At 41.1% G+C, this 463,486-nt stretch overlaps 1 protein-coding gene across 5 annotated transcripts; it reads right to left on the bottom strand.

Annotated features, from left to right (window-relative positions):
- Positions 1-3,495: 3,495 nt before the first annotated feature.
- LOC105481019 (solute carrier family 44 member 1) lies at positions 3,496-247,019 on the bottom strand. 5 transcript variants are annotated; one of them, XM_071078099.1, is made up of 17 exons: positions 246,927-247,019; positions 232,793-232,846; positions 143,324-143,413; positions 132,350-132,492; positions 106,615-106,751; positions 93,841-93,934; positions 85,960-86,129; positions 83,910-83,999; positions 81,142-81,281; positions 79,468-79,654; positions 77,747-77,912; positions 76,827-76,983; positions 76,032-76,115; positions 68,134-68,271; positions 59,786-60,022; positions 57,635-57,715; positions 51,693-54,066 (listed from the first exon to the last, which is right to left on the bottom strand). In XM_071078099.1, exons 1-17 carry the CDS (start codon positions 247,002-247,004, stop codon positions 54,043-54,045), a joined length of 2,070 nt encoding a protein of 689 aa, XP_070934200.1. In that variant the 5' UTR covers positions 247,005-247,019; the 3' UTR covers positions 51,693-54,042. The 5 variants fall into 5 exon arrangements, with proteins under 5 accessions (XP_024648396.1, XP_070934200.1, XP_070934201.1 ...); XM_024792628.2 differs by lacking the exons at positions 51,693-54,066; positions 232,793-232,846; positions 246,927-247,019 and adding exons at positions 3,496-3,719; positions 198,414-198,662; XM_071078100.1 differs by lacking the exons at positions 232,793-232,846; positions 246,927-247,019 and adding an exon at positions 198,414-198,662.
- Positions 247,020-463,486: the final 216,467 nt, after the last annotated feature.

Below are 463,486 nucleotides of genomic sequence, written 5' to 3'. Positions count from 1 at the left end.
CTCCTCTTTGTAAAGCATGGTGGCCCCCAGCCAGATTTCTCCAACACAGAGGAATAGACTCAATGTTCCTGGGAAGAACACTGCTCAGCAGCCCCTATCCCTCTGCATATACTCTGAAAATGTTAAGGGCCATGTTGAGACTAGGGAGATAAAGCGCCATCGCAAATTCACTGCACTTCTATTTCACTGGCTAAGCACCCAGACTCTGGTGCCAGACTGTCTGAATTCAAATCCCAAGTCTTGCCAGCTGTGTCTTCGGGCAATTTCTTATCCCTTCTGTACCTCAATTTTCTCATTTCTAAAATAAGAGTATTAACAATATCCACTTGATAGGTTTGTTATGAAGATAAATGACTTAATGTATATAAGATGCTTAGAATAATGGCAGACATATAGAAAATACATAATATATGTGAGCTATCTCTTATCATTTTCTAAAACAAACTGTTCTTCTAAGCACAGCACCAGGAAATAATAGTGTCTGTGAGCCCTTTGGTACTGCAGTGCCATTGCTGCTAGTGAAGATGGTACTGTGTCAGCACTTCTGGGGAAAATAAGCCTCTTGAAATCCATCCTTCATTATGAAGGTCAATCTCTACTTTTCCATGACAAAAGAGTTTAAGGGAGAAAGGTGATAGGACTTATGCTAGAAGGGAGGGACTTAAGACAAGGAGACAGAAAGGGAAGATTGGAGCCTTTCCAAGCCAAAGAAACAGCCTGAGCAAAAATGGACAACAATGGAAGAACAAACCCAAAAATGGAGGTAGGGGATGAAATGAGTGGAAAGTGCAACCTTCAGTACCCAAATATTGGGGAAGCATTAGGAGGACTTTAGAATATATAGGAGATGAAATGTTCTACAGCCATGAAAATTATCTTTAAGAAAAATACATAGCAGTGAGAGAGTTTATAATATTACAAAATTTTTTAAATAACTAGAATAATTTTTCTTTTTCTTTCTTTCTTTTTTTTTTTTTTTTAATGAGACAGAGTCTCGCTCTGTCACCCAGGCTGGCGTGCAATGGCACAATCTCAGCTCACTGCAACTGCCGCCTTCCGGGTTCACACCATTCTCCTGCCTCAGCCTCCCGAGTAGCTGGGATTATAGGTGCCTGCCACCATGCCTGGCTATTTTTTTTTTTTTTTTGTATTTTTAGTAGAGACAGCGTTTCACCATGTTGGTTAGGCTGGTCTCGAATTGCTGACCTCGTGATTTGCCCACCTTGCCCTCCCAAAGTGCTGGGATTACAGGCATGAGTCACCGCACCCGGCCGAAAAATAGAGTAATTTTTCTAAATACAATCGGATAATACCTACTATAGAAAAGTAACCAATGCATTTGTAAGTTTTTATTTTGTTTATACCTTTTAGCTCAGGTGAAGTGACATCATATATGAAGCTCAGCCTGGCTTCCTGTGATCAAATACAACACTGTTTTTGTGTGTGTGTGTTGTTTTTGTTTTTGTTTTGAGCTGGAGTCTTTCTCTGTCCCCTGGGGTTGGGGTGCAATGGTGCAATCTTGGCTCACTACAACCTCTGCCTCCCAGATTCAAGTGATTCTCCCGCCTCAGCCTCCTGAGTAGCTAGGAATACAGGCGCCCACCACCACACCCAGCTGATTTTTGTATTTTTAGTAGAGATGGGGTTTCACCATATTGGCCAGGATGGTCTTGAACTCCTGACCTCAAGTGATCTGCCTGCCTCAGCCTCCCAAAGTGCTGGGATTACAGGCGTGAGCCACCACACCTGGCAACAACATTGTTTCGGTTCAAATGGTTGGGTCTCCACAAAATCCATTTGTTGAAATCTTAACCCCCAAGGTGATAGTAATAGGAAGTGGGGCCTTTGGGAAGTGACTAGGTCAGAGGCAGAGCCCTCATGAATGGCATGAATGAAAGAGTCCTGAGAGAAACCCCTCAGTCCTTCCACTAGGTGGGGATGCATGAAGTGAGAAGGTGCCAGCTGTGAACCAGGAGGCAGCCCTTAACAAGATACTGAATCTGCCAGCACCTTGATCTTGAACTTCCCAGCCTCCAGACCTGTGAGAAATAAATTTCTGTTGTTTGTATGTAAGCCACCCAGTCTGTGGTATTTTGTTACAGCCACCAGAAAGGACTAAAACAAACACCTGTAATGTTTATTTTTCTGCTACATATGTTTATACATATGTATATGTTTATTTTTCTGCTACATAAAAGTGAATCAAAGACAAGCAAATTGGCTTTGATATATAAACTCAAATTTGGCATGATTTCCTCATGATGAAAAAAAAGGAAAAGGGAAAAAGTGGGTGGAGAGAGAGATTAATAGGGGTCAAACTGTAATGGTCTCTGAATTCCAGGCCAAGGTGTTGGATTCTGAGCATGTTGTGTGGGGGAAGCCACTTGCATGTTTATGAGCAATGAGTTATTTTAGGACAGTTGATTTGGCAGGAGAAATAGGAAGGACGTGAGTGGGAGGGGTCTGGGGTGAGGAGTTGATGGCGGATCCAGAGGCCCAGACCTCTCCTATTCCCTGCCTCTTCCCCTTCCTGGTTAGATCCCTACAGCCCCCCTTTCCCCCTACTCCATCACCACCACCACCACCACCATTAGAATACAGTAATTACCTTAGCATTATAAATCTTTAAGTACTTTTTCAGGCAAATGGAAAAAATAATACATTGGCCCAAATGAAGATGGTTGACTTTCTTCCAAAGTCATCTAAAACAGAGGTTGGCACACTTTTTCTGAAAGGGCCAAATAGTCAACATTTTAAGCTTTGGGGGCCATACGGAATCTGTCACAACTTTGCAACTCAATCACTGTAGAGCAGAAGCAGCCATAGAAATGAAGGATTGGGTGTGGCTGTGTTCCCAATAAAACTTTATTTACAAAAATAGCTGGAGGCCATATTTTATCAACTCCTGATCTCAGATAATATTGTGTTATTTTTTAGAAGATAATTCTGTGATTCTTTTGTGCCTCTAAAGACTCCCTGGTCCTCCATCTCAGACATTTCTCATATACATACACTGCCATCATGAGAGGAAGTCTACCATTGATAAGGTGTTGGGGTAATTATCTTTGGAGCAATAATAAGCAAAACAATGTTAGTGTGGAGAGCTTTGGAGTTAGAACTAGATTTGAATCCTGACTCTGGCAAGTGTGTGATCTTACACATAGCACACAAACTCTCTGAGTCTCCGTTTCTTCGTGGGCAAAGTGGAGATAATAGGTGCAACCTTACAGGGCTATTGTGAGGATTAAACATATATAAAGCACCCAGCCTAATGCTTGGCATGGAACAGGCACTCAATAAATAGCAGTTATTAACCCACATTGGCTCTATAAATAGCAGAGTCAAAGTCGACAGACCCAGCCTGAACAATAATTTCGCTGTGGATCTAGCCTTCAGGACAGTATTGGCACTAGAGTGAGAAAAGGGAATCATTTAAACATACCGAGGCTAGAAGAGAAAGCAACATTAAATGTGAAGACAGTGCTGCAAGACAGATTTCTATCAAATGCTTTTGATTATTTATTAGACAGCCACACTGTACCAAATCCACTTGGCTGTTGGTGGTTCGAGAACCTTGTTACATGCTTTCATTGAAGTAATAAGATCCTGCTCTTCATAATCGCAGACTCTCAACAGCTGGTGAGTGGGAGAATCTCATGTAAACAACCTCCTCTGAGTTCATTCTTCCGGGCTCATGAGACCAGTCACCTTTTCTTCAGCTGAAAGATCAACACATCAAGAAAATGAATGCTTCTGTCCTAGGGGAACATGACACAATGAGAAGTAATCAATAACTAGAAATAGCATGGGATCGTCTTTAAAGAAAACATTATGAAATGTAAGAAGGCTACACACACACACAGATTAACACATTTAAAAAGATATCTGAGAGATCCCCTTATCAACTGTGTATTCATACACAAGTTATTTAAATTCTCTGCCTACATTTCCCAATGTATAAAATAAAGATAATTACGGTTTCCTTAAGGTTGTTGTAAGGATTAAATGCATTGCTAAATGCAATGAACTTAGAACACTGTCTGACACATACCGAGGAAGGCTGGATTAGTGTTTGCCATTGTTGGCATTAGTATTATTCTTTGACAAAGAGGATTTTAGAATAGTTGAACTGAATCAGACACACCTATGATGAGTCAAATTCAAAGCTAATCTGCAAAATTTGATTCTATGGTACTCTCAAAGACCAAAACCTGAAATGCAAATGAAACTTTGAATTTTTCACTCCTGTAATTCAGTCAGCAGTGGGTCAGGTCAGACCAGGATAATGGATATTCTCATAGTTTAGTTCAATTCAAGAAACAGTGACTAAGTAAATTAACTGAAGATAAGAATTATAATGTGGTTCTTTAAATGGATATTCTTATTCCTAGGAAATACACACTGAAGTATTTAGGACTAAAAGGCAATGACGTGTGCACATTATTCTCAAATGATCCAAAAGTATTAGGTATATACTATATACCTAATAGATATGTGTGTGTGTGTGTGTGTGTGTGTGTATGTGTATATATATATATATAGAGAGAGAGAGAGAGAAAGAGTATGGATCTAATCTTCTTTGTATTTACCTGTATCAATCTAGATAATTATCCAGGCAACTATCTATCTAGATCTCAATAGCTAGATATATCTAGATATCTATCTATACATAGAGATAGATATATCTATAGATAGATATCGAGATCTAGATAGATATAGAGAGAGAATGGATGAGCATATAGGATAAAATACATGTTTAACAAAGGTATAACAACATGTAGCGTGGTGTTCTATGTACCATTCTTATTCTTGCAGCTTTTCTCTAAGTTTAAAATCATTTCCAAATAAAAAAGCCCCATTAGGATGGGTTAAAAATTAAAAATAAGGGTAGGCTCAGTTTGGTTATCAAACAAGCCCAGAGCCACTGCAGCATAAGCAGAAGTAACAAGATACAGTCCTAACCACAAGATGCCAGGAGAGCTTGGACTTGCAAGAAGGGGATATGAAATAGTTCTATGATTCAGATATGTAATGAAGTCAGGTGAAGATCTGCTACATCTGTCTCCACAAGAGGCTCTGCTTGTCTCCAGGTGCTTAAAACAGGTCACATGAAGCACTAAGAATAACATTGTTTGACACCCTTACCAAAAGTTTCATTTTAGGGTTTTAGTCTTGAGATTTTAGTACATGCCAGTTATTGCTGATCCCCCGTCTCAGATTTTTCCCAACTTCAATCCATTTGGCAGGCTGCCGATAGAATAAATCCCTAAATTGTTGCTTTCACCACATTAGTTCCTTACTCAAGAAATTAGCAATGGCTTCCTATTTTCCACAACACCTCATCTAAACTTAGCTGTCTTATCAGTTTCATTTTATTTATTTATTTATTTTATTTATTTGAGACAAGGTCTTGCTCTGTCACCCAGACTGGAGTGCAGTGGCATAATCATAGCTCACTGTAACCTCAAACTCCTGGGCCCAATCAATCCTCCCACTTCAACCTCCTTGGTAGCTGGGACTATAGGAGCTCCATGCCACATGCTATTCCATTTTATGATTTTACATACTTTGACTTGCAGTTTCAACTTTCATGATTTTTTCCCCTTTACTGAAAATAACAGGACCTATGATTAGACTGACATCTGACTGATTGTTGCTTGGTTATAGTCATGTGGCGTAGTCACCAGGCTTATGCCAAAGTTGTGATTTGTCTGATGTTACGATAAAAGTTCTTTCCTCCTACTTTCCTATTTAAATAAACTTTTTTTTTTTTTTGAGACAGAGTCTTGCTTTGTCACCCAGGCTGGAGTGCAGTGGCACAATCTCGGCTCACTGCAGCCTCTGCCCCCCTGGGTTCCAGCAATTCTCCTGCCTCAGCCTCCTGGGTAGCTGGGATTACAGGTGCCCACCACCACACCCGGCCAATTTTTGTATTTTTAGTAAAGACGGGGTTTTGCCATATTGGCCAGGCTGGTCACGAATTCCTGACCTCAGGTGATCCACCGGCCTTGGCCTCCCAAAGTGTTGAGATGACAGGTGTGAGCCAACACACCCAGCCAAATAAACTTTTTAATTTTAGAATAGTTTTAGGTTTACAGAAAAGCTGCAAATATAATATAGAGCTCCCATCTACCTCAGGCCTAGTTTCCCCTATTGCTAACATCTTACATTACTATGATACATTTGTCACAACTAGTGAACTAACACTGGACATGGCTATTAGCTAAACTTCATACTGCAAGGTCCTCTGAACAGGCTACACGGTGGCCGAGTCATTGTGACCCCTGTGACCCACACATACAGGCCTCCTGGAGTCACAAAGCCTGGAGCAACAGGAGAACCACTAAAGAAGAAGAAACAGCTGGTTCCTGCCTTAACTGATTAACTGACCTTGCAGCATTCCACCATTGTGATATGTTCCTGCCCTACCCTAACTCATCAATCGACCTTGTGGTATTGTGCCTTGTGACCTCCCCCCACCTCATGACTATGCAGCTTGTGACATTCTTCCCCTGCCCGAAAAAGCTGCCCCTAACTGTAACTTTCCACTACCTACCCCAAACCTATAAAACCAGTTCCACTCCCACCACCCTTCGCTGACTCCTTTCTTGGACTCAGCCAACTTGCACCCAGCCTTGTTGCAACAGCCTTGTTGCTCACACTCAGCCTGTTTGGGTAGTCTCTTCAATTAGGCACACACATAACACATATTCAGATTTCATTAATTTTCTCTGATGTCCTTCTCAGTTCCACAATCCTATCCAGGAGACTGTATTATATTCAGCTTTCCTCCTTTTTTTTTTTTTTTTTTTGAGAGGGAGTCTCATTCTGTCTCCCAGGCTAGAGTACAGTGGCACAATCTCGGCTCACTGCAAGCTCCGCCTCCCAGGTTCACGCCATTCTCCTGCCTCAGCCTCCCGAGTAGCTTGGACTACAGGCGCCTGACACCACGCCTGGCTAATTTGTTTGTATTTTTAGTACGGACGGGGTTTCACTGTGTTAGCCAGAATGGTCTCGATCTCCTTACCTCGTGATCCGCCTGCCTCGGCCTCCCAATTGTTTTGTTTTTTGAAACAGAGTCCTGCTTTGTCACCTAGGCTGCAGTGCAGTTGCACCGTAACAGCTCATTGCAGCCTCAACCTCCCGGGCTCAATCGATCCTCCCACCTCATCCTTCTGATTAGCTGGGGCTACAGGCCCATGCCACTACACCTGGTTACTTTTTTGTATTTTTTGTAGAGATGGGATTTCACCATGTTGCCCAGGCTGGTCTTAAACTCCTGGGCTCAAGCAATCCACCTGCCTCGGCATCCCAAAGTGCTAGGCATGAGCCATTGTGCCTGAATCTCTTCCTATTTTTAAAATATTATTTAAAAAGCTAAATGCAACCCTTAACACTAAAGTATACAGTCTAATAAATGTGATTTCATTACACTTGGATCTGTATCTTTCCTACTACCCTTGAACATGAAAACTCACAGCATAATCTAGCTCATACCAGTGAGTGACTAGAAGATTCAATTCAAAGCTTCCTGAAACTTCTCTTTGTGTCAGATCCCTTGGGAGCCCAGAACACCCTTCTTCAACTTCAGGTCCAAGACTACATCTAATTAACTGGTCCAAACAAGTTTTCCTTCTATATATGTATGGTATAAAGGAATTATTATATGGATATTGAATCCCCTGGAATGAATCTCTACTTTTATCTTTTCCATCTTATTTTTCCCCTACTTTTAAGAGACTTCCTCAAATTCATCTTTCAACCCTTCTAAGAGTTTTACACTTTTTTCTATTTTAAATATTTTTGTTCTCTGAATGTTCCTCTTTTAAATAGCAAACTATTTTATTTCTTTTTTTTTTTTTTTTTTTTTTTGAGACGGAGTCTCGCTCTGTTGCCCAGGCTGGAGTGCAGTGGTGCAATCTCGGCTCACTGCAATCTCTGTCTCCAGGGGTTCAAATGACTCTCCTCCCTCAGCTTCCCAAGTAGCTGGGATTACAGGCACGCATGACCATGCCCAGCTAATTTTTGTATTTATTTAACAGAGACGGGGTTTCACCAGATTGGCTAAACTGGTCTTGAACTCCTGAACTCAAATGATTCGTCCGCCTTGGCCTCCCAAAGTGCTGGGATTAGAGGCATGAGCCACCGCACAGCCTAAATAGCAAACTAGTTTTTTTTATTACAATCCCTTCTATTTTCTGAGTTTAGTAATTTACAGTTTTCTTCTACCTTATAGTCTGTTTCCTCTAAGTTGCTTTGTTGTTGCCTTTCTCTTTGTTTTGATCTCTGTCTTTCATGGTAGAGACTTGCCCCAAGGGTCTGGTAATTCTTATTTAAGAAAGCAGCACTAAAACTAATTGGAAGTTTTTATTCCTGGGTAGATCTTGTCATTGAAATGCTTCACTGTATAACGACTTGATAGGACTTTCTAGCTAGAGAACCCCGTGTAAGCATCTTTAGGCATTTTCCTTTGGGCTGGTCAGATTCCCTGGAGAATAATTTTTCAGTTTCCTGCTTGGTGGGTGAAGGCCTGGTTGTCAGAATTCTAGGAGCTGGGTCGGGCGGGGGCGGAGGGGGAGGGAGTGTGAAGGAGGGGGTGGCGGATGGGGAGGGGGCGGCGGGTAGCAGGGACGGTGTCTTAATCCCCCTGACTTAATATGATACCTCTGTTTTGGATGCTCCTCCCTTAAGTTCTGTCTTAACCTCTTCAGAGAATACCTCTCTGTCTGCTGAGGATGAGAAAAGGCAGTTGCCTGACTGCACAGACTAGGGGATGGTGTTTGAAGATGTTAATCTTCATTTCAGGCCGGGCGCGGTGGCTCAAGCCTGTAATCCCAGCACTTTGGGAGGCCGAGACGGGCGGATCACGAGGTCAGGAGATCGAGACCATCCTAGCTAACACGGTGAAACCCCGTCTCTACTAAGAAATACAAAAAACTAGCCGGGCGAGGTGGCAGGCGCCTGTAGTCCCAGTACTCGGGAGGCTGAGGCCGGAGAATGGCGTGAACCCGGGAGGCGGAGCTTGCAGTGAGCTGAGATCCGGCCACTGCACTCCAGCCTGGGCTACAGAGCAAGACTCCATCTCAAAAAAAAAAAAAATCTTCATTTCATATGCTCTATCCTCTTGGCTATCCCCTTTTGTGGGGTACCGATTTAAATCTTTCATCCATTTGGGGTGCCTTTTTCTTATTGATTTGCAAAAGTTTTTGTTTGTTTGTTTGTTCGTTCGTTTGAGATGGAGTCTCGCTCCCATTGCACAGGCTGGAGTGCAGTGGTGTGATCTCAGCTCACTGCAACCTCCACCTCCTGGGTTCAAGCACTTCTCTTTCCTCAGCCTCCCAAGTAGCTGGGATTATAGGTGGGCACTACCACACCCAGCTAATTTTTGTATTTTTGGTAGAGACAGGGTTTCGCCATGTTGGCTAGGCTGGTCTTGAACTCCTGACCTCAGGTGATCCACCCCTCCTCGGCCTCCCAAAGTGCTAGGATTATAGGAGTAAGCCACTGCGTCTGGCGATTTGTAAAACTTTTTATAAATTTTAGTTTGGAGTCCTTTACCAAATATGTGCTTTGCAAATATCCTTTTCCAGTCTGTGGCTTGCCTTTTCTCTTTTAATGGTGTCTTTTGATGAACTGAAGTTCTTAATTTTTACAGTGTCAAATGGAAGCCTCAAATGATTCTCCTGTCTCAGCCTCAATTTTAGCAACTTAAAAAGAATAATGTAATTTAGAAGTCTGGCTATCTTTCTGAGCTTGCTGTAATACGCTGCAATAGAACTTGCGCTGAGCAGAAAACCATCTTCGTTCTAAGGTTCAGGGTTATGTTTCTTGTGCCAGCTGTCATCAAGATTAAACATTACCAGACACAAACTATACCTTGCTATTCTAGGATCACTGGCACCAGTAAACAGGAAGAAAGGGATCAGTCTTGGATTGTTATGGCAGACCATATGGCAACAAAGCTTTGGTCCCTAAAGGCAGAAGGATGAAGCTTCCAGGCCCAGGGAATAATTGTCTCTGCTTCCCTTCTTTACAACTTGCATGTTAATCTAATATCACTTTGGATAAATTTAATGCAGTCCTGCAGATATCTCTCCACTCCTATCTTCAACAAAGCAAAACAGAAAGACTAAACATTCTGTTATACACAAACGATAAGGTTGTATTACCTTTAACAAGGAGTGGCTTGAAGAGACAGTTGGCCTGCTGGCTAATTATTGACAAAGAGAAGGACTATAAATCAACTTTTCAAAAATAAGAGCCACCATTCAACTGTTTTTGGCCTATAACAATGATAACTTCAGGCCGGGTGCAGTGGCTCACCCCTGTAATCCCAACATTTTGAGAGCCTGAGGTGGGCGGATCACTTGAGGTCAGGAGTTCGAGACCAGCCTGGCCAAAATGGTGAAACTCCATCTCTACTAAAAATAAGAAAAATTAGCCGGGAGTGGTGGCGCATGCCCGTAATCTCAGTTACTCGGGAAGCCGAGGCACAAGAATTGCTTGAACTCAGGAAGCAGAGGTTGCAGTGAGCCAAGATTGGGCCACTGCACTACAGCCTGGGTGACAGAGTGAGATCCTGTCTCAATAAATAAATAAATAAATAAATAAATAAATAAATAAATAAATAAATAAATAATGATACTTTCATATAATCAGCTTACTGTCTTTGGCAACTTTGCTCTAAGTAGTTTGTTGGAAGAATGCCAGAAAATAAAAGTCCTCAAATTAAAGCTGCTTTGTTGCACACAGCACAGAACAGGGACTCCATAAATATTTATCAGGTGAATTTGAGGGTGCTGAAATGGGTGTATGAGTTATAACTGCCTAAAAATTACTAGGCTTCAAATTATTTTAGTCAAGCTATATGGACAGGAATTTGGACCTTATTTGTCTTTTTGTCTCTATGGAGACTCTTGGAGCTGATCAGAGGTACAAACTATTTTCAGGTGCATGCCCCTCTTATGATCCTCATGTCTCAGAGGAGGCTGTCAATCTCTTACTCATGCCAGCTGACAGGTAAGCAGCGTGGGCCAGTCAGTGTTCGGCTATACTCCAGGCACTTGTTAGAGAATGAAATATACTCATCTCAAGCCAGTATTTATCAAGAGCTCAACTAAGACCTATAGACCAATGGAATAGAATTGCAAATCTAGAAATAAACCTACATATCTATAGTCAATTGTTTTGGACGTTGACAAGGTATCAAGACCATTCATTTGGAAAAAAAGAGTTGTTCAACAGTGATGGGACAACTGGATATCCACATGCAAAAGAAGAAAGTTGGATATCTACATATATGTCACACATATACACCTACATATACTCCGTATATGACATATATATACTTAATTCAAAATAGATCAATGACCTACTTGTATGAGCTAAAACTACACAACTCTCAGAAGATAAACTTAAGGCTAAATATTTATGACCTTGGATTAAACAATGATTTCTGAGTCATGACAACAAAAGAACAGGCAACCAAGGAAAAGACAGATAATTTGACTTCATCAAAATTTAAAACTTTTCACTTCAAGGAATACTACAAGGAAGTAAAAAGATAACTCATGGGTAAGAGAACATAACTGTAAATCACATAACTGAGAAGGGTCTAGTATATATCTAGAATATATAAAGAACTCATACTCAACAACAAAAAGACAACCCAATTTTTTAAATGGGCAAAGGACTTGAATAGACATTTCTCCAAAGAACACATACAAATAGCCAATGAATATATGAAAAGGTGCTTAACATCATTAGTCATAAGGAAAATGCAAAACAAAACCATACTGAGATACAACTTCACACTCACTGGGTGTCTATAATCAAAAAGAAAACTTACACTTGTCGAGGATGTAGAAAGACTGGAACCCTCATACACTGCTGGTGGGAATGTAAAATGGGGCAGCTGCTGTGTAAATCAATTTGGTATTCCTCAAAAAGTTAAATACAGGATTACCATATGACCTAGGAATTCCACTTCTAGGTATATACCCAAAAGAACTGAAAACGTATGTCCACACAAAAACTTGTACACGAATGTTCATAGCAGCATTATTCAGAATAGCAAAAAGGTGCAAATCCAACCTAAGTATCCATCAACTGATGAATGAATGAACAAAATATAATAGATCACACATCAGAACATTATGCAGCCATAAAAAGGGATGAAATACTGGTATATGCTACAACATGATTGAAACTTGAAAACATGCTAAGTGAAAGAAGCTGACAAAAAAATTCTACATATTGTATAATTTCTTTAACATGAATCCCAAATAGGCAAATCCACAGCAAAATAAAGTAGAATAGTGGTTTCCAGGAGCTGGGTGAGGGGAATAGGCACTGACTGCTAAAAGTAATGGGTTTCTCTTTGGGGCAATAAAATGTCCTAGAGTCAGATGGTGGTCATGGTTGCACGGCTTTGTGCATATGCCAAAAATCATGAAGTAAACAGTTTAAAATGGTCAGTTTTATGATATGTTAATATCTTCATTTTTAAAAAAAGAGAAAGAAAATAACTATGAAATAATTTAGTAATAGTTGATTGAGCTCCACATGATAAGAACTATAATTAGGCCAGGCATGGTGGCTCATGCCTGTAATTCAGGCACGGGGAAGCCAAGGGAAGAGGATTGCTTGAGCCACAGAGTTGGAGACATAGAGGGACCATGTCTCTACAAAAAATTTAAAAATTAGCCAGGCATTGGCAGCACATGCCTATAGTCCCAGCTTCTCCGGGGGCTGAGGCAGGAGGATCACTTGAGCCTGGAAGGGTCAAAGTTGTGGTGAGCTGTAATCGTGCCGCTGCACTCCAGCCTGAGCAACAAAATGAGACCCTGTCTCTTTTTTTTTTTTTTTTTTTTTTGAGACGGAGTCTCGCTCTGTCGCCCAGGCCCGGAGTGCAGTGGCCGGATCTCAGCTCACTGCAAGCTCCGCCTCCCGGGTTCACGCCATTCTCCTGCCTCAGCCTCCCGAGTAGCTGGGACTACAGGCGCCCGCCACCTCGCCCGGCTAGTTTTTTGTATTTTTTAGTAGAGACGGGGTTTCACCGTGTTAGCCAGGATGGTCTCGATCTTCTGACCTCGTGATCCGCCCGTCTCGGCCTCCCAAAGTGCTGGGATTACAGGCTTGAGCCACCGCGCCCGGCCTGAGACCCTGTCTCAAAACAAAATTATACTTGTAATTTTACACCCTGTAATTAAGGTATACACATGCATAAAGATGAAAGAAGATTTAAATAAAATTGAGATCATACCAAATTTCTGCACACCTTGAAATGGTTCCTAAAAGTCTTCTCCGTATTTGAAGATTTAAGTGTTAATGTTTTTACTATTTGCAGTAAATTCCAAATCTTGGATGATGATTAATCTGTAACTTCATTGAGGTAAGCACTTTTTCCAAGGGTACATCTTTATTGTTTTCCCCTCAGTATGCATAATTATTGTCAAAAATTAAAGTAATACAGAAGGGCCAGGTGCGGTGGCGCATGCCTATAATCCCAGCACTTTGAGAGGCCGAGGCGGGAGGATTGCTTGAGCCCAGGAGTTTGAGACCAGCCTGTGCAACATGGCAAAGCCTCGTCTCTACAGAAAATTCAAAAATTAGCCAAGCATGGTGGCACACACGTATAGTCCCAGCTACTCGGGAGGCTGGGGTGGCAGGATGGCTTGGGCCCAGAAGGTGGAGGTTGCAGTGAGCTGTGATCGTGCCACTGCACTCCAGCCTGGACGACAGAGCCAGACCTTGTCTCAAAACAAAAACAAAACAAACGAAAAAGATTAAAGTAATACAGAAAAGCCATACTCCTAAATCACTCTAACCTTTGAGATAATCTGGTTTTATATCCTTGCAGTTCTTCCTTTTAAGGCAAGATACACATTGTGTGCCCTGTGGATGTGGAAGTGTATCACTTACCTGTGAGTGAGACAAGCAAACAGCCATTGTGGAGATATGAATGCAGCTTTGTTGTATTTTTTGACCATATGCCCAGTAACTCATTAAAAGTTTGAAGTGAGTATTCCTGCACCATTCAAGAATATCAGAATTTTTTAAAGTTATGAATAACCGGCTGGGCATGGTGGCTCACACCTGTAATCCCAGCATTTTGGGAGACTGAGGCAGGTGGATCACAAGGTCAGGAGATCGAGACCATCCTGGCCAACGTGGTGAAACCCTGTCTCTACTAAAACTACAAAAATTAGGTAGGTGTGGTGGCGCGTGCCTGTAGTCCCAGCTACTCTAGAGGGTGAGGTAGGAGAATCGTTTGAACCTGGGAGGTGGAGGTTGCAGTGAGCCGAGATCGCGCTACCACACTCCAGCCTGGCGACGGAGTGACACTCCGTCTCAAAAACAAAACAAAAAACAAAACAAAAACCTATGAATAACTTCATCGATATCATAGTCATAATTCTAGTAGTGAATGCATACTGTACTGAATGTTTCCTAGGTAGCACAGCCCATGCTGACTATTCTGCATGCTCAGGATAATGGAATCCTCCCAACAATCTGTCTTTTACAGATGGGGAAACTGAGAATTAGATAGGCTAAGTAACTTGCACAGGACCAAAAAGATGGCAGAGCTAGGTTCTGAACCCAGATGTGGTTGATCACAGAGTCTAACCTCTGAACAACTATACTTCTTAGAATATCATAGATCTACTCCATATGACAAAATATCCACACAAGTTAATGGGGGAAGGAATAAATCACATAACAAATGGGCCTTACTCCGTATTATATAATAGAATTATTTCTAGCTATTAATAAATATGAAAAGTAAAATAAAACCATTAAAAATAGAATATAAATTGTACCTTAATTTATAAAAGAAAATAATATTTTAAATATAGAAAATATAGGTAACTATTTTGCTGATTTGGGGGCTTAAGGAAATTATCGAAAATTTAAATCACATAGATTATAGGTAAAAGTATCACTAACAAAATTAAAAGACGAACTACAAAGAAGGAGAAAGATTTGCTACTAATATGACTGGAAAAAGTGCTAGTATCCCTAATATATAAAAATCTTTTATTCAACAGTAGGAAAATTGGTGACATCTCAATAATAAAATGGCAAAGGACATGAATAGAGAATTTATGGAAGAGAAAATATAAAGGACTAATAAATTACTATAAAATATTCAGTTCACTGAGAAAAAATACAAAGTAAAATAACAAGGGACTGTCATCTTTTGCCATTAATATTGCTAAAGGTGATGAGAATGATGATATGAGTATCCACCAGATGTGGAAAATGGTGACGTTCATAGGCTTTAGAGCAAAGAATTGGTGGAGACTTTCTGGAGGGCAACTTGGCAATATGCATCAACATTCATAGAGTACCTTCACCGCTTGATGTAGTAATACCCTTTCCAGAAGTCTATCTAAAGGAAAGAATTAGCAGAGTGCAAAGATATCTCTATAATAAAAAGATCATAAATAAAAGTTTAGTAAAAGGGGATATACTTCCACTATTAAAAATCATATTTCTGAGGCTGGGTGCAGTGGCTCACCCCTGTAATCTCAGCACTTTGGGAGGCTGAGGCAGGAGAATTGCTTGAGCCCAGGAGTTCGAGACCAGCCTGAGCAACATAGTAAGAACTCTGTCTCTATAAAAAAAAAATTAAAGACATCATGTTTCTGAACAATATTTAATGATATGGAACATGTATATTATACATGTGTGTTCAGATATCTATAGCTAAATCTATAAAAACTATAAAATATCTATATATAACCATACATAATGTTAAATGGCAAGGGCAAGATATGAAAGTTCCTATGTGTATATATTTTATTGTAACTGTGAAAATGGGTGTATATATAGATAATTATTACAGATATATAAATATATATATAGCAGGAAATAAATACACAAAAATCATAAAAGTCATTATTCTGGTTAGAGGGATGTAGCATAGTTTTTCTTTTCTGGGAGTATTTGCTACATATTTTTAAAGGAAAATGTGTTACTTTACTCATCAGGTTAAAAATAACATAAACAAGAGTGTTTTAAAAGTTAATTTCTTTTTATCCAATAAATATTTAAGTTCTAGGACAGCATCCTTAACAAAATGGGTGGAGATACAAAATTTCTATACAAAGATGATCATTAGAGCATTATTAATAATCCCTTAATTTTGAGAGGAAATTGCTAAATTCAATTATAGGAGAATTATTGAATAGAATATAGTATGTTCAAATGAAGGAATATTATAACTCAGTTGGTCCTGCTTTCAAGGAAGTTTTAATATCATTGGGAGATTCTAATATGTTAAGGGAAAGAGAAGACAGGCCAGGCGCAGTGGCTCACACCTTTAATCTCAGCACTGTGGGAGGCCGAGGAGAGCAGATCGCTTGAGCTCAGGAGTTCAAGACTAGCCTGGCTAGCATGGTGAAACACTGTCTCTACTAAAAATGCAAAAAATTAGCCAAGTGCAGTGGGCCTGTAGTCCCAGCTACTCAGGAGGCTGAGATAGGAGAATTGCTTGAGCCTGGGAGGTAGAGGTTGCAGGGAGCCGGGATCACGCCACTGTACTCCAGCCTGGGCAACAAAGGAACATTCGGTCTCAAAGGAAAAAAAAAAAAGAAAGAAAGAAAAAGCAAAAAGAGAAGATAGAAATTATTTAATATGTATCTTATCTTTATCTTTGTGTTATGAGAATATTATTTTGTCATGCTTGCATATTTTGGGTTATATTTTTAACTTGGTTGTAACTAATATTTTATTATCTATAGTGACCAATTTATTCAATTCATCTAGGCATAATCATCTTGTTTATTTACTCATTTATTTGCTTATTTACCAATTTATCCACTTAATAATTTGTTTACAGCGACTGGGCTTGAATTAAGGTTCTGGCAGATAATAATTGTGACTTTGGGCAAATTACCAATCTTCCCTAGTCTCTATTTTCTTGTCTATAAATGAGAAGAAATACATCTACTCTGCATGAGTATATGAGGCAATGTATACAAATACTCAGCACGATAACTCACTCATAAAAGGTGCTTAAGAAATAGCAATTGATATTATTTTATTATTGTTATTTTTTTTAAGTAGATGCAAAGAAATAGTGGGGAACCAAAAACGAAATGGGCAGAGACCTTCACATTCTGCCAGTTAAGGGAGTTATTGAAATTATAATTTTAAAACAAGAACTGTAAAATATATTGCATTCTTGGAACTTAAAGGGAATGTAAATGTCAATGTAAAGCAAAGATCAAACACCGAAAAAATATAACCTTAGAAATAATGCGGTGCACTGAGTAACCCCAGGAAATTCTCCAGTGTTGCTTAATAACTATGCCGTTGCCATCTAGTGGAATTAGTGATGCATTACATAGCCCAGAAAATTTGAGATTTTATTTTGAAGTATTAAATGGTTTATATAGAAAGGCCAAATTACACAAATATTCTCCTATATGTCCCCATCATCTCCTTTGGACTACTGAAATACTTGTCTAACTAGTCTTTCATCTTAAAATCAGAGCCTCAACCCATTCTCCTACACAGAACAGGCAGAGTAAGCTTTCTAAAATATAAATCAGATCATGTTACTTACACAGATTGAAAATGCAAAACACCTTGCATGGCATGGAAGGCCTCCAGCCTCATTTGCCCCAGCCTCGCTGAGTACGAGTCCCCATGACCATCTTTCCAGTAACAAATTTTCTGCTTCAAGGCTCCCAAATATACAGTTTTTTGTTTGTTTGTTTTGTTTTTTGTTTTTTTTGACAGTCTTGCTCTGTCGCCCAGGCTGGAGTGTAGTGACGCAATCTCGGCTCACTGCAACCTCTGCCTCCCGGGTTCAAGCGATTCTCTTGCCTCAGCCTCCCAAGTAGCTGGGATTACAGGCACCCGCCATCACGCCCAGCTAATTTTTGTATTTTTAGTAGAGACGGGGTTTCACCATGTTGGCCAGATTGGTCTCGAACTCCTGAACTCAGGTAATCTGTCCACCTCAGCCTCCCAAAATGCTGAGATTACAGGCGTGAGCCACTACACCCAGCCCCAAATATACAGTTCTCTCTGCCTAGAATGTTCTTCCTCAGCTTTTTACATGCCAAATTTGTCATCCTTCAAGACCAAATTTGTTTCCCTCAGACAGATCTTTCTGCAACTACATTATGTACCTCTATGATTTTCTCTCATAGTATTCTGTTCTCTTCCTTCATGGCATTTCATCACAAATTATGCTCAGGTATTTTTTCCTGTTTGGTTAATACCTGCTTCCTCCTTCAAACTATATGTACCATGTTCAACAATGTATATGTCAGAGCTTAGTACTTTGTAGCACAATACTATGTGTGCATTAAGTAATCTATATAATGGAATGCCGTTTAGTCAACAAAAATAGTGTGTTAAATGGGTATTACTGACATAGAATGTTGTACATGATATAACTTTAAGTGAAAAAAGTAGGTTTTATAGTAATATAATCCAGTTTTTGTTTTTAAAATGTAAATATATACTACATACATATTTACCTATATTACAAATATATGTGTTTAAAAATCTGCAAGGTCTGGCCGGGCGCGGTGGCTCAAGCCTGTAATCCCAGCACTTTGGGAGGCCGAGATGGGCGGATCACGAGGTCAGGAGATCGAGACCATCCTGGCTAACACAATGAAACCCCGTCTCCACTAAAAATACAAAAAAATTAGCCGGGCGTGGTGGCGGCGCCTGTAGTCCCAGCTACTCGGGAGGCTGAGGCAGGAGAATGGCGGGAACCCGGGAGGCGGAGCTTGCAGTGAGCCGAGATCGCGCCACTGCACTCCAGCCTGGGTGACAGAGCGAGACTCCGCCTCAAAAAAAAAAAAAAAAAAAAAAAAAATCTGCAAGGTGTTATCGTGGTTATCTAAGTTAACAAAATGTGAGTGTAGTCAATTTTCTTTTCTTTTCTTTTTTTTTGAGATGGAGTCTTACTCTGTTGCCAGGCTGGAGTTGCCCAGGCTGGAGTGCAATGGTGTGATCTCGGCTCACTGCAACCTCTGCCTCTTGGGTTCAAGCGATTCTCCTGCCTCAGCCTCTCAACTATCTGAGACTACAGGTGCATGCCACCACGCCTGGCTAATTTTTGTATTTTTGGTAGAGACGGGGTTTCACCTTGTTGGCCAGGCTGGTCTTGAACTCCTGACCTCAAGTGATCCGCCCACCTCATCCTCCCAAAGTGCTGGGATTACAAGCGTGAACCATTGCACCCAAACAATTTTCTTATTTTTGCTTATCTTTTAAAATACTAATTGTTTATCACCTTTGTAGTTATAGTAGTTGAAGTTGAGATCTAATGGAGTCATATCCTATATGGGACCGAGAGAGTTAGTTAGTATGACTAGTCAGCAGTAAACATTGCATTCAGGATAACTACTAACATTAGTGAGGTCTGAGGCAAGAGGACAAATGGAAGACTCTGCTCCCATTCTCTTCCCACTCCTCGCCCCAGCCCACACTAGGAGAGGCTGCTCACGCTTACGTGTGGACACCTGAGCCCACAAGGACAAGCTCCAGCCACATGCCCTGCTACAATCACAGCCAGTATCCATCCTTAGGAAGAAGTACCTGGAGAAGAAACTCATACAGGCCTTGTCTTGGGAGGGAGTTCTAGGGTCCTGGGTTTCTGGAGAGTGGTATTAGGCTTGGGGTGGGCATGTCCCCTTAGTCCCATGGTGGACTCCTTGCCCCATGGAAGGGGACCAGAGAGAGGAGGGCAAGAGCAGGGGGCCTGGTGTTGAGGATCTAAGGATTGTACTGATTACATCTAATCAAAATTAACTTTGAAAAACCTCTTAAATCACCGATAAAGTACAATACTGTACATATGTTTTATGTATGCAGCCCTATATCATTATTTTTCATTTTTCCTTGTCCATGTTTCCCTATGGCTCTCAATTAATTTAATTTCATCTTCCATGATGTTGGAATCAACACCCACTTACCTGGTTACTTGAACAATGTTTCCTTCTATATCCATGGTGAGTAAACCCTTAAAAGCATTCAGATTTTCTTGATACATTGGCTTTTAGGCTTGATGACACCTATTGCTTGCTTAAGTTAATACATCTATAAGATGACTCCTTGTATATTTTGGAAAACAATAGGACTCGAAATGACAGGTTGAAAGAAAGGGAAATTTAATGATTCTGGGTTACCAGCTTGAACAGCTGGTTTACCAGTGTTATTATTTACTGAGATAGGAAAGGTTAGAGGAAGAAGGGGTGTAGATGTATTATAATTCATTCACCTGATTATTGTTCGGTATTTAGGTTGGCTGCAATATGTTATAACAAGGAACAATTGTCTGATTTACAGCAAAATCTTTTCACATATCCTTAATTTCTAAACACAGAATTGCTGGGTAAAAATGTGCACATTCTTTAGATTTCATTTTATTTTATTTTATTTTTTGAGACTGAGCCTGGCTCTGTTGCCCAGACTGGAGAGCAATGGGGCAATCTTGGCTCACTGCAACCTTCACCTCCCAGGTTTAAGTGATTCTCCCTGCCTCAGTCTCCCGGACTAGCTGGGATTACAGGCATGTGCCACCATACCCGGCTAATTTTTGTATTCTTAGTAGAGACGGGATTTTACCGTGTTTACCAGGCTGGTCTCAAACTCCTGACCTCAGGTGATCCACCCACCCCAGCCTCCCAAAGTGTTGAGATTACAGGCATGAGCCACCATGCCTGGCCCATTCTTGAGATTTTTAATACACGTTTCCAAATGACTTTCAAAAGAGCTGTTTCCTCACACTGTTAACATTAGAGTAGATTTCAAACACTCAAGTTCTAAGTCTCCCTCCTTCTTTCCTTCCCTCCCACTTTTCCTTTGTTCATTCGATAAGTACCTACTATGTCCCACACAGGGTCTGACATAAATCTAACTTTGCTCCTTGTTAGGGGTTAGTAGATGATCAGGGAGAAGGAAGTGTGATGGAGAACTCTAGAGTTTTGAATATGAGTGACTTGGATATTCTACCCACAAACTTGTTTGGCTCTGGCCAGCAGACAAGATAAGCTAAAATTCTTTCTTTATTTAAGTTGGTGGTGCCACTGAGAGTTTGTAAGAAAAAATGTTTAACTTCATGCAGACCAGAAGTGGTCTACCAGAAGTGGTAGGCTTTGCCCCCAGGGAATCATAGAGGGTACCATTTTACAACGCAAATTTGGCCCTCTCATTAGCCAAATTATCACAGCAATTCTCCAGCATACGAGGCAAGTCTGTCCTATCCAGGGATCTGTCTCATGGCAGCTGATAAAGAAGGATGGGGCTGGGCACAGTGGCTCATGCCTGTAATCCTAACACTTTGGGAGGCCGAGGGGGCGGATCACCGGTTCAAGAGATCGAGACCATCCTGGCCAACATGGTGAAACCCCGTCTCTACTAAAAATGCAAAAATTAGCTGGGTGTGGTGGCGCGTGCCTGTAGTTCCAGCTACTCAGGAGGCTGAGAAGGGAGAATAGCTTGAACCCGGGACTCGGAGGTTGCAGTGAGCCGAGATCCTGCCACTTCATTCCAGCCTGGCTACAGAGCAAGACTCTGTCTCAAAAAAAAAAAAAAAAAAAAAAAAAAAAAGGAGCAGGAGACCCAAGGTCAGGGCAGGAGTCCCTCGTCATGAGATCATGAGGGCCCCTTTCTGTGCAGTACAGAACCAGCTTCCACCCTGCTGATTTGAGAGGACATTTCGAACTACTTGACTTGAGTACCTAAGTTGCTAGATGTAACTCTGACCTGGAGGAAAAAAGGAAGTTATTATCATAACTCAGGTAGGAGAGTCCAACCTAACGATATCACCTCTGTCAACTGGCACTCAGTGAAACACTTGAGTATGCACAGTACTGTAGTCACTTCTACCAGAGGCCCGAACTTACTGGAAAAGTTAGGCCTGTGCAAGACTGAAAAAAACTGACAATGCACCAGTGTGCTGAAGGAATTAAAAGGAGATTCCTGAAGTCTTGTGAACCTAATGCAAGACTGGATTAGGAGTGTTGTTGCTCTGTTCTCTGAATATGGGTTACTATACAAACTCCTGTAATTCAGAACTCTGCTAATGACTGTGGCTCTAACGCTTACTTAAATAACTTGCCAGAGGCTCTCTGACCTCTAGTAATATAACTTAAGTTTCTGAGCTATTGTGATTTCAACTTTAAAATGGGAACGACTCTCTGTCTCATGATTCTTATAAGGATTTAAAGATAATGCCTACAAAGCCCTTAGCACAGTGGTTTTTGCTTACTAGGCAAAAGGAGAAAAAGCGTCCAGTAAATGATGGCTATTCCAGGAGCAATGTATGCCATTCCAGCACATCTAATTCATAAAATGTTAATGCATTTCATTTATCAGATCATATATTTGAAAACCAGAGGAACCAATTCCAGGTATTGTTTTGTAAGGAAAATAAATAATTTTAAGGTGAAATAACTTTAAAAGGCTTAACACTTGCCTTTTAAAAATATATGATACGGTTAAACCTATGGAACTCTGGAGATTTGTTACTTTATTCAACATTTTCTGCATGGTTTTTATTTATCAAAATTATTCTATATATCTGTGTCATTCTGAATGGACTCTTGCAGTGCTTAACTCAGTAGGACATCAAAGCAACACAACAGCACGTCTATCTAGACCATCCTTTCTTTTCTTTTTTTGAGATGGAGTTTCACTCTTGTTGCCCAGGCTGGAGTGCAATGGCACTCAGCTCACTGCAACCTCTGCCTCCCGGGTTCAAGTGATTCTCCTGCCTCAGCCTCCCGAGTAGCTATGATTACAGGCATGTGTCACCACGCCCGGCGAATTTTGTATTTTTAGTAGAGAAGGAGTTTCTTCCTGTTGGTCAGGCTGGTTTTTTTTTTTTTTTTTTTGAGACGGAGTCTCGCTCTGTCACCCAGGCTGGAGTGCAGTGGCCGGATCTCAGCTCACTGCAAGCTCCGCCTCCCGGGTTCACGCCATTCTCCTGCCTCAGCCTCCCGAGTAGCTGGGACTGCAGGCGCCCGCCACCTCGCCCGGCTAGTTTTTTGTATTTTTTAGTAGAGACGGGGTTTCACCGGGTTAGCCAGGATGGTCTCGATCTCCTGACCTCGTGATCCGCCCGTCTCGGCCTCCCAAAGTGCTGGGATTACAGGCTTGAGCCACCACGCCCGGCCGGTCAGGCTGGTCTTGAACTCCCAACCTCAGGCGATGCACCTGCCTTGGTCTCCCAAAGTGCTGGGATTACAGGCATGAGCCACCTCACCTGGCCTAGACCATCCATTTTGAATAAGCTTGGCATTGACTCATAATCAGCTCAAAATCAGCTCAACTTTCTGGCACATTTTTCATTTGAAAGAAAAGAAAGAGATATATTAAAAAGGGATTCATGATTCTCAGTGAAAGAGAAGAGTCTTTGTAATTCTCCCTCATACTCCACCATGCACATGTCTCCCGGACAAAGGAAAGAGTGTTTGTAACTTTAAATTCCCATGCCCAAGAGAACGCCAACATTTTGTAAATAAAAAAAGTCATCACCAATTATTCTGACTTTTATTTAATCAAGTGTTTTCACTGCCTTGGTCTTTCTAGGACTCTAACAAGAAGTAAAATAGGACATTTGGCCTCTTTCCTCTGTTCCTGCGAAAACCCTGGGGTGATGCAAGGCAACAGGGCGCATTCTGCTAGGGTCAGGGTCAGGGATCCTGGATGGGGAGGGCTTGGAGACAATGCGTTTGTTCTGAATGATGGCAGACAAAAGAGACCTCTAATCAAATGCTTCCTCTAATCAAATGCTGGAAGGGCTGCTGAACAGCACAGGCACCTGCTGTTCCAGAAGACAGAGCGAGGAGCACTGCATGGGTGTTAGGAAGCAACAGATTTTGCTCTCCAACTCTCAGAGCAGGCAGCATGGAAACACATTGCCTCTTTTTTTTTTTTTTTTTTTTTTTTTTTTTTTGAGTTGGAGTTTCACTATTATCGCCCAGGCTGGAGTGCAATGATGCAATCTCGGTTCACTGCCACCTCTGACTCCCGGGTTTAAGTGATTCTCCTGTCTCAGCCTCCCGAGTAGCTGGATTACAGGAGCACACCACCATGCCCGGCTAGTTTTTGTATTTTTAGTAGAGACAGGGGTTTCATCATATTAGTAAGGCTGGTCTCGAACTCCTGACCTCAGGTGATCCACCCACCGCAGCCTCCCAAAGGGCAAGGATTACAGGCATGGGCCACCGCACCCAGCCAGAAATACATTGCCTTCTAAGAGAACTTCTGAACTAGGTAGAAGGTAGAAATTACTAAATTAATTTATATTAATAATTAATGGTTGGCTATACCTGTAAGTTGGGAGTTCCAAAGCAAATAAGAGGCTTCTTGGAGTATACATGCTCAAACCTTCTAACTCTCAGATTGCAACATATGGTCTTTCCAAAGGCTGGTTTTCCTGTCTTGTGTATGTCTTGAAAGATACTCTCTTTGTCAAACTACAATGAAGGCACAATCCCCTTTCTTATCCTGTGAGCTTATTAAACACAGATAAAATTTACTTTGAACATACTTTAAAATCCTTCAAGTACAAATACAGCAGGGTAATATTTCAGAATCATCATTCTCTCCCCATATCAGGCACCAGCTTTGTCTTGCAGCCACACTTGGGGAGGCATTTGTATTAGTGCTGTTCTGTGCTACGGCTTTGCAAACTTGCATTTTTTTTTTTTATAACCATATGTCTCTATGCTAACACTGGGGTTCTTCAGCTTGTAAGTCTTTTTCTTTTGTGTCTTTTCAAACTTTTGTCACTTGGCTCTATTTTGATTGTCAAGTTCACTGCCAAATTTTGTTCAGTCACAATCTGCCAACATCTTGGCATTTCCAGGATATTATATTAAGAGTAGATGAGTACAAACAGAACAAACTACGTGTAATGGAGACTGTTCCCAAAAATGTTGTCCCTCTAAGTCAAAGATTAACTTTTGACTGAATTTTTGAGAGTAAGGTCCTTTAGGCTGTTGACTTGGCCAATGAGCAAGAAACCACAGTCTGTTAGGCAATATCTGTTAATAAGAAAGTCACATTTCAGCACAAGTGGCTAAGAGATCCTCTCCTGATTTTGGGGCAGGCCAGTCAGGCACAAGCTGCTTATCTGTGCAATTGGGGCAGCTTAACCCATAGGCCAGGAAAGCCTGGCTTTGGGGATCACATCAGGGTTGTGGTCCATGTCTAGTGGTGAGCAAATATTGACAGAACTGGGGTCATCTTGGAACAACAAGGGAGCAGGAAGGGTGGGGGCTAGTTAATGACTGTCAGACTCCATACCCAAAACAGCTCAAAATCTTTACGAAGACATCAAGACAGAAAATCTGTAAGCTAAGAAGAGTGCTTTTATTTAATTAACCTGTTCTAGAGGTAAGCCCCCTAGGACAACACTGAACAGCATGATCTAATGGCCAGTTAGTACTGTTGCAGTCTGAATTGAAGGCTGTGAGCCTCCTGCTCTTTTAAAAATTATTTACTTCTAATTATCTTTTTTTTTCTTTTCTTGAGATGGAGTTTCACTCTTGTTGCCCAGGCTAGAGTGCAATGGCGCGATCTTGGCTCACTGCAACCTCCGCTTCCTGGGTTCAAGCAGTTCTCCTGCCTCAGCCTCCCGAGTAGCTGGGATTACAGGCACGCACTGCCACGCCCAGCTAATTTTTTGTATTTTTAGTAGAGACGGTGTTTCACCATGTTGACCAGGCTGGTCTCAAACTCCTGACCTCAGGTGATCCGTCTGCCTCGGCCTCCCAGAGTGCTGGGATTACAGGCGTGAGCCACCATGCCCGGCCTATTATCATTATTTTTAGAGACAGAGCCTCATTCTGTTGGCTAGAGTGGACTGCAGTGGTACAATCATAGTTCAACGTAACCTCAAACTCCTGGGCTCAAGCAAACCTCCCGCCTCAGTCCTCTGAGTAGCTGGGACTATAGGCACATGCCACCATACCTGGCTAATTAAAAAAAATTGTTTTTTTGGTGGGGATGAGGTGTTGCTATGTTGCCCAGGCTGGTCTCAAACACCTGACTGCAAGCGATCCTCCAGCCTCAGCCTCCTGAGTAGCTGGGATTACAGGTGTGAGCCACCATGCCTGACTGCTTCCTGGCCTTCTGATGGCTCACTGATATGAAGGGGAAGATAGAAAAAGAATGGAAAGGACCAACATTTATTAAGAACCTGCTGTGCATTGGGCACTGGTTTTAGGATGTAATCACATTTTTCACTCAATCCTCAAGAGAAGGTATTATTAGCTCCTTTTGCCAGGTAAAGAAAGAGAAGTTAAGGGACTTGGCAAGGTGATGGGGTGGGCAAGATCCAAACTCAAGTCCATCAGATTCCAAATCCCATGCTTTTCCACCAGACCATGATAGGTGGATAAAGACATGCATGGTATGGCTGAAGACCAAGCAGGAGGGAGGAGAGCGAAACAAAGGGATTCTTTATCCTTCATCCATGAGGGAAGGTCCTGATCATGTGTATGACCACAAAGTGAGCATCTTACCCTGTTGTGAAAGGCAACATGGTAATATATCCATCATCACATATTATTTTAAAAGCATGCAAAATTATGCAGAAAACAATGAATTGGTTTATTTCATGCCTCAGGTTCTAGGAACTAGTGCTGAGCGTTTGGCCCCAGTAAGGACAACGATGGGATTTTCTGGGGTCTGTGTGAGGGGAATGCTGTGTGTGAGTCCCTGTTAGGACAAGGAGAGGAGGCAGTGCAGCAGCTCTGTGTATAAAAGGCACAGAAATTCAGCTCTGTTAAATATCTACATTAAAACCAAAACCAAAACCTTTTACAGCCCACAGGTCAAATGTAATTACCAGAATGCTAAGATACTTTCCAAAGGGACTGGGACTTTTTGTGTTTAATCTGCATGAAATTCTCAATTAATAGATATAATCTTAGGCCTTTTGATTCAGTTTTGACCACTGTCAGATAAATAGGAGGTTCTCTACTTCGTGCATTGATATACCAGTGGGATAAACAACCTGATAAAAAGCAAATCTTAAATGTAAATTATTCTATGGCTATTCACCACCTACAGGATAAAATCTAACCTTCTTGGCAGGTGGGTGAGACGTGGCCTGACTCTTTGGCCTCATCTCTTATCATTTCCAGCCTCATTCTTTATAAGAACATATGATTTGGAGGTTAGTGCTTTCCAAGTGCATACGCTGCAAATGCTATTTCACACCTTTATGCCTTACCACACTCCAGTCTCTTTTCTGGGAACTTCAGATCTGGCGATGTCTGTGGAGGATTTGGAAGACCACACTTTTCCCCTAGGCCTCAACTTATTCCTTGACCCCACCCCAGTGGAATGAACGGTTGCCCCCACCCCCAACTGCTTTGACACATTATACATACTTCCACTGCTACACTGACCACACCTATCCCCTCTCCGTCCCTCAACTGTGAGCTCCCTGAGAGGAATACTGACACATAGTAGGTGCTCAGCGAAGTAATGGAACCAGTTTTTCTCTAAGATATCATGGTACTTTTTTTTTTTTAATCTTGCCTGGAGTCTTTGATGTCAGATAAGAATTAGCTTCTTATTATTTCTATAAACAGTAACAGAGAACAAACTCCCTAATCAAAAAGTTCAGTAGGCCGGGTGCGGTGGCTCACGCCCGTAATCCCAGCACTTTGAGAGGTCAAGGTGGGTGGATCTTTTGAGGTCAGGAGTTCTAGACCAGCCAACATGGTGAAACCCACCTCTACTAAAAATATAAAAATTAGCTGGGTGTGGTGGGGGGCACCTGTAGTCCCAGCTATTCGGGAGGCTGAGGCAGGAGAATCACTTGAACCCTGGAGGTGGAGGTTGCAGTGAGCCAAGATTGCACCACTGCACTTCAACCTGGGCGACAGAGCAAGATACTACCTCAAAAAAAAAAAAAAAAAAAAAAAAGTTCAGTAAATCCTTTCAGAGAATATCCAAAAGTTGGTCTTTATTCAAATGAACGTGAAACGGGAACATTCGTTCTAAGAAACATATAAGATAATCGAAGGACAATATTCTTCAGGTGTATATTGCTTCTACCTGAAAGCTAGTGAAAAGAGGATGCACATGTAAAAGTCAGTGTCCCATACCCGGGGCTTTTTGGTATGTTAATTACCGCTGTTAGAATGCAAACACTAAATGCCTTTAGTATTGGAGGCCCCACCAGAGAAAACACCTGTGTAGTTTCAGGTGTTGTTAATTGTCACTCTCAACCAGCAGGTGTCGCTAGAGACAAGCACATATACTACGGCTGCCCTCTCAAGGACGACCACCCCAAAATCCTGGCTCCAGCTGGAACTCCTGCCTCCCTCTAAGGTTCCATCCCTCCGTGGAAACTTCAGCTGGAACAGCATAAGTGTCCATAGTTCTCAAAGTTTATTATGCAGCAGAATCCTCTGGACTGGGTCGGGTTTGTTAACATGCAGATTTCTGTCTGCCGGCTGCAGAGATTCTGATTCAGCAGGTAGAAGTGAGACCCTGAGAAATTTGTTTCAAACACTGCCTTTTTACCTTTCCTGCACCACCTATTGTGATGCATTTTGAGAAACACTGATTTTTATCCTGTGTGGACTGTGCAAAATCATCTCATAGCCTCGACTCAGAGACAACCAGGCTGCCAAAGGATTCATTTGTTGATTCACTCAATAAACCTCTATTGTGCCCTTAATAGCCTCCCAGTTACCACTGGCTACCTTCACAAAGTTATGCAGCTCATTCTCCTATCTCAGGCTTGGGATCAACCATAGAATCCAGTAAAGTCTTGACCTTTCCTTTCATTTGTTTGTTGGGTGAGCATCCCCCCAAAGAACCTGGCTTCCACCCTGAGAGGAAAAAAAAATCTCCTTTTCTCATCAAGAGCATTAATATACTTACAGAAACTCTGCCAATAAATGGATCCCTAATGGTTAGTTTATAGGACATAAACATTCCAAAGTGGTGAAAATGCATCTTATTCCTGTGGCTTGTTTTTCCTTTTTTGTTCAAGCAGGATCTCGCCATGTTGCCCAGGCTGGAGTGCAGTGGCTATTCACAGGTGTGTTCATCATGTACTACAGCCTAGGACTCCTGGACTCAAGGGATCTTCCTACCTTAGCCTTTTGAGTAGCTGGCACTACAGTTGTGCACCACGGTGCCCAGACTACTATGACTTTAAACACAGATAAAAATAACAAATCCATTGCCATCTAAAAATTAAAATGCTGCTATGTTTTACGGCAATATTTGTAAATCCAAAATAAATAAAAATTCTAGAAGTAAAAAAAGGGATAAATTAGATTGCTACAAATAAATTACAACAAAAATTTCATTAGAAACTTTAAATTGCTGTAATAGGGAGCATGCGTTCTTAGGAACTTTAATGAAAATCGTGGATCCAAATACAGGACTACAGTTAAAAAACACTGTCGGCTGGGCGCGGTGGCTCACGCCTGTAATCCCAGCACTTTGGGAGGCTGAGGCGGGCAGATCACGAGGTTAGGAGATAGAGACCACCCTGGCTACCATGATGAAACCCCATCTCTACTACAAAAAATTAGCCAGGCATGGTGGGCATGCCTGTAATCCCAGCTACTTCGGAGGCTGAGGCAGGAGAACTGCTCGAACTCAGGAGGCGGAGGTTGCAGTGAGCCAAGATTGTGCCACCGCACTCCAGCCTGGGCAACAGAGCGAGACTCTGTCTCAAAAAAACAAGAAAACAAACACTGACTGTCCAGCGAAAGCCTAGCATGCCCTGAGTCCATCTATTTTTTTTTTAACTTTCTCTTAGAAAAAATTTTGCACTAGAATATACTTTAAAAGTCACTGAATTAGCCTTTCACTCTGCTCAATACTGCTTTACAACATCCCAGCTGCAAAAGTACCACCCAGACTCTACACACATTCCTTTGTAGTCAGGGGGATCACGTCTTCTCCTGGGGTTAAGTCTATCTTGGTACTGTTCTGGGTTTTAGGAAGTCTTCCTCACATTCTGTCTGATAGGCAGGAAAAGCCAGTGTCTGCACTAGGCGGTCTTTCCCCTACTAGGACTTAGCATAGTGCCTGGGTTAGGACTGCATGTCAGCTGCATTTAACAGAAACCTATTATAGTGACTTAAACAAGAAAGGGATTCATTCTTCTCGTGTAACAGTAAGCCCAGAAAACAGCAAGCCCAACTGTGCAGAAATTAGGCAAGAATGCTTTCTGGGAACCAGGCTCCTTCTATTTTTCGGTTCTGCCATCTTTGGTCTGTAGTTTTGTTGGTGTTTGTAATATGTCTTTTGTTCCTTCAAGTAGGATCACATCTGCATTCCAGACAGGCCAGAGAAGGGAAAAACCAGGAGGATGGGCAGCACCTATATTGGGAAGGCAAAATTTTCTTGGAAATTGCCGTTATTCTTTAGCTTATATGTCATTGGGCAGAACTATGTCATATGGCCACTGCAAGCTTCAGGGAAGTATGGAAAGGTGAGTATTTTAGTAAGGCATTTTGCTAACCAGAATGATATCTGGGTTATATTCATGAGAAAGATGGGCAGAAGATCAATAGCAGGGCAATCAACACTCACTGCCACAGCCTGATAGTAATAGGTGATTAACACATGTTAATTGACTGATGAAACAGAAGTCTCTTTTTCCAACTATTAGAACCCTTTAGGGGCTCAGGACATGACTATAGACACCATTTTTTTCTACAACATCCCTTTAGATATTTGAGTATAGTAATCATTGCTTTTCCCTTTCTCTACCCCAAGATGTTTCTTTTCCCAGTAGATATCTTCTCTAGGCTTGTCTCTGAAAACACTCCCATTCGTTTATATTCCAGGTGTGGACTGACCTATGAAAAGTAATGCAGAGTAGGCAGGCGCGGTGACTCACACCTGGAATCCTAGCACTTTGCGAGGCTGAGGCGGGTGGATCACCTGAGGTCAGGAGTTCGAGACGAGCCTGGGCAACATGGTGAAACCCCGTCTCTACTAAAAATACAAAAAAATTAGCTGGGCGTGGTGGCAGGTGTCTGTAATCCCAGCTACTCGGGAGGCTGAGGCAGGAGAATTGCTAGAACCCTGGGGGCAGAGGTTGCAGTAAGCTGAGATGGCGCCATTGCACTCTACCCTGGGCGACACAGTGAGACTCCATCTCAAAAAAAAAAAAAAAAAAAAAAGGGAATGCAGTCATTTCCTTTCTCCTGCTGTATACCATGTGGCCGCTATTATCAAATAGCTACCACAAAGAGCACATATTGTGCCCAGACCTTGGTTTCCAAATACCAGTTTCCATGAAAAGGAACCGGGGCTCACTTGAAGACTTGGCTGATTACAGAGTTGAGACCACGAAAGCACAAGATGAGCCTGGAACATCTGGTTGTGTCAGTAAACAAGGAAGTACTCAATGAATAATGGGGAGAGATCAAAAGTACAGGAGCCAGCTTGAATGGGCGCCTACTGGCTAAATCTGAGACAATGTGGGCATAAAAATAAATGAGGATAACAGAAAAAAGGAACAATCTGGGATTTGATATGTATTTATTTGATGAATAATCAATATTTATTCGATAAATAGGTATTTGATGAGTAATTAAAACTTTGACAAATATGTATTTATTTGATGAATAAATATTTATTTGATGAAAAACTAAGTGGGTAAGAAGAGAAAGATTTTCCTACAGTAGGACACCAGCTAATAAATATAGGAAGAAGAATGATGAAATTAGAAAAATCACCATTATATGAAAACCACAGTAATAGCTGTTTCAGAGAAGAATGTGAATAGATATGTGAAAAGTTGATGAGAAATAGGATTTTTATATAGTCTCAAAATATCTCTCCACAAGATACTTATTAATTACAAAGGGAGAAACAGTACATTCACATTGGAAAGACGAGGAAGATCCACCTTAGTCAAATGATCAAAGTTAACATCACAGTAATGGGACAAATGAGATCATGTGCCTCCTGCTACGATGCACTGAGAAGGACACGGTATGCCTTCTGTAGTATTCCTGCCAAAAACGCATACCCTGGATCTGATCATGAGGAAGCTTTAGACAAACCTAAACTGAAGGTCATTCAAGAAAACAAATGGCCTGACTCTTCAAATATATCACGGTCATGAATGACAAAAAAAAGACTGTAAAATTGCTCCAAGTTAAAAGAGATTAGAGACATAAAAACGAAATGCAACGTGGGATCCTAGATTGGATTGTTGACCAGAAAAATAACTTTTTCCATAAAGAACATTAGTGGGACAACTGTTAAAATTTAAAGGTCTGTAGAATGCGCGTGTGCGTGCGCACACACAAACATGGAGAGAGAGACCAAGAAACCAAGAGAAATGGAGACAGAGCAAGAGAGAGGGAGGGAGAGGTAGGAAAAGGGAAGCAGGAGAAGGAGAAGGGAAGAAGGATAGAGGAGTGGAAATGAGGAGAAAAAGCAAATGCATTAAAATACTAACATTTAGGGAAGGTAGATGAAGGGTATATATGAACATTATTTGAACTATTCTTCTAACTTTTCTGTATATCTTTATTTTTATTCTGGTAAAATATATATAACATAAAATTTACCATTTTAACCATTTTAAAGTGTACAATTCAGTGGCATTTAGTTCCTTCACAAAGTTTTGCACCCGTCACCACTATACAGTTCCAGAATATTTTCATCACCCCAAAAGAAACTGTATTTCCAATAAGCAGTAATTCACCATTTCCCCAGTGCCTGATAACCATGAATATGCTTTCTATCTCTATGGATTTTGCCTATTTTAGATATTTCATATACATGGAATCATACAATATGTGGCCTTTTGTGTCTGGCTTTTTTCCCTTAGCATCATGTTTTCAAGGTTCATCTATGTTTTTGCATGTATCAGTACCTAATTTCTTTTTATGGCTGTCTAGTATTTTGTTGTATGAGTATACAACATTTTGCTTATCATTCATCAGCTGATGGACATTAGTTATTTCTACTTTTTTGTTATTGTGAATAATGCTACTATGAACATTCGTGAGCATGTTTTTCTTTGAACACCTGTTTTCAATCATTTGGACTATATACCTGGATCCCACGGTAATTCTACATTTAACTTATTGAGAAACTGCCAAACTGTTTTCCAAGTGGTGGCACCATTTTACATTCTCACCAGCAATGTATGAGTGTTCTAATTTTTCCACATTCTCATCAGCACTTCTTATTGTCTATTTGTTTGAGTATAGTCATTCTAGCGGATTTGAAGTGGTATCTCCTTGTGGTTTTGATTTGCAATTCCCTAATGACATTGAGCATCTTTTTATGTGCTTCACAGCCATTTTTAAACTTCTTTGAAGAAACATCTCTTCAAGTCCTTTGCTCATTATGGATTGTTTGTTTTTTTGTTGTTAAGTAGTGAGAGTTGTTCACATATTCTGGACAGTAGACCTTTATCAGATACATGATTTGCAAATATTTTCTCCCATTTTGTGGGTTACCTTTTGTACTTTCGATTATGTCCCTTGAGGCAAAAATTTTTCAATTTTGATGAAGTCCAATTTATCTATTTTTCTTTCATTGCTTGTGTTTTTGGTTTCGTAGCCAAGAAACCATGGCCTAATCCAAGGTCATGAAGATTTACTCTTATGATTTCTTCTAAGAGTTTCAGGGGTTTAGCTCTTATATTTAGGTTCATTTTGAGGTAATTTCCTTGTTATTTTGATAACATTTTGAGTTAATTTCCTTGTTATTTATTTCTAATTTCATTCCATTTTGACCTAGAATATACTTTACATGATTTAAATCTTTTAAAATTTACTGCAATTTGTTTTGTGGCCTAACATGGTTTAGCCTTGAGAATGATCCACATGCAGTTGAGAAGAATAGTGTTGAATAAAGTGCTCTACAGATGTCTATTATGTCTAGTTGGTGTATGATGCTCTTCAAGTCTTCTATTTTCTTCTTGATCTTCTGTCTAGTTATTCTATCCATTTTGAAAATGAAATATTGAAGTCTCAACTATTATTGTTGATTTGTCTATTTCTGCATTTAATTCTGTTAGTTTCTGTTTCATGTACTGTGGATTCTCTTATTAGATGCACATATGCTTATTTTTTATTTTGTCACCAAGGCTGCAGTGCAGTGGCATGATCATAGCTCACTGCAATTTCGACCTCCTGGGCTCAAGGGATCTTCCCACCTTAGCCTCCTGAGTAGCTACAACTACCAGTACACACCACCACACCTGGCTAATTTTCCATTTTTTTTGTTGAGACAGGGTCTTGCTTTGTTGCTGAGGCTGGTCTCGAACACCTGGGCTCAAGTGACCCTTCCACTTTGGCCTCCGAAAGTGTTTGGATTACAAGGGTGAGCTACTGCACCTGGCCCACATATGTTTATAATTGCTATATGTTACTGATGGGTTGTTCCTTTTATGACTATAAAATGTCCTCTCTAGTAACAATTTTTGTCTTACTAGCTGTTTTGTCTGATATTTGTATAGCCACTCCAGCTCTCTTTTGATGATTATTTGCATGGAATATCTTTTTCCATCTTTTCACTTTCAGCCTATTTGTGTCTTTGGATCTAAATTGAGTCTCTTGTAGATATTATATAGTTGGATTATGTTTTCTAATCCATCCCACCAACTCTGCCTTTTAACTGAAGAGTTTAATCCATTCACATTTTTAAAAACTGTTGGCAGGGTGCAGTGGCTCACGCCTGTGACCCCAGCACTTTGGCAGGCTGAGGCCGGCGGATCACAAGGTCAGGAGATCGAGACCATCCTGGCTAACACGGTGAAACCCCGTCTCTACTAAAAATACAAAAAATTAGCCGGCTGTGGTGGCGGGCGCCTGTAGTCCCAGTTACTCGGGAGGCTGAGGCAGAAGAATGGCGTGAACCTGGGAGGCGGAGCTTGCAGTGAGCCGAGATCGTGCCACTGCACTCCAGGCTGGGCGACAGAGCAAGACTCCGTCTCACAAAAAAAAAAGCAAAAACAAAAAAACCAAAAAACTGTTAAGTGAGGCCTTGCTTCTGCCATTTTGTTGTTTATTTTCCTTATATCATATCTTTTTTGTTCTTCAGTTCCTCCATTCCTGTCTTCTTTTATGTTTAATTGATTTTTCTAGTATATTATTTTGATTCTCATTTCCTTTTCTGAATATATATTTTTGTTAATGTTACCCTGGGGGTTATAATTAACATCCTAAATTTATAATAATTCAGTTTGAATTAATACCAATTTAGCTTAAATAATGTACAAACACTGTGTTCCTATGTAGCTCCACCCTCTCCCTTTATGTTGTTGCTGTCATACATTATATCTTTATACATTGTGTGTTCATTCAGATACATTTGTAATTATTGTGTTACGCATTTGCCTTTTAAATCACACGGAAAAAAAAGTGAGTGACAGGCCGGGTGCGGTGGCTCACGCCTGTAATCCCAGCTGTTTGGGAGCCAAGGTAGGTAGATTACCTGAGGTCAGGAGTTCGAGACCAGCCTGGGCAACATGGTAAAACCCTGTCTCTACTAAAAAATTCAAAAATTAGCCAGGCATGGTGGCATGCACCTGTAGTCCCAGCTACTCAGGAGGTTGAGGTGGAAGAATCAGTTGAACCTGGGAGGTGGAGGTTGCAATGAGCTGAGATCATGCCACTGCACTTCAGCCTGAGTGACAGAGCAAGACTCTGTCTTAAATACAACAACAATAACAACAACAACAAATGAGTGACAAGCAAAAAAATACAACAATACTAGCTTTTATGTTTACCTATGTAGTTTCCTTACTTATGTTTTTATTTTTTATTTTATTGTATAGCTAGAGTTACTTGTCTTCTTTCATTTCCACCTGAATTATTTCCCTTAGCATTTCTCATGCAGGTCTACTAGAAGCAAACTTCCTCAACTTTTGTTTATTTGATAATATCTTGATTTCTTTCAGTTTTTTATTTTTATTTTATTTTTTGAGACAGAGTCTCGCTCTGTTGCCCAGGCTGGAGTGCAGTGGCGTGATCTCGGCTCATGGCAGCCTCTGCCTCCCAGGTTCAAGCGATTTTCCTGCCTCAGCTGGGATTACAGGTGCCCACCACTACACTGGCTAATTTTTGTATCTTTAGTGTAGACAGGGTTTCACCATGTTGGCCAGGCTAGTCTCCAACTCCTGATCTCAGGTGATCCAGATGCCTCGGCCTCCCAAAGTGCTGGGCCTTATTTTTATTTTTTGAGACAGAGTCTTGGTCTCTTGTCCAGGCTGGAGTGCAGTGGCATGATCTCAGCTCACTGTAACCCCCACCTCCCAGGTTCAAGTGATTCTCCTGCTTCAGCCTCCCAAGTAGCCGGGATTATAGACATGTGCCACCACGCCCGGCTAATTTTTGTATTTTTAGTATAGACAAGGTTTCCCCCATGTTGGCCAGGCTGGTCTTGAACTCCTGACCTCAGGTGATCCGCCTGCCTCAGCCTCCCGAAGTGCTGAGATTACGGTGGGATTACAGGTGTGAGCCACTGTGCCTGGCCTTCTTTCAGTTTTGGTGGATAATTTTATTGAATAAAGGATTATTGATTAACGATTGTTTTTCTTATTAAGGATACTTAGACGTAGTGAGTTGCTTCCCTCTTGCTGCAACTGATATTTTCTATTTTTCTTTGTCAACAATTTGGTTATAATCTGTTTGAGTGTAGATCTCTTTGGGTTTATTTTATGTGGAGTTTGTTGAGCTTCTTAGATGTGCATTCATGTTTTCATCACTTTTGAGACGTTTTCAAGCATCATTTCTTCAAGTATTCTTTTTTTTTTTTTTTAATAGCCCAGACCTTACATGACAATATTTCTTCAAATATTCTTTCTGCTCCTTTCTTTCTCTCTTCTCTTTCTGAGACTCCCATTCTGTGTATGTTGGTATGCTTGAGGGTATCCCACAGGTCTCTTAGGCTCTGTTCAGTTTTCTTCACTCTTTTCTTTTTCTTCTCCTCAGACTGAATAATCTCAGTTGATCTATCTTCAAATTCAGTAATTCTTTCTTCTGCCTGCTCAAATCTGCTACTGAACTCCTCTTAGTGAATTTTTGGTATCAGTTATTTTCAACTCCAGATTTTCTATTTGGTTCCCTTTTTTATCATTTATATCTTTTTATTGATGTTCTCTATTAAGTAAAACATTGTTCTCTTGATTTTCTTTAGTTCTTTGTCCTTCACTTTATGTCTTTGAGCATAGTTAAGACAGTTGATTTAAAGTCTCTGTCTAGTAAGTCAAATATCTGGGCTTCTTCAAAGACAGTTTCTTTTTTAAAAAATGTTTTTTTGAAGAGATGAAGTTTGCTGTGTCACCCAGGATGGAGTGTAGTGGCTCAATTTCAGCTCACTGCGGCCTTGAACTCCTGGGCTCAAGGAAACCTCCCACCTCAGCCTCCTGAGTAGCTGGGACTACAGATGCACGCCACCATGTTTGGATAATTTTTGTATTTTTTTGGAAGAGATGGGGTCTCATTATGTTGCCCAGGCTGGTCTTGAACTCCTGGCCTCAAGTGATCCTCCTGCCTCAGCCTCCCAAGGTATTGCGATCATAGGTGAGCCACCACGTCTGGCCAGTTTCTGTTAATTTCTTCTGTTCATAGGCTGTACTTTCTTATTTCTTTGTGTACCTTGTAATTTCTTGTTGTCGTTGAAAACTGGACATTTTGCATACTATAATGTGGCAACTCTGGAAATCAGATTCTTCCTCTTCCCTAGGGTTTGTTGTTGTTGGCTTGTTGTGGGTTATAGTTGTTTATTTGTTTAATGACTTTTCTGAACTATTTCTTGTAGAGAATGTATTCTTTGGGGTGTGTGTGGTCACTGAAGTCTCTGTTTTGTTAGTTTGTGGTCAGCTAGTGATTTGACAGTTTTCCTTAAATACTTGGAGCCACAAAAAAAAGAGAGATCACCTTCTAGTCATTGCACATTCATTCTTTATGGGGGCACTGCTTAACACTTAGCAAGACTGTTTACAACTCTGCTTTAGCCTTTACTTCCTGCTTGCATCAAAAGATTAGCCAGAAGTGAACATTTGTGGTCTTCTCAGGTCCTTCCTGTGTCAAGCCCTGGTCACCTGTGTGGCCTTGGACATTTCCTGGTATATGCAGAAGCTTTTGAAAGCTGTTATTCCTCCATATATGTCCTTTTCTAGCCTCGTTTCCCAGGCTTCCATCTGTCTGCTGTCTGCGGCATCTGCTATTCCTCATCACAGGTGGCTGCAGCTAGTATATACGCCTTTAAGTGCTATTGACAGATGTCACCTGGGAGATCACTTCAGCCCTAAGAAGCTTCTGAGGCACATGACACAAAGATAAATCCCTGAGTTGATCATTCAGGGAGCCACCAGACAGTTCAAAACATACAACCACAATTTTTTTTGAGAATAAGGTCTAACCACACATTGCTTACTTGGGCATTGGCAAGCCACATCAGAAACATGAGCCACCACATTCACAGCTGCTGCTAAGCTGGTGAGTGGAGATGGTATGCAAATAAGTTAACATGCCTCAATGCTCTCTTACCGAAATGTCTTTATTTAGCATTTGCCTAGGTGTGTAAGTTCTTTATTAGAGTCTAGAATTTGGCAAAAAAATGATTGGATAGTTTTTGCCAATTTGATCATTGTTTTTGCGGAAGGATGGAGTATTGGAATTTTCTGCTCTGCCATTTCAATCATATCATCCCACCATTAGCTTTTTTTTTTTTTGAGATGGAGTCTCGCCCTGTTGCTCAGGCTGGAGTGCAATGGCACAATCTCAGTTCACTGCAACCTCCGCCTCCCCGATTCAAGAGATTCTCCTGCCTCAGCCTCCTGAGTAGCTGGAATTGCAGATGCCCGCCACCACACCTGGCTAATTGTTCTGTACTTTTAGTAGAGATGGGGTTTCACCATGTTGCACAGGCTGGTGTCGAACTCCTCACCTCAAGTGATTCACCTGCCTTGGCCTCCCAAAGTCCTAGAATTACAGATGTGAGCCGCCACGCCTGGCCACCATTAGCTTTTATACATGAAACTAGAATGGAGACTCTAGCTTGTTCTGTTCACTTTTATATTCTTGGCTTCTAACACATAGTAGGTACTCATGAAGTATCTGTTAGGTAATGATTGAGTGAAATGAACAAATTATCATTGTCTTACACAATCCCTATAAAACATGAGTATTCCCATTTTACAAAGGAAGATACTGAGCCTCAGAAAGGTTCTATGGCTTTCCCAGGTTACCCAGCTTCTACAATAAGCAGCAGAGACAGATTCAAATCTATCTCCATAATCCCAAGACCTTTGTTCTCTTCCTTATACAATACTGGCTCCTTTAGGCATCAGAAAATAAGGAGATAACAACTCTGTTGTATTTAACTGCTTTTGAAGCATATTCCTGTCCCCTAAGTTCATGTATTTATCATTGTAGTCCTACAGCCCAGACTGAGCATATTCCATTTTATAGTCAAGAAAACAGGCAGAGAGGACAAACCACCCATGATTGGACTGGAGGCACTGGAGATAAATCCAAATATTCTAAATCCTAGGTCAGTGCTTTTTCTGTTATTTTATCTTGTCTCTTTATTAAAGTAAATAGGGTTTCATCTTAAAGTGGTTCTTTCCAGGAGAAAAGTAAATTATTTTCCAATGCAGTACTACATGCAAACCAGGACCCAGAGATTCACGCTTCACTCCCATCTTTCTTTCACTTGGCTGCTTACACCAACCAAACATTTGTTTTTGATGATTCTATCCCTCCATTAGCTTTTAAATATACCACTTTCTCTCCCTTCTTTTTTTTTTTGTGGGCGGGGGGGGGGTGCGGAGGGGATGAGCACTGCTCTGTCACCCAGGCTGGAGTGCAGTGGCGCAATCTTAGCTCACTGCAACCTCCGCCTCCCAGGTTCAAGCGATTCTCCTGCCCTTTCTCTCCATTCTTATTGCTAGTGCCCTAGTTGGAATTCTCATTCTGAATCACATGGTATATTACAATGGTCTCTTCACTTTGTTTTCCTGGCCCAGAAGCAACTCATCCCATGCCATACCCCCCACCGTTGTCAGGGTAATTTTTCCCCTGAAATGCAAATATCTCCAAACATTCCTTTGGTTAAAATCTTTCAGCAAGTCCTCATTTTCTGCAGCGTAAAATCAAGACCCTGAGGGTGGCCTGCAAGACCCTTGAGATCTGATCCCTACTGACTGCTCCAATTACATGTCCCCACACCTACACTTCAGTACAGATTCACAGGTACATCATCATTTCTTCACACACGCTATCCTCCTTGGAACACTCTCTCCTTCCCTTTCCCCAAAGGCTTATTTACTTATTACAGCCCCACCTCCCTGCCCCTCCCACCTTCAGGTGGGTCTCCCTGCTACTCCTGAGTTAGCTCTAACAGAGCGGCTGACACACTAGATTACAATCATCTGCTTACTCCTTTGCTTCCTAAATAGGGTGTGAGTTTTCAGAGGGCAGAGGCTGGGTCTCTTATTCTGGTATTCTTAGCTAATACAGAACTCAGTGAATATATCTGAAATAAATGAAGGCTTATCTTTCTGTTTTATTTACACTTAAGAATTATGTCGTGTAACTCATAATAGAGGCAGACCTAAATAAGGTATGAGGTAACAACTTCAAATAAAACATCAGGAAATTATATGCTGGGACTTCCCCAGCTTAGCATCCCCCCAAATCCCAATTTAAGAGCCATACGTGGGTTATTTTTGCTTCCACAGTAAATTGAAGAATGCATAAACTTTCTTCTACTAGAGAATAAAATTCTGTAGATCTTTGTGTTTTCTTTTCCTATCAGGTTGCTAAGAAAGCTGAAAGAATTTAAGGCTTCAATGCACTGTGACAGTATTAGTCCTAGAGTCTAGCATATTTGTTTCTTCCTGTTTATGTCTTTGCTTTTACATTTTTAGTTTAATAATCTTTTTGGGCTGGGCATGGTGGCTCACACCTGTAATCTCAGCACTTTGGGAGTCCGACTTGGGAAGATTGCTTGAAGCCAGGAGTTGGAGACCAGCCTGGGCAACAAAGCGAGACCTTGCCTCTCCAAAAACAAAGAAAAGAAAAAAAGCTGGGTGTGAGGGTGCATGCCTGTAGTCTCAGCTATTCTGGAGGCTGAGGTGGGAGGATCGCTTGAGCTAAGGAGCTTGAGGCTGCAGTGAGCTATGATGGGACCACTGCACTCCAGCCTGGGGTTAAAAAAAACTTTTTGTATGTATGCCTTTTTGGAAAATAAAAGGGGCACAAATATAGAAACAACTCACACTTTAGATGTGAACACACATGTAAGACTCCTGTATCCTCTCCAGGGTCACCTCTTGGTGCAAACCCACATCTTCTTTGCTCTGGACATCCTGAACGACTTGTGTTCCTCATGTTGCTATATGAGTGCCAAAGTGCTTCTATTCTGGGTAGAATCACCCTCCCACCCCTTCATCATCTGGTTAATCCCTGCTCATCCTTCAGGACTCAGCTGAGACAGCTTCTCCTAATGACCTCAACACCTTCCTCTGTGCTCCAAAGCACTCTACTGATCACTGCTCTCTGCCTCCCTCATTAGGCTGTGAGCTACTTAAGATCAGGCAGTATTTAGCACTGAGCTCCCAGAATATAACTTTGGCTGACCAGAAGAGGTCTCAGGAAATGCTTGTTGAAAGAAAATGGATACATTTAGCACACTGCTGTGGACATGCTTAGGAAATGCATCTGAAATGGGCCTCACGCATCACAATTTCCACGAAATGTGAGGTGTGCATCTCCCTAATCCCCACCTATCATTTTCATCATCCTATTATTTCAAGTCTATCATTTCTATTATTTTTTTCTAATCTTTCTAATTTTATCAGATGCTCTCCACTCCTTCTCCTGACCTTTCCCTGGTCTAATAATAATAATAATAAAAATCCTAAATCCATTTAGATTTGACTTAGATTTGTTTTCAAATTGAAAGCCCATTGTCCTAAATTACAATTTATTAAATGGATCCTATCCTTCCTTATTCATTTTATGTATATTCTATTTTAGGTATAATCCCTTATAAATTATATGATTTGTTTTGGAAACTTTCTCTTCTATTCCATTGGCCTATTATCACACTGGTTTAGTTACTATCATTTTATTATCTTACCCAGCTATTTGTTTTTAATGTAATTTTTTCCTATTAAAAACTATAGAGGAATATTTTAAATATACAAATAAGCAAAGAAAAAAACTGAAATTACTCATAGTCCCACAAAACAGAGATAACCATAATTATCATTTTAAAAATGTAAATAGATGGCTTTCATAGCTGGCTTTCACTTAACCATTTTGCCAGATAAACTGATCTTTTCCAAGCTTCTGTAGAATGTACTGGCTGATGACTACTGTATGCGGAATATTCCTGGAGAGGGGCTTCCACTCAGAGGCCTGTGTTCTGTGTTCTCATTCTCAGCATCAGGAGGTTGTGCTAACAAGGGTCAGGTGTGTATATTTCAACATGTTATGCCAGGTGTGGTGGTTTCACTACTGCCAGGATTATTTAAATATTATGTATATTGATAAAAACAATGAATATGCAAGAGTAGTTTCTATAAAAACCCTCTGAAAGCTTGAATACCTTGCAAAGACATAATAAAGGTAAATGCAAAAACTACTACTCTCAAGTTATGTGTAGGTGCAAGGAAACATTGCAAGGAAATTATAAAAATTATTAAAACCTGGGAACCTACACTCAGTGGGCTTCGTAAGCATCTCTAAATTTTTATCCATTTTAATAAATCAATATTTCATATTATTGCACTTTCGGGAGGTTACATTATTGGTGTTTTTAATGCCAAAGACAGTAGACAACTTCGGAAGAGTCAGGAGTCAGAAAGAATATACCTATGTCAACAATTGGCCAATAAACATTTACATGTTGTAGTTTAAAACAATTTTTTCTTCTTTTTTTTTTGAGACGGTGTCTCCCTCTGTCGCCAGGCTGGAGTACAGTGGCACAATCTCATCTGACTGCAACCTCCACCTCCTTGGTTCAAGCGATTCTCCTGCCTCAGCCTCCCGAGTAGCTGGGACTACAGGCGTGCGCCACCACACTCAGCTAATTTTTGTATTTTTAGTAGAGATGGGTTTTCACCGTGTTGGCCAGGATGGTCTCGATCTCTTGACCTCGTGATCCACCCGCCTCAGCCTCCCGAAGTGCTGGGATTACAGGCGTGAGCCACGGTGCCCGGCAAACAATTTTCATTTTTAATGATTCTCCTCCTTAACCCAATTTTTCAATTAACCAGTTAACTACCAGTGCCTACAGGACTGAGAGAGCATCTACTATACCTTTAAGATGTGTAAGAATATTTATTTCATATAAATGAGATCATGCATTGCTTGAGCCCCTGCTTTCTTCGCTAACTATATTATAAACATTAATCCAACGTATTAAATATTATTTACATCATTGTGAATGCCTACCCAGTCCTTCCTGTTGAACTTCTATTTACGCTTTTTAAAACTTAACATTAAACATGTACCTTTCTTGATTTTCTCTTTCACAGGACTGACAGGAAGCTTGGAATTTAGTCATATGCCTAGCCTGGGATTCTTACATAGCTAATCTCCTTTTCTTAATTTTTTCAATTTGCTTATTACACAACTTGTGTGTGCGTGTGTGTTAAAATTGTTTTATTTTGTTGTAAGCTGTGAGAATCCCTTCTGGAAGATGGAGTGAGTAGACCAACCTTAAATACCTAATATCCTGTCTCCCAGTATGAGGTTACAGCACCCGAGACTGACTGAAGGCCACTTTGTTTTGCCTTGAAGGCAGTTCCTTACTGTTGCCTCTCTAGTCTGACAGTCCTGGCCAGGGAGCTTGTAAGTACCGAGAGGGCTTTAAGATTTCTATTGAAATTGCTGATAAGACCATGAAATGGTCTAATAGCTTAGCTTTACTTTTTCTGGAATCCTAAATTTAACCTAGGTGAATCTGCTAAAATTATTTTTCTTGGAATTGGGACAGTAAATGACATGAGGCATATTATCAAATTAAAGGCATAAAGCATTTCTTATTTTCACTACTATTTGCCACAAGTGAAAAAAACAACGTGTAGAGCAAGCTTGTCCAGCCCACGGCCCGCGAGACGCATGCCGCCCAGGATGGCTTTGAATACAGCTTGACACAAATTCGTAAACTTTCTTAAAAGATTTTGTGTGTGTGTGATTTTTTTTTTCTTGGCTCATCAGCTATGGTTAGTGTTAGCGTATTTTATGTGTGGCCCAAGACAATTCTTCCTCTTCCAGTGTGGCCCAGGAAAGCCAAAAGATTGGACACCCCTAGTAGAGGCACAAACTCAGTAGGTTAGTTCCACAGCATCTGATCAAAGATATGAGGCCAAAGAGCCTCTGGAGGTACCAGCTTCTTTCTGAACCCTTCAACATCTGTAAGAGCTTTGAGCTGTACAGCTATTTAAAGCAGCTAAAATTTTAATCACTACTTACATACTAAGATAGGGTGCATAAGTTTTGTGCCTCCTGAAAGAATCCTCTAGATTTTTATTTCCTTCGATTTGAGGTTAAGTACAGAGTACACTTTCCATAGCCAAACAGAAAGAAAAGACTTTCAGGTTACCTTTCAGACGTGAGGCTTTTCACAGGCTCTTTAATCATTAGGTAGTCTATATAACAGAATTACGTCAATCTGCATCAGAACCACTCAAAAAAAGAAAGAACAGTCCAGATTGGTTAATATTCTTCAGAATCTCAAATCCCTCCAGTGTTTAAGCCTCCTCACAATTATCCTGTAACAACTCTTTTTGGCAGGATGGTATAAACAGCCAGGACTATCATCAGCTCACATTTGTTAATAAAAGGCAGTTTACAGTGCAGCCTCTCACGAAAAATCCAAAATAACAAAACAAATTAGGAGAGGTATATGGCATTGCAAAAGGTCTTCCACTTAAGAACATCCCTTCCTTAGTCCCTAATATTACCTAAAATTATTGGTTTTTAAAAAGATTGATTTTTCTAAACTTTCAATGGGGCACAGCTACTGCCTAAATGATGGCACCACACAGTTTCACAAATGCACTAAACTCAGTACAGATCCAGGCTTCAATTCACGTGCAGACCACTGTACCAGGCACAGTGAATGCTTTCCACGATGGACGCTGTCCAGTGGAGGCTTTTCTTCTTCTTCTTTTTTTTTCTTTTCTTTTTTTGAGAGTGAGTCTCGCTCTGTCGCCCAGGCTGGAGTGCAGTGAGGCGATCTTGGCTCACTGCAAGCTCCGCCTTCTGGGTTCAGGCCATTCTCCTGCCTCAGCCTCCCAAGTAGCTGGGACTACAGGCGCCGCCACCTCGCCCGGCTAATTTTTTGGTATTTTCTTAGTAGAGACGGGGTTTCACTGTGTTAGCCAGGATGGTCTCCATCTCCTGATCTCGTGATCCACCCGCCTCGGCCTCCCAAAGTGCTGGGATGACAGGCATGAGCCACTGTGCCCAGGCCAGTGGAGGCTTTTCTACTCTGCCTGATGATTGAGTTCAGTTGCAATCTTAGCATTCACATGGCAACTCAGACTCCAGCTATGAAGCCTGGCCGGGCAGTGGATGAACTTTGTACTTCAGAAATTGGTTTTAGTACATTTATATTTGTTATTCCGAAGCCCCCAGCACATGCTGTGAGAGACAGAAAGGAATAGATGGGAAATCCTGGGGCACCCTTGCGGCATACTGACCTAATTTGAAATGAAGATGTTGCCCATGATTTTATCAGTCACCACGCTGGGCATGGGGAAGTGTTACAACACAGTAGACAATAACATTCTTTCCTATAAAATTTTATTTATTACATAAAAAATTCTATACATTTGTTAGACTAAAATACAGTTTTCATTATAATTCTGGCAACTGAGTCAGTACACAGAGAAAACTTAGCATTAGATCAGCACTTTTCTTTCTAGTTTATATTTCTGCACAAGAAAAACATTTCAAAGCTCCATTTCATATAGGCTCATTGTTCTCTGAAGCCAGATGGAATTCCATCCAATTCAGAGCTCTTGGAAGTTAATTTCCCAGCAAGATTTGATAACTCCAACTCCAGAAAGTTAATTGCTTAATATACATATTTTTAAAGTCCTCTGAGAGCATAATGCTCCATCTGTAAAGTCTGCACTGTGTCAATAACGACAGTCACAAATACTGGGGCTACAACTGTGTCTGTGGGGCATGTTCAAGCACCTACATGTTTGTTCCCCCACATGAATACAGTGTAGTGACACTGTAACAAGAAAAAAATCCAAAATAATGGTAAGGTAAATGATCCCAAACTATGAAAGGCTTAACTGTGATCCTCCAGTTTATAATGGACAAAGACAAGACAAGATACGAAAATTCATTCTGGCACTACGAAATAGAATGCAAATGGCAAAAAAAAAAAAAAAAAAAAAAAAAAAAGACAAAAAGGCATCAGATTGAGAAATATGTGGCACCACAACATACTTCTTATGCCACATTACACAGCCATAAGAAATCAAAACACACTGATGGTGTGTTTTCTGCTCATATCACCCCATATGCTGGGCTGGGCTTGACACTGGATGTGAAGACTCAGTGCCTAAGAGATCAATAACAGGTCCCTACTGTATTGACTGATCTTTAAATTTGGCTGCCTTATTATTCTAGGAGCTCCATTCTAAACTCGAGGAGTTCAGAAAGGCTGTGCCAGCCAGTAAGTAAAGTTGGACCTTTGGTCTTCAGAAGATAGGGTTTTGTCTTTGGTTGTTTTTTGAAGCCCCTGTCATTTTGCTTGATGCCCTTCACACTTTTCTCCCCGCCTTTTTGTTAGTTATAAGGTTTTTTTTCCCTCCTGTAATCAAATCAGTTAACAACCACTGAACTAACTTCTTTAGGTGCAAGATCTATTAGAAGTGCATTCAGTGGTCCAGAATATTTTGAGAAAGTATAAAAACTTCTTTTCATTATGGAGCTCTTAGTACCCTCATATAGGGAAGAAATCAGAAAACTCCAACAACACAACACAATCTACTAGCATTAAGGCAACACAGCAGAAGAAAAGTTAACTGTCCCCATGTGATCATTTCAGAAAATCAAAATAGGCAAAAACAATAGGGGCCAAAAACCAAGTTCTGAGCACAGACTACTGGAACCTAGAGAATGGGGAAAATTGATTTAATAGTCCCTGTTTCAAATCACCAGCCCCCAAAGCTATCCTATTATTGTCACATTCCTGTGTGGTATCTAATACAATTTACGGAAAAAACAAAAAACAAAAAAAAGTCACGACCTGATTATCAACATGGTAAATGAAGAAGGAGCTCACATTTTCTAGTGGCAACTAGGATGATCCATGGAACCCATTCTATCTGCCCAATTATTCCCAAGTCTTTTTTTCAATGCGCACTTTTTTTTTTACTCATATAATTTAACACATGCTCCCGAAACAGCTCAAATTATAATCCTAGCTGACAGGATGGGTGGATCAGATTCATACACGAAGGTCAGAATATTCCCTTTAAGTCCTACACTTCTGTGACGAAAAGACGTATCAAATTTAGATACTTACACTGGACTTAGGCCCTTTTCTATCCAATATGGGAATTTCCACCAGTGGTCTCTTCATTTACTACTGTGGAAGGTTCATTAAAGCTCTTCTAGGCCGGGCACGGTGGCTCACGCCTGTAAGCCCAGCACTTCGGGAGGCTGAGGCGGGTGGATCACCGGAGGTCAGGAGTTTGAGATCAGCCTGGCCAACATGGTGAAACCCCGTCTCTACTAAAAATACTATAATTAGCTGGGCGTGGTGGCACATGCCTGTGGTCCCAGCTACTCAGGAGGTTGATGCAGGAGAATCGCTTGAACCTGGGAGGTGGACGTTGCAATGAGCCAAGATCACGCCAGTGCACTCTAGCCTGGCGATAGAGCGAGACTCGGTCTCAAGAAAAAGCAAAAACAAAAAAAAAACCCCCAAACTTTTATAGGAGTGTGGGGCGGAGTAGGGAGCTGACTTTTCTCCTTTCTTCACCAGTCAGTTATAACATTTCCACTTTCTTCAGCCTGAAAAGGTAGGCAACGGTTTGATGTCTGACTATAAATCATGAGCCACTGGGATCAAATTTCACAAGAACTTCAAACCCCTTGATGAGTGTCTGCCTGCTTTTTCAAGGGCCCAGGGAGCCTTCCATGTAGATGCAGCACCCTTACCTAATAGTACTAGGTGCAGATGTGAAGAAATTCACATATTCCTAAAGAAGATGGAGTAGGGAAGGGACTGGGGGCGGAGTTCTATTGGCAGAGCAGTCCGAAGCTGCTCTAGTGGGTGACTGGAAAACACTAAAACAGAAAACACCTCCCTGATTTATGCAGGGAGAAAAAACACCTTTTGCATTTCTACCTTTAGCATCTGCTCCTCCAACTTTCTACCAAATTTATTTTTTGCCAACTATGGACTACACGTGAGTTTGCTAATTTATCATCATCTTCAACTGTTCCTGGACATGTTGACAAATATATTTTAAGACAGTAGTATACTGATAACACTAAGCCACATAACGCCATAGCTGAGTTACAATAAAAAGAATCAAGTGTTTTGGTAGATGGATTAGTTACAAAGATTCCCTATTTATTTCTTCTTGGATTTTTTTTTTTTTTTTTTTTGGCTCATTGCAAATAATCTGCTACCTTGCCCCAAATAACCCCCAAGGACACACACACACACACACACACACACACCCTCACACCTCCAAAGAAAGAAAATCTTACTGTTATGAAGATTCAGTGTTGATCATCTTGTTATTCCTTCAGATTAGTGTGGTTTCTATTCCCTAACCTGCTACTAAATTACATAAAGTCTTTAAGTTATAAAAATGATTCCAGGTCAGAAGGTGGTAAGTATCATCTCAAAAGTATCTCTAGTGGAGGCCTAATCACTTCCTCATTTCAAAACACATTATCAGAACAACTTTAGAGCAGGCTTTTGACTTGGGTTCATTAAGACTCTGAGGGGGTGGAGGGGTGGCAGCTGGCAGTCTGAGGGCCCTGAGATTCTATGAGCATTTTGAGTGTTCACAGACATGCGATGTGCATTTGAGAGATAGTCCATAACTTTCTTAAGCTCAAAGAGACCCACTGCCCCTTCAAAATAACTTGTTTTTGAATATCAAATATTAAATTCAGGTCTTAGCAAATAAAAGTGAAACATTTCTGAGACATCTGTAAATTACAATGTTTCCATGTTCAACTAGATCTTCACTAGACCATCAATAAAAGCTTTATTATTCTGAGCTCCGTGTCCTGGAGAAAATCATTTAAGTTGTAAAACTGAGCATCAAAACTGAATAGCCTAATAGGTCTCTAACAATTTCACATATTTTCCACAAATTGACTAATGAATTTCCTTAGAACACATTCTGTCCATATAATTTACAAAAGTGGCAATTGTTCATGCAATATTGAGAAACTGAATCATCATTTGTCTTTACACATACAAAATCAAGACGGGGAGGAAGAAAGGGCACTATAGTATTTCTATAGAAAAGAAAGGTTTTCCACAGAAATCAGTAACTTTAAAAACTGCATTGAAGTTTTCTATAAGAAAGATTTTTCAAAGATTTAAATCTTGGATTAAAATTACCCTCTTAAAATTAAAACGTGGAGTATAAGAATTTGGCTCAAATGTATGAAATCTGAATGGGAAATGTGGTATTCTAAATTCATAAGTGTACACAACATGTGTAATTTTTGTTTTGTTTTTTAAGTTTGCTAGCTTTAGATTTTCTTTTGGCATACTCGAGGGTCTTGCTTTTTTAAAATTTGGACTATGTGCCACTAAGTTAACAAAGGTGAGTTAATTCCAAGAAGCTACTGTGTATGAACAGTGCCTACTTTTCAAAAAGGCTAACACGCATTCTTAGTACACAAAGATACATGAATATGCATTTAAAGCAAAAGGCAGCCTATGCTGTGAATACAGAATACACAAATCTCTGCGTTACGCTTTTACTTATGAACCCACATTTTTTCGATATGTATTCACAGACCACTTCTTAACAACTCTAGGCAAGCCATGATAGTGCACTCTTATTTGTCAGATGGAATGTATGAAAAGAATACAGAAATTAACTGTGGCAGGTACACTGATAAGCCTCCAGACTCTGAGAGTTTTGTTGTTGTTGTTGTTTTTAAGTAGCAGTAGAAAAGCAGTAAAGAATTTACTTATTGAAAAGCGAAAGCTTAAAGACCTTTCTGGAGGAAACTTCTCAGAGGCCATGTTAAGGCTATTGGAAAGTCCAGTTTAAATGAAAAGGTTACTGACCAAAAATCAAATAAAATATTCAAGTCAACATTACTGGCAGTTCTGGTTTTGGAACTGATCCCAGAATTCTAGCTTGCAGGCTACAAGATCTCTTGAAATGGCTGTTAGTAGCCAGTGATAGTGCATGGTGGAAATGGTTGAAGCCTCAGGGGCAGTGATGTGGCCTCACACATATGTGGTGCCTGCAGTTCCTGTAGCTGTTCTAAAGAGTGAGGGAGAGGTATTAACTCTGCTCTAAAGCAGTTTGGGTCCAGAATAAAGGGGTCAGTGCCTCATACCCCCTACGGGGGTGAAATCCTAAAACTGCCCAGGGAAGGCAAGGAAGCCCTTGGCAGATACCAAGATCAGTGGTATTGGAAATCACTTACCATCAGCAGCTTAATGCCCTTCGTGGGGGAAAAAAAAGAGAGAGAGAGAGAGAGAGAGAGAGAGAGAGAGCATCTCTACAAAAGAAGAACATTTCTAGCATAACTTTAAAATAAACTCAGTAAGTGCCTCCTCCTTAACCATTATGGAAAAAGTTTGGGGACCAACATACACTTAAGCTACTTAAGTTGTAGTGACTTAGGACTTAATTATCTTATAGGATAAAATAAAAACTTTAATCCTAAACATTAGCCATTGCATTAAATGGTTTAAGGGAACAACTGGCTTTGAGCTCTGCTCATCCACGCAAGGATTATACAATCTCAGTGCTCCAGCTAAATTGCTAATGTTTTATTACTACTGCACCGGTAAGCCTCTCATAGAAGATGGGTCTCTTGGATTTACAATGAAATATAACTTTTCTCTTCCGTATTATGGAAGACCTTATTCTTGAGGCAGGAGCTTAGAAAGTCTAAATTATCCACCAGAGCTTTAATTATCTGATGGCAGAAACCATGATACTCTGGTCACTACTACAATTGACAATAGAGGACCCCAACTAAAACTCTAGAAATATGAGTCCTGAATGCAGTTTTGAAGATTCACCACAGAAGAAGACAAAAACCACAACGCAGAATCAATGATTTATAAAATTATTCGGGTATCCACATTTCACAGATAAATTTCTGTTCTTCATCTATTCTTCTCACTTGGGCAGAAGATGGAAGCAGTGAGCGAATAGCAATAAGGCAGCCCATAGCTAGCTGAAGAATGACTTGAAATGAATGAAAAGAGGCAGCAGGAATATCCAAACATAACCTCAACATATTTAAATATTGCTTAAAATCTTCTGTGAGGCTTTATCAAATTAATCAAGGAATAAAGCTCATGAGAGAGTGATATTCCACATATTAAATATCTCTCTGTGTGTGCCTGTGTAATGTATATGCATATCTGCATATTTCTATATGGCACATGAATTTACTTAAGGAAAACAGCCTGGCAAATAATTTGCAACTCAAATGACATGGTTACACATAGATTATAATTTCTAAACACAATGTTAGTAAAACAAAATTTATTTGTAAAACAGGACCTGTTATATAAAATGGCACACAATCAAGTTATACAAAAATACAAAATTTCTTTCTGATTACAGTTCTAGTTGCAAATGATAATTAGAAAGCATTCCTGGTGGCTTCCAAATAGCTGAGATTGCGAGCATATGGAACAGGGAGCAGCAACAGTCCATGATGCAGGGATGTCCAAGTGAGTAGAACCTAATTTCCAAGTTCAGGACTTCCATCAGGTCACTTTGGAGGGACACCTCTTTAAATTGCTAGCTCCTGGAATGTCTTCTGTTTGGATACCCATCTTCTAGACTTTTGCCAATTCTAAATTTAGTTCCCAATGTTTGTGAAAGTCCAAAATCTGTGTGGCTATGAAACAGATGGTATTCTGAATTTTCTCACATGATTTGCTCTCTCATCTATTTGGACAATTGTTAGTTACATAATTATATTTATTCCATATCAGATGAACAAAAGAGAACAGTGATACTGTTTGGTGATACTAGATGTTAGATGTTAACTTCTGGAGAATTATTCTTTCCAAATAGCTACTCTTGCAATGTTGGTTTCCCAGATCTTGCTAAGACATGAGCTCTTAATTGTGTGTATGTGTGTGTTTTTTAAAATCCAGACTCTTATTGCAAATATTCTGAAAAATCAGAAATATTACATGAACTTTGAAAAGAAACCAAGGCATTTAGCAAATTTTAGCCTACCTAGAGTAAAGAACGCCAATACTTAAAAAAAAATACCATTTACCTTTTGCAGCAATTTAGAGGTCCAACCCTTTGAAAGGAAGCACATTAGCAAACAGCTGCTTATGAAGCCCTAGTGACATTACTTGTATGCATTTCCATAATACCGGTCTCATTCACTGTCTAGTTCTGGTACGAGGCAATGCTTTCTTTCAAAAGATTCTCCTTCCATGGAATGATAAAATGCTGAGGCTTTTTTTGTTTTTTGTACAGAGCCTGTATTTAGTGCAATAAGTTTAAAAAATTTGCTCTGAAATATTTACTTTACATTAACAAAAATAGCTTTTTTTAAAAAAATTGTAACAAAAAGGAGTTATCGCATAAACAGATCATGAATTATTCTTAGCAAATTACACTTTTTTTTTCTTAAAGCATTCACCATTACAATAAGCAGAACAATGGAATATTAGCCATTCATATCTGGTAAGCTTCAGGAATAAAAAAGCAAAAAACCCCAGACCTACCCCCAAACAAAAAGAACAGTCACACTGGAGGATCAACACATTAGCCAATTCTTCAGTTAAACATCGTAGAACTCTGGATACTCAATGAATTGCCAAGGAGAGGAGCACCTGCCAGTGTGTTTTCAGATTGTATAGCAAGCATTTGAATAAAATGGCCATTTAACCCTAAGCCACTGACGTTACTCTGAAGCAGAAGCCCAAGCACCGCAATTTTCAATGCTTTATGTTCCATGTTTCTGTCCCTTCTTTATTCCTCCCAGCATTACTTAATCTGCAAATCAATACACAGAAACTTAAAGGCTAAACTCGCTGGGTGCCCCAGCTTCCTTTCAAATCAGGCACACAAATGTGTGGAGGATGCTACTAAAGTCAAAAAGGAAAGAAAGACAAAATATAAGGAAAAAGTTTGCATACGAAAGATTATCTACCCTTTTCTTTTTTTACCTACTTTCTTTTAAAGAAGCGTTAGGGTAAACTACAAATACCTGAGGAGTTGGTTACCTTTTAATGTTAGCTGACAAATGTATGAACTATTATGAAAATTCCCATATTGGGCCCACTTGTATGTTTCTAAAAGTAAAATGACATGGCTTCTTTGATTGGGGAAAACTGATTGGAGTAATTCCTTATTTATCTGAAAGCATATGCCTAGTCTTGACTCACTAGGACTTATGCATCAGTAAAATAAGATCTTGATTTTATACACACATCAGGGAAATCACCCCTGAATAAACTTTAGACATAATTTGGTACAATAATTTTGCCTATTTTTAAATAACTAAAGTTAAAATCTCCTCTAAGTTATTAAAAATGTTAATCAGATATGAATTTTAACACTTCCATTAAGACAATTACAGTTGAAAACATTAAATGACGGAAGTTGCCTTGTAAAAGCCACCCGTATGAAAGGAGTACATGTTTGACAAAAATAAGCATAAAAAAGGTATTAAATCCCTGTTCCTTTTCTCTGATTTTGGCTGATTTATGTGTGTGTGTGTATATACATATACATATATACACACATACATATACATATATACACACACCCACACACACAAATACATAGTTATGTGTATATATTGTTTTGGAATGTCAATGGGTTTCCATAACCGTCGGCTAGGTTCAAGCAGAACTTGCTCCCGAAGCCTAGAAAACAAAGTCATACAGAGTATAATCTTAGACAATTACCATTAAAAGGAGATCATGAATGATGTTACAAATATACACATGGTCACAAACAGCAAGATGGCAAAATGGACTGAGAATCCTTCTCCCCTGAATTCCTGGAGCTGAAATTCTTACGAATGTTAAAAGTCACACTTTCTCCAGGATCATCTCTGAGATACACAGAGCATACTTCTCTAGCCCATGTTCCTACAGGGTCTAGGATTTTTCCTCCCTTTTCTCTTTAAGTTCTTTGCTATATGATAGCAAGCAGTCAGTCAGAAAATCTCTTTCCTAAACCTTTTTATCACTTTTGGTACATTTATCCAAAATCACTTTCAAAGAATCATAAAAAAAATTCATAAATCTTTAAAGTTTCCTTAACTAGTGAGCCTCTCTCAGGGAAAAGTTCGAGAACAAAACTGGAAGTTCTCATGTTTAGTTCAATGATCCCCTGTCAAAAGGAAAATATAAAACCTCATTTTACTGAACATTATTGTATAGGCTAAAAATGAAGCGTAAATTAAAAGATCCCATTGAGGAGGGAGGAAGATAGTGAATTCAAACAGCAGCAATGTTTCTAGAGCTACTGCAAAATAGGCATGATGCTCTTTTATAGAACTTTCATCTACAGCAACAATATGTAAATTATATCAAGCAAATACAAATAAGCAATCCTAAATTCTATCAATCCCCAAACTTAAGGTAGAAATTTCTCAAACAGATTTTTAGAAACACATGCAAGGGAACGGTGTTAGTAGGGGCCAACTCTAACCACGCATACTGTGGAAGAGAAATAAAGAAGGTACTGAGGTGCTGAGAAAATAAAACTACTCTGTGAGAAATATTTCACACTTGTCTTCTGGGAGCTTTTTAACCATTGAAAACATTATTCTTAGGGACCCAATGCTACAATGTCCAAAGCACCAGAACGATGCACATAGAAGATGTATTTTGGGATGCAGAAGAGGGTTTTTGCCATTAATCTGCAAGCAATGAACTGAACAACAGAAAATGAAAGCAAAAATTAAATGAAGATTTTAATGCATTGTTTGAAGTAAGGGACACTATTTCAAAACTAAAAATACTAATAGGAAAGAACTCCTTCTAAAATATTTGGCATCTGGTAGAATGCCACATAACCTGGGCAGTTCTCCCAGGATTATTGCCTATAAATTAGGAGTTTAGGTAAGGAAAGTATACTTGCATTCTGATCTACTACAATTCATCTACCATTCATTAAATAATACTATAGAAATCTGTGCCAACTCATGGCAAGATTACCTAGTCTTCAACCTCGAAATAGTTCTCCCTTTCTTTAAACGCTTATTACTGAATGATATAATGAAAGCTTCAATCACTGGAGAGACAGAAAAGGGGGGAAAGCTTGGTTTTTATTTAAAGATTTCTTGTATCTTTTTAAGTTTTGGGCTTAGAATCGATTTGCTGAACAATTAGGACTACCAAGCAGAAGAAGAAAGGAAGCCTCCCTCCTTTCTCCATGTTGCCATAGGGTTGGCAGAATCTCCACTGCTGCCCTCCTCAGCCTTTGTGAAGTAAGAGGGATACAGAAAGGTGTGGAGGGCGGGCATGGAACCTGACTGGGAAGATTGCTGGTGAGCTGCCATCTGCCCAAGCAATCCATGTCTAGGTGATACAAACTTAAAATTCAGAGCTATGTGGGTACTAGAGTGATCTGTGCTCTGGGATCTAAACATTTAAATTTGATTTTATAATTATTCATGCTATTAAGTAAGAGTAACACCAAAATAGGCACTGGAAAGGGTTATAGAAAAAAGGGTTTATATCTAAATATTTTATTGAGGCTTTAACTTAGGTTGAATATGCAATTAGTTTGCATATACATATAGCCTCCCTGCCTCCCCCCATAAATAAGCCTATTTCCTTTACTCTTAAATGAGCTTATTTTATACCATATATACACTTTTTTTTTTTTTAAGATGGAGTCTTGCTCTGTCGCCTAGGCTGGAATGCAATGGTGCAATCTTGGCTCACTGCAACCTCCGCCTCTCAGGTTCAAGCAATTCTCCTGCCTCAGCCTCCCAAGTAACTGGGATTACAGGCACTCACTGCCATGCCCAGCTAATTTTTTTTTTTTTTTTTGTATTTTAGTACAGATGGGATTTCTTTTTGTTTTTTGTTTTTTGTATTTTAGTAGAGACGGGGATTCACCGTTTTGCCCAGGGTGGTCTCAAACTCCTGAGGTCAGGCAATCCACCTACTTCAACCTCCCAAAGTGCTAGGATTACAGGCATGAGCCACCACACTCGGTCTACTTAAATGAACTTATTTTATGCCATATATTTTAAAGTTGAAAACCTATAAATCAGCAGTATCCAATCTTTTGGCTTCCCCAGGCCACCCTGGAAGAAGAATTGTCTTGGGCTGCATATAAAATACATTAAGGATAGCTGATGGGCTTAAAAAAAAGAAATGCAAAAAAAATCTCATGTTGTAATAAAGTGTATGAATTTGTGCTGAAAGCCTTCCTAAGCCATATGCGGCCCACAGGCAGCAGGTTGGACAAGTTTGCTATAAATCAAATCATTTATTAAAGTGTAAGGAAGATAGAAAGGAAAGTCCTTACCTCACACTTTTGAACATTATATGCAGTTAGAGGGCACATTGTTTAAAATTAATTATTTAAGGATGAAGACAATTACATAATATTTGAAAACAAACATGCTATTAAAAAAATACGCATTTAAATTAGGAAGTAATTAGACCAATATATGACAGAGGCATCTGTTGCTACGCTATACCCATGTGAAATATATGTGACAATACCCATGTGAAAAGCGGCTCAAGGTTCTCTTACACTCATTAAGCTGCTTTTTTCAAATAAAAGTGGAGTACAGAGATATATTTGTATATATATACATATATATAATATCAATGACCAGAAATAATTTATCTATCTCACAATTAAACGGGGAGAAGACTAGATTGTCTTACTGAGTGGGAATGTGGGTATTGATGAAAACAGCCTTGTTGCTACTGAAAAATAAAGCTTAAGAAACAAAGAAAGTACAACTAGGCAACAGAAGAAAATGTCAGCCAAGGGAAAAGGACAGCGATGTAAACAGAACAATATTTTAAAATGGGGGAGTATGAATTTTAGCAAGTTGAAAGGAATTGCTATGATCACCTTCCAAAATGATAAAAGTCAAACCGTCAGTTCAAGTGTACACCAAAATGTTCAGTCTGATGAAAGCCAAACACTGACAGTTGAAACGGAAAGAGCAATAGCAGTTTTACCTTAGGGACAAAACTATCATCCCCTACCCCCCACCGAGCACTGACGAGGATGTTGTTCCTTTCAGCTTACTTTTACAGAAGGTGGTCTCAGTTGTGACAAGAATTCTGCCATCCAAGTGATGGGTAAGCACACAAACAGAAAGAGCAGCACGTCCTGCGTGATACAGATAACAAAAGCTTCTCCTGAAGAAGTGCAGTCAGTGAAGACAGAGAGAGAGAGGAAGTGAAAGTGAAATTCTTGGAGGGCGGCCACCTCCTCATCTCCACCTACCATCGGCTTTAGCTCTCTGGCATCAGCGACGCCTCCCTTACCAGCTTCTTTCATTGCTTTCCTACTGTTTTCCACAAACTCCTGCAAAATATGGATCACAATGCGTAAATTCTTGGTTCCTTTCAGATTTGTTAGTAGATGAATTCTAAAGAACATTTACATTTTTGACTCAATCTTGGTAAATGGATGGCCTAAAAACATTGCAATAAAGAATGTTTAGTATCACACATGAGGGCTGCTAAATTTGCAGGAATGGATCCTGCAATCCGCTGATTTAAAACATCTTTCCATCCATTCATTGTGACAATCTTACTAAGGCTCCAAGAGATAATGTTAGTTCTATGTGGAAGAGAAAACACCTAACATTTTTAAGAGGCTATTTTCTCATACTCAGAATATCATTTTATTTGTTATTGTTGTTTTTTTCTATATCAAGGTTAAATGAAACAAGAAGAACATGTTACTCCATAAGCCTCCACTTTTAAATAACCATAGAAGGTAAAAGAACACACTGATATTGCTAAGCACATAATGCTTTTTTTCTTAACCAAACCACAAACAAACTATCTTTTAAAAAAGTGTCAATCTGACCATGACATTACTTCATAAAGTAGGAAGACAGGGTGTATCAACCAGAACCTATGGTTAGTAGTAGTCGAAATGGGAATGTGCCCCAAAGGGAACATTTCCATTCTGTCAACATTTACAGGGCACTTCTTCATTAAATATCCTCACCATTCCTACAGAGAAAACTGAAGGGTGGAAAATAGTATTCTTTACTCTGCTTTTGATCAGTGACTTAAAAAACAATAACACTCTTCTAAATGCTTTAATCACAAAAGAGATGCAATAATCATGATCAAATTCCATTCAGAAAATAACCAGTTAGAATTAGTTTAGACATTAAGAAAATGTCCACAATTTAGCTGATGTTGTCAGAAAAAGAGAAAATCAATGCCAAATAGGTCAGCTAAATCATTTGGCATTCTTGCTATTGAAAAAAAAAAAAAAAAATCTAGGCTGGGTGTGGTGGCTCACACCTGTAATCCCAGCATTTTGGAAGGCCAAGGCAGGCAGATCACCTGAGGACAGGAGTTCAAGACCAGCCTGGCCAACATGGTAAAACCCTATCTCTACTAAAAATGCAAAAATTAGCCAGGAGTGGTGGCACACGCATGTAATCACAGCTACTTGGGAGGCTGAGGCAGAACTGCTTGAACCTGGGAGGTAGAGGCTGCAGAGCCAAGACCATGCCACTATACTCCAGTCTGGTTGACAAAGTAAGACTCTGTCTCAAAAAAATTAAAAAAATAAAAAAAATAAAAAATCTAGCCTATTTATTAATACACTTATTTCAGATTTAACTGGATAAAATATGCTCCTGGAAAATGACTTGTTATTTCAATGTATAATGCTTAGTATTCAATATTACCCATTTTGAGATAGAAATATTTCATAGCTTAATAGCAAACTACTATTATTTAGAAAGCATCTTTACTTGGTAACATTTAACACTGATTATAATGGTACTTAAGCCATTTAATAAGGTTTTCAAATTTTTAAAGACATTTAATTGAGGTTCTAATATGAAAAATCTGCATATAATATCGTGTAAAGGTTCAGATCTTGACTAATAAATAACTATACACTCTATCAGTCATGGGTCTGTTATCCATATTCATCACAAAATGCTTTCAGTTTGGCCTACCATATTTAAGATGATGAGTTTTAATCAGGGTTGACAGCAGTAATGTTTGGGGCAATGGTGGACAGAGAAAGACAGGTAGGCACTAGGACCTGGGAAACAGGATATTTTGTCTTTGAGCCCCATTTCAGGAAAAGGCTAGAAGCTGGTTTAAAAAGTCAATTCAAATCTATCTAACTACAGAGAGAGGGGCAGCAGGAATAGGGTGAACTTAGGACTATTAACGAGTACAGCTCTAGCTAGGTGATCTGAAATGATCTTGTCCATGCCAAGAAGCCTTCCTCCCTGACTTACCCAAGATTAACCTCATTCATGAGTCAGTGCTACGGGGTTAATTCTAAATTACTCAGTTGCATATAGTGTGAATTAAACATAGATAATGTTTTACAAAATATTTTTATTGGTATTTTTATCCCTAAATTGGAAAGGGCATTTGAAGTACTTACCATCAGCACTTTATCCATATAGAATTCTCTGCCAGGGCTCCCATCATTGTATTTTGTATCAATGGCAAAACACAAGAATAATACATCCACTACCATTTCGTAAATAGACAGGAAGCAATGAGCGACTAGGAAAGCAAAGAGGCAGACGATGATCAGAGGCAGCACCCATACTGTGTAGTCCTGCTGGTAGTTGAGCAGCATAATCCCAGCTAAACCTGTGCTGCAGACTATCAGCACCTGAAGCAGAGAGAACAAAGATCACATTTAATATCCTACTGAAGAAAGCCACTCTTTTCTCATCATTTGCAGACTTCAAATTCTCTTTACTATTTATAAGTGATGGTTGCATGAGGCCATTCCATCTCAAATGAGGAAATACAATCCATATATTCCCATATACACACAGAGTCATGCATGCTTATCATATAATATACATTTTAAAATCATACGTTAAATGATTCTGGTTTAAAGATAATTAAGTTTTCTAAATGCTACGCTGCACCCTAAAACTTAACCTATTTAGAATCTGTGGCAATTTTTAAGATAAATATACACATATTTTAGAAAAAATTTACACACTCTTAGCACTAAGAAAAAAGTGATATTTCAGTGTAATAGTATGTATTTTTTTCTAAGCATTTTCACATATATGAAATAGTATTATATAAACAAATCACTATAAGCTTTTCATTAATATTTATAGAAGTATCATTATAAATGCTTCATAAATATTTACTCAGCTACATAATTTCATTTTATGAGAGATTTAAAATACATTTAACCACTCTCTTACTGTGGAGATTTACATTGTTTTCAGATATAAATAATGCTGCAACAAACATCTATAGTCTTAGAACTTTTTCTGTGTTTCATATTTTATTTCACATAGAATATGTGGTAAATTTAATATAATTTGCCATGAAGTTTATATTTGGACTCTCTGTGAAGAAAGAGGTTGCCAAAAACATCCATGCTAAAAGAATAAAAGAAATAGCCAATTTAGTTATTGTCAAGAACCACCCACTCTGATGCTTCACAATTTCACATGCAGCATTTTAAATTTTTTTGTGGTGTTTAAAATACATTTTATTACAGCTTTTCAATAACACTATAAATGGTTTATGGCAAATATTATCATCCCATTTTATAGACTGGGAAACATACTTAGAGATGCTAGCCAACCTGAGTAGAAAAAAAAGAGTAGACCCAAGGTCAAGGTCATAAGAGTAGAGAAAAGAATAGATCCTACTCAAATAATGGTCTCATGATGTCAACTCCAGTGCTCTTTCCAGATAAAAACTCAGAAATATTTGGATATTGGTACACAGCAGTAATGGATTCTACTGAATTCTAGACACACTCTTTCCCAGTCCATTATTTTGTCTTGCATAAGGCTTTAAGTAAAGGGAAAAAAGAGACCTCTAGAATCACGGCAGCCTGTTCCTGCCTAGCATTAAGCAGAGGCAGAGTGAGAATTCTTCTTTGGCATTTTCTCCAGTATTTATCAACATCAAGGCATTTCTCATTCACCATTATCTTAACTTGGAGTTAAATTGCATTAGATGATACATTGGTTAAGCTATAAATTGATCCCTCTCTCAGATGCTTTTAGTGAGCAAATCTGGGTCTGCCCACGCTTTGGAAGACTCCCCCACCATTTTTGTAGCAACTCACTTATGAATCTTCTCTTATAGTGACTTATTTTCTGGGGTTATTTCCATAGATGCTTAATTACTTCCATTTTCTTTTCTTTTTTTTGAGACAGAGTCTTGCTCTGTCACCTAGGCTAGAGAGCAGTGGCATGATCTTGGCTCACTGCAACCTCCACCTCCTGGGTTCAAGCAATTCTTCGCCTCAGTCTCCCAAGTAGCTGGAACTACAGGTGCTCGCCACCACGCCTGGCCAATTTATTTTTGTATTTTTTAGCAGAGACAGGGTTTCACCATGTTGGCCAGGCTGGTCTCTATCTCCTGACCTCAGGTGATCCGCCCGCCTCGGCCTCCCAAACTGCTGGGATTACAGGTGTGAGCCACCGCGCCCGGTCATTACTTCCATTTTCTTCCACTCTCCTAGTTTCAATTTTAGAGTGAGTTATTTCCTATACTCTCCAAATCTTGCACATTCACCTTATTGGAGGGCTGAGGTTCTTCATGCTCTCAGCATGCCATTAAAAGTTAAATCCCATTGAAATGGTAAAGTTAGTTATAGAAAGAAGATGTGGCTCAAACAAACTAGATGTTGAGACAAAAAGTTGGTGAGATGGAAGGTTAAATATTCTCATACAAGAGATAACTTCAACAATTAGTGATGTTTAGCCAAAAAAAGTAGTAGTTATTCCCAAATATAATGAAAGAGTGTTATGCACTTATTCAAGCAGATACAGTAATGGTTCTCAAACTGTAGAAAGGCTAAGAATGCAGATTCCTGGGCCCTACTCCCAGAGTCTGGTTGGTTGGATCCACAATAAAGCCCAGTAGTTTGCATTTAAAAAGTATCCCAGGTGCTGATAAAGCCTATGTCTCAAGAAGTACTGGACTATATCAGTGATCTCCATGGTGGAGTACCCACATCCTAGGGAGTATTTAACAGGATCACCTGGGACTTCTATTATATTTCTCATACATTTAGAATGTCTTCTTTAGTATGCTTTATAAGGCATATATTAGTAACAGCTATATATATATAATATACACACAACTGATAAATAAATGTAAATATATTAAACAACTGTGATCAAACTTTTTTCTTAATAGGGCGCATGACTTTAGAAGTTAAGAAATCCTAGCTGGGCATGATGGCTCACACCTACCGTCCCAGCTACTCGGGAGGCTGAGGCAGGAGGATTGCTCGAGCCCAGAACTTCAAGACCAGCCTGGGCACACAACAAGATTCCATCTCAAAAAAAGAAAAAAAAAATAGACATTCCTGTTCTAGAGGATAAATTATTGGAATACAGTAGACGAGATTCATGCTTTGGGTAGGATGTGGGAAGCAGGAAGGAAATGATACTAGTTTTGGAGTCAGAAAGATGTAGATTTGAATCACAGAATTAGTACTTAGTTTTGTAACTCTAAGCAAGCTCATTTAACCATTCTGAGCCTGTTTTTCCATCTTTAAAAGAGACATAATAATACATACATCCCACGATTGTTAAAATAAACATTCTAAAAGTATTTAATGCAATGCCTGGCAATGTTTCTCCCTCCCTCCCTTCCTTTCTTTTTTTGCCATCCTAAGTGCAACATTTATGATGCTCTTTCTCTAGAGCACCTACATTTTGAAAGATATTGTTTACCAATAAAATAGCATTTATAAGTAATAATTCATATTCTCAATTTTTATTAACCCAAGTCAAATAAATTGTCAACTAGAAGATATAATTAGTGTGAGAAAAGACATTACCAAATGGAGGTAAAATAATTTCACACAGAAGCAAATAAATTTGAGATTGAAGGGTTTCGGGATAGCTTTATTAGGACAAATATCAATACTTAAAAAATTTAAATTGGATTATAAATCTCTATTCTTACCTTTAGGACCCTATTGGCCAGTGACCATATGTTACAAGTCACTAAACTAGAAGAGCTAAGTTCCCTTACAAATCTAATTCATATTCCATAAAAACTATCAGGGTACCATAGAAATGGAACCCATAATGATGCCTTTTTTAATTCAGAGTTTTAAAATTGAATTTAAAATTTTGAGGTAATTGTGAATTCACATGCAGTTGTAAGAAATAGTAGAATGGTTCCATGTACCCTTTACCCAGTTCCCTTCAATGATAACATCTTGTAAAACTATAGCATGATATCGATGTCACAACCATGTTATTGACATTGATACTGTGAAGATGCAGAATATATCCATCATCACTGAAACCCTGCACTTTGCTATTTTATGGGTATTTCCCCTCCTCCTCAACCCGATCTCTAACCACAAATCCATTCTCCATTTCCACACTGCTGTCATTTCACTTTTTTTCTTTTTGAGAAAGAGTCTTGCTCTGTCACCCAGACTGGAATGCAGTGGTGTGATCACGGCTCAATGCAGCCTCTGCCTCCGGGCTGAAGCGATCCTCCCACCTCAGCCTCCTGAGTAGCTAGGAATACAGGTGCACCGCACCATGCCAGGAAAATTTTTGTATTTTTTTGTAGAAATGGGGTTTCGCCACATTTTTCAAGCTGGTCTTAGACTCCTGGGCTCAAGCGATCCACCCTCCTTGGCCTCCCAAAGTGCTGGGATTACAGGTGTGAGCCACAGAGCCCAGCCCTGTTGTAATTTCTATTATATAAACAGAATTAATCTTCTGGGATTAGATTTTTTCACTCAGCATAGTTTCCTCAAGATTCAGTCAAGTTGCTATGTATATAAACAATTCATTTCTGGCATCATGTTTTATAATGTTTATTATGATCTATTAGTTGAACTCCCTGATTAGAAACAAATTCTGCATGCTAGCAGCTATTTAATTGTAATGAAAAACTCTTTTCGAAAGATTTACTGTATTCTATGATCAGAACTATATTTTTAGGAAAAAAAACTAAAGAACATTGATATTAAAATGTTAGAAACCCAGAAGATTTCTCTTCCTCTTATTTTTCTCTTTTTTGAATTTCTCAATTAAAAATGTATTTATCATCTTTTATGGTTTTTGAGGTCATTTGAAATACTATAAATATTACATTATTAAAAATATACCTTTCTGGAAAACAATTTGGCAATGCACATCAAGAATCCTAATTAATTCTAATTCTAGGTTTCTGTCTTCAGGAAATAAGGATTGATGTGGGCAAGATTTATACACAAATACAAATTTTAGGTTAGTAAAAAATTGAGCACAGCTCAACTGTAAAAAACAGAAAACCTGAGGATTAAATAAATGACACAACAGTTGTATAACCAGAGTTAGAAACGTTTTAAGAAAACAAGAAATGCTCATAATGTAATACCAAGTGAAAAAAGGGATACAAAACTGCCTTTTCTACTAGGTTTCTTTTGTTTTTGTTTTTGAGACAGAGTCTCGCTTTGTCATCCAGGCTGCAGTGTAGTTGCACTATCTCAGCTCACTGTAACCTCCGCCTCTCAGATTCAACTAATTCTCATGCCTCAGCTTCTGAGTAGCTGGGATTACAGGCATGTACCACTACGCCTGGCTAATTTTTATACTTTTAGTAGAGACAGGGTTTCCCCATGTTGGCCAGGTTGGTCTCGAACTCCTGACCTCAAGTGATCCACCCATCTTAGCCTCCCATAGTGTTGGGATTATAGGCATGAGCCACCGTGCCTGGCCCTCTACTAGATTTTAAATTCTATGTATTGATCAGTATATAACCAGAACCTATAATAGTCCTTTCCACATTACTAGTAGGCACTCTATAAAGATATGAATAAAAGGATATGATAAACAAAGAAAAAGTTTTGACAGGTCACTAGGCTGCTAAAAAAAGTCAACTTTAGAACATTGTGTTTTATCATCTTTATATTTTTTTCTCTTTTTTTTTTAGACAGAGTCTTGCTCTATCGCCCAGGCTGGAGTGTAGTGGTGCGATCTCGGCTCACTGCAACCTCTGCCTCCTGGGTTCAAATGATTCTCCACCTCAGCCTCCCAAGTAGCTGGGACTACGGGTGCTCGCCACCACACCCGGCTAATTTTTTTTTCGTATTTTTTTAGTAGATATGGGGTTTCGCCACATCATTGACCAGGCTGGTCTCGAACTCCTGACCTCAGGTGATCTGCCCACCTCAGCCTCCCAAAGTGCTGGGATTATAGGCGTGAGCCACCGTGCCCAACCCATCTTTTTATTTTTCATTAAAAAAATAATGCGCACTCAATATAGAGAATATTATCTTACTACAATAAAGTGGGGTAGGGGTTTGGAATTATCTATATTTTCAATATCCAAAAGCAATCATTGTTAACATCTTGAGATATTCATTTCCATTCTTTTTCTTATAAACATTGTTAAACACTACTAAAGCCTAGTAGTTTTACTCAGCTTTTTCATTTATTACATTATATGCATTTCTTCATATTGTAAACTCTTAATAAAAAACAGGGCTTAGTAGGTGAGCTCAGAATTACTGAGTCAAAAGGCTTTAAAAAAAATTTTTAAAAGGCCCAAGGACAAATTTAACATCAGCTGAGGCAATTATAGCACACAGTGATTAGTAACTTAGAAGTCAGACAGACCTGAGCTTGAATGCCACATTCTAGTTCTCTAAATCTGGCCAATTTAATTTGTTCTCTAAACTTTATTTTAGAGTAGAGGAAACCAAAGATAATACTAGTAGCTCACCTTACAGGGGAGGACCAAATGTAACACTTAACAAAAGCCCTTCCCTCAGTGCCTGGTACCCAAAGTGTCTTAATCAGAGTTTACTAAAATCATCATCATTAAATATTACCACTTAGTATCTCCCTTACTCCTCTAAATGGCTTCTTATTTCCCTTTGTAAAAAGCGTTGTGGGCAATGGCTCATGCCTGTAATCCCAGCACTTCGGGAGGCTGAGGTGGGCAGATCACCTGAGGTCGGGAGTTCGAGACCAGCCTGACCAACATGGAGAAACCCCGTCTCTACTAAAAATACAAAAATTAGATGGGCATGGTGGGGCATGCTTGTAGTCCCAGCTACTCGGGAGGTTGAAGCAGGAGAATCACTTGAACCCAGGACGTGGAGGTTGTGGTGAGCCAAGATTGTGCCACTGCACTCCAGCCTGCACAACAAGAGTGAAACTCTGTCTGGAAAAAAAAAACAAAAGCGGTGTGTGTAGTGTGTGTGTGGTATACATATATATACTTTTATCCTAAGTTGCTTCTAATCTTTCTTAGCTGTAGGGATAAATTATAAATATGTAAACAAAAATGAAAGATGGTGAAGCCTTTCTGAATCAGCTGTAGAGAACCGACCCACTTCATCACACACAATGCTATACTTCTCCATGCCAAACACATTTTCTTTACAAAAACATTTAAAAAATACAGTTGGCTAGAGCCACCTAAGGGTTCAATAGTAAGAAAATGTTTACAAATAGTATTTGGTGGATATTTACCTGGTAATAATGAATAATTGTGAAGATTATCAAAACAAGATGGAAAATGTATATGGTGTAATGTAAAGATAAATCGGGAGGACCAACAGGTACGTATGCTATGATTTTTATACTACAGAAATACAAGTCGATGAAAAAACATGGGAAGAATTATATAGAAATGATGTTATTTAGTTATAGTGGTGGTAGTATAAGTCTTTCTCTTTCCTCAATTCAAAAATTTTCTGTATATTTTGTGGTTTAAAACTCAGATACAATGAAATCTAATTATAATGTTATTGAATATTTTGCAGTATTTTAATAGTATAGAATAACTTGCCTCTTCTTCGACATTTCTAAGGAAAGTATAAGTCTTATTCTCTAACAGCTCTATTTTAAAGGGGCTTATACATAATACTATAGTAATAATGACAACACCTAACATTCACTGAGAACTTAAAATGTGTCAAGCACTCTCCTAGATACCCTACATGTATTAACAATGCATTAACCTCATGACCCTAGGAGTTTGACACTATTATATTCCAATTTTACAGATGAGCAAACTGAGGCACAGAGTGATTATCTAACCTGCCCAGGTCACACAACTACCAGTGATAGTGTCAGAACTGAAATCGAGGCAGTCAGGCTCCAGTTGCAGTACCACTAACCAGGAGGAAGACTTTTTCCTAATTCTTTACAGTTCAAAACACAAAAAGAGGGCTGGGTGCAGTGGCTCACGCCTGTAATCCCAGCACTTTGGGAGGCCAAGGCGGGCGGATCACCTGAGGTCAGGAGCTCGAGACCAGCCTGGCCGACATGTGGAAACCCTCTCTCTACCAATAATACAAAAATTAGCCGGGTGTGGTGGCGCACGCCTGTAATCCCAGCTACTCGGGAGGCTAAAGCAGGAGAATTGCTTGAACCCAGGAGGCAGAGGTTGCAGTGAGCCAAGATAGCACCATTGTACTCCAGCCTGGGCGACAGAGTGAAACTCCGTCTCAAACAAACAAACAAACAAACAACAACAAAAAACAACACAGAAGGAGAAACATAGGCACATGACTTAGCCTCTCCATGCCTCAGTTTCCCTCTCTGTAAAATGAGGATAATAACAGAACTTACCTTAAAAATTTATTGTGGGGATTAAATGAACACAATATATGTCAAGTACTTATAACAATGCTGGACACATAGTAAGGGCTTCCTAAGTACTTTCTTTTAGTTTTTTGGTGGCCTGGATATTTTTAAAATAAAAGAGCAAATATATATATGCAAAACTTTACTGTAAGTTGCAGAAAAAAATACTTGGTCTTACCTTGCCTAGGAATAACATAAAATCTCCCACTGTGTTGATGGTAGCCACTCGCAAAGCATTCTCCACCAGAATGACAAAGGCATCCTTTGCTGAGGTGCAGAAGTTGGTGCTGTTGATAGCTGTGGCTGTGTATGCATTCTGGACAAAAGCAAAAACAACATTTTCATCAACAACTGAAACTTCCTTTGTTAAGATATAAACTGAGTATAGCTAAAACACAGCTTTTAAAAATATTTCAGTCAAACACATGGCACCCTTTAATGAGGTAAGATTGAGACTAAGTACAAGAAAATATAAGATTTAAAGCCTCATATGGTAAAAATAACTTTCCATTTGGCTTAGTTTTGGTCCTTTAAAAACACTGTTATTTATTAAAACATACACAAACCTTTCTAACATCCATTAACTTCTTCCCTGTCTTAGTAAATCAAACATAATTTAATCTTTCCTAGATGACTCAGGGTCGTGACTGTGAACATCAGCAGTGCACTGTAATCATTTAGGTGATGCTTTAAAAGCTGAAGAGGTAGGTGCGGGCATCAGATTGCTGTGGTGTTCTATCTGGACTATCTACTATCTCCTCCTTGGTGGCTTTCTTCTATGCTCTCACTTCTCACAGCTCTTGTAGTACATAGCTCTTTGATGGCTGGCATTTTATACCCCTCCTCCTCCTGGGAGCAGAATCCTAAATCTTTTTGGAGAAAACAGCCTTACCCCATTCCCTGTTTCAGTCCCAGTGAGACTGTCACTACCTCAGGCTCTGGGGATGGGTCTTGACTGACATAAGCCAATTAGCATACTATACCTACTGGCCACAATGATTGGTTCAGAATTGGTAAATAAACCAATCAGAGCCAATGAAAGCAAAAGTGATATTCCCTGGGGCTTCTGGGAAAAAGAGGCTTTCTTTCTCTTCCATAGGTTCTCTTGAAGGTGTGAGGGTATGAATGGCTATAGCTGTTTGGCTAACATAATGAGAAGAGCTGCTGAAGGTCACAGTGTAAAACTGAGGGTGAGGCCAACACCATGAAGTCAGAGCAGGGAGAACCAGGTACTTCACCTTGGTGACAATTGCGACATTGGGAACTTGCCAGATTTCTGAACTTTTCTGTTATAGAAGCTAATAAATTGCTAAGAATCCCAGCTCTTCCCTGCTCCACATTCCCCTCCCTCTCCCTTGTTCAGGTCAGATTGAGCTGAGCTTTCTGTTCCTTAAAATACTGAGTTCTAGCTGATACGCTTTCATTCAATTATACCTGCTTCTGCTGCCCCATGTGCTCTTTGACCTACTAGTCACAGACTGATTTTTTTTTCCATTCTTTTTTATGTTACATTCTAGAACAGCATTGATGTTTTCTGGGAAGTGTGAAAAAGTATTATAACATCAAATATGTTTGAGTCTTAGGAAGGAAAAGTATATGAACTTTGTGACTAAAACTTTTGGTCCTGAGGAATTTTGGGTTTAGTGCTGACTTAAATTGTCACTGGGTCCCAAATGTTGGGATTGCTGGGAAACTGTGGGAGATAAAGGGCTTGCTTTATACTGTGTTGTCTATAAAGCTTTAACCACTGAGCCCAGGAGAGATGGTCTACAATTTATGAATATTCTAATTATAAGCTTGTTAATTATTAGGAGTCTGTAATGAAGATGAGGTTTGAATTATCAAAAATTTAACTTGCCATTATATGATTAAATTCATTGACTAAAAATGCAGAACATTTCAGAGCCAAAGAGAGTATTTTACTGAGCAGGTCACTACCTGTGGTTCCTAAGCTTTTTTCAGTAATGGGGCAGTAGGAAATAAATTATGGTGCTCTTTAAGAAACACATTATGAGGATGGGCATGGTGGCTCATGCTTGTAATCCCAGCATTTTGGGAGGTCGAGGCGGGTGGATTACCTGAGGTCAGGAGTTCGAGACCAGTCTGGCCAACATGGTGAAACCCCGTCTATACTAAAAATACAAAAAAGTTAGCCAGGCGTGGTGGGGTGCGCCTGTAATCCCAACTGCTTGAGAGGCTGAGGCAGGGGAATTGCTTGAACCAGGGAGGTGGAGGTTGCAGTTAGCCGAGATTGCACCACTGCACTCCAGTCTGGGCGACAGAGTAAGACTCCATCTCCAAAAAAAGAAAAACAAAACAGAAGTACAGTATGATTTTGGTATATAGAATTCCATCATACAAATTGTGGAAGTTTATTATCAGAATATATTACTATAAGTCTTTTTATCTCAAAAACTAAAATACAGAACATCTTGAAGAAATCATACTAAGTGTTCATTAGCATCTACCTGCTTGTTGCTCCCTTATATTGTCATCTGTCAGTGATTCTTATCAGATAAAAGACAGCAGGCACCACAGAGTTAACTACCTAACTGCAGTGGTCCACGTGTTTTTTTTTCCATCTTCTACAAAAGCTTCTTTTGAAATACTCTGCCAAAGAAGTAAAAATAAACTATACTTTTGATCTTGTGTAACATTAACCTTGCTGAAAAACGATGAAGAAGAACTGCCCCAGCCAGTTCTATTCTGAAAGAACACAGATTGGTTCCCAGTTCGCACCAGTTCCCTAAGTACTCACAAAAACACCCAGTTAACGATTTATTCTATAGAAGAGGTAGTGAACCTATCACCTGTAGGCCATATCTGGCCTGCCAATTACTTTTTTTTTTTTTTTTTTTTTTTTTGAGACGGAGTCTCGCTGTGTCACCCAGGCTGGAGTGCAGTGGCGCGATCTCGGCTCACTGCAAGCTCCGCCTCCCAGGTTTACGCCATTCTCCCGCCTCAGCCTCCGAGTAGCTGGGACTACAGGCGCCCGCCACCTCGGCCGGCTAGTTTTTTGTATTTTTAGTAGAGACGGGGTTTCACCATGTTAGCCAGGATGGTCTCCATCTCCTGACTTCGTGATCCACCCGCCTCGGCCTCCCAAAGTACTGGGATTACAGGCTTGAGCCACCGCGCCCGGCCGCCAATTACTTTTGTAAATAAAGTTTTTTACTTTATTTACAGCTGTGCTCATTGTTTACCTATTGTCTATGGCTGCTTTCATGCTACAGTGATGGAATTGTGCAGTCATGAAAGATCCTGTATGGCCCATAAAGCCAAAACTATTTACTCTTTGGTCCCTCACAGAGAAAGCTTGCTGACCTCCTGTTCTAGAGTACTGCCAAGGATTAATATCAATCTCATCTACTCCCTCATCTACTGTATGTGGAACCCACCCTCTTATTGGAAATACAAACCACATTTACTCATTTCAAGTTTTAGTAACTTCCTCCACAACTTTCAATCTTTCAGCATCTCTCACTGTAATTCTTCAGTTCAACAATTTAATTGACAAAGGTCTTCAGTGATCTGGAGTATGACTCCCTTGAAGAGAAATACCTTATTTCCCACATTCTAAGATATAATCAAGAGACTAATGAGCCAGTTATTCATAACAAGTTTTTAGGAGAAAATATCCTACCATATCAAATATACGTATTGATTATGAGATGCATCCTGATGCTAAGTAGCTTCACAATGTCTAGAATCAAGGAAATTGGACAACCCATTTAAATCAACTAGGTACTAGCTTATGGTCACTCCCACCCTCAATGGGAACAACTCACTCTTAACTATAGTGTTCTACCCTTTCCAGTTCACCATGAATTTCTTTGAGACAGAAGCAAGAGAGGACCCACATGTCTCCAGTCTCTCTCCTCTGTTATCATCAGACCAGCTGACATGAGGAGAATGCCCAACACTTCCAAACTAAACTATAAAAACTTTTTTGTTTCCCTCATTAATTTTTAGAAGCTTCATTTCATTTGTGAATTATTATTATTCCTCTTTTGCTTCTCTCTTATCACCCCACCCTGCGCCATTCCATCTGCTTTTAGGGCAGAAGTCTATCTGTTTGTAGATAAATAAGCAGCAATAATTTATTTTCTCCACCCCTCTGAGAAATTTCTGTGCAGGTCGAACATAGTCACAGAAATTTAGCCTTTTTGGCAATATTTCTATGGATCTATGCAATTCCTTTGTATTCAACCCAACTGAAAAAAAGTAGGTGGCTATTTTGCAAGCTCTTTCACTCCCTCCCAAGGTAGGAAGATGAACTGGATACACAAAGGTCAAGATGACTTCTTCAGGAAGAAAAATGTGCTGCAAATCATAGCAGGCCAATGAAAATTCCCTCCTTTTCTATACTTCCTAGTCTAAAAGAATTCATGCTTAAGGTTCTTAGGAATTTTGGAGTCCTTTGTGGCTTTCCCTGATAACTATTCCCTGAACTTTCTTCAGACTTCTTGGTTAAGATTTTTAGAGTCCACCCACCTTCTTCTCAGACAGCCTTCCTTATCTGGAGTTAAACTGCCCACAGACAGACATCACTGATTAACATTTAGCCCACGCTCAACATTTGCTTGGGTAGGACACAAGCTTGAGGATATTCAACCCCCAGGAGCAAGATGAAGGATGACCACCATCCGGAAATCTTTTTAAAGGATGCCTGTTAGCCCACGCAATCCCTGGTTGTAATTCTGTGTGACGGAATATAGTTAAAAAGTACTGATCATGTGAAAGAAAATATGTTAGGGCAGAGGGTCACATGCATGTAACAGGCCTGTGTGGCCATCTGTCCCAGAATACAATTTCTTCATTTTCACATCTTCTTTCCTTTCTCTAGTGAAGGACCCAGAAATTCTCTTAAAGTTTAAAATATTTACATAATGACTCACTTAATAGGGGCAAGCTAGACAGCAATGCTAAGGGAATATAGGGTATGTGCAGTTCTGTGTGGATCCTTATAAATTAAATAAATGAAAGGGTAATGACAATTATTCCTTTCTTATTTAAGGCACAGGGGAGAAAGGGAATGCTATGGTCTGAATGTTTGTGTCTTCTCCAAGTTCATATGTTGAAACATAGTCAGCAAGGTAATGGTATTAGTAGGTAGGGTCTTTGGGAGGTGATTAGGTCATGAGGGGTCTACTCTCATGAATGGGATTAGTACCCTTGTTAAAAAAATTACCCCAAAGAGCTATTTTGTCTCTTCCACCATGTGAAGTCACAGTAAGAAAGCGCCATCTCTGAACCAGGAAACAGGCCCACACAAGCCACGGATTTTGCTGGTGCCTTGATCTTGGATTTCCCAGCCTCTAGAACTATGGGGATAGTTCTCATAAACTACATAACTATGAAAAATAAATTTCTGTTGTTTAGAAGCCACCTAGCATATGGTATTTTGTTATAGAAGCCTGAACAGATTAAGACAGGCACAAAGTCAAACTCATACTGTATGCCTTATCCAATTTTGTTCTAAATTCTTAGACTTTTTCAAAGTCATAAAAATTACAAGTATGTTGCAAATCTTAATTTCAACAGGCTTTCTTTCTTTCTTTCTCTTTTCTTGACAGAGTCTCGCTCTGTTGCCCAGGTTGGAATGCAATGGCTCAATCTCGGCTCACTACAACCTCGGCCTCCCAGGTTCAAGCAATTCTCCTGCCTCAGCCTCCGGAGTAGCTGGGACTACAGGCATGAGCCACCACATCTGGCTAATTTTTGTATTTTCGTTAGAGATGGGGTTTCACCATGTTGGCCAGGATGGTCTCGAACTCCTGACCTCAAATGATCCACCTGCCTCGGCCTCCCAAAGTGTTGGGATTACAGGTATGAGCCACCGTGCCTGACCTCAATAGATTTTCTTTAAAAACATCAGTGTCTTAGTTTACAGAATGAATCACTAAAATTTGAGATGTCTGCATATTTTCTATAATAAACCATATTTTTGTTTGTTTATGCCACTCAGAAATGTATATATATTTATATATATTTATATAAATGTATATAAATAGATGAGAAAATAATGCTAGCCTTAAAGAGTTGTGTTGACCACATTTCAAACGTGGCCATTTCCTATGAGCCCAGGAGACATGAAGCACTGCGGGTGATCAGTCCCCACATTGTAGCACTTTGTATTCCCAAACAGAACTACAAAGTATGAGTTCAGAATAACTCTCCCTAAGCCTTTGCTCACATGTTTGATTTACTACTATTTTAATGTTCCACTTAAAACTTCAAACATCATGCCTACAAAATGCTGACCAAAATGGACAAAATGTGTACAAAAAAGATCAACATCTCACGGTTGTTGGTACTAAATCACTGACTAATGTTTAGCTTGGGATATGCTCAAAACCTTTGATTTTTGTAACCTTTTAATCGACTATCTTGATATCATATGATGTGTTTTCTTCCTTCAGTATAACTGCACATCTCCTTTTCAAGATTTTTATAGTTTTGTATCACCCTGTTAGTCTTTTTGAGTCCAAATATTCACTAATATAATTAATAGTTCATTCAGAAAACACTAAAAGACCACCTATTGTATATTGGGCACTGTGCTAGCTTCTGAGGAGACCAAGAAAAAGAAGATCTTTACTTTAAAGGAGCTAGAAATGTAAAGGTAAAGTTAATAGATAACTTCGATATAGTGTTGTTAGTATTTGAATATTAAGGTATGACCTAGTGTTAGAAGCTCAGCAGAGGGGCTGGTGTGGTGAAGGATGGCTTCTTGGAGTGACGCTCAGGCAGAATCATTAAGATTCAGTAGGAACTACTCAGGTGTTGGAAGTCATCCCAGGCACACTTGGAAAACTGCAAAAGCAAAAGGTGCCTGGGGGACGGCAGTGGGATTGAGACTAGAGATCTGGGCTTAGCATACCTCTCCAAGGATAAGCTACTTAGTGATGGGTATAAAAATGCAATTATGATCATCTTTAGTGTATCCAGCAACTTTCTGATAAAGATGATTTGGCCTCAAACCAATTTTAAAGAACCCAATTTTTCAGGCTGTTATGGCCGTTACTAATTATTTTAAGAATGAGCTTCCAAACACTTATACATCCATAGGGAATATTATGACCTATAAGAATGTATTTTGCTAATGAAACATCATACCTACTTTCTCATAGTAACCACAGAGCCCAGTAAAGCAAAGTCCGGGCATGCTCAATACCATGACCATAGAACTATCAACCTGTGACTAGCCTGAAGTGAATGGAAAGTGCAATGCTACTCTTTAATCACTTAGCGGCAAATGGTGAGAAAGTCAATTTTACCTCTGGCCTATTAGATGAGGGCATTAATACATTAGAATTGACTTTTGGGGAATGGAAAAGTAACTTAAAAAAATAAAGAAAAGAAGGAAGGAATGCCCCACAGAGACTCCTAGATCCTCAGATATTAGATAGATAGAGGACTAACCCATTCCCCTAAGCCCTTTTATCCTATAAATATCAATTCTTCCATTCAAGCTTATAAGTAGTACTTCCTTTGATAATATTTCCCAGGCCAATATCATAGTGTTTAGCAGTTGGGGACCCCCCCCTAAAAAAAAGTATCAGCATAGAGAGCACACTAGTTTGAATGATAGTAGCTAGTTACAGAGAGGGATAAAGCGTCACAACAGCTTTACACTGAAGTTTTCAAACAACATTTTTAAAAATGAAAGGATAATAATAGCCACAGTAGTCAGATTCTTAGGGAAAACTTAAAAAATGAAGGAATGTGAATTAAGGGATAAGAGATAAATGCTTTCCCTGAAAAACAAATCCTAGTGATGTTTCATCTATTTATTAAAATAAAAATAATAACCTATGTAACAAACCTGTTCATGTATCCCTAAACCTAAAATAATAGTTGGAAAAAATTAAAATAATAATGAGCCTTGGCAAGCATATACATTAATTTAAAAAATAAGAATATGATTGAAATAGACATACTTTATCAAGGTACAATGTACAATACCACAAGAAAAACATAACATCTTTCAATTAAGTTTATTTTAGCTTAGGAGAAGAAACAATGAACCTATCTTTGAAAGTAAATATTAGATTTATTTTTAAAATATTTTACCTGATTTAAATAATTTAGGCACTTTTCAAGACACCAAAGGCAACAAATGCAAGATTTCAGCACACATCGTGCACAAGCATTTTCCTGGATAGGGGAAAAATTGAAATAATCAAAAAACCAAAGAATCAAACTGTCATATAGAAGACTTCAAACATTAGAAAAATAAATAAAAATTTTAAAATCACAATTTATGCTTCAAAGCCTCCATACTTGTCTACTTCCTCCTTAAAACATAATGACTGAATTATTTTTAATAAGTTAAATTCAATGTTTATTTAGTCTCTATTGCATATAAGATACAACGAAGTTTGTAACACCTGCACGGTACTTACGATCTAGTAGGAGAAAAAAATACTAAATACAAAAAAGTTACAATCGGAATGTAGTATAGACACTAAGTGTTGTAAGAGTGGAGAACAAAGAGACAGCATCATTTGGGAGATGGCAGGAATCAGGAAAGGTTTCTACAAAGGGGTAGAATTTGAGCTAAACTATGTTGAAATGCATGTTATTCCCACAGTCAAGGATAGGGAAGAAGTTCTAATAAGGAAGATATGTGAGTTAACAGAGAGGAAGAGCAGCACAGGAAACTTTTAGTAACTAGTGATTGGATGAATTTTGCCAGAGCATACGGAGCGCATGAGTGGGAGACAGGGTAGAAGGGCTAGATTTTGCCTCGTAAAGACTTTGAAGAAAACACAACTTTGTATTTAACATTATTGGGTGCTTTCCTACATGCAGAACTGAGGTCTGGAATGTGCCCACAGAAAGTACAGAAATGCATTTTCCTCTTACCTTTCCTTTGAGCTGACTGTGAATATACATAAGGATCATTCGCGGAATTTTGACTAATGTGATAATAAAAGATCCTTTTGCCACCGTACCAAGGTGGTAACGAATAAGGCGATTTACTGATGCCAAAATAGGTGTAAATGGCAAATTCCTTTTATCCCTATTTAAAAAATGACCAAAGACAATTAAAACAAAGCCTAGATCAGATGGAAACACAGGTATGGTTTAGAGTTCAATGCAGTGAAAAAAAAAAAATCAGCTCATCATTCTTATTTTGTCTTATGACAAAATGGCCAAGTGATATATAACTATTACAAATGCTACACACATGCTATATAAAATTAATGTCATTGCTCTATGGTTTCATGGGGTTCTGATGCTCTAATACTTCAAGTTAAATAAAACTGTGCTCCGAAAGCTTTTATTAGTGAATACTTATGGGGTTAACCACATAATCAGAAAACAGAATTTAAAAAGATGTTCAATTTAGACTTGGCATATAATTATAATAGAAAACTATGAGGCCTAAAGCTTTCATATTTGGCTCTAAAGTTAGCAAAGGGAACTCACACTTGTTCCGGTCTAAACAAACTAAAAAGATTTGTCCTTTGATGGACTTTTATACAAAGCAGAAGTACGTATGGCACCACTATAAGATTTATTCTTCTGCTAAATACAACTTGTGACATCACGATAAATTTTTTGAGACAATTGCAGAAAAGTATAAAGAATAAAACAACAATCTCTCATTTGACCACCTCCCAGAATTATCAACTATATATAACACTCTATCATATTCATTTCTAATTATTTTGTTAAAGAAATGAAACTCCTACCAGCCCCAGTCTGATTCCCTTCCCCTCCAGCCTGTGGACACCGTCCCTTAGATGAACTTGAATTTTCTAATAACAACAAATTCTCACCTAGTAAAATAGTATGTTACCACAGCTCCTGCCACTGTCATCTGCTGACACGCCAGAATAAATTCACTGATCCAAATCAGGCCCACCACATGGTACCACCACATGTACTGCAGAGGCCCAGAAATTTTGAACTCCACAAAGCCTTGCTCATTCTGAACAGGACTGCCTAGGAAAATATCAAGGGAGGAAAGAAGAAGCACATAAAGTACAAATCCAGAAATACGGCAATTAAATAGAAGGCAATAGGGCCCCCCTACCCCAAGCCACAAACCTTCTGATCCGTGTGCTATTTCATAAAGGGACAAAAACAACTATCACTTGAAAAGTTGTGAAATTAAGAATTGTACTATTATGCATTTTGATGTCCTCAGAGGCATCATATAAAGCTTTTAAAAGTTGTTCTATTTGATAAAATTCTTCTTATATTATCAATTATTTAGTTTAACCATGAATTTTCAAACACTTCAGTTTTTTTCAAGACCTATTATTTATCCAATCATTATAGATTTCTTAACAAAGTACAGAAATTATTATTATATTCAATTGCTAAGTGTGTGTGCTGAATGGACAGATAAGTTACATAGTTACATACAAGTTTACTAACCTTATGATACTCTTTACAATTAGTTCCATTTAAGTTTAACCTTTGATATTCGGTATGGCTGTAAGAAAGTCTGAGTGTCTAACTATTAACTATATCCTCACTTGGAGCTCTAGGTAGGGTCAGATCGTTTCCAAACTAGAAAATCTCAAGGAAGTAAGTATATCCTTGGCTATACCTGGGATTTGAGGTAACTCCTGAGTGACATTGCATTCATTGGTTCATCTTAGAAGGAATCTAAATGTCTGAGTCAGTACCAGAACTTACTTCAAATTCATGATCATTTCAGAATTAGAATGCAATTTCAGGCCTTCCCTGATCTAGACTTACATGGCTAGGATGTTCTAAAAAATCACGAATATGGGCTGGGCGCGCTACCTCACGCTTGTAATCCCAGCACTTTCGGAGGCTGAGGTGGACAGATCACATGAGACCAGGAGTTCAAGAGCAGCCTGGGCAACATGGAGAAACCCTGTCTCTACTAAAGATACAAAAATTAGCCAGGCGTGGTGGTGCATACCTGTAGTGCCAGCTGCTCGGGAGGCTAAGGCAGGAAAATCCTTTTAAACCTGTGAGGCAGAGGTTGCAGTGAGCTGAGATCGCACCACTGCACTCCAGCTTGGGCGACAGAGAGACACTCTGTCTCAAAAAAAAAAAAAAAAAAAAAGGCCAGGAGCAGTGGCTCACGCCTTTAATCCCAACACTTTGGGAGGCTGAGGCAGGTGGATCATGAAGTCAGGAGTTCAAGACCAGCCTGGCCAATATGGTAAAACCCCGTCTCTACTAAAAATACAAAAATTAGCCGGGCATGGTGGCATGTGCCTGTAGTCCTAGCTACTAAGGAGGCTGAGGCAGAAGAATCGCTTGAACCTGGGAGGCGGAGGTTGCAGTGAGCCACGAGAGCGCCACTGCACTCCAGCCTGGGTGACAGAGCAAGACTCTGTCTAAAAAAAAAAAGACGAATATGGAGTAGGTTGTTGAAGAGCCATAACCACTACAAGTTCTGATGGCTATTGGACCGTCACCAACAAATGTCTGAAGAATCACCTCTCTCTGATGTTCTAAAATACTGGAATGCAAATCACGTTTGTCACTAAGAGAAAGAAGCATATCTTCTTACCGGTAGTGCCAAGAAAAAGAAGTGTCATGATCCAGTACGCCCAAAACAAGACAAGAGCAAAGAAAGTCCAGAAGGGTTGGAAGACTAGCAGTGGCAAGTGAATGAAGACCTTGCCAGCTACGTGGAACAAGGCGATGGTAAGAGCAACACGTTTGCGCATAACCAACATTATCAGGAATAAGATCACCTGTATGGAGAGAATGGTTTCAGTTATTGTAAGTAGTGAAAACAGAAACCGAAAATAGTGGAAATTTTTAACATAACCCTTCACTCCCAAACCTGGAGGTAGCATTCTTTGAAGTTCAATAATATTTTAGCAGTAAGTATCTCTCTTGCAATATTTATTGTCAATTGTATATTACGGTTACCAAGTGTCCTTTAAAGCAAAATATAAAGGATTTATCAACTTATTAATACATCCCAGAATTTTTTCCTTTTCCCTTTGCCACTCATTATGAATCAAAACATATTGTCAGTCAGGATGAGACTCTTTATTTAAACAGATACACCACAAAAATGAGGTTTTTATTTCTATCTTCCTTATTAGACCAACAGCTCCTTAAAAGTGGGATCTGTGTCAGATTCACCCCTTGCTTCCTCCTACCCCCACATCCCATCTCCAGCAGCTGGCACAGCAAATTGTACCTAAAATGAGATTTCATTCATATTTTGTTGTAATATCTGTATAAAAATAACTAACAAATATCTTTTGGCATCAATGGTTTTATGGTGGCTTTATTTTTTGTTTCTGATGCTCAATAAAAAGCTTGGGATTGCTCTTAGAAGTAATGATTTTTTTTTCTTTTTTCAGAGAGAAGATAATGATGAACCAAAGATATACATATAAATTATTTAACCACATGTTAATTGGTAATTTTATTGCTTAATACCTAAGCAGCAAATCTCACACACACACACACACACACACACACACACACACACACACACACAAATACACATATATATTTTGGAGATAAGTTCTCACTCTGTTGCCCAGGCTGTAATACAGTGACACAATCATGGCTCAAGTGACCCTCCCACCTCTGCCTCCCAAGTAGCTGGGACCACAGGTGCACACCACCATGCTCAGCTGATTTTAATTTTTTATGGAGACAGGGTCTCACTATCTTGCCCAGGTTGGTCTACAACTCGTGGGCTCAAGTGATCCTCCCACTCCAGTCTCCCAAAGTGCTAGCATTATAGGCATAAGCCACTGTACCTGACCAGTGTACCTGACTCATATATTTCTGAAATAATGCCATATTGTTAAATGAAAAGTTTGAAAGACAAATGGGAAGATAATTAGTGAACAAGTAAATGGAATGATATATTTTTTAACATACTTTTCTGCAGTAAAGGGAATCATTTTTAAAAAGTAATTATCTTATGACAGTAAGAAATATGTTCTTGTAAGCAAATGGTAATGTAAATATTCTAGGTGAACATCCTGTCTCAAAAAGCAGTCAGGGTAGAAAAAATGTTTCATCAAATAGCACTCATCCATGAGGGAATCCTTCAGGAGATTTTTTAGTGTTTCATACACTATGGGACAGAGATATTATCTACTGGAGATCAGGGTCAGGAATGCAAAAGCTAGATTTGAGTTTCTGCTCCATTAATGATCTCCTGCAAATAAAACACAAAACCAAAAGACAAGCCAAAGCCTAAACTCACTGTGAACACTGTAGCTGAAATGGCATAAATGAGGAGGGCCCGAAGGTTGTCTTCAGCTATCTGAAGCTGCTCGGGAGTAATAGTTTCTTTGGGAGACCTTCTTTGCTTTGCATATAGCCACCACAGTACACCTGTGCCTCCTGGAGACAAAAGACCCAATTTTTAATGCAGTAATCAGCATAAGAAAATGTGTAACATAAATTCTCAATTTTCTTGACCCTTCCTACTGATCATCATGGGACTAATGCAGTGACAATCCATTTGGCTGGGAAGTACGTAGCAATAACTTTTTGCCAGCATAAAGAAAGTGTCCATTACTCTATTATCATCCTCCACATTAAGCACTTATAAATCCTTCAGTGTATCAAATAAGCTTCCTTCAAATTTATTTATTATTGACTATGAAGCTAAGAGCGAGCCAGTAGAAACATACACCCCTGAGAGGAACTGATCACAAAGAAAGAGCCTCAGCATTTAAGCTGAGGAGGCTGAAGGAAGGAAATAAGCATCACAGAAAACATCAATGAAGCTTGAAGAGGGCAAGGATCTTCTCTGTTGTACTCATCACAGATACCTCTGTGTCTTGCACTGACACAGTAATGCAGTTGATTAAATATTTGTACAATGAATACACGCAAATCAAAAGAACAGTTCCCTCCAAAGGGAGGAACAAAGAGGAAACCTCTAATAGTGGTGGGTGCTAGGGATGAGCATTTTTTAATCTCCAACACTGGTTGAGAGAGTCAAAGAACGAGACTGAAGACGGAGACAAACCTACCTCCACATACGAGAGCTTACATACCTACCTTCAACCCATTCAGCAAACATGTTGAATGCTACAGCACCTATTGTTCTAGCTAGAGATAGAGCAGTAAACAAGGCTGAGTCCTCACTCTTGCTGCTCATGGAACTTATGTAATAGTAGGGGGGGGAAAATAAGAAAACAAGGAAAAATACAATATATTAAGTCTAAAGAAAAAATGATCTCCTGGTAAGAAGGATATAGAGTGTTTGGGTAGGGAAAGCTTTGCAATTTTATATATCATGGGTAAGCAAGGCCTCACTGGTATTAGTAAGATGGTAACTGAGCAACGGAATCAAAGACAGAGAGCAATCTATGACACTATCTAAGGAAAGAGTGTTCTAGGCAAAGTTCAAAGAGGCTGAGGTAGAATCATCCTTAGCATGAGAGCAAGAAGACCATTGTGGCTACTGCAATGAACAATGCAGAAAGTGGTAGAGATGTGGGCAGACAGGTAGCTGGGGACCAGACCATACTGTAAGGCCTTGTAGGTCACAGTAAAAAAATGGATAATTCAGAGTAGAGAGATGTGTGTGTGTGTGGCTGATACGATAAACATCTGGGAGATAAAAAACTGAAGTAAAGTCGAGGTACATCAACATCTGCACTCAAGAGTGAATGAGGTCAAAGACAAATTCCATTGCCTTTTTGTTGGCAAACACCAAGTACAAATTTTCCATCTGTTGAAGAGGAAGAAACAAATCAAAACTACCAGAAATTGGTGAAAAACATTTGAGAGCAAGGGGAATGTTTCCATTTTGAAGTCTTGCAGGTACAAGAAAATTGTTCGGAAAAATGTTTAATATATTCAGAAAATGGAAGAAGAAAATATGTTTCCTAGAAACAGAAATGAATTATAGGAGAAAAGCTGAAGTTAAAAAAATAGAATGAAATTGAAATAATGATGTCAAGGAGGAAGCTATTCACAATAGCCATGGTAGACAGTATTTAGTATTAAACTTTTAATTTGTGTTAGGAACTGTGCTATGTCCTTTATAGATGTGATCTAATTTAATCATCACAACACTATTAATATCTAGAGCTTTAAAGTTTCGTCTAATTCTGAATCATAATTAAATTTGCCTATGATCTTTTGGGGGAATCTTTTTAATTCTGAAATTTTTTATTTGTGTATTTGATTATTGTTTCTGTTCCATTTTTTTTTTTCTCCTGAGGTCATGGTTTATTCTTCTGCTATCATCTTCTAACTTACCATTTTACTTTTTTGGTAATTTTCCTTTACATTCAGGAAAACCTCTTCAAATTTATTTCCAAATAACTGATTTAGTTTTCCTTACTAGCAGTTCTGTACTACTTTATAGAAGAAGGACAAGTAGTTCCTACTAAAACTAGTCCAGGAAAACGTAAATGTAAATATAATCATAAAACTTTTTAAGGCAAAGATAAACAAGATTTTTAAAAAGATACAGCAGGTGAAAGTAATATTTTAACTTTAATTATAACCCTAGTACAAAAGCTCAGACTAGGGCAAAAAGTGGGAGGGAGCAGAAGAGAGTAGGGGATGAAAGGAAGCAAAGTTTATGCTAAATTTAAGGGAGGTAGGGGAGAACTCAACATATATCATCTTATTTCTGACTTTAATAATCACAGTAGTCTAAAGAATTTCAGGAAAGACAGAACAGATGAGAACAGTAAGACCAAACATACCAGTGAAGATTATAAATGTAATGAGAACAAATTCCATTACTAAAAGGTTTCATATTCAGCTGGTAAAATTTAACTATATATGTTCATATACATATGCATAGAAAAAAAGTCTGGACTTCAAATGCCAACAGTGATGAAATGAGGGGAGGGGCAAATAGAATTATGAGAAATTTTAAGGCAAAAATTAAGTCTTCCTTGAAGATATAGCATGTGAAAATAAAATTTATTTTCTTCTTTATATTTCTATTTTCTACTAAAGTAGTTAAGTACCATGAAAACAAAGAAATAAATAGCTTACCAAGTGAACCGAGTATGACCAGAATTGTTAAGATCCACACAAGTACTCTTGATATATACCTGATTATCACCATCAAAATCATTGATAGAACTGCAGGGAAGATAAATAGAGAACATATAGAATATTATTTGAAAACACAGGTAAATATAAAGAAAACCTTTTCGATGGTTGCTTTTTTCCCCAGGGAAATAATCTGTTGCTATTGACCACAATTTAGATAAGGAAGGAAACTGGCTGCTGTTGTATTTGACTTTGCTACTTGTACCACTTAAATAGCATCACTCGAAACCAAAGTCACCTAACTGTGGGTTTATAAACTACAGAAAAAAATACATGCAAATGCACATGGTGACTCAAAAACAGCACAGGACTGTTGTGGATTCACCACGGGGAAGACATCAGACATGCAAACATACATGCCAGCACACAAAGTATAGAGAATGACATGTCATGTTGGTGACAAGAAAAATTACTACACATAGACAGAGATCAGTTAAATTAGGCGCTACCCTTTATTGAGTAATCTATGTATTTCAGGACCAACTTAACTTCTCTGACAGTCAGTCCGGAAGCTAAATGGCATCTTATCCTTTTCTGGCTGTTTCTCCTCTAGAACTCCAAAGGATGGTCTGACCCTGTGGAGTAACATCTTGAAGCCTACTATGGCCGAACTTCCTCTGTCTAATTTCTCAACTGAGGTCGGGGGTCCCAGGTAAGGAGACCTTCCTCAAAAAGGAGCAAAGCTGTTTGAGTTATACAGCCAATTATTCTACCTGCCCCAAGCTAAATCCCATGTGCTATAATACTGAGTAAAAATCTTAAAGAAGAAAGGAAAGATTTAACCATTGCATGGGAATTACATTTCTGAAATAATTTATAAATTTCTTAATTATCTAAAGGCCCATTCCACAAAAAATGAACAAAGATTTTTTAAGTTTATATTACATACTTAAGCCTCAAAAGAGAATCATTCTAATAAAAAATAGAATTCTGATGGCTTAACATTATTGGCACTATTTTTAATTGGATTTTTAGTTTTTTGGTTAAAGTATTCAACTATTTCAAAAACCAAATAATTTTGATATAAAGCTAGACTAAGAGTCAAGTTTCTTTGGGCCACTTGCAAAGCCAAATAAATGGTTGGGATTCGTGTCTAGGTAACATTATTGAGGTACTCACTTTTGCAATAAATGTACAGGAACCAAAAACAGATGGGAGCCTTTCAAATATCACAGAAATAGATTTTCATATGGACAGCATTATTTCAATTGAGTCAAGTACTACCTAAGCAAAAAGAAAATACTCTCTAATGACAGGAAAGACGGAAATACAGCTTGTATCTTCTCAATGGCTATAATTGTTAACAGGCATAAATACTAAGTTTACTTATATAATGAAATAGCTGTTGGTTCCTACCATAGTTTACTTCTCCCAACTAAGAAGGCCTATACATTCTGATAAGGTACACATAGTTCTAGAATAATACAGGGAGTGTTAATCTTGAAAATAAATTTTTTATTTGATTTATTATCTATTTATGGACTAGAAAACTCAGTGGCTAATAGGTGGAGATTTCCTAATTTTTCCAGCAATACATTGATACTATGCACTGTAGCAATGAAAAGGAAATTACATACTTCAAAACTAATCTATCAGAAATCTATATTCTTAGATGGGAATATATAAGAGAATATGTCGCCTCCTGTATAAGTAAATATACCTTTTAGGAATCATAACTAAAAACAGAGGGTAGTTGATTCATTAAAAGAAGCCTCCTGCTATCATATTAAAGTAGCTGTGGACTAAGTAACCAATGTTTGGGAAAACACTAGTTTTCTCCCATGAAAGAAAAAAAGGGAATGAGTTTCAGATATATATACATACTTATATGTACATATTCTTAACTATATATAATCTGAAACAATGATTTTGGCTATGGGAAGTTAAACATTTTACAAGTATCCCCAGTTGTATTCATATTTTGGCTAAAAGACAAAACAGTCTTCTTCTCCAATACTATGCAATAGCTAATAATGAGAAAAACAATTACCTAGTGATAACAAGCAAAGTCCCAATATAATTTCTTTGCTGGTCATTACTCCACTAATCAGCCTGTGTAAGACACTATTGTCACTGACAAAGGTGATCAGGGCCTCTGCAAACTTGGCATAGCAGGAAATGTTCACAGGAGCACAGCGATGGAAGAATGGAATAGGTGCACTGGTGACACAAGAAAAAAAAATCAGAAAAAAAATTACTCCTACTTAATATAAATGCCACATCAAACACACAAATGAAAGGTGAATATGGCTGCAATACACTCCACCCTCCACGCATCATTATGGGAGCTAAGAGCTGTGTGCTTAATGCTATGAGGATGACTGTCATGGGTAGTGATGCAAATCTTACCACAAGCCTTATCAAAGAGGGTGGAGTGCATGTTCCAACAGAAGACATTACCCTCCCCTTCTGAAAAGAAACACACACACACACATACACACAGAACTACCAAAAGCAAAACCAAACACTTAAAACTCCTTAGCCTGCACATCTACCAGTCAAGGGGCAGATGACAAAGCTTACAAACACATACTTTATTGAACTGAAAATGAATTTTTGCCATAAGCGATTTGAAAATAAAAAGCACATGCTTTTACTTGAAATGTGCCACCATTAATAGAATGTTTCCTCTAACAAAACAGCATACAAAATCTCAGATTAATAAAGGTGTTTACAGCATAAGCTTAATACCTCTCATATAAACAAAGTCATGCTGAGACATCAACAAACAGCATAATAGGCAGCTATTTAAAACAGTAACCATGAGTAGTAATATATAGAAATGCTTATAATGTAATAATAGAAGGGGAAAAAGTATATCTAATGTGATATCTCTGCATAAAAGATTACACATAATCATGAGAACAGAAAATAATTAAAAAGTGAGAAATAGTGGACTTGTTAGGATCACATAATTCTGGGCTATTTTCTTTTCATCAGTCACTATTAATCTAAGGTTATCTGTGTCTAAAAAGATGTAAAATAACCAATTACTTAGTCATTTATATTAGGCTTATATGGACTGAAGCTTTTACTTGGGAAAGACTACAGCTATGTGTAAACTGTGACATTAATCTGGTTTGTTACAACATGGTTCTACTTCTGAGAGGATAGTATACACTATCCTCAACTTCTGAGAGGATAGTATACACTAATCAATGAGAGATTTTAAACACAGAACTATGAATATGCCTTTGGTTGTGATTTACTCGAATTCTAAGACAGCCATATGTATGTCCATGCATAAAGACACACTTATATGTGCCTTATGTTAAAATTTAGCCATGGCTAACATGAATCCCACATTTCCAGAATTGTTCTTGTAACTTTTTTTTTGGAGACAGAGTCTTGCTCTGTCGCCCAGGCTGGAGTGCAGTGGCACCATCTCAGCTCACTGCAAGCTCCGCCTCCCGGGTTCACGCCATTCTCCTGCCTCAGCCTCCCGAGTAGCTGGGACTACAGGCGCCCGCCACCTCGCCCGGCTAGTTTTTTGTATTTTTTAGTAGAGACGGGGTTTCACTGTGTTAGCCAGGATGGTCTCGATCTCCTGACCTCATGATCCGCCCGTCTCGGCCTCCCAAAGTGCTGGGATTACAGGCTTGAGCCACCGCGCCCGGCCCCTTGTAACTTTTTTAAAAATGGTATCCATGAAAATATGTTCATAGAACTTTAAGTTACAGCTACAACTACGTTTTTGACTGGAACGATACAAATGTGTTCTCATTCTTGGTTGGCACTGTATTTTGGTCCAATGAGTGGATAAAATTACATGGTTGGGCACTACAAGGTTTCTAATCTCAGCAAAGCAACTTTGTATGACCTGAAGCAAAACACTATCCTCATTTCCTTCCTTGAAAAACAATGTTTCTTTTCCAGTAAGAATATAAGCACACTATGTATCAGTTTCCTTTAAATGGTAGTAAACGAGCACCATTGGTGGTAAGAATAAGTGACATCTTCCATGCTGTCATATTTGGTGGAACATTAAAATAATATAATTTTAAAGATCTAGCTTTGCCTTAGTCTTGCTTTAGTAAATATATCCAAAATTGATGACATAACAATATGACATGAATATTTGTTTTTAAAAATTGCCTCTTGCATCCCTGTGTATTTGTGTAAACCTCCAAAATGGTATTAGTGAAAGTTAATGCCAAAGGTTTGACATCGTATCAGGAAGCACAGGAAGTCAGAGCATTCTAAGAAATGCTTGAATTATAGGTATTCAAATCATTGTTTTTTTTAAACCAAAAAGTGCTTCACAAATGATGCAAAAAGATATTAAATTATAGAATACCTTTAAGTGAAGTAGATTTAGTTAAAAATATTATGAGACTCAAAAAAGATTAACTGTAAATTTCTAAGTCAATAGAAGCTGATTTGTTACAGAAATCTTTAAACTGACAACTTTGCCATGATGAAACTTCTTTTCTGATGTTGTCTAGATGCTATCTCTGCAAGTTAATGTCTCTGCCTAAGGACTCTTCTAACCATATTTTTAAACTAAAGCCTGGTTCTCTATCCTTCAAAACTAAAATCCTCTCTGTTTCATGATTATCTATAACTCCATCCTCTTTATTTATTACCCCATCATCTGTGATTTAGTGTCTATTTAATTCATTTGCCTCCAACCTTGAACATAAAATATATTCACTTAACGATACTGATGTCTTTTTCTTGTTTTCAGTACCCACTATTTTTCTCAGCCCTGCTTTCCTGTTTTCTTTTTCCTGCCAGGTAACTATAAAAACCCCAATTCTTCTAATCTTGCACCCTGCCTGTAACTCCATCTCTCTCTCTTACTTTCTCCATTGGTTAGCTGAAAGAGTAGGAGTAAGTACTCTGCAAGTCTCTTCAGATCATCATCATCATCCAAGAGGGCACCCATAAATCGATGACACAAAATTATATAGGAACAGGATGCCCAATATGTTCAGTGTTGTTGTTGTTTTCAAATTTAGGATGAGAATAGATGATTTTAAAATAGAATGACTATAACTCTCAAAATGAAAATACTTCATTTTTATTTAGGAGGAAATGCTGGGTAATATCTGCTCTGAACTTACCCTTTCAAACATTTTTACACACTGTTTATTAACAGTTGGCCAATTGGAAAGAGTACTTTTATAAGTATCCTTCAAAGAACTGGAGTAAAATAACAGCAGCCCTTTACACCAAAATTCAGTCTATGTCAGTTAAAAAAAATAAATAAATAAATAAAATAAAATAAAACAACCTGATGCTCTAAATTTAAAGGTATAAAATTAGCACACGCTGATTAACTACATTGTCTAGCTGATAGTCAAAATCTGTTCCTAGTGGTAATGAAAAACAAAAATAGAAGGCAAACATAAGAAGAAATAATATATAGGGACATTATTCAAAAATAAGATGAAATACTTAGCTTTAAAGTAAAAAGCACTAGATTCTCTTGTTTGAAATCTAAACAAACTAGATTTCCTTACTTGTCATTCTTTTTCTCAACTTTTCCCCAAACAGAAACAACTCTGCCGGCCACAGGGTTTTGATACTTGAATTGTTTTCTTATTTAAAAAAAAAATAAGTAATAATTGTGTCATCGAAATGGTTTGTTTTATATGTTAGCATTGAAATCCCATGTGATTTAATGAATTTAGGTGGAGTTGAATACACCAATTTCATATACCTCTGAGAAAATAATACTTTTGAGGAGCTAGTATTATGAGATCATTTCTACTTTAGTATCTTATGTAAATGACACATTTTGTGCTTCTTAATTAAAAGGACAAGCCTAAAGTATTCTATATACAGTAAGTTTTTCTACATTCCAAAGCCCACCAAATACTGAATCTTTAGTAAGTCGATACAGTCACATTAGGAAGTGATGCTGTTTCACTAGCTGAAGCAGTCAAGAACAAAATGAATTTATAATGACTCTTTTAAAGTTTTTACATTAGTCCCTCATATGAAAATTATATCTTACCTTGGCAAACATACTGTCCATTTCCCTTTCAGTTCAGATCATCACAGTTAATAAGCTCCCTAAAGTATGATGACTAACAATGCCTAATACCACTTGTCCATTTGCCTTCACAAGAAGGCAGGGGTCTGCATCTCATATAATTACTTTAGAACCTCAGGTTATAAAGAAACAATTACACATGATTTCTAGCCAAAGTTTTATTTAAGTAAGTATAACAATGAAGTATTCTGGCAATATCTCTACAGTACACTAAAGGCAGGAAATATGAGTCTAAACATGGAGTGGTGTTTCTTTTTTCTCTTCTTTCACCCTTTTTAAAACATTTTTGTTATTTGTTTATGTATGTATGTATGTATGTATGCATGCATGCATGTATGTTTTATAGAGAGAGAGGGTCTTGCTATGTTGCTCAGGTTGGTTTTGAACTTCCAAGCTCAAGTGATTCTCCCACTTTGGTGTCCCAAAGTGTTGGGATTACAGGCATGAGCCACTGTGCCCGGCCTTCTTTCACTCCTATACTCTTTGTTGTTTTTGAACACTCATTGTGGTATAGATTACAACATCCTGGATTCAAATTCCAATTTGCAGCAATTAGTTGTATGGCTTTAGATAACCTCTCTCATCTTCTTTTTCCTCACCTACAAATTGGGGGCAATATCTTGATAGGTTTTTGTGAAGGTTAAATGAGATAATATATATGAGAGATACTGTGGGATAGCTGGCAAGTAGTAGATGATTTGTAAATGTTAATTTATCCTTGAATCCTCCATTGAAAAATATGAACAGATAACGTTTTTTTCTTGGCTATTAATTTCTTTCTTTTTTCTTTTTTTTTTTTTTTTGAGACAGGGTCTTGCTCTGTTGCCCAGGCTGGAGTGCAATGGCACAATCTTGCCTCACTACAATTCCACCTCCCAGGTTCAAGCGATTCTCATGTCTCAGCCTTCTGAGTAGCTGGGATTACAGGCATGCAATACGACGCCCAGCTAATTTCTGTGTTTTTGGTAGAGATGGGGTTCTGGCACGTTGGCCAGGCTGGTCTTGAACTCCTGACCTCGAGCAATCCACCTGCCTCGGCCTCCCAAAGTGCTGGGATTACAGGCATAAGCCACTGTATCTGGCCTTTGGCTATTAATCTGTCATTTATACATTATTGTATCATTAATTCCCCAGCATCTAGTAAACTTTCTGTCATCCAGAGGTGCCCAAACACATGATGAATAAACTGAATTTATGTAATCTGTTTCTACTATTGCTGTTTTCTCCAGCTATTTCTAAAAGCACTGTAAGTATACTGGCTAGCTATTCCCCATACTGCCACCGTGGTTGGCATTTCACCAATAGAGAATTATGAATTTGGATAAAATACAACTCTTTCTAGGCATTTGTTTTTAAAATTCAAAAGCTTTTAGGAATGGTAATCATCTGGTTATTATGTGTCACTAATGCTTCATTGAAAATTAGTTTACAATTGCTTTTCTCTAAAACAGGTGCTGCTTTTAGCTGTAGAAGGCCCCTGGATACCAAAGAAAGACGGGCCAAAGGAAGAGGTTCTAGAAGTTTAAAGAAATACCTCCTAAGTCAAGTGCCAAACACAGTAATAGATGTTTAATGAGTATTATCTTGTTTAACTCTTACAATTCCTTGAGGGGAGTATGACTATTCCCATTTCACTCATGAAAAAACTTGGTTTACAGAGAGGTTAAGAGGCTTGCAAGAGGTGACAAATTGAAAGTAATATGGAATTCACCCCAGACTTATCTCAAAGTTCATGTCCTTCTGTCCCAGTAGGATGCTCCTAGAAGGACACCAAAAGAGATGTGAAGGATGCTGAGGGGTACTTGCCTGCCTCATAGTTTTGCCTGGTGCTGGTCTTTTGCCATTAAAAAAAGTCACCAAAAACATAGTCCCTACTAGACTATGAGTTTAAGGACAGAGACTAGGTCTTACTCACCTTTGGAAACTTGGTATCTAATACAACGATGTGTGGAACGGGGTGATGCCCCAAGTCTTTTTATTAAAACAAATTTATTCTTATTCTCAGATCCTTTCAGTTTGTTTACCTAATACTACATAGCTCTGGTATTTACAAGATTTGCCTTCTTTCTATCAAATGTTCTTCTCTTTTACTTTCCAGCTGGCTTGGTTCAGACAAAAGTGATAACATACTCAGACTGTGATGTACTAAAATAAGTAAAACATAAGGATTTTTAAACACAGCATGCAGTTTTCAGATGGTATAGGTTCAGCACTGCATTTTAGATTACTGAGATATTAGATGATGACCTTGTTAGAAGCCATTTCTGTCCATCTCTAAAATCTTCTCCCCTGATACTATTCTTTGTCTTCCAGTGAATACCCCTAGGACATTGTGAGATGCATGTGTGTACCAAAAACTGAAAAAAACCAAGATAACCAGGAACAGGCAGTCCTCAACAAAGTGGCATCAGAGGTCAGAGGCAGGGAAGGATGTGCAGGATGAGCTGAGCTGCCCCCACCTGACATCCTGCCCCCATTACACAGGAGCAGAGACCTCTCTCTCATAACCAGGCTTTCTGGCTATCCTGTCGTAATATGTTTTAATCTTGAAAGCATGATTCTATATTCAAAGTATATGTTTAAAACAGACTTTACCAGTTGGATAGATAAGGGTATAGAGCTTTTCTCATTTTTATATGGATAAATTTTCTCCTAAGACTATTCGAAGGATCCCCTTTTCTTTACTGCCACAGCCTCCCTAATATTCTCAACTTAGATGAATGTAATCTCCGTAGCTGTTGGTTTAAGGCCATAATTTGTAGGTCTCTCTTACTATCTTTTAAAATAGTTCCTTTAGTTTTATGTCTACAGGCTTTAAATTTTGATTTTCAATAGCAACTTGACAAGATTAATGAGCTGAAAATATATTTAACTGATACATCTTTTTTCTACTTTCAACAGAAAATTTCAAATTCAAGTTAATAAAACCCAAGTTACACCCATAAGTAATCCAAAAGAAAGTAGACATGAGTGTCAAAATTTTTTATACAACAGCTTCCTATAATATATTGAGATGCAATTATAAGTGGCCTCAAGTACATTTTCCTGGAGAAGTTGACTCATGTTACACACAGTTGGCAATATACACTAAGGTTGTGATTTGACCAACATTCCAAAGTGTGTAAGTGTGTGTATGTATGTGCACAAATGCATATACAAAACTATACATACACACATATACATATACCTAATTCTGAGCATATATTTTACAATGCTTGATAATGCATTTCCTTTCAAAAAATCTATTTATAATTTTAAATGTTGCTTTACTTGTAACTACTTTGAGATCCTTCCAAAGAACATTTCTTGTTTCATCTTTGTATCCATTATGCACAGTAGGTACTTAATAATAAATGTTTGTTGAATAAGACCTTGGGTAAGATATAGCAAACAACCTAATACAGAGAATGGCCCTAAAAAATATAACCTGAAACTATGGGGAATAATCACTGGCATACTTTCTAAATCCACAAAGTAAATTTACAACAATCCCAGTAAATATTACTAGGATCAATTAAAAAAAACTCTTTGGAGATTGTGAGAGTTGGTTTCTAAGTTTGTTGCAGATTTTACAGCAATTCAGTGGTTTTGCGCACTTAAAAATTATGGCATGAAAATAAAAACAAAAAAAGCAAGCCCCTAAAATAAATTTAAAATATCTCAGAACAAGAAAAGTTGGCTGTCTACCTGTTGTTTTTAAATATTAAATATATAATGTCATTTCTATTCCTACTTTAAAATTTTTGTTATAAAAGTATTGGACCTGGCCAACAGGTATCAAATAACTATTTTCTCAGAATAACATATATTGTTTAAAATTTACCTACAAAAACAACAGTCACAAGTTAACAACTTTGCAATAAAATTTACCTCGCTGGAACTGGTAGTTTGGGGCAGAGAACAGAAGATTTTGAAGATGTAGTGTATTCAGAAGGCTTTAGGTTGTAGCTACATAGTGCTGAACCTGTTCAAAGAAAAATTATATGTTAGCTGGCAGAAGAGTCAGAAAAAATTCTCTCCCTATCCATTTTAATTTTGTATCATTCAACATATGCAGCTTTCCAAACATTATAGAATTCATAGAAATCTGATTTGATGTATAAGTCCTCAACCATTTAAAATTGATTCTTCTCTAAAATTACTATTAATGTAATTCATGTACAAATTTGAATTAATATTAAAGGTAATAATAAGTACTAGAACTACCTTTATTGAGTGTCAGGTTCTCTGCAAGATGACATTTATGTATTATACAATTTACTATAAGTCTATAAGGCAGGTATTATTAAGCCTACTTTAGAGAGAAGGAAATAGAGGCTAAGAGCTAAGGTAAATAACTTGCCTAAGGACATAGAGCTAGTAGGAGTAGAGCTGGGATTAAACACCACGTCTCTTGACTACAAAGCCTGTGCTCAATTACATATTATGCCTGTTTTTCCTATGCCTACCATTACTAAATGTTTACAATTACTGCATTTAACTCATATAAATTTGGATAATACATTACTTATTTAAAAAGCAGGAAACATTCCTAACTGTAAATAAACGGAACAAATTGATAAAACTGATAAACTGATAAAAGTGATTCCTAGTTTTCAGAGTTTAAGACAGCTTAAATTCAACTGTAGATTGGTTATGCAAAAAAACATTAATTTTTCTGATTATATGGCCAACACATATCGAATATACGTAACATGTATACAGTGTAAAATTTACATAATATATTAATGTATTATATAATTTACTATAACTCTATAAAGCTGGTATATACATTAATTTCCTTAGTATAGAAAATTGAGATGGATAAAGTCCACTAAAACCAACATAAGTCTTATTTTCCTGATCCGTTAATTTTAAAATACAGCAACTAGAATACTGGAAGGTTCATTGTATAATATATTGTTAAGTGAGGAGACCCAGGCTCCAGTTCTAATTTTGCTGCATTTCATCACAGAAACGGTTTATATTTTATTAACTTCTGTTCCCACCAGATTACTAATTTGGTCAAATACTTTATTATGAAATAAACAGAATAGCTTTGCATCTATATTATGATGATACTGAACTTTTATATTATACCACCATAGAAAAAGCTTAAAATATAATGTGAACAGCAGACTGCAACACTGAGTTAATTATGGAAAAGGCATGTGAGCATAGGAGAAGGAACTGGAAGGGAATATAGAAAAAAGGATATAGCTTGATTTAATGGGACAACAAAATTGGGAACAAATTTATTTCATTTATATCTTGTCCTATCAATCAAAATAATTTTTAGAAAGGCACAAACCAACATTTAATTTAGCAATGCTGCCCCAAACCAGCAAAAAATCCAAGTGATTAAATATGTGAGCCTTAACAGCATACTGATATGAGTGCATGTAGCATATATTTTATATAAAGATAATCTGAGTAATCTGACAATGCAAAATATTTTTAAAGCGATAATTATGAGTTACATGGCACTGTTCTTCAAGTTTTTTAAGCTTAAAGTAGGCTCAATAAGAAACTAAGTTTTAAAAATTGTGCTTGACTATTCTTTTGCATTTTAATGATCTATTTTTTAAAAAGCTAAGGATGAATATTAAATATTTAACTCTTCTAAGAGCATTGTCTTTCACACTTGAATATAATGCCACTAGATTACATTTATAGTAATTTTGCAGAAAACATAACAATGGCAAGGAAACATTTTAGATTAATCCTGAAATAGCTAGGAGTCCTAGTATAGAATTGCTTAGGAAAAACAGCAACTGTGCCAATAAGTGTCGAGCACCCGATGTGATCATCAACTTCCTGATCTGAATTGTCAACTTATTTCTTTCAGAGTCCAAGATGGAATCGATTTGCACAAAATAAAAGGCCCTAACTAAAGCACTTTGTGTCAGTGCTGCCAAATACACTGCTTCATCTGAATTCAGTTAGCATAATCTCTATCCCCACCCTTTCTTAATTTAAAAAAGGAGGTCAGCAGGTGCAATGGAGTTCAATTTTATAAATACTTTCCCAGGATAATACTCAATGAAAGGATAATAGCCTTATCTCTGATGGTATTCTGGGACACAGGCCAGTACTAAATAGATCCTGTACTAAATAGATTAAAGGAAAAAGATCTTTACAATGTGTTAGTAGTAATAACCATAAGAAACCTTATACTGCTTCCTGCTCAAAGGGTTGATGAACAGAGAAGCCTCAATGAAGAACATTAAAACAATTCAGTAATGGCAAACATTTTACAACTGTTTTTCTTTTCATGTTCATTAGCTAAGCATTTTCAGTGAACATTCTGAAGGTAGTATTTTTTTTTTTTTTTTTACAGTGAACGTATAAAAAATACTTAGCACAAGAAGTTTGGATCTAACCAGTAGGACAAAGTTTTCCTTCTAATGTAAAAGCAGATAAAAATTATACGAGTAATGAAAAGTAGAAAACTAAGAACAAAAGCTTATCTAAAGCATACCAGAGGTAATCCATGCAACTCAGCCGATGTTATTCAAAGACTATCAAAATGAGTGATCTTAGGAACCTAACTTTAGTGTATAAACATTTATCATGGCAAATGGTTACTATGGCCCCCAGAATGTTTAACTACTATAATTTTTCAAATGCTGTATAATAGTCAATTATTTAGTCTGAATTTATTATTCTTTAGCTCAGTATCAGTTATATCAACTCCCCTAAGAGGTACGTTTCCATCAGAACACTCCAAATATTACAGATGAAAAAAAAAAGTAGTACTTCCAAGGCCTTCAATGCAATCACTGGCATATTTACAAGTGGAATTCTTTGCCCCTAAGCTGCCATGCTTCCTTTGTGCCATTTCTAATACTCAAAATTGGGTAAGTATTCAATAAACTCCTGGGCCAAAAAACATACGTTCTACAGACACCTCAAAAAAAAATCTTTGAAGAAAAATTAGTTCCACCATGTACCTTCTGACTTTATATTTTCTGTCCTGGTTAATGGTTCCACCATCCGTGAAACATACAAGTTATCCGACATCTTTTTTATCTACTGTTTTCCTATACCATTCAAGAGACACCACATCCTGAGCATTGGACCTTCCTATGTTATCTCAGACCTTCATGATCTCCTACTGTGTCAGTTAAAATACTGTAAAGTGTTTCTCATCTCCATTCTGCGTATAACCATCAGAATGATCTTTGTACAATGCAGATTAGTCATATCACACCCCTATCCTCAGGATGAAGTCCAAATATTCTGGATTCAAGTTCCTCCTAAAGCAGGTCTCTACCTAAAACTCCAGACTCATCTCAACATAATAAACTACATACAATCAATGATTGCTGTTTAACAAGCTTCCAGGTTTTCACACACCACTCCCTCTGCTTGCGCTGTCCTTTCCCAGCTAGCACCTGAGTGTTAACGTCTGAGCAGAATTTCTACACACTACTCAAACTTCATCTCTTCTGTCAAGCCTTCTCTGACCCACCCAACAAAGCTATTTACTGCTTAGCTCTATGATAAAACAGGGCATATTCTTTTGTAACTTTTTGTTTGTATATCATCTCTATTTTTACAATGCAAACTCTTTGAGAACTCAAACCTTATGCCTTTGAAAAGTTTGGAACCTATATTTCCTGGTATATAGATGTCATCCAAAAGCCTTCTGTTGAATAAAACAGGTATCCTGAGTGGAGAAAAAAATGAAATAACTGTTTTTAATCTCTTATGTTTTGGTGTTATATGTTATATACAATGTTCGGATGCGTTTCACCATTTGCTACAAATATACGATCTAAAACAACATTCCTCAATCTTAGCATTATGACATTTTGTGCTGGACAATTCTTGGTTGTAGGGGGCTGTCCTGTGCATTGCAAGATGTTTAGCAACATCGCTGGTCTCTATCCACAAGATTCCAGTAGCCTCCTCCTAAGCTCTCACCCAGTGTGACAGCCAAAAATGTCTCCAGATGTTGCCAATTTTCTTTGAGGAGGCAAAAGCCTCCTCAAAGTTGTGAACCAATAGTTTAAAACATCACATTATTTGAAAATAAGATACAAAACAAAGAGTTTCTATGCTGGGGGCTAATTTTTCTTGCTTTAAAATTTTGTTTAATTTACCACCACAGTGATATTTATAGGATAGATTAAAATTAAGGAAAAATATTCCTTAAAACATGATTTAAATATTTGCAACTAATAGAAAAGAAAGTCTCTCAATGCAGAACAGTTTTTACTATGACAGATTTCCATTGCCTTGTGATGTCTAATGAATTTAACCTCCTTTCACTAATTAAGAAACACTATTTATATGCTGGGAGAATGGAAGATAATTTTCCAATTTTAATTCCTAGTAACCCATGAAAAGTATGGACATATTTGTAATTCCCAAGAAGCATCCACCTACAGAAATTAGCCAGGTAAGAATGTGGCATCATCTGTCAACCACTGTTGGCACATACTAGGCATACATAATAAATATTTGCTAAGTGAATTAATTTTGAACATCTATGTACGAGACTTCTACTAGGTGTTGTGGAGGATAAGGAGAATTCTGACTCAACTATACTGCAAACTCCTTAAATGTGGGGACTGTACTTTGTATCTCTGATGCATGCTTAATGGGTACGAAGTATTTGTTGAATGAAAGAATTAGTTTAAACTGCAGTATCAAATGTAAGGATTTTCCTTCTTTTTAAACAACCAAGCATCCTTGCTGATCTCTGACTTGGAGGCAATTAATTCAGTTGCTAGAGTTGATCATTTCATTCATTTATAAATGATATCAAGTCAAATCTTTTGACTTACTGTGCCAAAAAGAAAACATAATTACTCTGGGGTTTAAGTTTTATTAATACTGACTGGCAAGAAAAAGGGTAATATACTGATCATCTATTGATACTGACTCTAAACTAATAACCAGATAACAATAATCAAAAAGGCTTATTAGTATTCACAATTAGCATTATCTGAATGGACCACATAATCTGTTAAAGTTTTTAATGGCTAAACAGTAATCATTAAGAAAACACCAAGCTTCATGGCTCTACTCAAAATGTGAACACGGTCTCAGGGCAGGTTATAAAGCTCTCAAATTTTTTTCAAAATATTGTACATTGAAGAAGCATTAGTAAATGGGAGTGCTTTTTCCACATACTATAAATGGGAGACAAACAAAAGGAAAATAAGATTTCTGCCAGACTTTACTACTGTGTTAGGGAAGATAAAATACATATTATAAAACAGTTTGATAAGAATAATGGAAAAGGTAATAAAAATTCCATGTGAACTATTAGCACTGAGAACCTATAGTCAACTCCTAACTTACTCACAGGTTATATTCATTTATATTTATTTATGTATTTATGTATTTATTTTTTTAGAGACAGGGATCTTGCTATGTTGCCCAGGCTGGCCTTGAATTCCTGAACTCAAGTGATCCTCCTGCCTTGGCCTCTCAGTAGGCTGGGAATACAGGCATGTATCACCTCACTCGGAAGATTGTGCTCATTTCTAAACTGCCATTTAGAATTTAGACAGCAAGTGCAAAAATCAAAACAATATGCAAAGCATCTGGTGCAGTCCATGGCATACAATAGCTACCAATAAATGGTATGTTGAAACAAAACCCGGGGCATAAGTCTGGTGTTTCTATTCCGATTCAGATGCCCATGCTGAACAATGGGGACAGTGGAGTGAAGTGAAGGGTCGTCTATGGACCAGAGATGCTGGGTCAGAATTAGAGGGGGGAGAGAGAAAGGAGAAGAACTGTCTGAGCAGGCATTGTCTTCCCCTTCCCTTCACCACCTGTCTTGCAAGATGCATTGGTATCTTCACCACCTGTCTTGGTATGGCTGGGTTGAGATGAAAGCTGAAGGAGGGAGATTCTTCTCTCCCACTATAATGTACATAGTTCCCTCTGATCCATGGGAATACATTCCAAGACCCCTCGGTGGATGCCCGAAGCTGTGGATAGTACCAAACCCTCTATATACTACGTCTTTGCGGTCTGGTAACTGATAGGGCTACTAAGAGACTAAGTGGTGGGTAGCATACACAGTGTGGATATGCTGGACAAAGGCATGATTCGCGTCTGGGTGGGATGGGGCAGGTCTGTGCAAGATTTTATCATGCTACTAAGCAAAGTGCACAATGTAAAACTTATGAATTGTTTATTTTTGGAATTTTCCATTAAATATTTTCAGACTGTAATTGACCATGGGTAACCGAAATCGAACAGTAAAACTACCGATAAGGGAGAACTACTGTAGCGTTATTTGAATTTTCAAAAATAATGGTAATAAGGAGGAAAGTGGCCTGTTCATCAGACTGAAGAGAGGGAAAGTGAAAGTAAGATGGAATTCATGCCCTGCTGAAAATAAGAACTCAAATAAGAGCATTTACCAGATGGTTTCAGTTTTCTCTGTAGGGCATAAGTTTAGGAAAGAGGACAAACAAGAGGGCTTGAGAGAAGAGATATGAATAATCACTTGGATAGCATTATAAGGGAGATAAATGAGTTACTTAGAGATGAATAAAAAGAACTGATTTCACAGAAATACTGGTTAGATTGGAGAACAATTTACCTGCTGGTGTCAACTCACACAGATAACAGAATTGAGGATAAAGTTTTCTGTGAGAATGAGAAATTATTAAGTGGCAATAGAGGAGAACAGGGAATCCAGCCCATCATTTTTTCAAATAACATTTATGGATATCTACTTATCTACTATGGGAGCCTCTATATTAGGGCCTGGATATTCCCAGATGAAAAGAGCATGAGCTTGCCCCTAGGAAATTCATACACAACTGCAAGAAGTTTGATACTGAGTCCTTATGGTATTTGGCAACTTCAATTCTTTAAAGGCAATTTTTAAACTGTTTTCTTCTCTAGCATTATATATTTATAATATTTGTGTTATATGAATTATGAACCATAAAAACAAATGCACATTTGTACCCCCACCACCCAACTCATGTACTAGCATTCACAGTTCTTTTATTATTTTATTTTTTATTTTTATTTATTTTTTTGAGACAAAGTTTCGCTCTTGTTGCCCAGGTTGGAGTGCAGTGGAATGATCTCAGCTCACTGCAACCTTCACCTCCCAGGTTCAAGCAATTCTCCTGTCTCAGCCTCCCGAGTAGCTGGGATTACAGGCACCTGCCACCACGCCCGGCTAATTTTTGTATTTTTAGTAGAGATGAGGTTTCACCATGTTGGCCAGGCTGGTCTCAAACTCCTGACCTCAGGTGATCCACCCACCTCGGCCACCCAAAGTGCTGGGATTATAGGTGTGAGCCATGCGCCCGGCCAGCGCTCACATTTTTATATTTGTCTGCCTGCCTTTCAAAGCTCTTTGTAATATGACAGCATCTCCACAATACCAATCTAATTTCCAGCTATTTCTTCCAAACTCTCTATTGTAGTCATACTTGACAGGGGCATTCCACAAACTCTAAGTGCCCAAGAAAATATCTTCTTTTTCTTGTTTAAAAGAAACAAAGATTTGAGGAAATAATTTATTTGCCTATTAAATACATTTCTTACAACCACCACCATAGGAACCAAGAGCTTCTTCCCCTTTAATTTCTAGGGGTAATAAAATTTCATGTGAATGGATGGTTGTAAGTGCTAAAAAGTACTTTCAAATGTTGTCATGGAAACTTAAAATTCTTTGAAAAGGATTGATATTATCCTCTCATTCTAGTAAGAAACATGTTATATTGCCTTGCATCTTAAAATTAGGTATAAAATTAGCACTTAAACTGTTACTACCTCAAACAGGACTCTTCTTTCATGAACTTAATAAAAATTATGATAAAATAAAGACAACATAAAATTACTATCGTAATCATTTGTAAGTGTACAGTTCAGTGACATTAAGTACATTCAAACTGTTGTGCAAGAATCACCACCATCCATCTCCAGAACTCTCTTCATCTTACTAAACTAAAACTCTTCACCCATTAGACAATATCCCCATTCCACTCTCCCTGCCACCCTGGCAACTATCATTCTACTTTCTGTCTATATAAATTTGACTACTCCAGGGTGGAATCACACAGTATTTGTCCTTCTGTGACTGGCTTACTTCACCTCGCATAATGTCCTCAAGGTTCATCCACGTTATAGCATGTGTCAGAATTTATTTTCCTATTTCTTATTGCGGTAAAAAAATGCATAACATATAATTGACTGTCTTAACCATTTTTAAGTGTACAGTACAGCACTATTAACTATATGCATATTGTGGTGCAACAGATTTTTAGAACTTTTTCATCTTGTAAATCTGAAACTCTAGTCATTGAACCACAACTCCCTTTCTCCCCCTCCTTCAGCTCCTGGCAACCACACTTCTACTTTTTGTTTCATGTAAGTGGAATTATGCAGTCTTTTTCTTTTATGACTGACTTATTTGACTTAGCATAGTGTCCTCAATTTTCATGCAAGTTGAAGCATATGATGTTTCTTTCCTCCTTTTTTAAGGCTAAAATAATCTTCCATTGTATGTATACACCACATTTTCCTTGTTTTTGTTTGTTTTTGAGACAGGGTCTCACTCTGTCACCCAGGCTAGACTGCAGTGGCATGATCTCAGCTCACTGCAACCTCCTGGGCTCAAGAGATCCTCCCGCCTCAGCCTCCTGAGTAGCTGGGACTACAGGTGCGTGCCACCATGCCTGGGTAATTTCATGTTTTGTAGAGATGAGATCTCACTACATTGCACAGGCTGGTCTTGAACTCCTGAACTCAAGCGTGCTTCCTGCCTCAGTTTCCCAAAGTTCTGGGACTACAGGTGTGAGCCACCACGACTGGTAGTTCACCATATTTTCTCCAACCATTTATTGGTCTACAGACATGAGGTTGCTTCCACCTCTTGGCTATTGTGAATAATGCTACAACGAACATGATTGTGCAAGTATCTCTTCAAGATCCTCTTTTCAATTCTTTTGGATATATTCTCAGAAGTGGGACTGCTGTATCATATGCTAATTTTATCTTTAATTTTTTGAGGAACCTACATACTATTTTCCATAGCAGCTGCACTGTTTTACATTCCCATCAATGGTACACAAAGGTTCCAATTCTCTACATCCTCACGAACACTTGTGTGATTTTAGGTGTGTTTTTTTATAGTAGCTCTTCAGATAGTCTAGATATTAACTCCTTACCAGATATCTGATTTATAAGTATCTTCTATGGGTTGACTTTTCACTTCTGTTGATTTTTGTCCCTTGATGTACAGTTTTCAATTGTGACATAATCCAATTTATGTATTTTTTTCTTTTGTTGCCTGTGCTTTTGGTGCAATTTGGTGCCATTCAATAAACTACTGCCAAATGCATTGCCATGCAGCTTTCCCCTACATTTTCTTCTAAGAGTTTCTGCAGTTTTAGCTCTTACATTTAGGCTCTTTCATGGACTTTACACTATCCCCTCTTACAGACTTGAAAATTTCCCACTTAAGTTTGAATTATATATTAAAGCTATTTCTCTCTGAAATTAATGACTGAGGTTTATATATTTGAGGCTAAAGGGTCTGTGTATTTTCTAACAGAAATATACTGTAACAACATGCAGACATAGATTCTAATAAAAATTACTTGCTACTCTTGAATCAACTTGCACCTCAAACGATAGAAAAGATAACTGAATGGCCAGGTGTGTGGCTCATACCTGTAATCCCAGTACTTTGAGAGGCCGAGGAGGGAGGATTACTTAAGGCTAGGAGTTTGACACCAGCCTGGATAACATGGTGATACCTCATTGCCACATAAAGTAAAAAAATTATCTGGGCATGGTGACACATGCCTATAGTCCCAGTTGCTCAGGAGGCTGAAGCAGGAGAACCACTTGAGCCCAGAAGTACAAGGCTGCAGTGAACCATGACTGTGCCACTGTCCTACAGACCAGACTACTGCACTTTACTCTGTCTTTTAAGCAAGAAGAAAAAGAAAAAAAATCAGGTAACTTACAAAGACAAAAGAAGGAAAAATAATGCAAAAAGCAGAGAAATAATTCCCTCAGTGACAAGGGTAATATTGGAATTAAATCTTACCAGGTCTAGTTTTAAGTTACCAATTCAAACAACAGCATAGGTTCTTTTGAGAAGTTCAGAAATTTCAAGTTAGGGTTGCTACTCAAATAAGGTATTTAGGCCCCTATACCAAAGGCTCTCTCTCTGATATAATTTTATAGCTTTTCTATTTGCCTGTTAAAAGTTTGTCTTCTCTATCCTCCATCGTTGTACTTCTTGATGCTGTCATTTTTTATGGATACCTTATTGACTTATTATTCATACAGCTGGCACAAAACCCCAATGGTACCTTTGTAGCTAGGCACCAATTTAAGAAGTCTGTTTTCTGAAATAATGTTTATTCATTAATAAATCTTGAGCACCTACTTTGTGCAAGACACAGTGAGAAATACAAAGCTGTAAAACCCACCAGGAAGGTCTTCTTAACTAAACCTGAACAGGCCACAGTCAGTATCATATTCACTTAGAAGGATACCAGCCTGGAAACAAAGCATACCAGCAGGGGAGCATGGGGCATTTCTCCTCCAGGAAACATCTCAACAGGCCACACAGCTAACAAGGACCTAGCTCTCTTCTAGCCCTCCAGATGACAGCTCAGGTTCAAGGGACCAAGACTCACAACCAGTGGGTTTGAGAAGACATGTTGGAAGATAGTTCGAGACTAGATCATAGCTTCGAATGATAGCATAAGACATATAGACTTTTATTTTTTACTATGGATGCTTTCTGAGCAAGGGGTTAGCATTGATTGAAGCTCTAGGAATATTAACATGGCAGCAGTATATAAGACAGCTAAAACTAGACAGAAATTGGAGGTAGAAAGACTATTACATTCCATTAGTGGAATAATATTAATAATTATAATGATAATAGCAGCAGCCAATAATTTTTCTTAGCAACTTAATATTTGCCAGATACTGTTCTAAGCATTGTTCATGTATCAAGTCCTCATAACAATCCTATGAAGTATATTAGGTATGAATATTGTCCCTATTTCATAGATGTGGAAACGGAGGCAAGGAGAAGTCAAGTACTTTGCCCAGGGTCTCACAGCCAGTGAGTGGTAGGAGCAACATTTGAACCCAAACAATCGCACTCCGGAGCGTATACTTTTAACCACTCAACCACATCACTTGTCAGAGTATACTCACATTGTCTAAAATTCTGGAAAAACCCTTAAGGAAGGGCTCACCTCTCCCTAAGAAACCTTATAATGATGAGGCTGGTAGTTCTGGTAAGAGGCTCAGCAACAACACATGTGGGGATACCATATGGGAATAAAAAATGAGATCGTGAAGAGTGGTTGGCACTTCTTTATTCAAGTGCCTACCAAGTGTTCAGTATTCTTCATACATCATCTTACTTAAACTTCATAACAATGTATGAGGGAGTATTATTTTTAATCCACATTTTTTCAGATGAGGAAACCTAGGCTCAGAGAACTTTTACCCTTTACCCTTATTACAGAGGCAGTCAGTGACAGTCAGCACTGGAATCCAACCCAAATCAACCCATGCTATCCTATGCTGAGGGCATGGAACAATGGAACAGGGATACTGCCAGCCTGGAAGGCTGCAGTCCTCCCGCCTTCAGAAGGCTAGCATCCCCAACAGGAAGACACTGGAGCCATGCTAGTGTGTGCAGAGTTATGGTTCCAGGCTGTCTGTCCACCCAGCCAGAAGTTGTACCCACTGGATACTTGGGTTGGTCCTTGTTCCAAGGAACCAGCACCAGCCTGTGGATCTGGGCAGGACCAAGGCAGCTCTGAGGATTCCTACACACAAAATACAAGCATGAAACCTCAAAGAAATTCAAAAACAGGGGCCTCTACAAAGGGTGGTTAAAAAAACGATTCTCAGAAAAGAATTGAGGCAAGCCATGTGGACCTGAGGATGGTACCTACAGATAAAATGCCTCAGAGAACAGAGCTAGATTTCAGGAAACTATGTTAGTTTTCTCAGCTAATTCCCCTATGTTTGGCCTCAAAATTTCTCACAATTATTTTTAGAAAAAGAGCTATGACAGAACATTAAATTTAAAAAGCAGAACACAAAACTATATACACACCGACTCATTGAAAAAGTACTGATGCTGGAATTTTAATTTCTACTTCTTATTTTTTCTGAACTTTTCGAATTTCCTATAATATGCATATGTTACATTGCTAACCAGGGTTTTATATATATATATATATACACACATACACACACACACACACACACACACGTATATATATTATTTCAATATATAAAATTTGTTTCAATTTATATAAACGTGAATTGAAATACTTTTAACCAATCCTTGGGAAGGGGGAACAAGAAACAAATTTTACCTAGAGTGGTTTAGTAATTTCCAAACACTCAACAGACTACATCAAAGTCACCTGAGATATTTATTTAAAAAATACTAACTTCCAGAGCGCAAAGACCCACTCAGTCAGAATTTTGCTGGATGAGGCCCAGGAATCTGGAGTTTAACAAGCTCCCTGGGTGACTATAATATTTTTTAGCAAGGAAGTCCAAAATTACTTCAATTATCTAAGGTTCCTTGATAATTTATTTAACACTAGGGCAAATTTATATTTAACAAAGAGAACAAGGTGATAGGACATAGATTTGAATGGCCTAATGTCTCACCATTCATCTCTGCAAACTTCTGAACATCACTCAGAGTTTTCAGTTCTTGCCTTGGACATGCTGCTACACACAGTGCTACAGACTTAATCTTCCGGTTTATCAAGTCCAGGTTGCATGGATCCAAAAAGAATACATACCTAAAGCATGGAGAAAAAACTGAGATATTATTTCACAAAACACATTGTGGGTCACTGCATATTTGACTAAGCCTAGAGCAAAGAATATCTATTCCACATTCCTCCACGATAAAAATCTCATCATAAATACATTTTTAAAAAATTGCTTATAAACAGACTAACAGTGGGAATAGGGGAATTGTAGGATTCATAATTATCATGATCTATTTTTCTAATATTTAAATGTTTGTATTGTACACATGCATATTTTATAATCAGAAATCATCTATTTTAGTTTTCTTCAAATCATTAATTTTTTATTTTGTCAAACTTGTACCAAAAAAATTATTGGAATATCATAATACTGCTATATAATATAGCATGAATTGCAGTTTATATATAAACTGTAAACTTTAGTTAATAAATATAATTCATTCATTATATATAATTCATATAAACAGAATTATATAATTCCAAAAATGAATATATATTATAGATATCAATGAAGATATACAACTGAATATATAAAGTTAAATGGAGACTAGAGGGAAATACACCAACATTTCAACTACAGTCATCTCTGGGTATTAAAATAAAGTGATTTTTAATTTATTTTACCTTTCATAATCCGCATCTTCTAGAAAGAATGCCAATTACTTTTGAGCTGATATTACTGCAGTAAATATTGTTTATTAATAGTTAAATACTGTCCATTACAGATAGACAAAATAATCCCCAAATCTGAAATTATACCCTTTAAGTTCTGTATACTTGTATTTTAGGAAAGGGAAGATTAATTAGAAAGCATACTGAAGCATGTATTTTTAATGTTATAAAGTAGATGAGATGATAAAGATTGTAGATGTTAACATTTGCTCAAAGAGAAAATAAGGGCTAAACATTCTCAACTGAGATAAGCTAAGTGCAATAATACGGATCAAGGAAGGGAGTACAAGAAGGAATGCTTCCACCTAAAATGAATCTCCAGCCAGGGTTCAATTCCACTGAGTTCATAAGAAGTTTTATAAAATCATGCATCTGTCAATAGCCTTTCACACAATTAAACTCTGTTGCTATGCAAAATGTGGTTTCAAATCTGCAACAGGAAATATAACCAAATATAAAAATTAGGAGAACAAACTGAAAAGCAGAAAAGGTAAAGTCAATACATACGCTAAAATGGAAACTTTTATATGAAGGGGAAAAAAAAAGTAAGTAGGAAAAAAAAGGGGGGCAACTACAGAGGCCTTTGCAGATCAAGTAATTCTGCACACTTCAGCACAGCAACGGGTCTGGGAACCCGGCATGAAGTTCAGGTATAACTTACCAAACTGAAAGAAAACAACAAAAAAAAAAACGTGTGTGTGACCCTATCAGTGACTCCAAACCAGTGACTCCAAATGTTCTATCTATACAGATAGAAGGAAAGAAAAAAAGCCAGGCAACATGAGGTTTAGAAGTAGGTTTTGTGGACTGTTTCCATGGCTGATAACAAGGAAGTAGGGCATACAGAGAATTGTTTCTGGCAACTTCTGAGTAGAAACAAGCATTCCCTTACTAATTCTCCCTTCTTCTATCCTGGGCGTCTGACTAAGCATGTCTATGCCTGTGACCCTGTATAATGAATTGCACAAAGACAGATCATGGACAGGGAACAATCAGGTCCTTGAAAAATGTGTCATAAAACCTTTGAATCAACCACTACTGCTATCACCACCACCACCACCACCACCATCACTGCTACCATTGCCATCACCACCACTGTGATCACTACTAAGAACACTTTTTTTTTTTTTTTGAGATGGAGTTCTGCTCTGTCACACAGGCTGGAGTACAATGGCATGGTCTCAGCTCACTGCAACCTCAGCCTCCCAGGTTCAAACGATTCTCCTGCCTCAGCCTCCTGAGTAGCTGGAATTACAGGCGCCTGCTACCACACCTAGCTAATTTTTGTATTTTTAGTAGAGACAGGGGTTTGACCGTGTTGGCCAGGCTGGTCTTGAATTCCTGATCTCAGGTGGTCCATGCACCTTGGCCTCCCAAAGTGCTGGGATTACAGGTATGAGCCACTGCACCTGGCCTAATAATACTTAATGATAAAGACTTTTAAAAATGATAGCCAATTTTGTTGAGTACTTACTATTTATCAGACACTGTATTAAACCCTTTACATATATTAACTCATATAATTCTCACAGTAATTCTGTTGTGTGTTTCTCTATGGGGTGGGAGTTGGGCAGTGGAACTGGGATGAGAGAGAGGCATTGAGTACACAGTTCTAAGTGATAAGCAATGCCTTGAGAACCATCTGGGGAATCACACCACAGTAGAAAAAGAAGCTTAGGGAAAAGGAAAAAAAAAGCCAGAAGCTGCCTGGGCCTTGTTGCTGGGCCTAGGCTGGATCAATGACAACCTCTTGAGAATAGATGCACTGTCCGTCCTGCAGGCTTCAGCCTCCTCCAAGGGCAAAAGTATCCCGATTACATTTCTAACTTCTTTTATACCTTAAAACATATTCCTTTGACTTATGCTAGTGACTGGGCAGCAACCTTATCCCTTGCTTTAGTCAGACCAATGTGAACTTGCTTTCTGGTTCTCTCTTAATAGTTCTCTGACCTTGGAAGATATATTTATCCGTCTGACCCTCAGTTTCCTTATCTGAAAAATTACATATCACCTATTTTATAGTTTGTTGTAATGTGATCAATAATATATATTAAGCACCTAACATAGCATGCACTCAGTGATTTGTGTCATTACCACAAAGATTACTACTTGCTTTCCACACATTTTACATTTCATAGTAAGGAACTAAACTCAACACTTTCTTATATGGGCATAAAACAGGGATACAATACTAATATTTAGTTTTCATTTAGGAAAAAAAAAAATCTGTGTAGGAGTATTCATGACTAAGGGTAAAGTCATTACCCCCTTGAGAACCAAGTACGCCGCCAAAACAGATCCAGCACAAGGAAAACAAGAACAGGAGGGCGAGAAGAATGCTACCATGACTATAACTCTCTGAAATTAACACTGCACATTTTTCAGCCTGTGTATGTGGTTTGAAAATATCTAAAAACTTACTTGAAATGATATCTTCAAGAAATACACACTCACACACATCACACGCTTACACTCCATATCTTACCTGCCCTCCATAGTCTAAGAATATATTAAGCTGGGTAGGTGCAGTGGCTCAAGCCTGTAAACCCAGCACTTTGGGAGGCCAAGACGGGCAGATCATTTGAGGTCAGGAGTTCGAGACAAGCCTGGACAACATGGTGAAATCCCATCTCTACTAAAAACACAAAAATTAGCTGAGTGTGGTGGCGGGCAACTGTAATTCCAGCTACTTGGGAGGCTGAGGCAGGAGAATTGCTTGAACCTGGGAGGCAGAGGTTGCAGTGAGCCGAGATGGCGCCACTGCACTCCAGCCTGGGCGACAGAGTGAGATTGTGTCTCAAAAAAAAAAAAAAAAAAAAAAAAAAAAAAAAAGGCAAAAAGAAAGAACGAAAAGAGAAGATATTAAGCTTAATTCTCTATGCATTTCACATATTCAAATGCACACACATAAAGTTAAAAATAACATGGAAACCTTGATCGTAGGTCCAGATTCTATTAACATTTGTTGGGTGTTTAGGTATGAGTCACTGTCACATTCAAGACCTTATTTGATCTTTGCAACAACTCTGTGAGGTAGGGGTCATAACCATTCCAAAGATGTTAAAACTGAGGCCTTGAGGCCTAACCACCAGGCCCAAGAGAGCTAGTAGGTGCCAAAGCATGAATTCAAACCTAGTACCTCTGATTCTGAGTTTCACTGTTTCCATTCTGCACTATTCCAAAATATTTCCTACAAATATCATTAGTAACTTTAACTGTTCTCTATTAACTTTGAATATTGTTTCCAGCATTCTGAAGTTCATCCAATCCATGGCAACATGCTTGCAAGTAATTATATTTTAACTAATTCATATTTAACTGAATATTTACAGAGGAGGCAAAGTGCGTGTATCAAACCAATTTATGATTTATTAAAATTGCACTTTCTCGCCTTTTGATTTGAAAATGTCCTTAACCAGGTAAATAAATGCTTACATTAGTTTTTCACTTTTCAGTTTAAACAAAATGAACTGATAGTTTTATTTTTATTTTTAGACAATGAAACAAATAATCGTAATAAGCATGGCACTGACAAACCAGATTATTGTAACTGAAAACTACAGATGAGTATTTCAGCTGAGAGGGTAACACACAGTATCCGCCTAGTTTCACTCCCGACAGGGCAAGGATCAGGCAAGAGATGCAGCACATACATTTTGAAAAAGCTTCTCAGGCCAACTCTGATTATTTGCCTTGGCCTCCATACCTCCTCCTTCTCTACGCCATCTCCAAGGTGGAGAGCCCATGTCACAGATATTCCATAAACCTAAGTTAAGAGCAAGTTTGTCGTTGTCATCCTCAGTGAATCTTTTACTGAGCCTTTTGATAATTTAAATACAGGTTTAAGTTTCACATCCTTTAGAGGAACAGGAATAAATAAAATACCAAAAGTGAGAATGAAAGACAAGAAGCAGTAAGAGAAAAATACTCTATAAACAAAACAGCCTAGACACCTGCAGGCATTGGCATATACAATATGCACATAGCATGATCAGATGATACAGAAATGCATTTGCAAAGGGAATTGCAAAGCAGCCTAAGTAAGCTTTGAACTTAAAAGGTAGATGGGAATGGAGAAAAATGCTCAGACCAAACTGCAAAGCAAACATTACAGAGGACAGCAGGTAAGGCATATAAATGTGTATTTATTACAGTTGGGGTGGTTTCCAGAAATTATTTGAGGAACAGAAAAAGGTTTATTTTTAAATGGATATTTTTGAGATACAATAACAAATTATCCCAAAAGGTAGGAAAAGGAGAGATGTCTAAATAAAATGCTCTGTCTACGCAGTGAATGAGGGGGACAGATGCACCAAAGATGAAAACAGGATGAGACAAAGGGGGGACATTAAATCACTGAAACTCAGGAAAAAGGATAAGAGTCACGAAAGAAGTGACTTTTAAAGCTGCGCTCAGAGCAAGAAGATGAAAATGAATGATACCATGCCACAGAAGGTTTAAAACTCATTTAAACTTCTGTTTTGCTTTTACTTTCTTTACTGAAGATAGGAGAAGGTAAAGACAGTAAGATTCATTGATAATTTACTTTGAGTCACAAAGCATTACAGGCTTTAGCCTCACAACATCCTAATTTAACAAAGGATGGAACTGATTGGCAAGCTGGGTGACTAACCTAACTTTCCAGTTCAAACTGGAAAGTGAGAATGAATGTAAAGGAGAGTGAGTTACAGACCAGTCAAGTCAGTTGATTAAATCAGTGCAATCTTCTGGGATCCCTGAGAGACAAAGCCCTACCTGGACATGATATAGGGCTGTACTCTTATGTGGTATGCAACACTCACGTGACAGGAATTAAATAGGGGATACCAAATTCATAAAATACAGTTCTTGAATGCAAGTAAGTTATAGTCTAGAGAAAAACAAACAAAAATGTATACAGTCATTTAAAAACCATGTGATAGGAGGCAAGGCTGAGATGGCAGTGGAAATTGTGTAATTCTGCACAGAGGATAAGGGGTCAGAGAAACCATAAAGGAGGAGGAAGCAGTTTCTAAGCCATATTTTGAAAATGAGTAAGAATTTTCCAGACAGATGGGGAAGGGAGCACTCTAGGCAGAGGAAACTGCATGTCTAAAAGCACAGAATCATGAAAGAGCATATTTAAGGAACTGCAAATAATCTGATAGTCGACTATAGGATGGAGCATCAAAGAGCTATGCACTAAGGAGAAGCAGGGGATAGAAGATGTAGCCATCCTTAGAATCTGGAAGATCTTATAGCTCTTCCATTAGGCAACATGTACTCAAATGGCCATGGAACAGTGATACCCTAGTATGGCCAGCCCCTCGAATTGAAGGCTAGAGAGGGAATGGCTGGGGAACAGCAGTGCTGCTCCAGAGATGAGCCTTTGCCATTAAATTGCCTCCTGCTGCCATGGTAACTCTGTGACAAGCCTTTTTGGAGCAAAAGGTGGCAAGCAGATACTAGGTCTGCTGGCCGCCTCCTGCCGAATTTGGCTGCTCTCCTCTCTAATCAGGATGGAAGCACTGCAGCACTAAAGCTGGAAAGCTGGCTGAAAAATCCCTCTGTCACCTTCTGCTTTAGTGATTCCTGACATGTGTCTTCCCCAGAGGGGAATAAAAATGGAGTCTGATCATTTTTCCAATTATTACCTCATATCAATTTACAATTTATAGCCCCTTTCCACAGAGAGTGTTGCCGTGAGTGAATCATACCAAACTGAAAACCATGACAGCCTAGCGGAGGCTTGCTATTGCTAAACATAGGCTACAGAGAACCCCGCAGATCTGTACTCCACCCACAGTGGAATTCTGCCCAGAGGAGGCCTCTTATTTCCAGAGGGGCTGGTGTTGGGGTGCCAGCAAGGCAAGCCCAGTCATCTGATTCGGGGTGGGACCCAAATGCCCCCAGAGGAGCCCTGTTATATTAGGAAAGAACTATGGAGCCAGCACCCCAGAGTTTGTGAAACCCAAGAAACCCAACCCATGAGGTTGTTGACAGGGGTGTGCCCCTTCCCCACTGCTTCCTCAGTCCTAATTAGGAAGAGGCAAAAATCTCCTAAGGAAGAGGTGCCACTTGTTAAAACTAAAACCTAAGGATGCCATCTCACCAATCCCCAAAGAGACAACTGAATTCTAAACAGCATGGCAGCCTCCTCCGCCAGCACTTCTGTAGACCTTGATTTACAGGCAACTGCTAAGAAGAGAAACTTTCATGGTCCTTTCTGGTAATTCACAGCACTGAGAGCTGAAAATAACTTTAAACTGCAGAGGAAGCCCAAGGATCAGACTAAGAGAGCAATATTCAGAGAATGTGCACCTCTCTAATCTCACCTTCGCCTGGTCTCCCACTGGTCTCCTTTCTGTTCCTCAAGCAACCTGGCACACTCTCAACTTGGGGCCGCTGCACTGCCTATCTGCCTGGAATGTTCTTTTTCTAGACAGCAACAGAGCTAGCTCCTTCCCTCCTTTCAAGTCTTTACTCAAAAGACACCTTCTCAGTGAAGCCTTCGCTGGCCAGCCTGTCTAAAACACCAACTTTCTACTCTGATGTGCCTTCATCTTTCCTGCTTTGTTTCTCCTCAGACTTACACTCGCTCACACACTGTGTATTTTACTGATTTATCTGTTTATTTTCCACCACCACTAGTAGAATATCAGCTCCAACAGGGCAAAGATATTTGACTGCTTAATTCATCCCTACATCCTTAGTGCCTAAAATGATGCCTGGAATAAAGCAGCAGCTGCATATTTCCCAAATTAATAAACAGATGGTAATTATATAAGATTTTGCTAAGTGGGGCCAGAGAGGAGTGAAGATAGGGAAGAAGATATTTCACGGACAGAGAAATACTCTCGTTTATTCAAAAGAATTTTATTAAACACCTATTCTGCCAGGTGTAGGCCTAAATAAGTACTAAAGATATGATGATAAATAAGTGTCTCCCTTCTTAATGTTCACAATCCAGAGTGTAAGAAGACAATTATAAACAGTGTGCTAGTGCTAAAGCAGGGAAAACAGGATTATAAAGGAGGCAACAAACGTACCCCATTAATGGAAAATCAGGATAGGTGTCCTGAGGAAGGGATATCTAAAGCTGGAACCTAAAGAATGAGTAAGAGTTAACCAGTGTGGATGAAAGCGAGTAGGAACAGGGCAGGAACAGAGCAGGCAAAGGCAAAAAGGTGAAAGGGGGCATGGCACAGCTGAAAACAAGAAAATGGTCAGGATGGTTGGTAGACGGCTGGACAGGTCAGCTGGTACTAGATCAATCAGGGCCTTATAAATGGTATGCCTGTAAATCCCAGCACTTTGGGAGGCCCAGGTGGGCAGATCACTTGAGGTCAGGAGTTCAAGACCAGCCTGGTCAACATGGTGAAACCCTGTCTCTACTAAAATACAAAAATTAGCCAGGTGTGATGGTGTGCACCTGTAATCCCAGCTACTTGGGAGGCTGAGGCAGGAGAATTGCTTGAACCTGGGAAGTGGAGGTTGCAGTGAGCTGAGATTGCACCACCATACTCCAGCCTGGGTGACAGAGTGAGACTCAGTCTCAAAAAAAAAAAAAAAAAGTTAGAAAGTTTGGAGTTCTTCTTAAAGACACTGGGAAGCCATTGGGAGCTCACCAGCTGCAATGTGCAGAAAGAATCAGAGGTAAGCAAGAGAAAAGTAAGGAGACTGGCTAGGAGGCTACTAAATTTCTACCAAGAAATGATGACTTGAACTAGGGTGGGAATGCGAATAAAAAGGAGTAGATTTCAAAAGTTTAGACACACTGAAGAAAACTTTATGACTGATTATACATAGGGGGAAAGGAAAAAAAATAAACATAATGCTTAGCATCTTAGACTAAATGGCTAGGACATTCTCGTTTGGAATCCTGCTCAATTCTGTAAGATAGGGGACTCAGAAGAAGCAGAGTACAGAAGGACAAGGATGACGTTCCAACTTTAGACAATTTAAGTTGGAGATGCCTATGAAGTGTCCAAATGGACCTATACAGTTGGCTGTAGGGTTTTAGCAGAGAAATCTGGACAGGCGATAGTGATTTTGGAATAATCAGCATATAAATGGTAGCTTTCCCCTGGGAGTGCATGAGATCACCAAAGTCAGTGTGTAGGTTGAGATTCTTAACCTGGGTGAAATCTGTGAGCCTCCAGAAATCGTAAGCAAACTCTGATGTGCAAATCCATATGTATTTTTCTGAAGACAGACTTTATACTTCATAGTTTTAAATAGATTGTCAAAGGCCTCGTAAGAGTAAAAAGTAAGATGATGAAAGAGCCAAAGAAGATACTAACATTGCAGAGCAAAGGCATGGAACTAGAAAAGCACGGGGGAAGAATGACTCTCCTATTTAGCTACAAACTCCTGCTTATCCATCTACTATGGAGGGAGACATAATTGTCAGAATGGCAACCAAGAGTCACTTACAGCAAATGATATTCCTTATAATAAACTGAGGCAAGAAAGTAAATTAAAACAACTTTAACTGGGTGCATTAGTTCTCGCCTGTAATCCCAGTACTTTGGGAGACAAGGGCAGGAGGATCACTTGAGGCCAGGAGTTTGAGACTAGCCTGGGCAACATAGTCAGACCCCATCCCTACAAAAAATACAAAAATTAGTCGGATGTGGTGACACATGCCTATAGTCCCAGCTACTTGGGAGGCTGAGGTGGGAGGATTATTTAAGTCCAAGAGGTTGAGGCTGTAGTGAGCAAAGGTGGTACCACTGCACTCCAGCCTAGCTGACAAAGCAAGACCTGGTCTCTTAAAAAAGAACATTTCACATGAAAAAAACAATTTTCTAGTTAGTCCAATAAATTGAAAGAACACTCCTAAATCAACTTGTTTCAGCACTCATACTGAGAAATAATATGTGTCATAAGCCAATGGCCAGAAATTTCATTTTCTTTTTAGTGTAACAGCTTTTTTGAAATATAAATAACATACCATAAAATTCACCTGTGTAAACTGTGCAATTCAAAGTTTTAAGTATATTTGACTGAGTTGTTCATCCCATTACTACAATCTAATTTTAGAACCTTTTGTCACCCCCAAAAGAAACCTCATAACCATTAGAATAACTCCCTATCTGTTATGGTTTAAATATTTGTCCCCTCCAAAACTCATGTTGAAATTTAATCCCCAGTGAGGCAGTATTGAGAGGTGGTGCCTTTAAGAGGTGACTGGATCATAAGAGCTCTGCCCTTGTTAATGGATTAATGGATTATCATGGGAGGGGAATTGGTGGCTTTGTAAGAAGAGAGATGTGAGTTAGCATATTAGCACACTTGACCCCCTCATCATGTGATAACCTTGAGCTATCTCAGGACTCTGCACAGAGTCCCCACCAGCAAAAGGCTCTCATCAGATGCAGACCCTCCATCTTGGACTTCTCAACCTCCATAATTATAATACATTCCTTTTTCTTTATAAATTACCCAGTTGCAGGTATTCTGCTGTAGGCAACAGAAAACAAGTGAATACATCATCCTTCCATGTCCGCCTACTCCCTAGCCCTAGACAACTACTAATCTACTTTATGTCTCTATATATTTGCCTATTCTATACATTTCATATAAAGAAAATCATACACTATGTGGCTGGCTTCTTTTATGAAGTATAACACTTTCAAGGTTCATCCATGCCATGGCATATATAAGCACTTCATTCCTTTTAATGGCTGGATAACTTTTCATTGTGTGGATATACCACATTTTGTTTATCCTGTCATCAGTTGATGCACATTTGTGCTGTTTTCTGTTTTTGGCTATTAGATGCTGCGGCTGCTACGAATGTTCATGTATAAGTCTTTGTGGGGACATGTGTTTTTAGTTCTCTTGGGTAGATACTAAGGAGTGGAATGGCTGGATCATATGGTAACTCTATTTTGATATTTTGATGGACTGTCAGATTGTTTACAAGAGCAGCTATCCCATTTTACATTCCCAGCAGCAACGTATGAGGGCTCCAATTTCTCCACATCCTCACCAACATCTGTAACTGCCTTTTTATTATAATTATTCTAGTGGATGTGAAATAGTAACTCATTGTGGTTTTGATTTGCATTTCTTGAGAGCTAATGATGTTGGCTATCTTTTCATGTGCGTGTTAGCCATTCATATAGCTGCTTTGGAGAAATGTCCATTGGAATCCTTTGCCTATCACAGATTTCTTTCAGATCTCTGAGGAAGACAGTAAGGCACAGATATACACTAGATATTGCCACAACATTATGAAAAAATTATATTACAACAAAAAACAAGGATGAAAGTAGAGTAAAAAGAGCACTTGGAGGCCAGGCATGGTGGCTCATGCCTGCAATCCCAGCACTTTGGGAGGCCAAGGCAGGTGGATTGCTTGAGACCAGAAGTTTTTGAGACCAGCCTGGCCAATACACTGAAACCCCATCTCTACAAAAAAAAATGCAAAAATTGGCCAGGTGTGGTGGCACACAACTATAATCCCAGCTACTGAGGAGGCTGAGGCAAGAGAATCACTTGAACCCAGGAGGCGGAGGTTGCAGTGAGCCGAGATTGCGCCACTGCACTCCCACCTAGACCACAGAGTGAGACTATGTCTTAAAAAAAAAAAAAAAAAAAAAGGCTGGGCGCGGTGGCTCACGCCTGTAATCCCAGCACTTGGGAGGCCGAGGCAGGCGGATCACGAGGTCAGGAGACCGAGACCATCCTGGCTAACACGGTGAAACCCCGTCTCCACTAAAAATACAAAAAATTAGCCAGGCGTGGTGGGGGCGCCTGTAGTCCCAGCTACTCGGGAGGCTGAGGCAGGAGAATGGCGTGAACCCGGGAGGCGGAGCTTGTAGTGAGTCAAGATCATGCCACTGCACTCCAGCCTGGGCGACAGAGCAGGACTCCATCTCAAAAAAAAAAAAAAAAAAAAAGGGCTTGGGAGAAAGTACAGGAGTCGAAGGACTAGAGGTCGAAGAATGGCTGCAGTGGGCAAAAAAGGACATGCAATGCAAGATGGAAGGAGAGAAGCCCATGGTGAGGGTGGGGGAAGTTTTGAATTACTCTGAATTGATTTTATAGGTAGAACAATTAAGGGTGATGACAAAGACCAAGCTGTGTCTATGAAAGAGGGAACCCTGAAACAAAACCTGAGAAAAAATTTAAACAGTTCCCAGGGATAGTGAGAATCAATGAGACAGAATATGTTAGAGTGCTTTGTAAACCACATAAATGTAACAGATGGTTAAAATAGCTGTGTTTTCCCCATCTAGGTTAAAAAGGGATGAAGCCTTGATAAGTAACTTTGAAGCTTGTTTCGGATGATAATGAAGATGATTATAATAAACAGCTGTTAACGTTCATGATACCAAGCACTGTGCTAAGGCATACCATGATTTATGATCTTTACTCCTCTAAAACACCAAAGGAAGTACTGCTACTATTTTCATTTTACAAATGAAGATCTTTTGGCCAAACATTACTGTTGTTATTTTCAACAGTGTAACCTGTCCTTCAATAATCTGCCTAATGGATCTACCCGTACAGATACATCCCCAATTGCATGAAAAATCTTACCTATTACAGAAAAACTCTGAATGTTGTTCCCATTGTATTGCTTTTGTATCAGAGAATCAAATTTTTGATAATCAAACATGCCTACCTTCGAATTATTTAATTTCTTTTTTTTTCTTTTCTTCTTTTTTTTTTTTTTAAGAAACAGAATTTCACTCTGTTGCCCAGGCTGTAGTGCAAGGGTGCGATTTCGGCTCACTGCAACCTCTGCCTCCTGAATTCAAGCAACTCTCCTGTCTCAGCCTTCTGAGTAGCTGAGATTACAGGGGCCTGCCACTGCACCTGGGGTTTTTTTTTTTTTTTTTTTTTTTTTAATAGAGAAGGGGGTTTCACCATGTTGGCCAGGCTGGTCTCGGACTCCTGACCTCAGGTAATCTGCCCGCCTCAACCTCCCAAAGTGCTGGGATTATAGGCATGAGCCACCACGCCCAGCCTTATGTAATTCCTTTATTGCCTCAACAATGTATCAATTATTGAAATTATATAAAGTATAATATTCATTTATAATATTGAAATTATACAAAATATAACAATCACTAAAGTATAATATTCATTCAATTATATAAAGTAGAACATTCATTTTAAAATATTTAACCCATGTGGAACTTACTTTGCATGGTATGAGATTAAAATAGAACTAAATGTAGCTTTCTTCAAAATATCACTCAACCCAATGTTTTTTTGTTGAACACTGACTACTTTCACAGTATTTATTTCTGCTGTTTCTATTTTGTTCCCATCACTGTTCTTAACCTATGTCCAGGTAGTCTTGTTGTTGTCCTTTGGAACAGGTTTCGGCCTAGAATGGCAATACCCCTTTCATTCTCCAAGTGACACAATTATTAATTAGATAATCACAACTATAGATACACAATCTGTACTCACACAATTAGTAATCCTTCGCTCCCATCTTTCATTTGGCTAGTACGCTAACTATCAACATTTAAAAATCATAGGACTGATACACTCTTCTTCTCATTAACAGACTTCTGGCTTCCTCTAAAAACTTAGCATCACTGGCCCCATCTACCCATATGCCAAAACTCACCCCAATTAGCAGCTATCTCCTTTATATGGGGCACACACATATAAAGTTCAAAGTGTCCAATATTCCCTGTTGTCTTATACCCAACCCATGTAAGTGATTTACAGTATCTGCCTAGGGGCTTTTGGATTTGCAACCTCTGGTGAAACCCATGTGTTTCCCTTCCTGCCTTCAAAACCAGGAAGTTCACAGCTAATTTAGTGCTTAATGTCAGTAACTACACTTAGCCTAGATTTCTGGTCTCATCTCTTCTCCACTTCCATTGTGTGGCTCCTGATCTTTTTTACTCCCATATCATTGTCTTACAATATATGCACCTACTTCTAATCCTTTCAAATTATCTTGTGAATGAGAAACAATTTAAAAACATTTCCCCTCTGAAATTCTTCCCTGGTCCTTTACTCTGTGATTTATATTATCAATCAAGTTCAATGCACATCCTACTGGGATCTTAACTGGCACTGTATTAAATCTATAAATTAATTTTGTTAGTATTGTCATCTTTACTATATTAAGACTACTCAACCAGTAGATTATACCTCTCTTGCTTTTTTTTTTTTAATTAAAATACTATAACTCTCTGTATTTGGTCCCACATATATCTTGTTAGATTTTATTTTAATAAAACAAGTATTATATTTTTCATTGTATTTTCTGTGCACTGATAAGACAAATGACTGACTTTAGTTAGGCATCTGTTTTATAACCTATAATTTAAGCACCTCATTTCAAGATATGTTTTTGTTGAATCTCCTAAACATTCTAGGTTATAGCCCCTTGTCACTGGCAAATAGTATTATTTTTCTTTCTAACCACCTATACATATTCTATTTATCTCTTTTATTATGATTTGCTGCAACTAGTTATTGAAAATAGTGCTATTAAAAGATGATGTCCTTGCTTATTTAATGAGGTAAACTACTTCTATTTCTCCATAATATTGGTAGCTGCTATTACTAGAAACTCCATCAGCCTCCTTTCATGCCATCAAACCTATAATAAAATCTATTTTCAACAAAGGTGGCAAAGTAATTCAATGCGGAAGACAGTCTTTCCAATAAATGCTTCTGTAATAACTGTATTTTTTGTATGGGAGAAAAAAGATAAACCTTGACCTTTTCTTCACACCATAATAAAAAATTAAACCAAAATTTATCATATATAAACATAAGAGCTAACTAAAAAACTTGCAGAAGAAAGCATTAAAAAAATTGTGAATTTGGGGTAAGGCAGTAATTTCTCAGCTAGTACACAAAAAACATGAGCCATTAATAAAAACAAACAAATTCAACTTCATCAAAATTTAAAACTTTTGCTCATCAAAAGATGTCATTAAGAAAACAAAAAGCAAACCAAAGATTAGAAAAAATAATTGCAAAACACCAAACAAAGGTCTTGTATACAGATTTAGTGCTTATAACTCATTAAGACTAACCAGTTTGTTTTAAAATGTGCAAGATATGAATACTTCACAAAAGAAAACAGATGGATGGTCAACCAGCACTTAAAAAGATGGTCAATATCATCGGTCATCAGAAAGATGCAAATGAAAACTACGATGAGATACCACTACAGATTCACTAGAATGGCTAAGAATAAAAAGAACAGAGACAGGCATGGTGATCTGTACCTACAGTCCCAGCTATTCGGGAGCTTCAGGGTCACTTGAGGCCAGGACTTTGAGGCTGTAATGTGCTATAATCATGCCAATGAATAGCCATGGCACTCTGAACCATGCAACACAGTGAGATCCTATCTCTAAAAAAATAAAATAAAATATAACAAATAACAAAAAGTCTCATAATACAAAATGTTAGTGAGGAAATGAAGCAAATATAATCCTCCTACTTTTGCAGTGGGAATGCAAAATGGTGCAGCAACCACTTTGGGAAACAGCTTGATAATTTCTTATAAAGTTAAACATCCTCACCACATGACTCTGCAATCTCAATGCTATATATCTAACTCTCCAAGAGTAATGAAATATATAAAATTACATACACAAATTGTTAAAGCAGTATTACTCACAATAGTTAAAAAAAAAAAAAAAGTTAAATATTCAAATAACCCAAATTGCAAAAAACCTAGTGAACAGATAAACTGTGTTATATCCACACAATGAAATATTTCTCAGTAATTTAAAAGGAACTAACCACTGATATATTTCACAATATGCATGAATCTCAGTAGCATTATTATGATATGTTTTAAAAGGCAGACACAAAATATTAAACAATGTATAATTCTTCGTATATGACATTCTAGAAAAAACAAAACTATACTATGAAAAGCGGATCAGTGGTTGTCTAGGGACAAGAATGGGGGCAAGAACTGACTACAAAGGGGCACAAGGTAATTTTCTAAGAGCAAAAGAAGTGTGGATTGTGGTGGAAGATGCATGACTGTATATAGTTACCAAATTCAAACTACACTTGAATGAGTAAATTTTACTATATGTAAGTTATAACTCAACAAAGCTATAAAAATGAAATATTTTTAAATTTCTTCCCAAAAATCGACTTCACAAAATTCAATTTAATCTAATGAGCCCCAGTGGGTAGGTAGTAAGAATTTAGCCTTACTCAGAAAGAGATCTGGACTTTGCCCGTGACTTCTGGGAGTGAATTTCTAAGCCTTATGGGAGTGTCTTTGTTGTTTTGGTGCTCTTGGGTCATAGAAGTCTAACCATGTGTTTCAGGGTCGGAGTAGACCACTCCACAGAGTATTCAGGGTGGGGGTTGACCAGCCTAGAAAGACCAACAATATTGTTTAGATTAGGAGTTTGGGATCACCTGGTATCAAACTGACCAGAGGAGCTGGAGACTGGAGACTGAGTCAGCCACATAATTATGAACACTGAGGCTTAGGTGAGCTTCTCTGGTTAGACATACTCTGTGTATTGTCACACACTGACACTGAGAAAGTACTGTGCTCTGACTCCGCACACTCCACTATCTCCAAGGGAGACAACAATGGAAGCTCTGCCCCATGCACTCCTTTTGCTGGCTGATTTTACTCTATATCCTTTCCTAAAAATAAACCACAACCATGAGTACAGTAGCATTCAGTGAGTTCTGTAAGTCTTCCTGGCAAATTATTTGCCAGGAAATAGGTGGTTTTATGGACCCCAATCTTGCATTTGGGGTCAGATGTAAGGGTGGTTGTGTGTGGACTGTGTGCCCTCTAACTTCCTAGGTGCCTTCAACTCTCACACCCAGGTAAACACAAGTGGGTGGCAAACCAATCACCATCAAACTCATAGTTGAAGCAGTTAATAATTACCTGAAGTATATTACAAAGATCATTATCTATCAGCTCATGTAAAACGACTAAAGCTTATAAAAATCTTTACAGGTGCCAGGTCACCTAGAACCAACTCAAATAGTGAGACTTCGGATTGAGCATTTGTATCAGCTATTTAACTTAGACATGGCAAATATACACACCTGGTCAAACAACACGGAGAAAAACCAATCCTCCCTTCCTTGCCACCTAGCTGCATACATGTCATCTAGTTCTGTTAAACAGCTTTTCACTTCCCTATTTAGAATTGACAAAACATTTTGACTTTCAGCTCCTGCATTTTCTAAGGTATGTAGCTGGATCTCCTCTTTCAAATTGCTAGCAGTATTTTCCACAGCAAGTATTATCCTGAAGGCAGAATTACACTAGCAAAACAGATGTTACCTTTGTAAAGAGATTAAAACTTTAGGCTAAAGAGTAGTGTGGTCACAAAAAATCTCCATAAATTTACCTTCTGAAAATTTAGTTAGCATATTTACAGCTTCTAATATTTTCCATAAGAGAGAATGAAAGTTTAGAAAAAAACTGTATAGGCCGAGTGTGGTGGCTCACGCCTATAATCCCAGCACTTTGGGAGGCTGAAGTGGGGGGGGATCATTGAGGTCAGGAGTGTTCAAGACCAGCCTGGCCAACATGGTGAAACCCCATCTCTACTAAAAATACAAAAATTGCCTGGGTGTGGTAGTGGGTGCTTGTGATACCAGCTACTTGGGAGGCTAAGGTAGGAGAATCTATTAAACCCGGGAGGCAGAGGTTGCAGTGAGCTGAGATCTTGCCATTGCACTCCAGCCTAGGTGACAGAGCAAGACTCCATCCATCTCAAAAAAACAAAAAAACCTGTATACATAATACAAGAAGTTTTTATTTAGAACATCACAGATGTTACTATTTTCAAATGCTTGTAAATTTGGGGGGGAAATAAGTTCTCAAATACAAGTTTATGTGAGGTATCTATCTAGGCTTCTCTTTTTCACTTTAGTAGGAGTGACAGTAGGTTAGAGTTAGAATCAGAGTACTGACAGAAGACAGAGAGAAGAGTGCTTTCCCTCAAAGCAAAGGCAAATTCGTCAAAGGCTTAGAGCATCTCCATTTGTTTAAACCTATCCCTAAGTGTAGGAAGAAGCAGGCTGCTCTAAGTAATACCTTAACAACAGGTAGGTAGAATATCCTGTAAAACTTAAGAATTAGTCCAATGGACACATGTATACCTCTCTTCTTCTAAACTTCTACAACTCCACAAGATAGAGTCAGGAGTACACGACAGAGTCGGGAGCACCTTCCTGTGTGTGCCAGTCTTCCCTGGGCTTTAGGATGGCCAACAAGCATTCTAAACTGTAGACTCAGCCACACTATTCCTCAGACGATGAGAACCAAGCTTGGTATTCTAATCAGAATTCCATCTTCACCAGAAGATGGGCTCTTGGAGCCACCTCTCAGTCCCCAAACCCTCATAACCATCTATTCACCTCTTCTTCCAATCACCATTATGTGTACCATCCTTTCACAGCCTACTTTACTTGACTTTACCCTGATAAAATGCAAGCCCTGCCTTGAACCCCCAAAATATGACAAAAAATATTTTCAAAGACATCTCTATAAACTTACCTTCTGAAAATTTAGTTAGCATCTTTATACCTAAATGGGGCTCCAAAACTCTGCCTGAAATTACCCTGTCCCTGAACCCCTGTCACTGGCTGAGAGTCTTCAACTCACATGTACAACCTGCAACCAAGATGCTGCCCTGAAGGGGAAGTCAGAGAGATTCAAGACTGAGAATCGGACCCAATTTTGCTGGAAGAAGAGGGTCACGAGCCATAGAATATATGCTATAGAACATATGTTAGAAGAAGCTGAGAATGACTCCCAGTTTATAGCTAGCAAGGAGTCCTACAGTCCTACAGTCATGTGAAACTGCACTCTGTCAACAGCCTGAATGAGCTTGGAAGAGGATTCGTTCCCTAGAACCTTAAGAAAAAAATCACAGCCCTGCCAAGACTTCGATTTCATCCTTCAAACCCTACAGCAGAGAATCAGCTAAGCCATGCTGTGCACAGACTTCTGATCTACAGAACTTCATTGTTTAAAGCAACGAATTTGCTTCAATTTCTGATTTACAGAACTTCATTGTTTAAAGCTGCTTACTTTATGGTAGTTTGTTACAGCAACATTAGGAAACTAACACAATAGTGGTTCCAGTACTACCATCAAATTGCCTTATTTTCCTCTCCCCACCAGCCTGCTGTTAGGAACTCAGGAAAGTGGAGTCACTCAGCTTTCAACAGACAACACTTTTACATGACATTCCAACACTGAACTGTCATAATTTCTCCATGTGTTTTGTCTTTCCCACTAGAATGCAAGGTCTTCAAGGACAGGGACTACAAATGTCTTTTTATCCTTTTTATTTTTTTTCATTACCCAAGTAATATATATTGATTATAGAAAACTTAGGAAAAAAGAGATAAGTACAAAATTAAAACCATCCGTAATTCAACTGCTAATCACACTGCTGACATTTTCATGTCATTCCATACTTTTCTATGTATATGTATATTTTTACATATATAAATAAAATAATGCTGTACATACTGGTTTGCAATTTATTTTTCCCTTAATAATGTTATGCATATATTGCATGCTATGGACATACTTCTACAGCATCATTTTTACTGACTCCACAGTGTCTCAGACCGGGCCAGGACCTCCCATTGTAACCTCTCTCATGGCCTTCCCATTATAACCTCTCTCATATCCTTATACCTCTCTCTTCAAAACACTTCCTATAGCTATAATAATATGTGATTGTATGATGATTTTATTGTTTTCTCCACAAAACTGTAATTCCCATGAGATTAAAGAAAAAAAGTATGCTTATTTTGCTCAGGAGTATAATCTCAAGTGCCTCACTCAAAGAAGATGGCCAGGAAATAGAGTTCACGAATGAATGAATGAATGAATGAATGAATGAATGAATTTAACCAAACCTTTTTTTCAACCACTTAGGTTGCTTGTTATTTTAGTATTCGTAATAGTGGTCTGTAGCACACGGCTGATTTTCAATAAATGGTTGCTGAGGGCTAAATAAAATAATAAACATAATTTTCAAAAATGGTGAAGGATAGTCATTCAGGAAACAGCAGTATGATTTAAGTCATCACGAGGAAGAGAAGTCCTAGCCACATAATGAAAACCTGTGCAAGTACTTAGCTGATAAGAGGACCAATGCAAATATTTTAGCATATTTTATCTGTATTTTTCTAATTCTTTTTCAAACAGGAACAGGTATGCACAGTCAACAAGATTCGGTTACTCTTTAAAAAGTCTTCAAAAGAGGCATGTTTTACATGCTGACTAATTAAAGAATAATATTCTCCCTAAAATAGCTGGCTATATGGTTAGTATAGGCCTAGAAAGTTTGGCAATCATTTAAAGAGCAAGCACAATCTTCCTATTGGTACAATCCCCTAAATAATCCTCTGCATAAGTTAATATGTGATCATGGGGTAGACTGAACCAGAGACATTAAGATACAGGACTCTCACTTTAAAGAAGGTGATCAGTGGCCACTAAAGTCCTATTCTGCATATGTGTAGATACTATAAAAATGGAGAGTTTCCTTAAAATAAGACCACTGTTTATTAAACAATCAATTATCTTATTTAAAAAACCCCATTATCAATTTGAAGCTAAGTATTTTTCAGTAAATATTGAAAACATACAAACGGCAAAAAACAAAAAACAAAAAGACAAAAAAACGCAGTTCCTCATCACAATTCATATTCTTTATTTGACAGAGAAAGAAATAGACAAAATTGCCTTCAAATTACTCAAAGCCTTCCTAGATCGTATAAGGGCTTTGGTTCCTTTCAAAGTTTTTTTAGCGTGAGTGGGGACTCATCAAGTTCCCCCCAAAATTTCTTTCATCTTTAAATGTTGGGAGGGAGAAACCCCCAAAGCAAAAAAGGTGGGAAACTGGAATTACCACACAGCTCACCAGATCTATTTTAGTGCATGATGCAAAGAGCACCGACTGAGGGTGAGAATTGAGTGCTGGTCTATCTCCATCAAGTCCCTCATGCTTCCTAGACTCAGTTTCCTCACTTGTAATATGATCTCAAGGATCGTTTTAGCACAAACATTTTAAGCTTTGAGTATCTTGCCAATGAGAACAATTAAGAGAAAGAAGTAAAACTCATCCTCTGATTCTGTTTTTACTAGGTACTCTGGTAAAGATTATGCAGGAAATTGAAAAGAGCTCAAATAAAATGCACCCCCTATAGATTTTACTCATACATAGATGCTATCATCCTCTGCAGACCTCTAGTTCTTTACATCCTGTTAATACAGATTATCTGAAATTGGAGAGGCATTTTAGGGTAATGGAGCCTTTATCAGTGATTGGGACTTTAAATGGCTTCCTTGGAAGAAAGACAGATAAAAAAGAAAATTAGATTTGTGCAAAAATATATCTTTAAAACCTCTATGGAAGAATCGATATTCATGCATGAGATATACTGGTAAAACTTCTTGGAGTAACAAAGAAAGCGGACACTAAGCTCTGCGTTAGGACTGTTTGAAGAATGAGGAAAAAGTTCTAATAATGATACAATGTTTATGTCAAAAAGATTAAGAGCAGTTCCCTACTTACTGTCACCCAGCTTTACAATGATGACCTAGTTTACAAAGAGCTACCACCACTTTGCCACATCTTCTCCCATCTCAGGCACCCAGTACCTGGGAGCATCTTTGGTAGATACACAACACCTCTGCCCTCACCCCAGTCTTCTCCCCAGAGGCCAACAAAGCTAGACCTTTTTTTTGTCCTAGCTCAGTCCACACACTCACTAACTCAGGTATCTTGCCACTAAACAGGACCATCTCTGGTCTGTCCAAATTGATATGGAAGATAGGGAGCTTCCTCTCTGGGAATAACAATAATAGTAATAAGGCTGGGCGCAGTGGCTCACGCCTGTAATCCTAGCACTTTGGGAGGCCGAGGTGGGCAGATTGCCTGAGCTCAGGAGTTCAAGACCAGCTTGGGCAACATGGCGAAACCCAGTCTCTGCTAAAAATACAAAAAAAAATTAGCCAGGCGTGGTGGTGCATGCCTGTGGTCTCAGCTACTCGGGAGGCTGAGGCAGGAGAGGCCTGAACCCAGGAGGAGGAGGTTGCAGTGAACCGAGATCATGCCATTGCACTCCAGCCTGGGCAACAGAGCGAGACTCTGCCTCCAATAATAATAATAATGATAAATTTTTATCTAAAATTGACATATATACTCTGAGGCTACTTATATATTATAGACCTAAAGATTGTGGACAATCTAGAATGTGGCAGAAAAAGTATGTTTTTGGAATTCCCAATCAGAGTTCAAAATATATTACTACCACCCTGATCCCCACCATCAAAAAAATGGCAGCCAGCAAGGAACAAAGGCCCTCAGTCCAACAGCCCTCAAGGAACTGTATGCTGCCAACAACCACAAGAGCTTAGAAGGGGAACCTCCCCTCATTGAGCCTTTGATGAAATCTCAGCCCTGACCAACAACTTAAGTGCAGCCTTGTGAGAGTCTGTGTCTGCAGACCCAGGTAAGCCACATCCAGATTTCTGACCTACAGAAAGTGATCACAAATGTATCTTAAGTCACTAACTTTACAGTAATACTGTTACCTAGCAACTGCCAATTAATACAGACAGATGAGAAACACACAATATAATTAGGGCGCAAACTGAAGGCAGTAGAATAACAAGTATAATATAGAAAAGTTCAGGTAATCAAAGTAAAGGAAAGCTCACTACGGATAAGGTTAGTTTTGAAACATTTCATACAGAGGTTAGCTATGAGACGCGTCTTAAGTGTTTCAAGAATTCAGACTGGCAGACAGGTAGAAGGAACAGCAAAGAGGTAAGAATCAATTGAATGTCCCAGACAATAAGAACACCACACTGAGGAACAGTGGGAGGAGACTGAATAGGTGAAACGGGTCCAGATCACAAGAAGCCTGGAAGGGCAGGGCTAAGTGGGCTCTTCTTTGAGGCTATAGACAACACTACCAAAGGAAAGGCTCTTGAGGAGGGAAATGACAACATAAGAGCCCTATTTTAAAGAACTTAATCTTATCACAGTATAAAGGATGGAGCAGATTAGAGATAAGACGACCAAGAATAGATACGCTAGCACAACAGTCTTCATGAGAGGCCAACAAACATGGGGAAAAAAGGTTCACACTCATTAATAATCAAAGACATGCAAATTAAAACTATAAAACACTATTTTCTGGCTTAACAAATTAGTAAATAATAACTAATAATACTAGCAAAGATAAAGCAATCTCAAACACTGTTCGTGGGAATATAAATGGAACGGTCTTTATGGAAAGCCATTCAGCAATACGCATTAATAATTTTAAAATGTTCAAATTCTCAAACTCACTATTTACTTCTTAAAACATATTCTAAGGAAACAAATTGATTTATTCATTAAACAAGCATTTAAATGTGTGCCTACTATGCTCTAGGCAAATATATCTCTTCTCTTATGGCACTTAGGATACACATTTAACAAATAATCAAAAAATAAGTATATACTTACACATATTATAGGATACAATGAGAGTACTTTTGAATATCGGATTTAAATTATGAGAACAAAAATACCTCTCTGGGAAGCGAAGTGACATTTATGCTGAGAGCTGAAGGATGAGTAGAGTTTAGCCATGTGCAGATTGGGAGGAATTTTTTTTTCTGATAGAAGAAACAATATTCATGAACGCAAGAAAGAGTTATAGTTGAGATTTTAGAGGACTGATTTGTTGACTTTTTCAACAAATATGTTTAAAGGTCCTAGTAAGACCAGCTACTGTACTAGCGGCTGACAGTAAGGAATGGGAGAGTGATCAGGGTTAGGCTGAAGTACTAGCAGACAAAACAGGTATAAAAATACTATACAGCTACAGAAGGGCCTACAGTTCGTAAGGAAGCAAAGAAGTACGAGGAAGTAAGTATAAAGGAAGGAAACCAATACATTTTCAGGAGAAAGAAGAGGATGGAATAAAGGTGACAAACACAAAGACTGCTGCTTTTCTGTCTCTTTTCAGATCAAAATATTATAGACTTATCTGAGAAAGGTAAAAAAAAGTCTTCTTTTTTTACAAAAACATCTATAGACAGAAATACTTAAGTAGGTTAGCACTAAAAAGGTCATACAGTAAGAGAAGATGAAGTAGAAATCAAAAATAAATTTTAAACATGTGTACATGAATTAAGGAACAGCTACACTTGGGAAACTATTTTCCCTCTATATGAATGGCTCTTGACTATGCTAAGCATTCAGGGAACAGTGATCACATTTTCAGAATAATAAGTAGCCTCTCTTGGAAGAGGCCGAAAGGTACATAAAATAATCCAAGTATTTGCAATCTGCTCCACTGAACAGATGAATCACCACAATGTTAAATACGAAGAGTGGCATTTACACAAACTTTATGGTGAGAACAGGCTTGGAGTCCTGGCAAGTTATGAAAGGAGCCATTAAAAATGATTCCAATCCCATGTAAGTAGAAGACCTGAGGGAGTAGTTCCCTTTTCCTCTTATCTCCTTTATCTAAATTGTAATATTTTATATTTGATACATGTCAGCAGCATTAAAGAGTTAAATAATATTTTACAGAGTAGATGCTATCTACAAAAAAATAGTACTGTGGAACTCTGTACTATATTTGTAACTTCTATGAGTCTAAAGTTATTTCAAAATAAAAATTAAAAAAATATGCATAGTCTTGCTACAAGAAATAACATACAGTCTAAAATTTGCGTTAATTTCATGAAGCAATCATAAAGAAGAAAAAATGTAATAATTCTTCCAATTGCTAAGAGTCCAATTTTCACTTCTCTCAATGGATGCAGGTGCATATCAAGAGAAAAACTCATCTTCTGAGCTGGATATTCTACCGCCCACCAGCCATGTGACTTTGGGAAAATTACTTCAGTCTTCCAAGCCTCCGTTACACCTACCTCACAGGGTGGTATCACATGCTAGTTGACTTTGGGATGCTATAAAGATACTCATTGTTGTCATTTACAATTTTGTTTATTTAAAATGCATTATCTTATCTTCATTAATGGGAGGAATAACACTGAGAAATTAACTATTTGGATTTCTTCAGGTTTGTAACATTATCAAATTAATCTTATACTTCCCACTAGGGGCCCAGATTTAACCAACAGATTTATATAATAAATACAGTTATTACATATTACGTTCCTGGAAAATGCTTTATAATAGACCTACAACCTTAAAATGTTACCTGCTTAGCCTTTTCCTATAGAGTGCATTAACTGGATTAGTTAGCCTACTACTTTAAAATTAGTGTTGCTAATTCTGAAGAACAAATGCCTAATAAGGCTTCATGGGGCACAAATATATAGTTTACACAAATATATTAGCATCATACATAAAATATGCTAGATGAAATCTATTTTCCCCACAGGTATTAAAAACAAAATGACAGCTCTTTTGAAGAAAAAGTCAATTAAGTCAGGAATCTCATGAAATCTAAAAGATGAATATTGAGAAGCCAAAGCAAATTTTAAAGTCTGACAAAATGTATATTTTATAAAATAGGAATCTGATGTATACTTATAAATGATACCACATAAAATATTTTTTATAATGTTAATATTTCAAAATCCATTATCATCCCTCTCTCTCCCATTAAGTATAATCTTAGAGGAAAAAAATGTTACAGGGTTAAAACTAGTGCACAGCTTAAAGGCTAATGGAAAAAAAAAAAGAGTAAAAGAATAACCTTTTCAAATCAAGCCTTTACCCACTAACATGGATAAAGGTAGCCCATTTTAACATGGTAACTAATTCTGTTTCTTGAAGAATATATTTGTAGACCAAAAACAAGAATGATTCAAGGGTTCAGTGAAAAAAAATCAAACACACCAACAGAAGTCACATAAAAATAATATTTGGTAAGATATTATCTTTAAAACAGTAAGAATAGCAGGATTTTCTCTGTGCCTCTTTCAAAGTTTCCATGTGTTCATCATTCAGCAACAGTCTACTCACTTCCGCTGGGTGTGGTCCATGCCACTGTTTGGTATTGCTTCCAACTTTGTATTTTTCTGCCCACAGATATTTCCATAGCTGTCGTATCCTGACACTAGTCTTGCTGCTGCACCTGTTGCTATTGAAAAGCCACAAATAAATCCCTAGGAAAGAAACAGAAAAAAACATACAAATAAACCATTTCAATAGCCAACAGTCACTAGTTGATACGATAATGAGCTTCTTTTGTCTGCTGAAGGGAACAAAGAGCTATCTTTCCTTACTGCAAACACTATTCTATTGTTTTCCTTGGATTGCACATAAGCAATACAAAGAAGTCCATAGGGAAACACTATTTACTACCATAACAAAACAAATCCTAACCTTTACATCACAAGATCATCTTTGAATTTTATTAATAATAATAATAGTAATAATATCAGCTTCCCTATACAGAACACCTGCTCTGTGCCAGTCTGTATACTCTTAATAGGTGCTTGTAGTACGTTATCTCTAATCTCATGATGAAGATTATGAACTGAGGCCTAGAGATGTTAAACAAGTTATCCGAGGCCATCAAAGCTAGTAAAGATCAGAGCACAGAATCAAACCCAGCTTCCCTCATTCTTTAGTTTCATTTGGTTGTAAAGGGGTTCCTTTAAGTGAACATCAGCAAAGGATGAAAGAAAAAAATTCAAAGAACAATAGGAACGTGGGTTTTGAATCATTATCGCTTCAGTGCAAGCAATACTTCTGTTTCCTTCCTGCAATAAAGCTGTATACAAGTCAAAGAATTACATCGTGAAGCACTGCCATGCTCTTAATATTGAAGACTGGAGGACAGTAATGCACTGGCTTTGTATACTGCAAAGGTCACTTCATTTCATGGGAATATGCTTCATCACAGTACTAAAGGCAAATGGTAGATACTTCAGAAGCACATCATGCTTGCTAAGTCAAGCATGCACTGACCAAAACAAAGCAATAAAAGCCTATGCTTGACAGCAAGCGACTAGCCAGAAGAACAGGAAGTAAAGTGAATCACTACTGATAAACTGATTGTATCTGGGGGTAAAGACTGAGGCTAAGAACTATTCTTGCAACCTGGTCATTAAAAGGTTACATTTTTATTATCTTTAGTAAACTGGCTATGAAGGCAGAGACTACCATTATTTAATTAATCACAGCCAAGTATCATGAGTAGTACTTATCTAAATAGCCTTGCTAGATCTAAGGCCTAGAGTGGAAAATACTATACTCATATGCAATTCCTCAGAGAAAAGTATTTCCCCTTTAAATATACTTACCTAAAAAGGCAAACAAACTGTTTTCTAAACAAGCCCTGCACTTTCATTGTGCAGGTAAGGGAGCTACAAGGAAAGAGTAGAGACCATAGCTACAGTCAGTAGAAACTTCTTGAAGCTATACTTTGTAAAAAAAATAGACTGAGAGTGGAGACTATCCCTGATTTGCTACTCACTAGCTTCAACTTTCTGTCTCAATTTACTTATCTGTAAAATTGAGATAATGAGTGTATGTAGCTCACTGGGCTGCTGTTAAGGATTAAATGATGTAATCCAGTAAAATGGTAAAAAAAAAATCTGCCTGGCATATAGTAAGAGCTTAATAAAGTCTTAGCTATTATAGTTGTTAGGTACTATTATTATAAGTGAGAATTTGCTACAAGGGAAAGATGGTGGGCTTCGGGGTCAGAAAAGCCTGCGTTGATCAATGGAATACTGATGACTCCATTTTCTTCTTGGGTGACCTTGGACAAACTTACTTAATTCTGTGCCTCAGTTTGCCATCTATAAGTTAAGGTTAAAACCACTTACCACAAAGGCTGTTGTGAGAATTACATGAGATAATACATGTTACATGTAAAGTGCATGTCTTAATACATGTTAGTCTCCTTCTGCCTCCAAGCAGCACAAACTGCTAGCGGTGGGGTTAGACACAGCTGGTCAGTACTTACTCATTCACACTCACCCTGTTGCCCCTCTCCCCCTCTCCTGACTCCTCCAAGGACATTGTAGGGCAATCAATCCCACCTCAGAACTTCAACCCAATACTAAGACATGGGAAAAAAATATTTAATCCTTTGCATACATATTTGCATATTTACATGTGTGAATCAGCATACCATTTTAAGCATATCTTTGAACTCCAAATTAGAAAGCCCTGTGCTGAGTAAAAACTGGAAAAGGAGGTAAGTATTAGGAGGTTTAATAGCTAACCTTTCCAATACTTTTTTTTTTAAGACAGAGTCTAGCTGTGTTGCCCAGGCTGGAATACAGTGGCGCGATCTTGGCTCACTGCAACCTCTGCCTCCCGGGTTCAAGCGATTCTCCTGTGTCAGCCTCCTGAGTAGCTGGGACTACAGGCATGCACCACCACACGCAGCTAATTTTTTTGTATCTTTAGTAGAGACAGGGTTTCACCATATTGGCCAGGCTGGTCTCGAACTCCTAACCTCAAATGATCCATCTGCCTCAGCCTCCCAAAGTGCTGGGATTACATGCGTGAGCCACCACGTGAAGCCTCCAACACATATTTTAACAAGAAGACTCAGATTAACAGTAAGGGAATGGACTTCGTATTCAGTAAGACCTGGATTCAAACCCTCACTCTACCAATTACTATCTGTGTAATTTTTATCTAATTACATACTTAGACTCTGTTCCCTCCTCTCTAACACAGAGTAATACCATCTATTTCACAGCCTAATGAGGAGAACTGAATGAAATAACACATATCCAGTCCCTAGCTGACTGTCTGGTACATGGCAGGTAATCAATAAATGGTAGCTGTTAGTGGTGAATTTGAATGGGAAAGTCAGACCAAAGAGGTTAACAACAGTAACTGGACACTAACAAAAACCCCTTCGGTTCTGTTTTAGAACAAAAATTTCTAGGGGGAACAGCGAGAATGTCAGTAATTTTGTTACTGTACAAAAATATTTTCAGACCACAATTACAACCTTCTTTCACTACTAATCTAGAATAGCAAAGTTGTTACATAATTAAAAGGTTACGTTCTTCTTTTACTTTTTATAGGAATTTTCTTCTTATGTTTGGTAAGTACATTGTGTTACAGATTCCTTTAAGTGGCTTCTGATTTCCTTTTCTGACTATTTTTAACAGTACTGTTGGACATGTGGGTTTTTTTCTTTATCATCATAAGCCACCTCACATCCCTCTCGGATGTAGGCAGGGGTATAAATTGTAAATGTTACATATATATGCTAAAATGGGACACTGACATATTTTCACATAGGCCACTTAAACTTCTTAGTAGCTTCCAGAAGTATTAGAGAGAGTGGAAAGCTGCCAGGGGTGGGGGGTGGGCAAGGAGAATAATAAGCTAATAAGATGGGAAGAAACCATGACTATTATCCTAGGGACTTCTCATATGGTACAATCACTGACAATGGGGAACTAGGCCAAATACAATTAAAAATACAGTATCTTTAAAAAGAAAAATTCTAAAATCCAAATGTGGGAAGCAATATAATTTCAGAAAGGAAACAATGTGGTACATGAAATTAAAGTGGGGTGAGAGAAACTTTACAGAATACACTCAATAATTTAATGGTTCAGCAGAGAGAGAGGGGAAAGGCATTCAACAGAAGGAAAAATCACATTAATGAAGCAAATGATAAGGGGATAAGGAAGGCTTTCATAAGCGTGGAGTAGGAAGCAATCTTAGAGAAAAAGTAAGACTATTAGCAAGGAAGAAAATCATGGCTAAAATGTTCAAATGAGTGAGCTATGGAAGTGCTTTCAGCACTGCTATTTTAAGAGAGAGAAGAGGAACAGACAAATTTATTCACAAATAGGAGGTGACTCAAATCAGATGAAGGCACACAGGGATGGTGGGTCAGAGGCATGACCTGGCAACTCATAAGTACCGACTGCCTAAGTGGGAGAAAGACAATTTGCTCATTAATGAACTGTGCTCATATTCCCTTCATATCACAAGGTCTAGTTGTACCTAAGTAAGGGCTTATGCTTAGTTTTATTTGCTATTAGTAAAAAAAAAAAAAAAAAGACACACTTTCATTTCACAAGCATGTTTGAATTGTATACCTAGAGCCTCTACTAAGTAACTGAACAAAGCAGAAGGACTAAATTTAGTTTTGAAAAAAATGGTCAACAAAAACATGTATAGAGTGGGTGGGAGATGGTATATGAATATGGCAAAATGTTTCAAAATAAAAAGATAGGGAAAAAAAGGAGTTCTGCTTACAGCCCTCTCCCCTGGAATTAATGAAAACATATACTGACTCTCTTTTTCTCAGATACCACTTCACCTCTATAAAGCCCATATCTCATCAGTGCTTGGGCTCAATCTTATAATAACTGATTTGTAAAATCTTGGAACAATTGGCTTCTGTTTCTCCTCTTTTGGGAACCTTAAGATACAGAGGGCTATGAGGACCCAGCAAACAGGGCAGGATTAGTATCCTACCCTAGAAAAGGCCTGATGCGGAGTGAATATTTATATAAACAAATTAAACAAAATTAATTATAAACTTGTGTCAATCTGTCAGATTCCCAAACTTTTTAAAACATGCAATAGGATGCGTCTCTCTAAGAATGAGGAAAGAAGAAGGAAAAAAAAAAAAACAGAATGAGGCCAGGAGCAGTGGTTCATGCCTATAATCCCAGCACTTTGGGAGGCTGAGGTAGGAGAATTACTTGAGGCCAGGAGTTTGAGACCAGCTTGGGCAACAAACTGAGACCCTGTCTCTACAAAAATAAAAATATTAGCCAGGCACAGTGGCACACGCCTGTAGTACCAGCTACTCAGGAGGCTGAGGCAGGAGGACTGCTTGAACCCAGGAGTTCAAGGCTGCAGTGAGCCATGATTGCACTACTGCACTCCAGCCTGGGCAACAGAATAAGACCTTGACTCTGAAAAAAACAAAATGATAGAAAGTCTAGGAAATAACCACTCAATAAGCATTTATTCTGCATATACAAATGCAAGGTTTATCCTAAAAGAACTGAAATGTTCTCAAAAGAGAAGAAAATAATGGGCATGACGGAGCGAAATCATAGGCTCAATTTCATGGGCAGCTAAAACAATGAAAAGAACACAGACAAGAAAGACTGAAAACTGACCCTCACTTTGCCATGAATACTCCTTACCATCATGAGCAAGTAACTTTTTATTCCCTGAGCCTCAGTTTCCTTATTATCACAAGGATAGAATTAGATGAATCTCTAAAGCCCTTCCTCTTCCAAACTATTATGTTTCTAAGGGAAAGCAGATACAAAGTGCAATTTTTAAGAATATACTTGTAGGGAGAGGTTCACACCTGTTTGGTTTACTACAGTGTCTGAGAATAAATAAAGCAAAACCAGATTAAAAGCAAACGAATTTAACTGAACTACATACTTCAAAATGGTTAAAATGGTAAACATTATGTTAGGTACATTAATAGGTAATTACCACAAATTAAAATAAAGAAAGGAAACAGACTTAATAGAAAGTCATTTGGATCAGGTTACCTTATGGTAATTTTTTGGCATATTGTTCTTCTTATATCTGTGATCCCAGCAAAGAACAGCCCACCAAACAGGTGACTAAATAGTGCAGTGAATCTCTCACTCTGTTCTGCATGCTCAGCAATAGTTAATGAGGTAGAAACATCATGCCCTGGGAAGTAAACCAATGCTATAAAATAGAAAAGGTCCTGCCATGAAAGCAGTCTGAAGGGACAAACTATGAGATGATGTCCCCTAAATCCAACTCTAGTCCAGATCATTCTCCAAGATTCCAACTCTGCATTTCCAACTGCTTCTCCTTACTCACAAATTCTACATGTCCACAACTCATTTTCTCATTCCACACTTCCCTTTCCTCCATATGCTCTGTCTCCATTGGTGGCACCACTTCTAGATGGCACACACAAGATACGAAGTGGAAGACTGCAATCTCCTCTCTCCGTGCTTCTGCCCCTCACCCTAGCTTCCTGAAACCACACTAGAGGAAGAGGTAATGGCAAGCGATTTGGTCAGAGCCTGAGATATTGATGAGACCATGTTTCACTGGCAAGCGAGGTTACTGTGTCCTACAGGTCCATGTTCTAAACAGCTTTTTCTGTTGTCCTCAATTCCAGGCAACAGAGTGGGGTCTACCTCTTGAGGCCTCTGCTTCTCCCTCTTCTCTTCTGGGTTCAGTGCTGCCACTATGTAATCTTAAGACAGTTACTAAGCTTATCTCTATGCCTCTGTTTCCTTCTCTGTAAAATGGGAATGTGATAACAACAGTGTATACTTCCTTGAGCAGGTGTAGGAGTTAAATGAGTTTCTATGTGTCAAGTGCTAAGAACAGTGTCTAGCTCACAGTAAACAGCAATAACTACTAGGGTAAGTAAGTTGTAGGGGATCTCTGTATCTTCTATTTTCCATGGTAAGCACTCTTGTTAGGGCCATCCAGCTGCCTCCGTTCTTGCCTTTGTGTGGTAAGCTGATCTGGGCAGATTTCATCCAGGTAGATCTCCATTCTCTTTTCTTCTCCTTTTCTGACAAACACCTCTCCTTGAGACAGAATGAAGTCAGACCATCCTAGATAGGAAGAAACTTCAGCCTTTTGGGCCCAAGCTTCATTCCACAGGTTACTTTTACCAGGGAGTAACTTACTGGGCATAATCAGGTATTTACTAATAAAGTGGTGCTTTATTTATCCATCCCACTCTTGTTTCATGATGTGTACAGAAACCGTGGTTGGGAACCTACCAGGAGCTGGGGTGGGATTTGAGCTGAGAAACCTATCCTGAACCCCCAACACAAGAACCTCTTAGTCATCCTTGATCTATCTCTCACTTGTCTGCAACACTGATAACACCATTGATAAATGTTATGGATCCAAATTCTTCAATCTCTCTCTTCTTCTCTTTTAGCACTTCTTTATTTCAGGTTTTTCACCTCTTATCTGGACCATTACATCAGCCCCCAAAGTGATCTACCTGAAACCTCTTTCCACCTTCCAAGCCATCTTTAACATTAGCTGCCAGGACCAGCTTTCTAAACCCACTCTTAACACTTCTTGCTCAATACATTTCAGTGGTTGATCTTCTCAGTGGTTGATCTGTACCTATAATAATGGGTCTCAACTTTGGCTGAACATCAGGTTTGCAGAGATTATATAAGAACCATTGAGGTAGGGCTGAGGAATTTTTTTTTTTTTTTTAGAAAAGATCCCAGCTAATTCTAGGCTAGGCACGGTGGCTCACACCTGTAATCCCAGCACTTTGGGAGGCCGAGGCATGCAGATCACTTGAGGTCAGGAGTTCGAGACCACCTGGCCAACATGATAAAATCCCTTCTCTACTGAAAATGCAAAAAGTAGCCAAGAGTGGTGCTGGGTGCCTGTAATCTCAGCTACTCAGGAGGCTGAGGCAGGAGAATCACTTGAACCTGGGAGGCAGAGGTTGCAGTGAGCCAAGATCGCACCCTGCACTCTAGCCTGAATGACAGAGCAAGACTCTGTCTCAAAAAGAAAAAACAAAAGAAAAGAAAAAAAGAAGAGATCCCAGCTAATTCCAATTTACAGCTAGGGCTAAAAACCACTCGTTTACTCCCTTAATGAAATACACAAATTTAGCAGTGCAATGTTACAAGTAATTTTTTGGAGCAGAGTAAGTATATGCCCAGTAATCCCAAAATAGTGATGAAAGTTCAAATGTAGAAGATAGCACTTAAGAAGGCTGAGAGTAATTTGCTTTGAAAAACACTCTAAGTTCTAGACAACTCAAGCATTAGAAAAACCTTGAAACTAAGGGAAGAAATAAAAGAGAAGTACAAATATTGATGAAGAGATGAACATGTATAAAGATTTAATGGTAGAGATGAGTGAAAGATGACAAGATCTTAGAATATTTAAGAACCAGACCATAGGTATCAAAAAACGAGCAAAAAGCTGCAAATAAAGATAGAGAATAAAGGTATGGTTTGAGTACCAGGCTGCAAGATTACTAAGAAGAAACAATCTGTAAGAGAAGCAGGCAGCTGGGCCACTCGATTAAAAGAACATAGCCAGAAAGTTCCAGTTCCTATTCTATCTTTGCCACTTATTTCCAGCAGTATATTCTTAGATAAGCTAATATTTAACCTTGCTATAGTTTGTCTATAAGCAGGGGATAAAACCTATTTCATAGTCATTTAAAAAAATTTAAAAGATACATATTTTGTGTGTGTGTGTATATATATATATATATATATGTATGTATATATATACACACACACACACACACACACACACGTACTAAAGTGTTGAGCATAGATTAATGCCCAACAAATCTAAAATTGTTTTAGATTTGTTTTAGAACAACAAATCTAAAACAAAACATTTTGTTAAATGTTTATTTTAAAAGTACTACAGAATGAAATCCAAAGAGGGAGAAATCTTCTAAAAATCATTTAAAACAAATACTCAGAAGCCAAAGAATGCTGAATCTCTGTTGTGCCAGTGAATAGAACTTTGAGATTTCCTTTTTTTTTTTTTTTTTTTTTTTGAGATGGAGTCTCGCTTTGTCACCCAGGCTGGAGTGCTGTGGTGCGATCTCAGCTCACTGCAAGCTCCGCCTCCCGGGTTCACGCCATTCTCCTGCCTCAGCCTCCTGAGTAGCTGGGACTACAGGCGCCCGCCACCACGCTTGGCTAATTTTTTTGTATTTTTAGTAGAGACAGGGTTTCACCGTATTAGCCAGGATGGTCTCGATCTCCTGACCTCGTGATCCATCTGTCTCGGCCTCCCAAAGTGCTGGGATTACAGGCGTGAGCCACTGAGCCCGGCCAGAACTTTTAAGATTTCTTATTTCTACATGGCAAAATATGATGTTAGCTCAATTCCATGAAGGTAATCCATTAAAAGAATCATTAGAAAACAAATAATGCTAATAATGCTATGCCAACATTTAAAAGTACACACAGTGGGTCTTAATTACCATCATACTGAAATCAACACTATATTAATTACCATTGCATTAAAATGTTTCAGTAAACAAATAACTCCTTAGTCTCAAGTCACTCCCAAATCAGCCTATTAACATTAATGATTGCACTTTCCTGACCTATTTTAGCACAGAAAATCCAAAGCACCTCGGGTGGCATGGTATATGTTTTTGTAAACAATTTTGAAAGGTCAGCTGCTATTTGTCTCAGGGTTACATTCAGGGAGCAAGGAAAGGCTGTGGACTAATTCTGTTATCAAAGAATCTTTCTACGGCAGCATGCAGTGGCTCACGCCTGTAATCCCGGCACTTTGGGCGGCCGAGATGGGTGGATCACCTGAGGTCAGGAGTTTGAGATCAGCCTGGCCAACATAGTGAAACCCCATCTAAAAATTCAAAATTAGCTGGGTGTGGTGGTACATGCCTGTAATCCCAGCTACCTGGGAGGCTGAGTCAGGAGAATCACTTGAACCTGGGAGGTGGAGGTTGTAGTAAGCCGAGATTACACCATGCACTCCAGCCTGGGCAACAAGAGCGAAACTCCGTCTCAAAAAAAAAAATTTTTTTTTCTCCACACGCTGCATAAACATTCATGCATGTTATATTTCAGCTGCCATTCCATTAAACTAAGTAAACTTTTGAGCAATATCTTATAAGTCATTAAGTTAGGAGACAGGTATTTTGACCTTTCCTAAATATCCTAAATTTGGTGAAACTATGCTTTTATCTTTAAAATAAATACTCCTTATTTTACTGGATTTATCATATCTCATTAAAATGTATTGCTTTCTTTTCCTTTGCTCAGAGGCAGAACTGGTACCTACAATTGTGCCTATTAGCCAAGATTACAGTTGTTCTGTGATTCACAAATGGCGCTGGCCTGGTGGGCAGTTAGAGGAGACAAACAGCAAGATTTTCCTAAAGAAACTCTATAAAAGGTATAGTAAGAAGGGGGTTAAAAATACACATGAGTAAGAGCAAGGCTGCCTGAGGTAGTGTAATTGCATTTTGAGTTGTAGAAGACTAAGAAAGAGAGAGCAATAATGTGTCTGCAGAGTCCCCTTGAGGAAGAGGAAATGGGGTATTAGAAAACAGCATTGACATGGAAGTGAACAGACCTGGGCTCTGTTCCCAGCTCTGTCATGAACTAGCAGTGTGGCCTTGGGATAGTCATTTCCATCTCTGAGTTTGATGTTTTTAATCTGTAAAATAAGGGCGATGGACCAGATGAGGATTTCCAAGTCCTTTCTATTTCTAAATATCAGTCCGCTTTAAAAATAGCAGTTTTCTATCTTTTTTTCAGCCCAGCACACTGGCAGGAACTCTAATGCCACGGAAGTCTGTGTCGGAAACTCCTGTAGGGCAGAGTGAGTATGCAACTGAATGTGCACACTCCGAATACCTTGTAACAGCAACTCTGCTCCTCCATTCTCTATACCCATTGGAAAATCACCAGGTCCCTTGATCTCTAATCAAAAGATACTACTCATTACAGTAGACCCAGCAGGCAGCAGGGGCCATTGGAAAACCACCAGGTCCCTTGATCTCCAATCAAAAGATGCCACTCATTACAGTAGACACAGAAGGCAGCAGGGGCCTAGGACGGGCAGAAGGAAGAAGGAGAGTGAGCAACCAGCCTCCCATCTAGGAAGAACTATGGAACACGAAGTCTCTGAGAGGAACTGACTGCCCTAAAGATAACCAACAAGTTGGTGTGACTGGGTTGGGTGAATACGTGGGGCTTGTGACTCATGGTCACTGTTTTGCTCACCACCCCATCAAGATCACCATTCAGAGACTTACGTCAAATGATTTGTTTTCTGAAATGGTCTATTGAATGGCATATGAGTCCCAGCTGCTCCTTAATTTGAGCTCAGTTTTCATATAGAAAAACAAATCAAGGGTGACACAAAATACCACTGAACTGTATAAGGACTTGTATATTCCACAACAACTGCCCTCATTAAACCAATTCCTCATCATTCCCTTGGATCATGAGTCCAGGTTCGGACCATCTGTGAGAGTTTCCTTACCATCCCAATGCAGAAGAGGATGAAGAGCAGTAGCCATGGTATGTCTGTGCAGCTACGGTCCTCCAGTGGCTTCCATTCTCGTTTGGAGCTCTAATTGGAAACACAAAATAAGAGAGTGTTAAATGTTAAGTTTAGTTAAAGTTAGAAGGGTACAAATACACCAGCTATAGCTAAAGCCCTTCTTTGCCAAACAAGTTTCTATTGAACCTTTAAGACACAACTCAAATATTTGTCATCTTTTCTGTGACGTTTATGCTAACCCCCACAGCAATAACTCCACTGGCCCTACTCCCACCCCTCTTCCTGGCCAGGGCCGGTCCTGAGTTCATTGCTTTTTTGGTACCTATATTAGAGTTTTTAGTGGGCTAAATTGTCATTCTTATTTGTTATGCTGTGTCCCAGCAGATTATGAGTTTCATAAGGGAAGAGACCAGGCTTATTTCTCAGCATGTAACATGATGCCTGAGGGTTCATAATATGTACTCAGTGAGGGCTTTTTAAAAATGAATGAATAAATGAATACACTCTTCCAACTTCAGTCTTTTTTTTTTTTTTTTTTTTTTTTGAGACGGAGTCTCACTCTGTAGCCCAGGCTGGAGTGCAGTGGCCGGATCTCAGCTCACTGCAAGCTCCGCCTCCCGGGTTCACGCCATTCTCCGGCCTCAGCCTCCTGAGTAGCTGGGACTACAGGCGCCCGCCACCTCGCCCGGCTAGTTTTTTGTATTTCTTAGTAGAGACGGGGTTTCACCGTGTTAGCCAGGATGGTCTCGATCTCCTGACCTCATGATCCACCCGTCTCGGCCTCCCAAAGTGCTGGGATTACAGGCTTGAGCCACCGCGCCCGGCCCAACTTCAGTCTTAATACTAGCTTTTTCTTTGTGTGTCCAGACGCTAAACTTAAAAAAAAAAAAAAAAGTTAGAATGTGCTGTTTGTATATATGTTCTCTTCTAGGAAAGATGCCCATCAAAATAGATTCCTATTCAGGCTGGGCCCAGTGGCTCACATCTGTAATCCCAGCACTTTGGGAGGCCGAGGCGGGCAGATCACCTGAGGTCAGGAGTTCGAGACCAGCCTGGCCAACATGGTGAAACCCCCATCTCTACTAAAAATACAAACATTAGCCGGGCGTGGTGGTGGGCGCCTGTAAGTCCAGCTACTCGGTAGGCTGAGGCAGGAGAACCACTTGAACTCAAGAGGCAGAGGTTGCAGTGAGCCAAGATTGTGCCACTGCACTCCAGCCTGGGCAACAAGAGCAAAACTCCAGCTCAAAAAAAAAAAAAAAAAAAAATAGATTCCTATTCAGGGGTAGATTTTTCTAAATCAAATAAAATTCAGGAAGAAAAAAATCAGTTTTTATAGACAGATCTGTGCAACTCCTAAATAATCCATGTATTTTCATTTTGTTCCTAGAAAATGTTAGTTTCTAGATCAAACACAAAGAATCCTGAACTACAGAACTAGCAGCATTCTAAAAGTTAACTTAAGTATTGACTGGAATTCCAATTGCATTTTTTTTTTTTTCTTATTTCAATAGTCTTAGGATTTCGGGTCAGCTCACAAATCCCTTTTAATGGAAATCTAACTGAAATAAGCCCCCTGAGCTTTCTAATGAACAAAAATCCCTGAGTCTCACACCCTCTCCTGGAAAAAATAAGCAGCGAAGGGAGAAAGAAGGTATCCTTGGGAAACCTATGGGAAAGGTTCCTCTGAGAAGGTTGAGGCCTCCAGTGGCTTCCATGACAATATCCAGGAAGCTATTCGGAAAAGGCTTGTCAGGAGGAAAGGGCACCAGCAGGAGGGGGCTGGAGATAAGGGAGCCCTCTAGTACAATTAGTATATATAGAGTGCAAACAGGCTTAGTTCTCTCTCCCTCTAAAACCATAGTATTGAACTATGTATCTTTGATAACCTGATGAAAACTACAGATTCTTTTCTTAATATGTAAGCATAGGCCGGGCATGGTGGCTCATGCCTGTAATCCCAGCACTTTGGGAGGCCGAGGCGGGCGGATCACCTGAGGTCGGGAGTTCGAGACCAGTCTGACCAACATGGAGAAACCCCGTCTCTACTAAAAATACAAAGTTAACTGGGTGTGGTGGTGCATGCCTGTAATCCCAGCTACTCAGGAGGCTGAAGCAGGAGAATCACTTGAACCCAGGAGGCAGACGTGGTGGTGAGCCAAAATCACGCCATCGCACTCCAGCCTGAGCCACAAGAGTGCAACTCCGTCTCAAAAAAAAAAAAAAAAAAAAAAGTAAGCAGATATTCACATGATTTTCATAAGAATTTAGGGAATTCAAATCCCAGATTAAAAAACACAACTTTAAAATATCTGCCTATCAACAATGAGGGCAGAGAATTTGAGTTAAAACGATTTCTTCCTAACCCCTAAAGTGTTAACCAAACAAATGCTTTGTTATTGCCTTACACTGTACAATTGTTATGAACAGAACAAAACAAAAAACACAACCAGTTAGCTTGTTCCCAAACACCCACACAGAAAACAAAAGAGCACTAGTTAGTCATGGAAAAAAACCTTTCCTAAGACTCTAACTAGCATTAAAAACCAAGAATGAGTAGGCAGTATTTTTTTCCAGAGCAATGCAGCACTGTGGCATAATAGATGAAGGACTGGTTCTCTCCCTGGCTCTGTCATTAGTTAGCTACATGACTTTAGATAAATTGCTTCATCTCTCTGGGTGGCAGAAAAGAGTTAGTTTGGATCTCTTAGGTTCCTTCCAACTCTAAAACCTATGATCAGGAATGCACTTTTGTTGAAACTGTTATGACTGGAAAAAACTGCAAAATAATTTGACTTAATTCTCTGTATTATTCATACAAGAATGCCTGTATTGTGGTCTGTATTTTGGAAGACAGTTATTCACAGTGTGAATAAAGAATGTTTCTTTGTATTAAATAATTTCAGTCTTGAATAATACCCATTACAGTAAAACTGCTTCCAAACACAGAATTTGGACCCATCTTTGATACTCATTATATTTACTCTACGGTAATTTATAAAGCAAAAGCTACTTTGAAATGCTATATTTATTTGTCTTAATAAACAGCATGTATGGGGAGGGAAGAAAGGGGAAGGCCTCAGGTTGTTTGAGCAGTTTCTTTATCTCCAACTATTTTCTTAGTATTTTTACCTTAGACCAACATTCAGTTCATTAATGCCTAAATTTTCATCTATAACATAAAGAGATATTTCATTCTTGACCAGCAAAATACAAAGATTCAACATCTCAACAAGTCCCTTCAACTTGCTGTGGGCCACTTCTGTGCCAAATACACGTTCTCTCACTGGGAATGAGAAGTGGAGCGAGGGTAGGACTTATATATAAAAGATGTTGACAGAGTCTAAAGCAGAGTGGAAGAACAAAAATGATCACCCTCACTTGACAAAGGAACACTTAGCAGAGGAGGGGTGGCTTACTTCACAGGGATGTTCTGAAGAGTAAATGGGAGCACCTGTCACCCAGCATGCACTCAATTCTCTGTTACTACTATTATTCATCAATACTTTTCAGTTAACCCTCTCTCTATTATTAAAATATCCTTTTACCAAGTGAACTTTCTCACTAAAAAGGATATAAAGAATAGTAAACTCTTTTTCCCTTATACTTACTAAAATTTTGACTTAATGGTGGCATATTTCATTTTAGCTGCCATTGTTAATGCCATCAGTTATTGATTACTATTAATCAGACATTAGACGCAAAGCTTTACACACATTATGTCTTCTACATTCAAAACAGCTGATGTAGGTGTCGTGTGTATTTCACAGATGAGGAAACTCAGGCTCAGAAGTTAAATAATCAGCCTAAGGTTTCATACCTGCACCATCAGTCTTTGACCCCCCTCTGTGACTCCAAAGCCTATTCCAATAAGACTATTTTTTATTTGCACTAGTTAGTAAAAAGCAATAACCTCAATTAGTTTCTCCTCACATTGAAAAATTTGGGAGCCAACTCAATAATTTTAAATCCTATTGGCACAGGGAAAGCAAGTGAGATGTGTTATGAGCCATGAAGTTTCTCAAGTGAGTCAGAAAACCCAAGAGTTGAAAATTTTTAATAATTCTTTAACAGATTTATCCAAGTGGCAACAGGATTTAATGCTGTCTGACCTAGCAAAAGTAAACTGTTTTGCAACAGCACTTTTTAAATGTGATTTTACCCCTTTCTCAGATTCTACATGAGATTAATACCAGGCTTTCAGTACATGTTAGGTCTCTCCCCTTCACAGGATCTTGCAGTTTAGGAACTAAATAGTACCAAAGTAATCATATAATACAAGCCTTTAGTGAGAGTGATTAAGACCCAGAGAAGGGAAGGGGCTTGCCCAAGGGCATACATTTATATTATCTATGACCGCATTTGATTCCTAAAACAATTCTGTTAATTACTATATACTCCTGACTTTTCTATTTTATAGATTAGGAAAACAAAAATCAAAGAAAACAAGTGGAAAATCTATGTCTGAAACCTGAGTCCTCAAACTGTAGCAGAAAAACAGAAACTATAAGACAGGATCCAGGGATGCTAAAAACAAACAAATAAACATGGTAACAAAGGTGAAGAATGCCTTTCTCAGGCTTATCAGTGTACTAAACACAGACAAGGAAAATAATCGGTACACTCAAAGACAGGTTAACAGAAATTATCCCAACTGAAACACACACACACAGACTCAAAATTTAAAAACCAGAATAGAGCATCCAAGAACTACAGGACAACAACAAATGATGTGGCCGGGCGCCGTGGCTCAGGTTTATAATCCCAGCACTCTGGGAGGCCGAGGTGGGCGGATCACAGTGTCAGCGGATCGAGACCATCCTGGTTAACACGGTGAAACCCGGCCTACTAAAAATACAAAAAATTAGCTGGGCGTGGTGGCGGGTGCCTAAGGTCCCAGCTACTGGGAGGCGGAGCTTGCAGTGAGCCGAGATCGCACCATTGCACCCCAGCCTGGCGACAGAGCGAGACTCCATTTCAAAAAATAAATAAATAAATAAAATAAAAAACAAATGATGTGACATATGTAATTGAAATCCAAGAAGAAGGCAGAATGAGGCAGAGGAACTATTTGAAAAAAATAATGACTGCAAATTTTCCAAAAATAATGAAAGAAATCAAAGCGCAGATCCAAGAAGTTCAGAGAATCCCAAGCAGGATAAATATAATACACAAACACACACCCCCTAGACCTATTATACTCAAACCCTTGAAAACCAAAGATACAAAGATCTTCTTGAAGGCAGCCAGAAGGGTAAAAAAAGACACATCACATACAGAAAAACAAAGATGACAGCAGTCTTCTTGTTAGAAACTATGAAAAGTAGAAAACCACAGAACGACATCTTTAAACCGCCGAAAGGAAAACGAAAAAAAAAAAACTACCAACCCCAAATTCTATGCGACAGAAGATATCTCTCAGACATGAACACTTTTCAAACCAAAAAACGTGACAGAATTTATTAGCCACAGATCTGAACTGTAAGAAATGTTAAGGAAAGTTCTTCAGGCACAAGGAATTGATACCAGACAAACTTGAAGGTACAAAAGATTTAAAGATTTTCAAAAATGGCTAAAATGAACGTTTGAGATTTTCCATAATAAAAAGTTTTTTAATGTTTTAAAGTAAGTGTGTGAATATATTCCTATAACAATATCCACAGTACATGCATTTTTTTGCACACATATACAAGGTTAGTAATCTAGAAGGCAGAATTATAATTTCTAATACTACTACTGGAGAATTAAAGAACAATTCTAAGTCAGACCACAGCTGGCATATACCTCCTGTTTGTACATTTATATCCTTAAAGTTAGGGAGGAACAATGTGTAACACCTTCACATGCCTTCCTATATTTTGTACAGCATAGATATCTAATATTTTAGCTTCCATGGTATCTCTTATAGAAGTCATAGTACTACTGTGTCTTAGACTCCATATTCACTATGAGCCCTAATAACTAAACTCAAGGCCTTCTAGTGAATTTGATATGCTATAGTAAGGGTGTATTTTTTTTTTTTAGTAAATAAACCTGTAAAATGTTTTAACCTAAATTTTCATGTGACTGCAAATACACAGTTGTTGAATAAATGTATTTGTAGATAATAGTAAAACACAGAGGTTTTGGTAAGTGATATCTTATAAACAATTAGGTCAAATTAGCCATCACTGTAATATGGCAGTAATATGGCAGGCAGGGTGGGCCAAGGCCAAGGGGCCAATTAAGTAGGAAAAGGTCTGGCAATTATGTATCAAGTGCACAGAATTAGGTCAGGCAGGAAGGATTAGGAAGATATCAAAAGATCAGACAAGCATTATCAACGATCCAGATTACATACAAAAAGAGTTAACTAGGTCTCAAATATGGAGGCAGGTAGGTCCAAAACCCTGGAAGTCAGAAGACATCTAGGTAATATCTAAAGGCAAAGACTGAATATTCCTGCTCTCTTTTCATACTATGTGCTTACTGCCTGTATGACTTTCTCCTAATTAAGACAGAAGTACAAAGCTTCCCAAAAGATTCTTACAAGTAATATAATAAGAGTACTACCTAATGCTATCAATCTTTCCTTCATACACCAGGTTTTAAAATAATGGAAAATGTGCTATAAAAAGGTTAGAGTCAATTATATAAAGTTGCTTGATTTTCAGAAAATATTCTTTTTTTCCGAGACAGGATCTTGCTCATTTACCCAGGTTGGAGTGCAGTGGCACAATCACGGTTCACTGCAGCCTCCATTTCCCAGGCTCAAGTGATCCTCCTGCCTTAGCCTCCTGAGTAGCTGGGACTACATGCACACATCACCATGCTCCGTTAATTGTTTTTTAAAAATGGGTTGGGTTTCACCATGTTGCCCAGGTTGGTCTCTAACTCCTGGATCAAGCCTTGGCTTCCCAAAGTGCTAGGATTATAGGCATGAGCCACCACACCCAGCTTCAGAAAATATTCTTAAGCATTTCTTTGATTCTTCAAATAAATACTGGGTACCACACAAAATACTTGAGATGCAACAACAAGTAAGACAGCCCCTGTCCTCACTGAGCTCTAGTTTAAGTGGGAAAGAGACAAATCAACTACTAAGATAGCGTGAGTGATGCCAAGATAGAGACAGAAAAGATACTGCAGGAATAGACATGGGGAACATTAAAGAAGCGTTTGTGAGAACTGTTGAAATTACCTCATAAACTTTTGGAGCTTATATTCTGAGGCAAATCATTAAAATGATCTTTCAGTGTCTAAAATATAATGTGTTTTGTGCCCCAAAACATTCTAAAAATTCTTGGTTGCTATCGTGGGGAAATATTGACTGCTAAATAAGAATTATTACACCCAGAAATGTTTAGTAGCAAACAGGACATTAAGCTGCTTAAAAAAAAAAATCAGCCATTTCTCACTTCATATCAAGATTTTTTTATACACTAAAGATTTTGTGGCTCCAGTTAGGAAAAGGCCTTTCAGCCTCAGAAATGAGGAAAAATATCTTCCTTTGTTTTCTGACACTTATTGTCGAGGGTTATATTTACTAAGCTACTGGAATAATATTTTCATGTAGATGTCACTGGTGAGATCCCTACTAACAATGAGTTAAGTACTATCTGGTCACATATATCTAGAGGTGCTACAACTTGGAATTTCTGACAGGCTAAAGGACTACATGCTCCTTTGGCATTCCCCCAGACTAGGCCAGAGAACTGCATTCTCCGACATTCAAAGTAACAATAAATAGCAGCCTGGGAGGCTGGTCCCAAGGAAGAGAAGTGGTATATGGGCAGGGTTAAGCCTGCAAACAAATAAGGGACCAACCATTACAGATTCCAATACCATTTGGGATGCCATTTCACCACTACGGCACCACCCATATTCTTGTATTTTTTCTAATCAACTGGGAGGTATAAAAGTATTAACTACTAACAAAGTACTGAAGCTTAGAAATTTAAGCACAATCAAGAGTATCCTTCTGACAAGGTTATCAACATATACTTGTTCTTACAGGTCACTAGTAAGGAGAGTGAAGCTGGCAGGCCAGGAATCCCATATAACCTGAAGCCTATACCTCATGATAAGCACAGGAATGCTATTCCTCCTGTGTGCCTAGATCTTTGCAGCACAGATCCATCGCTGCTCCTTTTCCCAGATTCTGATGAAAAGCCAGCTATACCTGGGAAGACCAAAGCAAGCTAAGATGTACTCTCATCAAGCACAGAGTTCAGAATGCATCCTTGGGTTGAAATGGGTGATTTGTTGAGTAATCAACCCCTCCCCCAATTTTTTGTTTGAACATCATAGTCTGCACTTCCTGAGTTAGCAGACCATCTCCAAAATGGTCCCACAGTTCCAGCAGCTCTGCTGTAGTTTTCACTGTCCTAACTACTCCCTGACACACCTCAAAAGCCACTATTAGTCACTGAATGCATCTATCTCCAAGGTCACCGCTACATAGACATTTGTGCGATTCAACTGTGTATGTGGCAAACATTGGTCTGTGAAGACTTTAGTTTGCTCCTGCCAGTTTTACACAGAAACCTCCAGTATTAAAGACAAATAGTTGTACATTCAGAATCTTTAAAGCTCCCTCCAAGGACATACTGCTTCATTAAATTACCCAATATGCTTTTATTTGCACAGAGTGGTAAAAAATAAAATAAAAGAGTTGATATATATCATTTTTGCCACAGTTTTCAATAGAGTGAGCAGACCTGATGAAGTTGAGTGGCAATAAACTATGGCGGCTCTAGCCTTCTGTTCTTAGCATCTGCAAATAAAATCTTGTAATAGGATTTTGAAAGACATTGCCTGTCCTTTGGGAAGGCTCTGTCAAGGATATGGAGTGCATAACTACTTACGGTTACCATAAGTAATCTGTTTCATTTGCTAAGCCTGGTGATGGAAATTCATTATGGAAAGGTAAAACTAAAAGCATGATTTTAACAGACAGTTAAAGGTAATAAGATACACTGCGTGGAAAGATAAAGGATTCTGTGCCCAACTGCTTTTCTTAGTTCATGAACTTTATAAGAAATCACAAACATTCATCCATTTAAGGAGAAAGGGGGAAATGGCAACTAGAGCTGCTTTGTAAGTTAGGTATTTACATAGTGATAGAAAGATCACAGAGAGATAAATTGCCAGTGACTTCATTCTGCCTCCAATTCCCCTAAAAAATAATTGTGGGCCTGTTACAAAGATGTCTGTCTTGCATCAGACTTCTCAATGACTGTCTTTCTTGCATATGAACACATAACAATTACTGGGCAGAGGCCAAGTTAATCCTGCTCTACAACATAGCTAATAACATATTTTACCTCTATTATCAAAGAAACAATCAAAATTATACAGACAAACCTTGTCTGCAATCCTCAAACAATATCTCTAACTTGTCTTTCTCCTGAATCAGTGGTAAGCAACCTTTATAATTTAAAATTACTATTTAATTTTTTAAAATTATAGTTTTCATGGGCTTTGTTTTTTTCTTATCACATCTACAAGGGTCAGAATTTCTTCAGTACTTGATGATACTGAGGACAGACTGATAGACCAAAGCTCTACTTCACACCTCCCATCGGCTACAGTATAGTCAGTTTCCAGACTGTTAATGGGTGTACTGACTTTTCTGGCTATGCTGTAACCATTTTTTTAAATTTCATGCATACACAATATAAGATTCTTACTCCAACCTTGCTCTCTTTTCCATGATGGAACAGATAAAAACTGACTTATAGGCCAGGTGCAGTGGCTCATGCCTGTAATCCCAGCACTTTAGGAGGCCAAGGTGAGTGGATCACCTGAGGTCAGGAGTTAGAGACCAGCCTGGCCAACATGATGAAACCCTATCTCTACTAAAAATATAAAAAAATTCGCCAGGCATGGTAGTGGACACCTGTAATCCCAGATACTCAGGAGGCTAAGGCAAGAGAATCACTTGAACCTGGGAGGCGGAGGCGGCAGTGAGCTGATATTGCACCACTGCACTCCAGCCTAAGCAACAGAGCAAAACTCCATCTCAAAAAATAAAAAATAAAATAAAATAAATAAAATAAAAAACACTGAGAACTGACTTATAATGACTTATACAGAAGTAACATGAAGATTGCACTGATCATAATATAGCAAATAGGTGAGCAGAATTTGGTAAATTTATGTTCTAAATCAAAATTAGGTATTGTCTTTGCCAATTAAGATGTTTTTAGTTCACGGCAGTCACGCACTGAAACAAGTATGTGTTCAGTTCTATGGCAGTGGCATAAAACTCTTAAGTGAACCAAATCCCTACTGGAGGAATCCATAAGGTGAATTAGGTTCCCTTCCTTTGTGTTTCTACAGCACACTACGTAAATACCATTACAGTAATTATCATTCCATATTATAATTATTTATGTTTTCCCAGTAGATGACCTTTTTGATGGTAAGTGTAATGTGTCTATTTTTTGTTTAACCCAGGGATTAACATTGTTTATAGAAAGCACTCAAATATTCTTCAAATGAAAACCTATTCCATGCAAAACAATGTGTACAGAAGCTTCCCCTAAATGGTTGCATAAATAATGTTCAGTCTTCCCACTTTATCGTCTACTTGGGGACAGGGACTTGGGTTTGTTAACTTCTATGTCCCCAACAGTTACCACAGCTAGCACGTAAGTAGGCTCTCAGGACATTTATTTAGTGAATAAATAAACCAGGCTAGGTCTCTCACCATGGAGTGGCATGATGTTAGAAGAGACAGCCTTACTGCTTTTCTTGCATAAGATTTTGTTCCCAAAAAGTATCTATTGCATCATAAGCGGATTCCTTTTCCCGCAGATATTATATGGTTGGCAATTCCCAAGGATGTTTGTTAATGGATTATGTGAAAAAATTAATCCCATTTTAAATAAGTTTTGGAAATGCGGGTTAACAAAGTCTAGTCTTTCAAGCAGGGTTTCTTGAGCCTTTATTCTAAGATTCTCCAAAATGTATTTGGTCACACACCCATTGGGGGAAGTGGATGCAGACAATGCCAACCTCTCTCATTATATTTCTAGAAATCAGAGAATAAGAGTTCATAGTTAGGATGCTACTCCCACTGAAAAACTTTCAGAACGCTGACAACATTGGTTAAGAAACTGAAAGCAATGTAAATTGGTTAACCACTTTGAGAAAGTAATTTGGCAATACATTTCAGAAGCCCAAGGAAATAATCCAAAATATTAAAATAGGACCAGGCATGGTGGTTCATGTCTATAGTCCTAGCACTTTGAGAGGCTGATGCTAGAGGATCGCTTAATCCCAGGGGTTTGGGACCAGCCTGGGCAACAGTGAGACCTTGTCTCTATAAATAATTTAAAAATTAGCCAGGCGTGGTGGCACACACCTGTGGTCCTAGCTACTTGGGAGGCTGAGGTGGTAGAATCGTTTGAGCCCGGGCAGTGGAGGCTGCAGTGAGCCGTGACCATGCCACCAGACTCCGGCCTGGTGACAGAGCAAGACCCTGTCTCAAAACAAAAAACAAACAAAAAAACACATTAAAATAGCTCCACATGTTCAATACAATGCTATTACGAGAAAAAAATTACAAATTATCCAATAATAGAAAATAAATATACGAATGGGATATTAAGCAGTCATAAAAATAATTATGAAGGCTGTATAGTAACATATAAAAACAATTATAATAAACAGTTGTGTTAGAAACATGGTTTGAAATTGTATCTATGCTCTGATTATACAAATATGCAAAAGAGAATATGCAAATATATAAGCACTGGAAAGCGATGATGCAATTTTTAAGTAGTTTGATTTATAATGCATTTTTCTCATTCTGATTTCCATTAATGCTATTTAATTATGAAAGAAATAACATATATATATAATATATGCTCCCATTGATCCAGATTATGCTTTTTCTACTTCCTCATTACCTATAAAAAGATACAGTATCAAAGCCACCAGAAAATGTTTAAGTCATTTTACCTAACACTTATTGATGGGAGATCAGAACACTTCAAACTTCCTTAGAAAGCTGTATGCTGAGAACGACCCAGGTAGGAGCAAGATTTCTCCTGAAGAATGCAGGAAAACTGGCAATTTAGAGAGGTAAATGGGTGTGTAGAGGGAAAGGAACACAAACCTGGGCTTGAATTCTAGCTAGTGTTCTAAATAGGAGTATGATCAGCTGAACTGACCTCCCCACCAGCAAGGTAAGCACAACTACCCTATACCATGCATTGTTTTCAGGATAAATGATTTTAAGTTCCTAGGACTAGGCCCTAAATCATTGTTAACGTCTTTTCCCAATGGGCTATGCTTCCCTATGAAGCATTAAAAAAAGTGAGTTCCCACAAATATTCATCTCAAACATCTGTAAGTTGTTCCCATATTGTACATATTATAAAATGTGTGTTTGAAAACTGAAAAACTAGTTGTAAGGGAAATACAACCAGAAGAAATGAATGAGTACACAGTTTTAGAGACAATTGTGTAAGAAACAAATAGTAACTTTCAAATGACAACACAATGAGGAAAACTGAAATACCTTTTTTACAGCTTAAATTTTCCACCCAGCTTTATTGACGTATAATTGAGTAGTAAAAAGTATATATATTTAAGGTGTACAACACGATGCTTTGATACACATATAGACTGTGAAGTCATAAAGTTTTAAAAGAAGTTGAAGGAAACTTCAATTCTGAAACCCATAATCAACCAAACTATTAAAAATCCATTCATTCAATAAATGACTTATTATCATATGAAAGGAAGGGTGCTGGAGCTTAAGAGATTCAGCTTCTTTTACTTTTCTGCTGTTTTCTTGCTAATTTGCCTTCCTTATCTCTGGTTTCTACCTTTTCTGTTCTCCCTTTCATATATTACTTTATTTAGTTTTTAAAGACAGAATCCCATTCTGTCACCCAGGCTGCAACGCAGTGACACGATCATAGCTCACTGAAGCCTCAAACTTCTGGGCTCAAGCGATCCTCCCACCGTGGCCTCCTGAGTAATTAGGACTATAGGCATGCACTGCCACACCTGGCTGATATTTTTATTTTTGTAGAGACGGGGTCTCGTTTATGTTACCCAGGCTGGTCTCAAACTCCTGGCCTTAAGTGATCCTCCTGCCCTGGTCTCCCAAAGTGCTGGGATTACAGGCATGGGCCACTGTGCCTGGTTGTCCTCCCTTTTATAACACAACCCATTTGAGTTCATAATTGAGGGCTGGCAAAATTATAGGAAAAGCTGCGCATATTAAGGTAGAAAAAGACTATAGATCAATCAAAATTAAGAATATTACCAAAATGATGTTTTACACAAGTACTTAAAGTGACTGTGTAACACTAAATCATAATACCATACAGAGACAGATTTTAGCTAATATTTTGAGTATATTCCATGTGCCAAACATTTTGCCTATATTAACTCATTTATTCTTCAGAACAAGTGTTATGAGGTTGATGTTGTTATTATTCCCATTTTACTGATGAGGAAACTGAGACAAAGGAGGTTAAGTAATATGCTCAAGACAAATGGTCAGTATGTACTACAGCAGGAATGTGAACCAGACAGTTGGGCCAGGACCCATGACACTTTGCTCTGCTCTGTTTACTGTGGTTAGCATATCCTGTGTAGACACTGTGGAATGAACTATGTGGAAAAAAGGAGGGAAAAGAGGAAAATGAGAGGCATAAGAATTGCAGTAAAAATACCACAGTATGTTCTATAGCTTAATTTATCTAAAAATACTTTTTTTTGAGAAAGGGTTTCACTTTGTCACCCAGGCTGGAGTACAGTGGTACAATCTCGGCTCACTGCAACCTCCACCTCCCAGGTTCAAGTCATTCTCCCACCTCAGCCTCCCAAGTAGCTGGGACCACAGGCACATGCTACCATGTCTGGGTAATTTTTGTATTTTTAGTAGAGACAGGGTTTCATCATGTTGGCCAGATAGGTGTCAGGCCTCTGAGCCCAAACTAAGCCATCATATCCCCTGTGACCTGCACGTATACATTCAGATCACCTGAAGCAACTGAAGATTCACAAAAGAAGTGAAAATAGCCTTAACTGATGACATTCCACCATTGTAATTTGTTTCTGCCCCACCCTAACTGATCAATGTACTTTGTAATCTCCCCCACCCTTAAGAAGGTTCTTTGTAATTCTCCCTATCCTTGAGAATGTACTTCGTGAGATCCACCCCCTGCTGGCAAAACATTGCTCCTAACTCCACCGCCTATCCCAAAACCTGTAAGAACTAATGATAATCCACCACCCTTTGCTGACTCCCTTTTCAGACTCAGCCCGCCTGCACCCAGGTGAAATAAACAGCCTTGTTGCTTACACAGAGCCTGTTTGGTGGTCTCTTCACACGGATGCGTGAGACAGTGGGCAAATTATTTTTTTTTTACATGGTTAACTTTTTCGTACAGGAAAATTATAGGTCATAACCAAGAGTAACATATTAACATATTTTGTCTTTTGATTTCAAAGGTAATTTCCAAATGTCCAAATATTATTCTTGATATTTGAAGAAAACACCTGCAGTGATATTTAACAGGTAGAAACAAACTGTTTTTCTCCTAGCCGTCTGTAACTTCCACCTAAATTCTATAAAACACTCGATTGTATTTCAAAAACAATAATACTTAAAGTGCTACTTTGCGATTAAAAAAATCACATACAATGCCCATCAACTGACGAGTGATTAAACACAATATGGTACATCCATGGCATAGAATATAATTTTGCAATAAAAAGGAATGAAGTAGTGATACATGCTACAACATGAATGAACCTTGAAAACATTCTAAGTGAAAGAAACCAAGCACAAAGTCCATATATTATATAATTCAATTTATATGAAATACCCAGAATAGGCAAATTTATAGAGACAGAAAGTACGAGTTGAGAGGAAATGGGGAATGACTGCTAATGGGGATGGGGTTTCTTTTGGGGTGATAAAAATGTTCTACAACTGATTGTGGCGGTGGTTATACAACTCTATGAACACACTAAAAATCATTTTGTACGGTATGTGAATTATATCTCAATAAATTTGTTATATGTATAAAAGAAATCACATTAAAACACTTCAAAGGGTCCATATTGACCACTTCACCTGCAGAGTTCTGCTGACTTCATGACAGACTCCATATGAACACTTTTCATATAGCTACCACATCAGATATGCAAGATGAAAGTGGAAGGTCTTTAAGGTAAAGACTTGGGTAATAAAGAAATTTGATGAACAGAAGCATGTTTCCGAGAAATCAGAAGTTACTAGAATTGCTAGATAAGGTGCTGATTTTCCATCTCTCTGTAGGCAACACAAGGGAAAAGGGTAAATAATGTTGCAGACAACTAAAATATAATATAAAATAGATCTGAATAAGAAATATCATCTTTTTTTTTTTTTTTACATTTTCTTTTTCTTTTTGAGACGGAGTCTCACTCTGTTGCCCAGGATGGAGTCCAGGATGGAGTGACAAGGCAAACCAGACTGCAGTATAAACACAGTTACAGAAAGATTGTCAGGGCCAAGTGTGTGGCTCATGCCTATAATCCCAGCACTTTGGGAGGCTGATGTGGGAGGATTGCTTGAGCTCAGAGTTCAAGACCAGCCAGGGCAACATCGTGAGACCCCATCTCTTACAAAAAAAAAAAAAAAAAAGATTGTATTTGTCAGAAAATACGAAATGGATAGGGCAGGTAGATACATACTACTATTTACTTAGCACCTATTAGGTGCCAGGATTTGTACCTGGGTAGTTATAGTGAAAAATCAAAGTCTGAGAGATAAACCTTGATACCGCCCTTCCAAACTGTTGGGGAAAGGGTGATAGGAGAGTGAACTCTGGCACCCAGCTTCTCATGCAGACGTGCTTTTATTGTTGAACAGACAATTCAGGTTACTGAACTGAGGCTGCGCCGTGGGTCATCCAGCCTACTCCCTGTCCCTTCATCTGATTCCACGTCATCAGGCAACCTTCTGACTGTGCTCTTGCCTCCCACAGGGTGACAAGTGGAGTGCACAACATAATTAGAGAGCTATAGAAAAAAAAAAGCAATAGAGCAAGGGAGCTTATTGCAATTACAGACATTTGGGAAGAACATATACAGACTAAGCTGTTAATGCTTGCTATCTCATAAAGTGGAATGAGAAAGGACTCACACATATTGGGACTGGATTTTTAAAAAATAACCATACTACTTTTCTATTAAGAATAGATGTAATAGTTCTTAATAATAATTTGGCTATACTTTCATGCTTACCAAACTGACAAAAAATTTCTGGTCTGCCTGTCAGTTGATTCTTTAATAAATTAGCCTTCTGGGTTGATAAGTGTGTCTTATGATGTAGTTTTACATGAATTCTACGTTAAGAGGAGAGTACACTTTAAATCTAGCAAAATTAAGTTCTAAGTCTCCAAAGCCCTGGGGCTTTGTGGATTCTAAGGTCAACGACACTTGGTAGTGCCTCTTCATGGCCAACAGCTGGCCTTCCTTGGTAAAACCTAAACCACACCAAGTACTCCCCATTCAAATTCTACAAGCAGAAAATATTAAAGAACTACAATTTAGACCGTTTCCAGAGAACTTCTCCTAGCATTTCAGTATAATTTACAAATAAGCAGCTCTTAGATCTGCAGGCTTGCCTTACTATCTTTGGATAACAGAAGGTTGTTTCTCCACAATCAACCAACCTCCAGCACCCTCGCCATGCCCCGAAATAGATCAGAACCATGGAGGAAGTCCTAGGAACATGAGAGTGCTGAGTTTAACCCGGCCCTAAAATTTGGGTCCAAAGTCCAACTAAACTCCCACCTGTGGCCCAAGGTTTAAAATTAAAGGTTGAAGTACCCTGCAGCAGGGGCCACTGAATGTGCACTGACATTTCAGCATCAGACAATCAGCCGGCCTTCAGCTACCCCTAGGTATGACCAATGGGTTATCTCCAAGTGACTGCTCTATATGAAGATGATATATTATCACAAAACCCCCAAATCCTCCTTCTTGGCAAATTCCAACTATTAAAAATCAAGACCTGCCAGGCGCAGTGGCTCACGCCTGTAATCCCAGCACTTTGGGAGGCCGGGGGGGGGGGGGTGGGTCATGAGGTCAGGAGTTCAAGACCAGCCTGGCCAACATGGTGAAACCCCATCTCTACTAAAAATACAAAACTTAGCCAGGCATGGTGGCGCACACCTGTAATCCCAGCTACTCAGAAGGCTGAGGCAGAATTGGTTGAACCCAGGAGGCGGTGGTTGCAGTGAGCTGAGATTGCGCCACTGCATTCCAGCCTGGGTGACAGAGCAAGACTCCGTCTCAAAAAAAAAAAATCAAGACCCAATCTGTTATTAAGAAGGAAGTAGGGAAGAAAATAATACAGAGTTGACAAGTCTGATTAGAAGACTATTGCAGTCCTTTCCAACTTTGACATTCAATGGTTCCATGATCAGCAAACATTCACAAGAAAACATATGGGCACACCAGAAGCTGAGTTAAGGAAAGTCAGCTAAAGATCAAAAGTGATTAGATTAGACACACTCAAATAAGTAAGGGGGAACACTGAATTATCAAATTAATAGCTCTACAAATGAGAGATACTAAACTTGTTCTTAAAAAAAAAAAAGCAACCAAGAAAAATGAACACTAATAAGCCTAACTTGAATAAGTAAATGCTCTAAAAACACAGGCATCTGTAAACCTCCACACCCGATGAGTCATTAAGACATCCCACTCGTAAAGCCAGGTCCCAAGCTCAGACAGACCTTGACTGGTTTGTATACAATTATGGCAATTCATCTTGCCCACCAGCCAGTCTTCTATGCATCTGTTACAGCTACTTTTCTCACAGTGTAAAGTTAATCTGTGTTAATCCCACAAAAGTAACTAGTTTCTTCTCTCTTCAGTCTCTGAACCCCATCCCACTCCATGTCAATTTGTTCTTTCTGTACTGCCCTAAATAATGATTCTCAATCACAGGCTTCAAATAACTATACAACTTAAACAATATGGCTCCCAAATTCACAAAGTCTTCATTTCTCTGAAACCCAGTTAAATCCTGCTTCTTTCCACAAAGTCCACCCAAGAATAAGCTGATCTTCTATTAGAACTACAGATGTAATCACAAAGGAACAACCCATTTTAAGATGGCACATGTAAGCCTGGGTTACCAAATGACCAGCTAGTAGTCATCCACTGTGGAATAAAAAGTGCAAGCCCCTGAGGGAAGCCCTATGTCAACAAACATGGCAAAGGACCCCAAGCCTCTATACCTTCAAACCTCCCTTCCTGATGATATCATATCTGCCTGGTCACTATGAGACACATTCTTTACTACAAGATATCACCTGACTCATCATTCCTAGACACAACCCTTCATGCACTCACATACTACCACTGCCTCCATGACTCATCCTTCTGGTGACCACATTTATGAAAACTATTACAGGCAATAATTAAACAATATCAAAAAGATAGTAAAAACCAAAGAGAAAGACTATAAGCACCCTACCAAGGAAGACAGTAAAACACATGCGCCGCTGCCCAGAATATCACAGGTTTCAGAAAGAGAAGAAGCCACCAGAGGAACATCTCTGTCCTGGTCCAGAGCACTTGCCTAGCAATACCTCTCTCCTTAATCTTCAGCCATGGTATGACTTTGTTCCCAAAGAGGCTGCTCCCAGGGTAGGCCCCAGCCACTCTACAGGGCTTTCTCTACTGAGAGCATTTGCAGGCCCAGATCCCTGCCAAGGTGCTCTCCATAACACTGAATTTTTTGCTCTGTTATGTCTATCTTATGCCGCCTGGGGAAGGCAGCTACAAAAACGAATGTGCTCTGGCCTGGGAGTCACAGGTTCACCTCGGTGGGCTGGGTGATGTTGAGAGGGTTTCTCAGCATGTTCTGCCATGCCTGTGCCATTTGTGTGCCGCAGTGAGCTCACACAGGCTCACACCAGCTCATGACAGCCAATCTTGCACATTTCTTCCTAACTCCTGCTCATGGACTTTACATCGGCAGCTTAAAATGAGTCATAGTGGGAGCATATACACCATGGAAATCAGCAAATGTAGCAAATCTGGATTTTTTTTCTTCACTTGGAGAGCTGGTTGTTAAACACCAATACGACACTACTTCTGCCTCAGTTTGTTACCCAATTTGTTTTTCTTTTTGCGGAAATAGAAATTTTTGTACAGCTAAATCAACTTGACTTTAGACCTTGTCTCAATGTTTTTAAGCTCTTTAGCTTTTTAATATTATTTTCTTCTATTAATACTTGTTTATGGTTTCATGGAATTTATTTTGATGTATAGTGTAATACTCACTGTTAATTCAGAATGGCTCCTTTAACAAATAATAAATTCTTATTTATACTATGGTGGTCAACAACAAAATAGCAACTAACATTTTTTTGAGTACTTCCCATGTACCAGCAATTTGCTCAACTCTCTATCTCATTTAATCCCACACTTTACAGGTGAGAAAGTTATCCTTGAAGAGATTAGGTACCTGGGCCATAGTCATGTGGCTGATAAGTCACAGCTAGACCTGGAATCCATGTATTCTACCTCCAAGACCTCAATTCATTATCATTATTGCCAAACTGCAACACAGTGTTGACCACTATTTTTAAATTTTATTTGATGTTAGTCCTCCCTTTATGCTTCTTGCTTAGAATCATTTTGTAAATCATTTTGTCAATTTTATTCAAATCATATTAAATTGGAACAATGACATCTCAGTATTCTAGTTTTTGTATCCAGAAACAACAACATATGTCCCTCTAGTTCATTTATTTTTAAAACCTCAAGAAACGTGTTTTTTGTTTTTTTGAGATGGAGTCTCACTCTGTCGCCCAGGCTGGAGTGCAGTGGTGCGATCTCACCTGGGTTCACGCCATTCTCCTGCCTCACCCTCCCTAGTAGCTGGGACTACAGGCGCCCACCACCACGCCTGGCTAATTTTTTGTATTTTTAGTACAGACAGGGTTTCACTGTGTTAGCTAGGATGGTCTCGATCTCCTGATCTTGTGATCCACCCACCTCCGCTTCCCAAAATGCTGGGTTTACAGGCGTGAGCCACCGCGCCCGGCCGAACACTATAGTTTTATAAGTTTTCTTCACTTCAAAATTGGACATATTTGTTAGGGTTATTTCTAATTTTATATTTGCTGAAACTTTGATAAATGGGATGTTCTTTATACTATATGTTTCTAACTGGTTATTGCTAACGCTTGAGAAAGATACTGATTTTTGTATACTTAACAAATACAGCACCTATAATTTTTAGTTGATTTTCTTTTTTTTGTGTTTTATCTCCTTTTAGATCATTATACTTACTTTGGTATTGTGGATTATTGCACGAGTTAGAACTTCTAGAGCAATGTTAATGGTGATAGGCGGCTTGCTTATATATTCCTGATGTAAACTGAAGATGCTCTACTGTATCACTGTCGAGTACAAGACTGGCTTTTTGGTTTAAGACGGTGGATCTTATTAAAGATACAGTTTTCTCGGTCAGGCGCGGTGGCTCACGCCTGTAATCCCAGCACTATGGGAGGCCAAGGCTGGCGGATCATGAGGTCAAGAGATTAAGACAATCCTGGCCAACATGGTGAAACCCCATCTCTACTAAAAATACAAAAATGAGCTGGAAATGGTGGCACGCACCTGTGGTCCCAGCTACTTAGGAGGCTGAGGCAGGAGAATCGTTTGAACCTGGGAGGCGGAGGTTGCAGTGAGATTGTGCCATTGCACTCTAGCCTGGGCGACAGAGTGAGACTCTGTCTCAAAAAAAAAAAAAAAAAAAAATAGTTTTCTCTTCCTAGTTTTAAGATGGCTTTAAAAAAAAAAAAAAAAGATGTTGAGCTTTCTCAAATGTTTTTTGAGCATATTATTAAAACAACTTAAGGTTGTTCTTACTGAATACCTATTTTAAACTGAAAAATCCTAGATTATCAATAAGGAGGTAGATCTGAGTTTGGTTCCCAGGTTGAAGGGCAGATCTAAGGAGTCTTAGGTCAGCAGCACAGTTTGTTCTGCTGCAGTGTGTTTCTTTGACAGGCATTACCTCATACCTGACTGGCAACAGATGAATGCTGTTGGCATAATGGTGAAGTCACATTGGCTCACATGCAATTTTTCCCAGCATAATAATGTTTTCAAGCAGAGACAAGTTTTCTCAAGATTAAAGAGAAAGCCTTGGCAATACAAGATGACCGTAATGGGGGGAAAAACAGTTGAAAGTCTACAGAAGTGACTTACTTTAGCATAAGTGGTAGTTGATTCAGTGGCTTTAAAAACCACTATACTTTCCTTCTAAGTTATCTGGCAAAGTTGCAAATGCAGATGAGAAACCTGCAAATACGACCAGGCGCAGTGGCTCATGCTTGTAATCTCAGGACTTTGGGAGGCTGAGGCGGGTGGATCATTTGAGGTCAGGAGTTCGAGACCAGCCTGGCCAACATGGTGAAACCCAGTCTCTACTAAAAACAACAACAACAACAACAAATTAGCCAGGTGGTAGTGGCGCACTTGTAATCCCAGCTACTCAGAAGGCTGAGGGAGAAGAATTGCTTGAGCCTGGGAGGTGGAGGCTGCAGTGAGTGGAGACAGCGCCACTGCACTCCAGTCTGGGTGACAGAGTGAGACCCTGTCTCAAAAAAAAAAAAAAAAGGAAGGCTGCAAATACACTCCTCCCTGTATTAAAACAATGGATTAAGAAGGCTATATGCTGGGTCGGGCGTGGTGGCTCACGCCTGTAATCCCAGCACTTTGGGAGGCCAAGGCGGGCAGATCACAAGGTTAGGAGATCGAGACCATCCTAGCTAACACGGTGAAACCCCGTCTCTACTAAAAATACAAAAAATTAGCCAGGCATGTTGGTGGGCGCCTGTAGTCCCAGCTACTCAGGAGGCTGAGGCAGGAGAATGGCGTGAACCCGGGAGGCGGAGCTTGCAGTGAGCTGAGATCACGCCACTGCACTCCAGCCTGGGCAACAAAGCGAGACTCCGTCTCAAAAAAAAAGAAAGGCTATATGCTGGATCAACTTTTCAATTTTGATCCAAATGGTCTCTATTGGAAGACAAATACCCTCTAAAACCTATTTCCCAAAGAACAAAGCATGAGCCCCAGGGTTTACAGCTACATAGAATTTTCTGACTATGATACTGGAAACAAGTACCAGTTAGAGTTGACTGTGCTGGCTCTTGTTTTATTTTGTTTTTTAGTACTCTTGTGTCAACAACAGAACAACTGCCACTAACATTTTTTGAGTACTTCCCATGCACTACTTGGTTACATGGGAAGGACCAAGCCCTATTAGGCTACTTGGTTTACAAAGTTCCTCAGTTTTAATTGGTCTGTCCCAAATCCCATCAGCCTTACTGTTTTCAGTGCCTGATTTTGCAAACATGGGTTGTTTATTGTGTTTTTCAATTACTGTTGCGGCTTCCATTTTATTCTGTTTTTGTTTGCTTGTTTTTTCCAGGTTCACCTATACGGTGTGGCAGCAGAAACATTTGCGTCCTCATAGAACCACTGGATCTGGTGCCACCTGCTTACCAGAGTGTGGCCTGCTTGAGATTTGAGATTTTTTTGTAACCCAGTTAGCTAACAGGCACGAGTACCTGCCATCAGGGAATCTAAAACACTTAATTTAAACCCTGAAAAGTTTAAATCATTATCATGAATGGAGTAACTGCAGTAAAGAGAGGGGTGTGCAAATTTCTGAAGTGTATTCAAGAGCTGAGGCTGCCACACTTGAGTTCCATTGTCTCATTCATGACACACATCTATTACCAACTCCTCATATTCTACACAACCTGTTCCACCAACAGCCTTCCCTACTTCAGTAAACAATAATTCCACTTTCAGGTGTTCAGACTGAAAACCTTATTGCCACTTTCTCACAGCATCTATTCAGTTCAGAAATGCTGATGGCTCTGTCTTCCAAATATGGCCAGAATCTGACCACGTCCTGTCAGCTCTCCACTGCTACCACTCTGGTTCAACTCACCATTATTTGTCACCTCGATTACTGCAATGGCCTTCTATCTGCTTCCACCCGTGTCCCCTCAACACTAGTTTCAATAACGTGATCAGAAAGCCAGATCTTATTATTCCTCTGCTTGAAATGCCATAATATCTTCCTGCCACATGCAGAGCAAAAGCCAAGTTTTTATAATGGCTTGGAACACCCTAGATGCTTGGGCACAAAATAGCCTGGACCTGCTGTTCCCTTCCTTCCACTTCTCAGACTACTCTGGTTTTCTTGATGCTACTTCAGCTCTCAGGATTGCCTCCTGACTTTTGTACTTGCTATTCCTTCTGCCTGGAATTCCTTTCTTAAATACCAAGTTTGTTTGCCCCCTCATCCCGGTGAGGCTTTTCCTGACAACCCTATTGTAAACTGCAGACACACACACACACACACACACACACACACACACACACACACACGGCTCCCCATCCCCGTTTCCTAACTTAATTTTCTCCAAAGCAGTATATATCTTCATCTGCTATACTGTATATTTTACCTGTGTCTCTGTTTAGTCCCCTAAAAAATAAGCTTGGTGTTCTTTGCTCTATCCCCAGTACCTAGCACAGTTCCTAGGGCATAAAAATTTCAAAAAACTACTTACTGAATGAATAAATCAGGTTCATTGCATGATGTGATGAAAGCAGTGACAGATTGAGATTGTGACTCTTGAGTCACCTTAATCTTCACAAATCCAAGAAATATTTGAAGGAAGATGAAAAGGTGCATAGAAGTTGACTTTATTTTAATGCACTCATATGGCTAGGTTGTGAAAACTTATTCAAGAGATTTATTAAGCTGCTTCCTCAGATCAAGGACACTTGAAATTAAAGGGTTCAGAGTGGCTCAACTTGTCATACCCCCTGGTGACTCTAAGATTGTTCTTCCGGGCAGGTGCAGAGGCTTACGCCCGTAATCCCAGCACTTTGGGAGGCTGAGGCGGGTGGATCACCTGAGGCCAGGAGTTCCACACCAGCCTGGTCCAACATGGTGAAACCCCATCTCTCTTAAAAATACAAAAATAAGCTGGGCATGGTGGCGGGCGCCTGTAATCCCCACTACTAGGGAGGCTGAGGAAAGAGAACTGCTTGAACCCAGGAGGCGAGGGTACAGTAAGCTGAGATTGTGCCACTGCACTCCAGCCTGGGAGACAGAGCGACATTCTGTCTCAAAGAAAAAAAATAATAATAATAAGGCCAGGCGCGGTGGTTCATGCCTGTAATCCCAACACTTTGGGAGGCCGAGGCGGGTGGATCACGAGGTCAGGAGATCGAGACCATCCTGGCAAACACGGTGAAACCCCGTCTCTACTAAAAATACAAAAAAAAATTAGCCGGGCGCGGTAGCGGGCGCCTGTAGTCCCAGCTTCTTGGGAGGCTGAGGCAGGAGAATGGCGTGAACCCTGGAGGCGGCGGAGCTTGCAGGGAGTGGAGATCAGGTCACTGCACTCCAGCCTGGGCGACAGAGCAAGACTCTGTCTCAAATAATAAAAAAAAAGATTGTTCTTCCATGATGCGACAAGACATCTGAACACACCAAAACTGAAACTACAGGGGGAAAAAAGCAGTAGCACTGCTGATATGATCCAGGAAACACAAGTGTTCTGATTCAAACCAGACATGTGGATCAAAGAAGTTGAGACTGCATTGATTTTTCATAAGCTGACCAACCCTCAAACTCAACAGAATCACTAAATTTAAAACTTAGAGAATATTTCCTAGAAATCAATTTCAAAAGAAGGTTACAAATTTTATAAGGAATCACACTTTCATTGTCTGTGTTTACCTCCAAGGTGGATCCCTCAGGAACAGACCTGAATTGCCAAGCATTTATCCCATTGCATGGCTCACAGTTTCATGAACAAAATGCAAGAGCTGAAAGCAAAATATGATCAACAAAAACTCAATATTCATGACATTCTGAAGATGAATTTACTAAGCTTTGAGCTATCCCCAAACTTCTGACATGCGCTCAACTTTGGAACGTGTTTACAATCCCTGATGCTGTAAAACACATTATTTTTCATGAAAGAGCTGAAATCAAAGCTGAAGCTACCATCTGTGATGTAAATCTAGCATTACAACAAATTGAGATCGGCCTCACTAATACATGCTACGGCTGTGTAGTTGTTTCTCAAACACCACTTTCCTGTCAAGACTAGTGTCAAGACAAGCTCCAAGCCTTTAACGCTGTACTTTTGAAGAAAAAAATTTATTATTTTTCAAACTGATTTCAAATTAATTTTGAAATCATAATACTATTGAACTGTTTTATATCATTATTGCTAAGAATTTAAACTTGGGTTCCCATGTGTGGATTTCAAATTATATAATTCATTGCTCTAAAAGTACAGGTGCATACTTTTCTATAGGATCAAGGTTATGAAAGATAGAAACACCTGAAAAACTCACAGATTGGAATGGATGAGATAACTAAGAGTTCCTGGCTCTACTACAAAGAAACTACTACATGACATAGGCAAGTCACTTAACCCTATGTGTGCCTTATTTTCCTCACCTGTAACAGTTGTGAGGTTAACCACAGTATATGTAAAATACATATCACTATATATAGCAAAGAAAACAATGGATACATAGTTGTGTCACTGTTACTTACTCTACCCATACTGTTCAACAAGATGTTATGAAATTCTGGGCAGAAGAACTTGTTTCATGCTCAGAATGATAGGGCCTCATCTTATGCTTTAAAAGATTCGATATTTCTATAGGTAGGTGACATGAAACACTTAGGTAACAATACCCAAGGTAATTAATACTGTGTTCAGAGAAGGGGGTGGTCAGCACGGACTGAAGAGGAAGGCTTCTTGAAAGGAGGGAATATGAACTGGCTCATCAGGATAGGATTCAGACAGGAGGAAGAAAAATTCCAAACAAGGACGTCGTAAGTAAAAGCAGCGAGGCAGCAGTGAAGATGCTCATTCAAAAAGGCCAATACACCTCCACCAGTACAATTATTGTTCAGTGACAAAGGCCAGATGAGTATACTGAGGGCACAGTCCAGGGGAAACTTTGAATCTAATGCTGATAGAAAAGATATATTGCAAAACAGAATCAAAGTGGAAAAGGAGTAGCTTCATATTGCTTAAGGGGAACATCTGGTAAAATGTGAATTAGTGGTTTATCTAGTGAATGAGTGAATAAAGAGTTTGCTATAATGAGCATAAACACAACCTCACTGATGGATATATCTTTTACTGGTTTTTTTATTGGCTTTATTCACTACTTTTCCCTCTAACATCAATGTCAGTATTACTACCGTACCCTGTCTTTAAGTACCATGAAACATATTTATATGCATAAAGAAATAATAACCTACAGAACTATCATATTCATTAACATGTGACTGTGTGGGTGTGTAAAAGCAGAAGACAACAGGGTGGAAGGTTCCTTGCAACTTAAAAATGCTGTTTGATCTCTAAAGAGCATCACGGCCAGGGAAAGTAGATTATTATTAATCCTACTAAGAGAAAAAAAAAAATCAGACACATATTGTTGAGGAAAAAGCAAAAACAGTGATTTTAGAGCAATACAAAACTGCTTGACGAAGTATGATATGGCTATGTACAATGGCATGAGCTGTCACTGCTCTGTGATTGCAGGTAAAAAAAAAAAAAACTCAGACAATATATTCAGAACATAACATTTGCTAGTAATGGACTCACATCTTCAAGATTCCTACTGCTTGAATGAAATTCACTGTTGCAATTTTACACAAATCATCCACCATGAAATGGTAGAAGAGCCCAGCATCCTGAGTTTACATATGAATTTTTCAAATCAATGCTGTTCAATAAGAACTAGAAAAAAGCAAAAAAGGAAAAATACAGCTTGTAAGCATTAATACAAGCCAAATGTAATCCATTCATCTCCACAGTCTACATGAACCATGTTGACAATAAGGAATAACATCCACCCCCTTCTAATTCACCAATAACTCTATGTTCTAGGAATAGATTTTGGTCACTCATACTCTAATCAAACTCTTACTGTAATAAAAATTATTGGGCTGGGTGCAGTGGCCCATGCCTGTAATCCTAGAACTTTGGGAGGCCGAAGCAGGCAGATCACCTGAGGTTGGGAGTTCGAGACCAGCCTGGCCAACATGATGAAACCTGTCTCTACTAAAAATACAAAAATTAGCCAGGTGTAGTGGTGAGCACCTGTAATCCCAGCTTCTAGGGAGGCTGAGGCAGGAGAATTGCTTGAACCCGGGAAGCAGAGGTTGCAGTGAGCCAAGATCGCACCACTGCACTCCAGCCTGGGTGACAGAGCAAGACTCCATCTCAAGGAAGAAAAAAATAAAAAAATACAAATTATATACATATGAAAGAAAATTAAACACACTGAATGAAATTATTTTAATATTATACTTAATGTGGCATAAAATAATATTCATTTTCTTTTTATTACCTACTTTCATGCATGTGTCACAAGAAAGGCTAGAGGCTATGAATTTGCTTATATCCTTTAGCAGATGGGGAGACCTACTTTCAGCATTTGTGCTAGCCAACGCTGCACAAATTGAATTTTTTCAACTGACCAATAGGCCATTCATCATCCTTAAGTGGAATTTGGGATACCTAAAAAATTAGAGGAAATAAAGTAATATAACACTTGTGTTCTAATTCCAACTCATTTGCTTCCTAGCTAAATAATCTTAGACTTTTAACCTTTATGAATCAGCTTTTTCACCTGTAAAGAGAATAGTGATACCTAATATATACGGCTGTTTTTTTTTTCTCTCAGCCTTTCTCAAAGGAATATAAGTTTGTTCGTGATGGTGGTTCCAGATTTCCTGCATCGTAGGACACAAGCAGTTCTCTGATTGGAAGGAGATACATGAACATGCCTCTGCATAGCGCTGCACTGAAGATTATGAAAAGATTAACTGTCCTATCAAAGAATGGGGACTTGACGGAGATACTGAGGAGTTAAATATCTCCCAAGCCCCTCTCCTTGATCCCAACACTGCCTGTTGTGGTGATTACGTATTACAAAAAGGAAAAGTGAGGTAGGAGATATAAAGAAGACAAAATATATATATATATATATATCCACAGTACAGACTCATATAAAGTGTACAATTAAAAAATTATATATTTTCTCCTTTTGATTAATTCAGTAGAGAGTCCAGCCTTCTAGATTTTCTTGGGAAAATTAAACCCTTTTATCAGAATTCAATTCAACTCAACTTTGAACTCTTAGTATGTGCAAGCTACTCTATTAGATACTGTTGAAGATGAGGAAAAAATAAAAATAGACTCTTGCTTTCAACAAATATGTAAAACATAACAAAATAATTTCTACACCAGAGAAACAAAAGTATTATGAGACTAAAGTACAGACTTCCGTAACTCTAAAACTAGCATTTAAGATCACAATCAGGCCAGGTGCAGTGGCTCACACCTGTAATCCCAGCACTTTGGGAGGTAGAGGCAGGAGGATCACCTGAGGTCAGGAGTTCGAGACCAGCCGGCCAACATGGCAAAACCCTGTCTCTACTAAAAATACAAAAATTAGCCAGGCGTGGTGGTAGGTATCTATAATCCCAGCTACTTGGGAGGCTGAGGTAGGAGAATCAGTTGAACCTGGGAGGTGGAGGTTGCAGTGAGCCAAGACTGCGCCACTACACTCCAGCCTGGGCGACAGAGTGAGACTCTGTCTGAAAGAAAAAAAAAAGAAAAAGATCACAATCTACCTTTCTGGCCAGATCTCACACTAGAGATAAACACATACTCCAGCCATCCCAAACCACTTTTGCCAAACACATTACACATTTCACACTTCTATGTGTTTCTTCGTACCATTCCTGCAGACTAGAGTTCCTTTACTGATATCCCAAGGAAGTCATTATTCATCCTTTTAAGACCAAGTTCCATTCCTTTTCCTTCCACCCACTTGGAATTAAGGGAAGTGATTTAGGGGGGAAAAAAGAAACAAGGGAACATAGGAGAGGAATGAAAGACTCTACCAGAGGGGCAATGAGATAAATGACAGTAAGGATTTGTCAGAACCTTCTAGAAAAGCATCATTCCGTGCTATACAGAAAATTAACAAGCCTAACAAGGTCTGACAGGAGGAATCCAAGAGGTGAGAGAAAACCTGTCGAGATTATGGGATAACAAGAAAACCTGCAGCAGAAATTTGAGAAATGTGTCCAGGAATTCTAAAACGGAAGGACTTAAAGCCACACTTGGTCTTTTCATCTATTATTCCAACAGGAATAAGAAGCGTGTGAAAAGTTACATTAACCACTGATTACACAGATGGCATCAAAGAATAGAATTTAGTTTTTACCATTTCAAGATGCTGCAAAGATTAAGCACTTAACCCTAGAAGAGGGAACCTAATTAAGTCTGGAAGAATGCCTTTGTTCAGAAACTGGCCTGTCTTATCCAAAGGGCTCTGAACTACAAATGGAGAGGTAGAAAAAACAATGTAAGTTGATACAATACTGCATCATTCATTCAACAAACATTGACCAGGCACTGTTCTAACACTGGGGATACAGCAGTCAACAGATCTGACAAAATCCCGTGCATATTATGCTGGGAGAAAGCCAATAAAAAAAAAATACATAATTATTTCAGGTGATGATCACTGAAAAAATACAACCAAGTAAAGAAACAGAAAATGACAGCTAGGGTACAAGGTGTAGAACTGAGGGAGGAAGTCTGGCAAATCTAAGGGTAGAGCCAGAGAGAAAAGGAAGACCCTGAAAGACGAAGGATCTCGACGTGTTTGACAACATGAACTTGGCCAGAACATAATAAATGAGAAGGGCGGTAGTGGGCAGGTGAAGAGGGAGGCAGAGCCAGAGTAAGGTAGAAAAGAAGTCTGGATATTATATTTAAGTGTGATGGAAGCCTCTGGAGGGAAGAGGATGTGGAGTCTGAATCACCTTTTTGATCACTCAGGCTACTGAGTGGAGGAGGACTGTAGGCAGCTAAGCACAAGATGACCACAAGTTGGGCTAGGGTGGCAGCAACAAAGTTGACACATGTCAGATATGATTATGTGAAGAAGACTACAGACAGTCTTAGGAGAAAAATTTTTAGAAAAAGGGACATCACATATGCCACCTCCAATGTCAATAAACAAGTGGAGAGGATGATCATGCATGAAACATCACTGAGTTCCATGAGAGTTAAGAGCTGTCATGCGTTGTGATATCTCCAAAGCCCAGCACAATGCTTGGGACATCAACAGGTACTGGGAAAAGATATTTTTTTCAATAAATTTTAACACTTTAACACAAGAAAGCAAGTATAACCTTACAGGTATAACCAAAATTTAGTGGGATGGGATTCAATATTGGTCTATAAACACTGAAGCTCTAGTAGATGAGTAAACTGTTTCAAATAAACAAGCTTACTGAAACATTTACTGAGTGTCTTCTACATGTTATTAGTGTGGCACACTAAGAACAGAGAGTTAAGACCTGCCTCTCCTGTCTCCCAGGTTACAGTTCACACCCTGGTGGTCCACACAAGTCACATGCCTGAACAAACACCAAGAGGATTTGTGCAAAGAAGACTGCTGGCAGCAGTCTTCAAGCAACCGTAGAGAACCACGGCAATACAACACAGAGAGGAACATGGCAGCATCCCTGGTTTTAAGAGGGGGAAGAAAGTGAATGCTACCCACTTAGCAATTGAGCATAATGTCAACTCTGAGTAAAACTGTACAAAAGTATACCAAAGGGAGGGTTCGTGGGCACTTAGACAAGAAAGAGGTGACCAGTAAGAGCCAACACGTGTACCTGAGTAAGCCATTCCTGGCTAAAGTCTTGTCCTTTTTTGATAGAAGAATGGAAATTGGGAAATACATAATATACCTGAATTTTATTAAAATTTATTCATCGTAACTCTAGTAATAGTTCAGGGGATAAGATGGGACGAAATGGACTAAAGTACAGGTCAGCTGTATAGGAAACTGCCAGAATCATCTTGAGAAAAGAGGTGACCAGCTTAAGACAGTGATTGTCTAAAGAAAGGATCTGAAAGGAAACGTTTAAAAATAAAAATAAAATGATAAATAATATCAAGGACAAAAGATACTGCCATTAGGGGTTTCTCAAGGAAACAGGCCAGCCAGGCCACCCTACAGTGAATGCCACAATCAGGAGGTGTTCCCTAAATAAACATGCAGACATAAATTTATTTACGTCTGCATATTAATCAGATAATAGAAACCTGGGAAAGGAAGAGCACATACACTGGATAATAAAAATAAAAGCTCAGGCTGGGCGAGGTGGCTCACGCCTGTAATCCCAGCACTTTGGGAGGCCGAGGTGGGCGGATCATGAGGTGAGGAGATCGAGACCATCCTGGCTAACACGGTGAAACCTCGTCTCTAATAAAAATACAAAAAATTAGCCAGACGTGGTGGCAGTCGCCTGTAGTTCCAGCTACTCAGGAGACTGAGGCAGGAGAATAGCGTGAACCCGGGAGGCAGAGGTTGCAGTGAGCTGAGACCATGCCACTGCACTCCAGCCTGGGCGACAGAGCGAGACTCTGTCACAAAAAAATTTAAAAAAAACAAAATAAAATAAAAAATAAAAGCTCATGACAGTCTATAAAGCTGGGCAAAAATCAACAGCTTTAAATGTCTTGCGGAAAATTCCAACTTCATACTTATATTCTTAAAATTCTACAAAAAACAACAGCACAAAAGGGAAAGTTGGCTTTTTTTAAGGGCTTTTGGTGAACAGCAAGGTAATGTAAGTGAAGTCGTTGAAAAAGCAAATTCAACATTAGGCAACATTAAGAATCCAGAAGAAAGGACTACCTATACCTACTTTAGTGAGTTGCTTTTTGCATACCCCACTTTAAGAAAATTGTTGGCCAGGTGTGGTGGCACCCGCCTGTAATCCCAGTACTTTGGGAGGCTGAGGCAGGCCGAACACCTGAGGTCAGGAGTTCGAGACCAGCCTGACTAACATGGTGAAACCTTGTCTCTAATAAATACAAAAAATTAGCTGGGTGTGGTGGTGCATGCCTGTAATCCCAGCTACTCGGGAGGCTGAGGCAGGAGAATTGCTTGAACCCAGGAGGCAGAGGTTGCAGTGAGCCGAGATCGCGCCACTGCACTCCAGCCTGGGCAACAAGAGCGAAACTCCGTTTCAAAAAAAAAAAAAAAGAAGAAGATTGTTAAAATAGAACTTAGATCAATGAAAGAGACTTGGACAGTCATAAATTCTGACTAACTGAATACATGCACTGAATTCTGCTCCCTTCTAAAACTCCACTGAAATAATAGAGGGATTTAAAATATTTGGAACTATGAAGCAGGTGGGAGAATAAATTGACCTAGTATACTCTAAAAAGCTGAATCCCGAGCCAGCAGTGGGAAAAGACAGGAAGTGAACCCACTTACGCCATAAAACTCCCTCAAAACTCAGGAATTCGTGGTTTAATATATCTCTGGAACTGGAGATGACAATGGGGCTAAAAATGAAGGATTCATTGGGCTGCATGAGAGCTTTCAGATCTTCTCTGCAGTTGGACAACTGCCCCTCTTCTACCCAGAAGAGCTGGACCACACACAGGTACCACACAGAAAACAAAAGGATGAAGTGGAAGTTTACACACTGAATATTGAAACCAACACCCACCCCAACCTTCTTTCCCTGCTTGAGTACCAGGACTCTGGCAGCCAGACTAATATCCTTTCCAGGAGCTCAGAAGAGACTTCTCTCAGGAAATCTGATGAGTACAAGAGAAATGACCAAACGATACTGACACTTAGTGTTTCCCAAAGAAAAAGGCGAGCCAGACCACTCTACAGAAAGTGCCACAGCCAACAATCCCATACCCAAATAATACAATGCTTTCCAACAATCTTCTAGGGCCCTGTTCCTAAATATTAATAATAACCAGAGCTAAGGATGACCAGACATTTAAGGAATCTTTTACCATGACAAACAGAAAGAAATTACTTGGAAGAAAAAGATGATGCCGTTGCAGAGAAGTGAAATTAAAACACACACACAGAGATAAGAACAGATGATGTAAAAATAAAAAACAAACAAACAAACAAAAGATTACTGAAGAGAACAAAAGCACCCACAAGGAAATTAGAAATCATAGCAGAAATAAAAACACAATAGAAATACTGAAAGGTAAATTAAGGAAATATATTGCAATGTGAAGAAAAGACAAGGAGTTCAAAAATACTTTTATTTTATTTTATTTATTTATTTTTTTTTTGAGACGGAGTCTCGCTCTGTCGCCCAAGCTGGAGTGCAGTGGCGCGATCCTGGCTCACTGCAAGCTCCGCCTCCTGGGTTCACGCCATTCTCCTGCCTCAGCCTCCCGAGTAGCTGGAACTACAGGCGCCCGCCACCTCGCCCGGCTCATTTTTTGTATTTTTTTAGTAGAGACGGGGTTTCACCATGGTCTCGATCTCCTGACCTTGTGATCCGCCCGCCTCGGCCTCCCAAAGTGCTGGGATTACAGGCGTGAGCCACCGCGCCCGGCCAAAAATACTTTTAAAAGGTAAGAAAATTCAGAAACAGGGGGAAGAGATGGGGGTAAAAAATCCAAGAAAGAATTAAGAAAAAATTTTCCCAACTGCAAACCAAAAATTTTCAGATTGAAAGAGCCCACACTGTATCCAGCATAATGGATAGAAGGCCCATCGGTGAAAAATGTCAGAATGTGGGTTATAAGGAAGATCCTAAAAGGTTTGAGAGAGAGTAAGTTTAATATGAAGAATCAAGAATCAGAATAGCAGACTTCAACAGTGACCCTAGAAGTCAGAAGGCAATGGAACAACTTACTTAAAATTCTGAGGAAAAATAATTTCCAACCTAGAATTCTGTATCCACTCAACTATTACATATGTGACATAAAAATAAAAACATGCAAGGTGTCAAAAAACTTCCCTCATGGAGCCTTTCTCAGTAAGCTACTGAAGGAGGTATTCTACCAAATCAAGGGAATAAACCAAGAAAAATAACACCAGTACAGAAACACTGATGTGGAGAAAAAAACTCAAAGAAGGCTTAAATAAATGGAGAACTACACCACACTCATAGATTGGAAGACTCAGTATTATTTGACAATTAATTCTTCCCTAAAGGATCCATACAGGGATGCAAGCCAAATCAAAATCTCAGCAAAATTTTTTGTAGATATTGACAAGCTGATTCTAAAATGTACAGGGAAAGGCAAAAGAACTACAATAGTCAAAATAACTTCGAAAAGGAAGGAAAAAGTTAAAGGACTCACATAAACTGATTTCAATATATACTATAAAGCTACAATAATCATCAAGACCATACAGTACTAGTATTAAGACAAACAAATGGATGAAACAGAACAGAAAGTTCAGAAATAGATCCACACATATATGGTTGATATTTGAGAAAGATACAAAGGCAATTCAATGGAAAACAGTCTTCGTCAATACATTGCACTGAAATAGATATTCATACACACACACAAAAAAAACCAAAAAACCAACTCAACCTTATATAAAGACTGACAACATGGATAATAGACCTAAGTGTAAAATGTAAAACTAGAAATTTTTAGAATAAAACATAGGAGAAAATATTTGTGACCTTGGACTAGGCAGTGTTCCTAGCTAGATATCAAAAGCATAAATCACAAAAGAAAAATTGATAAAATAGACTTTTGTCAAAATTTTAAATGTTTGTTCTTTGAAATATTGAAAGAATGAAAGAACAATAAACATACTAGGAGAAAATATTTGCAAGTCTCATATCTCATAAAAGACTTGTATCCAGAATGTATAAAAGAACTCTCAACAATAAGAGATTAAATAGTACACTCCAAAAAGCTGAATCCCGTGCCAGTGGTAGGAAAAGACAGGAAGCAAACCCACTTACTCCACAAAACTCCCTCCACTAAATAAGCAATGAAGGCCAATCATGGTGGCTTACGCTTGTAATCTCAGCACTTTGGGAGGTCAAGAAAAGAGGACTGGTTGAGGCCAGCAGTTTGAGACCAGCCTGGGCACACAGTGAGACCCTGTCTCTACATAAAAATAAAAAATAAATAAAACTTAGCCAGGTATGGTGGCACACACCTATAGGCCTAGCTACTTGAGAGGCTAGGACAGGAAGACCGTTTGAGCCCAGGAGTTTGAGGCTGCAGTGAGTTAGGAGTGCACCACTGCACTCCAGCCTGGCTGACAGAGTTAGACCACGTCTCTCAACACACACACACACACAGCAATAATTCGAAAGATACAACACCAAGAAAGATATACAGATATTAAACAAGTATATGAAAAGATGTTCAACATCTCTGGTCCCTAGGAAAATGCAAATTAAAACCATAGTGGGATATCACTAAATGTCTATGCCAACAATTTAAAAAATAAACTGACAATACCAAATGCTCACGAGGATATGTAACAATTAGAACTCTTCTTATACATTGCTCATGGGAATGCACAATGGTACAGCCCATTTGGAAAACAGTTTGGCAGATTCTTATAAACATTCACTTACCATACAATCCAGCAATTCCACTCCCAGATAGTTACCGAAGATAAATGAAAACGTTCACACTGCATATAAGTATTTATAGGAGCTTTATTAATAATCACCCCAAACTGGCAACAACCCAGTGTTCTTCAACTGGTGAATAAACTATGATATATTCATATAATGGAATACTACTTAGCCACAAAAACAAACTATCGATGCATGCAATAGCACGGATGCATCTCAAACGCATTATGCTGAAGAAAAGAAGCCAAACTCCAAAAGGTTACAAGACTGTATGATTCCATTTATATGAATTCTGGAAAAAGCAAAACTACAGGGATAGATCAGTGGTTGCCAAGGGTAGAGGAGTGATCTGATGACAAAGGGACAGCTCGAGAGAATTTTTGGAAGAACTGTTCTGTGTCTTGGTACTGGTGGTAGTGACTTCATAAGGCCATGCATCTGTCAAAGCTCATAGAACTGTAGAACAAAAAGTGAATTGTACTGCATGTAAATTAAAAAATAAACTTTTAAAAAACACGTGGGATCCAGATAATTGGGAATCCAATACAAGAAAGATTAAGAAAATACCAGGTATGGGCTGGGCACAGTGGCTCACGCCTGTAATCCCAGCACTTTGGGGGCCGAGGTGGGCAGATTGCCTGAGGTCGGGAGTTCGAGACCAGCCTGACCAACATGGAGAAACGCCATTTCTACTAAAAATACAAAATTAGCCAGGCGTGGTGGCGCACACCTGTAATCCCAGCTACTTGGGAGGCTGACGCAAGAGAATCACTTGAACCCAGGAGGCAGAGGTTGCAGTGAGCCAAGATCATGCCATTGCACTCTAGCGTGGACAACAAGAGCGAAACTTCATCTCAAAAAAAAAAAAAAAAAAAAAAATTCCAGGCATTATGTGACAGGAGATCTTAAATTGACAGCTTTATAAAAAAGCAGGCATGAGAAGTGTCCAGCCCAGTTTGGAGAAATGGGAGAGATCTATTCAGAAAATTAAAACTGAAAGAATATCTAAGGTATCTGAGCTTACTCAAAGGAGAGTCACAAAACTAGGTGAGAGTTTATAAGCCAGTTACAAGTGCAAATTACTAGCAAGCTGGGTAGACAGTAGAACAAGACAACCATGGTCTCCAGGAGTGATAAATGATGAAATATAACATGACTTAGCTGTTAAGAGCAACCACTTAGTCATAAGATGAAGACTAAACATTAGGCAGGGTGCGGTGGCTCACGCCTATATTCCCTACACTTTGGGAGGCCAAAGCAGGAGGATGACTTGAGTCTGAGTTCGAGACCCTCCTGGGAAACGTAGTGAGAACTCATCTCCACAAAATAATTTTAAAAAATCAGCTAGGTGTGGTGGTGCAAATCTGTGGTACCAGCTATTCAGGAGGCTGAGGTGGGAGAATCACTTGAGCCTGGGAGGTTGAGACTGCTGCGAGCTATGATCACACCGCTGCACTCTAGCCTGGGTAACACAGTAGACTCCATCTCAAAAAAAAAAAAAAGACTGAACATTGATCCAAAGTTATGATGATACATCTGTAGCAGAAGGATAAGGGCAACCCAAAGTAGGTGCATGGGATAGGGCAGAGGATGGCATTGGAAGACAAATCAATCTTCATCTTCTACAGTGGAGTCCAAAATTAATGTCAAAAATTGAAAAGCGAGGAGGCAGCAGTATAAGCAAATTAAAGATATATGGGGGAAAAGCAAAAGAATTAAAGAATTAAAAGTGGTGGTCTCAGGCAGCAGAAAATGGGGAGGTGGCTTTTTAAAATAACAAGCCCTAGAAATGCTTAACTCTTTAAAATACAAACATGTGAGCTGGGCGTGGTGGCTCATGTCTGTAATCCTGGCACTTTGGGAGGCTGAGGCAGGTGGATCGCCTGAGGTCAGGAGTTCGAGACCAGCCTGGCCAACATAGTGAAACTCCGTCTCTACTAAAAATACAAAAAATTAGCTGGGCATGGTGGCGGGCACCTGTAATCCCAGCTACTCGGGAGGCTGAGATAGGAGAATCACTTGAACCTGGGAGGCAGAGGCTGCAATGAGCCGAGATCGTGTCACTGCACTCCAGCCTGGGCGACAAAGTAAGACTCCCTCTCAAAAAAAAAAAAAAAAAAAAAGTGAGAGAGAGAAACAGATTCAGCTGTGCTCTGGCACACTGACAAAGCTACACCCCTCCGTAGCATCTCCCTTAACAGACGGCACACTTACTGAGGGAAAAGTCTCATTTTTTGTTGAGCCCAGTACTTAGCAGCCTGAGCAGCACACCAGCCCATAAACATTGAACAGAACCAAAGCATGCAGCCAGTTTGGAATTCTCTTTTTATTCTACTGATATTCTTGGTTCTTTTGTTTTACTTTTCAGCATCTTCCCTTTGTCCTGAGTTTCCTTATTGCTGCACTGGGCAGAAGCAGTGCTGCTTGTCACCTTCCTGGTCACACTCTGAACAAAATACTTAAGACTGGAGCTTCACCCAGCCTACTCCCAGGCAGGCACTGAGAAAATGGGCCAGAAGAGCTTTCATTACGCTCTGTAGGCCAGAAACAAGAGGTGTGCTGCGGGGAAATGGGGGAAAGGGGTGTGGCAGAATGGAAAGAAGGTTCTCATTCTTATATAACAAATCTATCGTCCAGTGCTGATTACCTGTCATACTGAGGTTTTGATGAGGCCCAGAGGGTTCTAGCTTATGATGTGCCTTTTTTTGCTGATTGGCTAATATTAATGTCTTCACCAAGACTTCATTGTAACCTAGGAACACAAGCTAGCAAGGTAGGGTTCAAAAGTCCACCAGAATTAAACATTTTGAATGGTAGCTAGTTTTAATTTTCAGGTTCATTCCCATTTCTCTCCATTGGCAAGTTATATTCGTTTTAACCATAGTCTTGACAAGTATTAGCACCACAAACTAAATGTTTAGTCTCTGAATACTCCATCCCTGTTCCATATGTATTCAATAAACATTTATTGAGGATCTGTTATTTGCTTGGCCCATCATCCCTGTCCTCAATTCCTTCTCCAATAAAAGAAGCATTCCATCTCCAGATGGCCATTTGGAGTTTAAGTGGTAACTGTAACTGCCCCTCTGCTGCAGCAGACTTGAAGGAAGAAGAAAATCCTCCAGTGCAGATGACGGCTCCCCTTCTTGCTGTTGGCCCAGCTGACCCCACAGCAGTTCATATTATTAAGTTTCAAACTTGAAGGATCCCTTTGTCAATCATTTACCCTACCTGATATCCCTTGGAGATCTCAAATCACTAATCTGAGAAACAATGATTCAGGTGAAAGGGTTTTAAGTTATAATATACTTGAGTGACTTGAAATGTACCTACTTTTGCCAGTATTTTAAAGAAAAACATGAAGTTTGTGATGTGCTTAAACTCAGTTTCAGAGCTGAGTGATTCTTAGCTAAGAGTCACCTGATCCAACAACCTTATTGTTGCTTCTGTTTCACAGTAATCACTTTTGTTGTCATTTAGGAGAATGAAATTGAGAACCAATATTTCAAGCAGTGTTACTCAAAGTGTGCTCTGCAGAAGAGCAGTTCGAGATATAATGAAAAAAAATTTAAAGGACAGAAGTCCAATAAAGGCCAGTTAAGCAAAGTTAAACTGGTTTCCTGGGAGGCAGGGCGATGACCCTAAACATATTAATATGCCTGATACTTTTCAAATGGGGTTGGGGGGCGGGGAGGGGGTGGTATGAAGTGAACAAAAAGAACCTCTCAAACTTTTCTGACCTCAGAACCCTTTTTTTGGCAGAACACCTTATAGCCCTGGTGCTTTGGAAGCACATACTTGGGAGAAATCCTAATTAAGACATTCTTATATAAGAAACATTTGGACCTTTAAAAGGGATGGCATGTAGAGCACCATTTATCATAGAGCCTGATTTAAGTAGCAGATCCTTCCTCACCCAGAATGCTCCCAGCTCAATTTGCTTGTTGCAACCTCAAGATAAGTAAGTGTTTCCACTTGGTCTTAGTTTACTTTCTCAGATTACATTAAATTATAAACTTTTTAAAACTAGCAGCAAACTAGAATTGCTTTCAGTTTTAAAATGAAGTGCCTTATTAAATTATTATTTTCAAACTTTCATCAGCAGTGTACATTCAAAAATGTTTTTCTTGATGAAAAGTATGACTAGTTTCAAAATATGTCAAAATATATTTAAAACTTGGTATCTTTAGAATTGTCTTCCAACACTTGTGGTTTCAAAATCGTCATGAAAATACAAAACCACAAGCAAAATAGATTTGGAAAAACTTTCGAGGCTTAGTAAGCAAGGAATAAAACTCTCTTAAATATGCTGAGTTTTTAAAGTGAAGTTTATTATTTTAAAAATTCCAGCTCTTGCTCTGATGGTAGGAATCTCTGCCTTCGTAACTTGATCTTAATGTGCACACTAATCATTTGTGCTCCAGAGTCAACTTCATTGAGACCATTTTCTTCACCCTTTCCTCTCTTACTACTCTCCAGAGCCTTGTTGGTACTCAATATTAATAACACAAGCGTCAATTACATTAACCCTTTTGGAGACCATGAATCTCCAAAGACTGATTAACCATATAAATATCCATTCCTTATTTAAAAGTGTATTTTCAGGAATTGGTGAATTATGGGGAAAGAACACAATTATATTCATAAGTAGTAAACTTGCTGCTATGATAGACTTGCTCAGACTTAGTTCTTAGAAGAAAATATGGAAGGGTCCCCAGAGGAAATGCACAGTAGCCATTGGTCCTTACTCAGAGTCTGAAGTTTATAACCACCACTTTCAGACTCTGCTCTAAACTGTCATACCCTGGCCTCTATAGTTTGAGGTGCACTGATTTAAAACCAACCTACATATAGACTTTAAAGAGAGAACAAACAGGCACAGTGGCTCACACCTGTAATCCCAGCATTTTGGGAGGCCAAGGCGGGCGATCACCTGAGGTCAGCAATTTGAGACCAGCCTGGCCAACATGGTGAAACCCCATCTCTACCAAAAAAAAAAAAAAAAAATATATATATATATATATATATGCACACACACACACACACAAATTAGCCAGGTGTGGTGGTGGGCGCCTATAATCCCAGCTACTTGGGAGGTTTAGACAGGAGAACCGCTAGAAGCCGGGAGGCGGGGGATGCAGGGAGCCGAGACCACGCCACTGCACTCCAGCCTAGGCAACAGAGCAAAACTCTGTCCCCCAAAAAAAAGAACAAACAGCAAACAGCACACAGAATCTCTGAATTTAAGTGACAGAAATGTGGTATCTAAGGTACATTCAATCTACCATTTAATACAGTGGTTCTCAGAACAGCAGAGGGAAATACAGCAGAAGTGCACAGGCTTGGAACTACTCCCGATTTTACACTACGTGGGCGATCTTAGGCAAGGTACCTAAGCCTTTCTGAGTTTGTTTCCTCATCTGCAAAATGAGGCTAACTGGGACCCACCTGAGAGTTGTGAGAATAAAATGAGAACTGTATGTAAAGCACTTAGTCCAGAGGCTACCACACAGTAAATCCCCAGCAATGATTGGTGTTCTCTATGTTCTATATGCTCATGACTTAAAGCATTTTCTGAAATCCAGTTCTGGGTCTTCAATTGCCTATGGAAATACTACCCGGAGGTATTAATATCAGTACCACCTCAAGTCAGTCCATACAAAACTGAATTCATCTTCCTCTCTCCACATACTATATAATACCCTTCTCCCACAATGTGGCATTCGAAACATCTGTGCTAGTTCCTTCTTCATTCCACATATCCAGATTAAGTCAGGAAGGTCTATTTTATTTCGACTCCACAATGTCTGTTCTCTGTTTCCTGTTTACACTGGTATGAGTTACTGAACAGCTTCCTGGGTGGCCTCTGCCTTCCATTTCTCCCATTCAGGTGCAGGTATGCTGTCAAATTCATCTTCCTTAAACCACTCTGAAAATCCCTCCATGGCTGCCCATTTTCCTCGCCTTCAAATATGAATGCCTTCCCCACATGTAACATCTCTTCACTCCACTCTGGTCAGGTCTCCTTTCCATGCTGACAAGTTATTGTCTGCTTTCTTGCCTTTGATCAAGCCGTTCCTTTCCACTGGAATGCCCTCTTCTCTCCCTGCTTTCTACTAAAATCTGTCTGCCCTTCACTGTTTCTAAACCCCACTCTTCCAGACCAGATCTTTTGTTGGAGAATCATTTTTAGGAAGCCCACTCCCCAACTATTCCTTCCTCTCTTGGTTTCCCCATCCCCTGAACTCCTCACCACCCAATTTAGCCTCTCATAATTTGTTTCTCTTTGCATTCATTTTCCAGACACAGTTTACAATCCGGGGGCTAGGCGTGGTAGCTCATGCCTGTAATCCCAGCACTTTGGAGGCCAAGATGGGCGGATCCCTTGAGCCCAGGAATTTGAGACCAGCCTGGGCAACATAGGAAGACCTCATCTCTACAAAAAAATACAGACTTGGCACAGTGGCTCACATCTGTAATCTCGACACTTTGGGAGGCCAAGGCAGGCAGATCATCTGAGGTCAGGAGTTCGAGACCAGCCTGACTAACATGGTGAAACCCCATCTCTACTAAAAATACAAAATTAGCCAGGCGTGGTGGCACAAGCCTGTAATCGCAGCTACTCAGAGGCTGAGGCAGGAGAATCGCTTGAACCCGGGAGGCGGAGGTTGCAGTGAGCTGAGATCATGCCATTGTACTCCAGCCTGGGCGACAAGAGCAAAACTCGGTCTCAAAAAAAAAAAAAAAAAAAAAAAAGTCCAGGCGCGGTGGCTCACACCTGTAATCCCAGCACTCTGGGAGGCCAAGGCAGGTGGATTACCTGAGGTCAGGAGTTTGAAAGCAGCGTGGCCAACATGGTGAAACCCCGTCTCTACTAAAAATACAAAAATCAGCCTGGTATGGTGGCAGGTGCCTGTAATCCCAGCTACTCGGGAGGCTGAGGCAGGAGAATGCTTGAACCCAGGAGGTGGAGGTTAAAGTGAGCCGAGATAGCGCCACTGCACTTCAGCCTGGGTGACAGAGCAAGACTCTCTCTCAAAAAATAAAATAAAATAAAATAAAATTAAATTAAATTAAAATAATACAAAAATTGGCTGGGCATGGTAGTACATGACTGTAGTCCCAGCTACTTGAGAAGCTGAGCCAGGAGGATCGCTTGAGCCCAGGAGATTGATGCTGCAGTGAGCTGAGATCTCACCACTGCACTCTAGCCTGGGTGACACAGACAGACCCTGTCTAAAAAAATAAATAAATAAAAATAAAAAGTTTCCAGGTATTTTTGTAATCTTAAGAATGAAAGTCATATGCTTACATAATGAAACCAAAAGGAGAGTGGGTCTTTGGTAAACAAGGAGTGTCATATCAGCCCTGAAACCACTACTTCTGGACTTACTTTGGGTAAGAAATACATTTTTATCTGGTTTATCTAGTTTCTTTCAGTTTTCTGTCCTATGCAGCTGGATCCAACTCTTAAATGATACTCTGTCTCAAAATAAAATTATCTCAAGAATATAAACCAGGCTGGGTGTGGTGGCTCATGCCTGTAATTCCAGCACTTTGAGAGGCTGAGGTGGGCAGATCACTTGAGCTCGGGCATTTGAGACGAGCCTGGGCAACATGGCAAAACCCCATCTGTACAAAAAATACAAAAATTAGCAGGCATGGTGGTACCTGCCTGTAGTCCCAGTTACTCGGGAAGCTGAGGTGGGAGGATTGCTTGAATCTGGGAGGTGGAGGTTGCAGTGAGCCAAGATCCATCACTGCACTCCAGCCAGGGTGACAGAGCGAGACCTTGTCTCAAAAATAAAATTTTTGGAAGTCAGGGTACCTTTCCAAACCTCAAACACAAAAACATTTTTAAGGGAAGGATTAATGGTTATTAGAACATCAGGGATATTTAGTTTACATTAATATTGTAATTTCTGAGATACATTCATGAGTTGTGCAGTTTGCTAAAAGCTTCTGAGGCAAGTTTTATTATTGTTTATATTTTACAGCTGGTGAAACTCAGGCACCAAAGGTTAAAGAATGTGGCCCAGGCCGGGCACGGTGGCTCACGCCTGTAATCCCAGCACTTTGGGAGGCCGAGGTGGGCAGATCACGAGGTCAGGAGATCGAGACCATCCTGGCTAACACGGTGAAACCTCATCTCTACTAAAAATACAAAAAATAAGCCGGGCGTGGTGGCAGGCACCTGTGCTCCCAGCTACTCGGGAGGCTGAGGCAGGAGAATGGCGTGAACCCAGGAGGCGGAGCTGGTAGTGAGCCGAGATCGTGCCACTGCACTCCAGCCTGGGCTACAGAGTGAGACTCTGTCTCAAAAAAGAAGAAAGAAAAAAAAGAACGTGGCCCCAAATAACTCAACTAGTGACAAGGTGGGATTCACATCAATATAGTCTGGCTATAGAGACCACCCTCCTCCCAGTACACAATGGTGTTCAATCCTCCGGATTCTACTAGCTGTTTAGAGAAGAAATAGCGAAAGGACTTCTGAGGAAGGCAAAAGGCCACTCAATGACTAAGGGAGGATCATTTAGTTGGCAATGAGGAAGTATAACAGACTAAATTCAAATGGATTTTAATAAGAAAAAGGAAGAGGGTGCAGTGGTTCATGCCTGTAATCCCAGCACTTTGGGAGGCTGAGGCGGGCGGATCACGAGGTCAGGAGATTGAGAACATCCTGGCTAACATGGTGAAACCCCGTCTCTACTAAAAAATACAAAAAATTAGCCAGGCATGGTGGTGGGCTCCTGTAGTCCCAGCTACTTGGGAGGCTGAGGCAGGAGAATGGCATGAACACGGGAGGCAGAGCTTGCAGTGAGCCAAGATCACGCCACTGTACTCCAGCCTGGGCGACAGAGCAAGACTCCGTCTAAAAAAAGTTAAATAAAAGTAAATAAATACATAAATAAATAAATTTAAAAAAGAAAAAGAAAGTTTCACAGCAAACATATGATGTTTTAAACTTTTTGCCATTATAAATAACGCTACAATAAAAAGATTCTTACATATAGCATTACTCAACTTTTGAATTACCATATAAAGGGTGTCAATTTTTTTAAGGCTTTTAATGTATCTCAAGAGGATCATTCCAATTTATTCCAGCAAATCAATAAAGTATATTTGAGTCAAAACCACTTGGGCAATTACATTATTTTGTTAACTATTACCAAAGTTACAGATGTGAAAGGATGCCTCTTTGCTTTAATTTGGTTATTAACAAAATTGAACATATTTACACATTAGTTTATTTCCTTCTATAAATTATGTATTGCAAGGATGCCTTTTATATACTGTGAGAACTCTTTATATCAGAGATACTCTAAATAATGATGTGACTTTTCAGTTTAGTTATTTAAAAAAAAAAATCCTGAAAGTAAGCAAGTTAAAAAAAAAAAAAGAAAACAGAGGCACTCTCTTTTTCCCTCTTTAGTATATTCCACTCAGTATTATAGCTCCTTAGGTGTATTAGCTGGAGGTGGAAAGAAAAATAAGGAAAATAAAAACTATCAGGTTTTTGATATCCAATTTTGAAACAGAGATAAACACAGACAGAAGTGAGACTTCAAAAGAGGTAGAAAAGGAGATTGTGAGCCAGAGAGAGAAGAGGTCATACCCCCAAGGTGCTCTTGAGGGACCATGGCTTGCAAGAATACTAACTCACTACTTAACCATTAATCCAACCTCAAAATGCTCCTTCTTCATCTGAAGCTGTCCTTAGCTCAGAATGGGAAAGATGCAGTGGGGGTGGGCAAAAAAGAAAGACAGGGGTTTCAGCAATGGCTTGAGCAGCATCACTAGGACAATAAGAAGATAACTGTGTGACTTTGAACTACGAACTGTGAAGTTCATAATGGAGCTGTAAGTAAAATGTTAGGAAAAACTACAGAAGTCTGATTTAAAGACAAAAGAAGATGGCAAAACCATAGCAGATAGTATTGGCTACCTATTCAGCCACCATGCCCGCTCCTGCATCCCTGCCGCCACCTTGCTGGCAAAGTCCTCCTTTAGTTCTGGTGTTGCTCTGCCCCTCACTTGATTCAGAGGGAAGTCCTGGTCAGTCTAAACCAATTGCAGAGTCCTTTGCCTTCCTCTCGTTACAGCTTGTTTAGGGATGAGTGTGCAGCCCTCTCTAATTCCCATGAAAGGAAAACCACTGGAGATTGTCAGCTCAGCAAAAGATGGTAAGAAGAGCCATAGCCATCTTGGGATCTTGAGGGGAGCTAATTAAGAAAAAGCTACCTTCCGTAAAATGACAAAAAAGAAACAAGGAGAGAACTTATGGCCTTGCTGACATCATCAAGCCACTGAACTACCCAACCTGGAAGCTACCTTACCCCTTGACTTACAGGAGATAATCAATTTTCCTTAATGTTCTAGCTATTTGGATTTAAGGGTTTTTTAAAATTATTATTATTGGCTTGCTTGTTTGTTTAAGAGAGGGTCTCAGCCGGGCACAGTGGCTCACGCCTGTAATCCCAACACTTTGGGAGGCTGAGGCGGGCAGATTCACAAGGTCAGGAGTTCAAGACCAGCCTGGCCAACATAGAAACCTTGTCTCTACTAAAAATACATAAAGTTAGCCAGGCATGGTGGTGGGCACCTGTAGTTCCAGCTACTTGGAGGCTGAGGCAGGAGAATTGCTCAAACCCAGGAAGCAGAGGTTGTAGCGAGTCGAGATTGCGCCACTGCACTCCAGCCCGGGCAACATAGTGAGACTCCATCTCAAAAAAAAAGACAGGGTCTCGCTCTGCCACCCAGGCCGGAGTACAGGCACGATCATCGCTCTCTGCAGCCTCAACCTCCCAGACTCAAGAGATCTTCCTCCCACATCAGCCTCCCGAGTAGCTGAGACCAAAGGCATACAACACCATACCCGGCTAATTTGTTTTTTTCTACTTTTTATAGAGATGGGTCTCACTATATTGCCCAGGCTGGTCTAGAACTCCTGGCTTCAAGTAATCCTCTTGCTTCAGTCTCCCAAAGTGTTGGGATTGTATGTGTGAGCCACCAAACCTGGCCTTTTTTATTTCTTATAGCTGTAACATCGTAAGTAGTTCATAATGAAGAATTTTCTGAGAACATAATCATCATTATATTATCACAAATCTACAAAAAAAAACAAACAAACAAACAAACTTTAATACCTTCCTGCTACTTAAATATCTTGAAGTAGTCATCTGTTTTCAATTTTTCCATCTTCTTGCTGGTTTTTTTTACTTTACGTATTATAAACATATCCAGAAGTCAAACACTTACATTCAATAATTTTCAGCATTTCTGGCAACCTTAAAAATTGGAATAAAAGTTGCTTTTAAGGGTTTCCCTACTAAATAAAAGTCTAAATATCTGGTTGTGTGATATTGTAGAGAGCAACTAAAAGGAATAATAATATATTCACAAAAAAATAAATTTCAGTGGTTTATCAACCAAATGTTTGTTAAATGAATCCTATTATACAACATTATCATATTATGCAATAACAAAGGAGTCCCCCCGGAGGAAAAAGCTGGCATCCCTCTATTGAGTATAATAAAACATACTGAAAAATGTAAATCTGTTTTTTAAATTGCCAAAAAAATACTAAATTTTATACAATGCATAAATTCAAAATTGGAACATTATGCTATACTATATTCCAAATAAATGAGAAAACAAAAAGTACCAAAAAGGAGGAAATATTACTGTGTCAAAAACTTTAACTGTCTTCACAGAGTGAATTCCCACAGCAGAGATAACAATGTCGAACTCTTTAACGACTTAAATTTTTCACCAGCTCTAACAGGTTTTCTTTACAATGCTTGCCATAAAGTCTCACCCATTTGTGCCTGCTATAAAAACATCAGCACTGTAAACCTGACTGGTCCATTACTTGAGTGCACTAGCCCTTTCCCATCCACCTTGACCCAGTAACTTACACCTTTATAAGTATACTTGCTTCATAAATGACATGTATACCTTCAACAGACAAGCTGCTTAAGAGAGCTGCTGAAAATTCTGTTAAGAATCTTCTAAAGAAGAATCTTTTTTACAATTTTATAATGAATTTTAAAACCCCAGCATTCTAAGGTAAAAGTTCAATCACCTCTATCCATGGAGGGAAAGAAAATATTTGTTAATTCATTCAAATATTTCATGAGTGCCTACCATGTATTGGTACCAGCTAAGCACCAAGATGGCAATAAACAAAGCAAACATGGGCCCTCTCTTCATCAACTCAGCCTAGAGCAAGGGTCAGCAAACATTTTCTGTAAAGGGCCACAGAGTAAATATTTATGCTTGCAGGCCATAAGGCCTCTGTCACAACTACTCAACTCTGCCATTGTCATATGAAAGCAGCTACAGACAAGTAAATGAATTAGTATGACTGTGTCCCAATAAACCCTTACGAAGAAATTAAAATGTCATAATTTATGAAACTAATTTATCATGAAATCATATGCTTTTGATTTGTTTCAACCACTTAAAAATGTAAACACCATTCTTAGCTTGCAAGTCACACAAAAACAGGTAGCAGGTCAGATTTGGCCCATGGGCTGCAGTCTGTCACCTCCTAGTATAGACATTAATATTAACTGTAAAATTATGTGTTTACTGCTTTAAGTGCTCACAGGAAAAACACATAAGACTATGAGAGTTTAATGAGGAGACACGGCCTAGTTTGAAGGGATCAGAAAAGGCTTTTCCAAGGAAGTGACTTTCAGGCTGAAACTTAAAGCAACCAGCCAAAAGCCAGGGAGCAAAGCAAAGAGCCTTCTAGACAAGTGAACCACATATGGAAAAGCCCTCTAAGAGGAAGGAATACAACCAACTGAAGAATCTGTGAGGCTGCAGTGCAATGAGCAAAGAAAAGCACAGCACAAGGTGACCCTATAGAGAGATGGAGAACAGCCACACACAGGGTCTTATTGTCCAGGGTCAGGGGTTCTGGTCTTTGTCCTAAGAGCAATGGGAAACCATTAAAGTGTTTTAAATAGGAGAGGAAGACAATCAGCTTGGGATTTTTCAAAGATCACCAAGACTGCAATACGAAGAAAAATTAGAAGGGAGCATGAATAGTTACGGAGAGATCTGGGCTGGAGATGACAGAGGTTTGAACTAGAGTGCTGGCAGTGACGTTGAGAAGGTCAAAGAGGCAAGATGTGGTGACTAGATATAAAAGAGTGAGAGGCAGTTTCCCTACAGGACTCAAGTCTCCAGTTTCCACAACCAGGACATTGGCATCATTCAGTGAACCAGAGATAAAGTACTGAAAAAGCCAGGGGTGAGGGGTACAATTTTGAGGACAGATTTAAACATGCTGAGTTTGAGTTGCCTGTACAATATTCCAGTGTAGATGCTAATTAATCAGTTGGATATAAGGATCAGTGACGAGGACAGTAATTTAGTTTGGGAACTGTTAACATACAGACTGTAACTGAAGCCATACGAGGGATAAAATTACCTAGACAAAGGGTAAGGAACAGTGCCTCTCAAACTTGGTGACACATGAGGGCTACCAGGGGAACTTTTAAAAGTTTTGATGCTGGCTACTCTGGGTGCACTACTATGGGTCAGCCCTGCTCTGCAAGAAGCAGTTATAAAAAAGAAAGAAAAAATTGTGATGCCTAGCCAGCAGTCTTGGACCAATACATAAGAATCTCTGGGAATAGGACCCAGGCATCACTTCCATAGTATTTGTAAACTTCTCCAAGTGATTCCAATGTACAGCCAAGGATGAAAGGAAAAGAAAACCTAAGACATTAAGAATTAATAGTACTGTACTACAGAAAGGACAAGAGATTAAGAGACTAAGGTTTCTAATCCCAGTTACCTCATAATGTATCTCTCTGACCTCAGTCTACTTCATATTCCTACATTCTAGTTTAGATCAACAGAAAAGTGATAGTAGGTTTATCTCGTATATCCCCTATAGTCCCAAAAATCTGAGGCAAAATGACCAAATTGAAATATTTCATTCTTTCTTTGCAGTTTGAGCAGGGGAAAGGGGAGCACAGAAAAACAACTATTAACCAATTACTGGTAGTAGAATATATATTTATGAATAATTTTCCCAGGCCAATAACATTTTTAAATGACTGTACTGTTAACACATCAAATAGTATTTGATAGTATAGTACTTGTTAAGCCTGGAAGCATTCTAGGTAGACTAGCTTTGCTGTACCATGCTGCTCTCCAGATAGCAACTATAGGAAGTTCCAAATGGCGGTGTGAAATTTAACTTGGAAATTCTTTACTTCAAAATTTTATTAAGTAAGCCTTTTCTAAAGATAAAAAAGTAGGCTGGGTGCAATGGCTCACGCCTATAATCCTGGCACTTTGGGAGGCCAAGGCAGGAGGATCGTTTGAGCCCGGTAGTTTGAGACCAGCCTAGGCAACATAGTGGGATCCTGTCTCTACAAAAAATTTAAAACATTAAAAAAAATAGCCAGGCATGATCTCGCACCTATAGTCTCAGCTACTCAGGAGGCTGAGGTGGGAGGATCACTTGAGCCCAGGAGATCAAAGCTGCAGTGAGCTATGATCATGTCATTGCACTCTAGTCGGGGTGACAGAGCAAGACCCTGTTTCAAAAAAAAAAAAGAAAAATTAGTAAACTGCAATTTAAGATTTGGGAATTGGCCGGGCGTGGTGGCTCATGCCTGTAATCCCAGGACTTTGGGAGGCTGAGGCGGCTGGATCATCTGAGGTTAGGAGTTTGAGATCAGCCTGGCCAACATGGTGAAAACTTCTCTCTACTAAAAATTAAAAAAAAAACAAAAACAAAATCAGCTGGGCGTGGTGGCAGGCGCCTGTAATCCCAGCTACTTGGGAGGCTGAGACGGTAGAATCACTTGAACCCGGGAGGCAGAAATTGCAGTGAGCCGAGATTATGCCACCACACTCCAGCCTGGGCAACAAGAGCCAAACATTGGCTCAAAAAAAAAAAAAAAAAATTACCATTTCTACATTATTTTCCAATTTTGACATTAACTTTGATTTACATATTTTGAGGAGTAGATCCTCTACGCTAACAGCACACTATTCAGAAGAGGAAAGAAAAAAAGGCTTCATGCCATGACTTCTGTTCCCGTTATATCAGGTTTACTTTGCAGGTCATAATTTAATTGAGCAACTTTAGTCTCTGTTGGTAATTCCCACTACACTCTTCAAATTTAATTTTTACCATCTGACTTCAAACTCCACAAAGCTGATATAGATGATGGTATTATTAAAATTCTGTTAAAGCACAGTTAGTATATGCAAATGTTAACCAGCATTTGTAAACCACTTCTGATTGTTTTTTATTACTCCCAAAACAGAATATGAGAGCTACAAAAAGACAGTTAAATATACAGCCTTCAATTTGAAGACCACAGAATGAGACAGTGGACAAAAGTCTCCTAAAGCTAGACAGACAAGGGGCAGTTTGTTCAACCTGAAAGATTCTCTTCCATCCCTCTCACAATGTCTAAGGTTAGAACTGAAGGACACAGAACACAGAACTTGCAAAATCTCCTGGCCTCCAAAGCACTGCTGTGAGAAATATGATGTAGCCATTAAGGACAAAGACTTATGGCAATTTGCTAAGTAATATTTCAAAAGATTCATTCAAACTGGTTTGTCAATGGGAAAGAGCATTTTAATAAATCTGGAGATTTACAAGTGAACTTTGAAGTTTAACATTACAAGGATAGAAATTATGTCAGGTTATACCAGAACAAACGAATTATAGGGAGATGGGAGTAAATTTTAAGAGCCTTAGGGAGGATTAGTACTGTAAAAAGAAACTCAAGACTATCTTTTAAGTTCCCCTCAAAAGACTTTTAGGCAAAGACTATCATGTGTTGGTCGGTATTGAGCAATTACCAATATTAGGAAACACCTTGTAATGGTCATTAATTTTTTAAAAATAATTTTAAAAGTTCTTTAAGAGCCCTCACTCACTTTTAAGATCCTAGATGTACATAGCTGATACAGCACAAATTATTTTGCCAATAATCTGCTCCTCTAGCAATGAAATACTAGTATAGAATGTGACACTTTTCTTTGATCTAAATCCTAAAACGGTATAATTATTTTGATGGGAAATTATGATACCCAGATACTGCCAAGAAAATGAAACTAATACCAGGACAGACTACAAGAGATCAAACTTTGGAAGACCACAAACTCTTTTATGAGAATCTACAACATAGTAAGAGACTGTAAGGGAAGATAAATTGTACTTCAAAAGTGAATCCCTGCTACAAAAAGAAAATGCACTTTATTTACATTGATAAAAACCTGCCAGAGCTTTAAAGTTGCTGAAGATACTGCTAAGAAAAGCTAAACTGAACTGCAGATTACCTCAAAGCACATTGTTTTCATGTGTTGTGTAGGTTATCATTAGAGTTTGCAGACAAGCTCTTTTAAGATGTTATAGTCACTGCTCCATCTAAAACATACACATTAAGCAGGTCATCAGGAGCAAAGGAAAACCTTGAACAATTTTGCAAGCTGATGGTACCACTGAAAGAACAGAGATGTAGAAAAGGCAGGTAAGTTTTAACTTAAACAGTCCAGGTTTGAGTTTAGAAGAGGACGGCTTGGCAGAATTAATCAACCAGCCTATAGAATTCAATGGGTCAGGGCTAGAGTCACATTCGATGCCACTTGCCAGTCAGAGGTTCAAATACATGTCTATATATTCCCTCCAGGGACTACTGCTGAACAACTATTAAGTACAAGCTACAGTGAGGCACTGCAGTGGATACACAAATAAGGAAAACAAAAACAGTTCTTGTGCTCCAGAAGCTTACAATCCAGTAGAAGCGATGAAACAAACATATTCTGAGTGAAAATACATTTGAGACCCCTGGTAGGGTGCGATGGCTCATGCCCGTAATACTAGCACTTTGGGAGGCCGAGGTGGGTAGATCACCCGAGGTCAGGAGTTCGAGACCAGTCTGACCAACATGGCAAAATCCTGTCTCTACTAAAAATATAAAATTAGCCAGGTGAGGTGGTACATGCCTATAATCCCAGCTACTTGGGAGACTGAGGCAGGAAAATCGCTTGAACCTGGGAGGCAGAGGTTGCAGTGAGCCAAGATCGCACCATTGCACTCCAGCAACCTGGGCAACAAGAGCAAAACCCCATCTAAAAAAAAAGGAAGAAGAAGAAAATACATTTGAGACCCCTAAGAGAGGCAGGAGAAAATGTGGAGTTGCAACCCTATTTTGTTTAAAAACACATATAGGAACAACAGTATTCTAAAACTGGTGATGCTCCTGAAAGGAGTTAAAATACCAGCAGATTAGTAACATTTCACAAATGAAGAAGGATGCCAAAAATCTCAAATAAGAAGAAAAAAAAAAAAAAAAAAGATCAGCTCTTTGGCACAAAACCTGCTCCTCAATGCTCCACTGAACACTACAAGTCCTTAAAGCTGAACTTAAAAATGTGACAGCTGTTGATTGGTTACAGGAATCCACAGGAAAAAAATGCACCCCTTGGGTGTATGACATGCATCTTATCTGTAGAACATGGCATGTTCTACAGTGAGAGGAGGTAAAAGAAAAGAAAATGTATATGATAGCATTCTGAAAAGTATGACGCTGAGCTAGACAAATGCAAGACCCACTACCTGTTTTAAAGCAGAGTTCTGGTGCAGCACCCATCCCTCCCAAATTTAATTGTTCATGCACTGAACAAGTCAACCATAAACTATCAATACTTTTCTGTCTTAAAGGCATTTCACCACCAAAAGAGAATGTAAATTGACTCAATTCTGAAAAGAAAGGCAATCTGAAAAACACCTTTTTGGTGAAAATTATATTTAAATATTAAAGAGCACCCAACTAGACCCCACAAAATCCTAACCAGCTGAAAGTTATGTGCAATTCTACGCCTTTATATGTTAATATGAAAACTCTGATATACCAAGCCTCTCCTTCCTAACACCTCTACATATAGTTTTTTCTTTGCTATTATAACTGAATAGGAATGTTTAACTACACCAATAAGCCTGACTATAATGCTAGTAGAAAAAAAAAAGAAAACCAAACGGGTAAGCAAACACTCAAAAAAAACAAAGGACTGGAGGAATAGGATGATAGGATGGATACCTAATAAAACATAAATGTCCCCATTCATCTGCAATTCTAGTCATTTTCTCTCTAACAGATCTCAGATTTTCAGAACAAGTATGCAGGTTATTTAAAACTGAGTTATATATAGTCATTTAGCAGCAGTAAAAACACTTCTGGCATTATCACAGATGCTAGATCTCTGGAGGAATTTTTTTTTCCCCCAAACTAGCATTTTTCTTCACCAACAACCATCCTTTATTTCTAAAAACAAGAACCCTTTCCTGCCCCCTAAAACAAACAAATCACAGACCACAGTTAAATTCTACGCTAATGAAACTGTGAGATTACATCCCAGGCGTTGTCAGAGCCTATTTTTCATACACCACCACAAGACAGTTTGATGCAGTATTCCTGATTGCTTTTTATAGTATTTGTAAATACACTCACTAATCCACTAAATTAGGTAATTTACAAACAGGTCCTCCCAGTTATTAGTGGCCAGTAGTCAAGTTCTATTACATTTGATCCTCATACAGTTGTCTAAACATATCCACCCAGGTTAAGGGCTCGGATCCGAGAGAAGGAGGTTGGCGAAATTTGGATGGGGGCAGGGTAGAAGCTGGGAGAAATCTCTGCATCTCAGCCCTCAGCGACAACATTCAGCCAGTGCCCACAGAAAAACTAAATTCGGAACCTCTTCCTCCTGTAACACTGGCAACAAAGAGGGAGTTTCCGTAACGCTCCCGTCACCCACCAGGTGCCCAATCTCCTTCCCAGCCCAGAATCCGCGCTCCCGCAGGGGCCTCCGAGTGCTGGGAGGCCGCGGGGCCCGGGTCACGGCACCAAGGGGGGATGGGGTGCAAGCGAGCAAGCGAGGTCTGCGGAGCGGGCCGTGGAAGGGCTCCGGGACCTGCTGAAACATCTGAACCCAGCCGGGGGGCAGCAGGCAAGAGAAAAGGGACAGAATATCTAATGAAGCAGAAACCGGAATTCGGTGGAAGAGGTGAAGAGCCCTTGCTGGGGGTACACCTGCGAGGAGCACAGAAAACAGGCGACGGATGGCGGGGAGACTCCACAGAGGTGGAAGAGAGGAGCCAGGCCCGGAAGAACAGGGAAGGGGATGCCACCTGGGGCAGAGGAGGCGCCAGTGCAGCCTCTACCTGCCGGCTGGCGGGACGGGCCGCTCAGGTGTGACTGGCAGGAGGGGGCCGAGTGGGAAAGGGGCCGGGAAGAGCTGAGGGCGCACCAGGGGACGCGCAGAGGCGCCTGCGAGTCGGCAGCCGCGGAGCAGCGCGCGGGCATCGGCGGGACCGGGGAGCCAGCGCGCGGGCATCGGCGGCACCCGGGAGAGGGAAAGGCGGCGTGGGGGTCTTTGGACTGCACGGTGCGCTCAAGGGAGGCTGGGGACAGCGAGAGGTATCGGACGGCGGGCGCCCGCCGAGCGACGCGGCGCACGGGAGGCATCCAGGCGGGCGGCCGGGAGGCGGGAGCCCCTCACCTGCGCGGCGGAGGAGGCGGAGCTGCAGCAGCCCATGGCGGGGCCGAAGGAGCCCGGAGGCGGCGCCGGGCGCGCAGCTACGCCCCAGAGCCCCTCGGCATGCGAGCCGGCGGGCGCCCGGGGAGGGCGCGGCCTGGCCCCGCACGGCTAGGCGGCGGCGGTGGCTGCAGCGGCGGCTGGTACTCAAGAGGCGGCGCGGCTAGGGGCAGACACCGGCCACATCCCCCGGCGGCGGCGGCTGCGCGGCTCCTGCTCTGCTCCTGCTGCAGCAGCTGCTCCCCAGCGGAAAGGGGCGGGCGGCGGCGGCGGCGGCGCCTCCCTCCGTTCCCCGCCTCCCGCCTCCCGCGCCCAGTCCCTCTCCCGCTCCCTCTCCCGGGCCGCCGCCTCCTCAGCGCCGCGCGCGTCTCCCATCAGACTCCCCGCCCCCAGTGCAGCGCCGTGCGGGCGGCAGGGCGGTGGCAGCCAGAACGAGGCCGGGCCCTTCCGCGCGTGTCAGAGACTGCGCGGCGCCGGGCTTATTTAGCGGTGGCACCGAGGCAGCTCTCTGCCTCGAGGCTAGAGGGCAAAGCGGGCTGAGGCAGACGAAGACCGGGCCAACTCGCTGCCGAAAAGGGGCCTGATTGCTTCCGGACCCGGGACGCAAGCGAGACTGCTCCCTCTCCCTACTGGGCGCACAACTCAGGATCCTGATGGCTTCTTACCGCTCTGTCGGCTCTTCTTCAGAGGAAAGCGTACATAAGAAACCTTTCCTGGAGAAAGAGTAGGTGATAAGAAGGCTGGAAGAAAGAAGTATCTGTTGCTACTGTCCCCATTTTGCTGATGTGGAAACTGAGCCTTGAAAGGGACCAAGAACCTAATGAAATGTCCCCAAGGTTGAAATGGTAATAAATAGCCAGAAATGAGGAAAAGGCAAAAAGTTACCCAGGCTTGCAAGTCAAAGCCATACTGGATCTAAGCTAAACTTTCCTATACAGGATAGTCTACAAAAAACAAAAAGGGGACATTAATTTATATTAAAAATACCGATGACACACTAAGTTCCAGTAACTGGTATTGGCAATAAAGAGACGAACAAAAGAGACTTACCAAGTTACTGTTGCTAAATCAGTAAGACTAAAGGAAGCAGCAACAAGTTAGAGTAGACGTGGTCACTACCTTCAAGAAATTTACAGTTCCAAAAGAGTCGTTAGGAAATACAGTGTGAGGTGAAAACAGTTAAAAAGTGAAAGAAATAAAACTAAAGGTAATGACTAATGTTAAAAAACACATTTATCAGGCACTGTTATAGCCTTCATATGTCATTTCATCTTGTCACAGAATGTCTCAAAAGACAGACACGGGAAAAAAAAGAAAAAAGAAAAACTTTATTTGCAAAGACGCAAGGGAGTGAGACTTCCAAAAGCACTGATTCACCAAATATGAGACATCACGTTTTAAAGATTACTTCAAGTGTAGAGGGAAGAAAAGAACACAGAATTAAATTGACTTTACATGCATTGAAAGGGAATCTAAGCCAAGGAAAATTGGAATGGGAGCCTGTAAGGGGACAGCTACAGAAAGGGCCAGAGAAAAATTCCTAATTGGTGTTTTCCTATGCCATTTCCTGAGTTCGTGACTGTGGACGAGTTACCTCTCCAAATCTCATTGTCCTCTTCTGTGATATGCTGGTAGCAAGGATGACCGCAAAGGCTTGTGGTCAAGATTAAATAACATAAGGAAGTGCTGCTAGGTCAGCAAGTATTCAACTGCTTAAGATCTTGAATTCTTCTGCATTCTTTCTAGTTTCCTTTCAATTCGATCAGAGGGTCCGCCATACCCCGGAGCTGGAGAATCCTACATGTGTTTCTGATAACCATTAGACCGACAAATACAAGCGAAGACATAAAACTCTAATGGTTCTAGTCCCAATTCTGGTTGTAAACTCCAGAGTTAGATTGTAAACTCCCTGAGAACAAGGAAAAGTATTTTCTCCTTTGTATCTCCCTCAGCTCTCTCAAATGTTTGTTGAATTATTCAGTGTGGCCAGGAATAAAAAACATTCCCTTGAGATTTTCCCTCAAAGCCAGAAAAGTACATGTTGTTTTTAACTCAGAGAGGAGACTGAAAGTAAAATTACAGTCCTAAACAAGAAGCCATCTGTCTTCCTTCTTTATAGTCAAGGAAAGGGGAGTTGTTTCTCTTAGCAGAGTCAATATGGGAGCATTTCTCAGATTAGAAAAATCTTTTTGGCTAGTGCTGTTGTTCCGTGTAGTAGCTCCTGCTTATTCTGTAATTGGAACTGTAGAAGGAGATAAATGCGTAACAGACTGTGGCAGTGCTTCATAAAATGTATTTTACTTTTTTAGAGATCTCTTTCCTAGACATAGCTAATGGGTGAATATAATTGAAAGCAAGCACAGTCCATTGTGCTTGACTGATCTGAACTCTGGTTTTCCCTTTAAGGGTTAATAGAACTAAGAGTTCTAAGATTCTCTAAGGTGCTTTGTAAATACACCACTTATGTATGTATGCACCATATATGCATATGAATGTGATGTTTCAAAATTATACCTTGTCATTAGCATGAGGGAAACTAACAGCTTGTGCATTGGATATGCTGTACCTTCTAAGAATGAGTCTCTTTCCCATCCCCCTCATGCCCAAAAAAAGCCTCGTGAAATGAGTGATTTAGAGAGGCAAATTACTATTCCTTTTCACTCTTATAAATAAGTACACACAGCATTCAATGAAATTAAACCACAGCAAACTCAGAAATCACAAAAGAGATTTCTTTTTTTCTTAAGCCAGTGATGAGGGTACTTATCTACCATCGTGAGATGTTAGCAGGGCAAGCCCCTTCGGAAGGGCTTAGGTTGTTTTTCTTTTTCTTTTGGGAGAAAGGAGGTTTTTAAAAACTTATGTAAAAACCATCTGCGCTAACCAGGATAAAATTATAAGGTCTATCAATCTTGGTGCTGCAGGGTAAAATCGGATCACCAGCTGAGCCAGCCAGAAATGCTTCCCAATGGTCTGGTATTGCGTAATTGGCTGTGTGAATTCCAAGGGTGCCAGCTTCAAATAGAGGACTTGGTGCTGGTCACTCACTGAGGGAAAACGTTGAATTAATGGTCTTTCCAATGATCTTAATAAAGCCTGACTCGTTGTTCACATGATTTCAGGTTTTGGGGTAACAGAAATACAAATGCATCTCTACATGTATATGTCTATAACTGCTGAGAAGTCCTCTTAATTTAAAAACCGTGGCATTTGGTGCTTTGGCTGTGTTATTTACATTTTAGCACATACTGTGCTCACAGCCACATCCCACAAGAGCATATTTGCTTCAGCAGAGCCCCAGCTTCCAGATTTGCCTCACAACCTCTTCCTCCTGAGCATTCATATATCACCCCTGGGAGATGCTCCAAAAGCAAAAACTGATTGTAACCAAAGGCTGTAACTGTTCATTCATTGCCAGAGAGGCAAGAGCAGGTCTCTGTTTGAGAAGTTAGAAATGTATCTCAGCCTCCCAGTTAAACCAGAAGTTAGAAATCCACTTTACCTTAAGAGAGCTTTCCCAAACTCAGACATGCCACAGAAAAAGACAACATTGTATTCAGCAAGACTGGCAGTTCTTAAGTCCTTAGCTCTGCAACTTTGTTTCAGCTCACACTTGTAAGTTGATGTTCCTCCAATATTTATTAATAACTCTGGCTTTTATCTGTGGTTTCACTTGGATTTTTGTTGCAAGATCAAACCATGTATGAATTCTCTTTAAAATGCTTGTTATGAACTTGTGTTTAGAGGGGTGTATCTTCCTCTTACTACTTTTCTGAATGACTTTTTTAAACATTGTAGTCATTCGATTCATTTAATGATTTTTGTATTGACTGCTTTCTATGAGCTAAGCATGTTTGATTTTGATTAAGTAGCTTGTGCTCAAGCATCAGTCCTCAGGGATCTCAGCTGTTTCCAACATAAAATTAGTGTTGGTTTTTCATTTTGGGATAGTGGGATGAGGAAGGAGAGAAAACGGAACCAGGGTTATGAGTATTAATTTGTGAAGGAGAGAAGAAATTTGTAAAGTAGGGAAATCTATTTATTTAACAGTACATGTCTTGAGCCATTATAATGAACCAAATACCTAGCTGGGTGCCTGGGATTCGAAGACAAATACACTCCTTGCCTTTAGATCATTCTTAAGGGGTGGAAAGATATTTAAACCAAGAATAGAGTATAGTTTAAATGCAATGAAAGGGAAAAGTCCACATGCTATATAAGCTTAAAGGAGGTCCACAAAGATTGATTTTTTTTTTTTAATTTAAAAAATGCTGTTCCATTTTTTTCCCTGTTAACCATTTCTTACCTCCACTAGACAAGTTCCCACTGTGTACCAAAAGCCTAGAAAACAGCTTGGTATCCAGGAATGTTACATAAATATTTGTTCAATGAATGAATGAATTTTGTCAGTGAGTCCCTAGGAATTTAGATTTATAAATGCCTAGAATGTCTCAAAGGAAAGCTTATATTAAATATCAGATTACTACTTTTTAAAATACTTCTTGTTATTGTTGTTTGTTATTGTTTATTGTAAAACTTCTGGTATAAAATAGGTTTATTTTTCTGGCTGGGCACAGTGGCTCATACCTGTAATCCCAGCACTTTGGGAGGCTGAAGTAGGCAAATCACTTGAGCTCATGAGTTCGAGACCAGCCTAGGCAACATGGTGAAACCCGGTCTCTACAAAATATACAAAAATTAGCCGAGCGTTGTGGTGTGCCTCTGTAGTCCCAGCTACTCAGGAGGCTGAGATGGGAAGATGACTTAAGCCTGGGAGGCAGATGTTGCATTGAGCCAAGATGGTACCACTGCACTCCAGCCTAGGTGATAGAGCCAAACTTTGTCAAAAATAAATAAAAATAATAATAATAATAACTTTTCTAATATTGGAAGTATAAAAGACTTTTCTTTGGATAACACTAGCCTAATACCATAGTAAAAGACCTATAGGATTAACTACATAAATATTTTAAAACTCCTACATGCAAAAGATACTACAAAATAAATACAAATGACAGAGATAAATAATACTTGCAAAGTCTATATAAAGGTTTACATAATACACAAGAAGCTCCTATTTAAAACCAAAAGAAAAAAGAAAAGAAAAAACCCACTCCACAGAAAAATGAGTAAAGGATATAACAGACAAAATCCACAGTGAAAGAAATACAAGAACTAATAAAACACGAAATGTTGCTCAGCCTTACTAATAATAAAACTGTAAGTTTAAAAATTAGGAGACATCATTCCTCACCTAGCAAATTGGCAAAGATTTAAAAGCTTAATAATAACCAGTGTGAGAGAAGGTCACAGTACTCTATACATGATTAATGGTGATATAAATAGTTACCCTCTTTCTGGGGAGAAATTTAAGAATTTGTATCAAAATGTAAAAGGTGTATTCTTTTAACCCAGCAATTCTTACCCTGAGAATATCCAACAGCAATACAATCTTGTTTTTAATAAGGAAACATTGAGAAAAACCTAGATTTCCATAAACAGAAGATTGGTTAAGTAATTGCTTAAATAATGGGAAGCTCTACACAACTGTTAAAAAGTAAGAGCAATCTGTATTTAATGACTTGAGCTACACATAACTAAAATATACCATCAGCTAAAAACGGTAGTTTACAAAACAGGATTATGATGGAATCATGTTCATGTCAATCTTGTGTGTGTGTGATGTAAATTGAGTGTACACAAGCACGTGTGTGCATGTCCGTATAGATGAGGTTGTGAGGAATATGTACCAATCTGTAAACAGCAGTTACCTTTGGAGAGGAGGTGGGGATAAATCGTGGTGAAACAGAACAAACAGAAGAGAGACATGTTCTGAATTATAACTTTTGAATTTTTTGTAGTTTTGACAAAAGCATGTACTTAAAAAAACTATATTTAAATATTTTAATAATATAAAACGTTTTATTTTATTAAGGACGGGGGGGGGTTCTCCTGAATGACCTGTTAATCATGAAGAACATATACAGTGTCCAGAGTACAAGGAAAGAACAGGTCACAAATGCAATAATTAGGAAAGGCTTCATAAATTGTGTTTCAGCTGGTCCTTAACACGTAGCTTTGGATAAGTGAAGATGATGGGAGAAAAAGAGAACTCTCAGGTGTAAAATGACTTAAGCAAAGATGCAGGCTTAGAAATCAATAAGATCTATTGGATGTTCCAGTTATCTATTGTTGTATCACAAACCAAATTAAAACTTGATGACTTAAAACAACAACAATCATCAAATCTCACAGTTGGGGGAGCAGAGTAGGCTCAGCTAAGAGGTTCTCACTTGAGGGCTGTCCTGTGGTTGCAGTTAGATAGTGGATGAGGCAGGAGTTATCTTGAAGTTTCCTCACTCCTGGAGGTTGTTACTGGCTGTTGGCTATCAGCCAGAATACCTACTTGGAGCCTTGCCACATGACCTGGGTTTCCTCAAAGCTTGGTAGCTGAGATCTAAGGGTGAGCATCTTTTTTTTTTTTTTAATTATTTTTTATTTTCATTTATTTTATTATTATTATTTTGAGACAGTCTCACTGTCACCCAAGCTGGAGTGCAATGGCATGATCTGGGCTCACTGCAACCTCCACCTCCTGGATTCAAGCAATTCTCCTGCCTCAGACTCCTGAGTAGCTGGAATTACAGGCACCTGCTAATTTTTGTATTTATAGTAGAGCCAGGGTTTCACCATGTTGGCCTTGAACTCTTGACCTCAGGTGATCCACCTGCCTCGGCCTCCCAAAGTTCTGGGATTACAGGTGTGAACCACCACACTCGGCCAGATGTGAGCATCTTGAGAGGACCAGGCTAACACTGCATTACCTTTTACTTATGTATTTAATATTATTATTATTATTATTTTGAGACAGAGTTTTTCTCTTGTTGCCCAAGCTGGAGTGCAATGGCATGATCTTGGCTCACTGTAACCTCCGCCCCCCAAGTTCCAGTGATTCTCATGCCTCAGCCTCCCAAGTAGCTGGGATTACATGCGCATGCCACCACGCCCAGCTAATTTTTTTGTATTTTTAGTACAGATGGGTTTTCTCCTGACCTCAGGCGATCTGTCCACCTCAGCCTCCCAAAGTGCTGGGATTACAGGTGTGAGCCACCGTGCCCAGGCTGCATTGCCTTTTATAACCTGGCCTCAGGTAGTACATAGCATCACTTTTGCTATAGTCATAGGCCCATTTAGATTCAAGGGAAGCGACCATTGGTGCTCCCCAAACCCTACCCTTGAGGAAATATCAATGTCGCACTGTAAGAAGAGCATGTAGGTTGGGAGATCTTGGCCTGAGCTCTTCTGTTTATCACAGTTTCAAACACTCTCTGAAGTCTTTTCTGACAGGGGCCAGTTTCTCCTATCTACATTACCCTCTGGCATTCATAGGCCTTAGAATTTGTACCTTCTGCAGATAAGAGGAAACAAAGAGTTTTGAGTAAAGTAGTAATACAGTGGGCTTTTTGCTTTAAAATGATCACTATGGTAGTATCATACAGGGAGGACTAGAGGGAGGAAAGATTAAATAATAAAAACAGTAGGCGCTAGAGCTATGCCCCTACTCATCAACTCCCCTATTCAATTCAGAAAAATGGTGCCTAAGTATGATTGACAGGAATCTTCCATATTCTTTACCAAAACCTTCAGTCTTCAGAATGCTTTCAATGGGCCTCAATTCTTGTAGAACCAGATGCTCCTGTGCCTGGCAGGAAATTACTAGGCCTTGGGAAGTAATTGAACTTTTTGAGAATACCAAGGTACCACTTCAGGGATACTAACTGATATTTCTCCCACTGAGCAAAGGACATAGACTCCCTGGAAATTGACCACCAACTCACTCGCTTCCCAAGTGCTCCAGTGGTTTATCTCCTAGTGTGATGCTACAGAACAACATGGAGGAATGGGGAGGCGGGGCAGGCTACAGGGTCTGCACACATTGCTGGACTAGCAATTTGAAGTTTAGCTACAATCATTCCTGGCTTCCCTCAAGTCCTGTTAAGAGATTTGTGTAAGGCAATGAAAAGAGTAGTATTAGCTTGGTTTTTGAAGTTTCTTTGCCTATCATTATTTTATTGGACAAACTGTCAAAATCAACCTGTTCTGTCTCAGAGATCTCCTTTCTTCCTTTTTCATTGGTGCTAGACAGAATCATTTTCCCTAATACTATGTAATTTAGAAGAGGCTGTGTCAATTGCATAAAATATTTCTAATCTCCATAATTAAGATGCTGCTGGTCTGACAGCTTTGCTCTCTTACTCCCCCTCAGCTAGTTGCAGGGATGTAGAAAGACATTTTAAGAGAGTGCTAAAGCAAAAATGACATGCTGTTCCCCTCCTGAAGGGCCTGCTCATGACTGTCACCAGCATCCCTAGGCTTCTTCCTGGAGAGTTTCATTTATGGCTTCCTCAAAAGTAGGAAAGAGAGACAATGCTAAGATTCTCCAGACCATCTTCTCCCCAAAATATGTATATACCCTGTTTTCAGTTTAAATTCAGGGGAAATCCAGATTGTCCCTTCTTTTTCTCACTCTGTCTCCCAGGCTGGAGTGCAATGGCACGATCTTGGCTCACTGCAACCTCCACCTCCCAGGGTTCAAGCGATTCTCCTGTCTCAGCCTCCTGAGTAGGTGGTATTACAGGTGCATGCCACAACACCCTGCTAATTTTTGTATTTTTAGTAGAGACAGGGGTTTACCATGTTGGCCTGGCTGGTCTTGAACTCCTGACCTCAAGTGATCCACCCGCCTTGACCTCCCAAAGTGCTGGGATTACAAGGCATGAGCCACCAGGCCCAGCCTCTAAGATATTTTAGCTGCACCCTGTGTAACTTGAAGTCTTCCAACTCTCTCTCTGGAAGAAGAGAGGATTGGATAATTACTCATAGAATTTTTACTGCTTCAGCCTAGAAATGACACACACCACTTTTGGTTGCGTTTTACTAGTTAGTCCTAGTCACATGTCCTCACATAATCAGAGGGGGATGAAATGTAGAAGTGAATTATTTGGTAAGCATTATTGCCACTGTCACTGCTCCAAGAGATAATTTGCCCACTGTCCAATAGCGATTAAGTAGCAAGGTTAGCATCCGAACTCAAGCTGTCTGATGCCAGAGTCCATGCAATTTGTTTTCATAACTTGATAATGCCATGTTGGGCATGGAAGTGGTCATAATGTGGAGAGGTAGCTGTAGCATGATGGGAAAAGCCCTAGACTTGAGACAATTGAGCTAACATATCCATTTTACCACCTGCTAGTTATGAGACCTTGGGCAAGTCCCTCAGCCTCTGCTAAAAGCAATTTTTCACCAGGCACAGTGGCCCATGCCTACAGTCTTAGCACTCTGAGAGTTTGAGGCGGGCAGATCGCTTCAGCCCAGTTCAAGACCAGCCTGGGCAACACAGTGGGACCTCATCTGTACACAAAATTTAAAAATTAGCCAGCATGATGGTGCATGTCAGAAGTCTGAGCTACTCAGGAGGCTGAAGTGTGAGGATTGCTTGAGTCCAGGAGACTGAGGCTGCAGAGAGTTATGATCATGCCATTGCACTCCAGCCTGAGTGACGGAGTAAGACACTGTCTCAAAAAAAAAAAAAAAAAAAAAAAAAGGCACTTTTCCTATCTATAAAATAGGGACAAACAAACAGAACTCTCATAAGATTGTTGTAAAGGTAAAAGTATAAGAGCCTTCAGGACATATAACACACCCTCGATGAATGTTGAGGTCTGAATTCTTATTTCTTCTTCTAGCCCCTCTTTCTGCTCTTTCTGCTAACACAAGTACCTTCCTGGAAATGTAAGGCCTTCCATAGTGAGAGTTTCTGCTGAAAGTTCTAGTTGAAATTTTGCCAGAGGAAAGACTTTAGTAACCTGATCCCAACACTTCCAGCATTTAAGTTCTGATTCTATTACCAGTCCTTTTCCTGATATCAGCAATTTTCTTCATGTGTTGCCAACCACAACTCATTCATGACTTCAGGGAAAAGGAAAGGATAATGTCACAGTGGAATTAAAAGTTGTGGCTTGAGAGCAGTCTTGCATTTAAAAACACTGTAAATGTTGGCACCTCTCTAGGAAGTAAATGTCAAGGCCCATGTAATACAGAGTGAGCACCAGTGCCTTCAGGTATTAACCTATTGAGAAAGCCCATTTGGCTCATTATTACATCCTTGTCTCAACTCCAAAAATAGATCCTCTTTATTATTTTAATATTATTTGGAAAAAAACTAAATTTTTATTATGTGACATGAGAAAATGCCTTTGTTAGATAATGGGCCTTTTTTTTTTTTTGTTTGTTTGTTTGTTTGTTTGTTTTGTCCTGAGAAAGGAAAGTAAATTGCTTCCTATGGAAAGGTGCATAAACTCCTTCAGGCCCTTGGGTGATTGCTTAGGAGAGTATTGGTACAGATAATTGACAATTTAAAAACAAAGGTTCTTGGCAAAAGTAATGAACTTCCTTGAAGCAAGTCTCCTTTTTCAAAATGAACCTGAAGCTCAAAAACCTTTATTCCTCACTTTGCCTTGGTTGTTAGCAACTCAAACATCCTGACACACTGCTTACAACCTTGGGCTTAGGAGTGAGACAAATGTGGGATTGATAACCAGTCCAGCAAATTCCAGCTGTGGGACCCTGCTCAAGTTACAGAAGTTCTCTGAACTCCTCATCTGTGACATTGCATCATGATTATTACATGAGGGAGAGCACTTCGCCAGGTTACAATGGTGTATCTGGCATGCTTGACACAAGAATGACAAAATTATTAACAGTAATCATCATTTTCTTATTCTTTAGTTAGAAGCAATGAACAATTTAAAATAATACATTTCAATTTTTTAAAATGAAAATGTATGTTTTGTATGAACTGAAATTTATACTCGCTAAACAAGGTATTACGCCTTGCAGTTTATCCTGTTTCACTTTAAAAATTTTTAAACCCAAATTAAATGTGCAAATTGCCACATAGAATGATTAAATTAATCCAGTTTTACTTCTTCATCTTGAGAACCACTGTGCTATCGTTATTTATATCTACCGTTTAAGTATAGAGATATATTGTACTACAGGGATTCAAGACATGAACAATGACCTCAATGAGTTTGAACAATTCCTAACCATTATGAATTTACTCTTGAGGCAACCCCATGCAGCTATGTCCACGTGTGTCTGGGTGGATGCATAACTAGTGGTTGTCTGGATTTGTTTCCATGTAGAATATAATGCTTGGTAAGACATAAATAATAAATGTTTGCTAATTTGAAACATATATATACACACACATATAAGTATTAGATATATATATTATATAACATATGTCTATAAGTATATATATGCACACACACCACAGTATTAAAATTCAACAGTTTGAAGGTAGACCAACCAAAGATTTTTTTAAGGAAGAGTATATCTATTGCTGACATTGTTTTTTTGTTTTGTTTTGTTTTGTTTTTCTCATATGGGGTCTTGCTCTGCTGCCCAGGTTGGACTGCAGTGTTGGGATTACAGGCATGAGTCACTGTGCCTGGCCAACATTGTTTAAAATTGTGGGCACATGGTGATAATAAAAAGCAGACAGATGAGGTTTTATAGCTTTTTCACATCCTCTGCAGACAATTCACCCCCTATTGTTGCACCAGACTAGGCTCTTCCACTGCTCTGCCCTTGGAATTACCACTGCATAGTTCCTGGCAGATAGTAAGCACTCCATACCTGTAAACTATTATTATTTCACTACAGGTCTTTTAAAACTCGAGAGGTTCCTAGAATTTTACTTTTTTTTGTTTTTGTTTTTTTTTTTTTTGGCAGAGAAACAATGACATGGAAATATGACTTAATTCCCCGATAAAGAAGTAGTGTTATCAGGCCTGGTGCAGTGGCTCACGCCTGTAATCCCAGCACTTTGGGAGGCCAAGGTGGGTGGATCACCTGAGGTCAGTAGTTCAAGACCAGCCTGGCCAGAATGGTGAAACCCCATCTCCACTACACATACAAAAATTAGCCGGGTGTGGTGGTGCATGCCTGTAGTCCAGCTACTTGGGAGGCTGATGCAGGAGAATCGCTTGAACCCACAGTGAGCTGAGATTGCACCACTGCACTCTAGCCTGGGCAACAGAGTGAGACTCCATCTTTAAAAAAAAGAGAAAAAAGTAGTATTGTATTAAACAAATTTTTTTTTTCTGTGATAATAGTTTTGGTGCCTTTTAATTTAGAAAATATACGAAAATGTTTTTTAAAGTACACAAAAGAGGCTGGGCGAGGTGGCTCAAGCCTGTAATCCCAGCACTTTGGAAGGCCGAGGTGGGCAGATCACTCCTTGAGGCCAGGAGTTCCCAACCAGCCCAGCCAACATGGTGAAACTCTGTCTCTACTAAAAAATAAAAAAATTAGCCCGGCATGGTGGCACATGCCTGTAATCCCAGCTACTAAGGAGGCTAAAGCACGAGAATTGCCTGAACTCAGGCAGCGGAGGTTGCAGTGAGCCGGGATCATGCCACCGCACTCCAGCCTGGGCAACGGAGCAAGACTCTGTCTCAAAAAAAAATTAAACAATTTAAAAAGAAGTACACCAAAGACAATAAAACCCCCTATAGTCATGCTATCCAAAAGACAAAAATAACAATCATTTATTGATTACTCTATCTCAGGAGTCCTACATTCTTTCCATTTATTTTAATCCTTACTGTGAACCTATGAAGTAGTTTCATTTTTTACATTTTTCTTTTCCTTTTCTTTTCTTTTTTTTTTTTTTTTTTTTTTTTTGAGACAGAGTTTCACTCTTGTTGCCCAGGCTGGAGTGCAAAGGTGCGATCTCAGCTCACTGCAACCTCCTGGTTCAAAGCGATTGTCCTGTCTCAGCCTCCCAAGTAGCTGGGATTATAGGCATGCACCACCATGCCCGGTTTATTTTGTATTTTTAGTAGACACAGGGTTTCTCCATGTTGATAAGGCTGGTCTCCAACTCCCAATCTCAGGTGATCTACCCTCCTCAGCCTCCCAAAGTGCTGGGATTACAGGCATGAGCCACCGCACCCAGCCACATTTTCCATATTTTTTTTTTTTAGAGGAGGTAACTGAGTCCTAGAGAAGTTACAGCAGTAGCCCAAGGTTGTAAACCTGAGCTTGTAAGTGGCAGGCCAGGATTCAGACACAGCTCTGTTTGACTGGAAGCCTGATCTCTTAACAACTCTGCTGTTTTACAACAACTCTGTGTTCCCCGCTGACCATTATAATATTTTGGTGTTTTGCCTTTCAGTTTATTTTATGTGTATACGTATGTGTGTTTTCTAAATGTGTACGTAGTTTTTTGAACAAAATTGGGATCATGTTGTGTATAATGTTTTGTATGCTACTTTGTAACCTAATGTTACAATGTAAGCATTTTCCGCATCATTATATAGGATTCAAAAGAATGATTTTCAATGGCTACATAATAGTCCACCATATGCTTTACCGTAGCTGAATGAACAAATCCTCTTGTGTGGGACTCCACTTTGAATAAAGTTCTTAGAAATGTAGTTTGTTACAACCATTCTGAAAGTCAGTTTGGTAATATATTGTGAACTGTACAAAGATCTTACCTTTATAACCTCACTTCTAGGAGTTTATTCAAAGGAAATAAACAAAATTATGGTCAAAGATTTATGAATGAGGGTGTTTATCACAGTGATAGTAAAAACATATTTATGTGCATAGAAGAAAGGTGAGAAGAAAACAATGATACATTAGCAATGTATCATTAGTTACTGATATAACTTTTATTTACTGAATTATTATTTTTATTTTATTGCACTTTATTTTTTTATTTTTATTTTTTATTTATTAATTTATTGAGAAGGAGTTTCGCTCTTGTTGCCCAGGCTAGAGTACAATGGCGCAATCTCAGCTCATTGCAACCTCTGCCTCCTGGATTCAAGCGATTCTTCTGCCTTAGCCTCCCAAGTAGCTGGGATTACAGCATGTGCCACCACACCTGGCTAATTTTTTTGTATTTTTAATAGAGACGGGTTTCACCATGTTGGCCAGGCTGGTCTGGAACTCATGACCTCAGGTGATACACCTGCCTCAACCTCCCAAAGTGCTGGGATTACAGGCGTGAGCCACTGCGCCCGGTCTTATTGCACTTTAAATTATATTTCTTATGTATCTTTTAAAATTTTTATTATTTGTTATATTTTTCAGTGTTTTCTAAAATTCCTGTAACAAGCATGTATAACTTCTAAAAATTAAAAATAAGTTATTTTTAAAATGTTGGTAATTTTTGGTGAATCTTCAACTCATCAATCACTGAATCCTAATCTTACATACAAAGTTACAAAGTCTGATCAAAATGTTCTGTACAACTCACACTTTCCAACAATATCTGGTCTAGGGTGGAATTAAATGTCACTTTGTCATCTCCCACGCTTCCTTTAATCGTCAAGTGTCGGTGACTTTTACTCCACCAACTCTTTGATTGCTCCCAACTTTACCAGGGTGAAGTCATTCATTTACTTCTACAACTGCTTGTTTTAAGGATATCCAATTTATTTCTCTCATTAGGAAATTAAAGAAATATTGACAAACCCAACTTTTTCAGATCAGATGAAATTTTTTTTCTAACTTCAAAAAAAAATTCCTTCTGTGTAGTGAGCTCTCTCTAGATTTTGGACATGGTTAGTGGTTTCCATCACAAGCATAAGCTTCCTGTATGTCTGGGCAATGATATGTCAGCTGTTACCCTCAGCCAAGTCTTCACTTAGGACCCAGTTTTCTCATCTATAAAATGAAGACTGAAAGTCATTGAGCTGTAAGGGTCTCTGCCTACTCTTAATCCTTAGGTAAAAATCCACCAGTTAAAGACTGAATGTTAGTTCTTTCTGGTCCCAGTTCTGAAGTAGAATGTAAATATAACATATTAAATGTAACTGAAGACAGAATAAGAAAACTAAAAATAGGTTAGAAGAAATTACTGTAAAAGAAAAAATATACTGAGAGATATATTTATTAAGGTAAGTATGTCAATTCTCTGAATGCTACCCAAGCAATGAGTTTAGTATAGAGGTTTAGTGTACTATTAAGGGAAGATGCCAAATTTAGAAATAAAAAGACCCTGAAAGGAGGCTTGACTCTGTCATTTATTAGCTACATGGCCTTGAGCAAGTTATGTAAACCCATGACTGCTTTTTAGAGTTTCTCTTTGTCTTGATATTCTGAAGTTTCTGTACAGTGTCCAGATGTGGATTTGTTTTTGCTTATCCTGCTTGGGAATGCTTGAGATTTTTGAATCTGTGTGGATAGTACCTTTTATTAGTCTTAGAAAATTCCTAGCGATTCGATATTCAAGTATTGCCTATAAAAGCAAAACAATATGACTTCTGGGAATGGCTTTAACATATTTTAACAAAGAAAGGAATAAAAACAAAGAAAGAAAATAAACAAATGTGGCAAAATCTTGATAACTGTGAAGTCTGGGTGATAGGCATATATGGTTTATAGTACTATTATCTACTTTTTTCTTTCATGTATGCTTAAATAATTTTATAATAAAAAATAAAGAGCCATAAGAAAATTAACAACCATTCTGTCTCCTTCTCCTTGTGGAGCTTCAGTGGAGTGTACATCAGACCTTGTTCTACACTTCATGTCTCTGAATGCTCATAATTTCCATATTTTTATCTCGTGATATTTTGAATAATTTTTTCTAACCTACATTTAGTTTGCTTATTCTGTCTTCACTTATATTTAATGTTATTCAGTACTCAATTTTGGTTATTATAATTTGTATTTATAGAAATTCATTTTGGTTCTTTTTCAAATTTGTTAGGTTACTTTATCCCTTATACTTTTTCTCCAATCAGAAGTGAGCTTTCTCCAAGTATTAAAACAAACACACATGGGCCGGGCGTGGTGGCTCACGCCTGTAATCCCAGCACTCTAGGAGGCCGAGACGGGTGGATCATGAGGTCAGGAGATCGAGACCATCCTGCCTAACATGGTGAAACCCCGTCTCTACTAAAAATAACAAAAAATTAGCCGGGCGTAGTGGCGGACGCCAGTAGTCCCAGCTACTTGGGAGGCTGAGGCAGGAGAATGGCTGAACCCAGGAGGCCGAGCTTGCAGTGGGCTGAGATCGCGTCACTGCACTCCAGCCTGGGCGACAGAGCGAGACTCCGTCTCAAAAAAAAAAAAAAGAAAAGAAAAAGAAAAAAGAAACACACACACACACACACACACGCACACAACCTCCTTCCCCAGCTGTTAAAAAAATAGGCAGATTTGTTTTAAGTATATTGTTCTATAGCCTAAGTCTCATAATTCCAACATCAGAAATGTGTGAAAATCTGGTATGTTGTCTATTTGTTCTGTGGTTTCTAAAGGTTCTTGCTCATGGTATCTTGCTTGTGTGCTTGATTATTTTTGATTGTGTGCTGCTCATTTATTTGAAAAATGATATGTATGATATGTGGGATGTTTTTCTGGTCTAGGACAAAGTTGTTTTCCTCTAGAGTGGATATATATTTGATTATTTGCTGTTCAAAGGTATTAACAATTCAGAACAATTTTTAAATAAATTCAGAAGTTGACAGTTTTTTGACTAATCAAATTCAGTGATGTGTCTGTAGGCTGCAAATTTGAGTGATGATTAGCTTGTGGAAACTTTTCAGTCCTTTTCCCTGTCTCTTATGCTCAGCAACAAGGTAATTTTCTTGTAGCCCTTGGAGTAGGGGAGAGGTGTAAACCTTTGGTACCCCATTTTCACTGGAGTGAAGGGGTCCCTCCTTAGATATTCTATTTTGAACAGGACATTGGCTTTGATTTCCTTCCCCCTTGCCATGGGAGGCTATCAGCACTCTGGGAAAAAAGCAGCCTCAGTGCTTGGTCTTCCCTTCCTGGAAAAGATGAATGATAAACTCTTCTAAGTTCCAATTTCTTCATATGTAAGATGAAGTTAATATTGCTTTGCTTACAGAGTTGTGTGTTAAGCAAGATACAAAATGCCCTTTTTAAATTGTAAATTACAATATAAACTTACTCTGGAACCCAGCGCCCTTAAGGTTTGGGAAACTTCTTCAAGTTGCATGGATACTTGAGGGTATGTATATTGTTCTATATGTGTTTCAGAGGGTGCTCATATATTTACTGAGGTTCAAATAATCCATTGACCACCAAAAATTTTTAAAACATTTGAAAATGGAAGTTATTATTTGAAATCAAATAAGTACAGGAAGAAGACAGAGGATTGGACTTGTGTTTATTCATTTAGATGTTGCTGAAATGGGCCGGGCGTGGTGGCTCACACCTGTAATCCCAGCACTTTGGAAGGCCTCCTGATCACGAGGTCAGGAGTTTGAGACCAGCCTGGCCAACATGGTGAAACCCCTTCTCTACTAAAAATACAAACAATTAGCTGGGCGTGGTGGTGTGCACCTGTAATCCCAACTACTTGGGAGGCTGAGGCAGGAGAATTACTTGAACCCAGGAGGCAGGGATTGCAGGGAGTGGAGATCACACCATTGCACTCCAGCCTGGGCAACAGAGTAAGACTCTGTCTCAAAACAAAAAACAAAAACAACAAACAAACAAAAAAAAGATGTTGCTGAAAGGTTTTAATCTTTGCCAGTTACTAAAATAGTGATCATTTGCTCAATAAAACTACGTTTTATCTGTTCTCTTCTAGACTATAATTTCATGTGTGTCAAATTCAAGGGAAAAAAGGAAACAATACATAATCCAAATTAAAAGCATTTGTCTTGATTTAAGTTTAGTATTTGGTAGGAAGAGCATTTTGTTCCTTTCATTATTTATTCCTTGCAGACTTTCATTCATGGATGCATAGACTCTTAGAATGTTAGAGCTGCTGAATCTGTACAGATCAGCTAATTTAACCTTCTTAGTTTACATTTAAGGACTCCGAGGAAAGGAAAGAGATAAATTTACTGGAATTATAAATGTGACAAATATTCCAGAGATTTTCTGTTAATTAAAATGTTGCTTTTGTCTAAGAAAACATAGTAGAGCTTGAGATTTCCCCCCTTTTCCCTCTATAGCATCACCAGGGTCACACTTCAGGGCCTGGTCAAATGTTTTATCTTCTGAAAAGCTTTCCTGGCTCAGATGAGGTGACTCATGTCAGCCTACACAAAGGCTTCTTCATATACTAGAATTTCTACTATAATTTTTCAGCCTTTCCACAAAACAAGTCTTACCATAATCCAGCAACAGAGCAAAAGAGAAGTCAATGCTGAGAAGCTTGATAATGTGAAGGTTTAATTCTAAGGTGGGTAGCAGTCACTCTTTCATTCAACAAGTATTTATTAAGTACCTACCATGTGCTAGGTGCTAGATTTATAATGATAAACAAAAGATGTGGTCGTTATTTCACCATTTTCACACCTCTTTAGTCACTACTTTTCTTTCCCTTTTGGACAACTCAATGTATCCTCTAACTGGTGTTTCTGCTTATACTTTGATCTCCCTTTGATCCATTCTTCACTCAATAGTCAGAAGGATCTTTTGATCATTAAATCCCCTCCTTGAGCCTCTCAGAAGTTCCACTTGCAGAACAGCAGTGTGCGGAGCTCTATGGACCCACTCTTCAGAGTTAGCCATAACTATTGAACATTATATATATTTTTAAAACCCAATCATTTATAAATCCCTGGAAATTGTCCTAAGAGCATATAGCAAATGAAGAAACATTTATTAAAGAAAATCTGTTAGATCTTGGCAGGAACAAAAGGAGTCTTTGGCACACCCCACCCCCTCCCTCCTCCCTTCCCATCTCAACCTCATGGCAGAAGTTCCAGTCTGGTCAAATATCACCAAGAAAATAGGGCTCCTCTCCCCTCTGCTCCTAGTTAAGGGATATAGTAGCACTCTAGGAAGGGCAGGCCACTAGCATTTTTCATCCCCCACCTCTGAATTGCAGAAGCTAAATTCCTGGTGAGTGTGGCTGAGGGAGGAGGGGCTCCCTTCCTCCACCCAACTCCCACTCATAGATGGAGGCTCTGTCCTAGGCATGGGAGGTCAAGAGTACAGGGGTCCCATTAGTCCTTGTTCCAGCTTACTTTTAGGTTGGAGGTTTCATGCCAGGAGAGGCAAGACAAGATCTGAAGCCACTATTCCCATCTTCTACCTTGAGTGTAAAGCAGGGGTGTCAGTTCAAGAGAAGGCTACTGTCCCTGTCCTTACCTTCAGGGCAGTGGCTCAGAGATTTTGCCCTGGAGAAGAGGAATTCCCTAAGAACAGAGAGCTCTAACACTCTCCCCAAAGAAATTGACTTTATTTAAAGCAGAATATGGGAAAGCTCAAGTCTAAAAGTTCTCTCAAATACAATGGAGATTTTGGTGGTAAGCAGTTAAGAGAAGGCTGGTAACTCCATGGGAGCAAGAAGCTGAACCACAGGCCAGTTAACTTACCAGACAGAACCAGGGAGAGAGACAACTAAGAGGAATCCTCTTGGAGTCACAAGAAACCTCAAAAACTGGGCTTAGAAACTACCTCTATTTTTCTGGGGTTTAAATCTAATTGGATCAGACTGTGGAACAATTTATGTCCCAGGGCATTGTCAAAAGAAAAAAAAAAAAAGTAATCACCTGACAATTAGGCAGCATCTAACAAAGGTAGGTAGCTTAACAGAGGGATCAAGGAAAGAGAGATAAAGAGAGTCCTGCAGAAACTACTGTCACCCCACAGTGACTGTTCATGTCCAAGTCTGTGTATGTCCTCTGAGGAGCAACATCAGACGCTTCACACTGTGAGGGAAATAGACTTTACTAAAATTATCTAAGCAAGTCACTAAATAAATAAGCAAAAAGGAACAAAAATAAGCCCTGGAGTTGAGGGGGTACTCAATATCTAGAATTGCTACAGTCTGTTACCTGAAATGTCTATACAGAGACATACAAAGAAACAGGAAAGCATGACACATACATAGGCAGTAAATCAGGCAACAGAAATTGCCTTGAGAAAGATGGCCCAGATGCCAGATTTGATTGACAAAGTTCAAGGCAGGCATTATAAGTATGTTCAAAGAACTAAAGAAAACCATGCTTAATTAAGTAAACAAAGGCATAACGTCAACGTGTCGTTGAATAGAGAATGTCAGTAAAGAGATATAAATTACAAAAAAATTAACCAAATGAAAAATTGGAGTTCTAAATTTGGAAAGTGTAATAACTAAAATTAGAATTTCACTAGACATATCCAACAGTAGATTGGAACTAGCAGAAAAATCAGCAAACTTGAAGATGGACTGATAGAGATTATGTGATAAAAGAACAAATGGAAAAAAGAATGAAGAAAAATAAACAGAGGCTCAGAGAAATCTACAATCCAAGAAGTCTAAAGAGCTCCAAGTGGAACAAATGCAAAGAAATCTACACCCAGACACGTGACAGTAAAAATGTTGAAAGAGAAATTTTAAAAGGGAAAAATTTGAAAGCAGCAAGAGAAAAATGAGCCAGGCATAGGCTGAGACGGGGATAGCTTGAGCCCAGGAGTTCAAGACCAGCCTGGGTAACATAGCAAGACCCCACTCTACACAAAAAGAGTGGGGGAAAGATGCTCCCCAAAAAGGAGAAAAATGAATTATCACATACGAGGGAACCTCAATAAGATAACAGATGATTTTTCATCAGAAACAATGGAGGCCAGAAAGCAATGGGATAAAATATTCAAGGTGCTGAAAGAACAAAAACTACCAATCAAGTATTTTATAATGTCACAGGATGAACCTCAAAATTGAAGCTCAACCTGGGAGGTCACATGGGTTCTTGACTTCATGCAGAAAAGAATTCAAGAGCAAGCTGACAGTAAAGTGAAAGCAAGTTTATGAAGAAAGGAAAGGAATAAAAGGGTGGCTACTTCATAGGCAGAGCAGCCCCAAGGGTTGCTAGTTGGCTATTTTTATGGTTATTTCTTGATCATATGCTAAAGAAGGGGTGAATTATTCTTGAGTTTTTCAGGAAAGGTGCAGGGAATTCTTGAAACCGAGGGTTCCTCCCCTTTTTAGACCATATAGGGTAACTCCTGTGAGTTGTCATGGTATCTGTAAACTGTCATGGTGCTTATGAGAGTTTCTTTTAGCATGCTAATTCATTATAATTAGTGTATAATAAGCGGTGAGGACAAATAGAGGTTGCTTTTATTACCATCTTGATATCGGCTGGTTTGGGCTGGTTTCCTTATCACATCCTGTTTTATCAATGGGGTCTTTGTGACCTGTGTCTTGAGAAAGAAGTCTTGCTGAACTCCTATCTCAAAATAAAAACAAAACCAAAAAAGCCTCAAAATCTTCAGTATCTTTTAATTACTTTGGATAAAGTCAAATTTGCTTATCATGGTCTACAAAGTCTGTCCACCTCCCTACCTTCTTGAACCACATTTCTCTCTTGAGCTTGATCCCACAGCCATTTTTTTAGCCTGTTCCCTCCTGCCTTGAGGCCTTTTGAACATGTTGCCCCAAGTGTCTGTCTCACTATTCTCTCATCTCTTTAACTAAATATTACTCATCCTTAGATTTCAGTTCAAACTTTGCTTCTTCTGGGAAGCCTTCCCTTATCTCCCTGTCCATGTGAGATAGTACATACTGCCGTGCATCTCTCCTCAACTCCTTCTTGAAATTTTACATGAATTGGTACATTTAATTAATGCTTTCATAATGCAAATTCCACATAGACAGGAAATGTTTTTGTGTGTGTGTGTGTGTATGTGTGTGTGTTGTGCTTTAGGTTGTGAAAACTAAAAGTCACTGAAAGGTTTTACCTGATGAATGGCATTGTTAGATTAGCATGTTTAGGATGTTTTCTAGCTGTGTTTTTAGAAAGTACTGAACACATTCCTATTGTGGATATAAGGAAGCTGTTGTAGTATTCCAGAGGAGAGATGATCAAATGCTCAGACCAGGTCAGGGTTTGGAGATGAAAAGTAGACCAACTTGAGAAACACAATCCGAGAGGAAAGAACAGTTATCGCTGGGTGGAATCCTAGGTTTCTGACTGGTACAATCCAATACAGTGGTTCTATTTACTAGAAGAGGGAGAACTAGAGAGAAATCAGACTATTAGAGGGTGTGGATAGAGGTAAATCACGAATCAGTTAGGAACTGTTGAACTTGAGGTGTCAGTGAGAACTCCAGTAGAGATTTTAGGTAAGCAATTGGATACAGGATTCTGGAACTCAGAGAACTTGAGACTGCAGACATGCAAAGCCAATCTGGGGAAAATATGGTTGCCTGTGAGGACCCACTTCTCCTTCACCACCACCAATGCTGGCAGCCTCTCAGCTGCAATTCTGCTTTGTTCCAAGCCTATCAAAGGCCAGAAATGTCCTTCTCCCTGCCCCTCCAGCTGATACATTCCTGCTTATTCTGTAAGACCCTCCTTTTTCTGAACCCCAGCCTGCAGTAGGGTTGTGCCTCGGCTCCTGGGGATTTTTTTTGTACTGTGCTGGTCCCAAGAAGAACAACTTCTGAGTTAATAAAAAGCTCCTGGCTGGGCGCGGTGGCTCATGCCTGTAATCCCAGCACTTTGAGGGGCCACGGCGGGTGGATCACGAAGTCAGGAGTTCAAGACCAACCTGGCCAGCATAGTGAAACCCCATCTTTACTAAAAATACAAAACTTAGCTGAGCATGGTGGCGCATGCAGGTAGTCCCAGCTACTCAGGAGGCTGAGACAGGAGAATCACTTGAACTTGGGAGGTGGAGGTTGCAGTGAGTGGAGATCGTGCCACTGTGCTACAGCCTGGGTGACAGAGGGAGACTTTGTCTCAAAAAAAATAAATAAATAAAACAGAATAAAATTAAAAGCTCCTTCTGGTGTCTGTCTCTTATTTTAATTTGATCCTCTCAGCCTGAATCCAGGAAGAGATATGCGTGTTGAATTCTGAGGGTGAAGCTGTGTTTTACTGCTTGCTGGATAGTTCTCAAAGGTCAGGCAGTAGGCCTTAGTCATGCTAATGGAGATCTAACCTTTCATGGAATAAGAGATTTTTTCCAGCTCAAGGGAATTTCAATAATTTTCCAAATGAGGCCTTTGTCTCCAAATCACAGTGATAATTACCAGCAAAGTCATAGCTTGAACTCAGGTCTTCTGACTTGAAGCTCAGGGCTTTTTTTTTTTTTTCCCCTAAAGTGCTCCCATGTAGTATAGCATCTGACTTCTGGATAGACTTTTGCAGCACCAACCACCATTTCTAAGACTTAGTAGTGTCATAAATGTTGTTGAATGAATAAGCAAATAACAGCTATTCTACTGCCCAATCCTTTCTTTCTCCCTAGAGCAGACAGTAAAGAAAGCAAACCAGCAGAATGTATCTGGGGTTTCCAAGCATCATTATCAGCATGAATGCATGTCCTTTGGGAACTCTGCCACTGAAGTCATTCAATCAAGTAGAAATTGAATCAATGTCCATTCTTAGTACAATAATTAAAGGATACCAATATCTCAGAACCAGCTGGTGGAAAATAATATCTGGTCTGTTTCATAAGCAATATCATATATAAAGGTGGAAGGCCTTCAGTGTTTTCCCCTGAACAGCTTTCTATGGTACACAGCAGAGACATCCAGGCAAAAGGAAGACAAGCTGGTTCACCGTCATCTCTGATTTCTCTCCAATCTCCACACTACCTCCAACGTGATAGCTTTAAATGCAACTTGAGAAGTGTTTCATCCAAGATTATGTAGCTAGTAAGCAGTGAAGCCAAGACTACAGCCTGTGAATTTGGATTTAAATACTTTGCCACCCATTTATCACACTTTTGATCAGATTTGGATCCACTGTTGGCCTCTTTTTCTGACTGTAGCCGTGTATTTTAGAGCTGCGTTGTGCAATATGGTAGCTGCTGGCCTCCTGTGCCTATTTAAATTTAACTATGGTGGTGCATGGCTGTAGTCCCAGCTACTCGGGAGACTGAAGCAGGAGAATCACTTGAACCCAGGAGGCAGAGGTTGCGGTAAGCCGAGATCATACCACTACACTCCAGCCTGGACAACAGAGCGAGACTGTCAAAAAAATAAATAAATAAAATAAGTTAACTAAAATCAATGGTTGGGTACTGTGGCTCATGCCTGTAATCCCAGCATTTTGGGAAGCCAAGGCAGGTGGATCACCTGAGGTCAGGAGTTCGAGACCAGCCTGGCCAACATGGTGAAACCCCATCTCTACTAAAAGTACAAAAATTAGCTGGGTGTGGTGGCAGGCACCTGTAATCCCAGCTACTTGGGAGGCTGAGGCAGGAGAATCACTGGAACCCAGGAGACAGAGTTTGCAGTGAGCCGAGACACTGCCATTGCACTCCAGCCTGGGCAACAGAGAAAGACCCCATCTCAAAAATAAATAAATAAGTAAATACAATGAAAAATTTAGTTCCCCAGCCATACTAGACCCATTTCAAGCACACACTAGCCACAAGTGGCTAGTGATTGTATGTTGGACAGTGCAGACATGGAGCATTTCTATCATCACAAAAAGTTCCACTGGACAGCACTGCTCTAGAGACAGATTTCCCTTTTTTTGGTCTAAGGTTACTAGGGTCAGAAAGTCTGATGGAATATTTCCTCTCTCCAAATGGCAAATGATGCCAATAGACAGATGGGAGACTATGAGCTATTTAGTCTATTCCATACTTTCTAAACTCGTAAATGGAGTTGATAGGGCCTAGCTACTCATCTCTGGGATAGGTAAATCTGAAACATGCTACTTAGAAAAGGATGATTAATCCATTGTCATATCAAGTCCCTTGAACATACAATATAAATAAATATAAATTAAAGTATGCATCTCTCTGCCCTACTCTGATCTGTTACATGAGTATATATTTCTTGGGATTTAGAAGAACATTATGTTTCATTCTCAGGCTAGTGATTCATTAAGAATACATTTCTCGATGACATTTCCACAGATCATCATTCTCTAGGCAGAAACTATTTTCCTAGGTCTCTGGGCCCATTTTCCTTCCAGACTAAAATCCTCTGGGAAAAAGATCTAAACATTTCAACTCTAACAGGATGTAAAGCTCTCTAGTTGAAAATTTGTAGCAGATATTCAAATTGGGAAATGATAACTATGGTGCGAAATAAACTATATACAGGAATGTACACATGAAAGATTATATTGTCACCTATATACCGCAAGTGAGTTATTCTACCAGAAAAAGAGATAGCTTACTTTGCTTTGTTGTATGTCAAATGACAACAACGACAACAACAAAAGATGAACAATTTACACACAGAACCCAGGGTGACCATTTCTTTTTTGCTTGACGTAGTTTGTATTTGCAAACATTCCCCATTCATTTGTGTGAAATAATTGGAAAAAAGCATGCAATTTTCACAAAATTGGAGAAGGAAGGGGGGTCAGCTTGCAGCTCTAGTGCTCCCTTGTTGGGTGGGTAATTTGGTATCAGGAGGTAGCCATGGTGACCATAAAACTTACTCATGTGACTAACGATGCAACTAATGATGCCCACAGTTACTTAATTGCAGGCATGCTTAATGGCTTTTGCCATTTTCAGATGGTGCTTATGGCTAATTGTGACTGCAAGTGGGTAACTACAGGTGCAATCAGATACGTTCCTAATTTTTACATTTGTGCTGACAGCAGAAGAAGGAACCATTTCTTCTAAAATGAGGCGTTACAAAAACAGAGCTGAAATTAGTTCTTGCAAGTCCGCTGATGATAGAACAGCCTCTGACATGAAAGCAAACACAAGTCATTTCATGCTGAAGCAGAGGAAAGTTCTAGATGATCATTGGACCCTTTGCCCCACTCCAACCCAACCTGTGCATTCTCCCCTTTCCACTTAGTGTTCTCCCACTTGAATTCCTGCTACTGCCACTACCAAAAGGGGACTTTTACTTTTTCCTTATAATGCTACAGTTCCTGTGCCATCATGGAATTCATACTGTTTTTAAATATTACATTGTCTGTATTTGAAAAGGCTTTTATTTTTATTTTTTATTTTTTTGAGACAGAGTCTTGCTCTGTCACCTGGGTTGGAGTGCACTGGTGCGATCTCGGTTCACTGCAGCCTCTGCTTCCCAGGTTCCAGCGATTCTCCTGCCTTAGCCTCCTGGGTAGCTGGGATTACAGGCACATGCCACCATGCCCAGATAATTTTTGTGTTTTTAGTAGAGACGGGGTTTTGCCATGCTGGCCAGACTGGTCTCCAACTCCTGACCTCAGGTGATCTGCCTGCCTCAGTCTCCCAAAGTGCTAGGATTACAGGCATGAGCCACCGCATCCAGCCTAGTATTTGCAAATACTTTTAATATATGGCATGATACATATGTGCTCGAGTGACCTCTAATATATATCCTGGGGCAGATAAGTTAGCTTTTGAAGTTCTCTCATCAAGACTTAACACTCCAAAGATGGCTATGCAGTACTTTGAAATCCTTATCAAAATCTCACCTGAGGGATTTTAATCAGAGAGAATTTTTTTTTCTTTTTTTTTCTTTGAGACGTAGTCTCAGTCTGTCACCCACACTGGAGTACAGTGATGTGATCACTGATTATTACACCCTCAAAGCAGTTCTCCCACCTCAGCCTTCTGAGTAGCTGGACTACAGGCATGCACCATCACACCTAGCTAATTTTTATATTTTTGGAGGTAGAGACAGGATTTTGCCACATTCCCCAGGCTAGTCTCCAACTCCTGGGCTCAAGCAATCCACCTCTCTTGGACTCCCAAAGTGCTGGGTTTACAGGCGTGAGCCACCATGCCCAGCCTAGGGAAGTAATTTTGAATGAGTGAGATAAGAGTGATTCAAGACATGTGGTTGGTTAGATAGATGCTTTATTGATCTTGCATGAATGAGGTGTATGGATCCAGCAAGCTCAGTGGTTTAGTGGTCAAACTTTAGGTGCTTGAGGTCTAGTGCTGCCTTGGATCAGTCTCCTTCCTAGTGGCTGAGACTTGACCCTACAGAAGAGTGGCTGGTCCTCATGTCTGCTTTATAAAGTTTGTGTTATTTGTAGCGCCTAAGGCAGAGAATGGGTCTTCTCAAGAGTCTCAAGAGCCAGCTGTAAGGCTATTCTTGCCCTGCTGGCTAGTAAACATTTGTAGCTTTGGCGGAATTTGCTCTGAGACCTCACCTGCTGTGGAGATTGTGAGGTACGGAGTGTATGCTACTCTGACTTTTAACCACTTGAGGTTACTGATATTTACCCAAAGAACCTGGCAATTACTGAGGGGCCAAATTAGCTTGGGTCAGTTTAGAACATCTTGATTTCTCATAAAATAGCTCCCATAGATTTCCCCTCCAAAAAATATGAAACCAAAAAACAAGGTGTCTTAGTCTGTTTGGGATGCTATAACAAAATACTATAGACAGGGTAATTTATAGGTAACAGAAATTTATTGTTGACAGTTCTGGAGTATGGGAAGTCTAAGATCAAGGTGCCAGCAGATTCAGTGTCTAATGGTGCCAGCTTCATAGATGGCACCTTCTTGCTGGGTCCTCACCTGGCAGAAGGGGCAAGCAACTCCCTTAAGCCTCTTTTATAAGGGCACCAATCCCATTCATAAGGTCAGAGCCCTCATGCCCTTACCACCTCCCAAATACCCCATCTCTCCTTTTTTTTTTTTTTTTTTTTCCGAGACAGAGTTGCACTCTGTCACCCAAGCTGGAGTGCAGTGGCATGCTCTCGGCTCACTGCAACCTCCATCTCCCATGTTCAAGCCATTCTCATGCCTCAGCCTCCTAAGTAGCTGAGATTACAGGTGCCCGCCACCATGCCTAGCTAATTTTTGTATTTTTAGTAGAGACAGGGTTTCACCATGTTCACCAGGCTGGTGTCAAACTTCTGACCTGAGGTGATCCACCCACCTTGGCCCCGCCAAAGTGCTGGGATTACAGGCATGAGCCACTGCACCCGACATAATGCCCCAACTCTTAATACCACTGCACCAAAGACTAAATGTTAACATATGAATCCTGGGGGGACACAAACTTTCAGACCCTAGCATGAGGTTACAAGGGAAATATGTTATTACCAAAGGCACTAAATGTAAAGAAATGGACATATGTTCTAGGATTAGAAAACCACCTTTATTCAAGTGGCTAAGCTCCCTTCCTCCACACCTTGCCTGGGTTCTGGCCCTTCTGGGTCCTGCCTTTCTCCAAGCGTGGTGTGTCATCTTTTCCCTGTCTCGTGAGGGATGCTGGTTAATCACTCAAACTATTCTGTATTCCATAAGCAAATATCTCTTATGTGTGCTGGACACTGTTCTGGGCACTGTGGTGACTCAGTGAGATGACTAGGATGGCTGTGTCCCCACCCAAATCTCATCTTGAATTGTAGTTCCCAAATCCTCCTGTGTCATGGGAGGGACAGAGTGGGAGGTAATTGAATCATAGGGATGGTTTCCCCTATGCTATTCTCGTAATAGTGAGTAAGTCCTCATGAGATCTGATGGTTTCATAAGGGCCTTCCCCCTTATAACACTCTCATTCTTCTTTCTCCTACCACCATGTAAAGAAGGATGTGTTTGGTTCCTCTTCCGCCATAATTGTAAGTTTCCTGAGGCCTCCCCAGCCATGCAAAACTGGGAGTCAGTTAAACCTCTTTATAAATTACCCAGTCTTGGGTATGTCCTTATTAGCAGTTTAAGAAGGGACTAACACAGATGGTGTCCTGTGAGTAAGCCCTGTACTCTACTAATTGTCAACTCCTCTTGTTTGGGGCCTGAGGGATGAACTTTAGCCACAGCCAAATGGCAGAACTGTAAAGACTTGCAAGTAATGAGGTGGAGAAAATGTTGGTTACCAGAACTCTCTGAGGGAGAGCCCTTTATTTGATTAGAAGAAATACTTTGAAATGACATTTGGGGTGGAAGGTGAAGTCTCAAGGGCCTTCTCCATCAAGAAAAAAATGTTTGCTAAACTGCTTTGCATGAGACAAGGAGAGGAATTGTATTGCTCCTAAGAGACAGTGAAGAAGGAGAAGGGCAGGGAGATGGGGGAAAGAATGCAACCACAACACTGGCAGAAAGATATCTGCTGCACAATGGAATCTTTTGTGTCGATGCACAAATTCTCATAAAATATACTAAGTTAATGTATGTCTAGTATGCATGACTGTGAAGATTTGTGAAGAGGTTGAGTTTGCTATCTGGACTGAAGCTGAACACTATCTCTGAAGTTTGGCTCACAACATCTCTTCTCTCTCACTCTCTCTGTCACACACACACGTACACACACACTACACCCACCCCACACTGCGATACAGAAAGAGCACTGGGTAGAGGCAAGTAAAAGGAGAATTATTCTATCGCACTGTGACATGACAGGCAGGCTGAGGGTACCAGCAGGCTTGCAGAAATGGGCATGGTGCCCAGGGCTTGGGCAGCCACAAGTCAGAGGATGATTAGACAATGGAAATCAACAATTTATAAAGGCTGGAGGACAAGGCCACAGGGATTGTTCAAAGTCCAGGCACACAATCACCATTCAGGGTGTGTGCCTATGCTGTGGGATTTGAGTGAGGTAGAGGAGCAAATGGCTGAAAATTTCTCTCAACTCCATGGTGTGCCTGACCCAGTGCTGGAGATTCCAAACAGAGTAAGATGCTGCCCCCCCAACCCCTGTCTTGCACTTGTACAGAGATCATTAGAATACAGTCATAAAGTTATGGCAGTAGGAAGCTCAGAAGAGGCTGGCAGGTTAGGGAAGGCTTGCACAAGGATATGGTTCTTGCTATGAGCTTTGAAAGGTGAAGAGTATATAGAAAGATTGTGAAGAAAGGTTTTTCTGGGCAGAAGGATTAGCCTATGTGAACAGGCAGAGGCATGAGAGTACAGGGCAACTGAGACAGGAGATGAAGGTCTCAAAGATCTGAATGGCTTTGCTTGCCATTTGAGGAGTCTAAACTTCATCTAAAGGTACTGGGGAACCATGGAAGTATTTAAAGCTAGTGGAAAACATGACTAAATTTGCCTCTTATAAAGATCTCCCCGGTTTATGTGCCCATCTTCTGGGCTCTCAAAGTATTGACCTGCCAGTGTTTCAGTTATTTATTTATCCACCTCACTACATTGTGAGCACCTTGTGGGGAAGAGCTGTAGCTTTCATCTCTGCATACAGTATATTGTCAGAGGACATAGTAGGTATTCAATGGATTTTTTTTTTCTTTTGAGACAGAGTCTCACTCTTGTCACCCAGGCTGGAGTACAGTGGTGTGATCTCAGCTCACTGCAGCCTCTGCCCCCGGGTTCAAGTGATTCTCCTGCCTCAGCCTCCTGAGTAGCTGGGATTACAGGCACCCACCACCACGCCCAGCTAATTTTTGTATTTTTAGTAGACATGCGGTTTTGCCATGTTGGACAGGTTGGTCTCAAACTCCCAACCTCAGGTGATCTGCCTGCTTCCCAAAATGCTGGGATTACAGGCATGAGCCAACACGTCTGGCCTCAGTGGAATTTTTTTTTTTTTTTGGAGACTCTATTGCCCGGGTTGGAGTGTAATGGCATGATCTCAGCCCACTGCAACCTCTGCCTCCGGGGCTCAAGTGATTCTCCTGCCTAAGCCTCCCGAGTAGCTGGGATTACAGGTGTCTGCCACAGCACCCGGCTAATTTTTTTATTTTCAGTAGAGACGGGGTTTCACCATGTTGGCCAGGCTGGTCTTGGACTCCTGACCTCAGGTGATCTACCCGCCTAGGCCTCCCAAAGTGCTGGGATTATAGGCGTGAGCCACCATGCCTGGTCAGTGGATTTTTTTTTTTTTTTTTTGAGATGGAGTCTTGCTCTGTCACCCAGGCTGGAGTGCAGTGGTGCAATCTCCGCTCACTGCAAGCTCCCCCACCTCCTGGGTCAATGCCATTCTCCTGCCTCAGCCTCCCTAGAAACTGGGACTACAGGCACCAGCCACCATGCCCAGCTAATTTTTTTTTTTTGTATTTTTAGTAGAGACGGGGTTTCACCGCGTTCCCCGGGATGGTCTCGATCTCCTGACCTCGTGATCCACCTGCCTCAGACTCCCAAAGTGCTGGGATTACAGGCGTGAGCCACCGCGCCCAGCCAAGTGGATATTTAAAATGCATCCTATTCAGAAATGAACAGTTGGAGTGTGGTACAATAAGACAGAGAAATGAGTGAGGAGATTAATAGAGCAATCAAGATGGAGATAGTGAAAGCCTGAGGAAAATGTAATGACAATAGGGATTGAGAGAAGGAACTAAATCTAGAGATATTTATAATGTAGAATTTACTGGACTTGGTGATTGATTCGTTTGTTGAAAAAATCGTTAGAAAAAAGTATCAAGGTTGACCCTGGGTTTCTGTCCTTGGTAACAGCTTGGATCCTATGAAAAACAGGAGGAAGAATAGGTTTGTTTTTAGAGGTGAAAGGGAGATTATCAGTTCCCTGAGTGTTAATAGCCTATGGAACATCAGAAGAGATACCTACCAGGCTGCTACTGGATGGATTATGCTCACTATAGACCTAGATCTCTAACATGGAGACTGTGGGTTGGAATTAATAAGTCTACAGATGGTCTTTCAGATGTGAGTGTAGATGTGCTCTTATAGGGAGAGCATGTAGAAGGGGGTGGAGGATAGAACCATGAGAAACGCTAACATTTGTGAGGTAGATATGGAAAAGAGTTGCTCTTGAAGGAAGAGTTGAAACGTAGGAAGAAAATTGGGAGATAAAAAATTATTACAGAAATTCTTATAATGGAAATACTTATTCTTTTTTTTTTTTTCTTTTTTTGAGAGGGTATCTTGCTCTGTCGCCTAGGCCGGAGTGCAGTGACGCGATCTCGACCCAATGCAACCTCTGCCTCTTGGCTTCAAGCGATTCTCCTGCCTCTTCTCCTGCTGATCTTCAAGCGATCAGCCTGCTGACAAGCTGAGATTACAGGCGTGCACCACCATGCCCAGCTCATTTTTGTATTTTAGTAGAGATGGAGTTTCACCTTTTTGGCCAGGCTGATCTCGAACTCCTGACCTCAAGTGATCCGCCCACCTCGGCCCCCCGAAACTTGCTTTTGTCTTTAAGAAGGATATTTATAGGCTTTTGGGGAAAGGGAGTAGAGAGTGAGAGACTGAAGATATAGAAAAAGAAGAAGGCCGGGTGCAGTGGCTCTCGCCTATAATCCCAGCACTTTGGGAGGCTGAGGCATGTGGATCAGTTGAGGTCAGGAGTTTGTGTCTAGCCTGGCCAACATGGCGAAACCCCATCTCTACTAAAAAATACAAAAACTAGCCAGGCATGGTGGCAGGTGCCTGTAATTCCAGCTACTCAAAAGGCTGAGGCAGGGAGAATTGCTTGAATCCAGGAGGTGGAGGTTGCAGTGAGCCGAGATCGTGCCACTGTACTCCAGCCTGGGCAACAGAGCAAGACACTTTGTTTTTTTTGTCTCAAAAAAACAAAACAAAACAAAACAAAACAAAACTAGATGAAGATAACAGAGAAGGCAAGGTTCCTGAGGATTTAGTGACCATAAGTTCATTGGGACCAAGGCATGTGCAAGAGAACCACCCTGTCAATCCAACACCCAAATAAATGTTTGCTTGTTCTCACTCAGATCACAAGATGTTAGGAAGCTCCCTCAATTGTAACCCATGGACTTCTAACGGACAGCAACACTGCTTTGAGAGGCCACACTTGGCATACTCCTATGACTCAAAATATGAGCAAATGCACCTGTGGTTTTACCCAGGCCATTGTGCCTTTGGTGGTAGAGAATTTGGTGAAAGAGTGAGGGCTGAGCATTCTGGAAGCAGGCTACAGAGGGGTACAGACTGAACTGTGCTGTCTCAAAATTTACAGGTGGAAATCTTAACCCCAAGTACCTCAGAATGCAACCATAATTGAAGATACAGTTTTTGTTTGTTTGTTTGAGACAGGGTCTCGCTCTGTTGCCCAGGCTGGAGTACAGTGGCATGATCATGGCTCAACTGCAGCCTCAACCCCCTCTGGCTTAAGCAATCCTCCCACCTCAGCCTCCCAAATAATTGTGACTACAGGTGGGCACCATCACACCTGGTGAATTTTTAAATTTTTTGTAGAGACAGGCTCTCCCTATGTTGTCCAGGCTGGTCTCGAACTCCTGGCCTTGGGCCATTCTCCTGCTTTGGCCTCTCAAAGTGTTGGGATTATAGGTATGAACCAACAGTCAGCCAGAGACAGAGTTTTTAAAAAGGTAATTACATTCAAATGAGGTCATCATGGTGGGCCCTAATCCAATGTGACCGGTATCCTTATGAGAATAGGAAATGTGGACATAGACACATAAAGAGAGAAGAGTATGTGAAGGCACAGGGAGAAGCCATCTACAAGCCGAGGAGAGAGGCCTGGAACAGATCCCTCCCTCATCGCCCTCACAAGGAACCAACCCCACGGACACCATAATCTCAGCTGTCTAGCCTCCAAGACTCTGAGAAAATAAATTTTTGTTGTCTAGGTCATCCAATCTGTGTTCCTTTGTCATGGCAGCCCTAGAAAACTAACGTGGTGGATTTGAATTCCAGTTCAGCCACATCTCAGCTCTGCCATCTTGGGTAAGGTATATAACCTCTCTATGTCTCACTTTCCTTATCTGTAAATCAGAAATAGTAATCAAAGCCTAAAGTCAGCTCTCAATAAATGTTAGCTGCCATTATTATTATTAGTGGTAATTTTTTTAGCTTTATGATGTAGTTTCAGTGTAGTAAAACTTAAATGACTCCAGATTATTTTATTGTTATTATTGTTTTTTAATTTTTTTGAAACAAGGTCTCACTCTGTCACCCAGGCTGGAGTACAGCGGTGTGATCATGGCTCACTGCAGTGTCAACCTCCTGGACTCAAGCCATCTTCCTGCCTTAGCCTCCTGAGTAGCTGGGAACTACAGGTTCACACTACCATGCCTCAATAATTTTTGTATTTTTTGTAGAGATGGGGTTTTACCATGTTTCTCAGGCTGATCTCAAACTCAAGGGCTCAAGTGATCCAACCTCATTGGCTTCCCAAAGTGCTGGGGTTACAGGCATGAGCCATTGTGCCAGGCCCAAATTCTTTTATTAGTTCCACTCTGTCTCAATCATAATCGTGAATGTAGCCATGCCTGCAGGAGTAACTCACAGTACTCTCTCATGCATTTGCAGTGGAAAACATGTTTTAGTGAAGAACCTTAGTCAGGTCCTTTCAGAGAGAGCCGTGTAGCAGGGGCTGGATCCTTGAGATCAAACATCAATCTAAGGAGCAGCATCTTACTTCCTCCACTCTGGACATTTTCCTGATTCTTTTCGGAGCTGAGAAGCCAAAGCTTCTTCACAAGTAGAACACTTGTGAAGTAGAACATCCCCACATCCAAAATACGCCTTCTGCTGAAACAGACTTTATATGCCTACTGGCTATGTTTTGAAGGTAGCCCACTTACCTGTTGGGTTTGTTGATATTTTGTTTTGTATTTTACCTTTTTCTTGTGGAGGATCTGAAATAGATACAAAAATGGACAAAAATCATTTAAGAACCCCAGGTGTTACTCATTAGACCATGAACAAGGCTGCCTACCCATCCCCACCGCCCATGTTCTTCTTGAACATTCCAGACATTACATAATTTCATCATTAATATTTAAGAATCAATCTTTTAAATTTTTTTTTGAGATGGAGTTTCACCCTTGTTGCCCAGGCTGGAGTGCAATGGCATGATCTCGGCTCACCGCAACCTCCGCATCCTGGGTTCAAGTGATTCTCCTGCCTCAGACTCCCAAGTAGCTGGGATTACAGGTATGTACCACCACGCCTGGTTGATTTTGTATTTTCAGAAGAGATGATGTTTTTCCATTTTGGTTAGGTTGGCTTCGAACTCCCAACCTCAGGTGATCCACCTGCCTTGGCCTCCCAAAGTGCTATGATTAAAGGTGTGAGCCACTGCACCCGGCCAACACTAGCAAGATTGTTTTTATTTAAAAATAGTACCATTAGGCCAGATGCGGTGGCTCACGCCTGTAATCCCAGCACTTTGAGAGACCAAGGTGGGCAGATCACCTAAGGTCAGGAGTTCAAGACCAACCTGGCCAACATAGTGAGACCCCATCTCTACTAAAAATACAAAAATTAGCCAGGCATGGTGGCCTGTAATCCCAGCTACTTGGGAGGCTGAGGCACAAGATTTACTTGGGAGGCGTAGGCTGTAGTGAGCTGAGATTGTGCCACTGTACTCCAGCCTGGGCGACAGAGTGAGACTGTGTCTCAAAAAAAAAAAAAAGTACCATTATTGAGTGGATAAAGAAAATGTGGTGTGTATACACCATGGAATACTACTCAGCCATAAAAAGATAAAACAATGTCTTGTAGCAACTTTGATGGAGCTGGAGGCCATTATTCTAAATGAAATAACTCAGGAATGGAAAATCAAATGCTGTATGTTCTCACTTATAAGTGGGAGCTAAGCTATGGGTACACAGAGGCATATAGAGTGATGTAATGGACTATGGAGACTCAGAAGGAGAAGGGTGTAAGAGGGCACAATGGATAAAAAAAAAAAACTACCCATTGGGTCCAATGTACACTACTTAGGTGATGGGTGCACTAAAATCTCAGACTTCACCACTATACAATGCATCCATGTAATCAAAAACCACTTGTACCCCCAAAGCTATTGAAATAAAAAAATTTTTAAATAAGACCACTATTACATGACCCAAATAATTAACAATATCATATTATTCATAAGATCATCATAATATTCAGCCAGTATTTTAATTTCCTTTCTCTTAAACTCATTATATTTTATTTTGTGTATTTATTTATTTCGAGATAGGGTCTTATTCTGTCGCCCAGGCTGGAGTGCAGTGGTGCAATCACCACTTACTGCAGCCCCTCGACCTTCCCAGGCTCAGACCTTCCCACCTCAGCCTTCCGTGTAGCTGGGACTACAGGTGCACGCTACCATTCCCAGCTAATTTTTGTATTTTTTGTAGAGACAAGGTTTCACCATGCTGCCCAGGTCTAGAACTCATGGGCTAAAGGGATCCCCTTGCCTCACCCTCCCAAAGTGCTGGGATTATAGGCATGAGCCACCACCCCTAGCCTCATTATTTTTTACATAATTTGTTTGAGGGAAGATTGAAATAATTCTCATTATTTAAATGTGATTCACAGCCGGGCGCGGTGGCTCAAGCCTGTAATCCCAGCACTTTGGGAGGTCGAGAGGGGCGGATCATGAGGTCAGGAGATCGAGACCATCCTGGCTAACACGGTGAAACCCTGTCTCTATTAAAAAGTACAAAAAACTAGCCAGGCGAGGTGGCGGGCACCTGTAGTCCCAGCTACTCAGGAGGCTGAGGCAGGAGAATGGCGTAAACCCAGGAGGCTGAGCTTGCAGTGAGCTGAGATCCGGCCACTGCACTCCAGCCTGGGCGACAGGGCGAGACTCTGTCTCAAAAAAAAAAAAAGAAAATAAATAAATAAATAAATAAATATGATTCACACATTGCAATTAGTCAATATATCTTTTGTTTGTTTGTTTTGAGAGGGTCTAGCTCTGTCGCCCAGGTTGGAGTGCAGTGGCAGGATCTTGGCTCACTGCAAACTCTGCCTCCCTGGTTCAAGCAATTCTCCTGCCTCAGCCTCCCAAGTGTCTGGGATTATAGGCGCCTACCACCATGACCAGATAATTTTTGTATTTTTAGTAGAGACGGGGTTTCACTGTGTTGGACAGGCTGGTCTCGAACTCCTGATCTCGTGATCTGCCCACCTCGGCCTCCCAAAGTGCTGGGATTACAAGCGTGAGCCACCACACCCAGCCAGTCAATATATCTTTTACTTCTCCTTTAATCTATAGATTTCTCTGTATTTGTTGAAGAAACCTGATTCATTGTTCAGTAGTTTCCCACAGTCTGGAGTTTTTGCATTCATCCTTGTGGTGGTATTTAACATGTTCCTTAGTTTCTTGCATTTCCTGTTCATTGACAGTTAAAATTAGAGTCTATATCAGACCCAGTTTCAATTTTTTAGCTGGACTACTTCATAAGTGGTGGTGTGTTCTTCCATCAGGGGCATATAATACCTGGTTGTCTTTCTCCTGCTTGTTTTGTATTCATCCTTTCTCATATTTTCATATCTCACTTTTATGATTCCTGGAAAGGGGGCTGGGAGGTTGGGGGTCGGGGGGAGGGATTGCCAGCCTTTCTGCCTGCTCCTGTCTGTTCCCTTGTTATCCTGTCATATTGCGCTGCTCTATTCCCTAGCCATCAACATGGCTTTCCATTCCTATGGAGCATGATGGTGCTGCTAATGCTCTTCCTAGAGCTAAGGGGGGAGCAACAGATATGTTGAAAAAACTTTAGAGGTTAACAGTTTTTATTGCTTTTCTTCTTCCATACTAGGGAATGCCAAGTCTGAGCCCTGCTGGCTTGCTATTGATTCAGATGGCAAACAGCTGTGAAGCAGGGCAGGGTCCGCTGGATAGGAAAGTAGCTGATGTGCTTCCTTCCTGATCCATGCAGAAAGGGAACGTGATTTCCAACTACCATTTGGTGCCCAAATTTCAAATTTAATGCTTCAGGCCTAAAGTCCAAACATAGTTGAACCCCATAAGAATGTTCCAGATTCCCTAGAATTGGGTCAACATGGGACTGACATGTGTGAAGGATTTGCCTAACTATATATTGCCCACAGCAATATTGAATCCTTGCTCAAATTCCAGGCTAGTGTGCTCATTAGGTGTCTAGAAAACAGGAAAAAAAAAAAAAAAAAAAAAAAAAGGCGTCAGTCATTATAGCCAGCCTTTCTAGAAAATAATCTTTTTTTTTTTTTTAAAGATTCAGTAACACAGAGTATTTGCTTTTATTTGACCTCAATTTCTTCATCAACTAATTTTACCTTGTTGAATCTTAAGTGTAGCAGATTCTGTTGATACCTAGCTCTGTATTACTCTGGCCCACCTTGGAGCTCACATGCAGCTTGAGTGGGTCAGTTCCTGGCCACATGGACAGGTGCCTACCTCATATGCTTGTGGTTCCCTGCTCTTCTCCCAGAGAGTTTACTCCTGTTCTACCAGAAATTACCAGACTGCTCAGGCCATTGTGGTGGCACTGGGAACTTAAGGTCCCCAGGTACAACCCTTGGCCCCTGAGAAACAAGTCAGTGGACACATCCCTCAGCTTCTTCATCCCTTGGCAGGATGATCCTGCGGCATGTCCTCCATGGAGCTTCAGAGAGTTCCCAGAGGATTTATCGGTATTGGACTTTCCTGCTCACTGATGCAGCTTTGAACTTTTGTCCCTTTTCAGTCTTTCTTTCTCCACTACTTCACTTAAGTTTCCTGAGATCATTTCCCAAATAAGCCACCTAAACCCAATTTCCTGTGCAGAGCCTGCTTTTGGGGCAACACAAACTAATCAGGAAATAATTTTGTAAGTGACCCCAAAACGCTTTGGAACAAATATGTGTAAATAATTAAATATTGAGCATTATGTGCTGGATACATCCACATGTGAGTTATCTCATCCTATGAGTGAGCTATTGATATCTCCATTTTTTTTTTCAGATGAGAAAATTCAATACTGAAATTGTCCAAGAACACACAACCTGTAAGAACGGAGATGCAAAATCCATAAAGACCAGCAACAATGTCTTGGCTCTTGTTCTCCATTTCATTTTTGGTGGAAGATTTTCTCTAATCGCTGGCAGGTTTCTGTCTTTCATTCTTCCTTTTTCGAATTGTTCTGTTTGCTTATCTTTGAATGGGTGAATTTCCTGCCAGTTGAACTTCAAGTTGTAAGTAAAAAGGCCTATCTTGATGTGGTCTCCTAGCAACAATTTATGAAGCACTTTAAAGCAATTATTCTTCTCAAGCACGTTTCCAAATGTTGAAGCATGTTCATTCACTTCGATCATTAAAATCTCCAAGAACATTCATTGTGTAGCACACAGTTCTGGTAATTACAAGCTCATCAACAGGTTGCTTAGTGAGCGGAGAGCAAGGACAAACCCCACTCTCCCAGGAGCTGAGCGCTTTGTTTTCAGCCAAGCAAGGCAGGGCAGGGCAGGGCAGATCCACTCCTGCCCAAATGAGTCTTAGTTGATTTGTAGAGTGGTGAAGGGGGAAGAATATTTAAACCCCAAATAGCTACCTGTAAAATGTGGAGCCCATGGCAACACACACAGTCCCAGGGAGGATTTGAATATCTAAGGCCTGAGTCTGCCGTGCAGTTTTCTGCTCCTCTTCCTCTGGACCCTTCTCTCAGCCCACCCTAGATCTGGAGACTCAACATCAGGCAGAGGCCTCATCTCCCCTTCCCTGGGTCCTTAAACATGTAGTTCTGCCCAAATTAGCCACTGGCCCTTCAATTTGTCTTTCTTTCCTTGTCTTTTTCTAAGAATTCTCTTTTGTTTTTATCTTCCTTTAAGTGTTTTAGGACACAAGTCTGGAAGGGGATCTGGATTGCTGGCAGTCACCCTGTAGGTTCAGCAAATAGGAATATCCATTTGGCAAGCTAGAGAGTTGTCCATCTGGGCTATGGTTGTGAAACCATCAGGCCTGACTCCAACTCCACTGGAGAGGAAATTACAATCAGGATGGTGCCTTGGACAAAAGTTAAGTACCCCTTGGATGTTTCAGATCTGAGAAAGGGGAAGGCTGACTTTCCTACTAATCCGGGAAGCTGTTTTTTTTGTTTTTTGTTTTTTTAAATCTCTTTATTTTGAAACATTTTAATTCACAGAAGAGTTCTAAACCTCTCATCTGCTTTCCCTAATGTTAACATCTTATATAACTGTGGCACACTTACGAAAATTAAGAATCAGTTGTATTGATAGTTTTCTTATGAAGGGAAATTGTATGAATCCCAAAATAGCAAAGGCTGGATGCATGCACAAACACACACACACACACACACACGCACACACGCACACACACCAGATAAACATATACAATATACAGACACATACACATCAGAAACACACACAACATGCATACAGATATTCACACAAACACAGATACATACACAATACAGATATACACAACATACACACACACATCAGACACACACAACATACAATACACAGATATACTTAGAACATAATACAAATATACACAAGATATGTACACATGACATACATATAGATACATACACCATACAGATATACACATGTGCATGCAGCAAGACAAAAATAGGCACACGCAACATACATACAAGCACAAAACAATATATACAGATATACATGCAACATACATATATACAGAGCCATATGAACACATATAACATATGTACAGAGATACATACATAGCATACATACTCTTAAAATTATGGCTCATACTTTATATACTGAGAGTGCTTCTTGGTGGAATTTGAGCTGGTTGGTGGAGGCAGAAAAGTGCTGAGAGAGAACTAAGGAACAATGGCGACGAAGCCGTCAGGGCATGTGGTCAAGAATGACTCTCTCTACCTGGAAATCGTTATTTCTTTGTGGAAATGGGGCTGCCATCTACCATAGTAATAGTTTGGGTTGCAAAATCTGACCCACCAAAAAGGCCAAGGGAGACTTGTTCAGATAAACTTTAGATATAAACTGTTCTGCCCCATCTCCCCAGGCAGGGTAGGGTAGGTACAGCCAGCCTACATTTCCTGGGTCCCCATACAGGAACAGGAGCAGAAATGAGAGATGCCTCATCCTGAGACTTGGCTTAAATGACATAAGCATTTATTATCTCTTGCAGTTTCTGTAGGTCAAGAATTTGGGAGCATCTTAGCTGGATAGTTCTGGCTCAAGGTGACTCAGGAAATTACAGTCAAAATGTTGGCCAGGACTACAGTCATAGGAAGATCTGACTGGAGCCAGGCAATTTGCTTCCAACACAGCTCACACACATGAATGGCAAGTTGATGCAGCCTGTTGGCAGGTGGGGGTTCAGTTCCTCACCATATGGGTCTTTCTGTAGGGGTCCTGGGCATTCTCTTGGCATGGTAGCTGACTCCCCCAGAGTGAGTATCTAAGGGAGCAACACGGAAGCCTCAATGTCTTTTATGACCTAGCTTTGGAAGCCACACTTTGTCGTTTCTGCAGTGTCCTATTGGCTAACAGGTCAGCCCTATTTAGTGTGGGAGGGGACTATCCAAGGGTGTGAATATCAGGGGGCCATCTTGGAAGCTAACTACCACATGATCTTTTACTCTGATGATTTCATTCCGATTTAATAAAGCACATTTAGACTAAACCTCAAGGTATAGTCAAATATAGTCACACTTGGTTTCAAAACCAAGTTGGTGAAAGCTAAAGTTAGGTCTCCTAGATAAGATGAAATTTGAGTTGGGTCCTGAAGGAAATATAAGAGTTATGAAGAGAGTGGTGAGAGATGAGGTTAGAGAGGTGTGTGTGTGTGTGTGTGTGTGTTTGTGTGTGTGCGCACGTGCATTGTAGGCCATTGTAAGGACTTGGGTATTTTATTCTTTCCATAATATGAGGAGCCTTGCAGGTAACATATCCCTGAGTACTTCTGTCTTCTTCTTCCTCCTTTCCCTCTTATCTGTGGAGTTCAGATGACATGTGGGATTTTGGTGAGTTATGAAAGAAGGAGGCTAGGACATTTGAAACAGAAATGGAAAATCTGTTTAATAGAAGTCACTGTTGGCCAGGCATGGTGGCTCATGTCTGTAATCCCAGCACTTCGGGAGGCTGAGGCGGGTGGATCACTTGAGGTCAGAAGTTGGAGACCAGTCTGGCCAGCATGGTGAAACCCCATCTCTACTAAAAATACAAAAAAATTAGCCGGGCGTGGTGGCACGTGCCTGTAGTCCCAGCGACCTGGGAGGCTGAGCCAGGAGAATGGCTTGAACCCAGAAGGTGGAGGTTGCATTGAGCCGAGATCATGCCACTGCACTCCAGCCTGGGTGACAGAGCAAGACTCCATCCCCCCAACAAAAAAAAAAAATAGAAGTCACTGTTTTGCCATGAACAAACTCTGTGTGTGTGGGGTTGTGTGTGACAGAGAGAGAGACAGAGAGAGAGAAACAGAGACAGATATAAAGGGATTCAAGAGAGCAATATGGATTGGTAAAGGCTGTAACAATATTCTTTTCTTTTTAAAGTTATTTTAACAAATTTGTACTTTAAAATTTTCCTGATTATCCAAGTAATATATGTTCATTAAGATAAGGCAAGAATCATGCATGATGTCATCACCCAGAGGCAACAAAATGCTTTGACATTTTCTAGATCCTTTTCCTGGGCATGTTTTCTTCCTTGAGTTGAGGTTATATTCCTTCTGTAATTTTGTATTCAGCTTTTCATATGCATTTTATTGAATCATTTAATAGCTTTTAATAACCATTAGAGAAAAAATATGCATATGTTTCTTCTCTTGGTTTACATGCTCATTGTAAAAAACAAACAAACAAACAAACAAACCTACTGAATACTCTATAATTATATTGGAGAGAAAGGAAAAGTCCACCCAAATATTACTTCCTAAACCACTGTTGATGGTATAGTTTAATATCCTTCCAGACATATTTTTCTGTGTGTTTGTAAGTGCATGTAGATAACACTTATAAATAAGTATTTGGAAATGTTCTATAATTTATTTTACTTCAATATCACTATTATTAATGTTTTCCATGTCAGTGAGTAGTACTGTATCCTTTAAACACCTTATTTTTTTCTGATTACAAAAGTAAGAAATGCTTTTTTTAAAGCATGTTTTATGATTGTGTAATATTCCATCATATAGAGATACACCATTATTTGGGTAATGGTTACCCTGTTATTTCCTTTTTTTTTATTATGAACAATCCCATGAGAATTACCTTTGTAATCCCCCCTGCATTTCTGATTATTTTCTCTGGCTCAATTCTGAATATTAGAATTTCCAAGTCAGGATTTAACAACTGTATAGTATATATTTGCTATTTGTTTCTCCATTGTCATCCTATGCATTGTAGAAACAGTAAAACCTCTCAATTATTTTTTCTTTAAAATATTTAATGAATCACACTGTAAAAATGTAAACTTTAAAATTTGAATAGAAATCATATGTAATCTCTCCACCATAATAAATCAACTTTTTTTTTATATTCTCCTTTGATCCTTTTTTATATACATATCTATATATACTTTTAGACCAGGAGTCAACAAACATTTTCTTTTTCTTTTCTTTTCTTTTTTTTTTGAGATAGAGTTTCACTCTTATTGCTCACACTGGAGTACAATGGTCTGATCTCGGTTCATCACAACCTCTGCCTCCCAGGTTCAAGTGATTCTTCTGTTGCAGTCTCCCAAGTAGCTGGGATTACAGGCATGTGCCACCATGCCTGACTAACTTTGTATTTTTAGTAGAAACAGGGTTTCTCCATGTTGGTCAGGCTGGTCTCCAACTCCTGACCTCAGGTGATCCACCCACCTCGGCCTCCCAAAGTGCTGGGATTACAGGCACGGGCCACCTCGTGTGGCAAAACTTTTTCTTTAACAAGCAGATACTAATATTTTAGGCTTTGTGTGCCAGGTGGTCTCTATTAAAACTGTGCAACCCTGCCATTGTATCATGAAAGCAGCCATAGACAACGTGTAAATATGAGAATGCCGTAAAATTTTATTCACAAAACCAGGTGGCTGGCCTGTGTTTCTGGAGCCATTTTAGGCAATTGTTCTTTATAATTCGGTTTAAACTATTTGGTCGTTCATAAACTGAACTAACTTTCTGAGTCTGTTTTATTTGTAACTGTAATTTTTTTTTACTTACTGTTATTTTCCCCAGATCTTGTTAACCACACTAGATTCATGGAGCTGAAGTTCTCACACTGGTTTGTTTTTAGTAAAGCAATACATTCAATGCATTTACTGATTATAAAGATACAGAATATTTCTTTACAATGGGCTTCAAGAATGACTTTTTTTTTTTTTTTTTTTTTTTTGAGACAGTCTCACACTACCTGCCAGGCTGGAGTGTAGTGGCACAATCTCGGCTCACTGCAACCTCCACCTCCGGTTCAAGTGATTCTCCTGCCTCAGCCTCTCAAGTAGCTGGAATTACAGGCACCTGCCACCATGCCTGGCTAATTTTTGTATTTTTAGTAGAGACGGGGTTTCACCATGTTGGCCAAACTGGTCTCGAGCTCCTGACCTCAAGTGATCTGTGCACCTCGGCCCCCTGAAGTGCTGGGATTATAGGCATGAGCCACAGTGCTCAGCCAAGGATGAGTTTTAAAAGAAAGATGTTTAGGCCTGGGTGCGGCAGCTCACACCTGTAATCCTAGCACTTTGGGAGGCAGAGGCAGGTGGGTCACCTGAAGTCAAGAGTTCGAGACCAGCCTAGCTAACATGGCGAAACGCTGTCTCTACTGAAAATACAAAAATTAGCCGGACGTGGTGGTGGGTGCCTGTAATCCCAGCTACTCCAGAGGCTGAGGCAGGAGACTCGCTTGAACCCAGGAGGTGGAGGTTGCGGTGAGCTGAGATAGCACCACTGCACTCCAGCCTGGGTGACAGATCAAGACCCTGTCTCAAAAAACAAAATAAATTAATTAAATAAAAAAAAAAGAAAAATATTTTGCTATAACTCCACCACATAGCAAAAGAGTTATGATCTTTTAATACCTTGGTCAATGAACATGCTCTTTGATGATTCTATTAAGGGAAGAGATGATACAGCAAGAGTAATTTTGAAAAACAGATCACCTCTATTTCCACTAAACTGATGTATTTCTAGTGCTTGTCCACCTGCAAATGTGCCTTTATATGGCTGTAATAATGTGTGCCTATCCTTATAAAGTATTTTTTACATTTACTGTAATGAAGACGTATTTTCAGCTTTTCCATAGTTTTGATCTTCTGCAGGAATTTCAAAATGCAATTACCCTATTCAGTGTATCTTCCTCCCTATCATTCTAAGGCAGTTTAATCTAATTAAATATTTATTTGTACATTTTCACTTTTTACCATGAAAAATTTTAAACACACAGAAAAGTTGAAAGAAGAGAATAATGAACATGTACATACTAAGCACCTAGATTCAGCAATGAATAACATTTTGCCAGGTTTTACATGTACACACATGCATAGCTTTTTCCTCAATCATTTGCAGTTAAACAGCAGACATCATGATATTTCACTCCTAAATACTTTTGCACCTGACAATAAAACTGTTTTCCTGAATAACCACAATACTATTGTCATACTTAAAACAACAAATAATAATTCCTAAATATCACCTAACATCCAGCTCATATTCACATTTCCTCAGTTGTTTCCAAAATAACCTTGTTTCTTTTTTTTTTTTGAGGTGGAGCTTTGCTCCTGTTGCTCGCCCAGGCTGGAGTGCAGTGGTGCAATCTCTACTCACTGCAACATCCGCCTCCTGGGTTCAAGCAATTCTCCACCCTCAGTCTCCTGAGTAGCTGGGATTACAGGCACCCCCCACCAGGTGGGGCTAAGTTTTGTATTTTTAGTAGAGACAGAGTTTCACCATGTTGGCCAGGCTGGTCTGGAACACCGGACCTCAGGCGATCTGCCCACCTCGGACTCCCAGAGTGTTGGGATTATGGGCGTGAGCCACTGCGCCCGGCCCCCAAAATGATTTATACAGCTGGCACTCTTGGAGCCAGGATCCAATTAAGGTTCATCCATTACATTCAGTTGTCTGTTCAATCTCTTTTAAGAGAAAACAGTTTCCTGACTTTTTTTTTTCCCTATAACATTGACTTTTGTAGAAAGCAGGACAATTGTCTTTTTTTCATAACCTACGTTTGTCTGATTGTTTCCTCAGGGTATCATTTAAGCTATTTATTGTACACTGTAGACTAAGTATAAAAGTGATAGATATTGAGGTTAAACCTAACATAATAAAATTATTTTACCATTCACTCCTATCAACTTTGACTCATTAATATTTTTTTAGATATCTAAAATTAAAATATGTTATAGGTGGCATAGTAGACAAGATCTGCTTTTGAATCAGAGTTTTTATAGTTAGAGATCCTGGGAAAATGATTTAATTTCTTTGAGCCTCAGTCTCCCCATATGTGAAAAAAGTATGGTTGGTGCTCATAAATGTTTGATCTCCTCCCCTAGTCTGTAGCTTCTCGTGGATCTTGCAAAGCACCACCAGGACAGATATCTCAAGCACATTTGAAGAGCTCCTGTTTCCTAAGTAAGACAGCAGCAGCAAGACCGCAATCATTTCTGGGAAGACAGTATCATCATAATGCAATATTAGCTACCGTGATCTTCTATCATTTCCTTCCTGGAGAGTTATGACTGTGGCATTGAGGATTTAAGACCTACAGCCTGAACACTACTTACTACAAATCTCTCACAAAGCTGCTGCAATCAATCTCGTGGAGGAGAGTCATTGCATAAAAAAATCCTCAACTCCAGGGAGTTGGCCATTTATTTTCCTAGAAAAGGGGCTGTGATAAGAGACACTCCACGCTCCTTTAACTCCACAGAACAGAACGCAACAAAGCATTCATCATGGAAAGTTGACTGACGGGCCCAATGAGACTAGCTGGGGAAGGAAGATGGAAAGAGAAGCGTCCCATCCAAGGCCTGCTCCTTTTCCTAGCTGCAGACCGGAGGGATTTCCTCTTAGCCTGAGGATTGACTTTCCATAGAATCAGCACCACTGAGGGTAAGCTTCCCTGAAGAGAAACTCTGTCGTGGGAGAGCTCAGCCAGCGGTTTCAAACTGGACCCTATGGGCTCCACAGATTTATTTAGTCTGCACAGTGTTTAAAAATGTTTTTAGTTAGGGTCAGGCTTGGTGGCTCCCGCCTGTAATGCCAGCACTTTGAGAGGCCAAGGTGGATCACCTAAGGTCAGGAGTTTGAGACCAGCCTGGCTAATATGGCAAAAACCCATCTCTACTAAAAATACACAAATTAGCTGGGCATGGTGGCTCAGGTCTGTAATCCCAGATACTCGGGGGGCTGAGGCATGAGAATCACCTGAACCTGGGATGCGGAAGTTGCAGTGAGCCAAGATCGTGTCATTGAACTCCAGCCTGGGTGACAAGAGTGAAACTCCATCTCAAAAAAAAAAAAAAAAAGTTTTTTAGTTAGTTCCCAACATCAAAAACTAATAATTTTGCAAAAAAGATAAAATCCAGATTTTGGGGTCCCCTAAACAAACTAAGATATCTGAAAACAGTGGGCCACATTCCTGCATTCCTGCCCCTATTGACAGTATGTGCCTGCTCTAATTTGCCACACCGCCTCCCCTTTTACCCTAACTGCCCTGTAGGGAATGGAGTTCGCAATCCCCATACTAATCCATCACCCTGCAGGTACATTCCTTCTCCCTGACCTCTGTTCTGATAAGGGGTGAGAGAATGAACCCCCACATGTAATGAATAGAAAATACATGTATTGGCCAGGCACAGTGGCTCACACCTGTAATCCCAGCACTTTGGGACGCCAAGACCTGCAGATCACCTGAGGTCAGGGGTTCAAGACCAGCCTGGCCAATATGGTGAAATCTCGTCTCTACTAAAAATAAAAATATAAATAAAATTAGCTAGGTATGATGACAGATGCCTATAATCCCAGCTACTAGGGTGGCTGAGGCAGGAGATCGTTTGAACCCAGGAGGCAGAGGCTGCAGTGAGCCGAGATTGCACCATGGCACTCCAGCCTGGGCAACAAGAGTGAAACTCCATCCCAAAAAAATAAAAATATGTGTATTGAAGAGAAAATACAACTGACTAATCCCACCTAAACTGTGACCTCATATAAATTCAGCAGATCTTTCTAACATGGCAAGGAGGCAGCCTGGTATAAAGCAAAGAGCGCATACTTTGCGAATGTAAACCAAAAATAAAAGTTGAAGGCCCTCCCCACCATATGAATGGTCTCCTTCCTTTGCCAGGACACCCTAAAATTTAACTGGTTGAGGCCATGATGGGCAGTAGGGGTTGGACATGCCTCATTATACCCTTCCAGTAGTAACATCAACACAGACCTTAAGTCTGATAAGAAACATTTAGTCTATTTTCTCTAAAGCCTGCTACTTGGAGGTATAAAACCTAGGTCTCCACAACCCCTATTGTAACCCAGCCATTTCTTTCTACTGATAATAAGTCTTTCAACCAATTGCCAATCAGAATATGTTTAAATCTACCTATGACCTAGAAGCACCCCTCTCCTTGTTGTCCCACCCTTCCAGACTGAACCAATGTAAATGGTTCAATTGATTAATGTGTTGCGTCTCCCTAAAGTGTATAAATGGAAGCTGTACCTCAACCACCTTGGGCACGTGTCTTCAGGAACTTCTGAGTCTGTGTCGCAGGTGAGTCCTTAACTTTGGCAAAGTAAACTTTCCACTACTTATAATGGCAAAAACTACAATTACTTTTGCACCAACCTAATAAATCGAGACTTGCCTCAGATACTTTTTGGTTTATACCTAGAGGCAGACCTTGGCTCAAATCTCATCTTTCCCTTACTCTGGGATATTGTCCAACTTGCTCAACCTCTTGAAACCTAGTTTGCTTATAGCAAAATGGGTATAACTGGATCTTTCACCCAAGCCTTTTGTGAGGACTAAATGTGGTAATGGACATTAAGTGCCAGACCTTGGATGTGCCATCTTCTCTCAGCTTCTGTAATGTCATGCTGTCAGTTCCCTTCTTTTCACGGCTTCTTTGCTTCATCTTTTCTGACTTCTTTGAAGGTACCCCTCCCTGGAATATTCCATAAATGTCAGTGTTCCTCAGGGTTCTATCTTGACCTGACTCCCCCTACCCCACTCCTAGCTTTTCCCTCTGTCTAATGATGGTAGAGATACATAAATTGATAAGTAGATTACAACACAATACCATTTTCTGTTTGGCTTTTTTTTTTTTTTTTTTTTGCTTATTATTACATAAACATTTTTCACTGCTGCAATACATTCTTCAAAATAAACACTTTGCGGGGTGCGCTGGCCCAGCACTTTGGGAGGCCAAGGAGGCGGATCACTGGAGGTCAGGATTTCGAGACCAGCCTGACCAACATGGTGAAACCCCATCTCTACTAAAAATACAAAAATTAGCCGGGTGTTCTGGCAAGCACCTTTTATCTCAGCTGCTTGGGAGGCTGAGGCATGAGAATCACTTGAACCCAGGAGGCAGAGGTTGCAGAGAGCCAATATAGCACCACTGTACTCCAGCCTGGGCAACAGAGTTGGGAGACCTTGTCTCAAACAAAACAACACAAAAAAACCAAACACTTCATGGCTGAACAATATGCTATTTCCTGAACAGATTGTAATTTACCTAATCATTTCTCTAATAGTGGACACTTAGGTTGTTCTAATTTTGAAAGGCAGGAATACCAAGAATGTTTTCTTGTACATGGCATTTTCTTATTTTGGGATTCTTAGTATAGTCTCATCCTTTCCAGTGTATGGCATCTTTTCTTCTTTCCCTCCTCCCTTTCCTCAGAAGTTCTCAAGACCCAGGAGACACTTTGGCTGTGTCCCCACCAATCTCATCTTGAATTGTAACTCCCATAATTCCCATGTATCCTGGGAGGAACCCAGTGGGAGGTAATTGAATCATGGGGGCGGGTCTTTCCTGTGTTGTTCTAGAAATAATGAATGAGTCTCACAAGATCTGATGGTTTCATAAAGGGTGGTTCCCCTACACAAGTTCTCTCTTGCCTGCCACTCTGCTCCTCATTTGCCTTCTGCCGTGACTGTGAGCCCTCCCCAGCCATGTGCAACTGGGAGTCAATTAAACCTCTTTTCTTTATAAATTACCCAGTCTCTGTTACATCTTTATCAGCAGTGTGAGACAGACTAATACAGCCCTTACGTGTCCAGAAGTACTGACTTTTTTGGATGATACCTTAAGTAAAGCCTAATAAAGCTTTAGTGACTGATACTTTTTTTTTCTTTAAATGAAGTAATTATTTATATGTAATGAGACAAATTATTTATTTCGGAGTGTTATTTGCCTTACTCTCTTCCCCCCAGCAAAAGGAGTCCTCAAGTAGCCAGCCACATTTTCTCATTTTCCTTTCTTCAAAAACTGATGGGATCTTGCTTGATGAAGAGAGGTCACATAACAAGTGAATGCAGCAAAGAGAGAGGGAAGGGGGAGGAAATAGCTGTTGGGAATGGAGTGGTGTTGGATGAGCTTTGTGAAGTGTGGGAAGAGAAAGATACTAGAGGAGACTGAGAAAAATGGATAGATGAAGAAACAGAATTTTAGTAAGTGGTACTGTATGCTATATATGTGGATTTACCTCTAAGTTTTAAAAAATGGCAAGTAAAAATGGAATTCTTTTTTAATAATCACCTTTGGTTTTTGTACAATGTTATTTGATTATAATATAGTTTTGAGATTGATCTACATAGATCCTTGAATTAATAAAAATCACAATATATTTATGTCTGCCTTCTTCTCCAAAGGATTTATGGCAGCTTCCAAAAATATACAGTATACTAGAGTAAAAAATTAAGTAGGGAAATCCGAGCAAACAGAAAAAAACAAAGGATAGCCAGATTACAATAAAGTAGCGAAGAGTAGCAAATTACAGTAAAGCCAGAGGTAAGGTCAGCATACAAAATTTTGAGGTCCTATGCATTGTTAAAGCTGGGCCACCAATTTAAAATTGAGCTTCCTAAAATGAATGCAAAGAGGCCTAATTCACAGTGTATATAATAATAAAGTCAAATTCCTAGAACTGAGAATGAAGAGAAACTTCTCTTGTGTAATCCTCCAGAAAATACTTTGTGACAGCTTTTGACAACATGTCTGTAAAAGGCTCCCAAACAAATTTTTTTTATGGTCTCTTAAAAATGATCTCCCTGTCTGTAGGTTAATGTCAAAACACCAGCCACAACAAGCAAAAGCCAAATCAATTTTCTCTAATGGTTTGACTTGATCCAAAGATAACATTTTGATGGCTCAGAGGAATGGTTGAACTACACATCCTTTAGGTAATTCTTCAAAAATATTATTTTCTGCAACTGGAACTTGGATAAAGATTAGATACTTGAAAGTTTAGTGTTTTCTCTGGTGTCAACCTGAGAGAAAGGTTGTGTTGTCAATAAAGGAAACAGCCAAATGCTTTGAAAAGCTACTTGTCAAAAAGGCCCTAAATAAGCCATTTGGAACCAAGAAGCAACAATTTAATGTACAACTCTTCTCAAGGTGGATTTAAAAAAATGAATGCCTAGGATCTGTGACACCTAGGTGACATCTAGGTGGGGCAATATCTCTGAAAGTAGGAAGAGTCATTTGGCTGTCCTGGTATAGAAAGAAAACAGCATCTAGAATAAGAAAGAGATAAGTCCCATCCAGTTGAGAGAATATGTTAATTTGGAAGTAAAGGAGGAAGTATTGGATTCAGTTAATGTATTTTAAGTGCCTGCCATGTGCCATGTGTTAGGCATATGGACTAGATGCTGCCGTTGGTCCAAGATAGCTTGGTTGCTGAATGGAAATGTACTGATAAAAGTGAGAAAGACAAAGTTGGGTTTGCTAGGGACATGGGGGGCAACCACAACCACAGGGAAAGCTGCCAAAAGGGAAGCAGTGGGTAAACAGCTATGTGTGACAATTTGGCCCTTGGTAATTCAGTGAGTGGCTAGGGTTATCCTGGGGCTGTACTTCCCCCTAAGGAGTAATGTCCCCCCCGGGGTCACCAGGGTAAATTAATGAAGACAAACAACAACTTTATACTAAGTATTTTGGAGAAGTTTATTGTCCATGTGAAGCCAGCTGGCGGCAGAGAAGTAGGCGATGAAATGTCTCAAGGTCAACTCAAAGTAATAAGCCTTTCCCCACATAGTTTTTATAGGTTAATTTCTTTTTCCTCACTGTAATATCTTCTTCACTCTCCACCAGATTTAGCATCCCCTTCCTGTTGTAGATTAACAACCGTATCCTTTAAGTGGGACTATTACCAAAAGAAGCAGAAATAGCATTTGCTATTTCTCTTGGAGGAGCCCATTCACACGCTCCTCTTCTTGCAACTGCTTGGTATCTTGGATACCAAAGAGCTGTAGCAGTCTCTGGCCTCTTCTGACATCTTAGAACCAAGCATACTATTTAAGTGCATTCGATTCTTCACTACATTCAAGCAACTGAGCCACATAAATCTTAAATATCAAATAAAAAAAGAAGGCTTTCTAATTGGTTAACAAAACTGGTTGTAAAAAATGTCTCCAACCGAGAGAGAACACAGACCTGCCTTTAGCTGCCTCTGTTCTTTAAAAGTGAAAATGTAGCATGTTAGAGAAAGCAAGAGGGTGGCAGGCTTCAGATTCTGTCTTGTAGACTGGAATAGTAAAACTAACCCCAATTCTGCTCAGGTGTCCTCCTTTAAGCCTAAGTGAAGCCTGTAAGTCTATTGTAACAGCAATGGGGCCGGGCTTAGTGACTCATGCCTGTAATCCCAGCACTTTGGGAGGCCAAGGTGAGCAGATCACTTGAGGTCAGGAGTTTGAGACCAGCCTGGCCAACATGGTGAACTCCATCTCTACTAAAAATACAAAAATTAGCTGTGCATGGTGGCACACACCTGTAGTCCCAGCTACTCGCGAGGCTGAGGCAGGAGAATCACTTGAACCTGGGAGGCAGAGGTGCAGTGAGCCAAGATCGCACCATTGCACTCTAGCCTTGGTGACAGAATGAGACTCCTATCTGAAAGAAAAAAGAAAAAAATGGGAAGCAAAGGGAGGATTTTGGCTGCTTTTGCATTTTGAAGCCCTGAGAGGTTCATTTTCTTCCAGGGTACCTTCGAAAAGAGAATAGTTTAAGAGCAGCCTCAAGGGAGTCCAGACCACAGAAGAAAAGTTAGAGAGTCAGGAGGGTTTTTTCTTTTTTTTTTTTTTTTTGGAGACTTGGACAAATTTCGGTGTGCTGATGAATCCAACACAGTCCCAACTATCCTGTTATAGGAAATGAAATTTTGATCTGAAGTCAGGTTTCAGGAACACTCAGGAAAGTCTGTAAACCTAGCAAAATGCCAATTCAGCTGCTTTCTCACGCTCTTCAAAAGCACTCTGAATCCTGTCCTTTTCTTTTCCTTGACTGAAGTGGCTGTAGCACTAAAGAGTTGGCTAGCCAAGGTCATGGCTCTGGTGCAAAATGACCTAGTTTCCCGGATCACTCCTCCTGGGCAGCTAGACCCACTGTTGTCTCCTGTGTTTGATTGTGAAAGCATTGAACTTTCAATCTAGAAAACCACGAGCTGAAAAATGGGTGAGGTTTTAAGTCACGAAATTTGTGGTAATTTATTATGTAGTAATAGAGAACAAATACAGACACCTTCCTCTTTCATTCCTCAGAAAAATAGTTGCGAAGACCCATTACTTAGCTGTATGCATGAGGAAAAAGGGCATTCCTAGAATATGGGTGTGGATCTCTATAAAACAGGCATTTATGAGTACAACTCCCTTTTTGAGAAAGGATCTGGTTGTCTGAATCCTGACTAATGAAACTGTGGAAATACTGATTCCAACCTAGTAGAGGAGTCTCTCCTCTTTAGAATATAGCAGTTCCAACTCAACGGTTGCAGCACATCTGAAGTCCGCTAAAATGTGCAGCGAGTATTGCACACAGTAACACAACAGGACTAATAACAGGGTAAGAAAATGGAGGCTAGGCATGGCGGCTCACTCCTGTAACCTCAGTGCTTTGGGAGGCCAAGGCGAGTGGATCACCTGAGGTCAGGAGTTTGAGACCAGCCTGACCAACATGGTGAAACCCCGTCTCTCCCAAATACAAAAAATTAGACCAGCGTGGTGGCCCATGCGTGTAATCCCAGCTACTTGGGGGGCTGAGGCACGAGAATCGCTTGAATCTGGGAGGCAGAGGTTGCAGTGAGCCGAGACTGCACCTTTGCACTCCAGCCTGGGTGACAGAGTAAGACTCCATCTTAAAAAAAATAATAATAAAAGGAAATGGGACTGCTGGGGGCAGGAGGGTGGCCAAGATGGTTGACTAGAAGCAGGTAGTGTGTGTAGCTCTCACAGAGAGGAACCAAACGGGTGAGTAAATACAGCACCTTCACTGAAATATCCAGGTACATGCACTGGGACTAATCAAGGAAACAACTGGACCCATGGAGAACAGAGAAAAACAGGGCAGGACAGCAGCTCACCCAGGAGTGCCGCAGAGCCAGGGGAGCCTCCCCCTGCCCAGGGAAGTGGTGAGTGCATGTGTGACCCTGGGAACCCACCCTGTTCCCAAAGATCTTTGCAATCCTTGAGTCAGGAGATCCCCTCATGAACCCACTCCGCCCGGGCCTTCAGTCTGACACACGGAGCTACATGGAGTCTTGGCAGAGCAGCCGCTCAGGTACATGCAGAGACCCAGGAGCCTTAGAGACCTGGGCTTTCTGGGCTTCCTGACAAAAGTAGCTGCAATTCCAGCAAAGTGGGAGGTTAGACACCCCTAGGAAAGGAGCTGAATCCAGGGGGCCGAGAAGTGACAGTCTGTAGGTTCCACTTCCATGACACCTCACAAGATAAGACCCACTGACTTGGAGTTCCAGCCAGCCACCAATAGCAGTGCTGCAACTTCCCTGGGACAGAACTCACAGGGGAAGGGGCAGGTCACCATCTTTGCTGCTTGGGCCACTTAGCTGTTCCAGCCCTGGCTTTGGTGAGTCCAGGCTGACCGGGGATGGAAGTAGTGCCCCAGCACGGCACAGCTGCTCTACGAAAATGTGGCCAGACTGCTTTTTAAAGCAGGTTCCTGTTCCCATTCCTCCTCACTGGGCAGAACTCCCAACCAGGGTCTCCAGTCACTCTCGTGAGTGTTCTTCGGCTGACAGAGATTTGAAACCTCCTTGGGATAGAGCTCCCAGACAGGGACCCGGCCACCATCTTTGCTGTTGGGCAACTTAGCCATTCTAGCCTTTGGGCTTTGGAGAGTCCAAGCCAACCTGGGGCGGAAGTGGTCCCCAGCATAGCACAACTGCTCTACATAAACGTGGCTCAAATATTTTTTTAAGTGGGTCCCGGATCCTGTTTCTCCTCACTGGATGGGACCTCCCAGATGGGGTCACCAGCCACCTCCTACAGGTATGTTCAGACCAGCAACAGGTTCGTACCTCTCTGGGACAGAGTTCCCAGAAGGAGAGAAAGGCCGCTGTCTTTGCTGTTTTATAGCTTTCACTGTTGATACCTTCAGGTTCTGGAAAATCCAAGGTGACTAGGGACTGGAGCAGGCCCTCAGCATACTGCAGCAGCCCTACGGAAAAGTTGCCAAACTCTTATATGGGTGTCCGTTCCCATAATTCCTTACTGGGAAGGTCCTCCAGGCCTGGGTCTCTAGCCACCTTGCCACCAGAGCTATCGAGTCAATGGAAGCTCTGCAACTCCCTGGACAGAGCCCTTAGGGGCAACTGAAAGCTCTCTGCCACCACCTGTGCAATGGAACTGCCCTTACTACCCTCAGACCAACATAGGAGCAAAGACCTCTAAGTGCCTTATCCACACCTCCAACAAGCTGCAGTCAGCCCAAGGAGAGGAGGTCAATCTGTCTCCTACGGGGACCCCTTCCCCACCCATCTGCTCATCACTAGACAGGAACCCCTGTCCCACAGCATAGACTCTCCATCCTGGGGTGATTGCACTGAGCAATTGCTGACCTGCATCACTCTGGGGTGGAGCCCCCAGTAGACAAGCAAAAGACCCTTGACCGCAACCATTACTAAGATCACTTCCTCTGCTACCTCCAAGTTGGGGAAGGAGATACTCCCAGAGTTGCAGTAGGCAGTCCAGCAGAGTCAAGCCACAGTCTACAGCTAGCACTCAAGGGGGAGAAGAACCCATCGTTTCAGAGCCACTTTCAGAGCATTGAGAGGGAACATGGCTGCAACTGTGAGGAAACTTAGAGGCCATACAACTTAGCAAGAGTCTACCAACTGACCAATAAGTCTTAAGTGCCACCTGCTGGATTATACCCCCAAGCTTCAACACAAAAGACACCTCACTAACATACCCTCCTCTGAAACCAGAGACAAAAAACCAGCTTCAAGTAAAGACCCTGCACAAAGCCATGGCCCAGTGAAAACATCCAGAAAAGAAGTCTATTGGCTGTACTCAATCTACACTGCATTTAAAGGAAAATCCACATGACAAGATGAGAAAGAACCAATGCAAGTACTCTAGTAACTCGAATGGCCAGAGTGTCACATGTCCTTCAAACAACTGCACCGGTTCTCCAACAAGAGTTCTCAACCAGGTTGAACTGGCAAGAATAACAAATAAAATTCAGAATATGGATAGGAACAAAGTCACTGAGATTCAGGAGGATGCGAAAACCCAATTCAAGGAAACTGAGAACCACAACCACAGAAGCTGAAGGACAAAATAGCTGGTATAAAAAAGAACCTAACAGACTGGACAGAGTTGAATAACACAATACAAGAATTTCACAATGCAATCACAACTATTAACAGCAGAATAAATCAACAGCAGGATCTCAGACTTGAAGACTGGCTCTCTGAAATAAGACAATCAGACAACAACAATGAAAAAGAATAAAAAGGAATGAACAAAACCTCCTAGAAGTATGAGGTTATGCAAAGAGGTCAAATCTATTAATCACTGACATGATTCATAGGGGAGGGGGAGAAAGCAAACAACTTGGAAAACATATTTCAGGTTATTGGCCAAGAAAACTTCCCTAACATTGCTAGAGAGGCCAACAGTCAAATTCAGGAAATTCAGAGAACTCCTGCAAGATTCCACCCAAAAAGACCATCCCCAAGACATATAATTGCCAGATTTTTTCAAGGTCAAAATGAAAAAAAGAATATTAAAGGCAGCTAGAGACAAAAGACAGGCCATCTATAAAGGGAACCCCATCAGGCTAACAGTGAACCTCTCAGCTGAAACCCTGCAAGCCAGTAGAGAGTGGGGCCTATATTCAACTTCTTAAACAAAAAAATCTTGGGCTGGACATGCTGGCTCACACCTGTAATCCCAGCACTTTGGGAGGCCGATGTGGATGAATCACTGGAGGTCAGGAGTTTGAGACTAACCTGGCCAACATGGTGAAACCCCGTCTCTACTAAAAATACAGAAATTAGCTGGGCCTATAATCCCAGCTACTCAGGAGGCTGAAGCAGAAGAATCACTTAAACCCAGGAGGCGGAGGTTGCAGTGAGCCAAGATCGTGCCCATTGCACACCAGCCTGGGCAACAAAAGCAAAACTCTGTCTAAACAAAACAAAACAAAAAAAAAACCTTCAACCAAGAATTTCATATCCAGCCAAACTCAACTTCCTAAGGGAAAGAGAAATAAGATACTTTTTAGATAAGCAAATGTTGAGGGAGTTCCTCACCAGGCCTGCCTCACAAGAGATCTTGAAAGGAGCACTAAATATAGAAAAGAAAGGCCACTACCAACTAATACAAAATCACCCTTAAACATACAGACCAAGGCCAGGCGCAGTGGCCTACCCCTGTAATTCCAGCACTTTGGGAGGCCAAGGCAGGTGAATCACCTGAGGTCGGGAGTTTGAGACCAGCCCAACCAAAATGGAGAAACCCTGTCTCTACCAAAAATACAAAATTAACCAGGTGTGGTGGCGCATGCCTGTAGTTGCCACTACTCAGGAGGCTGAGGCAGGAGAATCACTTGAACCTGGGAGGCAGTGAGTCGCGATCGCGCCATGCACTCCAGCCTGGGCAACAAGAGTGAAACTCTGTCTCAAAAAAACAAAACAAAACAAAACACACAGACCAATGACTAGAAAGTAACCACACAAACAAGCCAGCCTAATAACCAGCTAACAATACAATGACAGAACCAGAGCCACACATATCAACACTCACCTTGAATTTAAACAGGTTAAATGTCCCACTTAAAAGGTACAGAATGGCAAGCTGGATAAAAAAAGCAAGACCCAATGGTACGCTGTTTTCAAGAGACCTGTCTCACATGTAGTGACACCTACAGGCTCAAAATAAAGGGATGGAGGAAAATATACCAAGCAAATAGAAAACAGAAAACGGCAGGGGTTGCAATCCTGGTTTCAGACAAAACAGACTTTAAGCCAACAAAGATCAAAAAAGACAAAGAAGAGTATTACATAATGGTAAAAGATTCATTTCAGCAAGAAGACCTATCTACCCTAAATATATATGCACTCAGGAATACCCAGATTCATAAAGCAAGTTCTTAGAGACGTACAAAAAGACATAGACTTCCACACAATAATAATGGGAGAATTCAACACTCTACTGACAGCTTTAGACAGATAATCAAGTCAGAAAATTAACAAAGACATTCAGGACATGAACTCAACATTGAACCAGCTGTATCTGATAGACCTCTACAGAACTCTTCACCCCAAAACAACAGAATATACATTCTTCTTAATGCCACATGGCACATACTCTAAAATCAACCACATAATTGGACATAAAACTATCCTCAGCAAATATAAAAGAAATGAAATCATACCAAACACACTCTTGGACCACAGCACAGTAAAATTAGAAGTCAAGACTAAGAAAATAACTCAAAATCATGCAATTACATGGAAATTAAACAACATGCTCCTGAATGACTTTTGGGTAATTAATTAAATTAAGGCAGAAATAAAGAGGTTCTTTGAAACTAATGGGAACAAAGATACAACATACCAGAAACTCTGGAACACAACTAAGGCAGTGTTAAGAGGGAAAGTCATAGCACTAAAAGCCCATGTCAAAAAGTTAGAAAGAACTCAAATTAACAACCTAACATTACCTAACAGAAAGAATTAAAGAAGCAAGAGCAAATCAACCCCAAAGTTAGCAGAAGAAAAGAAATAACCAAAATCAGAGCTAAACTGAAGGAAGTCGAGACACACTCACAAAAAAACCATTCAGAAGAAAAACAAATCCAGGAGTTTGTTTTTTGAAAAAAATAATAAGATAGATAGGCTGCCAGCTAGACTAATAAAGAAAAGAGAATCAATACACTTAGAAATAAAGGGAATGTTACCACTGACTACACATAAATAAAAACAGCCATCAGAAACTACTACAAACACCTCTATGCCCACAAAGTAGAAAACCTACAAAAGACAGATAAATTCCCGGACATCTACACCTCCCAAGACCGAACCAGGAAATTGATTCCCTGAACAGAACAATAACAAGATCAACAATTGAATCAGTAATAAATAGCCTACCAACCAAAAAAAGCCCAGGATCTGGTGGATTAACAGCTGAATTCTATCAGATGTACAAAGAAGAGCTGGTACCATTCCTACTGAAACTATTCCAAAAATTGAGGAGGAGAAACTCCTCCCCAACTCATTCTATAAGGCCAGCATCATCCTAATACCAAAATCTGACAGAGACACAACAACAACCAAAAATTTCAGGCCAATATTCTTAATAAACATTCATGCAAAAATCCTCAACAAAATACTTGCAAATTGAATCCAGCGGCACATCAAAAAACTAATCCACCACAATCAAGTAGGCTTTATCCCAGGATGCAAGGTTGCTTCAACATATACAAATCAATAAATGTGATTTATCACACAAACAGAACCAAAGACAAAAACCACATGACTATCTCAATAGATGCAGAAAAGGCTTTCAATAAAATTAAACACCTTTTCATGTTAAACAAAGAGAACCAAAGACAAAAGTCACATGACTATCTCAATAGATGCAGAAAAGGCTTTCAATAAATTTATACATCTTTTCATGTTAAAAACTCTTAATATGTGAGGTATTGAAGGAACATACCTCAAAATAATAAGAGCTATCTATGACAAACCCACAGCCATCACCAACCCAACATCATATTGACAAAAGCTGGAAGCATTCCTCTTGAAGCCAGGACAAGCCGTCTCTCACCACTCCTATTCAACGTAGTATTGGAAGTTCTAGCAAGAGCAATCAAGCAAGAGAAAGAAATAAAGGGCATTCAAATAGGAAGAGAGGAAGTCAAACGACCCCTGTTTGCAGACAACATGATTTCAACATGATTCTATACCTCAAAAAACCCATAGTCTCAGCCCAAAAGAGAGCTGTTTATCAGCTCCATCAGCTGATAAACAACTTCAGCAAGTTTCAGTATACAAACTCAATGTACAAAAAAATTACTGGCATTCGGATACACCAACAGCAGCCAAGCTGTGAGCCAAAGCAGAAAGGCAATCCCATTCACAATTGCCACAAAAAGAATAAAATGCCTAGGAATACGGTTAACCACGGAGGTGAAAGATCTCTACGATAAGAATTATAAAGCACTGCTCAAAGAAATTGGAGATGACACAAATAAATGGAAAAACAGTCTATGCTCATGGATAGGAAGAATCAATATCATTAAAATGGCCACACTGCCCAAAGCAATTTAATAATAAATGATATTCCTATGAAATTACAAATGACATTCTTCATTGAATTAGAAAATCTATTTTAAAATTCATATGGAACCAAAAAAGAGCCCAAATAGCCAAGGCAATATTAAGCAAAAAGAACAAAGCTAGAGGTATCACATTACCTAACTTCAAACTATACTACAGGGCTACAGTAACCAAAACAGCATGGTACTGGTACAAAAACAGTCACATAGACCAATCAAACAGAATAGAGAGCCCAGAAATAAGACCACACACCTACAACCATCTGAACTTCAACAAAGCTGACAAAACAAGCAATGGAGAAAGACTCCCTATTCAATAAATGGTGCTCCAATAACTGGCTAGCCATATGCAGAAGATTGTAGCTGGATCCCTTCCTTACACCATATACAAAAATCAACTCAAGATGAACTAAAATGTAAAACCCAAAACTATAAAAAACCTGGGTGACAACCTAGGCAATACCATCCTGGACATAGGCATGGGCAAAGATTTCATGAAGACGACACCAAAAGCAATTGGAACAAAAGCATTTTTTGTTTGTTTTTTCGAGACAGAGTCTTGCTCTGTCACCCAGGCTGAAGTGCAGCGGTGAGATCTCACGTCCCTGCAACCTTTGCCTCCCAGGTTGAAGCGATTCTCATGCTTCAGCCTCCTGAGTAGCTGGGACTACAGGCATGCACCACCATGCTTGGCTAATTTTTGTATTTTTAGTAGAGACGGGGTTTCACCATGTTGGCCAGAGTGGTCTCAAACTCCTGGCCTCAAGTGATCCACCCACCTTGGCCTCCGAAAGTGCTAGAATTACGGGTGTGAGCCACTGCACAGGCCAAAAAGCAAAAATTGACAAATAGGATCTAGTTAAACGAAAGAGCTTCTGTACAGCAAAAGAAACTATTAACACAGTAAACAGACAACCTACAGAATGGGAGAAAATATTTGCAAACTATGCATTTGACAAAGGTCTAATATCCACATCTATAAGGAACTTAAACTTACAAGAGAAAAACAAACCCATTACAAAGTGGGCAAAACATGAACAAATACTTTTCAAAAGAAGACATACATGTGGCAAACAAGCATATGAAAAAAAGCTCAATATCATTGATCATTAGAGAAATGCAAATCAAAACCACCATGAGATACGATCTCACTCCAGTCAGAATGGCTATTATTAAAAAGTCAAAAAACAACAGATGCAGAGAGGTTGCAGAGAAAAGGGAACACTTATACACTGTTGGTGGGAGTGTAAATTAGTTCAGCCATTGTGGAAAGCAGTATGGCAATTTCTCAAAGAGCTAAAAGCAGAACTAGTGTTCAATCCAGCAATCCCATTATAAATAAATAAATAAATATCCATACATTCATACTGATAGAAATTCCAAATAATGGATAATTCCAAATAATAGATAATTTCATTATTTGGAATTTCTATCAGTATGAATGTATGGATATTTATTTATATACAGAGTCTTGCTCTGTTGCCCAGGCTGGAGTGTAGTGGCACGATCTTGGCTCACTGCAACCTCTACCTCCCAGGCATATATCAGGTATATACCCAGAGAAATATAAATCATTCTACCATAAAGACACATATATATGAATTTTCACTGCAGCACTATTCACAATAGCAAAGGTATGGAATCAACTAAATGCCCATCAGTGACAGACTGAATAAAGAAAATGTGATACATATAATGGACTACTATGCAGCCATAAAAAGGAACGAGATCCTATCTTTTGCGGGAACATGGATGGAGCTAGAGGCTATTACCCTCAGCAAACTAACACAGGAACAGAAAACCAATGCTTCATGTTCTCACTTATAAGTGGGAGTTAAATGATGAGAACTTATGAACACAAAGAAGGGAACAACAGACACTGGGGTCTACTTGAGGGTGGATGGTGGGAGAAGGGAGAGGAGCAGAAAAGATAACTACAGAGTACTGGGCCTAATACCTGGGTGATGCAATAATCTGTATGACAAACCTCCATGACATGAGTTCACCTATGTAACAAACCTTCATATGTACCCTCAAACCTAAAATAAAAGTTTTTTCTTTTTTTCTTTTTAATAAAAAAGGACTGCTTAGGAGGGACATCCTTCCACTGCCTCATCCATGGATCAGGGAGGCAAGCTAGGGAGCAATCCAGTTCTGCCCAGCAAGCTACACCCCACTAACTCTGGGCCCTGTGTATGCTATTTAACATTTCATTCAAACAGGAGCTCCTGGGAAGAAGCTTGGCTCAGTCTCCTTGGCAGATCTCCTCTCACAGTCTCCCTCAGGTATATTCTAAGTGAGGACGGACCCCACATATACCTACTTAGGCTTTACTCTGCTCTGTAAGCACGGGCAAGCTCAGCTACATCTTTGCACACCACCCCTCGTTCTGAGTAGGCCAAGAACCTCAGAAACTGGGAGGGCACTGAGAGCTGTATTTTGGAAACTGTGTTGAGGTTACATTTATTCAGCTTTGTTCTGGGTGGGTTCTGTACCTGGCACTGCTAAAGAGTGTTTCCAGAAGGTGCAAAGGAGATATTTTTCCAGGCAAAAGAGAATATATTTTCTCTTCAGGTTCATTTGACTGCTTTTTTAAAAAATATGAAGATAGCACAGAGAGTTCCCATATACCCCTCATCTAGTATATACCCATGTGCCCTTTTATTAACATCTGCCATTAGCATGGTGTATTTGTCACAATTAATAAACCCATAGTGATACATTATTGTTGGCAAAAATCCATTCTTCATTCAAATTTCCTCTGTTTTTTCCTAATGTCCTTTTTTTTCTGTTCTAGGATCTCATCCAGGATACTGTATTACGTTTAGTCAGAGTGTCTCCCTGAGTTCCTCTAGAGAGGACTTTCCTTATTTTTGATGACCTTGAATATCTTGAGGAGTATTGGTCAGGTATTTTGTAGAATGTACCTCCGCTGGGATTTGCCTAATGTTTTTTTCATGAGTAAACTGGGGCTATGTGTTTTTGAGAGGAAAACCAGAGTTAAAAATGCCATTTTCATTATATCATATCAAGGATACATACTGTCACTGTTGATGTTAACCTTGATTGTCTGGTTGAGTTAGTGCTTGTCAGGTTTGTCTACCATCAAGTTCCTCTTTATCGTCCCTGTTTTCATACTCTACTTGTTGGCAGAAAGTTACTATGTACAGTCCATGCTGAAAGAGTTGGGAGTTATGCTCCACTTCCTTAAGGGTGGAGTATCTACATAAATTATTGGGACTTCTGCATAGATTTGAACCTTCTCCCATTTATTTTTCAATCATTTATTTCTATCAGTATGAACATATGGATATTCGTTTATGTATTTATTGAGACAGAGTCTCACTCTGTTGCCCAAGCTGGAGTGCAGTGGTGCGATCTTGGCTCACTGCAACATCCACTCCCCAAGTTCGGGTCATTCTCCTGCCTCAGCCTCCCAAGTAGCTGGGATCACAGGCATGCGCCACCATGCCTGGCTAATTTTTGTATTTTTGTAGAGACAGGGTTTCACCATGTGGTCAGGCTGGTCTCCAACTGCTGACCTCAGGTGATCCGCCCATCTCGGTGTCCCAAAGTGCTGGGATTACAGGAGTGATCCACCGCTCCCAGCCTAATGCATGGATATTGATTCTGTATTTTGGATGACAGCCCAATACTACTTTATTTATTTTGTTGTGTATAATTTTATTTCAAATTTCTGCTTCTTACAATATGTGACTTGTGCTGTCAGTGAGATGACAGGAGGTAGTATTTGGCTAAGATCTAAGATTGCATGCACCGGCATCCTTTGGTGCTTCAGCCTCCCCTCCTTGAGATTCCCAGGGAAGATAAGTGTCAGAGGACAAGACCAGGGCAAAGGAATCCTCTGTTATCACTGGATCAGCCTCTACCTTCTGTTAAATTATAAATTTCAAAAGTGAAATAAAAATATGACTTGTATAAAACTACAGAATAAACATGTATTAAAGATGTTATTTAACTCATTAATTAGTGAAGGAACCAGTAAGATAGTGTACTAGTCAGGGTTTTCTAGACAGACAGAACCACTAGGATGTAAATAGAGAAAGAGAGAGAGAGATTTATTTTAAGAAATTGGTCCATGCAATTATGGAGGTTGGCAAGTCCAAAATCTGCAGGATAAGTTGCCAGGCTGGAGACCCAGGGAAGAGCCAATGTTGCAGGTTAAGTCTGAAGACCATCTACTGACAGAATACCCTCTTGCTCGGGAGAAGTCAGTCTTTTGTTTGATTCAGACCTTCAACTGACTGGATGAGGCCCACCCACATTATGGAGAGTAATCTGCTTTGCTCAAAGTTCACCGATTTGAATGTTCATCTCATCTAAGAACACCTTCATGGAAACATCCAGAATAATACTTGCCCAAATAGTTGGACATCATGGCCCAGCAAGTTGACAGACGTATTTGAGGAATGGGCTATTTAAAGGCAGTTTTAAAAAGGAACATCAGAGTAAGGTCACTGGGCTAGATACATCATTCATATCCTACGGGGCAATACACTACAACCTTTGGGGTTTTCTACTTTCAGAAATCATTTGCTTCTCTGCTAGTCAAAAATCCACAAATTAACATGCAACGTCACTGATGATTCTCAACCTTAATTAATAGTAAATAGCAAAGTCATAGATGATACCGTCTCATTGCATGTTACATAATTCTTGGATGAGCCTTCTAAACAATGAATGGTTCCGTAGGTCATGAAAGGACAGCTTGAGGGCGAGGTGCTGTGGCTTGAGTCTTTAATCCCAGCTACTCTGGAGATTGAGGCTGCAGTGAGCTGACTGTGCTGCTGTACACTAGCCTGGGCGACAGAACGAGGTCCTGTCTTTAAAAATGAATAAAAAAGAGGCCTGGTGTGGTGGTTTATGTCTGTAAACCCAGGACTTTGGAAGGTTGAGGTGGGAGGATCACTTGAGCCCAGGACGACAAAGATTCAGTGAGTTATGATCTCACCACGTCACTTCAGCCTGAATGACAGAGGGAGACCCTGTCTCTAAATAAATAAAAAAATAAAGGACAGGTTGTACTCTCCTGAACTAATGTTTTGGGTATTTTTCTTACCATCTCATACCCCAGTGTCACCTCCTATGAAATTGCAAGAGAGTATTTTGCCAGCCTATGTCGACCTGGTGGCCTCTCCCTAGGCTTCACTTTGTTTCCACTCAAGGAAACAGAAGGTCGTTCCCAGAGGGGAGGTAGCTCCATGCTTTCTTCCTAGTCTGGGAAGAAAGAGAAGACTGTGAGGAGGTAACAGCAAAAGAGGTATCTGAGAGGGGCCGAAGAGAGCTTTCAGAGGGCCATAGAACTTTAGCTTCTTTTTTTCCTCACACCCAAAGTACCACATCCTGGCAGAGTGGTCCAAGAAATACTAAATCTGATCAATTGATTGATTGATTGAGATGGAGTCTCGCTCTGTCGCCCAGGCTGGGGTACAGTGGTGCAATCGTGGCTCACTGCAACCTCTGCCTCCTGAGTTCAAGCATTTCTCCTGCTTCAGCCTCCCAAGTAGCTGGGATTACAGGTGCCTGCCACCATACCTGGCTGATTTTTTTGTATTTTTAGTGGAGGTGGGTTTTCACCATGTTGGTCAGGTTGGCCTCGAACTTCTGACCTCAGGTAATCCACCCGCCTCGGCCTCCCAAGGTGCTGGGATTACAGGCTTGAGCCATGGCCAAGAAATACAAAATTTGATTGATTTCTCTCACCATCCTGTTCCTTGATGGTGGGGTAAAATGAGCCTTGATGGAGTGGTAGAACTTTGATTTCCTTCAAGAAAGCAAAATATCCTAACATGGCTTCCAAATTTTAACATCGCGCAATTGTACGAATTTTTGTTTAATGCCTTTCAGACTGAGTGTTGAGGGCCAGGCTGTGTCTTGTACAGCTTTGCATTCTCCACAGCATCTGGCATTAGGCCCGGCATATTGTAGGCACTCTATAAATGGCAGCTGCCTGAATAAGGGGGTATTATCATTTGGGGGTTTTGTTAAAAATGGGATCACGAAGGAGAAAGTGTTTGGAGGAGTTTGCATGAACAACTCGCTATTCGTAAGGCCATGCTGTGAGGGGGTGTCTTGAGGACACACTATTCCGGAAAAAGTGGCTTCCAGAAGCACAAGAAAGCCTTTTATTTTGTGAAATGAGACCCAGATGGCAATACCAAATAACAATTATGATGATACATTTTTTTATAAAAGATTCCAGGCCTGACAATGTCTGGCTTTAGATTATAAATTGGCTCATTATCAGGAAAAAAAATATTTATTGAAACACAGCAATGATCAATGAGCTCATTATCCTACAGTGGCAGCCAAGAAGTCCTAAGACACAGGCCTGTTGTAAAAAATCAGGCAGTTATTTGTACAAGTAGTATTTGGTGCATAGCTTCTCAACAGGGATAATTTTGTTCCAAGATGAGTACCAGGGACAGGAATCGGACTTTGGGGTGCTAGTCTGATCATCTGGAAAAATAGGTCTAATTGGGATGTGTCCCTTGGAGGTTTGCTTCATTAATGTCTGGTTGAGAGCTCAGAAAACTTCGATTCAGACTGCTCAGCACTGTGCTCGGCCTCATTTAAATACCTACCTCAAACTGCTTAGTCTATTTCACTTTATTTCGCAAGCCTCTGTTTTTGTTGTTGTTGTTGTTGTTGTTACATTAAGACTTTCTTAGGAATTTGCCTAGATTCAGCTAACCGTCCCTCTGCTTCCTTCTTCAGAAGCCTCTTCTTTGTGTCCCCTGGGGCATTTTAAATATTATTTAGCATAGAATATACTGAAAGACTCAGATACCTCTGAGGTCACAAATAACAAAAGGGAATGTACCAGAAGATCAGCTGGAGTAATGGTTTCTACAACAAGCAGCCTGGTGGAAAGAACTTACATGTCAGGTGGCTCTGAAAGGGAACCGGGAGTCTAAATGTGCTAAGTGTATGACCTTAGATATGTTATTTTATTATTTATTTATTTTTTATTTTTGAGACAGAGTTTTGCTCTTGTGGCCCAGGCTGGAGTGAAATGGCATGATCTCAGCTCACTGCAACCTCCGCCTCTTGGGTTCAAGCGATTCTCTTGCCTCAGCCTCCCAAGTAGCTGGGATTACCGGCACACATAACCACCTGGCTAATTTTTGTATTTTTGGTAGAGACAGGGTTTCACCACATCAGTCAGGCTGGTGTGGAACTTCTGACCTCAGGTGATCTGCCCGCCTTGGCCTCCCAAAGTGCTGGGATTACAGGCATGAGCCACCACGCCCGGCCCTTAGACATGTTATTTAGTGTTATTGGGCCTCAGTTTCCTCATCAAAAAAAAAAAAAAAAAAAAACAGGAATAATACGTACTTTATAGTGTGGCTTTAAGAATTAGAAATAATGTTTGTATAGGTGTTGAGGCATAGCAGCTACTTAACAAATGAAAGCAATTCTTATCATCCTTCCAAGAATACCAAAGTTAGGAGACCTGGCGGGGAGAAGTGGAGGTTGAGGAATTCTTTCCTCAGGGTGTCCTGAGCTGGAAACAACGGTAGTAGGAATCTCTGGTCCTAAACAGATGTTCCCATCTAGTTCCCTTTACAGCCATTAGTGGTAAAAGAAACATGCCGGCAACGTTTAAAGCTGAAAAGAAAGCAGGAAATGGAATGAGTGAGAATCAAATAGACAAGACTGAAAGAAACAGCATTTGTCACTCTCAACTAGGGTACAGATCACCTCGCTTCATAAACCAGAAATTGAGGCTCATAGAAGTAAAATAGAGTAGTATTTAGGAGCTCAGACTTTGGAACCAGATTGCAAGACACGCTCTAAATGTGTTTCAGTTTTGTTACCTGAAAATGAGAATTTATCAGTCAGGATAGGCTAGGTTATGCTGTGGTAACAGACAATTCCAGAAATCTCAAAGACAGATAACAACAAACATTTATCTCTTGTTCATACTTTCTGTCCTTCATGAGTTTGTCATGGCTCCATACCAAGCTTTCTTTTTTTTTGAAATGGAGTTTCACTCTTGTTGCCCAGGCTGGAGTGCAATGGCATGGTCTCGGCTCACTGTAACCTCCGCCTCCCAGGTTCAAGCGATTCTCCTGCCTCAGCCTCTCAAGTAGCTGGGATTACAGGCACCTGCCACCGTGCCTGGCTAATTTTTGTATTTTTAGTAGAGACGGGGTTTCACCATGTTGACCAGGCTGGTCTTGAACTACTGACCTCACATGATCTGCCTGCCTCAGCCTTCCAAAGTGCTGAGATTACAGGTGTGAGCCACCGCATCTGGCCCATTCCAAGCATTCTTCATCCTCAGACAGAGCAGCCACTAGCTGGGACACTGCCAGTCATCATGGCACAGGAAAGGAGAACACGGCCAAGCACTCACTGATTTTTAGTGCTTCTTGTTTGGAAGTGTCACATGACCCTTTATGACCTTTATTGGTGAAAGAAAGTCATGGGGTCACTCCTCTGTTTGACAGGGTGGGGATGGTTTAAACCTCCTACCAGCAAGAATTCTGAAGAAGGGAACCCAAAGTATTGGGTGAATAGTAATCTAGTTTACTATAGGTGATGATAATGATAATAAAAGACCCCCTTGTGGGATGTCCTGACAATGGAGTTATTATTACACATAAAGAACTTAGAAGGGTGAGTGATGCAATGATGTACTTTTTTTTTTTAGACAGAATCTTGCTCTGTTGCCCAGGCTGGAGTGCAATGGCGCAATCTCGGCCTCCCAGGTTCAAGTGAATCTCCTGCCTCAGCTTGCTGAGTAGCTGGGATTACAGGTGCGTGCCACTACACCTAGCTAATTTTTGTATTTTTAGCAGAGATGGAGTTTTGCCATGTTGGCCAGGCTGGTCTCAAACTCCTGACCTCAGGTGATCCACCCACTGAGACTACAGGCATGAGCCACTGCACCTGGTCACAGTGATGTACGTTAAGTGTAACATGTGTTTGCTGTTATTGCTGACCATTATTCAGGGGATGAAGCTAGTAAAATAGATCCCAGCTGTCCTAACTGAAAGGCAAAAAAAAAAATCTTGTATTTATACTGAGAGCTATGGATCCACAGACAACCAAGGGCAAAACAAAACTGTCATAAAGCAGGTTTTAAAAAGAGAGAGGGGAAGCTGAGGGAGAAAGGATAGAGGGAAGTGAAAGAGGAGAAAGAAAGAAGTGAGAGGTAGTGGGAGAGAAAAGAAGTGAAGGAAGAGGCCAGGCGCGGTGGCTCACACCTGTAATCCCAGTACTTTGGGAGGCCAAGGTGGGTGGATCACTTGAGGTCAGGAGTTGGAGACCAATCTGGCCAACATGATGAAACCCCATCTCTACTAAAAGTATAAAAATTAGCCAGGTGTGGTGGTGTAGGCCTGGAGTCCTAGCTACTCAGAAGGCTGAGGCAGGAGAATCATTTGAACCTGGGAGGCGGAGGTTGTAGTGAGCTGAGATTGCGCCACTGCACTCCAGCCTCGACGACAGAGTGAGACTCTGCTCAAAACAGCAACAACAACAACAACAACAACAACAAAAAGTGAAGGAGAGAGACCCCACCCTGTGAAAACACAGGGACAGAAACTGCAGGGAGATGGGGGACTCTAACTCCTGAAGCACCACGGTAAGAAGCTAAGCTGACTTTGTCATTCCTTCTTTTTGTTTGGACTGGTTTTTCTACTAGACTTGTTTTGTCTTTCATTAAAATACTGATTTCTTTCTGCAGCTAGCACCTCTTCTTTTAATTGTTCTCATCAACTTGAGTCAATGGCGGATGGAATGGTCAGGGCACTCACTGAGAAAGGAAATTTCCCCCGGATTCTAGCCTTAGTTGATGAGAGCAACCCTGTCTCGGTTGTATTCAGTGCTGGGGTAAGACCAAGTTGAAAGTTAGGCTCAGGTAGAGGGCTGGACCGCTGTCTTTGCAGGCTCCCAACTGTGACACAGGGTGCAGTGGTAGAAGGTAAGGATGCTGCCTGAATGTGGGGCAGCGGATTGTCCCTGAGTCTGCTTACTGGGGCCAATAATAATAAGAACTAGCCTTCAAATATCATTATGTGTGCAACACTACTAAGTGCTCACATCTATTAACTCATTAAATCCACAGCTCTAGGCTGTATGAGTATTGCTTCCATTTTTTGGAGAAACTAAGGACACAGAGGCATGTAGCTTGCCTGAGCTCACGCACACAGTTCACAGCAAGCAGCTGAGATGGGATGTGAATTCTGGCAGTTTGCTCAGAATCCACGCTCTTGATCAGTATAATGTAACATCCTCCTTTCTATTGCCTGCTTGGGGGTCCTACTGCAATTTTTTGTGGCCTAATAAAGCGAGTCCTGATTTTAGGTTCTGGACATACAAAACTTAGAATTTAGTTTGAGGGGCGCATCCTCTCCACCCTTATAAGCAAAGAAAGGATTCTTTGCTTAGAACAACTTACTGCTTAAAAAAAAATGTTGCCAATTATTATTACTTTGGCTTCATTTGCCATTAATTTGTCTCCAAGAAACACAATCAGCACAAACGTTGAGAGCTTCCTTCCAGCCTACCAGGAGAGTGTTGGTGGATCTCAGCAAAGTGTTCCCTTTTGGGAGGTGGCTCCCCAGAGCCCTTGGACATAGAATCTGCTCCCAGATCCTCTCAAACATCAATCTGCACTGATTGCCTGTTCTCAACTCCCACCGGCAACCTGCCTCCTCTTAACTATCAATAGCTGTCACAGCCTAATTTGATTGCTGAGTCAGACAATCAGTCTTAATTGCCTGTTTCCACCTCCAGCTGTGTCTCTTCCTTGTGGGAGGAAAAGCCTCTCTCTCGGTGCACTGCCTGTCCCTCTCGATCAGAAACCCAGGTAGCGGTCCAGGCCACCTATAGGATCATCCGCAACTTCTGAGCCCACAGGTTCCCCATTTTCCTGGGCTGGACCTGGAGGGAGATGAGGGTTCTGTTCACACACTGACTCTTTTTAGCCTGCACACCACCTTCACTTGGTCCTGCTCTAGTAGCAGTAAGTTCTTTTATAAGCAAAGAATATTTTCTATGGAGTGAAGAGAATGAGCCCTTGAAATTAAATTCTAAGTTTTGTGTATTCAGAGCCTAAAATCAGGGCTCACCTGCTTTATTAGGCCACAAAAAATTTAAGTGGGGCCAGGCACAGTGGCTCACGCCTGTAATCCTAGCACTTTGGGAGGCCAAGGCAGGCAGATCACTTCAGGCCAGGAGTTCGAGACCAGCCTGGCCAAAACATGGCAAAACCCCGCCTCTATTAAAAATATAAAAATTAGCCAGGTGTGGTGGCGCTTGCCTGTAGTCCCAGCTATTCAGGAGGCTGAGGCATGAGAATTGCTTGAACCTGGGAGGTGGAGGTTGCCGTGAGCTAAGATTGAGCCCCAGCCTGGGCAACAGAGTAAGACTCTGTCTCAAAGGGGGAAAAAAAGAAAAAAAATTGAAATGGGACCCCCAGGCAGGGATTAGAAAGGAGGATGTTGCATTATACTCATCAAGAGCGTGGATTCTGAGCAAACTGCCAGAATTCATGTCCCAGCTCATCTGCTTACTATGAACTGTGTGTGTGGGCCTGTATCCTCTTTTTGGCCCTACAGCTACCTGTCCCGGGAGCCTGACCTTTAAGGATCAAAGGCTTCTTTGCTTTTTGGCTTCTGGCTGGGTTCAGGGAGTGAGCAGCCGGAGAGAAGACCTGAGGGAGTCAGGACACATATTCCCCTAGCATCCTCTCTGTGAGATTTCTTCACATTCTTTCAGATGGAAGGTCAGGCCTTCTCTCAAGGGGTCTTCTCATGACTTTCTGGATTCTATTACGGGCTTATCTCCCTTGCTTTCTGAGTGTGCTGCAGATGAATTATTGGCCTTAATTCTTCGCCCCTCCTGGTTTCCATGCTCTTTGCCTGAATGTGACTTTGCAGTTACTCCCCCCAAAAAAAGAGGGATATATTGCCCCTTTTTTTGAGGCTTGGCTCTTTGACTAGCTTTGGGGCTATGAGATGTGGGTACACCCAACCATCTGTGCCAGTTTCAAGCCTAAGCCTTAAGGAAAAGCCTTAGCAGTAAGAGGAAAGCCATTGCGTGGGGTTTGTTTTATTGTGATGCCTGTCATCTTAACGGGAAGAACTTCCCCTGCGCAACTGCTGCCTGTTTGGTCTGCGGCCCAGAATGAACACATGTGGAGTAGCCCAGAGCTTGATCCACAAAAAGGAGCCAAACCCAGGTGACACCAGCTTGAAACAGACCCCCCAGCTGACCGCCAGTCGACCTGCATGCCCACGAGAAATACACGCTCGTGGCTGCATTCCACCAAGAGCATGAGAGAAAGCTGGTGCCATCCCGCTGCCACCAGCACAGGCATTCCTGCAGTACTCCTTGTGCTTTCTCTACACTCTGCTCCTACTCCATAAATACTCCCTTGACTAAACCCTCAGGGAACCATCCTGATTTGAGTGTCAGCTGTTTCCTGTACTGACACTGAATGACTGACACAAGCACTAGGCCCGGCCGGGCCCAGCCCAGCCCCACTGCCATGTCACATTGCCAGCAAAAGTTCAAAATATTATACTTGAGACCAGCTGCCCCTGGATGACCTATAAATGCAGACCCTGCCCCCATTTGTATCCCATTTGCTATTTAAACTGAAACCCTTATCTTGGAAGCTGGTCACGAGATCTTATTTTATATTTTTTTTTGTATTAGTTTTTGGAATTTTAACTTGTTAGTTGGAAAAAATTTCAAACATCTACACACGTAGAGACAACATTAGAACAAACACCTGTGTACCCATGATCCAGCTTCAACAATGATGGACATTTTGCCAGTCTTACTCGATTTATTCCCCTACTGGTTTTTTTTTCTCTCTAAATCTAATGACCTTTCAAATTCCAGAGGAATCTAGAGATTCCATCATAGTTCTAATCTTCTGTAATCTCTTGGCAGCATTTGGTACTATTGCTCACCCTTGCCAATCTGCCATTGCTGTCTCCTAGTTCTTTTTTTTTTATTATTATACTTTAAGTTCTAGGGTACATGTGCACAATATGCAGATTTGTTACATATGTATACGTGAGCCATGTTGGTGTGCTGCACCCATTAACCCATCATTTACATTAGGTATATCTCCTAATGCTATCCCTCCCCCCACCCCACAACAGGCCCTGGTGTGTGGTGTTCCCCATCCTGTGTCCAAGTGTTCTCATTGTTTAATTCCCACCTATGAGTGAGTACATGTGGTGTTTGTTTTTTTGTCCTTGCGATAGTTTGCTGAGAATGATGGTTTCCAGCTTCATCCATGTCCCTACAAAGGACATGAACTCATCCTTTTTTATGGCTGCATAGTATTCCATGGTGTATATGTGCCACATTTTCTTAATCCAGTCTATCATCGATGGACATTTGGGTTGGTTCCAAGTCTTTGCTATTGTGAACAGTGCCGCAATAAACATATATGCGCATGTGTCTTTGTAGAAGCATGATTTATAATCCTTCGGGTATATACCCAGTAATGGGATGGCTGGGTCAAATGGTATTTCTAGTTCTACATCCTTGAAGAATTGCCACACTGTCTTCCACAATGGTTGAACTAGTTTATAGTCCCACCAAGAGTGTAAAAGTGTTCCTCTTTCTCCACATCCTCTCCAGCACCTGTTGTTTCCTGACTTTTTAATAACTGCCATTCTAACTGGTGTGAGATGGTATCTCATTGTGGTTTTGATTTGCATTTCTCTGATGGCCAGTGATGATGGCTCTCTCCTAGTTCTTTTATCTCTTGTGACTGCTCTCCATTTCCAGTTTTTGATTCCTGGTCTGGCTCTTACGTGTCAGTATTCCTGAGGGCGGGCCTTGTTCTTCACCGTCTTCTGTCTCTCTATGCTGCTTTCCTGAGTGGTCTCATTCACTCCCATGGCTTAATATGTGAGCCCACTCCATTTTCCTGGGCTATCCTTTCTGTCTGTTCACTAAGGATCTTCACTTGGAGGCATGTAAACCCTTCACATTGAGCATGTCCAGCCCCAACCAAACTCCACAACTTCTTCTCGAACCTTCTCCCTCTCTACTTCTTTTTCTGGGTTCTTTCATACTTTCTCCAGTACCCTGCCACATAACTAGATATTGTATACCTCTCCTTACCCAGAGCTGACTATTCCACTTCTGAATGGTCTTTCCAATCCTTCCCCTGTTTCCATTTCTAGCTCCTTGGTTAAGGTCTTCATCATCTCTCACTCGGGAGAGATGATTCTAATATTCTAATATTCCCTCTGACTAGTCTCTAATGACTGTTACCTTTGCTAAGTACTAGCATCACTTTTCTAAATCACATTATCAAAACATGCTAACACCAGCCCCAACTTACAAATCTTCTGTGGCTCCATTCAGGATATATTCTAAACATTTTGGCATGACATTGAAACCTCTTCAACTTTTTTTCTTTCTTTTCTTTCTTTCTTTTTTTTTTTTTTTTTTTTTTTTTTTGAGATGGAGTCTTGCTCGCTCTGTCACCCAGGCTAGGGTGCAGTGGTGCAATCTCGGCTCACTGCAAACTCCACCTCCCGGGTTCAAGCAATTCTCCTGCCTCAGCCTCCCAAGTAGCTGGATTTACAGGCATGTGCCACCACACCCAGCTAATTTTTTTGTAGTTTTAGTAGGGATGAGGTTTCACCATATTGGTCAGGCTGGTCTTGAACTCCTGACCTTGTGATCTGCCCACCTTGGCCTCCCAAAGTGCTGGGATTACAGGCATGAGCCACTGTGCCCAGCCCTTTCACCACCATTTTTTCTAACCTCACCTCCTGATATTGTCCTCTGTGTACCCTGTCCTCCAAATAATGTGGCTTTGCTTTTTTGCCCCCTAACATATCACATGCTTTCATTTGGCCTTTGACATACTGATCACTGTCTTGTTTTGTAAGACACAAAATGAGGTTCTAGTTCTCAAATAACAAACACCTATGTACCCATGAGCAAAGGTGTTTGTTATTTGAGATTTTGAAGTGCCCCTTCCACAGCTCTTGCCCTTCTGAGATTCTTGCTGGTGTTTGAATTTGTTGTTCCTCCCAAAGGTAATTGTCAACATGGTATTTAACTTTTTTTTTTTGGGAGACAGAGTCTCACTCTGTAGTCCAGGCTGGAATGCAGTGGTGCGATCTCGGCTCAGTGCAACCTCCGCCTCTTGGGTTCAAATGATTCTTGTGCCTCAGCCTCCCAAGTAGCTGGGATTACAGGCAGGTGTCACCATGACCAGCTAATTTTTTGCATTTTTGGTAGAGATGGGATTTCGCCCTGTTGGTCAGACTGGTCTTGAACTCCTGACCTCGTGATCCCCCACCTCGGCGTCACAAATTTCTGGGATTACAAGCATAAGCCGCTGTGCCCAGTCGGTATTTAACTTTCTGAGCAATCTCCTTAGACTTTCTCTGTTCAAAAGGGCCCATTTGCCGTGGTAATGGTATTGTCTCCATAGACATACTGGCAATATAAAGTTTCTAACTCTTCTGTAGGACTTTGGGTGGCCCTGAGGCAGAAATGATGTGTTACTCATCTTTTTATATATCCCCAGTGCCTGGCACATATGAAATACTCAGTGTTTGTTTGAATTGCATTTAAATTAGTATTAAGACTAGGGAGTAGGATCTGAAGAAGGCACAAATATTGCCAACCAATTGCAGAGAAAGCTGCCAAACATATAATCTATGAGCTGGGAGGCTGGGGTCACTCTATTCCCTGCAGTGAGGGCCTCCAAGCCTGTCAGATGTCAGTTGTATCTGCAAAACCAGGAGTTCAGGTGGAAGGTTGGATTTTTCTTCATTAAACTTGTCATTCCCTAAGGTGGGGCTCTGACAGAAGCCCAGTGAGATGTCAAGCTAAGACAGCTGTTGCCAAACCTGGTGGAGGCATTTCAGACAGCTGCGGATACAGCTGCTGCCCAGACTTCATTTGCAACAGCCTTTTCTCTTTAAGGAGGTCAAAATGCTTAACAAATACATAGCAATAGTAAAGCAGCTATGGTGTGATGCAGACAGAATTGGATCTGAGTCAGATCACGTGGATCAAGTATCTACTCTACTTCTTATTAGCTGTGTGACTTTGAGCAAGTTATGCCACCCCTTTGAGCCTCATTTTCCATACTCATAATACTGACTGCTGTGAAAACTGAATGAGGTAATGTACATGGAAATGTTTTATAAACTGTAGAGCACTGCTCAACTATTAGGTATAATTGGAATACATTAAAATTACATTTAGTCTTCATCACACACACACACACACACACACAGACACAGAGTATAGTATAGTGTAATGATTACATGTCAACTTGACTGGGTCATTGGATAGCCAGGTGTTTGGTTAAACATTATTTTGGGCATGTCTGTGAGTGTTTTTGGATGAGATTAACATTTGATGTAATCCCAGCTACTTGGGAAACTGAAGCAGGAGGATTGCTTGGGGCTAGGAGTTCAAGACTAGCCTAGGCAACATAGTGAGAGCCTGTCTCTAAAAAAATAATAAAATTATTTGGGCTTGGTGGCACATGGCTGTAGCCCCAGCTACTCAGGAGGCTAAGGTGGGAGAATCACTTGAGCCCAGGAGTTCAAGGCTGCAGTGAACTATGATCATGCCACTTGCACTCTAGCCTGAGTGACAGTGAGATCTGATCTCTAAAAAATAAAATTTTAAAAAATGTAAAAAAGTTGAATGGATAGACTGAGTAGAGCAGATTGCCATCCCTAATTTGCTGGGCCTCACCTAATCAATTGAAGACCTGAATAGGACAAAAGGTCTGAATAAGTGGGAGCTCCTCCTACCTGACTGTTTGAGCTGGAACATAAGCCTTTTCCTGTCTTCAGAATTGAATTTAAAAATCGGCTCTTCTTGAGTCTTCAGCCTGCTGGCTTTTGGATTGGTATTTACACTATTGACTCTCCTAGTTCTCAGGCCTTCAGACTCAGACAGATACTCAAACTATTGACTCTCCTTGTTCTCAGGGTTTCAGACTTGGATTGGGACTATACCATCGGCTCATCTGCATCTCCAGCTTGTGGATTGCAGATTTTGGGGCTCTCAGCCCCCATAATTGTGTGAGCCAATTCCTTATAATTATCTATCTATCTATCTATCCATCTATCCATCCATCCATCCATCCATCCACCCCCCCACCCCCCAATTCCCCCACTCCCCCACCCCCCCAGCCACCCACTATCTGATATGGTTTGGCTGTGTTTCCACCCAAATTTCATCTTGAATTGTAGTTCCCATAATCCCCACATGTCATGGGAGAAACCCTGTAAGAGATAATTGAATCATGTGGGCGATTACCCTCAGGCTGTTCTTGTGACAGTGAGTGAGTTCTCACAAGATCTGATGGTTTTATAACGGGTTTTTCCCACTTTTGCTTAGCACTTCTCCTTGCTGCTGCCATGTGAAGAAGGATGTGTTTGCTTCCCCTTCCACCATGGTTTTAAGTTTCCTGAGGCCTCCCCAGCCCTTTGAAACTGTGAGTCAATTAAACCTCTTTCCTTTGTAAACTACCCAGTCTTGGGTATGTCCCATATAGCAATGTGAGAACAGACTAATACACTGTCTCCTACTGGTACTGTTTCTCTGGAGACCCTTGACTAATGCAGATGGGCAAATTGACTCAAATTTGCTTATTGTCTATTGTATGCCCAGCTCTCCACTTGGAACTGTGATCAATGCATAAGTTAATATAAGTCATATTTTCCTGATATTAAGAAATTTATAGTTGAGTTGGAAGATGAGATCAATTTATTCCTTGATCTTTGTGTTTCTGTAGAGGGGAAGACATTTCTACTTGACAATCATGTAGAGCATTTTTCGTGTTTCTTTACTCCTTCTTCCTGGGGGAAGAGAAGGGACCTCTATGATTAGTGAGCTTGGGCAAAAGTGTTGCTGTGATGAGCGTAGTAGCTGAGCACCTCACTTCCTAAACTAATAGATAACTGAGAATGCATGCATTCTGTATTCTTTGCCACAAAGTAAGCCTTTGAGTCAGATGGGATTGGAAGAGAATGATGGTTGTCCAGATCTTTCTGTGACTACATTGGTAGGTTAAGTTTTGGGGAAAAGTATTGGGAGGTGCATTGTACCTTGGCATTTAATACCAGTTCTTATTCTTGATCTCATCCTAAGATAAGTTTATTTCTTTAAATCTTTACCATCCTAATCTCCTTCCATTCTGGGGGAATCACCAAGGTACAGATCAACCCTACAAAAAAGAAGGGTATCATGTTTTATGAGCTGCTTCATTACTGGCAAATCCACCACTGCCCACAGTAGAGCTGATCTTTCTTATTATTTTGTAGAGGAATATTAGTGTCTTTCATTAGTCACCTCCTGCTTTCAAAATTTTGCCTCTTCTCAAGCTTGCCAGAAATAATAAATTGGGTCCATTAGAGAACCACATACTACCTGATGGCCACTACCAAGATTACCCAAAGACCAGGTGAAAGCCTTGAATTTGCTTGTGTGGGCATAAACAAAGCTCTATCCTCTTCTTTCCCTCCCTCCCTCCCTCCCTCCCTCCCTCCCTCCCTCCCTCCCTCCCTCCCTCCCTCCCTCCCTCCCTCCCTTCCTTCCTTCCTTCCTTCCTTCCTTCCTTCCTTCCTTCCTTCCTTCCTTCCTTCCTTCCTTCCTTCCTTCCTTCTTAGACGGAGTCTCATTGCAACCTCCGCCTCCTGGGTTCAAGGGATTCTTGTGCCTCAGCCTCCCAAGTCGCTGGGATTACAGGTGCATGCCACCACACCTGGCTAATTTTTGTATTTTTAGTAGAGATGGGGTTTCACCATGTTGGCCAGGCTGGTCTCAAACTTCTGACCTCAAGTGATCCGCCCACCTTGGCCTCCCAACGTGCTGGGATTACAGGCATCAGCCACTATGCCCGGCTGGCTCTATCCTCTTGCCCTGTGGTCTGGGGTGGAGTAGAAGGAGTGAAGTGGTGGGGAGGGAAGTTTCATTATTTATTTTTCCAGAAAAGCTTTGTTTGGATTATTTTATTCTTCTAATTTTTAGAGTCTTGGCTTTCATTTAAAAATCAATGTTTAAGGGACAGGTAGAAAGTGTATCCATCTGGGCAGCAGTGGGGAAGGTAATGGACATTCTAAATAAGGGAGTCTGAATGACATTTTTCTTCTCTAATATTTTCCAACACTTCTGGCTCCCACCATGGCCATCATTTTATATTTGTTGGTTTGTCCAACGTTGTCCAACCTATGCTTCTTTGAGTAATAAATCCCACTCCCTGGCCACAGGAGTGGATACACAATGCTTGTTAGTAAATCTAGTGATTCCTCCACCCTTCTGGGCACAGTGATTGACCTAGGGGTGGGAACATATTCAAGCCAGCCCAATGAGAGATTTAAATTTTTTCAACAACATTTACAAAATATTATTTTATGTGAATATTAAACTTCCTTTAAAACTTAAAATTGTGGTATGTATAAAATACAAAATGATAGTACATGTGCAGTTTAAAGAGTAACATTAAATGAATACTCACACCCACACCATCTAGGTTAAGAAACAGAATATTAGTGATTAGTAGTAACTTGAAGTTTTATGAATTTGATGTCCCATTTGATGTCCTTTTTCAATTATGTCCCTCTTCCTGCTATATGTAAGCTCTAATATACAAAAAAAGTATATATGTTGTTGAATAAACATTTAAACAACATGCATAAAATAATAAACACCAAATTCAAGACAGTGGTTACCTCCCTGAAGGAAGCGGAATGGGATTGGGTTGGAGTACACGGTGGTTCAACTGTATTTGTAGGGTTTTTTGTTTGTTTGTTTTGTTTTGTTTGTTTGTTTTGAGATGGAGTCTTGCTCTATTGCCCAGGCTGGAGTGCAGTGGTGTGACCTCAGCTCACTGCAACATCCGCCTCCCGGGTTCAAGCAATTCTCTGTCTCAGCCTCCTGAGTAGCTGGGATTACAGGTGCCCGTCATCACATCTGGATAACTTTTGTATTTTCAGTAGAGACGGCGTTTGAACTCCTGATCTCGTGATCCACCCAACTCAGCCTCCCAAAGTGCTGGGATTACAGGTGTGGGTCACCGTGCTCAGCCTGGTTTGGTTTTTTTTGAGACAGTCTCACTCTGTCACCCAGGCTGGAGTGCAGTGGCATGACCTTGGCTCTCTACAACCTCTGCCTCCCAGGTTCAAGCAATTCTCGTGCCTCACCCTCTCAAGTAGCTGGGAACATAGGCACGTGCCACCACATATGGCTAATTTTTGTATTTTTAGTAGAGATGGGGTTTCACCATGTTGGCCAGGCTGGTCTCAAGCTCCTGACCTCAAGTGATCCTCTTGCCTTGGCCTCCCAAAGTGCTGGAATTACAGTCATGAGCCACCATGCCCGACCAGGTTTTATTTTTTTTAATGATGTCAGAGAAATGGGGAAAAATGCTTAGATCTAACTAGATGTTTATTATATTATTCCCAGAGGGCATAAAGGTAAAATGGCACAGTGGATGAAATGCACACATTCAGGGGCCAGAATTTAGATTCAGTTTTGACTGAGTAAACTGCTATAGAAATTGCATAAATTACTTAGTCTCTCTGTGACTCAGTTTTTCTCAGCTATAAAATAGAGATCACAATACTTATTGACAGTATTGTGAAGATCGCATTACTTAGTTTATGGAAAGTATTGGAATAGTGTTTGGTATATAATATGCGCTTGATAAGTATTAATTATTTTTAGTAGTAGTTTTACATATTTCATAAGCTTTTCTCAAGAAAGTGAAAGCATATATATATACCCCAATCCGAAAACTATAGATCCACAATCATTTATTTGAAACTCCTGGGGAAGGTAAGTTTCATAATTCAGAATTTTGGGTTGTATATTATACAATGACACTAGTGGGGTCCAGGAAAGAGCTCCCTAATGAAACACATTATTATTTTTGCATTGAAAATTATGAATATTCACTAAGTGGGATAAATAAAGACTCCAAATAGCTTCATGTCAGTTCAGGTCAGATTTTACCGCCAGATGAATTTGCTGTAAATGTACTGAAAACATTCAGTTTTCAGAATGTTTTGGATCTAAAATTGCATATAAAGGATTGCAGATCTGTACTTTAATACATCTACCTGATGAATACTAGTTTGTCCTTAAAAAGAATAAGATAGATCTATACATACTGAAATGGAAAGGTATATTGTTAAGTAATAATACCATATACGTTATAGTATTTGGCAACTGACCGAACAGCACATATTGCATTATCTTTGTTATATTTATAAAAAGAGACTTCTGTATTTTCATATATATACATGATAAATGTATTGAAAATAGACTGGAAAGATACCTGCCAAACAGCAGAGAGTGGTCACCTCTGAAGAGGGGATGGGGAAGGCTACAGGCGAGCTGCCACCTTTTTCTCTGTATACTTCTGAATTTGTCTTCTATGAAAAGGTGTTCACACATATCTAGGTAATAAAATGAAAAGGCCAGGTGCAGTGGCTCATGCCTGTAATCCCTGCACTTTGGGAGACCGAGGCGGGATCACAAGGTCAGGAGTTTGAGACCAGCCTGGTCAATATGGTGAAACCCCATCTCAACTAAAAATACAAAAAAATAAGCCGGGTATGGTGGGGGGCACCTGTCGTCCCAGCTACTGAGGAGGCTGAGGCAGGAGAATCGCTTGAACCCAGGAGACAGAGGTTGCAGTGAGCCAAGATCGCGCCACTGCACTCCAGCCTGGGCGACAGAGCAAGACTCTGTCTCCAAAAAGAAAAAAAAAAACTGCTTAGAAAATGATATCAGGGAAGTGTTGTGGAGAGCCTGAGAAGTCTGTATTTAAATCAACAAACATGAGGAGCTATGGATACGTTTGAACTAACTAGTAACAGCAGGCTCAGGAGAAAAGTAGGTTGGAACAATATGGTTTGGATTTACCTATGGAAAGAAGCGATATTGAGGATCAGTCTGAGTAAATTTTCCACTTGAGTTCCAGCTTCAGAATCAGCATAGTAATACTCTGAATTATTTCCCCAGTGTGTGCAACTCATGAAGTACCCAGGAGATGTTCTGTGGTAACAACAGAAATGAATCTAAAGGGCTTCTTAGCCTCTACCAGAGACCAGGAATGTTTCTGTGTCACAGAAGGCAAGACAAGGGAGGATTTCACTGTGGAACAGCAGGGTCAAGTGGGGTTTCCAATTTTGCCTCTGCCCAATATGTTCTCCACGCAGCAGTCAGGGGCATCTTTTAAAAGCACAAGCCTGGTTGTGCTGCTACTTCAGTGACTTCCCCAGAATCTTCCTAAGTAGAGCTGGTGAGAAAGGGCCCTTGGTTCCTTTCTGGTTGTAAGCCTAGAGTTCCTTGGGGTCATATTTTCCTTCCATTCTCATGCTGGAAAAGGTGGCTTGATAAAGAGATGCTGACAAAGCAGAGAGCAGTAGAGATGGAAAACAGAAAGGGAGGGCTAAGATGATCTGAGTCCCTAAATCCAGTCTTACTTTGAGGCCCAGCTGGCTATCATTCTTTCTGAATTTGACTACCATGTTTTTGCCCATGCTAGTTTGAGTTGGATTTTTTTCACTTGGAACCCAAAGACTCTTGAATAAAGCCCTCCTCTTCAGTGCTGGATTCCCTAGAACATTTAACTGGAACTCAAATTTGATCTGTGTTAGCAGTACACTTGAATTGTTGTACTGGTGAGGTTGATGAGCCTAACAGTCTCTAGTCTCTGCCTTATGCAAACAAAGAATGCTACATAGCTGAAGGGAAAGGAGCGGGGGTGACTCCAGGAGTCATCACGTTTCAATCTGAATAGGTGTTGGCTGGGCACAGTGGCTCACGCCTGTAATCCCAGCACTTTGGGAGGCCGAGGTAGGTGGATCACCTGAGGTCAGCAGTTTGAGCCCAGCCTGATCAATAGGGTGAAACCCTGTCTCTACTAAAAATACAAAAATTAGCTGGGCATGGTGGCTCATGTCTGTAATCCCAGCTCCTCGGGAGGCTGAGGCAGGCGGATCACTTGAACCTGGGAGGCAGAGGTTGCAGTGAGCTGAGATGGTGCCACTGCACTCCAGTCTGTCTTAACAACAACAAAAAAGTCCGGTATAAAGATCTTACTTTACTGTATTTTTTCAGTCTTTTGTTGGTAGTGATCTGATTTTTATCAAACTTTTTCACTGTTAACTCTGCTAGTACTATTCAATTTGAATACACTCAAAACGGAGGTCACTCAATTTTAGAAAAGGAAACCTTCTAGTTCTCAAAATTCCATTTTAATTTATGGTGGTTTGCTGTATTGTTCTTGTCTTTGCATCATGCTCATTCTTAAGAAACTGCTTATCTGGGTTTCTAGGTCAGAATTTTACATGTAGAGCAAATGGTCTTTATGCACATTTACTATATTATTTGTTGAAGATGAACTATGCGAAGATTTTAAAAGGATTGGGGGTAAATTTTACTCACTCAGTTTAAGGGTCAGAGGTTTACAATCATATGCTAGCCTATAGTGCATTTATAACTTTTATATCATCCTGTGTGTGTGTGTGTGTGTGTGTGTGTGTAAAATCACTGCATAAGGTCACCTCATGATAATTAGAATTTCTCTATTTCTGGTAGTTGTACCGTCTGAGTAATTTGAGCTGGAATTCTTTAATTTTCCCAAATTTGATATATAGATTTTTGGTACTTATTTATCACTGCTCACTGTAGGAGAAGTCCTGCATATTTAAGTAACATTTTGGGGCCAAGATTTTGGGAGCATCTAGATCATCCGGGAACTTTTGCAATTCTTATGAGCAGGTGTTAACAACATGCCACAAGATGCCAACATCCTATACAAAGGTAAAATCATCGGGTGAGACCCTGCAGGTGAAGCTCAAATTTGTGGATGACTCTGTGTGTGTGTGTGTGTTGTCCAGGAAGGCCACAACTAGTAAGGGGAAAGGAAACCCCAGAAGTGGTAACAATATTAGTTGTTGTGCAGAATGATCTTGTGCAGAAATCTGGCAAGAAAAATAGACCGTAGCCTTTATTGACCTGCTATTGGCCTGTCACTCTAAGTAGCATGAGTTCAGTAGAGACACTGCATTACTGATGTTCCTACGAAACTTGTATTTTAATGCCCCTCAAGAATTCAGGATTGATAGAAATAGTGTTATATCCTAATCAACTGAAACTGCAGATAAAAATAGATGGCTGTTCTCCTGGAATAGGAGGGTAAATGTCCTCCTGGGTGCTGATGATATGGTTTTAATGTCATGGCCCAAGAATGTCCCCAGTAATTGGTTCTGAGTAATTAACCATTGTCAGTACTTTTAATGCAAAGTCTTCCAAAGACAATGTCATAATTATTGGCAGATATTTCCCCAAATTCATTTGACTTAAATAACAAAACCCCCACAAAACAACAATCACAACAAAACAGAACCCAAAATCCATCTAATAAGTACAGCCATTCAATTTCCTTGGGACTCATTCATCCTGTCAAATCCACTGGAAAGCCATGGGACTTATTGATATATTATTGAGAGTTTTAAATAACCATTGGGGGTAAACGTTGGCTTTGCTTTGGATATTTTTTAGTTCAGAATAATCTCAACCATGTTTTATGGTATATAACTTTGTGCAGAGAGATTCAGCCCATTTCCTGAAGAAAAAAATTAACCTGGCCAGCAGATTAATTTCTATGTGGATTCTGGTTAAGTACCTCAATTTTAAAAACAGGGCAACAACATCACTATCTGCAAATATGTTCTCGCACAGCACTGGAGATGGTTCTTACTGGTTTGTTAGGCTGTGTGCACCTTTCTCCACATCCATGTTCACTGATGTCAAGTTACTAGCCTGAAATTGGTTACAGCAGGAGTATTTACACCAGTGATTCTCGATGAGAAAGATTGTGCCCCCTAGGGCACATTTGACAATCTCTAGAGACATACTAATATTTTGTTATCACAACTGGGGGGTTGCTACTGACATCTAGTGGGTAGAAGACAGGGATGCTGCTCAATATCCTTTCATGTAAAGGACAGTGCTTCATAAGAATTATCTGGCTCCAGGCCGGGCACTGTGGCTCAGGCCTGTAATCCCAGCACTTTGGGAGGCCGAGGCGGGCGGATCATGAGGTAAGGAGATGGAGACCATCTTGGCCAACATGGTGAAACCCCGGCTCTACTAAAAATAAAAAATTACCTGGACGTGGTGGTGTATCCCTGTAATCCTAGCTACTCAGGAGGCTGAGGCAGGAGAATCACTTGAACCAGGGAATCAGAGGTTGCATTGAGCCGGGATCGCACCACTGCACTCCAGCCTGGCAACAGAGAGACTCCGTCTAAAAAAAAAAAAAAAAAAAAAAAAAAAAGAATTATCTGGCTCCAAACACCAATAGTATTAAAGTTAAGAAATCCTGATTTACACCAGGGAAACTGGCAAACATTACAAGTTTGAACCTCCTTTTGTTTTTTTTTCTTTCTTTTTTTTTTTTAAGGATTGCCAGTTTATCAGCTTCTAAACCAAAAAGTGAATTCTTAGGACTTCATCACTATATCATCTGTAATTCTTATTAGTAGCCAGCTGGAGGAATGGATGTTTTTGGAAGACTGAAAGCCATGTTCTCCCTGGGTAGTTCATATAGACCATGAATTGGCAAACTTATTCTATAAAGGACCAGTTAGTAAATATTGTAGGCTTTTCAGACCACACAGTCTCTGTTGCAACTACTTATTTCTCTCATTATAGTGTGAAGACATCCATAGACAACATTTAAATGAATGAGCATGGCTGTGCTCCAATAAAACTTTATTTACAAAGCAGGCTGATAGTTCACTGCTCCCTGACTTAGACTATTAGTTTAGCCCCATCTCAGACATGGCTTTCACGGAAGCTTTATTCCGATGCCGTGAGCCATCTGCTCACGCTTTAAAAGCTTCCTCTCCAGCTCTTGCTGACACATTGGGCCAATATCAAAAGGTCCTACAGATGCCAGTTGCTTAGATTTGTATTCTCTAATCTTGTCCACGAAGTTTCTGCACAGGATCAAGTTCCTTATTAAATGTCACTGCTGTTATCACCAATGTTCTTTCCAAAATTGGGCTGAAACTGCTGACAGAAGCACAGAGGAGACCTCAAAGAGCGTCTAAAGAATCATAGTGGGCTAGGCACAGTGGCTCATGCCTGTAATCACAGCACTTTGGGAGACAGAGGCGGGCAGATCACCTGAGGTCAGGAGTTCAAGACCAGCCTGGTCAACATGGCGAAACTCCGTCTCTACTAAAGGTACAAAAATTAGCCAGGCATGGTGGCAGGTGCCTGTAATCCCAGCTACTTGGAAGGCTGAGGCAGGAGAATCACTTGAACCCGGGAGGTGGAGGTTGCAGTGAGCTGAGATCATGCCATTGCACTCTAGCCTGGGCAACCAAGAGTGAAACTCTGTCTCAAAAAAAAAAAAAAAACTAAAAACAAAAAACAAAGAAAGAAAAAAAGAAAATAAAAAAAAGAATCACGGTGATTCTATGGTTCTTGCATAGAACCTCTGGAGTCACAAGCTGCCATGGAGGCCACAGTTCTACTTCCGGCCCTGGCCCCGCCCCTACCCGCCTACCCACCATTGCAATGCATGATGGGCCAACACTTCCATGGGCCACATCCGCTGGACCAGAAGCTTCTTACAGGTGGTGTGTGGCTGCCCCTGAATGTGCTTTGAGACCATCCATTCCTTCCCCAATTTATATTCGCGGAATCAATAGGAGTTTTTGTGCCTATCACCTCGTGTAATTGCAAAGATTCCTGTATAAAAGTTATCCCAGGCTGCGCACAGTGGCTCACGCCTGTAATCCCAGCACTTTGGAGGCGGGTTAGATCACCTGGGGTCAGGAGTTCCAGAGCAGCCTGACCAATATGGGGAAACCCTGTCTCTACTAAAAATATAAAAATTAGCCAGATGTGGTGATGTGCACCTGTAGTCTCAGCTACTCAGGAGGCTGAGACAGGAGAATTGCTTGAACTCAGGAGGCGGAGGTTGCAGTGAGCCAAAATGGCACCATTGCACTCCAGCCTGGGTGACAGAGCGAGACTGTCTCAAAAACAAAAACAAAAACAAAACAAAGTTATCCTATTTCAGGGTAAGGGGATCACTGTATTTACTCCTCTTTTTAAGTCCAGTGGAAGTTATGGATGAAAATGCCCACCGTGAGCCATGTCTTTTTAGTCTCCTAATTTGTTTCTCCCTGGAAGTCCTTAGCAACAGGCAGGAGAGAGCAGAGTTCCCAGTGCACTGTGCTGAGTGGCAGAGGGTTGACCTGGCTCCATGGGAAGTCTGTCAGCCACAGACTGAACAGCTCCGTGGCTTTTGACCATATTTACAGTGTCTCCCAGAGTTGTGAGCAGAAGCAGAGAGAGGATACTGTGCACCAAGCGCTTGTAGGATCAGGCTTGTCCTGGCAGTCAGGCCATGGCTCTGGTGTCTAGGTGGTGGAGGGCAGGCCTCTCTGCTGTTGTAGCTGGGCTAAGGAAGTATGTTAATCTTCCTTTGTCACTAGGTGGCAGAATATAATTAAGATGTCAGAATTTCTTCCATAACATTGGAAGGCGTTTCTAGTTCCTTCTTAATCACCTCCTTCATTACTTTGCAGTATTTGCTAATGCCATTTAGGACTGAGGCAATGAAATAAAATTTCCTTCTGCAAACATTTTCTATATTTATCCAGGATTCTACTTTCTTCATTTAACCGGCTTGCCTCTTAGGAAGAAGCATCCTGTACATAAAGTACATTCTCTTCCTAATGGCTACTGTTTGGACAATCCAAGTTTCTGATTTTTATGTATTATTTTGTTACTGTTTGTGGGGTAGAAATAAATATTCTCCTGTCACGTGTAAAATTTCAAATAAGTTTATTAAAATGCATAATGTGATAATCCATTTTATAAAATAAAAATCCATGAGTCCACATTGGTAATAAATAGCTTTATTGATTTTCCTAACTATAAAGGCAATAGATGCTCATTTAAAAAATTCTGAAAATACAGAAAAGTATAAAAAAGAAAAAATAATAACCAGCAATCCCACTATTCAGAGAGACCAAGCAGAAGGATGATAGAGTACCCCTGAATAATTGAGCTTAGCAAGTTGATGAAGCAAAATTCTAAAAAAAAAATCACATAGGTAAATATATAATTCTTGGCTACCTGAAGACCTGGGTCAGCACTTAAAGCTTTTTTTTTTTTTTTTTTTTTTTTTTTAAGATGGAGTCTCGCTCTGTTGCCTAGGCTGGAGTGCAGTGGCATGATCTTGGCCCACTGCAACCTCTGCCTCCCGGGTTCAAGCGATTCTCCTGCCTCAGCCTCCCGAGTAGCTGGGATTACAGGCATGAGTCACCACACCCAGCTAGTTTTTGTATTTTTAGTAGAGATGGGGTTTCAACATTGGCCAGGCTGGTCTCGAACTCCTGACCTCAGGTGATCCACCCACCTTGGCCTCCCTAAGTGCTGGGATTACAGGCGTGAGCCACCAGGCCCTACAAAAACTATTTTTTATTAACATTTTGTTATGAAAAATGTAAAGCATATACAAAAAAGTAGAAAGAACTTTATAACAAACCTGAGGTATCCACACCCAGCTTCAAAAATTACCAATACGTGGCGAATCTTGTTTCATCAATTCATGCTGACTTTTCTCCTCTGTAGTCTAGATGACGATGATGATGATGATTATTTGAGATAGGGTCTCACTCTGTCTCCAAGGCTGGAGTGCAGTGGTATGATCATGGCTTGCTGCAGCCTTGACCTCCCCAGGCTTAAGCCATCCTCCCACCTCAGCCTCCTGAGTAGCTGGGACTACAGGCAGATGCCACCACACCTGGCTCATTTTTAAATTTTTCCTAGAGACAGGCTGTCACTACATTTCCCAGGTGTGGCCTCAAGCAATCCTCTCTCCTTGACCTCCCAAGGTGCTGGGGTTACAGGTGTGAGCTATTGTGCCTGGCCCTGGGCTAAATTATTTTGAAAGAAATCCCAGGCATTGTTTATCTTAACTTATACATATTTTATCTGTATTTCTAAAATGAGGTCTATAGAATCTGTGCAGTTTTGATGATTAACACATTAAATAATGCAATATATTCCTGTGACTCCTACTAAGGACTTACACAGTTGCCCACAGAAATGCAGCTTTGTAGAGAGTGTGGGTGATCTGACTGGAGTGGGCCAGATCTCTTGCCTATGGAGTTGGGGATTTACTCTGCTGGGGAAAATACACCTCTGACCCTGTGTGAATCTCCCTTCAGCCTTCAAATGAGTGTATGCAAAGAGTTTCAGTGAACAGACAGCAACAGACCAAAAGTATAGGTAGCATATACCTGCTGAGAGTCTCCTCCCATGCCAGTCTTTCACATGCCCCCTGGTCCATTTTCAGTCGTCAGAGGAGCGGAGAGTCTTCAGCTGAATCTCGTGTGCTGGAGGTCTTTCTCTTCTGGGGTCTTAGTATCCATTTCTTGCTTTTCCTGGAACTGGCTAAACTCCCACCATTTCCTCAGCTGGATGTTCACCTTCCTCATTTCCCCCTGATTAGCAGCAGCCTGCAGTACCCCTTTTGCCCTTTTGCCTTAGCTGGGTTAGGTACACCTTTTCTGCAAGGGTTGCTGTATTTTCCTCCCTCCTCACTTCCTGTCCAAGCTCCCACTATTACACGAAGGTCCTAGTCAGTTTCCTTTTCCACAGTGCTATTACCACAGAACTTGGCTGGTTGGTCCGGCTTCTTCTCTTTTCCCACTTCCACTTCCCCATGTACTGGATGCTTGCTATATGTCAGGGACTGTACTCTGTGCTGGGGATAAAAGAATGAAAGAAACAGAACCCTGCCGTAGAAGAGCTTGTGGATTGGCTGGAGGATCTAGGTGAACAAGAGAGGGAACGTAAATAAAGGCGGTGAAACATAATATGTGCCAGAAAACATGATGACATCAACAGTGATGACTAATGTTATAAGTACAAACTATTACTACAAACAACTAACATTTAATTGTACGGCTACTATGTATGAGATGCTGTAACTCACTCCTTGTTCACTGTATTTTTAAATATTTTTGTTTCCCTTTCGCTGTAAAATGTTTACATGTTTGTTTTAAATTTATTTACTTAATTGTAGGTAACTTTTTAAGCCACTTTAAATCCTTTTGGAAACAAAGAGGAATAAAAGGTAGGCCAGGCATGGTGGCTCACACCTGTAATCCCAGCACTTTGGAAGGCCGAGGCAGCTGGATCACTTGAGGCCCGGAGTTCAAGACCAGTCTGGCCAACAGGGCGAAATCCTGTCTCTACCAAAAACACAAAAAATTAGCTGGCCATGGTGGTGCATGCCTGTAATCCCAGCTACTTGGGAGGCCGAGGCACAAGAATTGCTTGAGGCCAAGAGGCAGAGGTTGCAGTGAGCCGAGATCATGCCATTGCACTCCAGGGTGGGTGACAGAGTGATACTGTGTCCCTGCCCCCCCCCCCCAAAAAAGGGTGAGCTTACTCTGCTTGGGGGAGTCAGAAAAGACTTGCTCAGAACAAGTGTTTTCTTTTTATATTTATTTTAATTTTGAATCTGGTCATATAATTCAAATATATAACATAATTATAGAAACATATACATACACATATATATATACATATGCATACACACATACACATATATATCCCCATTACCTTTTTGTCCATCTCCACATTCTCCAAAGGTAACTACTGCTATTAGTTTCTTGTGTGTCCTTCCAGAATTTCTGTGTGCACACATGAGCAAACATAAATAAGTTTCTTTCTTCCTCCCCAAAGTTAGCATATTATGCTTATTGATGTGTAGTCTGCTTTTTAAAAAAAAACATTTTATCATTTAGTGGTTAATAAAGTAGACTCTGGATTAGAATGCCTACATTCAAATCCCAGTTCTGTAATTTACTAGCTGCATGAACTTGGCAAGTTATTTAACTTCTTTGTGCCTTAATGTCTGTATCTGGATGTGAGGTCTTCAAAATCTTGCAACTTTTTTATAGACTAAATTTTATCGTGTACTTTGTGCATATATATGATGCAACTTTATCATATACTGAAAACTCTTATGGACGTTCTATTCTGTTCTATTGGTCTATCTGGTCATACACCTATACCACAGTTTTAATTTTTGAGGTTTTACATCAGTTTGCTACCTGATAGGGCTGGACCCCAGAAGGGGATTTGAAAGATGAATGGAATTTGAAAGATAAATGGAATTCTCTTGGCAGAGATGATGACATCAACAATAATGACTAATGTTATTAGTACAAACTATTACTACTAACAACTAACATTTAACTGTATGTCTACTATGTATGAGATGCTGTAACTCGCTCCTTGTTTACCGTATTTTTAAATATTTTTGTTTCCCTTTTGCTGTAAAATTTTTACATGTTTATTTTAAATTTATTTACTTAATTGTAGGTAACTTTTTAAGCCACTTTAAATCCTTTTAGAAACAGAGAGGAATAAATAGAAAAACAAACAAACAAACCAGGAACTGTATCAGGTGCTTTGCCAAGTAAATCCTTATAATAACCTGTCTTAGTCTGTTTGGGCTGCTATAACAAAATACCTTAGACTGGGCAATTTATAAACAGCAGAAATTTATTGCTCACAGATCTGGCAGCTGAGAAGTCTAATAACTAGGCACCAGCAGATTCACTGGTGAGGGTCTGTTTCTCATAGATAGCACCTGCTATGTGTTCTCACATGGCAGAAAGGGCAAACAAGCTCTCTCTGGCTTTTTAAAATAAGGGCACCAATCCATTCATGAGAGCTCCACCCACATAACTTAATCACTTCCCAAAGGCCTCACCTCTTACTACGACTACATTAGGAATTGTTTCAACATCAATTTTAGGAGGACACAAACATTCAGACCATAACACAATCCTACAAGGTAGATGGTATTATCCTCCTTTTGCAAATGAAGATACTGATGCTTGTAGAGGTCAAGCAATTTTCTCAAGACTGTAGAGCAAATAAATGTAAAGTCAAGATTCAAACCAAGGTCCGCTGATAATACACCCTCTGGGGTTCCTGGTACTTACTTAAACAATACTGAATGAGGTTCTTCATTAAGGTCCTTACAAAGATAGTAGAAAAAAATACCTGAAAAACAAATAGAATGGCTGGGCCTGGTGACTCATGCATGTAATCCCAGCACTTTGGGAGGCTGAGGTGGGCAGATCACTTGAGGTCAGGAGTTCGAGACCAGCCTGGCCAACATGGTGAAACTCCACTTCTACTGAAAATGCCAACATTAGCACGGTGTGGTGGCGGGTGCCTGTAATCCCAGCTACTTGGGAAGCTGAGGCAGGAGAATCACTTGAACCTGGGAGGTGGAGGTTGCAGTGTGCCGAGATTGCGCCATTGCACTCCAGCCTGGATGACAGAGTGAGACTCAGTCTCAAAAAAAAATTTGTTTTTAAAAAAAGAAAAGAAAAGGAATGCACAATAGGGAATAATTATATACAGTTTTCCTAATAGTGAATGGATATATATAGTAAATATAGAATATGTCAAAGCATCACTACCATGTGATTTGGGTGTTAACCACTGTGCTAGGTGTCAAGGATACAATGATAAATGGGATCTGGCCCCTACCCCTTAACTCCTCCTCTGAGAGTTAACTGCCTGGTCTTTTTGGCCTAGACTCTCCATCTGTTGCACTCTTTCTTCATCCTATGCAGCTTTATGCCAGCCCTTTTTTGTTTCAAAGTTGTTAATGCATTTATGATTAACCAGTAGTGGCTTCTTGAAGTGCTGTTTTCAAGAGTATAAGGTTATATCTCAAGTCAGTGGCAAAAAATGCAGTGATTAGTCATGCCTTCCATGGGGGCAGGCGAGAGAAATGAAGGCAAACAGAACAACTATTTGTCATACCTGAACTGGTTGTCCAGAATGATCAGTTTCTCTCTGCAGCTGTTACAAATGATCATTTTATTGCTGGAATTCACCATTTCTTAAATCAGTGTATAAACTATTCCCCTCTTGGAAAGTTCTAGAGTAAATGAATTCATTTAACTTGGTTGTCACAGTATCACAAACATATTTTTGTGTCCAAGGAACCTGTCTCTTCTTCATTGCTAATTACATAACCCATACCAGTGCTGGCGGTGTCACTCTGTTCCAGGGCTGTAGATATGTTCACCATCCATCACTGCTCATGAACGCTCTTGATGTCCCAGTGTTGTCATAGTGACTTTTGTTGAGGTGGGAAACCCCTGGGCTGAATGCTACCCTGTTCTATGGAGACCCTTATTTAATAGCTTCTTCCTCTATTTTGCCATTTAAAATTTCACTTCCTGTCACAGCTGGAGTTAAAAATGCTTACTAGTTGCCTGTCTGGAGTTTTCCTCTTTAAAAATTTCAAGGCCACACACAAATGAGTTGTTGCATTTCTGAGGTGTATTAGAGGTAGTTTTGTTTATTCTATTTCTTGGCTGAAAGCCATGCTCATCAATGAAATATTCTCTCTAAGAAGTTAATCCTTAAATGTCTTTTACTTCTTGGGAAATGAATTTGGACAGCTGAGGAGATTTCTATTCTCTTGTGGCTACCTGTCTGGCCACAGAAGGTGGAGAGAAAATGGAGGTTGTATTATATCTTGGTGTAGTCTTGGAAAGAGTATTGCATTTAAAGTCACTAGTGGCCGGGTATGGTGACTCATGCCTGTAATCTCAGCACTTTGGGAGCCCGAGGTGGGCGGATCACTTGAGGTCAGGGGTTCGAGACCAGCTTGGCTAACATGGTGAAACCCCATCTCTACTAAAAATACAAAAATTAGCTGGGCTTAGTGGTGCGAGCCTGTAATCCCAGCTACTCGGGAGACTGAGGCAGGAGGATCACCTGAAACTGGGAGGCAGAGGTTATAGTGAGCTGAGATCATACCACTGCACTCCAGCCTGGGTGACAGTGAACTTGGTCTAAAAAAAAAAAAAAAAGTCACCAGCTCTGGATGTAAGTCCTTGTACCATTGCTTAGTTGCTATGTAATCTTGAGCCAGTTAATTAAACTGAAAGTCATTTGAGTCAACTGTAATATAAAATGAAGATTATTATAATATGGAGTTGTTGAGAGGAATAAATGGGATGGTATAGGAAAGCACCTTTGCAAAAGCAGTATTGTTAGATGTCTGGGTTTGCATTTTTCCTTGCTGGTTTCCCTATTATTCTTGTCTTAACCAGATGCAGTGTATATGTGAAATACAGTCTTTCCTGCAGCATCCAGATGTGCATTTTATGGAAAGCTAGTAGACCAAACACCTGATACTAAATCCACTTGATTTTGGTGGTGGGACTCCTCTTGTTTTCCCTTCACTACTCTTCTTGTTCAGCACAGTATTGATCATCATTTATAAATTACACCTTAATTGTAATGTCTTTTATCATGTTTGTGAAGATAAGAAAAAGAGGTGCTCTCTCTCCCACAAAACTTCATTATTTTTTATTTTATAAATTAAAAAATATTTTTAGAGACAAGGTCTCACTATGTCACACAGGCTGGCCTGGAACTTCTGGTCTCAAGGGATCCTCCTGCTGCAGGCTCCTGAGTAGCTGACATCATGGATGTGTACCACCATACACACTTCACAAAACTTAAAAAAAATTTAGTTGAGTGAATGCAACAGCTAGCTCAGGCTCTGGGAGAAATGTGAGCCTAAGAAGGAAAAGACAGAATGTTAGAAGAGAATTACTGGCCAGGTGCGGTGGTGCACGCCTGTGATCCTAGCACTTTGGGAAGCTGAGGCGGGTGGATCCCCTGAGGTCAGGAGCTCAAGATTAGCCTGGCCAACATGGCAAAACCCCATCTCTACTAAAAATACAAAAATTAGCCGGGCATGGTGGCAGACATCTGTAATCCCAGATGCTCGGGAGGCTGAGGTATGAGAATCGCTTGAGCCCGTGCGGTGGAGGTTATAGTGAGCCGAGTTCGCACCACTGCACTCTAGCCTGGGGGATAGAGCGAGACTCTGTCTCCAAAAAAAAATTAGTCATGTGTGATGGTGCACGCTTGTAATCCCAGGCAGTCAGGAGGCTGAGGCACAAGAATCACTTGAACCCAGGAGGCGGAGGTTGCGGTGAGCCAAAATCGCACCACTGCACTCCAACCTGGGTGACAGAGTGAGACTCTGTCTCAAAAAAAGAAAAAAATAGAGAGAATTACCTATTTGACAAAATGTTGAGGGTCTGTACTCTGCATCTTAACTCAGGCGAAGATGATGATTTGTGAGGTGGGATCCCATTGCATAATGCACAGCCTCCTGCCATCTCTGTGGCTCTATCTCACTCCTTTTTCTTCTGTCAACTTCTCTTTCCTTTCTGAAACAACTGTCACATTCCTTTCTAGTGGCCTGCATGGTCTTTACACCACTCAGATCCCCTTCTAAGAAGGACTTGCTGCCCATGTCCAGGGACAGGGTTTGTAGACAGCCTCCAGCTGTCCAGCAGCTTCAGGGTCCATTCCAGCGGGGGAGAGCTGCCTTGCCCAGGGTCATGCTATTCCCTGGGGAGCCCACATCGGTGACTGAGCAGGGTAGAGGCATAAAGGCTGGGCCATTTCAGCCTGATGAGAGACACTCTGATGGGCATACTTGCTCCAGAGCTCCCTCCCTGGTTAGTTGCGGCTTTAGTGGGCCTGCATCACAGGTCAAGCTCTTCTGCCCCAATCCTGCTTCCTCCTTTCTTTCACAGACATTGATTCCTAATAAACACTTTTAAAATATGTTTAAAATATACCAGTTTTATTGAGATACAATTTACATACCATAATATTTGCTCTTTTAAAGCATACAGCTAAGTGGTTTTAGCCTATTTACAAAGTTGTGGGATGATCACTACTATTTAATTCCAGAAAATTTTCATGACTCCTAAAAAGAAGCCCCGTACCTATTAGCAGTCACTCCCTATTTTCCCTTCCCCTATCCCCTGGCAGTGATTACTCTACTTTCTGTCTCTAGATTTGCCTATTCTGGATGTTTCATATGAATGGAATCATATAAGTGGCTTTTTGTGATTAGCTTCTTTTATTTAGCTTAATGCCTAGGCTGGGCAACAAGAGAGAAACTCCATCTCAAAAAAAAAAAAAAAAAAAATTAAAAGGGAAGAGAGAAGGATCAGTTGAGAGGTGATGCCAGAGGGACCAGTAAGGGCTGCAATCTGTAAGTGGCATTTAGGTCATGATGAGATATTTGGACCCTCCCTAAGGCAGTGGAGACTCAGAGAAGGCAGGTAAGGTGTGATCAGGTGTGCCCTCACTTCATTTGTGGATTACAAATGGTGGGCAGCTCTTCTATCTTAGAAGACATTCTGAGTCGGCCAGAGTCTGGGAGGAGGGATGTTGCTAGAGGTGAAGGGATGAATTGTAGGTTGAAGAGGACATCAGAATGAATATCTGGGGTGCAGGATATGCACATGAGACTCAAGGGAAGGTGGAAAGGTACTAGGGGAGAGAGGGCAGTGTGGCATGTTGGAAAGAGCATGGGCTTTAGAGTTGGACACACCTGGATTTTGATTCCTTTTTCATTTCTTAGCCACTCTGTAGTGTTAGGCAGATTAGCTAACTTCTTTAATTGGCTCTTTCTTCATCTTTAAAAGGAAGATAATAACCCTAACCTCTCAGCATTTCCTTGTGAGGCTGAAGTGAGGTAACCTGTATAAGGCAATCAACTCCTCTTAGCTCATTTTTCCTGTCTCCATTCCCAGGCCAGGCCCAGGAGGTAGGACCCAGGGTGGAGGCCTGGAGTTGGATCATCAGGTAACCAAGGGCAGAGGGCAGGGAAGGTCAGGGGAGCCTGGACCAAGGAACAGGAAGTGGGAGGGAGAGGAGGGCCAGAAGAATTGCTGGGCTGGATCCAGGCAGAAGCACCTCTGTATGGATGAAATTTTTTTGAAGCTTAGTTCTTTCTGAAGTTCCAGAACAACCTTTCTCCCATACACTAATTCAGGCCTCTCTGCAACTGTGAATGGTGGCCGCTGGGGTCCATTTGGATGTTGAAGTCTGACAAACCTCACACTTAATTTTAGCCTCTGACAGTGGGCCAGATACAGTGAAGCCAGAGGCTGTGTTTTGGAAGGCACAACTGCCTAGGGATGAAGAGTCACCTCTATCAATTCTTGCTTCCTTTTTCTTATTTATTTTTCGGAGACCGAGTCTTGCTCTGTCACCCAGGCTGGAGTGCAGCAGTGTGATCCTGGCTCACTGCAGGCTTAAACTCCTGGGTTTAAGCAACTGTCTTGCCTCAGCTTCCCAAAGTGCTGGGACTATGGCCGTGAGCCACCAAGCCTGGCCATGTCTTGATTTTTAAAAAGCTATTTTGCATCTGCTAGTTTTCAGTTCCAAATGATGCATGGTTGAGATCCGTGGCCTCTGCAGCTCCTTGCCACCCTGTGATGCTGGGACTGAGAGTCAAGTGGAGTTTGGCAGCTACTTCTGAGCCATCCTGGACACTTGCCATCCCAGATGCTAATCTCATCCATCTTGGGGTCTGCCACTTAGCAGCTGAATGGAGAAACTGCCGGCCTCCAGAACCGTAAACACAGTGCAGAAAACCATGCATTGGACCTGTTAGAGATCACTCCTCTTCTGTGGGGAGATACTGCCAGTCTCCAGAAAGAAGAAAATGATACAAGAGCTGTGTGTTGACCTGGGAATGTGTGTTGGGAATCTCTCATGGCACCACCATGTTCAAGAGTGCAAGGATCATTGAGGCATGTGAGCCCAAGGCCACACGAAAACCTAAAGCATTTCCTTTCTTTGATGCTTAATCAGAATTTGTGGGTATTTGATTGTTCTGTGTTCATTTATTTGGCAAATGTTTGCCCAGAACTTCCTATTACTCTGGAATTTATGAAATTGCCTTGTTTTGTATTAAAGATGATAGAACAGAAGCAATTTCCCATGGTTTGATCTCGTATATGACAGGCACCATGCCAGGAGCTGGAGATGCGAAGAAATGAAACACAGATTCTGGCTGAAGGCGCTTAGAGTCCAGAGAGGAGGTGGACACACATAACTGGAATTCAAGTGACATGGGTTCTATTACAGATATGTACAAAGGGCTGTGTGGTACATACGCAAAAGGGAAGGACCAAAGCAAAGGCTTCCCGGAGACGCCACTTGGGTTTTAGTATATGGAATAAGAACTTTTTTGGTGAGGCCAGGTGCGGTGGCTCACGCCTGTAATCACAGCACTTTAGGAGGCTCAGGAGGGTGGATCACGTGAGATCAGGAGTTCAAGAGCAGCCTGACCAACATGGTGAAACCCCATCTCAACTAAAGATACAAAAATTAGCTGGGTGTGATGGGACATGCTTGTAATCCCTGCTACTCGGGAGGCTGAGGCACGAGAATCTCTCAGACCTGGGAGGCGGAGGTCGCAGTAGGCCAAGATCACACCATTGCACTCCAGCCTGGGCAACAAGAGCAAAACTTCATCTCAAAAAAAAACTAAAGAAAAAAAAAAAAAGAGCAAGAATTTTTTTGTGAAATTCTCAAAATGGATCAGCTATGCTAGGGATACACAGTGAGGTGGCTTTGTACTATGCCAGGCTAGCTTAATGTCTAACTGTATAATAAATTCTTTATTCTACATTACCCATCATGGTTCCGCTTCTCTGATCGACCCCTGACTTTTGCACACAGTCTCCATTCACGCTGTGTTTGATTGATTAGCATTCCATATTTAATGACTATGTTAAGTAGCAAGGAATCATGTATTTTCAAATGTCAGCAACTACAAAGATGCCCCAGACACTTTCTTGCCGGGAAGTCTATCATTGCTTTCCCAAAAGGCGTCATCACTCTATTTCCTTTTCTCTTCTCCTAACCCAGCCCATCGAATCCAGATCCCAGGATGTGTAACAGGAGGCTCTGGAAAGCCGAGCGTCTTGAAGGATTTAGAGAACATGCATCTGAGGAACATTAGTGACAGATAGGACTTCTGACTGGGGAAATGGTCCTCTCCCCACTGTCCCCCGCCATGAGTGTGTGACAACTCCTAGGAGCTCCGCTGAGCTGTAGAGAAACTTGGTGCCCTTAGTAGTATTGATCTCAAAAGTGTTGTTGTGAGGATTAAATGAGACAATGTGTTTATATCTCTTAGCATAGTATTGCTAGTACATTGTAAGCACTCAATAAACATTAGCTTTCACTATTCTTTATTGTGGTAAAATAGACATAACTTTAAACTTACCACTTTAACCACTAAGTGTACAGTTGAGTGTATTAAGCACATTCACATTGTCTTTCAACAGCCACCACCACTCCATCTCCGAACTTTTTCATCTTCCCAAACTGAAACTTCATACCCATTAAACAATAACTCCCATTTCTCCCTCCCTCCAGCCTCTGGCAACTAGCATTCTTTCTGTCTCTATGAATTTGTCTACTCTAGGAACCTCATATAAGTAGAATCAAACAATATTTGTCCTTTTGCAACGGGCTTATTTCACTTAGCATAATGTCTTCAAGGTTCATCCATGTTGTGGCATGTATCAGAATTTTCTTTCTGGCCAGGGCTGGTGGCTCATGCCTGTAATCCCTGCACGTTGGGAGGCCTAGGCCTAGGCAGGTGGATCACCTGAGGTTGGGAATTTGAAACCAGCCTGGCCAACATAGTGAAACCTCGTCTCTACTGAAAAGACAAAAATTAGCCGGGCGTGGTGGTGTGTGTCTGTAATGCCAGCTACTTGGGAGGCTGTGGCAGGAAAATTGCTTAAACCTGGGAAGCGGAGATTGCAGTGAGCTGAGATCGCACCAGTGCATTCCAGCCTGGGTGACAGAGTGAAACTCTGTCTCAAAAAAAAAAAAAAAAAGAACTTTCTTCCTTATTAAGGCTTTATAATATTTTGTTGTATGTATGTGCCACATTTCATTTATATGTATAAATCACATTTTATTTTACTCATCTGTTGACTGGCACTTGAGTTGCTTCCATCTCTTATGAATAATGCTATGAACATAGGCGTACAAATATTGTTTGAGTCCCTGCTTTGAATTCTTCTGGGTGTATACTCAGAAGTAGAATTGCTGGATGATATGGTACAGTCATATGTCGCTTATTGACTGAAATAGTCTGACAAATGCAGCATTATGCAATTCTGTCATTGTGCAATTGTAGGGTGCACTTACACAAAGATGCACCCCACATGGTATAGCCTACTACACACGTAGGCTATATGGTGTAACCTATTGCTCCTAGGTTATAAATCTGTACAGCATGTTGCTATACTGAATGCTGTAGGCAGTTGTAACACAATAGTACGTACTTGTGTATCTAGACATATCTAAACATAGAAAAGGTACAGTACAAATATGGTATTATAAATTTAATGGGACCAGGCTGGGCATGGTGGCTCAAGCCTGTAATCCCAGCACTTTGGGAGGCCGAGGCGGGTGGATCACGAGGTCAGGAGATTGAGACTATCCTGGCTAACATGGTGAAACCCCGTCTCTACTAAAAATACAAAAAACTAGCCGGGCGTGGTGGCGGGCACCTGTAGTCTCAGCTACTTGGGAGGCTGAGGCGGGAGAATGGCGTGAACCCGGGAGGCGGAGCTTGCAGTGAGCCGAGATCGCGCCACTGCACTCCAGCCTGGGAGACACAGCGAGACTCCGTCTCAAAAAAAAAAAAAAAAAAAAAAAAAAAAAAAATTAATGGGACCAATGTGGTATGTGTGGTCTGTCATTGAACAAAACGTCCTCATGTGGTACATAACAATAATTCTATGTTTAATTTTTTAAAAAGCTAGTTTCCATTATTATCATTATCAATTACAAAGTTGCTTCTCCAGGGAACAAAAGGGGACAGAGACTGGGCAAAGAAGAAAGTGCCAAGGTCCCTTGCAGCTTGAGGAATCCAATCCCAGTGCTCTGTGTGCCATGCCCCAGCATTTACTCTGTCGTTGTGCGCCTCCTTCCTCTGCTTGGGTCGGAACAGGACACAAGAGGAAGCTGATGGAAAGAAGACGATGGGGAGGATTAGGTTACATAAATGGAGAGGGCAGCCTCATATATGTCACAGGGTGGTTGGACACTTGAGGCTTTGGCTGTGCAGCTCGAGTGTTGCTGTGTTTTCCTGCCCCACTGTGGGGTGTTGAGAGAGGCACGGGTGCAGTGGAAAGAACGGCCTGGGGATGCAGACTGTCATGGCACTTCATCCTGTAGGACCTGGAGCCCAGGCAGTGAAGGCAGCATGAAGTTGACCGAACTGGCAGCCTTGGGGAGCCTGAAGGCCAGGGCTGCTCAGGACCTGGAAAACATCCGGGAACTTATTCCTCAAAAACCTCAGAGCCCTAGTTTTTAAAAATGGCTCCCTCCTTCACAGGGGGGCCAATAATGTGTATGAAAATTCTGGAAGATATGAAATGGTATCATCCGTGGCTAAGTTCCTTCTTCACAAATGGCTGTTACCCTCTCAGATCCCTGGCTTCTGCCTTCCTCCTCCTGGTGGGATGCTGTCAGGTATCTCTTGGGCTCAGCTGTGTACCCAGTTATGAGCCAACATCTCCCTCAGTGCAAGTATGTAGAACTGGGCGACTCTCTCAGATGCATCAGCACGCAGTCCTGCTCTAATACCTAGATTTCCTTTGGTACAAATCAGACTCCAGTTTTTTTCTCAAAGGACACCCTCCTTCTCTCAATATCACATAGCCTGGGAGTTACGAGGCTTCTTTGCCAGCCTCCTTCCCAGAGATTATTGGGGGTGGCAGTTCTCCTTCATAAAGAATTTCAAATTAGACTTTTGGGGTTCTTTCCAAATGTGGTTATTCACACGAAGATACAGGATAAGAAGATCACATTCATTACACAACCATAAACTTGTGACCCATTACTGGCCATTTTGACAACAGTGTACTATAAGTTATTTTAAAAACAAACCTTGAAAGTTTCTTGTCAATGGAATAATTATATCACATTTGGGTTTTCTGTTAAAAGCATTAATTTGTTTAATAGATTTAAAATATGCTATAAATTTGGTATCCATTCCTGGTTTGGCTCAGCCTGCAGAACTCATCTATCCCTTAGCCACTGTGCTTTTATTTCTAACTTTTCAGAGTAGAAGTCATGGGCTGGGCCTCAAAGCGGAGGCCAGAGCCCTGCTGTCTTGCATGGTTGGACCAGACCTTTTTCCAGGACTAGCGCAGTTGCCGCAGAGGCTTTTTTGGGTGAGTTGTCAGTGGTCATTTTTGTGGATTCTGAGCAGTGATACCAGGTTGGAGTCTCCATTGCTGGCCACAGGTCACCTGGTTCTGTCTTGAGCAAACTGTCTACAGTTTAAACTCTTTTTTTTTTCTTGAGACAGAGTTTCGCTCCTGTTGCCTGGGCTGGAGTACAATGGTGTGATCTCGGCTGATTGCAAACTCCATCTCCCAGGTTCAAGCGATTCTCCTGCCTCAGCCTCCTAAGTAGCTGGGATTATAGGCATGTGCCACCATGCCTGGCTAATTTTTGTATTTTTAGTAGAGATGGGGTTTCACCATGTTGGCCAGGCTGGTCTCGAACTCCTGACCCCAAGTGATCCATCCACCTCGGCCTCCCAAAGTGCTGGGATTACAGGCGTGAGCCACCACGCCCAGCTGTACTGTTTAAATTCTGTTCAACGCTCTTGTTCTCGGGCACAGATTCTGGACCTCCTCTTTGCACCTGTGGAGGAAAGCCTGGGCATATTTAGGCCAGTTTTCTTGGACCCTTCCCCATAATGGTATGTATATTTTTACCAAGCCCAGTGATTCAATTGTTTCTTGCTGCATGATAGATTACCCCCACATTTAGCGCCTAAAACAGCAAGGATTTATTATCATACACATTTTCTATGCGTCAGGAGTCTGGGAGGGGTTTAGCAGGGTAATTCTGGTTCAGGTCCTCTCATGAGGCTGCTGTCAAGCTGTCAGTCCAGGCTGCAGTCATCTCAGGGCTGGAGAATTTGTTTCTAAGCTCACTCACTTGGTGGTTGCTAGATCTCAGTTCCTCATTGGCTGTTGGCTAGAGTCTCCCTCAGTTCCTCACCATGTGAACCTCTCCGTAGAGTAGCTGACAACATGGCAGCTGGCTTCCCGCAAAGTGATTGGCATCCCCCAAAATGAAACAGAGACCCTAAGCTGGAAGCCACAGTCTGTAATGACCTAATCTCAGAAGTGACACGCCATCACTCCTTCATATGCTACTGATCACACAGACCAACCCTGGTGCAATGTGTAGGGGGTGCTGTACAAGGTTGTGAATACCAGGAGATGGGGATCATTGGGGTTCATTTTGGAAGCCGGCTGCCCCACCCAGCTCCCCACTCAGCAACATGCCTCCAACTCTTACAAGTACCTTCTAGGGAGTTCCTAGTAGGATCTAGGCACTGTCCTACGAGCTTTGCAGGCATTAACTCACTGAATCCTAGTAACCTAGAGGTTGATACAAGGGTGGCTCCTTTTTTGTGATTTCAGAACCTGGGGCACAAAGTGGTTAAGTAATCATTAGTTTATATTGTGTCCTGGAATGAAACAGATATTGCTCAGGGCTCCAAATTTTTCTTCATTTTGCCAACTTTTTGGCTAGAAATAGAGATCCTTGATCTGCATCCCTTTCACCGCTGCCTTTCCCAGTCAAAGACTGAGTTCCTTAAGGAGCCCAGGGCTCTGACCCTTTAAGGGACCCTGGAGAAAAGAGCTTGCCTCTAAATTTCTCCTTAGGGGAGGATCTTCCTGGGCCTGCCGTCCTCTTCTCTACTGGAACTTTGGGACACAAGTTGCTGCCAGTCTGAGCCAGGGGAAGGGAAGGGTTCTAAATTTCAGAAGATAAAACAGTTTAGCAGAGGACTGAGCTTTGAGAGGAAGGAGAGCGGGGAAGATACAAAGCTACTGCTCCAGTCTACTGTTTAAGGGCGTCTACAGTCTTCTCACCAACCTGCCTTCCCAGGCTGTTTCCCATCTCTCGTTCCCAGAAACAACAAATCACTCATGGTTAATAAACACATTGTCATTTTCTTTGCCTTTGTGCGCTTGTTTTCCGGTTCCAGTTTTCTGTTCCCTCCTACCCCTCTCTGCCTACTAATGCCTACTGACTTCAAGACCCAGCTAAAAATCACCCTGAGATATCTCCCTCTGGGCCGGTGCATCACAGATTTTAATGTAAGCGGAGCCCTTGTGCAAGAATTCATTTTGAGGCCCTGTTAAATTACAGACTTTCATTCGGTAGGTCTGAGGTGGGGCCGGAGGGTCTACAACTGAAAGAACTCCAGGGTAGCGTAAATGCCATTGATCTCTTAACCACACATTGAGTAGCAAGGCTCTACATCTCATCTCTCCTTTCATCCTTTTTGGAAATGTAAGCCTATTCCATGGTAGAAGCTATTTTAAGGGAAACCAGATGTCTTATACTGGCTAAAATTAATTTGGCATTCAGCAATTATTAAATTATTTGGTAGATATGTAGGGTGACCAATGTCCTGATTTGTCTGGCATTGTGGGGTTTCCTGGGACATGAGACCTTCACTGCTAAAACTGGGCAAGTCTTAGGAAAACCAGAATGAATTGGATATCTTGCCTCTGGCGGTTAGAGGTGAGTGAGGGCGATGTGTACCTTTCCTTACAACCTTTCCACCAGGTGCGGTCTTGACAAAATTCTACTAAAGCTATGAATGTTTATTAGCCAGCAGGCATAAGAACTGTCGTAGGCTGGGTGCAGTGGCTCACGCCTGTAATCCCAGCACTTTGGGAGGCTGAGGTGGGCAGATCTTTTGAGCTCAGGAGTTTGAGACCAGCCTAGGCAACATGGGGAAATGTCGTCTTTATATTAAAAAAAAAAAAAAAAAGCCAGGTGTGGTGGCACGTACCTGTAGTCCCAGCTACTTAGGAGACTGAGGTGGGAGGATCCCTTAAGCCCAGGTGGCTGAGGTTGCAGTAAACTGAGATTGCACCACTGCATTCCAGCCAGTGCAAAGACCCTGTCTCAAAAAAAAAAAAAAAAAAAGAACTGTCCTACACTGGTTGTTGCGGCTTTGGGGAGAGCCATTCTCTGCCTCAGACACTACACATAACACAAACATGGTCGGTTCTCTCCAAAATAGACACAAGGAAATTACAATGACAGGACCAACTAATCTTATAGTAGGGTAAAGTTACAGCCTCTATGGAAAGAGACACAGCACCCAGGGAACAATAGACCTTGTCACTCCACCAAAAATAATAGACTGCTTGAATTTGTATACTTCATTCAAACATGAGCAGTAAGCACGGTCTTGCAGTTAGTGAGGAGGCCTGAAGGTTTCAGAGGCAAGTGCCTGTCTCAGGGCGTTGAGTCAGCCAGGAAATCAGCTCTGTGTCTTTCTCAGATTCAGGTTTTGTTGGTCTTTGTGATATTTTGCCTGGAGGATGGGTGGAAGGTCACCTCAAGAAGTGACCACAGCTCAAAGTTATTTTATTCTACATCGCAAAGTATGCCGGATAGAAGAAAACACCCTTTAGCTTCCCTTTGTCCTTCAACACCAGGAAGAAAAGAGGAAAATGGAATTGGTTTTCTTTTTTTTTTTTTGAGATGGAGTCTCTGTTGCCAGGCAATGGTGTGATCTCGGCTCACTGCAACCTCTGCCTTCCGGGTTCAAGCAATTTCCCTGCCTCAGCCTCCTGAGTAGCTCGGACTACAGGCGCCTGCCACCATGGCCAGCTAAATTTTTTATATTTTTAGTAGAGATGGGATTTCACCATGTTGGCCAGGCTGGTCTTGAACTCCTGACCTCAGGTGATCCACTCACCTTGGTCTCCCACAGTACTGGCAATACAGGCGTGAGCCACTGCGCCCTGCCTGGAATTGGTTTTCTTTGGGCTCTGAGGAACACACAAAACAACAAGACCCCTCAGAGTTCGGATAAACCAATCTCGTGGGACTACATTGGAACAGCTGAAGGTTTTTTCTTAGGGGCAGGGGGGAATTTCTTTCTGATTGAACCTCAGCATTTTTTTTTTTTTTTTAATTTTTAGACTTCCCTTTGTTTTCTTACAAAACAAAACATCAAAACGGAGACTTTAGTTGCCTCTAGGCCTCTCAGAAGAAGCCAGCTGTGGGGAGGGAGGCGGGGCTGCTAAGAGTTCTGCGAACGGATTTTTCAGAGCAAGTGTTAGCGTCAGTGGAGCTCTGGTCCTCCCTGTGGATTTGTAAACCAACCTCTGACACCCATTCAGCAAAACAACTTCACCTTTCACCTACTTTCCTTGTTTTCCAGCTGTTTGATGCATGCTCTGTGTGCATATGTAAGCAACTCTTGATGATTTTGTTTGCTTACACTATTTCCTCCTCAATAAAGAGAAAGAATAAGGCCTGAGTATGTCACTGTTGGGCGGGACCCCAAGGGGATCTAGAGATTGTGACCCAGCATCAGATGACAACCCTGGCCTCAGACAAAGACCCTTTGTTTCACAAATGAAGCAACTGACACCTGGATGACTTGCTCCATGCTGGCAAATGAGTGATGGGATCTAAAACAAGATGTTTTTAATGCTCTCAATTAAAATTCAGAGCCTCAAGGTTGAAAAGGACCTTGACAATTACATATCCAACCTCACACAGATGCTTGAATTCTGGTCTCTAAAGAGTGTACAGTGGCTGGGCGCAGTGGCTCACGCCTGTAATCCCAGCACTTTGGGAGGCTGAGGCAGGCAAATCACGAGGTCAGGAGTTCGAGACCAGCCTGACCAATATGGTGAAACACTGTCTCTACTAAAAAACACAAAAATTAGCCAGGCATGGTGGCGCATGCCTGTGATCCCAGCTACTCAGGAGGCTGAGGCAGAAGAATCGCTTGAACCCAGGAGGGGGAGGTTGCAGTGAACCGAGATTGCGCCACTGCACTGCAGCCTGGGTGACAGACAGAATGAGATTCCATCTCAAAAAAAAAAAAAAAAAAGAGTGTAGAGTGGCCATGTGGCCACTACTGGTCTCATTGGAAGATGAGGAGATCACAACTGTCCCAGCAAATGGAAGCTCCTTCATTTATTTCCATGGGTGCAGAATATCGCCCAGGCTGGAGTGCAGTGATACGATCTTGCCTCACTGCAACCTCCACCTCTCAGGTTCAAGCAATTCTCCCTGCCTTAGCCTCCCAAGTAGCTGGGATTACAGGCGCCTGCCACCACACCTGGCTAATTTTTGTATTTTTAGTAGAGATGGAGTTTCGCCATGTTGGTTGGCCAGGCTGGTCTTGAACTCCTGACTTCAGGTGATCCATCCGCCTTGGCCTCCCAAAGTGCCAGGATTACAGACATGAGCCACCGCACCTGGGGAGCTCTCTGTTTTTGAATCCGTTACTTTCTATCAGAATTATACAAATATCAATGAATTTTCATTAAAAAGGTATTTGCTGGAGCATACTTCATTTACCTTTGATCAATTAATTGGAGAACACTGAGAAGCCTTTAATTTCCACAAGGGATATAGCCTTTCCTAAACATAACCTGCTTATTTGAGGTAGAATATCTTGTAACTCTAAACTTACACAGAACAAATTTAGGAAAATGCTGGTTTGAACTATGGAATAAAATTCTTAAAAAGGTACACGTTAATTAATTTTTTGTGAGTCAAATATTTTAAATGTAATAACAGGAATTTACCACTCAAAAGCAACCAATGGAAAATATATTGCTAAATATAAATAACATTATTTATATAACATAAAAATGTTGGTGAACATATTCTGTATTATAAATCATTCTGGAATGATGTGTGCAAATCTCTCTCATTCTTTTCGAGATAGGGTCTCACTCTGTCACGCAGGCTAGAGTGTACTGACACAATCATGGCTCACTTTAGCCTCAACCTTCTGGACTCAAGTGATCCTCCTACCTCAGCCTCCCTAATAGCTGGGACTACATGTGTGCACCACCATGCCCAGCTAATTAACAAAAAAATTGTTGGCCTTGTGCGGTGGCTCATGCCTGTAATCCCAGCGAGGCAAGATGTAGGGAACATAAGGCTGATCCACGCTGACTTCCTAGAAGTAAATCAAATAAAAGCACTTCGGCAATGACAGAAATGTGAATGGCTTTGTAACTTCACTTCATCCTCTCCATTTTACATAGATCATATACACCAAGTAACACCCTCTCCATTTACACTAGGGTGCGTTCTGAGTAAATGACTCTGTGACTTGACTTCATTCTCTTCATTTACATAGAATATTTGCCAAGTAACCAATGGGAAACCTCTAGAGTATTGAAACCTCAGAAAATTCTGTGAGCCAGGCTCTTGAGCACCTATGCTCGGGCCTACTCCCGCACTGTGGAGCGTACTTTCGTTCTCAATAAATCCCTGCTTTTGCTTTCCTCGCTTTGCGAGTTTTGTCCAACTCTTTGTTTGAGACCCCAAGAACCTGGACACCTTCTACCAGAACACCAGCACTTTGGCAGGCCGAGGGTGTGGATCACCTGATGTCAGGAGTTCCAGACCAGCCTGGCCAACAGGCAAAACCCTGTTTTCTACTAAAACAATTTAAAAATTAGCTGGGCCTGGTGGCGTGTGCCTATAGTCGCAGCTACTCAGGAGGCTGAGGCAGGAGAATAGTTGGAACCTTGGAGGCAGCGGTTGCCGTGAGCTAAGATCAAGCCACTGCATTCCAGCCTGGGTGACAGAATGAGACCCTGTCTCGTTGTAGAGATTGGGGAGTCTCACTACATTACCCAGGCTGGTCTTGAACTCCTGGGCTCATATAATCCTCCTGCCTCAGTCTCCCAAAATGTTGGGATTACAGGCATGAGCTACTGTGCCTGCCTACAAATATCTTAATACTTATTTTGTATGTAAAATTTTGGGGAAACTTTTAATTTTTAATTTTGTTTGGCTGCATTTTTAAAATTTCTATATTGGGCCAGGTGCAGTGGCTCATGACTGTAAGCTACTTGGGAGGCTGAGGCAGGAGAATAACTTGAACCCAGGAGGCGGAGGTTGCAGTGAGCTGAGATTGTGCCACTGCACTCCAGCCTGGCGACACAGTGAGACTCTGTCTCAAAAAAAAAAAAAAAAAAAAAATTCTGTATTGAACACAACTAAGTTTTAAAACAGCACGCGCCAACAGCAAAAAGACTCAAGATAAGCAATGACAGATCCTATAGGAAAGTGAAGAATGTGTTTGGTAGAGAGAATAAGCAACACTCCTCCTTTCATCTTTTGTGTAAGCCAGGGAGATATTGTCTCTCTCATCCTGTGTGAGAAATGCATGGCAAAAGTATCATATTCCTTGTATCATTTTTCTGATCAAAAACCTGTAATATTTGCCTATAAATAGTCTAACCTCCTCTGTCTGGATGTTAAGATGCTGTGTAATCTAATCCCCTTTTAGCTCTCAGATTTACCTAATGTTGGTTCCTTTCTGATAACATGCCACTCCAGCCAGGCTTACTTTTTCTTTCCAGTCCTCTTGTCCCTATGCCCTTTTCTTTTTTTTTTTTTTTTTTTTTTTTTTTTTGAGACGGAGTCTCGCTCTGTCACCCAGGCTGGAGTGCAGTGGCCGGATCTCGGCTCACTGCAAGCTCCGCCTCCCGGGTTCACGCCATTCTCCTGCCTCAGCCTCCCGAGTAGCTGGGACTACAGGCGCCTGCCACCTCGCCCGGCTAAGTTTTTGTATTTTTAGTAGAGACGGGGTTTCACTGTGTTACCCAGGATGGTCTCGATCTCCTGACCTCGTGATCCGCCCGTCTCGGCCTCCCAAAGTGCTGGGATTACAGGCTTGAGCCACCGCGCCCGGCCCCTATGCCCTTTTCTGTTCAGTGTCTTTGTTTATGTTTTTCAGATCAGAATGTCCTTTCTACCTCTCCAAATTCAAGGCCATTTGTACCCCACACTGATTTTTCCCTTTCCTGATCTCTGATGGCAGTTCCAGAGTCTACCATACCATGTATCATTTACTGATTCACTGGGCTTACCTAGGCTCAGCCCTTAATGCTGACTGGCAGAGGCAAAACTTAGGTTGCTGGCTACCTAGGTTGCTGGTGTTACCAGAAAAGGGGTCTGCATCCAGACCTCAAGAGAGGGTTCTTGGATCTTGCACAAGAAAGAATTCAGGGCAAGTCCGCAGTGCGAAGTGAAAGCAAGTTTATTAAGACAGTAAAGGAATATAAGAATGGCTATTCCATATAGTATCCCCAAGGACTGCTGGTTGCCCATTTTTATGGTGATTTTTTGATGATATGCTAAACAAGGGGTGGATTATTCATACCTCCTCTTTTTAGACCATATAGGGTAACTGCCTGACGTTGCCATGGCATTTGTAAACTGTCATGGCGCTGGTGGGAGTGTAGCAGTGAGGACGACCAGGGGTCACTCTTGACGCCATTTTGATTTTGATGGGTTTTGGCCAGCACCTTTACTGCAACCCGTTTTATCAGCCAGGTCTCTATGTCCTGCATTTTGTGCTGACCTCCTATCTCATCCTGTGACTTAGAATGTCTTAACCGTCTGGGAATGCAGCCCAGAAGGTTTCAGCCTCATTTTACCCAGCTCTTATTTAAGATGGAGTTGCTCTGGTTCACACGCCTCTGACACTGGAATTGAATACCTGGAGGGCATGTTAAAAGGGGAGAAATAGCAAGGAATGAATCAGGAAGTTGGAATCTAGAGAAACAGACCAACTAGACATCAGTTGGAGTGGCAGAACAAATGAAAAGCTAGAGAGATGCTAGAGTAAGCAGAGGCCCAGTGTAGATAAAGACACAGAAGGTGGTGACTGTCTTGTTCCTCTTGTGTTGGGTTTCGTGTGTTCGGCCAGGACTGGGGACAGCCTGCCCCTGCATGCTGACACCCTCTTTCATCATACCCTGACAATGAAAGCGAAGTTAGGAGTTCCCAGGAGGCCCTTCTAGAGAACTTTATTTTTTTTGTGCCACCGTATAGTGTCATCGTTAAGTGCAGATTGACTCTGACACTTTATCACCAAGTAGAGGGCTCTCAGGCTGGAAGCAGCTTAGGCAAAACACGCAAATGTACTTGCTCATGGAATCCAATAAACAATCAGGTGTAGCTTATCATACCTGCAAACCAAACTGCAGGAAGCAAGGCTGCAACTTGGTCTCAGGAACAACTGGATCCCGAGACTTGGATGCTGCCAATAACTCTTTTTAACTCCCTAGCCTCTGCTTCTTTTTATGCTTTCGCCTTCTCTAACTGCAAATAGCCTTTCTTCTCATGATTGTATATGCAGCTAATAAAAGCTCCTGAAGTTTACATCTTTCAACTTCCACCACCAAACGGAGACTGATTCTTTTATTCCAGTCGGAAGAATCCCAAGCAAGGCTCTGATTGGCCCACCTTGAGTCAAGTACCCAACCTTAACTAATCAAACATGGAGAGAGAAGACAAGACCAGATAAGAACACGCCAGGTGGGCCAGGCGTGGTGGCTCACGCCTGTAATCCCAGCACTTTGGGAGGCTGAGGCAGGCAGATCACCTGAATTTGGGAGTTCAAGACCAGCCTGACCAACATGGAGAAACCCTGTCTCTACTAAAAATACAAAATTAGCTGGGCGTGATGGTGCAGGCTTGTAATCCCAGCCACTCTGGAGGCTGAGGCAGGAAAATCGCTTGAACCTGGGAGGCGGAGGCTGGGGTGAGCTGAGATCTCGCCACGGCACTCCAGCCTGGGCAACAAGAGTGAAAATCCATCTCAATAAATAAACAAACATGCCATGTGGTCAGGGGTGGGGTGAGTAATTTCTAGGTGGAGAGGATTTGGGGCAAATAATCCTACAGATGTCCAATATGATAGCACACCAGCAACTGCATCCACAGGCATGTCGGTTGGTATGTTGGAAATCAGGAAGGAAGAACTGTAGTCTAGCACACCGCCCTTCCTATTGCCAGAATAGTCAGCAAGCCTTTATTAAGAGTTGCTCCTGGGAACTTGATAATTGTTGGAACAGGCTTCAACTCTACGCTGTCATTTTTTCTTGCTATGTTAACCCTAGGACCTCCAGCTCTATTCAGACACCCAATAACCCTGACATTTCTTTGCTCTGCAAAGGACCGCTGATGACACTATTATCTTTGCCTTAGTGACTGCTGAGTCACTTCATTTCCCAGAGGGAGAATGGTGAAGTCACCAACACCACCAGGTCACCAGCAACCTTAAGCTCTGGATGGAATGATGCTAGGGAGAAATGTGAGTAAGAAAAAGAGCCTGACACTATTTCTTTGAAAGGAAGGCTATTAGCTCATCTTGGGAAAGTCAGCTGGCTGGCGGGGAAGAGGAGGTAGGAGGAGCATTAGCAGATAATACCTAACTCTTGCTGTACACGGTGGCTCATGCCTGTAATCCCAGCACTTTGGGAAGCCGATTCGGGCAGATCACCTGAGGTCAGGAGTTTGAGACTGGCCTGGCCAGCATGGTGAAACCCTGTGTCTACTAAATATAAAAAAAATTTAGCCAGCATGGTGGCGGTACCTGTAGTCCCAGCTCCTTGGGAGGCTGAGGCAGGAGAATCACTTGGACCTGGGAGGCAGAGGTTGTAGTGAGCTGAGATCATGCACTGCACTCCAGCCTGGGCGACAGAGCAAGACTCTGTCTCAAAAAAAAATACAAACAAACAAACAAACAAAAAAACCCCTTACTATGGATGGATCTTCCCCAGTTTTAGGAGGCACCAATGTTAGTAAGTTCCTGATGTGTAAGGCTGGCAGAGAGTCAGCTGTGGGAGATAAATGAAGAATAAAGCTGTGAGGTAGGGAAGGCGGTGTAGCATAAAGACCCAGACAAACATGTCTGGGTCACCTTGTTCCATTTCTGCTTGCTTGGTTCTGGCTTCTGCTGCTGATCTGGCCTTCCCAGATGCCTACTATGCCATTGCTAACACCTGCTTGGCCTTTTATCTGGCTTTAGACTTAGCACTTACTTTGGGATTGATACTGTTGCTTCTCTCTTCTGCATATTGGTGTTTATTGGGCTCTCCAGTGGTCCCTTGACTTGTCTGTGGAGCCCTTTCTTTTTGTCACCTATTCTGAAGGGAGTTTCATCCAAGTGATGCTGATCAGGCCATGCTCCACATCCCTCCCTGGCACCTGGCTTCGAGCTTACAGGTGCAGCTCCCTTGGGATTGGAGCTGCTTTCTCCACGGAGCCCCCATGGGTGCTGTGTGGGTCTTAATCCAGACTCTACTAAGCACAGCCTGTTTACTCATGGCTGCCGCCCCTCGAGGCCGAGTCTGTCTCATCGCTCTCCCTGCAGCATCCAGCTCAGAGCCTGGCACAGAGAAGGCTCAGTCCTGTTTGTCACGGGATTGGGGGAATGCGCACGGTGGCCTGACTGTGGTTGGTACCCTGCTTTTCTCCGGTCATCCTTTGGGCTCAAGTGCAGTTGATCAGACCTGCTCCTTAGAGTCATATGTTTTGAAATTGCTTCTCTTGAGAAAGCACAGAGTCCCTTCTCTACTCCGGAGCAAATCACAGTCACAGGGCTCAGCAAAAGACTTAACTAGAAATAAAAAGACCTGCTTTCCTACCTTCCCCCCTCACAGTCTATCTGTAGTGTAGTGTAGTGTACTGTAGTGTAGTGTAGTATAGTGTACTGTACTGTAGTATAGTGTAGTATAGTGTACTGTAGTGTAGTGTACTGTAGTGTAGTGTAGTGTAGTGTACTGTAGTGTACTGTAGTGTAGTGTAGTGTAGTGTACTGTAGTGTAGTGTAGTGTACTGTAGTGTACTGTAGTGTAGTGTAGTGTACTGTAATGTAGTGTACTGTAGTGTAGTGTAGTGTAGTGTAGTATAGTAGTTAAGAACATGGATCCTGAAATCAGACTACCTGGTCTTAAATCCTGGCTCTACTACTTAGTAGCTGTGTCACTGGTGGCAAGTGACTTTGTTACCTGTTTCCTCATCTGTCAAATAGGAATGATAATAGGACCAAGCTCATAGGGCTGTTAGGAGAATTAGATGTGTCAATATGAGTAACGTGCTTGTAATAGCACGTGGTACACAGCAGGCCTTCTAGAAGTGTTTGCTGCTGCTATTGTTCTCTACCTTCATTACTGACTCCAGTAAGGGTCCTCTGACTTTGTTCCCTCCTATGTTCCTGGGCTAACCCCTGACCTTCTCTCTCCTGGAACTCAACTTTTAGGCCTCAGTCTCATGCTGTGGTCCACATAGTCAAATACTTACAAACACATATTTCTAATTGGTTACTGAGTTATAGCCCAGGAGATGTCCAGCCTCATTCTTTTTTTGCCCAGGCTAAAGTGCGGTGGTGTGATCTCAGCTCACTGCAACCTCCCCCTCCCAGGTTCAAGCAATTCTCCTGCGTGAGACTCCTGAGTAGCTGGGATTACAGGTACCCACCACCACGCCTGGCTGATTTTTGTATTTTTAGTAGAGACGGAGTTTTGCCATGTTGGACAGGCTGGTCTTGAACTCCTGATCTTAAGGGATCCGCCTGCCTGGCCTCCCAAAGTGCTGGGGCTACAGGTGTGAGCCACCATGCCCAGCTGCTTCATTTGTGTTAGTGTCACCTGACCTGCTCCTGGTCCATTCCTCAGGTGAAATCATGGCTCAAACATTGGTTTTGTTGTTGTTGTTGTTGTTTTGACACAGAGTTTCACTCTTGTCGCCCAGGCTGGAGTGCAGTCTCAGCTCACTGCAACCTCCGCCTCCCAGGTTCAAGCAATTCTCCTGCGTGAGACTCCTGAGTAGCTGGGATTACAGGTACCCACCACCACGCCTGGCTGATTTTTGTATTTTTAGTAGAGACGGAGTTTTGCCATGTTGGCCAGGCTGGTCTTGAACTCCTGACCTTAAGGGATCCACCTGCCTGGCCTCCCAAAGTGCTGGGGCTAGAGGTGTGAGCCACCATGCCTGGCTGCTTCATTCTTTGTGTTAGTGTCACCTGACCTGCTCCTGGTCCATTCCTCAGGTGAAGTTCTGGCTCAAACATTGGTTTTTTTTGTGTTTTTTTTTTTCTTTGTTTGTTTTTTATTTTTTTGTTTTTGTTGTTGTTGTTGTTGTTTTGACACAGAGTTTCACTCTTGTCGCCCAGGCTGGAGTGCAGTCTCAGCTCACTGCAACCTCCGCCTCCCGGGTTCAAGTGATTCTCCTGCCTCAGCCTCCTGAGTAGCTGTGATTACAGGTGCCTGCCACCATGCCTGGCTAACTTTTTTGTATTTTTAGTGGAGACAGGGTTTCACCATGTTGGCCAGGCTGGTCTCGAATTCCTGACCTCAGGTGAACTCCTGACTTCACCCACTGGTCTCAAACTCCTGACCTCACCCGCCTCAACCTCCCAAAGTGCTGTGATTACAGGTGTGAGCCACTGCGCCTGGCCAAACATTGTTCTTTTAATGGCCAATTAGGGTGGCTATAAAGGAGTAAGGTTTGTCTAGTTTGCTGTACCAAGAGTTGGCAAACTTTTTTTGTAAAGGCCCAGATAGGAAATATTTTAAGCTTTGCAGACCACTCATGGTCTCTCTCACTCCTTCTCTTTCTCCTACCCCTTTCTCCTCCTCCTCATCTTCCTCCTCCTCCCTTTTGTTCTTCCTCACAACCCTTTAACAATGTAAAAACCATCCTTAACTTGAGGACTATTGACTGAAAGGTCCTGAGCTGCGTTCGGCCCTCAGGCCGTGATTTGTAGACTTCTGTACTAGGCAGCACCCCGTTCTATGAGGGCGGGAACAAGTCTGTCTTCTCTGTGGTCCAGCTACTAACCTGGAACATGGCAGATCCTCTATTTGTACCTGTGAAACGAATGAATAAATGGATTCAAATGAGTCTCTGGCTTCCAAACGTAAGAGAAAGAATCCCCATGTAAATTCTTTTTTTTTTTTTTTTTTTTTTTTTTTTTTTTTTTTTTAATTTATTTATTATTATTATACTTTAAGTTGTAGGGTACATGTGCATAACATGCAGGTTTGTTACATATGTATACTTGTGCCATGTTGCTGTGCTGCACCCATCAACGCGTCATTTACATCAGGTATAACTCCCAATGCAATCCCTCCCCCCTCCCCCCTCCCCATGATAGGCCCCGGTGTGTGATGTTCCCCTTCCTGAGTCCGAGTGATCTCATTGTTCAGTTCCCACCTATGAGTGAGAACATGCGGTGTTTGGTTTTCTGTTCTTGTGATAGTTTGCTAAGAATGATGGATTCCAGCTGCATCCATGTCCCTACAAAGGACTCAAACTCATCCTTTTTTATGGCTGCATAGTATTCCATGGTGTATATGTGCCACATTTTCTTAATCCAATCTGTCACTGATGGACATTTGGGTTGATTCCAAGTCTTTGCTATTGTGAATAGTGCTGCAATAAACATACGTGTGCATGTGTCTTTATAGCAGCATAATTTATAATCCTTTGGGTATATACCCAGTAATGGGATGGCTGGGTCATATGGTACATCTAGTTCTAGATCCTTGAGGAATCGCCATACTGTTTTCCATAATGGTTGAACTAGTTTACAGTCCCACCAACAGTGTAAAAGTGTTCCTATTTCTCCACATCCTCTCCAGCACCTGTTGTTTCCTGACTTTTTAATGATTGCCATTCTAACTGGTGTGAGATGGTATCTCATTGTGGTTTTGATTTGCATTTCTCTGATGGCCAGTGATGATGAGCATTTTTTCATGTGTCTGTTGGCTGTATGAATGTCTTCTTTTGAGAGGTGTCTGTTCATATCCTTTGCCCACTTTTTGATGGGGTTGTTTGTTTTTTTCTTGTAAATTTGTTGGAGTTCTTTGTAGGTTCTGGATATTAGCCCTTTGTCAGATGAGTAGATTGCAAAAATTTTCTCCCATTCTGTAGGTTGCCTGTTCACTCTGATGGTAGTTTCTTTTGCTGTGCAGAAGCTCTTTAGTTTAATGAGATCCCATTTGTCAATTTTGGCTTTTGCTGCCGTTGCTTTTGGTGTTTTAGACATGAAGTCTTTGCCCATGCCTATGTCCTGAATGGTACTACCTAGGTTTTCCTCTAGGATTTTTATGGTATTAGGTCTAACATTTAAGTCTCTAATCCATCTTGAATTAATTTTCGTATAAGGAGTAAGGAAAGGATCCAGTTTCAGCTTTCTACTTATGGCTAGCCAATTTTCCCAGCACCATTTATTAAATAGGGAATCCTTTCCCCATTTCTTGTTTCTCTCAGGTTTGTCAAAGATCAAATGGCTGTAGATGTGTGGTATTATTTCTGAGGACTCTATTCTGTTCCATTGGTCTATATCTCTGTTTTGGTACCAGTACCATGCTGTTTTGGTTACTGTAGCCTTGTAGTATAGTTTGAAGTCAGGTAGCGTGATGCCTCCAGCTTTGTTCTTTTGACTTAGGATTGTCTTGGAGATGCGGGCTCTTTTTTGGTTCCATATGAACTTTAAAGTAGTTTTTTCCAATTCTGTGAAGAAACTCATTGGTAGCTTGATGGGGATGGCATTGAATCTATAAATTACCTTGGGCAGTATGGCCATTTTCACGATATTGATTCTTCCTATCCATGAGCATGGTATGTTCTTCCATTTGTTTGTGTCCTCTTTGATTTCACTGAGGAGTGGTTTGTAGTTCTCCTTGAAGAGGTCCTTTACATCCCTTGTAAGTTGGATTCCTAGGTATTTTATTCTCTTTGAAGCAATTGTGAATGGAAGTTCATTCCTGATTTGGCTCTCTGTTTGTCTGTTACTGGTGTATAAGAATGCTTGTGATTTTTGCACATTAATTTTGTATCCTGAGACTTTGCTGAAGTTGCTTATCAGCTTAAGGAGATTTTGGGCTGAGACAATGGGGTTTTCTAAATATACAATCATGTCATCTGCAAACAGGGACAATTTGACTTCTTCTTTTCCTAACTGAATACCCTTGATTTCTTTCTCTTGCCTGATTGCCCTAGCCAGAACTTCCAACACTATGTTGAATAGGAGTGGTGAGAGAGGGCATCCCTGTCTTGTGCCAGTTTTCAAAGGGAATTTTTCCAGTTTTTGCCCATTCAGTATGATATTGGCTGTGGGTTTGTCATAAATAGCTCTTATGATTTTGAGGTACGTTCCATCAATACCGAATTTATTGAGCGTTTTTAGCATGAAGGGATGTTGAATTTTGTCAAAAGCCTTTTCTGCATCAATTGAGATAATCATGTGGTTCTTGTCTTTGGTTCTGTTTATATGCTGGATTATGTTTATTGATTTGCGAATGTTGAACCAGCCTTGCATCCCAGGGATGAAGCCCACTTGATCATGGTGGATAAGCTTTTTGATGTGTTGCTGAATCCGGTTTGCCAGTATTTTATTGAGGATTTTTGCATCGATGTTCATCAGGGATATTGGTCTAAAATTCTCTTTTTTTGTTGTGTCTCTGCCAGGCTTTGGTATCAGGATGATGTTGGCCTCATAAAATGAGTTAGGGAGGATTCCCTCTTTTTCTATTGATTGGAATAGTTTCAGAAGGAATGGTACCAACTCCTCCTTGTACCTCTGGTAGAATTCAGCTGTGAATCCATCTGGTCCTGGACTTTTTTTGGTTGGTAGGCTATTAATTGTTGCCTCAATTTCAGAGCCTGCTATTGGTCTATTCAGGGATTCAACTTCTTCCTGGTTTAGTCTTGGAAGAGTGTAAGTGTCCAGGAAATTATCCATTTCTTCTAGATTTTCCAGTTTATTTGCATAGAGGTGTTTATAGTATTCTCTGATGGTAGTTTGTATTTCTGTGGGGTCGGTGGTGATATCCCCTTTATCATTTTTAATTGCGTCGATTTGATTCTTCTCTCTTTTCTTCTTTATTAGTCTGGCTAGTGGTCTGTCAATTTTGTTGATCTTTTCAAAAAACCAACTCCTGGATTCATTGATTTTTTGGAGGGTTTTTTGTGTCTCTATCTCCTTCAGTTCTGCTCTGATCTTAGTTATTTCTTGCCTTCTGCTAGCTTTCGAATGTGTTTGCTCTTGCTTCTCTAGTTCTTTTAATTGCGATGTTAGAGTGTCAATTTTAGATCTTTCCTGCTTTCTCTTGTGGGCAGTTAGTGCTATAAATTTCCCTCTACACACTGCTTTAAATGTGTCCCAGAGATTCTGGTATGTTGTATCTTTGTTCTCATTGGTTTCAAAGAACATCTTTATTTCTGCCTTCATTTCGTTATGTACCCAGTAGTCATTCAGGAGCAGGTTGTTCATTTTCCATGTAGTTGAGCGGTTTTGATTGAGTTTCTTGGTCCTGAGTTCTAGTTTGATTGCACTGTGGTCTGAGAGACAGTTTGTTATAATTTCTGTTCTTGTACATTTGCTGAGGAGTGCTTTACTTCCAATTACGTGGTCAATTTTGGAGTAAGTATGATGTGGTGCTGAGAAGAATGTATATTCTGTTGACTTGGGGTGGAGAGTTCTATAGATGTCTATTAGGTCTGCTTGCTGCAGAGATGAGTTCAATTCCTGGATATCCTTGTTAACTTTCTGTCTCGTTGATCTGTCTAATGTTGACAGTGGAGTGTTGAAGTCTCCCATTATTATTGTATGGGAGTCTAAGTCTCTTTGTAAGTCTCTAAGGACTTGCTTTATGAATCTGGGTGCTCCTGTATTGGGTGCATATATATTTACGATAGTTAGCTCTTCCTGTTGAATTGATCCCTTTACCATTATGTAATGGCCTTCTTTGTCTCTTTTGATCTTTGATGGTTTAAAGTCTGTTTTATCAGAGACTAGTATTGCAACCCCTGCTTTTTTTTGTTCTCCATTTGCTTGGTAAATCTTCCTCCATCCCTTTATTTTGAGCCTATGTATGTCTCTGCGTGTGAGATGGGTCTCCTGAATACAGCAGACTGATGGGTCTTGACTCTTTATCCAGTTTGCCAGTCTGTGTCTTTTAATTGGAGCATTTAGTCCATTTACATTTAAGGTTAAGATTGTTATGTGTGAACTTGATCCTGTCATTATGATATTCACTGGTTATTTTGCTCGTTAGTTGATGCAGTTTCTTCTTAGCCTCGATGGTCTTTACATCTTGGCATGTTTTTGCAATGGCTGGTACCGGTTGTTCCTTTCCATGTTTAGTGCTTCCTTCAGGATCTCTTGTAAGGCAGGCCTAGTGGTGACAAAATCTCTAAGCATTTGCTTATCTGTAAAGGATTTTATTTCTCCTTCACTTATGAAACTTAGTTTGGCTGGATATGAAATTCTGGGTTTAAAATTCTTTTCTTTAAGAACGTTGAATATTGGCCCCCACTCTCTTCTGGCTTGTAGAGTTTCTGCTGAGAGATCTGCTGTTAGTCTGATGGGCTTCCCTTTGTGGGTAACCCGACCTTTCTCTCTGGCTGCCCTTAAGATTTTTTCCTTCATTTCAACTTTGGTGAATCTGGCAATTATGTGTCTTGGAGTTGCCCTTCTCGAGGAGTATCTTTGTGGCGTTCTCTGTATTTCCTGGATTTGAATGTTGGCCTGCCCTACTAGGTTGGGGAAGTTCTCCTGGATGATATCCTGAAGAGTGTTTTCCAACTTGGTTCCATTTTCCCCCTCACTTTCAGGCACCCCAATCAGACGTAGATTTGGTCTTTTTACATAATCCCATACTTCTTGCAGGCTTTGTTCATTTCTTTTTCTTCTTTTTTCTTTTGGTTTCTCTTCTCGCTTCATTTCATTCATTTGATCCTCAATCGCTGATACTCTTTCTTCCAGTTGATCGAGTCGGTTACTGAAGCTTGTGCATTTGTCACGTATTTCTCGTGTCATGGTTTTCATCTCTTTCATTTCGTTTAGGACCTTCTCTGCATTAATTACTCTAGCCATCAATTCTTCCACTTTTTTTTCAAGATTTTTAGTTTCTTTGCGCTGGGTACGTAATTCCTCCTTTAGCTCTGAGAAATTTGATGGACTGAAGCCTTCTTCTCTCATCTCGTCAAAGTCATTCTCCGTCCAGCTTTGATCCGTTGCTGGCGAAGAGCTGCGCTCCTTTGCCGGGGGAGATGCGCTCTTATTTTTTGAATTTCCAGCTTTTCTGCCCTGCTTTTTCCCCATCTTTGTGGTTTTATCTGCCTCTGGTCTTTGATGATGGTGATGTACTGATGGGGTTTTGGTGTAGGTGTCCTTCCTGTTTGATAGTTTTCCTTCTAACAGTCAGGACCCTCAGCTGTAGGTCTGTTGGAGATTGCTTGAGGTCCACTCCAGACCCTGTTTGCCTGAGTATCAGCAGCAGAGGCTGCAGAAGATAGAATATTTCTGAACAGCGAGTGTACCTGTCTGATTCTTGCTTTGGAAGCTTCCTCTCAGGGGTGTACTCCTCCCTGTGAGGTGTGGGGTGTCAGACTGCCCCTAGTGGGGGATGTCTCCCAGTTAGGCTACTCAGGGGTCAGGGACCCACTTGAGCAGGGAGTCTGTCCCTTCTCAGATCTCAACCTCCGTGTTGGGAGATCCACTGCTCTCTTCAAAGCTGTCAGACAGAGTCGTTTGCGTCTGCAGAGGTGTCTGCTAAGTTTGTTTAGTTTACTGTGCCCTGTCCCCAGAGGTGGAGTCTACAGAGACAGGCAGGTTTCCTTGAGCTGCTGTGAGCTCCACCCAGTTCGAGCTTCCCAGCAGCTTTGTTTACCTACTTAAGCCTCAGCAATGGTGGGCGCCCCTCCCCCAGCCTCGCTGCTGCCTTGCCGGTAGATCACAGACTGCTGTGCTAGCAATGAGGGAGGTTCCGTGGGTGTGGGACCCTCCTGGCCAGGTGTGGGATATGATCTCCTGGTGTGCCTGTTTGCTTAAAGCGCAGTATTGGGGTGGGAGTTACCCGATTTTCCAGGTGTTGTGTGTCTCAGTTCCCCTGGCTAGGAAAAGGGACTCCCTTCCCCCTTGCGCTTCCCAGGTGAGGCAATGCCTCGCCCTGCTTCAGCTCTCGCTGGTCGGGCTGCAGCAGCTGACCAGCACCGATCGTCCGGCACTCCCCAGTGAGATGAACCCAGTACCTCAGTTGAAAATGCAGAAATCACCAGTCTTCTGTGGCGCTCGCGCTGGGAGTTGGAGACTGGAGCTGCTCCTATTCGGCCATCTTGCTCCGCCCCCTCCCCATGTAAATTCTATAGTGAACAGAAGAACCCCCGGGAAGGGATCTCTTAAGTTTGGCTCTTTGCTCTGTCTGCAGTTACCCAAGGGCATAGGTGTCTTTCCATGGGGTACACCTTAGCCTAAGTACCTACCTGCAATCCCAGTGCCTTCTTTTTTCAGCCAAGAACAGAGTTCTTCCCGCAGCCTCAGTTCTATAATAAACCATGCCAGTGGTGTGCTGGTGAGTATTTAACAACCAGCTGCCCAACAAGCAAACCAACAATCCCTGACTTATATAGCATTTGCCAATTTCCATGGTGTAAATACTTCTGCCGTGGCCAATTTCAAGCTACAGATGTGAAGACACTAAACATGAATTGGGCAGGAGATAATGCACAATCAGCTCTCTCCAGCTGTAGCTTACCACCAACCATACTCTATTCCCTGCCCACCCCTGCAGCCCTATGGACTACACACCTCCTGGGAGAAAACTTGACAGAAACCTTAGTTTCCACTGTTGCTGCCCCAGGCTTAGGCTTTTCTCTGTGTTTTGGTGGATGGGTATCATTATCTTACTCTCTCAGACTTCCTGGATTTCAGCCTTTGCCTGCTTTGATCCTCAACCCCTGACTGTTCGTTTGACCCCGTGACTCCCTGGGATTCTTGCAGAGTGCAGGAGGCCGTACAGTTCCTGATCAACCCTGGCTTCCTGGCTCTCACATGTCTGACATGCTTCTGAGCACAGAGAAGAATAAACACTCTACCGCCTGCAGGGTCTTCTGTTTTCCAGGCTGGGGCCTGTGTGGTCCCTCCCTTCCAGTTCTTGCAGCACACCTCTCTTGACTGCCCCGTTCCCTCCTATCCTCAGTTCCCAGCTCAGTTTTCCTTCCCTATCCTTTATTCCTATCTAATTAGCACCATCCGTCTGCTAACCCCGTACATGCTCTTCACCTTTATTGTTTTACACAAAAATTCATCACTGAGTACTTTTTGTGTGCCAGACTCTGTCTAGGCTCTGGGATACGTCAGTGAGCAAAACAGATAGGGATTCCCTGCCCTTGGGGGAACTTTATATTAAAGTGCAAAGGGCTGGGTATGGTGGTTCACGTCTATAATTCTAGCACTTTGGGAGGCCGAGGCCGGCAGATCACTTGAGGTCAGGAGTTCGAGACCAGCGTGGCCAACATGGCAAAACCCCGTCTCTACTAAAAATCCAAATATTAGCCGGGCGTGGTAGCGCATACCTGTAATCCCAGCTACTTGGGAGGCTGAGGAACCCAGGGGGCAGAGGTTGCAGAGAGCCAAGGTCACAGCACTGCACTCCAGCCTGGGTGACAGAGCGAGACTCTGTCTCAAAAAAAAAAAAAAGTGCAAATAAACACATGCTAAGCAATAGGCATAATAATAAAATAAATAATACATTATAAAAGAAGATTATCAGACATGATGAAAAAGTGAGCAGGGAAAGATGGGTTAACCATGCTGATAGGAGGCAAGTAGTTAGAAAAGCACTTTGAGAAAGTGACATTTGAGCAAAGTATTTAAAAAGGTTCCACGCATCCAGTAGCCTGATTCACAGCATTTAATTCAACGTCAACATCAGGTCATACAGGTATGCAGCTTGACTTCAGCCTGAGAACTTCCAAGACTTCAAGTTTCTCACAGACGGACTGTTTCCGGTAAGAGAGAGGCAGGAAGTGTTGTGGTTATTGTTTCGGCTTTGTTGTAGAAAACATGAGGTTGAATCCTGGCTTTGTGGCCAATTAGGGCAGCTGTAGAGGCCTAAGGTTTACCTAATCTGCTAGATATTGGGTTTCTTGAGGGTGGTGGCTAAGTCTGTCTTGTCTACCAATATAGCCTAGTGCCTGTGCCTGGCAGAGCAGTGTCTGACACATGGGAGGAACTCAATGTTAACACTTGCTAAATGAAAGAGTTCAAAGTTATGGTTTTGGTTTGTTTATTAACCCCATTGTCCAGGGAACATTGGTTAACCTTTCTGAGCCCACAATTCCTCATGTGCAAAATGGGTGTTAACCATGATAGTACCAGTTCCCAACTCACAGAGTTGCTGGGTAGATTAAATTGTAATAATTCATAATGCACGTAGAGTACTTGGCACAGCGCCTAGAATACAGTGAGTGCTCACTCAATGTTAGAAATGGTCACTTGTTAGAGTCAGCATACTGAATTAAATGTTCTCCAACTTGCCGGGTGTGGTGGCTCACACCTGTAATCCCAGCACTTTGGGAGGCTGAGGTGGGCAGATCACGAAGTCATGAGATCGAGACCATCCTGGCCGACATGGTGAAACTCCATCTCTACTAAAAAGACAAAAATTAGCTGGGCATGGTGGCGCACACCTGTATTCCCAGCTACTCGGAAGGCTGAGGCAGAAGAATTGCATGAAACAGGAAGCAGAGGTTGCAGTGAGCCGAGATTGCGCCACTGCATTCCAGCCTGGTGACAAAGCAAGACTCTGTCTCTAAAAAAAAAAAAAAAAAAAAAAAAAAAAAAGTTCTCCAACTTGAGACAATAATATGAAAAGATTCCCTGTTTCCTTAATAACTTAGTCTCATGGACTAAGGCCTCAGAGTGCCTATTGTAACCGCTAAGGGAATAAGAGGTGTGTGTGTGTGCACGTGCAGGGAAGGAGTCGGTGGGTAGGGTGGGGCCTGGGAGCCTGTGGGCAGAGGAGAAAGCCCAGACATCAGGACTGAGAAGGTTTCTGGAGCACCACAGCCAGGGCAGAGGCAGTTGTTTAAACAGCCAGGATTGGGACGAGGATTTGCAGTGTCCATATAACAGCATACGGCAAAGGAATTAATAAAACATTAGCTGAGAACAGGCTGGGCGCGGTGGCTCACACCTGTAATCCCAGCACTTTGGGAGGCCGAGGAGGGCAGATTATGAGGTCAGGAGATCTAGAACATCTTGGCTAACATGGTGAAACCCTGTCTCTACTAAAAATACAAACAATTAGCCAGGTGTGGTGGCGGGCGCCTGTAGTCCTAGCTACTCGGGAGGCTGAGGCAGGAGAATGGTGTGAACCCGGGAGGCAGAGCTTGCAGTGAGCTGAGATCGTGCCACTGCACTCCAGTCTGGGCGACATAGTGAGACTCCATTCCAAAAAAAAAAAAAAACAACATTAACTGAGAACAAAGAGCATAGCTGTTGTGAACAGATGGGGATTGCGGGTGGGGCCTGAGGATAAGGCCTAGACCCTAGGTCCTGTCAGGGTCTTTCTTCATCTTAAAGTGACCATGTTTTCCCAATGATTCAAAAGCTAGTGCCTGGCATTTCTCAGCTAAGCCCTTTTTTCTCTGGCTGCTCAGCAGGATGTTTCTCTTCTTTCTTGAACGTTGAGTCAAGCTGAGCCATCTTCCTGAATTCACAGGCCTCCTTAGAAATCAGCTTTTGTCTGAGTCTGTCAGTGTAGCCTGGGCTCAGGCTGGACAGCTTCGCAGCCTGAGTTCTCTGGCTTTCCCAGCAGTTCTCAGCATCTACTGAGCTCACTCTCTTGCCTCTTTGATTCTATCTCGTCTGGTCTCCTGGGTTTGTTTTTTCACGAGGTCGTCAGTCTGGAAAAGGAACCCCTACTCTCTCTATGGGTATGGTAAGAAGTATTGCTTATTAAATCATTGGGCATATAATTGTCACTTTAGTCATTCACAGTGAAAGATACACAGAAGGCAGCATCCTGACCAAACAGGCCCAGGAGGTAGAAGGCTTCTCTTCCAACCAGACTCCAGCCTGGAAGCAAGATGTTGTATAGAAGTCAGTTGTCATCCAGATAGTTAGCAGCATTTATTTGGGACCCGCTGCACGTCTATCCCTGTGATGAGGGAGACAGTATTTCAATGTAGAAAAGATAACGATCCTCATCAGAATCTCTGATTATTTCATGACGATTGAGTCCTAGAAGTGGCTTCATTTTTCCAAGAAGTAAGAACACTTAAGTATGGAACACTTTTGATCCATGTTGCCATATTGCCTTCCAAAACAGCTGTACCAATTCACATGCCTACTCATTGCATTTGATTGTACCCACTTTATCATACCTTTGCCAATACTGGGTATTATTACAAGTTTTGAAATGTATATAATGGGGAGGCAAATGGTATTGCTTTGATTAAATTATCATTTTTTAATTAATGAGGAGGTTGAACATTTAAAAAATTTGTTTGTTATGGGGATGATCCTTGGTATCCACTCCAGGGTGGGTCTGGAGGAATATTGACTAGATTTTTTTTTTTTTTTTTTTGAGACGGACTCTCGCTCTGTAGCCCAGGCTGGAGTGCAGTGTGCAATCTTGGCTCACTGCAACCTCCATCTTCTGGGTCCTGGTTTGATCTATTCCCTTGCCTCAGCCTCTGGAGTAGCTGGGATTACAGGCATGCACCACCATGCCCAGCTAATTTTTGTATTTTTAGTAGAGACAGGGTTTCACCATGTTGGTCAGGCTGGTCTTGAACTACTGACCTTGTGATCCGCCCACCTCAGCCTCCCAAAGTGCTGGGATTACAGGTGTGAGCCACCACGCTGGGCCCAACTAGATTTTTTTTATGGCTGAGTTTTATATGTTATTTATTTTTAAATTTCTTTCTTCCTTCCTTCCTGTCTTTCTTTCTTTCTGATGGAGTTTCACTCTTTCACCCAGGCTAGAGTGAAGTAGCATGATCTCAGCTCACTGCAACCTCTGCCCCCTGGGTTCAAACGATTCTCCTGCCTCAGCCTCCCAAGAGGTGGGATTATAGGCCCCTGCCACCACGCCTGGCTAATTTTTGAATTTTTAGTAGAGATGGGGTTTCTCCATGTTGGCCAGGCTGGTCTTAAATTCCTGACCTCAGGTGATCCACCCACCTTGGCCTCCCAAAGTGCTAGGATTACAGGCATGAGCCACCACGTCTGTCCTATTTTTAAATTTCAACACAGTAAAATTTACTCTTTTATCATATAATTTTGTGATTTTGACACATACATAGAGTTGTGTAACTACTTACACAACCAGAATATAAATAGTGATCTCATTCCCTAAAATTCCCTTATGCATCCTCTTTGTAGTTAAACCCTCTGTCAATCCTTAACCCCTGGCAACTACTGATCTATTCTATACCTCTATATTTTTGTCTTCTCTAGAATGTCTTTTTTTTTTTTTTTTTTTCAGATGGAGTCTCGCTCTGTTGCTGAGGCTAGAGTGCAGTGGTGTGATCTCCGCTCACTGCAACCTCCGCCTCCCAGGTTCAAGCGATTCTCCTGCCTCAGCCTCCCAAGTTGCTGGGACTACAGGAACGTGTCACCATGCCCAGCTAATTTTTGTATTTTCAGTAGAGACAGGATTTCACCATGTTGGCCAGGCTGGTCTCGAATTCCTGACCTTAAGTGATCCACCTGTGTCAGCCTCCCAAAGTGCTGGGATTACAGGCATGAGCCACTGTGCCCGGCCCAGTGTCTTTAATAGAGCAAAAAATGTTAAGTTTAACTTATTCATAGTGTGCTTTTGTTGTCCTACTAAAAACTCCTTGCCTAATCCAAGATTATACAAATTTTCTCCTATATTTTCCTCTAAAAGTTTTCTAATTCTACCTTTTACATTTTGATCTATAATCCATTTTTAAAAATTTTGTATAAGGTATGAGTTGTAGGTCAAGATTCATGCTTTTGCATATTTATGTCCAATTGTTCCAGCATCAGTTGCCAAAAAGTCTATCACTTTTTTATTTAGTTGCCTTTGCACCTTTGTCAAAAATCAATTGACCATATGTGTTTAGGTCTCTTCTGGCCTCTCTATCTATCTTATACCCAATATCACATGGTCTTTTTTTTTTTTTTTTTTTTTTTTTTGAGTTAGAGTCTTGCTCTGTTGCCCAGGCTGGAGTGCAGTGGCGTTATCTTGGCTCACCGAAACTTCCACCTCCCAAGTTCAAGCGATTCTTCTGCCTCAGCCTCCTGAGTAGCTGGGACTACAGGCGTGTGCCACCACACACCACTAATTTTTTGTATTTTTAGTAGAGATGGGGTTTTACCATGTTGGCCAGGCTAGTCTTGAACTCCTGACCTCAAGTGATCCGCCCGCCTCTGCCTCCCAAAGTGCTGGGATTACAGGCATGAGCCTCTGTGCCCTGGCCACATGGTCTTGATTATAGTAAGTCCTTATATTTTTGCCTCTTCCAGAATGACATATAAATGGAATCATACAGTACATAAATTTTGGCCGGGTGTGGTGGCTCACGCCTGTAATCCCAGCACTCTGGGAGGCCAAGGCAGGTGGATCACCTGAGGTTAGGAGTTCGAGACCAGCCTGGCCAACATGGTGAAACTCCTCTGTACTAAAAATACAAAAAATTAGCTGGAGACTGGGCACGGTGGCTCACACCTTTAATCCCAGCGCTTTGGAAGGCCGAGGTGGGTGGATCAGGGGGACAGGAGTTTGAGACTAGCTGGCCAACATAGTGAAACCCTGTCTCTAAAAATATAAATCTTTTTTTTTTTCTTTTTTTTTTTTTAGATGGAGTCTCACTCTGTCGCCAGGCTGGAGTGCAGTGGTGTGATCTCGGCTCACTGCAACTTCAAACTCCCTGGTTCAAGCTATTCTCCTGCCTCAGCCTTCTCAGTAGCTGGGATTACAGTTACATGCCACCATACCCAGCTAATTTTTGGTGGCAGGCACCTGTAATCCCAGCTACTCAGGAGGCTGAGGCATGAGAATCACTTAAACCTGGGCGGCGGAGGTTGCGGTGAGTCGAGATTGCATCACTGTACTCCAGCCTGGGCAACAGAGTGAGACTCTATCTGAAAAAAATTAGCCAGGCATGGTGGTGGATGCCTGTAATTCCAGCTACTCAGGAGGCTGAAGCAGGAGAATCTCTTGAACCCGGGAGGCAGAGGTTGTAGTGAGCCGAGATCACGCCATTGCACTCCAGCCTGGGCAACGAGAGTGAAACTCCATCTCAAAAAAATATATATATATATTAATAATAATAATAATAATTGAGTCTAGCTTATTTCACTTAGAATAAGGAATAACTTTATGATTCATTCAAGTTGTGTACTTAGTCTTTCAATTATTTGTATTGCTCAGTAGTGTCTATTTGTTTAACCACTTACTTGCTGTTCTTATTTTTCAAAGTTGGTTGGCTATTCTAGTTCCTTTGCCCTTTTAAGAATCAGCTTGTAAGTATCTATAACAACTTGCCCCCCTGATGAGGATAATGTCTGGATTTCCATAAATCTACAGATCAATTTGGGTAGAACTGTTGTATTAACAACATCCAGTCTTCCAGTCTATGAACGTGATTTACCTCTTAAAATTTCTTTCATTAGTGTTTTGTAGGGTAGCTTATGACTAAGTATTTCATGTTTTGGAATGTTAGTGGTACTGTTTTTAAAATTTCAGTTTCAAAGCATTCATTGCTAGTATAAATAAATCCAGTTGATTCTTTGTCTATTGACCTAATTCTGATTTTGCTCTCTTGGAAGCCACCTGCCGTGTAAAGATGGCCAGGCTATCCTGGTGGAGAGACCATTTAGAAAAAGGCCCTGGAGGGTAAAAGACCATGTGGCAGACAACTGAGGTGTCCCAGCTGATAGCTGACAGAGCAGGAGCACTGTCATCTCAGACAAACACCGCCACTTTAAGTTCCAGCTCCCTTTCCAGCCTTATGCATTTCAAGGAAATCACTTCTCTTCTAACAACAAGCAGCCAAAAAGAGCAGACAGTAAAACACAGATAAGACAGCTTGGGCACAGAGGGAGGTTAGGGGGAAGTCTCTGGGGTAACTGCCAAGCTAAGCTTCACCTTCATACAGTGGGTCCCAGTAAAACTGTGGGCCTTAATAAGCACATTCCTTTCCCTTCAGGTGCACTAAGATAGGGAAGTTAAAAGCAGACTCGGGGGTAGGCCTGTAGCTGCAGGAAGATGTATAGGAACAGACATAAAACTCTCCCTCCCAGATAAGCACAACAAAGAGACACAGAAGCAGTCCAAGCCTCTGATAAATTCTCCTGCCTTGAATCCTTAAAAACTCTTAATCTGTAAGAGAGTGTGCCTTTGACCTAACTTGGCCAGAAGCCCCTCTCAAGTTTGTTTTCTCTAAAATAAGCCTGTCCTTGACTGTCAAGCCACCTTTTATGTTTCTTTCCTCTTTCTTTAATTCTTACAATAGCCAGCACCAACTGCCAGACAAGAGAGTGAAGCCATTTTTGATGTTCTAACTTCACTGAGTTCCTAGCTAAATGTAGTCACATGCGTGAACCCAGCTGGCATTACACGGGACTAAAGAACTGCCCATCTGAGCCCAGCCAACCCACAAAATTGTAAGAAATAACACATCTTTTTTTTTGAGATGGAGTCTCGCACTGTTGCCTGGGCTGGAGTGCAACTCAGCTTACTGAGTGGCATAATCTCAGCTTACTGCAACCTCTATCTCCTGGGTTCAAGTGATTCTTCTGCCTCAGCCTGCTGAATAGCTGGAATTACAGGCACCCACTATCACGCCTGGCTAATTTTAGTATTTTTAGTAGAGATGGGGTTTCACCACGTCGGCCAGGCTGGTCTCGAACTCCTGACCTCGTGATTTGCCCGCCTCGGCTTCCCAAAGTGCTGGGATTACAGGCGTGAGCCACCGTGCTCAGCCTAGAAATAACACAGTTTTGTTGTTTTATTTTTATTTATTTATTTTTCTAAGACAGAGTCTTGCTCTGTTGCCCAGGCTGGAGTGCAGTGGCACAATTTCAGCTTACTGCAACCTCCGCCTCCTGGGTTCAAGCAATTCTCCTGCCTCAGCCTCCCAAGTAGGTGGGATTACAGGCATGTGCCACCACACCTGGCTAATTTTATTTTTAATAGAGATGGGGTTTCACCATGTTGGTCAGGCTGATCTCGAGCTCCTGACCTCAAGTGATGTGCCCTCCTTGGCCTCCCAAAGTGCTGGCATTACAGGTGTGAGCCACTGCATTTAGCCATGTATGTTGTTTTAAACCATCAAGTTTTGGGGTGGTTTAAAATGGAACAATAGACAATTGATACAGGGCTTACCAACAGTTCACTTCTTCAGCCCTGGGCTCCCTGGCCTGGTCACGACCACTGGGCTTTGATATGTCTTCCTGAGTCTTCTTGTTGCCAGTCAGACTCAAGTCGCAGGAATGCCAATTTGCAGCACCTTTTTCTTACCCTCTATATGAATGTCTCCTCTGTTGGGGCTGTTTCACACTGCAACAAGTGATCAATATTCCTCAGGCCTGAATTCCCAGTTACAGTTTCAAGAATTGGTAGCCATTTAAACCTGACCTAGAACCTGCAGAGTGGTTTGATTTTATTACCTGTTTAGTGCAAAGACTTGGAACCCTGAGGCTAAGTTAATTAGTTTTTTTTTTTTAAACAAATAAGTCAGAGCAAGTACTTCTGGCCTGTCCTTACTAGCTATACAATCTGGGACAAGTTCTTCAGCCCCTATAAAGCTCATTTTCTTCACTTGTAAACTAAAGATAATACTTGATAAGATAATGCATGTGCATTGCTGACCAACATGCCTGGCACACAGCAACTGTTTCATGATAGTAATTATAATTAATATTGAAAGTCAGAGATAGAGGAGCCCTTAGGGATTATTTAATCCAAAATTTTTCAGTGGGAGAAAGTGAAACCCAGGGAGACTGAGTGCTTTGCTCAAAGTTACACAGCTCATTAGTAGTTGGACTAGAACCTTAGTTTCTCAAACTCTAATCTCATGTCTTTACCATTGCATTATAATTCTTTCCCTTAGGAGGTCTTGGAGGGAAAAAAGGGATAGAAAGAAGCTACCAATGAACAAGTATCTACTTTATTGGTGCTTTACATATATCATGTTATTTTATTCCCATAATAATTCTAAGCATTATTATCCTCACTTTATTGATGAAGACACCAGACTCAGATAAGTTAAAATCTTGCCAGCCAGGCATGGTGGCTCATGCCTGTAATCCCAGCACTTTGGGAAGCTGAGGCAGCCTGCTCAACTGAGGTCAGGTGTTCAAGACCAACCAGGTCAACTTGGTGAAACCCCGTCTCTACTAAAAATACTAAAACTAGCCAGGCGCAGTGGCACACGCCTGTAGTCTCAGCTACTCAGGAGGCTGAGGCAGGAGAATCGCTAGAACCCAGGAGACAGAGGTTGCAGTGAGCCGAGATCACGCCATTGCACTCCAGCCTGTGCAACAGAAGCAAAACTGTGTCTAAAAATTAAAAAAAAGAAAAAAAAGAAAAGTTAAAATCTTGCCTACAGGCCCCACAGGCAGTAGTAGAATGGGGACTCCAACCCGGGCCTGTCTGACTCCAAAGCCAGCCCATGCTCCTATACCTCTCCTGTCCTTTCTGGGTCAGGCTGGAGAGCCTGAGAACCACAGGGAAGAAGGGTTTCTGCAGGGCCTGGCACCACCCTGGCTACATCTCCTCTTAGACCTCAGACGCAATAGCTGGTCTGCGCACGCAAGAGGCTTTTATCCTTCCTTCCACACAATCCTTTTAACTGAAACCAAGTGGCCAAAGCTTGACTGTAATTCTACAAAACTGGCAGTGAAAGGCCTGGCTGGGGCTCGGGCCACTCACCCCAAACGTGATGTGCACAGAGAGTGGGGTTGACATTGTTTAGCTCCCTGCTCAGCAGTGCCCAGCCAAGCCTCCCAATCTAAATTGAGCCCTTAATCGTTTTCCTGGCATTTGCTCAGACAGGATTTTATTTTCTAGTAATAAAAGCTCCTACGTTGTAGGGAAAAAACCAATCTGGTTTTTCTCCCCCTAGCTTTTGTGAATGCTTTGCCACCTGTCCTTTTCCCCCGGTCTTTGTGCTTGGGGCAGAGCCAGATTGTTTTGTGCCCGCTGTCAAGTTTTGAGGAGTTCTGAGTGGGCAGAGAAAAGCACTCAAAATGAGTGTGCCTCTTTGCTCATTACTGGCAGCTTCCCATCTCGTGGATGGACAGGTTTCATCCTACAGGCTTGACTTCTGGGTCTGCAGGTGGTATGAGGAAGATAGTCCCAGGGAAGTAGGAGCAAGTGCGTCACTGAGGGCCTCCCACGTAAGCAGCTCTTGATGGCTCCTGCCTGGTTGCCTCAGTCTTCTGGTTAAGAATTTTCAGTGGCTCCCCAGTGCCTGCAGCATGAAGCACATACTTTCTGGAATGGTATTCAGACCACCCACCTCCTCAACCTCTTCTTTTTATTGGTGAAAAAAAATAAAAAAGAAAATGCAGAATAGAAAGAGTAAAAATGAATCTCTCCAGTCTTCGTCACCAAAATCAATGCTAACATATTGCCATATATCTTTCCAGACTTATGCATAAATATATATATTTAAATTTGTGAGGCCTTTTCAGTTCTAACTTTCCTTTGTAGCTTTATCTTTTTACAACTCCCACAGTACACTAAACATTATCTACACAGAATTCATCTGTGTATAGGCAAATACTTAGACTGTGCCTATTCCGATTAGATAAAGGAAATGTGAGGTGTGTGTGTGTGAGTGTGTGTGTGTGTGTGTATAATCTGCACCATGGAATACTACTCAGCCATAAAAAAGAATGAACTCATGTTTTATAGCAACATGGATGGAACTGGATGCCATTATCTTAAGTGAAATAACTAAGAAAGTCAAATACTGCATGTTCCCACTTATGAGTGGGAGCTAAATTATGTATATATATACACATGGACATAGAGAGTGAAATAACTGACATTGGAAACTCAGAAATGTGGAAGGGTGGGAGGGAGGCAAGGGATGAGAAATTACCTAATGGGTGTAATATACACGATTTGGGTGATGGTTACACTGAAAGTCCAGTATTCACCATTATGTAATACATTCATGTAACAAAACTGCACTTGCACCCCCTAAATCTATAAAAGTAAATTTTTTACAAGAATTAGCCTATCCATATAGCATGCACTCTCACATTTCTAAGACTTCACACCAGCTGTTCTCTCTCTCTCTGAAATGCCCTTTACACAATGCCTGCATATACTAAGCTCTAACAGAACTCTAGCTGTTCCTTTTAATTTCCTTTCCTGCCTGGTGAGCTCCAACTTACTATTTAAAACTCTGCTTAAATAACTCTACTTCTAGGAAATGTCCCTCTCTCCCCAAACCCTCACCTGACTGCTCACCAGTTGGCTACTCACTACCCGTTTTGGGACCCATGGATCCACTGCCCTCCCACCCTAACCTGTCCTAAGCCGGCTCTTCCAAGGCAGTCAGCGGTCATGTCTCTTTCGCTCAGGCCCGTGACTGACACTCAGTATGGGCTGGGGAAATGGACATCAGACTCTGTCAGAGGCAGCAATTTGCTGGATGAAGCTAGTCCGAGGCATACTGCAGGGGCCCAGGGCACTGCTGGACAAGTCAGAGTGGCTGTGAGCTGGCATTTATACAGAGATTCCATACTGCTAAGGAGACCCCCGTTGTTTGCTGGGCTCCTCCCTGTCTGGCAAGAGCTAACCTTCAACCTCAGAAAGCATTATGGTGCCAGAGAGCTGTCTTGGCAGACCTTGGATGAATTATTTCCTCTCTCCTTGTTGAGTGAATGCAGGCATCTGTGTGGGGTGTCCAAAGCTGGGCACATCTGAGTCTCCTCTAAAGATGCTTAATCCAGAATTCTAGACTTAATGGTGGTGGGCTGCAGAGAAAGAGAAAAAAAAGCCAATGTCCCTACCCTTGGCCAGACTTCCTGCCATATCTTTAGTGGGGGCATTTTTTTCTCTTTGACTCACCTTTGCCCCCAGCTCCCTGCACTGTCCCCCAACTCCATCTCCACTTAAAAGGGACATTTTGGCCAGGTGCAATGGCTCATGCCTGTAATCCCAGCACTTTGAGAGGCCAAGGTGGGCAGATCACTTGAGATCAGGAGTTCGAGACCAGCCTGGTCAACAGGGTGAACTCCCATCTCTATTAAAAATACAAAAGCAGCTGGGTATGGTGGCGTGTGCCTGTAATCCCAGCTACTTAGGAGGCTGAGGCAGGAGAATCACTTGAACCCGGGAGGTGGAGGCTGCAGTCAGCTGAGATTGCACCACTGCACTCCAGCCTGGGTGACAGAGCAAGACTCTATCTCAAAAAAAAAAAAAAAAAAAAAAAAAAAAAACCGGGGCGGGGGGAACATTTCACAGGGTGCACGATTGTTGCTCCTCTCTCCTCCTTTACCGCCTCACCATGCAGCTCCTGTGTCATAATCTTACACATCCTTCTGTCTGCATTCCCTCAGCATTGGAAAACTCCGAGATGAGAGCCAAGAGCAATGGTTTAATGGACACTGCAGCAGCTTTAAGCAGCATTTGTTGAAAGCACACACAAGGTACTTTCCAATACCTCGGCTCACTTCTGGGTGGTCTTTGCTGAGAACCAGCTTCTAGCATCGCTGGGTAACACATCTCCCTTCTCGGGTTCCCTGAACAAATGAAGCAATTGAAACAACTGGAAATAGCAGCTACTGGCATGGGAACTCACATGGCATCTAACACTCATCCTGACAGAAGAGTCATGTGGCCGAGTTTCTCCAGGACTTACCCACCCGTGAGTGTCACTGTTGGGGTCATTTTAGGGGCAATGGCCTGTCATTGCTGACCCTTGCCCCTGAGACTTTGTCCCCAGGAGCATTTGTAGCAACTCACAAGTACTCCTGTTACACTTCCCATTTCCCCAACATTGGCAATGTCTCCAGGTCACCTGGCAACTCCAGGGGAAGGTACAGCAGACACCTTATATGCTGTATTTGCATCAAGAATGTGTTCTCCTGGTGAGGAGACTCTTCAGGTGATTAAACAGTGACAAACGTTCTGGAATTCTTCCTGTGCTGGGAAGAGAGCATGTCCCTCCACCCCCACCTCCCTTTCTGCATCTTGGTTTGTCAGGAGGCCCAAAAGCGGTGGTGGTAACATCCCCCTGTGAAAACAGTGAGGAGCCCCTCTCTCTGCTGAGTTATTATTTTGTGTGTGTGTGTTTTTGAGACAGAGTCTCACTCAGGCTGGAGTGCAATGGCACAATCTCAGCTCACTGCAACCTCCGCCTCCTAGGTTCAAGTGATTCTCCTGCCTTAGCCTCCCAAGTAACTGGAATTACAGGCGCGTGCCACCATGCCCAGGTTATTTATTTATTTATTTATTTATTTATTTATTTTGTATTTTTAGTAGAGACAGGGTTTTGCCATGTTGGCCAGGCTAGTCTCAAACATTTGACCTCAGATGATCCGCCGCCCTTGGCCTCCCAAAGTGCTGGGATTATGGGCATGAGCCACCGTGCCCAGCCTCTCTGCTGAGTTCTGACTTCCGTCCGCGGAGCTAGGATAGGCATAGATATCTGAAGCTTCCCACATGCGGCCCAGCTGTCTTTGCGTCTTTTTCTGGCATGTGAGCCAAACCACTTCCTCCTTCTCACACGGAGTGACAACCAGAAGCCTCACAAACCAGTTCATCAAACACACCCAGGCATGGCTGCAGCCCAGTGCAGACTCAAGTTGAGACACCATTAAAATAAGAAATGTTTTTCTAGCTCTTTAAAGTTTATAAAACCCATGCATATACATGACTTCCACTTAATCCTTGAAACAGCCCTTTGAAGTTTGGGTTGTCTTTATTCTCATATAAATAAGTAGTAAAACTGAAGTTCAGAAAGGTTAAAAAAGGCAGACATAACTAGTTAGTAAGAGACAGAGCTAGGGATTTTCAGTCCTGTCATATGGAACCCTAGGCTCCCTCTGTGATAAGATTACAAACCTGAGACTTAGTTGAGGGAGGCGTAGATTAAGTAGCAACAGCTGTGCCTTCAGACCTGGCGTTCAAGGCAGCTGGCATCACCCGGAGGCAATTAAAGTCTCGGATAGAGCGATAATTAGAATTGGGCTATCCAGGCAAAAATGGTCACGGTCTCTTCTCAAACAGCTTCAGAGACTTTTCTGTTCTTCTAGGTGTTCTTCTTTTTCCCTCTGTGCTCCCCAGCACTTGGATGGGACTTCTCATCGAGTTAGTTCTGTGAATCTCCCATCATGCTTGTTCTACTGTAGGACCCTTGAAGGCAGAGACTATGCTATGAACATAAGAGGTACTCAATACATGTTAGTGGAATGAAGGGCTGTTTCTTAATGTCACTCCATTAGACTTCCAAGTAGGTAATTTAGCTGTGTTCATTTCTTTCCCATGAGTACATCCACCAGAGAGTGGGCATGGTGCACAGTCAAGCAGAATAACTCAACCCCATTGACCTCCGGCCTCAGTTTCCATGCCTTTATGTTGCCCAGCTGCTCCCCTTTGGGTCCACTGATGCATCTCACTTTCAGCTGCCACCCTCCCACCCCAGCTCCTCAGTCTGAACAAGTTCAGGCAGGAAGTAGATTAACCACCTCAGTGCCTCTGGTGGGCCTTGGTGCCCAGTCATCCACTGAACCTTGGAGGTTGATAGTCCGGTTACATCCTCTGACAGCCATGTTTCCCCGAGTGATATCTGTCTCTTCTCTGGCTATTGTTGGCCCAACCCAGAGATCCAGCTTCTACCTGATCCCTAGCTCTCCCGCCCAGAGGCACAGTCCCCTTTTAGGACTGCACACTGTTCCTGAACTCAGCCTGGGACTGGGCCTTGGCATACTATGTGGCACTTGCCAGCCCTTTTCCCTGGGACAGAACCTGGATCTTATCCATTGCTACCCATGGACAATTTGTCTACAAATAACCTCCTACCTGCCTGTCTGCTGGCCTGTGTGCCTGACTGGGGAGGGCAGACAAGATGCTTGGATTCCTCTCCATTGGCTCCATCCATTTGATTAGAGAGTTGCTTCAGTCGCGCCTGGGCTTCCTGTGTCCTTTGGCCATTGTGCCTCACCCATCAGGCTACCAGTCTGATATTTGCTTTTGCAGCTGGGCTTATTCCTCCTGCCCAAGATTCAGCTGTGTAGATGCAGGGCCAGGTTTTGTTTCATCCTCTCTGTCTGCTCTGCATGGCTGTGCGATGCCAACAGTGCCTTGTTTATGCCCAAGCTAAACTCCATTTGGTTTCATCTTAATGTGCTCTTTAAGAGGTTTGGTGTGGAAGAAAGTTTGAAACTAATTGGATGAACTAAAGATTAATGGTTGGGATTATTTTTATTGATTTATTCTGTCTTTAATATTAAAACTCTATTATTATCTTTTATTTTATTTTATTTTATTTTATTTTTTGAGACAGAGTCTCACTCTGTCACACAGGCTGGAGTGCACTGGCCCGATTTCAGTTCACTGCAACCTCCACCTGCCAGATTCAAGCAATTCTCAGCCCTCCAAGTAGCTGGCATTACACCACACCAAGCTAATTTTTATACTTTTTTTTTCTTTCTTTTTTTTTTTTTTTTTGAGACAGAGTTTCACTCTTGTTGCCTGGGCTGGAGTACAATGGCATGATCTCGGCTCACTGCAAACTCCATCTCCCAGGTTCAAGCGATTCTCCTACCTCAGCCTCCTCAGTAGCTGAGATTACAGGCACGCGCTACCACGCCTGGCTAATTTTTGTATTTTTAGTAGAGACAGATGGGGTTTCACCACGTTGGCCAGGCTGGTCTCAAACTCCTGACCTCAGGCGATCCACCCACCTTGGCCTCCGAAAGTGCTGGGATTACAGGCATGTGCCGCTGCGCCCAGCTGCATGATTTCTTTAACATCTGGACTTCAACAAATGTAATCCCTCTGCTTGGAGTCTTCTTCCCTGTACCTCCCATGCCATCATCTAGGTCTTAGTTTGGATATCGCTTACTTCAGAAAGTGGTAAGGCCAGCCTGGCTTTCCAGGCTGAGTTAAGTGTTGCATCTCTGAATTCCCATATTACTCAGTTGTTCCTCCTCCTGCTCCTCCTCCTCTTCCTCCTTTTCTCTTTCTCCTTCTTTTTCTGCTGCTTCCCCTCCTTCTCCTTCATGTTCTTCTGAGATGGGGGTCTCATGGTGTTGCCAAAGCTGATCTTGAACTCCTGGGCTCCAGTGATCTTCCTGCTGCATCAGCCTCCCAAGTAGCTGGGATTACAGGTGCAGGCCATCATGCCTGGCCAGTTCTCTCTCTTTTTTTTTTTGGTTTTTTTTTTTTTTGAGACAGAGTCTTGCTCTGTTGCTCATGCCGGAGTGCAGTGGCGCAATATCTGCTCACTGCAGCCTCTGCCTCCTGGGTTCAAGCAATTCTCCTGCCTCAGCCTCACAAATAGCTGGGACTACAGGCATGTAATACCACGCCTGGCTAATTTTTGTATTTTTAGTAGAGATGGGGTTTCACCATGTTGCCCAGGCTGGTCTTGAACTCCTGACCTCAAGTGACCTGTCCACCTCGGCCTCCCAAAGTGCTGGGATTACAGGCGTGAGCCACCGCGCCCAGCTTCAGTTCTTCTCTTTTACCATATTGAACTGCAAGTATCTGCCTCCCACACTAGATTACAGGCTCTCTGAGGGCAAGAACTACGTCATCTTGTTCATGCTTGTATCTCTAGTATTTGCAAGTGTGCCAAGCACAGGTACTATTTTTAGTGAATAGATGAATGAATAACTGAGGTTTGTTGTTGTTATGGATTGACAACTGTGTCCCTACAAAAAGATATCCGAAATCCTAACCCCTGACACCTGTGAATGTGACCTTATTTGGAAATAGGGTATTTGCAGATGTAATGAGGTTAAGCTGAGGCCATATGAGATTTAAGTATGTCCTAAATTAAATGACTTGTGTTCTCATAACATAAGGGAACTTTAAAAACAGACATATATGGAAGAGGAACATAAGATCCTCTCATAGTACCTTCAGAGAAAGCATGTCCCTGCTGATTTTGGACTTTTATCTTCCCGAACTGCAAGAGAATAAACTTATGCTGTTTTAAGCCACTAAATTTCTGGTACTTTGTTACAACAGCCCTAAGAAATGAATCCAGCTATATAACATATTTCAGATAGCCCATAGTCCAGGTTCCTTTCGGAGATGTCATACTTCACTTGGCTAGATCTACAAGTCTTGGAAATTACACCTTGGCAATCACCATTTGTGGACTCTTTTAACATAATTGTTGGAAGATATGTAGTGATAGCTTTCTTAAAAATAACAGTAAATTGCAGTAACATCTGTTTTTTAAAAAAGAGTAACACACATTGGCCAAAATGTCTGGTAGATTGGATTCAAGGTGTGAAAGAAAGAGAAGAGTTAAGGAGTAAATTATATTCCCGTTTAGCAAAGTAGGTGAGGGCTGGGCACGATGGCTCATGCCTGTAATCCTAGCACTTTGTGAAGCCGGGCAGGTGGATCACTTGAGGTCAGGAATTCTAGATCAGCCTGGCCAACGTGGCAAAACCCTGTCTCAACTAAAAATATAAAAATCAGGCAGGCATGGTAGCACACACCTGTAATCTCAGTTACTAGGGAGGCTGAGGCAGGAGAATTGCTTGAACCCAGGGAATGGAGGTTTTAGTGAGCCAAGATCATGCCACTGCACTCCAACCTGGGCAACAGAGTGTGACTCAGTCTCAAAAAAAAAAAAAAGAGAAAAAGAAAAAAAAAGAAAAAAAAAAAAAAGAAAAGTAGGTGAGAGGGGACACAAGGTGAAGTATGGAAAAAATCATGTCACGATTTGACAATGGAGCAGGGTAAAGACCTCAATCTTTAGAAAAAAACAAAGCATTAGCATTTTACCTCAATTAAAAAGAAGTTCAAAATGCAAGATAAATAGGAACATATATGGAAGTGTTAAAAAGGAAAACATTGAGTTTGACTGATACTATCATAATTAAATATTATTGCTTTGCAAGGAGGTGGAGGGACTGGTGGCTCAATTCTTACAAAAATCACCTCAGTTCTATGAGCTACCTCCACCTCGTTTTCTAATAGACATTTCAAATGCAACCTGTCCCAAACAGAACTTCTGCTTGTCACAGCTATCCTCTTCTCCTCCTCTCATTCCCCATCCCTCTTTCAAACCTGCTTCAGCCATCTACATTTCAGTGCATAGCATATCCCCCCCCTTTTTTTTTTTTGAGACAGAGTTTCATTCTTGTTGCTCAGGCTGGAGTGCAGTGGCGCCATCTTGGCTCACTGCAACCTCCACCACCCAGGTTCAACTGATTCTTCTGCCTCAGCCTCCCGAGCAGCTGGGACTACAGGCATGCGCCACCATGCCTGGCTAATTTTTATATTTTTGGTAGAGACGGGGTTTCACCATGTTGGCCAGGCTAGTCTCCAACTCCTGACCTCAGGTGATCCGCCCACCTCAGCCTCCCAAAGTGCTGGGATTACAGGTGTGAGCCACCACACCTGGCTGAATCTTTTCTTAAATGCTGCCTTCTTAATGATGCTTTCCAGGACCACTGTTTCAAATTCTGCTCCCTGCCCCTCTGTCTCTTCTATTCCTTTTGACCTTATTCTACTTATTTCCTCATAGTATCTATCACCTTCTAGCATACTATCATAATTTACATATTATGTCTATTGTTTACTGGAAAGTTTTTAGCACAGGGTCTTTCTTGCCTAGAGTAGGTTCTTAATACAGGTTAATTAACGTTTTTGTCAGAGGTTACGACTTAAAAAAAAAATCTTTTGATTTAGGTTTGCTTTGCAAAATGTATACCTTCCGTCTTTTAAAGATTATTAGTATTGAGGTAAGAGTCACATAACAGAAAAGTAACCGCTTTAAAGAAAACAATCCAGTCGGGCATGGTGGCTCACGCCTGTCATCCCAGCACTTTGGGAGGCCGAGGTGGCTGGATCATTTGAGGTCAGCAGTTTGAGACCAGCCTGTCCAATATGGTGAAACCCCGTCTCTACTAAAAATACAAAAATTAGCTGGGTGTGGTAGTGGCCGCCTGTTGTCCTAGCTACTCTACTCAGGAGGTTGAGACAAGAGAATTGCCTGACCCCAGGAGGTGGAGATTGCAGTGAGCTGAGATCATGCCATTGCACTCCAGCCTGGGCAAAAGAGTGAATCTCCATCTCAAAAAAAATAATAAAATAAAATAAGGCAAGTTCCTCTATGTTTGTTTCAAAAAAACAAACCAACTTTCTGTGAAGGTGAATGATTTTGTCAATTGTTTCAAGATGTTGAGTGTTTTAAACTATGTTGTAAAAGCCCTACATGATGACAAAACAAAACTCATTAGTTAGTTTTTCCCTGTTGGGATTTTACTCAATAATATAAAATGTAGACATTCACAGGCAATTTTACAACTGCATATTTAAACCAAGTATAATCAGAAAAGGGGAAAAATAGACATAATATTGATATATCTGCTTTGTTGAGCTAGATCTGAGGGTAATATATTTCACTCACTTCATTCTCTCCTTGGTCCTTCAGAGTGCTATAAGGTTAATTCAAGGAAATTTCTGGAAGGATACAAAAAAAGCTGTTAACAGGTTTTTTTTCTTCGGCAGCAGGGTTCTAGGAGGAAGACTTATTCTATAATTAGATAATAAACCTCTTTATACTGTTTGAATTTTTACCCTAGGCTTGTATTACAGTTTAAAAATAATAACAATGACAACAACAACAAAAACCCTAAATTTGTGTTAAATTATCCCTCTGAGTTCCCCATGTTTCTGGGCATGTATTCTTCAGGACTCTTTTTTTCTTCTCTTTTCCTTTTTTTTCTTTTCTTTTCTTTCTTTCTTTTTTTTTTTTTTTTTTTGAGACAGGGTCTTGCTCTGTTGTCCAGGCTGGAGTGCAGTGGCATGATCTTGGCTCCCTACAACTTCTATCTCCCAGGTTCAAGCAATTCTCATGCATCAGCCTCCCGAGTAGCTGGGATTACAGGCATGCGCCACCATGCCCAGCTAATTTTTGTATTTTTAGTGGAGATAGGGTTTCACCATGCTGGCCAGGCTGGTCTCAAACTCCTGACTTCAAGTGATCCACCTGCCTCGGCCTCCCAAAGTGCTGGGATTACAGGTGTGAGCCACCATGCCAAGCCTTGTCAGGACTCTTTGAAGTGATGGAAACTCAATTTAAACTAGACTCTGCAGAAAAGGGGGTGGCTGTTAACTGGAGCACAGAGCAGGGATGGAGTAGTTTACAGAATTAAAGGAAAAACCATGATCTCAGGGGCTAGCACTGAGGCCTCCCTATGACAAGGATGTTTTTTTCTCCTGTTCTCATGATCATCACTACTTGTGTTTGCTCTTCTGTTCATGTTGGTGTCATTCTTTCTTGCTTCTCCATATGGACATGGCTGTTACTAGTCTTAGCTTAGGAACCCCAGAGAAAAGAAAAAATATCTTTCTCCCCAAGTCTCTATTTTAATCCTGATGAAGGTTCTCATTGATTTTGCTTGTGTTGCATGCTTCCGCTTGAACTATTGCTATTGCCAAGGGAATTGGCCAGACTGGATCATTGACCCAGTGTGTGGCCAGCGTAATGGAATCTCTTAACAGAAGGAACAAGTGAAAGCTTCCTGGGAGGAAAAGGAAGCAACCACAGTCTGCTACAGTCTACCCCTTGACTGCCTAGTCTAATACAAACTCTCCTCCCATAAATAGTATTCCAAGGCAGTTCCCGGAAATCACACAGCCCTCATACAGGTACCTAAAATATATTCCCCCCTTTCCCACAGTAAAACAATTTGATGTATTTACCAGCAGGTTAAGCTCCAAGTCCAAAGCTCTGGGGAATCTTTCTTGTTCTTGAGCTGCTTTGAATATGACTTCTCTTGGTTCGGCAACCCATGTTTAATAGAGGAATGTAATACAATAAAAAACTTTAATTTAGAAGAGAGAGAAAAAAGGGCCGGGTGCAGAGGCTCGTGCCTGTATTTTTTTTTTTCACATTGTCCCCAAAGAGCCTGTTTTTGGCCAGGCATGGTGGCTCACACCTGTAATCCCAGCACTTTGGGAGGCCAAGACAGGTGGATCACCTGAGGTCAGGAGTTTGAGACCAGCCTGGGTAACATAGTGAAACCCCGTCACTACTAAAAATACAATAATTAAACGGGCATGGTAGCATATGCCTATACTAGGGGGGATGAGGCAGGAAGATCGCTTGAACCTGGGAGGCCGAGTTTGCAGTGAGCCGAAATGGTGCTACTGCACTCCAGCCTGGGCAAAAGAGCAAGGCTCCCTCTCTAAACACATACATACATACATACATACATACATACATACATACATACCAGACTGTCCTGTTTTGAACTATTTGGAACTAGAAGAAATCATTGAACTTACTTTAAAGCAATGGCTACCTTCCTTAAAATAGAATCTGTATGTCCATGCTGTGGTTTGAATGTGTCCCCTCCATAATTCAGGTATTGAAACTTCATGGCCAATGTGATGGTATTAAGAGGTAGTTAAATCATGAGGGGTCCTCCTCTCATGAATGAGATTAAAACTTTATATAAGAAGCTTCAAATAGCATTGGGCTCTCTTATCCTTCCACCTTCTGTTATGTAAGGACACAGTGTTTCTCCCCCTGGAGGATGCAGCAACAAGGTGTCATCTTGAAAGCAGACAGCAGCCCTTGTAAAAAAACTGAACCTGCCAGTGCCACGATCTTGAACTTCCCAGCCTCTAGAACTGTGAGAAAGTAAATGTTTGTTCTTTATAAATTACCAGTCTCAGGCAGGGCGTGGTGGCTCACGCCTGTAATCTCAAACCTGCACTTTGGGAGGCTGAGACAGGGTGGATCATCTGAGGTCAGGAGTTCAAGACCAGTCTGCATGGTGAAACCCCGTGTCTGTTAAAAATACAAAAAATTAGCTAGCTGGGCATTGTGGCACGTGCCTGTAGTCCCAGCTACTTGGGAGGCTGAGGCAGGAGAATTGCTTGAACTTGGCAGGCAGAGGTTGCAGTGAACTGAGATCATGCCACTGCACTCTAGCCTGGGTGACAGAGCGAGACTCCATCTCAAAAAATAAATAAAATAAAATAAAATAAAATAAATTACCAGTTTCATGGCCGGGCACAGTGGCTCACACCTGTACTTCCAGCACTTTGGGAGGCCAAGATGGGGTGGATCATCTGAGGTCAGGAGTTCGAGACCAGCCTGGCCAAAATGGTGAAACCCTGTCTCTACTAAATATACAAAAATTAGCTGGGTGTGGTGGCACACACCTGTAATCACAGTTACTTGGGAAATTGAGGCAGGAGAATTGCTTGAACCCGGGGGGGCAGAGGTTGCAGTGAGCCAAGATTATGCCACTGCACTTCAGCCTGGGCAACAGAGTGAGACTCCGTCTCAAAAAAAAAAAAAAAATTACCAATTTCAGGTGTTTTGTTATAACAATACGAACAGGACTAAGACCATCTACATCTGTTTCTTAATCTCTATCTCTCTCTATTTACCTACCTATCTATCTGTCATCTGTCTAATCTCCCTTTCCTTCCGGGAAGTGGAGATTTAGGCAATAGTGTTTTGAAGACTATTGTTTCAAAAATGCTTCCATGCTCTTGAGAAAGGGCTACTATTTGTTGCTCCTTGCTTACCTTTTTTTACCCTGCTGTGATATTTCATTGGCCATCAAAGTTCTTACTGATGATCCTGAGTCAACTCGTTAAGGACTTTGATGGGGAATTGGGAGGGAAGGAAGAAGGAATAAACCTTCAAGTGTGAAAGGATGAAAGGGATATAGTGAGAAAGTAAGAAGGACCATTGATCCATAGTCAGAAAACTGGCTCAAGATTGGGGCCACCACCTGAAAAATCTGGACAAGTGAATTGAGAAGATGTCCATAATAAGCCTTGTCTTTGTGCCCCTGGAGTCATATTGGATTAGAAACTTCGCCAGCTGACCGTGCAGTTTTCACAAGATTGAAAACCTTATATTACTTACCCCTGGTTTCTGAAGATCAGGTATTCACCCTTCATGAAACCTTGCTCATTTTACATCAGGTCTCCTCAATAGTTTTCCTTCCTGTAGAGGCTATGCTCACCTTGAAGCATATATCTACTTCTGCCACTGGCCAATTACCTCTTACGGTATTTCTACCAAAATACCTTTCCTCTTTGTTAGACTCAAGATGATTCCTAGACCCTCAGAGAAATGATGGGAAAGAGTTTCCACACCTGTAGTTAGATGGTTTAACTAAGACTACAAGATCCCCCAAGCTGGGAGAGCAATAAACAGATGCTACCAATCCCCCAGAATGTTCTTTTTTCCCCTACTCTATTTCAAGCCAGGCAATCTGGAACTGAGTTTTATCTTTCCTCTATCTCACGATACTCTTCTTAAAGTTACATGGAGATGGAGACTCAAGGTTAAAGTTTAATCAGCTGATTCTCAAACTGTATATCTCAGATCTCAGACCTCCAGCTTTTCATCTGGGGTGGAAGGTGGTGATGGGAAGGGAGGAGAGTGTCACAGTTCTACAACAATCTTTCCTAATTTCCTCTTAGTGCTTGTTTGCAAAGCCTCTTCCTGGGACCAAATTATTCTCAGGAACTGTTTGGTTGCAAGGAAGAGAAACTCACTAAAATTAGCCCAAGTAAAATGGTACATTTATTATATGGCTATAACAACCAATGTCCAGGACAGTGAGGCAATGTTATAGACATTTATGAAGAAGAAATAAAGCATACATAGTTGGGCCTCAGAGGGTCTATAAAAGGGAGACAGAAAGTAAGGAAATAAGGCTGTTCTTTTCCTAAGACTCTTTCATCTTTCGTCTTTGCTTCTTTCCATTCTGGCTTTCTCCCTGCAGAGAATAAATTTCTCCTTATTCATGGTGTCTTAGACCCTGTAGTTTCAGCTTGGGTCACCATACCACAGTGGGGGAAAGTTTGTTATCCAGTAGGAAATTGGAGTGCTATTGGGATAGGAGAACAAACCCTAGGAAGCCAAAAAATGAAAACTTACCACAATAATGACCAATCTATCTAAGCTAATTCAAGTTGGATGAATAGTTTGCCATATCTGAAGTGGAAGTCACCAAGACACCAATTCTTAGTGCCTTACTCTGTCCCTAGAACTTGAAGGCACCCAGTAATTGTTTGCTAAGTGGATGAATAAATTAGTGAATAACTGGAGTTGAATGCAGGATTCATGTCTGATTTATTTTGATTCGTCTTGGTAACACTCATAGCACTTGATATACTGGTGTGTGTGTGTGTGTATGTTGGTATATGGTAAGTATTCAATAAGCAACTGAATACTTGCTGAGCGCCAACCTAATGTAATACCTTACTGTATTAGCAGAATAACTCTCACCTCCTTTAAGTATTGTACTTTTTAAAATGGCAAAATTGGCCAGGCAAGGTGGCTCACACCTGTAATCCCAACACTTTGGGAGACCAAGGCAGGTGGATCACCTGAGGTCAGGAGTTCAAGACCAGCCTGGCTAACATGGCAAAACCCTGTTTCTACTAAAAGTACAAAAGTTAGCCAGGCATGGTGGCACATGCCTATAGTCCCAGCTAGTTGGGAGGCTGCGGCAGGAGAATCGCTTGAACATGGGAGGCAGTGGTTGCAGTGAGCCAAGATCGTGCCATTGCACTCCAGCCTGGGTGACACAGTGAGACTCTGTCTCAAGAAAATAAATAAAATAAAATAAAGTGGCAAAATCATTGTATAGTATCATGGTCTCCAATGTAGAATGTGTATAGCAATGCACTGTATAAAAAAATATTATGACCTCTATATGTGTTTATCTAAAAAATAAACATTGTGTTGCTAATATCTAATATACAGGTTGATATTTGTGTCTTCACATAGGTCAGATATCAAGAGTAGTTCATGAGTTCTCTAAGGGAAGAGTGGGTCTTCCACAATGTGGAGGGCTCGACTGTGTTGTCTTCTTCTGGGTTGGCTCTCAGCATCCTGTGATGCATTGCAGTTTACATGGGCCAGTGTGGATTCTAAGAAAAATGCATTATCTAGTTTGAACTAAAGTAACTTGCACCAAATGAACAAAAAGCTTAAAAAGATATCTGTAATGAAATTGTAAATTTAAGACGATACCTATAATGGAAGCATAAGGAAACAATGAGAAAATGGCAAAACAAGCATTTCTGCTCTGTTACGAGCTCTTTGTCAACCACATTAAGAGATAAAACAATGATATCTAGTGAGATCCGACAAGAGGTGTTGAAAAAATTAGACATTATGATGGAGCCCTGTTTGAAATGTGGATTTAAGTCTAACACCACTGACAATGAACACTGCCCCAAAGTGTATCTTGTACTTGAGTTTTATCCATGAAATTGTCATGGTTATCATGACATTTAGAAATGAAGCATCTAGAGTATGCAGGCCAATCTTACAGCTTTTTTACAGGGATGTTTTAATTAGGCACTGCTCAGTGTCACTTAATTTCACTAACTTTACAGATTTTAGCTTAAGAGCAGAGGTTAAAAAGCTACATACTATTAGAGAAATACGTGTTCTTCTGCCCTGGTAAAACTCAGCAGAAATAATAAGAAAAATGTGTTCCTTTGTCAGCAAATATCATTGGAAGATGCATAGAAAAGATTGCTGAAGATCTGAGGAAATAAGCATTAGGATAGATTTGACATTGTGGGAGATTTCTGATATAATTGGATGAAAGTACAGATATTTCTAACTTAACTCAATTTATGATACTTGCTAGATTCTGTTTCAATAGTGAAATACATAGAAAACAATTCTATCGCCATTAAGAAAATGTATCTTAGAGGGGCTATATTAATTATAAAGATATAATTATACCTTTAATTATAATTATAATTACTTCTTAAATACAAGAGGGATAAGGCTAGAGGAATAGAGCATAAGTGAAATTTAATGACTGCATCATTCATATGTAGTTACCGTAGCAAAGAAGTTAGAGCCATAATAATTAAAATTCCAGGAAATTTAGGTGTGATAAATTTTGTGAAAACAGAAACTTTAATATTAAAAAATTCATAATGATGTATAACAGAAGGTTTTGCAACATTTTTTGGTAAAGAAGATAGTCATTGTTTTAGGTTTTGCAAGCCATATGGTCCCTATTATAGTGATTCAACTCTGCCACTGTAGGATGAAAGCAGCCATAGACAATATGTAAATTAATGAGTGTGATTGTATTCCAATAAAACTTTATAAAAACAAGAGTGGAATGGGATTTGATATAAGGGCCGTAAAGTTGGACCCCTGCTTTATAATGAGATGGGGTAGCAATAAACACAGAAGTTCATTGTTTATCTTCTGTCAAAACACTTTAAAAAGTTGTTGAAGTTAAAGACAAATCTGCCATTTATTGATTTTCTTTTTTTGAGACAGTCTTGCTCCATTGCCCAGGCTGGAGTGCAGTGGCACAATGACAGCTCAGTGCAGCCTGGACCTCCTGGGCTCAAGCACTCCTCCTACCTAAGCCTTCAGAGTAACTGGGACTACAGGTACACACCACCACACCTGGCTAATTAAAAAAAAAGTATTTGCCAGCCAGGCACAGTGTCTCATACCTGTAATCCCAGCACTTTGGGAGACCAAGGCGAGTGGATCACGAGGTCAGGAGTTCAAGACCAGTCTGGCCAAGATGGTGAAACTCCATCTCTACTAAAACTACAAAAATTAGCCAGACACAGTGGCAGGCGCCTGTAATCCCATCTACTCGGGAGGCTGAGGCAGGACAATCGCTTGAACCCAAGTGGCAGAGGTTGCAGTGAACTGCGATTGTGCCACTGTACTCCAGCCCAGGCGACAGAGTGAGGCTCTGTCTGAAAAAAAAAAAAAAAAAAAATTATTCGTAGAGACGGGGATGAGGTAGGGGGTGTGGGTGTCTTGCTATGTTGCCCAGGCTAGTGTGAAACTCCTGGGCTCACTTGATCTGCCTGCCTCAGCCTCCTAAAGTGTTGGGATTATAGGTGTGAGCCATTGTGCCCAGCCAATTTATTGGTATTTTATGTGACAAGCAGTTGTCAATAGTATGCTACCTAGCAGATAAATTAAAAGAAAAGTAAGAACAGATTAAATAGCTTGTTTCTTCAAGGTAAAAGTGACACCAATAATGAGAAACAAACTGCTTTTTAAAAGATACCCAGAGGACATTTTCGAAAATGACTCTGAGGAAATGTCTCTATTGGAATATTGTTTAGTTGTGGAAATTACATATGTTTGTCACATGCATAGTGAATACACTTGGAAAAAGAATTTTCTAGTATGTTTAATAATCTCCTAAGGAATTGTAGTGGGTTTTGAATCTAATTGTTAAAAAATATAAACATGCAACCCCTTCCAATTTGTTTTCAGGGTAATTTTTTGGCATTAAGAATGATGGAAATCAGTCTGGGCGCGGTGGCTCACGCCTGTAATCCCAGCACTTTGGGAGGCCGAGGTGGGCAGATCACCTGAGGTCAGGAGTTCAAGATCAGCCTGGCCAACATGGTGAAACCCTTTCTCTACAAAAATATAAAAATTAGCCAGGCATGATGTTGGCTGCCTGTAACCCCAGCTACTTAGGAGACTGAGGCAGTAGAATCGCTTGAACCCAGGAGGCAGAGGTTGCAGTGAGCTGGGATGGTACCATTGCACTCCAACCTGGGAGACAGAGTGAGACTTCATCTCATAAAAAAAAAGGGCTGGACATGGTGGCTCATGCCTGTAATCCCAGCACTTTGGGAGGCAGAGGTGGGCGGATCACAAGGTCAGGAGATCAAGACCATCCTGGCCAACATGGTGAAACCCCATCTCTGCTAAAAGCACAAAAATTAGCTGGGCATGGTGGCGCATGCCACCTAGCTACTCAGGAGGTTGAGGCAGGAGAATCATTTGGATCGGGAGTTGGAGGTTGCAGTGAGCCGAGATTGTGCCACCGCACTGTAGCCTGGCAACAGAGCAAGACTCCGTCTCAAGAAAAAAAGGAATGATGAAAATCTATCAGACAAATTTCAACAAAAACCTCTGCATGAATGATGGATAGGATTTAAAAGATGGCAATTATGATTTAGCAAGTGCAGCCAAGCAAGACAGTTCTTCCATTTGGTTCTATTTGGAACCTTCATGTGAGGTTCTTTTTCTGTCTATGTCATCCATTAGAATTCAGTGTTGATCATAAACTGAACTTAGATGCACTCCTTCAAATTGTTGTGACACAAAACATTAAAACAAGATTTTATTTTATTTTTATATTTACTTTTAAAAATGTTTATATTTGTATTTTTATTTATTATTGATTACTATTTTTTGAGCTGGAGTTTCACTCTTGTTGCCCAGGCTGGAGTGCAATGGCGGGATTTCAGCTCACCACAGCCTCCGCCTCCTGGGTTCAAGCGATTCTCTTGCTTCAGCCTCCCAAGTAGCTGCGATTACAGGCGTGCATCACCATGCCCGGCTAATTTTGTATTTTTAGTAGAGATGGGGTTTCTCCATGTTGGTCAGGCTGGTCTCGAACTCCCAACCTCAGGTAATCTGCCCAAACTGTTGGGACAACAGGCATGAGCCACTGCGCCCAACCTATTTTTTTTTTAAATGTTTTGAGACTGAGTTTTCCTCTATCGCCCGGGCTGGAATGCAGTGGTGTGATCTCGGCTCACTGCAACCTCTGCCTCTTTAAACCAAGATTTTAAAAATAAGGAAACACATTGAACACATTGCTTACAGATATTTTTTGTTCTAGAAATTAATAAAATAAATATTATTTAAAGATTTTATTTCAAACCTTTCGTGCCTTTTAACTATCTCTCTTGTAATAAGTTTTAGCATGTAAAAAGTAGCACTTGTATATTATATAAATATATGAATATGCATATTTTGGTATTTTGAAGTCTGTATGCTAAACCTTTAAAAAATTATGGTGATGGGCCGGACGCGGTGACTCAAGCCTATAATCCCAGCACTGTGGGAGGCTGAGGCCGGCGGATCATGAGGTCAGTAGAATGAGACCATCTGGCCAACACGTGAAACCCCGTCTCTACTAAAAATAGAAAAAGTAGCCGGGTGTGGTAGCAGGCACCTCTAGTCCCAGCCACTTGGGAGGCTGAGCCAGGAGAATCGCTTGAACCTGGGAGGCGGAGGTGGCAGTGAGCCGAGATCACGCCACTGCACACCAGCCTGGCAACAGAGCAAGACTCCGTCTCAAAAAACAAACAAAATTATAGTGATATATTATCCAAAAGTTTGGAGACTATCATTTGGGGTAGGGAGGTAGTATGCATAGCAGAACATTGATGGACTTTGGAGCTACACAGACCAGCGGTGAGTAATAGTAGTAACTACCACTTAATGTCGTTCCTATGGCTAGGTACCATGTAGTCTGTGTTGCAGAAATTATCTCATTTTATCCTGTCCAAAACCATATCTGAGAGGATAACATGGCTGCATTTCCTGTTTTCTCCGCACTGGACACATTTCCCAAGATGCTTTGGGGCAGACTAGGTCTTCTGCTCCTATGAGCCCCGTGGCCCTCAAATTCTCTTTAACTCTAAGATTGCTGCTCTAAAATTAGGCTCAAGTGTACCAGGCTCTGAACAGCATTTAAGGGGATTTCTATGTTGTTCATTGAACAAAAGGGAAAAACCCATAACATCATCTCTTAACATATTATTGTATAGTGAACTTTCAACTTTGGATTCAATGGGGGTATTGGCAAGTAACAATGGGGGTATTGGCAAGGATGGAACAGCAGGTTCAGAAAAATCCAAAACCACAGTTAAAACAATATTATAGTCAATGCTCCATTATTTGGAGAAGATGAACTATAATTATATTGTTGGCTATACCTGGGAGGGGTTCATTTTTTCACTGAGGCTGGGCTTTGGAAGAGGGTCAGACTAAGCCCATACATTCAGGGAGACTCAGAAGGCAACTGGTCCCTGCTCATCCTGCCCCTTGTTGGAGTAGAGGCTGGTAATCTGAACTCATTAATTTCTGCCTAATCACTAACCCTGCAGGTTGGGGAGGCCTGCACCTCTCAGATCCATGCTGCACTTGACCACCATTGCTACACCCTGAGTAACAGAGTGTGAACTGAACGTTACATTTTATAGATAAGAAAACTGAGGTGAGAGATTAAGTAATTTGCATACTGACAGAAAGCTGGTGTCAGAGTTCGGGTTAGAGGCCAGGTCTGGCTGATTCCAAAGCCTCCGTGTCTTCCACTATCTCAGCTTGTACAGTTTGGTCCTTGGCTACTGTGACAGGTATTTTTGGATAAAGTTTCTTCTTTCTTGACTCTCAAAAATTATTATGTTGGCATATACCAATTCTGCTTATGCCAAATGAAAACCTTGTGATTCTCCTTTTCTGTGACTTTGCTAAGAGTCATAAGGGACTTTGAAATCATCCATTCCAATGCTCTAATTTTGCAATGAGTAAAATTAATACCCAGAAAGATAGAGTTACTTCCCCTAGCTCCCCACAGTAATTAGTGATGGGTGTAAACCTGCTTGATCTGAACTTTTTTTTTTTTTTTTTGAGATGGAGTCTCGCTCTGTCTCCCAGGCTAGAGTGCAGTGGCACGATCTCGGCTCACTGCAAGCTCCACCTCCTGGGTTCACACCATTCTCCTGCCTCAGCCTCCCAAGTAGCTGGGACTACAGACGCCTGCCACCACGCCTGGCTACTTTTTTTTTTTTTTTGTATTTTTAGTAGAGACGAGGTTTCACCGAGTTAGCCAGGATGGTCTCGATCTCCTGACCTCGTGATTCGACTGCCTCGGCCTCCCAAAGTGCTGGGATTACAGGCATGAGCCACTGCGCCCAGCCTGAACTTGTTTTTTTTTTTTTTTTATGTGGATTCTGGCTCTGTCACCCAGGCTAGAATGCAGTGGCACAATCTTGGCTCACTTCAATCTCTGCTTTCTGGGTTCAAGCGATTCTCCTGCTTCAGCCTCCTGAGTAACTGGGATTACAGGTGTGTGCCATCACACCTGGCTAATTTTTGTATTTTTGGTAAAGATGGGGTTTCACCATTTGGCCAGACTGGTCTTGAATTCCTGACCTCAAGTGATCCACCCTCCTTGGCCTCCCAAAGTGCTAGGATTACAGGCGTGAGCAACCCTGCCTGACTTCGATCTGAACTTTTGAACTCTTCACATATTGGGAAAATGATCCCAGAATATAGATGTGTGTGATTCAGCTTCAGTTTTCAAACATCCATAATTGAGCACTAGAGTTATAATTTTCTTTTAAAAAAATAGACCAAGCATGGTTTCCCACCAAACTTGGTTGAAACTTTAAACCTGTCTGGGGCAGTGGTTATAGTGTACTAATCCTGGGTTTGTTTCTTGTTCTTGTTTGTCTTGATTTGAAAAGATGAGCCATAAGATTCCCAAGTGTTCGAATGCTTTTCTGATGCTTTCAATAATACAGCATGCAGAGGTTAGGACTTCTTTATGGTAACGAGGTGGTACATAACCATCACCAAATCCTAGCCTATTTCTTTGGAGGTTCTAGCACGGGAGCGCAGCTGTTCGTATACCCTTGACCAAAGACGGGTCCTCCTCTATTGGGGATGGTTGTCCTCTTCAGCCAAGCATGCAGCTTCGGGAGGGACGCACATGGAGCAGTGAGGGAGGAAGGGGACACCCGCCTAGCCAGCCAGACCAGCTGAATCAACCCTGGTGATTGATGGGTGGCTGATGTTGCAGTCTGATCACCCTCACATCCATCCTATCCTATTTCTAAGATTGAATTTCTAAAAAACTCTGATTAGGTTCTGTGTGTGTTTGTGTGTGTGTTTGTGTGTGTTTGTGTGTGTGTGTGGTGTTGTTGTTGTTGTTGTTGTTTGGCTTACACCTGAGCCTGTAGAGTTATGCCAGGCCTCTAATTTTGTCTTCCTGTTATAAATAATGAATGAGTTTACTAAGTGACAGCTAAAAGCACAATTACTTTTTATTGCTTTCACTCCTTTATTCAAACATTAAAAATACTTTGAGTACCAGGCCGGGCATGGTGGTGCATGCCTGTAATCCCAGCTACTCGAGAGTCTGAGGCAGGGGAATTGCTTGAACCCGGGAGGTGGAGGTTGTGGTGAGCCGAGATCGCACCATTGCACTCCAGCCTGGGAAACAAGAGTGAAACTCCATCTCAAAAAAAAAAAAAAAAAAAAAAATCAGATACCTACAATATGCTAGACTCTGTGCTTATCCTTGTCCTTGAGAGTTTCATGGTATAGAAGAGGAGTTAGAATTATAAGGATATGTAAGATTTGAAATGATGCATAATGACTATTGTCACAGAAGTATGTGGGGACTGATAAGCTTTTATTTGTCCAGGGGAGTGGGGAAGACACTGGAAGAAGCGATATTTGATCTGAGTATTAAAGGATGAGTAGGAATTCATCAGTAGGGAAGGGGAAAGTTTATTTCAGAGGAAAAGACTAATGCAAACAAAGGTAGAGAGGAGTGGATCCCCACTGGGTTGTAAATTCTTGGTGGCTGGTAACTTAAATATGAATGACTAATATTTCAGTACTTTGGGCCCATAAAGACTGATTTCAAGCTTTTAAAATCCATTTTAAAAAATTAATTTTTAAAGCTAAGTTGTAATTATTGTTTGCCTTAGCTGGCTATTATTTATTTGGCATCTATTATGTGCTCTTAACTGTGTTAGGTGCTTTAAATATTTAATTCCTATGGCAATTCTATACTGTAGCTACCAAAGAGGAAACTGAGCACCAGGAAGCTTAAATGCTTTGCCACAGTCTTGACGTGTAAGAGGCCAAGCAAGATTTCTGCTCTTCAGACATACTTGTACTCACCAAAGTCATTTATTTTTAACTGAAATAATAGTCTCTACTATAAAGTGTAAAACAGATCTTTAAGAAAGAATGTTTTTTGTTTTTGTTTTTTTCTGAGATGGAGTCTGGCTCTGTTGCCCAGGCTGGAGAGGAGTGGCACGATCTCAGCTCATTGCAACCTCCACCTCCCGGGTTCAAGCAATTCTCCTGCCTCAGCCTCCCGAGTAGCTGGGATTACAGGCGTGCACCACCATGCCTGGCTAATTGTTGTATTCTTAGTAGAGATGGGTTTCACCATGTTGGCCAGGCTGGTCTTGATCTCGTGACCTTGTGATCCGCCCGCCTTGGCCTCCCAAGGTGCTGGGATTACAGGCATGAGCCACCGCGCCCAGCCCAGGAATTATTTGTTAAAAGAACTTTAAAGTATTATAGAAGACTATTTAAAAGCAGCTCATCTAGCTTTGTGGTATAGATCAAGAAAGTCATCCAGAGAGGTTAGGTGACATGCTCGTGGCATAGCCAGTTCAGATAGCTTGCTGATACTTGATCCTCTGCTTCCTTCAACACTGCTCTGGCTCTTTGACACTGGATCCCAATTATGCACCTGGGAGAGAGAAAGGTGAATAAGCAATACTGCTTACAGGAAAGCTCAATAACTTGCCTAAGGTCACAAAGCTCAGGAGGAGTGGAGCTGGCACGGAAGCCAGGCAGTCTGGCTTCAGTCCATGGTCTTTACTATGCTCTTACAGAGGCGTAGAGATGGGAGGATAGGATGGGCAGCCTGTCTTTAATTCTGTCTTTATTTGCCCAGGGACCTACTAAAGACATTACTTAGGCCAGGCGCAGTGGCTCATGCCTGATATCCCAGCACTTTGGGAGGCTGAGGCAGGTGGATCACCTGAGGTCGGGAGTTTGAGACCAGGCTGGGCAACATGGTGAAACCCCATCTCTAAAATACAAACAAAACAAAACAAAACAAAAAACTGGGTGTGGTGGTACATGCCTGTAATCCCAGCTACTTAGGAGGTTGAGGCAGGAGAACCACTTGAACCCGGGAGGTAGGGGTTGCAGTGAGCTGAGATCGTGCCACTGCACTCCAGCCTGGGTGACAGAGAAAGACTCCATCTCAAAAAAAAAAAAAAAAAAAAAAGACATTACTTAAACATGTTTAGAACTTTAATGTTCCCAATCCGTAGTCACATTTGCCTAACATGTCACCATTTACAAAGCACATTAATAAGCTTGACTTTGATGGCACTTCACAACAACCGCGGGAGATATAACCAGGGCGGGTTTTGTTTTGCTTATTTACAGATGAGGAACCAGGCTCAGAGAGGCTAAAGGAGTTGTTCAGCCCTATGTATCACTATGCAGAGAGGGGATTAGAATCTATTACTAAGTTAATAGTCACTGTCTTCAAGATACTTTATATAATATAAACAGAGGAAAAATCATGTTTGAAAATGAAAGGCAAAATGTGATGTGTTCTCTAGGACATACTGGGTAGGATGATTGGAGGTTTAGAAGATAAGAAAATTATGTCCCATTGGCTTTCTGTTAGAGGGGGAATGTGAGCTAGCTAATAAATATGGAAAATATATAGAACGGTGGTAATAGTGAGGAGGGCATTCCATGGGAAGCATGAATAGACCTGGGGTGTGAGCTTCTGTTTCAACCTCAGCTCCTGGCAGCTGGTTCATTCATCACTGTATCTGAAGGCTCAGCCAGTCCAGGCCAGTCTAAACAAGAGGCAGGTAGCTTGGCTCTCCCCTTTCAGATCTGAAAGTTTCCAAAATGTTCCTGGGCTCCCACAAAACTTCTAAAGCCATGGCCCTTTTGCTTTGGTTTTTGCTTTCCTGGTTATTGACTGCCTCATATTTAGAGCCTGCCTCATTTGCTGTCTGATACCTGTGGCTTTACTGTTCCATGAACACATGCATGGATGATGTTTCCTGCCATCACCGCTACATAGAGTTGATTCTATGCAGTTAATTACTCAGGTAGCTGTGGGCTGCACCCCGCCTTCCAGGTCTGTCCACTCAAAATGCTTCAAGCAATGGATTTCATCTGCCAGAGAGCTGGACAGGGAGTAGGTTCTTCATAATACTGTCAATCCTAAAATAACCACTAAAATAATGCAGCAAAAGTTACAGCTAATAAGCCAATAAAAGAGATAGAAGGGAATAAAAATAAATTAATGAATCCAAATGAAGGCAGAAAAAGAGGAGAAAGCAGAGAACCAATGAGATAAATTGAAAGCAAATAGCAAGTGGGTAAATTAAAACCCAACCATACCAATAATCATGTTAAATGTAAATGGTCTAAACACCCAAATGAAAAAACTGAGATTGTCAGATTGGATACAAAAGTAACTCCCAACTATAAGCCACCTATAAGAAACCCACTTCATTTATTTATTTATTTATTTTAATTAATTTTTTTTTTTTTTTTTTTTTTTTTTTTGAGACAGGGTCTTGTCTGTCATCTAGGCTGAGCGCAGTGGTGGAATCATGGCTCACTGCAGCCTTGACCTCCTGGGCTCAAGCAGTGCTCTCACCTCAGCCTCCCAAGTACCAAGTAGCTAGCTGGGACCGTGGGTGTGCACCACCATACCCAACTTTTTTTTTTTTTTGTAGAGATGAGGGTCTCACCTTGTTGCCTAGGCTGGTCTCATACTCCTGGGTTCAAGTGATCCACCTGCCTTGGCTTCCCAAAGTGCTGGGATTACAGGCATGAGCCACCGTGCCCAGCTAAGAAACCCACTTTAAATATGAAGACATAAATATGTTAAAAGTAAAGAGATGAAGAAAGATATGCCATTTTATCCCTATCAAAATAAAACTCAAGTGGCTAAATTAATGTCAAAGCAGATTTTAGGTAAAGAGTAAAGAACATTACCAGGGATAAAGAGAATCACTTCATAATAATAAAGGAGTCAATTCATCCAGAGGACATCATCTTAAAAGTTTATATGCCAAATAACTAGAGCTGCTCTGGGTACCCCTGGGAAATTCAACCCTAGAAGGTATCCTAGAGGGATTACTGCCCTGGGGCTCCAGGTCTCCCAGGAAGTCCCCGAGTGAGGAAAGTGAACGGTTTCTGAGCTTCATTTCCATTAGGTGTTTCCTTCATTATACTGTAGTGAGGGTCCCAGAAAGGTTATGCCCTCTGCACTCCCCTCAGGCTCTTCGATCCTATCTGAGTGATAACCTCCTGAGCTTTCCTCAGAGAAAGACTGATGGGAACCTGGTGATTGATACCAGCTTTCTCAAGATGTTAGTTTGGTCTTGATGAAAACACTTTAGTGGGTCGGATGCGGTGGCTCATGCCTGTAATCCCAGCACTTTGGGAGGCTGAGGCAGGTGGATCACCTGAAGTCAGGAGTTCGAGACCAGCCTGACCAATATGGTGAAACCTTGTCTCTACTAAAAATACAAAAAGTTAGTTTGGCATGGTGCTGTGTGCCTATAGTCCCAGCTACTCGGGAGGCTGAAGCAGGAGAATCGCTTGAACCTAAGAGGTGGAGATTGCAGTGAGTGGATATCGTGCCACTGCACTCCAGCCTGGGCAACAGAGTGAGACTCTGTCTCCAAAAAAAAGAAAACACTTTAGTGTTACACCACTGCCCTTAGACTAAAGACAAAATTCCTTAACCTAATTTACACGGCCTTTTATGACCTTCCATTAATAGGCACACATGAAAAACATAATAAATATGAGTTCAATAAACAAATACATGAAAACACTTAAATAGAGAAGACTAGTCTTTGCTCACCTGTCCAGTTCATCTCTCACTGTGTCCATCTCCCCATCATATGCTATATTCTAGCCATACTCAGTCCTTCCAATTTCTTAAAATCTCTGTGCTTTCTTTACTTTGGCTTCACACATGCCATTTTCTTACTCTTGAAACATTCTTTCTTGCTTCCTCACACTGAACACACACACACACACACACACACACACAATTACCCCTATCTCCCATCCCCAACACCTCACACTTGCTTAAATAAGTCCCCCTCATCCTCAGGATTCAGCTTAAAACTTGTTTAGAAAGTTTTTTCCACCCTTTTAGTTGGTGGTCCACCTATGAGCTCCCATAATTCCCTGTGCTTCTCATTTATAACAATTATCATTTTGTGTTGTAGTCATTTAACTGTCTATCTTCCCTGTTAGATTGAAGCACAGGAGCTCAATAAATTGGTTTTTAAAAATTAATGAATAAATTCATGAAAGATTCTATACTCTGAATGAAAACGAAGGCTGCCCCACCTCTATGGCAGGATATCCCAGTTGGGCAGAGAGGAAGAAGGAGGAGCTGAACCTTGATCTGGAGCCTGGCTTAGAGTCCCTGGGCAGGGGTATTTGTGTGTGGTATCACTCAGCCTTTTCAGGGAATGTGAAGAAAGGAACTGCCATGATAAAAAGGGCTACCCGCCTTTGAGGGAACTGATAAAATGTCTCTTCTAGGGCTGGCTGTTCAAGGTCTGGCTATCTAAGTTCTGTCTGAAGGAGCTGGGCTCCGTATCTCCGCATTCTGTAACAACCTTTGAAGGTCTAAGAGTGGAATAGCATGTGTGAGCATGGGACGGGACGCTGAGCCAACTCCAGCAGTTTTGCAATGACATTTGCTACCATCAGGAAAGCATCAAGGGTCACTAAAGGAGATCCATGAAAAATAGTTTCCAGTAAAGTAGCAGGCAAAAGACATTTCTAGAAACCAAATCTTTATGCTCATTGTCTTTCCTTTTGAATTCAAAGACATTCTGTTGGAAATAACTTCCTAAAAGTGTGAGGAAAATTTACGGAAAAAGGGAGCTAAGCAGGTGGTTGTGGTTTGGAATATCAGATTTGCTGACCCAGGTGTTACACCACTTTTAGAGGAGGTGACATTTTTCTGATTGTGGAATTTCTCTCTGGCCATCATGATCTCATCTCCTTCTTCAGGGCCACAGAAATTTCAGCAGTGGTCTGCCTTTTCTTGATCCTCTCTTCTTCTTCTTTTTTTTTTTTGAGACAGAGTTTTGCTCTTGTCACCCAGGCTGGAGTGCAATGGTGCGATCTCAGATCACTGCAAACTCTGCCTCCCAGGTTCAAGCGATTCCCCTGCCTCAGCTTCCTGAGTAACTGGGATTATAGGTGTGCACCACCATGGCTGGCTAATTTTTGTATTTTTTGTAGAGATGGGGTTTCACCATGTTGGCTAGTATGGTCTCGAACTCCTTAGCTCAGGTGATCCACCTGCCTCAGCCTCCCAAAGTGCTGGGATTACAGGTGTGAGCCACTGCGCCCAGCCTCCAAATGTATTATGACCACAATAATTAGTTTCTTGGATAGCCTTCCAGATATGTTCTGTGCTTAAAGTATTTTGGGGAAAATGTCAGGAGAGAGAAATGACTGAAGCTTGAAAATTGCTGGAGAGGAAGTGGCCCAATTTGGAACACAGGGGCCTTTGGGGGAGCAAAGGATTCAGAACGCTTCCTATGTAAGAGTTAAAATGATTGAAAGCGATGGGATTGCACCTGATTGGCAGGGAAGCCATTGAGACTTCTAGGATAAAATCTCCATCAAAAGAGAAAGAGATGGGCGTTGGGCTGAAGGTGTTAGCTAATGATGGTTCTGGGTCTATGTCCCAGATATCTTCTCTTTGCCCTTTTTCCAGCCTGATCTCAGCCCCATCCCAACCCTCAGGAGGCTGACTTGTACAGACTACTATAACACTTCATCAGGCTTCCTTGTCTTTTGGCCTCTGCTTGATTTTTGGCAAATGAAGAGCTCCAGCAGGAAATCAGAGGAAGGTGTGGGAGGGAAGTCTGGGTATTTATTTCTCAGGCTCACTCTCTGCACTGTTACCCAAAGCAGGCTATATCTCTAAATTGAAGGACACAGTTCCTCTCAAAATGGACTTCTCTGCATGAGTCTCTCTATTAAGGTTCCAGTAGCTGCTCCTTCCTTTCATCTTTATGAACATAAAGATGGTAACATTCCACTGTTACTAGTCTGGGGTTACTCCATTGTCCCTTGTGAGTCCTTTACACCTACTTTTTATAAATAGTCCTTTACTAAGAACTCAAACAATTCTAATTTGAAAGCACCATCTACCTTCTGCTGTGATCCTGAGATATAGTCAGTTTGGCAGCAGACTCCAGAACCTGTCCCAGCACAGCTATCTTGATGGCAGGCTTATGTCCTGGGGAAATGGCTAGAGAACTGGTTTGAAGGACTTGTAACACTGGAAGCCTAAGGCAATTTTGCCATGGAGCAACCATCTCCAAATATGATGCAGAGAGAAGTGTCATCTGCCCTTGCTTTTGAGAAATAGCGTCTTCTAGGCAAGAATTTTCACTACCATGTTGGCAGCAATTGGAAGCAAAAGCTCAGCCCCAGCCATGTGGCTTCAGACATGCCAGGCAACAGTGGTATGTATGCTCCTGTACCTATCATCTGTTGCTGCATGTCAAAGCTTCCCAAAACAGAATAGCTTAAAACAGCCATTTTATTACTCCTCATTGTTCTGTGGGATTGTTGTGGGCTCAGCAGGAAGATTCTTGCTTATGGTCTGTCATGCGGTTGCAGTTAGATGGTGGCTGGAGCTGGAGTCACCTGAAGGCTTGACTGGGTTGAATATCCAAATGGCATCTTCATTCTTACATCTTGTAAACTGGTGCTGGCTATTGAATAGGATCAAAGCTGGAAGTATCAACCCAGCATTTGATTTTCCTCCACAGGGCATATTCACATGGGTAGCTTGGGCTTCCTTATAGCATGGTGGTCTCAGAGTAGTTAGAATTCTAACATGAAAGCTGACTTCCCCAAAAATGCATTTTCCAAGGGAGCCAGATGAAGGTGCATCATTTCTTATAACCCAGCCTTAGAAGACATGCAGTATCACTTCAAGCACATCTATTCATCAAAAGTTAGTTCTAGGCCTGCCCAGATTTAAGGGAAGAGAGTGAATATCCAGAGCCATGGATTCCATGGATTACTGGGAGGCCATCTTTGGGGACTAACTACCATAAACTCCAGGGGTGGTTATTCTAGCACAAGTGGTGGCAGCAGCAAGAATTGCAGGTATCTCTTTGGAATGCCAAGGTTTCTGCTGTCGGCAAGACAACAGCCTTGAGAGCAAACAGAATTGGCTTTTCATTTCATCCACATATCTGCAGGCTAGGGGAGCCCCCTGGAAAATCAGGAGAGGGACTAGACTAGGAATCTTGCAAATCCAGGGGTTTAAGTGTCCTACTTTAGGATACATTGTAGTAGGAAGGCAAAACTACCCTGGTTTCGCATAGATGAGCAAGTTGAGGCTGAAAGAAATTAGTGGTAGAATCCAGTTTCAAACGTAGGCCTGGCTGCTGTCAAAAACTCTTAACACTAAATCAGAGGTAGATTACTCAAAATGTCTACAGGGGCCAGACACGTTCAATAAATGCATCAAGCTAGAGTAAGACAACTGGCAAGAAGCAACCTATGTTGCAATCAAGCTGAACACCTGTTTTAAAACATCTGCCTTTTAACATACTTGTAGACAAATCCAAAGTAAAACAAAATTCAGCCCAAGGGCAGTGGCATAGGTGGTGTAAATGGTGCCTGCAAACAGTGTAAATGTGTTTGTGCCTTTTCTTCCCATGGAATGGGCTAGAATTTGCAAAGATTGTTGTTTTTCACCACTTTCTTAGGGAGTGGCACATAGAAATGTTAAGTTCTCTGCTCAAACTCCTTCCCGTATCCTTGTCCAAAGGCTGTCAATTTACAACCTATGTACTAAATTCTACTACTACTTCTCCAAATATATATATATGTATGTGTATATATATGTATGTGTATATATATATATGTATGTATATATATGTGTGTATATATATAAAAAAAGTATGTATGTATGTATTTATTTTATTTTTTTTTATTTTTTGAGATGGAGTCTCACTCTGTCATGCAGGCTAGAGTGCAGTGGTGCAATCTTGGCTCATTGCAACCTCTGCCTCCTGGGTTCAAGCAATTCTCCTGCCTCAGCCTCCTGAGTAGCTGGGACTATAGGCACAAGCCACCACACCTGGCAATTTTTCGTATTTTTAGTAGAGATGAGGTTTCACCATGATGGCCAGGATGGTCTCGATCTCCTGACCTTGTGATCCACCTGCCTTGGCCTCCCAAAGTGCTGGGAATACAGGCGTGAGCCACCATGCCGGGCGATTTAAATATATTCTGTTGTTGTTAGTTGATCCGTTCCAAGATGGCCAAATAGGAACAGTTGCAGTCTGCAGCTCCCAGCATGATCAACACAGAAGATGGGTGATTTCTGCATTTCTAACTGAAGTACCTGGTTCATTTTATGGGGATTGGTTGGACAGTGGGTGCAGCCCACAGAGGGCGAGCTGAAGCAGGGTGGGGCGTCGCCTCATCTGGTAAGCACAAGGGGTCGGAGGATTTCCCTTTCCTAGGCGAGGGAAGCCATGACAAACCGTACCTGGAAAAATGGGAGACTTCCGCCCAAATACCATGCTTTTCCAATGGTCTCAGCAAATGGCAGACCAGGAGATTATATCCTGCACCTGGCTTGGCAGGTCTCATGCCCACAGAGCCTTGCTCACTGCTAGCATAGCAGTCTGAGATCGACCTGTGAGACAGCAACCTGGCAGGGGAGGGGTGTCCACCATTGCTGAGGCTTGAATAGGTAAACAAAGCAACCAGGAAGTTCGAACTGTGCGGAGCCCACAGAAGCCCAACAAGGCCTGCTGCCTCTATAAATTCCACCTCTGGGGGCAGGGCATAGCTGAACAAAACGCAGCAGAAACTTCTGTAGACTTAAATGTCCCTGTCTAACAGCTCTGAAGAGAGCAGTGGTTCTCCCAGCATGGTGTTTGAGCTCTGAGAACGGACAGACTACCTCCTCAAGTGGGTCCCTGATCCCTGTGTAGCCTAACTGGAAGACACCTCCCATGAGGGGCTGACTGACACCTCATACAGGCAGGTGCCCTTCTGGGACAAAGCTTCCAGAGGAAGGAGCAGGCAGCAACATATGCTGTTCTGCAGCCTCCACTGGTGATACCCAGGTAGTCACCTCCAGAAAATTCCAACAGTAGATTTTGGAGGGCCAAGTGGACCTTCAGCAAATTCCAACAGACCTGCAACTGAGGGACCTGACTGTTAGAAAGAAAACTAACAAACAGAAAGGAATAGCATCAACATCAACAAAAAGGACATCCACAGCAAAACCCCATCTGTAGGTCACCCACATCAAAGACCAAATGTAGATAAAACCACAAAGATGGGAAGAAACCAGAACAAAAAAGCTGAAAATTCTAAAAACCAGAATGCCTCTTCTCCTCCAAAGGATCACAGCTCCTCACCAGCAATGGAACAAAGCTGGACAGAGAATGACTTTGACGAGTTGACAGAAGTATGCTTCAGAAGGTCGGTAATAACAAACTTCTCCGAGCTAAAGAAGGATGTTCAAACCCATCACAAGGAAGCTAAAAACCTTGAAAAAAGATTCGATGAATGGCTAACTAGAATAAACAGTGTAGAGAAGACCTCAAATGACCTGATGCAGCTGAAAACCATGGCATGAGAACTTTGCAATGCATGCACAAGCTTCAATAGCCGATTCGATCAAGTGGAAGAAAGGGTATCAGTGACTGAAGATCAAATTAAATGAAATAAAGTGAGAAGGTTAGAGAAAAAAGAGTAAAAAGAGATGAACAAAGACTCTGAGAAATATGGGACTACGTGAAAAAAACCAAACCTACATGTGACTGGTGTACCTGAAAGTGACGGGGAGAATGGAACCAAGTTGGAAAATGCTCTTCAGGATATTATTCAGGAGAACTTCCCCAATCTAGCAAGGTAGCAAGGCAGGCCAACATTCAAATTCAGGAAATACAGAGAACGCCAAAAAGATACTCCTCGAGAAGAGCAACCCCAAGACACATAATTGTCAGATTCATCAAGGTTGAAATGAAGGAAAAAGTATTAAAGGCAACCAGAGAGAAAGGTCGGGTTACCCACAAAGGGAAGCCCATCAGACTAACAGCAGATCTCTTGGAAGAAACTCTACAAGCCAGAAGAGAGTGAGGGCCAATATTTAACATTCTTAAAGAAAAGAATTTTCAAGCCAGAATTTCATATCCAGTCACACTAAGCTTCATAAGTGAGGGAGAAATAAAATCCTTTACAGACAAGTAAATGCTCAGAGAGTTTGTCACCACTAGGCCTACCTTACAAGAGCTCCTGAAGGAAGCACTAAACATGGAAAGGAACAACTGGTACCAGCCACTGCAAAACACATGCCAAATTGTAAAGACCATCGATGCTATGAAGAAACTGCATCAATTAACGGACAAAATAACCAGCGAATATCATAATGACAGGATGAAATATCACACATAACAATATTAACCTTAAATGTAAATGGGCTAAGTGCCCCAATTAAAAGACACAGACTGACAAATTGGATAAAGAGTCAAGACCCATAAGTATGCTGTATTCCGGAGACCCATCTCACGTGCAGAGACACACATTGGCTCAAAATAAAGGGATGGAGGAAGATCCACCAAGCAAATGGAAAGCAAAAAAAGGCAGGGGTTGCAATCCTAGTCTCTGATAAAACACACTTTAGAGGGGGCGGAGCAAGATGGCTGAATAGGAGCAGCTCCAGTCTCCAACTCCCAGCACGAGCGACACAGAAGACCGGTGATTTCTGCATTTTCAACTGAGGTACTGGGTTCATCTCACTAGGGAGTGCTGGACAATCGGTGCTGGTCAGCTGCTGCAGCCCGACCAGCGAGAGCTGAAGCAGGGTGAGGCATCGCCTCACCTGGGAAGCGCAAGGGGGAAGGGAATCCCTTTTCCTAGCCAGGGGAACTGAGACACACAACACCTGGAAAATCGGGTAACTCCCACCCCAATACTGCACTTTAAGCAAACGGGCACACCAGGAGATTGTATCCCACACCTGGCCGGGAGGGTCCCACGCCCATGGAGCCTCCCTCATTGCTAGCACAGCAGTCTGCGATCTAACTGCAAGGCAGCAGCGAGGCTGGGGGAGGGGCGCCCGCCATTGCTAAGGCTTAAGTAGGTAAACAAAGCCGCTGGGAAGCTCGAGCTGGGTGGAGCTCACAGCAGCTCAAGGAAACCTGCCTGTCTCTGTAGACTCCACCTCTGGGGACAGGGCACAACTAAACAACAACAAAAGCAGCAGAAACCTCTGCAGATGCAAACGACTCTGTCTGACAGCTTTGAAGAGAGCAGTGGATCTCCCAACACGGAGGTTGAGATCTGAGAAGGGACAGACTGCCTGTTCAAGTGGGTCCCTGACCCCTGAGTAGTCTAACTGGGAGACGTCCCCCACTAGGGGCAGTCTGACACCCCACACCTCACAGGGTGGAGTACACCCCTGAGAGGAAGCTTCCAAAGCAAGAATCAGACAGGTACACTCGCTGTTCAGCAATATTCTATCTTCTGCAGCCTCTGCTACTGATACCCAGGCAAACAGGGTCTGGAGTGGACCTCAAGCAATCTCCAACAGACCTACAGCTGAGGGTCCTGACTGTTAGAAGGAAAACTATCAAACAGGAAGGACACCTACACCAAAACCCCATCAGTACGTCACCATCGTCAAAGACCAGAGGCAGATAAAACCACAAAGATGGGGAAAAAGCAGGGCAGAAAAGCTGGAAGTTCAAAAAATAAGAGCACATCTCCCCCGGCAAAGGAGTGCAGCTCATCGCCAGCAATGGATCAAAGCTGGACGGAGAATGACTTTGACAAGATGAGAGAAGAAGGCTTCAGTCCATCAAACTTCTCAGAGCTAAAGAAGGAATTACGTACCCAGCGCAAAGAAACTAAAAATCTTGAAAAAAAAGTGGAAGAATTGATAGCTAGACTAATTAATGCAGAGAAGGTCATAAACGAAATGAAAGAGATGAAAACCATGACACGAGAGATATGTGACAAATGCACAAGCTTCAGTAACCGACTCAATCAACTGGAAGAAAGAGTATCAGCGATTGAGGATCAAATGAATGAAATGAAGCGAGAAGAGAAACCAAAAGAAAAAAGAAGAAAAAGAAATGAACAAAGCCTGCAAGAAGTATGGGATTATGTAAAAAGACCAAATCTACGTCTGATTGGGGTGCCTGAAAGTGAGGGGGAAAATGGAACCAAGTTGGAAAACACTCTTCAGGATATCATCCAGGAGAACTTCCCCAACCTAGTAGGGCAGGCCAACATTCAAATCCAGGAAATACAGAGAACGCCAAAAAGATACTCCTCGAGAAGAGCAACTCCAAGACACATAATTGCCAGATTCACCAAAGTTGAAATGAAGGAAAAAATCTTAAGGGCAGCCAGAGAGAAAGGTTGGGTTACCCACAAAGGGAAGCCCATCAGACTAACAGCAGATCTCTTGGCAGAAACTCTACAAGCCAGAAGAGAGTGGGGGCCAATATTCAACATTCTTAAAGAAAAGCATTTTAAACCCAGAATTTCATATCCAGCCAAACTAAGTTTCATAAGTGAAGGAGAAATAAAATCCTTTACAGATAAGCAAATGCTTAGAGATTTTGTCACCACTAGGCCTGCTTTACAAGAGACCCTGAAGGAAGCACTACACATGGAAAGGAACAACCGGTATCACCCTTTGCAAAAACATGCCAAAATGTAAAGACCATCAAGGCTAGGAAGAAACTGCATCAACTAACGAGCAAAATAACCAGTTAATATCATAATGGCAGGATCAAGTTCACACATAACAATATTAACCTTAAATGTAAATGGACTAAATGCTCCAATTAAAAGACACAGACTGGCAAACTGGATAAAGAGTCAAGACCCATCAGTCTGCTGTATTCAGGAGACCCATCTCACATGCAGAGACATGCATAGGCTCAAAGTAAAGGGATGGAGGAAGATTTACCAAGCAAATGGAGAGCAAAAAAAAGCAGGGGTTGCAATACTAGTCTCTGATAAAACAGACTTTAAACCATCAAAGATCAAAAGAGACAAAGAAGGCCATTACATAATGGTAAAGGGATCAATTCAACAGGAAGAGCTAACTATCCTAAATATATATGCAGCCAATACAGGAGCACCCAGATTCATAAAGCAAGTCCTTAGAGACTTACAAAGAGACTTAGACTCCCATACAATAATAATGGGAGACTTCAACACTCCACTGTCAACATTAGACAGATCAACGAGACAGAAAGTTAACAAGGATATCCAGGAATTGAACTCATCTCTGCAGCAAGCAGACCTAATAGACATCTATAGAACTCTCCACCCCAAATCAACAGAATATACATTCTTCTCAGCACCACATCGCACTTATTCCAAAATTGACCACATAATTGGAAGTAAAGCACTCCTCAGTAAATGTACAAGAACAGAAATTATAACAAACTGTCTCTCAGACCACAGTGCAATCAAACTAGAACTCAGGACTAAGAAACTCAATCAAAACCGCTCAACTACATGGAAACTGAACAACCTGCTCCTGAATGACTACTGGGTACATAACGAAATGAAGGCAGAAATAAAGATGTTCTTTGAAACCAATGAGAACAAAGATACAACATACCAGAATCTCTGGGACACATTTAAAGCAGTGTGTAGAGGGAAATTTATAGCACTAAATGCCCACAAGAGAAAGCAGGAAAGATCTAAAATTGACACTCTAGCATCACAATTAAAAGAACTAGAGAAGCAAGAGCAAACACATTCGAAAGCTAGCAGAAGGCAAGAAATAACTAAGATCAGAGCAGAACTGAAGGAGATAGAGACACAAAAAACCCTCCAAAAAATCAATGAATCCAGGAGTTGGTTTTTTGAAAAGATCAACAAAATTGATAGACTGCTAGCAAGACTAATAAAGAAGAAAAGAGAGAAGAATCAAATAGACGCAATAACAAATGATAAAGGGGATATCACCACCAACCCCACAGAAATACAAACTACCATCAGAGAATACTATAAACACCTCTACGCAAATAAACTAGAAAATCTAGAAGAAATGGATAATTTCCTGGACACTTACACTCTTCCAAGACTAAACCAGGAAGAAGTTGAATCCCTGAATGGACCAAATAGTAGGCTCTGAAATTGAGGCAATAATTAATAGCCTACCAACGAAAAAATGTCCAGGACCAGATGGATTCACAGCTGAATTCTACCAGAGGTACAAGGAGGAGCTGGTACCATTCCTTCTGAAACTATTCCAATCAATAGAAAAAGAGGGAATCCTCCCTAACTCATTTTATGAGGCCAACATCATCCTGATACCAAAGCCTGGCAGAGACACAACAAAAAAAGAGAATTTTAGACCAATATCCCTGATGAACATCGATGCAAAAATCCTCAATAAAATACTGGCAAACCGGACTCAGCAGCACATCAAAAAGCTTATCCACCATGATCAAGTGGACTTCATCCCTGGGATGCAAGGCTGGTTCAACATTCGCAAATCAATAAACATAATCCAGCATATAAACAGAACCAAAGACAAGAACCACATGATTATCTCAATAGATGCAGAAAAGGCTTTTGACAAAATTCAACAGCCCTTCATGCTAAAAACGCTCAATAAATTTGGTATTGATGGAACGTACCTCAAAATAATAAGAGCTATTTATGACAAACCCACAGCCAATATCATACTGAATGGGCAAAAACTGGAAAAAGTCCCTTTGAAAACTGGCACAAGACAGGGATGCCCTCTCTCACCACTCCTATTTAACATAGTGTTGGAAGTTCTGGCTAGGGCAATCAGGCAAGAGAAAGAAATCAAGGGTATTCAGTTAGGAAAAGAAGAAGTCAAATTGTCCCTCTTTGCAGATGACATGATTGTATATTTAGAAAACCCCATTGTCTCAGCCCAAAATCTCCTTAAGCTGATAAGCAACTTCAGCAAAGTCTCAGGATACAAAATTAATGTGCAAAAATCACAAGCATTCTTATACACCAGTAACAGACAAACAGAGAGCCAAATCATGAATGAACTTACATTCACAATCACTTCAAAGAGAATAAAATATCTAGGAATCCAACTTACAAGGGATGTAAAGGACCTCTTCAAGGAGAACTACAAACCACTGCTCAGTGAAATAAAAGAGGACACAAACAAATGGAAGAACATACCATGCTCATGGATAGGAAGAATCAATATCGTGAAAATGGCCATAGTGCCCAAGGTAATTTATAGATTCAATGTCATCCCCATCAAGCTACCAATGAGTTTCTTCACAGAATTGGAAAAAACTGCTTTAAAGTTCATATGGAACCAAAAAAGAGCCCGCATCTCCAAGACAATCCTAAGTCAAAAGAACAAAGCTGGAGGCATCAAGCCACCTGACTTCAAACTATACTACAAGGCTCCAGTAACCAAAACAGCATGGTACTGGTACCAAAACAGAGATATAGACCAATAGAACAGAACAGAGTCCTCAGAAATAATACCACACATCTACAGCCATCTGATCTTTGACAAACCTGAGAGAAACAAGAAATGGGGAAAGGATTCCCTATTTAATAAATGGTGCTGGGAAAATTGGCTAGCCATAAGTAGAAAGCTGAAACTGGATCCTTTCCTTACTCCTTATATGAAAATTAATTCAAGATGGATTAGAGACGTAAATGTTAGACCTAATACCATAAAAATCCTAGAAGAAAACCTAGGTAGTACCATTCAGGACATAGGCATGGGCAAAGACTTCATGTCTAAAACACCAAAAGCAACGGCAGCAAAAGCCAAAATTGATAAATGGGATCTAATTAAACTAAAGAGCTTCTGCACAGCAAAATAAACTACCATCAGAGTGAACAGGCAACCTACAGAATGGGAGAACATTTTTGCAATCTACTCATCTGACAAAGGGCTAATATCCAGAACCTACAAAGAACTCAAACAAATTTACAAGAAAAAAACAACCCCATCAAAAAGTGGGCAAAGGATATGAACAGACATTTCTCAAAAGAAGACATTCATACAGCCAACAGACACATGAAAAAATGCTCATCATCACTGGCCATCAGAGAAATGCAAATCAAAACCACAATGAGATACCATCTCACACCAGTTAGAATGGCGATCATGAAAAAGTCAGGAAACAACAGGTGCTGGAGAGGCTGTGGAGAAATAGGAACACTTTTACACTGTTGGTGGGATTGTAAACTAGTTCAACCATTATGGAAAACAGTATGGCGATTCCTCAAAGATCTAGAACTAGATGTACCATATGACCCAGCCATCCCATTACTGGGTATATACCCAAAGGATTATAAATCATGCTGCTATAAAGACACATGCACACGTATGTTTATTGCGGTACTATTCACAATAGCAAAGACTTGGAATCAACCCAAATGTCCATCAGTGACAGACTGGATTAAGAAAATGTGGCACATATACACCATGGAATACTATGCAGCCACAAAAAAGGATGAGTTTGTGTCCTTTGTAGGGACATGGATGCAGCTGGAAACCATCATTCTTAGCAAACTATCACAAGAACAGAAAACCAAGCACCGCATGTTCTCACTCATAGGTGGGAACTGAACAATGAGATCACTTGGACTCGGGAAGGGGAACATCACATACCGGGGCATATCATGGGGAGGGGGGAGGGGGGAGGGATTGCATTGGGAGTTATACCTGATGTAAATGACGAGTTGATGGGTGCTGACGAGTTGATGGGTGCAGCACACCAACATGGCACAAGTATACATATGTAACAAACCTGCACGTTATGCACATGTACCCTAGAACTTAAAGTATAATAATAATTAAAAAAAAAAAAGAAAAGAAAATTAGGTAAGACGCTAAAAAAACAAACAAACAAACAAAAACACACTTTAAACCAGCAAAGATCAAAAGAGACAAAGAAAGCCATTATATAATGGTAAAGGGATCAATTCAACAAGAAGAGCTAATTATCCTAAATATATATGCACCCAATACAGGAGCACCCAGATTCTTAAAGCAAGTCCTTAGAGACCTAGAAAGAGACTTAAACTCCCATGCAATAATAATGGGAGACTTTAACAATCCACTGTCAATATTAGACAGATCAGTGAGACAGAAGGTTAACAAGGATATTTAGAACTTGAACTCAGCTCTACACCAAGCAGACCTAACAGACATCTACAGAACTCTCCACCCCAAATCAACAGAATATACATTCTTCTCAGTACCACATTGCACTTATTCCAAAAATGACCACATAGTTGGAAGTAAAGCAGTCCTCAGCAAATGTAAAAGAACAGAAATCACAACAAACTGTCTCTCAGACCACAGTGCAATCAAATTAGAACTCAGGATTAAGAAACTTACTCAAAACTGCACAACTACATGGAAACTGAACAACCTGCTCCTCAATGACTACTGGGTAAATAACCAAATGAAGGCAGAAATAAAGATGTCCTTTGAAACATCTTTATGGTGTGAGAACAAAGACACAATGTACCAGAATCTCTGGGACACATTTAAAGCAGTGTGTAGAGGGAAATTTACTGCACTAAATGCCCACAAGAGAAAGTAGGAAAGATCTAAAATTGACATCCTAACATCAGAATTAAAAGAACTAGAGAATCAAGAGCAAACAAATTCAAAAGCTAGCAAAAGACAAGAAATAACTACGATCAGAGCAGAACTGAAGGAGATAGAGACACAAAAAACGCTTCAAAAAAATCAGTGAATCCAGGAGCTGGTTTTTTGAAAAGATCAACAAAACTGATAGACCACTAGCAAGACTAATAAAGAAGAAAAGAGAGAAGAATCAAATAGATGCAATAAAAAATGATAAAGGGGATATCACCATGGATCCCACAGAAATGCAAACTGTCATCAGAGAATACTATAAACACCTCTATGCAAATAAACTGGAAAATCTAGAAGAAATGGATAAATTCCTGGACACATACACCCTCCTAAGACTAATCAGGAAGAAGTTGAATCTCTGAATATACCAATAACAGGCTCCAAAATTGAGGCAATAATTAATAGCCTGCCAACCAAAAAAAGTCCAGGACCAGACGGATTCACAGCTGAATTCTACCAGAGGTACAAAGAAGAGCTGATACCATTCCTTCTGAAACTATTCCAATCAATAGAAAAGGAGGGAATCCTCCCTAACTCATTTTATGAGGCCAGTATCATCCTGATACCAAAGGCTGGTAGAGACACAACAAAAAAAGAGAATTTTAGACCAATATCTCTGATGAACATCGATGTGAAAATCCTCAATAAAATACTGGCAAACAAAATCCAGCAGCACATCAAAAAGCTTATCCACCACAATCAAGTCTGCTTCATCCCTGGATGCAAGGCTGATTCAACATATGCAGATCAATGAACGTACTCCATCACATAAACAGAACCAACGACAAAAACCACATGATTATCTCAACAGATGCAGAAAAGGTCTTTGACAAAATTCAACAGCTCTTCATGCTAAAAGCTCTCCATAAACTAGGTATTGATGGGACCTATCTCAAAATAATAAGAGGTATTTATTACAAACCCACAACCAATATCATACTAAATGGGCAAAAACTGGAAGCACTCCCTTTGAAAACTGGCACAAGACAGGGATGCCCTCTCTCACCACTCCTAATCAACATAGTGTTGGAAGTTCTGGCCAGGGCAATCAGGCAAGAGAAAGAAATCAAGGGTATTCAGTTAGGAAAAGAAGAAGTCAAATTGTCCCTCTTTGCAGATGACATGATTGTATATTTAGAAAATCCCATTATCTCAGCCCAAAATCTCCTTAAGCTGATAAGCAACTTCAGCAAAGTCTTGGGATACAAAATCAATGTGAAAAAATCACAAGCATTCCTATACACCAAGAACAGACAAACGGACAGCCAAATCATGAGTGAACTCCCATTCACAATTGTTACAAAGCAAATAAAATACCTAGGAATCCAACTTACAAGGGATGTGAAGGACCTCTTCAAGGAGAACTACAAACCACTGCTCAGTGAAATAAAAGAGGACACGAACAAATGGAAGAATATTCCATGCTCATGGATAAGAAGAATCAATATCGTGAAAATGGCCATAGTGCCCAAGGTAATTTATAGATTCAATGCCATCCCCATCAAGCTACCAATGACTTTCTTCACAGAATTGGAAAAAACTACTTTAAAGTTCATATGGAACCCAAAAAGAGCCTGCATAGCCAAGACAATCCTAAGCAAAAAGAACAAAGCTGGAGGCATCATGCTACCTGACTTCAAACTATACTACAAGGCTCCAGTAACCAAAGCAGCATGGTACTGGTGCCAAAACAGAGATAGAGACCAATGGAACAGAACAGAGGCCGCAGAAACAATACCACACATCTACAACCATGTGATCTTTGACAAACCTGACAAAAACAAGAAATGGGGAAAGGATTCCCTATTTAATAAATGATGCTGGGAAAACTGGCTAGTCATATGTAGAAAGCTGAAACTGGATCCCTTCCTTACACCTTATACTAAAATTAATTCAAAATGGATTAGAGACTTAAATGTTAGATCTAAAACCATAAAAACTCTAGAAGAAAACCTAGGCAATACCATTCAGGACATAGGCATGGGCAAGGACTTCATGAATAAAACACCAAAAGCAATGGTAACAAAAGCCAAAATAGACAAATGGGATCTAATTAAACTGAAGAGCCTCTGCATGGCAAAGGAAACTACCATCAGAGTGAACAGGCAACCTACAGAATGGGAGAAAATTTTTGCAATCTACCCATCTGACAAAGGGCTAGTATCCAGAATCTACAAAGAACTCAAACAAATTTACAAGAAAAAAAAAAAGCACATCAAAAAGTGGGCAAAGGATATGAACAGACGCTTCTCAAAACATTTATGCAGCCAACAGACACATGCAAAAATGCTCATCACTGGTCATCAGAGAAATGCAAATCAAAACCACAATGAGATACCATCTCACACCAGTTAGAATGGCGATCATCAAAAAGTCAGGAAACAACAGGCGCTGGAGAGGATGTGGAGAAATGGGAACGCTTTTATACTGTTGGTGGGATTGTGAACTAGTTCCACCATTGTGGAGGACAGTGTGGCGATTCCTAAAGGATCTAGAACTAGAAATACCATTTGACCCAGCCATCCCATTACTGGGTATATACCCAAAGGGTTATAAATCATGCTACTATAAAGACACATGCACACGTATGTTTATTGCGGCACTATTCACAATAAAAGACTTGGAACCAACCCAAATGGCCATCAGTAATAGACTGGATTAAGAAAATGTGACACATATATACCATGGAATACTATGCAGCCATAAACAAGGATGAGTTAACGTCCTTTGTAGGGACATGGATGAAGCTGGAAACCATAATTCTCAGCAAGCACAAGGACAGAAAACCAAACATCACATGTTCTCACTCATAGATGGGAATTGAACAATGAGAACACTTGGACACAGGGTGGGGAACATCATACACCAGGGCTTGTCATAGAGTGGGGGGCTGGGGGAGGGATAGCATTAGGAGAAATACCTAATATAAATGACAAGTTAATGGGTGCAGCACACCAACATGGCACATATATACATATGTAACAAACCTGCACGTTGTGCACATGTGCCCTAAAACTTAAAGTATAATTTTAAAAATATATATATTCTGTTGTGATGGGCAATTGGTTGAGAAAGTTATTATCAGTAGAAAAGAGTGTCTGGGTTAAGACAGGGATTGTGGAGACCTAGGTTTTATCATGCAGAATGCCTCTCTAGGCTTTAGAGAGAATAGACTTTAAAAGTTTCTCATCATACTTAAGGTCTGTGTTGATGTTAACGCTGGAGGGATATATTGAGGCGTGTCCCACCCCCATTTCCCATCATGGCCTGAACCAGTCTTTCAGGTTAAATTTTAGAGTGCCTTGGCTGAGTCCACTCAGATGGTTGCAGAGGGTCTTCTAATTTTATTTTTGGTTTACAACGTAAATGATTACCAGCCATTATTCTGGAGGTCACAAGATGTGCAACTCCTCAATTACTCCTGCAGATAATATCACTATTGTAGAACCTAAGATTGGCCTTTTGAGATGTCTTTTCAGGACATTGCATTTCTGACAACCAGTGGCTTCATCCAGACCCATCGACCCCCAGCAACTGGTCCTAGTGGCCCTACCTAGAAGGGGTCCACCAAACCGTCCTTGAAAAGCCCTAGCCTCCACATTTTTGGAGAGACTGATTGGAGTAATAACTCTGTCTCCCTGTGCTGTGACCAGTGTGAAAGGAAAATAAATCTTAGGGCCCCAAATAACTAAGCCAAAGGGAAAAGTCAAGCTGGTAACTGCTTAGGGCAAATCTGCCTTCCATTCTATTCCTTAAAAAGATAGCTACTAAGATTTAAAAAAAAAACAACAAAGCTGCATGGGGGCCGGCTGTGGAGGCGGAGGTTGCAGTGAGCCAAGATCGCACCATTGCACCCTGGGCAACGGAGTGAGACTCCATCTCAAAATAAAAACAATGAAAAAAACTACATGGAGCCAAGTGCCTGTGATTCCAGCACTTCAGGAGGCCAAGGCGGGCAGATCACCTGAGGTCAGGAGTTCGAGACCAGCCTGCCAACATGGAGAAACCTCATCTCTACTAAAAATACGAAAATTAGCTGGGTATGGTGGTGTGCACCTGTAATCCCAGCTACTCGGGAGGCTGAGGCAGGAGAATCACTGGAATATGGAAGGCGGAGGTTGTAGTGAGCTGAGGTCATGCCACTGCACTCCAGCCCGGGCCATGGAGCAAGACTCCGTCTCAAAAAAAAAAAACCTACATACCTTCCTCACAAGGAATTTCCTTGTGGACAAAGGACAAACAGAACTCAAAGTCATCCCTCTGCTCACTGAGATAAATGCATATCTGATTGCCTTCTTTAGAAAGGCTGACTAATCAGAAACTTAAAAGACTGAAACCATTTCTCTTACCTACCTATGACCTGGAAGCCCCCATCCTGCTTCGAGTTTTCCTGCCTTTCCAGAGGAACCAATGAACATGTTACCTATATTGATTGATGTCTCACGTCTCCCTAAAATGTATAAAACCAAGCTGTGCCCCAATCACCTTGGGTGCATATCATCAGGACTTCGTGAGGCTGTGTCACAGGCGTACATCCTTAACTTTGGCAAAATAAACTTCCTAAATTGACTGAGACCTGTCTCAGGTATTTGAGGTTCACACCGCTGTAAACCAAAAATAAAATTCTAAGACCTCCCCAACCAACTGAAAGGACTTGTCCTCTCAGCCAAGGGCATTCTAAAGTAGTCCCGAAACATTAGTTCAGGCCGTGATGGAAATGGGTGGTCAGACATGCCTTATTATACCTTCCTCCCAGTGGAATTCTGGCACAGGTGACCAGCATTGACATTAAAACAGCCACCTTAAGACTGACAAAAGAGACTCTTTGTAGCAGTAAGATACCAACATGACACATAGCAGACCTTGAAAGGAATCGAAGTATTTTACCTCAAAGTATATTTCTTTGACAAATTTTGAAATGGCCCTGTAAAGCTGTCTCTTGTGGGGAAAATCTACGTTCTGTAGAGAATCCCCTTCCCTTTCTAGATTGCTTCCCTGATCCAGGAGAGAATGAACTAAGGGTCTGGCCCCTTTTTAAGTCTGATAAGAGATATTTGCAATTCATCTCTCTGAAGCCTGGTATCTGAAGGCTTCATCTGCATAATAAGAATCTTGATCTCCACAGACCCTTATCTTCATCGAGACACTCCTTTCTATTGATTCCAGGTCTTCTGATAAACTCTTTCAACTAATTGCCAATCAGAAAATCTTTGAATCTGGCTGGGCATGATGGCTGATGCCTGTAATCCCAGCACTTCGGCAGGCCGAGGCAGGTGAATCACCTGAGGTCAGGAGTTCAAGACCAGCCTGGCTAACACAGTGAAACCCCATCTCTACAAAAATACAAAAAAAAATTAGCCAGGCATGATGGTGGGTGCCTGTAATCCCAGCTACTCTGGAGGCTGAGGCGGGAGAATCACTTGAACCCAGGAAGCAGAGGTTGCAGTGAGCTGAGATTGTACCATTGTACTCCAGCCTGGGCAACAGAACAAGACTGTCTCAAAAAAAAAAAAAAAAAAAAAAAAAAAAAAAAAAAAAAAGCATGCAGCATGCGTAGAGCTAGCATTCTATTGAATAACCCAGACAATATGCTAAATACATATGTAAATTATATAACATTTTAGAGAATGATAAATGCTAAAGAGAAAAATCAAGCAAGAAGGGGGATTGAGAGTAGTGAGGGGCAGGTGCACTCATAAATAAGGTCAAGGAAGACCTCTCTCCCCAGAGGAGGCTTCACATCTTCTTGCTCAGGAAGTGGCAAAGTGTAGTCGACTGGGCACATCTGGCTGTGGCTCGTTTTCTTAAGGCCACACACTAAGAAATTTTTTTTTCAGATTTTTAAAGAATTGTAAAATAAGAAAAAAGAATACATGAAAGAGACCTTATATAGCCTGCAAAGCTTAAAATAATTACTAGCTGACCATTTACAGAGAAAGTGTGCAGACTTGGCCCACCTTTTATGTCATTGCTCTGGCAACCAGCTTTACACAAGTGTAGCCTGACAGTACCTGGCCTCAGTTGCACTGAACACCTCTTGTTTTCTTCCCCCACTTCCCACCTACCCACCCACCAGGGAAGTCTGCCTGACTCTTACACCTGCACCTCCTGGAGATGTGAATTAACACTCCATGAGGCAGCCCATGACAATGGGGGCATGAGAGCTGATAGGTAAGTTCTCGCGTCCCTGTTTCTCTCTCCTGGGAAGATAATTCTGGATTACAGTCTATATGCTTCAGAAGGGCCAGTTATTCAAAGTGGCGACCAATGGTGACCAACTTGATAACATGTGGGCTCTTGCTCTTTCTGCTTCTTTCCCTCCAGTTTCTTACTCTTTGAGCTTTGTTGTAGGATCTACTTTTGACGGGGATCTTGTTGTAAGATCTACTTTTGACGGGGATCTTGTTGTAGGATCTACTTTTGACGGGGATCTTGTTGTAGGATCTACTTTTGATGGGGAGCCCAGGCTGAGACTGTAACCACTAATGCATTTCCCTGCTCACTACACAGACAAAACTAATTCATTTAGACCAAGGCATTGCAATAAAGAAAGAGTTTAATAGACATAAGGCTGGCCAGGCCACATGGGAGACAGTCATTAGTCAAAGCAATTTTCCCCCAAATTCAGAGGCTAGGGTTTTTCAGGGATAGTTTGGCAGGCCAGGGAGTTCGCTTCTGGCTGTGGCCACAGGACTGGTTGGTGGGGCCAGGTGGAATCATTGATCAGAAATGCAAAAACCTGAAAAGACATCTCAAAAGACCAATTGTAGGTTCTACAACAGTAATGTTATTTATCCACAGGAGTAACTGGAGGAGTTGCAAATCTTGTGATCTCTGGAATAATGGCTGGTCATCCATTTATGTCTGCGTCTTAGCAAAATTCAGGTTCCTCATCCTCCTAACCTGGTGGTCTTCTTTCATTAGCTTTACAAAAGCAATTTAGTGGCCAGGTGCAGTGGCTCATGCCTGTAATCCCAGCACTTTGGGAGGCCGAGACGGGTGGATCACGAGGTCAGGAGTTCAAGACCAGCCTGGCCAACATGGCGAAACTCCGTCTCTACTAAAAATAGAAAAATTAGCTGGGTGTGGTGGCACGCACCTGTAATCCCAGCTACTCAGGAGACTGAGGCAGGAGAATCGCTTGAACCCGGGAGGTGGAGGTTGCAGTGAGCCGAATTGTGTCACTGCACTCCAGCTTGGGTGACAGAGCAAGACTCTGTCTTAAAAAAAGAAAAAGAAAAAGCAGTTTAGTTTTGGGGAAGGGTTATTATCATTTAAACTGTAAACTAAATGTCCCCCAAAGTTAGCTTGCGCTAAGCTCAGGGATGATTTAGTGCAGTTTGGAGGTTTAAAGGCAAGATGGAAATTGGTTAGATCAGATCTCTTTCACTGTCATAACTTTCTCACTGTTAAAATTTTTGCAAAGGCATTTTCAAGACAGTTAGTACCGGGAGTGACCCTTGAAAGCTGACTCTTAGGCTGGACTCGGGAACTGGTTCACTTGCCAATCACCCCACTGGTGGTGGTTGGCATGGTAGTGATAACCCTGGCATGCTGGGGTATAACAATTGCTAAGACTCTCACTAGCAGTGGATTAGAATGGGGTGTGAGTGGAGGGGGAAGCATTGGATTATGAGCTAGCTAAGGCATCTGATGGTATAGGCATAATAGGATTTTTTTTTTTCCTTTATGAGAATTGTGGAAATTTTTGACTTTTATTATGACTTTTATTATGTTCTTTTATTAGGACTTTATTATGTTCTTCAGAAACCATGAAGGCAAATGACAGATGCTTTTTTTTTTTTTTTTTTTTTTGAGATGGAGTCTAGGTCTGTCGCCCAGGCTGGAGTGCAGTGGCGCAAACTCGGCTCACTGCAACCTCCACCTTACGGGTTTAAGCGATTCTCCTGCCTCAGCCTCCTAAACAACTGAGATTACAGGCGCACACCACCACGCCCAGCTAATTTTTGTATTTTTAGTAGAGACAGGGTTTCACCATGTTGGCCAGGCTGGTCTTGAACTCCTGTCCTCAAGTGATCCACCTGCCTCAGCCTCCCAAAGTGCTGGGATTACAGATGTGAGCCACTGTGCTGGCAGTAAATGACAGATTCTGGTCAAACAACAATTAATTCAAGTATGTTGTGAAAGTCAAAAGGACTTTATGGTAGCTTTAAGGAGAACCTCAACTCCTGCAGCCCCAGGGCAGACAATGCTGTAAATCAGGATTTAAGAATGACTGAGTTATGGAGAAGACAAAATGTAAAGCCTCACTAGATTCATGCAAACTCAGGGCCCTAATAGAAAAGGAGCAGGAACTAACACCTGGGATGGGAACATCTGAGTGCATGAACCTAAGAATCTTGCATCTCCAGATTCCTATCAGTTCCTTCACTCTTGTTAGGAGGAAAGCAGTCTCCCCTTGACTAGAGCTTTTTAAAAAACTCTCCATAGGCAGGTTCCTTGCAAGATGATACTTGTACTCCTTAAGATCTGCTCTTACCTGCCCTCATTACCCTAAGTCCGATAAATTAGGGACAAGCTGCATCAGAGACTGAGGGGGAAAAAAAAAGTACAGTTTACGCTCCACGAGGAAATAATGTACATACCAAAGAATTCTAGGAACTGGCTAACTGGAACCAGGGCAACATGTGTGGAGTGTTTCTTGGGGAATGCTGAATCAGGGGAGGTGAAGTATAAGGGTGCAAGGTGAAATTTACTAATGTGGGAGCACTATCTCAAGACTTAGTGGTTAATGTGCTGGCAAGGACACCAGGAGTTGGCTCTGAGAACTAAATGGTGAATAAGAAAAATATAGCTTAGGGGCCAGGCAAAGTGGCTCATGCCTGTAATCCCAACACTTTGGGAGGCCTAGGAGGGTGGATCACGAGGTCAGCAGTTCAAGATCAGCCCAGCCAACATGGTGAAACCCCGTCTCTACTAAAAATACAAAAATCAGCCCGGCATGATGGCAGGCGCCTGTAATTCCAACTTTGGGAGGCTGAAATAGGAGACTCACTTGAACCCAGGAGGCAGAAGTTACAGTGAGCCGAGATTGCGACTCTGCACTCTAGCCTGGGCTACAGAGTGAGACTCTGTCTCGAAAAAACAAAACAAAACAAAACAAAAAACAAATACAGCTTGGTCCTCTTAGGCACTCATAATCTAGTAAATTAGGTGTTTATAATTCAGTGTTATAAACTCTATAGTTATTAGATAAAGAGCCCCTGAGATCAGGATGAAGAAGGAGGAGGAGAGAAGAAAAATTTCCCTGATACTAAGCCTCTACTATGTACCTGGCTCTTTAGCTACTGTTTCCCATTTAGTTTTATTTAGTCTTCTCTGTACCTCTGTTGGGTTAGGTAATATAAGGAGTAGTGGTGAGGGTTAATAGATTAAGGTGACATTGTCTGAAATTTTGTAAGCATGTCTTGATTCTATAACATAAAGAAAATATCTCAGCTTATGCCAAAAACCTAGTACAGATCCTTGTGATACAGGCAAGGCAAGGCCTTTGAAGTCTTTTTTCCTCTCCCTAATTTTTTTGTTTTGTTTTGTTTTGTTTTGAGATGGAGTCTCGCTCTGTCACCCAGGCTGGACTGGCAGGATCTCGGCTCACTGCAAGCTCCGCCTCCCAGGTTCACACCATTCTTCTGCCTCAGCCTCCCGAGTAGCTGGGACTACAGGCGCCTGCCACCACGCCCAGCAAATTTTTTGTATTTTCAGTAGAGACGGGGTTTCACCGTGTTAGCCAGGATGGTCTCGATCTCCTGACCTCATTATCTGCCCGCCTTGGCCTCCCAAAGTGCTGGGATTACAGGTGTGAGCCACCGTGCCTGACCTGCCTCCTCTCCCTAAATTTAAACACAAATCTTAGGATGCCACCACTCTGACCAGCTACTTCGCAGGAAATCAAGGAATGAGTGCAAGATGGCAGGCCTCCTTCAGTATCCAGGAAAGGCCTGCTTCTCAGACCACTTTTGCTCCAGGGAAGAGGAACAGGAGAAGAGAATCACCAATCTACTCAATCTACTAGCTCCATGAAGAAATAATGTACATATAAAAGAATTGTAGATGCTGGCTAACTGGAACCAGGGGCAACATGTATGGAATGGATCTTGGGAAATGTTGAATGTGGGGAGCAAAAGGGGAAAGTAAGCTGGGAACTGCTTAGGGCAAACCTGCCTCCCAATCTATTTCTAAAAAACATGGCAAGAAGATTTTAAAAAGCTACATACATCCCTCACAAGAAATTTCCTTGTGGACAAAGGACAGACATCATGACAATAACATAAAAGGTTGGCCAAGTCTGTACACTTTCTCTGTGAATGGTCAGTGGAGAACCTGAAATCCTCATTACTAACAGAAAGACTCAGTCACTGTATACAATTCAGATTAGTTTTTAGTCCCCTTGGGAGAGTAAGAGGTAAGTGAGCAGAATAGCAGAGAATCCCTTCTTCTCTCATAGATAGGGTTACCTCCCCTTAAGAGACAAAATTTTAATACTTAATCCTAACTCAGGTAGGTAGCAAAGCCTAATCCAGGTCTGACTTACTACTCTGCAGAACCAATGTCTATGGCCTTTGAAAAGATAATCTTTGGCCAGGCACGGTGGCTCATGCCTGTAATCCCAGCACTTTGGGAGGCCGAGGTGGGTGAATCAACTGAGGTCAGGAGTTCGAGACCAGCCCGGCCAATAGGATGAAACTCCATCTCTACTAAAAATACAAAAAATTAACCAGGTATGATGGCGGGCGCCTATAATCCCAGCTTTTCGGGAGCCCAAGGCTGGAGAATCGCTTGAACCTGTGAGGCAGAGATTGCAGTGAGTGGAGATGGAGCCACTGCCCTCCAGCCTGGGCAACAAGAGTGAAACTTTGTCTCAAAAAAAAAAGGGGGGGCCGGGCGCAGTGGCTCAAGCCTGTAATCCCAGCACTTTGGGAGGCCGAGACGGGCGAATCACGAGGTCAGGAGATCGAGACCATCCTGGCTAACACGGTGAAACGCCATCTCTACTAAAAAAATACAAAAAACTAGCTGGGCGAGGTGGCAGGCGCCTGTAGTGCCAGCTACTCGGGAGGCTGAGGCAGGAGAATGGCGTAAACCTGGGAGGCAGAGCTTGCAGTGAGCTGAGATCCGGCCACTGCGCTCCAGCCTGGGCGACAGAGCAAGACTCCGTCTCAAAAAAAAAAAAAAAAAAAAAAAAAAGGAAAGAAAAGAGAACCTTTGACCAAAAAGGTACGCAGCAGCTTAAATGCTGCTTTTAAAGTTGTAGAAGGCACAGGAATTCCCAGGAGAGCAGGGAGTGCCTGGACAAACGAAATTTATGGGTCATGTGGCTGAGCAGGCCAGGAAAATATTGGGCTTATCAGATTTCAGCTGTTTCTGAGTAGAGTTCAGGTCAAGAGAACAAACTTAGATTAGCTAAGGATTACCCAGATTTTTGACCCCGTTGAAATGTTTCTCATGTGATTCTCACTGGATTTTAACCTGGTGTGCTCCTGGGATTTTTTAATAATAATTTTTTGGAATATTAACTTTACCTTTTGATTATATAAAAGCAATGTATAGTCATTATAACACATCATAAAATATAAAAAATTATAGAGGAGAACTTAAAAATTATCCGTAATCCCACAATTGAAAGATATCATAATCAGCCAGGCACAGTGGCTCACACCTATAATTCTAGCATTTTGAGAAGCCAAGGTGGGCGGATTGTCTGAGCTCAGGAGTTTGAGACCAACCTGGGCAATATGGTGAAACCCCATCTCTACTAGAATACAAGAAATTAGACGGGCGTGGCAGCGTGATCCTGTAGTCCCAGCTACTTGGGAGGCTAAGGTAAGAGAATTGTTTGAACCCGGGAGGTGGAGGTTGTGGTCAGCCGAGATTGCACCACTGCACTCCAGCCTGGGCAACAGAGCGAGACTCCATCTCCATAAAAAAAAAAAAGAAAAGATATCATAATGAATTTACTGGTACATGTCCTTCCAGATTTAAAAAAAAAAATCTGCGTTTGCAAATGTGACAACATGATCCCTCTCCCCACTTTCTAGTACATTCCCAAGTTTCAGGTACCTTAGGAAGGTCTTTCTTGGTAATGCCACTCCAGAAAGAACAAATCAGACTCACCATGGGAACCTCTTTTTCCTTTTGTCTTTCTCACCTCTGGGGCCTGGGATAGCCCCATTGGGTGTCTCATCTAAATAGAAGACTTTGAGCCTGTTGAGAAGTTGAAGAACAAGTATATAGAGAAGAGACACCAACTCTGGAGTCTCCAGGCCTATAGGCTCGGGCTTGAAATATAGAACTGGGAACTGAAACAGTAAAGTTTTGATCATTCTTCTAGTTTCCATGTGTGCTCTCAATGCACTAAAGCTGAGATCGGCAAACTTTTTTTTTTGTTTTTTTGAGATGATTCTCACTCTGTCACCAAGGCTAGAGGGCAGTAGCATCCTCACAGCTCACTGCAACCTCTGCCTCCCGGGTTCAAGCGATTCTCCTGCCTCAGCTTCCTGAGTAGCTAGGATTACTGGTGCACGCTACCATGCCCAGATAATTTTTTCTATTTTTAATAGAGACGGGGTTTCACTATGTTGGCCAGGATGGTCTCGAACTCCTGACCTCAGACGATCCACCCAGCTTGGCCTCCCAAAGTGCTGAGATTTCAGGCGTGAGCCATCAAGCCCAGCTTCAGCAAATTTCTTCTTTTCTTTCTTTTTTTTTTTTTTTTTGAGACAGAGTCTCATTCTGTCACCCAGGCTGGAGTGCCGTGGCGCAATCTCGGCTTACTGCAACCTCCACATCCCAGCTTCAAGTAATTCTCCTGCCTCACCCTCCCAAGTACCTGGGGTTACAGGCATGCGCCACCACACTCAGCTAGTTTTTATATTTTTAGTAGAGATGAGGTTTCGCCATTTTGACCGGGCTGGTCTCGAACTCCTGACCTTAGGTGATCCACCTGTTTCGGCCTGCCAAAGTGCTGGGATTACAGGCGTGAGCCACCATGCCCAGCCTAGCTTTTCGTATAAAGGATCAGATAGTAAATATTTCAGGCTTTCTGGACTATACTGTCTCTATTGCAGCTACTCGACTGCAATTGTTGGACAAAAGCAGACAATCCGTAAATGAATGGGCATGACCGTGTTTCAATAAAACTTTATTTACGAAAACAGATGAGAAGCTGGATATGGCTGAAGGGCCACAGTTTGTCAGCCCTTGCACTAGCTAAAGGAAGAGTGTTAGGGAAGAAACTGTAGCATCTTCCTCTTGTTACCAAAAGCAGAACACTAGGCATGGTTATACACACACACACACGCACACACATATACTCAAACATTTGTTTAAAAAAAAAAAAAAACTCACACATTTGTGATGAAACTATAGATTCAATTCTTTAAATTGTGGTAAAATAACATAAAATTTACCATTTCAGCCATTTTAAGTGTACAGTTCAATGGTATTAAGTACATTCACATTGTTGTGCAACCATCACCACCATCCATTCATCTCCAGAACTCTATTCATCTTGCAAAACTGAACCTCCATACCCATTAAACATTAAACCCTATTTTCCTCTCCCTCCAGCCCCTGGCAACTGCCCTTCTATTTTCTGTCATTATGATTTGACTACTCCAGGCACCTCATGTAAGTGGAATCATGGCCGGGCATGGTGGCTCATACCTGTAATCCCAACACTTTGGGAGGCCGAGGAGGGTGGATTGCCTGAGCTCAGGAGTTCGAGACCACCCAGAGTGACATAGTGAAACCCTGTCTCTACTAAAAATACATAAAATTAACTGGGTGTGGTGGTGCAAGCCTCCAGTCCCAGCTACCTGGGAGGCTGAGGCAGGAGAATTGCTTGAGCCCCAGAGGTGAAGGTTGCAGTGAAGGCTGAGATCACACCATAGCACTCCAGCTTGGGCTACAGAGTGAGACTCCATCTCAAAAAAAAAAAAAAAAAAAAAGAAAGTGGAATCATACAATATTACCCTTTTTTTGATTGGCTTATTTCTTATTTCACTTAGTATGTCTTCAAGGTTCATTTATTTTTATTTACTTTTTATTTTTTATTTTTTTTTTGAGACAGAGTTTCACTTTTTTGCCTAGGCTAGGGTGAAGTGGCGTGACCTCAGCTCACTGCAACCTCCGCTCCCTGGGTTCAAGTGATTCTCATGTCTCAGCCTCCAGAGTAGCTGGGATTATAGGTTCCCACCACCACACCCCACTAATTTTGTATTGTTAGTATAGATGGGGCTTTGCCATGTTGACCAGTCTGGTCTTGAACTCCTGACTTCAGGTGATCCACCCACCTTGGCCTCCCCAAGTGCTGGGATTACAGGCGTGAGCCACCGCGCCCGGCCATTAAGATTCATTTACATTACAACATATATCAGAGTATAGATTCCATTTTATAAATTTTAAAAACCTAACAATATTTCCTGCATACTTTTCCAGGTCATTAAAAACTTTTGGTAAATACCATTTTTAAAGGGTACATAATATTTCACTGAATTAGACTGACTAAAGGAGAATAAATTAGAGGCTAGGGCAACCTTCTCTAGTTTCGAGGACAGCTAGCTGCTCCGCTAATCACAGATGATTGGATTGGGGACCAGTGCGGTAGCAAAGGCTACCCAACTACACATGAGCTGGGCCCTGGCTGCCCCGTGGAGATGCTGCCTATAGAATGGCCCCAAAACGAACCAATAAAATCTGGGAAAGTAGAACTGCAGAGCAAACAAAATGAAAGCAGGTCCCACTGTGAACCACTGGGTTAGGACATCAGCTCCATCCTAATAAGTAATCTGATTTCGTCTCTTCTGTTTAGCCTGATGAACTTGGCAGGCATAACTTATACATCCATCATGTGGATGATTCATATTTATAAACATTCTCCTTTGGTGGACATTTAGGTTATTCCCAATATTTTGCTATTACAAATAATGTTTCAATAAACATCTTTGTACATAATCCTTTTTTACATATTCAGTCACTTGGGAAGGCTGAGTGAGTGCATCTTTGGCAGCAAATTCATTGTGACTGGGAATTGTTTAACCCTTTGACCTCCAAGAAGTTTGAGGATCCAAGATGGCTCCACTGCTAAAACATTAATTGACTGCTCATAAGGAGAACTGGCAAGAGCTGAACAAGATATGAAGCTTTCTGTCCTACAGAGTTTCTTATTAGGATAAAGCTCAAGCTGAGAGGGGGAGGCCAAAAAAATCAAGCAGGACAATAGGGCAAGACTGGTTAGGAAGAAAAGCCTAGGGCATAAGCCCATGCTGGTGAACTGAGCCTGTTCATTGTGCAGTGGCATTGAGGTTGAGAGTGACATGGGGGACAGAGTCTTCTGATGAGTGGTTATACAAGCAACAGGGCCCTTCCTTAGCTTAATGAATCCTTGGTCTATTGGACCTGCAGGAACCTTGAAGGAAGAAAGTAACTGCACAGTAGTATCACACTCTGTGTGCCTGGCTGCAGTAAAATTATTTACTCATATCCAGTTCTTCACTTTCTGGTAACAAGGAAGGTGGTGATTCTTAGGCCCTTGCAGGTTGGCAGGGCTCCATGACTAGTTCTAGCCGATGGACCACAACTGGAATGCCATTGTATCCTTTCTGGGATGAGATGGTTAAAACCTCAAACTTGGCCCTTCTCCCATCTTTCCCCGTCTTAGTATCCCTGAACACCATGAGCTGTGATGGTGACATTATAAGATGGAACCTTTTTCAGCCTGGGTTCTTGAGTAATAGTATGGAGCACTGCCTTCCACTAAGCTATGTTGGACATACATTGTGATGAGAAATTAATTTTCCTTTTTTGAGATGGAGTCTCACTCTGTCGTGCAAGCTGGAGTGCAGTGGTGCCATCTGGTCTCACTGCAGCCTCCGCCTCCTGGGTTCAAGCAATTCTCCTGCCTCAGCCTCCCGAGTAGCTGGGATTACAGGCATGTGCCACGACGCCCAGCTAATTTTTGTATTTTAGTAGAGACGGGGTCTTACCATGTTGACCAGACTGGTCTTGAACTCCTGACCTCATGATCTGTGCCTCAGCCTTCCAAAGTGCAGGGATTACAGGTGTGAACAACCGCGCCCCACTGAGAAATTAATTTTCTTATTTAGCATTGTTGACTATCCTAACCTAATTGAGATACTGGTCTTGTGCAAGGTTAAGTGGCAGAGTTGAAATTTCACTCTAAGTCTCTCTAACTTCAGAGCCTGCATTATGAGTCCTAGATCATTCAGATCTGTTGGTGGGATCTTGTGAGTCCATTGGTTTTGAGGGTGGGACACCAGATCTTGCATCTGGGAGTGTGATCATTTCCTAAACTCCTAAGATCAAGGAAGAGAACAGAAAAGGCGACTGGACGCAGTGACTCACGCCTGTAATCCCAGCACTTTGGGAGGCTGAGGCGGGTGGATCACAAGGTCAGGAGTTGACCAACCTGGCCAACACGGGGAAACCCCGTCTCTACTAAAAATACAAAAAATTAGCCGGGCCTATAATCCCAGCTACTTGGGAGGCTGAGGCAGGAGAATCGCTTGAACCCAGGAGGCAGAGGTTGCAGTGAGCCAAGATTGTGCCAGTTTACTCCAGCCTGGATGACAGAGCAAGACTGTCTCGGGGAATCAAAAAAAGAGACTACTGATATTGCCTCTGCTCCTATTAGGAGTCGGAACTGATTTGGGAAGGAGGCTGCTCTTGCAGGTGAAGACATCAGTAGACTCAATATTAGGTCACTGAGTAAGACAAAGTGAAGAAAAACGAGATGGGGCTGAAAGTCAGTAATATTCCTGTTATCACTGAAGATCAAGTCATTTTCTCTCCAGGATGACAATTGACAATGCAGATTCATTTTTTCACAAATGTTCATTCTAGCTTTTACTGGTGATCTGTGGGCAGGCACGGCATCAGGAGGTCACAGTCATCTGAGTGTTGCAGAGTTATTCATCGAGTGCAGAATAGGGCGACAGCTCACTGAGACTTAGCATTCTGTTGGATTGAGTCACTCTGCATGTCATGCAGTCTCAGCATCAAATCATCCCTCTTAGGTCTAGGCTTCAAACGGGTCCTCAGCAGTAAGTCCCTGTATTTTCTAAAGTCTCTGGTGACCTTCTTGGCTCTGTTGGGGTTCCCCAGGTCAAATTCTTTGATAGCTTTTAGTCTCTCCTGGACCCCTAGAGAAAAAGGAAGAGTACTGTTGAAGTGTTCCTCATATTTTTGATTCCATATTGGAGCTTTGGATCAAAACTGGGACTTCAAGAAGAGAACTGCAGTGGAATCTCAGGGTTCCCAGTAGGACAAAAACAACAACAACAACAACAACAAAACAAAAAAACAAGAAATACAAGAAATTTTATCTAGGCTGGGCACTGTGGCTCACACCTTAATCCCAGCACTTTGGGAGGCTGAGGTGGGCGGATCATGAGGTCAGGAGTTCAAGACTAGACTGGCCAAGATGGTGAAACCCTGTCTCTACTAAAAATGCAAAAAATTAGGCCAGCATGGTGGCGGACACCTGTAATCCCAGCTACTCAGGAGGCTGAGGCAGGAGAATTGCTTGAACCTGGGAGGCAGAGGTTTTGGTGAGCCGAGATCACGCCATTGTACTCCAGCCTGGCGACAGAGAGTAACTCTGTCCCCCCAAAAAAAAAAAACAAAAATTATCCCTTCAAGATGGACATAATACCTATCTTACAGGGTTGCAGCAAAGATGATGTGGTGTACCTTGGCAGGAGTGGGACTTAGCATTTGTTCTTTTTTCCTCCTATTCCATTCCAAACCATCCTATTCCTTGTACAGATCTTGCAAGGACACTGTGAAACAGTGTCACTGCAACTCTGAACAAGAGGATAAACAATCACACAAGACATTGGCAGGAGTTCCTAGGACAGATAAGTCAATCAAGCATAGCCTGTGGGCCTTACCCTCTATCTCTGAATTGGGTTCTTTTCATTGCAAGGGATAGAGACTCAAGAAATGTCTGTGGGCAAAAGGGAGGCAGTCTTGTGGAAATCTAAGAGGGGAAGGCAAAATAGGACCAAACTGCATGGCACTGGAGGTGGAGGGTAGACCAGCACCAGGATCTCTGCAACAGACTTTAAGGATTTCCCTAAAGTGCTGCCCAAGAAATGTTACACAAATTGTCCTTTAGGTCTCCTTCTCTGTGTCTGCCCACTTCTCTTCTTGCTAAACGCTGATTTTCTCTTTGTTTACTCTGTCTTTTCTCTAACTCATACTATTTGCTGACTTCTAGCTTGGTTCGCTTAATTGCTAATCATGGCCTCTCTGGCCTCTCTCAAACTTGCATCCTAAGCCTCTGTAAAGTGCCTGATTTTATCTGCATTTCCCAATTTACATTTCTAAGAGTAGTATTGGGTTGGTCTAGGCTTCCTTATTAGGGCAGGTCTTTCCCTGGGCTATACTGTAAGCCTCTGTCTGCCGTGGGGTCAAGTGTTCACATAGTTTTCAATCACATAGAGGTGAAGGGAGGAGTTACAGGTTTGGAGAAAGCCAGATGGCCATGGTGGAGTTCAGAGCATGGCTGCCTGGAGCTGGGGGTTGCAGAACATAGTTTCCTGTAGAGTAGATGTGGCCATGCATGTGGCAGACATGCCATGATTGTCATATCTAGTAGACACATTGAATTTTGAGTTTTCCATTGTCTGGTTTGTAGCCTTGTCCAAATGTGTAGTTTACCATATGAGAATGGAAGGATTGGCCGGGTGCGGTGGCTCAAGCCTGTAATCCCGGCACTTTGGGAGGCTGAGACAGGCAGATCACGAGGTCAGGAGATCGAGACCATCCTGGCTAACATGGTGAAACCCCGTCTCTACTAAAAAATACAAAAAACTAGCCAGGCACGGTGGCGGGCGCCTGTAGTCCCAGCTACTCGGGAGGCTGAGGCAGGAGAATGGCGTAAACCCGGGAGGCGGAGCTTGCAGTGAGCTAAGATCCAGCCACTGCACTCCAGCCTGGGCAACAGAGTGAGACTCTGTCTCAAAAAATAATAAAATAAAATAAAATAAAGTTAAAAAAAAAAAAAGAGAATGGGAGGATCAGAGAGGTAGAGTAACCTACCCAGGGTCACACAGTAAGTGGTAGAACAGGAATTAGGATTTAATTTGGTGTTTTTTCTAGTATGTTACATGTAAATATATAAAAAATTTACTGATGGACTACTCTGGGCCAGAACTATTCCAGGCACAGGAACAAGCCACACCAAAATCCTTGTCTTTGTGGACCTAATATTCTAGTGAGGAAAGAACAACAGTGAAAAAAAAATCACTAGAAAAAGCAAATTATATAGCATGTTAGAAGGTGACAAGGGTTAGGCAGAAAATAAGAATGGGGGAATTAGGGCTGGGTGCAGTGTCTCGTGCCTGTAATCCCAGCACTTTGGGAGGCCAAAGCAGGCAGGTCACTTGAGGCCAGGAGTTCGAAACCAGCCTGGCCAACATGATGAAACCCCATCTCTACTAAAAATACAAAAATTAGCCAGACATGGTGCACGTCTGTAATCCCAGCTACTTGGGAGGCTGAGGCAGGAGAATCGCTTGAAGCCGGTGGGCGGAGGTTTGCAGTGAGCCGAGATCACGCCATTGCACTCTAGCCTGGACCACAAGAGCAAAACTCTGTCTCCAAAACAAAACAAAATAAAACAAAACAAAACAAAACAAAACAAAACGGAGGGGATTAGGAGTGCTGGGGGAAATTATAATTTAAAGGGAGATCAGTGTAGGTCTTAATGTGATGGTGAGAGAGAGTGTTCACCTCACCACACTTCAAGCTTCCTGAGAATAGACTATGTGTCTTCCTTATCCTCCTCCTGGCCCAGTGCCTTGGCTGTGATGAGTATGAAATAACTGTTAGTTGAACTGAACACTACCGGAATATTTTGAAGTTTGGGGAAGACAAGAAAAGGCTTTAAGTTTATATTGGTATCCTCTTGTGTAACTTTCCTGCCCTCTGTGAAGGGCAGCATGCTTCATGAAGCCCCCCATATTGTTCGACTCATTTCAGAAATGTGCCTTTCAATTATTAATCCTGAGATTATTAGACCTAAATGCCTTGTAAGGGCTCTTAATATGAAGTCGTGGCCAGAAATTTAATTAACAGAGAAAACACAACCTAAGCATGCAGGACAGCACGACTCAAAGTCTCATAAAAGCCCATTTCCTTGGAGGCACTGGAGCAGTGAAGAGGCTCTTCATTAGCGGTGAGCTGATAAATGTTTAACAAGTGACTCTGTAGGGCAGGCAAGGGCTCATGATTTGTAGGTTTGCCCATTCCTGTGGTATAAATAGTCTATGGCTGATTCGAGTTAAAATGTAACAGCACTGAGCATTTCCTTTTTTTTTTTTTTTTTTTTTGAGATGGAGTCTCACTCTGTCACCCAGGCTGACATGCAATGGTGTGGTCCTGGCTCACTGCAACCTCTGCCTCCCAGATTCAAGAAATTCTTCTACCTCAGCCTCCCGAGTGGGTGGGACTACAGTCTTGTGCCACCACACCAGCTAATTTTTTTGGTATTTTTACTAGAGACGGGGTTTTACTATGTTGGCCAGGCTGGTCTCAAACTCCCAACCTCGTGATCGGTCTGCCTCAGCTTCCCAAAGTGCTGGGATTACAGGCATGAGCCACCGTGCCCGGCCAAGCATTTCTATCACACTATTATAATAGATATAAATCACTTTAAGAGCATAGATGGTAGTAAAATACAGTATAATAAGGAAGTGATGAGTTTTGAGTGTTTATTATCATTGATTTTAATATTCACTTAATTTTAAGTTTATATAATTTTAATCATGGTCACATTTATTTATTTATTTATATTTTTATTTTTTTTGAGACAGGGTCTCGCTCTGTCACCCAGGCTGGAGTACAATGGTGCGATCTCAGTTCACTGCAACCTCCGCCTCCCGGGTTCAAGCAGTTCCCCTGCCTCAGCATCCCAAGTCGCTGGGACTACAGGCACGCACCACCACGCCCAGCTGATTTTTGTATTTTTAGTAGAGACGGGGTTTTGGTTTGTTGGCCAGGCTGGTCTTGATCTTCTGACCTCAGGTGATCCACCCGCCTCGGCCTCCCAAAGTGTTGGGATTACAGGCATGAGCCACTGTACCCGGCTTTCCATGGTCACATTTAATAACTGATTTGCAAACATTCTGAAAATGTAACAAGTGGCTCTTATGGGCCACGATCCATGACAGATCTAGCATACCACCACTCTGGTCTGCCTCAGTGTGCACCTGTTTCTTGGCAAGGACCAGCTTGTGAATAACAAGCTTCAAATGCAAAGGCAGCTCCATTGCATCCTTGTCACCTAACTGTTCACCTCTCCCCATGGCTGCTATCTTGTGACTCTGCTACACAGCTTCTCCATCTTCTATGGTAAGTGGGGTTTTGCAGAGTTTCTGGGAGAATGTCCTTTTCCAGGTTAGAGCCCCCTGTGTTGGACAAATGCTTTCATTCTTCAGTGAGGATCTTGGTCTCACATCCTTATACTCTTCCCCGAGGTGTTCGTGCTCAATTGACTGTGAGCCACCTTGATGCACTGGGCTGTCAAGTTCCGTCTGGTCTGTGAGCATTTCTGGAGTCTGTACAGTGTGCTGACTCCTCCTGTCTGTATTTCTGGTGCCAGGTCCTGTGCTCTGACATCCATTCTCTCATTTGACCCTTAGAGCAGCCCTGCTGGATGAGTCTTATTGTTTCAGCATTTCACATGAGGAAACTGTGGCCCAGAATGGGGAAGTGACTTGCCCACAGTCCAGAAGCCATGTCTTCAGCAAGACGTTGCTTTTGGTATGTAACGTGCAGGGAAACATCTCTCACCCCTCAGCTGGCTGCTGCTGGTTGTGGACTCACTTTGCTCAACTAAGGGAGGATTTGGAGTTGTTTTCAGGGAAGGCTCCACCACAGAATTGCAGCAGAGGGATATTTAGATAGCTGGACAGAGTGGGAGTTGGAGCCAGTCATGAGCCCCAGGAGCATATGTGATTCCATGTTATTCCTAAAGAAGGCAGAGCTGGAACTGGGGTCAGGTCTGCTCCCTGGGAACATCTATGACCCTGTCTCATTGCCTTGCACCCCTCTGTGCCTGCTGGAGCCTGGTTCCTGGCTCCTAAAGGAGAAAAGCCATTTGGAGGCAAGTGTGGTCATTACAATTGCAGAAGCTTTTTTTTTTTTTAGATGGCATCTCACTCTGTCACCCAGGCTGGAGTGCAATGGCGCCATCTCGGCTCACTGCAACCTCTGCCTCCCAGGTTCAATCTATTCTCCTGCCTCAGCCTCCCAAGTACCTGGGATTACAGGTGCCTGCCACCGTGCCCAGCTATTTTTTTTTATATTTTTAGTAGAGACAGGGTTTCGCCATGTTAGCCAGGCTGGTCTCGAACTCCTGACCTCAGGTGATCCACCCACCTCCTCCCAAAGTGCTGGGATTACAGGCATGAGCCACCACGCCCAGCCTGCAAGAGCTCTTAACACCTGTGCAGAGAAGCCTGGGCACCTTGCAACTGAGCAGCAGATGTGTCTCATGAAGGGAAGCCAGCTTTAGCTATGGTGCAAATGCTGAGTGCCAGGCTGGGGAAGGTGGGACAAGAAGAAGGTGAAAATTGAAGGATCATGGAAGTCTGTTTCTCAGAAGACCTGGATTCAAGTCTAAGTTCTCCTTACTTATTAGCTTTGTGGACTTGGGGTAAATCATTAAGCCTCTGAGCTGTTTGCTGCTCTGTGGAATGAGGGAGATAATGATAGTGGCTACTGTTTGTTAAGGGCTCTCTACGAATTAGGTGCTGCAGTCAGCGTGTACTAAACATTATGTACAAGGTAATTCCCGTAAAAGACTGAACCCAGTGCCAGAAACATGGTCAATGTACAATATATGGCAGCTGTTATTATTTTGTTGATCCTCCTAACAATCCCCTGATTAATAATAACCACAGAAATAATAATAGTTGCTAGCATTTACGGAGCACTTTCTATGCAGCCAGCCATTGTTTTGAGTGCTCTAGGTGAATCAACTTACTTAATTTTCCCAGCTATCCCATGAGGTTGGTTCTATTTTTAACCCCACTTGATGTGTGAGAAAATTGAAGCACAATTAAGTTAAATGCATTGCCCAAGACACACGGCTGGAAATCGACAAACAGCTAGAAATCAGAAGAGGTGTTCTTATTGCTGCCCATTTCACAAGGACAGTAACAAAGGCACAGAGAGGCTAAGCAGCGTGCCCAGGGTCAGGGTCGGCAGAACTCTCCTCTAGGTTGCTGGGCTGATGAAATAACATAATGGATGGGAAATGGCTTTGTGAACTGTCCTTCTGACTGTTTCAGCTGGCAGTGAGTAAGCTTTGCATGTTCTGTTTTTTTTCTGGTCTGGTTGCAGCAGCTGGTCTGAGAGCCAGGACCTTTAGGAGGACCTGCCTGGACTTAGCTTGTCATTGGCTGGGTGCTTTGAGTGTAGGTCCTGGACTTACATCCCCTCGGGACAGCCTAGGAGCCGTGGCTTGTCTGACTTCAAAGCCGTTGCCAGCTGGGAGGCTTTGGGAGGAGCCAGCTGGCAGCTGGCCACCATCACGTGCAGCTGGGGTTACCAGCGGTCACTCTAGGGCCTTCCCCCAGCCACACTCATCGTCTCCAGTGGCTGGTTCCCCGACACACCCAAGACAGCAGGCAGCCAGGCAGGAGGAAGAGCAGCTCAAGGCCCCTAATGGAGTGGAGCTAATGGGGGAACAAGGAAGCCTCTTTTTGCTCCCTTCCCTGCTATGCTTCTGGCATACCCCCTCTCCCACAGGGCTCCTCAGGCATGACATCCTAGAAATTCCTGGGTGCATTCCTTCTTCCCAGGTACCTGCTTTCCAAAATGGAGTGGGTAGGGCTGTTGGGTCTCTGTGGAGGGGTCACTGTTACATGCCTCTAGGGCTATCTCCTCACCTCACTGGAAGATCCTCCAGCAGGGGCAGGATCTCCCCTCTCCTAAGCCCACATCAGGCAGGGCCTGGGAAGGTGTTCAGTATTGTCACATTTCCGGAGGGAAGGCCAGTTCAGCTATCGGGTTGGAACTTGCGTGCTGTGTGTGGTGATGGTGATGGCGGCGGCTTGTGTGTCTGGAGGAGGGAGGAAATTTGGTGGGGGAAGGGAACCAGAGGCAGCCTAGGCTGAAAGGGGGCTCTCACCTGCTGATATGGCGGGAAGGGCTTGGGTTCCATACACACATAGACATGGGCTTGACTCCTCACCTCATCACACACTGTCTGAATGAGATGTTCATCTCATGCGATTCTTCCCCTGCGCCTCCTTGTTTATGAAGGGAATGGGAGAAGGTAAAAACCAGACTTCAGTTTGGTTTTTCTCTGGCAGTAATGACTAAGCCCTCTTTTTTCCTGATTCATGTTAGGCAAATGTCTGTACAAGAATTATTTTCTTATGAGGATCACACAGTCCAGTGTCACATGAAATTCCTCCAATTAAAATGACTTTGGTTCTCCATGTTGTGAAATATTAACCTTGACATTATTGTGCTATAGTACATGCTCCTATTCTCAGAGCCTATTTTCACTTTGAAGGGACTCGGAGTCCATCAAGATGAACTAAACTTTTCTATATATCAGCTCTGTGATCCCCAGATCTTCCCTGAGAGGAGCTGGGCGTACGCTGGAGAATCTCAGTTCATCTAGCCACAAATATTTGTTCCTTTCACTTCCCTTAAAGAATTTTATAGTTCAGGAATTACTTCCACATGGTTTATGTGAAGTCTTTTGTTTTCTTTTTTATTTTGAGATGGAGTCTCACTCTGTTGCCAGGCTGGAGTGCAGTGGCGCGATCTCGGCTCACGGCAACCTCTGCCTCCAGGGTTCAAGCGATTCTCCTGCTTCAGCCTCCCGAGTAGCTAGGATTACAGGCATGCACCACCACGCCTAGCTAATTTTTGTATTTTTAGTAGAGACAGGGTTTCACCATGTTGGCCAGGATGGTCTCCATCTCTTGACCTTGTGATCCGCCCACCTCAGCCTCCCAAAGTGCTAGGATTACAAGCGTGAGCTGCCGTGCCCGGCCGCTTTATGTGAAATCCTTAAAACACATGTCTGAAGTAAGTATTCTCCCCCATCATTAAAGGGTAGATAGAGAATCTAAGACTTAGAGAAGGTAACTGAATTGCCTAGGCTCACACAACCATTGAGCAGCTCCGAGTTCATCACGGTGCCTTCTGTGCCCTCTTCTCTCTGCTCAGCTGCATCTGTCTCTGGCTGCAGTGCCAGCTGCTTCAATCTGTTCTCTCTGTGGGAGACCGCAGGCCACCAGCCATCAGCCAGGAGCAGAAGTGTTCAAAAGTTGTCCGGCTGCAGCTGGGCAGAACTCAGGGAGTTGTGGTCCCCCACTGCAGCTGACAAAGATAGGGAGAAGCAAATATCCTGAAGGTTGGGAGCCCATCAAGGGAGGACTAGCGGGAATCAATTCATCAGCTGTGTCCAAATGCCCCACTTCCCAGCAGAAGGCCACACTATCCTCCAGTGAAACCTGCTGCAATCTTGACCCTTGAATCCTCACTGTGATCCTGTTTGCTCTTGGCTCATCCCTGCACCCCTTCCAGTCAATCACTAAGTGGTGTCCAGTCCAGCTCTGATACAGCTCCCTAATTTTTCCCCTCCTCTCCATCTCCAGCCAGTACTCTGGAGCTGCATCTCCCTTCCCAGTCCACGGCACTCTGCCTCCGGGATCTCTCCCCTCCTCCAACCTCAAGGGAGTTCTTGCAGTGATTTTTAGAAAGAAAATCATGTAGCCTGGGCGTGATGACTCAATCCTGTAATCTCAGCACCTTGGGAGGCCGAGGTGGGTGGGTCACTTGAGGTCAGGAGCTCGAGACCAACCTGGCCAACATGGTGAAACCCTGTCTGTACTAAAAATACAAAGTCAGTGGGGAGTGGTGGCGCACGCCTGTAATCCCAGTTATCCAGGAGGCTGGGGCAGGAGAATCGCTTGAACCTGGGAGGTGGAGGTTGCTGTGAGCCGAGATTGTGCCACTGCACTCCTGCCTGGGCAACAGAGCGAGACTCCATCCACCTCACCAAAAAAAAAAAAAAAAAAAAAAGAAAAGAAAAGAAAGAAAAAAAGTGCAAATCTGCTTGTATTACCCTTCAAAATCCTTCACCATCTCCACATTGCTTTCTAAATGCAGTGACTGTCCCTTAGCTGATACACTCTACTTGTGGGCTGCCCTGTTACTCTTTCTTTCTTTTTTTAGATGGAGTTTTGCTCTTGTTGCCCAGGCTGGAGTGCAATGGCACGATTTCTGCCTCCCGGGTTCCAGTGATTCTCCTGCCTCAGCCTCCCAAGTAGGTGGGATTACAGGCATGTGCCACCACACCTGGCGAATTTTTTGTATTTAATAGAGACAAGGTTTCACTATGTTGGTCAGGCTGGTCTTGAACTCCTGACCTCAGGTGATCCACCTACCTTGGCCTCCCAAAGTCCTGGGATTACAGTCATGTGCCACTGTGCCTGGTATGCCCCTTTACGCTGTAGCCTCACTACTTATGTGCATGTTCTACTCTGTCAGTGCTAAATTTTCCAGCCTCCGTGGGTTGTGCCATCTCCCTTCTTGTCCTGGGTAACTCCTGTTCCTCCTTCAGATGTCTCTTCCTCTGGGAAACCTTTCACTGATACCCCCTCCAAGACTGGCTTATGGGTCCCTCCTCAGGGCCCTCTCTTTATCCCTATGGTAGATCTAGTACTGGGATTCCCTCTTCTCAGGTGTAATGAAGTAAAAACAAAAATGGATCAAACAGCAGGCATCGTGAGTTTGCTACTGGAAGACACTTTGGTAGAAATCAAACCCTTCCTGGGTTGAATGTGAGGTTCAGGGAGCAGGAACCAAGGCAGCAAAAGATGCTGAGCAAACTGCTCTGAGTGAGACAAGAAGAGAAAGAAGCGGGGCAATAGGAGAAGCTGGGGTGATAGAGTAAAAGACCCTGTGGAATGAAGGGCCAGTGGAGACTCCTCTGGGGTGGGGTAGCTGAAAGACATTTTGAATAGACAGGCCACATGTTTAGTGTCAAGCTTGTTTGTTTTAAGTGAGGTAAACTACTCTGACCTCCTCTCCCCTAGATCTCTCAATCTTTAGCAAAGCCTGAAATATTCACGAATCATTATAGGAGTGGGTTTATGTGTTTATGCCTGTGGAGAGGGGAAGTGTGTGGAAGTGTTATAAGAACAACAGATTCATATGCCCACTGTGCAGTAGCAGACCAATTACACTGAGACAGCAGGGTTTGCAGCACAGAAAGAGTTTAATGATTGCAGGGCTCTGAGGGAGGGATGAGAGGAGACCCTCAAATCCACACCCCCAAGGAGTTCTGGGCTGGGGTTTTTGAGGGTCATGGAGGGTGAGAGGCTTAAAAATAGCCTGGGCATGGTGGCTCATGCCTGTAATCTCAGCACTTTGGGAGGCCAAGGTGGGCAGATCACTTGAGGTCAGGAGTTCAAGACCAGCCTGGCCAACATGGCGAAACCCTGTCTCTACTAAAAATACAAAAACTAGTTGGGCATGGTGGCACACACCTGTAATCCCAGCTGCTCCAGAGGCTGAGACAGGAGAATCCTCTGAACCTAGGAGGCAGAGGTTGCAGTAAGCTGAGACTGAGCCACTGTACTCCAGCCCCAGCAAGAGAGGGAGACTCCATCTCAAAAAAAAAATAAAAGAAAGAAATTGGGGCAATCGATTGGTCAGCACAAGGGGGATGAAATCATTACGATGCAGAAACTGCATTCTTTAGTATGGTGTGGTGGCTCACACCTGTAATCCCAGCACTTTGGGAAGCTGAGGCAGATGGATCACTTGAGGTCAGGAGTTTGAGACCAGGTTGGCCAACATGGTGAAACCTTGTCTCTACCAAAAATATAAAAAATCAACTGGGCGTGGTGGCACAGGCCTATAATCCCAGCTACTTGGGAGGCTGAGGCAAGAGAATTGCTTGAATCTGGGAGGCAGATGTTGCAGTGAGCTGAGATCATGCCACTGCACTCCAGCCTGGGCGACAGAGCAAAACTCCATCTCAAAAAAAAAAAAAAGAAAGAAAGAAAAAGAAACTGGATTCTTTGATAAGTCAGCTCCCTGTGGGATCCTTCAGATCAGCTGATACCAGTAGTTCCGCTGGTATCCAGGACCTAAAAGGATATCTCAAAGGGAAAATTTAATGTTTCATAATGTTGAAGTTGTTACAGTTGTTATACTTCTTTTCTTGCGGGAAGAAGTAAGTATAACATCTTTCCTTGTTATAGTTGTTATACTTACTTCTTTCCTTCTCATATTTTAATTTTACATTTAAGTACTTATGTAGTTAATGTAGCTTAATTATTCAAAGCAAGACACTGAAAATGTCTTGCTCTGTAGACAGAGAAGTTCAGGGGAACTATAATCTTAGGAACTGCTTGGATCTACTTGATTCACACACAATAGGCAACAAACAATGTGGAAATAGGCCAGAGAGCAAGCTACCTAATGATTAATGTTGAATGTGCTGCAAGCTTGGTTTATTTTCGTTTCCCCTTCTCTCTTCTTACGTTATTAATTTTATAAAGTTTATAAGGACAGTTTAGTCCCCACTGGGCTTGATCATACATCAGTCCTGAGGTGAGAACTAACATAGTGGGAATTGCCTGAAGGTCCTGCTGGCAGCGGGCACAGACCATAGTCAGGATTAGAGGGATGAAATTGCCTGGCAGTAACCTGTAAGTATTCATGAGTGCCTGGTTGGGGATTTCGGGGGTGCAGCATGAACACATTAGTGCTCCTATCCACTGTCTTAGCATGGGGCACATTTAATTGCTAACCAGACTTGCCAGGCATGGTGGCTTATGCCTGTAATCTCAGCACTTTGAGAGGCCGAGGCAGGTGGATTGCCTGAGGCCAGGAGTTTGAAAACAGCCTGGCCAACATGGCAAAACCCTGTCTGTATTAAAAATACAAACAACAAAAAGAAACAAACAAACAAAAAACTAGCTGGGCATGGTTATGGGCGCCTGTAATCCCAGTTACTCAGGAGGCTGAGTCTGGAGAATCGCTTGAACCTGGGAGGCAGAGGCTGCAGTGAGCTGAGATCATGCCATTGCACTGTAGCCTGGGCAACAAGAGTGAAACTCCATTTCAAAATAAAATAAACAATTGCTAACCTGACTCTAAAATAAATTATAAGTGCTATTGTCTAGAATTGTGAGTCCAAATTTCAAAAAAGTCCTTGTAAAATAGGCTGAAAACATTGGGGGTATCCATGAGACCTTATTGTCACAAAAAGTCTGTTCTGTCAGTTTTATGATCTTTATTTTAACATTAATGTTGGTCAGTTGTGTCTAGACCCCAAAAAAGGAGGGGTATAATGGGGAATGTCTGACCTCTCATCCTGTCATGGTCAGGATCTCAGTTTTAAGGGTTTTGTGTGTGTGAGGTCCCCTTGGCCACAAGGGGGTCCCTTCAGTCAGTGGAGGGGGGCTTAGGACTTTGTTTTTTAGTTTCCATTACCCCTTTTTGGGTCAAAATTTGCCAGAGACAGTATCTATGGCTACAATTTTGTTTTATACCATTGCTGGGGTGGTGTGGCTACCTGCCCCAGGTCCATCCAGTCCATTGGTGGGACCCCTATGGCCAAGGGACTTAGAGCCAAAGGCTTATAGCTGATTAAACATTCTAGGCCAGATGGGCATGGAAGTGGGAAGGCACTTATTAATCCTTAAAAACCTTTTGAGCTGGCCAGGTGCGGTGGCTCATGCCTGTAATCCCAGCACTTTGGGAGGCCGAGGCAGACGGATCACCAGAGGTCGGGAGTTCGAGACCAGTCTGACCAATATGGAGAAACCCTGTCTCTACTAAAAATACAAAATTAGGAGGGTATGGAGGTGCATGCCTGTAATCCCAGCTACTTGGGGGGCTGAGGCAGGAGAATCACTTGAACCCACGAGGCGGAGGTTTTGGTGAGCCGAGATGGCGCCATTGCACTCCAGCTTGAGCAGCAAGAGTGAAACTCCATCTCGAAACAAAAACCTTTTGAGCAATGTAAGAGCCAAAAACCAAAAGTCAAAAGGTAAGGTTACAGAATGGACTTATCTATGAGTTGCATATGTTGAGCCATTAGCTGTTTAGGCATCTGTGTGCCCATCCTTGATTTGGAGGGCTTGAACTAATTTTATCCCTCAAAACAGCCCTTCCAATCTCAGATGCCCACCTCTTCTGTGATAGTCCCTGGACCTAAAGGGATTGAACAGTTTTAATTTCTGGCCCTATGTCTCATGAAAGGATTCGTTCTGATTGTCACCTTCTCCTGGGTCTGAAGACAAGCCTTTGGTTAACTTAAGTTTGGTATCAGATACTGGTGTCCACGTTCAAGATTTAGCAGGTGTCAGTGCCTTTTTCAGATGAGATATGTGTACCCAGGAGTCAAAACCCTATAACTCAGCACAAAGATTAGGTAACAGCATAAGGACCCTTTCAAAGGGGCCGAAGAAAGACCTTTAACCAATGTCTCTTCCAGTATATGTGATTATTCGGCTGAAGGTGGTGACACTGGAGTGCCTTTAGTTTGACTGAAAGCTGTGAAAAGATTCTACAATCTTGTGGGGTTTATTTATTTATTTATTTATTTATTTATTTATTTATTTATATATTGAGACAGAGTCTCTCTCTGTTGCCCAGGCTGGAGTGCAGTGGCACGATCTCGGCTTCCTGCAGCCTCCGCCTCCTGGGTTCAAGCTATTCTGCCTTAGCCTCCTGAGTAGCTGGGATTACAGGTGCAAGCCAACACGCCCGGCTAATTTTTGTATTTTTAGTAGAGATGGGGTTTCACCATATTGACCAGGCTGGCCTCTTGGCCACGCTGGTCCCAAACTCCTGACCTCGTGATCTGCCCACCTCGACCTCCCAAAAGTACTGAGATTACAGGCATGAGCCACTGTGCCTGGCTGGGGATTAGTTTTATAGCTTTGATAATAAGCCACAGCAATAATACTTCATTTAGGATTGGATTTTGAGAATGTTTATCAAAGACACTAAAAGGCTTAAAATGTTTAGTCAAAACAGAATCACAGGTCATTGTAAAATAATGGTTATTCACTTAACCAAAGACTTTGAAGGCAATATAAAAAGTTACATGGATGCTGGCCGGACGCGGTGGCTCACGCCTGTAATCCCAGCACTTTGGATGGCCGAGGTGGGGAATTACCTGAGGTCAGGAGTTTGTGATCACCCTGGCCAACATGGAGAAACCCAGTCTCTACTAAAAATACCAAAATTAGCCAGGCATGGTGGCACGTGCCTGTAATCCCAGCAACATGAGAGGCTGAGGCAGGAGAATCACTTGAACCCGGGAGACTGAGGTTGCCGTGAGTCTAGATTGTACCATTGCACTCCAGCCTGGGCGACAGAGCAAGACTGCGTTTCAAAAAAAAAGAAAAGAAAGTTACATGAATGTAAAAACTTTTCTTTTTAAGCTCAGTTTTCCAAGTTGTCAAAACCCTAATAAACACAACAAAGGAATTACCTTGATAAAATGTAAAATCTTTGTTATCTAGGCCAGTCACCAACAGGCAAAGAAAATCTTCTGCAGTGTCATTGCTTCTCCTTATGGGAGCCTATTTAGATAACCTGAAAGTCAATCCTGATGAAGAGGGCATTAGAATTGTTTAGACACAGGAAGAGTGTGTTCAGGGTCATGAGTGAACATTATATTATACACTTATCATATAATGTCTCCGTGACTCTTAGTAACAGCATGATAAGTTTCCTGGTTACATGGAACAATTCAGACATATCAAGGACAGCCAAGAGTAAAGAGTCAAGTTATACTAGAGGAAGACATTGCTTTTTTAGACTTTCAAGATAAACATTTTAGCATCAGGTTACAACAGCAATTAGAACCAGAGAAAAAAAGGTTTTGGAGCTCACAAAGAAGTTGAAGGACAGAGTTATCATCTCATGCCTTCTCAAAGGGAGAAAAAGTTGAAAGCAGTGAGTCTTAGCAGGAGTTGAAATCCTGAGATATAAATCTGAGAAGTTTTCAAAAAGAAACAGGTTATAGAATTAAAAATTAAAACCTTTGGAATTTTATTAAGAGCAAATCAATGTCTTAAGAAAACCTTGTTTTAATATAGGGGACCAAAATTTATTTATTTATATATATATTTATTTATTTAGTGACATGGAGTCTTGCTATGTCACACAGGCTGGAATGCGGTGGTGTGATCTCGGCTCACTGCAACCTCCGCCTTCTGGGTTTAAGCAATTCTCATGCCTCAGCCTCCCAAGGAGCTGGGACTACAGGCACGTGCCACAACAACCAGCTAATATTTTTGTATTTTTAGTAGAGACAGGGTTTACTATGTTGACCAGGCTCATCTCGACCTGCTGGGCTCAAGTGATCCACCTGCTTTAGCCTCCCAAAGTGCTGGGATTACAGGTGTCAGCCACTGCGCCTGGCCAGGGGACCAAAATTATAAAGGCTATTATAAATAATTTTCTTTTCATTATACCCAGCTTAATCTTATAGAAAATTCTTTTTTTTTTTTTTTTTTTTTTTTTTTTTTTTTGAGACTGAGTCTCACTCTGTCACCTAGGCTGGAGTGCAGTGGCATGATCTCAGCTTACTGCAACCTCCACCTCCCGAGTTCAAGTGATTCTCATGCCTCAGCCTCCCCAGTAGCTGGGATTACAGATGTAGGCCGCCACGCCTGGCTAATTTTTTATATTTTTAGTAGAGACAGGGTTTCACCATGTTGGCCAGGCTGGTCTCGAACTCCCGACTTCAGGTGATCCACCCGCCTCGGCCTCCCAAAATGCTGGGAGTACAGGTGTGAGCCATCACGCCTGGCCAGAAAATTATTTTCATAAATTTACTTTTATGAATATTATCATGATTTACAAAGTCCGTCTACAACATTCTTGGACTTTCTGATTTGTTCTATAGTTCCCCTTCCTTAAATAACCAGTCATTTTACTTTAGGACAAAAATTTACTACACAGGATTTTTTCTTATACAAAATTACTCTCTTTTCTTTATAACCTTCCTTACCAAAAATATACCTTCATATCTATAACTTTCTTCACATCCCTCTCCACTGCTTACTGTTTTCTTTTCTACTTGGTTCCATAAATAACCTTTCCAAGTTTATAATTTGAATCAACCCCTAGATAACTTTTGAATGAGACAAATTAGTCTTTTGTTTTTGAGATGGAGTCTTACTCTGTCTCTGTCACCTAGGCTGGAGTGCAATGGCGTGATCTTGGCTCACTGTAACGCCCGTCTCCTGGGTTCAAGTGATTCTCCTGCCTCAGCCTCCTAAGTAGGTGAGATTACAGGCACGTGCCACCTTGCCCAGCTAATTTCATATTTTTTAGTAGAGACAGGGTTTTGCCATGTTGGGCAGGCTGGTCTCGAACTCCTTACCTCAGTTGATCCTCTTGTCTTGGCCTCCCAAAGTACAGGAGTGAGCCCCCATGCCCAGTCCTACAAATTATTTTATTTTATTTTATTTTTTGAGATGGAGTATCGCTTTGTCACCCAGGCTGGAGTATAGTGGCACAATCCCTGCTCACTGCCTCCCAGGTTCAGGCAATTCTTCTGCCTCAGCCTCCTGAGTAGCTGGGATTGCAGGCACTCACCACCGCGCCCAGTTAATTTTTGTATTTTTAGTAAAGATGGGGTTTCACCATGTTGGCCAGACTGGTCTCAAATTCCTGACTTCAGGCGATCTGTCTGCCTCAGCCTTGCAAAGTGCTGGAATTACAGGCGTGAGCCACTGCACCTGGCCTCCTACAAATAATTTTAAAGCCAGCTTATTTATTAAAGATTTATTTAAGTTATATGAAGTTGAAAAGCATTTAGATTTATTAATTTATGAGTGCTCTTTTATTTGTAAACCAATTTGGTACCATGTAGACACAACATATAATGCATGTGCATATACACAAACACATCTAAACATATATATACACATATGCACAAAGATGCTATAGCTTTTACCTTTGAATTCTAGCCATGGGATAGCAATACAAACTCACCAGCTTATAAAAGATGGCTAGAGGCCAGGCGCAGTGGCTCCCGCCTGTAATCCCAGCACTTCGGGAGGCCAAGGTAGGCAGATCACCTGAGGTCAGTAGTTCAAGACCAGCCTGCCAAGATGGTGAAACCTTGTCTCTACTAAAAATAAAAAATTAGCCAGGTGTGGTGGTGGGTGCCTGTAGTCTCAGCTACTCGGGAGGCTGAGGCAGGAGAATTGCTTGAACCTGGGAGGGGGAGGTTGCAGTGAGCAGAGATTGTGCCACTGCACTGCAGCCTAGGTGACAGAGTGAGACTCCATCTCAAAAAAAAAAAAAAAAAAAAAAAAAAGGCTAGATCCAAATTATTTCTGGTAAATTGGAACCTGTTCACATGGTTAAACTTTGTTTGCCCCATTGGTAATCCAATGAAGACTATGAACCCAAATTTTGGATAAAGCATTGTCCGTGGCAGTTTGACTTTTAAAAAAATCTTTTTTATCCCCCCATTTTATTTTTTCAGTTTTAAATGAGTTTTCAGTGTTTACATGTTAGGTAGAACTGGCTGAATTGTATAAGAAAAACAAAATCTCCAAGTAGTTTTGAATTGGTAATACCATAAACAGTGAGTCTCATCTCAATACCAGTAGCTTAATAACAACAGATTCAAAGCAGTCTTTATCTTTTAAAGAAAAGATAGCTTTAAAAGACTCTATATTTAATGTACATTTTAACTCCGTAGTTGCAGTTGTGAGCCCTGAGTTTTCCTTGCTATAATTTGCTCATCAGTTTAAAAATGTACACAAGAATGAGTCATAATATGTAACCAGCTGGAGTTCTAGAAAACCTGGCATGCCTTTGACCTTTCCCATAGTTTTCATAGGATTCCTGCCTTTAATGGGAGAGTTACCCATTGCCCTGACCTGATGGGGATGTATCTTGTCTTCCCAACTTGGCGGGATGCAGCCCAATAGACTGCTTGGAATCAACATGTTGAAATCAACGTTTCCCATTCCAGCCAAGGCAATGCACAAACAACAAAACACATACACTAGTCACATCCCTTAGTGCCTAAGTTTGACCTGGCAAGACTCAAACTTGCATCTATTGGCCCCCAGAGCCCTTGCTCTACTCAAAGTGGGAAGAAATGAATAGATCTTGCCGTGGTGTTCTCTGGGCAAAATGGGGAAGTGGATGGTCTCCTGAGTTAGGTCACCTGCTAGAAATTCCTTCTGAAATTCTTTTCATAAACATAAACATATATAACTAGACAAAGACTAAAGGCCCTCCAAAACCAAGGTCTACCTTTCAGAAATCAAGAGTATTTCTCCCAACAGTGCCCTTTATTCTCCTTCCAATTTAGGGTGAACCCCCTCAAAGAAGGCCCTTCCTGTTGCCAGGGAGGATCAACGAAACCTCAGAAAAGGTCAAAAGACCTCTGAGGAGGCCAGCAAACTAGGAAAGCAGGAAGAGGTGCTGGTTGCACAGAGAAAACTTACCAAAGATGTCTTTCAAAACCAGAAACTATTTCTTTGCTGCAAGCTATTTATGCACTGAAGGTCACCACTGTCCCATTGGCATGCAAGGCACTGGAGACAGCCCCCAGTTCAATGGAACCAAGCAACTACTTGGACTTGTCTCCAGGTCTGTCCCAAGGACAAAGGAGCACTGAGTCATGGGCAGATGCTCACAAGGGGCTCTAAGTTAGGCTCACCAAAATTGTTTATAGGACCAACAGATTCATATGCCCACTGTGCAGTAACAGACCAATTATACTGAGACAGCAGGGTTTGCAGCACAGAAAGAGTTTAATGATTGCAGGGATCTGAGTGAGGAGATGGAAGGAGACCCTCAAATCCATACCCGCAAGGAGTTCTGGGCTGGGATTTTTTTTTTTTTTTTTTTTTTTTTTTTTTTTTTTTTTTTTTTTTTGAGGCAGAGTATCACTCTGTTGCCCAGGCTGGGGTGCAGTGGCGCCATCTAGGCTCACTGCAGCCTCTGCCTCCCAGGTTCAAGCGATTCTCCTGCCTCAGCCTCCTGAGTAGCTGGGATTGCAGGTGCCTGCTATGACGCCAGGCTAATTTTCAAATTTTTGGTAGAGACAGGTTTTCACTGCGTTGGCCAAGCTGGTCTCGAACTCCTGACCTCAAATGATCTGGTCGCCTTGGCCTCCCAAAGTGCTGGGATTAAAGGTGTGAGCCACTGCGCCTGGTCTGGGCTGGGATTTTTAAGGGGATTGTGGTGAGCAGGGGACTTAAAAATTGGGGTAATTGATTGGTCAGGGCAAGGGTGATGAAATCATCACAATGTGGAAATCACCTTCTTTGGTGAGTCAGCTTCTCCTGGTGTTCCTCCGCTCAGCTGAGTCAGTGGGGTTCTCCAGAGCAGCTGGTATCAGTAGTTCTACCATTATACAGGACCTGAAAGAATATCTCAAAGGGAAAACTTAATATTTCATTATGTTCAAGTTGTTATCTACAGAGCAGTTAACAGAACTATCATCTTGTAACAGAGTCTTACTTGATTCTAGGACAGTGGGCAACAAACAATTATTAAATATGGTGAAACAGGTCAGAGAGCAAGCTACCTAATGATTAATGCTGAACATGCAGCAAGCTTGGTTTATTTTAGTTCCTCCTTCTCCTTTCTTCTTTGATTAATTTTATAATGTTCAGAAGGGTTCTTGTTGTACACGTAGGTCAATTTGAAGACCGCAGGTGTGTGGAAGTAAGACATAGATCTGGGATCTACATGGAGACCACAGGTGTGCAGAAGTAAGACATAGATCGGAAAGTGACCCCTGGAATGTTGTGAGCTCCTGGAAAGCCATGGAGTCTCAGCGGGGGCCTTTGAACTGCCACAGGGCATTGCCTAGGGACTTTGACCCAACCTAACTAGAGGAGCATCAGTCTTTTCCTAGCATATAAATTATGTCAGAAATTAAAGCAAACCTTTAAGGGGTGCTGTGGAAGTGAGAATAAGACACATTTTTTGTATTTTAATAATTTAGCTGCTAGGGTGGGGATTAGTGTATATGTGTGGTCAGGAGGGGAAGCTAGATGCTCTTCCCTGAGATGCTCATGGCTCTTCCTCATGTTCATCATTCACGTCTCTGGGCAAATGTCCCCCTCTTTAGCCAGGACTTCTATGACCAGTCGAGCTATGACAACAACCCTCATCACTCTTCTTTAGTTCCTTCTAGCCTTGGAAATTCTTTTCCTGTTTCAGTGGATGTAAAATGATGTTGAGGTCAATGAATTTAGGGACAGTCTCAATCTTGAATTCCAGCCCTGTTTTCATTCACTCGTTCAAAAATCTTTACTATCGACCTACTATGCACCAGGCTAAGCACTCAGGATATATCTGAACAAAACCAGCAATCATCACTGCTCCCGTGGATCCCGTATATCCAGTGTTTATCCAGTGTGGGTCCTGTGCATTAAAGCAGCATTAAGACAAATGCAATCTTAATTCTAATCATCCTAGCCCCACCCACCTGCAGAGGAGGCTTTTACTCTCAGAACTCAAAGCCCTCTACAGGGCTTCTTAGGTAGGTTGCTTCCTGGTAATGGGTGCATATCCAGCTGCTGACACAATGAAGTATTAAGAATATTGTTGGCCAGGTGCGATGGCTTAAGTCTGTAATCCCAGCACTTTGGGAGGCCAAGGTTGGCATATCACCTGAGGTGGGGAGTTCGAGACCAGCCTGACTAACATGGAGAAACCCCGTCTCTACTAAAAATACAAAAAATTAGCCAGGCGTGGTGGCACATACCTGTAATCCCAGCTACTCGGGAGGCTGAGGCAGGAGAATCGCTTGAACCCAGGAGGTGGAGGTTGTGGTGAGCTGAGATCGCGCCACTGCATTCCAGCCTGTGCAACAAGAGTGAAACTCCGTATCAAAAAAAAAAAAAAAAGATTGTTGTTGACACAACCATTTCCCTAAAATATTAAGGTAATGCGTTTTGTGTTTGCATAAAAGGAGTAGTTTGAGAAGCCAAATTTCAAAAGCCTCTGTCTTAAAACCAGAATAGTCAATGAAAGAAGGTCAGATCAAATCCAAATTGCTACCTGTTTGGTTATCACTCCAACCTTCAGCCTTCAGCCAGACAGCAAGAATTCAGTGAGCCCTGAAGTCAGACCCATGCCCCTAAGACACTCATGATCTAGAGAGGGAACATCCATGAATCAAGCCAGAAGCACACGGCAAGATGGGTTCCTGGAGACCTAGATGCAAAATGCTGTAAGTACACAGGAAGAAGGAACCTCAAACTCTCTTCAGAGGAATTTTGTAAGCTTCCAAGAGGAGATGACACTCAGACTGGCCATCAGTGAGGGAAGGATTTCACCAGGTAGAGATGGGGCAGGCACTCTTAGCACAGGGAACAAAAGAAAAGCCACGTAAACACAAAATGTCATCATGGATTCTGTGAAGTTCGCTGTGAACTGTTGGTGTGTGCTGTCTACACCAGGGTGTGTGAAGGATGTGGCAGGAGATGAAGCTGAAAAGGTGAGCATGGTCAGGTAATGAAGGACTTTGCATCTTATCCTGTGAGCAATGGGACAGAATTAGAACAGCAATGGAACCCATCAAACCCCTGAAGTGGTGGAACGACACAATCAGGCTTGTGTTTCACAAACATCATTCGTAGAGCAACGTGAGCAATCAAATTAGAGGTGGGAAGCCACATAGGTGACTGTTTCAGCAGTCCACGTGAGAACAGAGAAGGACCTGAACCAGGGCAGAGGGGATGGAGAGAGGGATCAGACACTCGCGAGAGTTCAAGAGTAAATTGGTAGGACTTATGTGGAAGGGAAGAGAAGAAGAGATCTGGCAGCAATGAAGTTTCTTGCTTGGGTAACTTGTTAAATGGCGGAGCTCCCAAATGACACCTCCCTCTCTGTTACTTCTTCCTCACAACATCAAGATGATGATCAAATTAATTTTATTCTTTAAAAGACTAGACATATTTCATTTAAATACTTCACCAAGTTTGGAGAATTCTCTACCTTTCAGGCCCATGCCAACCCAAGGGAAAGGCCAGAAACCTGCCTTCCCAGCCTCCTTTGCAGCTGGGATGCAGACACAGGAATCCAATTCCATTGGTCAGACATATTAGAACTGTTTTGGATGCTGGAGACATAAAGAAGAGGTGCCATGAAATCCACGCTGGTGATGATGTTCACAGATGCATGCAGTTCCTGGAGATATCAGAGATGTTAGAGATATCTCCAGATCCCATAACCATGAGGTGAGCTGGCTGTCTCTGCCCAGCCATGAAACAGTTATATGAGGCATGGGGCAACTGGGACCCCTGAGGCAACTCTGTGGTGTGATTTGGAAGGCATGACTAGCTTAGATAATTGATCACCTGGGGAAGAGGCTGCCCTGTTGGTAACAGACAGGGTCTGCCACATATGCTGATAGCAGCTGTAAAGAGAACACAGGAGTTCTGGTCTGGGCTGATTTATTTGTTTTCTGAAGAAACTTTTTTTTTTTTGAGACAGAGTTTCGCTTTTGTTGCCCAGGCTGTAGTGCAATGGCATGGTCTCGGCTTACTGCAACCTCTGCCTCCTGGGTTCAAGCAATTCTCTTGCCTCAGCTTCCCAAGTAGCTGGGATTACAGGTGTCTCCCACCATGTTGTGCTAATTTTTTTTTTTTTTTTTTGAGACAGAGTCTAGCTCTGTCACCCAGGCTGGAGTGCAGTGGCGTGATCTTGGCTCACTGCAACCTCTGCCTCCTGGGTTCAAGCGATTCTTCTGCCTCAGCCTCCCGAGTAGCTGGGATTACAGGTGCCTGCCACCATGCCCAGCTAATTTTTGTATTTTTAGTAGAGATGGGGTTTCACTGTGTTGGCCATACTGGTCTCAAACTCCTGACCTTGTGATCAACCTGCCTCAGTCTCCTGAAATGCTGGGATTACAAACATGAGCCACCGCACCCAGCCCTAATTTTTGTATTTTTAGTAGAGATGGGGTTTTAGCAATGTTAGCCAGGCTGGTCTCGAACACCTGACCTCAGGTGATCCGCCCACCTTGGCCTCCCAAAGTGCTGGGATTACAGGCATGACCCACCATGCCTGGCCCAATTTTTTAATTAGAGCTGAGTGCTGCATGATGTTTGGACCTGACCTTTGTTTTCTGTGTATTTCTGGCAAGCCACTTAACCTCCCTGGGCCTTGGCCTCCTTATCTCCGAAATGAGATGGCCAAAATAGATAATTCTAAGGTCTTTCCTCATATTCCACTCGTTTTTCTTCTCTCTCTTTTGTAACACTTTTACATTTAGAGCTCCGATTTTTTGTTGTGAAAGACCTGTGGATATGGCTAGTGTTGCCAATAGGCTTAGCTATATCCCCTTACCACCTACTCATGGCTTATGAGTGGTGAGTTAGTAGGCAGCAGAAGCCATAGGATAAGCGTGCTGTGTCTTCCAGGGCCGTCAGTTTTACTGAAAGATTTGGGAGAGCCGGGCATGGTGGCTCACGCCTGTAATCCCAGCACTTTGGGAGGGCTAGGTGGGCGGATCATGAGGTCAAGAGATTGAGGCCATCCTGGCCAACGTGGTGAGACCTCCGCTCTCTACTAAAAATACAAAAATTAGCCAGGTGTGGTGGCACATGCCTGTAGTCCCAGCGACTCAGGAGGCTGAGGCAGGAGAATCGCTTGAAACCAGGAGGTGGAGGTTGCGGTGAACCAAGATCACGCCACTGCATTCCAACCTAGGCAATAGAGTGAGACTCCATCTCAAAACAAAAACAAAAAAAGATTTGGGAAAAAAAAAGCATTGGAAAATGTTGTTTTCTATTACATAATATGGGCATATAATGGGATACAGTGTAAAATTCTCAGACTTGACAATAGCTACATTCCTTTGGGGGATGTGTGTTTGTTCTTTGTGACTGGAGATCCTTTGATAGAAAATTGTGTGTGGCAATGATAACTAATATTTTCTGAATTTGACAAGTGATTTAAATCAATTCAATATTACTTGGACTTTCTATCCATATTAGGTTTCTCAGCCTCATCACTAGTGACTTTCTGGGACAGATAATTCGTGGTTGTGGGGGCTATCCTGTGTGTGGTAGGATGTTTAGCAGCATCCTTGGCCTCTACCCGCTAGCTGCAAGTAGCAATTCCCCAAGTGTGACAGCCAGAAATGTCTCCAGACATTGTCAAATGTCTACTGGGGGGCAAAATCACCCCCAGTTGAGAACCAACGATGTAGATGGATATGAATTTCTACTCTACCCCTTACTTATGATTAATAGTTCTGTGACCTTGGACAAAGTATGCCATATCAGTAAAGTTCATCTTCCTTATCTGCCAAATGTTATCTGCTCATAAGATTGTTGTCTGCCCTAAAAGAAAAGAGTTCTCAGGCATTATGATTTTAGCGCAATGTCTAGTTTGTCATAGATCCTCCATGAGTCTTAATTCTTCTTCCCTTCAGATTTCTGGGGCTGTATAACTTTCTAGTTGAAACAGATCTTAAAAGTTATCTTACCAGAACTCTTCATTTTATAAATTAAGAGACTGAGGTCCACAGAGATAATTTGTGTTCTCAACCCTAAGTCTATCTTTTACTCAAGTAGTGAAAAAGAGACATATCGAAATGGAATTGTACAGAAGTGAATGAGTTTAAGGGCTCTCTCCTGTCAAGGCTGATTTGCAAGACTCTTGTCCCTGTAGATTTCATCATGATGTATTACCTCTGAGATAATTCCTGAAGCACTAAATCCCCATGTGACTCAGAGTGAGTTCAGATGTGTGGTTTCATTGACCATCAATTGTCATGTTGGAAACACTTGTCCTGTGGACTTTGGATGTCGGGGAATGGTAAATATTGAGACAAAATGTATGGAATATGAGAGTTAATACTCTAAGCAAGTCAACCTTTGAAAAAAATTTAGACTCACCAAGAACACATAACAGCTGTTCAAGAGACAGAACAAAAGAAAGATTCAGAAAGATTAATGGGTAGATCCAATGTTATTGTTTCTTCTCTGTCAAGAATAACGATATTCTGACTAAAAAGACTGGCACAAACTAATTAAAGAGATGAAATCTTCTCATAGGGGAGAAATGAGGTAACAGCTGTCTTAAAAGACTTTGTCTCTTGGCCTAAACAAATCACTCTACAAGCTATCACTATATTTGCTAGTAAGATCACAGGACTGCTGTTGATAATCTGAGAGACTGATGAAAAATAGGAATCATACTGGAGGACTAAGGATGGACAAATGCCTTGATTTTTAGGAAATACAATTAATTTTTCCCTCCCTGTTTCACCCACTATGGATTCATGAGCTTGGCACCAGTCCTAGGCAAAATTCCATAAGAGATTATTCTACTAATGGCTTATGAGTGCTTACAAATTAAGCAGCAATCCCTCTAAGCCAGTAGTGTTTCAGTAAAACAGGTCATGCCAGAGTAATCTAATTTCCTTTTTTGATTAAGGCCATTAGAGTGGTTGAGTAGATATGTGGAGTGAGCCAGAATATCCAGGTGACAGCAAGACATGTCTCATGTGACATTATTGAATGCAAAATGTGGAAAGAGAGACTGGATACAGGTATCATGCGGTGGCTTCATAATTATACCCAGTGGATACCAGTTAATGAATGGAAAGTGATATGGAAGCAAGCCCCTTGTGGCTGCTACAGGGAGGGCATTAGTCTTGGGCCTGTGCCTGTCTACTTTATTAGCATATACCAGGTCAAGCAATGGATGTGCCATATCCTTTGCATTTCGGGGAGCTCCTTGGTCCACAGACCTTTAGGAAGAGATAGATATAGGTAGCCATAGTTCCTGCCAGGTGACCCGAAATTCTAGGGTACAGCTTATTAGACACATTGCTTCAGGGATATATTTCGTGGTATTGAAGGCACTTGTAGATCTGGCCCCTGGCTACCTCTCTAGTCTCATTTGTTTCTGTCCCCTTCCCCATGCTTCCAGCATTTCGCCATACCAACTTATAGTACTGTGCATACACCATATTGTTTTATGCCCCCTTCATTTTGCCTTTTCTTGTCTCTGACTGGAATGCCTTCGTTTCTTTTCTACTTCTTGATCTGTCTGACAAGCTCCTACTTATCATTCAAGACTCAACAAAAGGCTGTGTGTGGTGGCCCACACCTACAATTCCAGTACTTTGGCAGGACGAGGCAAGAGGATCACTAGAGCCAAGAGTTCAAGATCAGCTTGGGTAACACAATGAGACCTCATTGCTACAAAAAAATAAAATTAACCAGGCATGGTGGTGCCTACTTCTCTCAGCTACTGGGGGAGCTGAGGTGGGAGGATCGCTTGAATCCAAGAGGTGGAGGTTGCAGTGAGCCGAGATCATTCTACTGTACTCCAGCCTGGGCCACAGAGTGAAACCCTATCTCAAAAAAAAAAAAAAAAAAAAAAAGTCCATAAAAAGAATTAGCCAGGGCATGGTGACAATGTACCTGTGGTCCCAGTGACTCAGGAGGCTGAGGTGGGAGGGTTGCTTGAGTCTAGGAGGTTGAGGCTGCAGTGAGCCATGATCATATCACTGTACTTTGGCCTGGGCAACAGAACAAGACCCTAAAAATAATAATAATAATAATAATAATAATAATAATAATAAGGCTCAGCTACAGCTTCATGGCCACTGTCAAGTCTTTCTTCTCCTTCATACTTTTTCCCTACACCATTTCTAATGCATTATTCCCCATCCGAATTTTGATGCTTGTACCTACCACTGTTTTAGTAATTATCACAGTGTATTAATAACCTATTTACTTGTCTGTCTCTCCTGCATTCTGTTCTCCACCCACACTGCCCTTCCCATGTAAACACTTTCAGCTCATTGAGGACAGGGACTGGATTCTACCCAGTGCTTGGCACTTAGCAGAGACACTCAGTAAAAGAATAAATGAATAAAAATGAATGAATGAACATCTTGTATAAAAACCCAGTATTCTGGCTCTTTGTTAATGAGTCTCAGCCTGCTGAGAATCACAATTACATTTCCATGTAGCCTAATCCAGCTTCCTAAAGGTTTTCTTAAAAAAACAAAAAACAAAAAACAAAAAAAACAACAAAAAAAAAACACGGAACCGGAGTCCTTTTCCCTCTAGTCACCTGCTGTCTCAATAAGGGCTTGTAAATGCACTGGAACAGCAACAGGATGCTCATACACAAACCTCAGGACCATAACCTTGCAGAGACCCCCAGGGATGCCAGTGCCTTGATTCACTGGAGAGTACACAGCAAAAATCCAGTTTTTCAAGGTGACCCTTCTGTAGCCCCCAAGAAGGCACATTCTTGCTTACTAGATCGCAGGAAGCATTTTTAGATCTCTTGTCTGTACTTCTTTTTTTGAGACGGAGTCTTGCTCTGTCACTCAGGTTGGAGTGCAGTGGTGTGATCTCGACTCACTGCAACCTCCACCTTTCGGGTTCAAGCAATTCTCCTGCCTCAGTCTCCCGAGTAGCTGGGATGACAGGCTTACGCAATCACATGTGGCTAATTTTGTATTCATGGTAGAGATGGGTTTTCACTATGTCGGCCAGGCTGGTCACAAACTCCTGACCTCAAGTCATCTACCCGCCTCAGCCTCCCAAAGTGCTGGGATTACAGGCATGAGCCACCACGCCCGGCATTGTCTGCACTTTTTGTAAAGGGTGTTGAGCCTCACTCATCTTACTCCTTTTCTTCTAATTGTTTCAGAAAGTACCTACTACCTTGTTTAAATGCAGCCAGATCAGGGAGACAGAAAGAATAATTCAGCCTTCCCATTGCTATAGGAAGAGTCTAATTATCCTGGGAGGATCTGGACCTTTAAAAAAAGATGCTTTGTGGCCTAATGAAAGAATTAAAATTCAGACGGGAGCACCAAATGCAAGTCAGCAGGCATCTATGTCTGTGCCAATCATTCAGTTCTAAATAGCTAGACCAGGCAGTGTTTGTTGCAGATTGGCAGAGATGCCTGACTGGAACACTGGCAGTCTGGCCTGATACCAATGCTCCTGAGCTCATGTTGGTCCCCATGTAATGGGAGTTGGCGTTCAGCACACTCCAAAATGCAGGGGACGATGCCCCACTGGTGACCCTTCACACTCGAGGCTAGGACTGGCTTCCCATGGAGATTCCTGCCAAACCAGATGGACAAAAGCCTGGAGCTCTGGAGCAGACAGACCAGTGTGTGGATCTTCAGCGTGATCATGGAGTCTGAAGGAAACTCAGACCTAATTAATCACCTTTAAAGGGGCATCCAAATTTATTCATAACGTATACATGAAGAGCTTTCTGTCTTGATCACAACGCAAGTATGAAATACTTAGAAGCTTATAATCCTTATTATATGACACTCTGGCCTGTTTGTGAAACTTTCATCTGAAGCTCTCAAAGTACTTAATGGTTAATGCTTATTAATCATAATGTCATATGTTTGGGCAGAAATTTTCCTTGGGGGCTTCATGTCCTCACAATGCCCTGGCTAGAAAGCTCCAGAACTCTTGGATCCTGCCTTGTAATTGAGAAACAAGGGTTAGAGGGATTACTAGAGTATGACGCTAAGTAGAAATTCCGCACTTTTGTGGCTTTCTTCAGGGTGTCTAAGGGGACGCTGTCATGAGCAAAAATCCCCCCAGAGATCAAGATGGGGCTAGCCTTTTGTCTGCTATGGGTCAAGCTCCCAACGTTTGGAGACAAATAGACTAGATCACACCCACTGTTTTCCTCTATTTGTCATTTGAGGTCTGAAAAGACATCTTATAGGATCTAGAGAAGGGAAGGCTGAACTAAGAGAAGGAAGTTTGTTGAATACCTTTTTTGGCCCCCACAGAGTAACAGAAGAGAATATGAGGGAATCAGAGCTTTGTGGGACCTACTATCAGAAAGAGAATGGGGAAAAGGTAAAGTTAGATTCCTGACTCACACTGGGATGGCAATTGTATGTGTCAACGTGGCTGGGCCACTATATCCAGATATTTGATCTAATACCAGTCAAGAGATCGCTGTGAAGATATTTCCAAGATGAAATTAACATTTATATCAGTGGACTTTGAGTAAAGCAGATTACCCTCCATAAACTGGATGGGCCTCATCCAATCAGTTGAAGGCATTAAGATTATGAAAAGATTGAGGTCTCCTGAGAAAGAGAGAATACTGCCTCTGAATTTTATCCTCCTCCTCCTCCCCTCCTTCTCCCCCCACCTCCTCTTCCTTCTTCTTCCTCTTCTTCTTCTTCTTTTTTTTTTTTTTTTGAGACAGGGTATCTGTTGCCCAGGCTGGAGTGCAGTGGCACAGCCTTTGCTCATGGCAACTTTTTCCACCCAGGCTCAAGCCATTTTCTGGCCTCAGCCTCTCGAGTAGCTGGGACTATAGGCACACCACCACCATGCCTGGCTAATTTTTGTATTTTTTGTCGAGACTGGGCTTCACCATATTCCCCAGGCTGGTCCTAAACTTCTGGACTCAAATGATCTGCCTGCCTCAGCCTCCCAAAGTGCTGGGATTACAGGCATGAGCCATTCACCCCAGACCGCCTTCTGACACAAGCTACAACATTGATTCTTCCCTGGGTCTCCAGCCTGCCACCTGCTCTGCAGATTTTGAATTTGCCAGTCACACATTTGGCTCAATTCCTAAAATCTCTCTCTCCCTCTCTCCTCTATCTCTCTCTCTCTCTCTCTCTCCACATACATATCTTATTGGTTCTGTTTTTCCGGAGATCACTAACACGCAACATCATATATCAGAATAAATTCAAATGGATTAAGGAATTCAATGTAAACAAATAAAAAGATAAAAGTACTAGAAGGAAATACTAATAAATATCTTGGCAGTGGTAGGAGAGAGTGAAGGCCTTTTTAGAAAATGTCACCAGAGACAGAAACCAGAAAGAGGAACACAAACAGATTTGACCATGAACATTATATTTCTTCTAAATATCCAAAAGTACCATAAGCATATAAAAATGCAAAATGACAAACTGAAGAAAATTCTCAATCTATGTGTCAGATAAAAGTGAATATATTGAGTATGCAAAGAACTGTTAAAAAAAAGAATAAAACAAGCTGACCATCCTAACTTTTAAAAATGGGCAAGAACAAGAAAGTGATAAAATAAAAACAAGTGACCAATAAATTTGTGCAAACTTATTCAGTGGCAAAGAAATGCAGATACAAACAAGATGTAATTTTTGCATCTTTTTGCCTATCAAAAACTTTACAAGCATGCTAATGTGTAACGTTAGCAATGATATGGCAGAAGGGACTACTGTTGATGAGACAGAAATTAGTACACCTTGATTTAGAGTTCCTTCAACTTCCATGCTTAGGTTTAACATTGGACAAATGTGCAAAGATATTTATGCAAGTATGCTAACCCCTGCAGTAGTGGTAACAGCATACAATTGAAAACAACCTGCATGTGCATACATCTGGTCTTAGTTAGATAAATTATTTTAAGTCAATATAATTAAGATAATTAATATGGGCTTGTGAATTATATTTGTCCAGGCAGATGCCATTTATTTATTTATTTATTTAGAGACGAGTCTCGCTCTGTCACCCAGGCTGAAGTGCAGTGGCATGATCTCGGCTCACTGCAAGCTCCTCCTCCCAGGTTCATGCCATTCTCCTGCCTTAGCCTCCCGAGTAGCTGGGACTACAGGCGTGTGCCACCACGTCTGGTGGGGTTTCACTGTGGTAGCCAGGATGTTCTCAATCTCCTGACCTTGTGATCTGCTCGCCTTGGCCTCCCAACATGCTGGGATTACAGGCGTGAGCCACCGCTCCCAGGTGTGCCCATTATTTATTAAAGAAAAAGGGCAGCTGCAAAAATATATGAACAGCCAGGCACGGTGACTTACACCTGTAATCCTAGCACAGTAAAATCCCAGTTTTGCAAAATATGATTTATATATGGGGGTAATCTAACATTTTGAATAGAAGAAAGCCTGGAAAGAAATAACACCAAAATGTTAACAATGGTGGATGAACAAGTTATGGAGGACTTTAACTTAAATTTCAGTATGAGTGTGGGTATGTGGTGGGGAATGAGGAATGTTATCTGGAATTTTCTACTATAATACTATGTTATTTGTGTAAAATTTTTAAAAAAGGTTATTTTTCTTCTTCTTTTTTTTTTTTTTTTTTTTCTTTTTTGGAGACAGAGTCTCCCTCTGTCACCCAGGCTGGAGTGCAGTGGTGTGCGATCTCGGTTCACTGCAACTTCCACCTCCTGGGTTCAAGTGATTCTCCTTCCTCGGTCTCCCAAGTAGCTGGGACTAAAGGCACTCGCCCCCATGACCGGCTAATTTTTGTATTTTTAGTAGAGATAAGGTTTCACCATGTTGACTAGGCTGGTTTCAAACTCCTGACCTCAGGTGATCCATCCGCCTTGGCCTCCAAAAGTGTTGGGATTACAAGCGTGAGCCACTGCACCCTTCTTATTTTTTAGAGTATAACATGTGTTGGATGGAGGAGGTAGCAAGGTGGGGGTGGGGTGTAACAGTAGAATTAGGGACCAAAAATTAGGGACAATAATTTTGAGAATGTTATAAGAGTTCAGAAACCTCTGTTCTGGTCTCATATTTGTTATTTTTTTGCCATTCTTCCGTCTCCCTGACTTCATTAGCAGTAATAGCTATGGGAAAAAGGACTTATCTGGGGGAAGCAGCAAATGAGAAGCAAAGGAGACTGCATCCTGTTCCATAACCTGTCTGACAGAGGTGAGAGTGGGAGCAGCGCAAAAGAAGGGGTATAGAGTCTATAGACAGAGTAGAAAGCAGATGATCCCTGGGCTGCAAGGAGGAGGGAAGGGGCTGTGCCAGAATAGGGAGGAATGGCTGCCCTAGAGGATGTGTTTTGTCCCCACCAAATCAAGAGAGTTTCATTGCCAGTGTGGCAGTGTTGGGAGGTGAGGCTAGGGGGAGGTGCTTGGGTCATGGGGTTGGATTCTTCATGAATAGATTAAAGCCATTCTGCCTCTTGAGAGTGAGTACTCACTCCTGAGAATAGAATCATTCCCTGGAAAGCCGGCTGTTATAAAACAAGGTTCCTGCTTATGTTTGGTCCTTTTGGCATGCTTGCTTCCCCTTCACATCTCCACCATGTTATGATGTAACATGAAGCCCTCACCAGAAGCCAAGCCAATGCTAGTACTGTGCCCTTGGACTTCCCAGTCACTAGAATTGTGAGAAAACAACAACAACAAAAAAAAACCCTCTTTATATATTACCCAGCCTTGGGTATTCTGTTACAGCACCATATAACACCACTAAATGAACTAAGACAGTCCCATATACATATCTCCAGATTTTTTTAAAACCACTGCCTACTCTAGTCACAAAAACTCAGCAGCCCTGCAAGTACCTCACAAGTAGAAAATTAAAGAATTATTTTCTGGAGAAACTATTCCCAGGTGAAAAGCTTCTATATACTGACACCCCCTATGAAGAAAACCAGTTTGCTCATTCAGCAAGCTACCCATGCAAATGTAGCTTCCATGAGTTTTTTGGTGCTTCATCATTAACCACGAATGGACAACCAGGCGTCACCAAATGTATAAGGAAAGTCTCCAACATTAAAGAGAGGGACCAAAACCAAGTAGAGGGGGAAAAAGGCAACATATGGAGCAATACCTACAAAGTGTAGAATTAAAATTCTCCACAAGGTAAGAGAAGATATTGTGTGCCTTAAACAAGAGCAGAATGCTATGCTTTTTAAAAAGAGGTGCTACCAGAGAACAAAATATAATTCATAGAAATAATATATATATCAAATATATATGAGATATATATATATGATGACTGATAGTTTGAGGCATTTCCTTGACTGCCCACACATTCAGTGATTCTCTAGAAAGACTCAGGACTCAGAGACAGCTGTAATCATGGCTCTTGTTTATTACACCAGAAGAACACATAGGATCAACAAGGGAAAAACACCTCAGGCAGGGTCTGGACAAGTCCAGCACAGGCTTCCAAAGTTTTTCCTCTGGGTAGAGCAGTAGTTAACTCACATAACATGATGAAGCAGTTAAAGGTAGGAACATATACACAGTGTTTCTGCCCAGGCAAGACCATTTAATACTCAGAATCCGGGGTTTTTGATGCTGGTTATTCAGGCATTCTCTGCCTGTGCAACCAGCCACATTAGCAAAATTCCAGACCCTCAGAAGGAAAGCAGGTGTTCATCATAAATCATGTTATTTGCATATGCACTCTAGGCAGGCTGGTACAGAATTCAGCATTCCAGGCACAAAAACAACCTTATCACTTCGTAGCTTAGGGAACATACCAGAGGCCAAGTTCTCAGGGGCCATCTCCCAAACCTCCTAGAGAGTGCAATGTTAGGCCTGCGATGTTAACTGTTTCCTGCAGACTGAAATGGAGAATTTGATAGAAAATATGAAAGATAAAATTGAAATAAATCTTTTAGAGAGAAAGATGGAAAAGAAGACAAAAGAAACTATAAAAGTGATAAGAAACTTTGGGAATCAATTTAGGAAGTCTGACATCCAGGAAAAGCAAACTGAAAAAAACATGGAAGGAAAATATAAAAGATGCCACAGGAAAAAAAAAAAAAATTGGCCAGGCACAGTGGCTCACGCCTGTAATCCCAGCACTTTGGGAGGCTGAGGTGGGTGGATCACGAGGTCAGGAGATCGAGACCATCCTGGTTGACACGGTGAAACCCCATCTCTACTAAAAATACAAAAAAATTAGCTGGGCGTGGTGGCGGGCACCTGTAGTCCCAGCTACTCGGGAGGCTGAGGCAGGAGAATGGTGTGAACCCGGGAGGTGGAGCTTGCAGTGAGCCGAGATGGCGCCACTGCACTCCAGCCTGAGTGACAGGGCGAGACTCCATCTCATAAAAAAAAAAAAAAAAAAAAAAAAAATTCCAAATCTTAAGGACAAGAGTTTCCAGATCAAAAGAGGCCATAAACAACCCAACACAATGAATAAAAAAAGGTCCAACTCAGGCACCCTCTTATTAAGCTTTGCAATACAAGGACTAAAGATGACTCTAAAAGTACCAAAAGAGGGAAAAACAGGCCCCATGTGCCCCAGTAACAAGAAATGGCTTTGGGTTTCTCAATAAAAACTCCAGCACTTAGTAAAGTAGTGCCTTTAAAATTTTAAGGGAAAATGATTTTAAACACTGATTTCGAAACCCAAATTGCTAATCAAGTAAGAGGACAGAGAAATGACATTACCAGTCATGCAAAAACACAAACTAATTTACCTCGCAATCATCATTTCTCCAGAAGCCCCTGGAGTCAGAGCTTCACCAAAAAGAGGAGTAAATTAAGAAAGAGGGAGGTGTGAGACCAGGAAACATGATCCAACTCAGGAATGAACCAAAGAAAAATAGCTCAGGGTAGGGGGAGGCAGAGAGAGCAAGTCAGAATTGAAAAAGGAGAATGATAAGCCCTAAAAATGAGTTTTCTAGGAAAAAAAAAAACTAGAAAATTGGATCTGGGAGATTTTTTGATTACTTTTTATGTGGCAATTAGTATTAAGAGCGGTTTTAAAAATCTGTTGGGGAATTTGAGAAGAATTTACGAGCCAGTTGGAGCATTTGAGTAGTTAAAACTTAACCTTAGAAAACCCAACATGTATAAGAAAGGAATCATAATCAAAATACAGCACATGGCTCAGCAGTAAAGAATGTTTATAGTTGTAATTAAGTGAACGTTGACTATTGATTTAACAAAAGATTGTAATATGAGGCTACTTGGAAGTTGGAGAACCCAGAAATTGAATAGGGAAGTAAAAGAAACCTAAATATTCTCTTGCCACTCTGGAAAGTTAGTAGATAATATCCAAAATGAATGAATCAATAAAAAATAATGAGCTTATCATTTCAAAATATGGATGTCAATAAAGGTATAAAAGAGAAAAGTGATTGCCTCTGGGCAGCAAAACTGGACCAGTACGAGGAAGGACAAAATGACCTGCTGTTTTTCATCTTAAGCCTTATTTATTTAATTTTTAAAAAATTTAATTATTTAAAAATTATTTAATTAAAATTATATGCATATATTCCTTTGAAAACTAGAAAACTAAATGAAAACAAGCAACCAGTTCAACCACCAATAATTGGAAAGTAATTTAAATCTTTGCTAAGACAAAATTTAAATTTTTAACTCTTGATTTATATTAAAGGATTAAGTTTACAATGCATGGCAAAACGTAACCTTCTCTTTCCCGATTTATCTCTCTCTAACATAGCTATCTTCTTATCTCTTTCCTCCCTCTGTCCAAATCCCTCTCCAAATTCTCTCTTAATTCAAATCACTACTTTTTTCTGAATCTATAATTTTTCGCAGAAGTAAATCCCAACTCTTTCCAGTGGAAATAAAATCAAGCTAATTTTGGAAGCACCTAATTCATCTCTGCCTGCTACTCTAATTCATCACAAGAAGTGCCCAAACCAGTGGGCAAAGAGAATTCTTTGCCAGGGACTAGAGAAGGTAGGAGTACTTCTACATTGATATCTTTTTCCAGACATATAATGACATCATTTCCTTCTTTTTCTGCTTGTTCTCTCTCTTATTCTGTGACTTCAGTGACATGTATATTGAACTGCTGGATATTGTCCCATAGCTTTTGAATGCATTGTTCTGTTTAATTCACTTTTTTTCTTTCTCCGTGTTTCCATTTGAATAACTTCTATGGACCTTTTTAAATGTCACTGATTCTTTTCTTAAGTTGACAAGCCCAAAGAAATTAATCATATCTGATATCTATTTTATTTCTAAGATTTCCATTTGACTCTTACAGTTTTTATTTCTCTGGTATCCATTATTCCCTATATTTGAGTCATCTCTAAGTCTGGTTCTATCGATTATCTTATCTCTCACTAATGAGTTGTTTGAGTTTTTTGTTGTTGTTGTTGTTTTGCCTCATAATTTTTGTTTGACTGCCAGGTATCATGTGTAGAACAGTAGAGACTGAGGTAACAGTATTTATACCTGAATATATATACAACTCTCTTCTGTCAGGCCATTAGTATTGGGGAATTGAATCAATCTAGTCAGGACTTGAGCTGAGTTTGGGTTTTCTTGTTCTTATTATTACCATCATTGTACCCCAGACTTCAAACTTCTTTAATGGTGGCCTGCTGTTTCCAAATGCTGAAGCTTTCCTGGGGAAGTCACTGGAAAAATCACTTCACATATTATCTATATTCTCCTTTTCAGTAACTTTGTTTGAAACTTCCTCTTGTTTGGTAAACCACTGAGGAAAAAGCGTCTCTATTTGCTTTTTATCTTCCAACAATTCTACGATCTCTGTCATCCTTTGTTTATCCTTTTCCACTGTCTTTAGTCTCATAGGGTTTTCAAAAAGTCTTTTTTATTTAACGTCATTTCATCTGGGTTTTAGGAGGGAGTAGAGATAAATATATACTTTCATTTTGTCATGTTTATATTGAATCACTGAATGCAACTGTAAGTAGGGGCTGGGTCATGAAATGACCCAGCTTTATGTAGGTTACACAGAATATTATTATTATTATTATTATTATTATTGAGGCGGAGTCTTGCTCTGTCACCCAGGCTGGAGTGCAGTGGCACAATCTTGATTCACTGCAGCCTCTGCCTCCTGGGTTCCAGCGATTCTCCTGCCTCAGCCTCCTGGGTAGCTGGGATTACAGGCATGCACCACCACTCCCGGCTAATTTTTGTATTTTTAGTAGAGATGGGGTTTCACCATGTTGGCCAGGCTGTTCTTTAACTCCTGACCTCAGGTGATCTGCCCACCTTAGCCTCCCAAAGTCGTAGGATCACAGATGTAAGCCACAGTACCTGGTCAGAAATTATTTACTTTTTTTTTTTTAATGTTTTAAATGATTTTCAAACATTGGCACTTTGATAATTTTTAATAATAATGAGGCACCTCTCAATTGACCTCTACACTTAAATATACTGGGACATTACTGTTAAGTATTTGGGAGCTAGTCAAACAACTCAGGAATTTTAGTAAAACTTTCCATCTAGTTTTCCCATATAAACATTTCTTTTTTTTTTTTTTTTTACTTGAATTAGTGAGGAAGTTTTTTCAGCTCTTCACTTGGTTCACAAACTCTTTAGTTTCTGTGTAAGTTGTTCATGGGGTGTGATTGGCCTTTTGGTCAATAACATTTGGCATCTTGTAACACTCATCCGGCAAAGGACTGAAGACAAAAGACCTAAGAGTTCTTTTGTGAAGGCCCCAAAAAGATAGCTTAAGTCAGCATGTTTTCCTCTCTTCCTAGGAACTGTGATTTCTCTTCTTGGTCTTGGAGTTCAAATTGTCTCGCAGTACATTACTAAAGAGAAGCTAGTCAGCTATGTTTTATTTAAGATATCTTCCTGGGCATCAAGAAACTCTTAATAAGTTAATAATATTTTACAATTTTATTTATTAAGATTTATTAAGGCTGGGAGCAGTGGCTCATGCCTATAATCCCAGTATCTTGGGAGGCCGAGGTGGGCTTATTGTTTGGGGCCAGGGGTTTGAGACCAGCCCAGCTAACATGGCAAAACCACATCTCTACTAAATACAAAAGTTAACTGGATGTGGTGGCACATGCCTGTAATCCCAGCTACTTGAGTGGCTGAGGCACAAGAATCATTTAAACCTGGGAGGCAGAGGTTTGCAGTGAGCTGAGATCATTCCATTGCACTCCAGCTGGGGTGACAGAGCAAGAGCAAGACTGTCTCAAAAAAAAAAAAAAAAAAAAAAAAAAGATTTATTAAGATGCATATAAGTCTCTGTGGCGAAATATAAATAAAATACTTTTTCTTATTGTGGCAAAGTATATATAACATAAAATTGTTTTCTTTTTTGTTTTTTTTTTGTTTGTTTGTTTCGAGACACAGTTTCACTCTTGTTGCCCAGGCTGGAGTACAGTGGCATGATCTTGGCTCACCTCAGCCTCCGCCTCCCGGGTTCAAGTGATTCTCCTGCCTCAGCCTCCTGAGTAGCTGGGATTATAGGCATGTGCCACTACGCCCGGCTAATTTTGTATTTTTAGTAGAAACAGGGTTTCTCCATATTGATCAGGCTGGTCTCGGACTCCCGACTTCAGGTGATCTGCCCTCCTCAGCCTCCCAAAGTGCTGGCATTGCAGGCATAAGCCACCATACCTGGCCCAAAATGAAGTATTTTTTAACATGAAAAATATCTGCAGCCTCTGTGGAGTTCCTTCCCTACTCTGGGCCTCTATTTCCTCAACTATAACATGAATTTTAATGACTGAATAATTTCTAAGGTTTCATTTAGGGCTTTTTTTAAAGCAGCTTTATTGAGCTATAATTCATATACCATTTAATTTACCCATTTATGGCATACAATTAAATGATTTTTGATACATTACTTTTTAGCTGTGGTCATGTATGTGTATCATAATATATATAATATACAATTTATCATTTTAACTATTTTTCAGTGTGTAATTTTGTGGCATTAATTACATTCAAATGTTGTGCAACCATTGCCGTAATTTCCAAAACTTTCCCATTATTCCCCAAAACAAACTGTGTAAGTATTAAGCAACCCACTTAGCTTTTACATACTAGGAATTATTCTGTTCTCGACAAAACCCTTCAAAGGTCCTCAAAACCCAACTGGAAAAAGAGTAAAATTAATTCCCAATTCCAGTATTATCAGGTCTGTTGTGTGCTATTACACATTTACACCCAATCTGAGCATTGTTCTAAGCCCCATCATGGGCATATTAATGGCTCTAAAGAAAGCCCCAGACAAAAGAGGAGGATAAAATGTGGATTTTTTTTAGTTTGGATATCGTAATTATGAGCCTTCAGAGTCTTTGTACTCCCATCAGCAGGTTTCAGTTAACTTTTAAATTAAGCCAAATGTCTTTCAAAAAATACCCACCCCCAATTGCTGAATTTTGGAGCTTTTGAAGGCCATAGTGACAGATTCTTCTCAGGAAGTGGCCTTAAAACTGTTATATAGACACTTGCATCTGAGAAAGTTTCCACATGTCCACCGATACTGATTCAGGGTTTATGCATTGTTCGTGGCACAGGAGCCATTTACTTCCTGGTCCCAAGGACTTCAGAGTTATCCTTACACATGGACTATCTTCTTTGAATTGTTGCTCGATTAATATCTCTATGAGATCAGAGAGATATAAAACTAGAAAGATTGTATCTGGTTGCCTATTGACCACATAAATTGAACTGGCTGTCCTTGGAGTTGCCATTTCTTTTTTTCCTGTTCTTCCTGAAGTCCTTTGGGGACACTGCTCCATTACTATCCAGAACTTGCTTCATAGGGTACAAGGCTCAGGGAAGCAAGTTTTAGCTGCCCTAAAATTAAACAGCTGCCTTCTTAGACAGTAAACTTCTTATCACTAGGTATTCAAACAAAAGGTAGATCATTATGTATCAGAGTTGTGGAGGAGCCTGAGAAGAATGATCAATAAGATTCCTTCAAATTCTTAAATTCTGTGGCATTGTGGCAGCATTGCATAGTTGCAAAAAATTTAGATTTAATCATGCAGACATGGATTCAAAATTTGGCTCCTTTGCTTAACTTTCTACATAGCTTTAAGCAAATTTACTGTCTCTAATACTCAGTATTTTTGTCAGTAAAATGAACATAATCATAGGATTAAATAAATTAATGCAAATAAATGCTTAGAACAGTGTCTGGTAGTTTAATACATACTCAATAATTGTTAAGCATTATTTTTTATAAAAATAATAAGAGCCACAATTTTTGAAAAATGAATTAAAAGTTCTGGACTTATAATACCCAGCTCTGTTTCTCAGTATCTATGACATTGGGTAAGTCACATAACCTCTCTAGGCCTTGGTTTCCTTGTCATAGATGATTTAGATGCCATATATTTCTTTAAGATTCTTAAAACATCTTTTTTCCTTCTCCTAGTTAAAAAACTCTTGTTAGAGCTTAGGAAACACTGGAAAACTGAAAGGCAGCCTGGTCTAAGAGGCAAAGGACTGAAGCACGTGTTCAACTTCTGATTTAAGTTTTGAGATATTAATTCTGTGCTATCTTGATTTGCAGCCTTAGACCACTCTTCGATAACTCTGTGTTTAGGTTGGCTCAACAAAATTAGAGATTACTACCTATGCCCTATTTTTGCCATCAAGGAATGGTTTGGGGTGCAGTGAAATAAATTCATTAAGGGAATTTGATTTTTGCTGAAATAAAATGGCCTCTGATAAATGTAAGGTCCTATTGTTTTTTATGAGCTAGAGATTCACATGGTAACCTATAATTGACAAGGTAAAATCATCTTTTTATATCAAAGTTTTGATCTCTGAGAATACTTGAAGTGAGAGGCTAATTTTTTTATTTATCTGGAAGAGCAAAGTAGTGGGTCATCTTTGATCTAATGTTGTGATTAAACATCAATTTCCCTACCTCTGTATAATAAATTTTAGAATGTATATTTTGTGTTTCTGGACTGATTATAATTTTTTCTGTTGCAAAACAGAACTTTTCAGTTCTCTTTCTGTTTTTTGTTTCTTTGTTTGTTTTCAGACAGAGTCTCGCCCTGTGGCCCAGGCTGGAGTGCAGTGGCATGATCTCAGCTCACAGCAACCTCCGCCTCCTGGGTTCAAGTGATTCTTATGCCTCAGCCTCCTGAGTAGCTGGGATTACAGACGTGCATCACCACGGTGGGCTAATTTTTGTATTTTTAGTAGAGACAGGGTTTCACCGTGTTGGCCAGGCTAATCTCGAATTCCCGGCCTCATGTGATCTGACCGATTCAGCCTCCCAACACTCACAGTGGCTTGAGTCACCATGCCCAGCCAGTTCTCTTCTTATATCATTTCTTGTGAGATCCTTAATCAGTTGGAAAACTGTGGGAGTGTTAAGAACGAACAGGAGGCTGGGTGCGGTGGCTCATGACTGTAATCCCAGCACTCTGGGAGCCTGAGGCAGGAAGATCATTTGAGATTAGGAGTTCGAGACCAGCCTGACCAACTTGGTAAAACTCCCATCTCTACTAAAAAAAACAAAAAAAATGGCCAGGCATGGTGGCTCACACCTGTAATCCCAGCACTTTGGCAGGCCGAGGAGGGCAGATCACGAGATCAGGAGATCGAGACCATCCTGGACAACAATGTGAAACCCCGTCTCTACTAAAAACACAAAAATTAGCTGGGCGTGGTGGCGGGTGCCTGTAGTCCCAGCTACTCGGGAGGCTGAGGCAGGAGAATTGCTTGAACCTGGGAGGTGGAGGTGGCAGTAAACTGAGATCACATCACTGCACTCTAGCCTGGTGATATAGCGAGACTCCATCTCAAAACAAACAAACAAACAAACAAACAAACAAAAAACCCAAACAAACAAAAACAAAAAAGTTAGCCAGGTGTGGTGGCACAGGTCTGTAGTCCCAGCTACTCGGGAGGCTCGGGCAGGAGAATCGCTTAAACTTGGAAGGCAGAGGTTGCAGTGAGCCGAGACTGCACCACTGTACTCCAGCCTGGGTGACAGAGCGAGACTCCGTCTCAAAAAAAAAAAAAAACAAAAAAAAAACCAATCAACAGGAATGGTGAAAGGGATGGATGTAAGTCTTCCATAGTATCTAGACTTCATAATTACTGGATCATGAGCAAGAAGAGGAAGTTATTGAAGCTTTGTAGAATCAATTGGGATGTTTGCTCTGAGATTCGCACGGGGAATTGGAGTCTGCTGGCCTCTAAGAAGAGTTGAGCTGGTACTCAGATGAGGGGAGAGGGAATAGCACAAGCAAGCATTAAAAAAAGAGGAGGGCTTGGAACATCTATTAAGAGAGGCTCAAATTTCTATCTATGCATGGAAGACCTGATTTCTCTGCCAGGTTTCAATGGGTATTTCCCTCTTCTACCATTCCCAAACCTATTTTCTAGCCCATCCTTTTCTCTAGAGCTCCAGCCCTGGATATCAACTGCTACTGGGTTGTACCACTGGTACCTCAAATTCAACACGCCCAGCTGGGCGTGGTGGCTCACACCTGTAATCCCAGCACTTTGGGAGGCTGAGGCAGGCAGATCATTTGAGGTTAAGAGTTTGAGACCAGCCTGGCCAACATGGTGAAACCCCATCTCTACTAAAAATAAAAAATGCAGGTGGCAGGCGCCTGTAATCCTAGCTACTTGGGAGGCCAAGGCATGAGAATCTCTTGAACTCAGGAGGCAGAGGTTGCAGTGAGCCAAGATCACACCATTGCACTCCAGCGTGGGTGACAGAGCAAGACTGTCTCAAAAAAAAAAAAAAAAAAAAAAAAAAAACATGTCCCAACCCATACGCAAGTCCTTTCCCTCTACCTGAAAGTTATCGTCCTCATATGTTTCACTCTCAGTCCAATCAACCATCCAAGTATCCAAGCTAAAAAAATCTGCCATCCTCAACAATTCCCACCCTTCACTCTGCACCATTCATTCAGTAAACATTTACTTAGCATTACTATGTATTAATATCATTGCTAGATAATGTGCCATAACAGGAGAGACGGATGATTAAGGCATGGCTCTAAATATTAACAGTTCAGTTTAGCAAAAGCAGCAAACAGGCAATGGTGATACACTCAGATACAAATCTTTTGGGTTCTGTCTCTTAAATGATTCTCAAATAAATTTTTCCCTCTCCATTCCCACTGCCAATGCTTCAGTCCAGACCTTTTTTTTTTGGCTTTGATCACTGCAATTTTCTGGTGTAGTTCCTTTCTGCTCCTATTCTGGAAACACCCAGCTTCCAGAGTAATTATTTTAGCCAGGTGCGGTGGCTCCCGCCTGTAATCCTATCACTTTGAAAGGCTGAGGCAGGTGGATCACTGGATGTCAGGAGTTCGAGACCAGCCTGACCACATGGTGAAACACCGTCACTACTAAAAATACAAAAATTAGTCAGGTGTGGCAGCAGGCGCCTGTAATTCTAGCTACTCGGGAGGCTGAGGCAGAAGAATCCCTTGAACCCAGGAGGTGGAGATTGCAGGGAGCTGAGATCACATCCAGCCTGGGCAACAGAACGAGACTCTGTCTCTAAATAAATAAATAAATAAAATACAGAATAATTATTTTAAAGACATGATCTGGGCCAGGCATAGTGGCTCACAGCTGTAATCCCAGCACTTTGGGAGGCAGAGGCAGGTTGCCTGCGGTCAAGAGTTCAAAACCAGCCTGGCCAACATAGTGAAGCCCCATCTCTATTAAAAATACAAAAATTAGCTGGGCGTGGTGGTGCATGCCTGTAGTCCCAGCTACTAGAGAGGCTGAGGCAGGAGAATCACTTGAACCTGGGAGGCGGTGGTTGCAGTGAGCCAAGATTACTCCACTGCACTCCAGCCTGGGTGAGAGAGAGAGACTCCGTTTCCAAAAACAAACAAAAAAAAGACATAATCTGTCCTCAACATACAGACCTTTCCAGATTTACCTCCAAGCATTCCATATGTAATTCTCTACTCTACATTCAAATTTAGTCACCAGAGCTATTGTAGTTATTATTTTCTAAATTTTTTTTTATTTCAGTAAATAAAGGTGCATTCTTTGTACCATTGTATACTACTACAAGTTACAGATCATGGTTTGAGTTCTTGGAAATTGTCAACTGCACTAGGGGTGATAAGATTGTCATATAAAGTCCTTGGTAAGAATTGACAATTATTTAGTGAATTACTACTCTGCAGAGCAGCCACCTAGAAAATTTAGGATTTTTAAATTTGGAGGTCTAATATGCAGTTATTTGAGGTTATGCTCTAGATTGCAAACATGAATTTTGGGGTTATAAAAAATCAGGATGGGCTGGAAGCCGTGGCTCACTCCTGTAATCCCAGCACTTTGGGAGGCCAAGGTGGGTGAATCACTTGAGGTCAGGAGTTTGAGACCAGCCTGGCCAACATGGTGAAACCCTGTCTCTACTAAAAATACAAAAATTAGTCAGGCATGGTGGTACGTGCGTGTAGTCCCAGCTACTCAGGAGGCAGAGGCAGGAGAATCACTTGAACCTGGGAGGTGGAGGTTGCAGTGAGCTGAGATCACGCCACTGCAGTCCAGCCTGGGTGACACTGGGTGACAGAGTGAGACTCTGTCTCAAAAAAAAAAAAAAGAATCAGAATGTTATAGTAATACTTTATTTGCAGCACATATAGACCCCAGTTGAGTTCTTCTACCACCAAATAGAGTATTGCTGATTATTTCATGAGACTAATCTATATAGCTAAACCACCACAATTGTTAATTAGGAAATGATGGTTAATTACCAATGAGGGCTGTGAATAGTGGATGAAGTGATAAACTCTAAGAAATTGGCAGAACTTTAGCAATCATCTAGTCCAAGCCTTTCATTTTAGAAGATGAGGCCCCAGAGAGAGACAGGGACCTACCCAAGATCTAATAGTTACTTGATGCCAAAGCCAGGATGAGAAAAGCCAGATCTCTTAAAATAATGCTAATTTTACCCCAAGCTCCCTTTGTGAATTTAAAGGTAGTTCACAGCCAATCTGGACAGATTGGATTGTATTTAAAAAAAAAAAAAATTCACCTGTTTATTGCCAAGGTTTCTCTTTTCCTTATGCCTTGGTGATTTCATCTTTATATGTCACAAACTAATTTTTTTTTTTTTGAGACAGAGTTTTGCTCTTGTTGCCCAGGCTGGAGTGCAATGGCACAATCTCGGCTCACTGCAACCTTCGCCTCCTGGGTTCAAGCTATTCTCCTGCCCCAGCCACCCGAGTAGCTGGGATTACAGGCATGTGCTACCACGCCCAGTTACTTTTGTATTTTAGTAGAGATTGGGTTTCTCCATGTTGGTCAGGCTGGTCTCAAACTCCCGACTTCAGGTGATCTGCCTGCCACTGCCTCCCAAAGTGCCAGGATTACAGGCGTGAGCCACTGTGCCTGGCCATAAACTAATAATTTTTATACCCCAATCTATGTTGAGACATAATTATATCGTATGTATGTACCAGACTTATTTCCCTATTCTCCTACTGATGGACATTTAAATTGTATTCAATTTTAAAAGTTATAAACAGTGCATATGGTAAACTTTTTATAGGTTAGAATTTTAAAGTTTTTAGCTGGTAATTGATTCATTGATCAGACATTTGTCAAGGACCCATTATGTGCTTTTTACAACACCAGTAGCTCATATATCAGTTTCCAAGATGAAAATAGGATTTCTCTATTAACTGTCTGGCCCATAATAGCCTTCATAACAAAAGTTAGTTTCAGGAGAGCTTTCTCTGTGCCTGCTACCGTGCTTGACCTTTTATAAACATTTATCTATGGATAGGGAACTAGTATTCTTATTGCATAGATGAAGAAACGGAATCCTAGAGAGGTCAAGAAACCTATGCAAGGATACATTAGAAATAAGTGGTTGAATTAATTAATTCATTCAACATTTTTTTTTTTTTAACAGCTACTAAGTGCCAGACATTATTCTGGAGTCACACTGAAAGTAATACAATGATGAATAAACCAGATATGAGTCTTACACTCCGGATGGCAGACAATAAGCAAGTAAACAAAGGTAGAAACCCACAGTTTTAAGCTGTGACAGGTGCTGTATAGGAAATGATTGGGTGCAATGGTAGAGAATATTGGGGGCAGGGTTGGGAGGAGGAGAGCTATTTAGATTTGGTATTCAGATAGGCCTTTCAAGGGAGTTGAAATTTAGCTGAAACTATAAAAGGAGAAGGCAGAGTTCTTCCAAGTAGAGCACACAGCTGGTTTAAAGGCTCCGAAGTGGGAAGAAGCTCAGCGTACCCCAGGAACCGAAAATACTCCAATATAGCTGCAGGAACACTGGTGAGGTCACAGAGGCCCAGGATGAGAGTGGAGAGAAGGCAGCTCTAGTCCTATCAGATTTCCTAACTATGTATATGTGTATTCCTAACTATGAAGAGGAATATACATTTTATTTGTGATAGAATGGGACGGTCTTCAAGGGTTTCACACAGGAGGCAAAATCCTCTAATTTATTTTTTAAAATAATCACTTTGGCTTTTCTGTAAAGAGAAAGGTTAGAAAGATGAGAGTGGAAGTGCTGAGAAAGCAAGGTGGACATGTCAACAATCCAAGTGAGAGATGACAGGGTCTTGGGGCTAAGATTCTACTGAGGAAGGATGGAAGTCGAAGATCTACCTGTTTCTCGGTGGGATAAATGACAGGACTGTGACTCCAGAATCTGCTGTCTCTCCTCTGCCACAGAAACTGCACCTCACTGGCTGGGAATGAGGATCTCTTATGGAAGATTCTTAGTTTTGGAACTTTTTGAACCCTCTCTCTTGGCTTCTGAAAGCTGAATGCTCTTTCAAAGGACCTGAAGATTTCTTTTGTCCTCAGTTACATTAGCCCACATTTATGAGGCACTGGTAAAACATTTCTGCAGGAGGGGGTTATGAACATTGTTCCTCTTAGAGGAACGTTGCTCACGCTAACTCCTGACTTCATGCATTTTGCAAATGCACAGCTCAGTGAGTGTGGCTTCCTGTTGTTTGTGGTTTACAGTCCTGCAAGGAATGGCTTTCTATGAAGCAAAATGGATAATGGCCTTTTATTTTAAGTTACAAAGAGTTGGGTGGCAAAGGGGTAGAGAAGGCAACCCTAAATGCTTTGAATGAATTATTGAATTGACACGGTCCAAAGTGACATTCCTTTTTAAAATGTTTCTTTTATTTTTTTTTTCCTTTTTCTCAAAAATAATGAATATTTATTACTGGAAAACATGAAACAACAAAGAACAACAGACTCCACAATTCCACTTACCCAGGGATATCCACTATAATGTCTTAACATATATGAAGATAACTCTTAATCAATTTATTTTTACTAACATTAAAAAATCAGTTATGCTTAATATAGACAGTTTACAGAATATAGAAAAGTAGAAAGAAGAAAGTAACCCACCATCCAAGGACAGCTGTTGATAACATTTTAATATATTTTAAAGTCCTTTTTAATATATATTTTATATAACTGATATTATATCATCCATTTGTTTCTCCACTTAATATTGCCACCTAATAATTTTTCTATATTATACAAGTTAATTATTATATTTCTAAATTTGCATAAATTCTGCCTCAGCCTCCCAAGTAGCTGGGATTACAGGCACCTGCCAGCACACCCGGCTGATTTTTGTATTTTTAGTAGAGACGGGATTTTACCATGTTGGCCAGGCTGATCTCAAACTCCTGACCTTAGGTGGTCCGTCTGCCCTGGACTCCTGAAGTGCTGGGATTACAGACGTGAGCCACTGCACCCGGCCATTCCCAAGATTTAGATTGTGTTACAAGTTAGCACAATTGTAACAGATTGTTAGCAATTACCATAAGTAGGTGGGTGGTGTCACACTGGATGAGCTATAGGGTTAAAATTCTGTATTTGGAACAATATTGATTCTCCCCTGTAGCATAGGAGAGAGGAATGCCTTTCTACCTAGGTAGAGCGGAATCACCCAGGCGACTTTTAAAAAATGTTAATCCTCCCTTCTTTCTCCACAGCATCCTAACATTCTTTGCCAGGGAATGACTTTTCCCTCTGAAAATCCCAGCATCCTCTGCCTCCCAAATGACTGATATAATAAGGGCCACTTTATATACAAAGGTGTATTATTTCCTTCAGATGTGTTAAACAGGGAAAACTTTTGAGAAACTAACGGGTTAGGTGATGACAAATAGTGGTTAGGACTCAACGTCTGAAGCAAAAGAGGAGATTGCATTAGTTAATTTTGAGAAAGACTGTTTGGTGCATCCCTGTGGCTGCCCATTGTAGCTCACAGCGTTGCACTGGGCCCCACTGTAGCTGCCCAGGAAGGCTGTCTCCTGAATTGAAAGAGTGTGGCGTTAAAAGTTTCCATGGAACCACAGAGATCTTTTCATTCAGCTCTAAGACCCGTTTTTAAACCCTGGGTAACTCCGTTTTAATTCTTAGCCCCTATAACTCAGCCTGGATGGTTTCTCCTTATCAAAGCTACTATCTCTCCTCTTCCTTGCCCAGGCTGAATTTTTTTTTTTTTTTTTTTTTTTTTTTGAGATGGAGTTTCACTCTTGTTGCCCAGGCTGGAATGCAATGGCATGATCTCACCTCACAGGTTCAAGCGATTCTCCTGCCTCAGCCTCACGAGTAGCTGGGATTACAGGTTCCTGCCACCACGCCCGGCTAATTTTTTTTTTTTTTTTTTGAGTAGAGACAGGGTTTCACCATGTTGGCCAGGCTGGTCTTGAACTCCTGGCCTCAAATGATCTGCCCACCTCGGCCTCCCAAAGTGCTGAGATTACAAGCGTAAGCCACCGCACCTGTCCCCAGGCTGAATATTAATGGCACATAACTTTCTGGTTCCCCCATTCCACGCTATTGGGTGGGGCTTAGCTCACCTCAGCCTCAAGCCTGGCCAGTCAGACTCTTCCATCTCCTTGGCCACAATGATTGGTTCAGGGGCAGGCACATTACCCAAACTGGACCTTTCTCCAGGAGCCATCAGGAAAGATAACTTTCTCTGAGGTGCAAGCTGTGTGGATGATGTAAGTGCCAGCTGCTTGAAGTCATTGTGGAGAAGCTGTCTGTAGAAGAGGCCAACTGCAGAGAGAAGCAGAGCTGAGAGATGTCACTTCGGACCATGTCAATTCAAGGACATTGAGCTCCTGGTTTGAGGTGTAGAAGCTGCAGGTTTCTCTTTAGTACTCCCTCCCTCCCTCTGCAGTATGTTTTTTGTGTTTGTTTGTTTGTTTTTATTTGTTTTGTTTTTGTTTTGAGACGGAGTTCTGCTCTTGTCACCCAGGCTGGAGTGCAGTGGTACAATCTCGTGTAGCCTCTGCCTTCTGGGTTGAAGCGATTCTCCTGCCTCAGCCTCTGAAGTAGCTGGGATTACAGGCACCCGCCACCACGCCTGACTAATTTTTGTAATTTTAGTAGAGATGGGTTTTCACCATTTTGACCAGGCTAGTTTCAAACTCCTGACCTCAGGTGATCCGCCTGCCTCTGCTTCCCAAAGTGCTGGGATTACAGGTGTGAGCCACTGTGCCTGGCCTGCAGTATTGTTTTGTTTTTTGGTTTTTGTTTTTCCTTTTTTGTTTTTCTTTGAGACAGAATTCCGCTCTGTCACCAGGCTGGAGTGCAGTGGCGCAATCTCGGCTCACTGCAATCTCTGCCTCTCGGGTTCAAGTGATTCTCCTGCCTCAGCCTCCTGAGTAGCTGGGATTACAAGCATGCGCCACCACATCCAGCTAATTTTTGTATTTTTAAATAGAGACAGGGTTTCACCATGTGAGCCAAACCAGTCTTGAACTCCTGACCTCAGGCGTGAGCCACTGTGCCTAGCCCAGAGCTGTTTTATTTTTGTTAAATGCTGCATAGCATCTGTTGTTGAAATATGTCTGGGGCCAAGTGCAGTGGCTCACGTTTATAATCCCAGCACTTTGGGAGGCTGAGGTAGGCAGATCACTTGAGGTTAGGAGTTCAAGACCAGCCTGGTCAACATGGCAAAACCCCATCTCTACTAAAAATACAAAAATTAGCTGGGTGTGGTGGCACTCACCTGTAGTCCCAGCTATCCAGGAGGCTGAGGCACTAGAATCTCTTGGACCCAAGAGGTGGAGGTTGCAGTGAACAGAGACTGAGCTACTGCATTCCAGCCTGGGCAACAGAGTGAGACTGTGTCTCAAAAAATAAAATAAAATAAAAATATATTATTAGACCAGTTTTATTTAGATTGCCATATATGTTGTTTGCAAGCTTTTGGTGTTATAAACAATGTTGCAAATATTACCCTCATACATATATCATTTTGTGGGAGAATATCTGTAAGCTAAATTGCTAGAAATAAACTTGCTGGTAAAAGGTACATTTAAAATTTTGATAGATCTTGTCAAATTACCCTACACAGAGTTATACTGTTTTATGCTGCCTTCAGCAATGTGTGAAGGTGCATATTTTTCCACACTCTTGGCTATCACGTGTTATTAGTTTTTCCATCTTTGCCAATCTGATGGGTGAATAAATAGTAACTCATTGGAATTTATATTTGCACAGAGGAACTTTTAAACTTACAAAGCTTTAGGGGTTTGTACTGCATGGTGAGATTGCAGAATTTAGAGCATTTAGCCATCTCTTGCCTCCATTTCTTTGAAAAGCAGTTAATATAGTCCTTTTCCTTAAACATTAGAATGATCTCTGAAATTTGAGACCTTGTGACCATAACAGGTTCCCTGGTCTGGGTTCATTCTAAAAGCAATCACAGTTATTGTATAGCTACTATCTGTCAGACTCTCTATAGGTGCTATCATTTATGTCATCTCATTCATATTGAGTACTCCAAACAGACTTATGCAGTAGGTATCATGACCTCCATGTCAGCCGAAGAAAGTCCCAAGTACTTGCCCAACATCACAGATATAGTATGAGGCAGAGGCTATACAACTTGACTTAGAGCCTGCATTCTCCCCAAGACTTTATCATTCTAATTGTAGACAGGACATAATATATGCAACCCTAACAAATCCTTGATGTTCAGGCAGTTCATTCTCTCCACAGTCACGTTTAAAGAAGAAACAAGAAATTCCCCCCAAAGTTATTAAAAATGGATTCTATTTTTTATTCATGTCTCTTATAAATTATTGAAGGGGATCCAATTCCCAGCGCAGAACCGCACTTCTCAAAAACTCCTTCCTCCACTCTCTAATTCTCTTATATCTTGAATCTGCTCTGGAGTCTCTCATGTGCCAAACTCCCATCCTCCGCCTTCAGCCCTGGCCCCATTTTCTTCTACTACTTCCTTTTTAAAATATGAATAAAATAAAATAAAAACAAGCAAAAGAAACCCTCGTAATATGAGATCTACCCTCTTCAGTTTTTAAGTGTATAGCATGTTATTGTTAACCACATGTGCGGTGTTGTACAGCAGCTCTCTAGAACCTTTTCATCTTGTGTTATTGAAACTGCTACCCATTGAAGAGCAGCTCCCCACTTTCCCTCTCCCCCAGTCTCTGGCAACCACCATTCTATTGTCTGTTTTTGCTTTTATGAGTTTGGCTACTTTAGTATAAGTGGATCCATGCAGTATTTGTCCTTCTGTGACTGACTGATTACACTTAGCATAATGTCCTCACAGTCCATTTTCTTCTGTCTCCTTTTCTACTGTAGCCCCGCTCTTGTGAAAAACTTGATCTCTTATAAAACTGGATATCTTGTTAAATTCTTCCCTTGCTTCTTGTATCTCTACTCATTCTGTAGATTCTGCATCTCAAAATTCAGGGAACTACCCCAGCCGAGAGAGAGAGAAACTAAATGGACAAGAACACACATTTTTTTTTCAACTTTTATTTTAGATTCAGGGGACACATATGCAGGTTTGTTACAAAGGTATCTTGCGTGATGCTGAGGTTTGGAGTATGATTGAACCCGTCATCCAAGTACTGAGCATAGTATCCAATAGGTAGTTTTTCAACTCTTGCTCCCTTCACTACCTCCTCCCTCTTGTATCCTCCAGTGTGTTGTTTCCATCAGCATGTCCATGAGTACCCAGTGTTTAGCTCCCACTTATAAGAGAATATATGGTATTTGGTTTTATACTTCTATGTTAGTTTGCTTAGGATAATGGCCTCCAGCTGCATCCATATTGCTGCAAAGGACATGATTTTGTTCTTTTTTATGTCTGTGTAGTATTCCATGGTGTATATGTACCACATTTCCCTTATCTAGATCACTATGGATGAGTTCCTAGGTTGTTCCATGTCTTTGCTATTGTATATAGTGCTGCGATGAACATACAGGTGCATGTGTTTTTTTGGTGGAATGATTGATTTTCCTTTGGGGTATCTACCCAGTAATGGGATCGCTGGGTTGAATGGTAGTTCTATTTTTTTTTTTTTTTTTTTTTTTTTTGAGAAGGGATCTTGCTCTGTCGCTCAGGCTGGAGAGCAGTGGCACAATCTCAGCTCACTGCAACCTCCGCCTCCCGGGTTCAAGCGATTCTCCTGCTTCAGCCTCCAAGTAGCTGGGATTACAGGCACCCACCACCACGACTAGCTAATTTTTGTATTTTTAGTAGAAATGGGGTTTCACCATGTTGGTCAGGCTGGTCTCGAACTCCTGACCTCAGGTGATCTGCCCACCTCAGCCTCCCAAAGTGCTGGGATTATAGGCCTGAGCCACCATGCCCAGCCTAGTGTTTTTTTAAGCCACTGAATTTGTGGTTATTTGGTACAGCAACAATAGGAAACTAACACCGTAAACAATCTACCCTGATCCATGAGCATAACCCATGGAGAAAAAGGGTTATATGAGCAAACTGGAAGAATTCTTTCAGTAAACTCTCTAACACTTTGGTAACCATATGTAGGACAACCTCTAACTAAGCTTATCACAGGAAGGGGACATATTTTCCTTCTCATTGGGGTACTTTGGGGTATATTGCCAGGGACTGGCACTGAGGACTCAGGGGAGACAACAGTGATGGGAATGGGCTCTGATTCCAGGGACATAGAACAGCCTCAGTTCAGGACAGCAGACGATCATCTCAGAAGAAGGCCTCTGCGCGCTGATTCTCAGCTGACATGCCTGGCTCAGTAGCTATACTAGCAAGTGTCGAGGATGGCTCTGTGGATACACATAGGACCCTGCACATTCTGAGAGTTTCCAAAAGTATCTGAGGAATAGAGAGCTTTGCAATGTATTGCAAAACTTTCATGAGTAGAAATAACTTTGGAGCTGGTGGATATCAGGTATGAATAATAATATGACCACTTTTGTACTTGTAAGTTGATGTACCTGGACTATTTGCCTTAGACTACCATAATAAGTGGCCTTTTGACTTGGGCTTAAAATTGGCACCTGAAAATGAGCTCAAATTCAGGACCACAGAATCTGCGATTCTGAAATCCCCGAATCTCTGAAAATTGAAAACTTTTTATTTTTATTTGTGTAAACTTGCTGCCAAATTTTTAAAAACTGGAAATAAGATGAAATTATGTATTGTCTTTATTCATCTGACTTGGTATGAATGTGCATACTCTTCACTGCAGAAATAGTAATGTGCTTGATTGTGGGGTGTTGTTCCAGATCTTACTGGGGTGTTATGTAATATATAGTATATACCTGATACTTTCTTTCTAAAATGTAAATCTAAATCTTCAATAATTTGGTCCCAAGAATTCAGATAAGGGACTATAGAGTTGCAAAGGGAGCCAGATATTTAATAATATTTAATAACAGCGTATCTTAACACATTACGAAGAACCCCAGCATGCTACATCTTCACAGATGTAATTAGTTAAGATGAGGTCACATGGGATTAGGGTGAGACTTGAACCCAATGACTTGGTGTCCTTATAAGTGAAGACACACAGAGAAGAAAGCCATGTGATGATGGAGTAAGAGATTGGAGTGACGTTAAAAGAGAGACAAGGAACAGTTCTTCCCTGAGTCTCCATAAGGAATCAACCTTGTGAATACCTTGGTTTTGGACTTCTGCGCTCTTGAACTGTGAGAGTAAATTTCTAGTGTTTTAAGCCACCAAGTTTGTTATAATACATTATAGTGGTCCTAGGAAATTAATACACTGGGCCAGAACCAATTTAGTTGTAGGAATAACATTGGGAATATCTTAAAATCTTTGAAGTTTTATTAATTCATTCAACATAATATCTCTTTTAGTAAAGGAACAGTGGCAGGACTATAGCTTACATAGTGATATTATATTCTTTTTAAAGAAGTGTTATTCAGATATTCATTACAGGACTGTTTTCAATAGAAAACATGAAAAACATTATTTAATTTTAAGAAGTGACAAAGTCAACTAAGATACATCCATACTATGGAATAATAACCAGCTAAAAAATTTATATTTTTATAACATGAGAAATTGCTCATATTGAGTCAAAAATAGGATATAGGAGCTGTCAGACTCATCACATTGTACGTGTAAGATTTATGCTTTTTACTGTCTATATGCCACACACTACATGTATATATAAATGAACTATAAACAAATATTGAGCTTTAGTCAAGATATTTGCTTTTTGTACAGGTGAGTTAGCAATTCTGAAACTACCGTGTATCCTAGGTTTAAACAATGAGTAGATAAACCGAGGATAATGGGAACCAGTTTTTTCACTGTTAAAGAAGAGAGTTACATGTGTGAATAGTGGAAGTCTAGAGTGTACTCCAAAGTGTTGGATGGGAACTGGAGGTATCATTTGAATTCATGGCTTTTATACATATACAACATATTATATGATGTGTAGAGAGATGAATATGAAATAGCATAAATATATATATACAGAGAGAGATTTCCTAGCTCTGTCAGTTAGAAGAACCTAAAAGAAATAACTAAGTAGTTATAACTAAGTAGAAATAACTAAGTAGTAACAATGAGCACACCTGCCACCCAGAACTTGGTTTCTAAATACCATTGTTCAATTAAAAAAACCAAGGCTTGTTAGAGAAATAGCTGATTCCAGGGCTATGTCAGGGAAGCACAAGATGAACATAGATCGTCTTACACCAGAAAGTAAGGCATTTCCTAAAGAACAAAGGGAACATATCAAAAAGACATAGGAGACAACTCAAAGACCACTGGCCAAATATGGGATAATTTGTGCATCAAAATAAATAATGATAGTAATGGATGATAACACATTAAACAAAATTAAAACCTATGAGACCATACTGATACCAATAAATGAATTCATGAGTAAATAAATAAAAAATGAGAAAGGAGGAGAACTCTTTCAGTAGGATGCCAACTGACAAATATAGATGGAATGATGGAGATAGAAAATAATTAATGGTTGCTAAACTAGCAGACGGAGATTTAATGAGGAATAGTTATTTACAGAGTCTCAAAGTATCTCCTCATATATCACATATTAATTTTAAAGGGAAAAATAGTAATATTAGAATGGAGAAAAGTGACAGACTCCATTTTAACCAAGTGATCAATGTTAAAAAACCAATATTATTTTTCTCCTGATGGTATGTACTGATAAGCATACAGCATTACTTTGGTGAGATTCCTACCAAAAAGACAAAATCTAAATCTAATCAGACAAATTCCAATCAAGGGACATTGTACAAAATCACTGATTTATACTCTTCAAAAATGTCAAGGCTTCAACAAGAAGAGTATCCTCAATGTATATGCACCCAACATTGGAGCCTCCAGATTCACAAAATAAGTATTTTCAGACCTACAAAAAGACTTAGCCACACAATAATAGTGGGGATCTTCAACACCCTACTGACAGCATTAAACAGATCATCAAGGCAGAAAACTAACAAATAAATTTTGCACTTAAACTCAACACTTGGTCACTTGGACCTAATAGACACCTATAGAATACTCTACCCATCAACCACAGGATACACATTCTTATCTGCACATGGAACATACTCCAGGATTGACTACATGCTTAGCCATAAAGCAAGTCTCAATAAACTCAGAAGAAGTGAAATTATACCAAGCGCATTCTCAGACCACAGTGGAATAAAAACAAATCAATACCAAGAAGATCTCTCAAAACCACATGATTACATGTAAATTAAACAATTTGCTCCAGAATAACTTTTGGGTAAACAACAAAATCACAGGAAAAAATTTTTTAAAAATTTTTTTGAAAGAAATAAAAACAAGACTGGGCACGGTGGCTCACGCCTGTAATCCCAGCACTTTGGGAGGCCAAGGCGGGTGGATCATGAGGTCAGGAGTTTGAGACCAGCCTGGCCAACATAGTGAAATACCGACTCTACTAAAAATACAAAAAATTAGCTGGGCGTGGTGGCAGGTGTCTGTAATCCCAGCTACAGGGGAGGCTGAGGCAGGAGAATCGCTTGAACTCAGGAGGCGGAGGTTGCAGTGAGCCAAGGTTGCGCCATTGCGCTCCAGCCCAGGCAACAGTGCGAGACTCCATCTCAAAAAAAAAAAAAAAGAAAGAAAGAACAACAGAGATACAACATACCAACATCTCTAGGATGCAGCAAAAGCAGTGTTAAGAGGAAAGTTTATAGTGCTGAATGCCTGCCCATCTCAAAAAGTTAGAAAGATCTCAAATTAACAGTCTAACATCACACCTAGAGGAACTAGAAAAACAAGAACAAATTAACCGCAAAGCTACAAGAGCAAGAGAAATAACTAAAATCAGAGCTGAACTGAAGAAAATTGAGACCGAAAAATCCTTTATGCATTTTGTATAATTCACTGTATAAGAATTAATGAAACCAAAAGTTTGTTTTTTGAAAGGATAAACAAGATCAATAGACTGCTAACTAGGTTAACAAAAAAGAGAGAGAAGATCCAATAAGCAAAATTAGAAACAACAAAGGTGACATTACAACTGATCCTACAGAAATACAAAAGATCCTCAGAGACTCTTATGAACACCTCTATGTACACAAACTAGAAAATCTAGAGGAAATAGATAAATTCCTGGAAACATATAACATCCCATGATTGAATCAGAAAGAAATGGAAACACTAAATAGACCAATAACAAGTTCTGAAATTGAATCAGTAACAAAAAGCCTACCAACCCAAAAAAGCCTCAGACCAGATGCATTCACAGCCAAATTCTACCAGACATACAAAGAAAAGCTAGTACCAGGCTGGGCACAGTGGCTTACACCTGTAATCCCAACACTTTGGGAGGCCAAGGCAGGAGGATCATGAGGTCAGGAGATCGAGACCATCCTGGCCAACATAGTGAAACCCTGTCTCTACTAAAAATACAAAAAAGTTAGCTGGGCGTGGTGGTGGGGCACCTGTATTCCCAGCTACTCGGGAGTCTGAGGCAGGAGAATCGCTTGAACCCGGGAGATGGAGGTTGCAGTAAGCCAGGATCACGCCACTGCACTCAAGCCTGGCGACAGAGTGAGACTCTGTCTCAAAAAAAAAAAAAAAAGAAAGAAAGAAAAACTAGTACCAATTCTACTGAAACTATTCCAAAAAATCAAGGCACAGGGACTCCTCCTTAACTCATTCTACAAAGCCAGCATCACCATGATACCAAAACCTGGCAAAGACACAGCAAAAAAAGAAAACTAAAGGCCAAAATTCCTGATGATCATAGATGCAAACATCGTTAACAAAATACTAGCAAACCAAATTCACCAGCATATCAAAAAGTTAATTCACCATAATTCATCCCTGAGTTACAAGGTTGGTTCAACATATGCAAATCAATAAATGTGATTCACCACATAAACAGGGTTAAAAACAAAAACTGTATCACTTCTTGGCCTTTTGGCTAATATCAAGTGTAAAAACAAAACAATATGATCATCTCAATAGATGCAGAAAAAGCTTTCAATAAAATCCTTCATGATAAAAACCCTCAAGAAAATAGGCATCAAAGGAACATACTTCAAAATAATAAGCCATCCATGACAAACCCACAGCCAATATCATATTGAATGGGCAAAAGCTGAAAACATTCCCCTTGAGAACTAGAACAAGACAAGGATGCCCACTCTCACCACTCCTATTCAACATAGTACTGGAAGTGCTAGCCAGAGGAATCAGGCAAGAGAAAAAAACAAAAGAATTTTTTTTTTTTGAGACAGAGGTTTGCTCTTGTTGCCCAAACTGGAGTGCAATGGTGCCATGTTGTTCACTGCAACCTCTGCCTCCTGGGTTCAAGCGAGTCTCCTGCCTCAGTCTCCCAAGTAGCTGGAATTATAGACGCCTGCCACTATACATGGCTAATTTTTTGTATTTTTAGTAGAAATGGGGTTTCACCATGTTTGCCAGGCTAGCCTTGAACTTCTGACCTCAGGTGACCTGCCCACCTTGGCCTCCCAAAGTGCTGGGATTACAGGCATGAGCCACCGCGCCCGGCCAAAAGGCATTTAAATAGGAAAAGAAGAATTAAAATCATCTCTCTTCAGTGAAGACATAATTCTATACTTAGAAAACCAAAAGTCTATAGAACTGATAGAACAATTTTGGCAAGGTTTCAGAATACAAAATCAATGTACAAAAATCGGTGGCACTGAAGTTGAGAGCCAAATCAAGAATATGATCTCATTTACAATAGCCACACACAAAAACATATTTAGGAATACATCTAACAAGGAAAACTACAGAACACTGCTAAAAGAAATCATAGATGACAAAAATAGATGGAAAAACAGTCCATGCTCATGGATTGGAAGAATCAGTATCATAGGCTGGGTGTCATGGCTCACATCTGTAATGCCAGCACTTTGAGAGGCCAAGGCGGGTGGATCACGAGGTCAGGAGATCGACACCATACTGGCTAACACGGCGAAACCCTGTCTCTACTAACAATACAAAAAATTAGCTGGGCATGGTGGCGGGCGCCTGTAGTCCCAGCTATTTGGGAGGCTGAGGGAGGAGAATGGCATGAACCCGGGAGGCAGAACTTGCAGTGAGCCGAGATGGCACCGCTGCACTCCAGCCTGGGCAACAGAGTGAGACTCCATCTCAAAAAAAAAAAAAAAAAAAAAAAAGGAATCAGTATCATTAAAATGGCCATACTGCCCAAAGCACTCTACAGATTCAACACTATTCCTATAAATAACCAATGTCATTTTTCACAGAATTGAAAAAGACTATTTTAAAATTCATATGGAACCAAAAAAAGCTCAAATAGCCAAAGCAATCTTAAGCAAAAAGAACAAAGCCAGAGTCATCATATTACCCTAGTTCAAGCTATACTATAAGACTACAGTAACCAAAACAGCATGGGGTACTGGTACAAAAACAGACACATAGACCAATGGAACAGAATAGATAATCCCAGGATAAACCCATACACCTACAACCATCAGATCTTTGACAAAATTGACAAAAATATGTAATAAGGAAAGAACCCTCTATTCAATAAATGGTGCTGAGATAGCTGGTGAGCCATATTCAGAAGAATGAAACTGGACCCCTACCTTTCACCATACACAAAAATTAACTCAAGATAGATTAAAGATTTAAATGTAAGACCTCAAACTATAAGAATCCTAGAAGAAAAATCTAGGAGGCTGGGCACGGTAGCTCATGCCTGTAATCCCAGCACTTTGGAAGACCGAGGTTGGTGGATCACCTGAGGTCAGAAGTTCAAGACCAGCCTGGTCAACATGGTGAAACCCCATCTCTACTAAAGATACAAAAAATTAGCCATGCGTGGTGGTGGGTGCCTGTAATCCCAATTACTTGGGAGGCTGAGGCAGGAGAATTGCTTGAACCCAGGAGGTGGAGGTTGCGGTGAGCCGAGATTGTATCATAGCACTCCAGCCTGGGCAACAAGAGTGAAACTCTGTCTCAAAAGGAGCAAATCTAGGAAACACCATTCTGGACACCAGCCTTGGGGAAGAATTTTTGATAATGTCCTCAAATGCAATTGCAACAAACACAAAAATTGACTAGTGGGACCTAATTAAACTAAGCAGCTTCTGCACAGCAAAAGAAACTATCAACAGAGTAAACATACAACCTACAGAATGGGAGACAATATTCACAAATTATGCATCCAACAAGTCTAATATCCAGAATCTATTAAGAACTTAAACAACTGAACAAGCAAAAAACAAATAACCCCATTGCAACATGGATAAAAGACATGAAAAGATACTTCTCAAAAGAAGACATACAAGTGGCCAACAAACATATGAAAAAATGTTCAACATCACTAATCATCAGAGAAATGCAAATAAAAACCACAGTGAGATACCACCTCACACCAGTCAGAATGGCTATTATTACAAAGTCAAAAAATAAAAGATGCTGATGAGGTTGGGGAGAAAAAGGAACACTTTTACACTGCTGGTGGGAATGTAAATTAGTTCAGCCACAGTGGAAAGCAGTTTGGAGTTTTCTCAGCTAACTGAAAACAGAACTACCATTTGACCCAGCAATCCCATTATTGGGTATATGTCCAAAAGATAACAAATCATTCTACCAGACAGACACGTGCACTCGTATGTTCATTGCAGTGCTATTTACAGTAGCAAAGACATGGAATCAACGTAGGTGCCCATCAGTGGTGGATTGGATAAAGAAAATGTGCTACATATATACCATGGAAAACTACACAGCCATAAAAAAGAACAAAATCATGTCCTTTGTAGCATCATGGATGCAACTGGAGGCCATTATCCTAAAGGAATTTATGCAGGAACAGAAAACCAAATACTACATGTTCTCACTTAAAAGTGGGAGCTAAACACTGGGTAATCATGGATATAAAGATGGGAATAATGGACACTGGGGAGTACTAGAGGGGGTGAGAGGGAGCAGGTAATGGTTGAAAAATTAACTGTTGGGTAATATGCTCAGTACCTGGGTGATGGGATCATTTACACCCCAAACTTCAGCATCACGCACTGTACCCAGGCAATAAACCAGCACATGTATTCCCTGAATTTAAAATAAAAGCCCCCAAAAATGTCAAGGTTAAGAAACACACACACAAAAGGGTGAGCAATTGTTCCAAATTAAAGGAGATTAAAAAGATATAAGAATTAAATGCAATGTGTTATCCCAAGATTTGATCTTAGACCAAGAAAAAACAATCTATAAAGGACGTTGATGCAACAACTGATGAAATCTGAATATAGATTGTGAACTGTGACTTGCAGCAATGTTAAATTTCCTGATTTTGATAGTTGTACTGTGGTTACATAACAGAATGAATGCCCTTATTCTTAGGAAATACACATTGATGTCTTCAACTCACTCTCAAATGATTCATACAAAATAATATGAATAACTAGAAATACATGTCTAATGACAAAACAAATGAAATGAGCCACAATGTATTGGGTAAAATGTATACAAGAGTTCTTTGAACTATTCTTGCAAATTTTCTGGAGGAAAAATTTGAAACCATATCAAAATAAGAAGTTATAAAAATAGGATTCAAATTCCTGTACAGTATAATCATTAAAAGAGTAAAGCATTAAAAAATTCATATTTATTTACCTTTTATATACATAGGAAAAAATACTAGAGATAAAAGCAGTAAAATATAATTAGTGGCTAAGCGTCCATTTAAGTTTTAGAAGTTACGTTAAAACTTCTCATTTATTTTTTCAAAATGTTCTGTCTTCCTACCACACTTAGAATAAAACCCGATGACTATAAATGCCCATCTACTTCTTCAGCGGGAGGTCTTTATTTATCACTAATCTAAAACAGTCACCCTCCTCTTCCCAATCACTTACTATCTCTTTTTTTTTTTTTTTTTTTTTTTTTTTTTTGAGACGGAGTCTCGCTTTGTCGCCCAGGCTGGAGTGCAGTGGCCGGATCTCAGCTCACTGCAAGCTCCGCCTCCCGGGTTTACGCCATTCTCCTGCCTCAGCCTCCCGAGTAGCTGGGACTACAGGCGCCCACCACCTCGCCCGGCTAGTTTTTTGTATTTTTTAGTAGAGACGGGGTTTCACCGTTTTAGCCAGGATGGTCTCGATCTCCTGACCTCGTGATCCGCCCGTCTCGGCCTCCCAAAGTGCTGGGATTACAGGCTTGAGCCACCGCGCCCGGCCCCTATCTCTTTTTTTCTGTGAGTGGTGTTAGCTGCTTTAAAAGGCCGAACTTTTAAAGTTCGGGCCAGGTGGCTCAGGCCTGTAATCCCAGCACTTTGGGAGGCCGAGGCACACAGATCACTTCAGGTCAGGAGTTTGAGACCAGTCTGGCCAACATGGTGAAACATCGTCTCTACGAAAAATACAAAAATTAGCCAGGCATAGTGGCAAGCGCCTGCAGTCCCAGCTACTCAGGAGGCTGAGGCAGAAGAATCGCTTGAACCCGGGAGATGGAGGTTGCAATGAGCCAAGATCATGTCATTGGACTTCAGCCTGGGCAACAGAGTGAGACTCTTATTCAAATAAATAAATAAGGCAAAACTTTGGAAATAAACCTGCAATCTCAAGAAGATTGGTATATAATTGTATCTTTACCACATATATAGCATAAAAACTGTATACATGTATGTGTATACTACATATAATAGTATACATATAGTTGTATATGATATATACACTGGCATATGTATATACAAATATATAATTGTACAGTTATATTCTGAACTACTAGGCAGTTGCACACTAGGAAACCTATATTATATGTTATCCCAAACAGAACTTTGCTGTCCTGTTTCCATGGCCTGTGATCAAGCTCTTAGAACAAATTTCTTTCTTCTTCTAGCCTTCTTCCCTCTCTTTCCGGGCAATTGGAGATAGCCAATAGAACCTGGAGTTCAATCCTATTGCATCTCCACTTACTGGTTATATGACTTTAGGCAACTTTCAAGTTATGGAAACTCTGAGTTGTAGTTTTCCCATTTGTGGATTAGCAAAAATAATAAGTGTTTCACAGGGTTCCTGTTAAGAACCAAGGAGACAATGCACCTAAGGCCCCAAGCACAGCACCTGCTGCACTATGGATGGTCAAATGCCAAATCTCTTACAAACTCTTATTGACCCTTTTTTTGGTGAAATCTCACGGGGTCCCCAGGCAGAACCAGCTGTGCTCCAGTGACTTTTTTTCTTTTTCCTAAAAGAGTATTTGCCAAGGAGGGTTAAGATTTTTCTTTTTATGAGTTTCTCTTTCCTGGTTAGACTGAGAGCTTTTCGATGAGCACAAATGTGCCACTTTCACCTCTGAATCTTCAGTGCCTGGCACAGAGACTGGTGAGCAGCATTACTCAGTAAATAAATGCTCATGGAAAGTGGGAATTCCAGTCCTCACGACCCTTCTCTCATGACATTTCTTGATCCTCTGGTTGGAAATAATTTTTCCCTCTGGTGAGAACTAAGAGTGCTCTGACCACATTCTGCCCTGAATCACAGTTATTGGTGAGTGTTTTTTGTTTTTTCTTTTCTTTTTAATTTACCCTCCCCCGCCTCACACAGCCCCCGAGTCATATGATTGCTGGAACTGCCTCTTATTCATCTCAGAAGCCCCGGCAGTGCCTAGCCCAAGCATTCCATCATTTGTTTCTGATATAATTCTTCTTGAGCAAGGAGCAAGGGATATGACTCACATATATAACGCACAATACAGTTATTGCTTTTTCTGTGTAGACCCACTCAGCAAACCACTTCCCCATTGCACAATGAATTGGAGATTGGGGCTTTTCCCTATGTTAAAATCAGTAGGGTTACCAGAAGTCATTCACCTACCTCTGGATAAAAGACAGTGAAAAAACATTAATCCATGACATGACTTCATATCTGGGCCTTTCTATTTCCCCAAGAATGTTAGGATAAGAATCTGAATCATTATATATGTGCAAAATATAATGCAAACTCCGAGCAAGATGAGGATTATTAGAGCTGATGAGAAAAGGAAGTAAAATTGGAATACTATGATAGGATCACAGTTTCTATGAACACGGAACTTTAAAAATTTTGTCTCAGTTTAGCAGCTATTAAATTGTACTATCATGCATGGCTATTTAAGATGAATTGCACTGGGGGGCATTGCATGGTATTAAACTTGCATTATGGATATAGGGCAACTGAGTAGAAATTTTGCCAGGAACCAGTAACACCTTGGTGAATTTTTCATCCATTTGACAAATGTTTACTAAGCTTCTACCACATGCCAGCACTATGCTAGCTAGAGACCTAAGACAGACCTTACCTTTGCCTTTATTTTTTTCTTTCCTACTATTAAGTAGTCCACATAGACTATACTTACCCTGGTCACCAAACATGCACATTGCTATAGGGAACAAAGAGAGTGTTTATAAAGTAGTTCTGGTGTTTTCACAGATACTATGTAAGATTATTTCCCAGCACAATGTTAATGTGCTAAAAGTCAACCACGTAAATGCATTTCTAATGCCTTTTTTTATTTTTTATTTTTTTGGCATGATCTCAGCTCACTGCAACCTTCACCTCTCGAGTCCAAGTGATTCTCCTGCCTCAGTCTCCCAAGTACGTGGGACTATAGGCACATGCTACCATGCCTGGCTAATTTTTTGTATTTTTAGTAGAGATGAGGTTCCACCATGTTGGCCAGGCTGGTCTCGAACTCCTGACCTTGAGTGATCTGCCCACCTCGGCCTCCCAAAGTGCTGGGATTACAGCTGTGAGCCACCACTCCTGGCCAGGTCCTCTTGCTTTTGACTTAAAAATTTCATAATAGTCAAGTCTACTGAATCTCATTTGATTATCAGTTTTTAAGATTAAACTTGTTTGTACCATTTAACAAAGAAATAGTGTTTTCATTATTACTCTTAGAACGTAAATGCACCACTCTGGGTAACATTTCATGGAGTTATTTTTCTTTCATATCCATATTTCCTCCTGAATCTTACAGAACATTAGAACTAGGAGAGAACTTGAGTATTATCTAACCCAATGCTAGTCAAACATTTCCATTCTTTTCATAACTTTTGAAAGTGTTTCCTTTCTATGGACTGAAGGTTCTGAAAGACTTTTGCCTATCAAACAAACTGTATTTAATTATTGATTATTATAATAATATTTTATTTTTTTTTAAGATATATTACTGCCAATCAGAGCTTCCAATTATCATGAAGTAATTAGAATTAGCAGTAGGTAACATGGCTATTGATTCTGGAGTCAGATTACCTGAGTTTATCCCCTCCAACACCAACTAGCTGTACAACCTTGAGCAAATTCCTTAACTATCTGTGCCTCAATTTCCTTATCTGTAGATGAGTGATAACAATAGTATATACCTCATAGAGTTGTGAGGAGTCCTGCATTATCACAGCCCAAACAAAAAAAAGGGCCTCCATTATTATCCTACCAAACCTAATATAGGATAAATGTACATTTCCATGAGGGTTCCTAAAATATTAGAAATAGTTTAGTTTATGAATACCCATTACTACCCTTAAGACTCCAGTGATATTCTAGGATCCCAGTCTGGGAATCACTATTAGAGAATAAACTTTTCTTTTAAAGATGAGGAACTTGAAACACATAGGGATGAAATTCCATTTCATTTGGAATAACAGAAGATTCTTTTTTTTTTTTTTTTTTTGAGATAGAGTCTTGCTCTGTTGCCCAGGCTAGAGTGCAGTGGTGTGATCTCGGCTCACTGCAACCTCTGCCTCCTGGGTTCAAGCCGTTCTCCCGCCTCAACCTGCCAAGTAGCTGGGACTACAGGCACCTGCCACCACGCCTGGCTAATTTTTTGTATTTTTTAGTAGAGACGGGGTTTCACCGTGTTAACCAGGATGGTCTCGATCTCCTGACCTCATGATCCGCCAGCCTTGGCCTCCCAAAGTGCTGGGATTATAGGCATGAGCCACCGCGCCGGGCCTTGAAATAACAGAAGATTCTTGACACCTGTAAGGGATGTCTCCAGAATTTGGAAATTCCAATTGTCAAACATCACTGTAGCATATAACTTTCCCCAGAAAATGCACTAAGAAATGGCTGAGATGTTGAAGTAACTTCATTAAACCCTTAATAAACCCATAACTACTAAACTAAACTGACTTAACAAGGCTTTTAAAATAAATTCTGCTACGGAAATAAACTTGACACTATATTATGATATCATTACTGAAATAAAGTGAATCATGAGCTTACCTGAATGTGCAAAAATTCAGGGATGATGATGGGTGTTGATGACTGCTGCTGTCCAGTAATGCGCTGACGGATGGAGGCAGTGCTGAGAGGCAGCCACACTGCAGAGTAAAGTCAGCAAGGCCCTACTCAGAGCTCCTCCACCAAATGGGGACTCTGAGACCTCAGCTAGACTCACAGAGTGCTAAGTGATCTCCTCACATCAGTAGTGACAGTTTCCCGCTCCTGTCTCAACCAGTTACCAACTACTACATGTCAGGAACCTTCTGGGAAGTTCCAAGGGGTGGAAATTTGAGAAAGACAAGCCCAAGAATGCCAAGAGTCTATTGTACTCAGTGATGGGTTGAGGGCTCACTAATACTCCTCATTTATATTGCTGGTGGGACCATAAACTGTTGCAATTTGTGGGGAGGACAATTATATTATTCTAAGTTTTAAAGATTTGCATTTTCTTTGACCAGTAAATCCATATCTAGAAATCTGTTTTAAGGGAACAATTAGAGACACACAGATAAAGAGATATTCACAGCGTTATAAAATATTATACAATAGCAAAAGATAGAAAACAATCTTAACGGCCATCAATAGGAAACTGATTAAAAAATTATTGTATGTTTATACAATGGAAAACTAAACAGTTGTTACAAATGATATATATTTTTTAAGTGTTGGTGGGGTGTAGTGGCTCAAGCCTGTAATCCCAACACTTTGGGAAGCTGAGGTAGGAGGATCACTTGAGCCCAGGAGTTTGAAACGAACCCTGGGCAATATAGTGAGACCTCATCTGTACAAAAGCCTTAAAAAATTAGGCAAGCAGTCAGGCGTGGTGGTTCATGCCTGTAATCCTAGCACTTTGGGAGGCCAAGGTGGGCATATCACCTGAGGTCAGGAGTTCGAGATCAGCCTGGGCAACATGGTGAAACCCCATCTCTACTAAAAATACAAAAATTAGCCAGGCATGGTGGCGGGTGCCTGTAATCCCAGCTACTTGGGAGGTTGAGGCAGGAGAATCACTTGAGCCCTGGAGGCGGAGGTTGCAGTGAGCTGAGATGGTGCCACTGCACTCCAGTCTGGGTGACAGAGACTCCGTCTCAGGAAAAAAAAAAAAAAAAAAAAGGCAAGTATGGTGGTGCCTGCCTATAGTACCACCCCACGGAGGTTGATGAGAGGATCCCTTGAACCCAGGAAGTGGAGGCTGCATGAGCCATGATTGCATCACTGCACTCCGGTCTGTGTGATAGAGCGAGAAGTGAGATGCCAGATATTTTAACTCCATATCAGTCAGTTTTGGTTGCAAGCTGAGGTGTGGAGAACATAACCTCTAGGAAAGTCAGTTTCCATTCGACAGGGCAATTTCTGGAAAAGTGAGCCATTGTGGGCCATCAGCAGTGACCACTCAAAGCAGCTAGAGGACAGACGGGTGCTTGGACTGCAGGAAATCCAGACAGGGCACCCAACAGTGTCCACTACACCAAGTCAGCCATTTCCTAGTTTTATTCATATAAAAAAAAAGTTCATTCATAAATGTATTCATTGTTCTCTCTAGCTATTGACTTCAAAGGTCCTCATTCCTTATCTAAATATATACATGTGCTGAAAGGTAAACAGACAAATTTGTTGTTTCTCCTAATTAATAAAAGTAGGCACAATATTATCTTGGAACCAAATTATGCTCTTCCTTTAAAAAACATACTCAAGACATAGCAGAATAAATAAAATAAATTTAGCAAAAAAAAGGTTAAATTTGGGCTGGGCATGGGAGGCCCAGGTGGGCAGATCTCTTGAGCCTAGGAGTTTGAGACCAGCCTGGAAACCCAGTGAAACCCCATCTCTAAAAAAATGCAAAAATTAGCCAGGCATGCTGGTGCATGTCTATAATCCCAGCTACTCACTTGGGAGGTTGAGGTGGGAAGATCACCTGAGCGAAGTCAAAGCTGTGGTGAACCATGATCCGACAACTGCACTCCAACCTAAGCCACCAAGTGAGACTTTGTCTCAAAAAAATAAAAAGTTGAATCTAACTTAACTGTTGGCAAAGAATGAAGTAACACCCGTACTGTTCTCAAGTACATATTTTGCTGAATTAGACTTTGTTCCTGGATTACAATTGTGTGTGGGCGTTTGTGCTTGAACTTTAATATATGTGTGTGTTTCTTGTTTGAAGTTTCTAAAATATTAGCTACTAGTTTCAAAACTCTCCCTTCTTTGGAGGCAGTTAGCATAACTACACATCCAAACCAGAGATGACTGATAATTAAAGGGGAATTTAAAGATTGAATAAACCCCTAAGTTGGTAGGTGTGAAACTGAGGCTGAGAGAAGGAAAATGATTTAGCAAAGGCTGCCCCATCTCTTTCTTTTTTTTTTTTTTTTTTTTTTTTTTAAAGATAGCGTTTCACTCTGTCTCCCAGGCTGGAGTGCAGTGGAGCCTTGGCTCACTGCAGCCTCTGCCTCCTAGGTTCAAGTGATTCTCTTGCCTCAGCCTCTCAAGTATCTAGAACTACAGGCACATGCCACCATGCCTGGCTAATTTTTGTATTTTTAGTAGATACAGGGTTTCACCATGTTGGCCAGGCTGGTCTCGAACTCTTGACCTCAGGGGATCCGCCTGCTTCGGCCTCCCAAAGTGCTGGGATTACAGGCATGAGCCACTGTACCCAGCCTGCCCATCTCGATAAAGGTAGAAACAGGGCTCAGGTCCCCGTCCCTTGGCTCCCCTTCTAAGCTCTTGCAATGGCTGCCTCCTGATTCCCCCAAAGGCACATTAAATCACTGAGATGTGTTGAGCTTGGAGTCAAACTTACTGTTTTTTTTTTTAAATAGCCCTGACAGTTTTTCCCAATTACAATTAACTCTGTAAAAAACAAAAACCCTTAGGGAATTAAAGTTTTCTGTAAACTCACTACAACGAATTCAAGTGTGAAGAGGGAAAAAGAGTAGTATGGGTTAGACTTGGGTGTTTCCTTGACACCTCAGCGTTTTGGATTATTCGAGAAATGCCTTACAGGCTTAGCTTTCCTCTGTGTGGTTGTCCTTGAATTATTACCAAGCTCAAGGAAGAAATGGGGCTCACACTAATTGTTTTCAACAACTTTCCAGGGGGACTAGAGCTCGTTCTCTGTGGACAGGTTTTAAGATCCCAGCCCTTCTGCATCTCCACCCTAAGGAAGCCAGCTCTGACAGGTTACCCCAGGGAACAGGGGGAATCTCAAGGCAAGACATCTACACAGAAGGGTAATTACAGTCTTCAGACAGAATGGGGTTATGCTTAATTAATAGAGTTGTTTTTTTTTTTCCCAAGGAGCCAACACTTGCATCAGTTTTTCTGTGGATAAGATGGAAGAAAGCAGACATTTCTGAGTCTAGCAGGAGACTCTGAAGCCTTTCTTGGGCCTATAATTTTAAAAGAAGCTGTGTGGCTAAATGCAAGTGAAGAGCTCAGCCTTATTGAGCTCTGACCCCTGATCTGGCATTTACTCAGTATGAAGGAAAGAAAAAGAAGCTGCCATTTTTCTAGAATGTTTCACGCCCCTGACATGTTGGTGGCCACTTTACCTTTGTCATCTTAATCTGATCCCTAAGCCAATGTTGTAAGGTACGAGAATCTTTATTTTATAGACAAAGAAAGAGGCATAGAGGGAGGTGACCAGCCAAGGCCACAGAGCTGCTGAGTCAAAGCCAAGGCAGCAAGGGCTTAGTTGCTCACTTTCCTTCCAACATAACCAAGAGGCATCCCCTAGTGTTTTCTTTTCTTCCAGCTCTCGTAAGTCTCTGGGTAAAACGAGGAAAATATTTGGTATGGCCGAAGTGGAATTCTACTCAGTTTTTTTTTTTGCTAAAAGGCATAAACCCATGTTTGTTTTCTTCTGTCCTTGGCAAAATAGGCTCCATCCTTGGCACTTCAGCCAAAAGCCATCTTTTTGGGGGGAATTTCTCCTTCCCCAGCGTGCAAGTTTCCTCTACTCTTTTTTTAAAAAAGTTTTAATTTCTGTGGGTACATAGTAGGTGTATACATTTATGGGATACATGAGATACTTTGCTACGGACATGCAACGCATAATTACCACATCATGGAAAATGGGGTATCCTTCTCCTCAAGCATTTATTCTTTGTCTTACAAACAATCCAATTATACTCTCTTAGTTATTTTAAAATGCACAATTAAAGGCCAGGCACGGTGGTTCACGCCTGTAATCCCAGCACTTTGGGAGGCCGAGGCTGGTGAATTACTTGAGGTCAGGAGTTTGAGAACAGCCTGGCCAACGTGGTGAAACACCATCTCTACTAAAAATACAAAAAATTAGCTGAGCATGGTGGCAGGCATCTGTAGTCCCAGCTACTCAGGAGGCTGAGGCAGGAGAATCACTTGAACCTGGAGGCAGAGGTTGCAGTGAGCCAAGATTGGGTCACTGCACTCCAGCCTGGGTGACAGAGTGACACTTGCTCTCAAAAAAAAAAAAAAAAAAAAAAAATGCTGAGCACTTTTTTTTCACAGGCTTCACACCTGTAATCCCAGCACTTTGGGAGTCTGAGGCAGGCAGATTGTGAGGTCAAGAGTTCGAGACCAGCCTGGCCAATATGGTGAAACCCTGTCTCTACTACAAATACAAAAAAAAAAAAAAAAAAAATTAGCAGGGTGTAGTGGCACACGCCTGTAATCCCAGCTACTTGGGAGACTGAGGCAAAAGAATCACTTGAAGCCAGGAGGTGGAGGGTGCAGTGAGCTGAGATCATGCCACTGTACTCCAGCCTGGGTGACAGTGAGACTCCTAAAAAAAAAAAAAAAAAAAAGTACAATTAAATTATTTTGACTATAGTCACTGTTGTGCTATCAAATACTAGGTCTTTTTCATTTTTTCTATTCTTTTTGTACTGATCCCTGCAATCTTAGACCCTCACATCATTCTATCCTTACAAATTCTATATTTGTTTGAGGCCCACTCTGAATGTTAAGGGGGTAGCATCTAACAAAGGCTCAATAAATTCTGGCTGCTGGGAATTCAGACTTGACCCAAGCAAGACAGAGGCACAGGGAGACAGCAGATTTCTCACTGAATTAAGCTGTTCTGGGACGCTCCTTCCTCCTGCAGCCACTGTAGTCAAGGGACACATTGACTACAGTAGGGAAGAAGCAGACAGGCCCAAAGCTCAGATGCAAGGCCCAAGACATATTTGCTGAGTTTCTACACTACTCCCAGGCAGTAAAACTTTCTGCTCTCCCTTGCTTGGTGCTGTCTGGAAACCCCCCAGCCCAGAATCCCTCTTACATCTCAAATGTATAGCTCTCTATTCCCTTTTCCTGGAGAGGCTAGGCTTCGTGACTCATGAGAAAACACTCCCCATATTCTCTTCGATTTAAATTAAATTAATAACATTTGCTACCTATCACCCCCCTTTCTCCCACCCTCGTTTTTTTTCACATATCACATGTTATTAAATTCCCTTGCTATCCTTAAAGTACTTATTTTATATATGTACTCATTTTATTTCTTTATTTCTTTCTTTATTTTTGGGGGGGACTGAGTCTCACTCTTGTTGCCCAGGCAGGAGTGCAATGGCACAATCTTGGCTCACTGCCACCTCCGCCTCCCGGGTTCAAGCAATTCTCCTGCCTCAGCCTCCCAAGTAGCTAGGATTACAGGTGCCCACTACCATGCCCAGCTAATATATATATATAGACACACACACACATATATACATATATACACATATATACCTATATACACACACGTATATACATATACATATATACACACATACACACACACATATAGATATATAGTTTTCTTTTTTTGGGGGGGGACGGAGTCTCATTCTGTCGCTCAGGCTGGCATGATCTCAGCTCACTGCAACCTCTGCCTCCTGGGTTCAAGTGATTCTCTTCTGCCTCAGCCTCCTGAGTAGCTGAGACTACAGGCATGTGCCACCACACCTGGCTAATATTCTGTATTTTTAGTAGAGACAGGGTTTCACCATATTGGCCAGGCTGGTCTCAAACTCCTGACCTTGTGATCCGCCTGCCTCGGACTCCTAAAGTGCTGGGATTACAGGCCTGAGCCACCGTGCCCAGCCCTAATTTTTATATTTTTAGTAAAGATGGGGTTTCACCATATTGGCCAGGCTGTTCTCAAACTCCTGACCTCAAGTGATCCACCCGCCTCGGCCTCCCAAAGTGCTGGGATTACAGGCATGAGCCACCGTGCGCAGCACACTCATTTTATGTATGGGGAAAATGAGGATTGCTAAGATTAAGTGATGTGTTGAAATATATACCTTAGCAAGAGCAGGGACTCCTTACGTTTTCCTCACCTAGGGAGCAAGGACCATATCTTATGCACTGACCTACTTAGTGCTTCATAAAGAGTAGTAACTCTTTTTGAATGGAATGAAAGGCTTTTCCTAATGATAAAAGCCAGCAGCACAAATCACATACGAGACACCCAGAGAAGCAACTCAACAGGGAGGGGACATGGACCAGGGCATTGCTGCATCCACTTTCTGTGTATTTACCGATAACCAGCTAGGGTCAGTAAATCTCTCACCAATAATCAAAAAATAAGAACTTCAGGCCAGGCACGGTAGCTCACACTGTAATCCCAGCACTTTGGGAGGCTGAGGCGGACGGATCACGAGGTCAGGAGTTCAAGACCAGCCTGACCAACATGGTGAAACTCCGTCTCTACTAAAAAAAATACAAAAATTATCTGGGTGTGGTGGCACACGCCTGTAATCCCAACTACTCAGGAGGCTGAGGCAGGAGAATTGCTTAAACCTGGGAGGCAGAGGTTGCAGTGAGCCAAGATCGTGCCACTGCACTCCAGCCTGGGCAACAGAGCAAGACTGCGTCTCAAAAAAAAAAAAAAAGAAAATAACTTCGAATTCCAACAGGACCATAAACTTTATCTGTGAGCTTAAGTTAGGGAAATGGCTGTCCTAAAGTATTTGCACCTCACACTGAAATTCTTCCCTTCCATATACTTTGATATTCTTATTCCTTTATTCAACTATTTGGGAAATATTGATTGAGAGTTTACTATGTGTCAGGCACAATTCCAGGCACTTTATCGACCCTCATTCTCTGCCTTCATTCATTCATTCCTCTATAAAGTCACTCATTACTTAACTGTGTGTAAGGCCTGGAATTTTCCTTGTTCTACATTTTTATTGAAATTTCCCTGGGATAATTAGCGAAGAAAGGAAGAAACCTAGGGACAACTTTCCCAGCCAGCTGCAAGAGCCTATCCTATTGGGGTGTTGGGTTTAAATGCCTAGAGCAGTGAAAGGAGCTGAGTCTCAGCTGTGCGTTTTACTGGTTGGGTGATGTGGCGAAATCGCTTACCTCCTCAGAGCCTCAGTTTCGTACTCTGCAAAACAGGGGACACACCACTTACTGCATAGGGCTGTGGAGGATCATATGGGAAGGAATTCAACTACAAGTGTCAGCACAGGGCCTGGCATGGCCAAAGCTCTCAGCCCTCCACAGGGTGCTGATGTAAGTTCCCAAGCAGCTTCTTCCTGCCAACACCAGCAGGCAGGCAGCTCACACAGGCATCTTGACAGCATCAGGCAGCACATGATCTCCCCTGGTCACCTCAGGAAGGCTTCAAGGCAGGGTTACATTCGGGCAAAGCGAGTCCAATTGCAGCCTTTGTCTTTATCAGCCTGAGCAGCAACACAGTCTTGGGGGACAGGGCAGTGACATTCCAATTCTCTGACGACACACTCAAGGGAGGGGATTCTTGGAAAGAAATGAGGGTAGCAGGGGGCAGACCCGCTTTGCTGCAGCTTTTTCTGCTTCCCTTGCATTTCCCTTTTGGGGAATTTCCATTTGCATCTCCCTCTGTTTCCAAGGCCTCCTAGGAGAGGAGGAGAGCTGCTTCTGTTTTCTGGCCTTTGTGATTCTGAAGAGCAGCTGAGGCACCAAGGGGTTGGTGGGGTGGGAGGAGTTGTGACTGGCTTCCGGTGCCCCTCCCTGGGTGATCTACTTCTTGTGTCACAGGAAACCCTGACAGGGTAGGGGGAATACACGGCTTCTACCATGTATGGAAGTGGGCAAACATCCAGACATCTAGGATTGTTATGAGTGAATTTTTGTGCTCCCTTCCACCCAGTTCATAGGTTGAAGCCCTAACCTCCAGTATGATGATTAGGAGGTGGGTCGTTTGGGAGGTAATTCGATTTAGATGAGGTTGTAAAGATGGAGCCCCCAAGATGGGATCCATGCCTTATGAGAAGAGACTCTAGAGAGAAGTCTGTCTGTCATGAGAGCATACAGTGATAAGATGGCTGTTTGCGAGCCAGAAAGTGGGGCCTCAACAGGAATCAAATCAGCCTGCACCTTGATTTCGGACTTCCAGCATCCAGAATTGTGAGAAATAAATGTCTGTTGTTTAAATACCCAGCGCGAGAAGACTAAGACAAATACTCAGAGCAGAATTTTCAAGAGAAGCAAGGCATTCCTGTCCTTTGAAGTTCCCATCTGTTTTCCAGCTATATAAACACCACGGAGTGCATGCTAAGTATGTTTGCTGTGTGAACGCAAGAACTCTCCTCTGGGAAAAGTCACAAACAAGCTACTTCACCCATTGCCTGACACAAAGGCAGCTTCCCCCTTGAGTAATCTGGGATTGAAAATCAGTTCATTCAGCTATAAGCTCACCCAACGAACACCAAATTCAGCAACTGTGAGTAGTGCACTCTGTCCCTGCCCTTAATAAGTGAACAGCCCAACTATCTTCTAGAAGGGTTGATCACTTTGTAATTTTGTAATGGAAACCCACAAAGGAGACCTCCAATAATAAGAACTTCATCTTTAGCATGGTCTGGGCCACTCATCCCATAGAGCATGAAGCTCTCCAAGGTTTTCAGATTGGCGGTGGGAGAATGTGACTTTGAGCTTTCAGCTTTTTATCTCTCTAAAATGGGACAGAAAATCTCAGCTCTGATACTCTCTGTGGGATTCCAGAACAACTTCCTTGAGTCTCGGTTTCCCCATCTGCAAAAAGAAAATAGTCACAGCACCTACTACCTCATAGGTTTCTGGTAAGGATGGAATGAGTAATGCCTATGAGGGTGCCTTGCCAAATGTGCTACAGGTGTTGTTTGTGTGTTTGAGGTTCAAAAACCCACCTTGAAGCACGTACCCTTCATGGGAATTGCCCTTAACTGATTGGATGACCGCGGGCAAATTAAATGAACTCACAGGGCCTCAGTTTCCTCTTCCA

Source organism: Macaca nemestrina, chromosome 14, assembly GCF_043159975.1.
Source record: "Macaca nemestrina isolate mMacNem1 chromosome 14, mMacNem.hap1, whole genome shotgun sequence".
Lineage (NCBI taxonomy): Eukaryota > Metazoa > Chordata > Mammalia > Primates > Cercopithecidae > Macaca > Macaca nemestrina.
The sequence above is the reverse complement of the archived record's forward strand: the minus strand, read 5'-3'. Positions and strand labels throughout refer to the sequence as shown.

Coding starts and splice junctions, on each gene's coding strand:
- LOC105481019 (XM_071078098.1), bottom strand. Junction 132,493..143,323: donor TCCTCTTCTGCATTGGGATG/GTAAGGAAACTC, acceptor TTTCTTTCCTAG/GGATTTATTTGTGGCTTTTC. Junction 77,913..79,467: donor TCTTTTTCTTGGCACTACCG/GTAAGAAGATAT, acceptor ATATTTTCCTAG/GCAGTCCTGTTCAGAATGAG.